The 522207-nt window shown below is 43.0% G+C and overlaps 15 protein-coding genes and 3 pseudogenes across 35 annotated transcripts; 7 read left to right on the top strand and 11 right to left on the bottom strand.

Annotated features, from left to right (window-relative positions):
- Positions 1-40852: 40852 nt before the first annotated feature.
- On the bottom strand, positions 40853-42720 carry CAVIN3 (caveolae associated protein 3). The gene is made up of 2 exons (XM_053562379.1): positions 42011-42720; positions 40853-41469 (listed from the first exon to the last, which is right to left on the bottom strand). Exons 1-2 carry the CDS (start codon positions 42392-42394, stop codon positions 41071-41073), a joined length of 783 nt encoding a protein of 260 aa, XP_053418354.1. The 5' UTR covers positions 42395-42720; the 3' UTR covers positions 40853-41070.
- Positions 42721-45634: 2914 nt separating this feature from the next.
- On the top strand, positions 45635-45776 carry LOC128566235 (uncharacterized; annotated as a pseudogene).
- A 63027-nt stretch (positions 45777-108803) lies between these two features.
- SMPD1 (sphingomyelin phosphodiesterase 1) lies at positions 108804-113035 on the top strand. Its single transcript, XM_053562371.1, has 6 exons — positions 108804-109287; positions 109880-110652; positions 111177-111348; positions 111617-111693; positions 111932-112077; positions 112216-113035. The coding sequence occupies exons 1-6, from the start codon at positions 108988-108990 to the stop codon at positions 112623-112625; spliced, it is 1878 nt and encodes a 625-aa protein (XP_053418346.1). The 5' UTR covers positions 108804-108987; the 3' UTR covers positions 112626-113035.
- A 134-nt stretch (positions 113036-113169) lies between these two features.
- On the bottom strand, positions 113170-135718 carry APBB1 (amyloid beta precursor protein binding family B member 1). 6 transcript variants are annotated; one of them, XM_053562368.1, is made up of 15 exons: positions 135528-135718; positions 134205-134267; positions 127555-128286; positions 121816-121991; positions 121671-121727; positions 121500-121585; positions 121329-121392; positions 120762-120911; positions 120300-120427; positions 119763-119910; positions 119575-119686; positions 119214-119297; positions 114193-114308; positions 113833-114009; positions 113170-113744 (listed from the first exon to the last, which is right to left on the bottom strand). In XM_053562368.1, exons 3-15 carry the CDS (start codon positions 128270-128272, stop codon positions 113577-113579), a joined length of 2184 nt encoding a protein of 727 aa, XP_053418343.1. In that variant the 5' UTR covers positions 128273-128286; positions 134205-134267; positions 135528-135718; the 3' UTR covers positions 113170-113576. The 6 variants fall into 6 exon arrangements, with proteins under 6 accessions (XP_053418343.1, XP_053418342.1, XP_053418344.1 ...); XM_053562367.1 differs by lacking the exon at positions 135528-135718 and adding an exon at positions 135163-135244; XM_053562369.1 differs by lacking the exon at positions 134205-134267.
- Positions 135719-142371: 6653 nt separating this feature from the next.
- Positions 142372-150723, bottom strand: HPX (hemopexin). Its single transcript, XM_053562378.1, has 10 exons — positions 150580-150723; positions 150373-150431; positions 150203-150274; positions 149870-149991; positions 148100-148253; positions 147665-147877; positions 147303-147434; positions 143089-143219; positions 142843-143005; positions 142372-142709 (listed from the first exon to the last, which is right to left on the bottom strand). Exons 1-10 carry the CDS (start codon positions 150660-150662, stop codon positions 142450-142452), a joined length of 1389 nt encoding a protein of 462 aa, XP_053418353.1. The 5' UTR covers positions 150663-150723; the 3' UTR covers positions 142372-142449.
- Positions 150724-168234: 17511 nt separating this feature from the next.
- Positions 168235-192671, bottom strand: TRIM3 (tripartite motif containing 3). 7 transcript variants are annotated; one of them, XM_053560563.1, is made up of 13 exons: positions 192461-192644; positions 187847-188051; positions 183768-183935; positions 177787-178018; positions 177422-177573; positions 177001-177181; positions 175986-176718; positions 175776-175879; positions 170810-170977; positions 170441-170609; positions 170165-170235; positions 168917-169057; positions 168235-168794 (listed from the first exon to the last, which is right to left on the bottom strand). In XM_053560563.1, the coding sequence occupies exons 3-13, from the start codon at positions 183896-183898 to the stop codon at positions 168642-168644; spliced, it is 2235 nt and encodes a 744-aa protein (XP_053416538.1). In that variant the 5' UTR covers positions 183899-183935; positions 187847-188051; positions 192461-192644; the 3' UTR covers positions 168235-168641. The 7 variants fall into 7 exon arrangements, with proteins under 7 accessions (XP_053416538.1, XP_053416539.1, XP_053416537.1 ...); XM_053560564.1 differs by lacking the exon at positions 187847-188051 and adding an exon at positions 184876-185080; XM_053560562.1 differs by lacking the exon at positions 187847-188051 and having other exon boundaries at positions 192461-192671.
- Positions 192672-194771: 2100 nt separating this feature from the next.
- Positions 194772-200009, bottom strand: ARFIP2 (ADP ribosylation factor interacting protein 2). The gene is made up of 8 exons (XM_053560558.1): positions 199773-200009; positions 198839-198979; positions 198490-198586; positions 197372-197490; positions 196972-197193; positions 196287-196444; positions 195969-196143; positions 194772-195526 (listed from the first exon to the last, which is right to left on the bottom strand). Exons 2-8 carry the CDS (start codon positions 198935-198937, stop codon positions 195371-195373), a joined length of 1026 nt encoding a protein of 341 aa, XP_053416533.1. The 5' UTR covers positions 198938-198979; positions 199773-200009; the 3' UTR covers positions 194772-195370.
- TIMM10B (translocase of inner mitochondrial membrane 10B) lies at positions 200000-202828 on the top strand. 2 transcript variants are annotated; one of them, XM_053560560.1, is made up of 3 exons: positions 200000-200095; positions 200298-200393; positions 200588-202828. In XM_053560560.1, the coding sequence occupies exons 1-3, from the start codon at positions 200069-200071 to the stop codon at positions 200771-200773; spliced, it is 309 nt and encodes a 102-aa protein (XP_053416535.1). In that variant the 5' UTR covers positions 200000-200068; the 3' UTR covers positions 200774-202828. The 2 variants fall into 2 exon arrangements, with proteins under 2 accessions (XP_053416535.1, XP_053416536.1); XM_053560561.1 differs by having other exon boundaries at positions 200056-200208.
- Positions 202829-217909: 15081 nt separating this feature from the next.
- Positions 217910-305004, top strand: DNHD1 (dynein heavy chain domain 1). The gene is given in 41 exon segments (XM_053560557.1): positions 217910-218007; positions 223175-223378; positions 223455-223565; positions 224719-224875; positions 242645-242899; positions 242995-243132; positions 243258-243309; positions 251274-251539; positions 251629-251872; positions 261818-261975; positions 262474-262639; positions 262642-262965; positions 267656-267783; positions 267879-268077; positions 268515-268609; positions 269183-269387; positions 273257-273382; positions 273702-273799; positions 273914-276794; positions 276981-277158; positions 277328-277520; positions 277763-278051; positions 287564-289127; positions 289321-289529; positions 289729-289933; positions 290009-290111; positions 293856-294005; positions 294236-294418; positions 294548-294979; positions 295177-295639; positions 298507-298854; positions 299084-299236; positions 299422-299600; positions 299729-300694; positions 300890-301076; positions 301287-301409; positions 301722-301923; positions 303019-303110; positions 303251-303400; positions 303620-304410; positions 304622-305004. Coding segments are annotated over 41 exon segments (13401 nt in total). The 5' UTR covers positions 217910-217924; the 3' UTR covers positions 304973-305004.
- Positions 305005-305566: 562 nt separating this feature from the next.
- On the bottom strand, positions 305567-341995 carry RRP8 (ribosomal RNA processing 8). 2 transcript variants are annotated; one of them, XR_008374158.1, is made up of 8 exons: positions 341720-341995; positions 339955-340312; positions 339269-339722; positions 339050-339179; positions 338773-338879; positions 338596-338692; positions 338058-338375; positions 305567-305884 (listed from the first exon to the last, which is right to left on the bottom strand). XR_008374158.1 is itself a non-coding variant. In XM_053560549.1 (7 exons), exons 1-7 carry the CDS (start codon positions 341906-341908, stop codon positions 338256-338258), a joined length of 1455 nt encoding a protein of 484 aa, XP_053416524.1. In that variant the 5' UTR covers positions 341909-341995; the 3' UTR covers positions 328133-338255. The 2 variants fall into 2 exon arrangements, 1 of the variants encoding a protein (XP_053416524.1); XM_053560549.1 differs by lacking the exon at positions 305567-305884 and having other exon boundaries at positions 328133-338375.
- Positions 341996-342016: 21 nt separating this feature from the next.
- ILK (integrin linked kinase) lies at positions 342017-348497 on the top strand. 5 transcript variants are annotated; one of them, XM_053560551.1, is made up of 13 exons: positions 342017-342134; positions 342502-342636; positions 345665-345830; positions 345998-346093; positions 346286-346382; positions 346485-346568; positions 346673-346758; positions 346902-347011; positions 347114-347241; positions 347334-347455; positions 347549-347648; positions 347761-347891; positions 348086-348497. In XM_053560551.1, exons 2-13 carry the CDS (start codon positions 342548-342550, stop codon positions 348233-348235), a joined length of 1359 nt encoding a protein of 452 aa, XP_053416526.1. In that variant the 5' UTR covers positions 342017-342134; positions 342502-342547; the 3' UTR covers positions 348236-348497. The 5 variants fall into 5 exon arrangements, with proteins under 5 accessions (XP_053416526.1, XP_053416528.1, XP_053416527.1 ...); XM_053560553.1 differs by having other exon boundaries at positions 342026-342134; positions 342462-342636; XM_053560552.1 differs by having other exon boundaries at positions 342085-342215.
- On the bottom strand, positions 348467-349890 carry TAF10 (TATA-box binding protein associated factor 10). The gene is made up of 5 exons (XM_053560556.1): positions 349617-349890; positions 349337-349491; positions 349016-349080; positions 348816-348930; positions 348467-348636 (listed from the first exon to the last, which is right to left on the bottom strand). The coding sequence occupies exons 1-5, from the start codon at positions 349846-349848 to the stop codon at positions 348547-348549; spliced, it is 657 nt and encodes a 218-aa protein (XP_053416531.1). The 5' UTR covers positions 349849-349890; the 3' UTR covers positions 348467-348546.
- Positions 349891-350398: 508 nt separating this feature from the next.
- TPP1 (tripeptidyl peptidase 1) lies at positions 350399-357337 on the bottom strand. Of its 2 annotated transcripts, XM_053560547.1 has the most exons (13): positions 357282-357337; positions 357112-357183; positions 356706-356845; positions 355506-355656; positions 355185-355312; positions 354865-355043; positions 354542-354740; positions 354203-354391; positions 353882-353951; positions 352986-353106; positions 352726-352884; positions 352425-352550; positions 350399-352252 (listed from the first exon to the last, which is right to left on the bottom strand). In XM_053560547.1, the coding sequence occupies exons 1-13, from the start codon at positions 357323-357325 to the stop codon at positions 352112-352114; spliced, it is 1719 nt and encodes a 572-aa protein (XP_053416522.1). In that variant the 5' UTR covers positions 357326-357337; the 3' UTR covers positions 350399-352111. The 2 variants fall into 2 exon arrangements, with proteins under 2 accessions (XP_053416522.1, XP_053416523.1); XM_053560548.1 differs by lacking the exons at positions 355185-355312; positions 355506-355656 and having other exon boundaries at positions 357282-357318.
- Positions 357338-359208: 1871 nt separating this feature from the next.
- Positions 359209-380303, bottom strand: DCHS1 (dachsous cadherin-related 1). Of its 2 annotated transcripts, XM_053561887.1 has the most exons (20): positions 378452-380303; positions 372935-373123; positions 372607-372838; positions 372231-372467; positions 370724-371749; positions 370317-370510; positions 370011-370107; positions 369754-369911; positions 368691-369555; positions 368364-368603; positions 368144-368269; positions 367070-367279; positions 364933-365811; positions 364696-364809; positions 364316-364527; positions 364073-364227; positions 363747-363877; positions 363348-363631; positions 362867-363005; positions 359209-362257 (listed from the first exon to the last, which is right to left on the bottom strand). In XM_053561887.1, the coding sequence occupies exons 1-20, from the start codon at positions 380249-380251 to the stop codon at positions 359646-359648; spliced, it is 9900 nt and encodes a 3299-aa protein (XP_053417862.1). In that variant the 5' UTR covers positions 380252-380303; the 3' UTR covers positions 359209-359645. The 2 variants fall into 2 exon arrangements, with proteins under 2 accessions (XP_053417862.1, XP_053417863.1); XM_053561888.1 differs by lacking the exon at positions 362867-363005 and having other exon boundaries at positions 362094-362257.
- A 53150-nt stretch (positions 380304-433453) lies between these two features.
- Positions 433454-435360, bottom strand: MRPL17 (mitochondrial ribosomal protein L17). The gene is made up of 3 exons (XM_053560659.1): positions 434673-435360; positions 434307-434375; positions 433454-433922 (listed from the first exon to the last, which is right to left on the bottom strand). The coding sequence occupies exons 1-3, from the start codon at positions 434844-434846 to the stop codon at positions 433635-433637; spliced, it is 531 nt and encodes a 176-aa protein (XP_053416634.1). The 5' UTR covers positions 434847-435360; the 3' UTR covers positions 433454-433634.
- A 32997-nt stretch (positions 435361-468357) lies between these two features.
- Positions 468358-511525, bottom strand: LOC128564820 (interferon-induced very large GTPase 1-like). 2 transcript variants are annotated; one of them, XM_053560657.1, is made up of 2 exons: positions 511248-511525; positions 468358-475830 (listed from the first exon to the last, which is right to left on the bottom strand). In XM_053560657.1, exon 2 carries the CDS (start codon positions 475826-475828, stop codon positions 468575-468577), a length of 7254 nt encoding a protein of 2417 aa, XP_053416632.1. In that variant the 5' UTR covers positions 475829-475830; positions 511248-511525; the 3' UTR covers positions 468358-468574. The 2 variants fall into 2 exon arrangements, with proteins under 2 accessions (XP_053416632.1, XP_053416633.1); XM_053560658.1 differs by lacking the exon at positions 511248-511525 and adding an exon at positions 499561-499575.
- Positions 489277-497453, top strand: LOC128564419 (eukaryotic translation initiation factor 3 subunit J-like; annotated as a pseudogene).
- LOC128564823 (NHP2-like protein 1) lies at positions 506224-506744 on the top strand (annotated as a pseudogene).
- Positions 511526-522207: the final 10682 nt, after the last annotated feature.

Here is a 522207-nt window from a genome sequence, read left to right as displayed (position 1 = left end):
TGGGAGGGAGCATGGATCTGAGTAAGTGTAAATGAGTGAGTATCTGAGAACTCAGCCTCCCATTTGACTGTAAGACTGATCTGGAAACCAGCAACATTACCTCTCCACACAAAGAAAAGCAGATGAGGAAGACCAGGAACTAAGGATCTCACCAAGGGGACATACATGCATAATCAGAGGCATAACATGGTGGAAGAGGGATGTCTTGACACTTCATCTTGTAACAAACAGGGAAACTGAGACCCAGAGCAAGACAAATAATCATACTGAGGTAGACACTAACCTGGAGATGTGGAAGATCCAAGTCTTGGATGGGTGCCCTTTAAAAGAAATTAAAAATTACAGATACAAAATTGCTAGGACCCTGACCATGAGCTTGGAAAAAACCTATGCAAGTGAGGAGCCCTGAAATTTAAGCCTCATTAGCTTTACAGCCAATGTGCCTCTGAAATCCACCCACTAATTACGCTGGAGAAAGGCTGGATGGAGCAAAGGACAGTAAGAAGCGAGCATGGGTCTTCTATTTACCAGGGCTAAAGTTGCTCCCATCCTTCCTTTCTATAGGATTCTGGGCTGCAAGAGGCAGGAGGAAGGAAGAAAAGGAGGGAGAAGGCGTTCCAAGCTGTCAACCTACGACAGCTGGTTAAAAATAGAATCCCAGCTGGTCTAAGCAGCTGAAAGCAGATATTGGGCCTTTCTCTCTCATGCCAACTTTTCTGCAGGGTGGGAGTAGGCTTGCCCTTAAGCTCCCCAGCACTCCCCACTGTCCCCTCTGAAAGGATGACAAAGGCTGCCCCACTGTTATGCCCTCCAGCTAGGGCCTGCACTCCAGATGACCACAAGGGGGGAGCAGGGAGCTGGGTGGGGAAAGGCTGGGGCGGGCCTCTGAGCCTGGAGTGTGTGCCCCAATGCAATGGCCTGGGTTTAGCCCAGAACCTAGCACATAGGCCTGGCCCATTTCATATGCTTCAGCCCTTTAGTTATATAACATTTATGTCTCCATCATCCACTGCTATGCTCTATCCAGTTTCCAGGTGTAAGATCTTGGGCTCCTCCCATTTGTTTTCTATTTCTTTTTTAATTCCTTTTTTCTTTCTTTTTTTTTTTTTCTTTTTGATACAGAGTCTCACTCTGTGCCCTAGGTAGAGTGCTGTGACATCATAGCTCACAGCAACCTCAAACTCTTGGAATTGAGCAATCCTCTTGCTTCAGCCTCACTAGTAACTGGAACTACAGGTGCCAGCTACAATGCCCAGCTAGGTTTTCTACTTGAGTAGAGACAGAATCTCACCCTTGTTCAGGCTGTTCTCAAAATTCTAAACTCAAGCAGTCAACCTACCTCAGCCTCCCCGAGTAAGCCAGCATGTCTAGCTTATTTTCCATTTCTTGAATCCTAACAAAACATATTAGGTCCAGATTGGATGCTACTGACACCATGAAGTCCTGCAGAGTTACTCCGGTGAAGCTTGTATGCTCATGCAGTACTTTGCTTTCTCTCTTCCATCACACTCGTTTGTGTTCCAGCCTGAGTTCTCCCATTTGGCTGGGAACAGCATGATGTGGTAGGAAGATGACAGAGCCTGGTTGGGTGATTGGAGGGGGGAGGATTGTGTAATCTAATGTTTCTTGGTGCTCTATGACCAGCATTTTGTGTATACTGATTCATTGCATTCTGAGAACACATTTATAGAACATTTCCCTTCATTCAACAGATGAGGAAAGGGAAGCAAAGCAAGCTTAACGGGAGTTATAACAAGTCTGACAGCCAGACAAGAGCTTGGAAATCTGACTTGAAAGCTTTTTCTTTTTCCATTATACTATGTTCCCTTCTTTCCAGTCCTGCTCCGTCCTTTAAAAGGTCACGTGATTTTACACAAGTTATCTCAGTGAGTTTCAGTCTCAGCTGTAAAATAAGAATAATTATTTTAATCTCATACTGCCAGGTTGAAAATTAAGTAAAACAAGGCTCATTAAGCGCTTCTTGCTGTACCAAGCACATAGCATGAGAAGCATTTGATTTGAGGTTGCAACAGCGCCAGGAAAAAATATCCTCTGCAGACAGAGGTGTCTACCATAACTAACAGGGACAGAACTCTGGGTCCAAGGGGAGGCTTAGGGACTATTACAGGACATTAGACAGTAGTGAAGTAAGAATTTGAACCCAGGTCTGCCTGATCACAAAGCCTGTGCTCTCTTTTCAATACACATCCTGACTCTGACTTTCCAGAGGGATCATTCAGGGATGGAGAGGAACAAACCAGTTGGGAGCAATTTAGAATCACTCAAGACTCTTCCCAGTGCTCAAAGTCGAAGAACAAATGTTAAATCTATAGCTCTGCAGACTTGGCCCCTTGCTCAAGCCCCAGGTACAGGGTTCACATCCCTGCAGGGAAGATCCTGGAGATGACCTCCACAAAACAAGAAGGGGAGAAGCTGTCCTCAAAATCTCACCTTCCAAGAAAGTAAGTTTCATGGCTAAGTCTCAGAAACTCTGGGGTGAAATGAAGGCAAAGGGAGGTGTCACGACAAACATGCACAGGGTAGACCTTAGGCAGAAGTTTTGGCTCCTGTCATAGACATCTCCAGCCAGAGTCTTGGATGACCACACACTCTGGTTAGTCAGGTCGACTGGTGAGGAGCAAAGGACACTTTATGGACAAACTTTCTTCCTTCTTGTTATCCTGCCCAGCAGGGGAGGATAGGGTAGGGGAGTGGCAGATAGGAGAGAAGGAACAAAAGTAGAAGCTACTGGGAAGAAAGCAGGCCCATCTGGGGTCTAAGCTTTGTTGCTGAGACACAATGCCTAGAGATGAGGCCTTCCTGGAAACCATAGCCCTTATTGCAGATTGCAGCCATGGTCCTTTGGCTGCTTCCTGCTCTGAGCCTCATTCACTGCCTCCCAACCTTAGGAGGCACTTGGTCAGCCAGACTCTCAATTCATCACTAGCAATATGCACAAAGATTAATACCTCCCTCTGGATAGGGCCCAGTCTTTTGGAAACAGAAGTCTGACCCAGCCATGTCGCCAACAGCTTGGGTGGGAAATAGTTAACCAATTAGGCCCAATGAAGAAGCACTTTGTCCTAATTAAACAGGTTTGGGCACCAGAACCCTCACGAGGCATACAAGTAGTAAGAGATTAGACATGGAGGGCTCTTGAAGAATGCAAATGATAAAACTGATATGAGTGATAAGGCTGTCCAATTTCCCAGGGTGAAGCAAGCAGGCTTTCAGCAATGTGGGAGAGGCAGAAACCTGAGACATTCCCTGCCAGGATATATGATCCCAACTAAGGTTCAAGAAACAGGATTGTAACATTGAATGTGGGAGAGCAGGTCAGGTATAAAGCCTCTGCCTAGATGGGGGCAAAGCCTTCCAGGTAGAACCCAGCCTGTGGACAGAGAAAAGAAACCCTTTCTTGCCTCAGACCAGAGATGACTCCCTGATCCTTCCAAAGTTAGCAGTATCAGCCTTCCCTGAAATAATGGAGGACATTAAAAATAGTAATCAAGTTAAAGAATATTTTAATGAATATCTTAAAAATAAGAATCAATGTAAACAATCAGGGCATTTGAAGTACTTCAGGGCATTTGAATGTCAGTCCCCCCATGCTGCCTAGATGTGTGTACCTATAAGTCCGGAAAAGGCAAGGTTAAGAGTAGTGACATGGTTGAGACAGGATAAGTCTGACTTTAAGCATGGAACTTTTAGTTACTGCATCCAGAGAGGTGGAGAGCCCTCATATATATCAGGGAATAATTGCAGCCACCAACTTGGAATGATAATGCAGGTCAAACCAGAACTAGACAGTAAAAGTGAAAGTCTGGCCAAAGGAGACAAATACACAGCTATAGTATAGGGAGTGAATACCAGCGCCCATGTATGAACACCAATCTGGTTTGCAGAAGGATCTGGTATTAGTCAACTTTGGTGCCATTTTACTAACTATGGAAAGACTAGCTCTAACTGGTTACTTTTCCTTTGATAGCCTTAGTTTCCCCATCTACCAGTATCTCTCACCTACAGATATTTCATGGCTTCCTATGTAGTTGTGAAGATTACATGAGATGGAACAGCCGTCTCCACTGGCAATATGAGCTCAGTAAAATGTTAGAGACCTTAGCATTGAAACAGTCCTAGAACCCACCTCTGTGTAATCAAAAGTGAAAATGATATTGACTACCCACCATAGAAGATGATGGCTTAACTTTCATTTCTAATACCAGACCACCAGACACACATCCCTATACCTCCTTTCCTTCCAATATAATTATGTCATAACTTTTGTTTTGTAATATGATAACCGAGCTCCAAGAAGATTACTAATCCCACTCTCTCACCTCTTTATATTCATGCTCCCATGTAGTTCCATCCCACTTTAAATACAGCTGACCTATATAACCAACAAAATATTCAAATGTTTCATAAAGATATGATTTAGGCAGCCAAGGTGGCTCATGCCTGTAATCCTAGCACCTGGGAGGCCAAAGCAAGAGGATTGCTGAACTCAGAAGTTTGAGACCAGCCTAAGCAAGACCAAGACCCAGTCTCTACTAAAAATAGAAAAATTATTCAGGTGTCATAAAGCATGCCTGTAGTCCTGTCTACTTGGGAGGCTGAGGCAGGAGGATTGCTTGAGACAGGAGTTTGAGATTTCAGTGAGCTATGATGGTGCCACTGTACTCTACCCAGGGCCACAGAATGAGACTCTACCACAAAAAACAAAATTAAAAAAAGACAGGATCTAACCCTATACTTGCACAATTTGGCCTCACTCACCTTACCCTTAACCCCACCCCTATTATATTCTATCTTTAACATCTTGATACTTTATCATAGATTGTTTACATTGATTCTGATTTTTAAGATAATCATTAAAATATTCTTTAACTTGATTACTGTTGTTTAATGTCCATTAAATTGTGCCTCCAAGGCAAGCATCTCACTTACTTTGCCTTAGTCCCAATGCTAACAAATTCTACCAGCTTTTTGAGAAAGGATGCATGAAAGGTAAGTTTTTGATACCTTGCATGTCTGAATATGTCTAATTCTACCCTCACACTGGATTCATGGTTTGCCTGGGTATAGAATTCTACTTTGGAATGGGTGGCGCCTGTGGCTCAAAGGGATAGGGCACTGGCCCCATATGCTGGAGGTGGCAGGTTCAAACCCATCTCTGGCCAAAAACTAAAAAAAAAAAAAAATGGAATTTTTTCCCAATATTATGAAGATGCTATTCTAGTGAGATCCAGAAATATTTGACTTCTGATCTTTTGCTTAACCTAATGACTAGTATGCCTTCATTGTCCATTTTGTTTGCTATATATGTACAGGTTAGCCCTATTCAAAATGGTATGGACTAGTTTAACAGTGGAAGACTAAAAGCTTATTGGAAGTTCTGAGCAGTGAATGGAGCTTGTCAACTTGCATGTTCATTATAGGGTGACCTGGCATTTGGAAGCCAGTAGGAGAAGCACCCTGAGGAGTGGGGTTGGCTGGCCGAGCCTTTAATGTATATATGGACACATAAGCCTCCAGTTGGCTTATGGTATCCCTGCTTTCAACTGTGCCTGAAGGGCACTCTATTTTACCTTCTCCAGACAGGAGAGCATTAGTTTTTTGTCTATGAAGAGGAACAGTAGATTTAGAAAGGGGTTCTAGAAATCTACATTCTCAACAACTTTCAAGCAATTGTTTACTTTTTCCCTCCACTTCCAGAGATATTTTGAACCACCAATTCCTAGGCCTCTTGAGAGTTCTATTATTTAATCATGGTAGTTCCTTCATCACAGTATTAGGATTCTGCCTACAAAGTCACTAGCCGCCTGTCCATCTATTTCTCAGTTTCTAAAATTTTGTATATCTCCTCTTTTTCTTACCATCTTGGAGGATTTATACCTCTAAAAAAGGATTCCTTTTTTAGGGGATCAAGGCAATCCTCAGCATGGTGTCAGAAGGGATACCAAGCATGGACAAGAAGAACATGTAACATATTTTGGCCTAGGATATACAAGGAATTTCTAGTCCCCAATTTCCTTTCACTTTCACTCCTATTGCAAATAAATGCATTAAGAAAGGGGAAAATACCCTTCACTATGGGTGGTTTTAGTGGAATTTAAGAAGAGAGCAAAATTTTTTTTTTGCTGTGTTCAAGGTGCCATCTTTACTGGGAAGTGCTCCAGGCCTCTGCTTAGTTTTTGATTGAATTATAGAGTACTGGATGGGCTGCTTTGGAAGTTAAAAGTTTAGGCCCTTAAGGGAGCTGATTGGGTGCTCACAGAGCACAATTTCACTATTGGTAGCTCAGTGTATTCTTCAAATAACCCATTTAATTATAACAATTAAAATTTAACAACTACAAAACACAATTATGAAAGCAGTTACTTTATATAGAGAGCATGGACAACATGGCCACATCTTTGTACAATAAAAGATGATACTACAGATGGATACTGGGTTTGCTTGCCTGGTCCTTGCCGTCTGGTAAGTTGTCTTTAGGGCAGGGCCTGAAGGAAAGACCTACCCAAGCTGGCTCAGTAGATGATGCAAAGATGCCAGGATAGGTTGCCTTTCCTTGGCAAGCCCCAGGGAAGGCTGGGCCTGCACCTTCCCAGGTGCTGTGGCCCAGCCCTCACCTCACCTCCATGCGCCTGGAGCTGAGAGATGCCTACAGCTCTGCTCTCCAAGGCCTGATGGTAAGAAGGGAGCAACACAGAAACCATGAGGCCAGCACCACTGAGAGGAGGAAAACAGGCTGTGGCACAGGAGAGCAGCAATCTGAAAGGAGCATTCCAGACCCGGAGGCAGGAGAGAGGGAGGAGGAAGAGTACCTAGATCAGGAGCAGGAAGGGCTGGGGAGAAGTCAGACAGGTGAAAGGGACAAAGGGGGAGTAATGACAGCAGCCAGGCTGAGAGAAAGGGGTGATTTGAGTGAGAGGATACACAGGGAGAGGGTAAGAGATGAGCAAGGAGGAGAAAGAGGAAAATGAAATAGGAGATGAAATTTATCTTGGGGGAAAAGAAAGGACTTTGGAGGAAAGCCAGTGTGCTCACTTACTCCAGCAGGGAGGGCCGTTTCCAGGGACAGGAAAGACACGTGTTGCTGTGAAGCCCAGAATTTGCTGCCTGGGTAAGCTTGATTCTAACATGTTCTGGGACCAGGCAGGGCTCTCACTCAGCAGGACCCCCAGACACTACTGTAACTGGTAGGTTGCCTGCAAATCTTGCAAACACAAATAACTATGGTAATCCTTCCTCCTGGTCTTTAATAGTTAACCCTTTCAAAGTGCTTTCCCTACTTCTAATCCAGTCCCTGCAATACTGGGAACATGATGGGATGGTCTCATTATCCCCACTTTACAGGGGAAGAAGTTAAGACTCAGGTGAAATGACTTGCCTAGAGTCATAGATCAAGTAAATGGCTGAATAGACACAACAGTTTGGTTGTGATCTTATTAAAACCAGTATTGGCTGGTCTAGAGGATAAATGATTATAGCAGGATATGACTCAATGACAAGAAGTAACACACAGGTGATGACTAGCTGAGCCCACAAAAAATGTCCCACACACAAAAAAAAATTCCTTCTTCAGCCACAAAGCCCAGAAAGGCAGGTATTCCTCACCCTGGGCCTCAGGTCTCCAGGTCACTCTGCTAGGGTTGTCTAACCTGTGGTCCACAGGCCACAGGCTGATTTTGTGAAGACTTTTTTGCTTATCTGTGGTGTTGGGTATCATGAAAGTATGCACGGACCTTTTTTGTGCTAATCAGCTTTTGTTAGTGTTTGTGTATTTACTGTGTGGCCTAAGACAACTCTTACTCTTCCCAGGTGCAGCAGAGAAAAAGAAAAGTTTGGACACTCCTGTAGCATCACTGTGAGACCAAAGTGCAGAGCCCTATATCAGGCATGCCATTACTGAAAACAGTTATCAATTTAGTAATTGGGAGCCATAAAGGGCTCACTTATGGCTTGATGTCAGATAGCTCGGGTGAAATTATTGCTCCTTTGTTCATCAGGAGAGAGGCAGTCTTTCAGCCCTCTATCTTATCTCAGACTGACCTGCCTCCATCCTTATTATTTCAGACTGTGGTTAACCTTTTCTGCTGATTGGTATGCAGAACCCATATAACTTAGGTGGTCATTTAATCTATTGATGATAAATCTTCAGGGAAGATCTGGGAACTTTGGATTGGAGGGTAGGAGCAAGCAACCAGAGGTCTTGGAGAAGAGTTTTCCAGGCACATGGAATAGGGATGGAAAGCTTCTAGGACAGGAATGATTTTTAGCAAGTTCAGGAAACAGAGGTCCTTGCAAGGCTGAAACACAATGGGCAGGGGAAGAGTGCCCAATATGAAGTCCAAGAGAAAAGCAAGGTTCAACTACAGGGGTCTTGCAGGCTGGAATGTGAAATCTAGGCACAGACAGGCTGCTGGAAGAGATAGGAATGTCCCCTTTGGACTCCCCAATTTAATTATGCAGACAGCAGAGGTGAGACTGGGGAAACTCATTTCAACCTAGCTGAGCTGCCTAAATGAAGAAGGCTGGTAGAAATGAAGTGGGGTGGTAGGAAGGGAACACAGACCACCAGCTTGTAACACAGGGAGCAAGTGCCTAAAGAACTTTATTAAGAGGCACACCAACTTCTCAAACTCAGAAAATGGAGGTGGTTTGCAACACAAACCCTATTCAAAGCTGCAAACTGTCTTAAGTGACTCCCCTAGATGATTCCTCTGATGATGAAGATGTACCTTCCCATTGTCCTCGTTATAAAAATGGGAAACCTTTTTGCCTCATGATCTCATTAATGTACACAGCTATGATTTAATAATAATAAAAAATGGGAAACCTTTTATTTTATTGGTGGCAGTATGTGGAATTTTATTACTCACTAGCTCAAGATTTGTCCCCTAAAAATTTACAGGTAGGATATATATATTTCTCTCTCTCTCCATATATATATATATATATATATATATATATATATATATATATACTCACACACATATATATGGTTTTAACAAGATGATGTGATGGTACATATGGTTACAATAGAGGATAAAGTCCTAAGAGGCAAAAAAAAAAAAGATACTGGAAGGTAAAACCACACTATAGATTCCAGAGTCTTTATGAGTTTGTATACAACTCTGACCTGAATTTGAGACTTTAAAGAAAAATGAAAGTGATGATTGTTTTTAAAGGGCTTATTTTCGAATTATCCCTTTCTATATTGTGTTTCTGTACTGTGGCCACCTTTGACAAAGCCAACATCATCTCTCATTTAGATTATTGCAATAACTAACTGATCTTTCTCCTCCTATGCTTCCATCCTCACAGGCTATTCCCCAAAAAGCAGCCTGAGTAAATCTTCTGAAAACTTCTAACAACATTTCAGAATGTTTAAAGTCCTAAAATCAATACTTCTTTTTCCCAGTAATTGCAGACCAGGTAATTTGGATCAATCCTCCTGCTGAAAATAACTTCAAAAATAAAAACTAGGCAAAGTGTAAGAAACATTTCCTTAAAATCAGTGAAGAGATGACAAAACAATAAGGAATTATATCAAAAATTAAAGAGAAAACTTAGAATGTAAAGAAGGCAAGCGGGCTATACAGGCACTTGTATATTCCCCCAATTCTAATCTTTGTTTTCACAGCACCACTGATCTCAGAAGCAAAGTAAGTACCGTACATTCCTGTGTACAATGTGCACCCAGGTTTTGACCCAAACTTCCAAGGGAAAAAAAATCCTTCTTTTTAATAGAAATTGTTGTTTACATTTATATATTTATTTTTTGTATTATAAGGGAATTTTAACATTTATTTTTTACCACATAGTATAAGAAATTTTATGTAACAAAAAATTATAAAATACAAGAACAGATACAAGTTACAAGAAATTTTATGTATTGGTAACAAATAGTACTACCCATGTGGAATGTACATCCTTATTTTTCCCTCCAAAATGTGGGCAAAAGATGCACACTGTAAATAGAAAAATATAGTAGTCTAGTAAGAGAATGTGGTGGACAGGCTGTAAGTTCTCCTGCCCTAGGTGTGGGGGAAGGGACCAGTGAGTATGACAAAATGATGGGATGTCACTCCCAAGATGGTTATGTTGTAAAAGACTAGGTCTTGTTAACAGACACAGTCTCTTTCCATTGCTAGCTTTGAAGAAGTAAACAGTCATAAAGTAAGTGACCTTGTTAGAGAAACCCACATGGCAAGGAACTCAGGGAAGCTTTTAGCAAGGGATTAAAGCTCCAGATTCAATAAACCCTATGAATCTGAGCAAATACAAAGAAATACATGGCTGGAGCCATCAGAATGAAACTGTAGAAAACTAGAAAAAAGAGAAAAGCTTACAAGCTGCTAGAGAAAAGATAGATAATGTTTTAAAGAAAATAATTGGTACCTGGAAGTACTCAATAGATATTTGTTGAATGAATAAATAATCACTACATTTGGGTGTTTTTCTGCTTACTCGCCCCGTGACTTGTGTCACTTGACCTCCTTGACAGTCAATCTCTTAAATTGCAGCTAAAAAGCCTGCTTTATAAGGACAATTGTGAGGATTACATTTGTATTGGATTATACCTAAAGCACCTAAATATTCCCTGGTACATAGGCTCGGCGCCTGTGGCTCAAGCGGCTAAGGTGCCAGCCACATACACTTGAGCTGGCGGGTTCAAATCCAGGCTGGGCCCATCAAACAACAATGACAGTTGCAACCAAAAAAAAAAAAAATAGCTGGGCGTTGTGGCAGGCACCTGTAATCCCAGCTACTTGGGAGGCAGAGGCAGGAGAATCGCTTGAGCCCAGGAGTTGGAGGTTGCTGTGAGCTGTGATGCCACAGTACTCTACCCAAGTTGACAGCTTGAGGCTCTGTCTCAAACAAAAAAAAAAAAAAATTCCCTGGTACATATTAGGCACTCTTGATTTTGCAGATTCTCTTTCAAACTTGGGCTTCTGTTCTGTTCTATGCAAATTTACTCACTAATCTAGGTTTCCAGCCCAGGCTTTCTTCCCAGCTCCAAACATCCATCTTGAAATACTTCACATATCTAAAACATATTTGCTTCCATTATAAAAGGCAGGAAGCTGCAGGAAAAAAAACACAATCCTATTGCAATAACACCTGCTCCACCACAGAAGGAAAAATGGTCAGTGAATAAACATCTAGCTTAGGGTGCACCTGATAATTCTCTGACCTAAAATGTACTCAGCCTTATTTTCAAAAGTTTCACCTTGATAAAAATTAACTGGGACACTTGTTAGTAATAACAAGTTTTACTTTTTGGTTCTCTTCCCCTGGATAATTTGATTCTTTAGGTTTAGTACAAAACCCAGGAATCTGATGTTTTAAGAAACATTTAGGTGACTCTTCATGGAATATTGAGAATATTAGGAAGTGAGAATTACTAAATTGGCCAAGCCACTGATAAATTTGAGTGGACAAATATTTCTCACTATAGGAAAGAAGAGAAGAAACTTCGGGCAAGAAGCTAGATCTGTGAAAATGGATATAACATGGTCCATGCCTAGATCGGGCTCACTTAAACCTTTGGAAGACACAGGTGAAATATTTTAAGGCAAGCAAACTATGCCGAACTTGAATGAGCAATGATGAGCAAAATAGCCGGTTTGATTGTGGAGGGTGAAATCTGAGAAAACTTTATGAAGGAAGTACCCTCTGACCTCGTCTGCTCTCTAGAGCTCTAGAATTCTTTTTGGTACATATGAAATGAAAAGAAAGCAGAATTCTAGGAAATGGAAAGTAGTATTGAGCAAAAGAAAAAAGGTAGGAAATGCCAGAGTTGGTTTGAATAAAAGCAAGAAAATTGAGCTATTTCTTCCATACTCACAGGGAAAATGCTGTGCTAAGAGGATGGGAATGAGTAGATAGTTTGAAAACCGACTGCTGAGGTCTGATCAAATTAGGGGAGAGAATAGGTAGAAAGAGAGAACAGAAACCTGAAAAATCTACTTTGAAACCAGGAGACCCTGAGACAGAGATGCCCAAGATTAGTTTCTGCCTCAGGATGCCCCATACCCACACTTTCAAGGGTCACTTTCTGACTCCATAGCTGACCAGCAAATTTTGAGACTTTGCCCCCAAATGCCAAAATTCTCTGCTAATCTACCCTAATAATAGATAGAGACCCTGTGATTCTCCTGAAACTTTGAACACTTCCCTGTCTACTGATCCAGCATCTTCCATTTGTTCAAAAGTTCTATTCTTTCCTACATCAGGAACAATGTTTCATTTATTAGCAATTTCTTCTGCCCAAATTTTTTCCCCTCCTCATTTGACAAACTTGTTATACTCATCTGTCAGGTCTCTGTATAAATATTTCTTACAAAAGTCTTTCTACTCCTTTAGTCTAAATTGTCCTCCACCCATTAGGTTTTATATAACCTTTTAATTTTTCATCATAGCATGTACAATATATAACACTACACACATATTTTTATTTGTGGCTCTCTCCCTTCGCACAGCAAGCTCTGTGATCTGTGTCTCTCTCCATTCTTTACTCAGTATGTAGCCCAGAGCTCACTCTCATTATTAATATTTGTTTAAAAAGAGAACTTCAAATAGCTAGGAGAAGGATATTGAATATTCCCAACACAAACAAATGATAAATGTGAGATGATGGGTGGGGATTTTAAAGAGTTGGAAGGGTGGGGATTGGCACATTTCTTCTTGCTTGTGTGGGACATTCTATTTGGGCAGGTCGATTATGTTTGGACAGGTCCCTCCATTTGACTCTGTCAAGTTTGATTTCTCCATGATTTTGACTAGTTGGATAAGTCAATATTGGTTTCTGTTTTTCTCTCCTCTAATAATCACAGACCTCTAGAACTTTCTGCCTTATGAATCCTATGGAATATTTAAAATTTTAAATCAATGTTAAAAGACCCTCTTTTTAAAATAAAAATCATAAAATTATTTTCTGGCTTGACTGGAGTGCCCTGTGTGTCTGATAAGTAGTTTCTTAGAGCCTGTAGAGTGTTTTCCTGGTTTGCCTATCTTTGATAGAAGTTTCTGATGTCCTATAGAACTATTTTAGGGGAAAGAGAGGCTGCTACTTTGGAGCAAACTTGTGTAATCACTATGTTAAAAGTGTGATGCTGTGGTTTGAATGCATGCGTTGGAAACTTAATTACCATTATAACAATATTAAGAGGTGGGATCTTTATGAGGTGGTTAGGCCATGAGGGCTCTGCCTTTGTGAATGGATTAATGCCATTATTGTAGGAGTGTGTTTGTTATCACAGGAGTTAGTTACCTCTAAAAGGAAAAGTCAGTGCCCCTCTTACTCTCTGTTGTGCTCACCCCCACTCTTTGCCCTTCTGCCAGAGGCTGACACAGCAAGAAGGCTCAGCTTGATCTTGAACTTCCCAGCCTGCAGAAATGTGAGCCAATACATTTTTGTTCATTGTAAAGAACCTAGGCCACAGTGTTCTGTTATAGCAGCATGGAACAGACTAAAACAGGTAGCATTTGATAAGGTGTAATTACAAAACCACTTTATTTTTCCCTGCTCCCTCTTCTCAGGGGCACTTTCTTCTCTGCCTCTTAAGAAAACCTCAGGTTGGATGGATGAGGTTTTTCCAGATACTCTTAGAAAAATGTAAAAGTCCTTTGGTCATTTTTAGTCCTAAAACAGTTTTACATCCACAGCTGAAATGTCCAGTCTCATATAGTAGTCAAAACCTCAGAACTTTATTTCAGGAAAAGTATTTTTGCTTCTCTCCTTCCCCAGCCCAGGTTGATTCAGGCTGGTGAATCCTGGAGTGAGGAGAGGAAGGTCAGGGTCCCAGGGCAATAGAAGTTGGGAAGGCTGGCTTCTTTGTTTTCCCACCTACTGCTTCCCCTTATTCTCCTCCACTCGCTCTTAGGGTGTATATCCTACGGAGTTTGGGGTGCAGGTGGGAGAAGGAAAGAAGAAGAGCAGGAAAGGCCTTACGTTAGGGGTACTGCAGCGCTTGGTGGTGGTGCTCCATATCTTGGTGATCTTCAGTGTGGACTCCTCCCATGTGGGGTCCTGGCGATGGCACCACTGAACACATGGGACTGTAACAGCTCCCCTGATGGCCACTTGCTCCACTGGCTCCTGCATTATCTAGCGCCCTATTGCCTAGAGGCCTCTAGCAGGAAGCCCACTTAGGCAAGGGTCTCCTCCAAAACAACTTTCATGCTTATTTTCTTTCTTCCCTCATCTGGTTTGCAGAAAATACACTCTCCATTTCTATTTTTAGTAGTGCATACACTTCTCTCCATTCCACCACCAGTCCCAGCCACAGCCTTTGCCTTAGACTTCTCCCACATGAGTCAAATGCCTGTCACTTAGGCCACCTCAATCCTAAGGGACACCATTTTCCAGCTGATGGGGGTAAAGAGGAGCTCACCATCTCCCAACCATACCCCAGAGTGAGGAGGTGGGAAGAAAATGCCACAGTACCTCAAGTGTTTTTCCCAGAGTCCCTCTTAAGTTGTTCAATCTGAAACCATAAGGTATTGAGAGGCAATATTCATTTAAAGTTCACAGAACCTTTGCTGGTCCTACATAGGCAGTAGAGCACCCACCTTGAAGTAAGGGGGCTTGCCACACACTGTTTTTCCCTTTATTTCTGGGCTTTAGCCACATTCAGGACAGAGGGAGTCTATTTTAACATCATGGCATGCTTTCAAGCTCCACACTGCACCCATAAAGTTTGATTTTACAGCCCTCAGAGGAGAAAGGAGCATCTCCATCTTTACTGAGCACTATTTTAGGCACGCAAATGGTAGACCGCTTTCTTTTTTTCTTTCTGTCTTTATTAACAGTTTATTATGGTATATTTTTGTGAAGATTTCTCTTTTTCTTTTTTTAGCCATTGAGAAATGAAATTGGGCAATTCACTGTGACTCTGAGTCAAAAAGAATTTTTATATAGGGGCTTAAAAGCAACCTGTTGTTTTTCTTGTGGAAAGCAGTTTAAGGAAACGCTTTTAGTTCTGTGGGTGTTTTCTTTTTACATTGGAAACTGAAGTTGGGGAGATTTCAAACAAATTCAAGTTTTAAAAAATCACTTTTAGCTTCTCACATTGAGATTTCAAAAACATGAGAGGAGGACTGACCTTTTTTTCCATTGTGTGGTCTAACTGGTGATAGGGTGATAGTGTGTGTGTGTGTGTGTGTGCGCACGCGCGCGTATGTGTGTGTGTGTGTGTGTGGTGGTGGGGAGGCTTCCTGGCCAGATAGGATGAGGTCTCTGGGGCAGGTTGGAGCAGAGAAAGGTCATATGAGTAATCTGCAGTATCTGGGATAACTGGATTGGAGGCAGATCCAACAGGACCATATTTTTCTAGCATCAGAAGTGGCATCAGGATCTCAACCTCAATGATAATCTGATGTAGAGAAAAATGTAAGTTTCAATAAAATGATGCAGTTTTTGATAGCCTAACCTTTCCTATTATCTGATTTTGATTCCATGGGAGCTCTTTTACAAGATAAAAACCATGCAAAACAGAATTCTTCCTCCTTCTCCCCTAAAAAGAATTTAGGCTCAATTTACACAGGTATCTCTGCTATTTTTCTAATTTTAATTTTTCTCTCTACTAATTATGTGTTTTGGTTTTGGTTCATTTATAGTCAGTAATCATTAGTGGCAGCAATGACTGAGAATTAGGTTTGATGGTCTGACCATTTGGTGATCTCTATTGTGAACTAAAATAAAATCTTAAGCCCCCCAGTTGACTGGATGTTGGCCATGGGACCCCCAGAAATACTACTCTAAAGCTGAGTTGCTGGCCATTAGAAGGGAGGTCAGACATGTCTCAACACTCCCTCCTCCCTTCTTGGTGATACCCTTCATAATTCATTAACAGCCTAAAGGCCATACAACCACATCTTCAGGTCATCAATTTACTTCAGTCTGACACTCGCCCAACTGAGTTGTTTTGGCTGTCTAAGTCATCACTGTTCTTAACAGATCATTTGAGTCTATGTCCTGCTTACGTCCAGTGGCTTGTCTCTGATAAACAGACTTCCTCATTTTAATTCAAAATATTTCAAGACTTTAGACAAAGCTCCATATCTTTAACCAATTATAAATCAAAGAATTTTTAAACCCACCTGTGACTTATAAGACTTCCCCTTTTCTGATCAAACCAATGTATACTCCCCACATATTGACTTGGGGTCTTACATGTAGTTCTTGTCTCCGTGAATGTAGTATAAAACCAAACTGTAGGCTCGGCGCCTATGGCTAAAGTGGCTAAGGCGCCAGCCACATACAACTGATCAGGCGGGTTCGAATCCAGCTCAGCCCACCAAACAACAATGACGGCTGCAACCAAAAAAATAGCCGGGTGTTGTGGCAGGTACCTGTAGTCCCAGCTACTTGGGAGGCAGAAGCAGGAGAATCACTTGAGCCCAGGAGTTGGAGGTTGCTGTGAGCTGTGATGCCATAGCACTCTACCCAGGTTGACAGCTTGAGGCTCTGTCTCAAAAAAAAACAACAAAAAAAACTGTAACCCAGCTACCAGAAGCCCAATTTCTTGGGACTTTTTGAGGCCATGTGTGCTGGGACAGTCACACACATTTGGCTCAGAATAAACCTGTTTAAATTTTTTTTTTTTTTTTTAGAGACAGAGTCTCACTTTATCACCCTCGGTAGAGTGCTATGACGTCACAGCTCACAGCAACCTCCAACTCCTGGGCTTAGGTGATTCTCTTGCCTCAGCCTCATGAGTAGCTGGGACTACAGATGCCCACCGCAACACCCGGCTATTTTTTGTTGCAGTTTGGCAGGTGCTGGGTTCGAACCCGCCACCTTTGGTATATGGGGCCAGCGCCCTACCCACTGAGCCACAGGTGCCGCCCAAACCTGTTTAAATTATTTTGCAGAGTTTGGGGTGGTTTGGTTTTTTCTTTCCTTTTTTTTTTTTTTTTTTGGAGGTTTTGTTGTTCTCTATTTGTTTTATTACAGGTTTGAGTCAGGAGATGCACTTAATTCTGGTGTTAATGATTAGATAATAAATTTGCATTTCTTTAAACCTAAGATTTTTTTTTCCTAAAATATCTTTATTCATTTTTTTTTTCTTTTTGCGGAATTGTAAAGTTTATTTTGAAGGACTGCCATAAATTTCAGCATTTAGCAACCACCCATTGCAAGCAACATGCTTAACGGATTTTTTTTTTATTATTAAATCATAGCTGTGTACATTAATGTGATCATGGGGCACCATACCCTGGTTTCATAGACTGTTTGACACATTTTCATCACACTGGTTAACATAGCCTTCCTGGCATTTATTTTCTTTCCTTTTTTTTTTTTTTTTTTTGTCTGTTAACACATCAATGGTTTGGTGATTTATAGAGATCTATTTTCTGTCGTGTGAGAAACAACGGAGAATCTGGATTATTAGCTCTTTTTGTTTATTTGTCTGAGTCCAGCTCAATTAAGAATCTTGAGCAAGGGTGGGCGCCCATAGCTCCATGGTTAGGGTGCGGGCCACATGCACGGGGGTGGTAGGTTCACACCCAGCCCAAGCCTGCTAAACAAACAAACAACAACAACAACAAATAGCTGGGTGTTGCGGCAGGCGCTTCTAGTCTCAAGTACTTAGGAGGCTGAGACAAGAGAATTGCTTGAACCCTTAAAGTTGCTGTGAGCACTCTACAGAGGGCAACAAATTGAGAGAGAGAGAGAGAGAGAGACAGACAGAAAGAAAGAAAGAAAGAAAGAAAGAAAGAAAGAAAGAAAGAAAGAAAGAAAGAAAGAAAGAAAGAAAGAAAGAAAGAAAGAAAGAAAGAAAGAAAGAAAGAAAGAAAGAAAGAGAAAGAAAGAAAGAAAAACTGGGAAGTCTCATACCAAGACTGATGAGTTTCAAAATACTCTTAACCCATGACAAAAATTTTAAGTTGAAGCTATAAGCTCTCTTTGTCTCCGTATGTCCATGTTTCTGTAGTTTAGAAAGGCCTTGATTCTCATTGTGTGAGTATGTAAAATTTTCCTTCCTCTAAATGTGATTAATAAATTAGGTTGTAGTTGCTTGTTAAAGAAGGTCTTTTCTGATTAGATGATAGCGATAAATGAGCACTTGTATAATAAGAATATTCCTAAGATTCACAGAAAATAGTGGAACTGAGCTTCTAATGCTTTAAATGTGCTACATTTAAGAGATATTTTTGTCTCCTTCTTTAATATCCTTCATCACAGACACAAAGACCTAAGTCCGTTTCTCAGTGCCCTTTTATATCCAAAGTGGCTGCAATACAGCTGAACAGCATTTCTGACATGATATCCTCTGCCAATTTAGTTAGAAACTGTGCTATATGAATAAAGCCCATCTGTATACACTTGAAAGTTTCCTAGTCCAGTTCTAAATAAAAATTCCTCCCCATCTTTGCAAAACACATTCCAAACTTGACAGGCCAGATCAAGAAGAGTAGTGATTTCCAATACAGTGTGAAGATCCAGTCTGTCAAGTGTGTGCCTGGTGTAAGTCCATTCGACTTGACATCAAAAAGCAGTTTGGAGAGATTGTCTTCAAAGAATACTTCAAGGGTTGTACAATATTTCAAAATCTTGCTGTGATCCACACAGGAAAAGGCCAACTGGCAGGGCATATTTACAAAATTTTGGCAAATGCAAGGAAAGCATTTGCTTCTTTCAAATTCAGCATGATTGCTACCATAATGAAGGACATCCTTGAGACCTAATGAATTTAGGCCTGCGGCATAAATATGCACCCAAGATACTATGTAAAACATTATGACATGGGCTGTCCTTCTGAAAAATATAGAGAGATGGGATTACATAGGACCTGTCTGGCTTTATTCCACACTGGCATCTAGATCACCAACAGACATAGCTAGAGATCAAACTTGACAAGAGTAAGGTAAACATGAGGGGGCAACTCTTATACCACAATTTGTCTTTGTCTTACTATGCATTATTTTTCAGTTGGGTGGTATTTCACTGATCCAAATAGCCCTTGCACTTGGCAATGTTTTCTTCCTGCTTAAATTACCTTTTTTCTTTATGGAATGCTTTAATTTCTCAATTTTGAAACTTAGTCACACTCTCACATTCTTTTTTTTTTTTGCAAGTGCATAAATGGGAATTTAATCATCACCATCATCACAATTCACAATTATTAATTGGTCATAACATGCCAAAAACCAAGCTCAGCTGATTATATTAATGAATTTTAATATAAGCTCCCTCTCTGTTTATAGACTTCCACATATAGTAAATAATGTTTTTTATTATAATTTTATTTTTTAATTAAGTCTTTTGTACATAGATCATAAATACATTTATGCCCATTTCAGTGTATTGATTATTTGTACAAATTGGAGTGCTTACATCATACTAATCAGCATAGCTTTCATCTCATTTACCTATTTATAGCATTAGGACATTTGTGTTCTACACATGATAGAACCAACTTGTACTTGCAATGTGCTCCATAGTGTGATCCCCCTACTCTCCCCTACTATCTCTACTATCCCCTCCCTATCTCTCCCCCTCCCCTTCCCTCCTTCATCATAGCCTAAAGTTGTGTTTCATTTTTCTTTTTTTTTTTTTTTTTTAATTGCAGTTCGGCCAGGGCTGGGTTTGAACCCGCCACCCTCGGTATATGAGGCCGGCGCCCTGCTCACTGAGCCACAGGCGCCGCCCTGTGTTTCATTTTTCATTTGCAAGTGTGAGTTATTATAAATTGGTTTCATAGTAGTACTGAGTACATTGGATACTTTTTTCCCCCATTCCTGAGACACTTTGCTAAGAAGAATATTTTCCAGCTCCATCCATGTATACATAAAGGAGCTGAAAAGTGGAACACTCTCACTTTCTTGTTGGTGACCTGAAACTTCTTCCACTTATTTGGCAGGAAGATTTCCGAGGAGTGAGCAAAGATTTCTTCAGTAGGACACAAAAGCAGTAATAGATCATATGAGAGCCCCATCTTAAGAATCAGAACAGTGGTAGAAAGTGGCTCAAATTCAAAATTCTTTTTTTTTAATATCAAATTAACATAAGGGTACAAATTTTTAGGTTACATTGTTCTCACTTCCAGGGTAAAGTTCCAGTTGTAAAAGAGCCCCTTACCCAGGGTGTGTGTTATACACCTTCACAATGTGCATATTAGGTGAGATCCCACCTCATGCCCTCCCTACTTCTGCCAATCATCCTGCCCTTTCCTCCTTGCCCCTTCCCGCCTCCCATTGTAATAGAGACTATATTTTTTCATTTTCATATGAGCATATAATTGTTTATATATTGGTTTCATACAATGGAGTACATTGGATATTTATGTCTATGGTGGCGTAGAGCTCCTGCCTGTTTGTGCTTCATTTGCCTCTTGAATGATTTTTAGTTTTCTAAAGATCGTCTCTTGAAGGGGCTTTACCAAATAATTTCTAATCTAGGAACAGCTGATCTGAATAGGAATAGCTGATCTGGGCGGTGCCTGTGGCTCAACGGAGGAATAGCTGATCTGAGTTCCTTTTGCCCTTTTTGGAAAAGATTTCAGAAAACTAGGGACAGGAGGTAGATGCTGTGGCAGTAACTCACCTCCAGCAGAGTTGAGAGTTCACATTAGGGTATGAGAAGCCATGCCTCCTTCCCCACCCTCTCCAGTCCTTTCTACCCAGGAGTGAGCGAACAGGCAGTGACTCTGCAGAGGACAGGCTGCCTCTGCCCGCCACCAGATTCCCTTGTGGCCCAAGCACTAGAGGAGGGACTCCTAGCCTGCTGGGGGAAGATCTAGGTAGTACCTAACCAGGCACTTTAGGGAACTATGGTTGACTTTTTGGAGCCAAAGCTGGCAAAGTCCAAGTCAAACCAGCTCAGTATCTGGCTTACAGAGTCTGAAGGTCACTTCCATGGTCAGCCAAGATCCTTGGAAAGTTTTGAAAACTTCAAGAAAAGAGGAATTTGCCCAAAATATATAGGTACTGCAGATGAAATCTTATGGAGAAAGTTCCTTAGCCTTGTTTTCCTAGCTTCAGGATAGTAAATTAATAGAGGCTTTTAGAAATCCAATCTGAGATTCCTTGTAGAAACCACTAGCAAAACAAACCTGCTGCACCTGTGGAAATAACCAGGCCATATCTAATGGGTCCACACTCATTTTGTGATCAAGAATCTTTGCGATTCTTTTAAATCAAGAGTGGAGAGACTATAAGGAAAAATTTGTGCTTAAATGAAAAATTATGCATAGTCATCTCCCAGCACACCTAGATTGCCTGATTATGATTCTGTGGGAGCTGTTTTAGAGCTCTGTAAATTATACATAACTGACAGCAATGCTAAATCATTCTTGCCCATGGATATGCAAATGAATTCTGTCCAGTGGAGAAGAAACCAAAAACACAAATGCTGGCTCTATTTGCATAGTCATTTCAATATTCCTGATCTATAAATGTGTCTGTTCTTGGGATTTTTCTTTGACTTGGTTGTAATACTTCACCAGTTTCTTTATGAGTTAGTTAAATAAAATCTTTAAATCATATTTATTCTTATTTCTATATAAGTGTCCTAATCTTACCTGTTCTTGAAAACTATCAAAGAGACTTTTTTGAGGCAGCCCCGTTTGGTGACTTTCCCAGCAAATTAGCCCAAGAACTTTCTAGAAGCTTTATGATGGCAACTCAATTCAGAAGCCACTTTGTAGCTTTCTTCTGTTCTACTGATTGAGGTGGCCTGAAACTTCTTGGCAGACATGTCCTGGTCATTCACCTCCTCTTAAAGTATACTTTAGTATACTTACTGTATACCTCCAAAGTATACTTCAGAGTAAAAACACAAATTTAAGACCCTCATGTTCTTATTAATTCTCACAGACAAGTTTGATATAATGCTGAAGCAGTGCCACACAGAGTTATGAGATTTTTAAATCAAGGCTATGCAAAGCTTCTTGCTTGTGTCCAGATGGCAGGTAGGAGGGGCAATGATGTAGTTTTTCATGACAGGTGGCAAGGGAGATCACTTGACCAATGGGAAATACGTATTTTTGTTTTGATACACCAGTCTAACACTTTATAAAGAAAGCAAGAGTTGATTTTTTTTAAAAAATCTGGAAAATAAGATAGTTGCCTTTACAGTCAAGAGACCACTAAGCAAAGGAGAGTTTCTTGGGGACCCTGCTGAGTTTTGCTGCTGCCTATGTCACAAGTCCTCTGACCAGTCACTAATACAGTGTGCAAAACTGTGGTTCCAAGAACTCCATCAACAAAATAGAAATTTTTAAAAGTCTGTCCTGAGTAACCCCTGAGATGGTGGACCCAACTTTAGAGATGGTTAATATATCCCATTGTCAATGCCTAGGTGATAATGACTTGCTGAAAGAATGCCAAGGATACCTGCCCAGCTCAGAAGACCACCTGCATCTTTCACCATCACATATGCCCTGTGGATCTTTATGACTTGCTCGAACATGTACAGGACCATTATCATTACCAATGTACATATTCCTAATAGCAGAGATTGGGACCCTCTGGGACCCTCCTGTAGGACAACACTAAGCAAACCCAGAAGTTAATCTTTCCTCAGGAGCACAGCGAGGCTCTGAGTCACGAAGCCCCAAGTCAGCAGATGACAAGTCCACTATCAAGATTAAGGGCATTATCCAGAATGCTGGAATAATTTTGACAATTCGAAAAACTTTAATTATTGCTCAGGGACAAAACGCCCACAAGAATCTCTGTGTAGCAGAAGGCTTCTGTGACAGGTGAGTCACAGTAAGTTAAAAAAATAAAATAAAATAAGGAGAGAAAGAAAGAAAACAAAGCAAGGCATTGTACCATAAGTGTGTCATATACATCCTATCATGACAGAGTCCCTTGTTTCTGAATCATATAATTTGTGGCAAAGCTATGTTGTGCTGGGGAAAAGAAACGTCCAGAAAATGGAGAGAAGTTAGTCTTAGTAGAACAAGGCTCTTTTCTAGTGACTACAGTTTTCATGCAAAGGATTTTTTTTCCTAAATCCTCTAACTCTAGGTCTTACTCCTCCAAAGGAGTTACCTGAGTTTGGTAGGAAAACTGGGCATATAGGGCCCAGCCCTACCCTCCTGCTATCCCCTTTCGCTCTGGTAATCTTCCCATCTGTAGAAAGCAGGAGCCCCAATGGCTGCTAGACCCTGAGGGTTTTTAGGTCAGACTGTAACTAGGTGAATGAGTCTGATACTGAAGGACCTCAGGTTGGGGAAGCCTGCTGTTTCTACATACCATGGCAATGTATTTCCATCCAAGCTTTATTAATGAAAATGGGTTTTTACCTCCATCTGCCTTATCCCTTCAGAAGTCAGGCAGGGAAAAGAAAAGGCATTGACTGGGCCTTCTAACATTCATATATTTATTATCAAATTGTCTTTAAAAAATTGCCTGGGAGATTTAGTTTCTGGCATTCATTGTACAAGGAGTTACAATATCATTTACCTACTGTCTAAATTAGAAAATAGCCATGGAAAATCACATGTAAAACCAATTGCCATAGATAGTGTGGACATGGTGATTGTGGGTATACAGTGGACAGAGGCCATGAAAAGAGTGTAATTGAATGATGCTTTTCCATGTCCAGAATGTTCAGAGTCTCAGAATCCTTTATATCCTGCCACGGCACAAGAAACAATACCATAAATGTGAATTCTAAATACCTAGCTCTTGCTAAAAGCTACCACAACTAATTATAACCACATTGTCTCAATGGATATACACCCATTCCATCACCTTTCTTTCCAGAAACAGAATACTACTAAGAGCCCCTGCAAGATATCCTCTTAGTAGGTTTAAAAAGTCCCGAAGCTAACAAGCACTGCCTGAGAATCAGTCTCACACAACTACTTGACAGCCTGTGCACATCTCAAACACTCAGGGGAGCACGAAGGAAGGGGTATGATCCTCCAAGATGCTGCTGTCAACCAGTGCAGCAGAGTAAACTGGAATTACTTGCAAAACCATCTCCACAACAGCAAAATCCTTACCATGTGTTGCTTTTGTTGATTCCAAAAACAATGGGAAAATGGCCCACCCAAAACAGAGGCTGTCCCTTCCTGATCATTTTTGTTCTTTTATGTAACTGTGCCACTGAAATGAACAATGTACCAGAAACCCAAGACTGTCCACATGGCAAGATCTGACCAATGTTCCATTGTAATGTTGCTTTAAGGCGATTTGTTTTGCAGGGTTATAGTCTCACTACCATAAGAGGGTCAGAGAGAGCAACCACTGAATCAAAGGGAGCCCTGGTTCCTTCTCCCTTTGCAAATCCATTGTGGCAAAGCCAAAGTGGCTCCTGACAGACCTTTGCCTCCTGGGTAGCAGGGCATCTTTGCGTGAAAAGGAGGAGCCTCAGGGGATGATAGAGGCACTTATTTAATTTTCTGGTAAAAAATTAAAACTTATATAGGGCCATAAAGATAGAAAGCAGAATAACATACTGAAAGGAGTCAGTGTCTCATCTTTTATTCTCCTCATCTGCCCAGGGCTGTTGTTTTGAGAATTGGCTCAGGACCCACACAATGCTGACTCAGAGGCATATTAAAAAATGTTAGAAGTTCACCCTTATTCTCCAGAAAGCTCTTGGCTTCTATAAACTTCAGGGAAGATTAAAGAGCTCATAAAGCAGCTACTTAAGTTTTTGCCCCTTGTGTTCAACAGCTTCTCACTGTAGATCACATGAGCCACCCCTCATCCTTCATCCCAGATAATTAAAGTTCATAGAATATGCTAGTGCAAGTTACCTGATGAAAAATGCTTTCCTCTCTTCACTCTTATTCTTTGTAATAGTCCTTGTTAATTTGGACAACACATCTCAACAAGTTTTGAATTACTGTAATATGTTTCAAATATGTTGGGTGTAGGAACAGTTCCTACACCCAACTCAGCTGCCATCTGCACCAAGAAAGCAATGATTTGTTTGACTGTCTCCAACTTACATGAGCTAAAGGCAATATCCAGGACTTATTTACTTCTGGATTTTATTTAGCAATCTCTAGATACCCATCTTGACCACCTTCTGGGATGTTAAAAACTAAGCAGAAACAGAATTTATGGAACCATTCAGCAACTCTAATATGATCTATAAGCCTTTCTCAGTGTTTAATGTTTTCAGAAATATATCTACCTCCCAACATTATTCTTAGGGTACCAGGTACGGCCCATATTCCCCTAAGCATTTCAGTACTTTTCCCTGGGCAGAAGCCCTCTCTGCTCCCTCCACTGGGTCCTGGCTAGATTAGACAATCCACCATACCGGGCACTATGGACAGCAACTTGGCTGCCATGACAGTCTGTACAGGTGGTCCTTACTCAATAAATATGTTGTAAGAGGCCTGACTCAGGCAGGAGTAAGGCTATGATTGACTCATCACTTTCAGACAAACTGCTGACAAGTCCAGTCAGCAAACAGTGGCCTGAATGCCCTTTTTCTCCATCATTAAGCCCTTTTGTAACTTCCTGCTGTGCCGATGGGATAATGAGTATCTGTACTGGATCCACATTATGTTTCTTCCCCTTTTCTTTAATAATCAAACCTAAATCATAATCAGAAAATAAGATTTAAAACTAAAATTTTAAATATCTCTGAAAATACACACATATATACATACAACTCTACTTTTGTATCTTGTCCTAAAAATTACTTCTTGTAAACAATCTTAGCTGGTGGCCCTGACATTGTGTGTTCATTGGTACCTTTTTGTGGTAACTCTCCAGAACCTTGTTCTATTACACCACAGACATAGACAAGTCCTGATAATAGGTACAGGTATTTCTGAATGTAAAACAAAGAACAAAATTTCCCCACATTCCTATGAAAATATTTTCTCACATTCCTAGGGTTTTAGTGATGTAGTATCAGTGGCAGGGTAAAGGGTCATCCTAAATCAACTCTGCAGCTTTTTCCCTTACACACCATATGCAAAAGTTTAGATTGTAGAGTCTTCGCAGCTGAAATAGCTTGTACTCTATTACAAGACACCAGATTAAGTTAGGGATTCATATTACTGACAGCAAATATTGTTAAATTAGTACTTTAACAGCCTCTCATATGTTTATGAGACTGGTGAAACAGGTGTAAGTTAAGTTTATTATTAGGTAAGAAAAAAAAATCTAACTTTACCAATTTACCTAAATTACAACCTATCTCATTGCCACATTTTTATGAATTCTAGGCAATGTCTTCTCTCTAGCATAAAGAATAAGTTAATCACATACCAGGAGAATATTTTTCACCCAATTCTTAACTATAGATACTCAAATAAGAAGTAGATGGTGTAAGACTCACACCAGGGATTAATCAAATGTGAGGCTTACCAACCTCTGCACTATTGACATTTTGGTCAGGCTAATTATTTGCTGTGAAGGAATGCTATATGCATTGTAAAATATTCCACAGCATCCCTGACCTTTACCTACTAGACACCAGTCACGGCACTCAAAAGTGCTTCCAGACATTGCCAAATGCCCCCATGGAGGAAAAAGTTGTCTATGGCTGGGAACAGCTTGCCTAGAGAAAGGACTGACAGGGTGTCACTCTATCGGCAGAGATCTCACAGACCACCAAGGCTCGTACGAAAGGTTTTTATTGGCAAGGGAGGGATGCTGTAGAGCAGCACCAAGTAGGAGAGAAAAGAAGAAAGAGAAGGGGGAGAAAAGAGAGAGAGAGGAAAGAGGGGGAGAGAGAGAGAGAGGAGAGACCGAGAGACCCAGAGACACAGAGAGAGAGAACCCCTTTATATAAGTTCAGTTAGGGGAAGTCTTAGAATGGTGACAAGATGATAGAATAGCCAATAAAGAGTTACTGCTCTGGCGGAAAGAGTCATTAGGGGAAGGCCCTAAGTTTGAGATTTTCAGCAGGTAGCTGTAACTTTAAGAGTGAGACAGCTAATCTTGGTCTGTAGAAAGTAGGAAGGGGCTTTTCTGGGGGAGGGGCTTTCTCTGGGGCAATTACCTAACAAGCACTGTCATAAAGCCAGCTTGGATGGAATACATTGTCCTGGGTCAGTCAGCTGGACCAAGGAACAGGGATCATCAATAGATAACAACATAACTCTAGCTGAATCTATATGGCAGCTACTGTAAGGAGTACTGAAACCCCCATCCACTGAATGTCTCCCATATTGAAGAGGTTTCCTCTAGGGTTGGCTTTTATAGCTTTGCTCTGTGCTGAAGCTGTGCTATGGTCTAAATGTTTGTGTGCCCCTAAAACTCCTATGTTGAAATCTTAACAGCCAAGGTGATGATATTAGGAGGTGGGCACTCGGGAGGTGATAAACCTATGAGACTGGAACCCTCATAAATGAGGTTAGTGCCCTTATAAAGGAGACCTGAGAGAGACCCCCTCATCTCTTCCGCCATGTGACGACATAGAGAAAAGACACTATCTGTGAACCAGAGAGCAAGCCCTCACCAGGCACTAAATCTGACAGCACCCTGACTTTGGACTTCCAGGTCTCCAGAACTATGAGAAATAAGCTACCCAGTTTATAATATTTTGTTCTAGCAGACTCAATGGACTAAGGCATGCTTTTAAGCTTTTTAATTTACTATATTTGTTTTTTTAATTAATTTATTTATTTTGAGACAGAGTCTCACTTTGTTGCCCCGTGGTAGGGTGCTGTGGTGTCACAGCTCACAGCAACCTCAAACTCTTAGTCTTAAACGATTCTCTTGCCTCAGCCTCCCAAGCAGCAGGGACTTCAGGCGCCCACCACAATGCCCAGCTATTTTTTTGTTGTTGCAGTTGTCAATGTTATTTAACTGGCCCAGGCCAGGTTCGACCCCACCAGCCTCAGCATATATGGCTGGTGCCGTAACCACTGTGCAACGAGCACAGAGCCTTGTTTTTTATTTTGTCTGTAGTTATTGAAACCTCTTACCTTGTTTTTGAAGTTTTTCCTCTGTTTTTAGATATTTATATTATCCTTATAGTTTTAGTATTCTACTGCCTTCAAATAAGCCTTAAGTTGATATTTGTTTAACATAAATCAGAACTCTGTTTTTCCTATCGAATTCTCTCTCATTAGTATAACCTGAAAGCTACTAGGCAAAATTTGTGGGTCTTGGGGCATGTTAGTAACTAATAGCAAAGGCTTAAAGGAATACCCCCTCCCCAACTATCATAAGGCTTGTTATATTTAGGGGTCTGGCTAGGCAATACAAAATTAAAATCAAAGTTAAAATCAAAGGACCATGAACCTTTTTAGGGTATTATCTCAGATCCTTCAATCCAGTGATCTGGAGAAAAGACCAAGATCTTAATGTTTCCACGAAGAGAAAAGTTGCAAGCTGAGTTTTTAGTAGGGCAGAAGAGAAATTCTATTAAGTCAGAAACTTCCTTTTGAAACAAGAATGCTTGAAAGAGCTGGGCTTCCAGGGACTTGGTGAGATCAGTAAGATTGCCCTTTGAAATCATTCACCCCAACCCTGGTTGGAGAAAGGGCAAAGGGGTTCATCTCTGTAACAGAATATTTAAGTACTGGCTATGGTAGAGTGGAAGAGAGCTTGAGGAACAGAGAGGTTCCCAGTGGCAGAGCAAATAGTTTTCAGGAATGTAGGCAGAATATCCCGTGTGGTGGTGACAGTGTGACAGCAGTCATTCCAGAGTTGGGCATTGTCAAGAACTTGTGTCTATCAAAGTACAAAACTTGTGTCTACTTGTGCCTAATAGAACTTCATGTGCACTGATCCCTGAGAAAGATGAAGGTGGTAACACCTACCAGCAAATAAGCAGTTATGAAAAAGGAATGAGAACCTCAGTCAATTTTGAATGAACTTAGCATAAATATATTTCCACCATTAATTGGTGATTTGGGGGGAAACAGATGCTCAGGAGGTAGATTTTATGATTCAGAGAGGACACGTCAGCTCTATTTCTCTTACCTAAGGTATGATTTTAAAAGGAGATTCTTGGAAGTTGGGTAAGAGGAGAAAGAAGCTAAGCTAATAATTATACGCCAAGGGCTCAGTATGAAATGGAACAAGTATTTTGTGAGTTCTAAATATACATGTAGCATTGTGAGCTTCTGAAAGATAAATCCAATGTATACCCTTACCCTCAGGGACCTTACAGTACAGTGAAGAATGAAACAATTACACAAATTGTGTATCACAAATGCCTTACAAGAATGCTGCTTTGACTAAGAGGAAAAGAAGGTCACAAGTTTTTGAGAAAATCAAGAATAGTCTCTGACAAACTGAGTATATAAAACATATTCAAGTACAAACATTTAAAGATGATTTCAGGAGCCCATATGAGAGGCAATGATATCCTGTAATAGGACAGTGGCAATGAAACAGAAATGAGGCAATGAATTTGTGAAATGCTGCACACCTAGCTTGTTGGAGATCTGTTGACTAATTGCACATGGGAGATGACTGAGAGGGAGGAGAGAAAGTGTTTGGTCATTGGGAATTGGGACAATGGAGCTAGGCTAACAGAAGTAAGGAAGAAAAAGGAAATGAGGTGGGAAATGGAAAACTTACTTTTTGAGATCCTGCTTTAAATACAGAATGCTGAATATACAAAAAATTGGTGATTGTAGGAGACGGTACACTGAGTATACAAGAAGTTGGTGGTTATAGAAGTTGGTGGTTAGAGTTTTGCTCTCTAGTCTTATTTCCTCCCAGTGAAAACTCCTGTCTTTTGATTCTGTCTGTTCACAATCATGCCCCTGGTTTAAAGATGCTCTGAGAATCATAAGTATTTATGCCTTGAAAGCCAGTGCTTAGGATTCATGCCATCACTGCCGCCACTCTGTCACCACTTTATTTAGCCTTAGCTTCCAGTGAGTTACCCACACATCTGCAGTTTTCTTTTCCTATATGAGCTGTGTGATTTTCCTCTATGGCAGGGGTAAGCCTGCTCAGCTAGAATGTGGCAGTGCTCCATTATTAAAACTCTGGTGGGGTGGAATGACCGACTATAGCAACTTAGACTCTGAATTTTTTGTCTTTTCAGCACAGTCTGAAAGTTGCTGATGTGGATGTTGGAAAAATAAAACTTGCAGTCTCGAGACACCATTCATGAGGCACCCTTACTAACCAGAGCCTCTTCAACTCTTCTCTGAATTCCCCACGCCAGCAATGAGTCACTTCAATTTTCCTCCTACCTTATGCTCATAATTTCCATTTTCACTTCGGACAGCTTTTATTTACTTGGGTCTGTTTTATAGTGTTGCTTAAGATTTTTAAATATTTTTCCTGTTTATAAGAGTAATAGGTACTCTTGTAAACATAACTTGATTTGAAAACTGAGAAAAAAGTATAAGGAAAAAAGATGGGACCTGAACTTTCTTCACTGTTAACATTTTGATCTAGTCTTTTTCCTCTTATGCATATTTTAATTTTAAAATATAATTGAGATCAGACTGTGTAAATGATTTTGTTTTATGATTTTTTAACCATTATTTTGAGAATTTTCTCAAATTATTAATATCATTTTTGATAACTCCATGAAATTTAATTATTACAAATGTATTTTTCTTTGTGGTATTCTCTCCTATGCTGATTGCCTTATGCCTTATCATAAAATTTTCCTAGATTATGCATTTGTCTATATATGGCTATAAGAGGAAAAGAAAAGAATAAAAATCAAAATTTATATAAGGAAAATAATTACATAATTCTTACTTGAAAAATTCTGTTTATATTTCTGCTGTGAAAATATATACACACACAGTTTGGTTAAGAAATACAGTTTGGGGCCAGGTACAGTGGCTCATGCCTATAAACCTAGCACTCTAGGAGGCCGAGGTGGGTGAATTACCTGAGCTCACAAGTTTGAGACCAGCCTGAGTCAGAGCAAGACCCCATCTCTAAAAATAACCCGGGCATTGTGGCAGGCACCTAAAGTCCCAGCTACTTAGGAGGCTGAGGCAAGAGAATGTCTTAAGCCCAAGAGTTTGAGGTTGCCGTGAGCTGTGACACCATAGCACTCTACCAAGGGTGACAAAGTGAGACTCTGTCTCCTATATATATATATATATATACACACATACAGTTTTGTTTTGACAATGAGTATGTGAAGTATTTATGTATGTTTGAAACTTAAAAAGAAATAGAGAACCACTTTTGTCTTAGGGGTTTATGAATTAGGTTTAAGTAGAGTTTTCTCTTTCTTATTGCCAAAATTAATACGTACTCCTGAGTACAAACAATTGGAAAAGTAGAGAAATTAAAAAATGTGAGTGTATCCTTCTCCATCCTGTTACCAAGTATTTTTCTGTTGCATACATATTATATTTTATATAACATGTATAAACATATATTTAATAAAATCACATAATTCAGATGGTTCTATATTTGCTAAGTTAACAATATATTAATATCTTTTCACATATGTATATGTTTTTTGTTTTATTACATTGGCTAAAATTCACATAATAATAATTGCTGAATAACATCAATTACAGTGGACATCATTGTCCAGACTAAAAGGTTCTGGACCCAAGGAAGAAAGATTATTCCAAGGTATGGAACAAAGGAAAATGGAATCCCCATTCTGTAGAAATAATGTAGTCTTTATTTCCACCTGATGCAGGTGGAATGAAATCAAGAAAGGAATTCCACACCTGGGTTATGTGGAAGAGGATTTAAAGGGTCAGGGAGCAATTGGTGGCATTCCTATTTCCTGGGACAGACATGAGTCTGACCCTCCCTGGGTGGCCATTAACCTGACCCTGCCTAGGTAGGACAAGTTTATTTGGGCAGATACACCTGATTGTATCACAGACACATAGAGGACCTTTTCCTTTACCTATGAGCTATGAGCAATTCACCTGTTCTCTGAACAGACAGAAGGCTACTTTGGTAGTGGGGAACAGTTTTTCTCACCTCTCTGCAAATGTATCGTGTGCCTGCCACCATTTTCATTATGGCCTCCATTGAGTCTATACCATCACCTAGGAATTACCAAAACCATGTTCTCACATGAGGTTAGCAGTTGGTAACAGGGTCTTTTAAGGACTTTCTGAGATGGAGTCTATTTAGTGTTTTAATTTTTTTCCCCTTTCCCCGTTGTCTCTACTTTCTGATCACTTTATATATTCTTGGTTGCATCAATTGCCTGAAAGCCCTGTGACGTTCTGTAAATTTTAAAGACAAATTCTTTCAAAATAAAGAAGTAATAATTCCTGCATTGTGTGAAATGTCCCTCCACATATCAACTTTAAAATAGAGAGGATCTGAAATAATGAAGAACATAACTTAACAAAGGAAATTGGGTAAGTCTAGGTTTGTGGTGTGAGAGGGGATGATTCTGAAGATATGTATGTATTCTCCACATTCACTGACCATTACTAGAGGTATGAGAAAGAAAAGACCAGAAACAAGCTAAAACATTGAAATTGTAAGTACTTGTGCTTGTGCTGGTTGTAAATTGATACATTTAACTCTGAATTATTTTGTTTGGAATGTGTATATTCAATCTTTCCACCCAAGAAGGAAAGGAATGACTTACAGGAGTTGGAGGGAGGGGGGAGGGGAGATGTGTTCTGATCTTGAAATTATGTGACAGCATTTCCAAATACATTTTCCTACAAATGTATCGTGTGCCTGATGGCAAATACATTGCCTTCTAAGCAAATGTTTTAAAATAATTATACTGATGCTCAACTACCTAAAAAAAAGATGAACAAAAATCAAAATACGGCTCGGCACCCATAGCACAGTGGTTAAGGCACCAGCCATATACACAGAGGGTGGCGCATTTGAACCCAGCCCAAGCCAGCTAAACAACAATAAACAACTGCAACAAAAAATAGCCAGGCATTGTGGTGGGCGCCCGTAGTCCCCACTACTTGGGAGGCTAAGGCACGAGAATCGCTTGTGCCCAAGAGTTTGAGGTTGCTGTGAGCTGTGACAGCACTCTACCAGGGCGACAAAGTGAGACTCTGTCTCAAAAAAAAAGTCAAAATACTTAATTGGGAAATGAAAATTCTATTCATAAATATAAGAAATTTATTTTTGACCTGGCTTATTGTACCCTCAATGAATCCCCAACAATAAAAAAAAGAAATTTATTTTTGAAATTTTTTAAAATAAATATGGCATCTTGCACTGTTGTCCAGACTAGAGTGTAGTAACAGGATCACAGCTCACTGAAACCTCAAATTCCTGGGCTGAAGGAATACTCCTGCTTCAGCCTTTATGAAACTTATTTTTTGAAGAGTATGTTTTGACCAGAATAAATGTGTGATTCATATATGTGAGAAATTGAGAATTTGTGAGTCTTATCAGTTTGGGATTAAATGTGTTATTTGTCTGTGAAAACTGTTAGCTTTGTCTATTCCAGAATGATCTATGCCTCTCAAGCATACTGAAGTAAGATGGACTCTATTTGAGGAAAGTAAAATGCCACCATCAGTTAAATCAGTATAAAGCCATAACGTTTTTTCAGAATGATTTCTCCATGAATCTTCTCTTTTAAGGGTAAGATCTTGATAACCTGAATCAGGCCACATATCAGAAGGGAAAAAAAGAAGATACTTAAAATGAAACATACCCAGATAATTAGCAAGAAGTTTCTCCCATATATAGATTCTAATGAGAGAAAGAAGAGTAGTCTTTTGAACCAGTTAAAAATTCTACCTTGTGGCTCGGTGGAAATTCTACCTTGGCTCAAACAGCTAAGGTGCCAGCCACATACACCTGAGCTGGCAGGTTCGAATCCAGCCCAGGCCCACCAAACAACAATGATGACTGCAACCAAAAAATAGCCAGGCATTGTGGTGGGCACCTGTAGTCCCAGCTGTTTAAGAGGCAGAGGCAGGAGAATCACTTGAGCCCAGGAGTTGGAGGTTGCTGTGAGCTGTGATGTCATAGCATTCTATTCTACCCAGGGCGACAGCTCGAGGCTCTATCTCAAAAAAAAAAAAAAAATTCTACCTTGAGATAGTGCTTCAGAATCAAGGAGGGGAAAGAATCTATTATGATTCTTGCTTTAGCAAAATTTCTGTATGAGATTTCTTAAATTAATGTGTATCATTTCAAGTTTGATAACATTTATACCAAATGTTTTTGTTTTAAACCCTAAAACGTTGCAATAAAAGCATCTAATACAATTAAAAGATACAATAGCTCTCAATTTGAACATTTCCTTATTAGATGCTGCTAATTAGAATAGAAAAATGTTTGCTGGTGAAATAAGCTGTGTTGGGACCTTCGTTCTTAAAGATGGCCGTATGTTTTATCTCTGACATAAACACGCAAATAACTACAGAAAGTGCATCTGGGGTATATAAAAATGGCATATATTAAAGAGTCAGTTATTTTTATATTAAAGCTGAAATGACAGAAATTCCTTATAACTAAATTTTTCAAATTATCTATTAGTTCTTTTATTTTATCTATTGAGACAGGGCTCTGTGGATCAAGGAAGGACATAAAATAGTCCCTGGACATTTTTAATAGAATGATTTGAAACTAACTCTATATAACAGTCAAAAAACATAGAAATAATAAGTGTTAGACCAAGGAAAAAATTAGAATCAGATTCAGAGACCAGATATATGAAGATGAGTGTGAAAGAAAAAAAAAATCATGAGCATTCTACGAAGGGAGAAGACAAAAGGCCAGCAGAGGAAATACTGAGCACTCCTGCCCTCATGGGCTTCATCTTCTATTAAAAAAATGATATGTAAAAAAAATTATATTTTACAATTGTGTAGGTATAAAGATAATGTATTAGCATTATACATTAATACATTTTCTTTGAGAAAAAAGTTCAATTTTTCTTCTGACTTAAAAAAAATTAAACTTTTTGTTTTTTTTGAGACAGAGTCTCACTCTGTCACCCTGGGTAGAGTGCCCTGGTGTCATAGTTCACAGCTAACTTCTGGGTTCAAGCAATTCCCTTGCTTCAGCTTCCTGAGTAGCTGGGACTATAGGCACCTGCCGCATTGCCTGGCTAATTTTTCCATTTTTAGTAAAGATAGAGTCTCACTCTTGCTCAAGCTGGTCTTGAACTCCTGAACTCAAGCAATCCACCTGCCTTGGCCTCCCAAAGTGCTCGGATTACAGATGTGAGCAACCACAACTAGCCATTCAATTTAAACATTTACATGAACCTGTAGAAGTGTGGTGGACCCTAGGCACTATGCCTACCATATCAGCCCAGAAAGAAAGAAACAGGGGTCCAAAGAAGAACAAACAATAAGGCTAAAGTGTGAGTGAGCTCCTTGAGAGCAAGCTCTTGTTCATTGTTGTCCTAGCACTTCTCTAAAATAAACACCTATTCTCCCAGTATTCAGTGAGTGCCTACTCTGTGTCAGGCACTGCACTAGGTGCTGGAGATGCAAACATAAGTAAGATGCTGCCTTTGCCCTCAAATTGTTTCCATGCCAAGGGATTTGTATCTAAAGGACTCTTCAGTTGCAAGAGGAAAAAAACAAATACTTAAAAAAACTAAAGTTGAGGTTAGGCAGAAAGCATATTTTTTAGTTCACATAAGTGAAAATATCTGTGTTACTACCTAAGAGCTGGTTTTCTGCATGATTGAATTTAGGTATCAAGTGATCTTAACAACCAACAGTAAGCTCTCATGTGCCTGGCAGTTCTGAGCATTTTACACACATCCACTCAGACAACGCACTACAAACCTTCTAAGTAGGTAGTATCATTGGCTCTGTTTTACCAACAAGAACAGTTTGATATTCAATTTCTCTCCATTTCTCAGGCCTGCCCTTCACTGTGTGTGTGTTTTCTTCTCAGGTTCTCATGGAGGCCCCAAAATCATTAGCGTTATTCATGAAAGAGAAAGTCACAGGAGTTACCAACAAAAAATCTACAGGACTTGATCACTCACTGGATGTGGGATTTGGGGTGGGGGTGCCAGGGAAGGGTCAAGTCTTTGATGGTAACACTTTATAAAGTGAATACAGAGAATAATCTGGACTTTGGAGAAAAGATGAGTATAGTTTTGAATATGTTGGATTTAATATATATATGGGATACTCAAATGATGTACTTTTTAAAAATTATATCTTGAATCATTCTAAAAGTCACTGTAGAAATTTATACAAAAAGAAATAATACAACAGAATAAAAACACAGAAGAGGAAATCAGGTTGAAGAGATTGTTTTTCCTTGGAAGACCTCCCCTGAATTGCTACCACCCCTATTGGCTTAACTCAGCTGTGTGTTTTTAAAGCACCTATGTTTCTTTTATCACAGTACTTTTTTGTAGCTCTCTTACAATTACCAGTGTAATGTAAGCTCCATAAGGGCATTATCCTTGTCTGTATAATACACTTTGATCTCCATCACCTAGAACAAAATATAAAATTAAAGAATGAGTAAATAAACAATCCTATTTAATGTTCTTTTTTTTTTTTTGGCCGGGGCTGGGTTTGAACCCGCCGCCTCCAGCATATGGGACTGGCGCCCTACTCCTTGAGCCACAGGCACCGCCCTATTTAATGTTCTTAATAGACCTGGGAAAAGGGAATGGACATTCACTAGAAATCAGGCTCATGTATCTCTAACTATGAAAGTCATGCTTTTGTCCACAGCACCTTGTCACCTACCTAGTTAAAATAAATATAGGACCCTGGTTTGGGGAGGCCAAAGCAGGAGGATAGTCTGAGCCCAGGAGTTCAAGACCAGCCTGAGCAACAGAAAAAGACTCCAAATCTACAAAAAAAAATGTTTTTTAATTAGCTGGGCATGTACAAATTTAAAAAAAAAAATAAAGTAGTGCACCTATATACCCCCAGCTTCTGGGGAGCCTGAGGCAAGAAGATTGCTTTAGCCCAGGAATTCAAGGCTGCAGTGAGCTATGATTGAATCAGGGTACTCTAGCCAGGGTGACAGAGCAAGACTCTGTCTCAAAAAAAAATTTTTTTTAAATAAAAATAAAACAGATACGAGGCCGGATGTAGTAGCTCATGCCTGTAATCCCAGAACTCTGGGAAGCTGAAGCTGGTGGATCACCTGAGTTCAGGAGTTTGAGACTAGCCTGAGCAAGAGGAAGACCCTGTCTCTAAAAATAGCCAGTTTTGCAGAGAGCACTTACAGTCCCAGCTTCTCAGAAGGCTGAGGCAAGAGGATCGCTTGAGCCCAAGACTTTGAGGTTGCCATGAGCAATGACACCAAAGCACTCTACAGAGGGCAACAAAGTTAAAATAAATAAATAAATAAATAAAATACAGATAAATTAAAACAATTCAGAAAAAGGATATCCAAGACTTGAAGGAACTTATCACAAGTAAATGCTGTACCAGCAATGTCTAGACTGAAAAGAGAGAGAATATGGGAGAAATCCTAGACAAGTAAATCCTATGTGCCTGGTTGGAGTTAGACTCTGAGGACATGCACACTATAGAAATACATGCCACGTATTAGAAATTATAGAAACAGACTTTGTTCCCAATATAAGGAAAAGTTTTCTATCAGTCAAAGTTATCCAAAAACAAGAGTTGCCTGAGACACAGTGAGTTCCTTGTCACTGGACTTTTTAAAGTCTTGGTCAGTTAAGGATAGAATGGTAGAGGACACTTTAGTGTTGGAAATGCTAGTGAACTAGCTGGCTTTTGAGTTCTCTTCAACACGGAGGTTGTATTATTCCTCACAACAAAGGAAAGTCAGAAGATCTTCAGTAATTAACTGGGGAAGAAATTTCCTATCAAGAATGTATATATTTTTTACCCATGTAAGAGGAATATCACAGTATAAAATGGGCATGTCATTTTAAATAAATACTGTCCATTATCTTTATCCAGTTTCCACTACTCTTATTTCCTTATGCTTTCAGATATTACTTTGGCTTCTCTTGTAGACTTGATTGCAGGATGAAAAATGATCCAACTAGCTAGCTAGACTATTCCAGCCACTTAGCAGTCATATTTTTAAGGGAAATTAATGAATCCAGCGCTTAAGTTAATAAGTGCGTTGTAAGTTTAGTTGTTGCAGATCTGCCTAACCATGGTGAAATGCACAATAAAATTGCACTGCTGGCCTGATGAGCTGAGAATCAAACTCTGAGAATCAAACCAGTGTCCCTTTCACTTGCTTAAAGCAGATGCCTGAATGTCACACATGCTGGATAACAAGATGGGAATGTCTTTACTCCCTTTAATTTATGCCAACATTAATAATAATAACTAACAGTGACAACGGAGAACATACTGTAACAAAATGAGCTATTAAGAAATTGAACTAATTTTGTTTTAACTTGATTTTATTATTTGCTACTGTAGACAAATCAGGAAGCAATAAAATGTAACATTCCCTTTCCTCCCCAAATTATCTGAGTCTTCTGAGTCTTCGTGTTTCTAGGGGTCACGAAATTTTATATGGGAAATGCAGTTAGGTTCTTAATTTTGTCTGTTGGTTGAAATAGGGAAATCAGGTAGATGCCTGCGGACTTGGAAAAACAAGAATTTATTTTTCCCTGGGGATGGAGAACTGAACCTGCTTACCACCCTCTCTGAGATGGCAGAACCTGGAAAGGGATGGCTGCGGGGAAGCTGGTGCATTCTCAGCACTAGGCTTGGGAACCTGTAAGAGAAGTCTTGAATTTTCCGAGATAAAATGGAGCTATTGCAGATCCATGTTCTCTGCATCCCCTCTATCCCTTGGAGCTGGACGGACAGACCTAAGGGTAATTAGATGAGACATCAACTAGGACACTGGCTCCCCAACAGTGACACCGTGTGGTTATAAGGCACAATAGCAGCAGAGATATGCAAAAGCCCCTGATAGAAACTGTACAGTCTAGGGAAGGGGAGGATAACTAAAAAACTGGTAACAGATTTCCCACCAACTGTGGCAGGTGGAGGCTTAATCTCTTCTTACTGTATCAATAAAAATAAAAAATGTAACACTACTTGAACCCTGGTCCCAATATTAATCCTTAAAGTTCTTATCTAAACTATGCCCCCTCAGTCATTATCTTTGATTTTAATCTATTTTCTTTGCTTCGGAGCCCTTTCTGGCTCATATATTCATTTGTTTTTTACTTGTCCCCTTCTACTAGAATTTAACTCTACAAAGGCAGGAATCTTATCTTTCATATGTGCCACTGTGCCCTCAGGTTTTAAAATAGTGCCTGGGTTTGGGCATGGGGGCTTCACACCTATACTTCTAATACTGTGGGAAGCCGATGTGAGAGGATTACTTGAGACGGGGAGTTCAAGACAAGTTTGGGCAACATGGCAAGACTCCATCTCTACAAAAAATTAAAAATTAGCTGAATATGGTGCATGCCTGTAGTCCTAGTTACTTAGGATGAGGCAGGATTGCTTGAGACCAGGAATTGGAGATTATAGGGAGCTATGATCACACCATTGTACCCTGACCAAGGCAACAGTGTTGAGTAAATATTTGTTGAATTAATGGGAAAATGCATTATGTGCCTGAAATTTGTGGAGCTGAAACTGTGCTCCAGGCATTGTGCTAAACATTTGATTCATCTTTGCAATAGCCCCATAGGGGCCATTATTGTCTTATTTTATAACGGAATTGAGAACCCAAACTACTTCCCACTGACCTCTACAGCTCCTCAGAATTCCTGTCTTCCATCTCACTATTGACCATTTCCCAAAACACTTCCTAAACATCTCCACTTATCTTCCTTCGGGTTGGGTCCTGCCCCTTCCCTGCTTGCTCTCAAAATAACCTACATATAACTCTTGCTCTGGAACACAATAGGTATTCAAAAATGTTTTTATATGACAGTGATGGAATGGAGAGCAGGTGGCCATACTCCTGATCCTTAGGCATCCCCCTCCCACTGCTCACTTTTCTTCTTCCGTGATATTCTTGCTTTACTGCTGCAGGAAACTATCCACAGGCCCTCATGAGGAACTGCTGTGTGCCTGGCACAGTATTTGAAATATTCCTGGAAAATAAATAAATAAAACAGTCCCTACTGCAAGGGAACCATGGTCTAGTGGTGTGGGGGAGGGGTGACAACAAACAATCCACAAACACTAATTGGGAAATTAGTGCAGTTAGCACTAGGTGTGCAAGTGGTGCTTTGGAAGCAAGGAAGAGAAGCACCTGGCCCTGAAACAAGGGTGGCTATGAAAATGGGCAAGGACCAAATCACAAAGGGCCTTGAATATATGTATAACTTCAAAGAGTTTGGTCTTCATTCTGAATATGATGGGGAGACATTGGAAGGTCTGAATCAGGACATCGATAAGATCAGATTGGCAGTTTAAATATGTGTATCTATCAGGAGAAAGACAGACCTGAAACAGGGCAGTGGCCATGGGTACTAAGAAAAGTGGACAGAGGACAGAGGTAAAATTAACGGGATAACTCTTTCCATACAGGGAGATGTAAACGAGTCCTTCTGGGTTCAAAGTTTCTGTGTGGATGATGGTGCCCAAGGGTAAAAGTTCTCAACCTTGCATATTGAATAGGAGCTCAATAAAATAAATGTTGAATAAAGTGGAAATTAAAGGCAGCAAATAGATCACTACTTTGGGGAATACTTTTCAATTGCAGCTCAAGACAGTGATGCAGGTGACTGTAGGAGGGGCCAGGAGTGAATGTCAACAAAAAAGTACCCAAAGTGAGAAGGGAATTCTGGAATATCTAACTTCTAAGAGGTGTTAGAAGAAAGAAGACTAACAGGAAAACTATTAGTTTACATTTTTTGAGCACCTACAGCCCGGGACTGTACTGAATGATTAAAAAACTGCATCTATCTCCAGGAGAGAAATGTTTATGGAACAAGTGGCCAGCAGGATACTTCTATGGACCACTAGAGTAGAGCTCAGGATGCCATACAAACCGGAGAAATCTAAATGACCTATCTGACATTCAAACCACATTCCAGATTTGAACATTTGCCTTATTCCTTCTACTTCCTTCCCCACCTGCACCCCTTCGCATGGAGTCTGGATAAGGTGAAATTACTTTTATTGATGGTGAGTAAAAGCAGGTGTGAGTGGATGCATCTCTTTTAGAGGACAAGGGGTACTGGGCTTAAGGAAGAAGGAAGGGAGAGCCAGCAAGGGGCTGTAGATGCAGGATTCACTCCTTATTAGGGAGTAAGTGCTACATTCTGAAAGGGATTTATTTTGGGACAGGCATAGGCCCAGAGAAAGCAGGCAGCACCAGCCATCAGGCTGCACTCTCAATTTGTTGCAGAGCCTCTTTGGCAGCCTCAGGTCTCCCGGGATCTTCCTCCGGATCCTGCGGAGGCTCTGGCTCCAGGGTGGACTCCAGCGCAGGCTGGGCTTCGGGCTGGCCTTCAGCGCTCCGTCCAGGCCCAAGACGAGGCGGCTTGACTGGTGTGGGCTGTGGCGCTGCAGGGCCTTTCCGGCCCGAAAGAGCCCTTCGCAGGCTCTGTACCTTCTGCAACCCAGTGCGCCGCAGCCGCCGAGCCCGGGACTCCACCGGCTCCTCGTCGGAGCTCTCGCCAACTTCAGCCTCTTGCTGCTCTGGGCCCAGCTCAGACTGTTCTGCTGACAAGGGCTCCGGTGCTTTCTGGAAGGCGCTGGCTGGAATTTCAGCCTCCTCCTGCATGTGACAGACACAGCACTGACCCTGGCGGCTGCATACCCCGGAGTAGCATGAGACTCACTCCTTAATTACGCTAGGGGAAGCCGCCTCGCAATTTACCTCCGCAGAGTGAGAAAGAAAAGGCGGGCGTGTAAAGGTAGAGGGGCCGGGGAGGAGAGAGGGAGGGAGAACTGCGTTAGTTTGTAAAGTAGGCGAGACGCGGTGAAGGAAGTGAGTCAAGGAGAATGGCCTCACTCACGGAATACACTTTCACCACCCTTATTTCAGGAACTAAGACCAAATTCTGCGAACGTGGCCAGAGGTGGAACAGGGCGGGCCTGGATTGGCCAGGTGGGGCTCAGCAGTGTGAGGGCGGGTTGAGACTAGGTTGTGGGAAGTGGGTGCGCTCTGGAAGTCCGTTTCCACCACAACGGAGAGCGGGTGGGATCAGGAATGTGGGTGTGGTAGACATATGGGAAGAGGGAGTCCCCACTTGGTGGCCCCGAAGCCTGGAAAAGCCCCAGATGGCGTTGGGGGAGGGACACCTGAGGTCACTGACCTTGAAGAGAAGAACGTGGAGCTTCCCGCGCGCCACCAGCAACCCGTGGTTGGCCTCCAGCTGCCGCACTTGGGCTGCGCGACGCACCGCGCGCTCCTGGGCGGCGTCGGCGTGAGAGCCCACGCGCTCCGCCTTGGCCAGCAGCTGCGCCAGAGTGTTGCTGGTGGTGTCGTGGCTGCGGCTCAGCGCGCCAAGGCTGCTCTGGATGCGACGCACGGAGCCGGCCAGGCCGCCTTGCCTCTGAGCCAGGCCTCCCTGCCGTTCCCGCAGCGTCTCCAGCATGGTGGCCAGCTTCTCCAGCAGGGTCACCACCGTCACGGCGTGCACTGGGCCCCCCGCCGGTGCCCCGGGCACAGGCCCTGGCTCCAAAGCGCTCTCCCCCATGGTCCCTGACCGCCGTGCGTGCTCAGCCTGCACCCGCTGGCTACACTGTGGGATGGGGCCGCCTTTCCCCGGCTCCTCCCCAGCTCCAGCCGTGACTCAGGCAGGCGGAGTTGGCCTGCTCGGCCGGCGGGAGGGCAGGGGGCGGGATGTGGACAGCAGGGTGCTTTGGAGGCACTCCCCCTTCTGCGGCCCAACCCAGGGGACCCACTGGGAAGCAAGGCAACCCCAACCGGCTCCCGGCAAACTCTCACTCTGAGTTTGAGTTCACCTCCTCCGCTCCTGGTGTGCCCTTTTCTGGAAAGTACATTCCCTACCCCAAAGGGCGAGTCCCGGAAATTTTTATTTCACACTTCCAGTGGACACAGAAACTATGTTAGAACGGTAAAAGAGATAACCAGAAGGGAGCTTCTGCTGCCACCCACCCTCGGTCTCCACACAGCCGAACGCTGTAATTTCGCCGCCCCCAGGCTGGGCGCGGCAGCAGGGAGGCGCTGGAATGTTCCGCTGCAGGGGCCCCGCTTTGTGACTGGACTGGCTGCACAACGTGGGCTGGCGGGCGGGGCATCCTCTGGTATTTTCCTAGTAGTCATTGCCAAGGCTTAGCTGCAAGCTGCAGGCTTCGTTTACCGCCTGTTTTTTTCTTTTCTTTTGTAAAACCTTGTTTTGTTTCTCTAATTCTCTTTTCTTCTCTTGTTTTGGGTTTTACGAGTAAACCGGCGCCTAGCTTTCTCACCCAAGCTTAGAGGACAGGCAGGACACCTCTTCCTTTGAAACCCTTAAAAGGGTTAGGGGAGGTACTGGTACATCTTGGTTTTGATGGAGGTTGGTTGCAGTTCCTGCCTGATTTTTTTTTGTTTCTCGTTTTTTGTTCTCTCTGGAAATCGGTAATATTATCTGCCAGAAGTTTGAAATTGCTGCTGTTGAGAGGGAGAGAGTGAACATAAAGGGTTCAGTTAATCACGTGGATCATGAATTTGAAATGCCATCAGTTTGGGAAACCCTATGCTTTGCCTTTCACAATACTCTACAAGCCATTTGTATTATAATCCCACTAATTCACATAATCTGTTGATCCTGATGCCGCTCTTCTCATCACCCCATCTGTGAGGGCCATTTGATAACAACTGTGGAAGGAACAGTGTCACTCAGGAAATAGTTACATGGACGTGAAAGGACGCAAGGTCAAAAGAACAGCAGGCAATGGGCAAATAACCAGAAATCTGGTGATGCTAAGACTTAAGAGAAAATGGGATTCACTTGGGAGCCAGGTGGAATCACCATCTCTTTCAATGAAACATTTGCTGGGAGACAGCCATCAGGAATGTGCCAGTTAAAATGCTTTCAGACTAAGGGGACAAAAACTGAATTCAGCCACCCCTCAGTAACAGGAAACCCAATTCAAACATAACTGGAAAACACCATTGGCAGAGTGATAATTAAGTGTTGAGTCAGTCACAGCTCCAAATCTGGTTCTTTACAGTTCTCTCAACTGCTCAACTATAAGTCCCATCCTCCAGTCCCATTCCCCATCTTCCACCCATACTTCCATCCTATACACACACACACACACACACACACACACACACGCTCACTCACTCACACATACAGGTGTCAGCTTCATTCTCAGGTTGAGAGTAAGGTAGCTACAGCAGTTCCAGGCCTCACATATCTACACAAGATCTAAAACAGTGGTTCTCAACCTTCCTAATGAGTGACCCTTTAATACAGTTCCTCATGTTGTGGTGACCCCCAACCATAAAATTGTTTTCTTTGCTACTTCATAACTGTAATTTTGCTACTGTTATGAATTGTAATGTAAATACCTGATATGCAGGATGTATTTAGGCGAACCCTGTGAAAAGGTCGTTCGACCCCTAAAGGGGTGGCAACCCATAGGTTGAGACCCGCTGACCTAAAAGAAAGAATGCCACCTTGAAATTTAGAACACTTATTTCCCAGAACCCCCCTGGAATTTTTCTACTTGCTTCCGCTGAGTAACATGGCCATTCCAGACTCAAATCCTGTGGCTATGAAAGTGTCATACATTGATGAGCTTAGGCCTGAGTTCCTTAACCAACCACTGACAAGAGAGCTTATAATTGTCTTTTGACAAATTAGGTCCACTTTTAGAACAGGATAGATTTGGCCTCCTCAGGGGCATTTAAGTGGTATGGTAGGAAAAGGATATCTGTACAAAAATCTGAATATCCTTAGAAATGGGTAGTCAATCATAAATACATACCTGCTTCAGGAAGCCTATGAAAGAATCACCAGCCTTGAAGAGGAGCACTAAAGGGAGTCCAGCACATGTAGAAGCAAGAACAACTAGGGTAGTTACATGTTTTTTCTTTTTACAAGACAGCCTACCATTGAATGAATAGATATTTTTAAAAGACCTGCTAAATCCCTCTATGGACTGTAGAACAACGAGGACCTTAAAATCCAGCAATAGAGCTAATGCTAGTTCTGCCAGTCTGCCCAAAACCAAAAGTTTAAAACCATAGGAACTGGCTTATATTAGAAAATGGAAGCCCATGAGGTGCTTCTGGGCCACCCAGAAGAAGCTAGGTCAACAAAGCCCAGATTGACAGAAATTATAGTAAAGTGACCTTGATCATCCAGGAGTATTCAAGACAAAATGATGTTGCAGTTTCAAATAAGAGTAAGAAAAGAAGAAAGAAAACAAGGATGCAGTGTCCTCTGTTAAAAGATAAATTTAGGCACGTTAAAATTTTAGAGAGTTCATTTGAGCTAAGAACAATTCATAAATTGGACAGTACTCAATAATAAAACAGGTTTAGAGAGCTCTGCTGCAGCAGCATGAGCAGTGAATTTCTATAAGCGAAACATGGAAGTAAGACAAAATACACAGTAGAACCTTGCTTGGGAAGTTGACCACCCGACTGACTGTAACAAACTAGTTCAGGTAAGGAGGTTGTCAACATAGGAACTAGAACTACTGTACTGAAATGTATACATTCAGTGGCGAATGTCTGGTCTGTGAAAATTAGATCAACTTAATTAAGGAGGTGGTCAATGTAGGGAGGTGGTCAACTACTGTATTTGATTCATTGGTATGGATAGTCCCTAGATAGAGGTTAACTGGTGGTTTCTGATTAGTAAAGTCTCTAGTTTCACTTTCCTGTTTACACTGAGCTTTGGTTTGCTTATGTAGGAACCCAAAGTGCTAGAGCTGTCTCAACCTTATGGCTTCCCAATTAAAAAAATGTAATGCCTCAAAAAAAGGGGGGGGTGGCTTCTGTCATGAGTGGCACACGTGGGGCAACTCAACTGCTCTTCATGCGGAATCAACATCAAGAGATTTCAGAAGCATAATTTTTTGGTATCTGGGCAGCTGGTGATCATTGGTCCTGGAGCCCGTGAAAGAAAAAAAAAAATTTAATGCCTCTAAGGCAGTGATTGTACTATAAATATGTCTATCCTCTAAACCAAGGCTGTGGTTGGTTTCCATTCCCTCACACCCCTTAATACAGACATGAAAAGTGAAAACCTATTGTTGTAAATTGTGTCCCCAAAAAGATATGTTCAAGTCATAATCCCCGGTATCTGTGAATATGACTTTATGCAGAAGTAGAGTTTTTGTAATCAAGTTAAGATGAGGTCAGAGTGGATTAGGGTGGACCCTTCATCCAATATGACTAGTGTCCTTACATTAATGAGTAGAGACACTTAGGAGGACACCATGCAATGAGTGAGACAGAGATTAGTTATTCTGCCTCAAACCAAGGAACACCTGGGAGCAACCAGAAACTGAAAGAGGCAAGGAAGCATTCTCCTCTGGAAGCTTTGAAAGGAACATGGCCCTGCCAATACCTTGATTTTAGACTTCCAGTAGAACATAGACATCTAAACTAATAGTTGCCCAGATAGAATGAGTCTTGCAAAAATTAGTGGAATGTTATGGTAGTTGATGCTTTAAGGAATTGAAACAAAGGCATTTCATACCCTGCTTGTCGAAGCCTCACTTGTTTGCTCTCCCACCGCTCATACCTTGCTAAGTCATGGACTGGTACTAGTCCACCATCCAGGGGTTGGGGACCACAGCTGTAGATGGTATTATTCAGCATCCTTGTTTTCTTTCTTCTTTTTTCAGTGTCAGGTGCCCCACTATATAAGGTTGCACCCCTAAAACAAAAGTGGCAGAGCCACTCAAAGGGATGAGTATGTGCCATTAGGTCCAAGGCCCATCCACAAGGGATCCAGCAGACAGGAATTACCCACACTATCAGTGCTTAAACCCTTGACAGGTAGTAAAACATGTGTAATGCCTCCCCTTGCAACAAAGAACAGTTAATTGATGTTTGGATTTTAGAGTCAGCACATGCTCAACCTTGGAATTTTTACACCCTTTATATCTTGAGTCATCTAAAAATGTACACAGTTTTAATAGGATTGAGAGGAGCCTCAGTGACTGATCCTGGCCAGTTACAACCACAATCTGGTCATTTCTATGGCTTGGATCCAATAAGTCAGAAAGATGAGGCTGGAAGTCTTGTGGTTTCTGCCTCTCCCACTAAGATTATTTGAGAGTAAGAAAAGAGCACCTTGAATTTTGGACCTAAGGTAATGCTTTAGCAGCTGCTTTTTTTTTTCTTTTTTTTTTTTTTTTTTGAGACAGAGTCTCACTTTGTCACCCCCAGTAGAGTGCCAGGACATCATAGCTCACAGCAACCTCAGACTCTTGGACTGAAAGAGACTGGGTCTCACTCTAGCTCAGGCTGGTCTCAAACTCATGAGCTTAAGTGATCCTCCCACCTCAGCCTCCTAGAGTACCGGGATTACAGGCATGAGCCACCATGCCCGGCCACCTTTAGCAGCTTCTGAAAAATAATTGCTGGCTTATTACTGTGTGCTAGTGGAGAGATTTACCAGGAGTTGCTAGATGGCTTTATGTATTGGAACCCTATGTCTCTCATAGCAGTGTGTTCTAACAGTTTTTGATTATTAAATAGAAAAAAATCAAAATATAAGAAGGGATGAGAGATGTCTATGTGAGTTCATTATGCAAAAAATATCTCTGACCCTGAGCCTCACTTTCAGCTGCCCAGACAAACTGGGCATCCTCTTGGGACTTAACCTTTGAATCAAAAGTAATGATGTTGGCCAGGGGCACTAACTCACACCTGTAACCCAGCACTTTGGGAGTCCAAGGCAGAAGAAAAAGTTGAGGCTAGGAGTTTGAGTTCAGACTGAGCAAAATTGTGAAATCCTGTTTCTATGAAATATAGAAAAATTAGCTGGGTGTGATGGCATGTCTGATGGCGATCTCCTCAGTCAGTGGATTGTGGGATGGTGTTAGCCTGGAAGTTTAAGGTTGCAAGGAGCAATGATGACACTACTGCTCTCTAGCCCAGACACTAGAGCAAGAACCTACCTGGAAAAAAAAAAAAAAAAAAAAAATATATATATATATATATATATATATGCAGCACAAACAGAACCATCTCTTTAATAGGGAATGAACCTCAGGAGACAGGCCTCACCTTCCACCTTTTGTCATAGACATCCTGTGTACGGAAGGGGTGAGGCAATTCCACACAATGAGGGAGCTTTGTGTCATTGGCAATTCAAAAGCTATAAGTTTGAGGCAACAGGAAGTAAATTTGTATTGACTCCAGAAATAAAAATTTCCAAATGGATGAGAGATCTGGAATAGTATATTATGACCAATAGGTTGGGGGGGATATCTTTTATGACAAAAATCAGGCATATGAGGTTGGACAATTAAGTTTATGAACTAATCCTAGAAAAAGGGCTACATACCTCATTGCTAAATATCACTATGGTCACCTTGGAAGTACTCCCCTGGGAAGCTATGCACCAATACCAGTGTCTAATCTCCCCTTCAAAGCAATTTTGGAACTCTTTTTCTAGAGTAGCCATAAGAACTATTGTGGCACAAGGTCTGACAATGAAATTCTCAAAATCATCCTAGGAAAAAAAAATGCTATGTATCTCATTGCCAAACATCACTGCAGTCACCAGATGGCCAAGGGGAGAACTTCAAAGGAGACTGAAGTGATATTTTAGTGGGTTGAATAGTGTCCCAGTCCATTTTCTATTGCTATGCTTGATATCACAGACTGAGTAATTTATAAATAAAGGGGTTTTATTTAGCTCACAGTTTTGGAGACTGGGTAATCCAAGAGCATGCACCAGTATCTGGTGAGGGCCTTCCTGATGCATCTTCTCCAGGTGAAGGACATTACATGGTAAAGGGCAAGAGCGTGTGTGTCAGAGGTCTCTCTTCCTCTTCTTATAAAGCCACCAGTCCTACCATGGGAACCCCCTGTGATTACCTTATCTAATCCTAAGTATATCCCAAAGACCCCACCTCCAATCAACATGTGATTAGATCTTCAACACATGAAATTTGGGGAACACATTCAAACCATAGCAAATAGTGCTCTCTCAAAAGGTATGTTCAAATATTAAGCCCTAGTCCTATGAATGTGACCTTATTTGAAAATAGGGTTTTTGCAGATATAATTAAGTTAGGAATCATGAAATGAGATTATTTAAATAAATTTAGAGTGAGCCCTAAATCTAAGAGTGATCCGCCTACAATGGAGGAGAAGCCACAGAAACATAGAAAAGACAGTGTTGTGAAGATAAAGGCAGAGATTCAAGGGTAGCCATAAGCCAAGAAATGCAAGGATCAATATCCACCACAAGCTAAAAGAGGTACAGAATGGCTTTTGCCTGAGAGCCTTCCAAGGCTGTGTGGCTCTGCCAACACTAAGGTTGCATTTCCACCCTCCTTCATGGAACACATTGCTGGGTTACATTTCTGTTGTTTTAAGCCACTAAATGTGTGGCAATTTGTTACAGCAGACCCAGGAAACTAATTCATATATAAACATCTACCAAAAGGATTAGGAGCAGAAAAAACAATTTAACAACAAATCAATCAATCAATATGCTGTGGAGGTATGCTTTGGATCAAGGCACCCTGGGTGCACCAGAGCACCATGTACCTGAGATGAAACCAAGGTTGGCAGAAGCCCTGAATTGGAGGATATAATTAATGCTAGAGCCACTTGTCAGGATGTGGAAGTTGGGATCAACCAACAAAAATACTCCGGGACATTTTAAGAGGTAAAAAGCCTGGAAGCAGTTATATAAAAGACTCTATTGAACTTCTTTTTATTTTTTTATTTTGTATTTTTTTAGAGATAGAGTCTCACTTTTTCGCCCTTGGTAGAGTGCTGTGGCATCACAGCTCACAGCAATCCCCAGCTCCTGGGCTTAGGTGGTTCTCTTGCCTCAGCCTCCCGTGTAGCTGGGACTATAGGCACCCACCACAACGCCTGGCTATTTTTTTGTTGCAGTTTGGCCAGGGCTGGGTTTGAACCTGCCACCCTCGGTATATGGGGCCGGCGCCCTACTCACTGAGCCACAGGCAACCACCCTCTATTGAACCTCTTACAGTAATGTGAGGAATTAAACGGACTCTGACAATGGGGAAGCTTTTCCTGGGTTTGAGCTTGCCTTCTTAGATCACTGAGAAGTTGCTATTAGCTGTCAAAGGATTGCAGCCCTCCATTTTGAGCTAACATGGCATTCTCAACCACAGCCTCTGATCTGAGAATATATTTTATCTTATCCACGTGGTAAGATCATTTTGGGAAATGATATGCCCTACTTTGCATAGGCAACCTTCTAGACTGAGAGGTAGAATGAACTACTGAAGAGTGGCCTGCCCAAAAAGCCATGGACAGAAGAAATTCTACATAAGTGGTGACCTATAGAAGACTGTATATAGCTATAGTCTTACAACTACTTGTATCTTAGCACAAACATCCCCTGTGTATCTGTAGCTGGGCCTAAGGAAAGAGAAGTCATTATGAACCACCCAGTATCTACCTAACTGGTAAATAATTTGACAAAAGATTTAAACCTGCATTAGTTGGAGTGTGTATAGTTGTGAGATTTTGTTTGAAAAATAACTATCATTCGTTAGGTTTCTAAAGGAGAGAGTTGCTAATCAATTCAACTAAGGAACTGGGAGAAGTGTGCCTACCAGGGCAAAGAACAGCACATACTCTCTCACTCCATCTCACTTTAGGGCAGTTGACACACTTTAGCAGTATGGCACAATGTAAAGTACCCAACTGAATATTTCTTAACTTAATAAGATTTAGTGAATTTTAGAAGCAGAACAGAAACCAAAACTGCAGAACCAAACCAAATGTCCAGTAATCCATTCACTAAGCCAGCCAGTTGAAAGGCTTTGAAAGGAGTTAAAATGTTTTACTAGACCTAAAAGCTTATCCATTTAATCCAAAAGCAAGAATAATCCCTGAGACTGGTAGAGTGTTCCTTGAGAATAGTACCTCAGCTTCTGGACAGGAAGACCTCATTCAGTTAAGTATGATGGCATCACAGTTAACCACTGAGTCCTCCAGAGATAATACACTGTGCAAAATCAATGTACAACCTACTGTTCAGTCTGCCCATTCGTAGGCTGTGCCTTTATCACAACTCCTTGTTATTGTGGGACACTAGATGAAGGAAATATTAATTGGCACTCTTAGGACTTAGGATACTCCTTCTGTCACCAAGTTGCATCTCAGTCACATAATGAATGGTCTAGAGAGCAATGAGCAAGGTACTCCTGCCCCAAAAGAATACAGAGAACTGTTTCAGGTCCTGGATCAAGAGAAGGAGACCAGAGGGGAGGAAGAAGAACTGGTTTTGGAATCGTGTTTCCAGACAAGTAGATTCTGTCAAAGGTCGATTTGTTTGGGTAGCTTGTAGAGGGAGGGTTGTTGTTAAAGGGAGCCATCCTATTGACAGGGGCTAAAATTGATTTAGAGAAGGAAGGAAGGGAGGGAAGGGAAGAGAAGGAAGAAAGAGAGAGAGAAGAGAAGAAAAAGGGAAGGAAAGGGGGGAAATGTACTCATATGTACTTTTACACTAAAATTTGTAAAAAATATTGAGAAAGCATTATACTTACACGGCTCCATCAATAATGGGGAAATTTACGGAGAGAGAAAAATTTGATGTTCCAAATGGTACTTTACTTTTGAAGGTTGTGAAATTGAAATGTGAATCCTCAAAGGAAAAATGGAAACTGCTTTTAGCATTTGTTAGGTCTTGGAGTTTCCATAAGAGATCAGATTAGAGTGCCACCTGGTGAAGCCTGGAAGACCTACCAACTAAAGCAAACTTGGATCACTGCAGGGTTAGAAGGATAAATTGGGATCCCAAAAAAAAGATGTGTCGTGTTCTCTGGCTAAGGCCACTGTGGAAGGCCAGTGGAGTCTTGGTAGGTTGGGTATGTGACTCTTGAAGAGTGATTGTGTTTCTACTGCCTGGGGCCATAAACACAAAAAATGTGAGAAAGAGCAAATAAGGTTCCAGTTCAGCACTATCCAATATAAATGTAATTTAAAAATTTCCAGCCAGATTAAAGAAATAAAAAAGAGACAAGTGAGGGCGGCGCCTGTGGCTCAGTCGGTAGGGCGCCGGCCCCATATACCGAGGGTGGCTGGTTCAAGCCCCGCCCCGGCTGAACTGCAACCAAAAAAAAATAGCTGGGCGTTGTGGCGGGCACCTGTAGTCCCAGCTACTCAGGAGGCTGAGGCAAGAGAATTGCTTAAGCCCAGGAGTTGGAGGTTGCTGTGAGCTGTGTGATGCCATGGCACTCCACCGAGGGCCATAAAGTGAGACTCTGTCTCTACAAAAAAAAAAAAAAGACAAGTGAAATTAATTTTAATAAAATATTTTATTTAACTCCATGTATTCAACATATTGCCATTTCAACATGTAATCATATTTTTAAAGTATTAATTAGATATTTTACATTCTTTTTGGTCTTTGAAATCTGTTATATATTTATACTCACAGAACATCTTAATTTGGATACTAAATTTTCATTGGAAATAATTGGTCTATATTTAGACTTTATAAAATTTACAGTTGAGAAAGTAGATTCATATACCCGAGTTGTTACAAATATACTTAAAAGTTTTTAATAACTGAATTAAGTATCAGTTTTTAATTTAAATTAAAATTAAAATACATGGGAACAGAAAAGAAAATCAATAGTCAATCTCTGCAGAGGACTGGGTCTAAGGTTCCCTTATATGATTGATGTTTTATTTTTCTCAATTTAAAAAACTGACTCCTCTGTAGATAGTAGAGTGACAGATAAGCAGCCCAAACCTACATAGGAAATAAAAGGGAAATCAATGTCCCAAGGCTCTAAGTTTCTTTAGAAAAAAGAATCCGTGCTTCATCAACTGAGCACACTGATGACTCAGGCAACTGGGCACCAAGAAGGTGCTTTCTACTCTAGAGTTACAGACCCATAACACAGAGCCTAGGACCAGTCCTTAGTTCTTTTCTTTCTTTTTTCTTTTTTCTTTTTTTTTTTTTTTTTTAACTATTTTTGTGAGAAAGAGTCTCACTTTGTTGTCCTGGATAGAGTGCCATGGCCTCAGCCTTGCTCATGGCAACCTCAAACTCCTGGGGTAAAGTGATCCTTCTGCCTCAGCCTCCCAAGTAACTGGTATTACAGGCACCCACAACAATACCTGGCTGTTTTTCTATTTTTGGTAGAGATGGAATCTTGCTCTTGCTCAGGGTGGTTTTGGTTTTCTGTGGTTTTGGGGTTTTTTTGTGGGGGGGTTGCAGTTTTTGGCTTGGGCTTGGTTTGAATCCACCACCTCTGGTACATGAGGCCGGCGCCCTACTCCTTGAGCCACAAGCACCACCCATTCAGGGTGGTCTTAAACTCCTAAGCTAAAGTGATCCTCCCACTTCAGCCAGAGTGCTAGGATTATAAGTGTGAACCACTGAGTCCAGCCCAGTTGTTAGTTCTTGAAGGTTGGAGGGGAAACAAAAGGTGAACTCCAATCCTTTCCCCACCCAGCTGAGCTTTCTGGGCCTCTGGATCCTCCTACCCTCCTTTGGGCCTCCTATTTGCTAACTCTATCCTTTTACATGCACATACATACAGTCTTCTCTATTCATAGATTTAGTATGTGCAAATTTATATACTTGCTAAAATTTATTTGTAACCCCAAAATCAATACACAGGGGCTTTTGTGGTCATTTGCAGACATATACAAAAATACCAAAAATTTGAGTCGCCCAACAAGGCATGTTCCCAAATTGAGGTGCAATGAGGCAACACTTTGCCTTCTTGTTTCAGAACTGGTACTGTAAATAAATGTAAATAAGACCTTTCCATGGTCTATTTAGTGCCATCTTTTTGACATATTTGTGCTTTTTGTTGGTGATTTCACTGTTGACAGTGACCCCCAAGCATGGTACTGAAGTACTCTCTGATGTTCCTAAGCACAAAGCTATGCTGCGCCTCATGGAGAAAATTACATGGGTTGCATCAGTTTTGTTCAGGTGTGAATTAAAGTGCTGTTAGCCAAGAGATCAATGCTAAAGAATAAACATTATGTATTAAATAAGGTGGGACACAAATATAAGAGGGTCCTTACATAACAAAAGCAATCAATATAACCTGCTTCTGTGTACCCTCAATGAATCCTTAACAATAAAATATATATATATATATATATATATATAATGTAAAACTCAGTTCTCAGTCACACAACCCACATTTCAGGTACTTAACACCACATGTGGCAAGTGACTACCATGTTGGACTTCATCTCTCTCATTAATACAACCCAGCAGGGAGTGTACTGCACCAAACCTGTGAGTTTCCGATAACAATACCACAGGCTTCCATTTCTGAGACAAAGAAACAAATAAATCGTCCATTTAGCCTAAAAGCCATGTCTTGCAAAAAATGATCAATAACCAATGAAATTACACAGCAATTAATGGAGAAGTTATTTTTTCCATCAGTATTTGGGATCATTTAAAATTGGTAGAAAATTATATAGGACAGCAGTTTCTAAAATGGCCCCACTTGAGAACCTAGGTCAGCACTCTCTGATATATATACCCTCCAATGTGGATTACCTTGATTATGAAAGTATTATTGTATTGATTTTATCCTTTTTGAAGAAGTATAACAAAAATTATGTCTGGCACAATCACCAGATCCCTTTCTGTCTACATAGTGAAAATGTTCAGAATGTTCACTGTAATTCTACCTCACCCTAGACAAGGGACGTGAGGATAATGAGAAAATTTACTATGTTTAGTCCGGAGCATGCAATTTTGCATGAAAAAAAGTAAATTAACCTTGCACTTATCTACAACTGGTTGCCATAAATATTTTTGTTCTTAGTTTTGATAGTAACTGTCCAGCCCAGAAGATCCTAAACTGTAAAAGGACCAAGTATAAATTTATTAATTGAAAAACATAAAGTAAGGCTGGGTGTGATGTATTTCTAACACTCTGGGAGACTGAGGCAGAAGGACTGCTTGAATTCAGGAGTTCAAGACCAGCCTAAGCAAGAGTGAGACCCCTTCTCTTCTAAAAATAGGAAAATTAGCCCAGTATTGTGCTGGGCACCTATCGTCCCAGCTATTCAGGAGGCTGAGGCAGGAAGATTGCTTGAGCCCAGGAGTTTGAGGTTGCTGTGAGCTAGGCTGATACCACTGCACTCTCTCCGGGGCAACAGAAGTGAAACTTTGTCTCAAAAAAGAAAATGTACTTTGCTAAGAATAAGAATGACACGTGCAATGATCGTCAGTGTAAACGTGTTAATAAAAGTTAAGCTTCAGGACAGGGCCTGTGGCTCAGTGGATAGGACACTGGCCCCATATACTGAGGGTGATGGGTTCAAACCCAGCCCCAGACAAATTGCAACAACAAAAAAAGTATAGCTGGGCATTGTGGTGAGCGCCTTTAGTCCCTGCTACTCGGGAGGCTGAGGCAAGAGAATCGCCTATGCCTAGGAGTTGGAGTTTGCTGTGAGCTGTGTGAGGCCACGGCACTCTACCGAGGGCAATAAAGTGAGACTCTGTCTAAATAAACAAAAAAAAAAGTTAAGCTTCTGCTTATGATGTCACAGCCTTGAGAGAGCTAGCCCAGTGAGAATCAATGATTGCTGTGCAGGAACACAGTAAGTGTGCTGAACCGGGTCACAGGGCAGGACTATAGGGCTTCCAATAGATTGCTTGTTTAATGTCCCTTGGCTTTCTCTGAAACCATCAGCCAAGGACACAAGCAACAACCAGTCCAAGAGAAGTCACCATCACATGTATTGCCAAACGTACCCATCCTGAACAAGATTCTTCACTCCATGGGGACATGCTGGCAACAAAGGTCGAGAAGTGAGAAGAATTAGTGTATTGCTTTGGTTTGTATTTCATCTTCTGTAAATACCCAACCCTCTGCTCTAGCCTCCTCAAAGGTCTTAATTGTTTTATTTACACAAATGCATTAGGGGAGGCACGATTACCTTTTTCTACAGCTGACCTGCCTTATCGTAGGCTAGATCTAAGACTTAAGCCTCTGTAACATTCCTCCCAAGAAAGCAAATATGATAGAGAGCCTGCACTTACTATATAGCACACAAACCTTGCTGGGCCAGAATGTGGTCTGACCTCTCAGGAAGGAGCCTGTGCTGCTTAGTCCTTGACTGAATTTGTGTTCTCCAAGTCAAAGACTCCTTCTCTCATTCTTTTTTTTTTTTTTTTTTTTTTTTTTGCAGTTTTTGGCCAGGGCTAGGTTTGAACCTGCCACCTCCAGCATATGGGGCCGGCGCCCTACCCCTTTGAGCCACAGGTGCTGCCCACCTTCTCTCATTCTTTTAATCAGTCTGGAGCCACAGAATGAGGAAGAAAAAGAAACAAGGTTTTCAATGCCAAATATTTTAAGAGAGAGGGAATGAAGTACATTAAGATAAATTAAAATCCAGAAAACAGACTGGGTTTTATGTATATATACAGGGTGTCCATAAAGTTCGTGTACTAGTCACTTTTTTTCAATGAACACAAGTCTGCTTAAGCTAGCTAAGCCTTGTTATTGAGTGAATAGGCTCACTACCTGTTATGTATAGGAAACAATATTAGGTGGCACTAGATTTTGAGGAAAAAAAGGCTTTTATTGAAAAACCGGTCAGCAAGTAGAAGGCACAGTCTCAAATCTGTCTCCCTAGTTTGGTGTCTGGGGTAAATTTATGGGCTGTGAGGGAAAGGGAAAGGATTTAGTAATGTTGGCTGCCAGATTCTGATGGGAGGCCTTTAAATTTGACCATATAGGGAAAGGCAAGTTAAGGTGCATTTTTTGCCCCAGATTTACTAGGCCAGTGGTTCTCAACCTTCCTAATGCCACGACCCTTTGATACAGTTTCTCATGTTGTGGTGACCTCCAACCATAAAATTGGTTGGGTCGCAGCATTAGGAAGGTTGAGAACCACTGTTCTAGGCTAACAGCCCCTGCTTCTAAGAGAGTTCCAGTGTTCAGGTTCTGGTCATGTCCGGGTCTTCTTGGTTCCAAGGGAAGAATTTGTTGATTGTGGCTATTGCTAGAGGTCAAAGCTTTTTCTATGGCACATTCCTGGGCTACATGATTTGTACTTTGGGGTTCTTTGATCCCAAAAGGTAATCTGCCATTTTGTTATCAACAGAGTAGGCCCAATTTGGGCTGGTCCCATGGTTATAGCCTCATCAAACTACTCTTTCCAGGATGAGAGCATCTTTACCAGTCTGGACCATGACGAGATGCTGGGGACAGTAACCACATCTTTTGAGGCTCTATTGCTTGCAAACGTACTTGCCAGAACCCATTTCTCATCTAGACAGAAATCAGTTGGTTGCATGGAACAGAAACTATCTTAAGTAATTTCAAGTGAAGGTGAGTTTATTGTAAAAGAACTGGCGGTCACCCCAACTCCCAAAGAAGTCTGTTGAAACAATTTATTGAGTCTGGATCCCTTCCTGAATTACAAGAAGGAGGGACCATTAAAGGATAATATAGCTTATTTATTATTTCAATAGCTTCTGAGGCAGAACAGGAAAGAAACCAGACCTCTTTTCTGCACAATAATAGGGCCCACTAACTCTGGGGAAAAGGCAAGACACCCTTCTAATTGAGGAAATATATCCTTTTTCAATTATGAGTTTAGATTGCACTCTCTAAAAATTAATGTCTGTTCCTGAGAGGAGGAGTGCATGAGCTAATAGAACAATTCTATTAATCACATAAACAGACATGATTCCTGTTCACACACATAGAAATATTGAAAAGGAAATACAATCAGGATGATCTAAATCCACAACTAATTGCAAACCTAGAGGCTCTTCTTCCTTTTCCACACCCACGCCATCCCTTAACACACAATTCTGCAAGACTTGGGTGGCAATAGGTATCATTTTTAGCTGATTAACATTCTAAGAACTCTACTTCAAATTGGCACACTCAAATTTGGGAGTAAATTAGCATAAAAATGGTCAATTTGAAGAGAGAGAGAGTGCCAAGAAGTGAGATCCCCTCTTGTGGGTAGGTGTGGGATTTTTCCAAGGAAATTCATAGAGTTTCTAATTGAACAGATTTAAAAAGCAGACCCATGGAGAAGGAAAAGTTGTACACCTAAAAGACAGTGAGCTTGTGAAGGATCTGGATCTGTGAAAACCATCCCTTGCAGAAGTAAAGAGAAAGTCAAAGTTAGAAGAGTTTTTTTGTTTGTTTATTTGTTTTTTGAGACAGTCTCACTATGTCATCCCAGTAGAGTGCTGTAGCGTCACAGCTCACAGCAACCTCAAACTCTTGGGCTTAAGCAATTCTCTTGTCTCAGTCTCCCAAGTAGCTGGGACTACAGGCACCCACCACAATGCCCTATTTTCTTATCGCAGTTGTCATTGTTTAGCTGGCCCCGGCGACGTTCAAACCCTCCACTTTCACTGTATGTGGCTGGTGCTGTAACCACTGTGCTATGCATGCTGAGCCAAAGTTAGAAGTGTTTTATTCATCCCTCTTTGACAGTAAATCTCCCTTCTGAAACATCCTAACTCTTCAATGAAGAAATCTTCATGTAACCACTTAGGCTGTCAGCAATTTTAAAAAGACTAGGAAGAGAGAACTGTAAGGGAAAGAAAGATTTCCCCCGACATCATCTCTTCCTTTTTATTTTATTTATTTATTTTTATTTATTTTTGAGACAGAGCCTCAAGCTATCACCCTAGGTTATCATTGCTCACAGCAACTTCAAACTCTTGGGCTTAAGCGATTCTCTTGCCTCAGCCTCCCAAGTAGCTGGGACTACAGGTACCCGCCACAAAGCCCAGCTATTTTTTGGTTGCAGTTGTCATTGTTGTTTGGCAGGCCCGGGCTGGGTTCAAACCCGCCAGCTCTGGTATATGTGGCTGGTGCCCTAGCCACTTGAGTTACAGGTGCTGAGCCCATCTCCTCCTTTGATTTACTGAAGAGAAACATCAAGGCAGCTGGCTCTGTAGAGGTGACAGATTCTTGAAGGGCAATAAGACTGAAGCTTTTGCATCTTCCTATAAATTAGAGGGTGCCGGCCTCTAAAAAGAGAGATGGGGGATGATGGGCATTCACAATGATCAGATATCATCTGTTTAAAATTAGTTCTTTTTTTCTGCCCAATATGATATGCAGGAATAAAATTAATTCTAATCCTAGTTTCAATTCCAAAGTTCCATCTACTCTAATATACTCACACCACACACCCATTCAGGGTTCCAACATGCCCTCTTGCTGTGTCAATTCTTCCACATGAATCTGGTGTCAAGCATTGCCCCTTCATCAGTTTTCACAAAGAAATGCATTCTGAAGGTTTGGAGGATTGGTGATGGGAAGTGTCACATGTTGGAACTCAAAAAATGATACCCCAAAGTGAAGCCTTCAAAAGCAGCCTCACAAGCAAAGTTTCTCTCTGATCTTCCCTGCTGCCTCTCACCCCTGATTCTCTCCCAAAGCAAGTCATAGAAATTAGAATCCTGGCCAGGCGCAGTGGCTCACACCTTTGGCCTCTGTGAGGCCAAAGCATATGGATTGCTTGAGCTCAAGAGTTCCAGCCTGAGCAAGAGCAAGACTCCGTCTCTACTAAAAACAGAAAAACTAGCTGGGCATTGTGGCAGGAGCCCACAATCGTTTGAGCCCAGACTTTGAGGTTCCTGTGAGCTAAGATGATGCCACAGCACTTTACTCGGGGTGATAGAGTGAGACTCTATCAAAAAAAAAAAAAAAGGAAGGAAGGAAGGAAAGAAATTTTTAAAAATTAAAATTCTTCCCCAAGGTGGTTTATAGAAACCAGAACCTCTCTCCCCGAAAGCTACCCACAAAACCTAAAAATATCACTCTCACCTTTTTCCACCTTTTGTGCAAGAGTTGGCCATAAAGAATTCCCTGGCCTACATTGTTTGATAGTAGAACATAAGACCCCCATTTCAGAAGAGGTCCTGCCCCACACATAGCTGAGAGGAAGAAATGCTGCTCAGAGAGGCCAAGAGAAATCTGAACAGGCAGCCTTGCTGAGTTTTCCCATTCAGTCTACTCCCGCTAGGTCATACCTTTTTTATCCGGCCACATTTTTTTTAAGGCAAGTGTGAAACAAAGTTTATTGAGGAAGAGAAAGATAGGTTTACAGAGTAAGATATAGGTTTACAAAGCAAGATGCATTTATCATAGACAGTGAGCAGAACCCATTGCCACCGGAAGTAGGCAAAGAGGCCCCAGTCACATTTCTTCTTGTCTGTTCATTCCTCATCAAATGTAAGCATGAAGAGGGATAGTTTCTACACACCCACACAAGAGAAAAACACAATTAAATTCAAGTGGGAGGGAAGGGGGAAAGAAAAGAGGTATAGGGGAGAAGGGCGGGGGACTGGTGTGTTCTCACCTAATAGGCACTATGTAAGGTTGTATGGCACACTCCTGGATGAAGGGCTCAACTACAACGGGGACTTTACCTACCAAATGAAGACAATGTAACCCAATCGTTTGTGCACTCATATCAATCTGAAATAAAAAGTAAACATAAAATAAAATTTTAAAAAGTGAAGGATCTTATTTTCCTTGTATCTTTGTGTCTGACTGCAAAAGGCTTCCATGTCATGTAAAACTATGATTAAATAAATCTGTGATGCTTTTCTCTTATTAACTTTTCTTTTCTTATGGAAGTGTTGACTGTGACCCTTATGATAGGGAGGAAATTGATTACAACCTTTCTGCCCCTATAAATGCCACAGACTCTACCCACCACACTCTTGCTCTCCAGAGTAATCAACAAATGCTTTTTCTTTCCCCTGCCAATATCCTGCCCATACTCAGATCCCTTGGCTTCCTAATTTCTGCTGCAAATGAGTTTGTCATGAAAGTTCTTAAAAAAAAAAAAAAATCCAGTGTTGTCTCTTGAGCAGATCTGATGAGTATAATTTCCTCAAATTTAGGGTCAAATGACCATTCATGGAGTGTAAAGGCAAGGGAAATTTGGGGAACTAAAATAAGGCTAGAGAGCCCACTGTGTCTCTCTGATTTTCATGAACCTTCTAATCTCCGTCCTCTCCTTCTCTCTCTGTGCCTGCTCCATTCTGCTCCTGGTGCCTACCAGCCAGTGATTGCGGTCACTGTGTCACAGGTGAATTTCTTGAGAAATGATGAAAGGGAGCCTCACACTGGTAGCCTTGGGTCAATCTAATCAGAGGTTGCCCAGCTGTTGAGGGAGTGAGACGAACATAGTTAGTATAGCCAACTGTCACAAGCTCTGTGGGCCAGGTAGGCATGGAAGTTTGTCTGATCAAAATAGCCAGTCTATCTATCTTTAGTGGTGGATAGATGATTTGGGTAAATAATAGTAAATTATTTATAAGCCTCAGTAAATAATACCCTGTTATTATAAGCCTCAGTAAATAATACCCTGTTATTCCCTGCCCAAGTTGAGCCAAATGAGAAATAAAACAAAAGAATTAGGCCAATGAGAGACCAAAATGATAAAAATATCACTGACAAAGTTGATACTGGTAAATGTGGCTATATCATTTCATAAATGGGCTTCTTGATCCTGAATTCTAGAAGTAGGGAGACTAATGCCCCACCACCACCACCACCACCACCACCAATGGTATAAGATAATTATGGCTTCCTCTTTGATTTATACAGATGAGTCAAGATTGACCATGACATAAAATGGTATAATGGACAGTGAAAACTAAGAATGGGGGAGGGCAGGAGGTGAGTGAAGAATAAAAAATCACCTGTTGCATACAATATACACTATTCTGGAGAAAAGTATGCCAAATTCCCTGACTTCATTATTATACATTGCATCTATGTAACAAAAAACACTTGTACCCACTAAATCTATTGACATAATAATAAATAAACAAATAAACAAACTAATTAATTTAAAACAGATTGACCATGCATTGATAATTGTAAAGGTGGGTAATGGGTACATAGCTCTTTATACTATTATCTCTCCCAATTAAATATTCTGCATTTAACACCTTTTGTAGGGAAATCCAATCATGCCCTTATATCTCTTCTCTTCTCTCTCAGAGAGAGACACATGAAATATTCTTACGTTTCAGTGAAGTGTAGAAATTTGCAGTGATGCCATCTCAGTCATTAGGCCCTATTTAAGGGGTTTTATTTCATTCAGCCTGCTGAAAATCTCCTAAATGCAGTATACCTGCATTGAGTCCCAAGCTGCTATCATCCCAGCATATACCCCAAGTTCAGGCCTATTGCTTTGTGGCTTCTAAGACTCTGCTGTGTTGGAATGGGTGCATTTTTTTTTTAATATTATATCATTTAATCCACACTGCAACCTTCCTTGGGCAGGTTTTATTCTCTCTGCTCACAGATGAGTAAATCAGAGCACAAAGGAATAGCAGCAGAACACCAAGGCACAGGTAAAGTAAGACTATTCTGGGTCAGTTCCATTCTTGCTGCTGCTTCCTTCGGAGGCTCTCCCCATGCTCAAACACAACTACTACTCCTTTCAGGGATACTTCTTTTGGCAGGAAAATGCTACTGCCATTGTTTACATCTGAGTTCCATGAGCTTATGCCTACAGGCCAAAGTGGAGTGGACATCATGTGATGAAGGTAGCAGATGGGGAGAAGAGTCTGCGGTGTTCTTAACAAGCCAGCCAGAGATAGCAGCGATCTCAGGAAGCTGCCCGCAGCGTGCAAGGAGGGAGGGCCTAGGAGATTCTGGGTGGACAGACTGGTGACTGAACCCTACAGCATGGGTGGGATTTCTGTAGCTTCTGACATGGTCAGGTTTCAAAATAGCAGTGCGAGAACCAGCCCAGCTCCCACCTCTCACCCCACCTGCGGTCAACCCAGCAGAGCACAGCCTACGACCTCTGAGTTACTCTGCAATACTGAACAAGTTATCTCATCTTTACGTTTTTTTCTTTTTTTTTTTTTATTGTTGGGGATTCATTGAGGGTACAATAAGCCAGGTTACACTGATTGCAATTGTTAGGTAAAGTCCCTCTTGCAATCATGTCTTGCCCCCAGAAAGTATGATACACACCAAGGCCCCACACCCTCCCTCCATCCCTCTTCCTACTTTTCCTCCCCCCCATAACCTTAATTGTCATTAATTGTCCTCATATCAAAATTGAGTACATAGGATTCATGCTTCTCCGTTCTTGTGATGCTTTACTAAGAATAATGTCTTCCACTTCCATCCAGGTTAATATGAAGGATGTAAAGTCTCCATTTTTTTAATAGCTGCATAGTATTCCATGGTATACATATACCACAGCTTGTTAATCCATTCCTGGGTTGGTGGGCATTTAGGCTGTTTCCACATTTTGGCAATTGTAAATTGAGCTGCAATAAACAGTCTAGTACAAGTGTCCTTATGATAAAAGGATTTTTTTCCTTCTGGGTAGATGCCCAGTAATGGGATTGCAGGATCAAATGGGAGGTCTAGCTTGAGTGCTTTGAGGTTTCTCCATACTTCCTTCCAGAAAGGTTGTACTAATTTGCAGTCCCACCAGCGTGTGAAAGTGTTCCCTTCTCTCCACATCCATGCCAGCATCTGCAGTTTTGAGATTTTGTGATGTGGGCCATTCTCACTGGGGTTAGATGATATCTCAGGGTTGTTTTGATTTGCATTTCTATCATATATAGAGATGATGAACATTTTTTCATGTGTTTATTAGCCATTCGTCTGTCATCTTTAGAGAAGGTTCTATTCATGTCTCTTGCCCATTGATAAATGGGATTGTTGGCTTTTTTCATGTGGATTAATTTGAGTTCTCTATAGATCCTAGTTATCAAGTTTTGGTCTGATTGAAAATATGCAAATATCCTTTCCCACTGTGTAGGTTGTCTCTTTGCTTTGGTTATTGTCTCCTTAGCTGTACAGAAGCTTTTCAGTTTAATGAAGTCCCATTTGTTTATTTTTGTTGTTGTTGCAATTGCCATGGCAGTCTTCTTCATGAAGTCTTTCCCCAGGCCAATATCTTCCTGTGTTTTTCCTATGCTTTCTTTGAGGATTTTTATTGTTTCACGCCTTAAATAGAAAGGAAATAGCAGAGGATATTAAGTCCTTTGTCCATTTTGAATCAATTTTTGTGAGTGGGGAAAGGTGTGGGTCCAGTTTCAGTCTTTTACATGTAGACATCCAGTTCTCCCAACACCATTTATTGAATAGGGAGTCTTTCCCCCAAGGTATGTTCTTGTTTGGTTTATCGAAGATTAGGTGGTTGTAAGATGTTAGTTTCATTTCTTGGTTTTCAATTTGATTCCAAGTGTCTATGTCTCTGTTTTTGTGCCAGTACCATGCTGTCTTGACCACTATGGCTTTGTAGTACAGACTAAAATCTGGTATGCTAATGTCCCCAGCTTTATTTTTATTACTAAGAACTGCCTTAGCTATACGGGGTTTTTTCCGGTTCCATACAAAATGCAGAATCACTTTCTCCATATCTTGAAAGTATGATGTTCGTATTTTGATAGGAATGGCATTGAATAGGTAGATTGCTTTGGGAAGTATAGACATTTTAACAATGTTGATTCTTCCCATCCATGAGCATGGTATGTTCTTCCATTTGTTAATATCCTCTGCTATTTCCTTTCTGAGGATTTCATAATTTTCTGTATAGAGGTCCTTCACCTCCTTCGTTAGGTATATTCCTAGGTATTTCATTTTCTTTGAGACTATGGTGAAGGGAGTTGTGTCCTTAATTAGCTTCTCATCTTGACTGTTATTGGTGTATACAAAGGCTACTGACTTGTGGACATTGATTTTATATCCTGAAACATTACTGTATTTTTTGATGACTTCTAGGAGTCTTGTGGTTGAGTCTTTGAGGTTCTCTAAGTATAAGATCATGTCGTCAGCAAAGAGGGAGAGTTTGACCTCCTCTGCTCCCATTTGGATTCCATTTATTTCATTGTCTTGCCTAATTGTATTGGCTAGAACTTCCAGCACTATGTTGAATAGTAAAGGTGACAAAGGACAACCTTGTCTGGTTCCAGTTCTAAGAGGAAAAGCTTTCAGTTTTACTCAATTCGGTAAAATATTGGCTGTGGGTTTGTCATAGATAGCTTCAATCAGTTTTAGAAATGTGCCACCTATGCCTATACTCTTCAGTGTTCTAATTAGAAAAGGATGCTGGATTTTATCAAATGCTTTTTCTGCATCTATTGAGAGGATCATGTGATCTTTATTTTTGCCTCTGTTAATGTGGTGGATAATGTTTATGGACTTACGTATGTTAAACCAGCCTTGCATCCCTGGGATGAAGCCTACTTGATCATGATGAATGACTTTTTTGATGATAAGCTGTAATCTATTGGCTAGGGTTTTCTTGAGAATTTTTGCGTCTATATTCATGAGTGATATTGGTCTGAAATTCTCTTTTTTGTTTGGGTCTTTTCCTGGTTTTGGTATCAGGGTGATGTTTGCTTCATAGAATGTGTTGGGGAAGATTCCTGCTTCCTCAATTTTTTGGAATAATTTCTGCAGTACAGGAATAAGCTCTTCCTTGAAGGTTTGATAGAATTCTGGTGTGAAGCCATCTGGACCAGGGCATTTTTTGCTTGGAAGCTTTTTTATTGTTTCTTTGATCTCGGTGCTTGAAATTGGTCTGTTCAGGAGCTCTATTTCTTCCTGGCTAAGTCTAGGGAGAGGGTGTGATTCCAAATATTGATCCACTTCCTTCACATTGTCAAATTTCTGGGCACAGAGTTTCTGGTAGTATTCGGAGATGATCTCTTGAATCTCTGTGGGATCAGTTGTTATTTCCCCCTTTATCTTTTCTGATTTAGGTTACTAGAGATTTTACTTTTCTATTTCTCGTTAGTCTGGCCAATGGTTTATCTATTTTGTTTATTTTTTCAAAAAACCAACTCCTTGTTTCATTAATTTTCTGAATGATTCTTTTGTTTTCAATTTCATTGATCTCTGATTTGATTTTGGATATTTCTTTTCTTCTACTGAGTTTAGGCTTAGATTGTTCTTCTTTTTCCAATTCCATCAGATGGCCTGTGAGATTGTTGATGTGCTCTCTTTCTGTTTTTTAAATGTAGGCATCTAAAGCGATGAATTTTCCTCTCAAAACTGCTTTTGCAGTATCCCACAGGTTTTGGTAGCTTGTGTCTTCATTGTTGTTATGCTCAAGGAAGTTAATGATTTCCTGTTTTATTTCTTCCTTCACCCATCTGTTATTCAACAGAAGATTGTTTAATTTCCATGCCTTTGTGTGGGGTCGAGAGTTTTTGTTAGAGTTGAGTTCCACCTTTGGTGCCTTATGGTCTGAGAACATACAAGGTAAAATTTCAATTCTTTTGATTCTGTTGATATTTGTTTTGTGTCCCAGGATATGATCAATTTTGGAGAATGTTCCATGGCGTGATGAGAAGAATGCATATTCCTTATCTTGGTGGTGGAGTGTTCTATATGCGTCTATCAAGCACAGTTGTTCTAGGGTCTCATTTAGGTCTCTTATATCTTTGTTTAATTTCTGTTTAGAGGATCTGTCCAGCTCTGTAAGAGGAGTGTTAAAGTCCCCTGTTATGATGGTATTATCAGATATCATATGGCTCAGACTGAGTAAGGTCTGTTTCAAGAATCTGGGAGCATTTAAATTGGGTGCATAAATATTTAGAATTGAAACATCTTCTTGTTGTATTTTACCCTTGACCAATATAAAGTGACCATCTTTGTCTTTTTTGACTTTAGTTGCTTTAAATCCACACGTATCTGAAAATAAGATTGCAACTCCTCTTTTCTTCTGAATTTCATTTGCCTGAAAAATTGTCTTCCAACCCTTGACTCGGAGTTTTAATTTGTCTTTTGAAGCCAGGTGTGTTTCTTGCAGACAGCAAATGGATGGCTTGTGTTTTTTAATCCAGTCAGCCAATCTATGTCTCTTCAGTGGGGAATTCAAGCCATTAACATGTATTAAGATAATTGATAAGTGTGGCAGTATTCTATTCATCTTATTTTGTGAGAGTCCATTGCTTAGTTTTATCTTTTGCATCAGTGTGGAGGTTAGGTTCTGTCCTTTAATTTCTGAGTTCTTACTTTGCTGCTGATCCATTGTGGTGGTCAGTGTGCAGAACAGGTTGAAGTATTTCCTGTAGAGCTGGTCTTGTTGTGGTGAATTTCCTCAATGCTTGTATATCTGTAAATGATTTGATTTCTCCATCAATTTTTAAGCTTAGCTTAGCAGGGTACAGAATTCTGGGCTGGAAATTGTTCTGTTTAAGTAGATTAAAGGTAGATGACCATTGTCTTCTTGCTTGGAAAGTTTCATTAGAGAAGTCTGCGGTCACTCTGATGGATTTGCCCCTGTAGGTCAACTGTTGCTTACTCCTGGCAGCTTGCAGAATCTTTTCTTTTGTCTTGACTTTGGACCGGTTCATAACAATGTGTCTTGGAGAAGCTCGGTTAGAGTTGAGGCGACCTGGCGTCCGATATCCCTCTGAAAGCAGTGTGTCAGAATCTTTGGTGATATTTGGGAAATTTTCTTTTATAATATTCTCTAGTATGGCTTCCATTCCTCTGGGGCATTCTTCTTCCCCTTCTGGGATTCCTATAACTCATATGCTAGAACGCTTCATAAAGTCCCGTAATTCTGACAGTGAACATTCTGCTTTCTCTCTCTTCTTTTCTGCCTCTTTTACTATCTGAGTTATCTCAAGAACTTTGTCTTCTACCTCTGAAATTGTTTCTTCTGCATGGTCTAACCTGTTGCTGATACTTTCCATTGCATCTTTAAGTTCCCTAATTGACTGTTTCAGTTCCTTCAGCTCTGCTATATCCTTTTTATATTCTTCATATCATTCATCTCTTATTTGATTCTGTTTTTGGATTTCCTTTTGGTTATTTTCCACTTTATTAGCAGTTTCCTTCATTGTTGCCATCATTTCTTTCATTGTTTTCATCATGTATATTCTAAATTCCGTTTCTGTCATTCCTAACATTTCTTTATAGGTGGAATCCTCTGCAGTAGCTACCTCATGGTCCCTTGGTGGGGTTGTTCTGGACTGGTTCTTCATGTTGCCTGGAGTTTTCTGCTGATTCTTCCTCATGAGTGATTTCTTTTATCTGTTTCCTTGCCCTAATTTTCCTTTCACTTCCTGTTGCTCTTTAAGTTCTCGTGCCTGTGGACTAAGGGTTACAGGACCAGAAGGGTGAGAAGGTTGAAGAGCAAAAAAGGGATGAAAGAAAGGAGGACCGAGTGATAAGAAAAAAAAAAAAGAAAAATAGAGAAAGGAGAAGGGGTGGGTAAAAGGAATATTGACAAAAAGAAGAAAGGCACAGAAAGAGGGAGACAGAGCAATATAGGTGTACAGTGGGGTACTTTGACACAATCTTAAAAAGAAACCTACCTTCTGGGGATGCCCAGTTGGGTGGTTCCCTTGAGGTCAGCAGCTCTTTGCTAACCTGATCAGACACAGTACCCCACCTCAACCAAGTAGAGAGGAAAGACAAAAATGCTATAAATCAAAACAAAACAAGCAAACAGAAAACTTTGTGGGATAAAATTGGGTGTAAAACCAAATAATAGCCGTAGAAACACTAGCAAAAATGAAGTTCTAGTTATTAAAAAAGGCAGCAATGGGAAATTATAATTAAACTAGAAAAATTGAGAAAGAAAGAAGATCTGTACAGAAAAGGTTGAAATTAAAAAAAAAAAAATTCAACAACATCAAAATAAACAAAAAAAAACAGCCAAACCAAAAAAAAAATAAAAGAAAAGAAAAGAAAAACATAACCAAAAACAAAGCAGTATGTATATGTTGTTGAATATTGTCTGGGCAACACGTGGTCTTCTGGGGTATGAGATGTTAATCACAGTTCTGATATGACTGGAGGCTGCTGATTTCTCAAACCCCAACAGGTAGGCACCCTAAATCTCTCTTCAGCCCACTTAAAAGGCACTTTGAACTTGTAAACTTGCTGAGCAGAAGCTTTCCCAGGAAAGTGCTTGTTGCTGGAATCACTGCTGAAGTGGCTATCCACTTACCCAGTGTGCCAAAACCGGTCTCACTCTGCCCCTGAGGGTTAGGGCTTCAAGGTGGCTCAGACCCCACCCTTATGCTACTCAGTTGCTGGGTTACCAGCTCCCACCCGATTCTAGCTCTACAACCCTGAGGGCAGAGCTTGCCGGGGCAGATCTCTCACAATGGCTCCCTGTGGCCCACAGCCAAACACTATTAGCTCCGTCTGGCTCAGCAGCTCAGACTGTGGCCCCAGACAATGGCCAAAGTTCTCCGCACTCCCGTTCAGGCTCTCCCCAAGGCAGTTCAACTGAGTGCCAAGTCCAAAGACACCAAAACGGTTCACAGGTATGGCCTTTCTGGTTTGCAGTCTCACTGCTACTGAACTTACAGTTGCAGGTGGGTTTAGACTGATTGAACACACGCGACCACTTGTGGGTTATCCAGTTTTAGTCCTCCTCTTGGGGTCCAGAAGTCTCTCGCTGACTCTCTGTATCCTCACAGGGGTGATGATAGGCAGATCCCACCAGCCAGAGATGCCTGGAGTCCTATCTATCCAGACTCACCGTGCCCAGATGCAAGGAAGCTGTTACTCCGCCGCCATCTTTCTCTCCTCATTATCTCATCTTTCATCTGTGTTAATAGTAGCCCCTCCTGTGGATGATGCGTTCTGGAGGCTGTGAAGTCCAAGATGAAGGCACCAGCAGGTTTCATGTTTGGTGAAGGCCTGTTCTCTGCTTCAAAGATGGCACCTCCGTGTGTCCTCCTGTAGCGAAAGGGGGAATGGGTGCATTTTTAATCCTCTTCCTCCAGTGGCTGCTACCACTGCCTCCTGCTAAATAATGTCTTAGGCCCAAGAAACCTGCTTCCTAGGGAAGTTTCTCCCTATCTCTGCATTCATCCTCATTAGAGAATGAACACCACCAGAGTCCCAAACTAAAGATGCTGCTGACACTTTGGGAATTTGTGCCCCTATTGTAGGATGATGAACTATCCTGTTTTACCACTGAATGTAGGACATTCAATGCTAAAACCAGAAAAGCCAGAAAGATTGGCCATCTAGCTCAGCCCCAATAAAAACTAGTCAATAACACAAGGCCATGGGCCTCCTTAGACACTGTCTTTTCTTGACATTTGAACAGTCTAGGCCTTGAAGAGCAGTTCTTCCTACCACTTTGCAGTGATGCCACCTCAGTCATTAGGCCACTGCTAAATAATAAACTTCCAAGTGGTAACAGTTCATCCTACCACTTGGAAGTTTATTTTTCTAACCTATTCCTCTAGATTTTGTTTTGTCTCTAATACTAACATAGAAAATCAACAAGTTGTAGTTATGCCAAAACCAGAACTCACTCTTTAAAAGTTTGCATCCAGAGTTGGATAACACCACCCAGTACATATTCTCACAACAAACCAGCATTCAACCCAAACCTAGACCCAGTTCATAATTTTTCTTCTTGGTTCTATATTAATATGTCACATCTCTGCTATGCCTTCTCTTAGAGCCCCAATGCATAAACATTTAAGGCATGTTTTCTCAGGGCACAGAGAGTACCTAAACCTCCACATACCATAAGGTGTATTGTCTAGAAATTCCTAATGAGGTTTTCAGATCTTTACAATGATCTTCTTGGCCTTCCTCTCAATCTATTCAGTATTTTATTTTATTTTATTTATTTTTTAGAGACAGTCTCACTCTGTCACCCTCAGCAGAGTACCATGAAGTCACAACTCATAGCAACCTCCAATTCTTGAGCTTAAGCGATTCTCTTGCCTCAGCCTCCTGAGTAGCTGGGAGTAGCTCCTCAGTTTGGCTGGGGCCAGGTTCGAACCCACCACGCTCAGTATATGGGGCCAGCGCCCTACTCACTGATCCGCAGGTACCGCCCCATTCAGTTTCTTTATAACCAGTTGTTGTGTCTGTCCCCATCTTGAAGGGGTGAGTCCCAATTTTCTCAATATTCTCTCTCTCTCTCCCTCTTTCATTTTGACATGCTGCATCTTATTAATTCTCTAGATCTGTACCCCTTTTGAAGGAGGAAGATCACATTTCAGCCAACTCTGAAATCTAGTCCTTTTCATCTTGTTAGATTTATTTAGGACCTAATCACTGTTTCTGAGCTAATAATAACTCAGACAGCTCATCTCTTTCTGATGCCCTCTTTGAGAGCAATTAAATCTAGTTGCTTCCCCTTTCCTGTTTGTATTCATCTATCTTGTCTTCTCAACATGTAATAAGAAATAGCATTTGAGCCTGAGATAAGCCATGATAATTTGAAATTAGTCTCTCTGTGGTTTCCTTTCTTGGACTAAGTCATTTCAAAATATTTTAACGATCAGATTTGGAGCAGACTATCTACACTGGTGAATACAACAATTAATAAATAATTGTTCTCTAACCCCTATATCTCAAAGACTCAGATATAGAAAGACTCTTTTCTCTATGACAAAAGCCCTGCTTCAGCTGCCCCTGCTTTCCAAGGCACTGCGGCTCACCAGCATCTCCCTGGCCCTCACATGGCTTGTGTATATATGCTAACTCTCCCGCCTGTGTGGTTCAATGACAACGTGCAGCACGTTACACACAAGGCTCTCACTTTTGCTATGGTTGTAGCTTTGCTGAGACTAGTGTGACTGGCACATGCTTTCTAGACCCTGTGTAGCAGACATCTGCTGTGATGAACTGAGTAGTCCCTCTACCCTCTTTCCCAGAGTAGGCGAAGACCTGCCCTTATGAATAAGGCCACACAAATACCTTTACAGAAGCATTTTGGCTAAAGGCAAGCAAGACCCACCTACTGTTTCCCTAAGGTCAGTCAACCCAGGGATAAAGTCTGAGAGTTGTAGGGACCAAGGTGAAAATCCCATATACTAGTAATGAAAACTTGAAGCTTCCTGCCCAGTTACAACTGATAAAAATCAACTGCATCCTTTTAAAAATCCAGCCTGATGGGCACCATCTGTGGTTCAAAGGAGTAGGGTGCCAGCCCCATATGCCAGAGGTGGCGGGTTCAAACCCAGCCCCGGCCAAAAACTGCAAAAAAAATAAATCCAGCTTCATGCCTTAATACAAGTTTCCAAAAACCATTGCCATCACAAATTCATGCTTACTAAAGTCCAAAGCAAAAGCCTTAGACCTTGGCTGGGCACAGTGGCTCACACCTGTAATTCTAGCACCCTGGAAGGCCTAGGTGGGAGATAGCTTGAGCTCAGGAGTTCAAGACCAGCTTGACCAAGAGCAATATCCCATCTCTAAAAATAGAAAAATCAGATAGGCATTATGGTGGGCATATGTAGTCCCAGCTACTTGGGAGGCTGAGGCAGGAGGATCACTTGAACCCAGGAGTTTGAGGTTGCTATGAGCTAGGCTAATGCCGTGGTACTCTAGCCTGGGGCAACAGAGTGAGACTTTGTCTGAAAAAAAAAAAGAGCCTTGGACTTTAACCCCACCAAAAAGCTTGTTATTGACTCTTCAAATTCTATTCCCTATTTATTTCTTAAGGCTCCTGGTGTAATGAATCGAATGGTTTAAGTTCTGTGGATCTCAATAAATAGCATATCTTTCCCTCTTCTAAGTTCAAAACTTATTAAAAGGTAGAAACCAATATATTTCTTTTATTACTGATAAAGTTAATATTGGAAAAGATGGCTTATATCATTGGATAACTGAACGTTCAATATTAAATCCCAGAAATAGAGAGAGGTTTACCTATGGGTCATAAATCCTTCTACAAAACTGAGGTCTCCCAATTGGGACAAACATCTATAGAATATCCCACAAAATGCATGTTTCTCTGGTCAGCCTGCTCCCTAAGAGATTACTAAAGAAACTGAACCAGTAAGCTTAGTTTGTTCTTGCCAAATTTATCATTCAACTAAGTCACTGACTTCTCTTCCAGGGAGAGAAGCCAGTATTGGTACTTCAGAGGGGCTCCCTCCACGTGAAATAAACCATTGAGAGTGGGAGAAAAGCACTTTTCTCCAACAGTAGTCAAGCTTCATCATCCGAATGCAGTGTCTTTCAACCTTTTTATCTCATAGCATCCTTGAACCTATGGTTAAACTTCTGCAGCACACTTGAATTATGTTCATCAAAAAATAAAAAGAATATGAAAGAGGTAAAGTCTCCATCTTGAACATATTCTTCTTAGCAAAGTATCTCAAGAATGCAAGAAAAAGTATCCAAAAAGTATCCAATCCATAGCCCCACTATGAAGCTAATTTATAGCTTTCATATGAAGGCTATAACCCAACTATAGCACAAGAATATGGGGAAAGGGCCAAGGGAAGGGAAGGAAGCGGGGAGGTTAGGGTGGAGGGAGAAAATGGGTGGGGCCTCACCTACGGTGCATCTTAGAATGGGTACAGACGAAACCTACTAAATGCAGAATACAAATGTCTACATACAATAACTAAGAAAATGCCATGAAGGCTACGTTGAAGTTTGATGAGAATATTTCAGATTGTATATGAAACCAGCACATTGTACCCCTTGATTGCACTAATGTACACAGCTATGATTTAACAATAAAAAAATAAATAAAATGGAAAAATAAATAAATAAAAAGAATATACTTACTGCACTTTGAACTTCTTTCAAAAATAATTTAATTAATGACATTTAAAACTTTTTGCAGCACACCTAAGATTCTTTCATGGCACACCACACTGGCTGAAGATCACTAAATGGATAAAGAAAATGGAGCATATGGCTTGGTGCCTATAGCTCAGCGGCTAGGGCACCAGCCACATACACCAGAGCTGGCAGGTTGGAATCCAATGACAACTACAACAAAAAAATTGCCAGGTGTTGTGGTGGGTGCCTGTAGTCCCAACTACTTGGGAGGTTGAGGCAGGAGAATCACTTGAGCCCAAGAGTTTGAGGTTGCTGTGAGCTGTGACACCACAGCACTCTACCAAGGGTGACATAGTGAGACTCTGTCTCAAAAAAAAAAAAGAAAGAAAGAAAAAGAAAATGGGGTATATATTCAGCCTTAATAAAGAAGGAAATCCTGTCATTTGTGACAACATGGAAAAACATGGAGGACATTATGTCAAGTAAAAAAAGCCAGGCACAGAAAGACAAATAACCCACGATTTCACTTATATGTAGAATTTTAAAAAGGCAAACTCATAGAAGCAGAAAGTAGAATGGAGGTTACCAGGGGCTGGGGTGGGACCTGGGGACAGGCAGCTGGGAGATTGGGGAGATGATGGTCAAAAGAAAAAGATTCTTCCAGTAAACAAGAGTAATAAATTCAGGATATTTATTGTGCAATACAGTAGCTATACTCAATAACAATGTATCACATACTTAAAAATTGCTGTAAATTTTCTAACCACAAAAAATCATAAGTATTTGAGATACATTAATTATCTCGATTTAACCATTCCACAATGTATTCAAGTATCAAAATATCATCTGAAAATATCACACTGAAGATCTATATAATTTTTATATATCAATTAAAACTTATTTACTCATGTATGAAATTAATTGACGTAGACAACATCAGGACACCTTATCTCTCTTTCTGTTATGCGTCATGAGAAATGTGAAATGACAGGTTTTAATTTAGTGGAATCATTATTATAGTCTCCTAGTGGAAATATTCTTGACTTAGGAAGTAAAAAAATCTTGGTGTCAGAAAGCCAACATTTTAAGAAAAAAGATTGTTAAAGCATAATTATGAGTGGTGACACTCCCACCTCCACCTCTTAATCAGTCTGTGGCCCTAGGTATTCTTATTTGGGAAAAGAACTCTGGAGACACAGATGTATTAATCGAGAAGAGAGCATAAATTATCTTCAGCAAGACAAGATGCCAAACTCATGAGAAATTTTTCCCCAGCTAGCGTCAAAGCTGAACATCCATTTCTCTGAATACCAGCAACTTGTGCTCAATGGGGTCTGTATTAGTTTCCTGGGGAGGCTATAGTAAAGTGTCAAGCAGTTGGTGGGGCTTGGCGCCCGTAGCACAGTGGTTATGGTGCCAGCCACGTACACCAGGGTGGCGGGTTCAAGCCTGGCCTGGACCAGCTAAACAACTGCAAGAAAAAAATAGCTAGGTGTTGTAGTGGGCACCTGTAGTCCCAGCTACGTGGGAGGCTGAGGCAAGAGAATCACTTAAGCCCAAGAGTTCGAGGTTGCTGTGAGCTGTGACGCTATAGCACTCTAAGGGTAACACGTAAGACTCTGTCTCAAAAAAAAAAAAGAACAAGCAAACAAAAACAAAGAAGTAGAGTCTATTTCCTCACCCGCTGAATAAAGCTTGCTTTGGGCAATGGAATATAGCAGAATGGCATTGTGCCAATTCTGAAACTAAGCTTCAACACTCTGGTCTTTCTTTTGGGATCCTGACCCCTCTGTGTAAACAAGGGCAGACTAGCATAATGCTTGATAAGAGGCACAAGGCCCAGTCTCCTATGTCATTTCAGCCATTAGCCAGCCAACTGCCAGACATGTGTAACACACGTGCAATATGTGGCCCAGTGTCCTGTGTCATTGCAGCCATCAGCCAGTGAACTTCCAGACATACATGAGGGAGGCCAACCTAGACCAGTCAATCCCCAACTGACCAACCAGGCAACCCATAGATTCAAGGGCAAAAAGCACATGATTGCTATTTTAAGCCACCAAGTTTTGGGATGGTTTATTATACAGCATTAGGTAATTGATAATTAGAAACAATAATGTATTTGATTCCATGAAAATGCTGACTTTGCGCCTGTAGCACAGTGGTTATGGTGCCAGCCACATGCACCGAGGCTGGTAGGTTCGAACTCAGCCCGGGCCAGCTAAACAACAATGACAACTGCAACAAAAAATAGCCAGGCATTGTGGCGGGCACCTATAGTCCTAGCTACATGAGAGGCTGAGGCGAGAGAATCGCTTAAGCCCAAGACTTGGAGATTGCTGTGAGCTTTGACACCACAGCACTCTACTGAGGGTGACATAGTGAGATTCTGTCTCAAAAAAAAAGAAAGAAAAAAATACACAAGGCTTTCAATAAGTTCACAGATATCTGCTGGCAGAAACATGACAAACAGAGAAGAAAAGCTGGGTACAGTGACTCATACCTGTAATTCCAGCACTCTGGAATGCCAAGGTGGTGGGATCACCTGAGGCCAGGAGTTCAAGACCAGCCTAGACAACACAGCCAGACCCTATCTCTACAAAATATATATTCTTTTAAATTATCCAAATATGTGCCTGTAGTCCAAGCTACTCAGGATGCTGAGGTAGGAGGATAGTTTGAGCCCGAGAGTTTGAGGTTTCAGTGAGATCTGATTATGCCACTGCACTCCATCCTGCGTGATGGAACAAGACCCTTTCTCCGAATAAATAAATAAATCTTTTAAGTTCCACTCTGAGACCAAGTAAAGAAGAAATTTATGGGGGAAAAATGTACTTTAATAAAGAAACATATAAGAAATGCCCAAATTCAGAATAAGTGTTTATTCTAATGGAGACAAATCTCTGTCACTTATGTAATAGAACGAGTATTTTTTTCTTAACTTAAAGAGGCTTATTCTGAGCCAAATACCATGTGCAACCTTGGCCCAGAGAGCCATGCCCAAGAAGCCTCAAGCAAGAGATCTTGTCCAGGGTGGGTTACAGTTTGGCTTTGTATGATTCAGGGAGACAGGAACCATAGGTCAGGTCATAAATCAATACCTGGAAGGTGTGCATTGGTTTGCCCAAAAAAGGTGTGACATCTGAAAGTGGGGAATTACAGGTGGGTTTAAAGTTTCTTTGATCTGTTTCTTTGTTTTAATTTTAATTTTTTATTTCAGAGTGTTAGAAGGGTACAAATGTTTGGTTAGTTTTGTTACATGAAATACTTTTGTACAGTTTAAGTCAAAGAAACATTTCTTCAAAACAAATTAGCTGGTACCAATCACCAGTTGATTCCCTTGTAATATGGCCCCATAATACAAATTAAGAGTTTGTCACTGTTAACTGGCGATTTGGGTACTTAGCAGTGGCAGTAGCCAAATAAGGCTTGGCCAAAATAATCCCATTGTGAGCCCAAATCTAGTTGACAACCTTAATCCCATTTCCAATTTATTCATGAATCCACGGGGCAAGGACTGGAAAGGTTAGGGAAGGAGACTTGATAGATGTATCAGACACATCTTGTGGTCTCGACCTACCTCTTCCTGGCTCACCTTTTTCTCCAGCCATTGGCAAATAAGTACACGGGAATGGAATCTACTGCAGCTTTTGCCCAGGGCACACTCCTGCGCACACAACCTCAGATTGTGAGGCAGCCAACACCCAGGGTCATACCCACCCAGGGTAAGCACATGCAGAAGTGTCTGACACCTATGCTCAGAGATTCCGGCAGATGGAGCTCAGCTGCTCACAGCAGTAATTGACTCCACTGTATACTTCCTGGTGTTGGCTCTCCCTCCTGTTTCCCCACTCTCTGCCCTCACTCCTGTTCTCTGGGGTCACTTTCCAAATAAACCACCCACTCAAAAGCTCTTGTCTCAGGCTCTGGTTGATGTATATATGTGCTGCAGGGAGAGGGGCTGGGACTGAAGCAGGAGGAGGATACCTAGGATCAGACAACTGGTATCTACATACTGAGTCATTCTGCCCACACAATCATTAAAAATGTCTTCTGCAGTGAGAACCTTCTGGTAAGCATTCATGAAACATAAATATTTTTAGTCTCTGGGCCCATTCTGAGAGGTTTATCCACAAAACTCTTCCCCAAATCTTGCCAAAAATCCTCCAGTCTCACCCTTCCCAGTCTCTGACATCTAATAAAATCCCCAGACACCACCCAGGAATCAATGTAAATTTGTCCCCAGGAAATGTGTCCTAGGCAGTGAGAAAGATGATTTCCTTCTCCTGCACACGTCTGCCTGGTGGCTGTGACCTATCTGTGACCTATGTGCACTATCTGCAAATCTGGCTTGAGTTTTCTCCTTCTCTGTCAACAGGTGCTGAGTGGAATTTGAAGGAGTGTGGCATGAGTTCTCATTCATCTTAATGACTGTGTAATATTCCATTATAAGGACCACTTAATCACATTTTATTTAACCAATTCCTAGCATTCCTGTTGTTACAATAAAGCTGCAGTGAATACCGTCCAATAGCACCCCTCTCCATCATCTCAAGGAATACAAAATATAGTAGAAGAGACTGACATTGGGCCAGTAATATGAAAATAATTGCTTAATGATAATGATAATAAATGTTATAAAAGGAAAGTACTAAATGCTGTGAGAGCGTATTATACGTAGACCTAACTTCATAAAGTTGAGGGTGAGTCACAAAAGGCTAGCCTGAAAAACGACATTTAGCTAAGACTGGAATGATAAGTTCAAACAAGCAGGTGAAAGGCAGGTGCAGATACAACAGAAGTGTGAAGGCTTCTGGGTGGGGTGTGCATCCCGGCATGGCACACACACATGTGTATTCAGCAAGAAAGGTTGACCTTTTATGGAGTTGCCAGCAAGCCTGTCAGCCTGATCTTTGGAATAGGATGAGGAAAACCAAAGGTGGCAGGAAATGGAGAGCTGAAGACTTTGTGTACAACTGTGAAGTATGCAGTTGGGGGTCATTTGAGGATTCTAAGGAAGGATTTCCCAAATCTCACTCTGGAGGGTTCCCTGGAGAAGGATAAGGCTGAATAGAGGAAGACCAGGTAGGGTACAGAACTAGCTGTGTGGCCTTGGATAAATCACATGGCTTCTCTGAGCTTCAGTTTCCTCATCTGAAAATGTAATAATTCCTTCCTTAGAAGGTGCTGCTGTGACTATGAGATGAAGTATTGCAGATGTTAAATGCTAATGTTTATTATTTTTCTAAATTCCTCACTCTCCCTTACTTTCATCTACTTTGACATAAAATCCTATTCATGCTTGCTCTTAAAGACCCCACAAATCTGTTTTCTTCTTCCTATCAACATCCTTTATTTAACTCTCATAAATTCTAACTTGTCTGACTAACTGGGTTTCTGCCTGAAGTCTGTCTTTCCTCTAATCACAAGAGAAACCTGAATAGGTCATCTACCTAATTGAAAATCCACCCGATCCTTCATCTCTTTAAGAACCAGGACCAAAGCCCTAAATATGGGTTATAAGCATCTCAATGATCTTCCCCATATATACAGAGGATGCCTCTGTATTTGTCATTTGTATTCCTTGACCTCCTCCCAGTCTGCCTCTCCTGCCCCCCATTTCTTTTACCCTAGGCATTCTGGACTGCACTGAGATCCTCAACAACCCAGGCTCTTGTGCACACCCCACATCCTACTTCACACCTTTGCTTCTGCCCCAGATACTTTCCCTCATTTGTGCCTCACAAATGAAATCCCTGTTCATACTTTGAGTCTTGCTTCAATGTCACCTCTTTCTCCTCACATGTACATTCAATGTCACCTCAACTCCTCAAACTGTACATTCAGTCCTTCCCTGGGCTCCCAAATAGTTATGTACATCCTTACATTATAATCTTCATCATATCTATTATAATAACTTTACTTATATTAAATTTTCACTTTCAAGACTTGTATATTGGCTGTGCACTTGCTAAATGAATGAATGCATGAATGAGTCAAACACAGAAAGTCACACTGCATTTGGAACTAGTTGGTATAGTGATAACAGGACTTGGCCTCTAGGCGGCCTGCACTTAGGGGATCTACCTTGGGCTGTCAAGCCTGGTTCCTCTCTGCCTCCAGGGAGTCTTGTCAGAGGTGAAACTAATTTCCTCTCTCAAGTCTTCACCTGTTTGCACCTGGGCCCCACCTTGGGACTTAAGCCAGCTGCCCACTGCACCTGTGAAGCTGCAGTGCCATCTACTGGTTTGTGGAAGACCTGCAGGTCAGTCCGAAGGAAGAAGAGGGAGGAGGAATTAAGCACCATTATGATTTAATCCTGCAGTGGTTTATCAGTGTTGGGCCCCACAGTGGGCAGTTTGCCCCTCGCCCCCATGTGAGCCCAAATTTGGTGGAAGGAGTCCCTCATTTAGACTTCCCATTAACCAAAGAACCTCAATCATGTCTCAGTAAACCTGTCAGAGCCAACAGCACCCCCTCCCACTCCAACCCCCCAACCCCCGTCAGTCTTATCAGAAGCTAGTGACCCTAACTCAGTGACTCCAGGCATCCTTCTTACTCAGGACCTATTGACCACATTCAAGAATTTGTGACTGGGGCCTCTACTCCAGGCTTTGGTGACAAGACACCTCCACCAAACCCTTCAGTAAGTAGGGTCCCTGACTCAGATCCCTCAGTGAGTAGGAACTTTTCCCTAAATCCCCAAGGACTAAAGCATCTTGCTTAGACCCCTTGCTGACCAGAACCCACCCTCAGCACTGAGACATCTCAGTGACAGCATCCCAGCTCAGTCCCCTCAGTGACCAAGGATCACTCTCAGGCCTCCCAGGGTCCCTTACTCAGACCTCTCATTGACAAGGACTCACTCAGATCTTTGCAATTTTCATTCAGGTTTCAGTGACAAGGACCCTCCCTCAGACACTTCATCATGGACGAATCGCTCAACAGGTTAATATGAAAGAGTTTATGGCGTTACTAAAGCCAAAACAGGACAGAAATAAAAGGTTGTTGTTTTTTTAAGTATTTAATATTTGCAGAAAAGCATCAATATGACCATCACAAGATACATATGAATTGTATTGACCTTCTTTTCACTTATGTTATGGTTTATACTGTTTTATTTTTAAGAACACTTGGAAACCAAACATAACTTTTTAAAATCTTTAAACCTTTCAGTCTCTATCCAGCCCCATTCCTCGGGGACCTGGTGCCCTTCGCTCAAGGCTATGACCAAAGGTCTTTCATTAAGGTCTAGTGAGCATAACAAGAAGTAGGTAGGTCCCTTCGGGCCACCCAACAGCCCTATGATTCCCTCTGGTCCCCTGAGAAGCTGTCAGAGCTTCTTTCCTCTAGGGCTCTGAGTCCTGCTTTCTCCCTGGACCCTTTGTCCAGAGAGGAGCCACAGCTGTGCTCTGGTCTCATGAGGAAGTGTGGGGCCTGCTGGGCCAATTGGTGCAATCACAGGGTTATCCCCCAGAAGGCCAGCTCTGGCCACCCCCAGCCCAGTCCATGTGGGTAGCAATTAAGAGTGATTAGCAATAACCCTCTGAAATGTTTCTGCCACACACCAATCCACAAGAAAAAAGAATAACAAATAAACAAACCAATTTCCACTTTTACCTCAAATCCCCTGGGAATGTAGCACAGGGTTCAAAGTAAATATGAATTATGGGAGAAACTGGCAGGCTAGATACAGGAAATTATGACTCACCATCCCTATTCCTATGCCTAGCCTTCCCAGAGCCATTTTTTTCTTTCTGTTTTGGCCCATGCTGGACTCCCCTGCAATTCATTGAACTGTCCACTAAGTCCCTTTAAACATTAACCACAGTTCTGGGTTACCAACTGCCCCAAGGCCTGTTTTTCCCTTTCACAAACAGAACCTTCAGCATTAAGTCCTCTTTTCAGACGAATAAAACCATCCACAAGTTATCAAAGGCATAACAAGTCATTCATGAAGCCAATTCATTCTTTCTTTCTTTCCTACCACACGTCTTTATTGAGCTCAGCTGTGTACTGAGACTTGCGCCTCTGGATGTTAGGGATTCAACAGTGAATAAAACAAAATCCTGGGCAGCGCCTGTGCCTCAAGGAATAGGGCGCCGGCTCCTATATGCCGGAGGTGGTGGGTTCAAGCCCAGCCCCGGCCAAAAAAAAAAAAAAAACCACAAAAGAAAAAAACAAAATCCTGTCCTTATAGAACTTACCTCCAACTGAACTAATCACACTGATATAAACTCCATGGCGATCTATTAAATACCAAGTGTGAGACATGCTGCAAAGGAGATGGGCCTAACATGTGTGTCAGGCTGTGCAACACGCCCTGAGCAATAGAAAAGAAATGGATAAAGCATAAATCTCCTTTTAAGGATTCGAAACTGAGGGCGAGTACCAACTTGGAGCTCCTGCTAAAGAATTAGAGAAACCTCTTATTCTTCATTCTTGAGACTATCTCAGAGACTCCTGGGAACTAGAGAAAGACAAAAAGGGCTGGGTACAGAAGCCCAAGAAATAGGGCCAAGGTGTCAGGGTTGGTCTATTAGACTAACACAAACAGGCCAAATAAGAAAGCATTTAGGAAACATAGTAGCAAAGAGCTGCTGGTAGTCTGGCCAGGGAGAAAGGAAAAAAGGAAAGTGTTTGTAGCATGAGAGCAAGAGGCATACAGGCTTTGCCAGCAAAGTAGGTTTCATTCAATCCCTGTCTGTTTTTTTCTTTTTAAGGTCTCAGGCTGGAGTACAGACGCACTGTTATAACTTGCTGCAGCCTCAAATTCCTGACCTCAAGTAGCTAGGAAGCCAGATATATGCTACCACACACAGCCAATTTTTCCAGGGTTTGTAGAGATGGGCTCTCATCATGTCTTCCAGTCTGGTCTCAAGCTCCCAGCCTCAAATGATCCTCCCGCCTTCACCTCCCGAGACTCTGGAATTACAGGTGTGCCCCATACCTGGCCAATCATTTGTTGATCAAGGTCAGACATTGTGCTGAGCACTAGAGATACATTAATTAAAAGAAAAGTGTAATTGGGAAAACAGACATGTACAAAGACATACAATAAGGCACAATAACTCCTATAAAAAATATACGCCTGAGGTTTAGTGAGCACTCATTACTAAGTTGCCGCTATAACACTGTTTCCCTAACTAACTGGAGAAGGGAAGGAGCAGCATCCCAACCAACACTCAGGAACTGTTTCTCCAAAGCCTGGGCTGGCAGTGGTGGGCAGATTGCTAACACACCAGTGGTTGTGCCAATTTCAACTCATCATGTTGTATTTGGATGTAATGGTTATTTTTGCCATTGGCTTGATTTCCTACCAAAATTTTTCTCAGGCTTAGATAAAATTGGATTTAACCTTTGAGAGTGTGTATGAATATGGATGTCATCCATCGCACATGGGTGGTGGAGAAAAGATTGAGAATGGTTGATGCACACAGCTGAGAATGAGTCACGATCCTCAGACCAGAAAGGGAGCTGAGTGGGCGACCTAGCAGGAAGGAGCTGAAAGTATGAATTGGGGTTTGTGGAGGCAATAATGGCGTCAGGACACCTCTCCAAGGTGGCCTCCCAGTGAGATGAGAATTGAACCGGACCTGGAACCTGGTGGAGGAGCAGGGTCTCAGACCTTATTCTGAGATCTGAATGCCCTGCTTTGGAAATTTAACTATTGGGAAACTATTTATATTTTCTGCTTTCATTTCCTCTCTGTTCTTCAAAAAATCTTTCAGAAAAGGCCATCTATATCTGTACTTTCTCCAATGAATATGTATTGCTTCTTTAAATTTTTTAAAAGATATGGATTCAAAGTAATACAATATAAAGAAAATACCCTAAAAATGAAAATGCCAGTTCAAGTTGTTTTCAGAGGAATTGACGATGTGTCCACATTCCGGAATGGAATCGCCTGCCCAGCCTTCCCCCCAACTCCTAACAGGGTAGGCAGGCGGTTAGTTTAGAAGTCAGGAAACTCTCATGCTGCTGGGGAGGAGTTTGGGGAGAGGGATGGAAAAGGTCAGGGCCCTTGGCCAGCCCCCTACCACCACTCCACAGAACTCTCCTTCCAGAACACCACTCCGGTGGACCTCCCTGAGGTCCCATGCTGGTGTGCTTCCATGAGTAAAGTTGTTTCCATTTACAGATGGATTGTGGTAGCCAGAGAGACACTAAGGAGAGAGTCTATCCAACTCTAGGCCTCAGAAACTCTGTAAAGTCAGAGGGAACCAGGAAAGCCTAATGAACAGGGAACTCCTCACAAATGTGTAGCATTTGTTTCCCTTCCCTCTATTATGTCTTCAAGAACAAGCCCACAGTCCACTTCCCAGGCATAATTCACCCGTGACTCTTTGGCCACTGCCAACCTCTCCTTCTTGCAGTTGTCCTTAATTATTATGATTAAACACCACTCTATATCTTTCCTCTTTTGGGAACCATCTGATCATATATTCTGCCTGTTTATTGGTACCTCAGTGCTTTTTTCTACAATCAATTTATAAGAGTTCTTGATGTGACTGACTACAATTTTCTTTCTACTTTGTGCCTTTTTATTTGGTTACTTTTTAATTTTTGACATACTAAAGTTCAAAATACTTTTATAGCCAAATCCGTTAATCTTTTCCTTTGTGGCCATTTCTACTGCACCTAAGATGGAAACATTATTTCCTTCCAGAGATTTGATAAATATTTTGACATTTCTAAGAAGTATTTTTTAAGCTTTTTAGTGTGGAAAGTCCTTAGTAAACAATGTGAGAAGATCTAGATTATTTTTGCTCTGATGCGTACCAGTTTTCCCAGACCATGTTTAGAGTAAATATCTTTCTTTTTTCAGTGATTCCTGATTCCATCTTTATGGTATAATGAATTTACATGTATCAGGGCCATCTTTTTCCAGGCAACATGTTCAGCTCCAAGCAAAGATTATTTTGATACTTGACTGTACTTTCCATATTACTGTTAACAATACTCAAAATCATTTAAAAGAAGAAATCACATATTTTACTCTCAATTATTCATTCCATAAATATTTACTGAACGTTGACTACAGACTACCTATTTCTTGGTGGATGCTAGAAATAGAGTGGAGAATGTGACAGGCACAGTGTCGGCCATTACTATACTCATAAGGTATCAAACGGTCTATGAAACTAGTGTATGGTGCCCCATGATCACATTAATGTACACAGCTATGATTTAATAAAATAAAGAAAAATAAAGAAAAAAATCGAAATGTTAAAAAAAAAATTGAAAAAAAATAAACAATAAGGTGCAGAAAGTGTGCAGCAGCAAACTGTGCATCTGAGCCATGATGGGGGGAAAGAGTTGGAGAAGACCCCCAGAGGCTTCCAGCTGGCACCTGAAGGAAGAGTAGGCACTAACACAAAGAGGAGGCTGGCAGAATCCAGGTTGTAATGAGACTTAGGCCAGGCAACTCCTACAAAAATCTTAATTCCAGCTCCTTGGAAACAATGGAGCCTAGAGGGAAAGAAAAAGATAAGAAAACTGATAATCCCAAATGAACTGTCCTGAGCAGGAAAGGAGAGCTCCTATATAATTCTCATTTCATACTCAGAATCCTCCCTGAGGTTATGTTATCTACCCCACTGCAAAGACAGGCAAGCTAAGGCCAAAGTGTTTAGATTACCTACTGCCCAGGGCCTAGATTACAACTTGGGCAGATGAAGCCCTGAAGCGTGAACACATCCACCTGTCCTGCTCTATTCCTCCTTCCCTGGGGAAGTTTCCTTTCCCTGCACCCCTGTGTGTCCTGCTCGTGTCATGTGACCTAAGATGTAAGTCTTTTAAAGATGATGTTGACTCATCAGAGTCCTTGAACTGGCAGGGGCCTGTGTTACACTTTGCAATCTCCAGGACCAAATTTATCTTTTTAAATTCTGAATTCTCCACGTAGACGCCATTATAGCTCAATAACCTCATAAAACAGTCACCATGACCTTCTGGTTTTTGCAGATATTTACACCAATGCTTCAGTAAAATGCACACAAAAGCACACTTGCTAGATCACAGTCTTACTGGATATCTTTTGGGATTTCATTCCAAAAGCTTCCCATTTCCATTACTCTGTTCCATGCAGACCATGGCCAAGGCCCATCTATACTGGCTCTGTCATTTCTTCTTTTGCATCCTTGTGTTCTTATTGTAAATATCAGTTTCCTCCCACCCGTTTCCCCTGATATACCACAGTAAGTATAGCAACTCAACTTTATAACAGCACTACTCAAGCTATTATAAACCAGTGCCAGTCCACAAATTATTTGTTACCAGTCCATGATGAGAAAAGTTCAGAAATTGAGAGTTAAGTTCTTAGAAACTTTTATAGAATTTGATAGAATAATTGGATACTATTTGAATTGAATAATAAAAGTGCATTAATTTCATGTGGTTATCCTAGATTGGATCCTAGAATGGCAAAAGAGCATTAGTAGAAAAACCACTGAATTTTGAAGAGGGTCTATAGTTTAATTAATTGTACCATGCCAGTGTTAATTTGTTAGTTCTGACAAATGTTCCACAGTTACCTCATATGTTCATATTAAGGGAAGCTGGAAAAAGGCATAGCTGTCTTTTACTGTCTTTGCAACTTTTCTGTAAATCTAAATTATTTCAAAATAAAGATTTATTTAAAAAATACGTTTGTATTTTGTGTCTTTTTTCAATTTTATTTTTCTAGTAATTGAATTGCATCTGCGATGGATCTGAAATGCAGATTTTAAAAATGAAGCTGGTCTTGTCACATTGAGAAACATTGCTTCATCCACTTTGTATGCACCTCCATGTCACTTGTCACCCTAATTGTTGTGAATGCTAATCATGAATACTGGATTGTGACCAAACCCAAAGGTATGAGTTTGGAATATTTACTGCACACTTTGAATAAAGTCACAGCCTCAAATATAGGCACATTTCAGGGCTCTGTCATCTTATACAATATCACATCCCAGAGCTTGGTGACATCCCAGCTATCACACATCAGATACTGTCATCGCTCAGGGCCAATCATGGGCTGTGACAAGACCCTAGGAAGAGACAGTATATAAAGATTGGCAGGACAGGCCCTGCATTGTTCTGTAAGGTCCTGGGATATGCTGTTATTTGAAGAATGACAGAGCCTGCTTGGTGACTATATCTGGGGTAAGATTAGGCTCTGAAATTTGACATGGTTCTGGAATGTGACCAGCCCTGAAATGTGAGGTGTTGATGAGTTCTGGGCTGTGACAAGCTCTGGCTGTGTCAGGGTACAGACTCTAATTCTGCCAGGGTTTCATGGGGCCTGGAATCCTGAGAGCTCTGGGAAACAACAGCTCTAACATGCTGGGTGGATCCTAATTTGTCTTGAAATCTGAGGTATAACAGGGACAGCTGAATCAAGCCAGAGGTGAAAGTGTATCTGTGTATGTTGGGCCACATTTGGAGTAAAGTTTGTTTCTGAGCTCCCAAGCTGTTAACCAAGCCTATCCTGCCTTCTGGGGTATGGAAGATACCCAGGCCTCCTGGGGCGCTGGGGCGCCCTAGGCCAGCTCTCCAGTGAGTTTGGGCAGGGTCCAACAACACTCCCCCTCCCTCCTCCCCCCCCACCCTCAGGCTCTGCAGCTCCCAAGACTGCTGCAGGCTGCACCTGAGCCTATCTGGGCCGGCTTCCTCCACCCAAGACTGCCTGCAGCTGCCCCCTGCTGAGTTCAGACTTCATGTGGGGCCACAGTGCCATCTGCTGGCACTTGTGAGTTATGCCTGTTGGGCCCAGAGCACACAGAAGCACACTGGACTAATTGGGAGTACGGAGAAGCTGTGCCCAACTCGAGTCCAGATTTGGAGCAGCGGCCTCTCCTGTAAGCCCTTAGTGACCAGGGCTCTTCACTCAGGCTTCAGTGACCACAGCACCTGGCTTGAGTCCTTCAGGGACATGATGGCCACCAGGGCAGTTTACCCAGGGCTCAGCCCCCAATCCCACCACAGTCTGCGGCCAGGACCCAGGGTCATGCCCCCAGTGACCAAGGCCTCTTGGTTAGGCCCCATAGTAACCAGAAGTTCTCACTCAAGCTCTGTCATGATGAGGACACTTCACTTGGATCATGCTCAGTGACCAGCCTCACACTCAGGCCACTCCATGACCACAAGCTATAGCTCATGACCCCTGAGACCAGGCACCCTCAATCAGTCCCATGACCAAGTCCCTTCAGTGACCTGGGGCCCTTCTTTGGATCCTCTGTGCCTAGGTAACTAGAGACCGTTACTCAGGGAGTAGTGGACATATGGAGCGACATTGTGGAGCTTCTTAGATCCCAAGAGCTTGGCAGTTCCCATCTGGGTCCTCCATCTATTGTCCTCCTCCCCTGGTCTCCAGAGAGCCCAAAACAGAGAACTCTGGTTACCAGGGCTTTCCATTTTTTTGGCCTGTGCTCCTGGGTCCCTGCTTCAGACATGGCCACAACTGTGCTCAAGTGTCATGAGGAAGGGAGATCTCTGCTGAGGTAAACAATCCCATCCCAGGAACCCAAGAAGACCAACTTCTGTGGCATGGCAGTCCACTCACCACGACCTAGGCCTCACATCTGCTGGCCCTTCAGCTTCAGGGCACACATCTCTGTGCCATCTTATCCCCTGCCTCATAGACCTCGCACACAGAGGCCAGACGCTTCTCAGACCCAGCACTCCACCAGTCCCTGACACCTGCCCCAGGCCCCAGTGCTGATTCATCCTACTCTCCTTTCTTCCAGACACCAGCACAAGTCAGCATCTACCCTTCCCAGTTCCCATCCCACTTGCAGGCAGGGAACTGATGTCCCCTAAATATTTATTTAGCACCTGTTGTAGGGCAATTGTTGTTCTAGGTACTCAGATTACTTCAGGGAAAATTTTCTACTTACATGTAGTTCATTCCTAGTGGAAGAGGCCGACAATAAACAAGTAGATAATAGAAGAGACTATGAATGTTTGTTTATTTATTCAAACAAACATCATATGAGCATCTACATGTGTTTGGAATCGTCTAAACACGTGTGCAGGAGGGAGAGTAGCACAGAAGAGGCATTTAGGTGGAGATCAGAAGGACTAGGGGGTGTTTGCCTGAGTCAGAGGGTAGGAAGGCATCTGAAAGAAAAGGAACTACACATACAAATGCACAGAGGGCTGAAGTATTCAGGAAAACAGTCATGTTACCAGAGCTGAGAAAAGAGACAAGGGAAGGAGAAGAGACACCTGAATAGGGAGGCAGGAACAAAGGAGCGAAGACTTCATAGTTGAGCTAAGGAGTGTGGATGTGTGCCCTCTTGGATGGAAAACCACCAAAGAATTCCAAGGAGGAAATAATTTGATTTTAGAAATAAAATTCTAATTAGAAAGATCAGGCTAATAGCCTTATGGAAGACGGATTGGAGAGGAGCAAAACTAGATGCAGGGAGCCTAGTTGGTCTAGTTACTCAGCTAACAAACATTTATCTAGTTCTGTAGGGCATTGAATGGTGCCCTCCACACACAATACCCCAAAGATGTGCCCATGTCCCAGAACCCATGAATTTGACTGTATTTGGAAAATGGAACTTTGCATATACTACATATAATTAAGGTAAGGATCTCAGAGTAATCCTCGATCATCCGATGGTCCATAAGTCCAGTAAAAAGTGTCCTTATAACAAACAGCCCAGGAGAAGTTCCCTGAGGACAGAGAGAGAATGAAGTGAGGCAACCACAAGCCAAGGGATTTCTAAAACAATTAGAAGCTGCAAGAACAAGGAAGGAGTCTCCCCTTGAGCCTCTGGAGGAAGTGTCTCCCTGCCAACATCTTAATTCCAAATCCTGGGCCTTCAGAACTGCCAGGGAATAAATTTCTGTTGTTTTAACCCACCTACTTTGTGGTAATTTGGTACAACAACCCTAGAAACTAATACAAGTGCCAATCAGATACTATGGTAGGCATTTGGGCATACAATAATAAACATAGTGAATAAACATTTCCTGTCCTCCTGGATCAGTAAGCAGATTCATTTATTTATTCACTCAACGAATATTTATTTAATGCCTGTTACATGGCAATTGTTGTTCTAGGTACTCAGATTGCTTCAGGGAAACTTTTCTATTTACACGTACTTCATTCCCAGTGGAAGAGGCCAACAATAAACAAGTAGAGAATAGAAGAGACTATAATGGAAACAAAAGAATTAAAATGGTAAAATAGAAGAGTATAATAAAAACATTAGAACAGAAAATAACAAAACATGAAAGAATAGAATAGAATATGGGTAGGGAAAATTTCCCTGAAGAAGAATAAAGTGGGTAAGAGGAGAGGGTGAGGGGTGTGCTGATCCTCAGGTCCCTTTCCTGCTCTTCACCTGCTCAGCTCTGAATTGCTGGGGAACTGATGTCTGCAGACTGCGTCTTCCAGGCGCCTGCATTAGCTGGCTGACTGAGCACTGGGAGGAACTGGTAGGAGATCAGTAATCTGGGAGCTGCCGGGATCTTTCCCCACCTCTGCCTCTGCTTATCACTGAATCTCACTTACGCCTCAGCCTGCAGTGGTTCTACCTGCTACAGAATGACCTTGTTCATGGAAGCAACCTCCTCTCTGTCCCTACATACTCAGGGTGGTAGCAATTTCTTGCTGTTGCTATTGTCTGAGTCACCTCATTGTCATAGTTGGAGTTTCAGCCTTTCAATCACCTTTGTAACCAAAGATTTGTGTTAAACTTTACCTTCTTAAAGTACACATTGTAAACCAGGTGTTGTGGCGGTGCCTGTGGGAGGCTGAGGCAAGAAGATTGCTGGAGCCCACGAGTCTGAGTTTGCTGCGAGCTATGATGCCAGCGCACTCCACCCAAGGCAACATAGTGAGGCTCCTGTGGCTCAGTGAGTGGGGCACTGGCCCCATATACCAAGGGTAGTGGGCTTGAACCCGGTCCCAGCCAAATTGCAACAAAAATATAGCCAGGCGTTGTGGCGAGCACCTGTAGTCCCAGGTACTCAGGAGGCTGAGGCAAGAGAACCACCTGGGCCTAGGAGCTGGAGGTTGCTTGAGCTGTGATGCCACGGCACTCTACTGAAGGTGACAAGGTGAGACTGTCTCTAAAAAAAAAAAAAAGAAAGTACACAATGTAATTCACATTTTCCTGGTAGGACTCTAATTGTTATAGAGGGAAAGTGGGGTTCTATTTTCAAATCTGTGGACAGAGATTTGTTGAGCAGAGACTTGAATGATGTGAAGGGCCAAGCTGTGGGATAAAGATCTTGGGAGAAGAGCATTCCACAGGGAAGAAACAGCCAGCCTGAAGGCCATAAAAGGGAAATATTTTAGTGCGTTTAAAGAACAGCAATAGCATGGATTGAGTGTAGTGAGAGAGAGAAAGGAGTCAGAGCAACTGAAGTTGGCAAGATAGGCAGTGACCACCTCTCTGCTCAAATGGTTCCCAACAATGTCCTTTAAAGCCACTCATGGGCAGGGCATGGTGTCTCACACCTCTAATCCTAGCACTCTGGGAGGTTGAGGCAGGTGAATTGCTTGAGCTCAGGTGTTCAACGCCAGCCTGAGCAAGAGTGAGACCCTCATCTCTACTAAAAATAGAGAAATTAGCTGGGTGTGGTGGCAGGCACTTGTAGCCCCAGCTACTCAAGAGGCTGAGGCAAAAGGATGGCTTGAGCCCAACAGTTCAAGGTTGCTGTGAGCTATGACATCACAGCACTCTATCCAGGGTGACAGTAAGACTCTGTCTCAAACAAATAATAAAAATAATAATAATAAGCCCTTCATGATTTAGCCTCCCATTACATCTCTGACTCTAGCTCTTATTATTCCTTCCATTGCCCAGTCCCATCTCCAGCCACTGTAGTTTTCCTGCTTCTCATCAGCACTGCACAAGTGTTCCTACCTCAGGACCTTTGCACTTACTGTTATATCAGCCTAGAATGTTTTCCCCCAGATACCCACATAGCTTACTCTCTCATCTCCTTCAAATCTTTACCCAAAAATAGTTTTCTTAGTGAGACTTCCCCTAGCCACTCTACTTCAAATTGCACCCCCACCCCAGCTCTCTCTAACCCCTTTTGTGGCACTTATCTCCTCTTGGACACTATTTACTATTTTGTAAACTCACGACAGCCTGGAGTTTTAAATGGTCGGTTTACTGACGTATCCTCAACACCTGGAGCAGTATGTGGCACACTGTAGGCTTCTTTTCCAATTTATTGAATTAATTAATCAATTAATTTTCAGCAGGGGAGTGAAGTAATCTGATATTCAATTTCAAAAGAGGAGAGTTGGCTGTGGAAAACTGACTGTGGGGCTGGCGGCAACAGTGGAGGCAGGGAAGCCAGTCAGGCTAACTCGAAGCAATGGAACAAGAGACAATAGCAGTTGTGGAGAGGCTCAGCAGAGGTAGGACTAAGGATAGATTTTGGAGGAATAGACAGGACTTGGTAAAGAACAAAATTAAGGGGTAAAGGATGGAAACATCAAAGGATCTGGTATTTTGAGGCACCTTATCTCCAGATCAAGAAAACTAGAGCAGTGTCAAAATTAGAAAAAAAGGTAAAAAGTTCCATTTGGACATTTTTGAGTTAGAGGTGCCTGATCTCTGAAGAGAGGTTAGGACTGGAGATTTAAATCTGAAACCCATGAACCTCTAAAAAGTTAGCGAGACTGGGAATGGTATGATTGTCTGGCCCTCCAGGGATGTAGAGATGCCATGTTCTATGTCAAGCTGATTGAAAGAAGATCCCAAAATATGCATCTGATCTTCTTTATCATTCTATTATTCTTTTATCTTCTCTATCCTTCTTTACCTCAATGTTTTCCCCTCCATCAATAGTAAATCCCTGCATTCCAGTATGGCTCTTAGACCCCATGGAAGACAAGCCCTTCACTCCCTGAAGGTTTGCTTGAAAACTCAACTTGCAAAAGAAAGATTAATTGGAAGAAAGGCATACAAATTTATTTAACATGTATGCATGGAACCCTTCAGAATGAAGACAGAAAGATATAGAAGATATTGCGCATTTTTATATTTAGGTTTAACAAAGTGAAGATAGCTGTGTAAAAATATAATTGAACAGAAAGGGCATGACCTAATGCTAACAGACTAAATGGAGAAACACAGCAAGGCCCGTGTGTCTAGATTCCCCTTGGCCCCCCTGACCATGTTTTCCTTCCTTTTGAGTGTGGAGCAGGACCCTGTCAGAATGGAAGTCTTATGACGTACAATCAAATGAAGTAGATCAAATAATTCTTTTATGGCTGGTTTTTACACAAAAAGCAGAGGGAAAGTTAGAGAAATATTTTTAGGTTTTTGTGGCTGGCTTTGAAAAAAAGGTGTTCTAGTGTCATAGCTCACAGCAACTCACACTCTTGGCCTCAAGCAATCCTCTTGCCTCAGCTTCCAGAGTAGCTGGGACTACAGGCACCCGCCATGAAAACTGGCTAGCTTTTTGTTTCTATTTTTAGTACAGACAGGGGTCTTGCTCTTGCTGAGGCTGATCTTGAACTTCTGAGCTCAAGCAATCCACCTGCCTCAGCCTCCCAGAGTGCTAGGATTATGTAGGCCTGAGCCACTATGCCTTCCCAAAATTATATTAATTTAAATAAATAAATATGCTCACAGTCCAAGCCCGTATCTGTTTCTGAACTTGCTTGGAATGTGCTGGCCCTCTGTTTGCTCCATCCAAATCCTAAACAAGATTTGCTCTGCCCTAAATCCTATCATGATCATCTTATTACAGAATGACCTCTCCCTTTGGTAAGCACAGTGACATCTTTCTTTTTACCTTCTGGGTGAGGTAAATCCAAGCAAAATTTACTAAATTAGTAATAGTGCCTTGATTAAGAAGTCCTCTGCCCAAACCCCACCCCAGGGAAAATGCAAGTATATCACAGGCTAGTTATGTCAGAGTGGAATAGCATAAAGCCAGGAAGGCCAATCTAAAGGAGGGCAAGATAGAGGACTGAGTGTCAGAAACAGAAGCTGGAGTTTTGGGTGCTTTTTGAAGCTGAGAGCAGAACCATGATTTTGTTTATTACTCCAGATTGCTTTCCTTGCACCCTGCCCCCTCTACTGTTGCTTGGCTGAGGTTAGCCTTGTAAAACCAAGGTCTTGCTACCTGGACGGTATATAGACATATATAGGCAGGGAAAACAGACACTGGGCGAGAGCAGCACTTCTTGCACAGCCTGGCTTCCTGCAGGGCAGGAACAGGAAGTCAAAGTCGTGAAGGGCTCTGGAGAGTAGATCAAGGTGGGGAGACAGCCACGGGGCTCAGAGGAAAAAGGGGTGGAGGGAGAGAAGCCAAGACTGAGGTATCAGAGAAGCCAAGAGACAAGAATATTAAAGTCAGTGAGAGCAATCAAATATGTCCAGTTCTGATGACAGATGGCAGAAGAGAGAAACTGAAAAGTGTCTCTTAGATGTGTTAAATGTGGAAGTCATTGGTGCTTTACCAACTCTAGTCAGTTGGTAAAGGTCAAAATGAAAGTAAAGAGATGGAGACAGCATGTCAGAAGAACTCTCTTGAGATGCTCCCCATTAAAGACAGCAGAGAAACAGGGGTGGTGGAGAAGAGCAGGTTGGGTTCAGAGGGAGGCCTGCATTTGCTTTGTTGGTTTGCCTCATGTTGATTTTTAAAGATAGTGGGTGGCACCTGTGGCTGAAAGGAGTAGTGTGCCAGCCCCATATACCGGAGGTGGCAGGTTCAAACCTGGCCCTCGCCAAAAACTGCAAAAAAAAAAAAAGATAAAATCATGAGTTGAGTAGGGCAAGTTGAAGATGTCAGAGAGGAAGAGTATGGCTAAGACTGCTATCATCCTCTAGTAGCCATTATCCCATCTTTTATGTTAGTAGAGTCTATGGATTTTAGCAGGGTAAATAGCCTCCTGAGAGGCCGAAGCAGGTGGGTCGCCTGAGCTCACCAGTTCGAGACCAGCCTGAGCCAGAGCGAGACCTCATCTCAAAAAATAGCCAGGCATTATGGCAGGCGCCCGTAGTCCCAGCTACTTGGAAAGCTGAGGCAAGAGAATCACTTAAGCCCAATAGTTTCAGGTTTCTATGAGCTGTGACACCACAGCACTCTACTGAGGGTGACAAAGTAAGACTCTATCTCAAATATATATATTAATTAATTAAAAAATTAAATAATAGAGCGGTGCCTTTGGCTCAAAGGAGTAGGGCACCGGTCCCATATGCCAGAGGTGACAGATTCAAACCCAGCCCCAGCCAAAAACTGCAAAAAATAATAAAAATAATAAATAAATAAAATAAGGCAGTGCCTATGGCTCAAGGAGTAGGGTGCCAGCCCCATGTATAGGGGGTGGCGGGTTCAAACCTCACCCTGGCCAAAAACTATGAAAAATAAATAAATAAATAAATAAAATAGTAAATAAAAGAAGAGAAAAGAAAACACAAGACAGGAAGCCTGAAAGGGGTGGGTAAACTTGGAGAAAAAGCAAGGAGAATGGACTGGATATCCTGAAGGTGTCAGAGAGCCATTGAATTGTGGATGGGTGCCCATCCAAGCTTACCACTCATGTGCCCAGGTTCACAAAACCACATGTATTTGTTTTCTAGTTTAATTCCTATTTAGAGGCTAAAAAGTGCCTCCAAAGATTAGTTTCTTCAGGGAGTAAAAACAGTAAGAAACATAAAACCTCTTCAGGTTTTGGACTGGATTGCACCCTTGTTCAACCCCCACCCTCACCCAAGTACAGAGCTAGGTATTTTCTTCCATATTACAGTTCTCCTGTTTGTCAAACATCTGACCATCTGGTTCAGTAGCACCTTCAAGCATCCTGAGTCATTGAAAGTGGGTGCCCACATGGGACAGTGTGGTTGGAATGCAGTGATACTTCTAGACACAGAGAAGTGATAGGAGATCAGAGATGTAGGCTGCTGTGGATGGAGAGAGCCACAGCAGCCTACATCTCTGGAAGATCACCTGTCAACACATACAGGGGAGAGACAGCTTCTGGGCAGCTTCCTCATACTGACTGATGTAGAGGGCAGGCTACTGTGTCATCTCCGTGCTGACCCTGACCTAATAGCCTGGCCATCACTCTCCAGACCTCCAACCACCTCATCGCCACCGGCTTATGTTAGAGATCCCAGGATCCAAGTTTCTTCGGGCCAGAGGTGGAGATTTGAATTACCTGCCACTCCCTATTCTATTGCCAGGTTTTTGTTTTTTTTTTTCCTGAGACAGTCTAACCATGTCGCCCTCAGTAGAGTGCTATGGCATCACAGCTCACAGTAACCTCAAATTCTTGGGTTTAAGCTATTCTCTTGCCTCAGCCTCCCAAATAGCTGGGACTTACAGGTGCCTGCCACAAGGCCCAGCTGTTTTTTGGTTGCAGTTGTCATTGTTGTTTAGCAGGCCGGGCCTGGCTCAAACACACCAGCCTCAGTGTATGTGGCTGATGCCCTACTCACTGAGCTACAGGCCTGTTCCCAGCTTTTGTAATGACATAAACTCTATGACTTGATCCTCTTTATTTTTTATTCCCAAAACCTTGGTTGGAAGTAAATTTATACCCAGATAACACACACACACACACACACACACACACCACTCTAAACATTAGCCTTTTCTTCTTATCTAAAGTTTTACTAGTAGCAAATCTTAATTTTCCTTGAAATAGTATGGCTATTTCCCCCTGACTAGAGCAGGAATTGGCAAACTTTTCCTGCAAAGGGCCAGATAACGACGACTTCAGGCTTTGCACATGATACCATCACTGCTGCAACTACTCAGCTCTGCCATTCTGGCATAAAAATGTCCATAGACAACACATAAAGGTGAGAGTGGCTGTGTTCCAATAAATATTTATGGTCACTGAAATGTTTTTACTATTCTGCCCCACTACTGTAGATGGCATGTAATATCAATTGTAGCATATATTTAATTTGGAAATAGTCTAAGAATGTCTTAACATTTAGGAAATATATCATAAATAACCCAAGTGGGATACTGATGTTGTTTACAATTTTGCTATAGTTAAGATCTTGTAGATACCTTTGTTCACTTATCTAAACATTTTCTTGAGATAAAAATTTTATAAGATTGTTAAGCAAAGAGTTAAAGGAATATTTAAAGGTTTCGATAAATTGTTACCAAATTGCCATCTAGAAAATCTAACAGAATTTACAGTCCTGACCAGAAGTGAGAGTTCATATTCTTTTAGGTTCTTGCCAAAATTAGTTTTATCATTTTTATTTGTAGATCTAATAGGTAAAAATAAAATCTTATTATCTTAATTTACATTATTCATGTCTAGTAAGTTTGAACATTTTTCCTAGTTTCCTTGTCTACTTTGTACTGATTTGAAATACTTCTTTATATTTAAAGACTATCAATACTTTATCTGTCATATATATTTAAAAATATATATTCCAAATGTCCCATTTGCATTTTGACTTTGCTCATGATGCTTTCATGGCACAAATTTTTTCATTTTTTTTTTTTTTTGAGGTGGAGTTTTTGTCACCCTCGGTAGAGTGCTGTGGTATCACAGCAACCTCAAACTCTTGGACTCAAGAGATCCTCTTGACTCAGCTTCCCAAGTAGCAGGGACTACAGGCACCCACCAGAATGCCTGGTTATTTTTTTTAGAGATGGAGTCTCACTCTAGCTCAGGCTGGTCTTGAACTCATGAGCTCCAGCAATGCGCCTGCCTTGGCCTCCCAGAGTGTTGGAATAGCAGGCATGAGCCACTGTGCTCAGCTACTTTTTCAATCTTAATGTAATAAAATCTATCAATCCTTCCCATTACATACTCTTTTCCTTTGATATGATACAGCCTGATTTTTCCCCACACTAGTACCTTTCTAAGATTTTCTCTTTCTTATTAATTTTTGGAAAACTTGGCGGCACCCGTACTCAGTGGTTAGGGTGCCGGCCACATACACCGAGGCTGGCGGGTTCAAACCCGGCCCAGGCCAGCTAAAACAACAATGACAACTGCAACAACAACAACAACAAAAATAAAAAGCCGGGCATTGTGGAGGGCACGTGTAGTCCCAGCTACTTGGGAGGCTGAAGCAAGAGAATCACTTAAGCCAAAGAGTTTGAGGTTGCTGTGAGCTGTGATGCCACAGCACTTGACCAGGGTGATAGCTTGAGAATCTGTCTCCAAAAAAAAAAATTGGGGGAAAATTTATTTTGAAAGTTCCTGTGTATAATTTTCTCTGTATTTATCTTGCAGGAAGTTCATACTACTTCCTCAGTATGTGCCTCAAAGTCTTTCTTTGATTTTGAAAAATTATTAGCAATTATTTTACTAAATATCACTTCTATGTCCATTCTATTATGTCCTTGAGATTAAAATTACATGTATGTTAGGCCTTTGTCATTGAAACCACAAGGTGGTTTCCATCTAGATTCAGTTGTTGCTCATTGCAAAAACATCCAATTATTGAGACAATAAGGATTGTCAAGGAAGAAAAGAGTATTTAATACAACAGATATCTTTCTGGGAAAACAGGAAAAGCTGCCTCATATCTGTTTCTAACTAAGGAGTATCATGGGCTTTTAAAGAAGGGCCACATGCCCTGAGACATACTACAGTGTACCACAATGTATCTCAAAAGCGGCTACATGCTTTGAAGGTAGGTTTGGGGGGATAGCAAATCTTCATGTCAGGAAGTCTGCTTTTGGGACTTCAGAATCACCACTCTTTTGTCTTGTAGAAAAATCCATCATTTCGGGCCTGATGTGGTGGCTCACACCTATATAATTCTAGCACTTTGGGAGGCTGAGGTAGGAAGATCACTTGAGGCCAGGAGTTCATCATTCTGGAAAATTTAGAGGGTCAAGTAGTCAGTTAAGGGAGAGGATTATAGAAAACATACAGGGGTTGGGCGGTGCCTGTGGCTCAAAGGAGTAGGGCGCCAGCCCCATATGCCAAAGGTGGCGAGTTCAAACCCAGCTCCGGTCAAAAACTGCAAAGAAAAAAAAAACATATAGGGGTTTATGGAGCTAGTTAACACATTTCAACATAACCTATGTGATTCTTAATTTTTTTTTCTGTGATTTTATCATTTTCTCTTTCATTGATTCTTGTCTTCTTCCTACCTATATTTTTATCTGTCTTCCAACTCAGCTGCATCTAAAACCCCCATTCATAGTTTGAATTACAGAATTTATAGAATTATAGAATTTTTCAGTTTTAGAATTTCTATTTAATTTTTTAATAGTTTCTAGTTCTCTTCCACAGTTTCCCCTCTTGGGCTCTTAATTCCTTCAACACAGTAATCATAGCTATTCTAAAGTCTATTACAACTTCCCTTATCATTCCTTTATATGAATTTCCCATGGATCTGTTTCTATTGCCTGCTTTTATTTTCTTAGGGTTTTTATTTGCCTTCTGGTTTCATATACCTGGTTATGTTTTACCAAGACTAGACATTGTCAGTGAAAAATAGGAGCACCAGTAATCCCAGATAACCCACTGCCATCAGATATTTAGATGACTTAAAGATAGCTTTCTGGCCCTGTGGGAGCAGATCTATATGAATTTCACATAATTTTCATGGGTTACAATATACCATGGGTGCCAAAAAAATGTATACAAATTGTAAGAGATCTTGTTGGAAGTAAAATCAATCATTCCCCAAAAGTGTATGTGAGTTGCAAGTGCAATACATGTGCATAGCATGTCCAGGTACACTTGACCAGTAACGTACCTTCAATTCAACTTCAAAAAGTAATACATAGAGAACATCTCTGAAAATGTGCATACATTTTTTGTCATCCTCTGTATTATTCTTCTTTTGATTTTTTTATAACCGTTTTAAAATATAAAAACCATCTTAGCTTATAGACTATATCAAAAAAAATGGCAATGGGTCATACTTGGCTCAAGGACAATAGTTTGCCCACCTCAGTCTAGAGAAAGGGAAAAAAAAAAAAACACAAAGAAAATGTTTCCAGATAAATCACAATTATTTATAGTGGAATATGACAATACTTTTACATTTTAAAATATATTAAGAGGAGTTGCTTATTGTGCTCTTCAAGTTTTCATGGAGGGGGAAGACTTCTGTTCTTTTCTCCAAGAGACAATCTATTAGGAAGGCACTTCTGGGCTCTTTGTCCTGTTACCTAACCTAGGTAACTTGGTGAGCTGGGGTCAAGTGTCTGCCAAGCTGCACTGGGATTGAATTGGTATATGAGTTTTTGCAACTCCTAAAGCCTCCTTTGGAAAGAAAGATTTTACTCTTAGAAGTTTTCTTGGCACTCCTCCCCTACTCTACACATACACACTTAGAAACTATAGCACATGCCCCCATGTCTTCATGACTTTCATACATTTTTTTCAGCTTCTTTTGTACAGACTGAAGATGGATATTAGGGTGATGGTCACAGTGTATGTTCAGCCGATTTTTAATTAATCATTTGGTTATGGGTGTTGCCTAAGTTTAGTACTTATGTCAAAATATTGAGACATGAGAAGTCACATTCAACATTCTGTTTCTCACACACACAGACTCACACCCCTATACATGGTAAAAGTATTCTAAATTGAATGCATAAGAAGTAGTCCTGGTACTCCCTAGGGAAAGGCTTAGGAATTTGGGGTAGGAAGGAAACATTCTTTATTTAAAGAATACCCTTTGGAGTACTTGCAACTATTTTTAACATATGTGTATATGACTTTTTCAACTTCAAGAAAACTAGGCTTAAAAAAAATCAACAGCTTTCCTAGTCACCCTCCCATCTCCAGAATGCCCTTTGAAACACTTTACTGTGATGTGGTCACTCCACTGATGTAACAAAAAGATATGGGCGGTATTACACAAATCAAAGCAATGCCCTTGCTAAAGCAATTTCTCACAGAAGTTGATTTCAGGCAAGAGTTTTATTTCCTATTTCCTCCCTCAGAGAATTAGAGTTTCACTTAACCCAGCTGAAAAAGATTTCTTTAGGGGAAGATTTTACTAGATCAAAAAAGGATAGCTAGATAAATTATTAGATAAGATATGAAAAAAATGTGTCTGGTTAAGGGTTATTAGGCTTACCATAAGAACAGCTAAGAGGGTTAAAATTTAACTTGAGACAAGTCGCCCTCAGTAGAGTGCCGTGGAATCAGCCCACAGCAACCTCCAACTCCTGGGTTTACGCGATTCTCTTGCCTCAGCCTCCCAAGTAGGTGAGACTATAGGCACCCACCACAACACCCAGCTACATTTTGTTGCAGTTTGGCCAGGACTGGGTAAGAACCCCCCATCCTCAATATATGGGGCCGGCGCCATACCCACTGTGCTACAGGCGCCACCCAGTTTAACTTCTTAAAAGGAGCTTTTAATGAGATCAAAAACAAAGCTATTTTCCATTTAATCTATAATGATTGTTGACTTTATTGTCAATGCAATAGCAATAGCATGTGATGTCACCTTTTTGTTTTCTTTTTTTTTTTACTTTCAACTATGTACTAAATATCTCAAAACAAAAACAAGAGAAGAAAGAAAAAGAGGGAGGGAAAGGGGGGGAGAGAGAGGAAGGAAGAAAGGAAGGAAGGGGGAGAGGGAAAGAAAGAAGGAAAGAGGGGTGGCGCCTGTGGCTCAGTCGGTAGGGCGCCGGCCCCATATACCGAGGGTGGCGGGTTCAAACCCGGCCCCGGCCAAACTGCAACCAAAAAATAGCTGGGCGTTGTGGCGGGCGCCTGTAGTCCCAGCTGCTTGGGAGGCTGAGGCAAGAGAATCGCGTAAGCCCAGGAGTTGGAGGTTGCTGTGAGCTGTGTGAGGCCACGGCACTCTACAGAGGGCGGTACAGTGAGACTCTGTCTCTAAAAAAAAAAGAAGGAAAGGAAGGAAGGAAGGAAGGAGGAAGGAAAGAAGGAAAGAAAGAACTTACTTGAGATTTTAGAAATCACACAGAGGAAGTGGGAGAAGATAGAGAGAGGCTTTGAAGAGGGAAACTGGTATTTAATGGAGATGTTTTCTGTGCTGTGTGATGTAATCCTCCTCTTCCTTCTCTCCATAAAACCTGCAATGGGAGCTACATTACTCACCAAGGATTCTGGAGTTGGATTTCTTTGGAGAAAATGAATCTGTCTGAAGATCAAGTATGGAGCAAAAGCAGAGGCTACCCTAAAATGATCAGCCCTATATGGGTTATCCTTGCCTGTCTCTCCTCTAACTGAGGTCTCCTGTAAAGCAGGGCATTCCTGCTAATGGATATGTCCCCAGCTTCTTGGTCAAGGCTAGACACAGAACATTATAAGTGTGTATGTGTGTGAGGGGGATGTGTATGTTTATTGAATGAGTGCTTAAATGACTGCCTGGCAATAGACAGACCTAAGTTATTGTCTGTTAAGTAAATGCTCCCTACCTCTTCCACAGGAAGGGAGAAGAAAAGATTTTTTAAAAGTTTTCCTGAAGCTTTTTCTTTGGCTTCCACTGCATTGCAGCCACAGAGTTTCTCTCTCCTGACAGTGGACAACATGGTTGGGGCTTGGAAGGCTGGGGAGAGCTGGCAGCCGGACCTCATTAAATCAATGACCAGTGGATATATATCTAGCACCTACTATGCATAAGACAAGGGAAAATACTATATGGTTGGTGAGAAAATATAAGATGCAACTTCAAGAGGTTGCATCAGATACTGAAAGACTTCATTTACCTGATATATTGCCCCAAGCACTCTCTGTCTCATTGAATTCTCATACAAAGTTTTACAAAATATTTACAATATGTGTTGGCCACCTCTTTGTAAAATTATGTAATGTATATTTTGTAAATAAAGGTACAAAATTTAACTACAATTTCCCATTTTCCCTATGTATGGTGACTTTTAAACACTCCATATTTATTATCTCCAAGTCACACAGGAAGAAATTGAAGCTTAAATGTGATGTGCTTTGTCCAGGGTCACACATCTACTGAGTGGCAGAACCAGGATTCTAACTCAGATAGTCTGAGTTTAAACCACAACTCTTAACATTGGAGATTCTACATACATTATGGAGGAATTGCCCTTTAGAAGACAAAATTTCCTCTCAATCTGTGCCCTTAAACTCATTCTGGTACTTCCTAAAAATTCCACAAGAGGGAGAGCTTTCCTCACTAGGTCTGGGCTGCTGCCTGTGGAATTTTGAATTTAATTTGTGGTTTTGTGGGCAGCTCAAGATTTGGCTGGTTACCTATACAGAATTGGTACAGGTTTCCTGACACAATGGAATATAGGTACTCTAAGTGGATGCCTGATCAAATTACTCCAAATCAACTAAGAAGTTTTCTGTCCCAACTAGGCAGCCCATTGTATCCCTCTGCCAATGACTCTCCAAGCCTGCCTGCCAATTTGACATGGTAGCAGGGGTATGGAAGACTTAGATCTTTAAACATCAGCCTCTTCTTCCCTTGCCCACATTAAACTCATTAAACTCATTCTGAAAATCTCCACAATAGGTTTTAGAGGTTCTAAAACCCAGAGAAGGTCAAGAGTAAAGTTGTTCTCACCACTCTCACTACCAGGCCTGCAGAACCTTGTTCAGAATGATTCATTGGCCAGGGGACAGCCCAATTATTGTGTCCTTTCCTAAGACAGACCCTGAGAGTAAGAGTGTGGTGGACACTGTGTGTGGCCCATTTTCCCCTTTAGTAAGGACTTATTCCCCCCACAATTGTGGGTGTTCCTGGAACATGGCCCATGACTGTCAGCCCACAGGGACTTCTACTGGTGAGTGTCACCATATACCCTTTCTGGGGCAGCCCACATCCTATGACTAATCAATTTAGAAGAAAGGCTCAATCCCCTTGCCTCAGCTCAGGACAATTCTTTAGGGTCAGCAGAGGCCTCTGTAGATAGTACCTCAAAGTTCATCCTCTTCCTCTGCCCAATCCTACTTTTTTCATTTCCTTTCACAGGTGGTAATTTGAAGAATACCACCTAATAAGCCTCCTATAAATTAATCTCCATCTAATGTTCCTGAGTAACCCAACTCATGACAGTGGGAGTGCTCTGAGATAGCAGATGCTGGGTTGGAATTTAGGAGCTGGATCACTCACCACCCAGCTGGCAATGCAGACCCATCACTGGTTAGGTGGAGCTCAGGTAGCCACTGAAAAACTGGTGGAAAAGAACGCATTGGCTGGTTGTATGCATCCAGCTTTAGAGAAATGTGGGAGAAATAGTAACTATAAGGATAAGAAAAGTGAGCAGCTATTGCTAAATTCAATCAACAGTCTAGAAAAAATAAAAGGTGGAAAGTAATTAATTGGCAAAAAATCAGAAGCATGTGAAAAAGTGATGAGATACAAATGCCACAATTGACAGGATTAAAAGCCTCAGAAAAGTGGGCATTCATACATTATAAATGACTGAGAAACTCACCAAATAACTGTGCTCCGTGGGACAGCCTAGAGCAGGAGTCCTCAAACTGCAGCCCGCGGGCCACATGAGGCTGTGTGATTGTATTTGTTCCCGTTTTGTTTTTTTTTACTTCAAAATAAGATATGTGCAGTGTGCATAGGAATTTGTTCATAGTTTTGGTTTTTTCTTAACTATAGTCCGGCCCTCCAACGGTCTGAGGGACAGCGAGTTGGCCCCCTGTTTAAAAAGTTTGAGGACGCCTGGCCTAGAGGATACGCAGTTTACTAAAGCAATAAGGACCGTGAGGTGAAAGGAGAACCAGCAGCCGTAGGAAGTTCCTCAATGGCTCTCCTATTTGAGCCAAGGCTGACAGTAAGAACTGCAACTACTGAGCTGGACTCATAGATAGCAACAGAGGTGATAGGACATTCCCCCCAAAATAGAGTTTAAGTGGCAACACAGAGCCATCAGAAGCCCACCAGCATAGGCCCAGTACCATGGACTCCCATTTGTAAGGCAGACATAGCTTTTGCCACTGTCAAATGTCTAACCTGGCAACAACAAATAGCCAAATCCCCAATACTGCAGCATTCCTCAAGGGCACCAACCAGCTTCTTAGTGGTGAGTTGACTACATTGGACTCCTTCCACCATAAAAGGTAAAGCAATTTGTTTTGGCAGGAATGGATACATATTCTAGCATATTGGCAGGCATAGATACATAGTTCAGAAATGGATTTGTGTTCTATGCCTACTGGGCCTCAATCATCAGCACTGTCCAAGAGCTTCCAGAGAATTTGCACAACAGTGTTTGCACAACAGTGTTTGATACCATCATTTCAAACAAGGAGCCACTTTTCAGCAAAACAGGCATAAAGGAGGCACCTGACTATATGATAGTATCTACTTGTGCCATTACACCATACCACCCAGCCTGATACAGTGATGGAAATGACACGGTGAACTCACAGCAGCTTGGAATTGACACCTAGAGAGGACAGGTACTATCTTTCAGCACGCAGTATACACTTTTAAACCAACCACCTGATAAGGTGCTGTGTTCCAACAAGTAGACCATATGAGTCCAGAACCAAGGCGGGGTGAGGTGGGGTGTGGGGGTGAGGCAGGATAGACCCTGCTTGCCATAAGTCCCAATTACCCACTTGGAAAATCTTTCCTTTCTGCCTCTACAACTCTAAACTCTGCCTATTTAGAGTCTGGTTTCCAATGAAGAAATGTGTCCAGCAAGGTAAAGGGTTGTTACCTAGGAATTGTGGGCTTCTTGTGTGAAGGGGCCAGCAGAGAAGAAGAGGTATGACCATGGTGGCTACAGTGTTGATCCTGATTGTCAGGAGTAGACAAACCAGCTGTCACACTAGGAGACATAGGGGAATATGCTTACCATCCGGCTGGTTCCCTCAGGCACCTTTTAGCACTCCCTTGCCCTATTTTGGTGATAAAAAGACAAGTGCAGCAGCCATGACTTGAGGAGGGCAGGGAACCCAGGGCTCAGACCTGTCAGGGTCACACCATTAGGTAAGCCATGAAGTGAGCAGAGATGCTGGCTAAAAGTTGCAGCCTTGCGATCAGCTGCAGTGAGTTATTACTCTCCTCCCCATTTTTCTTCTTCTAAGTTTCCACCATGAAGGGAGATTCATAAGTATGCTGGAGTTTCTATTTCCAGAACTTTTATGAAGTATCCAAATAGCACAAGAGGTGGGATGAGCACTAAGTGCCCATCAACCCATGAATGGGTCAACAAACTGGTAAATGTATACCATGGAATATTATTCAGCCATTAAAAAAGATGGAGACTTTCATCTTTTACATTTACCTAGATTGAGTTGAAATACATTCTTCTTAGTAAAGTATCTCAAGAATGGAAAGACAAATACCCAGTGTACTCCATACTAATATAAAATCGATATATAAACAATTACATGCTCATTAGAACAATAACATTAATATAGTCCAGTTTGGGGGTAGAGGGAAGCAGGAAGGAGGAGGGGAGAGGATATATGGCAGAGGGAGGGAGGGCATGAGGCGGGATCTCACCAAATGTGCACATTGTGAGGGTGTATAACATGCTCCCTGGGTGAGAGGCTATTCTACAAATGGAAACTTTACCGTGGAAGTAAGAACAATGTAACCTGAATACTGTACCCTCATATTAATTTGAGTAAAGTTTTAAAAATTAAACAGCAAACAACAACAACAAACATGCTACCTAACTATGTCCCTGGAGCTGAACTTTCCCCTTGGTATAATAAATTTAGAGGGTCCTAAAATTTTATTTTTTTTTAATATTTATTTCTTTTACAACACTATGTAAAAGAGGACTGGGCAAATAAGAAAGGAGAAAGTGATCAAGAAAGATACATTCAGGAGGTGGGATATGAGCTAAGGTCTTGGAGAACAGGACCCCGGGGTCACTAGTGTCCTCCATTAGGAAAGACAGAGATTCAGAGCAGCAACAGTTAAGAAGAAGTAAGGCTACTTGAAATCCCTGACAGGGAAATGGGAAAGGAGAAATTACATTTCACATCAATGTACCAAGCTCTTTAATGTATGACAATTTTCTTACTTTTCCTTCTGCCAAAAAAAAATTTTTTTTCCCCGTAGAGACAGAGTCTTACTTTATGGCCCCCGGTAGAGTGCCATGGCATCACACAGCTCACAGCAACCTCCAACTCCCGGGCTTAAGCGATTCTCTTGCCTCAGCCTTCCGATAGCTGGGACTACAGGCACCCGCCACAACACCCAGCTATTTTTTGGTTGCAGTTCAGCCGGGGCCGGGTTTGAAGCCGCCACCCTCGGTATATGGGGCCAGCGCCATATCGACTGAGCCACAGGTGCCTGGAAAGAAAATTATAGATTCTAGCCTAGAGGTGTAACAAAGAAATAGCTGTTGGTAGGAAAAACTTTTTCCTCTGCCCTCTTGGGTTCAGTGCCTGGGGCCTGTAAAAGTAGACTGAGAAAGACAAAGTAACAGGAGAAAAGGGTTTATTTGTATCCACAAGGAAACCAACAAAAGAAGTACCTGTCTCATTAAATGGTTGAAGGATTATATATATAATTCAGCCCAGGAACTGGGGGAAGGAGAAAACTAGGAGAAAAACAAGTAGGTTTCTTTAGGAAACACAAATGGATTTCTTTACAGAACAAAGGGGAGATGAGAAAGTTTGTGGTACTGTTCACCTATACCAGTGTCTTCTCAGAACCATAAAACTCTCCCGGAGAGGGTACTTATGGTGGGTTTACTCTCAGCTTCAAATCCGGAAGCAGAAAAATCCCCAAAGAGGAAATTTGTGACAGTCCTCATTTCTCCAAACTTTTTGCTTTTAGTCAGACCAAGGGAAACTCCAAGAAGGTTTCTTTCTGCATCTATTAAATCTGAAATGTCAGCTTAAAATAATTTTTTAAAAATTTGTTTTAAAACTCTCACTCTGTTGCCCCAGGCTAGCATGCCACGGTGTCAGCCTAGCTCACAGAAACCTCAGACTCGTGAGTTCAAAGGATCCTCCTGCCTCAGCCTCCCAAGGGGCTGAGACTTGGTGCCCACAATAACGTCCAGCTACTTTTTCTATTTTTAGTAGAGATGGGGTCTTGCCCTTGCTCAGGGTGGTCTCAAACTTCTGGACTCAAGAGATCCTCCCACCCTGGCCTCTCAAAGTATTTGCAGGCAGAAACCTCGCCTGGACTTAAAATGATCTGTATACCAACTCCGGAGTTTTGAGTGGATACCCACACAGCAAAGCATAGAGACAGAATGTTGCATTCAAATTCCAGCTCTAGCATTTACTAGCTAGTTGCGGGATGTCACTTAATCCTACTTTCCTCCTCTGTGAGATCGGGAAAATGTACCTATCTCCCAAAATTTGTTGTGAGGATTGAATTAATGCTGAGCCCTTAGAAAAATATCTAATACATTATCTTAAAAACGTATGGTAAAAGGCCGGGTGCAGCAGCTCATGCCTGTAATACTAGAGCACTCCGGGAGGCTGAGGCAGGTGGATTGCCTGAGTTGGAGACCAGTCTGAGCAAGAACAAGGCCCCATCTCTAAAAAAAAACAATGGCTGGGTATTGTGGGTGGGCGCCTGTAGTCCTGGCTACTTGGGAAGCTGAAGAAAGAGGATCACCTGAGCCCAAGAGTTTGGGGTTTCTCTGAGCTGTGACACTACGGCATTCTACCCAGAGCGATTGAGACTCTGATATATATATATATATATATATATATATATATATATATATATACACACACACACACATATATGTATATAACATATATAACACACACATATACATATATGTATATATACATATACAATTATTATCATGATTACTCTGCAATAATAGTCCTAGAATGAAGATTTTTTTTTCTCCAAGTAAGAAAATTCTCAAAGAAAGGAACTGACAGGACTTGATAGCTCTGTGGATCGTGAAGAAGCAGTAGGCAAACAGCAGAGGTTTTAACTACTGTTTTGCCACTTAACTTCCCCACGCCTCAGTTCGCCCATCTGTAAAATAGGGGTAATAGTACTATATGTACTTCTTAGGGCTGTTGTGAGAATTGAAGTAATTATAAGGTGCCTGGATTTGGGGGTAGAACGTCGTAAAGAACTCAATTAACGTGAGCTTTTACCATCGTGGATACACGGAGGTGAAGGATCTAAGTTCTAGCCCAAATTTTCGGCAGTCACAGCTGTATGGCTTTTACTGCTTCTTAGTTCATCATTTCTGAGTCTGAGTTTCCTCATCTGAATCAAAGGTGACTCAAAGATTCTCAGAGTGACTCAAGGGTGCTGGTGCCAGTGGCAAAGCAAGGGAATTTATCGAGGGGAGGCTCCTCCCTGCCAGAGTGGGAGGGTCCCTGCCCGCCTCTGCACTCTCCCTCACCCTTCTATTCCAGGGATCTGAGCGCAGATTTGGACAGAGGAGGCGCCTAGGAGCCTCTGAAGGGCCCTCCACAAACCACCCCACACCCGGTGCAAAGCACGAGCGCTGCGGCAGGAGCGGCCTCCTTCGGCGGGACCGCAGAGCAAGGCCCTTGGTAACCGCAGCTCACGCGGTCTCGGTCCGGGCGGGGCAAGATAGAGGGGCAGGAACAGGGGCAGGCACCGGGGCGGTCCCGGGCACGCCCCTCTAGCTCCGCCTTCTCGGGGTTGACAGGACTCCCCACCCCTGCGGGAATCAGCTGCTGGGGACCAGAGGAAGAGGAAGGGGCGGAGCTGCTTTGCGGCTGGCCGCGGAGCAATCAGCAGACTACAGCGAAGGGTAATCGGGTGTCCCCAGCGCTGCCTGGGGCCCTGAGGGCCAGCCAGGACCTAGGCCACTGGGGGCTGGACAAGCGAACCAGCCCTGTCTAAGTAGAAGGCCGGCAATGTCCCGCCACGGGGTGTCACCCTGCCAAAGCCACCCCAGGTCCGGCCGGGAGCAGGGACTGGACAGCTCCTCGGGGACCCTCCAACTCCTTTGGGTGGGCCTGGGCCTGGCGCTGGCGCTGTCTCTGCCTGACTCCTCGGTTCTCTGGGCCCCGGCAGCAGCCCATCCTCTTCCTGCCCGAGGCCATCCAGCCACATTCAATGCCATTGTGCCTCAGCTCCGAGATGCCTTTGGGTGGTGGAATCTTACCTGTCCGGTCTGCAAAGTCCTTTTCACCGCCGTCAACTTCGGGCTGAAGGTGAGCCTAAAGGGGTTAAGTGGAGTAGGCCAAAGGGGAGCACCTGGGAGCTTTTTCACTGACCTGCACTGGGATCATGACTGCCTGGAGGTCACAGACCCTAACTGTACAGACCCACTGTGTTTCCCCCCAGGCTCTGGCTTGTCACCCACCTCCCAGCCAGGTGCTGGATACTGGAGCCAATGAGGGAGCCCTGGGGTCCCATCTCATTCCTGATGGGGACTGTAGCATCTGCAAGCCTTTACTGAGTTTTCTCCCTTTTGGGGACACCCATGGCTATGTGGCACCACCACCTTATTGTGACCTTTGTGAAATAAAAAAAGAATGCAGACAATTCCTGAGAAAGCCAGCGGGTGAGGTAAAAGCCTGAAATGCCACAGGCCTTGGAGCTAAAGAGGAAGCAATGGCCTGGTGCTGCTTGCACCACAGGTCAATGTCTGGGAGGCAGGAGGTGCACTGAAGTTCTTTCACCCTGGTGGTGCTGAGCAAAACCCAGCCCAGTTTGGATATGGAAGCCCAAGGAGTGATGGCTGTGGTTGGCCTGGTTCCTTTGCTCTCTCTGACTTCTCACCATTTCTTCCTCCCACCACAGAAGGAGTCCAATGTGGCCCGGCTGGGGTCCATGGCCGTCAAGTTGTGTGAGCTGCTAAAGGTAGCACCGCCTGCTGTGTGCCAGTCAGCTGTTCAACTTTTTGAGGATGATATGGTGGAGGTGTGGACACGCTCAGTGCTGAGTCCGTCTGAGGCCTGTGGCCTGCTCCTGGGCTCCACCTGTGGACACTGGGACATCTTGTCATCTTGGAACATCTCTTTGCCAGCCACACCAAAGCCACCACCCAAGCCCCCCAGCCCCCCAGCCCCAGGTGCTCCTATCAGCCGGATCCTCTTTCTCACTGACCTGCACTGGGATCATGACTACCTGGAGGGCGCAGACCCTAACTGTGCAGACCCACTGTGTTGCCGCCGGGGCTCTGGCTTGCCACCCACCTCCCAGCCAGGTGCTGGATACTGGGGCGAGTACAGCAAGTGTGACCTGCCCCTGCGGACCCTGGAGAGCCTGTTGAGTGGGCTGGGTCCAGCTGGCCCATTTGATATGGTGTACTGGACAGGAGACATTCCTGCCCATGATGTCTGGCAGCAGTCCCGACAAGACCAGCTGCGTGCTCTGACTACTATCACAGCCCTTGTGAGGAAGTTCTTGGGGCCAGTTCCAGTGTACCCTGCTGTGGGCAACCACGAAAGCACACCTGTCAATGGCTTCCCTCCCCCATTCATCAAAGGCAACCACTCCTCCCGCTGGCTCTATGAGGCAATGGCCGAGGCATGGGAGCCCTGGCTGCCTGCTGAAGCCCTTCACACCCTCAGGTACTTATGGTCCATGGAAACCCAGGTAGGGAAAAGAACCGTGGATGAAAATGAAGGGAGAGAACCTGGGGTGTTAGCTCTGACTCCTCTAGCATGAGTCCTCAGTTCTATTCACTGGCACCCCTCATCTGACCCCACCTTACCCGTCACCCTCCTTCAAAGTGCCAACAGCATACCCTCTCCATGCCCCAGTCTGTGTCTTTGCTCATCCCCCAAGTTGTTCCCATCTTACCCAGGCCCAGGTCCCAGGGAGATCCCCTCTGCGTGACCTACACTTCCCATTTTTGTTCACTCTTGTTTCTCTCCTGAATTCCTAGAGCCTTCAGTCCTCTGAGCCATTCTTTTCTTCCAGACAGACCCTATAAGTAGTACTGTTTGTTCACCTAAAACGGGAGCTTCTTGAGGATGGGGATGAGGTCGTGTATGCCTCTGCCCTCCACCCGGATGCCCAGCACAAGACTGGGCCTTCGGGACCAGAATGATGAACGAGTGACTGTTGACCCTTTGTGTTTACTTTGTTTCAGAACTGGAGGATTCTATGCCCTTTCCCCACGCCCTGGCCTCCGCCTCATCTCTCTCAATATGAATTTTTGTTCCCGTGAGAACTTCTGGCTCTTGATCAACTCCACAGATCCTGCAGGACAGCTCCAGTGGCTGGTGGGGGAGCTTCAGGCTGCTGAGGATCGAGGAGACAAAGTGAGGAGGAGTGGTGGGAACGTGTTGGGAATGTGGTGGTGGAGGTGTGCAGGGGGCTGGGAAGAAGCAGGCTCCTGTTGGGCTGGAGCATCTATGGACAAAGAAGCCTGATTTTCTGATGCTCCCAACAACAGTGTTCCCTGGGGTTCCCATGGTCACCCTTGAAGTCCTTTCATTCACTTCCCCCCTCCCCCAGCTCTGGCCTGAGCTATCTGGAGAACTTGATGCCCTGATAACCTCGCTTTACTCTCCCCCCACCCCCCACCAGGTGCATATAATTGGCCACATTCCCCCAGGACACTGCCTGAAGAGCTGGAGCTGGAATTATTATCGGATTGTAGCCAGGTAAGAGGAAGATGGGGTGGGAGATGGGAGTGAGAGAGGGAGTGAGAGAGGGGTCGGGTGAGGGGATGAAGTGTCTTAGGGTTGGAAATTCCCTTGGGCATCTCACCATCCCTATTGCCCCATGGAGTAGGGAAGCTACTTACTTGAACAGGCTGGAGAAAGAGAGCATTCCATCTCCCCAGATCTTTTCCTCCCCCTCCCTAGAATCTTCTGAATATAATTAGTGTTTTGTGGCCAGGTATGAGAACACCCTGGCTGGGCAGTTTTTTGGCCATACTCATGTGGATGAATTTGAGGTCTTCTATGACGAGGAGACTCTCAGCCGGCCGCTAGCTGTAGCCTTCCTGGCACCCAGTGCCACCACCTACATCAGCCTCAATCCTGGTGAGTGAGGCAGAAAAGAGCCTTCCTCACCCTGGAATTGGCAGGGAAAAGGGTGGTGCTGGGAGTGGGGAAAGCCAGGGCTGGCCTACAAAGGTAGAGGGGGACTTGCCTTTGCTTCTTTCCCCTCCTTCCTTGCAGGTTACCGTGTCTACCTAATAGATGGGGACTACCCAGGGAGTTCTCACGTGGTTCTGGACCACGAGACCTACATCCTGAACCTAACACAAGCCAACGTGCCAGGAGCCACACCACACTGGCAGCGCCTCTATAAGGCTGTAGAAACCTATGGGCTGCCCAATGCCCTGCCTGCTGCCTGGCACAACCTGGTCTATCGCATGCGGAGTGACAGGCAACTCTTCCAGACCTTCTGGTTTCTCTACCATAAGGGCCACCCGCCCCCGGAGCCCTGTGGCACACCCTGCCGCCTCACGACTCTGTGCGCTCAGCTCTCTGCCAGGGCCGACAGTCCTGCTCTGTGCCGCCACCTGGTGCCAGATGGAAACCTCCCAGATATTCAGAGGCTGTGGTCACATCAGGTGTTCTGTTAGGGCCCCAGGACCCAGAGCTGGGAAAGTTCTTGACTATGGGAAGGAGGGGAAGTCCCATAGCACGGTAGTGGTTCAACCTGGCAATCATGTCTGGTGAAGAGCCCATCCCTGGATCCCAAGTACACTAGGAAACAGGACCTTCTTTCCTGAAGCTGGTTTAGCTGGATATGGGAGGAGGATTGGCTGCTCTGCCTGTGCCCAGTATCTACACTGCCATGGATGGCTGTTCTTTCATAGCCCTGGAGCTGAGGCCTAAGTTGACACTGCCCTGGACAGACCAGACAGGAGCTGTCACCCAGGCCTGTGATGCCCCAGCCAGGAACCTTGTACAGCTGCTGCTGTCTGTGTCAGAGACTGGAAAATATGCCTTTTTAACTGAGTTCCTGGGCTATTAAAATAAAGATAAAAGACTTAAGACTCCAGACTCCTCTGTGACTATCCTGATTTCTTCTTTCCACACAGCCAGGGCAAGGAGGCCTGGGAGCAAGATCATAACTACACGGTGATGGGTTGGTGGCGTGGCATAAGCATAGGAAGGCATACAGCAGTGCAGACAGACTTTATTAGTGATATCAGTACAGCAGAGGTGCCCACAGAGCAGGGGGGAAGGGATCCATGCCTGGACCAGTCCTCTCCCTCTGTCCCTGCTGGACCTTAGGAGGATGGGGCCTGGCCTGGACCAGTTCCTCCTGCTCCACCTGAAACACGTGGGGATGGAGCCTGAGGCTGGCCATGCTTCCTGCTCCTCTGGTCATCACTCCAGTGTTACCACTTCCCTGAAGGGATTAGATTCCTCCCTCCCCAGCCCCTAGGCAGGGAACCCAGTTACTGGGGAGGAGCAGCTTCGAGGAAGCCTGAGGCCTAGGAATACCCTCTAGGACCCCTCCCTGCCCCACACCCTTTAGTTCCCTGGGGCCTGACACAGCAAGTGAAGGGAGGATGGGGGCTTCTTCATGGGGTATGGGCCCCCAATCGTTTGGGTTTAAGGGAGCCCCACAGCGACTGAACGCCCCTGCGGACAGTCCAGCCAACACGCCGGGCAACAGACTCAGCAGGAGGTGCTGGAAGGCAGGAGGTGGAGGCCTGCGAGCGGGCATCCAGACACTTCTGGTAACGAAGCTGCAGAAAGGCGGGCAAGGCAGTCACTTTCCAGTCGGCCCCACCCCACCACCCCACCACCCCACACCCCACCACCCTACGGCCTTACCATGCACGCAGCCTGCACAGCCTCCGAGAGGCTGGCAGCATTGGGCTCGCACCAGAACATGTGGCAGCAGAAGGAGGCTGGGCCAGCAGCCATGATGAATGCAAATGTGTGGACATCTCTGCCCACAGCCAGGAAGGAGAGGAAGCGCACCCGACACTCCCCTAGCACGGCCTCTGTCTGGAAGGAGGGAACTCAGTTAAAAAGGCATTATCTTCCAGTCTCTGTGTTTCACTAAGGCACGTCCATTTTACTGGCAGGGTTGGTGGCATGGCATAAGCATAGCATTTTTCCCTCATCCCCAGTCTCCACCCCACCCCATTTCAAGGCACAGTGATGCTTTCTCATTCCCCAGCTCTTTACCTGCTGATGCAAGATGGTAAGGGTTGCAGGGGCTACGCTGACATGACTTGGGGTCCACTGCTCACGGCTGCTGGAGGACAGGACTGACTCCAGGGCCCCATTTATCACATCTACCCCTAAAAGATATGGACAAAATGTGACACCACTGAGGGTAGGGAGAGGCTACCTCAGCTCTATTCTTCCCATTTTGCCCAGTTACACCCTGGCCTTTTGCCCATCCCCACTTCACCAGCCTCTAGCACGGACGATGAGGTTATCCAGGTTGCCCTACCTTGGGGCTCTCCTCCTTGGTTTCAGTGACTTGACACTTTCCTCCCTTTTTTCTACCTTGAATCCTAGGTTTGGTTTTCTTCGCTGACACTGCCTCTTCCTCCAGCCTCCTAAACGGACCCCTCAAAGTTCTGACCTCCCTAAATCTTACTCTCAGTGTTCATCACATTCAGACACCACATTGCTTCATGTCACATCAGAAACTCCTAAATTAACCCCCTACAGGCCAGTCCTCTCCCAAAACCTAATTTTTTTTAAGATATCCACTTGAGGAATATTTACACTGTATCACACTCTGCTAAGTCATTACAGCATATTACCTCATCTGTGCCTGCACAACAATCTCACAACGGATTATTTAGTTGCCATTTTAACGATAAGGAAACTAAAGCTTATAGATATCCGATAAGGAAACTAAAGCTTATAGATATCAGGTAGTATGCCTTAGGTCCTAGTGAGGAGTAGGGATCTGAACACAGGCAGTCTGATTCTAGAACCTGGGTTCTTAGCCATATCTTTCTCCTACCTCTTCTTTATACTTAGTTTGGGGAACTAAAAAAGCTTTCAAAATCTTAGTTCTACTCAAAAATGTCCATAATGTGCTCAAGGGCCAAGAAACCCAAGGTTCCTGACTTTTAGACTAATCAACTTTCCCTTAGAACAGAATGATTCCTCTACCTCAGACTGCTGTTAAACATTTCCACTCATCCATCCTATTTTTGCTTGCACTCAACAGAGAACCAAGAAAGGAGTATATGATGTGGCAGAGGCATGGGTTGTAGTCCCTGTTCCATTAATGAAGTGGCTGTGACACACAATGCCAACTCAAAAGCCATATGCCCCTGCAGTCTACTCCTGGACCCTCTACCCTTTTCAATGCCTCTCAGCTTCCACAAGAAGCAGCCCATGTGGACTCTTTGTGGACAGAAGACAAAAGTCTTCCTTGAAAGTCTTCACCCATCTTGGTTTTGTTCATTGTACCTCTGGCTGGAACAAGGCCAAACTCCTCTTCCAAGCATGCAAGTCCTCCAAAAATTGGCCTCATCTGAGCTGTCAAGACCCATATTTTACTGTTCCCTGAGCTTCAAACGATTTTTGCAGCATTTATTAACATCTAATCTTGGCAAATGGCCTGCTAGACAGACGGAGAATACAAAGCAAGAGAAAAGGATGCTCTCAAGGGATGCAGTCTACAGCTGAGGGAAAAGCCTCTGTCTGGAGTGTCCTCCATCTCCAATTGTCAGAGAAACTCTGTATTCTCATCTTTCAGGGCTCCAGGGCTCTACTCAAGTCCTGCCTGGGAAGCCTTCCTGCTGCAGGGCAGGGAGAGGAGAACTCTGAGACAACTCTCACCACAACATCTTCCAACTGCTGGAAAACCTTTATCTACACTGGGCTATGGCAATCTCAAGAACAAAGACCAAGTTTAATTCATCCCTCGTCCCCCATACTAAGCAAGGTTTACCTGCTGAAGGAATTCCAGACACATGAGCAAGTCAACCTAAAGGCTGCATGGGCAAATGCACCCAAACTAGTAATACTAAATGACACAGGAGTCCACAGAAGGATGACGACACAGGGAGGAATGGATGGGCTAGGTTAGACTGCAGAGGGCTTCAAAAGCCAGGCAGAGGGGTGTGACATTTATTTTATTTAGGCCTGGGCATTGGGAAATCTCAATGTTCATGGGTTTGGGAAGGACATCAAAGTCAAACTGCTGACTAGAAGAAGCTGTAGAATGGAGTCTGGCCTCAGAGTCTTGGGAGGCTTTGCAGAAAAGTAGTGAAAACAGTAGAACAACATGGACTGGAAAAAGGCCGTCAGATGTAGTAACGACTCAGGACTAAGAACTATACTCTGACTTCTAGCCTCACACTCCCAATTCCCCTTACCCTGCTGTGCCTTTTTTTATATCAGCTGTTGCCTTCTAATACACTAGTTTACTTATTTTACTGTCTGTCTCTCCTTGCTAGAACATGAGCTATGTAAAGGCAGGGATCTTTGTCAGTTTTGTTCATTAATATATGCCAAGAACCTGGAATAGTGCCTAGCACAAATCCAGCACTCAATCATTTGTTGAATGATAAATGAATGAAGAATGCAGCTTCATGAAGAGCCAATGTCAGGAAAGGAGGCTAAAAAGGGAACATAAGATAAAGCAGGAAGTGAGTTTAGACATCGCTTGTCCCAAAGCCCCAGATCAAACAGAACAGACTTGTGGAACTGATGGGGCAGTAGCACCACAGGCAGCAAATTTGGCATAGTGAGGATACCTGTGCCTGGTGGTAGATGAATGATACGGGGTGTGAGCAAGAAATGGAAGGGCCAACAAGGGTTTAGAAGGTGAGAGTAAGGGATAGGGAACAATAGCAAAGTTGTGGGAGTCAAGCCTCCTTTCCCTCCCTGAGCATGCTTTTCTCACTTCCATCTCCATGATATTGGTGGCACCATTGAATTCAACTGGAATACCCACTCCTCTGCAAATCTGAGTCTTCCTTCAAAACCCAATTCAATCCTCATCTTTTTTATGAAGGGCTCTCTCTTTGAATATTAGTTTTGGCCATTAAAGTCAGCATTAAAGTCAGGCCATTAATGGCGGTTTTGGCCATTAAAGTCAGCATGATATAGGAGAAAGAAAAGAGGATTGAAGATGACCAGGATTTGAGTCCGAGGTCTACCTTTCCTGGTCATGTTACCCAGGCAAGTCTCATTCATTCACTCATTTTTTTATTCATTCACCAAATATTTCTTGAGCTCTTCCTAAGTGTCTTTTGACATGATACCCTATTGCTAATAGTCCTTTTCCTAACTCCTACTGCTCTCCTTCTCTCACCATCCTTGGCAATTTCATCTCCTCCCATCTATTAAATCTTGGAGGGCTTCATGGCTAGGCCTAGGCTCATTTTGCTTCTCACTTCAGGCTGCCCACTTTCCAGGGTCAGAAATCTATCTATTCTACACCCATGGCTTTGACTACCTCTGTAAATGTCCAAACTTCTATCTCCAGCCCAGACCTCTTCAGCATGTCCATAACTGAACTCAGCATCTCCACACCAAAACTGGGCTCTTCCAGCATTTGCTACCTTTCGAGAATGGCACAACTACCCAGAAGGTCCAAAAGCTATGAATCCGGGAATCATCCTTAATGCTTCTGTCCCTCACCCCACATTCAAACAATCACCGAGCCCTGTTGACTTTAATTGTCTAATCCTCTCTTGAACTGACACACTCCTCTTCAGCTCTGCTGTTGTCCAAGATACTCATTACTGGCCAGGACTACTGACTGAGCTCCGCACCTCACCTCCACCTCCACCCTTTTAACATCCTTGTCCATGGTATAGCCAAAGTCAGCTTTACAAAATTCAAATCTGATTAAGTCAAATGCACTCCTGAAGATTTTCTGTATAGCTCCTTGCTTCCCCTAGGATGAAAAACAGATCAGATCTTAGCCTCATCTTGCATCACTGGCCTTCTCTGCCTTCAAAGTCTCATTCGTTCACTATGGACTCTTACACACACTGTTCACTCCACTTGGAATGATCTTTCCCTATCCCGCTTCTACCTCCATCCCACTTTATCACATTCACTTCTATTTATTTTTTTGTTTTAATTTTTGTTCATATGTCACTTTCATAAGGATGTCTTTCTGACCCTGCATATCATAAGTTCCTTTGCTACATTTTGCTACTTTCTTTCATTGAGCGACTCAGTTACAATTCCATATTTGTGTGATTATGTGATTAGTTTCCTGAACTTTTCTACTTAACCTCTATGAAAGCACAACTGTAGCTATTGTTCTCCCAGTACCTAGCACAGGTCCTGGCACATGGTAGGCTTCAAAAGTATTTAAGTGGGCTTGGCGCCTGTAGCTCAGTGGCCAGGGCGCCAGCCACATACACCAGAGCTGGCGGGTTTAAATCCAGCCCAGGCCTGCCAAACAACAATGGCAACTACAAATAAATAAATAAATAAAGATAGCCGGGTGTTGTGGGGGCGATGGGGCCTGTAGTCCCAGCTACTTAGGAGGCTGAGGCAAGAGAATCGCTTAAGTCCAAGAGTTTGAGGTTGCTGTGAGCTATGATGCCACAGCACTCTACCCAGGGTGACAGCTTGATGCCACAGCACTCTACCCAGGGTGACATGTTGTTGTCTGTCTTAACAACAACAACAACAAAAAAGTATTTAAGTGAATGAAAAAATAAATGACAGTGAAAGCACTGGAAATGTAAGAGTTAACCAGATAGTCTCTACCCTTGTTTCCTTATCTATAAACAGGTGTTATCATAATCCCAACCTCACTGGATTATCAACAACTAAGTAAATAGCATAATAAAAGGAAATACTCTGCAACCATAAAGCAGATGACAGTTATGTTCACAGCTTCCTTCTCTAGATGCTCCCAGCCCACAGCTGGTACTGTAATACTGAACCCAGCCCAAGGCTGCTGCCTGGTGTTTCCAGTCATCTAACACCTGCCTCCCAACCCCACTTAAGCTTTTCCATGGGATACAGGAGGGCCTCCCTCTGCACCTGGTTCAGCACCAGTCACATCAGTACAGACATGCTGACTGCTGCTATATGCAGGACACAAAGTGCAGCTGGAACAGACGTGCAGGGAGGTGGGATGCATTTTGAAGGAAAGGAAGATACCAAGCATGAAGAAGGTCTGGTAGAAGCAGCACCGGAAGGCAGAGGGTGGGGGCAGAACTTTGGGATCAAAGTGGCAGTCCCTGGATGAAGGACACACATACCAACAGGTTTAGCAACAGGTACATTCCCTAGGTAATAGACTTGGAACTTCTGTACCAACTCATTCTTAGGTGCCGGGAATTCCACTGTGGGAAAGAAGAGGAGGGTCAATTGTGGTGGCAGACTTTGCTCACTCCCAGTCTCTACCAGTGGGACATAAGCTGGACATATGCTCAACCAAGGCCCCACCTCCTTCTTTGCCCCTACCTCCCTTTAGACTAAGTCCTCCACTTAATTTAGTATTCACTTTCCATGTGTTCATTTTTCTATCATGTCCTTCCAGGAGCTTATGCTTCTTCTTGGGTCGCCCACCAATGCTAACTAGCAAAGTTGGGCTGGACCTGGTTGAGTTTTGACACTGACCTTGGAAAGGGACATCCACCAGTTTGGAATGGTCCAGAGAGAGTCCATTTACCAAGCAGCGGGCATTGCGCCGTTCAGCCATGATCTGAGGAAGGCAGGGGTGGAGGGAGGACTGAGGGAGGGTCTATTAGAACTTCACTGCTTTGGAGGCCCCCACCCCCACCCCCACTCAGAGACACCACTCACACCCTCTTAGAGCTAAGGAAGTAGAGGGGCCATGCCTTAGAGCAGATCTCATGCAGGCTGGTGGCGATGTTCTTGGCGGGTGCCTCACAGCGAAACACGTGGCACTTGAGCATCTGGGTCAGCTTATCTCGAGCTACGTAGGCAAAGTCCCTGTTGGGGGAGGGGGACCTCAGTGTCTCCCAGCACTACCCAGTGCCAATCCTGGCTCCCACCCCACTGTATCCTCCCAGTCCATCACAGCTCTTCCAGGGCTTCTGGCCCGAGATGGTTCCTGTAGGAGCTCTCTACCGAAGGGAGGTGAACAGGCAAGCATGCTGAGGGGGGTAATGGTCCACCACAGCATGGGGCAGGGCAGAAGAAGGTAACTCGGGTGCTTAGAGGCATCTGGTCTAGGTGTGGGAGGGGCATGGTCAAGGCAAACAGGCATAATACCTCTCTCTGGGTCCAGCAGCACAAAAGAGGTAAAGAACAAGGTTAGAGAGGAGGATTCTGATTGCTGGATGAGACAGACATCCCCGCATCCCAGGCAATGCTCACACCTTCCACTGTCCCGCCCGACGCCCCACACGCGGATGCTGACAATGGGCTGAGCGTGAAGCAGTGCCTGGCTCTGAGGCTCCACCAGCTTCAGCGTCTCGTCTTCCAGCTGCAGCAGCAGATCTTTTCCCTGCAGGCCCGGGAACAGGCACTCAGTGACACTCTGGCTGAAAAGGCAACTGTTCTCTGCCACCTCCCACTCAGGGGACATAAGCCACTGTTCTAGGGCCTCTGCCCTGTGTCAGACCACCCACCCCCTGGGCCTCGCCCTAGTCACAGGTCGTCTCCTCCCTTTCTCCTTTTATCACCCCCGTCCCTACCAGGCTGTCAAGGTCTTAGAGTCAGGCACTCATCCATCCCACAGGTCTGCCATCTATGGTGGGCCCACACACCCCCAGCCCTCTCACAGTAGGTCAGATCTCCCACTCCCTTGGCATCACCACTCCACTGGCTCAGGCCCTCACCTCCCCCCAGCCCCCAGACATGGGGTCATGGAGATTGTTTTTGTGGTAGGACAGCTGACGGATGCAATTGTTGACTGCCACACTGCTACGTCCAGGGGCCAGCTCCTCCTCAGTCATCTCCACCCAGCCTAAGGAGCGCACAGCGAAACACTGCCAGATACAGAAGAGGGGTGGGAGGTAGACAGACTGAACTAAAACTGCAACGGCCTCCAGCGCAGGACACAGAGGAGTTCCTGACTCAGAAGGTGGCAAGAGGGAGGGTGTTCTGAACTAAGACCGAGAAGCTCCTCAAACAGAATGTGGTTAGGCAGAGGAAGATCTCAGAGAAGACCTTTGCTCATACAAGGAAGCATCTGAGCTAAGCCTAGAAGGCCCCCAAGTAGGCTACTGGGCTGGCTGAGTTAAAAACTCAGTGTGTGTGTCCAGCTCAGATATAAGGACTCTGTACTGAGAATGGAAGAACTCCTAACTCAGGACCTCAGAGGCACCCCCAGACCACAACACAAGGGGACATCTTACATACAGAGGGATCCCAGCCTGCAGAAGGGGTGTTGGTCTTCAACAAACCTTGATCCCTGGAGTGACATTCCGTGGGAGAATCTTCTCTTCCTCTTGGGGCAAAGGCTCTGGGCTGAACACAGATGGTAACACTTGGCACAGCCCCCATACATGGAACTGTCCCAAGGCCCTTCCAAACAGATTCATTCCACTGCCAGCCCATTGCATCTAGTGACTCACCTGAGGCTCTGAGCTGGGAAAGACAATGTCCCCTCCTCAGGGTCCTTAAGTCCCAAATCCATTGGGGCATCCTCACTAGGTTCATCCTTAAGAACGGGATTGAGGAATCAGGACCAAAATGATGCCTCTTATTCAGCTATTCCCATGGTAAAGTCAGGTCCCCTCACCCACCTTCCAGAACTCTCCATCCTCCAAGCCTTCTCCATGGGCAAAGCCTGTCCAGGTGAGCTAGGAGAAGAGACAGAACCAGAGAGTGAATCGCTCACCCTGGTGGAGCAGCACCCTGGTCAAGAAAAGGGCCTGGGACTCGCCTCACCTGGGACTCCTCTTGGGGACTGCTCCCTTGCGAGGGGGATGCCCGGCCAGGGGGCTCCCACTGGGTGGTCCCTGTCGGGATGTGCCAGTAGTAGGTCCCTGAGGTGTCCTGGACCCTCATCCATCCAGCTGGCAGATCGGAATCCGTCTCGAAGGCGTTGGGTTTCCAGAAGGAATCTGCCAAGTGGGAGGCTTAGTAAGGGTCAGACCCAACAAGCAGAAAGCAAGTGCCTGTGCCCAATCCTCTCCTGAGACCCCACGGTTGAGTAGAAGGACTGGAGGAAGGGCTATAGCACAACATAGTTCCTGCTTCCTTCTAGCCTACAGTCTGAAGTCACCACATGGGGGACCACCAGTAGGGAATATGGCTCAGGTCTCCTCCTGGGCCCTGCTACTGGCTAATGTGGCCACATGGGGGGAAAGAGGAAGGTAGGGTGCAAAGGAGGAAGGGAGGAGGGAGGTTGGGTGACCCCAATTAACCTTTCATACATATCTACATCTCAGTATACACGAGGGTGAGCATAACAGCTCTTAAAAACATACATGTGCGCATGATACACAACATACATAGCCTTACCACACACCTGTGCAGCCACAAAACCTGGATGTGCAACACACAGAAAATGCTAGTGCAGATGGTAGGTGTGTACCAACTACAGGTACACACACGTGTGCTGGGCCAAACACACACTAACTTCAGCCATACACTCACGCAGACACCACAGAGGTGCGTGCACATACAGATATATATACCAGCCCTGCCACACAGGTGTATAGACACCACACTATAATGACCCTCAATACATGTATGGACACCACACATATAAGACGCACACTCCGACACACAACGTATGTCAGCCCCTGCCACATGTGTGCACACACCACAGATACCCACATCCTGACTTTTCCCACACACAGATGCAGGTGAACATGTCATGCACATACACACACACCGCAGCCTTGTCTGCTGGCAGAGCCACACCACCCCATCGCTGTAACCCCTCTGCTGTCCCTCCCAGCCCCACTCCACATCATGCCAAGCCCCTCACCTGGACTGCTGTCCTGCAGGATAATGGCCAAGAAAAAGTCCTGGGAGAACATGGCGCTCGTTCCCGGCCCCTCCTGCCTCTACCCTCCCTCCTCACAGCCCCTCCAGCCCAGCCAGCTGGGCTCACAGCCTGGTGCTGGGCTACAGAGAAAAGCTCATCCCGCCCCCTTCTCACCAGGGCAGAGCATCTGCCAGGCAAGATCCTCCCCAACCTGGAACTCACTAGGGAGGGGCCAAGACCACCAGGTTCCCTCAGGGGAACCTCCTGAGGTGGGGACAGGAGGAGGAAGGGGGTGCTCATGAAACCCCGGCCCCTCCTCACACCTCTTCTTCTTCACCTTGGCTCCCCTCCCCCAATCCTGAATCTCCATACCCCCTCTCCAGAGGTCACCTCAGTGCTACAGTCAGCCCAGTCTTAGGAACACCAGGAGACTCAGCCCCTGGGAATACCCCAGCCACCTGGGACCCTGCCAAGCCTATAGCTCTCAGCATAAATAGGGTGTGGCTGCAAGGTCTTCAGGGATCCCTCCCCTGCCCAGAACCTGCCCGGCAGTTTGAATTGAAAGGTGGGCCCAAGGGCCTGGGCCCCAGCAAGCTTAAGGCTGGGCTTGGGGCTTCCCAGCACCACCCCCCTCACCTGCCAGGGCCCAGCTAGGCTGCAGCGTCTCCTCGGCAACCGCAGCACCAGGACCGGCTGGGAGCGCCCAGGCTGCTGACGTGCTTCCCGTTGCCAGGGAAACCAGGAATCCTGACTGGTCCAAGAGGCAGCACTGAGGGACAGGCAGTCCCCAGACCCAAGCTGCTGGGCAACCAGTCACAGAGGGGCTGGGGGTGGGCGTGGTTACACCATCGTGGCTGCACACCTGCTGTGAGAATTACTCAGGCAAGGTGCCTCAATAGCTTCCAAATGAGGTAGGTCCGCAGACACCCAATAGGAAGGGGCTCTTCTTGCTCATCCACCTTCTAGGCAGCCATCACTGTCTCCTCTCCCACCTCCCTAGATTCAGACCCTTGGGAATAAGGTCCCCAAAAGGCACTAGACACTACACTACGCTGAGGCTGAGGAAATGCCTGCTTTTCCCCCAGAGACCCTCCAATGCTTTCAGGACTTTCCTGCCAAAACCTTCCAGGAATATCATTTCCAAGGCCTCCATGCCCTCCACAGCCACAGTCTGCTCCATGAGGGTCAGACACTTTCGGAATCTAGGAGCCAGTCCACTATCTCCTGACTGAGTCATACTCACCAATCCATTTGCCATCCTTGCCAGCCTGTACCTTCCTGCTTCAAAGAGCATCATCCTTCCAACCTGTCCTGGAGGGGCAGCTTCTCCCCCCTTGACCATCTGGGATGCCCTTCTGGAGCTTGGCACATCTCCCTTCAAGCACAGCCCACCCAGGCCTTTGCTTCCATACACAAGCATTTATTCCGGAATATACACCTTCATTCCTGCATAGATTCATGCAGGTGCTCACACAGGACATACATGAAATGCTCATGTATCATTCTTTCGTTCATCCACGAATGCCTTACTGGCTAAGCCAGGTGTACTTATTTGCTCAGGAATCAGTGATTCACTTAATGTTCCCCATCCACAGCACTACCACAGTCCAGGCTATTGGCATTTTTCTGCCTGGATCTTTGAAACAGCGTTACAACCAGTCTTCCTCTTCCTGTTTAATATCCTCCAGTCCTGGCTGCACACAACAGCACAAATGATTCTAATGAGATGCTAAACTAATCAAGTTACTCTCCAGTTTAATCCTCTTAATTGTTTTCTCATTGCCCTCAGGATAAAATCCAAATTCCTCCCCAGGATTTATTACTGTTATGAACCGCCAACTGTCTGCTTCTCAGCTATTTCTGGCCATTTCCTACCCCACACCCCTTTCCTCCATTCTCATTCTCATTCTCTCTCTCTTTCCTTGGGACATACTCCTTAACCTCCTCCAGCCCAGCATCCCTCCTATCTTCATCTAGCTATCAACCACTCCTCCTTCAGACATCAGTATATAGGTCACTTCTCAAAACTAATGCACTGCCCTCTCCCCCACTACACACAGGCAGGGTTAGGAGCCCCTCCTGCACCTTTTCTGCTCCACGGCTCATCATAATGATCATTATCTGCCTGTTTCTTTCCCTGACTCTCCACCAGGCTGTGAAGCCCATGAGAGTAAGAACATCTTTCCCCAACCGGATACATTTCTAGCATTTAGGACAAGGCCTGGTACAGAGTATGAATCTAACAAAGATAGTAAAGTTCATTCATTCATCATTTGTTCATTTAACTCATACATTTATGCATTCCATCAAGAACTTTGCGGAGATCTTAGGGAAGGAGGGAGAAAATAATTTTTGCTCAATTATAGCCTTATTCCCACAGGAGCACAAACCTCCCCTATGGCCCTCAGGATCATAGGAACAGCCACAAAAGAGGAAGCAGTCACTCGGCCTTTTCCCTAGGCTGGCCCTGCACCTCTACCCTCAATCCACATAGTTTCCACCAGCGCATGATTCATGAGCATCCTCTCGCCACTCGGATGCCCTTGCTTAGGTCACTGTTAGTGCCCAGCATACAACTCCCCATTCTTCAGGGGTTGTATCTTCCTATCCCAGAAGGTTCAGGCAATAGGTGCAGCCAGCACAGTGACCACCCAAGAGCCACTGAGCAACCAGGGCTCTATTTGGCTGCTGACTCACACCCGTGAAGTCTGTAACCTGCAGACTGATGCAAGCCTGACAGACTTCAGAGTTTGTGTGGCCTATACAATGCTTTTTAAAAAACTGAATCAGTTGCTATAGTTTATAAATTAAGATATTTGGCATCAATATCTAGTTTTCAGTTTCCCTTGAACTGGCTCCACTGGGACTGCATTTTTCCACACCCAACCTCAAAAATAACCACCTAGAGTAGAGAAGCTGTTCTCTTTAAGGGGGTCAAAGCAATGACCATTAAAAGCCACAAACATGCTAAAAAAGAGTAATCAGACTTTGCCTTTGGTAGCAGCATTCAATACCACCTACAAGTGTTCCCGTACAAACAAAACACAAAAGTTCTCACGCCTGAATCTGATCAAGGCTCTAGAGCTACCAATTTATAAAAAATCCAGGGGAAGAGGAACATACTTGAATACCACCACAGGGAGAGAGCCTGAAAAATCTAGACCCTAGAAAATCCAGGACAAACAACATGATTCTTCTGTTAAAAAATAAACAAACAAACAACAACAACAAAAACTGTATTCTGTACCAGGCCTTGTCCCAAATGCTAGAAATGTATCCAGTAAAAATATAAAGAGAAAAGAGTTGGAGGGGGAACTTAGAGATTAAAAAAAACTTTAAGAGATATATCAACCATGGACCTGTTTGGATATAGATTTACACAATGCAAACTTCTAAAAAATGTAAATGCTGACTGGATATTTGATGATGTTAATAATTATTGTTAATTTTTTACAGGTACAATGGTATTGTGGTACTTTTGGGGTTTTGGGTCTTTTAAGGAGTGTCATCTTTCAGGAGTGCATGCATAAACATTTATATATGAAAGTATTTGCTTCAAAATAACCTACTCTTGGTCCCAGGAGTGGGTGAGGGCATACCAGCAGCAAGATCAGCTTTGTATTGATACTTGTTGAAACTGGGTTATGAGTAAATCAGCTCATTATTCTATTCTCTCTACTTCTGCATATGTTTGATAATGTCCATAATAAGTTTTTTGAAAGGAGATGGCATGCAGCCTCAGGCTCATCTGAACCATGAGCTCCCTACAAAGCCTCTACAGTTTGGGGTCTGGGTAGAGTGTTTTCTGCCTGGTGATGACAGCCTTTTCTGATTTTTACTTACATGTCCAGAACTCTGGAGCTGTGGCTACAGCCCCTTATCCCTGTTCTTTGCTCCACAGCTCTGTCTGTACCTCTCCATGACATTAGTAAATGCGGATACTCAACTTATTTAAATGGGACTCATTTAACGACCATTCCTTGGAATCCTAATATTGATTCACCCCTTACCCCAAAGATGCATATGTTTATTTTTTCCTTGTTTTCTAACTTTTAGTCAACATCCTGATCCTGACAAAACTATATCCTTGCCAGTGTGGTACTCTACACGGGGCATCTTGATCTCAAGCAAACATCATCCCCAGTTTTTCCCAACAGAGCTCCTAGGGAGGTGCTGGCTGCTCCCTCCAGACCTGATCTGTTAAAACAGGGCAGACTGTCCCAAGTGCACCTCAGTGCATTGGTGGCAGTATAATATGGGGCCAAGAGCTCGGGCCTAGACTAAGTTCTATTTAGATTAGTTCTATTTAGATCTCAATTCTATTGTGATTTCTGTTTGTAACCTTGAGAAAGCTACTAAACCTCTCCAGGTATCTTTCTGTCATCTGTAATATAGGCATAATAACAGTATCTACTTCACAGCATTACTGTGATGATTAAATCTGGAAATGCTGAGCAGAGAACTGGTTACCTAGTACATGCCCAATGAACTAGTTCACATACCAACCATGAGGACATGCATGATGGACAGAGCTAAGCAATCTGCCTAAGCAATCTGAATGAGAAGGCCTGCTGTGGACTGAGGACACATATCGCTCTGCAGCTCACATCAGCTCTAAGGACACACGTGGCTCTGCAGCCTGACCTCCGCCCTCATGCCCTCCCACACCCATGTCAACCTCCACTAGGTACCTGTGTCCTCTGGGGAGCCGTAGGAGGGGCTGCCCTGGGATAAGGTAGCCCAGCTTGAGTCCTCGTCACTGGCTGCACTGTTACGCATGCCAAATAGGAGGCTGGCACTCTTGCTGTGTTCCCGGGGGCCATCTGCAAGGGCCTGGGGCCCCGGGGGGACCTCCACACTCTCCAGGGTCTTGGGAAGCCCTGGGGGAGAAGACAAGTCCTCCTCCTCCTCTTCATCATCATCCTCATCATCCTCTTCGGCCTCCCCTGCTGCCTTCTCCTCACCCTCGTCTGGACCCTGGTCTTGGGTGCTGATAATTAGGCCAGCTCCTCGAAGCCCGCGGTTGGCTGCATTGTGGGCTGAGAGCTCCAGCTCAGAGTACAGGTGTATCAGCCCTTTGGGGCCCAAGGGTGCCATCTCAGGTTCCTGGCTGACCTCCTCTGCCAGTGTCAAGGTTACGTTGCGATTCTGGTCACGATGTGCTGTGGCAGCCCGCCGAAGCTGGTTCTGGCCCTCCTTTAGCCACTTGGCATTGGCAGGGCCTGCCTCAGGCCCACCACCCTCCCCCATGGCACTGCGCAGGTCCTTGGGTCCCACAGCTGTGGTCTGCAGCTTAGCGTTGAGTAGCTGGTTGTGGGCAGCGTGCAGGGGCAGGGGTAGGCTCAGTGCAGGGCCTCCATGGCTGTTGGCATTAATGGCCGACTGGCTCAGTGATGATGGGACAGACATGGCCTTGGCAAATCCTGTAGGGTGCGGAGGAGAGACACTGTTGAGCCCTCTGGACCAGGACAGCAGCCTCCCTGCTTCTGCCCCAGGACTATGCCCTGCATCTCCTCATCTCTCCATGAACTATTTTCCCAAGAGAATAACAGAGCTCAACTTTTGTCCTAGCATCATTATCCCCATCACAGCCCACCCCATCCCCAAATCCCCAGCCCTCGGTTTTTTGAGATGGCACAGCCGGCATCTGCTTTGCCCTCGCTCCTACCAGCAGAGCCTCTGCACAATGGCTCTCTGTGCATCCCTACCCCCAGCTCATCCAACTGGGGCGAACTGTGCCAGGGACATTGCTAGCATGGGACTCGCTCTTGTGTTTTGGACACTAGACACTGGTCACCCCTTTCCGCCTGCCACCCTGCCTTCCCCAACTCCACCACTGAGAGCCCCCCATGCTCTGTCCCTATCACTGTAACACTGAACTCCTCCAGCCCCCAAGTCCGCTCCACACTTGGGACTGCGAGGACAGGAGAGAATGAGCTGTAGAACCAGATGCTCAGGGCATAGCACTGGAAGGCAGGTCACAGAGGAAGGGACCTGGCTTGTCAATTCATGGCTCCTTTGGCCAGCTGAAGCTACATTTGGTGACTTCTATGAAGTTGCTCCCCCACAGGCACCAGTCCCCCTGCTAGCCCTCTTAAGGACCTGGCTCACTACAGGAGCCTTTGATCTGGACCCTCCAGCCCTTCAGGTCTTTGCTCAAATGTCCCCTCCTCAGTGAGGCCCTCCCTGAATATTCATTTTAGAACTGCAGGCTACCACAGCCCCTTAGCAATCCCCAAACTCTTCCCTTCCACCTATCATCATATGACAAGCTAATTTATTATTTACTTTGTCTAATTATTGTCTCCTTATGACTACAATTTATAATTTCCATGTTAGTAAGGATTTTGCCCTGCTTTTCAATACAGTGTGCCTAGTGCTTAGCATAGTCCTGGCACAGAGCAGGAACTCAATAAATATTGTTGAATGAGTGTGTGACTCTCCCCTGCCCCCGCTTCCTCAGGCCCCATTTGACATCTCCTCTGCCAGTGCCAGAAAACACTGGTTATGGTACTATGCCTCAACTGTCACTCATGGCACCCTGCCCAAGCACCAGCTGCCCTTTAGCTATGAGAATTTCCTGTTCCAAAAAGAGAGCCCACCTGACCAGACCCCCCCAACTCTCTCCTTGAAAGCTCCACAGGCATCACCTCCACAGTGCTGTGAGCTCTACGTACCCTTCCAGCCCAGGCCCAGGGCCCACCTTCAGACCTATCCCATCCTCCCCATTCTCCTAACCTTCTACCACGCTGCTCTCATCCTGAAGCCCCACTGCAACCCCTCACTCAGGCAGCCCAGCCACATTACTCGCTCCCTCCTGATAACTCACTCAGAGTTGACTCTTCCCACACACACAGTTCCTCCTCACTGATGCCTCAGTGAATGCTGCTGGGCTTTCTTTCTGACTCCCACTGCACAGCTCTTTCTCCATGAGAAAGTTCCCTGTCTCCCTATTCCCCCATTGAGGATTTCCTGTTCTCCCCGACTCCCCACTGCCCCAGTTCTCGGCCTCAGCGTAGTGTTCAGCACTGAGCACAGGTGCTACAGGCTGCCTGAGCATGGCCCTGACTCTTCAGGTGTGGTGCATGGTCCTGCAGCAGGAGCCACAGTTCACCCCTCTGTCATTTTTAGCTCCTCAGACACAAGCACAATGCTATGCATACATCTGAAAAGTGAAAAAAAGGTTTCTGTCCACATGTCTGCTCCACGTGTAACTGCTGGTCTGCTCAGCGTGGCTCCACCTAGCCAATGAGAAAACTCATGGTCACTGGAATAAGTGAAGAAAAAATAGACAGCTCTGCCTCCACCCAGAACCACAGTAATCTTCCAAAAATGGAAACCAGATTGTGTCACTCTGGCTCAAAAAATTAGAGGGCTCACCGCTGCTTTTAGGATAACATCTTAGCTCATTAGCAGGATACCCAGGAGCCCCCTCCAGCCACCCCTATGACCTCTCAGGCTTCCTCCCACTTCTTGCCTCCTTCATGTCTTCTGCTCCAGCCACATGATCATGAAGTGTGGTAGATTCTGGAATACATCACACACTCTAACAGCCCTGGCTCTTTGTTTACACTGCTCCCTCAGCCTGGAATTCTGTCTCCCCTGGTGAGAACCTCTGCTTCTATTTCAAAACTAGGCTCAGCAATCACAGCTCTTAAGCAGGCTTTCCTGTTCTCTCCCTGCTCTGTGTCTCACAACACCCAGTACCACATCCTATCAGAACATCTAAGACCATGCCTTATTCAATTTCACATTTCCAAGGACAGTGTGCTGTGTGCCTGCCACGGAGTGGGCCGTCGTGTATAAGGCCAGGAAGGATGGAAAGGACAGACATGGAAGTGGAAGGAACCAGGAACTAGGAAGCTCAGAAATGGCTGGGAATAGATACCAAGAAAGGCTGTGTGGCCCCATGGGCGGGGGATAGACAAAGGGAGTATTAGGGAGGGTGCTGGAGAATAATGAAGGGTCTCTGAGAGGGAAGCAAGATGGGATAGAAGTCCTGGATAGGTGAGGGCTGAGAGCTAGGAAAAGTAAGAGAAGGAGTTAGCCTAAACCAACAACTGAGCTCAGAGACTATTCAACAGCGGCATCTCCTCAAGTCTCAGGAAGTGGAAGACCCCATGACTCTGCCAAGCTCAAAGGAACTTCAGGGTGGCGAGCCCTTCTCTGAAGCAGTGGTGTGCAAAACCAGGTTTCTCAGAGGTCAGGCAGGGACCAACCTTAGCACTGGGAGGTGGGCTCTGAGAAGGGGATATGTGCTACAAGACTAGGACAGTGAAGAGCCAGTCTGCCTTTGGGGCAGCCCTACCAATCTGGTCACTAGGGCAGAAAGTACTGGTGGCAAAATGGGGAAGTTCTACTGTAAGTCCTAAAGCCTGAGCATGTGGCTGGAAAAAGTGTGGCCCCCATCACCTCATTTTTTAAGGTCAAAAAGACAACCAGCTGCCCAATTTCTTTAAGGAGAACAAACCAACTTCTCCATTCTCAGTGAGGTTATCCATACCTGGAACATTTCAAAGGATGCAAACAGCCAAGTGGTTTCTCCCTCAAGGCAGAATGCCAGGCAGGACCTTCAAGGTAGGACCTGCCACTAAGCCTGAAGAAGTTGATAGCAGATCACAGGGTGAGGGGATGAGTCTCACTTAAATTCAGGGATCTTGACAGCTTACTATGTGCTAGGGACTTCTAGGCCCAGGGAAAGTGATGAATAATAAAGAAAATGTTCTTCCCTTGGAGGAGCTCTATGGGAAAACAGCCATTGCAATGCAGTGTAATGGGAATAGTATCAGAAGCACTCCCTATTTGTTGAATGAATTCTTGACTATTATTAAAGGGGGGCGGTAAATAGGGCATTATAAGAGCCTGGGGCTTATTCTAGCTCAGCATCAGTGAAGGTCTGGCTAAGAATGGAGCCCAACTCTTCCTAGGACCACCTTAAATCTCTCATTCTAATTCACAGAGGAAAGAGAAGCCATGAGTTGAAGAACATCCTCAAAATACAAACTTAGTAAATCAAGCAACTTTTCCTCTCCTTCTTCCTAAAACCAATGATTTCGTCTATAATTTGGATCCCTCCTGTCATGTCTTTCTAGGAATTTTATACCACTGTTGATCTATTTTCTGTATAAATAACCTCTGCTTCTCAATAGGATACATTCATTATCTCCCAACTTGAAAACAAAATATTTCTTAACCTGACACTCATCCAGAGCCCCTCACTGCCCATCTCTCTCCTCCCCCACACAGGCAAACTTCCTGAAAGAATTTTCTCTACTCTGTGTTGCCATTTCCTCACCTCCCACTCACTGCTCAATGCTTTCCAAGCCAGCTTCCACTCCAGCATGACGCAGTGACAGCTCCTACTGAGGTCAACATGACCCCTATGTCATTTAATCCAATGCACACTTGGAGTCCTCATTTTCGTTGTCCTCTCAGCAGCACTTGACCCCATGAATCTCTCATCTAGCTTTCATCCAGGCCTTTCACACTACATTTCTTGGTTTTCTTCTGACACTTCTGGTTACTGTTCGTTGGCTTCTTTGACTTCTTTGCCCGCTCATCTTCCTCGACCAGCGATTACATGCAGGAGTTTCTCACAGTGTATTCTTGTGCCCTTTTCTCTTTCTTATCCTATATTCAATATAGGTATTTATTCATGCCTACAGCTTCAGTGACCACCTATACACTGATACTTTACAAATGTACGTATTTTCCCATTGTTCAGGCCCCTCATCTGAACTCCAAACATATACATTCAACTTTCTACTCCCCATCTCCAAGGGGATGTCCCAAAGGCCTTTCAAACTAATATGATCACTCATGTTTCTCACTCCCACCCCCCCTAACTAGTCCTCCTTCAGGATTCTGGCTTGTGGAAGGATATAACCACCCATCCTATTTCCGACACCAGAATCCCTGATACCTCCTGCTCACTCATTCCCAATAGCGAATCCATTCCCAGGTACTGATTATTTTCTCGCCATGAAAATTTCTAGAGTTTACCTACTCTCCATATCTAGTACCATTAGCAATCTACACCAAGGACAAAGACCTTAATACTAAAATTTTTAACATGGCCTAAACCACCCCACTCAGTCTGGCCCTGCCTTGCTCCCCACTACCCCCAACTTCAGTCACTCTGTCCTTCAGCCTTAGTGGCCGTCTTTTAATCCTAGGAAGACATCATGCACTCCTGCTACAAAGTATTATTTCCCTTCTACCCCAGACCTACTCTCTCAGCCTATTTAACTCCTCATCCTTCACAGACTATATGTCACATTATCAGAAAAGTTGTCCTTGACCCTCTCTTCCTATCCCCCGAGACCAGTTTGTCTGCTGCTCTTATGTGTTCATAAGGCACCATACAGCTTTCCTGCATGGTATTATGACATCTGTGATGTTATTGTTATTTGATCTCCCTCCTAGATAGTTAGCTCAGTGTATTTTGCTCAGAATTATATCTTCATTACCTAAAGCAGTACCTCATATACACTAGGGCTCAAATTATATTTGTTGAATGAATAAGTCGTCAGATGCTTGAGACTCTGTCGCCCAGGCAGGAGAACAGTGGTGCAATCAGAGCTCACTACAGACTCAAACTCCCAGGCTCAAATGGTTCTACCTCAGGCTTCTGAGTAGCTAGGACTAAAGGTACATGCCACCACACCTTGCTAACTGTTTTTGTTTGTTTTTAACTAGAGATTGGGTATTGCAGTGATTCTCAAGCTGGTCTTGAACTCCTGGCCTCAAGAAATCCTCTTGCCTTGGCCTCCCAAAGTGCTAGGATTACTGGCATGAGCCACCATGCCCAGCCAGATAGACACATCTTTTTAAAGAATCACTATCACTCTGGGTACTGTGTTGAGAATAGTTAAGGGCAACCAGGAAAGAGAGTACGCTATCAGAAAAAAGGGTGGTGGCCCAGATTAAGGGTTGGTGGCCCACGTTTGGTGGCAGTGGAGACAGTATTACAAATGAATTTGAAAAATATTTAGGTAGAAGACATGATAGAACTTGGTGCAATTAGATGCAGAGACTGAAAGAAACAGGTTAATCTCGAATCTTGCTTAGGAACCCAGGTTGGGTAACTAATTAGAAAGTAGCCATTTTTGAGATTTGACAGAAGAACAGATTTAGAAGTAGTAGAGTGGAAACCTGGGAAGATAATTCAATTTGAGATCTGTAAGTTTGGAATTCCAGTTGGTCTTCCAAGGTGCTGTCAAGAGGACAGCTGGATATGGGAATGAGTCTGGTTTTCAGGGAAAAGTCTGGGCCATATATATAAATTTGGTAATTATTAGCATATATGCAAAATTTGAAGCATTGGGAATGAATAAAATACCTGCAGAGAAAGGGCAGAATTAGAGAAGACAGCTCAGGACAGAACCAACAGTCTCACCAGCATCTGAAGAGAGAAAAAGGAGGAAGCAAATGAGATTGAGAAGGACCAGACAATGCCACGGGAAAGAAATCAGGAAAATGCTTCAATGCACTCAATTGACAAACACCACCAAGTATTTCTAAAAGGTAAAGGGGATAAAGGAAAGTATCCATTGGGGTTTGCCACACTGAGGTCTTGGGGTGACCTTGGCCTGGACAGTTTCAGTGGGTGTCAGGAACAGAGTGGAGTGATTTTTAAGAATGAATGGGATGTAAGGAAATGAAGGCACAAAGTGTAGACAAGGTTTTGACTTTGAAGGTGGAGAGAGCTAGGACTATAGCTGAAGGGGCTCAGGAGGGACTCAGAAAGCAAGAGACACACAGGCAGATTCAAAACAGGTTCAGAATAACCTCTGAATTGACTCTGGGAAAACAGCTCTTACTGAGTGTTAGGCCTCCTGGACAAGCTGGGAACACAGCCGCCCAAGGCACACCCCTGGGTCGCTGAGAACAACCGAATGCAGCCTGACGGTCCCGGGCCTGGGACCCCTGTTGGCATCTGTGCGGCCCTGCCTCCCCACCCCACTTCGCGACCCCTTCCCGGCCCTTGACCTCCCCTCCCCCATTCCCACCGCCCCTCGACTCGTGGTGTTCTCTATACTTGCCCCCTAGTCATCCTTGAGGGGCAGGAGGTAAAGGTCAGGAGAGGGGGTGGTGTGAGGACCGAGGTGGATCCTGCATGGGGGGCAGAAGGGAGGTCTGAAGGTGCGCGGTGGGAGGGCGGCCTGGGGATGGGGGATGGGAGTTGGAGCCTGGTCGGGGGACCCAGCCCGCCGCGGGGAAGGGGCTGCAGGATCCTCGGGCCTCTGGAGGTCGGGATCCAGCCACCGGAGCTGGGCCCGGGCTGGGACAGCTCCTACCTGCGCGGCGAGGCCCCAGGCCCAGATGGCGGAGGTGGCTCAGGCTGCGGGGCTCCGGCTCCGCCGCGGCTTCTCCATCACAACATCCCCCGCCCAGGAGCGCGCGGGCCGCGGGGCCGCGCCCCGAGCGGCGGAGACGCGCGCGGGGGCCGGGGAGGCGCGCCATCTTGGGCCAGGCGCGGGAGCGCGAGCCCCTCCGGCAGCCGCGTTTGCCGCAGCTTGCTGGGAACCCCACCTCCAGGAGACCCTCAGCTGTTGGTGAGCCCCACGGCCCAATCCCCCTCGTCAGCCGACATCCCCGCACCCAGCTCCCTGGGACCCAACCGGCCCGACACCGCCCTCCGCTACGGTGCTAACAGACTCACCCGGAGCTCCCCGAGGGCCCCGGCGAGGCCACGCACCGACTAGGCTGAAGCCAGAGCGCCTGGGGCCGTCCGGTGGCAGCTGCCGCGCGAGGAGAGGCTTGGAGCCTGCAACCTGCTCGGCTCTTAAAGCAACACTCCCTGACGTCCTGGCGGGGAGGCAGTGGGGACACGGCGTTGGTGATAATAATAGCTCATAACTATTGACCGCTTACGACGTGTCAGCTGTGTATTAAAATGTTTACGTGCATTCATCTTCACATCACCCCTGTGAAATCACCAGTTATTATCTCATTTTTCAGAGGCAGATGCTGAGATTTGGAAAGGTAAAGTGACTTGCCCACAGTCACAAGAGCCTGAACTCAAACTGGATCTCAGATGTTTCTTAACACCCTACCTACCCTTGCAGCTTGAACGTGAAGCTGCGACACCACGGCCTCTCAAATGTCAAGAATAAATTGCTCCCTGGTAGAAATTCACAAGGAAGGGGAGACTGAGTGGGAAATGTCGAGGAACCCAATGTTTATTGCAGACCCTGCCTGGATAGTGGGATAGATCCCCGTGGTCAGATCCGTGACCCAAAGGCCACCAAGGATGATGAGGAGCTGTGTAACCATTCAGAGAGCCCGTCAATGCTCATGCAGAAGCAGAGGTTTTAATTTGTTGAACCTGTTAACCTATTGGATAACTTGACTGCCTTTAGGGTACTTTAAAAAACTAAAGCTGTCCAAAGTCTAAATTCATTATTTCATTGATTTGTATTTGTCTTCTAAGGAATTTCACTGGAATGAAAAAGAACTCTTCCCAAAAAACACTTACACACACACATGCGCACACACACTTCAGACTAGACATGGCTTCATTTTATCCATTCCAGTGAATGGCACTACCACCTACTAGCTTGCTCAAGTCAGAAGTTTCAGGGTCATCTCTGAATATACTTTCACTTGACTTGAGGTAATATAAACGTTTCAACTTTTTATTTTAAAAAATTTTATATACTAAATTAGAACAGTATAATGAACCCTCATATACCAATCACTCAGTTTCAACAATTATCACTTCATGGCCAAAAGTTGATTACAATTTAGCAAATACATATGATAAATGAACTATGCATCAGGTCTCAAGCCAGGTCCTTAGGACCCAAAGATGAATCAGACTTGACTATAACCCACTTGGAGAAGATAACATCTGACCTGGATTCCTTAAAAGATGAGCAAGAGTTACCCCAGAAAAAAAGATATTCTCATTCATTCATTCACTCATTCTCTTTCAACAAATAATTAATGTGTGAGGTACTGTCCTTGGTGCTAGAAACAGGTAAAGAAACAAGACAACAGTTCCTGCCATGAGGCAGCTTGAAATTTCACAAAGGGAAGAAACATTAAACATGTAATTAGATGTGCTGAATCTATTGAAGGACAGAGTGCTATGCGAGTGGGCTAAACTTGGCCGGGAAAGTTTGGCAGGTTTTCACAGGAAGTTATGCTTTATGAAGGAGGAAGAGATGATCCAGGAGCAGTGCAGCGAGGCCAGTATGGGTATGATCATGGAGAAGAATGGCATAAGATGAACTGTAAAGGTGGGAAGGTGCCAGATAAAGGAGGGTTTTGTATGTAAGACTAACGGTTTTGAATTTTATTTTAAGGGCAATGGAAAATGATCATCGAAGGGTTTGAAGCAAGAGAATGGCATGTTCATCCTTGCATTTTAGAAGATCACTCGCAGGGAGGCTACATAGGAGAAGAAAATTGGAAGTGGGGAGACCAATTAGGAAGCAGTTAATGTTGTTTAGCTGAGAGATAATGATGACTTAGACTATAGCAGCAGAAGAAGCCATAGAGAAAATTGTACAGGTTTAATAAATATTTAAGAGGTAGAATTCACAGAAACTGTGAAATTGTGAAAGAAAGAATGGGTCTAGATTCGTGCTTGAGAAAATGAAAAAATCCGGAAATATCACCCATTTACAGATGGCTCACCAAAATACTAATCTTTCCAATTCCACTGAGCAAGAAAGCTACAGTGTTCAGGGAAATATCTTCAAGTAACCAGGACACAGATAGTATGATGAAGATGGGGAGAGAGATCTAATTAGGTAGGATGCCAAAAGGAAAATGTGCAGTTCACATGGTCCCTGATGTTTTTGGCCCATACACAGTCTTCCTGAATTCCTGATGTCTTAGATTTTAAAAGCCTCCTGGCCAGTGAGAAATAAACCTGTGCCCTTCACCCATTTTTATTCTCTACAGTCATCTAATCCTTTTTGATGCTTTCTGTGGCATAGGAGTGACCAATAGCCTATGAGCCATCTCAGTTACTGTATATGGTTCTAACCAATGTGGGTCCCTGTGAGACAACAATCTTTTAAAAATATTATCTTGGACCTATCAGGAAAAACTTGAATTTGAAGCAAATCCACCCAAAGTCACTTGCCAAGAGTAATGCCTTTACACTATTTGGGTTGAGAGGCCAGCCAATTATCAGGACCAGGCAGTTGGCACCCACCTTGCCTACATGAAAGGACAGAAATGTCATGTCTATTAACAGTAAAGACACTTCTGGAGCAAAGGCAAATTTATCCTTCACTACATATAAGTATTGTTTTGATATCATTATCTCTCTCTCCCCAACTCCCCCACCTCTCTCTCTTTCTTTTTTTTTTTTAGATATGGTCTCATCCTTATCACCCTGGCTAGAGAGTATTGGCATCATTATAGTTTATTGCCACCTCAAACTGCTGGGTTCAAGCAATCTCCTGCCTCAGTCTCCCGAGTAGCTAAAAGCACCCACAACAATGCCAGGCTAATTTTTCTATTTTTGTAGAGATGGGGTTTCACTCTTGCTCAGGCTGGTCTCAAACACCTGAGCTCAAGGAATCCTCCTGCCTCAGCCTTCCAGAGTGCTAGGACTATAAGTGTGAACCACTGCACCTGGCCAGATACTGCAATTTATCTTTCACTTGATGTGATCAACCTCCTTTCTTCTGGCAGGTCGTTTTCATCTAGAACATCTATATGGAGTAAAATCTTCCCCCTTGTTACATGAAGTAAAATTCGTAAGTCAGATCCAAGCCCTGGCAAAAACTTCCTCAACATTCATCTTCAACAGGACTACTACAACAAACACCTGGAAAAGCACATAGGGTGACAAAAGGACTGAGAACTGAACTCTAGGAATGCCAACATTTAGGAAGCCAGTAAAGGGGGGAACAAAAGACCAAGGAGCTGAGGAAAAACAGAAGGATAAGAGAAGAATCAGGAAAGAGTAATGCCATAGATGAAATCCAAGGGAGGGAAGACTTTCAAGGAGGAAGAAGTGGTCAGTAGCATCAAATGCAGCAAAGATTTCCAAAAAGGTCAAAGCAAAATGTGTCTTTTGAATTTGGCAACATGGAGGTTGTGGAGCCTTATGATTTGATCTGTGTCAGCAGAAAATGGAGGCAGAAGCCACAACGAAATGAATTGAGCAAATGGAAAAGGAGAAAATAGAATAAATAAATACAGAACCCCTGAGAAATTTCAGACAGTAGGGGAAAAGCAATGTGAGGTTAAAGATTCTGTTTTTACAGTATGGATCTTAAAAAAATGAAAAATAGAACTACTATATGATCCAGCAATCCCACTACTAGATATATATCCAAAGGAACTGAAATCGGTGTGTCAGTGTCAATATGTTGAAGGGCTATCTGCATTCCCATGTTCATTGCTGCATTATTAACTAAGATATGGAATCAACCTACGTGTCCATCAACAGATTCATGGATAAAGAAAATCTAGTACAGATATACAATGAAATACAATTCATCCTAAAAAGGGGGGAAATCTTGTCATTTTCAATAAGGATAAACCTAGAGGACATTATGCTAAGTAAAATAAGCCAAGTACAGAAAGACAAATATCACATGATCTCACTTGTTTTTGAAATCCAATAAGGTTGAACTCACAGAAATAGTAGAATGGTGGTTACCTCGGGTTGGGGAGTGGAGAGGAAGGATATGGGGAATTGTTGATCAAAGGGCATAATGTTTCAGACAGACAGGAGGAATAGGTTTTGAGATCCATTGCACAGCAGGGTGACTACAGCCAATAATAATGTATTGTATATTTCAAAATAACCAAAACAGTAAATTTCAAATGCCTTGTCATAAAAAATGATAGGTAGCCAAATGAGGGATATGTTAATGAGTTTGACTTAATCACGCCACATTATATACATATTTTGAAATATCACATTGTATCCCATAAATCATGCTTATGATTCCCAATCATATATAATATTAATAATGATAATAAAAGAAATTTGAAAATTAAAATGCAGTTCATCTCTCAGGTTAAAAAAAGATTCTGGGTTTGTCTTTTTATAAAAGATGGTAGAAGCTTAAACATGGGTATAAAAGTGCCGATATCAGTCGAGAAAATAAAGAAAAAAGAAGATGAGAAACAGAGGGAGATCCTAGAAGAAATAAGAGGGATGAGAAGTATAGGATCAAGGGCTCATAGAAGAATTTGAGACCTTGCTTTTATAGTCTGAGGAACAGGGTAAGGTGAAGGGTGCATGTAGGCCAACTTAAAAGGTGAGAACAGCGAAGAGGTTTGACATATTTCATACCTAGCGATATCAATATTTTCAAAGTACTTAGCTGAAGAAGAAAAGAAGGGTTGGATGGGATGGCGCCTGTGGCTCAGTGAGTAGGGCGGGGCACTGGTGTCATATACTGAGGGTGGCAGGTTCGAACCTGGCCCCAGCCAAACTGCAACAATAACAAAAAATAGCTGGGCGTTGTGGTGGGTGCCTGTAGTCCCAGCTACTCCGGAGACTGAGGCAAGAGAATCGCCTAAGCCCAAGAGATGGAGGTTGCTGTGAGCTGTGATGCCACAGCCCTCTACCGAGGGTGACAAAGTGAGACTCTGTCTCTAAAATAAATAAATAAGAAGGGTTAGATGAAGAACAAGAAAAACCTCACAAGATAAATATTACCCCGTCATGAACATCTGTTGATGCCACTATTGTTACTATCTGCCCACCATACATTTCCCCTTTTATTGGTAACCTCGTATCAATTTTTCTCTGGAAACAGATTCCCTCCCCACTCTTTGTCCATGTGGCTCAGATCCCAGTCCCATACTCACTTCAGTGGTGGGCTCCTAACCTAGGATTGGCCTATCAGAGTCAAAGTGATCAGTTCAGAAATGGGTATATAAAGAAATTTGAGCCAGTGAAAATCAGATTCAGGAATTTTTCTGGAACCAGCTCTGGATGTGCTAAAAAGATGTAAGCTTAGTGAACGTCTTGCCACAAAGAAGGATGAGCCTTCCTGAGAATGATGCTAACTTAGAGAGAGCAGAGCTAAGAGATGGAGAGAAAAAAAAGACACCTGATAATATCAATTTAATGCCTATATTTATCTCTACCCAAAGTCAAAATCTGCCCATAGACTTTTTAGCTCCCTAAGTCAATAAATTCCTTTTTTGCTTATACCACTTCATATTGGGTTTTGTTGCTTGCAACCAAAAGTTATGATGAATCTGAATACATGTAGCAGATACTCCCTATTGGTACTTGTTTTTACATCTGTTCTACAATCTCCCTGTATCACCAAGGCTGGAAATCGAAAAACACATTTCTCAGACCCCTTTAACAATTTGGTTCCAGTTAAGTCCGAAGGTGAGAGAAAAGGAAAAGCCCTTCTGTTTCTGGCACTGTCTCTCGCAACATCAGCAGCAGTGGTTCCTGCCTAGCAGAAGTGGAGGTGGTTCCAGCAGTTAACCCACAATACAAGCTCTAATGGCATTGACAGCTTATGCATATTTGTGCGCTCTGGTTTTGACATATTTCATACCTAGCAATATCAATATTTGGTTATCAATATCAATATCAATATCTGGTTTTGTGATCTTAGGGCTGTAATTTTCCCCCTTTTGCACCTCTAACTTAAGGTCTGTAGTGACTTCCTGATCTTTGAGTGTTGTGGTGGGTACCTGTAGTCCCAGCTAGTGGGAGGCTAAAGTAAGAGAATGGCTTAAGCCCAAGAGTTTGAGGTTGTTGTGAGCTGCAAAGCTATGGCATTCTAGTGAGACTTTGTCTCAAAAGAAAAAAAAAAAAGAATAGTAAAGAGAATAATAGGGCTTACTTGCATGATGCCAAAGGAGAAGGAATTTAACCTGCATAGAAAGAGAAAGAAAAACAGTGCAGATGTGAATGGAAGTTATACAAATGGTGGCCCAGCCTCTCATCCATTGGGATACCTACAGGGAAAGGAAGAGGAGCCTTGGGACAGAAACTATTCTCAGTTAAGCTAGAAGTAAAGAGCTAGAGAAAATTATTAACCATGGAGTTTGCAAAGGATAGAGGAACTTAGTAGCCATTGAGTGTGACTCTAAGAGGGCACCATGGAAAGTCTGGGAAAAAAAAACACAATGATGAACTGCTTTAAGTTGACCACAGAGCAGTTTGGAGGTGAGATTCTTCATTCTCCCTCCCCTTCACATCCAGTGTATCTGCAGGTCCTATAGACTATGTCTTGTAAATGTTTCTAGTCAGCCCTCTTCTCATCATTGCCACTGTACCCAGGCCTTCATGATCTACCACCTGGATCACAGCACCAACCTTCTCAGTAGTATCCCCATGTCCTCTTTTCTCTGCTATGTAAAAATAGTCTGAAAAAAGCCAGATTATTACCTAGATCTAAAAATCATCTATGTGGAAATGAGGTTTGTCCCCTTAGTCCTCCCCTGCCTTGCTTCCCATTGCCTTATTTGAGCTTGAAAGCCTCAAAAGAGAAATTGCTAACCTTTCAATTAAAAGAAAAAAGTAAGATTGTTCAACAACCAAAGTCTCTTGATTGAAGTGAAGAAACAATCTGGCTTTATTATGAGGAACGGGGAGGCAGGGCCAGGCCAGAGTGATGTCAGAAAGCCCCTCAGTGAGTGCAGCCCAGGAGACTGGTCACTTTTTGGGGCTGGGGAAGGTTCTTGGCTGCATTCAGTTTCTCCACATCACTGTAGCAGTACAAATTGGGGCCATGGATGAGGTACAAGCTGAGACCATTGGCAGAACATGACTTGGGGCCAAGGGACTGTTTCACACACAAGGCCCCATCAACCTTCTCATGGGGCCAAGAAAGCTCCGTCCACGTGGCTTGAGCTCCTGACTTTAGGTCCAGCCACCATAGCCGCCGTCCTGGAAAGACACCAAATATAAATGGCTTCAACGTTATGGGGGTCTTGACCTAGATCTTCTCGTGCCCATGGGGATTTATGCCATGGACAAGTAGCAGAACAAGCCACCCCCTGAGCACCTTGAAGTCTCTCACCTGCCATGATGTGGAGCCGAGAAGACCCAGGACAGACAAAAGCTGCATCCACAGCATCAAGGCTGATGCCAGGAGGGCTCCCAAGTTCCTTCTCTAACCGCTTTGGATAACCACTTACTAGGGTATAACCTCCTTTTGTCAGGAAGACATATACTTGGGTACCCTGGAAGACAAAGGATAGTGATCAGCACAGAGCTAAATATACCTATCCCAGTGTTCACCTCAAGCCTTTTCCCCAACACACACCTGGAGCAGATAGAGTTTTTCCTCCCAGGAAAACGCAGCATCCACTGTTGAAGGGCCCTGGGGCCACTGATGAGCAATGGGCCAGCTATGCCACCCATCCCGGCTGGTGTCCAGACGCCAGTAGTGGGACCCTGTGGGGTATCATAGCTTGCTTTAGTGCTGGTGGTAAAAGCGCAGGCAGTAAAGAGGCTAGTGGAAGAGGCAGACATGAGTCAGGAGAGGGAGAGAATACAGCCAGAGGCCAAGGCAGAAGAAGCTAGGTGAGAGGGAGAAGTAGAGCAAGACTTGGTCAGGAATGTTGGGCATTCTGGCCTGGTTGGAACCAGAATCAGCAGAGGCCTGAAAGAAAGGCAAAGATAGAGAACAGTAGTCAAATTTCCAGGTAAGGCCAACATCATGGTGTTTGGTGGGTGTTCCCTAAGGTTCTCAGGGGTCCACATGCTGAGATGTGGAGATTAAGATGAAGGGATAGAATGACCAGAAGTTGAAAGGGAAACACCACAAAAAAGTTGCACTGAGTGTTCTCACTCTGGAGAGTGAGAGAGTGGCCAGGCCAGCACCCCATTTTACTCTCCCCTTTTCATAACGAATTGCTAAGGAATTGACCAGGCTCCTGTTTAATCCTTTTTTCTTCAACTCTCTTCAATTGCACTTCTGTTTCCCTCTTCCATTGAGATTGTTTTTATAAGGGACACCAGTGTCTTCTCACTTGCGAAATGTAACAGTCAATTCTGTCTTTAACTGACTCTACCTCTCCTCAGCACTTGACCGTGTGCCACTACCTTCTCTACCTTTTTGGGATCTTGGCCTCTATGATACCAGATTCTCCCAGTGTTGCTCTTACCTTCTTGACTCCTCTTCAGCCTGATATCTAAACATTGGCATCCCCTAATTTGGGTTTATCTCTTCCCTCTCTACTCTCACTTCCTTGGGTGATCTCACTTAGTCCAGGGGCTTCAAATATCATCTACATGCTGATGGCTCCCAATGTGTTTTCACCAGCTCTGACCAACCTCCCCCCACTTTGACCTTTAGGCTCAAACTCAACTGCCTACCCAACAAGCTCATTTGATGTCCTTAGGCTCCAAAACCCTAACAGGTCCAGACTGATTTCTGCCTCTGCCAAATACACACACACACACACACACACACACACACACGCTCCTACTCCCTAGGCTTTCCAAATTTTAGAAATGAAATCACCAGCCACCTAGTTATCTATTTCCAAAAAGCTGAGTCATCCTTGAAACCTCTCTTTTCACTTCCCCACTCCAATCAGTATCAAATCTATCAGTTAATTCCATCCTCCAAAATATAACATGACGAGTCCTCACCACCTCTACTACTGTCATCCTAGTCCAAGCTCTCAGAACCTCTAATTTAGACAATTGCAGGCTGGCTCCCTGCTTACACAATTTTACCTTTCCTCCACACAAAGCCAGAATGATCTTTTTAAAAAGTAAATCAGAACATATCACAGTCCTTCTCAAGATCTTCTCTTGGCTAACTTTTATGGTTGAAAATCCTTACCAGACCTTGGCAACCTGGCCCCTGCCTCCCTCTTTCTAGCCACCCTCCTTCTGTGTTCCAGCCACACCAGCCTTCTTTCTTGACTCCTTAAAGTAGTGTCACTTACCTTCCCCAAAATGCTTTTCCTCCAGTGATTTATCTGGCTCAAAAAATCATCTCTTCAGAAGAGAGGTCTTTATTCTCCTTACTTCTATCCCATTATCCTATCTTACTTTCTTCATAGCATTTAATTTTTTTTTGCAGTTTTTGGATGGGGATTTGAACCCGCCACCTCTGGCATATGGGGCCGGTGCCCTACTCCTTTGAGCCACAGGCACCACCCATAGCATTTAATTTTATTATTTTATTTTTTAGAGATAGGGTCTTGCTCTGTCACCCAGGCTAGAGTGCAGTAGCATGGTCATAGCTCACTGCAGCCTCAAACTCCTGGGTGCAAATGATCCTCCTGCCTCTTGCCTCAGCCTACTGAGCATCTGGGCATACACTGCTACTCTAAATTTTTTTTTAGAGATAAGGTCTTGCTACGTTGCCCAGGCTTATCTAGAACTCCTGGCCTCAAGCAAGTGTTCATAGCTCTTACTGTATGAAAGTATTCTCTTTCCTTATTTCTCTTTCTCATTGTTGTCTCTCCCTCTAGCTGACAAGACACCTATATGGATTGTTGCATCCTAGTACCTAGAGCAATGCCCAGTATCTATCAAGTGCTCAGTAAATAATTTGATGAATAAATACTTGGTGATCTTGCTGTAGGCACAGCTTTCTTTATAGCTATAGCTATGCACCAAGTATGTAGTGGTGCCTGACATATCTACCTCCCCCCACTGCTGAAACTACTCTGCTCAGGACCCCTATTTTGAGGACCAGAGTTATGCTGCTCTTTGTACAGAGGAAATAAACGATGGGTCCTCAACCCACCAGTAGGCAATATGTAGGCTGGCCAGCAACCACTTTAATAGGGCCTGGTTTGAGTAGGGGTGTGTGTGTTTCACAGGGGCAGAAATCAGTCTGGACATGTTAGGGTTTTGGAGCCTAATGACATCAAATGAGCTTCTCAGATAGGCAGAATCTGAACCATTCAGATTCTCTCTCTGGAAATCTGCCTAGGAAAACAGAACAACTGAGGGAGTTATCAGTTGGATCTGAGGCTGAAAGATCAGGAAGTAGAGAGAAGGTGGAGGCGTGACAGCCCATGTGCAAGCCAAAGTCGTGAAGAAGCAAAGAGGATGGATAAGAAGCCATGAGGCAGAGACAGGAGAGAGATTTGTTAGCAAGAGGAGAGGATCAGCCCCATGCTGAGTAGCGGGTCACATTGGTGTTTTCACCACAGTAGTGTGTTTTCATGTCAGCAGGTAATTTTACTATTTTTACTATGTGATTTTTACTATTTTTCTCCATGGCTGTGTGTTCTCTCAGCAGCTATAGAACATATATGATACTTTTCATTTAGAAGTTCAGGTACATTCTTATTATGGCCACAAGGCTTTGAAGTTCTGTGATCGCACCATGGCCCAGTGTCTCTCTACACTTCCATGTGGTTTCTGTGGCCGTTCTTTCTTAAGCATGCTCACACTCTTTCAATCTCTCTCTCTCCATATGTGTATCTCTGTGTGTATATACATATATATGTACATATATATATATTTCCAACTCTCACCATGGCTTCCTGTCCTCCTGATACTTCTGTGTTCTTACTACCGTATATGTTCTTAGTATACTTCTGTATTTTCACTACAGGTGTGTGTTTCTTTTCAGCTGTATGTTCGTGTTACAGAGTGCATTCTTGTGGTGGGGATCTGCTCCCCATGTGGCTACATAATTTCAGTAGTACTTGGTATGACTGATCAGATTTGTCCAGGGGGTAGGGATAAAGGGATTATTTTCACTTTTCTATATTCTCACCACCACCCTCCCTACCTTTGTATCTGATGATACCTATACCTTAGGTTGGGTGCAGTGTGTTTGTTCCTTCCTTCTCCTAGAGATGTCCTCAAATGTGGAGCATAACCATTTACTACCTATCTGACTAAGCTCAGAACATCTCTAGGTATCATTAGATGGCTTTTGCCAATTGATTCCACAGGTCACAAGAGGGGTATTTCTACTGGTCACTCAGAGGAGAAACCTCCATAAGCCAATGAAACTACTTTCTAAAGGTCTAAGGTACCCAACGCTTTTTGGTTAGTTATCAATGGAAACATCTCATTCCCATGCAATGCTGTTTTGAGAGGCCTGGATGTAGGCATTAGGAAGCTGGTAGAAGATGAAGCTCCTGAGGTTAAGTCCAGGGGGAGCCAGAGGACTCAGAAAGACATACACGAAGAAAGGAATATGAGGAGGCAGAGAGACACAGAGAAGTCAAAAGAGTAAGAGAGAGCCAGAAGATTCAGCAGGGCATTGATCAAGGAGAGGATGAGGAGTCATAGGGTTCCAGAGAAGCCCACAGAGAGCACAGGCCTGGAAGTAGATGGTAGACAGATGGATGAAGTTAGAGGACTGGGCAATCAGACCAAGCTTGAGAAATATGCACCAGACGAGATGAGGGATGCAAAAAGGCATGCTAAAGATAGAAGACAGAAGGGATAAATGAGTGACACTGAGGAAAATGAAGGAAATATGCCAAGGAGGGGAGACACAAGTGCAAGAGTTGGGAGGGCAGAAACGAGGCAGTTAGGAAGATCTCTTACCAATGAAGGCATAGGTGGCACCATGCTGGTCAGACAACAGTGCAGACAATACTAGATCTGGGCTGCAGCGCATATGCATAGGGTGGGTATTGTTCCCATGACCAGTTCCATTCCTGTGTCCAAAGCCATGGCCTGGGGGAAGAAAGAGGTGAGTACAGAGGGGAGTTAGAGGTAGAATAGATGGCTGGGATTAGTGGGGGTGTGGGATTCCCCCATATGGAGGACAATGGGAAGACCCAGAATGGAAATGGGGCCAAGGTGTTACAACACAGAGTTAAGGTGGGAGCTGGGGCATATGGGATCCACAAACTCAGGGAACGTGGATGAATTTCAGCATGTCCCAAGGGCTTGTGCTTTCTCACCTCTTCCAGGGCAGGACATGAAGTAGTCTCGGATATCCAGAGGGTATGTGGGAAGTACATATCCTGTGACAGGGTTGAATCGCAGGAATTGGTTGCCCTGGAAGCAGTAGTAGCGGCCGAGCCATCGCAAGGCAGAGGAGCAATTCCCCACAGCTGGCCAGGAACGCTCCTTTAGAGTTCGTGTAGCAAAGTCCCAGAACCACGTGTGGTTACCTTTGTCCAATCAATCAAGAAACATTTGTTGAGGATGGGTTATAACCTACCTTGTGCTTGCACTGGCGCTTATTAACAGAATCACACCCAGTTATCTTCACCAGAATGACTTCCTCTCCTTTCTCTACTTGACTTCTAGAATGTAACTGGCTTCTCTAATTCCCTTCCTTAGAAAGCCTAAAGTGTCCTCCATCACTATCTTGGATTTCAGCCTGGACTGACCTTGAAAGAAGAGGACACCTTCCTCATTGCATTCTCCACGATGACATTCCACAGCTGCATCCAGTGGGGATGGGAGTCCAGGAAATTCATCTTGGAGTGACTTTGGATATACTTGCTCCTTCTTTTCAGGAGGGTACACCCAGACTTTGTCCCCCTGCATCAAAAAGCACTTTCTTTTTAACTGTGCACTCCAAGAAATTGCCACTCTGCATTCATACACAACATTTTTGATCTATCGCACTTATACCATATCCTCCTGCAGCCTCGCACATTCTGAGTCCATCTGTGGATGACAATCTGCAGTCCTTTTATACAATACACATCCTCAGCTTGTCTATAGAAATCCAGTGACTATTACTATGGTACACAACCTCTGACTATGTATAAGGAGACACTCCTGTGGCACACTTGCCTGCAATACCTTCAGTCTTAGTATACACATATCCAAATAGTCATCCTGCATCATCCATGCACTCATTTGTTCATTCATTCATTCAGGAAACAATTGCTGAATTATTACTATATGCCAGGTACTGTGAGGGGCACTGAGGATGACATGACCCTGTCTTTGACTTCAAGGAGTTCCCTGTACAGAAGCAGAAAGGATTCCTACAATCCTGCTGATGAAACCACGAAGACAGCAACCATGAAGACAGCTCTGGGAACATAAGGGGTGTGCCTTAGTCTTCCCTAGAGAAGTTATAAAGGCTTCATAGCTGAGAGGAAGCATTTGACCCAGGAGTTGAGAAAAGAGCAGGAAATTTCCAGGTGGACAAGTGAGGAAAGGATATTACCAGCATAGGGTGTAGCATGTGGAGTCCAAACGTGAGGAAGCACATTGTGCTCAGAGAATTTCATGTAGTTTCACGTGGCTGGCACACAGTGAATGTGGCAGGGGAGGAAATAAGCCTGAAAAGATTTATCACAAGACCCCATGTGCATTTGGCTTGTAACCAGGCACATTTTGGTGCCATTTACTGAACCAGGAAATACAAGAGGAGAGATTTGTAAGAAATATACTAAGTTCAGATTTGGAGCTGCTGAACATGCTGAACTTTAGGCTCCCATGGACCATCCAAGTCAGAGATTTCTGCCAGGAACTTAGAAAGAGATGTCTGGATCCAGTATCCACAGCATAGAGTCCTCAGTGCCATGGCAAGGGTCAAGATCACCCAGAAAATCTATATGGAGGGGCTAGGATAGATCCTCAAGGAACATTTAGAGACAGACTGAGATTGGATGAGTCACCTGAGAGAGAAAAAAAGTAGGAGGGAAAGCAAAGCTGGCAGTCAGGGCCACTCCAACCACACAGCACCTTTGGCAAAGTAAGAGAAGGTTCCCCTTCCTTCTCCAGGGCATGGGACTTGGTGAGCACAGCAGGCTGGATTTCATGCTCCACAGCCTCTTTGGCCAGGTGCCATTGTGTTAGGAACAACCTGTCTGCCCTATGAAGTGTACCTGAGGCAAAGTCACGGAAGCCAGGGAAGACATTTCCAGAAAGGGAGAGGGTGACCAACAACATGAAGTATAGCAGAGCAGTCTAGAACTAAGACCAGGGACTGAAGAACAGCCACTGGATGGTAGTATCTGCCAGGCCCACGTGGGCACCACACACACTCCCTTAGCTTGAGCTTTCTGGGGAGAGGAAGGAAGAGGGAAGGAAACCTGGTACTTGTCACTACAAGCTCCATGCTAGGGCTACGTGGAGAAGGATTTCTAATGCTGATTCTAAGACTTTCTGGCCTGGCCCTGTCCTTGGACCAGCAGTACCTTAATCAGGAAGACACTGTCGTGACCACGGCGGAATGCAGCATCCACAGGGCTAATGAAATTCTTCCACCTCTCTGAGATTAACTCTCGGTCCCATTTGTGACCCTTCCACACGAACTCTCCTGAAAAACCCATACTCTCTGTAACTGTCGCAGTAGGCCAAAGGTTTACCATTAGTTCGCATACTCCCTCAGTGTGGCCTACTGAGACAGTTACAGAAGAGTTGTCAGTGATACCCTCACATAATTCCTAGGCCCTCCCACAGATGGATGCACCCTCTGTGAAGGGGATGAAGTATGAGGTCCCAAATACCCCAATCTCAACCTCTCCTACCTTTAAAAAACAGCATGGTCCCGTTATTATCCAGGGTGGTAGCATCTAAGCTCCAGCCATCTGAGCAGCGTTCTGGTATGGAAGTGGCAAAATAAAAAAAAAAAGAAAGTTAAGATGATAAAATACATAGACACCCCCAGATAGACAGACTCAGGGAGCTGGAGCCTCACCGATCACGTCTGAATCTGGTTTGGTCTCACCTTCAGCCACATTCTCATGGGCACCAGTCCTACAGAACACAGATAGATATCTGAGTCCATTGGAACCAATCTGCTTCTCCTAGCTTCTGACCTCAAACTTGACCCAGGCTTAAGAACTGGCCCTCCTTTACCTTGCCCGAGACCCTAACCATCTGTCCTAGTCCCAGCTTTACTCACGAAGGAAGAGGGTTGGCAATGGCTAGAGACCAGCACAGACCCAGCAACCCCAGTGCCACTGGTACTCCTGGTAGCCTAGCCATGCTGAGCTGGAGAGGCCACAGGACATCTCTGGGCAAGCACCTGAGCTCATTATATAGAGCTGGGAGTTGCACCACCCCCACCTCAAGCTCTACTGGGAATGACCTGTCTTCCAGGACTAAGCCAATATTGGCTGATTACATCACTGCAAATAAGGTCAGGGTCTGGGCACACATCTGAGTCCAAGACTCCCTCTTCCCGGCAGTAGCCCCCAACCCCCTTCAGCAACCTTTAAGCAGTGATTGGCTAATGCCATTGAGGTCCAGCCATGACTCTCCCCACTGGCAATGGGTCTAGATCCTCATAAGTCAGGGGTGGGGGGAGATTGACCACCTTTCTGTGGTCAAGTTTACCTCTACAACAGAAGAGAGAAGAAGAGGGAATTAACATTTTGAATTCTAAGTGTCAAGACCTACTCAAAAGCAGCTAGAGACACCCATACTTATATACATTTTGCAACCATACACATGGATAATCTTTGTTAGAGATACTCAGAAAATAGCTTTTCCTAAGCTCCAAAAGGGGCATTTTGGGGGCATCCCCAAGACCCTTCAGCTTCACTCTTGGACTAGTGAGTTTGGGGACAATGTCTTACCATTGCCAAATGTCCAATCCCTACACCCAGCCTCAAAGCCCACTGGCAAAGAGTTTTGCAAAGATTGCCTGGAAGGGAAGGGCTGACTGTAATCAGGCAGGAAGAGGAGGTGTCTCTCTTCAAAAAGCACCACCACTACTAGTAATTAGTCTTTCTTTGTAGCTACCACCTTGGGGGAAAATGCTTTATTTACTCATCACAGAACAAACAGAACTGTAACTGGGATTTCACAATATTTACGGCTTTTTCTTGCTTAAATGCTACCTTCTCAATGAAGCCTTTCCTGACCACCATATCTAGCCATTTCAGATTCTTGTTTCCTTTACATCACTTTCTGAAACTTGAAATTATTTCATTTACTTATTTGGTAAGTAATTTTTTCTTTGCTTGTTTTATTTTGTTTTCTTTCTCTTTCTTGCCATTATGTCCCTGTCCCCTAAAATAGTGCCTGGAACATGATGGTTGTTTAATAAATATTTGTTGACTAGTGTTGCAGCCAAATTTTGACAATTTCTCCCCTTCTGGGGTAAGGGGAATATTAGGAATTGGGGGTATGTGGTACTAGGGCATATATTGAAATCTGGGGATCACTGCCCTTTATCTGATTATTCTCCTGTTACTCTCTCCATTGTCGCAGCCTCACATTCCTCTCTTCTGGGACCTCACCTGCTATCCTCAGTATTCCCTTGACCACTCCCAAAGCCTACCTCTTTCCATCTGTGATTTAGCTGCTGGGTCATCAGAGAATGGTGGGGGTGGGGGGGAGGAGAGGTAGAAACAGCTATGGGTCAGGCTGAAGGTCCAGGCCCCCTCCTTCCTAATCAACCCTGAAATATCTCTCTTAGGTGACTCCATATCCCGTATAGCCCCCTCCATAACCTTAGCAAAAGCCTCAGATCCCTTTCCTCCCTGCAAAGTTTTCTTCCAACAGGAAAACAAAGATTTCTGGGACTTCGGGAACAACTTGTCACCAGGCCTCTGTCATCAGACTCAGTGTCCTCTCCTATCTTACAAATGAAAATGTTCTGTTAACATCATCCCCTTCTCATAGGTCAGTGAGACCTAAGCAAAGGGGACTCTCTGCATCCTTGGCAGCATGGGCAATACCACAGCTCCTACGTCCAGTGCCTGACACTCACCTTGTCCCTGTTTCAGGGCATCTCTGGCTACACCTGCTCTACCCCAGCTGCTGAATATTAGGCAATAGAGCTGTTGTTTCCTCCCCCTCATTTTTTCTTTTCCTCTCAGCCTCTTCCTAGAAGTAGTCCCCACCCATTTAGCAATGTCTCAGCAGCAACTAGGCCACACTATTGATGTCCAGCCATGATTTTCACTGCCCTGACAGTGGATCTAGGTGCCCCATTATAGAACCTTCCTGGGTGTCTACCTCCTGAGTACCAAGTGACTCTCCAGCAATCTCCACAACAGCTTCTCTCCAGCTGTCAGAGCCCTGTCTATATGTCCTACAGATTTTTCTGAGTCTGCCTGGGGAGACGCAAATTTTCACCCCAAGTCATGAAAACGCCCAGAAAATCCATAGTGAAATTCTTCAATAGTTCTATCAGCAGGGTCTCCCTCTGGCCTAGCAGGGCTCCTTGAGGAGAAACAGCAGATATGGAACAGTAGGTTTTTAGTTTGGTCTCCTCTTTCCCACATTGCTCTGGTCCCCCTCTGAACCCTAGATCTATCTGGTCCATAAGAGAGCTTTATGGTCCCCTTTTACCACTTGTCTACCCCAGCCTGGCTTAGACATCATTATCAGACTAGTCCAACAGAGTCCTGCTCACATGCTGGGCAGGACCTGAGAGGTAGAGGAACCCAGGACTGTGGATATGTTGGCCACCCTGTCACAGGGTACCCAGGAGAGAGTTGGTCTTGCTTCTTTTCTGCTCACTGCAGGATGCCACTTCTGCTCGTCCTGAGTCTGTCCCTGGAGGCTAGTACTTGGGCCTGAGTGCCCCCTGGAGGCCACAGGAAGCAGCACACCTCTGCCCTTCAACTGGAGGCCAGGGCCCTGACTAAAGCTTTTCCTCCTGGAAAAGTGGTTCTCCACAGCCTTCTTCCATGGCAATTCTCAGTCCTAGCTGTTCTGCCTCAGTGGCATGTCCTCTTCCATGCTCCTGTCCCTTCCTTTGCAAAATTCTACTGTTCAGAGTGGGTCTGGAGACTTCAATCTCTTACTCAATTTCTTAGGGAAATTCCAAGCCCAGCGACATTCAACCGTCTCCTTTTCTATCAAGTCTTCTCAATCTTCCTAACCAGCAGCTTTTTAACTTCCCCAACGGGTTCTAAATGTGGACCAGCAAAGGTCTTCCTGCATTGCCAGTGGCCATAATTAAATCGTATACTGAATTACTGTTCCTTGGAAGGGCTATGCCCAGTCTGCCCTGCTGCTGATCTGAATACTCTGACCCACCCAATGGGTGCAGTGTGTGCTGGGCCTGATGCCTGTGGCTGTGTATTTCAGGAAGCAGAGACTGTATTTCCTCTTTCCCCAGGTTTAAAAGTCTTAGGGGTAAAGTGTCAGACAGCCAAAAAGAACTCACTGCTTCCAGCTGACCCCTCCAGCATAAACATTTTCTCTTGCTCTGTCTATAATGGGCCTTCAGAATAGTTAATTCTTGCTTCTCAAGGAATAAATAATAATTTGCTTATATCTACTGGGCATACACATGAATAAATTATTTCATTTCATTAAATAAATATATATGTAGGTTGTCCTCTGTCACCTTTACTATTCAACGTAGTGCTGGAAGTTCTAGCCAATACAATTAGGCAAGACAAGGAAATAAAGGGAATCCAAATGGGAGCAGAGGAGGTCAAACTCTCCCTCTTTGCTGACGACATGATCTTATACTTAGAGAACCCCAAAGACTCAACCACAAGACTCCTAGAAGTCATCAAAAAATACAGTAATGTTTCAGGATATAAAATCAATGTCCACAAGTCAGTAGCCTTTGTATACACCAATAACCGTCAAGATGAGAAGCTAATTAAGGATACAAATCCCTTCACCATAGTTTCAAAGAAAATGAAATACCTAGGAATATACCTAACGAAGGAGGTGAAGGACCTCTATAAAGAAAACTATGAAATCCTCAGAAAGGAAATAGCAGAGGATATTAACAAATGGAAGAACATACCACGCTCATGGATGGGAAGAATCAACATTGTTAAAATGTCTATACTTCCCAAAGCAATCTACCTATTCAATGCCATTCCTATCAAAATACCAACATCGTACTTTCAAGATTTGGAAACAATGATTCTGCGTTTTGTATGGAACCGGAAAGAACCCCGTATAGCTAAGGCAGTTCTCTGTAACAAAAATAAAGCTGGGGGCATCAGCATACCAGATTTTAGTCTGTACTACAAAGCCATAGTGCTCAAGACAGCATGGTACTGGCACAAAAACAGAGACATAGACACTTGGAATCGAATTGAAAACCAAGAAATGAAACTAATATCTTACAACCACCTAATCTTCGATAAACCAAACAAGAACATACCTTGGGGGAAAGACTCCCTATTCAATAAATGGTGTTGGGAGAACTGGATGTCTACATGTAAAACACTGAAACTGGACCCGCACCTTTCCCCACTCACAAAAATTGATTCAAGATGGATAAAGGACTTAAATTTAAGGCATGAAACAATAAAAATCCTCCAAGAAAGCATAGGAAAAACACTGGAAGATATTGGTCTGGGGAAAGACTTCATGAAGAAGACTGCCATGGCAATTGCAACAACAACAAAAATAAACAAATGGGACTTCATTAAACTGAAAAGCTTCTGTACAGCTAAGGAGACAATAACCAAAGCAAAGAGACAACCTACACAATGGGAAAGGATATTTGCATATCTTCAATCAGACAAAAGCTTGATAACTAGGATCTATAGAGAACTCAAATTAATACACATGAAAAAAGCCAACAATCCCATATATCAATGGACAAGAGACATGAATAGAACTTTCTCTAAAGACGACAGACGAATGGCTAACAAACACATGAAAAAATGTTCATCATCTCTATATATTAGAGAAATGCAAATCAAAACAACCCTGAGATATCATTTAACCCCAGGGAGAATGGCCCACATCACAAAATCTCAAAACTGCAGATGCTGGCGTGGATGTGGAGAGAAGGGAACACTTTTACACTGCTGGTGGGACTGCAAACTAGTACAACCTTTCTGGAAGGAAGTATGGAGAAACCTCAAAGCACTCAAGCTAGACCTCCCATTTGATCCTGCAATCCCATTACTGGGCATCTACCCAGAAGGAAAAAAATCCTTTTATCATAAGGACACTTGTACTAGACTGTTTATTGCAGCTCAATTTACAATCGCCAAAATGTGGAAACAGCCTAAATGCCCACCAACCCAGGAATGGATTAACAAGCTGTGGTATATGTATACCATGGAATACTATTCAGCCATTAAAAAAAATGGAGACTTTACATCCTTCGTATTAACCTGGATGGACGTGGAAGACATTATTCTTAGTAAAGCATCACAAGAATGGAGAAGCATGAATCCTATGTACTCAGTTTTGATATGAGAACAATTAATGACAATTATGGTTATGGGGGGGAACAGAAAGAGGGAAGGAGGGAGGGGGGTGGGGCCTTGGTGTGTGTCACACTTTATGGGGGCAAGACATGATTGCAAGAGGGACTTTACCTAACAATTGCAATCAGTGTAACCTGGCTTATTGTACCCTCAATGAATCCCCAACAATAAAAAAAAAAAAAAGATTAAGAAGATAGGAAAATAAATAAATAAATAAATATATATGTGACTTTCTACAGTTTGAATGCTTATTTTTCCCTCCAAATACATGTGTTAAAAGCTTAATTCCTGATGTGGCAGTTTGGAGGTAGGGCTTAATGGCAGGTGTTGGGTCATGCGGTTTCATGCTCATGGATGAATTAATGCCGCTATAAAAAAGGCAGGGGGCTTTTGAGAGTGGATTCTTTCTCTTCTGCTGTTCTGCCACACAAGGAATAGCATTTGTCCCCAGTAGAGGATACAGCATTCAGGGCATCATCTCAGAAGTGGAGGCCAGACCCTCTTCGGCTGCTGGTGCCTTGATTTTAGACTTCCCAGCCTCTGGAACTGTGAGAAATATATTTCTGTTCTTTATAAATTACCCAGTCTCAGGTATTTTGCAATAGCAGCAAAAACAGACAAACAGAGTACTGTTAGTCCCATTTTTTGAATGAGGAAGCCAATACTGCAGAACCTCTGTAAACTGACCACCCAAGGGACTGTAACAAACTGGTGAACTTACAGAGGTGGTCAACACAAGGAACTAGGGCTAATGCACTGATGTGTACATGTGGTTCATGTCTGGTCTATGAAAATTTTACCAACTTAAGGAGCTGGTCAATGTAGGAAGGTGTTCAACTTTTATTATAGGTTCTACTGTAATTAAGAAGTGATGAGTTTTAAGTATTTGTCTCTGGTTTTATTAAAATATATTTTAGTTTACATAGTTTAATTTTTAATTAGTTAATTTTTTTTTTTTTTTTTTTGTAGAGACAGAGTCTCACTTTACTGCCCTCGGTAGAGTGCCATGATGTCACAGGACTCACAGCAACCTCTACCTCTTGGGCTTCAGCAATTCTCCTGCCTCAGCCTCCCAAGCAGCTGGACTACAGGCGCCCGCCACAAGGCCCGGCTATTTTTTGGTTGCAGTTCAGCCAGGGCTGGGTTTGAACCCACCACCCTTGGTATATGGGGCCAGCGCCCTACTCAAATAATTGCTGTTTTAAACATCAGCTCTCAAAATTCTGCTCAACATCTGCTCTCAAGAGCCTGTAGGATCCACCTCTATGTCTACCATACTGCCTAATGTGTAGAACAAGGATCTTATTTGCTTTATTCACTGCTATACATAGTATCTTCAGCACCTGGAACAATGCCTGAAATACTGTATGTTTTTTTTTTTAGACAGAGCCTCAAGCTGTCACCCTGGGTAGAGTGCCCGTGGCATCACAGCTCACAGTAACCTCCAACTCCTGGGCTCAAGCGATTCTCCTGCCTCAGCCTCCCAAGTAGCTGGGACTATAGGCACCCACCACAATGCCCAGCTATTTTTTAGGTTGCAGCTGTCATTATTGTTTGGTGGGCCAGGGCTGGATTCGAACCCGCCAACTCAGGCGTATGTGACTGGCGCCTTAGCTGCTTGAGCCACAGGTGCCGAGCCTGAAATACTGTATGTTGTTCCTGCTTCCTAATAACACATAAAATCTATCCCTTTCTCTCTGCCTCCTTAGTAGTCCAAACATCGTCTTTCTTCGTCGACCACTGAAACAGTCTCCCAGTGTCTCTGGCACCTCTCCAACACATTCTTCCTAGCAGCGATCTTCAAAAATATATTTGAGATTGCCTTAAGCTCCTGCTTAAAACTCTTCTTTTCTCGAAAAGTCAGTTTTAGTTCTACTAGACAGAAAACTCTATTATTAAACTTTTATTATATTTTCCAGCCCTTTCTTTCTCTTACAACATCCTTCTTAAAACAAAGATAGTATTTATAAAACTTTCTTTTCCTTAATATTGTATCCCAGACATCAACATGTTAAAGGGATTTATATAATTCCACTATATGTTTAAGCAAAACTTAATGTAACTATTCCCTGCTGATAGACATTTAGGTTTTTCTAAGATTGTTTTCTATTATAAATAAAGCTGTGTAATAGCTGTGCACACACCCCTTTGTGCAATTGCTCAATTATTTTCTTAGAATGCATTTCTAGAATTAGAAGACTATAGATGATCTCAATGTATTCAATCTCCAAGAGAAGCAGTTAAGAGATGCTGAATCGTTTTGTTTCTCGCTCTCACTTCTCTTCCTATCCTGCAGAATCTCTGTCCAGCTTCCAGGCTGTTTCTCAGGGCATCCCTTCCATTCCTATTGCTTTAACATTTCAGTGGTATTCTGAAGGTACAGTAATCATACTCCAAACCAAATCCTAATTCTTTGCCTAAGTTAAATGTACAATGCAGGCTTAACTTTCCAAACTTGTTCCCTTCCTCTCTTCTTCCACCCTCCTTCCTTTCCAGCCACCTTGGCCTCCTTTCAGATCCTCAAGCACACCAAGATCTTGACCCGTCTGGACCTTTGTACCTGTTCTTCCTTTGTCTGAAAATCTCTCCCTCCTTCCCTAGTCACCCCACTCCAAACCTACAGGTCACTGCTTAAAAGAGGCCTTCCTTGTCCACCCTGTTTATATTCTCTATCATTGCTTTCACAAACTACTTCTGCACATCTACTTCCTTGTATTGCTGGTTTGTCTCCCTTTCTCACAAAACTATAAGCTTCATAAGGGCAGAGACCATTTCTGTCTATTCCCAGGGCCTATCACTCTGACCAAAAAATACTTGTTGGGGAGGAGGGAGACAAGATGGCGGACTGAAGCCAGCTTTCAACAAAGGCTCCCGTCCAGAAGGAGAGTTAAGGGACAGGAATTTAGTAAGTATCCTGGTGGACTTGAGCCTCACCAAGAGAGAAGGCTGAAGAACGCACATCAACACCGCTGAGGCAAGTTGTGATCACAAGGACGCAAACAAAAGGTACAAAATCCACCACCAAGCGGACGGGAGTCCCCCTCCCCCATGAGACCGGCTCTGGAGCCCCACAATTTAACAAGCGGGCAGAAATTAAAGGCCCTCCCACTACACTCCACGGGAAAGACCTTCTAAAAACTGGACCTACCTCCCCTACTGGGGTGCCGTGGCGTTCTCCTGCCGGACATAGGGCTGAATAAAACTTTGGGAATCCTTTGCCGGCAACCCTGAATCCCCGGCGCTCCCCTCCCGCCCACTGAGGTCTGGAGGCCTGTCCCCCAGGACTTCGGATCCTTGGGTGATTTCTCAAGGGGAGTGGACAGTCCCCGAGTTGCGACTGGTAGCATTGACTCTGAGGCCCGCGAGTAAGGAGAGGGCACCGGGCTGAGGGGGAGTCACGCCTCGCGGCACTTCCCTGCGGTGCAGTGCACCAACTCTCCCCGGGCATACGGGGCCCAAGACTGAATAAGACTCTGGCCTCCCCGCTGAGAGCTGAGAACCCCTACTCTCACTCGGGGTCTGAGGGCCTATCCCCCAGGAGTTCGGCTCCTTGGGTGATTTCTCGAGGGGAGTGCACAGTGCCTGAGCTGCGTCAGGTCAGCGCTGACTCTGGGATACGTGAGCGAGGAGAGGGCACTCCGCTGAGGGGAAATCAAGCCTTGGCGGCACTTCCCTGCGGTGCAGTGCAGGAGCCCTCCCCGGGCACAAGACTGAATAAGACTCTGGCCTCCCCGCTGAGAGCTGAGAGCCCCTACTCTCACTCGGGGTCTGAGGGCCTATCCCTCCGGAGTTCGGCTCCTTGGGTGATTTCTCGAGGGGAGTGCACAGTGCCTGAGCTGCGTCAGGTCAGCGCTGACTCTGGGACACGTGAGCAAGGAGAGGGCACTCCGCTAAGGGGAAATCAAGCCTTGGTGGCACTTCCCTGCGGTGCAGTGCAGGAGCCCTCCCCGGACCGTAGTATTGCGTGAAACTGAATGAAACTCTAGCTTCCCCCCGCCCCACTCCCAATCCGGGTCTGGGGGCCCATCCCCCAAGAGTTCTGATTCTTGGGGGATCTCTTAAGGGGTGTGGACCCAGCACAAACTGCAGCCGCTCAGTGCTGACTCTGGTGCGCGGGACAGAGGAGAAAAGGGTCGCCTGAGTGCCCACACCAGAGCAGCAGTTCCCTGGAGGTAGATCAACAGCCGTTTTTCCTTTAACGGCAGAACGCTCACTTCTGGATATTCTGAGGCCACACCCCCTGTCTCCCTGGGCAACCAGAGGAGGCCACCGGTGTCACGGCTCACAAACCCAGAAGCCTCCAGGGCGGGGCCGACCCAGAGAGGTGTTCAGACGCAATTCTCCAGCAGCAAAGACGTTTGAACTCAAAACAGCCCGTCTCCTGTAGGCGATGACAGGAACAGAGACAGAACCTCACAAAGTTGTCTGTTCTGTTCTGTTCTGTTAGCAGCATCCATCAGGGACGGGGCTAAGCCTGAGTGAACACCTCCTTCCCAACACCTGCATCAAACACTCAAAGATGTCAGGCCCCATCTCCTCCTGCTAGATAGCGGCAGTCTGCGGGGGCCTGGCAGACTTCCTCGCGATTCAGGCAGGTGCAAACCCCTGGAGTGTCTGTTCACTGCAGGCAACTGGGTTAGCCATCTGCAGAGATACCAGTGACTGGGTCCGACGGAGGGGCAAAGTGGGGAAGGAGACGTCAACCTTCCCAGACTGCTCTGTTTGCGGGGTGGCTCCTCCTGACTCCATGCTGCACTGGGGTGAGCTGTCTCAGAGGAGTCACCAGGCCCCTGTGATCCAGTTCCCAGAGACCTCTTGAACCCTTCCACCTGAGACAAGTGCCGATTGAGACAGTTGATTCGGACCTTTTGAACTGGGCTAATAGACTGAGGACTTTTCAGGTGGTGCCCTGGGTGTGCGATTGTAGGAAGGTTTGATTCTCCTTTTCCAACTGGGGCCAGAGGTGGGCAGGCGGGGTGACTTAATTGCTGATTTTTTCACACAGCTGAGACTTCAAGCCAGAGTAGAAGTTGCAATAGGATCGAACAGAAACCAGCTGAAAACAAGACAGAACCACTTTGCTCCACCACACCAGACAGGGCCCCAGTTTCTCAGGCCACAACACTGTACGGGCCCTCGATAAAACCCCAGGGGAAAAACCAAAGGGAGTAAACCATGGGGCGGAATCAGCGGAAAAACTCTGGTAACATGAATAACCAGAATAGATCAACCCCCCCAAGAAAAGATACGGCAGATGTGATTGAAGATCCCATTCATAAACAACTGGCTGAGATGTCAGAAGTCGAATTCAGAATTTGGTTTGCAGACAAGATTAATAAAATGGAATTAGGAATTCGAGGAGAAATTCAAAAGTTGTCTCAAGAATTTAACGAATTTAAAGACAAAACCACCAAAGACTTAGACACACTGAAACAAGAACTTACAGCCCTCAAAGATATGAAAAATACAGTAGAATCCCTCAGTAACAGAAGGGAGCAAGCAGAAGAAAGGATTTCTGACATTGAAGATAAAGTCTTCGAACGCTCCCAATCTCTCAAAGAGGAAGAGAAATGGAGAGCAAAAACGGATCACTCACTCAGAGAGCTCTCAGATAATTCGAAAAAACATAACATAAGGGTTATAGGAATTTCGGAGGCTGATGATGTGGCAGCCAAGGGCACAGAAGCCCTTCTACATGAAATTATGAAAGAAAATTTTCCAGACATGCCTAGAGAATCTGAAATTCAGATAGCAGACAGCTTCAGAACCCCAGCACGATTCAACCCCAAAAAGCCATCTCCCAGACATATCATAATTAGCTTCACTAAAGTTAACATGAAAGAGAAGATTCTCAAAGCAGCCCGGCGAAAGAAAACTATAACGTACAAAGGTAAGAATATTAGAATAACTGCAGATCTCTCTGCTGAAACTTTTCAAGCAAGAAGAGGCTGGTCATCAACTTTTAATCTCCTAAAGCAAAAAAACTTTCAACCCAGGATCTTGTATCCAGCTAAACTGAGTTTCATCTATGATGGAGAAATTAAATACTTCAATGACATTCATATGTTGAAAAAATTTGCCATAAGTAAACCAGCTCTTCAGGATGTTCTCAGACCTATCCTCCACAATGACCAACCCAATCCTATACCACAAAAGTAAACTCACTCAGAAACTTCGGATCAAACTCCAACTTCCACACTGGCGAAAGGATTAAAAATGTCCACTGGACCTTTGAAAAACTCGATACCCAAAATTCCACCAGACTTATCCTTACTCTCCATCAATGTGAATGGCTTAAACTGTCCTCTAAAGAGGCATAGGTTAGCTGACTGGATACAAAAACTTAAGCCAGATATTTGTTGCATACAAGAGTCACATCTCAACTTAAAAGACAAATACAGACTCAGGGTGAAAGGATGGTCATCCATATTTCAGGCAAATGGTAATCAGAAAAAAGCAGGTGTTGCAATTTTATTTGCAGATACAGTAGGCTTTAAACCATCAAAAGTAAGGAAGGACAAGAATGGTCACTTCATATTTGTTAAGGGTAATACTCAATATGACGAGATCTCAATTATTAATATCTATGCACCCAACCAGAATGCACCTCAATTTATAAGAGAAACTCTAACAGACATGAGTAACTTGATTTCCTCCAGCTCCATAATCGTTGGAGATTTCAACACTCCCTTGGCAGTGTTGGATCGATCCTCCAGAAAGAAGCTGAGCAAAGAAATCTTAGATTTAAACCTAACCATCCAGTATTTAGATTTAGCAGACATCTACAGAACATTTCATCCCAACAAAACTGAATACACATACTTCTCATCAGCCCACGGAACTTACTCCAAAATTGATCACATTTTAGGTCACAAGTCTAACCTCAGTAAATTTAAAGGAATAGAAATTATTCCATGCATCTTCTCGGACCATCATGGAATAAAACTTGAATTGAGTAACAACAGGAATCTGCATACCCATACAAAAACATGGAAGTTAAATAACCTTATGCTGAATGATAGCTGGGTCAGAGATGAGATTAAGAAAGAAATCACCAATTTTTTGGAACAAAATGACAATGAAGACACAAGCTATCAGAACCTCTGGGACACTGCAAAGGCAGTTCTAAGAGGGAAATTTATAGCACTGCAAGCCTTCCTCAAGAGAACGGAAAGAGAGGAAGTTAACAACTTAATGGGACATCTCACGCAACTGGAAAAGGAAGAACATTCCAACCCCAAACCCAGTAGAAGAAAAGAAATAACCAAAATTAGAGCAGAATTAAATGAAATTGAAAACAAAAGAATAATACAACAGATCAATAAATCAAAAAGCTGGTTTTTTGAAAAGGTCAATAAAATAGATAAACCTCTGGCCAACCTAATCAGGAAAAAAAGAGTAAAATCTCTAATATCATCAATCAGAAACAACAAAGACAAAATAACCACAGACTGATCAGAAATCCAAAAAATCCTTAATGAATATTACAAGAAACTTTATTCTCAGAAATATGAAAATCTGAAGGAAATAGACCGATACTTGGAAGCACGCCACCTTCCAAGACTTAACCAGAATCAAGTGGAAATGTTGAACAGACCCATAACAAGTTCAGAAATAGCATCAACTATACAAAACCTCCCTAAAAAGAAAAGCCCGGGACCAGATGGTTTCACGTCAGAATTCTACCAAACCTTTAAAGAGGAATTAGTACCTATATTACTCAACCTGTTCCAAAATGTAGAAAAAGAAGGAAGACTACCCAACACGTTCTATGAAGCAAATATCACCCTGATCCCCAAACCAGGAAAAGACCCAACAAGAAAAGAAAATTATAGACCAATATCACTAATGAATATAGATGCAAAAATATTCAACAAGATCCTAACAAACAGAATCCAGCAACACATCAAACAAATTATACATCATGACCAAGTTGGTTTTATCCCAGGGTCTCAAGGCTGGTTCAATATACGTAAATCTATAAATGTAATTCAGCACATAAACAAATTAAAAAACAAAGACCATATGATTCTCTCAATTGATGCAGAAAAAGCTTTTGATAATATCCAGCATCCCTTCATGATCAGAACACTCAAGAAAATTGGTCTAGAAGGGACTTTTCTTAAACTGATAGAGGCTATCTACAGCAAACCCACAGCCAATATCATATTGAATGGAGTTAAATTGGAATCATTTCCACTCAGATCAGGAACCAGACAAGGCTGCCCATTGTCTCCATTGCTTTTCAACATTGTAATGGAAGTTTTAGCCACCGCAATTAGGGAAGAAAAGGCGATCAAGGGTATCCATATAGGGTCAGAAGAGATCAAACTCTCGCTCTTCGCAGATGATATGATTGTGTATCTGGAAAACACTAGGGACTCTACTACAAAACTCCTAGAAGTGATCAAGGAATACAGCAGCGTCTCAGCTTACAAAATCAACATTCATAAATCGGTAGCCTTTATATACACCAACAACAGTCAAATTGAAAAAGCAGTTAAGGACTCTATCCCATTCACAGTAGTGCCAAAGAAGATGAAATATTTGGGAATTTACCTAACAAAAGACGTGAAAGATCTCTATAAAGAGAACTATGAAACTCTAAGAAAAGAAATAGCTGAAAATGTTAACAAATGGAAAAACATACCATGCTCATGGCTAGGAAGAATCAACATTATCAAAATGTCCATACTACCCAAAGCAATATATACTTTCAATGCACTCCCTATTAAAGCTCCACTGTCATATTTTAAAGATCTTGAAAAAACATTACTTCGTTTTATATGGAATCAGAAAAAACCTCGAATAGCCAAGACATTACTCAGAAATAAAAACAAAACAGGAGGAATCACACTACCAGACCTCAGACTTTACTACAAATCGATAGTGATCAAAACAGCATGGTATTGGCACAAAAACAGAGAAGTAGATATCTGGAATAGAATAGAGAACCAAGAGATGAATCCAGCTACTTACCGCTATTTGATTTTTGACAAGCCAATTAAAAACATTCAGTGGGGAAAAGATTCCCTATTTAACAAATGGTGCTGGGTGAACTGGCTGGCAACCTGCAGAAGACTGAAATTAGACCCACACCTTTCACCATTAACTAAGATAGACTCTCATTGGATTAAAGATTTAAACTTAAGACATGAAACTATAAAAATACTAGAGGAGAATGCAGGGAAAACCCTTGAAGAAATTGGTCTGGGTGAGTATTTCATGAGGAGAACCCCCCGGGCAATTGAAGCAGCTTCAAAAATACACTACTGGGACTTGATCAAACTAAAAAGCTTCTGCACAGCTAAGAACACAGTAAGCAGAGCAAGCAGACAGCCCTCAGAATGGGAGAAAATATTTGCAGGGTATAACTCTGACAAAGGTTTAATAACCAGAATCCACAGAGAACTCAAACGCATCAGCAAGAAAAAAACAAGGGATCCCATCGCAGGCTGGGCAAGGGATTTGAAGAGAAACTTCTCTGAAGAAGACAGGCGCACGGCCTTCAGACATATGAAAAAATGCTCATCATCTTTAATCATCAGAGAAATGCAAATCAAAACTACTTTGAGATATCATCTAACTCCAATGAGACTAGCCTATATCACAAAATCTCAAGACCAGAGATGTTGGCGTGGATGCGGAGAAAAGGGAACACTTCTGCACTGCTGGTGGGAATGCAAATTAATACATTCCTTTTGGAGGGATATATGGAGAACACTCAGAGATCTAAAAATAGATCTGCCATTCAATCCTGTAATTCCTCTGCTGGGCATATACCCAGAAGACCAAAAATCACAACATAACAAAGATATTTGTACCAGAATGTTTATTGCAGCCCAATTCATAATTGCTAAGTCATGGAAAAAGCCGAAGTGCCCATCGATCCACGAATGGATTAATAAATTGTGGTATATGTATACCATGGAATACTATGCAGCCTTAAAGAAAGATGGAGACTTTACCTCTTTCATGTTTACATGGATGGAGCTGGAACATATTCTTCTTAGTAAAGTATCCCAAGAATGGAAGAAAAAATATCCAATGTATACAGCCCTACTATGAAACTAATTTGGGACTCTCACATGAAAGCTATAACCCAACTACAACTTAACAATAGGGGGAAGTGGGAAAGGGGGGGTTGGGTAGAGGGAGGGGAATCGGTGGGATCACACCTGTGGTGCATATTACAGGGGTATTTGCGAAACTTGGTAAATGTAGAATATAAATGTTTTGGCACAGTAACTGAGATAACGCCGGAAAGGCTATGTTAACCACTGGGATAAAAATGTGTCAAATGGTTTATGAAGTGAGTGTATGATGCCCCATAATCATATCATTGTATACACTTATGATTTAATAAAAAAATTAAAAAAAAAATAATAAAGCACATTTTATTTCAATCAAAAAAAAACAAAAAAACAAAAAATACTTGTTGGATAAATAAATGAAACTGCAGGCCACATAGGGCTGTTCTGATCAGCAGACAGCCCTCTACAAGCAGGGTGTTAACCGTTGCAGGACCACAAAATAACTTTCTGACCTGTTCCTGTACAGACTTTGTTATAACCCCCCAATATGTGAAGATCATTTAAGACATGTATCAACTGAGTAAGGGCATGGTCTCCACTATTCAGCACCACTTCCACCTACTTGAGCCCAAGACCCAGATTGGAAAGAAAATGCCCACTGTTGAATTTAGGAGGAACCAAGTGACCTCATCTTAAGATATCTTTTGCATGGCATAGGAAGACTATCTAATCTGTTATCTACAGAAATCAGCCCTAGTAGCCTGTTTGGGGGCTGGAAGGGGAGTTGCCTAGGGCTTCCCACCCAAGAAAGGTCACCCTATTGTCATTTTGTTCCCCTGCTACTTTTAGGTGTTCAGAATTTAAGAGGTTGAGGCTGGCAACTTAGAGCTTCCATTCCCTATCACTGCTGGTACTTTGCTCAAGATGCAGATACAGAGGAATAGACTATCACCTGAGAGCTCTCAGGGAAGACTCCACTGGTGCTGAGTGACTAATAACTGAGAACACCTACACCATCTCTGCTGGTCAGGGCCTGTGCTCAGGCAATTCTACTCATAAAGAGCCAGAAATTCAGGCCCTATAAGAACACGTGCCCTAGAATCTTCAGGGCATCCCTGTTTCTCTACTTGCCTACCAGTGACGTATAACTGAGGCTTTCAAATGGTTCACGTGGGTCACCTTGATCTGTGCAAAGCACCCATGGTCTTTGGCAGGTCTGTGGATAGTACCCTCCCATCCTTAGCTCCAGGAATGTGCTACATGTACCAGGACAATGTCTTGATTTTTTCCATGACTTCTCAGAATTAGTCTTCTCAGATCCAATATTGCCCAAATCTTGTTGAATGCCTTTTCTGCCAGTTGTCACGCCATGTGCAAGGGGCACAAGGTTGAATAAGGTGCTACAACTTACCAGTTAGCAGTATGCAGCTACAGATTCAAGTCTGCCTTCAGCTGTTCAATTATGATGTATTCTTCTGAGCTTCAGTCTTTTTCAGAGAACAAGAAATCGTAGTTCTTATGTTCCAAATCACGAATGCTTGTTTCAATTAATTATCTCTGAAGTTTGAAACCAAATCCTGGCAAACTAGAGGTCAGGAGGAAGTGTGAGGACCCTCATTTCACTGTGGGGAAAAGGCAGCAACCTTGGAACAGAGAGCAAGGGGATAGGTCAGGGCTTCAGGGCTGACCTCTGAAATTAGCCATGTAGTCTCCACACCCAGCTTCCACCTAGGCTAGACTCAAATCCCTAGCCCAGGTTTTGGCTTCAAGGATTGCTTTCATACTCTGACTAGTCTCCCTGTACCTGCTGGCTGTGTCAAAGGTCATTCCCTACCCCACCTCTACCTTCACCTCCAGCTCCCTTCCAGCCCAAGAGCAGACAAACAAAAAGACTTGCCTATTCCTTTCCCTTCCCTCTCCTTCCCATCCTTTCTCTCTCTCTCTGGAGTCTCACTCTGTTGTCCAAGCTAGAATGCTATGGTGTCACCCTAGTTCATAGCAACCTCAGACTCCTAGGTTCAAGCCTTCCTCCTGCCTCAGCTTCCTAAGTAGCTGTAACTACAGGCACTCACCACAATACCTTGTTAATTGTTCTACTTTTAGAGGAGATGAGGTCTTGCTCTTGCTCAGGCTGGTCGTGAATGACTTGCCTATTTCTGCAAGAAATGCAGTGTCTAGGAATGGGGATTTGGCAACTGGCTCAGGATCCCGGGGGTTTACCCTCTCTTTCTCTCCTCTCCTGAAGTTTCAAAACATTAGAATTCATTTGGGAAGCTGGTCCCCTGCCTTCCTGCTTGTCCACCTTTTAGTCCAGAACTAGTCCCATGACCCCATTCACTCACAGCCCTGCCCCACAAAAATCCAGCAAAAACATCTTGGTGAAGACATTTATTTAATATGGTGGGTGGGGTATTGCTGTCTCTGTCAGTGTGTATAGAGTGATAGGGAGACAACCAGAGGGACTTCTGTCCTGGAGAAGGAGGTTGTTCTGGCCCCAGGCTGGAGGGTGGGGAGCAGACTGAGGGGGCAGGGGAGGTGCATAAGTGGGTAGGGTGAAGCTCTGCACACATCCTTGGGCCTACAGTCCAGGCCCATCCAGTCACCAAAGCAAGAACCGAATAAATAAAGTGCAACTGTGGGGTAGGGGAAGCGGGGAGAGGGAGGGCTCCAGGCGTACCCACGCCCACAGCCCACATTCAGTGCCGCCATGTCTGGCCCACCTCCAAGCCAGACCTTCTTGTCCAATCACCCCTATGTCTGTTCCTCCATGTGCCAGGCAGCTACTGGAGGTAGCGATAGGCTTTAAAGCAATGGTTGCCAGCATCAGCCACTACCACATGGCCATCTGAGGTCAGTGCCAGGCCCTGTGGGCCATACAGTGGCTCTGCAGATGTGTTGATATAGGACAGGAAGGAGCCAGAGCTGTCGAATACCTGAGGAAGGAGTGGAGAATGGAGGGAGAGGTAAGATCAGGTGGATAACAGCCTGTATTTGGGGGGAGTGGGGGGGCACAGTAGGAAACCTCACCCTCATGCCATCCTGGGGCCTTACTCACCTGGATGCGGCTGTTGCCCCAGTCGGCCACGATGATGTTCCCATTAGAGTCCACAGCTACTCCTGTGGGGGCATTGAACTGCCCATTGCCCTCACCATGGGAACCAAACTTGAAGAGGAACTCTCCGTCGGCACTGTACACCTAGTGGGGAAAGGGACTAGGGACTGGGGACCTGGCCTCAGGCAGAGAGCAGGGCCTTGGATGGGGATGGGATGAAGTCCAAGGGCTGAGGAACCCCAGATCTGCAGCCAAGATAATCTTTCTAGGTTTCACATCTATACACTGTACTTGCCTACTTGACATCTCCAGGTGATATCCTTTGGGAACATCAAATTCAATAGCCCATCTTCTCTGGGAAGTCGGTTGTTCTGAGTTCTCTACCTCAATGACTTTAGCACCCATTTCACCATGAGTAATTTTCAACCACACCTTCTTCTCTCCTTGATAATCAGTTAATTAACTCTTGATTCTATTTTGAATCCATCTCTTAACTCTGTCCTCTATGTACATGCTGCCACACCTTTATCACAGTTGAGGTTCTCATCATTTTTTGTCTGGATCACTGCAAAAGCTGATCTGCCTGCCTCTCATCTTGCCATAGCCTGAGTGATCTTTCTAAGCCTCCCAGGATTGCTTCATTCCTCTGCCTAAAATCCTTCCGTGACTCTCCATAGCTCTTGAGAATAGAGCAAGCTTCTTTGCTGGGCACGTGTGCCTCATCCTCACCTTGTACCTGTACCCTCCTCAAACCCAGTCTGAACTACTTATTTCTAGAACACACTAGGGTTATCTCCTCCCATTCTAGGCTCCGCCTGTATTCTTTGCCTTAAACACTTTCCTTCTTTTCTATCTTTTAGCTAATTCCTACTTGGGCTTTAGGTCTTCCTCAGATAACCTCCTCTAAATCAAATACTTCTGCTACCTCCTCCCACAGTTCCCTGCACCTCCCTATCACAGAATTTATCACATCATATTGTAATTTCCTGGTTACCTTTTTCTCTTCCCTACTAAACTATAACCAGGAAGACAGGGAACATGTTTGCTTTGTTCATTGCTGTATCTCTAACCTCTAGCATAGGACCTAGGACAAAGTAGCCATGCCACAAATGCTTAGTATTTGAATGAATGATTTCAAGGGGAAGAAGGAGGACATAAAGGGGAGAAGAGTCTTGTGGAAGACGAAAGCATATTGGGAGAGTGGTCATGGAGGGAGGAAGGGAGGGAAGGCAAGGGAGGGAAGACACTGACCTTCACTGAATGGTTATGGAAATCCGTTACTACAATCTCATTCTTGTTGTTCACAGCCACAAAATGGGGTCCTGAAAATATAGAGTGGTCATAGGCCAGGAAGCTGGGATAAGAGTGTCCTTAGGGTGTTAGGAAATCAGTGTGGTCTCTGGGATGATGGGCTAGGTAGGATACAGGGAAGGAGGGATCTCTGGGACCAAGATAAAGGAAAAGGGTCTTTAGAGCTGGGTACCTAGGAGAGTTCTCTTAGGTAAATCTTAGTGTTGTCTCCCATACCTGCAAAGTGTCGGTCAGTGGCCCCACGGCCCCCAAAACGGCCAACTAGCTTGCCATTGGGCTGGAAGGTGAAGACGCAACAAGATTTGTTGTCAACCACAATGATATGTCCATTCCGGTCTACAGCTACACCCTTGGGGCCCATGAGGCGGCCAGCTCCAATCTTGGTCTGGAGGAAGAGAATACCCATGAGTGGCTTTATGTAGTAGGGAGAGCAATCCCCACCTGGCATCAAAGCAGAACCTGGGGATGAGCCAGAGGATGAAGAGGCAGGATTGTATCACTCCAGGCCCCAATCACCCAAAGGCATCAGAATTGTCAGCATAGCTGGTCACCGTGGTACGAACATAGCAATAGTAGGCCTCTCACCTTGAACTTGCCTTCAGGAGAGAAGATGCTGACCCAACGGTTGTCATAGTCTGCCACGATAATGTCTCCATTGGTGTCCACTGCCACACCTGTGGGGCGCTGCAACTGCCCAGGTGAACGCCCTCGGACCCCAAAACGGAACTTGAACTGGCCCTCATTGGAGAACACCTGAAGCAGAGGAGCAAGGGGACGAGTAGGGAGGAGGGGAGACACTGTGGGCACAGAGAGAAGGGAGTAGCATCCTGAGGAGAAGGCCCCTCCATTTATTCAGTCACTCAATAAGCACTTACTGACACCATGCTGTAAATACAGAGAGAAATCAAAGATGGTGGCAGGTCCAGGGGACATGTGGCAGAGGCACGAGGTGTGAATGGGGCCATGAGAATACCAATGGGCTGAGGAAATGGTGAAGGGAGGCCTCACAAGAAGCTGATATCTGAACTGATGGTCCAATATGGATGCCAAATGATGAGCCGATGTCGGCCATAGAGGAGGAGGAAAGGTGTTCAAGCAGGGGGAACAGTAAAAGGCACAGAGTCTAGTATGGGCACTGCTTGAGGACCTGCCCAGTGTGACTGCAGTGTAGGGAGCACCTAGGTGAACAACAGAAGGAATTGTGTTTTATCCTGGGTATAATAAGCAGTCACTGAAAGTTTCTGGGAAGAGAAGTGACCAGATCAGATTTGCTTTAAAGAAAGAGCATTCTGGATACAGGGAGGAGTCAAGACTGGAAGCCGTTGCCCTGCCAGATGCTGCTGCAATGGTCCAAGTGAGAAATGATGATGGCTCAGACCAGGGGAATTGGCTGGAGGGAAGCAGATGGACTCGAGAGATACATAAACGTTAGTATCAACAGGACCTAGTAGAAGACTGGAAAAGGGTAGGTGAGAAGGGAGAAAGTATACAAGGATTAGTCTATCAGGCTATAGGGCTGACGAGGAATCCTTCCTCCTGGACACAGAAAACCTTTCAACTTCTCTTTTCTCCCCACTCCTCTACCTGAGCTGTCCAACATGCTCAGGTCTCCTCATCCCAAAAGCACCTCCTTCAGTCCTCCTCCCTCCTTAAGCTAAGCCTTTTGGCTTCTTCTTCACAGCCAAAACATTACTCACAGCATAAGTCTCATATGTTCTGCTTTGTTATAGGCTCTGGGGACATAAGATGAACCAGAGCCAAGAGCAGTCTTAGAGAACTTAAGTTCTGGACCTTGAGCTGGCTTTTTGATATAGACTTTGTGGACTGGGCTCCCCACCCCAACCCCACCCCAGCCTCACCTCCACCCCATCTCTTAGTCCTATAGGGCTATTTAAATTGGTCTCACCAACAGACACCTTCCTCCTGATAAGAACCTTCCACAACCCCTCCCCTGGCCAACCAGCACAGCCCCTGGGTTCTGTGTTGGTCCTCTGTATCCATAGGAGAAGAATGGTGCTGTGCAGAACAGAAGTGAGGGGAACTAAAGGGTCCCACCAGTTTAGCAGTGAGATAACACATCTGCCCCTCCAGTCTGAGCAGCTCAACATTATCTTAGGCTTAACACTAATGAGACTTTGGGCGGCCTTGCTCTTCCCATGCTATCCCATCTCACCCTTTACACCTGGCGAACTCCTACTCATCCTTCCATTCTCAGAATTTCCAGGTCATTTCTTCAGAGAAGACTTTGTTGACCAACTCCCTTCCCACCCCTTTCCAAATCAACATACACACATGAAGCTAGGTCTCCATGAAACCTGCTTCATAACTCTTCATAACAACTGTTGCTTCATAGCTAAATAACTATTAAATATCTGGCTCCCTTCTAAGGATGGAAGCCCCACATGGGACAAGGACAGCATCTGTTTTGTTTGCTGCTGCATTCACAGCACTGGTACAGCATTTGGCACTTAGTAGATGTTCAACAAATGAATAAATTCCCTGGCTCAGTCTCATAACTGAACTGAACGTCTTCACTCAGATGCCACAGCTATCTCAAACCCAACATGTACAAAAGTAGATTCACCAATTTCTTCCCAGGCCTGCTCCATCTACCCAGTGTTGATTCCCTCCCTGTTCCTTGGCATCTCATGGCTTATCAAAATCTGCCATTCTATCTCCAGAATCTGATGGTGTCCTAGTTTGGTTCTTAACATCTCTCTCCCATACCACACTATCAGTAAGTGGATCCTTAACTTCAGGGATTTCACAGGCTAGTAAAAGAGAGAGACTAAAAATAAAACAGAACCAGAGAAAGATAAAAACAAATAAACAAAAACAACAAAATAAACCAATGATTCCAGGAAGTCTGAAAACTGCTATAGCAAAAGACTGAGGTGAGAGTACTTCGCAGAAGGATGTGATTAACATTCTACTTGCAGGGATAGAGAAAGTTCTCACTGTACAGTTGATAAAATTTGGGGCTAAGGCAATCATACAAGGACATAATATATACAAAATCAAATTCTTTTTTTAAAACTACAAAATGGTTTTGTAGTTGTCTTCTACCAGCTGATGCTGCTTCTGCTTAATGAGGGGATTTGCTTCACCCTCCACCACAGAAAAGTCCAAAAAAGGAAAGGTTTAGGAGAACCTCACTCCTCATGAACTGAGGGGTTTGTGACACCCATGTGGGAGCCCAGCCCACATCAGCCCTGAGGACCCCAGAGTAAGAGAAGCTTGCTAGTCTCCTGACAGTGATGACACTGGGTGTGGGTAGAAGTGGAAGCAAGGAGGACTGCTAGAGGAGTAGCAGGTATTTGGAAGGGAAGGGGCTACACCAGGCCCTCATTCTCAACTCCCCATCCTGAAACAACGGGCAGATAGAGCCCCTCACCAGGGAGACAAAGCAGCACCATCTTTCTGTATATGTGAGCAGCAAGCATAACAAGGAAGGTGTCCTGACTCTTTTGCCCTTCTTTTGTTGAGATAGAGCCTCACTCTATTACCCAGGCAAGAGTGCCATGGTATCACCCTAGCTCACAGTGACCTCAAATTCCTGGGTTCAAGTGATACTCTTATCTCAGCCTCCCAAGCAGCTGGAAGTACACGTGCCCACCACAACACCCAGCTAATTTTTCTATTTTTAGAGATGGGGTCTTGCTCATGCTCAGGCTGGTCTTAAACTCCTGAGCTCAAGGGATCCTCCCACCTCCCAGAGTACTAGGATTATAGGTGTGAGCCACTGCACCTGGCTCCAAATCCTATTAAGCCAGGAAGCATCCCATGCCTAGAGGGGAGGAAAGGAATTGAATGGTGGAGAGTGTGCCTGAGTAAGGCCCAACGTTGTCCCTGCCCGCCCCCCCAATCCCTTCTTCATCATCCAGACTGGGCCCAAATGCCCCCACTGTGCTGCACTGGGCCTCTCCATTCCTCTGCTCTTAGAAATAGGATAGAAATAAAGTTGGGAGGGACAAGACTGGGAATCTGGCCACAGAAGAGTTCTGGGTACTTTTAACCTGCTGGGAGGAAAGCGGGTCTCAGGAGGAGCTGATACTGAAGGGAGAGACCTTAGCAGAGCTAGATCCATATTAGTACTCAAGCAGGGACAGAAAGTTTAAATATACAGGTATTGTGGAATAAGGATCTTCAGGGAGATGTTTTGCTACCCAGAAAAGGTTTCCAAGAAGTGCATGGTAGTTAGAAACAGTCCCCTATGAGATAAAATACAAATTCCACAGCATCATCTCCAAAGCCATTCACAATGTGACCTCGGCTACCCCTGGCTCCTAATAGTAATCTACCCCCTGCCTGCTGGGATCCTTCCAGTTCCCTGCACAATCTCCTCCAGCACTTTCCCACCTCCTGGCCTTTGTTTACAGCCTCCACCTGGACAGTGATATTTTTAACAATGGCTAATATTAGAAGGTTTGCTAGGTGTCAGCTACTGTACATTACATCATTTAATACTCCCAGCAATCCTGTGAGGCATGTTTTTCCTAATTTTACACATGAGTTAACTGAAGCTCAAAGAGGTAACATGACTTGCTAGTATGCAGCAGAGCTAGGATTAGAGCTCAGGTGTCTGATTTCAGAGCCTCAGCTTTTAACTGCTATGCTGTGTCTATTGCACTGGTGTCCACTTTGTTGGGCTCAAAGAACAAAGAGAGAAAAGCCATGTTTCCTAGTTTTAAAAACGAGTTTATGATGAAGTAGAGACCATGCCCACTCAATGTGGTGGGATGCCCTAATCGGTGTGTGATGTACTAGGAGAGGCAGGGCAGGATCGCCTGTAAAGTTAGGTGACAACTTCTAGCCATTGAAAATACCCCTTTGGCCAAGTTACCCCCATTTGACTATCTAGACAACCAAATGGACTATAGCGCCTCCAGATAGAAAATATACATTCTGGAGCCAGGCAGACATGTTGAAAGATTGCAGGAGAGGGCAAGCCTGCATCCTAACCACCAGGAGAAAAGGAGAGAAGAGTCAGAGGCTCAGGAAGAGGCAGAAGGGAAGGAGGAACAAGCCAATCTTTGGGGTCCAGAAGCTGCTCTGTCCTGAGCCATGGCCTGGGAGGTAGAGGCTGCAAACACAGTAAACTCAGGTTTCTTTCTCTCTTTTTTTGAGACAGAGTCTCACTATGTTGCCCTCAGTAGAGTACCGTGGCATCACAGCTCACAGCAATCTCAAACTCTTGGGCTGAACCGATTCTCTTGCCTCAGCCTCCCAAGTAGCAGAGACTACAGTGCCTGCCAGCTATTTTTTGTTGCAGTTGTCATTGTTGTTTAGCTGGCCCAGGCCAGGTTCCAACCCATCAGTCCTGGTGTATGTGGCCAGCACCCTACCCACTGAGCTATGGGCACTGAGCCTAAACCTTGGTTTCTGACTAAGAAGCTAAAATAAAAGCTAAGGGCTTTTATTCACTGTTCTTAAGGAATGGTGCTATCTGTACAGTTTCATCTTTCAGGAGGGGCAACCTGTACACTCTATCTTTTCAGGAGGCTGTAGTTTGAGAACCTTGGTGTTGGGAGAGAGTAATAAAGGTGCTTACCTGGATACACTGGTTGTTGCTGTCTGCTACCACTATGCGGCCACTGCTAGCTGCGGATACACCTTGTAAATTAGTGAATTCACCCTTCTCCCTTCCACGGCTGCCTGTGGGGAAGGGAAAGGAAGGAAAATAGTAGAATTCACTTGGAGGTTATTTTGAACTTCCCTTCCTTCCCTGCCCACAACCGGTTCTGTCCTCGGCCATCTGTACCAACGCGAAAGACGAGCTCATCCTCAATTGGGTTGTCCTTCCGTTTGCCGCCTGTGCTGTACATGGAGCTTGGCCTACGTACTGCCTTCTGGCGCACATGGCTCCCGGGGCCTCCAGGGGATTTGACTCTGCGCTTCACATCATCTGGGGAAGGTGGCAGGTCCCCAGGACGCAGGGCACGCACGCGGAAAGGGCTGCCACGCACCGGCTGTCCATATAGCAGCACTGAGAGGAGCAGCTCGCCTTCGCTGCGCACTGTGTACACTAGCTCATACGTGCCATTCTTATGGTCCACCACCGGCACTGGAAGGCGTGTGCCATCTGGGCCTGTGATCTCAGCGCGCAACTCGGCACTGCCTGTGCGTACCAGCCGCCCGTCCTTGTCTTTGGTAGTGACGGTGAGCGAAGCAGGCTGGCCCACAAGTGCCTGTCGCAGGCCCTCGCCCGTGGCTACCGTCTCGTGTGCCGTGGCACTCGTGGTAAGCAGCGCACCTAGGTTGAGCACCGATCGCCGTAGCCCATCAACCTCAAGGACCAGTTCCAGCTGTGCGTTCTCGTGCGGCCGCTCTGGGAAGGCCTGCGCCGCCAGTGCCGCCAGTCGCTCTCTCATGTGCTTACGCACCAGCAACACCTCCGGGGCCGAGCCCAGGCGCAGAGCTTGCTCTGCGAAGCTGCAGCTGCTGCCGATGTGTTCTTGACCCTGACGCAGTGTGTCTAACTGGGTCTGCAACACCTGCAGGGGGGATAGAGAGGGTGGTGAGCAGACTGGCACAGAGAGAGTCTCTATGATGACTGATGAACTTGTAGTACTATGGCATAAAAGAAATATGAAGGTGTATGTGGACAGAGGACACAGATGTCTGTAACACCCTCTCCCCTCCCCACCTCTACTCCTGGTGTCAAGAGCCAGAAGGTACAGGCTGGGGAAAGGGGAGTGCTGGTGTGGAAGGCAGGGACACAACAGAGGCAATAGAACCATCTCAGGATGGATGCTGGAGAGAAAGGTCAGAAGCACCTTCTGCTTAGCCCCACAGATGGTCTCCAGGTCGCTGACCAGAGCCTGCTTGCGCTGCTGCAGAGCCTGCTCCAGGTCCTCGAAGGCTGCGCTGATCTGGGCCAGGGCCTCTGCCTTGCGCTCTTGCAGCTGCTGGCTAATGCCCCCAACTAAGGCAATTGCGGCGGACAGCTGTGGCAATCTAGGAAGGGCAACATCTCATACCAGGGTTGGTGGGGGTGCCCTCACTAAACCATCCCTTCACCTTGGGGACCCTGCTGCTGCCCTCCCGGAAATCCCCTCCCTAAGACTTCCCTGACACTTCTATCTCTGTCCTTCACAGACTCTTCTTCTCTTTTCTCCCCTCCCCAGGACTCTGCCCCTTCCGCCACTGAGATACCATCCTGTGGCCTCCATACCCAGGTCCCTGCTTGGTGCCTACCGACCACGCACAGCCTCGAGCTGGTGCTGCAGGGCCGCCTTGTGCTGCTCCACCACATCCCGCAGCAGCACGGTGCCGTGCTCCCGATGCTCCCCTGCACGGCACTCGCCACACATGGCTGTCTCACAGGCCTCACAGTAAAACTCCATCGTCTGATAGTACAAAGACTCCAGTCAGGCAATGGCTAGACATCGCACTTCTTTGTTCCTCCCCTCCCCATCTGCCCTCATTGCCCCTCACCTTCCAAGTGCATCTCCTACTTGGACCACTCATCCTGTCACCCCTAGCCACTTGGCACCCCACCAATGCCTCTCCTCCTCCTCCCACCCCAAGTCCTGGCCTCACTGGGCCTCGCTTGGGCCCACCTTGCCTTCATGGTTGGGGCAGGAGAGAGGGCGGCCAGCCACTGCGCTGAGGGGGTGGGGGTCCTCGGGGTCATGGGCTCCATCAGGTGCTTGCTGCATTGCCTCCATGAGGCTGCTGATGAAAAAGTTGTTCTGCAGTGCTGAGACACCCTGCTCAGGGAGGATGGACGTCTGCCGGCACACTGGACAGGATAGTGTCAGGCTCTGGGCAGGGATGTAGTTCTGGAGGCATCTGGCCAGAGAGGACGGGGAACAACAGGGAGGAAAGGGTAAGGGGGTGCCAGCACACCCCTCCTTACACCCACTATGGCTGCTGAGCCCTCACCTCACAGGTGTGCAATTACACTTCATTTGGAGACCTCTGGTTGACACATCTCATCCATCAGCAGATATAAAGGGCCTCACCTTACAACTGAGTAGAAACACATCTCTGACCCTCTTGCAGAAGAGCAGCTTATCACAGTACGCACAGGCACAGGTTCACCTTTCACAGGTGTTTTAAACTCTTCTCATGAAAATGTGTGACTAGTGCCCCCCCCACTTCATTAATTCATTAAACATTTACTGATTGCCTACTCTTGCAAATCTGTGCCAAGCTCTGGGGGACAAAACGATAAGGCACACAGTGTCTGCCCTTAAAATACTTCCAGTCTACAGAGAAAAAAAGGAGCCACAGAAATAAGAGTTTAGGGAGGCACCTGTGTCTCAAAGGAGTGGGGTGCCGGCCCCATATGCCGGAGGTGGCAGATTCAAACCCAGCCCCGGCCAAAAACTGCAAAAAAATTAAAAAAAAGAAATAAGAGTTTAGAGAAGTACAATGTCATAGAGTAATGATTAAGGGAGCATAGGTCCTGGAGCCAGGCTGACTGGGCCCAACTCCCAGGTCATTCACCTATTTCACTGTGTGACCCCTGATGTTTCTTAACTTTGAAGAGCCAAGGACTCTTCCTTTCATAAGAGGGAGACAGTGCAGAATTCACAGGGTATTATTAAAGATTAAATGTAAAATACTTTCTTACATTTAAAGAAGAATAAATGCCAAATGTCTGAATCACAAAAACACTGTATATGATAGGCTACTAGTATTACTTATCACTAATATAAGAAATACAGCAGATAAGGAAATGCATCTGGCTCAGGTGGGTGGAGAGGGTGGCCAGAAAGGGCTTCAGTGGAAGTAAAGTAAGCTAAATCTTCATGGGTAAGTAATTGTTAGCCTGACCAAAGAAAGGTGCAAGAAAAGAAAGGGTGTTCCAGATACAGAAGGTAGGTAGAAACAGCATAGTGTGGGCGAGGAACTACAAGCAGTCCTTCGTAGATATGACTAGAGATGAAGCCCAAGGCAAGGAATGGTTAGAGAAGTGAACAAGCTTAGAAGTTTTTGCAACAAGGTCCTGCAAGAGGGTGGTACAGCCAGGTTTACATTTTATCAAGCTGTTCCTCAGCACCTCTGTGTGTGGGGTGAATTTAAAGGGGATGAGACAGCAGACAAGGTAGGCAGTGGTATCATCATCTAGTTACCATTTATTAAGTGCCCATGTGCCAAGTGCTTTCCTTTCCAATTTATGTTTATGTTAACAGGCTCAGAAAGGGCAAGTGTTCCAAAGTAAATGCTGGTGCCTGCATTCAAATCAAAACGTGTGCTTACCCAACTCTTATCATAGTCTAGGCAAGAGTTGAGGGAGACCCGAACTTAGGCAGTAGTACTGTAGCCTCTGAGAAGGGAACATGTTTGAGAAGTATTTAAGAAGTACAGGTGGGAGGTGTTGTCGGATTACATGTGAGAGTGAGAGAGATGAGTTGTGGTCGACTACCAACTTCGTAGCTTAGATAACTGGGTGAACAGTGATGGTATTCTCTATAATGAAAGCCAGAAAAAGGAGTAGTTTATAGGAAAGTTCACCTCCATCCTGGTTGAATTTACTGTTAACAGTGGAAAATCCAGGGAGAGGGCACCAGGAGACATGGGGGAGAAGGCAGCTTAGAGACAGAGATGGGTGTGCCATCCACATGTAGACAGCCTCAGTGGCCATGGGAGAGGATGAGATTGGCCAAGAAGGGGTAGAGAAGGACAGAGCACTCAGTGAGTCCTGAACAAGGACAACAAAGAGGATCAGGCCAAGAGTTAGGAGGAGTGGCGGTATCAGGGCTGCAAAGTGAGTGGCAGGTTTCCAGAAGGGAATGAGTAGTCATCAGTTCAAAAGCAGCCAAGGAGTCAGGCAAGGTAAGGACTAGAAAATGCCCACTGAATTTGGCAAATGTTAACAGTACTTCTGTCTGCAAAGAAAACAGTGAGAGAGTGGCTGAGGAAGGAAAGCTGGGCTGCTGCGAGTTGCAGAGTGAAGGGGAGGTTAGAAGTTTGTATGAGCAGGGAGTTAAGGGGTTGGATGGCACTAGAGGGGGACAAGGAGACTGTTTGCAATGGGAGTTTTGAGCATGTTTATGGAGAAGGAGGCAGGAGAGAGGGAGAGGTGGAAGAGACTAGAAGATGGACAGGACAAGGTCTTGGCAATCAGGGAGTGACTTGGGCTGGCCTGAAGAGGAGAAGCAGACACCCAGCCTCTGGATGGAGGGAAGTGGAAAAGGAGCAGAGGATACAGAGGGGCACAGGGGATAAAGTTACAGAAAGGGTGCCTAACTGCCTTGGGCAAGATCAGCTGCCCAGAGAGAAGGAAGGAGGATTCAGCAGCATGGTAATGGCTCAGATTAGTCACTGAAGGGAGTGGAGAAGGACACTTACTAGAAACAGACACCAGGGCTGAAGGAAGCTGTGTTGGGAGACCACAAATTTGTGGAGGGAAGATCTGCATTGTGCAAACTCTTCCTGTAGCCTTCCTTCTTTTAATGTTCCCCATACCTTTTGATCTTAATTAATTAAAATCTAACAAATACTGTGTGCCAGGCATGATTCTATGTGTTTCACAAATATTAACTTATTTAATTGTGACCTACTTAATTGTGACCTACTTTTCCCTGTAGTCCTCTAAAGCAGAGTGGTTTTTGTTTCATACTCCACATTCCTTAGGGCCAGAAAGAAGGTGAGGTGGAACCTTCCCTCTTCCCAACTGGAATATTTCTGAACTATTCTCCTTCAGCTCCTTTGAAGGTCATGCCTTCTGTCTATACCACCCTCCTTGTTATTTTTGCCACTAACCTAATGGCTACTCCCCCATTCACTTAACTGTTTCTCCTGGCTCACTCTCCTACTACCTACCCCCTAAATCTCCCCCGCCACACACACACTCTGCCATGGCTCTCAGTGGCACTGACATCCATCCACCATCATGATTTCATAATTCTTTGACCTCTACACCCTCCATGATGTTTTCCATAAGCTCTCTCAGCTGGACACACCCATGCTCTCACCACCACCTGTATCTTATTAACAGTCAGTACATGCACCAACTCTGAAATCCGCATTTCTTCCATTCCACTCTGTTTTTCCACAGCTCTCTTCTCAGCTCACTGAATCTAGCACTTCTCCTGCAAAACACCTTCTAACTCATCAATACCTCCTTCTTATCTGTTGAGTGTACCTGGCTTATAATAGCTTCCTAACTGGTCTCCTGTTTGCACCCTTGCTCCTTTATAATCTGTTCTCTACACAATAGCAGTGTAAACTTTTAAGTCCTCAAATGGTTTCCCACTACTCTTAGAAGAAAATCCAAACACTTTCTTTAAACCTACAAGCTGGCCCATAACTGTCCTGACTCTCTTTGATTTCACCTCATCCTACTTTCCTCCTCACTCACCCACACTGACTTATTTTCTTGTCTCCGAACCTACCCTGTCTACTTCTTCCTCCTCAAGACCTTTGTACAGATTTTTCTGTTGCCTGGAATAATCTGTATATCTGTTTCCTTCTTATCCTCAGAACAGAGGTCAATTTTCACCTCCCACAGGGAAGTCTTCTTTGATGAGTATAGAATGGACCTCCAGCCCAACCACCATCACTTGCTCTCTGGTTATTTCCTGTAAAACAAACTGTGGCTTTCCTGTTTATTTGCTTCCTTACTGTTAGTCACTGCCTAGTAGAACATAAGCTCTCTGAGGATAGGGACCAAAGAATAAATGAATGAGTACTTGTTGAGAGTGAAGGCTCTGCAGTTAACCTAGATGCAGACCTCTGCTATTTACTTGCTGTGTAGCCTTGGCAATATTTCTTAATTGCTTACTGACTCTGAACCTTAGTTTCTTCCTCCTTAAAATGGAGATAATAAAGTATCTGCTGTGAAGATGAATTAAATTTATATGTAAATCACTTAGCCAGTCCCTGACAAAGAGAAAGCAATCAATACATGGTAGCCACTGGCATTACAATTTCTCAGGCATTCATTTTCTCCAGGAGCGCTTGGTGATCTAGGCGCAGGAGAAAGTGCAGAGACATGCAATTATGGCTCTGATCCAGCATTGAGCTTCTACTGGGTCTGGCAAAGGAATTGTGAGTGTGGGCAGTCAGATGGTCAGCCATAAGATCCAAGATGGGTAGGAAGAAAAGGGAGGCCAGGATGAAGTTGGTGACCAGGAAAAGGAAGAGCAGTTGAAGGGGCTAGATGTTACACTGAGTCAAAGGTGATGTAGAGGGAGTGAGGTGATAGGAGCCAGAAGTGGAATACTGAAATTTATGACTGCAGAAGTGGTATCATTCTGGGTGATGACAACATTGAGGGCATGGTTGGGAGAGTGTTACTGAGGTAGAGTGGGAGATGTCCCTGGAGAAATAGTCAAGAACCAAGAGGCATAAATGGGTAGTGAGGTCCCCTGGCTGATGAAAGAACTTCAATGGGCAGGGAGGCTATTTCCAGTTGATGAAGGAATGAAAGCAGCAGAACTGGAATCTCAAAAGAGCAAGGCTTGAAAGAGAAGCAGCATCCCTGGGGTAGAGCCAGATTTTAATGGAGGAAGAAGGCAGAGGGGAAGCTTGGATAGAGGCAATGGTGAGAAGACCCAGGGACCAGGTGACCCAAGACAGAGCAACGATGGATAAGGGCCTGAGAGAGAATGTTGTCAAAACACACATGTGATCACTTATAAGACACTGCAAAGACGTCATGTGGCTTTCAGCTCAGGGTAAAGATGAAATTCCCTAACAGGTCTACAAAGCCCCAGGTGGTCTGGCCTCCACCTACATACATCTCCAGCTTCATCCCATTACATTTTCCTTTGAATCACACTCACTCCGCTCCTGTCCCTCTTACCTAACACGTTCCCTCCTGCTACATGGCTTCTTCCAATGTTCTTCTCTTCTAACTCCCTTTACCTAGTTCACTTCCATATATTCTCCAAACTGCACCTTGGCAAAAACTTCCCTTACTGTCCAAACTATAAGAGACCCCACATGCTAATCTCATATAGTTTAGCACTTTATTTGTAGCACTCACTGAGGATGTAATTCTAACGTTATCTGTAGTCTAGCTATATGACTATTTGATTACTATCTTTCTCTTTTACTATACTATAAGCTCTTTGAGAGTAAGGATCAGATCTATCTGTTTTTGCTCATCACTGCAGCATACCCAAAGCATGGGACAGAGTAAATAGGAATGATGAATGATGGACAAAAGCCTAGAGGCTGGGAGGGGCCGCCTTTCACTCAGTGCCTGAGGATGACAATGAAGGCAGGCAGGGAAGGACAGACCCAGCTTCCAGTATCATCCCACTAGTCACAAATGCTGCTGGTGCCAGAATTGCTGGAGTCTCAGTATAATCTGATTTCTTTGGTAGTGTCAAAAGCTGCCTTGGGGTTTGGAAAGGAGCAGTGAAAGCCCAATTCTAGGCAGGGACCATGGGCCAGCGTTAGGAGCTTTGGGTCCTCTCACAAGTTCTTACCCCCAAACCCTCACCTCCTGCAGGTTGGCGTTTACCTACAACCTTCCCATGTATGCATGTTTCCTTCACTTATCAAAGGTTTCCACATGCAGCTGCCCTCTCAGGGGAGCCTGCAAGGTCCTCATCCCTCCCTGGTTCACACACCCCCTCACCTCTCACAGAAGGTATGCAGGCAAGGCAGAACCTTGGGGCACTGGTACCGATCCAGGCAGATGCTGCATACCAGGAACTGCTTGTCCATCGGCTGGACCTCTGGGCCAGGGCTGTCCTCCCTCTTTGCCATGGTGCCCACAGATGGCTCCTGCTACTCACACCAGCTTCTGTATGAAGAAATGGTCAGCACCAGGGAGGCCAGCACTCCCTCTCCCTGCCCAATCCCCACCACTCAAAGCCCTTACAGAGAATTCCCCCCATCGCACTGCACCGCCCCCCACCTTCTTCCCTTCCTGGGACAGGACTGTGCAGCCACTGGAAGGAGCAGGGTGAAGTAAGTGGCTTAACTGACTCCTGAGCATGGTGTTCTGTTTAAGAGCACAGACTTAGGGTTAGACTGGGTTTTAAACTTAGCTCAGACTCTCACCAGCTATGTAATATAGGACAATTCACATAACTTCTCTGAGCCTTCTCTTTCTTAATTTATAATCGCAATGGTTTAGATATCTGTTTCCTCCAAACTTTGTGTTGAAATATGATCTCCAATATTGGAGGTGGGGCCTAATGTGAGGTGTTTGGGCCATGGGGGCAGATCCCTCATGAATAGATTAATGCCCTCCCTGAGGGCTGGGGGGGGGGTGGGGGTGAGTGAGTTCTCTATTAGTTCCTCCAAGAGCTGGTTGTTAAAAAGAGCCTGGGACCCTCCCCTTTCTTCCTCTCTCACCATGTAATCTCTGCGAATGTGGGTTCCCCTTTACCTTCTTCCATGAGTGGAAGCAGCCTGGGGCCCTCACCAGATGTCCAGTCTTGAACTTTCTAAGAATTTTCCAGCCATCCAGAATCATGGGCCAAAAATACCTTTCTTTATAAATTACCCAGGCTCAGGTATTCCTCTATAGCAACATAGACTAAGACAATAATTATGGGGATAATCCCTCTCAAATGGTTGTTCAGAAAATGTAAAATTGCATATTTGAGTATATGGCACAGTGGTGCCTATTTTAACTGACACACCCACCCTTCATCTCCTCTACCTCCCCCAAATCCTCTACCAGGAGTGTCTCTCCTCTAACTACCTGCAGCTCTTTCATCTATGCCCTGACCCACCTCTGAGCACAACTACTTGGGGTTGCATTTTTTTCAACATCCAGTTAGTATTGAGGTCATGATTGCCTCCTGAATATCTTCTCCCCTTCTCTCCAACCTCATAGCTACTGCCCCCAATTTTAGGCCACCATCAGATTTCTCCTGGAATAATAGCTTCCTAAGTTGTGTCCTTGTCTCCTCACTTCTATCTTCTCGTATGTGCCCCCTGCAGCCAGAAAAAGGTTTATAAAACACAGATTTGATCTTCTCATTATTCCTTCTTTAAATTTCTTCAGTGGTTCTCCCTTGTCCAGAGCACAAAGTCTAAATTCCTTAAGCTGGCCAACTAGACTTAGCTTTTCTGGCCCATACCTTCCTCTATAACCTCATGTCTCATGATTCCATAATCAGTCACACTGGTTTCTTTTCAGTTACTGGAAAACTCCTTGTTCTCCTTTGCTTCTGGGCAATCTGTTCCCTCTGCTTATAATCCTCTTCCCATCTCCTTTGCCTGGCTGATGCCTAGTAACTTCTGATCTTTCAGGTCCCTGTGTAAATGTTACTAAATTCAGAAGACCTTCCCTGATTTCCCACAGACTGGATTAGATGTTCCACCTCTGGGTCCCTCGGCACCCTGTGTTTCCCCTATCCTAGCGCTTATACACTATGCTATAAGCATACTCTTCTCTGCTTCCTCCACTCCATGCAGTGTTCTTGAGGGCAGGTATTATATTCTATGTTTTCATTCCTAGTACTTAAAGCAGAGCCTGACATAAGGATAGATCTCTATTTATTAAATTAATTCAGCAATTCAACAAATATTTATTTACTGAGTGCCTACTTTGAACAGGTACCAGGAAGGGAATGATAAAACAGGTACGGTCTGGGCAGCACCCATGGCTCAGTAGGTAGGGCACCAGCCCCATATACCAAGGGTGGTGGGTTCAAACCCAGCCCCGGCCAAATTGCAACAACAAAAAAGTAACTGGGCATCATGGTGGGCACCTGTAGTCTCAGCTACTTGGGAGGCTGAGGCAAGAGAATCGCCTAAGCCCAGGAGTTGGAGGTTGCTGTGAGCTGCCTCGGCATCCTACCGACGGCGATAAAGTGAGACTGTCTCTAAAAAAAAAAAACAAAAACAGATATGGTCACTGTTCTTGTGGTGAGGAGGTAGTGATAAATAACCAAGTAAATACATAATTACAAATTGGTGGCATGGGAGTGCTATAAAGAAAAAAAAAGATACTATAAGGAAGAACATTTTCATCCACTGGGTGATCAGAAAAGGGCTCTTTAAGCAACTTTTATGCAGCACTCTGGGGGACAGGAGAACAATGGTAGGTAACAGCAGGAATATTAGAGAGTCAGAGTGGGAAATCATTTTGGGCTGAAGGAATAGAAGGATGAGAGTTCTTAGTCAAAAAGCTCATTGAGAATCTGAAAGAACCACGTAGTTGGAACAAAGTAAATAAAAGGAAGAGCTAAATTTGGGGAGACAGAGATGAGATCATGTGGGATCTTGTGGGCCCCAAATTAGAATCTGATTTTACCCTAAGTTGGGAGTGGGGATGATTCAATTTATAAACAAATACAAATAAATGTGAAAGGAACTCCAGCAGCTATGAGAATGAAGAGAAAGAGAAGAATGAAATCAGGAAACCAGTTAAGAGGTTATCAGAGTTCCTCAGGTAAGATAATGTTGGGTATTAGCAGAGCTATAGGCAAAAAGACTGATCTGAGAAATATTCATGAGGTTGAATCCAAAGGACATCGTGATGGACTGCATGAGAGAGGAAAAAAGGAATGTCAATAACGTCTACCAGGTTTCTTGCTTGAGCAAATAATGGGCTATGAACAGAGATAGCAAGAGCTCAGCAGAAGCTGGTTTAGGGCATTTTTTCCTAGACATGCTAAGTTTGACGTGATGTCCAATAGAGCTATCAAGTAATGAACAGAAGCTCAAGAGAGGGTTTTGGGCTGGTTATTGATTTGGGATCACTGGCATATTAATGACACTGCTGAATGTGTGAGATCACCTAGGAACAGAGTAGGCAATGATTAGAAAAGGGCCCAGCACAAGGGAGGAAAGCCAGCAAAGGTAACTGAGAAAGCGGAGGGAGGAAATCCAAGGGAGTGTGGAACCAAAAACATCAAGGGAGAGAGAAATTCAACAGAAAGGAGGAGGGAAGCAAGAAAAGCACTGGAGAGTGTCCACCAGATTTGGTAGTGGTGGTGGAGGAGTGGGGACAGAAGCCAGTTCAGAGTGACTGTGGAGTAAATGGGAGATGACGTTAACGCAGCAGATGCAAGTGATTCATGGCAGATATTTGGTCATGAAGGGAGACAAAAATAGGTGGACGACTTCAAAATAGGCAAAGATTAGGTCCAGGTCACTGCTGTCTGTACTGTTACATGCATCACGGACCACTCTAAAGACAACGAATGCACATATGCAGGGGGGCCAGTGCAGAGCCCTAAGCTGAGGGCTGAGGACTGAGCTGCACGTGCCTTATGTCCGTGTGAAGGTGGGCATGCATAGGGTGTGGAGGGCATGCCAGAGAGCATCCTTCCTAACGTGGGCACTGAGGATCCTAAGGTTTTCTCTCCAGATGTGACGGTTTCTGAAACTGGAAACTTAATACAGACTGAGGGTTGGAAGAAGGACCAGGAGGCCAGAGGCAAACTGAGGCTTCTGTCTGGTGAAGGGGAGGCTTGGAAGGAAGAGTAGCAGTGAAGTGCTGGGACCTTCTGGGGCAGCTGGATGTCAGGCTCCTCCTCTCTCCAAGCCCAAAGGGTTCTCCCAGCCTGTCACACAGGGGCGGGGATTTGGCTGTGTCCAAGGACTGACAGCTCCTCCCTCCCCTCCCCTTCCTGCTTCAGTTCCCCACCCAGATTTACTAGGCATGCAGCCACTGAGGCCATACCCCAGCCTGAATCTAAGATCCCCTTTCTCTCATGGGCTCCTATTCCCACCTCTCCCATCCCACTGTACTCTATATATCTTCACCCAAGGTCCTGTGGGCACTGGTTCAGGTGGACTGTTTGTCACAGCAGACACCTGCAGGGCCTTGGACTCAGCTGGACTTCACTCTCCTTCCTCAGGCTGCCTTCTGCCTTCCCATCTCACCCATCCTTTACAGCTCTGTTCTCAAGGCACTTCATTCCCTCATTCAGCATTCACTCAACCACTGCTAGGCCTGAGGACACAAAGATAAACAGTCACATATCAGCCTTCCTAGATTCTACAATCTAATATTGCAATGCAATATGGTAAGGGCCATGATGGGGAAGCACAGATTGTTCCAGGAGTACGAAGGTTACCTAACTGGGTAGGTCTGGAGTAGGGGTGGGTCCAGAGTTGGAGGCTGAAGGAGTTATCCTATAGAAAGTGACATTCAAGTTGAAAACTATAGGAAGAATAGAAGTTGGAGAGCATGGTACCTTCTGCATCAGAAGGCTCAATCACACACTGTGACAGAGAAATGAGCTGGAGAGGTAGGCAAAAGTGATACATGCAGTGTTTTTCTGGCCTTATTATGGAGATTAGACTTTACCCTTCTCTGCAAGGGGATTAAGGTTTTATTCAAAAGAAAACTTTGGGGGGACGGGTTTAAGTATTAAGGGACAAAAACCAGACTAGAGTGCCACAGCCTCAGCCTGGTTCACAGCAACCCCAACCTTTCAGGCTCAAGCGATCCTCCTGCCTCAGCCTCCTGAGTAGCTAGGAACTTTAGATATGCATCACCATGCCCCACTAATTTTTCGATTTTTAGTAGAGATAGGGTCTTGCTCTAACTCAGGCTGGTCTGAAGCTCCTGACCTCAAGCAATCCTACCACCTCAGTCTTCTAGAGTGCTAGAATTATAGGAATGAGCCACCATGCCCCACCAGAGTGACAAAAGTATATTTTTGATTGCTGTATAGGTAGGAAATAGTTTATAAGGGTCAAGAAGAGAAAATTAAGAGACTGCTCCCTTGATCATGGGAGTAGCAAAGAAGTGGATCTTATACGGAAAAATTAACAGATTGGTTTTATATGAAGAGTTAGGGGAAGAAGAAGGAATTAGAGATGATCCTTAGTTTTCTAGCTTGAAAACTCTGGAATGGCAGTTTGGATGAGAGGATGATTAGCCCTGTGTCTAGTATGATAAATCCAAGGTTGCCTATGTGACGTAATTCAAATGGAGAGGTCCAGTTGGCAGTTACAAAGAGCGGTCTATCCTGGAGATATGGATTTGGATGTTGTTGGTATAAAGATGGCTCCTGAAGCCTTGGAAGTGGAAGATATCACTCAGGTAGGGTAAAGTGAGAAAGAAGGGCCTATGACTGAACCTTCAGGAACCTCAATATTTATTTAAAGTACAGGCCCAATCAGCAAAGCCTACAAAGACTGAGAAGGTATGCCCAGAGAGGCAGGAAAATTAGGAAGGAGAAATTTCATGAAGGCCAAGGGAGAAAAGAGCTTCATAAACAAGGGACTGAAATGCTGCAGAGATGTCCCCATTTAAAGTCCCAAAGACGCTGTCATTAACCTCAGAGAGTGTGGTTTCTAGAAAGCACTAGAGAGGAAGCCAGATCCAAGAGAGTTAAGGAAGAAGTTGATTATGAACAAATAAAGACAGCCTAGATCCTTGACATCTGCCATAGATGCGTTTCAAGGGTTTTCAGTTTCTCCAGATTTTCAAACAACATTAACTTCCCCCATGACTTCCTCGTACAATATCACAAGTTTTTAGTATACATGATTCACACAGTTGTGAGTAGAGGTAACTAAGGCATTGTTGGAAAAGGATGCAAGAGGTCAACTAGGCTTGCTTGCTTGCTAAAATGACTCACTCGCTAGCTTCCAGGTGTATTTCATTATTTGAGATCTCAGCAAAATGACTATAGGCTACAATCTATGGGTTTTCTCTGAAACAAAAGTAAGGATTGGATGAGGCAAAGTCCTCAAGGCCAAGGAAACAATTAAATAAGATTGTCAGGGAAGGAAAGTGTTGAAATTCACAGTACCATCCCTCTCATCACTGCTAGGCTGAGTAGGTGAACTAGTCAATCAAATTTCTATGGGCACACTTTGGGCCAGACCCTTCAACTGGTAACTGGAGATACAAAGCCAAATCAGACACACTCCCTGTCTTTCACACATTTTTAGACTAGTGTGGGACAGACATGAAATTTATAACTACAATGTGATATGTTCAAACTACTACAGCAGCAAATGAAGTATCTAATTCTGAGGGTGGTGGAAAATAAAGAAGGCTTCCAGAGGCAAGGATATTTAAGCTGAGTTTTGAATGACAAACAGGAGATTGATAGGTACACTGGGAAAACAGTGAGTAAAGAAAGAGAAGCATGAAAAATTAAGAAATATGGACCAGGTGGGGACAAGCAGAGGATATACTTGATGCCTCTGTTGTGTGTATATTCTTGATATACAAGATTATACAAGAATATTCTTGATATACAAGATTATACAAGAATATACAAGAATATTCTTGATATACAAGATTGATAGGTACACTGGGAAAACAGTGAGTAAAGAAAGAGAAGCATGAAAAATTAAGAAATATGGAGCAGGTGGGGACAAATCAGAGGCTACACTTGATGCCTCTGATCTGTGTATATTCTTTCCTTGCATGATTGTTCCTCCCTGCCCACTCCTAAAAGAAAAATGTTGTTTCACAGGGTTTTGTTTCAGGGTCTCTTTTCCTCCCATGTTTCATCTTCTGCCTGGGCAATTTCATTATCTCCCCTAGTTTCAGTTAACATCAAATTGCTAATGATTCCCAAAGCATTATCTCCTGTTGAAGACTCTCTTGAACCCCAACCCCATCCAACAGCATCTTGGGCATCTCTACCTACATGGTAGACAGGGACTAATTCAAAACTTAATTCACATTCCTACAACCTACTCTTCTTGTCATGTTTCTCATTTCAATAAGAGGCACCACCAATCACCTAGCCACACAAACCAGAACCCTGATAATCTTCTCAATTATGCTTTCTCTTTCACATTTCAGGAACAAGCTATGACTATATGCCTGATTCTGCCTCTGAAGTGTGTGTGCGTTTATAAAGTCAGGAGATCTGGGATCTAGTTCTAATCCTTGTAAATTGGGAATGGGAGGTTTTTTTTGTTCTCAAAATCTGTTAAGGTTTCCTTCCAAGGCTAGGCCTCACACAGATTGTAATATGTGCCCATGATTAAATCAAATCTTGTACTATCATGATGATCTCATTGATAGTTTCACCATAAGACTAGGTGTGTTACAGGATGGTCACAATTGCCCTCCCAAATAAATGTATGCTTAACTTTAAGGCACCTGTGACACTCCCTATGAGCACCCTCTACTCTAGCCATATAGGTTCTCTGAACTCGAGCTGTACTATCTCAACTATGGACTCTTTGCTCAAGTTCTTTTCTCCGCAAGAATGTCATTGTCCCCTAAGTGGCAGTGGAGGTACTTGGCATACAGGGAGCACTTAGTATATGCTGGTAACAGGAGAGCCATGTTTAAATTTCTGCAGTTCCCTTTCATCAGAGAGAGATGCAAATGTAAAGGCAATAATGACAAGTGAAAAAAGTTCCAAGGAGAGATATCTCTGCTTATCACAAGGAAGCTTTTCCATAGCAGAAGATAGTAAGTGCTCCATCACTGGAGGCATACAAGTCTAGAGAGGCAGGGCATCTGTCAGGCCTGCAGCTCTGATTCCAGTTCTGCAGTAGACCAGGGCCTAGCTCAGGGGATGAATGGGCACTGGTGAGCTGGACAGACTGGCAGGGAGAAACCTGTGAAAAAGACCTCTGCACCTTTTCTGATCTCACAGATCTGATCTTCCTGCTGAGGCCAGTCCTGGGTTTCTGTTGTCCACTTCAGAGACCCCCAGATCAAGGTCTGTCCTCAGTCAGACTGACCTCCCTGGTGTGCAGCCTGCCCCTCCAACCTGCAACCATCTGTCCCTGCAGGTTTGCAGCCCAGAATCACAAGCCAAGTCCAGGAGGGAGGAGGTCAGAATCTGAGAGGGGCCTGGGATCCTCCAGGTGGGGCCCAGGGTGCAGGGAAACAGAGGGGGTTCTTTCCTATGAGAAACAGCCTCCCATGAGGCTTCCTGTCTATTGAGCAGCGCTAGGGGAGGAAAGGTTGTCCTCCATCCTGACTGGTGTGCCTTTGAGTGCCAGAGGGGGTTGCAAGGGGTGGAGGTGTCTGCACCAGGGAGAAAGGAACCCCTGAGACATGCTGGGCCACAGTATTCCAGAGTCCCACTCAGCAACCCCACTCCCCTGACCAGCACTACCATCCCCGGCCGCAGCGTTTGGCATCCTCCGCCAACACACACTAGCTCCCAAACCCTGGGCTCCTCCAAGGAACCATCACCCATCCATCCGCGCCTCCCCCCTCAAAACATGGACCTCACGTGAGCAGCCACAGCCCGAAGAATCCCCCTGCTGCTCTCTCACTGACATGGGCACGCCTCACGTGGACAGAGACAGGCACAGCTTTTGAAAATCATCCGCGCCCCCACCCACAGAGACGCTCGGACCCAGACCCGGACCCGGGCAGATCCGGATACAAGCGCACCCTAGGGGCCCGCCCTTCGCACTCACCGCGTTGGAGCAGGATGGGAGAGCAAGGCCGGGAATGCAGCCACTCCGAGGGGCCCGCGGCGCTGCCCCCGCTGCCAGCGCCCGTCTGCCCGGCCCTGCCCGCTGCGCCGCCCCACCTCCCGCGCCTCCGCCTGTCCCCGCGCCGGCGCCGCCGGACTAGCCGCACAGGCCGGAGGGAGGGGCCGGGGCGGGGCTGCGGACCGGTCGGGGGAGGGGGCGACTCCAGAGCTGAAGACCCACCTACGCCCCGCCCGCCGCCACGGAGGCCCCGCCCACCCACGCCTGCTCGCCCCTACCCTCCCAGTTCGGCTAGCAGTCCAGCTCCCGCGGACTCTGACACCGCGGCGCGGCTGAGGAGCCGGGGAGCCGGATCCCGGATCCCGGATCCCGGATCTCAGCAGCTGCCTCCGGCTCCCGAAGGCTCCGGGGAAGGGCAGTGTGGTCGTTCTCAGGGGGGTGGGATGAGGCTCCATCTAGAAAAGGGGGAGCAGGATGGGGCAGCAGGGATTTCGGACTCTGAAAACCCGCCTCGTCTGTCTCCTGAAGGCGCCCTTTTTGCCTTTCTTCGGGTGCTCGTATGGAATACGCTAACCCAATCTTCGAGAGCAGGGAGCAGCAGGGGCTGCAGGGCCGTCCGTACCTCAGCATGGATCTCTGGGCGACGAGAGGGCTGTACCCAGAGATCTAGAAGGAGCTGACGGAGTAGAAAGGTGGAATGCTTGATTTGGCTCTACCGTGCCTCAGGAGCCCTCTCGGGAGGAAATTATGGTTCAGACCAACAACTCCCTTCCTCACACCAAAGACTTTGGGCAATTCTCAGAATCATCGCATTACAGAAAAGCAGCCCCAGTGGAAAATAATGAAAGTCATAACCAGTTAACAGGGACTGAATACTTTTTATGTGCCATACACAGAACTAGTCGCCTGATATGTATTATCTCATTTAATACTCATAACCATAATAGGTAGCTTCCTTTATCAGTCCTGTTTTACAAAGTAAGAAACAGGGCCCTGGTCCCCCAGACATTAGTCCTGATCACTCACTCAGCTAACAATTTGAGCCCTGCTTCAAGTGGTCCATAAAGTGGCAGTTTATATGCGGGAACTCCCACTCCTCTCAAAACACACACACAGAAATCAAGCTCTAGTCAGATGACTACAGACTGACCAAAGCCCAGGATGCCTGCCTAGGAGCTGTAGCAGCAGTGACAAAAAGCTAAGTCAGCCCCCTGTAGATTCCAGTGCTATGAGAATCTGCTGACTGGGTTGTCCCCTTCCTCCAGACTTCCAGAGGAAGTGCACAGAGAGGTATATAGAGGTGATGGCACCTATGCCCTAACTAAACCAAAGTGCTGTTTGGGAGCATTCTTAGGATTTTCTCACAGAAGTTTCAGATATGGACTCAACATCTGTGTGCAGCAGGAACCATGAGAAGTGCCTCAACCTCCAGTCACCTAACTTCCAGCATGTAGTACGGTGCTCCAGGGCTTGTGAAGGAGCCTCAGACAGGGTTCATGCTTAAGAGTTTTTGGCTAGGCACTTACTAGACTACCCAAGTTGATGGATCCTGGGGTCTATATGACACTATCCTAAGCCTCAGGACTACTTTCCTCAATCCTAGACTTTCCATGTTCTCACATTTCTGTTTAAACATCTTCATAGATCCCTTTCTCTGGATTGGCAAAAATCCTTAACCATTCCCATTCATTTATTCCTAATTGAATTCCTCCCATGTTGGCCTCTGACTAGGATGCTCTTCCCTTTACTTTTTCCTATCTTCTACTACCCCTTTACACCTCAGCTTTCAAACTGACATCCCCATTTCCACCCTAGTCTAGGCTAATGCTCATCCTCTGTACTCCCAAGTGCCCCATTCTTTTGTATGCTAGTACTTATCATTGTATTGTAGTTGCCTGGTTACTTGTCTCTATCCCCCACTAGGCCATAGCACTGTGGGCAGGAACCATGTTTTATTCACTGATGTTTTCCCCCAGGGTCTAAAGCAGTGCCTAGCAAATAAAAGCACTTAGTAAATATTTACTGTATGAATGAATACATGATGAAAGTCAGCAAACCTAACACCTTCTGGACCCTGTGCTCTTAAAATCCATAATTATCTTGGTGCTGGACAAAGCTTTGGCTTTAATGGGGCTGGAGGAGATTGGGCCTTCAGACTGTTCCTGAAACCTGTGATTTCAGTTGTCAAACCCTAACTCTCCTGATTTGATAGGATTTTTGTCTATAACTAGACTAGGCATTTCTCTACCCACCCCACCCTCCTAGAGTCCCCACAAATTGACCTCACTGGGCCTGCTTTTATGAAAGGTTTATTCCTAGTGTTAGATCCCAATCTTCCTGGGCTCTAAGCACAATTAAACTGGGTGGGTAGGTGAGGACAAGCCCATTTAGAAGCAAGGCCAGAAATGGGACTCCCCATTATCCCTACCCCTTTGGTCCCAGTCTCCTTCTCTGCAATGGGCACGCATAGAGGAGAGACAGAGGGTATTGGAGGCAACATCATTGGCCCAGGGGAGCCCAAGAAGAGCTGCCATTGGCTGACAGGGCCTTTTGAGGCTCTGCCATTGGTCAGGGGGCACACCCCAGCCTGAGGAGTGATGCCATTGGCCAGGGAGTGGTTTTGTCATAGCCTTTGGCTGTGGAGTGGAAGGAAAAAGATCTGGGAATAAAGCCCAGTGGCCAGGAAGATAAAGGACAGGGCAGCAGCTTCTGGGCCTGAAGGCCCTCTTCCCACCACAGCAATGTGGGCAAAACTGGTGTCAGGCCCCATCCAGGAAAAGGGAGCCCAAGCCAGAGGGCAAGTGGCAAGGGATGTCCCAAGTCCAATCTCCCCTACCCTGGGGCTGTGCCTCCTAATGTCCTTCTTGATAGCCAAGTTGGGCTGGGAGCCGCTCACTGCTCTTCTAGCCAGGAGGGTTTCTCAGCTCCTGGAGGCCGCAGCTTGATGTTGAACTGCTGCAGGGTCTGCTCCAGCTGTTTCTGGTTCCCAGCAAAGTAGGCGGACACGGCATTGTGGAAGAGCAGCAGCTGCTTGTGCATCACCTTGATCTGGGGGTCCAGCAGGGTCAGCTAAGGCTTGACTCAGGTACCCTTCTTAAGGGTCTATGAGCCTGAACCCGGGCACAGACCAGGGGTATGGGGACTCTGCTGTGATGGTGCTTTGGGGGTTGGTACTGAATCCTACCCAGGGAGTCGAAGGATATGGGTCAATCTGATTGGAGGAACCTGACTTGAACTGCACGGCCCAGGGTTATGGTACCACAACTCAGGAAGTGATTTTTCCAGTTATGCTTCTGAGACCCACAGCCAAATCCCCCAACAAGAAAGGCTCAGGGATTGGAGAGGTGACCTAGAAAGGCTTGGGGCTGTAAAGAACGTCCCACTATCTAGACAGGCTGCATTTTCCCATCCAATGATGGGGAGGACCTTACAGGAAGATTAGTGTCACAGGTGGGAAGATGGGCTAGGGTCAAGGGAGTGGGGTTGGTACCTTATTTTCTTCCAGGAACTTGAGTTTGATGGCCACATCTCCCCGCAGCTTCTCATACTTGTCCCGATGGGCCTGGAAAGTGGCCTGGGCGCTCTCGAGTCGACCACGTGTCCCTGCATCCCGGGGGCCTAGGCTTAGCTCCTCTAAGTCTGTTCGGTAGGCATCATATTCCAGCCTGGAGAGGGGGTGATACAGGCTGGTCTCCACCCCTTTGTCCTCTAACACACACTTTCCTTTCCTTGCTAAATTTTATGCCCTTATGTATAAACTTCCATAGCAGCCAACTCCCCAAACTCTAGGCCCCACCAGTGCCCACACCTGGCAGCCTCATACTGTTTCACAGTCATGAGTGTGTCTTCCATGGTCTTAGTGACCAAAGTGTTGATGCTAGAAACAAAGAAGTTCACAGCCCCTAGCAGCGTCTCCCCATTCTTGCACAGCAGTTTCTGTGTCTCTGCATTGTAGCCAAACTCCTCCTGAGGGCAGAAGGAAGGGACAGGACTTGAGTAACAGACTCTACCTGCTTAGAGCTGTACAGCCCCTCACTACCCTCCTCCCCAGAAAGGAAACAGCCATCTGAAACTGGAAACACCAAGGACTGCCTCAAGCAAGGCTCTGAGCCACAAAGTTAGTGAACCACCCAGGTGATGCCTTGGGCAGGAATGTGAGGTAGGGGTTCTCAGATAAATTCACAAGACTGGAATAGGGAGAGCTAATACAACAGAGAAGCTCTGATTAGGCCAAGTACCAAAAGCATTCTCCCCTGTGCAGAGAGGGATTGCTTATGAGGCACTTAGTGTGCACCCTTCCCCAACCCTCCAACTTCTAGATCTCTGTACAAACCCTTAGGCTGCCTCCACAGGTGAGTGCTGCTGGGGGCAGGTCTGTGCCCACCCTGGAAGGGTTCTCCCTGTGGGCTGCAGGAGGGAGGGAGGCTGAAGAGTTGACTGGCTAGGAAGGGCTGGGCCCAGTACTCCCACCCTCTTTGATCTGGCTGAGGTACCTGAAGCTCTGGGGACTTCTGGCTGAGGTCAGCAAAGGCGTCACCCAGTGCATGCTGGGTCTGCAGCAGACTGTAGAGGTGGGCTGTCAGTGCCCGGCCCAGCTGCAGGACACTCTCATACTTGCGCTTTGTCTCACGCAGCAACTCAATCTGTAGCTCTAGCTCTAGGTCCACGGTCCGGGAACCTCGGCCAAATCGTTCAGATAACAGCTGCTTTGTACACTGATTAGAAAGTGGGGGAATAGGTCAGAGACTCTGGCTCCTTCCTCCTACAATAGGTGCCTATCCCAGGACCCTCAGACTCCTAGTCTCAGCCACAGATAGAATATTAGGATCTGGGACAAAGGGTAAAAGGTACTCAGAGGGAGTTTTGAGGAAGAGAGAGGTGCTTAAATCTTACCTTGTATGTGTTGATGCCCCATTTCTTAACAATGTCAAATTTCTCTCCAGCGATGCCCCGAGCCACGTCATCACCAGGGACAGCAGGAGTGGTGCTGTGAGATGGATGGCGGCCAGACCCTAAAGGACCAAGTTCTCTGACACTAGCCTCTCAGATATACCCGACACCTGCATGGGCTCACCCATACTTCCTTTCCAGCACATGAAAATGACTTCCCTGAAGGAGAAGCTAGAGACAATTGAATTCCCCTATACATTAAGAACTTGGGACCTTGGACCCTGAGAACCAAATTCCAATCTACATCTGGCCTCCTTGTGGAAGTGTGGAGGAGAACAAAGAGTTGATGGTATACAAGAGCAAACAGAAGAAAATACATTGAGTTTGGGAGTGGGGGGAGTCAAGGGTGGTGGGTCCTAATAGCAGGAAACATGTTGACATTTTCATGTGGAAGCTCAGTCAGGGATTCAGGGCTTTTTGTTACTCTGGAGTCTAAAATAAAACTCTGAGAAGTCTCACAAAGTTCTAATTCAGACACAAGCTTCAAAGCAGGGTACTTCTGTAGAGGACTTAACTTTGCTGAAGTGGTGGTGGCAGGGAAAGTACAGATAAGCCACCTTAGGAGCTAAATGGTAAGAGGTAAGCAGATAGAAAACCCTAGCAAAGGGTCCATGGGGTTCACACAAACAAAGTTCCCAAGCTCTCTAGACCAGGGGTCCTCAAACTACGGCCCGCGGGCCACATGAGGCGGTGTGATTGTATTTGTTCCCATTTTGTTTTTTTACTTCAAAATAAGATATGTGCAGTATGCATAGAAATTTATTCATAGTTTTTTTGTTTTTGTTTTTGTTGTTGTTGTTGTTGCAGTTTTTGGCCAAGGCTGGGTTTGAACCCACCACCTCCAGCATATGGACCTGTGCCCTACTCCTTTGAGCCACAGGGCTGCCCCATAGTTTTTTTTTTTTTTTTTTTAATATAGTCTGGCCCTCCAACGGTCTGAGGGACAGTGAACTGGCCTCCTGTTTAAAAAGTTTGAGGACCTCTGCTCTAGATATATTCAATACTCCCCCAAACCACTCCTGTCCCTGTCTCCACTCAAACTTCTTTCTCATCAATCATACCTGTGGGGATAAGTCCATCACCAGAGCCCCCATAGCCACCAGACACAATACTGGTTTCATTGAGGTTGGGTCCTGACACCATCACCTGCTGGAGATCCTATAGGCCAGGGAAGAGAAGGGGCTTCAGGAACACAGGGTCAGCTGAAAAATTTGGGGGGTGGGAACAAGTTTCAATTGAAGCATCAAAAAGACACTATACACGGGAAGACTACACAGAATCAGAATGACAACTTATAAATGAAGTGAGTTAGATAAGTTAGGGGAAGGCTACGGGAATGAGAGTGAGAGATCACAGTTTATAAATTGGGATTCCTAAACTGAAACAATTACAAGAATTCAACAGAAGCACCTGCTCCAGCCCATCATCTTCAGGAAGCTGCCCAGCTTCGCCGTTCCCATGTATGGGGATCTCCATTGTGGCTGCCTTCCCTAGCATCCCGTCCGTCATGGCTAGGGAAGGAACTGGACTCAAAGTCTCCACCTCAGCACCCTGCAAAGCCCAACACACAAAGTTCTGGACACTGGCCAGCACTCTAAAGGGAAGCCTCCTCTGCCATTTCTGAGGTTTTAGAGGTGGTCCCAGCAGGGCTTGAGTGTCCTACGGTTCAGCTACCACACCCTTCCTCAGGCATAGGTATTCCTCTCCTCCAAAATGCACAATTTTCCATGTGCACACCAAAGCCCCAGCGTCTCTCACAATCCCTTAACCTCACCGGGACTCCAGTGATCATTCATGCATTCACTCATTCAACAAACATTTAGTGAGTACCTAATATGTGTCAGGCACTATTTGAGGCAATGGAAATACAGCAGTGAACCGGAGTGAAAGTCTGGGCGTTCTTGGAACTTATCCCCAAGCAGGTGTGTTTACTCTCACCAGGAGACGAAGCCCTTTCAAGGACTCAGGTGTTCATACCCCATTCAGGTATGTTCTCCATTGCTTGGCCTTTCATACTCCTTTAGTATTTCTTACCCCTTCCTCCTGGTGCTCTCTCCCTCTCCATCTCATGCACCTCCTCTTCCTCGGACCCTCCCCATCAGGCCTTAGTTGAATCAGTTGATGTATGTACCCAGTCTCTAATAAAAGCCTCTCTTTCCCAGGATATAGGTGATCCCTTCCAAAGTCAGTTATGTCCCCCAGGTGTGTGAGTCCCCGCCCTCCCCCCTCCCCATACACCTGGACATCAGGTGTGTCCTCATCCTGCCCCAGGGCTTGGGGGCATCTTGCCCTCAGGACAGATTCATGCGTTCAACTTCTTCTAGCCCACGTATGTCCCTCTCACCTCGGGCCGGGCGGCTCTTCCCCTCAGGGCGCCAGGCCCGGGCCGCGCGGGGACCTCGGGCTCCAGTTCCCGTCGCGATCCTAGCAGCAGGTCAGGGACTCGGCGGAAGTGACGTTCTCTCCGGGCAGAAGAAGCCGGTCACGTTGCAGATTATAAGGGCGGAGGTGACGTTAGCAGATAGAGGCAGGGCGAACCTCGAACCAACCCCTCAGTCCTTGGGGAGCAGCGAGAGACTACTTCCGGGGTGGCGCCAAGCCGCGGTAACGGAAGTGTGACGGGGGTATGCTTTTGCGGTGATGGAGCAGCAGCAGCAACTGAGAAACGTGAGTGAGAACTAAGTTGCTTCAGGGCCGGACGTGCAGCTCACTTCGCTGTCCACAGCGCGGAACCCCACAGAACCGGGGATCCGAGGGCTGGAAAGAAACATCGGGCTGTGGTGCGCGGTCGTGGGAAACCTCGGGCGGCGGGGCCTTGAGGTGAAGTGTGGGATCCTTGTAGCTGAGTTCTGGTCTGCTTTTCTCTCAGTTGCGAGACTTCCTGTTGGTCTACAATCGGATGACAGAACTCTGCTTCCAGCGCTGTGTGCCCAGCCTGCACCACCGAGCTCTGGACTCTGAGGAGGTGGGAACTGTGTAGGGAGATTATCCTCGATTCGCAGGAATCAGCGACAGACTGCTTGCCTCCTCTCCCCCACTCTCCATACCTCTGGCCCTGGCCTTTCCAAGGCTCTCACCCCCTAGGCTGGGAATGGGGAAGGAAGGAGCCAGGCCTGACAGAACGTCTTTTGCCTCTACTTCCACCCTGTCTTCTTCCAGGAGGCCTGCCTGCACAGCTGTGCTGGGAAGCTGATCCATTCCAACCACCGCCTCATGGCCGCTTACGTGCAGCTCATGCCTGCCTTGGTACAGCGCCGCATCGCAGACTACAAGGCTTCCTCGGCTGTGCCAGCTGCTGCTGCTGCTGCTGCTGAGCAGCCCAGAGACCAGCCTCCAGGCAGCTAGCCACCCCCAACCCCAGGAGAGAAGGCACTGGATGGACCCTCAGATGGAAGGACCCAGTCTTGATGAATCCTGTATATAGACAATGAGGGGTTGCCTGAAACTTGGGTACCATTGCTCCTTTTTCTGGAGCCAATAACACCCCCCCCCTTCACTCTGTTTGGTTTATATTCTGGACAGGGAAGAAGCTTTGGCTACTTTATTGGCACCATCCTTTGTTCTGTCATTTAATACATGCTAGCTTCAGCCCTGGCAGCCGAGAAATTGCCTTCTACATGTAGAAGGAAAACTTCAGAATTTCCAGGCATCTTGTTAAAGCCAGGTCTGTATGTATAATTTTAAGGTTGGTAACAGCAACAGGACGTTGGTTCCTACTCAAACAACAGAAACTGGGAACTCTGGCTCACCTGTGAGCCAAGTATGCATTGATTTATAACATTTTTTGTGGACTATGTCTTACATGGAGTAATTCTGCTGGATCTAGGAAAAGGAGTTATCTATGTACAGCAGACAAAAAAAAAAAAAACATAGGGCTTTTGAGCACTGCCTTCTGGGAAGTTAGTGTCTACAGAAGAAAGTTAAAACCTGTAAAAATTCTACTGTGTTCTGGAACTTCAACCATTTCCCCAGGTTGTTACTTTCTCAGTATTTTCCTGTCTTCCTGGGCTGAACAGTAAACCTTTGAACAAAGAAAGTATGTGTGCTTGTCTTCAGGAGCAATCAGGAAAGGAGAAACTTGAAGACCATATTCTGCAGAATAGCCAAACTTGAGGAAAAGGAAATCCAAATGTGAAGTAGATGGTGGAGGTGGTGGTGATAAAAAGGATAAAATGAAGTCTTTGGTTACCTTAATGTTTCACTGCTTGTCTATAATCTAATTTCAGCTTCCACTCTTTACACCACATTGTTCCCACTGTACCTGTTCTGTGATTTCTAATTCTAGATTCACTATTCTTTTCTCAGTATTGCTTCCTCCTCCTTTGTGGAATTTACTTATTATTCAGCAGTCTGCATGGCATATCATTCTATCGCTCTTCTTCATTGGCCATCCTTGGCTTCCTTTTTATGTCATTCCATATATTTTTTCTATTTTCCATTCATACAGCTAGAGAAAAACAGTTGTGTAATGGATGCCAGTAAATATTCAAGTCTCCAACTTCAGTTAAGTCCTAACTAGGAGCACACAATCCTCTATGGCAGTGGTTCTCAACCTTCCTAATGCTGTGGCCCTTTTATACAGTTGCTGTGATTCGCAACAGCGTTGAGAACCTCTGCTGTATGGGTTCCTGGTCTGTTTCCTCCTACAATCACCACAGCAGTTATTTTATACCTTCACTGCTTTCCTTAATCCCATGCCCCACCCTTATCAGATAACCCAGTTTCATTTTTTTACAGAGAAATTGAAGGTTCTAAAAATTTAGTCCCACAATAAAAGATCCTTAACAACCATCCACAAAGCAGATGTACTGTCTTATCTGCAGAGCAGAAAGTTGAAATTCTCAAGTGGCAGACTGTTAAAATGCAGATCTGACAGTAAAGTCACGTTCTTTTACACCACGCTGCCTCAAAATAATACCTGTTGAGCACCCACTTTCTATAAGTTTTGATATTAATATATTTTGTGCTTTAAGTAAATCTTTACAACAAAACTATAAGATGTATTATCCCTACTTAACAGATAAGGAAGCAAGAATGCAAAATATACCAGAAATTGACCTTAATATAGTCACTGCCTGAGAAGGTAACTTCTCAAAGTGTTTTGTCCTCTTAAGCTGCTATCTCTTGAGTGAATCTTTTTTTTTTTTTTTCTTCTTTCTCTCTTGAACAGAAAAGTTTGTTGGGGAAGTAAAGGTTTCTGACCAGGGCCATTCCGGGAATGGCTTTATGTCTACTCCCCAAAATTTTCTCCTTTGGAAGTATAAATGCAAGTAAAACAGCTTGGGAACTTCTTAACTCCCTGAAGACCAAAGAATGAGGACCTGGGATATTATGTTCTTCGTGGGAGAATTGTTCCACATCATCATTTGTGTGTATCCTTGCAATAAACTTTCATTGTGAATTGTCTGTGTTGCTTCTCTTTCTGTGTTACATAATTAGTAATCACCGGAGAAGAGTTAAGAACATAGATCTGTCTGACTTTAAAGGCTGTGCTCTTTGAACTTCCAGAGCTTTTATCTGGAAGCTCATTTTTACCCACCTCTAGGCATTAGAAAACAAGTATCCCTCAATCTTACTCCTCAGTTATCCTTTTCTTAAATTTTCAATCTCTGTCCTGGTTCTTTCCTCTCAGTTTATAAATGTGTTCAGTACTAGAAAAGCCTTATTTCTTCCACTCTACCTTCCATAGTCACTCACCTTCCTCAGGTTTTTCTATAAAGTGATAGCCATTGGCATAAGGAGAGCAATGTAATATTCCAAGCATGACAGCTAGGAATAAGTGTTGACAGACCTTCATTACATCACCACAAACATACATACTGGAGACATTTTGGTGTTCCTGCCATTGTGGCTTAAGAACTTAACTGTCCACTCCTCTGCAAAGTCTCATTCCTTTGGGGCTATTCATCCATATAACCCTCTCTCATTACTGTGTACAAATCTCATTAGCTACTACTACTTCTGCTATTTTACAAACCCAGCCTTTGGTCTTCCTGCCCACACCTTGAATACTTTAATGTTTACATAGACAGTTCATTCAGTATTGTGGTCTCTTAGTTCCTCGATGGACTTGCCAGGGAATTCCACTGTCTGAGCCACCCAGTGCCTTAGTTATATCCTGTCCATTGTCATTACCCCAAACGGTTCCATCTTCAAAACACTTGGATCTGATTCATCCTTCTGCTTTGTTCGAACTATTCACTCTACTATTGTTCTTCGATTTCACTGCAGCATTTAGACCATTTCTTCTACCTTCTTTCCATTAGCACCTTTAGATTTCTATGCAGCTTAAGTTCTAGTGCTTATCTTGGAATAGGTTGATTTTTCCTTGCCTTTCATCTCTTTTAGATCCTTAAATAAAATGAAACATTTGTCTGTGCCTACATGTGGACAGCTAAATGCCACCCAAGGAGGGACCATTAATAGAGGAGATTTATACTACCAAAATTGTTGCTACCAACTTCAAATGGAGCTTCGGCTCCTATAATCCTACTAGATTTTTCTAGTCATCTTTACTGCTCCCTGCAATGACTATTACAAACTAATATCCTTTTCTTTTTTTCTTTTTTTTGAGACTCTGTTGTCCTAGGTAGAGTGCCTTGGGAGCGTCATGGCTCGCAGCAAACTCTCTAGGGCTCAAGAGATCCTCTTGCCACAGCCTCCTGAGTGGGTGGGACTACAGGCACCTACCACAACACCCAGCTAGTTTTTCAAGTTTTAGTAGAAATGGGATCTTTCTCTTGTTCAGGCTTATTTCATACTCAGGAGCTCAAGCAGTCCACTCGCCTTGGCCTCCCAGAATGCTAGGATTACAGGGGTGAGCCACAACACCCAGCCTAAAACCAACATTCTTAAACCTATTATTACTCTCTACCATTTCCCTCATTTTCTGCAGGTAAACCTAGTTGTTTATAAATAAAATAGAAGCTAGCAGTTGATAATTCTCTCAATATCCCATATCTTAACATGGACAAAAACAGATTCAAAACATGAGCTACAAGGTCCTAAGTGATTCAGCCTCTGCCTACTAAAGATAGCTTTATCTTATTTGTGACTGTCAAATACTGGACTGTCAATATTATTTGCTGAATTAATTTGAATCACACTTCACTCTCTCTCTCTCTGTGCTCTAGCCACACTGGCCTTCTTTCAAGCCCTCTAAGCTATCATGCATCTCGGGGCCTTCAGACCTTTTCTTTCCTACGTTCCAAGGCTTTCGCCTTTACTTAACCTACTTCTACTCATTCTTGATATTTTAGTTCAAATACTATTTCCTCAAAGAACTCTACACAGACTCCAGCTCCCATAATTCCTCATGCTTTTGATGTGTAGCACTTTGATCAGTTTGTCACTATATTCATCATTGTAGCCTTATCACAGATCCTGTCACATAGAACATGCTTGACAAATATTTGTTGAACATCTTTTAGTCTCCTCCCAGCTTTATTTACTATGAACATAACTAAGAGAAAGGCCTTTAGTCAGAAGAGACAGAAATGAACCTGCAATTTTTTTTTTTAAGACAGAGTCTCAAGCTATCGCCCTGGGTAGAGTGTCAGGACATAATATCTCATAGCAACCTCCAACTAGGGCTCAAGTGATCCTCCTGCCTCAGTTTTTCTATTTTCAGTAGAGACGGGGGGGGGGGGGTGTCTTGCTTTTGCTCAGGCTGGTCTCGAACTCGTGAGCTCAATTTATCCTCCTCAGTCTCCCAGAGTGCCAGGATTACAGGTGTGAGCCACTGCACCTGGCCCTGAACCTGCAAATTTAACTTTGACCTTTTGCCAATGATTTAAAGATGTTTTTCATCCAAACTTTCGCCAGATAGGATCTTCTACCCTTAATATTCACAGATTATTGAAGGGCCCCATCTGGAGCAAATCACTCTTTGTCATTCTAGTTTCCACTCAATTTCTTTCCTTTGTTTCTTTCTTTCTTTCTTAATTTCTTTGGTAATTTTTCTTTTTTTATTAAACTTTTAAACATGTAATTAATAATTTTAAGATTTTATTTTAAATTAAGATATATATTTTTGGTTTAAGCATCTGTGTGGTCAATGAATAAACGGGCTTCTGATTCAAGTAGAAATGCTAACACATTAAAGGAAATGTACAACATGAAATCATAGCTTCCACTTGATTTTTAAGACCTACAGTTCTGTTTAAATATCTCTTTAACTCTTTCCCTTTCTCCATCTCTATTGTTACCACCTTAATCAAACTTTCATTAGCTCTTATACAGATTGCAGCAGCAGTCTCCTAACAGCTTTTTGTCTTGAGTCTGGACCTTTTTTGATTAGCTAGGAATTAGCTCAGTTTTATGTAACAGAGACTCAAAATAACAGTGACTTACAAACTTTTCTTCTTTTTCAAATAAAAATCTATGCCAAAGCTGGTATGGCAACATTACAGTCATCTGCAAACCAGGCTACTTAGCAGCTCATTAATTTTTGTGTCTGGGGTATGACCCCCATCTTTGTAACTCAAGAATAGAGATTTTTTTCATCACATAAACATCCCAAGATGCAAAATGAGACAGGGAGTAGTGGTGAAGGGTCATGCTCTCCTCCCTTTAAGGATATATAAGGGAAGTTGCACCTCAGAACTCTTGTCATGTGGCCAGATCCTATTACAGGGGAGGCTGGGAAATGTAATCTTTATTCTTACCAGTCATTTGCCCAGCTGGAAATTGGGGGTTCTGTTACTCAAGAAGAAGAGGAGAATGGTTATTGGGAGATATCCACCAATGTATTTTCTACACTAGCCAAGAGTGATTTTTTTAAAATGTAAATGTAATCATATACTCACTACTTAACTCATTCTGTGATGTTCAGACTCCTTAGCATTGCAACTGAGGCTTTTTTATTCAAGTCCCAGACCTCATCTTCAACGCTCTTTCCTTAGTTTTAATTAATTAATTATTTATTTATTTATTTTGTTGTTGTTGCAGTTTTTGGCCGGGGCCAGGTTTGAACCCACCACCTCCAGCATATGGGGCCATGCCTGCGCCCTACTCATTGAGCCACAGGCGCCACCCCTCTTTCCTTAGTTTTAAATTCTTGTGTCCTTGATTATAAAAGGATCACTTTATTTATGATACTTAGACACATCATGCTAATTCTGAAGTGTTTTTCCTTTTCTGGGTCTGCTCCATGTATTCACATAGTCCACAGATATTTGAGTGACTGTTTTTACCAATATTAGATTAAACTATACAGAAACAGGTGGGGTGAGAAGAAGCAATCTTTGTTCTTTTGGAACTTAATGATGGTATAGTATGAAGGTCAACATAGGACAAATAATCATAGCTGTGATGAATATTATGAAGAAATATATGTTGTAAGGGAAACAAACAGTAATATAAATTTAGCTTTCTTGGGAAGTGATTTTAAAGCTGAGATTCAAAGGAAGAGTTAGAACTAACTAACCAGACAAAAGACAGGGGGAAGAGCTACCCTCCTTTCCTTGGAGACTTTGCTCAGATGTCACCTTTTTATTAAGGTTTACTCTGATTATCCTATTTAAAATTGTAACCCATGCTCCCCTCAAATATTCCTGGTCTCCCTTATCCTCTGTTTTTTTCATAGCATTTTTCACTCTTTACATGCTATGTAGTGTAGTCATTTTTTAATTATTTATTTTGTGTCTCTCCCACTAGAATGTAGGCTCCATAAATCAATAGTTTTTCTCACTGCTATTGTATTGTACCCAGATGTAACCAGGCACAAAAAACAATGCCTAAAACAGGTGATGCTCAATAAATATTTATTTAGTAAAAGGAGGGAAGACAGCATGGTCCCAGAGCTTGGCTTTAGAGAGAGGAGGAGCACCTCTGATAGGTAACAAGAAAGAGAGAGAATTGGATGAGAGCAGACCTAACTACACTGTTTCCCCGAAAATAAGACAGTGTCTTATTTTAAGGTGTGCTACCAAAGATGAGCTAGGTCTTATTTTCAGGGGACGTCTTATCTTTCCTGTAAGTAGGTCTTATTTTCGGAGGATGTCTTATTTTCGGGGAAACAGGGTAGTTTTTTTGATTTGGTATTGGAAGATTGACAGAGCTCCTTTTAATAGCACATGTGATGCTTTTGTGTGTCATCTTGGCTAGGCTATAGTACTGAGTTATTTAATCAAACACTAATTTAGATGTTGCTATTTAGGTATTTTTATAGATATGTTTAACATCTAAAATTGAATGTATTTAAATAAAGGTGATTCCCATTGATAATAGGCATTGGCCTCATCCAAGCTGTTGAAGGCCTTAAGAGGAAAACTGAGGTTCCCCAGAGAAGAAGAAATCCTTCCTAAAGACTGCAGCATTAACTTTTGCCTGAGTTTCCAGCATGCCAGCCTCTCCTACAGATTTTGGACTTGCCAGCCCCCACAGTCATGTGAGCCAATTTCTTAAAATAAATCTCTTTATATATAAATCTTACTGGTTCTATTTCTCTGGAGAATCTGATTAATACATCATCTTCTTTTTTTTTTTAATAGGAAGTAAACTCATCATTTGAGAATAAAACAGAAGAAAATGGAAGATGAGACAGTACAGGAGGTTTGAAAGAGTGTTGCACAGAATGGAAGAGTAAACTGACAAAAGAAACATAGATTTTTAGGCAGTGTTGAGGGCTTAGCAGAGGTTACTGAATAGAATTCCCTTCTCTCTTTGGACAGCTTCTGTTGTTTTAAGGCCTTAAACATTAAGGCCTACTGTGATTCAGGAACTCTTGTTTGTCTTTTCCTGGAAGGGTTGTCTATGCTCTTTTTTTTTTTTTTCAGGCTCTCCCTGAACCCTACTATGTCTTGTTCACCATTATGTCAAAATGAACCACAGCCTAAATGCATATCAATTACATCAAGTGCCTACTATCTACCAGGTGTATTCTAAAGCATTTTATATTTATACATGTATTTAATCCTTATATCAGCCCTATAAGGAAAAAACTATTATCTTCATTTTAAAAAAATGAAACTGAAGTAAAATATCCTATGACTATCAAGTGGTTAAGTCAGGTCAATCTAGGCAGTCTAATTCCAGAGCCTATTTTCCTACTCATTGTGATTGTTATACATTTATGTATTTTTTCACAAATATTTTCTGATCCTTTCCTTGCCGAGCACTAGGAAGTGGGGACAGAATAGGAAAAAATCATAACTTTTGCTGCCATGGAGCTTAAATTTCTAGTCAGGGGAAATAGAAGATATGCAAATAAGTATTTATGGCAATAGTTTTGTGGGAAAAAATAATGCAGAGTAAGGAAGATAATGATGTTGGGGAGAGTTGTTGCTATTTTCTGTGGGTGCTTAGGGAAGAACTCACTAATACAGTGGTATCTAAGCAGAGGCTTGAAATGAGGGAGTAAGCCTTGAGGGCACCTGGATAAAAGAGGGTTTACTCTTCTGCTCGCCTAGTGGGAAAAGCCACTAGTTGTCCCCCAGTATACACTGTCCCCTTCTTTCTTTCTTTCTTTCCCCTTCTTTCCCCTGAGTTGTATCTTGGCACATGACCACTAAAATGAAGATTAAATTTTGTAGTTTTCCTTACATCAAAGCATGGTCATGTGATTGAGTGATATGTGCAGCTGCCAGGCTGTACCCTTAAAAGAAAGAGCATACCTTCTCTGTTCTCTTTGCCCTCATCAGTTGGGATGGGATTCAGCAGACATAGTGGTGAACTCTCTTGGACTCTAAAGACGAGGATTATTTCCTTGGAGAAGGCAGAATAACAAAAAGGCTTCCATGTTAGCCCTTGAGTATTTATACTTGAAGGGTTATGTGAGAAAAGAAAAACACTATCATGTTTACGCTATGGTATTTTGTGTCTTTTTATTACAGTGTATGTGTGGTAGGCAGAATTTTAAGAGGGTTCTGAGATTTCTGGCTTCCTAGGATATAGCTTCCTAGTCTTCCCTGTGTATCTCCTGGGACTGTGCTTGTGACAGTTTTAATTCTGTAATTAGGTTATATTATATTATACAGTTTATTGTGAGAAAGAGAGATTTTTCCGGGTGGGCCTGACCTAATCACATGAGCCCTTTATAAGCTAGGAGTTTTTTTTTTTTTTTTGGCTGGTTGCAGAAGGGGAGGTCAGAAAAATTTGAAACATGAGAAGGGTTTGAGACACCATTGCTGACTTAAGGATGGATGTATCATGTGGTGAGGAAGTTAGGTGGCCTCTGGGACCTGAGAGTGGCCCCCTGGCTGATGACAAGGAAGGAAACAGGGGCATCAGTCCTAAAACTGAAAGGATTTGAGTCCTACCAACAACCATAATGAGCTTGGAAATGGATTTTTTTCCCTAGACCCTCCAGATGAAACTCAGCCCAGCCAACACTTTGATTTCAGGCTTATAATATCCTGAGCAGAGATCTCAGCAAAGTCATGTTGGACATGTCATCTGCAGAACTGTGAGATACCACACGTGTCTTGTTTTCATGCTGCTTAGTCTGTGGTATTAATTATTTGTTACACAGCAACAGAAAGTTTCTGTATCAGTGAGCATTCTCCAGAGAAATAAAATGCAGAGAAATAAAACATATAGACTGAAAAGTCCCACAGTCTGTTGTTTGCAAGCTTGAGAACCAAGAAAGCTGGTGATGTAATTCAATCTTAAGTTTGAAGGCCTGAGGACCAGCAGTGCTAATGTCCAAGGACAGAAGATGGATGTCACAGCTTAGAGAACGAATTCTCTAGATTGGATGATGCCTGTCCACATTGGTGAGGTAATCGATCTCCTTTGCTCAGTCTACCAATAAAAATGCCAATATTTTTTAGAAACACCCTCCCAGACACACCCAGAAATAACGTTTACTACTTATCTCGGGATCTCTTAGCCTAGTCAAGTTGACACATAAAATTACCCATCCCAACTTGTGTATCTCCTAACTGATATGCAAGCAGAAAGCACAGCATGTGCGTAGGCTCTGAGGTGGACATGTACTTAGTGTGATCCAGGCACAGCAGAAGCAGAGTGAATGCATACAAAGAATGCTGCAGAGGAAGCAGTCAGTTAGGAAACAGCAATCTGTAGGTCATGGCAGGACTTTGGCTTTCACCTGAGGGAATGAGATGATCAGGAGTTAGTTTTGATCAAAAGAGTACTAGATCTTCCTGTGAAAAGGGACTAGGCAACCAGATAAGAATCCTGACAAAAAAATGGTATGTGTAGCAGTTTAGACCACAGCTGTAGCACTTGAGGTGGTGAGAAATAGTTGGATTCTGGCTATATTTTCCTAAAGAATTAGGTGTTGTGGTGTATGTGTGTTTGTGTGTGAGAGAGAGCGGTGTCAGAGGTACTCCAGGGTTTGGGCCTGAGCAACTGGAAAAAATGGACTTGCCATTTACTGAGACGGGAAAGGCAAGAAAAGGAGCAGTTTTCTCTTGGGGGAGAGGGTGGTCAGGGGACTGCTTTTGGACATTTTAAGTTTGAGATACTTATTAGCTATTCAGGTGGAGATATTAAGTAGGCAGCAGATACACTGATCTGCATTTCATAGGAGAGGTGAGGTTGAATTTCTACTTTTAAAAACTGTTCAGCTGTACACCATGGAATATTATGCAGCCTTAGAAAAAGATGGAGACTTGACCTCTTTTATGTTTACATGAATGGAGCTAGAACATATTCTTCTTAGCAAACTATCTCCAGAATGGAAGAAAAAGTATCCAATGTACTCAGCCCTACTATGAAACCAATTTATAAACACCCACACTTCCATATGAATGCTATAACCCAACTACAGCCCAAGATGAAGGGAAAAGAGGAGGAGGAGTGGAGGGGAGAGGGGAGAATAGGTGAGGGGAGGTAATTGGTCGGACCACACCTATGGTGCATTTTACAAGGGTACCTGTTAAATCTATTATAAGTGTAGAATACAAATGTCTTAACAAAATAACTAATAAGGTGAAGGCTATGTTAACCAGTTTCATGAAAGTATTTCAAATTGTATATAAAACCAGCGCATTGTACCCCATAATGCATTAATGTACACAGCTATGATTTAATTTAAAAAAAGAAAGAAAAAGATAAACAAAAAAATTGTTCAGCTGAATTTTTAAAATTCATTCAGCCACGCCCATACCTCTTTATCCCCCAACTAGATTTTGAACTCTCTAAGATCAAGGATTGTGTCTTATTCGGGCTTCTTTTTAGGAGATGGAGTAGGGTACACGGATATGTTGGGAGAAGTCCCAAAAGGAACTTACTGGGACCGGGAACTAGCTTAGGTGATCAGTGAATGGAAAAAGTGAAACCTGGATTACGCTTGCGCACGACGCACTTTGGATCGCTGGGTCTCCCAAACCAACCGTGAGACTCAGACGCCTCCAGGTCCAGGAGTGCTCAGCCAGCAGGTTGGGCCTCTCGGTCCCGCCCCTTCGGGCTCCGGCTCGGCTCCTCGGCCCCGCCCACATTCGAGGCCGACCCCGCCTCTTTCTGGCTGCTCTCGCGGATGCTCCCGGCGGAGGCTCGGGTCTCGCGGGGTCTAGCAACGGCCTTAACAGCTGGGGGCGGATGTTCCCTTTGGCTCTCAGGGCTTGTTGTCGTTCCCACCCCCATTTAGTCCCTCTGCCCTGGGGTCAGCCTCCTCTTTCCCCATCTCCCGACCCATTCCTTTGCCCCTTCTTCCTCTCCTCTCCCTCCACTCACATCCTAAGTAACTCACTGTGCTGGCTCCTTGTTTTTTTGTCCTCATGACCTCCTCAGCCTGTGGGCGAAGTTGAAATGGAACTGGGCCTTTGCTGCCTCTTGAGTGATGACCTGTTCCTTCCCCTTAGGCCATCGCCAGCCAGAGTGAAGCATCCTTGCTGTGACCGAGGTTCTCCGAGTGAGCCCTGTCCCGCGTGTCAGTTTGCCTCTTCAAGTAATTACAAATGCGTGTGTGCCAGTCGCTGTGTGTGAGTGGCTGTGATTTGGGTGAGCCTGTGACTGGGACCCAAGTGTAACTTCTCCAGCAGGCACTCCGCAATGAAGCCTCATCAGAGACCCAGGCTGTCGTCCTCTCCCTTGCCTCCTATACTCCGTAGGCCAGGTGAGGGGGATAGGGTACTGAGAAGTGGGAAGGAAATCCTGTACACGGTGGGTTCTTGCCTTTGTCCTGGGCCTGCTTCTGACCAGAGTCTTGGGAGACCAATAGGGAAGGCAAGAGTGTCTGGCACTGCCAGCGCCATCCATTTCCCTGACTTTTCCCTCCCTCCATTCCCACCGACCCTGACTATCCCCTGCCTAGACTCTGAGGTCCTTCCTCCTGCCCCTCTCCTGGGCTAGCCCATGCAGGTGAGACCCGGCATCCAGGAACCTGGAACTGGGAGTTGGACCCTGAGCTGTGGGCAAGGACACTTCGACAGCAGTTGAATGCCCAACTCTTCCTGGTCCCAAAGGAGAGTAGGGTAGATTTGTACCCTGATGAGGCATCATCTGATGTCCTTAAGTCTCAGCACTCTATACATGTGCGGGACAGCAGAGAACAGGCTGGGCCCTGCCAGAGGAGACAGAGGCAGCTCCTGAAGCCAGTAACTGAGGCAGAGCAGCCCACAGTACTAGAGCTCCTGCTAGCTGAGCTCCAAACTCTCTTCTCAGCGGTGCTGCAGGATGGTAGTCCTGCAGCTTGGCGCTACCTTCATGCAGTCTTGTGTTTGCTGCCTCCATATCGTGAGTTGCTGGTTGGATGCCTTGATTTACTGCCCTTCCTGGAGCAGCTATACTGCTGGGCACCCCGGGTCCAATCCCAACTCCAGCTGGACCTGCTAGATGCCATAGACAAGGCCTTTCCTCCAGACAACTCTTTGTTAGACAGTGCCTCCCATGCTGACTGCCATCCGCAGAAGCAGAGGTTCCATCATGGGCCCCCATGCCCAGCCTGCCCTTTTGTGCAGGCCCAGTGGGGTGCACAGCAACTCAGGGAGGAGTTGGCTACATGGCTGCGACCATTGACATTGCCTGAGTTCCAGCACAGTCTGGGTATTGTTGGTGCTGAGGTGGCCCTAGAAGAGGCCTGGTGGCTGGATGGCCTTAGTCTCCTTCCCTTGGCACTGGCGACAGACATCCCTGTACAGTATGAAACCAGTGACACTGACAATGCAGAGAAGGAGCCTATTGGAGGAAGAGAGACTAGGTAAGTGAGGGACCCAATCTGGGGCTTTAAACAAAGGAAAAAAGTTTATGGGGACCTCTAGGGTCACTGGGATGTTTAGAGCCAGCTGTCTATTGATCATAGGAATTAGCCGGATCCCAAGCTGAGCTGGTATGAGGTTGCTCCTGTCTTCTTTGTTGTGTGCAAAATAAACCCAGTGGTCTTAATGATAATCTCCATAAAGAAATGCAGAAATTCGGGCAGCGCCTGTGGCTCAGTGAGTAGGGCACCAGCCCCATATACCGAGGGTGGTGGGTTCAAACCCAGCCCCGGCCAAACTGCAACAAAAAAGTAGCTGGGCGTTGTGGTGGGTGCCTGTAGTCCCAGCTGCTTGGGAGGCTGAGGCAAGAGAATCACATAAGCCCAAGAGCTGGAGGTTGCTGTGAGCCATGTGACGCCACGGCACTCTACCAAGGGCAGTAAAGTGACTGTCTCTACAAAAAAAAAAAAAGAAAAAATAGAACAGAAATGCAGAAATTAATGAAAATCAGAAGTTAGCCATGAGACAGCCAAAGCTTTAGAAAACAGCTTGACTTTTCAGTTTCTAGACTTTTTTCTTAAATGGTGTGAAATCTCCCTCATTCTTTTTCTAATTTATTCATAATCACTGAGCCTCACTTCTGGGCCTATGTCGTGCTGGGTCCTGGATGGTGGGTATAGATTAGGTCCTTCCCTCGAGATACTCCTAGGGAGTGCTTATGTCAGTGGCCCTACCACACATGTCTGTGTGAACTAAACCAGCTCTAAGGCAGAGTAGAATTAGCAGTTAGTACTGGATGGGATTTCACCTTGACCCTTTCAGAGGTCAGTCCTTGAGTCACTTCCTTGAGTGATCATTTTTTTTTTTAACTTATAGAAATGTTTATTTCATACAAAGCTATATAATTTCCTATATTTTAACAGCTAATCAAATAAACATTTCAAAATTTTCATTACATCACAATAATTTAGAATACTACAAAGGACCTGTAAGCCAATGAGTCTGTCAAAACCCAACTGAGAGAACATTATGCATAGATAAGGCTAACTTACTGACAGCAGCATTTTGTAGCTTTGTCCAAATACATATTTGAAAATGTAGTGAGAATGTGCAAAGAAAAACAGTTAAATCTACAACTCACTGGTCAGACAGGAAAACATTTGTCATTACATATCAGGTTCTAGTGGCTGATTAAAGATAAATTTGGCATCATGCACCAAAAATGAACATAGTTAACATTTCAAAAAATTATGATCAAATGCACATTTGAAAAAATTAATCTTCTATTTCACCCAATTAACTGAATTAGATAAAGCCAAGCAATCAGTTTATTGAGATGAAATGTACTCCTGTTGAAGATGCTGTTAACATTGCTGAGATGACAATAAAGGATTTAGAATATTACGTAAACTTAGATGAGAAGCAGTGGCATGGTTTCAGAAGATTGATTCCAATTTTGAAAGCAGGTCTGTTGTAGACAAAATGCTATCAAACAGCGTCACACTATAGAGAAATCTTTTGAGAAAGGAAGAATTGATTGTTACAGAAAACTTCACTGTTATTTTAAATAATTGCTACAGGTTGAGTGATAATTTTTTATAGCTCACTACAGCCTTGAACTCCTGGGCTCAAGCAATCCTTCTGCCTCAATTCCCAAAATACTGGGACTACTGGTATGTGCTACCATGCCTGCCTAATGTTTTTCATTTTTTTTTTCTTTTAGAGACAGGATTTTGCAATGTTGCCCAGGCTGGTCACAAACTCCTGGCCTCAAGAAATCCTCTCTCCTTGACCTCCCTAAATACTAGGGTTACAGACATGAGCTGCTGTGCCTGGTATCAGTATTTGGTCTGAGTTTGTTGTGGGGTCAAGTTTTTCCTGAAGCGTTAAAGCCCTGATATCGGACAGATAGCCAGGTTTGGGGGCCCTGACAGAAGGTGACCAGTGCTGACAACCTATGCCTTCCTAACCCCAGCAGACTTTTTTCTTTCTTTTTTTTTTTTTGTAAAGAGTCTCATTTTATTGCCCTCAGTAGAGTGCTATGGTGTAACACAGCTCACAGCAACCTCCAACTCCTGGGCTTAGGCAATTCTCTTGCCTCAACCTCCCAGTAGCTGGGACTATAGATGCCCGCCACAATGCCTGGCTATTTTTTTTGTTGCAGTTTGGCCAGGGCTGGGTTTGAACCCGCCACCCTCGGTATATGGGCTGGTGCCCTACCCTCTGAACCACGCGCCATCCCCAGACTTTTTTCCTTTTTCAAAATACTGTCCTATGCCCTGAGTATAAGTTTTTTTTTCTGGAGGAAACTTAACTGAAATGACAGTGAGCGGAGATGTTGGAAAGAGGTCAAATTTTCTTCCCTCTATTTGAACCTGGCAGTAAACCTCTGAGGTGTCACTAATATAGCTTAATTTACATTAAGTTCTTCAGGACTATTCTTCCAGGACTTCGTTCATTCAATTAGTATTATTGGATACCTATATGTATCAGGAACTGCTAGATGCTGGGGGTTGCCTAAATGAATGAGACTGACTCAGTCCCTTCCTGTGGGGTCTTTTAAGAGAGATAGATCTAGGTAAATTGATATAAGTAAAATATTATTACAAATTATAATAAGTACTATAAAGTAAAAGAACAGCATCTTGGCTGCTCCTCTGGAGTATTTGTTATATGCCATTAGGGAAAAGCACATCAAAGCATTTGGATCTGGATTACGTTAACAAAATATCTTGCAGGTTAGGAGGTGAAATATTTGTAGACTGAATAAATAATTAGGCTAAGGTAAAAAGAGGAGATTAAAAATATAACAGAGAGGGAGTAAGTGATCCAGAGCACTAATGGAGGAATTAGCCTTGCAAAGAAAAAAAGATTCTTCTTTCTCTCAATTTGGGGGACAGAAGGTGGGAAAGAAGCCAAGTAAAGTTGAGGGAGTTAGCGCATGGCTGAGAATTCAGCTTTCTTGAGGCAGAGAAGGAAGCAGAGAATGGGATGGGACTGGGTGCTTGGCAGGGCTGGGGATTGGGTTAGGTATAGCAGCATGTGAGGCCTGAAAGAGGTAGCTGCACATACTCCTCCATCTCCATGACAATGCCATGTCTGAAGATTTGTACTAAGACATCAGGGCAGAAGGAGCCCACAGTTGAGATTGGACAAATCAGCATTCTTGGTTCTTTGATCTTCTGAATCTGCTATATCTTGTAGGATTTTAACTGCTGAGAAGTGAACATTTAGTAGCAATTATACCGTTTAAGATGTCCTTGATCCAACATCAAGGTCATAAACCCTATTGGTTTTTTGTTTCATTTTGTTTCTGAGTCTCCCTCTATTGCTCAGGCTAGAATGCAAGGATGTGATCACAGCTCATTCTAAACTTGAAAACCTGGGCTCTAGAGCCATCTTTGAGTAGCTGAGACAATAGACACACCCTACCATGGCAAGTTTTTTTTTTTTTTTTTTTTGGTAGAGATGAGGTTTTACTATGTTACCTAGGCTGGTTTTGAACTCCTGGCCTCAAGTGATCTTCCTATTCTAAACTATAAAATAGGATTGCTCTCTATTGATTTAATTAGGGTCATTTAATGTTAACTAGTATATTTTGACATATTAAGTCCAAGTTTAATCACTTCAGTGTGGGTTTTTGTTTTTACTTTTGTGCTTTGAGGTCACCTGAACTAAAATTATTAGTATAGGTAATTTGCTTTTGCTGACTAATTTTCATAATTTTGTTGATCAGTATGGTAGAAGAATAAGAAAATGGGAGTATTGGTACAGGCTTGAGGGGGCTGAAGGATGCACTATTAGATCACGGCAGAAAAACAAAGGATATGAAGTTATAAGTTGGGTGATAGTGGGAGAACAGTGAAGGTAATTGACATGGCATTCATGCAGATTTGAAAAGCAAGCATAATGAAAGCAAAGATAAGATATCAGATCTAAAGGTTAGGGAAGTTGACAGAGAGGGAATATCCAGAGAGGGAACTGTGGGCTTACAGGGTGATGAGTCCAGATAAAGTCTTCCCATTATTTGTACACAGTATTATGTAATACTGACCTCAATCGTAATTGATCCAGAATGATTTATCAGAAAGGAAAGGGTTGTTCATATACATGTTTGTGTGAATATAGTTGCCTGTTTTGCATGATTTGCTCCATATGTGACATCTTTGAATATAGATGATAGACAGAAAGGCTCTGACAATGTCATGTTGGGTCCCCTCTGGCGCCTGATCTAGCTCCTCCTTTCCTTGGCCAACAGCTTTGCTGCACTTTTTCTCTCCTGATTTTTTTGTCATACAGATCTCCACTTGACTATGAAGTTCCTGGGGAGAAGGCCTTCCAAAAGAGAAGCACTGGCTTCTCACCTGCTGTTTCTTCCCTGGGTAGCCAGATGAGGACCAGTCTGAAAACAAAGGGATACCTGGGAAAGATCCACTTCCTTTATCTCAATGTGGCTCCCAACAGGCACTTTAGGTAAGAGACTGTGTTCAGACCCTTTCTGCTCCTCTCCCTGCCTGATTTTCTCCTGTGCTATTTTCCTTTCCTCACCCCTCCCTGACTTACCCACATGCCCACGTCTTTCCCATCTTTTTTCCACATACTCCTTCTCCATCTCCCAGTTTTCCTCTGTCTTCCCTTCTCCTCAGCCTTCTCTTCACTTGCTAGCTCCTCTCTGCTCTTCTTTACTCTCACAACTTTGTGTCATAGTCCTCCTTTTCTCATTTTTGGCTCTTCTTTATTCTATCCTAGAACTTTTGGTCATAGCCTTAAAAGAGAATTTTATGCAATCACTTCCAATTCCAATGCAAGAATCAGGTGGTCAAATCTTTGCAGTATAGGGAAACTATCCTAAGGCATTCTATTCCTTAAATTAGTCAAATTCACCTTTCTTTAAACTTCTACCTCCTGGTCCTAGTTTTATCTTTGGGGCTATACAAATAAGCCTCCTTCCACGTGACTTAAGAGGTATTCATCCACTTTCTCCTATTAGATCTCTTCCCCATGCTCAAACTCCTGGGCTCAAGCAATCCTGCCTCTGCCTCCCAATTTTGTAGAGATAGTCTCTCTCCCTGTTGTCAAGCTGATCTTGTTTTCTTGGCTTTAAGAAATCCTCCCACCTTGGCCTCCCAAAGTGTTAGGATTACAGGTATGAGCCACCGCATCTGGCATAAATTTTACCTGTTAAAAAGCCCGGCTCAAGTCCTATATTTTCCTGGAAATAATAGTAATGATTACCATTAATAATAGTAATGATTACCATTAATCCATTTCAGTCATTGTGGCAATAAACACATGACATGTGTTACATAATCTTCACCTACCAGGTAGGTGCCATTATTATTTCCATATATGAGATAAGTAGACTGACTCATAGGAAGGTTAAGTAATTTGTCCAAAGCCACATACTAAGAGGTGGAACCAGGACTTGAACCTAGGACTATCCTAACTCAAAACTTCATGCTTTTTTTTAATTTGTTTTGTTTGTTTTTTTTCTTTTGTAGAGACAGAGTCTCACTGTACCACCCTCGGGTAGAGTGCCATGGTGTCGCACGGCTCACAGCAACCTCTAACTCTTGGGCTTACGCGATTCTCTTGCCTCAGCCTCCCAAGCAGCTGGGATTGTTTTGTTTTGTTTTTGAGACAGAGTCTCAATCTGTCGCCCTGGGTAGAGTGCCATGGCATCACAGCTCACAACAACCTCAAACTCTTGGGCTTAAGCGATTCTCTTGCCTCAGCCTCCCAAGTAGCTGGGACTATAGGCGCCCACCACAACGCCCAGCTATTTTTTTGTTGTAGTTGTCATTATTGTTTAGCAGGCCTGGGCCAGGTTCAAACCTGCCAGCCCTGGTGCAGGTGGCCGGTGCCCTAGCCGCTGAGCTACAGACACAGAGCCCTAAAACTTCATGTTCTTAGGCAGTATCTGATGCAGCCTCCGCTAGGACCTTATTTCCTATGCACACTGATCTCTTTCTCCTGAACTAATGATCTGTATCATTAATTCATTTACTGATCAATTCATCTAAGAAATGTTCACTGAGAGCATGCCAGTTATTAAATGATCATCTCTTGACTCTAATTCTACTTTTCTCTCTCTGCTTTGTGATACTGGGGCTGGAACTCTGCAAACATTATTTCTCCTTTTTTAGCAGACTTCCTATTAAGTTTGATTAATGGGGATTGCTAGAAGGAGACTAGACAGCATAAGAGGAGAAAGGGTTAGCCTCTTCCTTTGCTTGCTCTTCCTATCATTGTTGCCCCAGCAACAGTCCGTAACACTGGCAGCAGCAGGTACTTTCTGAATCAGCCTCTTTATAGTCCCGAGGAGTACCAACACCAGTCGGTGACAGCTTTCTTTCAGAGCTCCAAGTCTCAGCTCTGTAAAGCCCTTCCTCCAAACTCCTCAGGTATTAATAGCAGCCACCCAACGACTCCTGCTTAGAAATCTGAATCCCAACTCCACAGGCCTTCCTCCAAACTCGTTAGGTGCTCATAGCAGACACCCAGTGTCTCCTGCTTAGAAATCGGAATCCCAACTTGGCAAGGCCTTCCTCCAAGCTTATAGCATCTAATAATCCAAACCTTTCCCTTTGTTCCTCTAATACTAGAGCTGGTATGTCCTCCAGTTATTATCTCTGTGCTACCTTAGTGTTCCTTTTTCTCTTTCTCAGTCCTCTGACACCTTTTAAAAAACAAATTCTCTTTTTAAAATTGAATTTGTTGAAATGCCTAGTAGAGTTTCTGTTTACCTGATTATACCCTGATTGACATAGTACTTGGCATTATGAGTGGTCCCAGGAAACTATCCTCAAATATGAGATTCTCATATTTGGTCTTGAACTGTATTGAGTTTTTTGCTAATGGGAATTAGGATGCTAGTAATCCACAACATGTAGTGGCATCACAGTGAATTAAATTATCATTTGTGGTTGAATGTGACGAATTATCTACTGACATCTGGTGGCTGCTGCACTTGACCATCATAGCAGTTATGATAGTAATGGTAGCAATATGGAATGGTAGTGATGGAATGCCTACTGACCACAATGGAGAGCTTAAATAAAATAAAGAACAAGCTTAGGGCTTTAAAGTATTGGCATCAGTCATAATCAGAGAAGCATCACAATCAAAGATAATCAAGCACATAAAGAAACAAGAAACCATGAGCAAGAAAACCAAAAAGCAGTGAATGATTACAGGGCCAAGACAAGCCAAAAAAGGAAACCCAGCTCAGTGAGTTTAGCACCAGCACCAGCACCAGCACCAGCTGCTTTTCCATAGACAGAAGCACGTGTTGATTCTAGGAGGTAGTTGGATATCAGTTTTACTATATATTCCTGACAGACCGAGAAGAGAAGCCAAGTTTCAACAGACTCAATAAACTAAATGAGTAAAAGTTGTAGTTCAGGCCCCACACCAAGGACAAAGGTGAATTTCTAGTTCAACTTTACTCCTATGTTGTAAGCATTTGACATCCCAACCTAAAGTTCAGGAGATTTGATTTGTGGTTCCTTGATGTGTTCGACCAGATATTCAGCCTAGTTTTTCTACTTGTTCTCAAGTGAGGGTATTTGCCCAAATTTCTAGTGTACTATCAATAGAAGTAGAGCTCTAACTTGTTGTTTAATTAAATTAATTAATTAATTATCCACATAATAGTTTTTTTTAAATGTGTTTGAATTTATCACATTTTTATTGTATTAGTTCTTGAGTTTGATTCATAGTTAGGAAGGAATTATTCTTCATCTTCTTAAAATCATCTTTGCTCAGCTGTCATTTCCCCACCCTTAGCACCCGTTTAAAATTACATTCCCTTTTTCCCTGGCACTACCCATTTTCCTTTTCCTGCTTTTCACCCCACCCCTTGTCCTATTATTTATCATGTTTATCATCTTTTTCCCCGGTAGAATGGGAGTTACATCAGGATAGGGAGTTTGTTTTGTTATACATGTATTTAGTGCTGTATCCTCAGGCTTAGAACAGTCTGGAATAGGGTAGAGACTCAGTAATTTTGTTGAATGAATGAATTGTTCAGATTAGCAACAAATTTGTAGGGGTTAATGATGAGTTTAGTATAGAACTTGCTGTGCTTTAAGTGCATGTAAGACATAGTTTGAGCTGTTTTAGAAACAGTTGAATGTTTGGGTCCAGGACACGGAAATCTCAGTTGGCCCCATTTACTCTGTAGTGTCAGTTAGTACTCCAGGTGATTCTGAGCCCTTTGAAGTCTAGGACTTTGTAGTCACCTTCTCTAACCATAATACTTGAAATTAGTTGTGGCTTAACCAAGTTCCATGAAAGTCAGGGACTGGATTTTTCTTGTGCAGTGGGTGACATAGCACTTGGCCTTAATATTTATAGAACGAATGAATACAAAGGGCAGTTGCCACTCACTGGGAGTGAGGAGAGTACTTCTAACTCCTAGCCATGTGTACAAAGAGCAGCCTCCATTAAGTAGGTCCTAGGGACAGGAGAAGCAGCGCTCAGTTAATATAAACTGGTACCCTGTGGGAAGCTAAATGGGCTATTGGTTAAAGGAGGGGGCTTGAGTTGGTTTTAAATCCTCTATTTTTCCATTAACTGTCTTGGGCAAAGTTTTAACTTCTCTTTGTTTCAGTTCTCTTGTCTGTGATTTGGGGATAATAATACTATACTTAAAAAGTCTAGTAACTTTTGTCAAAAAAAGAAATAAGATTTTTATATGATTTAACTTATTGAAGCCATTCTGGTACCTGTCTAAATGCTCTTAAGTCATTTGCTTAATAGTGTATTCTAGAAAGCTAGCAGAGATGAGACAGAGGAGGTTATTTTATCCCTTACGCATTATAAGACTTAGGATACAGCTTTTAAAGGGCATTTAAATATATTTAATGCTTAAATATACCCCACATTACTGGCTCCAAGTTATGTAAACAAAATTGCAAAATAAATCCTTTATTAAATGCTCCCAAATATAAATTATGTTAACTGGTCAACTGTAGCCAGATAACGCCTATTAGATAAGTAGATATAAATTGCATTTACTGTGGGATGTAGGTGCATTTTGCTGAAGTAGGCAGGCTAAGACCCATTAAGATTTTAAGATAGCTGTGGAGGTACTTATCTGGTTCACTAGGTTGTAATTTTCCTTTTTATTTGCCTGTGACTAGTCTTCTAGTCTCTCCCTGCTTTTTTCCACTCTGAATTACTCCAATTCTCTTTGACTATCTTTAGGTATCTAGGTATACATGTATTTTATCATTTCTAGTATGAGTTTTTTTCACATTTCAACATCTCTGAATTGTGATACATCTTACAAATTAATGGAATGTCATATTAGAGGCATTTTTATCTTAGTGTTTCATAAAATAATGTTGGGCTTATGATTGATTATGGTTTAGATTTGATGGGATATATGATATCTGGGTCTAGAGATATGAACTGGAACTGGATAGGTCTCAGTTATCTTTGGCTTTAAGTTCTTCTTAATCTTCTTAACATTTGCTTAATCTTTCTAGTTTGAAAGTCATTCTTTATTCTTTTTCCTCTTTCTACTACTACCACCTTCTGTTCTGCCTCCTCTTTTCATCTCCTTCAGCCATCCTCCTTCTTGAAGTCTGCACACGTTCCCAGGGCTCCCACTGATCAGAGCTCTTTTTTAAAGGCCCTATGACTTGATGGTGGTGCCACCCAACAAGGTGAATCCTGAGCACTACATCTTCTCTCCCTTTGGAATCTTGCATGTACATCCTGTGGAAGGTAGTGAGACGATGACGCTGGGTACCTGGCACCGCCACTCTGTTCTCTGGCAGCAGCTCCAGTTCATTCCGTTCTTTAAGTATTGCCTCTTACGCAAGTCCTTGACCTGGTAAGTGATGATGAGTGTGGGATTTGAGGGAAATGGAAGAGAGCAACTGCATATTGTCACGATCTCTAATCCGTAGTTGGAAGAAGAACGTGAAGTTGTGTGAATTACATCAGCTCCGGACTTTCCTAGGAAATCATCTGCTCTTTGCTGTGCCCCACTTTGGAGCTGGGCTACTCCACATTAGCAGGTGAGGTCTTAAAAACACAATTTTAGAGGACTTTTAAAAATTAGTTTTACAAAATGTAGTAACATTTTCATTTTAGAAAATTCAGAAAATACAAAAAAGCACAAAGGAAAAACACTTTATTCCCATCACCTGTAAGTCACCAGTATGAACATTTTGTTGCTTATCCTTCTAGTCTTATTGATTTACTTATTTATTTATTTTTTGAGACAGAGTCTCACTCGGTCACCCAGGCTAGAGTGTCCTGGCATCAGCCCAGCTCTCTGATCCTTCTGCCTAAGTCTTCCGAGTAGCTGAGACTGCAAGCACCTGCCACAATGCCAGCTAATTTTTCTATGTTTAGTAGAGTGGGGTCTTGCTCAGGCTAGTCTCAAACTCCTGGGCTCAAGCAATCCTCCTGCTTCAGCCTCCTGAGTAGCTGGGACTATAGTCACCTGCTATAACACCTGGCTAATTTTTTTTATTAGAGATAGGATCTCGCTGTTGGCTCAGGCTGGTCTTGAACTCCTGAGTTCAAGGGATCCTCCTGCCTCAGCCTCCCAGAGTGCTAGGATTACAGGCATGAGCCACAATACCTAGTCCCATCTAGTCTTTTTTAAAATCACATGCAAAATGTGTTATACCTAACATACAGTTTAATAACCAGTGTTTTTTTCCCTCTGAATCACATATTTTGAGCATATCTCCATACATGATTATGATCATTCTGTGGAGTTCTTTTTGCGGGTAGGGGAGATTGTATAACAGAGGTGGGCTTCCTCAGGGATGGTCAGCCCATAGAGAAGTTACAGTTTAAAACCTTTAGCTTACCTATTTCAAAGAAAAGCCTCTGCAGTCTGTCCTTCTAAGTCAGACCTTGGGACCCATTTGACCTTCTGTCCTGGCAGAGAGGTTACTAGATATAAACATTTAGATAAAAACATTTACACATATCCTGAGCCTTTCTCAAAGATTTCCTCAGCCAGCAACTTTCTGTGCTTGTACTCTTCTGAAGACCTCTCAAGAGGGAGCTGTCATTGTTGGTCACTGTCGGAAATATCACAATCTTGGTAAACATTTTCCCGGTCTGGGGTAAGCTGGGCTAAGAAGAGGTCAAGGGTGTTTAAGGAAGAAGGGCTGGAATGTCAGTTCTGACCAGCTTAGCCTTTGGTTCCAGGCTTCTGCAGGAGCTACACTCTGTGTCCTGGCTACCTCAGGAACAGGATCAGTGCTATGAGCTGCTGGACCTGCAGAAGGCTCTAGTTAAGGAGAGGCACAAGGGTCTACGGCTGCTCCATCGCTGCCTGAACTTCTGCACATCCATTCTTCAACTGGTAAGAGGTTCTAGTTTATTGTGAACCCCCCAGAGTTGCCATCTTCCTTAAATTCTTCCTGGTTCCACTGTGTGACCTGGGCTCTGCAATTGGTTCAGAGCCACTGTCGTGCCCAGCAACAGCAATTTCTACTCTGAGATGGATGGATCAATAACAGGTAAGTCAGAGGCTCAGATTCAACCTTTCCTTAAGTGTTGGTCCTGTGTTAGGAGCAGGGAGACGGACCACAACATCTATTTTGTCTGTTATTTGACCTGACATTAGGGAATTATGGAATTCGAGAACTGAAATCCTGATCTTGCATGCTGCTCGGCTTGTCTTTGAACCTGTCTTAACCTTTGGCAGGCTACCGTTTAGGTGTATGCGTGCCATGATTGAGTCCTTTCTAGTTATGCCTACTTGCATCTGCGCTACATGCCCCTACCCTACCTCTTATCCTTGGCCTGTTATTGTGGTTTGCTTTCATGTGTATAGATAGTCAAGTTTGCTGAGATCTTGGGAAAATGAGTAGTGAAGTGAAGGAGGCACACATTGCCTGTCTTGAGCCAGGTTTGGGGTTATGCATGTTGCTCCAAACTTTATCAGCGGTGGTTAATCACAAAGGACAGAACCCTGAAGTCTCAAAGATGGCCTTCACTGCAAGGAATTTCTATTCCCAGGAGGAAGTATGACTTTCATGGATTGCTCTTGGTTGAAATCTTAAATATTTTAAGTATCTATGATAAAAAAATTCACTAAATTTTAAATAGTGAAACCCTTTACCCCTCCCAGAATTACCTGTCTTCCTTATCCTACTCTGTGTACTACTTTTTCGATTTTCCTTCTTGCCTTTTAAAATACCATGTAATTTACTTATTTTTTTAATTTAAAAAATTTTTTTTTGATTTTGTTTTTGTTTTCGTTTGAGAGCGAGTCTCACTTTGCCAAACTCCATAGATAATTTAAAGAGATTTATTTTGAGCTGAATATGAGTGACCATGGCCTATGCTATATAATCTCAAGAGGACTTGAGAAAGTTTGCCTAAAGTAGCTGGGTTAAGGTTGGGTTTTATATATTTTAAGAAGGTAGGAATTATCAGTAAAATTAAAAATCAGGCTGGGACTGGTGGCTCACGCCTGTAATCCTAGCACTTTGGGAGGCCAAAAGTAGAGATTCACTTGAGACCAGGAGTTTGAGCCTGAGGAGGAGCAAGAGCAAGACCCCGTCTCTACAAAAATAGAAAAATTAGCCAGGTATGGGTGGTATGTATACGTAGCCCCAGCTACTTGGGAGGTTGATTTAGGAGGACCGCTCAAGCCCTGGAGTCTGAGGTTGCTGTGAGCTATGATGAGGCCACTGAACTGTAGCCCAGGAGACAGAGCAAGACCCTGTCTCAAAAGAAAAAAAAAAATTATAAATCAGTAACATTGCAAGTATACATTGGTTTGGTCAGGAAAGATAGGATTTCTCAAAGCAGATTATAGGGAGGGGTTAGAGATTCTTTGATTTGTAATTGGTTAAAGAAATAAAGCTTAGTCTAAAGGCTTGGAATCAGTAGAAATGAATTTTTTTATTTCTTTATTTTTTATTAAATCATAGCTGTGTACATTAATGCATTTATAGGGTACAATGTGCTGGTTTTATATACAATTTGAAATACTTACAACAACTAGTTAACATAGCCTTCACTGCACTTTCTTTTTTTTTTTTTTTTTTTGTAGAGACAGAGTCTCACTGTACCGCCCTCGGGTAGAGTGCTGTGGCGTCACACGGCTCACAGCAACCTCTAACTCTTGGGCTTACGCGATTCTCTTGCCTCAGCCTCCCGAGCAGCTGGGACTACAGGCGCCCGCCACAACGCCCGGCTATTTTTTGGTTGCAGTTTGGCCGGGGCTGGGTTTGAACCCGCCACCCTCGGCACATGGGGCTGGCGCCCTACTCACTGAGCCACAGGCGCCGCCCTCACTGCACTTTCTTAATTATTGTTAAGACATTTATACTCTACACTTAGTAGATTTGACATGTACCCTTGTAAAATGCACCATAGGTGTGGTCCAACCAATTATCCTCCCTCCAGCCATCCTCCCCTCTCCTCCCCTTCCTCTTTCCCTTTCACCTTGGGCTGTAGTTGGGTTATAGCTTAAATATGGAAGTGTGGATGATTATATATTAGTTTCATAGTAGAGCTAAGTACATTAAATGCTTTTTCTTCCATACTTGAGATACTTTGCTAAGAAGAATATGTTCCAGCTCTATCCATGTAAACATAAAAGAGGTAAAGTCTCCATCTTTTTTAAGGCTGCCTAGTATTCCATGGTGTACATATACCACAATTTATTAATCCATTCATGGGTCGATGGGCACTTGGGCTTCTTCCATGACTTAGCAATTATGAATTTGGCTGCAGTAAACATTCTGGTACAAATATCTTTGTTATAAAGTGATTTTTGGTCTTCTCAATATATATCTAGTATAGGAATTGCAGGATTGAATGGCAGGTCTATTTTCAGATCCCTAAATGATCTCCAAACTTCTTTCCAAAAGGAACATATTAATTTGCATCCCCACCAGCAGTGTAGAAGTGTTCCCTTTTCTCCACATCCACGCCAACATCACTGGTCTTGGGGTTTTGTGATATGGGCTAATCTTACTGGAGTTAGATGATATCTCAAAGTAGTTTTGATTTGCATTTCTCTGATGATTAAGGATGATGAGCATTTTTTCATATGTCTGTAGGCCATGTGCCCGTCTTCTTCAGAGAAGTTTCTATTCACATCTTTGCCCAAAATGAGATGGTATCACTTGTTCTTTTCTTGCTAATAGGTTTGAGTTCTCTGTGGATTCTGGTTATCAAACCTTTGTCAGAGATATAACCTGCAGATATCTTTTCCCATTCTGAGGTCTGTCTACTTGCTTTACATACTGTGTTCTTGGCTGTGCAGAAGCTTTTTTCATACTGTTATACTATAAGTCTGTAGCATGGCACTGGCACAGAAACAAAGGTAGATGTATGGAACAGAATAGAGAAGAACCCAGCTACTTATTGTCATTTGATCTTTGATAAGCCTATCAAAAACATTCAGTGGGGGAAAGACTCCCTATTTTACAAATGGTGCTGGGTGAACTGGCTGGCGACCTTAGAAGACTGAAACTGGATTCCCACCTTTCACCATTAACAAAAATTGATTCTCATTGGACAAAAGATATAAACTTAAGACATAAGGGCAGCGCCTGTGGCTCAGTGAGCAGGGAGCCGGCCCCGTATACTGATGGTGGTGGGTTCCAACTCAGCCCCGGCCAAACTGCAACAAAAAAAATAGCTGGGCGTTGTGGCAGGAGCCTGTAGTCCCAGCTACTGGGGAGGCTGAGGCAAGGGAATCGCCTAAACCCAGGAGTTGGAGGTTGCTGTGAGCTGTGATGTCATGGCACTCTACCGAGGGTGATAAAGTGAGACTCTGTCTCTAAAAAAAAAAAAAAATAATAATAATAATAATAATAAACTTAAGACATGGAACTACAAAAATACTAGAAGGGAGTGCAGGGAAAACACTGGAAGAAATTGGCCTGGGAAAATATTTTATGAGGAGGATCCCCCAGGCAATTGAAGCAACACCCAAAACGCATGAAAGTTTTAAGTTAAGATAATAAACTCTGCTAAGCAGAGAGCAAGTTACAATATACCAACCAAAGTGATAATAATAAGCAATTTGATGGCCTGCAGGTGTGCCTTAGGTCCTATTTACAACTAGTCTAAAGGCCAAAAGGGAAGGGGTGGCTGGGCACCTGTAGGTCAGTGGTTAGGGGCCAGCCACAGGCTCCGGGCGGGGCTGGTGGGTTCAATCTGGCCCAGGCTTGCTAAACAACAACAACAAAATAGCCTTTGTGGTGGGTGCCTATAGTCCCAGCTACTTGGGAGGCTGAAGCAAGAGAATAGCTTGATCCCAAGAGTTTGGGGTTGTTGTGACCTATGACGCCACAGCACTCTACCAAGGGTGACAAAGTGAGACTCTGTCTCAGTTAAGAAAAAAAAGAATGAGCCATGTCTGTCTTCCATTTCATTTATGACTTGAGATCTCAGTTTTAAGGTTTATCTGGGGTCTTCTTGGCCAACATGGGGTCTGTTTAGTCATCAAGCCAGCTTAGGACTTTAATTTTGGTTTACATTGCCTAAAGGGGAAATTTATAATCTCTCTTTGGGTGGTATAGGAGAAAGGGGCAGGCTCAGCACTTGTAGCACAGTGGTTACAACGCCAGCCACATACACTGAGGGTGGCAGGTTTGAACCCGGCCCAGGCCAGCTAAACAACTGCAAAACAAACAAACAAACGAACAACAACAACAAAAAAAACAGCTGGGCATTGTGGCGGGCACCTGTAGTCCCAGCTACTTGGGAGGCTGAGGCAAGAGAATCACCTAAGCCCAAGAGTTGGAAGTTGCTTTCTACAGAAGGTGACGTAGTGAGACTCTGTGTCAAAAAAAAAAAAAGAAAAACAAAGGGGCAGCCAATGGCATCAGCAGTGTCAGGATCTAGAGCAGTGTCTTTCCACCTTTTTTTTTTTTTTGAGACAGAGCCTCAAGCTGTTGCCCTGGGTACAGTGCTGTGGCATCACAGCTCACAGCAACCTCCAACTCCTGGGCTCAAGCCATTCTCCTGCCATTGCCTCCCAAATAGCTGGGACTACAGGCGCCCGCCACAACACCTGGCTATTTTTTGGTTGCAGCCATCATTGTTGTTTGGTGGGCCTGGGCTGGAATCAAACCCGCCAGCTCAGGAATATGTGGCTGGTGCCTTAGCCGCTTGAGCCACAGGAACCAAGCCTTTCCACCTTCTTTATCTCATGCATATTTGAACCTATGGTTAAACTTCCGTGGCACACTTAAATTATGGTGATAAAAAAAAAAGAGAGGGAAAAGAATATACTTACTGTGCTTTGAACTTTTTCTGAAAATAATGTAATTAATGATCTTTAAAAATTTTTGAGGCACACCTAAAATCTTTCATGGCATACCAGTGTGCCTTGCCACATGGGTTGAAAATCACTGATATGGAGCCATGGTGCTGAAGTGAAAAGGAGGCACGACCTTAGCCTCCAGACAGCAAATGCTGGACCTGCTATTGTACCAAACAAAATAGGGCATGAGAAGGGCGGAGCTACTTCAGTCTTTCCCTATTTCCTAATTCCTAAATTCCACCTGTGTTTGAATGTTATAAAAATATTCATAACTTTTTGAAATTCAGTAGTGAATCTTAAGTATAATTTACATGCAGTAACCAAGTTTTAACTATATGGTTTACTGAATTTTATGCATTTGTATACACACTGTGCACCCATGTGAACTTGCCCAGATCAGGATAGGGAACATTTGCCTCACTTCAACAACTTCTTGGTGCCCTTTTGTTGATATTCACACAGAAGTAGCTACTACTCTGATGTCTGTTAGAAAAGATTAATTTTTTATGATTTTGAATTTTATATAAATGGAATTGAACAAATATAAGCTCCTTTTTGTCTGGCTTTTTCTACTCAATTTTATGTTTGTGAGATCTATCCATAATGTTCTAGGTAGCAATGGTTCACTCTTTTTTGTATTGTTTCTGCTCAGTAATCGAGTTCCTTTCCCACTGCCCAGAAGGAAGCCATACACGGCGACATCAGAGGTTGCAGCAGAGAAAGTTTAATATTGCAAGGAACTAACCAAGGAGATGGGAAGAAGTTTCTTAAATCTCTTTCCCCGATTTTGGGGATAACTTTTTTATTTTTCAATTTTGGGGGGCGGGATAACTTTTTTAAAGGTAGTTTGGTGAACAAAGGGCTAGGGAATTGGGTTGCTGATTGGCTAGGGATAAATCCTTAGGATTTGGAATCAGAAATAGTCTTCTTGGCTGAGACAGTTCCTGCATAGAGGGTCACAGGACCTGTTGAGTTAGTTCCCACACCTGGTAACTGGCCTGGTTGGTGGTGTTTGGTCCCCCGAAATACAGAGTCTGGAAGATAGCTCAAAGATCAATCTTATATTTAATAATAGTGATTGATATTAGCTGTAAAAGTTATTGGGCAAATCACAAATCATACATCAGTCAAGGATACATGACTCTTAAGCAGTAAGCAATTATAGGAAGGCAAGCTATGAAACAATGGCTGGTTAACTTTTAGCTATATCTATACTTCTGTAGAAATCAGAATTTTACCATAGTTCTTGCCGTGATGGACTTACATTACTTTAATATAGGTGGTTTCAGTATTGCTATATAATATTTCAATGAATGAATTAGTACAGGTTTTTTTTTAAAGAAACAGGATTTTGCTGTGATGCAATCAGAGCTCATTGTGTTTAGCCTTGAACTCCTGGGCTCAAGTCATCTTCTTGTCTTAGCCTCTCAAAGTAGCTGGGACCACAGGCACAAACCACCATGCCTCACTAACTCTTCTACTTTTTATAGAGATTGGGTCCCTCTGTCACCTAGGACTGGTCTCAAATTCCTGGCCTCAAGTGATCCTCCTGCCTTGGTTTCTCAAAGTGCTGGGATTATAGGTGAGAACCACTGTGCTCAGCCTATACCACAATTTATATACCTATTATCCTATTGATGGACATTTGGATTGGTTGCATTTTTTACTGTTATGAATAATGCTGCTGTGGACATTCTTGTACATGTCTTTTGATGAACAAAAACACTCATTTCTTTGAAGTACATAGTTATAGAAGTGGAATTGCTGGAATAGGGTATACACATGTTTTGCAGTACCAAACAGGTTTTCTAGAATAGTTGTACTAGTTTACATTCTTATCAGAAACATATATTTCCAATTGGATTCTTACCAGCACTTAGCATTGCTAGAGTTTTTAATTTTAGCCAAACTGGCAGGTGTACAGTAGTATCTCACTGTAGTTTTAATTTGTGTTTTTATGATGACTGATTATGTTGAGCATCTTTTCAAATATTTATTGACCATTTTGGTATATGCTCTTCCATGAAATATCCAATATTCTTGTTCATTTTAAATAGGTTGTTTGTTTTCCTACTAATTTGTAGGAGTTTGTGAAATAATAAGAAATATATATAGGGGGTCCATAAAGTTCATGTGCAATTTACTATGTTATTTTATTATTTGAAAAAAAAAATAAACTATTTTTATTTATTTTTTTTTTGAGACAGAGCCTTATTATGTCACCCTCGGTAGAGCACCATGGCATCACAGCTCATAGCAATCTCAAACTCTTGGGCTTAAGCAATTCTCTTGCCTCACCCTCCCAAGTAGCCACTATAGGCGCCTGCCACAATGCCCAGCTATTTTCTTGTTGCAGTTGTCATTGTTGTTTACCTGGCTTGGGCCAGGCTCAAACCCGCCAGCCTTGGTGCACGTGGCTGGTGCTGTAACCACTGTGCTACAGGCGCCAAGCCTATGTTAAACTATTTTAAATTGCACACGAACTTTGTGGATACACCCTTGTGTGTGTGTGTGTGTGTGTGTGTGTGTATGCTAGGCATCGTGAAAGTTTTGATTTATACAAAAAATAAGAAATGTAAAATCATTTTTTTTCTTGAGACAGTACTTTTATGTTGCCCTGGGTAGAGTGCTATGGCATCACAGCTCACAACAACCTCAAACTCTTGGGTTTAAGTGATTCTCCTGCCTCAGCCTTCCAAGTAGCTGGGACTACAGGCACCTGCCACAATGCTTACCTATTTTTTTGTTGCAATTGTTATCAATGTTGTTTAGCTGGCCTGGGCTGGGTTCAAACCCACCCACCTCGGTGTATATGACCAACACCCTAACCACTGGGCTACGGGCACAGAGCCAGAAATGTAAAATCGTTTTGATTACTATAGTTTCCCAAAATAATTGCCCTGACATTCTGTGTACTTTAGCATTTTTGTAAACATCCCTTCCACTCATTTTTTTTTTTTTTTTTTTCAAATTCTGTTAAGCCAACTTTTGTAGGCTTGAACACCTTCTTTAAGGCTAGAGAACTTTCTTCTGCACATGCAATTTTTTGCTGTAGAGGCCAGGTCAGGTTACGGGCGCAGATGAGTCAGACATTTAACCTCTGTGGACTCCTGGAACTGCATGGTGATATTGGCTGTATAGGTGGATGCATTGTCATGGTGCGAGATGGTCCCCCACAGTGCTGTCCTGGTCACTATTCCTGAAGCTTCACAAAAACTTTTGGTAGGCATACTGTTGTGTACCACCGAGTGGTAATAGTCCTTTGTTCCTTCAGAGGCACAGTTGCAACATGACAGTTTTTAGAGAAGAATGTTGTTGCCATTTTCTTTCCGACCCTTCAGGGCTGCTTCACTTTTGTTGGTGGATTTTCATCAGGAAAAATCCACACCAGCAACTGATGCTTATTCTTTGCATCAAAACTGATAAACCCAGGTTTCATAACCAGTAACAATGTCAGAAACGCATCTAGCCTTGCCTTGGTAGAACCTGACCAGCATTTCTTCACATCCTTCAACATGGATGTGCTTTTTGCTCATCCGTCAACATATGAAGCACCCATCAGGATGAAATGTTCCTGACTCAAAGATATTCGTGTGGGATTTTGGACACTGCAGGCGATCCAATCTGTAGTACCAGTTATTTAAGCAATCTTGCCTACACAATGAAGCTTCCATAAAAGCTCAAAAGGATGTTTTAGAAAACATCTGAGTTGGTGAACATATATATCTCCTTGAAGGGTGGCGGACCCCAGCTCCATGGAGCAGAAGTTCCTGTGCTGAGTACCTTCTTCTGGCTGTTTATCTGTATAATTATTAATATGCCAGCATGATATTATGAAATATATATTTGGTCTTCATCCTGGCATACAACTTCTAAAGTCTTTGGAATCTTCAAAGTGTTGTCTTTTTGTGTGTAATTTTGACTGGTAGCTTTAGGATGGGGCTAGTGGAAAGAGAAAGGCATGATTAGAGGGTTGAAACTTTTAGCTGCACCCTCCTCCAACTTCCTGGGAAGGGAAAGGGGCTGAAGGTCAAGTTAATCTCCAATAGCCAATGGTTTAATCAGTCACACCTACATAATGAAGCCTCCACAAAATCCCAAGAGGACAGGGTTCAGAGAACTTTTTGGATAACTAAACAGGGAGGTTTCTGGAGGGTGGTACTCCTGGAGAAGGCATAAAAGGTCTATGCCTCATCCCTCATACCTCACCATAGGCATCTCTTCATGTGTGTCCTTTGTAATGTTCTTTATAATAAACCAGTAACATAAGTCTTTCCCTGCACTCCAGCAAATTAAAGAGGGAGGCCATGGGAATCCCAACTTGCTAGTTGGAACTGGGTGGCTATCTAAAGTGGAACAGTTTTGAGGACTGAACCCTCAGCCTGTGGGATCTGATGCTACCTCCAAGTAGATAGTGTTGGAATTTAGTTAGAGTGTTCTCATCTGATGTCTGCTGCTTGGTAGTGGGAAAAGCCACCACGTTTGGTCCCAGTCCCCACGTTTGGTCCCAGAAGTATTCTTCTGTGTTAATGATTATTGTAGTGGTGTAAAAGCATTGGAAAACATGGTTTGAGTTCTTCCTAACATAAGTGTTTCCCTGAGTTACAACAGCTGCACATTTATCAATCCTGAGGAGGGAACTGCGGGAATCCTGATTTAAAGCCAGTAATTCAGAAGTGTAACAGCTATGGTTTGAATGTTTGTCCCTTCCAAAACTCATATTGAAATTCAGTTGCCACTGTTGTGATGTTAGGAGGTGATAGGGCCATGAGAAATCTCACCTCATGGGTCGGATTAATGCAATTCTAAAAGTGTGAGTTTGGGCCTCTTTTGCTCTTATGCCACATGAGGATCCTCTTTTGCCTCTTTTCTCTTCTGCCACGTGAGGACGTGAGATTCCTCCTTTCTGGAGGATGCAGTAAAAAGGCCCTTGCCAGATCTTGGACTTCCCAATTTCCAGAACTGTGAGAAAATATATTTGTATTCTTTATAAATTACCTAGTCTTAGGTATTCTGTTATAGCAGCACAAACAAACCAATACAATAGGTAATAACCTACTACTTTGTGATTGGTATCTGGAGAAGGCAGCAGTATTGTGAGACTGAGCCTTCAACCTGTGGGATCTGACATTTCTCTATGTAAATAGTGTCAGATTGAGTTAATTATGGGACACTTGGTGTCTGCTGAAGAATTATTTGTTGTATGAGAGGAAAAAAACATACAGCTGGTATTAGAAGTGTTGTGTAGAGTGGCGTGTAAGAGTAGGAAAAATATCTTGATTTCTCCTCTCTTACAGAGTTCTTTATACACCCTAAATATGAGTTCTTTAAATAAATATTTGAGGTCTGAATTAAGTTTGTGAAATTGCCACTATGTGCTTATGTTGGCAGCACTGTACAAACAATTTGGCAAGGTTTCACAACCTGGTATATTGGTGTCTCACTGTTGTCTTCTTGTAGACATGTTGCAGTGTCTTCCTGAGTGGCATTCATTATTGTTGTGTGTGTTTTGTTTTGTTTTTTCAGACAGAGTCTCACTTTGTCACCCCCAGTAGAATGCTGTGGAGGCATAGTTCACAGCAACCTCCAACTTCTGGGCTCAAGAGATTCTCTTGCCTCAGCCTCCCAAATAGCTGGGACTACAGGTGCCTACCACAATGCCTGGCTATTTTTAGAAATGGGGTTTCGTTCTTGCTCAGGCTGGTCTTGAACCTGTGAGTTCAGGGCAGTGAACCTGTGAGTTCAGGGCATAACAGGCATGCACCACCACACCTGGCTTATCATGTGTTTTTATATGCCATCATGAAAATGTCAGAGTTTAAAGAACAAACCTTAAATTTCTGTTTAAATGTGGCATGAGTGGAAGTGAAATCAGAGACATGTTCAAGTTTATGGGGATAATGCCTTGAAGAAAACAGCACTGTATAAATGGATTAAAGATTTACTGGGAAGAGAGAAAGCGTCACTGATGAAGAGAGGCCAGGATGGCCAGTAACAAGCAGAACTGGTGAAAAAAATCACAAAATTTATTGAATTGTACATCAAAATTGTTTGCTGACTATGAGAATCATAGCAGACAAAGTAAACCGATAGAGAAACAGGAAAATATTAACTGAAAATCTTGGCCAACAATTCATGACTCTTGTATCACTACAATGCACCAGCTCACACAGTCTGTGAGGGAGTTTTTAGCCAGTAATTAAATAACTATATTGCGATACCCTCTCTACTCACCTAATTTGCACCCCCCCATGACTTTTTTCTTTATCCTAAGATAAGGAAATACTGAAAAGAAGATATTTTGATGACATTTAGGACATCAAGGGTAATACCATGACAATTCTGATGCCTATTCCAGAAAAAGAGTTCTAAAATTGCTTTGAAGGGTAGGCTAAATATTGGTATCAGTCTATATTGTCCCAAGGGGTGTACTTTGTAGGTGACTGTAGTGACATTCAGTAATGAGGTATGTAATACTTTTTCTAGGATGTGTTTGCAAACTTGACCTTGAATTGTAAACATTTTCTCCAAGTCTGTGGCTTACCGTTTCAGTAAATTTTTTTTAATTTTTTTTTTTTTTTGGATTTTTGGCTGGGGCTAGGTTTGAACCCGCCACCTCCGGCATATGGGACCGGCGCCCTACTCCTTGAACTACAGGCGCTGCCCAATTTTTTTTAATTTTTAAATTGTGTATCTTTTAGATCTTTTCAAGACTTGGAACCCTTTCACTATTTTAATCATGTCTTTTGATGAGCAGAAGGTTTTAATTTTCTTAAATTTCATTTTATCAATCTTTTTTGGTTAGTGCCTTGTTTTACTTTATTGAACCTTTTCATTCCTGGTTTAAGACATCTTTGTCTATCCCAAAGTCATGTAGATATTCTCTTATTTTTCTTCTAGATATGTTTAGCACTTTATCTTTCACATTTAGGTCTATGAACCATTCTAAATTATTTTTTATGTATGGTGTGGGGTCCTTACCCACATATTGCCCTTTAATGATTTAGATGGTTTAAGTTTTTCTCATTTAGTGATAAGACTTTCCTTTCTCCACTTAATAGTAAATATGTATTAGACAAAACTATTGTCTTATTCATTTATTCTCTATTATAAATTATTTTAATAATTGTAACCTACTTACACTTGCCTTTCAGTTTCTGATAGAGATTAAATATCCCCTCCTGCAATTATAGATTTGTTCACTTCTCCCTGCTGTTCTTTCAGTTTTTGCAGCATATCACATTTTGTGCATACAGGCTCATTTAATAACAAGATTTCTTAGTGACTTGCTTCTTTTACTGTTCTGAAAAGCCTTCATCCTTGGTATTGCTTTTCTTCCAGAGTTCTTCATGTTAACCATGTTTGTTTGATCTTTTTCTATTCCTTTGTTTTCAACCTTCCTTTATTATTTTGTTTTATGTGTATCTTTTATAAATTTCTAGAAAACATTTAGTCTGAGAGTCTATGTCTTATAATAGGTTTATCTCATTTATTATGATTACTGATAAGTTTAAGCTGATTTTTGCCATCTCGTTTTGGTGTTTTCTATTTCCTGTGATTAATATTTGATTTCTCCTTGTATTTCTTGTTTTTTATTGGATAGTTTACATTTTTGTTGCTATCACATTGGTCACTATGAAAGTTGTAAGACAGACTGTGTTATGGTCCATTATTTCACTTCCAATAAACACAGTCAACAGGGTTGTTGCTGATTCACCTGTGCAAATTTCAACTTGCTTGGCTTATCAGTGTTGCTGGGAGTGGTTCATTTGTTTCCATCCATGTGGTCTTTATGTTTCTCAAAATTTTCATAATGACCCACATATTGCCCTCTAATGATTTAGATGGTATGCATTTTATTCTTCTCATGGTTGCCCAGGTACTACTCAGTATTTACTCATCTTCTTAATTTTGGAATCTTGATTTTTTTTTTTTAATAGATTCTTGTAGCTGGAGGAGGCCATATGACTCAGTTCAGGGCAATGAAACCTAAGTGGAGATCACTGTATGCCTGCCTAACAGGTGTAGCTATTCAACTTAATATTTAATAATGATGTCTCTTTCATATCTTTTTGTCAAAATGCCTTCCTAGAGAGGCCTCTGTGGTCATCACATTTATTTTGCTAAGCACATTATCCCAAAGGGTCATGCATTTTAAGATTGCAGATGCTCACTATCAACAGCACTTCTATCTCTCTTTTTAGTTTTTTCATAGAACTAATTACCTTTTTACTGCAATATAAAACATGTATTTATTATATTTTTCGTCCTCTCTCAGAGGGCAGGGATTTTGTCTGTTTTATTTTTTTTCTATTTTTCTATTTTATTTTATTTTACAGAGATAAAAGAAAAACCCAAAGCAGAAGAACCAGAAATACCAGCAATTATAAACATTCCTCAAGAGATTCCTCCAGAAAATGATGTCTAAGTTTTGTTTTCTTTTTTTTTTATTTTTTGAGACAGAGCCTCAAGCTGTTGCCCTGGGTAGAGTGCTGTGGCATCGTAGCTCACAGCAATCTCAAACTCCTGGGCTCAAGAGAGTCTCCTGTCTCCGCCTCCCAAGTAGCTGGGACTACAGGCGCCCGCCACAACGCCCGGCTATTTTTGGTTGCAGCTGTCATTGTTGTTTGGCGGGCCTGGGCTGGATTCGAACCTGCCAGCTCAGGTGTATGTGGCTGGCGCCTTAGCTGCTTGAGCCACAGGTGCCGAGCCATTTTGTTTTCTTTTAACAATTCTCAACCATAAAATTGTAGCCCAGTGGAATATACATATTAGTATTTTGTGTGATTTTTCTTAAAATATTTACAGTGTTCATTAATATTTTAGCTTAGCCTTTTCTTCCACTTATAAATCATATCCGAAAAAAAGAACATTTTTTTAGGCCCTACCATATAAATAATATCCTCTGTGTGTGTGTGTGTGTGTATGTTTGGTGGGGGGAGACTAGGAGAAGGAAGAGAAGATGCATCGTGGGTGTGGTCCCACCAATACACCTTCCCTCTGCCCATCCTTCCCCCTCCCCTCCCCTCCCTCTCCCTCTTCCCCATATTGTTAGGTTATAATTGGGTTATAAAACTTTCATATGAAAGCCATAAATTAGTTTCATAGTAGGGCTGAGTACATTGGATACTTTTTTCTGCCATTCTTGAGATACTTTACTAAGAAGAATATGTTCCAGCTCCATCCATGTAAACATGAAAGAAGTAAAGTCTCCATCTTTCTTTAAGGCTGCATAGTACTCCATGGTGTACATATACCACAATTTATTAATCCATTCGTGGATCGATGGACACTTGGGCTTTTTCCATGACTTAGCAATTATGAATTGGGCTGCAATAAACATTCTGGTACAGATATCTTTGTTATAATGTGATTTTTGGTCTTCTGGGTATATACCTAGTTTTTGTCTGTTTTATAACCCAGTATATCCCCAGTGCTTATTACAGGGGATAATGCTATATAGTAGTTGCTAAATGAATATCAATTGAATTAATGAATGCCAAGTGTGAATTTGTATCTATATCTTTCTCTCAGCAGAAAAATAACCTTAGCATTTTCCTCTTCTCTCTATTCTTTCTATTACTCTTATATTGATATCTTCTGGAATTTTCTTTGAAATTGTTACAAACATTCTCATTTTATAACCCACCCATTTGTCTTAGTTTGTTCACACCTATACAACAAATACCACAATGTGGCTTATAAACAAGAAACATTTATTGCTCATACTTCTGGAGGCTAGAAGTCCATGATCAAGGTGCTGGTAAATTTGGTGTATGGTAAGGCCCCGATCCTCATAGATGGCACCTACTTGCTGCAGAAGGTACTATATTGCTCTCTAAGGCTGTTTTGTAAATAAACAAAGGTTGAACATATTGAGGTGTACAAAGACATGATTTGATCTATGTATACACTGTGCCATGATTACTACAATCAAATTAACACATCCATCACCACTCTAATGCAATCTGATTCAGAGAGGAACTTGGGAACTGAGGGCAGCTATGATAGTCTTTATTAATCTCATGGTGGTAGGCAAACAAGCATGGGGAAATCCACATAGGCAGTAGGTCCAGTACACATATATACTAGGGGAACACAATAGTGGCAAAGTGCCATACAACAGTTGCATAATCATGACATCACTGTGTATAATTATGGCTATCTAAGAAAAACATAGTGCTTTCCAGCTGGACCATGAGCAAAAAAGCCCAAACAACTCTGTCTTGCCCCATACCACCTATGCTGTACATTAGATTCCCAGAACTTGTTTGTCTTATAACCCAAAGTTTGTATCCTTTTAATAGAACTGCCATATGATCCAGCAATCCCACTTTTGGGTATATACAATATTCAAAGGAAATATTTGGGTTCAAATATCTCAAAGAGATAATTTGCACCCACATGTTCATTGCAGAATTATTTACAATGCCCAAGATATAGAAATAACCTAACTGTTTATCAGTGGTTGGGTAAAGAAATTGTAATACATATTTGCAATGGAATATTATTTAGCAAGAAAAAGAAGGAAATTCTGCCATTTGGGACAACATGAAAGAGGATGGAGAACATTATGCTAAGTGAAACAAGCCAAAGAAAGACAAATGCTATATAATTTGGGATCTTTTTTGTCAGGGCAATAATCCCATTCATAAAGGAATCTAATCACATCCCCAAAGTCTCCACCTTTTAATACCATCACCTTCAGGGGTAGGATTTTATTTGTTTATTTATTTAATTTATTATTGTTTGTGATTCATTGAGGGTACAAAGAATTAGCTTACACTGATTGCATTTGTTAAGTAAAGTCCCTCTTATAATTGTGCAGGGTTAGGATTTTTCCATAAGAATTTTGGAGGGACGCAAACATTCAGACCATAGCACCATTCAAAATTAACCATATGTTTTACAAATTCCTTTGCCCATCAAAGCTTCTTGTAAACCATACTTTTTGCTCCTGGACTCATTGTCCTCTGTCTGAGATATACTATTCCTTTTCTTTTCTTTTTTTTTTTTTTTATGGAAGAATCTGTGTTTAATAAATTTTCTGATTCTTTTTATATACATAAAAAGGTCTTTTCCTTCACATGTTAATGATATTGTGGCTAGGTATAGAATTAAGGGTTTAATTTTTTTTTCTTATAACTTAGAAGCTATTTCCCTAGTGCTGCTATTTAAACAATTTATACTATAGAAAAAGCCCAAGTGCCCATCGATCCACGAATGGATTAATAAATTGTGGTATATGTACACCATGGAGTATTATGCAGCCTTAAAGAAAGATGGAGACTTTACCTCTTTCATGTTTACATGGATGGAGCTGGAACATATTCTTCTTAGTAAAGTATCTCAAGAATGGAAGAAAAAGTATCCAATGTACTCAGCCCTACTATGAAACTAATTTATGGCTTTCATATGAAAGCTTTATAACCCAGTTACAACCTAAGAATATGGGAAAGGGGGAGAGGGAGGGGACGGAGGGGGAGGATGGGCAGAGGGAGGGTGATTGGTGGGATTATACCTGCGGTGCATCTTACAAGGGTACATGTGAAACTTAGTAAATGTAGAATATGAATGTCTTAACATAATAACTAAGAAAATGCCAGGAAGGCTATGTTAACCCGTGTGATGAAAATGTGTCAAACAGTCTATAAAACCAGTGTATGGTGCCCCATGATCACATTAATGTACACAGCTATGATTTAATAATAATAAAATAAAAATAAAAAAACAGTGCTGGAACCCAGAAAAAAACAAAAGAAATTTAAAATGTATACTGATTATGTTTTGTTATAGTAATAATTATTATTTTTGTTGTTTGCATGGTTTTATACTAACTGACACTCAGTAGGCCCTTTCCATGTGAGATGATGCATTCTTTTTTTACAAACATTTACTGTGAACCACCCCATGTCAGGCACTGTGTTAAGCAATTGAAAAATGAGATAAGGTATGACAGAGACGGCTTCTTAAAGAGACTTATGTTCTAGTAGTTGAGTCACATGAATAACTGGATAATGATGATGTGCTGCACTGGACTTAGGGCTGTGAAGTGGAAAGGGTATTGTTAGGACATGAAGGAGTACACCTCACCAAGCCCAGGGGCATGTTTATATATCATATGCCTTGCTTGGGGTTCTACTGTCTTCTGCCTGGTCTCAGAAGACTGAGCCTGGTGCCCATGGAGAGCAGAGATAACAATTCTCAGACGCCAGTCAGTTCTAATCACCTGCTCTATGGAGCATCAAAAGGAATAGGAGAGCAGCAAGGTCAAAGGGTCCATCTAGCTAAACATAGCTTTCTGGTGTCTCCCCTCTACTCTTCAACAGGTCAAGCCCAGAGTGTTAGCAACTATTACTGCCTTTGTAAGCTGAGAAACCTCCCAGATCTGAACAGAATCCACAGAGAGGCTCCCAGGCTTTTCTCCTAAGTTGCCCCTCTACAGTGGGGCCCAGAAACAGCATCTACTGTACCATAAAGCAGTATTATGTTACTCAGCAGGTGACATCACCTCAGCCTAATGGTTGAAGTTTACACCCTGGAGGTATTGCTTAGACTTACTTTTCTAATCTTTTTGCATTGTGAACCTCTCTATTTACATATGCACAAATTTTATATTTGAGTTCCACTCTAAAGGCTGTTAATAGGCAGGCATGGCCTATCACATTAGCACAGTGATCTCTGAGTAATCTCTACTAAGAAGGAGCTCTTTGTGTGCGTATCTAGGTTCTAGTAACCTGGCTTCAAGACCTAAGAGTTTGCACAGACCTGTGGGTGGCTGATTTGCTCTCCACTCCCCCATTATCTGTGGTGAATTTCCACTCTCTATGCTGACAGATTCACGAGGACACATACCAAATGCAGCAGGGCCTGCAGGAGCGAGTGCAAAACTGCAACAGGATTAGGGTAGGCCAAGGCTCCATCTACCTTCAGAGGGTACAGCGTCAGCAGCTAAAGAAGAAGCTAGAGCAAGTAGAAGCCTGGTTGCTGCAGCTGGGAAAGTTTGCTCGCCTAGTCAACTACATGATTTGTCAGAGCCTTGTTTCTATCTTGGAAAAGAAGATTACCTCTTTTGTGGCCGACATCCTGCAAGTGAGGTGGTGGGTGTCATGTGTGGAGGTGGGCAGGCAGTCAAAGGCAAGATGAGAAGTAAATGTATCTAGCCTCTTGGCCTCCTTCTTTTATAGGCCCCGAGGCAGAAACCCTTCCTCTCATCACAGCTGATCTTCGATGATTATGGCCAGCTATCGCATGACCCCTGTATTGAAAATATGACCCAGATTCTAACAAGAGGCCTACAGTCTATCAAGACCTCTGCCCTGCAGGTATTCTGGATTGAACAGGGGAAAGAGCAGTGGGGATATCCTCTGTGGAATCAGACGCCCTCAACCTCATTTGAATTCCTCATTGTTTCCCTATTTCTGTCCCTTCTCCATATCCGGTCATGAAGATTATACAGTCTACAGATCAGAAGGCCTCCTGGAATTATCTGTATTCTGAAGGTATTCATGGAGACCAGGCAGTGGGTAGGAAGAGAAGGACATGTGTGGTGAAAATGGCATGGGAAGCGAGCAGGAGGCCCAGGCTATAGAGTCAGGCCTTGGGTGTGGATGAAGCAGCTGTAACCTGAGTATTGCACGTGTGGTTTGGGGGTAGGAGGGACAGGGGTGTTTTTGCTCCCTTTGTTCATGTGCTTATGTGTATGTGCATGCAACGATGTATGTGTGAAAGAGCGTGAGGACATTATCCTTCTCCTGATTCATCCAGAACTCTCTGAGGTTTTTCTTCTAATGTCATAACTGCATCTCATTTACTGTTGAATTTGATAAGTTAATTTGTACTTGTTTCAAGAGCTCTGCTCATTCAATATTTGTTTTATTTCGTACAGCTCCTTTTTATTTCATATAGAGTAATTTCTTAGTATTATTGAGATCTTTTATGGTTACCAATTATCATTGGTTATCAATAAAATCATTACATACATTTGTCACATTTGACAAGTCAATGCTTTTTAATTTTCTCAATCAACTGGTATGTATTCATTAAGATGATTTAAAGATACAAAGATAATTTTAGGAAATAGGTGACAAGGAGGAAAACTTTATTGAAAGGACCCTGTGTCTTTTACGAATTACACCAGTTTCTGAACATTTTTCCTCCAATGTATTTAGGGTAATGGAGACTATTGACACTTGTTTTACATAGTGCAGTGGAAAGAAGAAAGTTTGGTAGTCAGATATATAACATTACAAATCTGCAAAGTGGGAAAGAAATACCTAAGCTTTAAAAAAATAACGTGTCTAGTGCAGTGCTTAGCACTTAGTAATACATGCTGCAGATAGTACCTTCTTACTGTTATGAATATTAAAGACTTAGATAAATCAGATATTTCACAATATTTTTTCATTACGTGCTATACCAATACATGTTATGAATACCTGTAATATTTTTTGAATGGTTAAAAAAAACCTTGAATTTTTATTCTAAGCCCTAGTAAAACATAATTTGCACCTGCATTATCTTAGGTTGTCTGTTCCACTTTTAAAAGAACAGCATGGCCAGATGCAGTGGCTCACGCCTGTAGTTGTAGCACTCTGGGAGGCCAAGGCGGGTGGATTGCTTGAGTTCACAAGTTCTAGACCAGCCTGAGCAAAATCAAGATCCCGTCTCTATTAAAAAATAGGAAAACTAAGGCAAGAAGATTGCTGGAGCCCAAGAGTTGGACGTTGCTGTGAGCTATGACGCCACAGCACTCTACCCAGGGCAACAGCTCGAGACTCTGTCTCAAAAAAAAAAAAAAAAAAAATGGGCGGCGCCTGTGGCTCAGTGAGCAGGGCGCCGGCCCCATATACCGAGGGTGGCGGGTTCAAACCCAGCCCCGGCCAAACTGCAACAACAACAAAAATAGTCAGGCGTTGTGGCGGGCACGTGTAGTCCCAGCTACTCGGAAGGCTGAAGCAGGAGAATCGCCTAAACCCAGGAGTTGGAGGTTGCTGTGAGCTGTGTGATGCCACGGCACTTTACTGAGGGCAATAAAGTGAAACTGTCTCTACAAAAAAAAAAAACAAAGAAAGAAAGAACATCAGGGACTGATGTGTTTAGGGTGAATGTTGTGATGTATACATCTTAATTTCAAAAGGTTTAGGGGAAAAAAAGACAAAAATAGATAAAGGAATGTGGCAAAATGTTAATAATTATTGACTCTAGGCAAGTGGATAAGGACATTCATAGTACCATTCTATAAACTTTTCAACAAATTATAAAGAAAACAGATCTACATGGAAAATCAGATAAATGTCATGGGAAGACCAGAACCAAAGTTCTGATTTATGATTGTACATAAGTTCTTTAAGAAAAATGAAGTAAATTTTCAATAAAGGTAAATATGCAGCAGTTAAAACACTACTAGTAGTCTTTAAGAAACGTACATCCAACTGAGAAATCTTTTACTTAAATGAGTCAAAATTTGTATGGCACTTTAATCAAAAAATTATTTCATTACTTCTCTACATAACATACAAGAATATGAGATATGATAATTAAGTTTGCCAATTCATACTAGGAACAGTGCTACACTCCTTATTGCTGAATACACTTACCACTGAGGTCACCTTTGAAATATTCCCCTTGGAAAGCTATGCACCAGGCCCAGCACCTAGTTCACCCTTCAAAGTAACTTTGGAACTCTTTGTCTGGAGTGGCTATCAGAGCTGTTGTTGTATTACCCTTGATACCTTGAATGTCATCAAAATGTCTTCGTTTCAATATTTCCTTTATCTTTGGGTAAAGAAAAAAGCCATTGGGGGGCCAGGTGAATAGGGTAGGGAGTGGGTTCCAGTACAGATATTTGTTTACTGGTTAAAAGACTCCCTCACAGACAGTGAGGGAGCACTGAGCTGATGCATTTTTGTGATACAAGAGACGTGAGTTGTTGGTGAAAAGTTGAGGTTGTTTTCTTTTTTTTGAGACAGAGTCTCAATATGTCCCCCTTAGTAGACTGTAGCATCACAGCTCACAGCAACTGCAAACTCTTGGGCTTAAGCAATTCTTTTGCCTCAGCATCCCAAGTAGCCGGGACTACAGGTGCCCGCCACAATGCCCAGCTATTTTTTTGTTGTTGTTGTTGTCATTGTTGTTTAGCTGGCCCAGGCTGGGTTCTAACCAGTCAGCCTCATTGTGTGTGGCTGGTGCCTTAACCACTGTGCTACGGTCATGGAGCCATCCAGGTTGTTTTTGTCTAACTTTTTCACATAGCCTTTTCAGCACTTGCAAATAGTAAACTTGGTTAGCTTTTGTCCAGTTGGTACAAATTCATAACAAACAGCCTCTCTGATACGAAAAAATGTTAGCAGCATTTTTTGACTCTGGATTTGGAGTGATGGAGCTTTTATGGCTGTGGAGAATTGGCTGACTTCCATTGTGTACTTTGATGCTTTGTTTCAGGGTCATATTGGTACACTAGTGATAACATGGCCCAAAACATCATCTTGCATTTCCAAAAGGTCTTGGCAAACTTTGACTCTATTTTGCTTTTGTTCTTCAGTGAGCTCCTTTGGACCATTTTTGCACACACCTTTCTCATGCCAAGATCTTCAGTTAAGATTTTTTTGTTTCTCTGTCAATGTTTACTTGGTCTGCTATGCTTTTCACAGCTGATGATTTTGACATGCAATTAGAAGAATTTTTTTAAATATTTGTTTTTTTTTTCTGGCATCAGCACAGCAGTTCATAATAGAGGAATTTTTGGAATGTTTTTGTCAGTTTTGTTCATTATTTGCCACCCTGACCTGTCTTCATCAGATTTCTCTCCCCTTAGAAAAACGTTTAATCCATTTGTACACTGCCATTTTCTTGGACCAACACGTCCTTGATTTCACTTCCATTCTTGCCAAATTTAACAAGAAGTTTAATGTTCGTTCATTGCTCTAGTTCATGTTCCCAACATTTTCACAATGGAACACAAAAACATGCAACAACGATGATGAATGCCACTCAAAAAGAAACCACCATATATCAGCATGATCACAGCTGTAAGACAGTGATATACCAAGGTATGAACACTTGTTTTTTTGGCCGGCCTCCACCTTCAGTATATGGGGTCAGTGCCCTACTCCTTTAAGCCACAGGTGCCGCCCCACTTTTTTTTTTTTTTTTTTTTGAGACAGAGTCTCAAGCTATTGCCCTGGGTAGAGTGCCATGGTGTCACAGCTCATAGCAACCTCAAAATCTTGGGCTCAAGTGATTCTCTTGCCTCAGCCTCCCAAGTAGCTGGTACTACAGGTGCCTGCCACAACACCTGGCTATCTTTGTTGTCGTTGTTGTTTTAGCTGGCCTGGGCTGGATTCGAACCCTCCAGCCTCAGTGTATGTGGTTGGTGCCCTACTCACTAAGCTACGGGCACCACCCAGGTTATGAACATTTTACCAAGTTGTTTGTACAGTGTTGCAGTGTAAGTGCATGGTGGCAAGTTCATGAACTTAATTGTCAGAACTTGTATGAAAAATAAACTCCTTTAGAGGAGAAACTTGATCATTGACTAGGTTCTAGTCAATAAAAGAATACTCAATATATTATTAATAAAATGGCTATGCCATATCCTGCAGTCTTAAGCTGTTTTCTCCTACATTTTCCAGATAATATTTTATGGCCAAAAAAGACTATTAATATTACTATCTGATGTCTTACAATCTTATCAGAAATTTTCTTTAGTTAAAACTGAGAAAATACTTTCTTCATCTTTTATGTGTCAAGTTCAAAGCTATTACCTTATAGAATTCTTATATTAAATTTAATGTGACAGTATTCTAATAAAATCAGAGTATCTTTTGATACTTGTGGTAAAATAAATGTTACATTGAAAAGAGACATGCTTGTCTACGTTTTGTTATTTAATCTTTTGATGTACACTTTGGTTGGAGTAGTGTGAAGTTAGCTTAGAGATACAATGCAAAGAATGAAAATTGTGATTACTGTATTTTTTTTTAAGCGGGGGTTGTGCATGTCAGGGAGGAGTTTTTAGAAATGTTAGGTATGAGCAGTATGATGAGAAAGAGGAAGCTCAGAAGGAAGCAGCTTGGCAGTGAGTGGGTTTATAGATGAGAGGGAAAGAAAGATGTTTTCTTTTTTTCTTGCTGCTCTATGAGAAACTTTGATGAAATGAAGAGTTGTATAAATATGGTTGACAAGATTTGCTCTGTGTGGCATTTTATAGCAGTCTCATCTTATATTTTGGAGCTCACGTATAGTAAAGAACTATATGTTTTAGGCCTGTCAAAGTTGGATCAATATTTAAAAATACAACACCATATTTACATATATGTATTATAGTGATACATGACTGTTTTAAGTAAATTCTTGAATTCCTCAAAAATGACAGATAATTTATGCTTTTTTATTTAGTTGATATCACATTTCTTATTTTTAAAATTAAATCATAACCGTGTACATTAATGCATTTATGGGGTACAATGTCCTGATTTTATATACAATTTGGAATGCTTAACATCAAACTGGTTAACAACGTAGCCTTCACCTCACTTACTCAATTATTGTGTTAAGACTTTTATACTCTATACTTAATAGATTTGACATGTACCCTTGCAATATGCACCATAGGTGAGGTCCCCCGTTTCCCCTCCTTCCATCTGGTTTTCCTCCTCCCCTCCCATCTCCCTCCTATAGCCCACAACCTGGCCTATAGTTGTGTTTTATCTTTCATATGAAAGTGTGGGTGATTATACACATTTTATAAGAGTACTGAGTACATTGGTTACTTTTTCTTCCACGTATTTCTTATCATAAGCAAACTTTACTCTTACCTTGGCTATGAAGTTATTAGTGATACCTATTTTGTTTTGTTTTATTGTTTTTTGTTTTTTTTTCATCACATTGTATTAAAACTAGGCTAGCTTTCTTTCCATTGCTTGGAATTACACTTGAATTGACTAAGTACTTTATTGCCTGAGTACTCTCAGGGGTCTTGGCACCTGGAATTACTGTTCTTCAATCTCATCTTATATTTTGGAGCTCATGAAACAGCTACTATAATAAATTCAAAAGCAGAGAAAAAAAATTCAAAGGCAGAAAAGAAAGTAACAGAACCAACATTCACAGAAACTGAAACTAGAAAGTCAGGAGAGCTTGTCTCTCAAATTGCTGCTTATCCTTTCACCTCTTCTTTCTGTGCATTGTCCCAATTTCCTTGTTTCTTGAGAGCAGCTATCTCTTCTTCCTTTGGACTTTCTGCTCCCTTATAACTATTGCTTTCAAATGACTTAGACATTTTATAGCACCGACTTTATCCTTGCCTCTGTATGATGTTTCAGTTAAGTTTTTCTGTCCATAAGACTAGTCCAAATTTTCAAAAAGGAGTATAATTGATTTAGCTTATCCTATAGATTGATTCATGCATCCATAGCCATGGTAAGGGGGATGGGTCATGGTGCAAAGTAACTGCTTTTAGCTCTAGGTAATGGCAGATCATCTTAGAATGGTGTGGATGTTAGCTAGGATGATAGCTGAAGATTGCAACATCAATGTTATAGATGTTGTAGATATTGCAGTCTTCAGCTATCCTTGCATTTGGCTATAAGTAGATATTATATGGACCTGCATGTGTGAGTTCCTTTCAGATTAATTAATAAGAATAATCCTAACTCAAAACTATCCATGACTGGATAGTAAGCAAAAAGGGAATATTTTTCAATTATATGCTTCAATTTTTAAAAAAATGTCAGTTAATATGGGGATACATGATTAGATTACATAGTTTGCTTCTGTAAGGTTAAAGTCCAAGTTGTAGTTGCATCCTTCACCCAGGAAGTGTGCAGTATACTCACACAGTGTACCTGTTGGGTAGGAATTTACCCACCCCCTTTCCCTTCTGCACTCTACTTGAATTTAATTGAAGTTTTTCTCTCATGTGAGCATGTAACTGTTAATCTACTGGTTAGTGCTGAGTACATGTGATGCTTGTTTTTATATTCTTGTGATACTTCCTTTAAGAGAAAGTTTTTCAAATCTGTCCAGGTTGTTACAAAAAATACAAAACCTCCATTTCCCTGCTCTCTGGTCTGTATGGTACCTCATGGTTCCCCTGTTCCCTTCCTCATTAACAGCAATATGATGTGGGTCTTTTTTTTTTTTTTTTTTAATTTTTTTTATTAAATCATAACTGTATACAATGATATGATTATGGGGCATCATACACTCACTTCATAAACCATTTGACACATTTTTATCACAGTGGTTAACATAGCCTTTCCGGCGTTATCTCAGTTACTGTGCCAAAACATTTACATTCTACATTTACCAAGTTTCGCAAATACCCCTATAATATGCACCACAGGTGTGCTCCCACCGATTCCCCTCCCTCTACCCACCCCACCCCCTTTCCCACTTCCCCCTATTGTTAAGTTGTAGCTGGGTTATAGCTTTCATGTGAGAGTCCCAAATTAGTTTCATAGTAGGGCTGTGTACATTGGGTATTTTTTCTTCCATTCTTGGGATACTTTACTAAGAAGAATATGTTCCAGCTCCATCCATGTAAACATGATGTGGGTCTTGAGATTGCAGGTGGCTTGTCTCCATCCATTTGTATTTTAGGACTTGTGAAGATCCCTTGTCCCCACTTTGTTAAAAATGTAATCTGTGGATTTTTTGTTTTCCTGTCTAACTGCTCTGTCATTTTTATGTGGAAATAGGGAGCGATTTCAGACCTATGCTGTCATAGTCATCATCTTATCAGAATCCCTGCTGGCATTAGTTTTAAAGCATCATTCTTGTTCTTTTGTAATGCAGAAACCGTAAGGTATAGGAAGCAAGGACCAAAGCAGGGAGAAATGTTAGAAGGGCACTGCGATAATGCAGTGAGAGATGATGGTGAGTTGGGCTGGGAGAAGAAAGGCAGATGGTGGTGGATGTGGTGAGAACTGAGAATTCTGGGTATATTTTGAATGTAGAACCAATGGGACAGGTGTCATGTATGATTTAGGATTCACCAGTTATATCTACAGGAGATTTTAATCCAGAATTGATTTACATGGGGGAAAGAAGCAGAATATGTACCATTGATTCTGTAGCGCAGAGGCGGTATGATTTGTAGCTGATGGTGTGGCAGTGACATCCCAATTTGTCAGCACAGAGCCCTAGATGCTCAGCCTAGAGCATTTTTGTTTTTCATTGCTTCTAATTATTCTGCAGCCTATTTAATATTCTATAATAATTTCCTTCCTGCTTATACTGGCTAGAGTAAATTCTATTCTCTACGTTGGAACTATAGCTAATAAATTGCTTCCATGGATCTGGTATACTGTATTTGTGATAGAGATGTATGTGTGAACTTATTTATGAGCAGAGAAAGGGTGTGTGTGTGTGTGAAATTTTTCTGCATACTTGGGGTGTAGTGAGAGGTTGTGTGGGGGCTCTGGAAGGCACTCATGGATAATTATGGCATATGCTCCATTAGAAGAAGATGAAGAGGAGGACTTGAACACAGAGTTCCTGATACCCAAGTTCCAGGGCCAGCCCAGCTACGCCGTGCGTCTCTTCTGTGGTCCAAGTATAGGATTTGTGTGGCCCTGGAAGTCTCAGCCAATTACTGGTGCCCTGGAAGTCCGTGGGTACCGGCTGCGGGGCCAGTTCTTGCCCACCAATTATGAGCAGCTTCAGAAAGACCTGGACAACAACCTTCAAATCCAGCAGGCACTGACTATGCAACAGGTGCTGATGAAGGTAAGAACAGAAGTTTAATGAGTGGGATGCTGCCCACCAGGTCCTATCATAACCACCACCTCCGTCCTCAACACCTTGTCTACCCTTAGGGTGTCCTACAGGAGGTGCAGGAATTCTACAAGAAACATGACTGGATAGTAACCATTTATAAATTCCTGCTATCCTGGGGGCCTCAGAAGTTGGAAGAAATAAGAAACAGTCCTATCAAGGAGTATGTAAAGCTGGTGAACAACTTGCATGATTGGCAGGAGCGTGTCTCCAATATGCCTGTTAAGTTTCTCACGAAAGGCAAGTTGCTGCTGCTGAGCTGCCAAAATGTACAGGCAGAGATGGGTGAGTGCTGCTCGTCTGCCCTCCTCTCTTTCCTCCTGCCTTATAGCTATCTACATGGCCTGTCTTGGGCCTAGAACTTTTGGTGTAGTCCCCTCATTAGACCTGTGGAGGCTTCCAAAGCTCCAGGTCCCAGGCCTTCCCTTTGCTATCAAAGGTCCTATCACTACAGAGGGCAGCCTCTCTGTTTTGGCTATGCTCATATCCTATATTTCTTGGGAATCATATTCCCATCACGTGACACTTTCTATTCTTGTGGTGTAGAGATAGCTTAAAGTCCAAACATGATTGAGAAAAATCTCAGCCTGTTCCTCATGTTTCTCAGCTCAGTTTCTTTGCAGAAATTCCTGGGAACCTAGGCTGCCTCATCTCTGCATACATGGAGAGTCAAAATTTATCCTACAAAGAAGAACTAAACTTTCCCAATTAAAGAAAGCATTTTTCATTTAAAGCAGTGACTTGGGGTCTAATTTGATCTATTTTGGGTATTTGGTTAATTGAAAATTTATACTACAGTTCTGGGTTGTTTTTATTCTTTTTTTTTTTTTATTGTTAAATCATAGCTGTGTACATTAGTGCAATCGCCTGTACCCATTCTAAGATGCACCATAGATGTGGCCCCACCCATTACCCTCCCTCCACCAAAACCTCCCCCTCCCTTTCCCTTCCTTGGCCCTTTCCCCATAGTCTTGTGCTATAGTTGGGTTATAGTCTTCATGTGAAAGCAGAGCTGAGTACACTGGATACTTTTTCTTCCATTCCTGAGATACTTTGCTAAGAAGAATATGTTCCAGCTCCATCCATGTAAACATGAAAGAGGTAAAGTCTCCATCTTTCTTTAAGGCTGCATAGTATTCCATGGTATACATGTACTACAATTTACTAGTCCATTCGTGGGTCGATGGGCACTTGGGCTTCTTCCATGACTTAGCAATTATGAATTGGGCTGCAATAAACATTCTGGTACAGATGTCTTTGTTATATTGTGACTTTTGGTCTTCTGGGTATAAACCTAGTAAAGGAATTATAGGATCGAATGGCAGGTCTATTTTTAGGTCTCTAAGTATTCTCCAAATATCCTTCCAGAAGGAACGTATTAGTGGGCATTCCCACCAGCAGTGTAGAAGTATGCCCTTTCCTCCACATCCACGCCAACATTTTTGGTTTTGGGATTTTGTTATGTGGGCTACTCTTACTGGGGTTAGGTGATATCTCAGAGTAGTTTTGATTTGCATTTCTCTGATGATTAAGGATGATGAGCTTTTTTTCATGTGTTTGTAGATTTTGCATCGGTCTTCTTTAGAGAAGTTTCTCTTCAAGTCCCTTGCCCACCCTGAAATGGGGTCACGTGTTCTTCTCTTGCTAATAAATTTGAGTTCTCTGTGGATTCTGGTTATTAGACCTTTATCAGAGGTATAACCTGCAAATATTTTCTCCCATTCTGAGGGCTGTCTGCTTGCTTTACTCACTATGTTCTTGGCTGTGCAGAAGCTTTTTAGTTTGATCAGGTCCCAGTAGTGTATTTTTGATACTGCTTCAATTGCCTGGGGAGTCCTCCTCATAAAATATTCACCCAGGCCGATTCCTTCAAGAGTTTTCCCTGCACTTTCTTCAAGTATTTTTATAGTTTCATGTCTTAAGTTTAAATCTTTTATCCAGTGAGAGTCTATCTTAGTTAATGGTGAAAGGTGTGGGTCCAGTTTCAATCTTCTACAGGTTGCCAGCCAGTTTACCCAGCACCATTTGTTAAATAGGGAATCTTTTCCCCACTGAATGTTTTTAATTGGCTTGTCAAAGATCAAATAAGGGTAAGTAGCTGGATCCATCTCTTGGTTCTCTATTCTGTTCCAGACATCTACTTCTCTGCTTTTGTGCCAGTAACATGCTGTTTTGATCACTATGGATTTATAGTACAGTCTCAGGTCTGGTAGCGTCATTCCTCCTGCTTTGTTTTTATTGCTCAGTAATATTTTGGCTATTCGAGGTTTTTTCTGATTCCGTATAAAACAAAGTATTATTTTTTCAAGATCTTTAAAGTATGACAATGGAGCTTTAATAGGAATTGCATTAAAGTTATATATTGCTTTGGGCAGTATGGACATTTTAACAATGTTGATTCTTCCCAGCCATGAGCATGGTATATTTTTCCATCTGTTAACATCTTCGGCTGTTTCTTTTGTTAGAGTTTCATAGTTCTCTTTGTAGAGATCTTTCACGTCCTTTGTTAGGTATACTCCCAAATATTTCATCTTCTTTGGCACTACTGTGAAAGGAATAGAGTCCTTGACTGTTTGTTCGGCTTGGTTATTGTTGGTATATATAAAGGCTACAGATTTATGGGTGTTGATTTTGTAGCCTGAGACATGGCTATATTCCTTGATCACTTCTAAAAGTTTTGTAGTAGAATCCCTAGTGTTTTCCAGATGTACGATCATATCATCTGCGAAGAGTGAAAGTTTGATCTCTTCTGACCCTATGTGGATACCCTTGATCGCCTTTTCTTCCCTAATTGAGATGGCTAAAAGTTCCATTACAATGTTAAAGGGCAATGGAGACAATGGGCAACCTTGCCTGGTTCCTGATCTAACTGGAAATGATTTCAATTTAACTCCATTCAATATGATATTGGCTGTGGATTTGCTGTAGGTGGCCTCTATTAGTTTAAGAAATGTCCCTTCTATACCGATTTTCTTAAGTGCTCTGAACATGAAGGGATGCTGGATATTATCAAAAGCTTTTTCTGCATCAATTGAAAGAATCATATGGTCTTTATTTTTAAGTTTGTTTATGTGTTGAATTACATTTATAGATTTACATATATTGAACCAGCCTTGAGACCCTGGGATAAATCCGACTTGGTCATGGTGTATAATTTTTTTGATGTGTTGTTTGATTCTGTTTGTTAGGATCTTATTGAGTACTTTAACATCTATATTCATTAGTGATATTGGTCTATAATTTTCTTTTCTTGTTGGGTCTTTCCCTGGTTTGGAGATCAAAGTGATGTTTGCTTCGTAGAATGTGCTGGGTAATATTCCTTCTTTTTCTGTATTTTGGAAGAGGTTTAGTAGTATAGGTACTAGTTCTTCTTTAAATGTTTGGTAGAATTCTGACATAAAGCCATCTGGTCCTGGGCTTTTCTTTTTAGGGAGATTTTGTATAGTTGATGTTATTTCAGAACTTGATATAGGTCTGTTCAACATTTCCACTTCGTTCTGGCTAAGTCTTGGTAGGTGGCATGCTTCCAGGTATTGATGGATTTCTTTCAGATTTTCATATTTGTGAGAGTAGAGTTTCTTGTGGTTCGTTAAGGATTTTTTTTAATTTCTGAGGGGTCTGTTGTTATTTCATCATTACCATTTCTGATTGATGAAATTAGAGATTTTACTCTTTTTTTCCTGGTTAGGTTGGCCAAAGGTTTATCTATTTTATTGATCTTTTCAAAAAACCAGCTTTTGGATTTATTGATCTGTTGTATAATTCTTTTGTTTTCAATTTCATTTAATTCTGCTCTGATTTTAGTTATTTCTTTTCTTTTGCTGCGTTTGGGGTTGAAGTGTTCTTCTTTCTCCAGTTGCTTGAGGTGTTCTATTAAGTTATTGACTTCCTCTCTTTCCGTTTTCTTGAGGAAGGCTTGCAGTGCTATAAATTTCCCTCTTAGGACTGCCTTTGCAGTATCCCAGAGGTTCTGGTAATTCGTGTCTTGATTGTTGTTTTGTTCCAAAAATATGGTGATTTCCTTCTTAATCTCATCTATAACCCATGTATCCTTCAGCATAAGGTTGTTTAGCTTCCATGTTTTTGTATGGATATGCAGGTTCCTGTTGTTATTTAGTTCAACTTTTATTTCATGATGGTCTGAGAAGATGCAAGGAATAATTTCTATTTTTTAGATTTGCTGAGGTTATATTTGTGGCCTAGGATGTGGTCGATTTTGGAGTATGTTCTGTGGGCTGATGAGAAGAATGTGTATTCAGTTTTTTTGGGATGAAATGTTCTGTAGATGTCTGTTCAGTCCAGATGTTGAATGGTTGAGTTTAAATCTAAAATTTCTTTGCTTAACTTCTTTTTGGAGGATCTATCCAGGACTGCTAAAGGGGTGTTAAAATCTCCAACTACTATGGAAGTGGAGGAAATCGAGTTGCTCATGTCTGTTAGAGTTTCTCTTATAAATTGAGGTGCGTTGTGGTTGGGTGCATAAATATTAATAATTGAGATCTCATTGTATTGAGTATTAGCTTTAACAAATATGAAGTGTCCATCCTTATCCTTAATTATTTTGGTTGGTTTAAAGCCTATTGTGTCTGCGAACAGGATTGCAATGCCTGCTTTTTTCTGCTTTCCATTTGCCTGGAATATAGATGACCATCCCTTCTCCTTGAGTCTATATCTGTCTTTTAATGTAAGATGCGATTCTTGGATGCAGCAGATATCTGGCTTGAGTTTCTGTATCCAGTCCGCCAACCTATGCCTCTTTAGAGGACAATTTAAACCATTCACATTAATTGAGAGTATTGGTAAGCCTTTCGAGAGACCGGTGGACATTTTTAATCCTTTTGTGACTGTGGAAGTTGGAATTTGATCAAAAATTTTTTGGGTGGGTTTACTTTTGTGGTGGAGAATTATGCGGGTCTTTATGGAGGATAGGTCTAAGAATGTCCTAGAGAGCTGATTTAGTTGTGGCAAATTTCTTCAACATGTGAATGTCGTTGAAGTATTTAATTTCTCTGTCATAAATGAAGCTCAGTTTAACTGGGTACAGGTTGAATGTTGTTTTGTTTTAGGAGATTAAAAGTCGATGACCATTCTCTTCTAGCTTGAAAGGTTTCAGCAGAGAGATCTGCAGTTATTCTGATATTCTTCCCCTTGTAGGTAATGGTTTTCTTTCGTCTGGCAGCTTTCAGAATTTTCTCCTTCATATTAACTTTAGTGAAATTGATTATGATGTGTCTGGGGGATGTCTTATTTGGGTTGAGTCATGCTGGAGTTCTGAAACTGTCTGCTATCTGAATTTTGGAATCTCTTGGCATGTCTGGAAAGTTCTCCTTCATAATCTCATGGAGAAGAGACTCTGTGCCTTGTGAAGCCACTTTGTCACTTTCTGGGATCCCTATAAGACGAATATTGGTTTTCTTCAAATTATCTGAGAGCTCTCTGAGAGAGTGGTCTGTTTTTGCTCTCCATTTCTCCTCTTCTTTGAGGGTTTGGGAGCATTCGAAAGCTTTGTCTTCAATGTCAGAAATCCTTTCTTCTGCTTGCTCCATTCTGTTACTGAGGGATTCTACTGTGTTTCTCAGATCTTTGAGGGATGCAACTTCTTGTCTCAATGTGTCGAAATCTTTGGTCATTTGGTCTTTGAATCCGTTGAATTCTTGAGATAACTTTTGGAACTCTATTTCGATCTTATTTTCTATCCAGATCCTGAATTCAATTTCTGACATCTCAGGTATTTGTTTGTGCATGGGGTCTTGTGCTGTTTCTGCCCCATTGATCTTTGGGGGAGTTGATCTACTCTGATTATTCATATTGCCAGAGTTTTTCTGTTGATTTCACCTCATGATTGTTTTTCACCATTGCCTCTAGCTGTCCTCAGAGTTGGGGAGGTGTCTCTCCAAGATTAGACCCCAGAGGGATCACTCTATTGTTGCTGGATCTTTGTAGGGAGTGACCCTGTGTAGTTCCTCTGGGGCTGCTCCAGCTAGGGAGTTCTGGTTGTGGAAGCAGCTCCGGTTTGTGACACACCTGGATCCAGCAACAGGGCTGAGGGTGGTGCGCACGGTTCTGGGAGTGCCAGGCGCCCAGTGACTTTGGCACAGAGAGCCCAAGGCTCCAGCTGTCTCTGGCCAGGAGAAGAGCTCTGCAGAGGCAGGGAGGGCTCCAAAGGGCATGCAGCTACCAGAGTCCCTGTCCAGATGAACGGGCTAGTGTGCAAGCTGGGAGGACATAGGAGGGGGGACACAGGGTTGCGTGGCTCCCGCAGTTCCTGGTCAGAGAATGCGGAGGCCCGGTGGGTGCGGTCACTGGTCGGGGGTCGCTGCACAGCTCTTATGGAGGTCTGGGCGGCGCCAAGCCCAGGAGTTTGAGGTTGCTATGAGCTGTGACGTCACGGCACTCTACCCAGAGCAACAGCCTAAGGCTCCAGTGTGCCAAAACCGTCTCACTCTGGCCCTAAGGATTAAGGCTGTAAGGCAGCTCAGTCCCTGCCTTTAGGCTGCTCAGTCAGTAGGTTAGTTTGACCTACCCAAGCCTTGCTCTGAGACCCTGTGGGCGGAGCTTGCCGGGGCAATTCTTTCACAATGGCTGCTTGCGCCCAGCTCAGTGGCTCAGTCTGGGGCCCTAGACAATGCCCAAAGTTCTCCACACTCCTGCTCAAGCTCTCCCCAAGGCAGTTCAATTGAGTGCCAAGTCCAAGAACACTGAAACAGTTCACAGGTAAGGCCTTTCCGGTTTGCAGTCTCACTGCTGCTTGTACTTACGGGTTGCTGGCGTGATTAGGTTGATCGAACACATGCAACCACTTGCCAGTTTTCCACTGTTTCTGACCTACTCTTGGGGTCCAGAAGTCCCTTGCTGGCTCCCTGTATCCTCAAAAGGATGATTATAGGCAGATCCCACCGGCCAGAGATGCCTGGAGTCTTGTCTCCCCAGACTCGCTGTTCCCAGTTGCAGGGAATCTGTTACTGGGCCGCCATCTTTAATCTCCCTATCGTTGTTTTTATTCTTAAGTGTTCTCTGCTCCCTTGTCCTCCCCAGGGTACTATCTGGCACTGGGGAGGGTTGCTGGCTGCGTGTGCTCCTTTTTTTGCTGATATAATATATCCTTATTTGTTCTCTCCCCTCCTGACATTGCTGCTTCTAATGCTGCTGTGTCCTGGGCTAGTGGAGCCAGGATGTGTTCTCTAAGCCTAGAAGGGGCCTAGAGTTTCTGCCTCTGCTGATTTAGCCCCGCCTGAACTTCTGATGGCAGGGAAGATCTTTGGGGGTTTAGTGAATCCTTTATCCGGTCTCTGCCTTAGGCTGGCCACCCCCATAGCTTTTGCTTCAGGGTCCCTTGCCTCTCAACACAGGACCCCCCATCCAGGCCTACTGCTGTTAACTTTTATCTTCCATATCCCCTGCTAACTGGGAGCTGTGAGGGTCTTGTAAGCATTATATCTGGTCCTCTGCTTACCATATCACAGCTCACACTGTGATTTCTACTCTGCTATGAATATTTCACATAAGCACACACCCTGAGAAGTGATCTTGTTGTGCAGTTCCATGTGGAAAGTGGGGGTCATGAGCACTGTACTCTTTGTTTCTTCCTTAACCCATCTTGGTTTCCCTCCTCTTGTCACTTCATACTCCTATAAGGTTGAGGCCCAGTTGTTGGTATCCCTGGGTCTCTGAGAAATCTGATAAACAACTTTGTCTAATCCAGTCTCATCTTCCATGGGGAGGATGGATTGCACTCTTGTGTATTAGCAAGTGCCTCAGCCTAGGAGAGACTCACAGTGGGATACATTGGGAAGCTGGTGATATGTTCTTCTAGGAAATAGGGAGGTTGTTCTGTTTCCTCACCTAGCCCCTAAAGATGGCAATAACTAAGAGGACTCACTTGATACAGAGACTGGAGGCTATCAGGCCCTTGGCTTCCCAAGCCTTCTTTCTTTATGAAGGTGAAAGAGCTTGGAATTGGACCTAAAAAGAGTTTGTTTGAAAGTTCCTGCTTGCCTAGCCCTCCCTATCAGATAAAAGCACATGTTTCATTAGGCATCTTATGGGCCACTAAAATTGCCTGCTCTTGTACAGGGGATTCCAACTGGTAAGGCAGGAACAGGGAGGGCCTGTGGTTGGCCTGCTTTCTCTCTGGCTTGCTCTACTGCTGCTCCTGAAGTTTGTGTTCTCTTTCTAGTTTGTTAGCTTCTTGATCTTTAGTCTAGAATCAATTTACTTCTGCAAGAGGAACAAGTGGACAGAAATAAGCACTGGTTTGATAATTCAGGGTCTGTTTTTCACTTGCTCTGTAAGTTTAGATCACTGCTTCAGTTTCTTTATCTGTAATCTGGGCCTGATAATGCATTCACTCACCAGAATATAGTAAGGAGGTTTAAATGCAGTAATACTCTTCGCTTCTAGTATGACATATAATAGATGCTTAACAATTTTTTCATTTCAGCTTGTCCCCTTCTGTCTACTTTTATCCTTCTTGCTGATATAATTTTATCTTCCTATCCTCAACTCTGTTCCTCTTTATTGTGAGTTCCCTTGAACAGTGAATGTAATTATCCACTCTAGTGAGTTGTCCTCCTCAGAAGTTTAATGTTATCCTTTACTCCTCCCTCTCCTTAACCCAACTACATCCAACCTGTTGCCAAATCCTTTTCATTCTTCAGCCTCCCAAATATCTCTCAAATATGTTTTCTCATCCATCTTTACCAATCTGTTGCTCCTCTATACCACATGGTGTCGCTGTTGAGCCTCCTTTCTTCCTTCACTGCCTAATGCTACTGTCCCAAAGCGGCGCTGCTGCAAAGGCCTAGCTGCTGTCATGGGTCAGAGGCTACTTTGACAAAGGATTAAGTTCACATTCCTGTGTTTTGTTGAACATAGGATGCTCTTGAATAAGCTCCATCTTGATAGGTTCTCAGTCTCAGCTCTTACTACCCACTCCTCGTGGTTCTTCCCTCCAAGGCTCTGAATACACCACACCAAGTCAGTATGTCTCAACTATCTGCTCCTCAAACTCACTATTTTACTATCCAGTTGCAGACATGCTAAGAAGGCATAGGCCAGATTTACTTCTATAGATACACATTATATATATACATTTAAAACTATTTATATAAACAAATACTTTATATATTTTATGTTTATAGCATAAGTTTTAGTTTTCTTATCTGTAAAACAAGGAGAATAATAGTATTTTACCTTAAAGAGAATTTATGTGGATTAAAATGGGTTATGCAGGTAAAGTACTTGAAATAGTGTCTGGTATATAGGAAGCGCTCTATACTGTATTTGGTGGAATTCTATATTTCTCTGTCAGTTTTGCTGTTCTATGTATATTTTAGCATCTCTGAACTTAAAAGGTGTCTTGTGATTGATGGCATGTTACAGTCTAGATGGCATTATTTCTTTCTTTTTTAGTAGTATGTAAATAATGCTACTTCTTACAATTAGTAGTATCTTAGATTTGATGAGGTATCATGCGGATGGTTTTCCTGCCCTCTGAGACATTGAAGTTGTTCATATTACCAGAGGCAGCTTCTGGGAATATCTTCTAGCCCTATATTCACCTAAGATCATTTGTTCTCAACCTGTGGGTCATGACCCCTTTGGACTGTATTAAAGGTTCATGGCATTAGAAAGGTTGAGAACCACTGACCTAAGAGCTCCTTTTTTTTAATCCTTAGAAACCAAAAAAGGCAGATTATCCCCTCTTCTTGGTATCTTGTCTAGCAGTAAGGCTCCAAAAGCAGAACACTTTTATTCTGACAGGGCTTTCTGCTCTTCACAAACATCATTTCCATGCCCTTGCACATGGTTTTTCATCTATTTGGAGCATTAACTACTCAACACAGCCATGTGCACTGTCCCTTTTCTGAGGAGGCCTTTCCAGCCTTCCTGGCCCCACTCCCTTCGCTGGTTGAGGGCTCTGGGGTACTCATAGAGGATTCATCACAATGGTTTGTGAGTGTCCATTTATATGTCTGTCTTCACTGATATCCTATTGTGAGCTTCTGAGGGTGGATAAATTTCTATCTTATCCGTTCCTTCTTGTCTGCCAGTGATGAGCACAGGCCTCAGTGCACACCAGCTGGCTGGATTTTGAGCTGGGGTCCAGTAAATGTTTAATGAGTGAGGAAATGAATTCATGGTCTGGGTTCCCTTCAGCCAGCTCCCTCTCTGGAGCTTAGTCCCCTTCTTTCTCATTCATCTCCTAACACCTGACTCTCTTGTCTTCAGAATCCAAGCTGAACAGCGTGATGAAGGACATTCTCGAACAGCTACAGAGCGAGTGCTGGAGTCGCACTCAGAAACTCATAACAGAGCTAACAGCTTACATGCAGGCCTTCCAAACCATCAACTCAGACATGCATGCCATCGCACAGTGCTCTCAGAAGGTGGGCTCTCCTCATCGATTTTCCCCACTCATCCAGGGCCCATCATGCTCAGAAGCTCAGCACACTCTTCTTCAGGTTCCTGCTGAGCTCTGAGTAGGGGTTGATGCTCTTCATCTGTGCTCACCTAAGTTATCTGCCCTTTTTAATTCTCATCCTGTTTACATGGCTCTTAGCTTTCTCATGTCAATGGGAGGCCCTGGTGTGATGAGAGAGATAGAGTCCTGCTTTCAGAAATGTGGTTCTGCTTTTTGTGACAGTCCGATAGGGGTATGTTGTCCTGTTATCAAGGAAGTGGTATGGTAAGAACTATGGTAAGAACCTTCAGAGAAACCTAGGTCAGAAGGGGATCTGATCCCACATTGCCCCTGATCCCAGTGGGTTAAAAGGCTATAGCTGAGTCTGGAGTCACCATTCCAGAGTAGGAATTCCCACTGGAGATGGGCTCCAAGAAGAATGCAGGGTTGTGGGAATGTTGGTCTCACCTTATAACCCCTGCAGTTGAATGAGGCCAATGAACAGTATGGGGAGCTGGAGGAGCAAATGGAATACATACGGTCACTCCAAGAACTCATCCGTAGCCACTTCAACCTCGTTAGTGCTGAGTTGGATGCACTGGACATTTCGGTGAGAGGGCAATTCAGTGAGTCACCCATCTCTCCCAGTCCTCCCCCCCACAACCACATCTGCTCCATTACCCTTTGCTTGCCCCACAGCTTCTGGATGTGTGGGAGGCATTTCAGTTTGAGAAAAGCCAGGCCTCAGAGTTCCTACTTAGCAAGCAACATTCCATCGTACCCAAGCTGCAGCAGCTGATAGCAGCAGCGTTGGCAGACCTGGAAGAACTGATTGAGAAAGCCCTGTCTGGTCCCTTCATGGACCCCACACAAGATCAGAGAAGCACTGAGCGCCAGCTCATCGCCCTGGAGCGTCAGTTCCAGAACACAGTCATCCACGTCAGTGAACTGCATCATGCCTATGCCACCTTCACTGGTACTGAGGATCTCTGCCCTGCCCATCACCCTGCATCAACCTTCTCCCTCCCCTACCAGCTGAGATGAGTCAGGACTTGTGGATTTGTGTCCTGTGTGACCTTAAGCAAGCCTCAGAATCACATATTTTTACTGATTTCTTTATAAACAAAAATGGCAAGATAAAATTATTCACTGACTATCTCAGATGTTATGTTTAGGGTGGGGATACTGGGGACTCACGGTTTGGTAGTGAAGGCAAATAAGTGGATGTTCCATTAGAATCCGATGGGGCCAGGGGCTAAAAGCCTGTGCAGGAGAAACGTAAAGGAGCTCTGTTGTAGAACTTTGCCTTTGTGTAGCCCTATTTAACATAGACCTATACTAGGCAGGAGGTCCCAGATAAGAATAGGCTTTGATGCTCCAGTAGCCACTGTTTTCAGTCTAAATGGTATAGAGAGGAGGCTGCTGAGGCTTTAGCAGCACACAAGAAAAGACTGGGACAGAGCTGTTATTTTTAGCCCTTTCTTTTTTTTTTTTTTTTTTGTGAGACAGAGTCTCACTTTGTTGCCCTGGGTAGAGTGCTGTAGCGTCACAGCTCACAGCAACCTCAAACTCTTGGGCTTAAGTGATTCTCTTGCCTCAGCCTCCCAAATACTGGGACTACAGGCGGCTGCCACAACGCCTGGCTATTTTTCGTTGCAGTTGTCATTGTTGTTTAGTTGGCCTGGGCTGGGTTCGAACCCACCACCCTCAGTGTCTTTGGCTCTTGCTGTAACCACTGTGCTACAGGCACTGAGCTGCTTAGCCCTTTCACACAATGGTGCGGCTAGGCTGGTTCCTTTCTGCATATAAAGAACTTGGTGGGCTCAAGTTCCTTTTCTCAGATGCAGTCACTTACATCCCTTGGAAAGCCACCTTGTTCCTGAGGTGCCCCTTCAACAACTACCACCTACTACCATCTCTACCTGTGGGCATCCGCCATCCTAGGGCCATGTGTCTGGATGTGAGTGAAGGACACTCTGGGACCATTCCCACGCAAGGAATGTTTTTTTATGGCAGAGTATTAGGAGGCTGTCATACTCTGACTGACAAGGACCATAGACCTTAACCTCTCCTGCTAGGGCGTGTGGTACTGGGCCCAGGAAACCCTATAGCACTTCCTCTTCACCAAACTCCCAGTTTTTGTTAAAATAGTCAAGAATTTTAGATCCAAATGATTAATAGCTACCCCTTATTTTTAATTGTTTGTCTATATTTTATTCATTACTGTTGGCATTCATTTTGTTTTATAACCATTTTAACAGCTATTTTGACATAAGGGGTTTACTGATTTATTTACTTACAGCTTTTTTTTTTTTACCATCACATCTTTATTTTCATTCTTTCCTCAGATGGCTGAAGTATTTCCTTGTGTATTTTTATTCTCAGAAGAGAGTCAGAGATGTTAAAATTTTTGAGTTACTTATATGCTGAGAATGATTGTGTAATGTCATATCACAACTTGGCTAAATATTAAATTCCGAAGTCACAAAAATTTTTTCTTTAAACTTAGATATTGGATCATTGTGTTCTGACTTTTAGTACCATGGGAAAAAGAGATATCAATATGATCTTTTTGCAAGTAGTCTGTTTATCAGTTGTTCAGTAATTCAAACAACTGATAGAATTCTTCTATGTATGTTAGATTTCCTAGATCACTCATTCATTTCTTTTCCCATTACTTATTCCTTTATTCTTTTTCTCTGAGTTCTGGAAAAAAAAAGTTGTGATCTTATCTCATAAGCTTCCATTTTCTATGGTATCTACTTTGTATTTTCTATAGCAATTAAAAACACACATACACATTGTATACAAGGACTGTCCAGAAAGTATCCAGCCATGTAATAAGAAAATTAAAGACTATACATTTGGATACTTTCCGGACATCCCTTCTTATGCGTATGCTTATTTGCACATGTGTATGCATGTAAGTATATGCTTACATGTATATATATATGTGCATATATTTCCTAGCTCTATCTGCTAAAGAGCAGAAGAAGCAATGATACCCTAGTAGTAAGAAGCCATATTGTGTTCAGATCTCAGTTTCTAATACCATTTCCTGCTAAAAGGAGCCAGAGCTCCTCAGAAAAATGGATGATTCCAGAGCTGTGGCAGAGTAGGTACGAGATGAGCCTAGATTATCTTTTTATTCCAGAAGTAAGAAAGCATTAAATTTTTGAAAAGTGTTAGGAGCATGTCGCAAGGATACAGAAGAGATGTCAACTGGCCAAATCTGAGCTAATTTGAGCAACAAAATACAATGATAAATTCTAAACTATTGAATAAACAAATTTATTATCTAGAATAACAATAAATAGATCAACCAATTAGGGAGAAGTGAGAACTTGTGCTTATAGCAGAATGCCAAAAGCCAACTGGCAAATGTGGAGGGAGGGAGAGGGAGGGCTACGGTGGAATAATCAGCATTTTGCAACCATTATGGTAGATATTAAATTAGGTAAGGATCATCAATGGATGCCAAATCTGGAAAAAATTGATAAGATGCAGAATGCGTGGTATTTGCACTGTTTTAGAGATTTTTCTCTCAGAGACTACTTACTAATTGCAAAGGAAGAAAAGGAAATAGCAATTAGTGGAGAAACTGTACAGCAGTTTGCCCAGGTGATCAAAATTAACATCACCAGTGAAGGACATATGGACATCATATGCCATAGATGTAAGATCTGAGAAGGATACATCACTGATGCAGGAGTCCATCTGAGAATAATATCATTTTTAAAAATCATAAAAACACAACATGAAAAACTAACAAAAACGGTCAAAAAGGGGCTATCTACTTAAAAAATGTCTGTGTTTCAAAAGACAAGTCTGTGGGAATGTTCCAGGTTAAAAGAAGTTAAAAGACATGACAAATAAATGCAGTACTTGACTCTAGACTGTATGCTGTATTTGAGGGGGGAAAATGCTGTATAGGGACTTATTAGGTTAACTGACGAAACTGGAACATAGACAGTAAAGTATTGGATCAGCGTAATCTGTGAAGTTGCTGATTGTACTGTGATTATGTAAGAGAACACCCCTATTCCTAGGAAATGCACACTTGAGTAATTTAGAGATAAAGGGCCATCTGTTTATGTAACTCGCCCTTAAATAATTTAGGAAAAACTGTGTTTGTGTATATACACACACTCATACACACATAGAGCATGTGAACACAAATGATAAAGCAATTGGGTAAAATGTTAACAAAAGGTGAATTTAGATGAAAGGTTTACAGGGATATGTTTTACTATTTTTTCTTGCAATTTAAAAAGTTTAAAATCATTTTCCAATTAAAAACTTAAAATGCAATGAAAATTACTGAGTAGATACCATGAAATGTCCATCAAAGCATATTTGCTCTTAATCCCTACACTTGTCTTTATCTTTCATGTGTTTGGAGATGTCGTTTCTGCTCTTCCTTATAGAAGAAGTTGTTTATTTTTCCAGTATTGGATGTTGAGACAACTGCCATCAAAGATTATGAGTCTCTAGCCAAATCTTTTGAGGTTTGACAAAGAAAGATTGGAAGAGTTTAGTTTTATGGTCATTTTATTTTTTGTCAGATCAGAGCTCTGATAGCCTAGTGATTCCCAGAGTTTTAATATTCTAAGGTCTCGTGATGGATAATGTTCATGCATGTAAGATGCATGATTCCCAACATCCAGATCTAACTCTGTTACTTTGTGTCCCACTCAAGAAAGTATACTGGAATTCAAGAGACTAAGAATGGCAACCTTATCACAATAACCTTGACTGTCGTCCAGTGTCTTTTACTGTTAATTAAAAATTGCTTTTGACATATATTTTACAACTTATAAAAAATTGATTAAGAATTAATGCAGTAACTTGTGAGATGAGGGAAGGAATAATTGTCAAAGACAAACACAACAGGGAGCTTCACCATTTACCCCTTGTGTGGGCCAGATCATGTTCATCTCACTGAACTTTCTCTTGAGCTGACAGTTCATTCACTCATTCAACACATTTTTAAGAGTGTTTGCTGTGTACCCGGCTTGAGGTACATTAATGAGCAAATGACAGAACATTTGTCCTAATGGGTGAAAAAGACAATAAATAATAAATAAAAAAAAAGTCACATATTAGAAAGTGATAAAGGGCATAGAAAAAAGAAAAAAAAAATAACAAAAAACCCAGAGCAGGGAAGAGGGGTTGAGAATGCCTGGGAGGATCAAGAGGAATTTTTGGTGGGATAGCCTGTATCTTCATAGGCCCCTTTAAGAAAATGCTATTTGAGCAAGGACTTGAAGTTGTTGAGGGGATGAACCATGTGGTTCTCTGAAGAAAGACAATTCCAGAAAGAATGAACCTTGACTGCAAAGGCTCTTAACAGGAGGAAGCACGGTTGGTATATCTGAGCAATAGTAAAGAGTTCAGAGTGGCCAGAATGGAGTTGGTGAGATGGAGACTAATAGAGAGGAATCCTTCCCTTTCACTACCATTACGTTTTCCCAGATATTCTTTCCTTAAAATAACTTCTTCAGATTGACCCAACCTCCATTGTTGCACTGAACAATTTGGAAATCTGCCCTTGCCAGCACTTTCCTGATCTTTCCTTCTGTCACCAGTGGCCTCTTGCCTGAACAATTCTTCAACTCCTTCCCCTACCCCAAATAGCCCAGGTCTCAGCCAGGTCTATTCCACAGGAGATGAGAAGCCTGTGCCCTTTCCTGTCTGTGGGACCCGTCCTATCGTGCAGCAGCAGCGCATCTGGCACCTGTACCGAGTTATCTCTGAAAACATCAGCGAGTGGAAGTGCATGGCTTTTGCCAAGGTGCCGTCACATTCTTTGGAGCTCTCTTGTGGGAGTGGAGGACTGTAGTGTGTGGGTGGGGAAGGGTCTCAGGCTGACAGCCTTTCTCCCTATAGTTCAGCCTGTCTATGGCCCAGGCGAAAACAGAAGGCTGGCTGACGGAGGCAGCGCGGATGAGTACCTCCCTGGGCCTGCACAGCCCGGTGCTGCAGCGCTGCATACGCATACTGGAGGAGTTCCGCAGCTGCCTGCCCTTGCTCACCAAGCTGGGCAGCCTGCAGCTGCAGAACGTCAACTGCCAATCCCTTCTGCTAGGTGCGCTTGGTTAGACAGAGGGGAGGAGGAAGGGAAGAATATAGCAATTAGAGCCATGCAACAACTCAATTCCCCGCTACTCCTGCTGGAAACAGCTTTCCTCCCTAGGTTGCTCCCTACTCTCTTATGTAGTACAACCTCTTTTTCCTCACAAGGACAAAAATTTCTAACATCCCTCACTACTGTGTGGGGTCCTCTCTACTGATGGGGGCTAGGCTCCAGCTGGATTCTTACCTCTCTGCCCTGAGCTGTGCTCTGGACCTTGGGTTCCAAGCTCTTGGTTCTATGTTGCTTCCTGAGATCTGCTGTCTGGGGTCTGAGCTGGGCTGGGCTGGGCTCTGGGCTTAGGGGCTTAGGGAAGGACTGGGCTCTGGGACATCAGCTGGACTCTGCCACATAGTGGATGTTGCTCTGACTTTTTTCTCCTCTACCTCCAGCCTTAGGACTGGGCAGTCTCCACAATATAGAACTCCTAACACTAGGCCAGCTGCTCGCTTGTCCACTGCTGGAGTTCGCAGATCGAATCAACCAGGTGGGACCCATAGGAGGGAGGGAGGGAGGTCCAATATCAAGACCTATAATAAACCCAAAGCCCAGAAGCCTCTTGAGACAAGAGGCAGTAGATGCTGGAATATGTGTGTGTGTGGCGGGGAGGAGGGGGGTTGAGACTGCTAACCTGCCTGGAGGGTAGGAACAGTTTTCTTAAGTCTCCAGATGGGGATCCCATGGGTGAGTGCCAGATGGCTCTGTGACTATGCCCTTCCCCGAAGGGGGTTGGGGGAAGAAAGTGAGTGACAGCCCTAAAGTTGTGGGCACACAGAATGGCAGATGTCCCCAGTCCTTGTCTCCAAAGAGCATGGTATTGTCTGCAGCTGGAGCCTTTCAGAAGGGTAGGTTGCACGGCAGTGACCCTGAATCAAAGCAGTTAGATGCTGCTGATGGCCTTGAAGCCTGATAGTCTCACTCACCCCTTCCTCTCTGAGTTCTCCACTCCCCTGAGCCCTGGCCTCTTGAGTTCTGTGTTAGACCCAATCCCCAAGTCCCAGTCCAAGGTTATCCCCTAAGCTGTTATACAGTCCTAGTTCCTGAGACCCAGCTGTTCCAGGTCTGGCACTCGGAAAACGAGCGAATTCATGCCCAGGATACCCTGAGGAAGCTACAGAGGCACTGGGAAGTGCGCCAGCTGCGCCTGCTCAACTTTATCCTGCATGTCCCCTATGAGCCTCAAGCCCCAGAGCGTTCCAAAAGGCATATGGTCCGCTTCCTTGGGGAAGTAGTGGGCAAGGATAGTGGCACCTTCATCCTCTCAGGTGAGACCCAGCTCTTCCCCTGCTGGGGGCTTTTTTCATCCACCACATCTACCAAAGCCCTGCCCAATTCAGCTTTTCTATCCACAGCCTAACCGTCACTGTGCAGCCTGAGACATCAGTCTGTTCTGAGACAGCATCTTCTGTGTAGCTCCCATACTGTCTTTGTCTCCTTGGAAACCCCCTCTCCATCCAATGCCTGGCTCCCCCAGCAGAGGTTCCCTTTCTGGTTGTACACAGAAACTCCTCCCAGTCACATTTTTCCATCTTTCAATGCTCTGTCCTCTAGATTGCACCCTGCTGTCTGATTTTATTCCTCACTCATTCATTCACTCCTTTATTCTTTCCCTCATAAAAATCATCTATCTACTTTATGCTAAATATAGAACACCTGAAGTTTACAGACAGCAGCCTTGGCTCTCAGGAATTCCTTATCCAGTGAAGGGCAGACAATGATACAGGGATAAGTGTATGATAGAGGACCTTACTGGGGACAGTAGAATCTCAGGCAGAGAACCAAGTCAAAGAACCAGAGAGAATCAGAGAAGTCTTAGGCAGAGGTGTCATGCTGACTTTTGAAGGAGAAGGAGTTTGCCAAATTTGCAAGGTGAGAAGGGCATACCAGATACAGGGAATAGCATATGTACAAGCATCCAAAATGATATAGTTGAGGAATTCCAGTAGGAGAGAAGTTCTATTATTACTATTATTATTATTATTTTTTTTTGAGACAGGCTTACTCTATTGTGCCTGGCTAGAGTGCTATGGCATTATAGCTCACGGCAGCCTCAAACTCTCGAACTCAAGCAATCCTCTTGCTTTAGCCTTAAGAGTAGCTGGGACTATGGTACCAACTAAACACTCAGCCAGTTTTTCTATTTTTAGTAGAGACTTGCTTAGGTTTGTCTCAAACTCCTGAGCTCAAGTATTCCACCCACTTATGCCTCCCAGAGTGCAAGGATTACAGGTGTGAGCCACTGTAGCCAGCTGAAATTCTCTTATCTAATACAATTGGAACCCAATCAGTGTATCCAAAAAGTCAGAAAAAGCACAAATGTGATGTACACATAGTTTAAACATAGACATTCATATTTATTTATTAATGTACGTGTATATGTGCATTTTTATGTATTAGCTTAAAACATATACATGTGCACTTAGCTTAAAACATGTACATATGTATACATTTATTTATTAACCCTTTAACCTAAGGACAAGAACTTTTCTTTGATTTGGGGTCCACTGATAATTCCTCAATGCTTTTCTTGCATTAATGCATTGTCTACTTTCACTTTCTGTAAAGTTAGGCAGCAACAGAAAGATACTTGTAAAGTTACCTGAGTCTAGAACTTTTCTAGATTTTTACTGTAATTTCCCGATTTTTAAAAATTGACTTGCTTTTACCCAATAACATGTTGTTAGCAGCTTGCATTTACTGAAGCCTTCTATGGTTTCCCTAGAAACAGCTATTTTCCCACCCATATTTTAGTGGTTAACACAAGATTAGATTACATTCTGTAATTAAGATTATAACTCAGATAACTAGATTTGCAAACACACTCTGACTCTTGGCGAGCCTACAATTCAACTAATGGAAGCAAAAAAATGTTTGGGTTTTCTAAAGAATAGCTTGAGACCTGTGAATTTCAGTTGAGTTTTTGGCATTATTCAGTATGTTCTATGGTAAGAAGAGGTAACATTCACTAAAAGAGTTTCTAATTCTGGAGTCCAAAAGATAACAAAAGAGAAAATGGGCTGATGGAGCTGGAGAGGTCAGATCATGCAAAGTCTTGTGGGCCATATTAAGAATTTACTGTCATGAGAATTATGGAGAGCTACTAAAGTACTTTTTGTGGAGAAGTGACATGATCATATTTTAGCTTAATATGATTCTGGTTTCAACATGGCACATGGGTTGAAGGGGGTGGCAAAGAATGGAAATTAGATGGTAAGTTAAGAGACGATTGGTATAACCCAACTGAAAAGTGATAGTGGCCTACACTAGGATGTTAGCAATGGGGAAAGAAAAACGTGAGTGGATTTGAGCTCTGTGGAAGTCCAACTGAAGAAGACGTGTAAGTGGTCCAACCTCTGCAAGGAGGAGAATGTACGTGCTTCCTATTCTCACATGTATGTTCCTTATTGCCAGACTCTTTATCTTATCACCTCTCCAAGCCCAGTGTTTGACTAAGGATGCCTTCTGTTTGCAGCGTGTTGATATATGGTACCCACCTCCTTGTTCAAATCTTTCTTTACAAGGACTCATACGTTTTGGTTCTGACTGATACAAAGTCCAAATTTCTACAGTTAACATTTGCACCAAGAGCCAAAGGAGATTTTGTTCTGAGCACATATTATGCTGATCCTTTCGCCATCTCTTACTCTGGTTCTGCACTTTGCAGATCTGCTTCTACTTGGTCTCCACCACTTTTCTGCATCATCCTTAGATTCCTCTACTACTAAAAGCAATAAATAAAAATTCATAGTAGAGTACAGGCTCTGGATAATCTGGGCCTTGGGCTGCCTCTGAGCATAACTTCAGACACCACTATGGGACCTCTTCGTCTTCACTTGAGCTCACAGCCCTTCCACCACCTTTGCTCCTTTCCAGTTTTCCCTTTTCTCTCTAAACTGGCATTTGCACCAAGCACATGGTTGGGGTTTCTCTCTACAGCTTCTCTGCTTCCTCTATGTCATGCTTCCTTTTCTTGTTAACTCCAGGCATGTTAACCAAGGACCACATCTTTGTGGTGGCCACACTCCCTGAGGCTGATGGCTTTTTTTCATCCAAATGAGCCCAAGATGGTTTAACTTCTTATGTATTTAATTCCTACCCCAGGAATACAAGATTATTGTTAAGTTTGGGCATAGTTACCAATCATTATTTTCCTCTTTAGATTCTTAACCAAATAAGAACAAGGAGATACTATAAATGATAGTATCAGAACTTTTACTCCCAAGAAACTGTGGGTTTTATGTACTGCATTGATAGACACAGCTTGGATCTAAGTCAATTGAGACTTCACACTGCCTTTTCATGACCTTCCCCAGATCATTTGAGAACTTGAGGTCTGTGTGGACATGCAGAGATTTGAAATACTTTTATTTAGGTAGCTGCATGTAGGATTGTGGCCTGCCTTAGAGCACAAGAGATGGGCCTTTCTACTTCCTCACATGGAGCCGAGCAGATAAAGGAGGTAGACAGCAGGGCTATAAATCTTAACTCCTATAATGTTTTCTCTAGAGAATAGATGTTCTTTCACTCTGAAAGCAGGACTCTCTTTCCTCCTGAAGAGGGGTGTTTGGAGAATCATATATCTACCTGAATCAACCTCCTCTCTCGATTCTTCTCCTGTTTTCACTTCAGTTGTTGTCCTTATCTCACTTCTCACATGGCATAATAGCATAAATCTTCAAGCAGCACTAGGGACCAAGTACTATTACTATGAGAGAAAATTCTGGTCTCAGCTTTTTTACCAGTAGCCCTTTCATGCCAGAATGGGCATTCTTGCTATAGAAATATTATGTAAGGACTTGGAGCCATTGAACCTTCTTCCCAGGCTGGAGGCTCTAGTTCTTCTAAGAACTTCCATGGGACTAAATAGATACTGATAGTATCTAGCCAGGGAAATCAGCTGGCCTGGAGTCTGCCCACAGTGCCTGGGCAAGGGGAAGTTTCTCTTCTCCCCATGTTGAGACCCAAGTACTCTCTCTACTGGTTCTGCTGTATTATCCAATGCAATCCTTCAAAATATAATAGAAAGAGTATCAAGGTCAACTGCCTCCCCTAGAAGGTCACCTGTTCTGCTCTTCTCTGCTCTAGCACCTGCCCTTGCCCCATCTGACTACCTGCTAACTTTTTTCATCTTCAGACTACAATAGCCTGCAGGATTCCATCCAGGAAAGTCTTCAGGTGTTGTTCAAGATTGTGGCCATCCAAAAGTCAGGAGACTTATACAAAACAGCTTTGGACTGGGTGACCATCATGCATGGCCTGGGTGAGTGTAAGCCTCTAGCTGGAATGATGATGGGACCTGGACAGGAAGGCCCAGAGGGGTAAGTGTGAGAGGTAGAGGTTAGATGAGGGAAGAGATGACAAAGTGAGGATGTACTTCAGGGCTACTTTTTAGGATGAGATGACCATGTCTTTATTCACAATGAGGGTTTTATCTCTCCATGTAAGGTCCCTGGGTCCTGCTGAGCGGAGTATTTTGGTTGGTCTGGTGAGACCCTAGAGAGGTCAGGAGCAGACTGGACCCCCTTGTAGAAGCTAGAACCTTAGTGTCTCCCACTGTTGTTCCTCTCGCTTTTACACAGATGCTGTGCTGGAGGTATGGGTGACTTTCCAGCAGAAGTGGATTTTTCTGAATAAAGTTCTACACGAGATGAAGATCCAGTTTCCTAGTGCTGACCTGGTAAGGGAAGCGGGGAGCATGAGGCAGGATGGGCTTCTGAATAGTGGGGCTCAGGGTGGGAAGGGGAGCTACCACTTCGTATTTGTCCTCTCTTTACCTTTTCTCTTGCCACAGAATGCTCGTTTCACAGCCATGGATGATCAGTATCGAACCCTGATGCGCATCTCTGTAGCTGACCCCATGGTTCTGTCACTTGTAGTGCCCAATGCCCAGAGGAGCCCTTACTTTCAAGGCCAGCAGCTGCAACAACTGCTGCAGGCAGGATCAGTGGAGCTGGAGGGCATTATCATGGCTCTGGAGAGTGTGCTGTATGGGGTGTGTGCTCACTTCCCCCGCCTCTTCTTCCTCAGTGACAGTGAGCTGGTAGCCCTGTTGGCTGCTGCACCAGAGTCATATCAGGCCCAGCTATGGGTACGACGTTGCTTTCCCCATGTACATGCTGTGACCTTCAAGTCCTGCCCTGTTGATGAGAAAGACATAGACGAGTCAAGCCCAAGCAAACAGACTCAGGTGGAGGCACTTGCAGTGCTAGGGGTGGGTGGGGAGGAGATAAAGCTGCAGGAGCCCCTTCCTCTGTACCCAGATTTCCCTAAGTGGCTGGGCTCTCTTGAGAAGAGTCTGTGCTTGGCATTGGTGCAAATGCTGCAGAACTGTGTGGCTGCCCGCCTTGGCCAGGGGCCATTCCTGATTGAAGCTGTCAGGCAGTTTCCCCAGAAAAGCCAAGTGGCCCTGCAACTGTATGTCTACCACTGGCTAGATTTAGTCAAAGCCTTCCCATGGCAGTGTGTGCTGGTGGCAGAGGAGGTGGTGTGGCGGGCTGAGATGGAGGAGGTTCTACTTAAGGGAGGGAGCCCAGCCATGGTACCCAGGCATACGCATAAGCTCGAGGCACTGGTGTACTCTCTGCGGGCCCAGAGGGTCTCCCAGGGTGGACAGCCCCTTTCCTCTGTCCGCCAGGCCAGCCTGCTCAGTGCTCTGCTGGTCATGGCAACGACTCACCGGGATATAGCACAGTTGCTTGAACAGCACCAGGTCAGTGATCTGAAAGACTTCCACTGGGTTCGCCAACTCAAGTATCACCTGGGTTCACCTCACATGATCCCCCAAAGTCCCCTGCAGAGTCTCAAGACTATTGCATCTACTGATCCTTCTCTGTCCCCAGCTGCATGCTGGGTAGATGTGCTGGGCCGGTCCTTCCTATACAATTATGAGTACTTGGGTCCCAGACTAGGAACTTTACCCAATCTGCTGCCTGAGCGACCTGCCCTGGTGCTGTTATTGGCCCTGGAGGAGGTGGCCTGTGGGACCCTACTGGGCCCTCGTGGTGTGGGCAAGACAGCTATAGTGAATAACCTGGCATGGGCCCTGGGCCGCCAACTGGTGACGATGCCCTGCTCGCCTCAGCTACAGGCCCAATGCCTGAGCAACTACCTGAATGGTGCCCTGCAGTGTGGTGCCTGGCTGCTGTTGGAGGCAGCTCAGCAGCTGCCCTCTGGTTTGCTGTCTGCTTTGGGCCAGCGCCTTGCTGAATTGCACTACCTATATGCCCCGCTGTACCAGGAAGCTTCCCAGACCACTAGCACTGTAGACCCCACACAGCCCCAGATCCTTGGCAGTGGCTTCTTTGAGAAACATCAGGTGTCCATGCGCCTTGGCTATGGCTGCCTCCTGACACTGAGTTCCCTGAGCCCTGCTGTGCCTGCCAATTTACACTTGTTACTGCGGCCTGTGGCATTGGCACTGCCTGATCTACAGCGAGTGGCAGAGCTGACCCTTCTGGGCGCAGGGATTAGGGATGCCTCCCGCATGGCTACACGCCTATCCAAATTCTTCTTCCTAGAGCATGAGCTGTTGTCTAGGCCCCTGCCCTGCCGCTTACCAATGCTCAAGCAGATACTAGAAGATACAATACAGACATTAAATGAGACAAACAGGGAACCCAAGCCTCAGCAGCCCCGCAGCCAGGCTGCCATTGAGGAGGCTGCCCTACTGCATGCCCTGCTACGCTCACCACTGTTCAGTGTCCTCAGTGGACTCCACCTGCACAACCTCCGAGAGCTGCTCTGTGGGCTTTTTCCTAGTGCCAGTCAAGTGCTGGAAGAGCCTATGACCCAGAGGCTGCTGAAACCAGTGATGGTGGAGGAACTGAGGCAGGTAGGCCTGCATCCCAGCCCTGAAATTTTGGGGGCCCTGGAACAGTTGAGCCAGGCCCTATGCCGGGCCTCAGGCGTTCTGCTACTGGGCCCTGCAGGCAGCGGCAAGACAACTTGTTGGCACAGCTTATTTAAGATCCACAATCGACTGGCAGCCATGGAGGATGCCTCAACTCAAGGCTGCCAGCCTGTAGAAATTACCCACCTGTACCCCACTGCCCTCAGCCCTCAGGAGTTCCTGGGATGGCTAGAGGGCCCCTGCTGGCACCATGGTGTCTTCCCCAGGGTTCTTCGTACATCCAGTCATTGTAACAATGAGGACCCAAAACAGCAGACAGAGAAATCAGTGGTGATTCACCACTGGATAATATGTGACGGGGCCACCAATGCTGCTTGGCTGGACTCCGTTACTTGCCTCCTGAGTGATCTTCCCCAGCTTAGTCTTCCCAATGGACAGCAGATAGCACGACCCCCAGGTACCTTTCTCTTGATGGAGGTGGCAGATGCCACAGGCATGTCTCCCACAGTAGTGGGCTGTTGTGCCCTAGTCTGGTGTGGAGGGGAGCAGACTTGGCAGAACATGCTTAATGTCCTGATGGCATCCCTGCGCCATGAGTACCGCCTGCAGCATGAGACAGTCACTGAGCTCAATCTCCTGGCTGAAGTTCTCGTGCCTGCAACATTCCGATTCCTTGCCCGCGAGAGTGCCAGCTCTGTGCTACAGGTACATGGGTATCAGGCTGTTTGCCTAGGTGTGGCAGAAGTAACCAGCCTTGCCCGCATCTTGCGTGGTCTGCTTGATCCCCACCTGCGTCTAGAGGAGGAGAAGGCACATGGCCCAGGTAGGGAGCTGGAGAGGTTGATTTGAGAGAGATGGAACCTTGAGGGTGGCTGGGATATAGCTAGAGTCTGGGTGGAGCTGGGTCAGGGGACTGAAAGCAAATAGAAGTGATATAGTCAACCTGTCCTCTTTTCTCCACCTCCTTTTTCTCCTGGGGCTCCTGTTTATGCCATGGTGACCTGTGCAGAGGACTTCAGTTTTAATGATCCTGTGGCCCAAAGTGTTAAATCTTCAAAAAGCAGCTCTCTGAACCAGTCCCAGATTGAAAGTGATGACACAGCAAATAAGCGCAGGGACCACTTGCTGGTTATCAGCAGTTTTCTCTTTTCCCTGATCTGGAGCTTCGGAGCCCATCTTCCCTCCAGGTGCCCACAGGGATGGGGGGGATAGGGGATGCAGAGGGTTGAGAAGGACTTGCCCATGGAAGTTGAAACCCATATGAATCCCTGATGGGGTATGGTGGAGAGTGTGAGTGTGTCACAAACTAAAGTGTTGTAACTGCCTGACCCTTTTGCCCATGTGTCCATCGAGCAGGCTCTGGCCCCTCTTTGATACCTTCATGAGGAGTTCTATTACTTTTCTCTCCAACTACCCTGAGCCACCATCCTCAGCCTTGGTGTTTGATCTACATGTAAACCCTGAAGATGGGACACTTGTCGCTTTCACTGAACAATACCTGAGCAACCATGTCAAAGGGCCTATGGGCATATTCTACCCTTCTATTCAGGTATGACCACAGTGGTGCAAGAGCTGGGATTTGAATTTAAGGAGCTCTGCTAGAGGTAATCTATGTCTGAAGTTTCACTGAGGCCCACTTGCTCCCTTTCTTTGATATCTCCTCATAATCCTAAGACTATATGAATTTTTTTCTAAGTACAGCTATAAGACAAGTCCCTTAAACTTTTTATTTTCAATTAGATTACCATCCTATACTACAGCTACCACAATAAGCCCCTTTCTGTCCTGCAGACTGAACGACTCTTACATGTGGTGGACCTGCTTCTGTCAGGGGGACAGCCAGTGCTGCTGGTTGGAGAGGCAGCAACAGGGAAGTCAGCCTTCGTGGAGGTGCTAGTGGAGCCAAGTCACCCTTACATACACAGCTCCATCCACCCTGCCTTTAGCTCCACCCACCTCCGTCTCCTGCTGAGCAGAGGGGTCCAGGGCCAAGATGAAGACAGCCTGTTAACTGGGCATCACCAGGATTCTAAAGGCTCTCTTCTCTTCCTGCTAGAAGATCTGCACCTGGCCTCTTCTGGTGAGGATCTGGGAGGAGGGAAGGAAGGACTTTCATCTTTTGAGACTGTAAAATCCCAAGCAATATTCGTTGACTCTCAAATATATGTCTATAGATTAAATTTTAGTGTTTAATCTTCTTAATATCTTCTCCCTGAGTAATGCCGTGAACCCTTGGCCTCATCCACCATTTCGTTTGCTTTGACTATTAAACCTCTATCTCCAACCCAGGCTTCTTTCTAAGCATCAGACCTGTTTATCCAACTATCAACTATACTTCTCCACCTTGTTGTCCCTCTAGTACTTCAGACCAAACCCTGAGCTCATCATATTTCCCTTAAAATCTGCTCCTGTGAGCTGGGCGCAGTGCCTCACGCCTGTAATCCTAGCACTTTGGGAGGCTGAGGCAGGTGGATTGCATCAGTCATGAGTTCAAGAGCAGCATGAGAAAGAGTGAGACCCTGTCTCTAAAAAATAGCCAGGCATTGTGGCAGGTGCCTGTAGTCCTAGCTACTCAAGAGGCTGAGGCAAGAGGATCACTTGAGCCCAAGAGTGAGGTTGCTGTGAGCTATGATACCATGGTGACAAAATGAGACTCTGTCTCAAAAAAAAACAAAAAACCCTTCTGTGTGTCCTCTTAATATTAGGTTTCACCATCCAACCTGTCACTTAAGCTAGAAATCCTATTGACATCTCCTTAATTTTCATCAATGTACAGTCACCACATCTCTCAATTCTGTCTCCTAAATATCTCTTGAATATTCCCACCTATTGCCATAGTTCACATGATCATTACCTGGAACTTTGACAAATGTTCTTGCAAAGCTGCTTATGAGGAGGCTTTCTTTTGTATCCTCTTATATGCACCCTAACCAGACTCAACAAGGCAGGCTTCCTGTAGCCTCTGAATTGCTGTCATCTCTGACTTCTCTCCTCTATCTGACTACATTTTACTTAATCTTTCTAAATTATCAAGGCAGTAACTCCTCCAGGAAGCCTGAGCTTCAGGATAGGTTACATACTCATCGTGTGCTCTGTACAATGACTTACAGTAACCATGATTTTATGATTGTATGCTTACTTTGTCTGTCTCTTCCACTACATGCTGAGCTTTATGAAAAGACAGATTTGTCATATTCATTTTGATAGACCCAATAGGAAGTAAGCACTCAATAAGAGTTTGTAGAAGAAATGATACCAAAGGAAAGTGGAGAATTTGTGATGAAAGTTTGGGATATTAAAGTTTTTTAAAATGCTGTCCCTTCACATGATAACATGTTCTAAATTTGGCCATGGGATTGAGTAGAAGTGTAAGTATAAGTGTAGGTTGTTGGAGTCAAGGAAGTCAGTGAGCAAAAGCCTCGGATGGGTTGCCAAGTCAAACAACGAATCCCTTATGAGACAGAGAAAACTGGAATGAGCATTACTACAGGTGCATTATTACTTAATCATAGGTACAATTTATTGAGTATCTACTCTGTGCTGCATGCCTTACATATGTCTTATTTATTTATTTATTTATTTATTTTTTAGAGACAGAGTCTCACTTTATCGCCCTTGGTAGAGTGCTATAGCATCACAGCTCACAGCAACCTCCAACTCCTGGGCTTAGGCAATTCTCTTGCCTCAGCCTTCCGAGTAGCTAGGACTATAGACACCCGCCACAATGCCTGGCTATTTTTTTGTTTTAGTTTGGCCGGGGCCAGGTTCAAACCCTCCACCCTTGGTATATGGGGCCAGCACCCTACCTATTGAGCCATAGGTGCCACCCCCATATGTCATATTTAGTATATATAAAAGCCTAGTAAGTTGGAGGTTGGTAATGATTCTTTTAAAAATGAAGAAACTGAGACACAGATTTTATACCTTGTCTAAGACATGCTAGCTATTAAGTGTTAGAATGAAAATTAAAATCTATCTGGCTTCCAAATCTGTAATTCCTTCTAACTATAATAGTTAGCCTTTGTAACTGTGTTATGATTGTATGCTTACTTTGTCTTATTGAATTTATATAAATAATTAAGGTGTAAAAAATAGTACAGTAGATCTGTGAAGAGATTTCAGCTGCAACATGATTCTAACACCAGGATTGAAACTATTGCAAGCATTGCAAACATTCTACAATGCAAACATTGTAGAATGAATACTAGCAGAGTATAAAAGGGGTTCTTGATTGACAGTCACCAAAACATTCAGCATAAAATTAAAATTAATAGACATATAGAAAAAGAACAGGAAAAAAAATGTGACCTGCTATCAACAAGAATTTGTCAATAAAAACTGATCCTGAGATGATGTTGGATTTAGCAAATACTAAGCTTTAGAGACAAATACTAAATTTTAAAGACAAATACTACTTTAAAGTAGCTACTGTAAAAGTATCCAAACTTATAGAAAAATATAATCTTAATGAGTAACCAAATAGGGAATCTCAGCAGAGAGATAGAAACTACTAAAAATAATTAAATGGAGATTATAGAATTAGAAAATGAAATACTAAAATGAAAACTTCACTGGATGGGCAATTTATTTTTAAGGAAGAATTTATTTTTTACAGTTATGGATGCTGTGAAGTCCAAAGTCAACGGGCAACTCCTGATGAGAGCTTTTTTGCTGGTGGGAAGTCTCTGCAGAGTCCTGAAGTGGCACAGGACATCACATAGTGAGGAGACTGAGCATACTAGTTCAAGTCTCTCTTCTTCTTCTTTTAAAGCCACCAGATACAATCTCAGGATAACTCATTAATCAATGAATGGTGGATTAACTAATTTATGAGAGCAGAGTCCTAATAACCCAATCATTTCTTAAAGGCCTTACTTTTCAATACTGCTACATTAGGGATTCAATTTCAACATAAGTTTTGGAGGAGACAAACATTCAAATCATTGGAGATGACAGAAAAAAGAGTCAATGAACCCTGAGGAATACAAGTATAAAAATATTAAACATGAGTAGAACTTAAGTCTAACACATATATAATTGAAGTCCCAGGAGGAGAAGAAAGTGAGAATAGGGCATAAAAATACGTGAGGAAACATTTACCAAAATTCTTGAAAAATACTGACTTTCAGATATGAAAAGCCTGGTTATCCCAAAGCAGAATAATAAAAAGAAAACCATTTCTAGGTACATTACACTCAAACTGTGAAAACCAAAGAAAGCGGCCTCTACCTACTTGTCATGGCCACATTCACTGTCTATGGTGAATGTATCCTGCATTATAAACTTTGCTATTCTGTAAACCTGTCTTTTTCCTAAGCATCAGAATTGTTTATCCAACTATCTACTATACTTCTACACCTTGTTGTCCTACTAGTACCTCAGACCAAACCCTGAGTTCAACATATTCCCCTTACAATCTGTTCTGATGAGCTGGGTGTAATCCTAGCACTTTGGGAGGCTGAGGCAAGTGGATTCCTCAATAAAATTTTTTTAAGGTGATTGGGTTATCAGAACTCTGCTCTCATAAATGGGTTAATCCACCATTCATTGATTAATGGGTTAATGAATGGGTTAATCATGCCTGTAATCCTAGCACTTTGGAAGACTGAGGCAAGTGGAGTCCTCAATAAATTTCGTTTCATTCTTGCCTTAAAAAAAAAAAAAAAGAAAGAAAAACTTTGAAAATGGTTGGGAGGGCGGGGGAATTACATATAGAGAAACAACTTAAAGAATGATGGTTAAATTCTCATCAGAAATAGTGGAGTCAGATGATGGCAGAAAACATCTTTTAAATACTAAAAGGAAAACAACTGTCAACCTAGAATTCTCTATTTAGTGAAGGTATTTGTCATAAATCAAGGTGAAATAAAGATATTCCAAACACATGAAAGCCAAGAGAATTGATTGCTGCTAGTATTTTAGTTATAACCAATGCTAAAAAAATTCTTTAGGCTGAAGGGAAATAATAGCAGATGAAAACTCAGATTCACAAAAAAGAAGGAAGAGCATAAGGAATGATAAATATGCGGGTACATATAAATGACTATCTTTTTCATTCCTGATATTTTTAAAAGACAGCTAATAGTTTAAAATAAAAATAGTAACATTGTCAAGTGTTGGTTGAAGGAAAAGAGACAATAACTAAAAGGATATGGCGGGGAGAAATCAATAAGTGAATTATATTATTGTAAGTTTCTGTGTGAAATGGGAAGTATTAAATATGAAGTGGAGCTGGGTGCAGTGGTTCATGCTTGTAATCCCAGCACTTTGGGAGGCTAAGGCGGAAGGATTGCTTGAAGACAGGAATTTGAGACCAGCGTGAGCAAGTTTGAAACCCCCATCTATACAAAAAATAGAAAAATTAGCCAGGTGTGGTGGCAAGCACCTGTAGTCCCAGCTATTTTGGGTGGCTGAGGCAGGAGGATGCTTAAGCCCAGGAGTTTGAGGTTCCAGTAAGCTATGATGATGCTACTGCACTCTAGCCAGGCCACAGAGTGAGACCCTCTCTCTCTCTCATATACACATACACAGGGTGTGTGTGTTTGCATAGTGGAAAGGGTGAAATAGAAAGTGGGAAAGGTGTCAGGTATGAAGTGGAAAATAACACAATATTACTTTTAATATTAGTAAGTTACAGAGGCCTTAGAAAAGTCACCAAATAATAATAATGATAAGGAATATAGCTAGAGAGCTAATAAGTACAATGAGATATTAAAAGTATTTAAGTTATGCAAATGAAGCAAGGAAGAAGCAACAGAGGAATATAAAGTAGAAGGGACAAATAGAAAAGAAATAACAATATGATCACAATAGGACTTTAAACCAACCATATCAACATATCAATAATTGCATTGCATTTAAATGGATTAAGCGCACCAAATAAAAGGTAAACACTGTCAGACTAAATGAAAAAATCAGACTTAGCTATATGGTATCTTAGATATGCACTTTATAAAAACACAGATTAAAAGATTTTTTTAAAAAGGCAAAATAGTATGCATAAGTAAGTTGTGTGACTATATTAATACGAAAGCACTTTAAGACAAAGGGTATTAACAGAGAGAAAGGGACAGCTCATAATTAAAGGGTTCAAATCATCAGAAAGACATAAAAGTTCTAAACATGTACACATCCAATACAGACCTTCAAAATATATAAAGAAGAATCTGATAGAAACAGGGAGAGGTTGAATGTGGTGGCTATTGCCTGTAATCCCAGCACTTTGGAAGGCTACAGTATGAGGATTGCTTGAGACCAGGAGTTCAAGACCAGCCTGGGCAACATAGTAAGACCTCATCTCTACAGTATTAAAGAGAAGCAGCGAAGGTGTACATTCTTGCCTTTTGATTGATCTTAGGGGCAAAGTGTTCAGTATTTCACTCATAAGTATATAGTTAGCTGTAGAAAAATTAGGCTGGTGAGGTGGCACATGCCTGTAGTCCAAGCTACTCTGAACACTGAAGTGGGAGGATCACTTGAGCCTACGAGTTCGAGGCTGCAGTGAGTTACAGTTGTGCCACCACACTCCAGCTTGGGCCACAGAGTGAGACCCTGTCTCTAAAACAAAAACAAAACAAAAAATACCCTACTGCTAACTACATACTTATGGGTAAAATATTAAACTCTCCCCCACCAAGATCAATCAAAAGGCAAGAATGTACACTCTCCCTACTTCTATTTAATATTGTAGAGATCACATCAGTGCAATAAGATAAGAAAAGGCAATAAAAGCCTTTAAAATTGAGAAGAACAAAGTAAAATTGTATGGCATTTTCTGGTTGTTTACATAGAGAATCATAAGGAACCTACAAAAAACTCCAACAAAACTACTAGAATAAATAATATATATCAGAGTCATAGGATACAGAGCCAGTCTGCTGAAATAATTTGTATTTCTCTATTCTAATAATGGTTGGAAATTGAAATTTAAAAACATTGTTTTAATACTGTTTAAAAACTCAAATACTTAGGAATAAGTTTAACAAAAATATACAAGATCTGTACACTCAAAATAACTACATATAACTTGCTGAGATAGAGGAAACTCGAATGGATAGCTATATTATGCTCATGAATCAGAAGAATCAATATCATTAAGGTGTTAATTCTCCCCAGATTGATCATTCAATGTAATTCCAACATAAATCTTTAACAGGCTTTATGTGTGGAAATTGACAGGCACATTCTGAAACTTATGTGGAAATGCAAAAGACTTCGACGAGCCAAAACAACTTTGAAAAAGAACAAAGTTGTTATACTAGTGACTTTAAGACTTACTATAGATACAGCTGTAGTAATTAAGAATGTGGTATTGACATAAGGTTATAGACATAGACTAATGGAATAAAAAAGAGAATCTGATATGGTCATATGTGTTGTATTTGGCCAGTTGATTATCAGTAAATGTGCCAAGATAATTCAGTGGGGGAAAGGATCATCTTTTCAAAGAATGGTGCTGGAGCAAATGAATATCTGCACGGGACAAAATGAACTTATGTCTTATCTCAACACAGATAATAATGAATTATTAATGAATCACAGATTTAAATGTAAAAGGTAAAACTATAAAAACTTTTAAAAGAAAATGGAGAAAAATCTATGTGACCCTGGTTAGGCAATGATTTCTTAGGGCATAAAAATTAGATTTTATCAAAATTAAAAACCTATGCCCAGCTAGATGTGGTGGCTCACACCTGTAATCTTAGTACTCTGGAAGTCTGAGGTGGGTGGATTGCTTGAGCTTCATGAGTTTGTGACCAGCCTGAGTAAGAATGAGACCCCATTTCTAAAAAAAAAAAAAAAAAGTAGCTGGGCATTGTGGAAGTCACCTGTAGTCATAGATACTCAAGAGGCTGAGGCAGGAGGATTCCTTGAGCCCAGGAATTTTAGGTTGCTGTAAGCTATGACGCCACAGGTACTCAGGGTGACAAAGTGAGGCTCTGTCTCAGAAACAAAAAATAAAATAACAAACAAAACCTTATGCCCTTCAAAGGACACTGTTAAGAAAATGAAAAAAAAAAAGAGCCATAGACAGAAAGTAGGCACAATCTGACAAAGGACTTGTGCCCACAATACATAAAAAGCATTTACAACTCAAAAAAATCATACCAATTTTTTAAATGGACAAATGTCAGGGTCCCTTCATGAATGGCACTTATCAAGGCCTGGGATTGGTTGTTCTCTGGCCCCAGCCTATCTGTGTTCCAGATGCGGACCACTATGCTGTTATCTCACTCAGGAACAATTGCTCTCAGGTGCATGAGGGCTATTTACTTTAGCTAAAGGGAGAGAAAGACATAGTCTTTGAGACAGCAAAGCAGTCTTCTTAGAAAGATAGATCTTAGTCTTTAGCAGAGCTTAGTGATCTTCAGCAGAGACACTGTGCTGGCGTTCTGCAGGCAGGAGAAGTGACAGAGTCAGAGTAAGTAGGTCCGTGACAGAATGCGCACGCTTCAGACTGCGTGCTCCCCCAGCCTAATATAAGACTGATCTCGTGCCTCTTAATACCACAGATGTAGAGACTGCCAATTCACCAATGCTCTGATCTCTCGAGCTCTCATGCTTGTTAGGAGAGCTAAATCCCTCTCCATGTCCTTTTCACCATGGTTTTCCATTATTGAGCTACACAGGTATTTCTTATAACTCTCACTCCTCCTAGCCATAGGTTATAAGTGCTGCTACAGACAAAAGACTTCAATAGATACTTCACAAAAAAGGATGTATGGGTGGCCAAGAGTATAGGAAAAGACATCATTGAACTGCAAATTAAAACTACAGTGTAACAGCACTTCACACCAACTAGAAAGATAATTAGGAAGACTGACAATGTTTTCAAAACTTCACACCAACTAGAAAGATAATTAGGAAGACTGACAATGTTTTCAAAGATGTGGAGCAACTGAAACTCTCATACTTTGCTGGTGAGAGTACAAAATGCACAACCACTATGAAAAACAAGTGTGCTAGTTTCTTATTAAATCAAATGTATTCTTACCAGACCCACCAATTCCACTTTTAAGTATTCAGCCAAATAAAATGAAAACACATGTCCTCAAATAAACTTATACATGAATGTTCACAGCAGCATTATACTGAACAGCCCAAACCTGGAAACAACCTAAATGCCCATCCATACCCAAATGATTCAAGCTAATGGCAAGGTATAAAACCTTAGAGGCCTCTCTTCTGCCTAGCAGACTGGGCTTTCTACTTTCCTGCTTTTCCTTTAATGCAGTGGCTCTCAACCCTTTGGTGTATTAAAGGTTCATGGCATTAGGAAGGTTGAGAACCACTGCATTTAGGCATTTGCCTAAGTACTTAAAATGATCCATAGCCTATTCCTTTATGTACACTGCCAGTCCCTCCCCCAAAGCTTTCTCTTTCTCTTGGCCTGACTCTTCATTCTTGCCTCATGTGATCCAGTTATAGAGGACTGCCCTCCCAACTCATTATGCCCTCCTTGCACAGGATTTGTAAGTAAAAATCTTTGAACTTCTTGGTCGTGGTGTTGTGTATTGAATTTGCTCCTTCCATCTAATGAAACAGAGGCTACTGTAGGCTGGATTTTCCCCAGGACTCTGGGGAGAACACAAAGTTGGACTTTTAGTGTCAGAGTGATGGTCAGGCAAGCATAAACTGGACATGGTCAGACAGGAGCCACAAGGCCCATCTGTCAGTGAAAACAAGTTTCCTGTATGAGAAACCCCTGGTTCTGGGTTGGACAACTTGAGATTAGTCTGTCCGTCAGGTAAAAGTAGGATCCGGTGAAAGGTACACTGTAAACACACCTAGCTCCTCTTCATTTCCTGTTAGGGCAGTTTTTCTAGTGGCTCTAGACTAGAATCCCAATTTAGCTGGGGGCTCTCAAGACAAATACTACTCAGGAGTAAAATGAAACAAACCACTGATACACACAAAAAATGTATGAATCTTAAAAACCTACTGAGTGAAAGAAGATAGACGTGATTAAACCACCTACTATGTGATTCCATTTATATGAAATTCTAGAACAGGCAAAGCTAACTACAGTAATAGAAATCAGACCAAATAACAATGCCTGGGGCAGTGGTGATAGGGAGACTGGCTGATCAAACTTTTGGGGATGATGAAAATGTTCTAAATATCAGTTACACAGGTGTCTACATTAGTCAAAACTGAGTTATACACATAAAATGTATAGGTTTTGTTTTGTGTAAACCATGTCTTAATAAAATTGATCTTTTAAAAAATATGTGTGATATAACTCTACTCTGTGATGGAAATGATTGCATTTCCCCCCTAATTATGATCAGATCTGATTTCCATCCATCTCAGCTTTCACATCTTACTATTCATTAACCTTCAGTTAATGAATATTTGGTTATAGAGGTAGGATCTGGAAGAGAAGAGAGAATGAATTACTTAATTTTAGGGAGAATGTGGGAGAGGCAGAACCATTTAGGTCTGATCAAATCCCAACATATGAGAGGCACAAAATTCTTGTAGAACCCTATGTGTGCTAGAAGCAGATCCAGAAGGCAGAAATAGGCGGAACAGAGTGACACTCTTATGTGAATTGCACATATCCTCACCATTATTTTTCATGTTCCACAGACCCAGAGAAGAGCTGCCAGCCAGTGTTGGAGACTCTGCGCCAGGCCATCGATGGCACCGTGTATGCTCACAGCACCTTGGAACTGCAGACGCTGCAGCCTAAAGTCAACTTCCTTGCCACTGCCACAGTGCCAGGCTACTGTGAGCATTCACTGTGCCCACGCCTCTTTCGACTCTTCACAGTGCTAGTTCTGGAAAGTGTGACCCAGGCCACCTTGCTGAGCAGGCATGTGCCTAGTACTCAGGCCTGGCTTGAGCGCTTCCATTCTGTGGAGCGGGAGAATGTTCTGGCAAGAGCCCTGGTCCAGGCTTCAGTGGAGGCCTGGGAGGCTGTGTCCAACTGCTTCATGCCTTCACCCCTCTGCCCACACTATCGCTACTCCATGCACTCGGTGAGCCACCTCCTGGGCAGCCTGCAGCTGCTGCCTTCCCGAGTAGGTGCCCGAGGTTTTGTGGACTGTCCCAATCACCAGGAGCACCTGCGCCGGGTGTCAGGCTTACGTGGCACTCGTCTGGCCATTATGGTGGCCATGCGCAACATGGTGCGTCTTTGGTTGCATGAGGCACAGAGAACATTTTGTGACCGGCTGAACAGCCCTAGGGAACGCTCCTATTGTGCCAAGCTGCTCCTGGAAGTAGCTCAGACTGTCTTCTGCTGTGAACCAAAGTCCCAACATGTGGGCAAGGAGCTTGAGGAGGAGGAGGAGGAGGAAAGGGTGCCTGAAGTGGAATCCGAAGGGGAGCTTGCCCAGTGGGAGGACTTAAGCAATAGTGACAGTGACACAGAGGAGGAAAGTCTACACCCCCGTGATCGAAGTCTAGCATCATCCATAAGTTCAGTAAGCAAGGAATCCTTAGAAAGCATCAGTTACAAGGTAAGTCAGGAGGAAGGCACAAGGGCTTACAATGATCAACTCCAGGAAAAGAACTGGTGTCAGAAGGCAACCCAAGTGGATCAGGTCACACCCCTGTTGCTCCCAGTGCTACTACTCCGTCCCCAGGAAAAGCCCTCAGACTTGATCTTCAGTCAGGATCTGATACTGGGCTGTAACTCTGACAGCCCCAACTTGTACATGGAACGACAGTGGGAGAACCTGGAGGAGCAGCTGGCCACCTCTGCTGCTCAGCTGAGGCTGAGCCCCCACCTTGCCCGGTGCCACTCTATGGCCCAGCACGTGGCCCGCCTGGTCCGGGTGCTGTCCAGGCCCCGACAGCATGGCCTACTGCTCTCAGGCAATCTGGGTACTGGGCGCCATACTGCACTCATTCTGGCTTCTGGCATTTGTCAGGCCCGCCTCTTCCTTCTGCCAGCTAGGTCAGAGAAAGACATTCTTCAGTGCCTACGAGATGCGAGCTGGCATACTGGTGTACTAAACCAACCAGCAGCCCTGCTGGTGCCTCAGGATGTAGATCTTACTACCCTTCAACAGCTGCTGGCTCTGGCAACTTCAGGCAGTTTCCCTGACCAGTACACAGAGGTAGATTTGGAGAACATTGAAGAACACCTCCCCAGGGAGCACATTAGTGCCAAACAGAACACCAGGAGGGAATCAGTGTTTCAGAGGTGAGGCGAGGAACCCCACACCCAAGTCTGCTCTGCTCTTATCCCATCCTAGCCAAAAGGTCAAGGAAATCTGTGGGCTGCTGTGAGGGCTCAAAAGATCAGGGCTCAGGAGTGAGGGTTGGGCCTGGGAGCTGGGAGCTGGAATGGGCAAGCAGGGGAAGGGGAGGACAGCAGCTGAGCCCCTGGCCCACAGGTTCTACCAGCAAGTGTGTGGCCACCTGCACATGTTCTTCCTGATTGGAGATGAACAGGCCCGCAAGAAGCTGCCCCCGACCCTTTTCCTGAGGCTCCTTCAACTGGCCACTGCCAGCATTGACCGCTATGAACCCTGGGACCAAACTTCTTTGGTTAAAGTGGCTCAGCATCACCTGGAGGGTGCTCAGAGGCTACCCCTTGATGACGGTGAGCCTTCTTTACCTGTCCTCATCACTTAGCCCAGCCAGGCTCTAATGAGGGTCATTGCCTGGGTCAGTCTTACCTCTCAAGCCTACTAAGCCCCCTTCACATTTTCTACCCTTCTTTCTAAGCTAGAAAATAATCCTTCTCCTTTCCTTTTTCTCTATATGCTCACAAGACCAGGTTAAAGCCATGCCCATTTCAGATTCCTGGAAGTTCCCAGATCTCCAGGCCTCAGTTTCCAGCGTGGCCAAAGCCATGGCTCTTATCCACCTTTTGGCTGCCTCCTACCATGAGCACCTTTGCCCTGCATTGCCACTTGCCACCCCCAAGACCTTCCTAGAGCTTATGAACACCTTCCTGCTGCTGCAACAACAGATGATCCTGCAGATGAAGAATAAGTCCCAGCGGTGAGTGGCTCCATCCCCTGTAATGTACCTCCTTCTGCTCTCTTGGGTCCACTCACTGGCACATTGTATCTCCAGGATCCAGAATGCCATGGAGAATCTGGGAAAGCTGATTGAGAAGCACAATGCCCATGCCAACATGGTCTCTACTTGGGAACAGAAACTGGTTAACTCCCTCAAGGTATGGGAGAGAATATTGGGAGGTTTACACGGTGGTGCCAAAGCAGGAGCCCAAAAGAGGACTTGGAAAGAACCAACTAGAGAGAACCATAGTTCTTGTCTCCCTAGGGTCCCCTTATCTCCAGGACATCTCTCTAATCCCTGCTGCCACCTCATTTAGAGCTTGGCCTCAAAAGATTCTGATGACACAGCAGAGACCAGATTAATTGTTCATAACACATGAAACCCAAATGTCTGCATCTGGTTGCCCCTAGTCCCTGTGTGAAGTTCATTATGCTTCCAAGACCTCTGTAGATTCATGGGGGTGGGTGGCAGGGATTAAATCTCAGTCACCTCTCACTCATGTCTTCTTTCCTTGAATTCTCTATCACTAGAGAATTTGTCCTTTTCCATCCACAAAGGTTCCAAATATATAAGACTATTGTGTACAGTGAAGAAAGGTGGATAAGTGATGCCAGTAGGGGAAAATTTACATTATAGCACATTATTAAATTTATAGTAGTGTACTAGACATCGGTGTTCTGAATTTACTTACCTTCCTCCACCAGGAATATCCCAGTGACCAACTTTTCCCTTCCCCTCCCATCTTCCCAACTCTAGCTCTAAAGTGTTATTCAGCCATCCATTTTTGTTCCTTTAGAGCTCCCCACATACAGTCTCATGTAATAAGAGATTGTTTTCTAGTTGAGACCTCAAATACTTTTCCTTATACAGAGCAATCGTCTTTGAATAAACAAACCTCACACACTTGGCTAAAACTGATGGGCATAGGGGTTATTACACCTTCTGTAACAAAATACTCCCAGTTAAATCTGTTTTCCCAAACTAAGGAAAAGTTATTTTATTTTATTTTATTTATTTATTGAGACAGAGTCTCCAGCTGTCACGCTGGGTAAAATGCCATGGTATCATACCTCACAACAACCTCCAACTCTTGGGCTCAAGCAATCGTCTTGCTTCAGTTTTTCTATTTTTAGTAGTGATGAGGTCTTGCTTTTTGTCAGTCTGGTCTCGAACTTGTGAATTTAAGCAATCCACCCGCCTTGGCCTCCTAGTGTGCTAGGATTACAGGCATGAGCGACTGTGTGCCCGGCCAAAAGTTTTGCTTTTAATAAGAGAAATACTAAAGCAGAACTTTTCACACTTTACTGCTACGCAAGACTTTGATAATGGTTCAGGGGTAACATGAGAAGTGAACTAATGCCCATCTCATGCTTGGCTAACCTGACTTTCAGCTCATAATGCCTAGCCAGCCTCAGGACTGTGCCTCAGTGCTGTCCAGCTCCAGAGGCAAGGCTGTGTTGTGTCTGTCTACATGGTTTTCATTGTGTTCTGTGTAAATAGTGCCCCTGACATTCTCAAGGTCTTACTATCCACAATTTAAGATGACCAGCTAGGACAAGACCTTAAGACTCAGGCAAGTTGGAAAAGAAGGGAAAGAAAGTAAGAGCAATAAGAATCTTCTTTCCCATGTTTTCCAAGTTCCAGTTTCTTGCACTATCTTTTCCCAAGATGATTAAAACCAGGAATTGCTGACCTGGTTTGGGGTGCTGTGATTCCTTGATTTGTGGATTATTTGCATCAGAGTACAACACAATAAACCAAAGATATGCACAAGTGGCATAATCTCAGGGATCATTCAGTCAACAAACATAATAGTGTGTACTTCTTTCGATGCATCTCACCCCAGGAAATGGTACCACCACCCACTTAATCATCTGAGCTAAATCCCAGGCATTATTCTGGCCCCCTCCATCACTTTTCTCTTTCATATTAAATTGGTTGATTAATTAATTATTGTACTCAACAAAATTGAAGAAATTGAACTCTGAATTTTTTGTCTAGGAATTCATTAATATTTAGGTCTATGTTTACATCTTGTTTATATTTACATTTTGATAATTAGAATCCTTGCTACAATTTTCTCAAGTGGCTATCTTTTTACTCATTTTACAGATGAGAAAACAGATCCAGAGAGGTTGAGAATTCTCTAACCTCATAACATTGTGATGAAAATTAAATGAGATCTTACATATAAAGTATTTAAAAGGGCTGGCACATAAGAGCTCAATACATGTTGGTTACTATTAATATTAGGTTAGATTGCCTTTAATAAGAGGCTATAAGACACTGTCTTTGCTGTTTCAGTGGCGACAGTTCACTGGAAGGCATAGACTCATCCAGGTGATTACAAATCAATGTGTTTTGACAGAGAAGGTCCAGAATGTTCTGGTGTATCAAGAAATGCTTTCCAGACAAAGCATAGTGCCCTAGCACTACACAGATCAGAACATGTATAGAACATGGTAGGGGCTCAAAAGCATTCCTTAAATATGAATTCCTTAAACATTGATTAAAAAGGGATGTCTGAAGGTTAGATAAGATTTGGTTAGTTGTATAAGGGGTGGGGAGGCAGAATGTCCCAGGATAAAGTAAAAGTACATGCAAAGGGATGTGTGCCACATTGGAGCAAATGGAAGTCTAGACTGGCTGGAAGGCACAGTGCTGTGAACGAGAAAAGAAATAAGATTAGAAGGATAAACGGGAGCCTAGTCACAGAGGTGTAGAAGTGAGAAGTGTTAAGGCCCATGACGATGAAGAGATTTGTTTTTTCAAAAATCAATCAGGCACCTGTGGCTCAGTGAGTAGGGCACCGGTCCCATATGCCGAGGGTGGGGGGTTCAAACCCACCCCCGGCTAAACTGCAACCAAAAAATAGCTGGGCATTGTGACGGCACCTGTAGTCCCAGCTGCTCGGGAGGCTGAGGCAGGAGAATCACAGAAGCCCAAGATCTAGAGGTTGCTGTGAGTCCTGTGACATCATGGCACTCTACCGAAGGCTGTAAAAAAAAAAAAATCAATCAGGTTACAGTGAGATAAGGAGACGTGGAAATAAGAGTGGAAACTGAGAGACCAGTTAGGAAGCCAGTGCAGAAAGAGGGAGCTGGAGCATGAGTGATGAATAATGGGAATGGAGTGAACATAAGAGGCATTTAGGAATTAGTACTGAAAGCCCTCAAAGATGGACTGGGTTTGGGGGAATAGAGGAGATGGAGCCAGGGATAATAAGTAGGTTTCTTTCTTGAGAAACTTGAGTGCATTTTGCCATAGTTCTCTGAGAAAAAGAATGTACAAGGACAGGAGTCAGATTTCAGGGGAGCTGAGAAGTCATAACCAATACATCCAGTTTGGTGCCTGTGGAGTAGTGAGACCTTTAGAGATTTCCACAAAGCAGATGGATATATGGTGTGGGGCTGGGAAGAGAAAGAGATTTGGCAGTTTTTAGGTAATCAGAGCCATGATATTAGGGAGGGTTTATATAAATGTAGGGTGAGAAGAAAAAAGGGCCCTGAAAAATTGCTAAAGAATAGTTAAGGGATGGCAGAGGAAGAGACTGAGAATGTACAGGATAGACATCAATGAAAGCCCATGGAGAATATAATATCATGAAAGCCAAGGAAAGAATGTCTCCAGAGAAAGAGAACTGCCTTCTGTGTCAACTGCTCGTATGGGTCAAGCAACACGAGGAGTGTAGTATAATGGGTACATTCATAGGGTTGGGATTCAGATTGCCTGAGCCTGTATGGGGTTGCTTTTCTAGATGTAAAACTCAACAGACCCACATAGCTCAGACTCTATCTGTGGCCTACTTGGCAAGTGAGCATTATGCTGGGGTTCCAAGACCATGGGGTATTCCCCCATGGCCCAGGATCTAGAGCTGCAGAGTCCGGATCTCTGTTCACAGAGCCTCAACACATATCAGCAGCAACTAGAGGAAAGCAGGCTCCAGTACAAGCGGCAGCTGTCAGAGTGTCGGCATCAGGAGAACCTCATTGAGAGCCTGGCCAGACAGCGGGACGCCCTGAAAGGTCAACATGAAGCTTTTCTGGAAGAGGTGGGTTCTTTCCACCACTTGCCCTGCATTGCTTCTCTCTTAGAAAAGGCAACCCCTCCGATGATGCCCATAAAAGAGGATAGGGTGGCTGATTATGGAGTGCCCTGAGGGAGGGGACAAACATAACAGGCTGGCTTGAGAGTGGCCTCTCATGGGGGCTTCTAGGAGAAGATGATCCTTCCTGGAAACATCCCAGGAGCCCACTTCAGAGTGCATCTCTCCTCATTTAGATGGGCAAAGCATTTATGGGGCCTCTGAGCCAGCTGCAAGTAGCTGACTTTGAAGAGATACGGAGCTATCGAGCGCCACCAGAATCTGTGGTCCGGGTGACCAATGCATTGTGTGACTTGTTCCACCATGAAACAGGCTGGGCCAGTGCCAAGCAGCTGTTATGCACTGAGGATTTTTATCAGGTAGGGAAAGCGGGGCAGAATGAAAGAGGAGGGGGAGGCATACAGGAGAGACTTGACAGGGCAGAACTGTCAGGTCAGCGTCCAGAGCACCCATGTCTTCCCTCATTCCTGTAACATACATCTTCCCAGGAGCTGGTGTTCTTCCCAAAGGAGAAGATGACAGACTCAGAGCTGATAAAGTTGCACCAAGCTCTGAAGGGTCCGGGGATGAGTGATGCAGCCCTGAAGGCAGTAAGCGTGTCTGCAGCAAACCTGGCGGCCTGGCTCTGGGCAGTTCTGCGCTATGGGCTGGCACAGCGCCGGGGGCTCCCCACTGGCCTGCTAGTGCAGCAAGTGGAGTCAACACTGTCTCGGGAGCAGGCTCGCCTAGGCTACTACCAGTTTCAGGCCCAGGAGATCCTGGAGCATAATTTGGCCCTGGTTAAGAAGGTGGAGGATGCCCAAGCTTCTTACAACTCTGTGTTGCACAGCCTCAGTTTGTCACAGAGCATTCAGTATCCCAAATGGCCTATAAAGGCTGCACTGCTCACGCCCATGCACTCCTGGACTACAGAGCTGCAGGTGACCAGTGCCCTCCCAGATGTATGCCCCAAAGTTCATTTCCTGCCACTCCCCAGGTCCTCCCTATGCCCTCACTCTCCCTTTCTCTCTCTCTCCTTGTCATGCTTTCCTCCATATCCCACCTTGCTCCCCCTGCGCCATCCCTCTACTGCACCCTCACTGGCTTGCACACTCTCTGGTCTTCCCTTGCACTGCAGAGGTTGAAAGGGCGCTGCATCACTGTGTTTGGAGATGCCCTCCTATGTTCGGCTGCCATCACCTACCTGGGGCCCTTCCCGCCACAGCGGCGCCAAGAGCTCCTGGACAAGTGGCTGGCTGTGTGTAGGGGCTTCCAGGAGGCCTCAGGCCCAGATGATGTGGCACAGGCCCTGAAGCAAAAGCAAAAACCCGTCAACATGCCACCAAAGAAGCCCCTGCTGCCCACATGCTCACCCTTCAATATTCTGTCCTTGATGAGCTCTGTGTCCGAACAGCACCAGTGGGACCAAGATCAGAAGCCCCAAGCAAAGTCGGCCCGCCTGGCAGGTGTGCTTCTGAGAAGTGCCTTGCATTACACTAGTTTCAGCTGGCTTCTGCTGCTTGACCCCAGCAACCAGGCCCTCGGCTGGTTGAACCCACTGCTTCTGGAAGAGAACAGATCCTTGATGTCAGTGGGTAGAGGTAAGCAAGGACAATAGACACAAGGTTTCTGGAGGGTTTGAACTGCCTAATGCTCTCAGCCTCATGTGGTCTTTCCCTTCATAATGGAGACACTGATTTTTTATAAGCAAGATGTCCCAGCTTTCATTGTACTACATTAATAAATTTGGTCACATTTACATTTTTTTGTTTTGTTTTGTTTTTGGATGGGGCTGGATTTGAACCCACCACCTGCGGTATATGGGGCCAGTGCCATACTCCTTTAAGCCACAGGCACCACCTTCCTGCATGTTACAATGATTCCCAATGTACATGGCTGATGATCTTCTACTTCTCTGGTCTTCTCAGCACAGCCCCACTTATCCAATGTTCAGATATCTTGGTGGAATATTTCTATTGACTCTGCTTTGATCAGGGACCCATGTGGGTGGAATTTATTTTCTTTCTTTCTTTTTTTGGAGACAGAATCTCACTTTTTTGCCTAGGCTAGAGTGGTTTGGCATCAGCCTAACTCACAGCAATCTCAAACTTGTGGGCTCAAGTGATCCTCCTGCTTCAGCCTTGGAGTATTTGGGACTACAGACACCTGTCACAGTGCCCAGCTCATTTTCCTATTTTTAGTAGAAATGGCTTCTTAGTCTTGCTCAAGCTGGCCTCAAACTTCTGATCAAGCACTCACCAGACTCAGCTTCCCAGCGTGCTAGGATTATAAGTGTGAGTCATCACGCCCTGCCTTGGGTGGAATATTGAAAGGCAGATTTCCTAAGAGAAGGAAGAGAAGGTGTTTATTTCCCAGAAGAAGGGGTTGGAGGTTAAGATGGTGAGGAAAATGTGACCTTATTTGGGAAAAAGGGTCTTTGCAGATGTAATTAAGTTAAGAAATGTGAATGAGATCATCTTGATCGTTACGTGGGTGGGCCAAAAATCCTATGACAAGTGTCCTTGGAGAAGAAGATATAAATACACAGAGCACAGAGGGGAGGCCATGTGAATGAAGACAGATATTGGAGTTATGTAGCCACAAGACAAGGAACACCTAGAACTGCCAGGAGCTGGATGAGGCATGGATTCTCCTTTAAAGCCTCTGGAGGAAGTGTAGCTTTGCTGACACCTTGATTTTGTGAGGTAGCAGTCGACTCAATCAAGTCACAAAGCTAGATGTAAAGCTAAAGTTTATTTGGTGAATCAGTGAAGGTGTAGCAGCTGAGACTCAATAGGTATCAGCCCTGAAGAGCAGGAGTGCTCATCTTTTAAAGGTTTTAGGTAGAGTAGGATGGAGAGAGTATTACTTTGGTGTTCTGGTGTTAGTGACTGTTGCCAGGTATGGTTCCAGCTGGCTTCCTGCTAAGACAGTTCTGTTCGTTTATAGCTTAGTCCCCTAAGCTTAGTTCCATGGTACTCCCCAGTTCCTCGTTTCTTATGGCTGGGTCCCAGAAGGGGGGTGGTTTCAGCAGAGGTCATTGAGCAGACAAGATGGAGTGCTTTATGCTCAAAATGGAATGGCCTATGCTTGCTCTGTTTTTGGAGTTCCTCTGACCAACCTATCAGATTTCAGACTTCTGGCCTCTAGAACTAGGAGAAAGTAAGTTTCTCTTGTTTTAAGCCATTGTTTATGGTAATTTTTAAGGGAATTCCTAGAAAACTAATATATACATTATAGTTACAAGATGTTAGCTATCCTTCCAGGCATCATGCCAGAGTTGCTGCTAGCCATTTCTGTCCCTTTGTATCAGGAAAGAAAAAGATCTTCCGGAAGTCTGAATAGGCAAAGACTCCTGTGGCCTTTGTCTTCTGGTGTTACTCTCTAATTATGTTGTATTTCGACAGCAAGAAAGGCTTTGCAGATATGATTGAGGTTGCTAATCAATTGATCTTAAGAGAGAGAGAGATTATCTTAGATATCTATGTGGGCCCAATGTCCTTCAAAGCAGAAAGGAGGGAAGAAAAGGTGTAGAGATTCGAAACACAAGAAGGATTCAATGAACTATTGCTGGCTTGAAGATGGAGGGAGCTACAGGGAAAGTCTGAGAAGAAATGAATTCTATCAAAAACCAGTATGCCTGGAAGGGGAACTCCACCGTCAGAGGAGAACTTCAGCCCCAGATGACACTTGATTTTGGCCCAGTGTAACCCTGAACAGAGAATCCAGCCATGCTGTGCCAGACTTCTAACCCATAAAACTGTGAGATAATAAATGGGTGTTGTTTTAAGTTGATAACTTTGTGTGTCATTTGTTAACAATTTAAAGTGAATGCACCAAACTGTGGGCCTGATAACCTCCACTTGTAAAGAGAACCTTAAAAAACCAAAAAAGAAAAATTTTCTTTTCCAGCTCCTGCAGTACAGGAGGCAAGAGAAAAGGGGGTGGGAATGGCTGTTGGTGTGGTGGACAACTGTCTGCATCCACCATACCAGCCATGACTTGGTTAATTCCACAGTATATGGCCTTTCATTTGTAAGTCACTACCTCCAGGCACTGATTTCTTCATTAGTGAGAACTCTCTTGTTTTTAGTGACAGAATTAGCTTAGGCAGAAAAGGAAAATGCATTGACTCTTCTAACCAACCTACAGAAAGGGCAGAAATGGAGCCAGTTGCAGACATGAACAGAACCCCTCCCTGGTACTTTATAGTAACCATTATAATAGGCAACATTTATTGAAAGTTTACTCTGTGCCAGTGTAAATACTTTCTATGTATCATTTCATTTAATTTCACGGTAACTCTGTGAGGTCATCACTAACACTAATACCATTTTGCAGATAAGAATTTAAGTCACAGCTTAAGCAACTTTCCTAAGACATCTTTCTATAGACTTTCCCTTATGGAATGGGACCCTTGGGTGAAGTCCTCCCCTAAGAGGAGCTCCTCTGCATCTTTCTGTCCCAGGGAAGGGTGTCATGAGAAATCAAAACAGAAAGAGTAAAGAGGAGGACTCCAAAGAGGAAGATAATTCTAGTGAATGCAGTAATGAGGCTGAGGACCACACAAAACAGCAGGAGGCAGAAGAAAGGGAAAATGAGGAGGAGGAAGAGGAAGAGGAAGACGAGGAAGATGAGGAAGATGAGGAGGAAGAAGAGGAAGATGAGGAGGAACAAGAGGAAGAGAAGGAGGAGACGGAGAGCCAGGAGACACAGTCAACCTCTGAGACTCAGACTTCATCTCTTCCCTGCCTTAGAGTGCTCTCAGGTGCTGACCCAGAGCTGGGTCCTCAGCTCTGGGAAGCAGCGACTAGTGGTGAGAGCTGGTCCCCACCCTCACTTTCTCCCCTTTTCTTCAATTCTGTGACTCCCCAGGCCTCTTTCATCTCAGTCTGACCTCATCTCCACCCTTTATCCCAGGTACTATGTCAAAGAGTCTTGAGGGAACCCTCCTGTAAGCCCATGGGGAGCTGGTCAGAACCAGACCTCTTGCATGGTTGGTGAGGGGGTTGGGTCATGGGTGCTGGTATTGCCTTCCCTCACAGGCCTGCCTGTGCTACTAACCAACATGGAGCTGGGCCTCGGGTGCCAAGAACTGCAATGGTTACTGCAACGGGAGCTGCTGAGTCCACCTCGGGTGCAGCCTGGCTTCTGTCTCTATCTGAGCACCACCCTACCCCTCCATGCCCTGGAAAAAGGTGAGGCCCTGAGGGAAACTTGCCAACCCAGCTTTGTGAATACACTTGACCCCCAGGGCCAGCCCTAGGAGGGTTTCACTCAACCTGGCTCAGAGCAGGCTCAGGACATTAGGGAACCATATTGCTGTCCCCAGTCCCTGGCTCACCAAGAGGAAGGGATTAAGCATCTATCATGTGACCTCAAGTGCTAGGTTGTGAACTGCTGAAGAGGCTGAATGTGCTGGATCTGGGCCTGAACATGGAAATACTAGAAGAACAGATGCTGCACAAAATCTTGAGCAAAGAGCGTCCTGAGCTCAAGACCCGCTGGGAGGACTTAAAGATCAGAGCCCTGGATACTTGCAAAGCTGTGGAGATTGCTGAGGTGCTTGGGGGTCCTGTCTGTGGGTTGGGATGAGCACTGAAGGGCTTAGGTATGAGATGGGGATGAATGTGGATGTTTGGGGACTATGGAAAAAAAGCCATATTCATTCAACAAATGACTATATGCAGGAGCAGATGCTGATAAGGCTGCTGCCCCAGAACCTGAAAGGTCAGAAACCAGCAAAGTTTCTGCGGAACATGGTGAGGTCCCAGGCAGAGATATGTCAGTTGCGTGCCCAATGGGAAGAGTTAGAAGGGCAGAAGCTACAGGAGATGGTATTATGGGCACCTTATCAGCGTGTGGTTTGGCATGGAATGGCCATTGTAAAGGCCCTAAGCCCACTGCAGAATATTCTGCCACTTTTCCGTATGAGCCCAGAAAACTGGCTAGCAGCCACTAAGAAGGCGCTGGACAGCGTGAAGCCATGTGAGATTAATCATGGGGAGGACCTTGCCAGCCATCTGTTGCAACTGAGAACACACCTGACTCGCCAACTACTGGGCTGCACCGTGGCTGCACTGGGCCTGACTCAAGTACCCCTGGTGGGTGCCTTGGGTGCTTTGGCTGTGCTGCAAGTGACAAGGAAGGCATCAGAGCTGGAGAGGCTAGCACTCTCCCCTGGACTGACAGCCTCTCCCAGCACAAGTCATACCAAGCCAGGTCCCAGTGTGGCTCGACCTACCTGGATAGGGCCAAAAGCCTGGTATGAATGTCGGGTGTTAGAGCTGCTTCCCCCATTTGTGGGACTGTGCTCATCTCTGGCAGGCCACTCCAGTGTTTGGCAGGCTTATCTGTCATTGTCATCTACAGTGCTGGGTCCTGCACCTGGGCCTGGTTCTGAGCCACTCAGCCTCCTCCAGAAGCTGATACTGTGGCGTGTGCTACGACCTGAGCGCCTGGCAAGTGCCCTGGCAGACTTCACCACCAGCCTCCTGGGCCGGCCCCTGGATGAAAATCTTAGTGCTCCCACCATGCCCTTTCAACATAGTCAGGCCACTCAGCCCATGCTGATCTTGTTGCCACCACATGGTCACCCCACAGCTGCTGTGCATCCCCTGACTGTCATCCAGAAACTGGCTGCCAACCATGAGCAGGTTTGAACCTAGGTTCTTGGCCACAGAGTGACTGGAATCTAGTGGGCTAAGGGGTGTGGGTACCCATTCCCAGAATTCTCATGGATATTTCTGAATTACTCAGGGACTTACGAATTATTGTGGCTTTAGTCTGGGTCCTTTGGATCACTCTAGTGATTTACTTTGAATCACTCTGCCATCTTTGTTGGTCCCCAGGGGCAGAAGCATCTGCAGGTGATAGCCCTGGGCTCTGAAGCCTGGGATCCGATCTCAGTCGTGGTCAGCACTCTATGCCAGGCCATGGGCAAGGGGTACTGGCTGGTGCTGGATAACTGTCATCTGATGCCCCATTGGCCAAAAGAGCTGCTACAGCCCTTGCTGGGACTCTTGGATGGAGCCAAGGGTAGGTTTCCTGCCTAGAGATGCTTCTAGGATCCTACTCTACACTTGGGCCTGAGCTTGGGAATCTCAAACCTCATGCTCAAACCCCTAGCTCCAAGCCTGTCCGCTTGGCCTTGTAGCTAACTCCTGACCCCCTAACCTCAAGTCTGATCCTTAGACTTTGTATAACCCTTTACCTAAAGCCTAATCTCAGCCCCATGTCTGATCCTAGTGGTCTCAGACACAGAATTGGAACTGTTGTTAACTGAAGCTGAAAGCAGGAATGTGGCCACAGTCCACAGAGATTTTCGTCTTTGGCTTATCACATCTGCAGAGTCTAGTGCTTCCTTGCCAGGTGAGGAGCTTCCCTCTATAGCAGTGTTTTTCAATCTTATTTATCTCACGGTACACTTGAACCTATAGTTAACTTCTCCAGCACACTTAAATTATGTGGATCGAAAAAAAAAAAGCAAAGAAAAGGATATAATTACTATGCATTGAACTTGTTTTGAAAATAATTTAATTAATGATCTTTAAAAATTTCTGTGGCACACCTAAGATCCTCTCATGGCACACCAGTTGAAAATCACTGCTCTACGGGCTCTCAAATTGGAAGGGGGAGGGCAACCATGTGCTGTGTTGACTCAGCACTCTTCTTCCTCCCCAGCTGTTTTGACTCAGCACTCCATGCCTGTTTTCTGGAACCAGTCCCTAGAGCTGAACCACGTTTTGATTGACAGTGTGGACCTAGCCCAGCAAGGACTCTGCACGCAACCCCCCACCCAGACCCTGCCTTTGCTCCTCCTGCATGGCCTCCTGCTACACCGGCAACTTTATGGAATGAGGTTGCAGGCACACAGGGGACGCTGGTGAGGGACCCCGCCTATCTTGCTCAGTTAATTACTCAGCAAACACTGAGTATCTTCCACATGCTGGGATGAGTAAAATTAATTCATCCTTAAGGGCTCCAAAGTGTGAGGGCACGGGGAAGTCAAAGAAGCTTTCTCCAAGGACTTTGGGATCTTGTTTTTACTATTATTATTATTTTTAGAGACAGAGTCTCACTTTGTCGCCCTTGGTAGAGTGCTGTGGCGTCACAGCTCACAGCAATCTCCAGCTCTTGGGCTGAGGTAATTCTCTTGCCTCAGCCTCCCTAGTAGCTAGGACTACAGGCACTCGCCACAATGCCCGGCTATTTTTTGTTGCAGTTTGGCTGGGGCCGGGTTTGAACCCGCCACCCTTGGTATATGGAGCTGGTGTCCTACTCACTGAGCCATAGGCGCTGCCGGGATCTCGTTTTTAATTAAGTCTTAAAAACAAAAGCAAATCCGGTGAAGAGGGGAATCTTTCTGAGCAGAGGTGTGGCTGAGGTGGATATGCTATGGATTGAGTAGGGAGAGGTGAGCCTCATCATAAAGAACATTTAAGACTATGGCAGGATCCTAATTTTATACTGGAACATTGGGAAGCCACTGAGTGGTTTTAAGTAGAAGAAACGTGATCCCTTTTATCTGTTAGAAAGATCACTCTGACTGCAGTGTGGAGAATGGACAAGAGGAGGCAGGGCTAGAAGCAAGCAAAGCACTTTGGGGCATCTCTCATAGTCTCTAGGGAAGAGATCGTGGTATGGGTGGTAAGAACTGGGCTGGTAAACACAGCAGGGATAAATACAAGGCAAGGAAGAAGGAGGAGTTGAGGATAAGTCCCAGATTTTTGCTGTAGACAACTGGGCGGCTGGTGGTACTTTTCATTGGGATAGGGGGTGGAACAGGTCTTACGGGGGGAAAACAATAATTTCATTTGAAAGCAAAGTTGTATTTGAGGTGCTCAGTGGCTATGACTAGTGACCACTCATGAGTCTGGAGCTCAGAAGAAAGGTTTGGAATGAAGAAAAAAATTGAGAGTCCTTAGTCCTCAATATATAGATGGTATTTGATACCCTACTTTCTGCTTCCCTTCCCCAGGAATCAAGGGACGCTAACCCAGGTCCTTCAGAACCAAGGTCAGCTGTGGGCTAGTCTCAACAATCCCAGTGTTGCCATGCAGGAGCTGGCTGGTGAGACCCTTCCTTTCCAGGAGAGCCTGGAAAAGGGTGGGGGGTGAAAGTATTAAGAGTGGGTCATAGTTCACAACTTTGGTTTTGGGGATAGTGGAAACTGGAAGGACTGAAATTCAGAGGTTCTGACCTCATTTCAGCTTCAGTTTTCTATGGAGGTCCTGTGGGGGACACTGAAGACAGGAAGACCCTGGTTAGCCTTACACAAGCTTGCCTGAACCCCAGCAACAGGGGTGGGGTCCAACCACACACCCCCCAGTATCTGCTGGCCATGCTGATGCCCAGCCCAGGTAAGACCCTGCCAGGTGTTTGTGTTGGGGTGGGGAATAGTGCAGTGCAATGCCACCCCCCACAGGAATGTGAACAGCAGTACCAATGAAGGCATGAGAGGGGACAGTATTTACATAGTGATGCGGTTGAATGCATAAAGGATTAGAGAAAAGCCTACTCCCTGGGGCCTGCGGTAGGTCTGTCCATTTTGTCCCTCACCCCTTACCTCCATCCTTAAGAGCTAGGGGAGCTGGATGCAATGGCAGAATGCAAGGCCCAGATGCAACTAACGCCCACACTATCTGATCCCCGTATCTGCGGACTGAGTGAAAGTTCCCAGGCTTGGCTGTTGCGACGCCAGAGTCGCGCTCTCTGGAGAGCTCTACAGCTAAGTTCACCAACATGGGTTCCCGTGGCTCAAGGACGTGCCAGATGCAGGGAAAGGCGACTACAGCAACGTCTACTGCAAGCGAAGCGGAAGCTGGAGTCACTGCAGGTACTGTTGACCAATGCTGCTCAACATGAGTTTAGTGCCCCTTGGGCAGTGCTGGGCCCGAATGCACAGCGACCTCTCGAGGGCTTCCTGGAAGTCGAGGTGCTGGAATTGAGCCAGTTGGCGGATATGGTACACCGCGACCTCGACTGCCTTTTGCAGCAGCTGAAGGGGGCACCCCCTTGCGCCTCCCAGCGCTGTGCCGCCGTGGCTCACGCTCTCTGGACTGGGCGGCTACCCCAGCCATGGCAATCTCATGCGCCCGCCGGTCAGCAGCCGCCCTGGCACTGGCTGCGACAGCTGTCGCGTCGTGGGCTGCTGCTGGTTCGCTACCTGGGCACGGGCAGGGACACCTCTGTAGCAGAACGCATCTTCCACCTATCAGCTTTTGGCCACCCCAGGCGCCTGCTGCTGGCGCTGCGCTGGGAGGCTGCCCTTAACCAGAATGTGTCCAGCTCGATCCGTAGCCAAGGCGTGGGCTCCAGTCAGTTCTTGCATAAACGTCAGGAGTTGAATAGCAGCCCTCTGCACCTCCAGGTATCTTCGCGCGGCCCCTTCATCCTCAGTACCAACCCCCTCAGAGTCCCTGATTACACCTCAGGTCACCCCATCCTGCCTCTTTGTAATCTTGCTCCCCAGTAATTTGGCTTGTTGGTTTTATTCTGTTTTCAGTATACCTTGACACCCTCCCACTCCCAACACCGAACTTTATAGCCTTGCCTGACTATAAGGGTTCTGGTGCCCCCAGGTGGAGAATGGTCCAAATCCTGCCGTTCCAGAGATGGGGCTGCTGCTAATCGGGCTACAGCTCCTAAATGCCGAGTGGGACCCCATAGCTGGGGCTTTACAGGACAGTCCTTCCAGCCAGTCCAGCCCTCTGCCTCCAGTCAGCGTTAGCACAAAGGCCCCAGACGCCAGAGACCTTCCATCCCCAGCCGGCCTGAGTATGTACTCCTGTCCTGTGTACATGGCTGGGCCCCTTGGCACCACAAAGCTGCAGAGCAGGAACATCCTGATGCACCTGCCCCTACCCACAAAGCTCAGCCTAGCCACCTGTGTCCAACGGAGAGTCCACGTGTGCAGCCCACCCCTGCCCTGAGCCCTCTACTAAAATAAAGCTGCAGTGTTTCCCATGAAAGATTTCTGAAATTAGGAAGGAGTAGGGTGTGTGGACACCAAGGCGGCAAAATATGACACACTGAGGGACAAACAGTGTTCATGACTGAGGAAAAGAGGTGTGTATTCACACTGAAGGTAGAAGAAGGCATGTGCCTGGCAACTGGGAAGGGCAGGGTGGGTACACTGCCAGGCAAGGGGATGGGTGTCAGTCATGTATCCAAGGGGCTAGACAATGTCCAGCAATGGCTAATACACAATCCTGAATCCTTGCCCTACTCTTTACTGTGGTGTCAGCACTTGTGCTACATCCACAAGGGATTTTTTTTTTTTTTGGTTTTTTTTTTTTGGCCAGGGCTAGGTTTGAACCCGCCACCTCTGGCATATGGGACTGGCACCCTACTCCTTGGGCCACAGGCACAAGGGATATTTTTGAGTAAAGACTGCTAGAATTCAAAATGTTTTCTTAAGTCATGTTTCAGTGCTGCCCTACTGCTCACCCTCCCCATGGGTTCTCTGTATGAGTCATACACATGAAAAACAAAAGCCAAATAAGAAATAAGATCCTACAGTCATTCAATAATTATTTATTGAGCGTTCACCGGAACCAGGTTCTTTTTTTTTGAGACAGAGTCTTACTATGTCGCCCTCGGTAGAGTACCATGGCTCACAGCAATCTCACTCTCCGGCTTAAGCAATTCTCTTTCCTCAGCCTCCCAAGTAGCTGGGACTACAATGCCCGGTTACTTTGTTGCTGCAGTTGTCCTTTTCGTTTGGCAGGCCTGGGCTGCGTTCGAACCCACCAGCTCTGGTATATGTGGCTGGCGCTCTAGCTGCTGAGCTACAGGCACTGAGCCAGAACCAGGTTTTTCTTCCAGACACCAGTGAGGTCATTCTAACATAGGGAAACAGGCAATAAAAGGTCAACATATAAATAATTCTGATGATTTTTGAAGTGATATAAAGAAAACAAAATAGATTGATGTGTTACAGAGTGACTAGAAGGGAGCAGTTTATATAGTTTGGGTGACTAGGGAAGGCTTCTTAGGTATTTTAGAGAGAGCTATTTGAAGACTTAAGAATACTCATTCAGGTGAAGCCCTCAGTAGGTGCAAAAGTCTATAGGCAGGAACAACTTTGAAGTATTCAAGAAACAGATCATGTAGCTGCAGCATGAAAATTGAGGGGCAGAATGATCCAAAATAATGAAAAGGTACTGGAAAGGGATAGATCACATGGTCATGGTAATAAGCATGTATTTTTCTTTCTTTTTTTTTTTTGCAGTTTTTGGCTGGGGCTGGGTTTGAACCTGCCACCTCCGGCATATGGGGCTGCCACCCTACTCCACTGAGCCACAGGTGCTTCCCATAAGTGTATATTTTTCAAAAGCATGAGAATCTCTTGGACAGTAGTAGATGGGAGATGACATGATCTAATTTATATACTTCAAAGGTCACTCTGGCTGTTCTGTGGTGAATGGATGGTAGAAAAACCAGAGTAATAAGGAGGAAGACTATTTGGAACAACTGAAGTAATTCAGTAAGAGATGACAGAGTTTAGACTTGGGTCATAATGATGGAGATTGAGAATGGAAAGATTTAAGAAATATTCTGAAAATAAAGCCAGAAGGACTGACAGAATGGATGAATGAAGTAAGAGGAAGACTCTAGGACAGCGGTTCTTAACCTGTGGGTCACTACCCCTTTGTAACAATGAAACCACGGCATTAGGAAGGTTGAGAACCATTGCTCCAGGATGAGTCTTAGATTTTAGGCTTGAGGAACTGAGTGGACTATGTGTCATTAACTGAGATGGGAAGTTTGAGGGAACAACAGATAAGAGGTAAGGAATCAAGTGTTCTGCTTTGATATGTTCAGTTGCAAGATTGCACGCTATGCCAGGCCATGCCTGTCTGACAAAACTTGTGTTAGAATATAGCAGAGCTAAAGGCCTACATGAGCATCTCTCCTTGCCTCCAAGCACCAAAACTCCAAAACTTACTAAGTACAACTTAGCTCCTTTGCTATATGGCTAGATACCAGCTACATGGCAGGAAGAAATGTAAACAATAAGCAAATCACATTTGTTTCTTAGTGCATATAAAAGTTATGTTTACACTATGCTGTAATCCACTAAGTGTAAAATAGCATTATGTCTAAAATACAATGTATATACCTAAATATAAAAATACTTCATTGCTAAAAAATGCTAACAATAATCCGAGCTTTCAGAGAGTCAGATGGTGGAGGCTCTTGCCTCAATGTTGATGGCTATTGATTGATCAGGGTGGTGGTTGATAAGGGTTGGGATGATGGTGGCAATTTCTTAAAATAAGACAACAGTGGAATTTGCCACATTGATTAACTCTTCTTTTCTATGAAATATTTCTCTGTATGTAGCCTTGGATCCTGTTTTGATAGCATTTTGTCCACAATAGAACTTCTTTCAAAATTAGAGTCAATCCTCTCAAACTCTGCCACTGTTTATTAAGTATGTTTATGAACTATTCTAAATCCTCTGTTGTCATTTAAACAATGTTCATAGCACCTTCACTAGGAGTAGGCTCCATTTCAAGAAACTTTCTTTGTCCACCTATAAGAAGCAGTGCCTATTAAAGTTTTATTATGAGATTGTAGTAATTCAGTTACAATTTCAGGCTACACTTCTAATTCTAGTTCTCTTGCTATTTCTAACATATCTGCAGTTACTCCCTCTACTGATCCCCTCAAAGTCAAGGTTGGAAGAAGTCAAAGAATAAACTTCTTCTAACTTTTCCTATTAATTTTGATATTCTGACATTCTCCCATGATACATAAATGTTGTTAATCACATCTAAAATGGTTAATCCTTTCTAGAAAGTTTTCAATTTATTTTGCCTGGATCCATCAGAGGAATCACTATTTATGACAGAGATAGCCTTATGAAATGTATTTCTTATTTAATAAGACATGAAAATCAAAATTCCTTGATCCATAGGCTGCAGAATGGATGCTGTATTGGAAGGTATGAAAACAACATTCATCTCCTTATACATGTTCATCGGAGCTCTTGGGTCAGTAGGTGGATTGTCAATGAGTTGTAATAGCGTGAGCTAGGATACCACAGCACTCTACCCAGAGTACAGAGTAAGACTCTGTCTCAAAACAAAACAAAAAAAAAAAGTTGTACTAGCTGCATTAGTCCAAAACAAGAGAGCCAGCCTGTCCTTTGATACTTTGAAGCCAGATATTGACTTCTACTCTCTAGCTAGGAACGTCCTTAGACGGCATCTTTTTCTAGTATAAGGCGATTTCATCGACATCGAAAACTTGTTATTTAGCGTAGCCATCTTCAGCCAACTATCTTAGCTAGATCTTCTGGATAATCTGTTGTAGCTTCTCATATACTTGCTGTTTCATGTTGTACTTTCATGTTACAAATATGGCTTCTTTCCTTAAACCTCCTAAACCAACTTCTGCTAACTTCAAACTTTTCTTCTGCCACTTCCTCACCTCTCTCAGCCTTCATCGAATTAAAGAGAGTTAGGGCCTTGGATAAAGCCTGCTCTGCATTAGGCTTTGGCTTAAGGGAAGACCGTGGCTGGTTTGATCTTCTATCCAGACCACAACTTTCTCAAAATCAGCAATACGGCTAGTTCACTTGGTTATCATTCATGTGTTCACCAGAATGACACTTTTTTTTCTTTTATTTATTTATTTATTTATTTTTATTGTTGGGGATTCATTGAGGGTACAATAAGCCAGTTACACTGATTGCAATTGTTAGGTAAAGTCCCTCTTGCAATCATGTCTTGCCCCCATAAAGTGTGACACACACTAAGGCCCCACCCTCCTCCCTCCATCCCTCTTTCTGCTTCCCCCCCCCATAACCTTAATTGTCATTAATTGTCCTCATATCAAGATTGAGTACATAGGATTCATGCTTCTCCATTTTTGTGATGCTTTACTAAGAATAATGTCTTCCACTTCCATCCAGGTTAATACGAAGGATGTAAAGTCTCCATTTTTTTTAATGGCTGAATAGTATTCCATGGTATACATATACCACAGCTTGTTAATCCATTCCTGGGTTGGTGGGCATTTCAAGAACTTCTGTGTATTCACAATGTGGCTAACTGCTGCAAGAGGCCTACCTTTCAGCCTGTCCAGTCTTTTCACATGCCTTCCTCACTAAGCTTAATCATTTCTAGCTTTTAATTTAAGGTGAGAGGCATAAAACTCTTCCTTTCTCTTGAAAACTTAAGAGGCCACTGTGGGAGTGATTATTAATTGGACTAATTTCTATATTTTTGTGTGTCAGGGAATAGGGGAGCCCAGTGAGAGGGCGAGATGGAAGAATGGCTTGTTGGTGGAGCCGTCAGAACACATTCCAGTATGGATTAAGTTTGCAGTCTTACATGGGTATAGTTGTGTGCCCCAAAACAATTACAATAGTAACATCAAAGATCTCTGACCACACATCAGCCTAACAGGTATAACAATAATGAAAAAGTTTGAAATTCTACTCGGGAGGCTGAGGCAAGAGAATCGCTTAAGTCCAGGAGTTAGAGGTTGCTGTGAGCTGTGTGATGCCACGGCACTCTACCGAGGGGTATAAAGTGACACTCTGTCTCTACAAAAAAAAAAAAAAAATAGAAAAAGTTTGAAATTCTGTGGGAATTACCAAAATGAGACACAAAGTGAGCAAATGCTGTTGCAAAAATGGTACTGACAGTTCTGCTTGATGCAGGGTTGACATAAATCTTCAATCTGTAAAAACCCAGTATCTGAGAACCACAATAAAGCCCAAGAAAATGAGGTATGCCTGTACTCGGATCACTCTTTATAACCTCTTTACAAACTGTAACTCATCAGTATCTGTGGTGCAACTGATGTCCTTTAGCAAAAGGCTGAGCAGAGAGGTAAAAGCTTGCACTTTCCTCAGAAACCCTTCATTTGTCTTTTCCACAGTCAACCAGGGGCATAACTATTCCTTAAGGAGAGGAGGCTAGCAGAGTATTCAAAGAAGTTCTTTTGGATAATGAACCTTCTATACATGTTTACCATCAGCATTACCTGTCCTCCAGTGGAAGCACGGAGCAATAGTGAGATATATATATATAAAAATATCTGAATGCATGGGCATGGAGACAAGATGGCTGACTGAAGCCAGCTTTCCACAGAGGCTCCCGTCCAGAAGGAGAGTTAAAGGACAAAAATTCAGCGAATACCCTGGCGGATTTGAGCTGCACTAAGAGAGAAGGTTGAAGAACACATGTCAACCCCGCTGAGGTGAGCTGCGACCACAAGGATACAAACAAAAGGTACAAAATCCATCACCAAGTGGACGGGAGTCCCCTCCCCCATGAGAACTGCTCAGAGTGCCCCACAAACAATCGGGCAGAGTTCAAAGGTCCTCCCACTACACTCTACGGGAGAGACCCTCTAAAAACTGGACCTACCTCCCCTACTAGGGTGCCACGGCGTCCTCCTGCCAGGCATAAAACTGTATAAACTGCATATAGTCTTTACCTGGAATTCTGAGCTCCCAGCGCTCCCCTTCACACACACTGAGGTCTGGAGGCCAGTCCCCCAGGAGTTCAGAGTCTTGGGTGATTTCTCAAGGGGTGTGGACGGGGCCTCAACTGCAGCTGGTCGGCGCTGGCTCCGGGGCACGGGAATGAGGAGAGGACGGTCAGTGGGAGTGGCAGTTCCCTGAGGCACAGTGCAACAGCCATCTTTTGGTGACAATATGGCCAGGCATAAAACTGTGTAAAACTGTGTGTGTTCTCTGCCCGCATCCCCAGGCTCCCAGTGCTCCCCACGCTCCCCTCTGCTCTCACTCCAAGGTCTGGAGGCCTGTCCCCAAGGAGTCCAGACTCTTGGGCCATTGCTCGAGGGGTATAGATAGTGCTGGGCTGCAGTGGGTCGGTGCAGACTCTAGGGTACGGAAGCGGAGAGAGGACCGTTGGTCAGAAGGGAGCTGCACTGGAGCAGCGGTTGTCTGAGGCATAAAACAGCAGCCCTCTTTTGCTAGCAATACAGCTCACTAACGAATATTCTGAAGCCACACCCCCTGTCTCCCTGGGCAACCAGAGACTCTGAGTATAGGATTTGCCTGAGGCTACTCCAACTTGCAAACCGGGGAAACTCCCAGGGCGGGGCTGACCCAGAGGTCTGCTTTACTGAACCTAAAACGCACCTGGCCCTCAGGGAATCGTCAGCCTGTAGACAATACAAGAGCAAAGACAAGCTGATTTGGAACTCAATTCAGCTTCTCTTCTGCAGGGAAACCACAAAGTTGTTATGTTCTGTTCTGTCAGTAACATTAATCAGGGGCGAGACTGGACTTGAGTGAAAATACCCCAACCTTCATCAAGCGCCCGAGGTTGTCAGGCCTCACCTCCTCCTGCTAGAGAGAGGCAGAGCGCAGTGGCCTGGCAGACTTCCTTGTGATTCAGGCAGGTGCAAACTCCTGGAGTACCGATTCACTACAGGCAACTGGGTCAGCCAATTGCAGGGCTATCAGTGACTGGGTGTGACAGTGGTGCAAGGTTGGGAAGGAAGCAGCAACCTTCTCAGACTGATCTATTGGCTGGGTGGCTTCTCCTGACTCCACGCAGCACTGGAGCAAGCCACACCAGAGTAGTCATCAGACCCCTGTGATCCAGTTCCCAGAGACCTCTTAAACTCTCTCACCCGAGACAGGTGCAGACTGAGACGGGAAATGTGCAGTGCAGACTGAGAAATGTCCCTTCTATACCAGTTTGGAGCTTTTGAACTGAACCAATCGCCTGAGGACAAATCAGGTGGTGCCCTGGGTGCATGGTGGTAGGAAGGTTTGATTTTTCTTTTCCAATTGTTTGCCGGTGGGAGGGTGGGGTGACTTAATTGCTGATATTTCTCCATAGCTGAGACTTCAATCCAGAGTATCTGTTTCACTAGGGTGGAACAGAAACCAGCTGAAAACAACACAGAACCACTTAGCCCCACCACACCAGATAGGGCCCCAGTTTCTCACACCACAACACTGTACAGGCCCTCGACAAAGCCCCAGGGGAAAAAATCAAAGGGAGTAAAACAACCATGGGGTGGAATCAGCGGAAAAACTCTGGTAACATGAATAACCAGAATAGATCAACCCCCCCGAAGGAAAGATATGGCAGATGTAATTGAAGATCCCATTCATAAACAACTGGCTGAGATGTCAGAAATCGAATTCAGAATTTGGATTGCAGACAAGATTAACAAAGTGGAATTAGAAATTCGAGGAGAAATTCAAAAGTTGTCTCAAGAATTTAACGAATTTAAACACAAAACCACCAAAGACTTAGACACACTGAAGCAAGAATTTGCAGCCCTCAAAGATATGAAAAATACAGTAGAATCCCTCAGCAACAGAATGGAGCAAGCAGAAGAAAGGACATATTAACAATGTTGATTCTTCCCAGCCATGAGCATGGTATGTTTTTCCATTTGTTAATATTTTCAGCTATTTCTTTTCTTAGAGTTTCATAGTTCTCTTTATAGAGATCTTTCACATCCTTTGTTAGATAAATTCCCAAATATTTCATCTTCTTTGGCACTACTATGAATGGGATGGAGTCCTTAACTGTTTTTTCAGCTTGACTATTGTTGGTATATATAAAGGCTACCGATTTATGAATGTTGATTTTGTAACCTGAGATGCTGCTGTATTCCTTGATCACTTCTAAGACTTCTGTGGTAGAATCCCTGGTGTTTTCCAGGTATATAATCATATCATCTGTGAAGTGTGGAAGTTTGATCTCTTCTGACCCTTCACGGATACCCTTGATCACCTTTTCTTCCCTAATTGCGATGGCTAAAACTTCCATTACAATGTTAAAGAGCAGTGGAGACAATGGGCAGCCTTGTCTGGTTCCTGATCTGAGTGGAAATGATTTCAATGGAACTCCATTCAATACGATATTGGCTGTGGGTTTGCTGTAGATGGCCTCTATCAGTTTAAGAAATGTCCCTTCTATACCAATTTTCTTAAGTGTTCTGATTATGAAGGGATGCTGGATATTATCAAAAGCTTTTTCTGCATCAATTGAGAGAATCATATGGTCTTTGATTTTTAATTTGTTTATGTGCTAAATTATACTTATAGATTTACGTATATTAAACCAGCCTTGAGACCCTGAGATAAAACCGACTTGGTCATGATGTATAATTTGTTTGATGTATTGCTGGATTCTGTTTGTTAGGATCTTGTTGAATATTTTTGCATCTATATTCATTAGTGATATTGGTCTATAATTTTCTTTTCTTGTTGGGTCTTTTCCTGGTTTGGGGATCAGGGTGATGTTTGCTTCAGAGAACATTTTGGGTAGTCTTCCTTCTTTTTCTACATTTTGGAACAGGTTGAGTAATACAGGCACTAGTTCCTCTTTAAAGGTTTGGTAGAATTCTGACGTGAAGCCATCTGGTCTGGGCTTTTCTTTTTAGGGAGGTTTTGTATGGTTGATGCTATTTCCGAAGTTGATATGGGCCTGTTCAACATTTCCACTTGATTCTGGCTAAGTCTTGGAAGGTGATGTGCTTTCAAGTATTGGTCAATTTCTTTCAGATTTTCATATTTCTGAGAATAAAGTTCCTTGTAATATTCATTAAGGATTTTTTGAATTTTTTGAATTTCTGAGGAGTCTGTTGTTATTTCGTCTTTGTCATTTCTGATTGATAAGATTAGAGATTTACTCTTTTTTTCCTGGTTAGGTTAGCCAAAGGTTTATCTATTTTATTGACCTTTTCAAAAAACCAACCTTTTGATTTATTGATCTGTTGTATAATTCTTTTGTTTTCAATTTCATTTAATTCTGCTCTAATTTTGGTTATTTCTTTTCTTCTACTGGGTTTGGGGTTGGAATGTTCTTCCATTTCTAGTTGCTTGAGATGTCCCATTAAGTTGTTAACTTCCTCTCTTTCTGTTCTCTTGAGGAAGGTTTGCAGTGCTATAAATTTCCCTCTTAGGACTACCTTTGCGATATCCCAGAGGTTCTGATAATTCGTGTCTTCATTGTCGTTTTGTTCCAAAAATTTGGCAATTTCCTTCTTAATCTCATCTCTGACCCAGATATCATTCATCAGAAGGTTATATAACTTCCATGTTTTTGTATGAGTATGCAGATTCCTGCTGTTACTGAGTTCAACTTTTATTCCATGGTGGTTCGAGAAGATGCAAGGAATAATTTCTATTCCTTTAAATTTACTGAGGTTAGACTTGTGACCTAAGATGTGATCGATTTTGGAGTATGTTCCGTGAGCTGATGAGAAGTATGTGTATTCAGTTTTGTTGGGATGAAATGTTCTGTAGATGTCTACTAAATCCAAATGTTGGATGGTTCAGTTTAAATCTAAAATATCTTTGCTCAGCTTCTTCTTGGAGGATCTATCCAACACTGCCAAAGGAGTGTTGAAATCTCTGACTATTATGGAGCTGGAGGAAATCAAGTTGATCATGTCTGTTAGAGTTTCTCTTATAAACTGAGGTGCATTCTGGTTGGGCGCATAAATATTAATAATTGAAATCTCATCATATTGAGTATTACCCTTAACAAATATGAAGTGACCATTCTTATCCTTCCTTACATTTGTTGGTTTAAAGCCTATTGTGTCTGCAAATAGAAACGCAACATCTGCTTTTTTCTGACTACCATTTGCCTGAAATATGGATGACCATCCTTTCACCCTGAGTCTGTATTTATCTTTTAAGGTAAGATGTGACTCTTGTATGCAGCAAATATCTGGCCTGAGTTTTTGTATCCAGTCAGCTAACCTGTGCCTCTTTAGAGGACAGTTTAAGCCATTCACATTAATGGAGAATATTGATAAGTCTGGTAAAATTTTGGGTATCGAGTTTTTCGGAAGTCCAGTGGACATTTTTAATCCCCTCACCACTGTGGAAGTTGGAACTTGATCAAACATTTCTGAGTGAGTTTACTTTTGTGGTAGAGGATTGGGCTGGTCATTATGGAGGATAGGTCTGAGAATATCCTGAAGAGCTGGTTGGTTATGGCAAATTTCTTCAACATATGAATTAAAGTATTTAATTTCTCCATCATAAATGAATGTCAATTTAGCTGGATACAATATCTGGGGTTGAAGGATATTTTGCTTTAGGAGATTAAAAGTCGATGACCACCCTCTTCTGGCTTGAAAAGTTTCAGCAGAGAGATCTGTAGTCATTGTAATATTCTTCCCTTTGTAGGTAATGGATTTCTTACGTCTGGCTGCTTTCAGAATTTTCTCCTTCATATTAACTTTAGTGAAGTTAATTATGATATACCTAGGGGATGTCTTACTCAATTGAGTGGTGCTGCGGTTCTGAAAGTGTCTGCTATCTGAATTTCAGAATCTCTCGGCATGTCTGGAAAATTCTCTTTCATAATTTCATGGAGAAGGGCCTCTGTGCCTTGCGAGGCCACATCATCACTTTCAGGGATTCCAATGAGGCGGATATTAGCCTTCTTTGAATTATCCCAGAGCTCTCTGTGAGAATGATCTGTTTTTGCTCTCCATTTCTCTTCCTCTTTGAGAGTTTGGGAGCATTCAAAAGTTTTGTTTTCAATGTCAGAAATCCTTTCTTCTGTTTGCTCCACTCTTGTTACTGAGGGATTCTACTGTATTTTTCAGATCTTTAAGGGCTGCAAATTCTTACTTCAGTGCATCAAAAAATTTTGGTGGTTTTGTCTTTAAATTCGTTAAATTCTTGAGACAACTTTTGAATTTCTCCTTGAATTTCTAATTCCAACTTTTGAATTGCTCCTCGAATTTGTAATTCCAAATTTTCCTCCATTCTATTAATCTTGTTTGCAATCTAAATTCTGGATTCGATTTCTGACATCTTGGCCAGCTGTTTATGAATGGGATCTTCAGTTACATGTGCCATATCTTTCCTTGGCGGGGTGGGGTGGGGTGTTGATGTATTCTGGTTATTCATGTTATCAGAGTTTTTCTGCTGATTCCATCCCATGATCATTTTATGCTGTTTGACTTTTCCCCTGGAGCTTTGTTGAGGACCTGTACTGTGCTACAGCCTGAGAAACTGGGGACCTGTTTGGTGTGGTGGGACTAAGTGGTTCTGTCTTGTTTTCAGCTAGTCTCTGTCCGACCCTAGTGAAGCAGTTACTCTGGGTTGAAGTCTCAGTTGTGGAGAAATACCAGCAATTAAGTCACCCTGCCCCCCACAGGCAAGAATTGGAAAAGGAAAATCAAACCTTCCTACAACCACACACCCAGGGCACCACTTGAATAGTCCCCAGGCGATTGGCTCAGTTCAAAAGGTCCAAATCAATCGTCTCAGTCAGCATCTGTCTCAAGTGGGAGAGTTTAAAAGGTCTCTGGCAACTGGATCACCGAGGTCTAGTGACAACTCAGATATGACTTGCTCCAGTGCTCTGTGAAGTCAGGAGGACCCACCCAGCAAATAGATTAGTCTGGGAAGATTGATGCCTACTTCCCAACCTTGCACCTCTGTCACACCGAGTCACTGATAGCCCCAAGGGGCTGTGACCCAGTTGCCTCCAGTGAGCAGATACTCCAGGGGTTTGCAGCTGCCTGAATCACAAGGAAATCTATATCTGCTCAGGCAGGGCGCTGCTCTCTGCCTCCATCCAGCAGGCGGAGGGGAGGCCTGACAACCTTGGCTGCTTGATAGAGGCTGAGGGTGTTCACTCAGTTCCAGCCCTGCCCCTGATTGATGTTACTGACAGAACAGAAGAACTTTGTGGGAATTTGTTTCCATCCCTGCTAAATTCCCCTGCAGAAGAGAAACTGGTTTGAGTTCCCAGAACCTGCTCCTCAGGCCCTATCTTTGCTCCTGCAGGTTTGTATTTCAGCACAGTTAGCTGTCACTTCCAGCCTCCTGCCTTCCTTTGTCCATAGGCTGACATTCCCCTAAAGGCCAGGTGCGTCTTAGGCTCAGTAAAGCGGTCCTCTGGGTCAGCCCTGCCCTGGGAACTTCCCAGCTCTGCCCGTGGAGTTTTCTAGTCCCTGCACTCCACCCAGGCCAGTACCGCCTCAGGCAAACCCTTTACTCACGGGGCCTGCGTTTCAGTCCCAGATCTGTTCCATGGTGGTTGCCACCTGAGAAGATGCCCGGCCTCCTCTGGTTGCCCAGGGAGATGGGGGTGTGGCTTTGGAATATCCAGGGGTGAGCCCTATTGTTACCAAAAACAGCTGCTGCTCTGCGCCTTGGGGCACCACTGCTCCGGCGTGGTTCCCTCTAACCCGACCATCCTCTACTCACTCCCGTGCCGCAGATCAGCACTGCCCAGTTGCAGTCTAGACCCTGTCCACACCCTTCGAGAAATCCCCCAAGAATCTGGACTCCTGGGAGACAGGCCTCCAGACCTCAGAGTGAGAGTGGAGGGGAGTGCTGGGAGCTCAGAATTGCAGGTAGAGAATATATACAGTTTTATACCAGGCAGGAGAACGACATGGCATGCTAGTAGGGGAGGTAGGTCCAGTTTTTAGAGGGTCTCTCCCATGGAGTGTAGTGGGTGGACCTTTGAACTCTGCTCGTGTTGTGGGGCACTCTGAGCCGTTCTCATGGGGGAGGAGACTCCCATCTGCTTGGTTGTGGATTTTGTACCTTTTGTTTGTATGCTTGGGGTTGCAGCTCACCTCAGTGGGGTTGATGTGCATTCTTCAACCTTCTCTCTTGGTACAGCTCAAATCCACCAGGTTACTTGCTAAATTTCTGTCCTTTAATTCTCCTTCTGGATGGGAGCCTCTGTGGAAAGCTGGCTTCAGTCAGCCATCTTGTCTCCGATCGTGTTTCCTTCTATTGTCTGAAAAACAGTCTATAGAATTAGTGTTACCTTTCCTTTAAACATTTGGTAGACTTCCCCAGCAAAACAATTATGGCCTGGAAGTTTTTTCCTTGAGAATTTCTAAATTACAAACTTAATTTCATTAAGTTAATTAATATTTCATATTGTATGAGTTGTGGTAGTTTGTATTTTTTTTGGTTTTTTTCTTTTGTAGAGACAGAGTCTCACTGTACCGCCCTCAGATAGAGTGTCATGGCGTCACACGGCTCACAGCAACCTCTAACTCTTGGGCTTACACGATTCTCTTGCCTCAGCCTCCCGAGCAGCTGGGACTACAGGCACCCGCCACAACTCCCGGCTATTTTTTTTGTTGTTGCAGTTTGGCCAGGGCTGGGTTTGAACCCGCCACCCTGGGCATATGGGGCCGGCGCCCTACTCACTGAGCCACAGGCGCTGCCCCATGTTTTTTTTTTTTTTTTTTGAGAAATTGTTCCAGTTTATCTAAGCCAGCAGTTCTCAACCTGTGGGTTGTGACCTCTTTGTAACAATGAAAATACATTGCGGCATTAGGAAGGTTGGAGAACCACTAAGCTGTCAAATATGTGTGAATTGTTTGTAGCACTCCCTTTTTTTTTTTTTCTTCTTCTTTTTTTTTTTTCCTTTTTTTTTTTTTTTATTGTTGGGGATTCATTGAGGGTACAATAAGCCAGGTTACACTGATTGCAATTGTTAGGTAAAGTCCCTCTTGCAATCATGTCTTGCCCCGATAAAGTGTGACACACACCAAGGCCCCACCCCCGTCCCTCCTTCCCTCTTTCTGCTTCCCCCCCCATAACCATAATTGTCATTAATTGTCCTCATATCAAAATTGAGTACATAGGATTCATGCTTCTCCATTCTTGTGATGCTTTACTAAGAATAATGTCTTCCACGTCCATCCAGGTTAATACGAAGGATGTAAAGTCTCCATTTTTTTTAATGGCTGAATAGTATTCCATGGTATACATATACCACAGCTTGTTAATCCATTCCCTATATATTAGAGAAATGCAAATCAAAACCCTGAGATATCATGTAACCCCAGTGAGAATGGCCCACATCACAAAATCTCAAAACTGCAGATGCTGGCGTGGATGTGGAGAGAAGGGAACACTTTTACACTGCTGGTGGGACTGCAAACTAGTACAACCTTTCTGGAAGGAAGTATGGAGAAACCTCAAAGCACTCAAGCTAGACCTCCCATTTGATCCTGCAATCCCATTACTGGGCATCTACCCAGAAGGAAAAAAAATCCTTTTATCATAAGGACACTTGTACTAGACTGTTTATTGCAGCTCAATTTACAATCGCCAAAATGTGGAAACAGCCTAAATGCCCTTATCTTTTTTGTGTGTACAATCTGTAGTGATATTCACTGCTTCATTCTTGATAGCAACAATTTGTTTCTTTTCTCCTTTTAAAGTCTTTCTATAGGTTTGTAATTTTATTGATCATTTCAAAGAACCAGCCCTTTGTCTCACTGGTTTGCTCTATTGCTTTTTGTTTTCTGTTTCATAGATGTCTGCTCCTTATTATTTCCTTATTTCTAGTTGCTTTAGATTTATTTTTCTTTTTTTAAATCAGGTTATTTAGGTGGAACTTTATTAATTTGAAATTTTATCTATTTTCCAATGTATGCATTTAGTGCTATAAATTTACCTCTCAGCATTGCTTTAGTTGTGCCTCACAAATTTTATGTTTTTATTTGCATTCCATTCTATATTATTTTTAAAAAAATTCCCTTGTGATTTCTTCTTTGGAATTCTATTGTTTAGCTTCCAAGTGTTCAATATTTTCCTATTATTGATTTCTAATTTGATTTCATTCTTGTCATAGAACACATTCTATATGTCCTATCTTGGTGTACATTTCATGGGTATTTTAAAGGAATGTGCATTAGGTTGGGTGGAGTGTTCTATAAGTAACTATTAGATTCTGTTGATTGTTGGTGTTGTTGCATACATTCTTGCTGGTTTTCTGTCTAGTTGTTTTATGGATTGTTGAGAGGCACTGAAGTCTTTAACTGTAACAGTGAATCTGTCCCTTCCTTTCAGTTATATTAGTTTTGCTTCACGTATTTTGCACTCCGTTGTTTGATGTACACTCATTGGTTGGTATATACACTTACAATTGTAGTCTTCTTGGTGGACTGATACTGTTATCATTCATAATGTCCTTCTCTGTCTCTGTCAAATTCCTTTCCTCTGAAGTTTACTTACTCTGATACCAATACAGCCATGTCTGCTTTTCTTTGATTGCCTGCACACCTTTTTTATCCTCTTATTTTTACTTATTTATTTTTTTGAGACAGTTTCGCTCTGTCACCCAGGCTGGAGTGCAATGATGCAATCACAGCTCACTGCAGCCACCAACTCCTGGGCCTAACTGATCTGCCCTCCTCAGCTTCCTGAGTAGTTAGGACTACAGGCATGAGCTGTGAGGCCTGGCCATTTTTTTCCCACTAATTGTAGAGACAGGGTCTTGCTATGTTGCCCAGCTGGTCCCAAACACCTGGCCTCAAGAGATCCTCCTGCCTCAGCATCCCAAAGTGCTAGGATTATAGGTGTGAAACACTGTGACAGCCTTCATCCCCCTTTTTAAATTTGCCTTTATCAGCAAATTTCTTGTAGACAGCATACAGTTGGGTCATTCTGCCCATCATCTCTGTTGTTTAACTTGTATATTTAAATCATTAACATATGATGTAATACTTGATACATCAAAGCAGTGGTTCTCAACCTTCCTAATGCTGCAACTCTTTCAGTTCCTCATGTTGTGGTGATACCCAACCACAAAATTATTTTCGTTGCTACTTCATAACTGTAATTTTGCTACTGCTATGAATCATAATGTAAATATCTTATATGCAGGCTGGACTTAGGCGACCCCTGTGAAAGGGTCGTTTGACCCCCAAAAGGGTTGCGATCCACAGGTTGAGAACCACTGCCTTAGAGAGTAAGTCTGCCATTTTCTATTTTGTGTTCTGTTTGCACACTATGATTTTTGTTTCTCTATTTTCTTTTTCCTGTCTTCCTATGAGTCAACTGAATATTTTTTATAATTTCATTTTTAGTTATATATAATGTTTTTAGGTTTCTAGTGATTACTCTCACTATTATATGTGTATATATGTGTCTATACATACACATATACAAGTTATACATATATAACTTAACATGGTCTACTAGTGACATTTTACCAGTTCAAATTAAGTATAGGAGGAACTTTACTTCCATTTATAACTTCCTTGTTTATAATTATCTTAAATTACTTCCTCAACGTATATAGAGAACATCAATGTTATAATTTTTCTCCAATCAACATATACAATTCAGAAAATTGAAGAGGAAAAGGGAAGCTATTAATAGTTATAGTTCTACTTTTTGTTTGTTTACCACGCTCTTCCTTATGGATGTGCTTAGATTTCTTCTTTTATCACTTCCTTTCTGTATGTACAACTTCTTTTAGCCATTCTTTTAGGGTAGGTCTACTGGTGACAAATTCTCCCAGTTTTCCTTCACCTGAGAATGTCCAAATTTCTCTTTCATTCTTAAAGGATATTTTCACTGGCTGTAAATTCTGGGTTGACAGTTCATTTCTTTCAGATCAGGAAACTATTGTGCCACATTACTACAGCCTCCATGGTCTCTAATGAGAAATTATGCTGTCATTCCAACTGTTTATCCCCTGTAGGTCAGGTGTCATTTTAAATTAACTGCTTTTAATATTTTTTCTTTGCCTTTTGTTTCTAGTAGTTTAATTAAGATATACAGAGGGCGCCAAAAAGACAGGAAAAAACTACTAAAATTGTAATACTCAATATATATTACTAACAAAAGATGAATACAAGTCACATTGAGCACTTCTTGTAATTGCAGAGGTCAAATGTGACTTGAATATTACAAATTTAATACAGTTTTTCTTTCTTTTTTTTTTTTGAGACAGAGTCTCATTATGTCATCCTTGGTAGAGTGCAGTGGCATCACAACTCACAGCAACCTCCAACTCTTGGGCTTAAGTGATTCTCTTGCCTCAGCCTCCCAAGTAGCTGGGACTACAGATGCTCGCCACAATACCCAGCTATTTTTTTTGTTGTAGTTGTCATTGTTTGGCAGGCCCGCACCAGGATTGAACCTATGAGTCTCGGCGTATGTGGCTGGCACCCTAACCACTGAGCAATGGGACCCGAGCCTAGTTTTTCCCTCTTAAAAGGTGTATAATTTTTTTTGGCACAATTTCTTCATGTTTACCCTGTTTGGGACTCACTTTGCTTCTTGAATCTATTGATTTATTTATGTCTTTTACCAAAATGTTATTAGGCAAATGTTTTCAGCCATTTCTCCATTGTTTTCTTAGTCCCACTCTCTCATACATTGATAACAAAATGTTAGATCTTTTGTTATAGTTCCACAGATTCCTGAGGTTCTGTTCATTTTATTCTATTTTCTGTTCTTTTACTGTATTTTCTCATTCATTCAAATTGAGTAATCTGCATTGTTTTAGTTCCATTTCACTGATCCTTTCCTCTGTCTCTTCCATTCTACTCCTGAGCCACTAAGCTTTTTATTTTGGTTAATGTGTTTTTCAGTGCCAAGATTTTCATTTGGCCCTTCCTTACATTAGCATTTCTTTGCTGAGGCTTTCCAGTTTTTCATTTAAGTGTGTATGGAATTGCTTACTGCAGCATTTCTTCCATGGCTGTTTAATATTGTTTGTCAGATTAATATCTTGCTTTTACTTTGGATTTAGGATCTGTTGTCTTTTTTCATTCAGTTTAAAATATTCCTGAATTTTGGTAGGATGAGTGATTTTCAATGAAAACCTGATTTTTTTTTTTAAGACAGATCTCACTCTGTCACCCTGGGTAGAGTGTCCTGGTAACGGAACTATGTGCCCATAGCTCACGGCAACCTCAAACTTCAGCAATCCTCTTTCTCAGCCTCCCAAGTAGCTAGGATTGCAGGAAACCCCATGACACTAGTTTTTTTGTAGAGATGGGGTCTCACTCTTGCTCAGGCTTATCTCAAACTCCTGAACTCAGGCAATCTACTCGGCTCAGTTTTGCAGAGTGCTAGGATTACCATCATGAATCACCACACCTGGCCTAAAAACCTAAATATTTTTGCTTTGTTATGAAACTCGGAATTGTATTTAAACCTTCTGCTTTAGCTGGCTTTCTGTGATACCACTTCAGCAGAAAGGAAAATGCTGCTTGTTACTGCCAGATGGAAGAATTCTGGGTTTACAAAAGTATCTGTTATACCAAAGGGAGGTGACTCATCCTTACTTCTGGATGAATGTCAGTTCTGGGTATGGTGAAAGATCTGACACTCCTTTAGACATTCTCTGATACCATTCCAGTGGAGAAAGGGAGGGGCCCCTCATTACTGCTGGGTGAGGGTACTGCTCTCCATATGGTGGCTCACTCATGGTCCTGGCTCCATACTTGACATTCTCTGAACCAAGACAGCAGTGGGTGTTGATGTTCGCGAGGGTGGAAGTCTAAGCTACCCTCTTGGCATTTCCAGATGTGGACAGAGGTGGAATGGTAAGTCTTTCTATGATGCTTGGTTGGAGTAGAATGATTATCTAATATATGCATGACATATGTGTATATATACACATATATAGATAGATACAGATACACACACACATACGGTTTTTGTTTTGGTAGCTTGCCCCTTTCCTTGTCCCTTGGCTAGAGTGCAGGCTTTAGTTGGGTTTTTTATTTGCTTGCTTTTTTTGTCCCCATCTATTGGCATTTCTGGGTTGCTGGCTTCTTAGCTTAAAGTCTGAGAAATATGAGGAAAAAAAGAAAGCACCATGATGTCATTCTTTGGGTCTGCTTTAGTTTTGCCACTTGCCAGAGTTTTTTTCAAATGTTTATTTTATACATAATTTATAGGATCTTCAGATGTACTTAGTAGGAGAAAAAGTACTTCTAACCCAGAAGTCTCATCTCTTGTTTTTTTATTTAAAGCCTCTTGGCTTGGCACCTGTGCTCAGTGGTTAGGGCACCAGCCACATGCACTGGGGCTGGTGGGTTTGAACCCAGCCTGAGCCTGCTAAACAATGACAACAAAAAAATAGTCGGGTGTTGTGGCGGGCGCCTGTAGTCCCAGCTACTTGGGAGGCTGAGGCAAGAGAATTGCTTAAGCCCAAGAGTTTGAGGTTGCTATGATCTGTGACACCACGGCATTCTACCAAGGGCAACACAGTGAGATTCTGTCTCAAAAAAAAAAAAAAAAAGTTAATTAAATAAAAAATAAAGTGTCTTGTAGCTGAGTGCAGTGGTGTGTGCTTATAGTCCCAGCTAACTGGGGGGCTGATGTGAAGGATTGCTTGTGCAACCTGGACAACACAATGAGACCTCATTTCAAATAAATAGTTACTTACATGATTAATAAATAAAGTCTCTTGTATTAGCATGTATTTGGGTCTTGCCTTTTTAAAAATCCCTCTCACCATTTCTGCTTTCAAGTGAAATGTTTAGTCCCTTTAATGTTTTGGTTGACCTTAGGCCCACCATTCTGCTATTTATTTTCTATTTGTCTCACTTTTTTTCACCCTTCTTTCTCCTTTCTTGTCCCCCTGAGTATTGAAAAAAAAATTTTTTTTTTTAGAAAAACCAAACAGTTGGCTCAGTGCCTGTAGCTCAGCAGCTAGGGTGCCAGCCACATACACCAGAGCTGGTGGGTTTGACCCCAGCCTGGCCTGCCAAACAATAATGACAACTACAACCCAAAAACAGCTGAGTGTTGTGGTGGGCGCCTGTAGTCCCAGCTACTTGGGAGGCTGAGGCAAAAGAATCACTTACGCCCAAGTTTGAGGTTACTGTGAGCTGTGATGCCATGACACTCTAGCCAGGGTGACAGCTTGAGACTCTTGTCTCAAAAAAAAAAAAAAAAAAAGAATTTGTTCATCAATAAACACTCATTAAGAGTCAAAAGGCAAACTGCTGGGTGGTGTTGTGAGCCCCTGTAGATCCAGCTACTGGGGAAGCTGAGCCAAGAGGATTGCTTGAGCCCAAGAGTTTGAAGTTGCTGTGAGCTACCATTGAATGGGACTCTACCGAGGGCAACAAAGTGAGACTCTTGTCTCAAAAATAGAAAAAAGAAAAGAAAAGAAAATATTTTGGTCCATCAGGTAACAGAGCAGAGCAGGACAAAAAAGATTTTTTAATGATATTTTAATTCAAAGAGATTGAGGAGCTACCATTGAATCATTTCCCCCCACTTCTGTAGTACACAGTTACTACTGTTCTCTTATTCCCCCTTTCTGTCATTTGTAGAAGAGTTCATATGCTACAGGTCTGCAAGTCCCTCTAAACTGCAAATTCAGGGAAATATTTTGGCTGTTCTAGATTATAAGGATTAGAATACTAACTAAATTCTCTCGTATATCTTCCCAGATTAAATGGCACAAATAAAGGATTTTTTTTCCCAATTAAATTTTAAATAAGCAATTAAAAAAAAAAAGAGTCAAAAGGCAAACCATACAGTGGGAGGAAATATACTCAATACATGTAACAAAAAGGGGTTATATATAGTATGTGTGTGTGTATTTATCTCCAAAAATCAATGAGTAAAAGACAACCTATCAGAAAAATGGGCAAGAGACTTGAACAGGCACTTTATATAACCGCAAGACACGTGAGAAGGTCAATCCCACTGGGACCAAGGAAATGCAAATTCAAACCAAATACCATACCATTTTGATAGATCAGAATTAGGGGGAAATGCCACATGAAGGCAAAGATTTGGAATAAAGTGAATTCTCAGATTACGTGAACTCTCACATCCCTTATGAAGGGAGTGAAAATTTTAAAATTTGGAAACAGTTTGGCATTATCTAATAAATTGATGATAGGCATACTTTATGACAAAAAAAATCATACTTCTATTAATAGCTGTATTCTCAACAGGAACATGTACACATGCAGAAGAGACATTTGCAAGATTATTTACAGCAACATTATCTGTAGAAACCATGGCAGTTCAGAAATATTCTTTTTCTCTTCCTTCTGGGTATAGGTGCATACTTTCTTACCATCTACAGAGTTATACATACTATTAAGAATTGTTTTAGTCAATTACATGTACTAACAGAAAGGACTTATGTCACTTCTGGGCGGAAGCTTTTGGTACCAGGATGATTTACCTTGTTCCCTTTTCTTGCCTCCATTCTTATGAAAGGTGTTGAGATGAAGTCTCCATTAGCTTAAGTCCTTCAATGATTATAAGTGAGTATCTGCCAACCTATAGCAATAGCAAATCTTCTATTGGCTTAAGCTATTAATATTTTGGGTTTTGAATTCTTGCAGCATGACCGAGCCCATTCTAATTGATACATAACTCAAAGTACATCTACAAAGGACATTGCAATTACATGTACAGCAACGAAGTAATTGCACTGAACATACTGCAATTTATTCACAGAATGGAATATTCTACAGTAATACAATGAACTATAGTTGCATTCAAAAACATGGATGAATCCTATAAACTTAACGTTGAGTGAAAGAAGCTAGAAAATGGAAATACTATTAATAGTTAGGCATGGATGCTTAATGGAATGCACAACTATAAAGAAAAGCAAGGAAATTAACATCATGAAAGTCAGAATGATGGTAACTTTGTAGGGTTAAAAGGAGAAAGTTGCTAATGTTTCAGAGGTGGCATAAAAGAGGCTTTCAGGTGCTGACAGCATTCTGTTTCTTAATCTGGGTGGAGGTTACCATGGGTGTTGGCTTTGTGAGAAGTCACTGGACTGAACGTTCTTGTTTTGTTTACTTTTCTGATGTGATCAACTAAAAGAAATTTTTAAAAAGATTACTAGTTGCCGTAAGTAACGATAAACCCTAAGTATATAATGGCTCAAAAAGATAAAAATGTATTTGTTACTCAGTGGAAGTACAAACCAGGTGTGCCTAACTGGTGATGGCTCTCATGTATGTGATGTTCAGGGATCTAGGCTCCTTTTGCCTATGGCTCCATCATCTTCACTGTGTAGCTTTCAAGGTCATATGCTCAAATGCCTCAACCTGGCCAAAGTGGAAATAACACAGGGGACTACGCACAGGAAAATTTAAGGACCCCTATCTGGAAGTAGCATACATTAGTCTCACTACCATACAACTGGCTAGACTCAATCACATGGCCACTCTTAACTAGAAGGGAAGCTGGGAAATAATAGTTCAGGTGGTTTCCCAGGAAAAAAATGGGTATGAGATACCCAGCAAGTTTCTGCCACAGCCTATGTACAACAAAACAGAAAACTGGTTATAAGTATTAGAAGGCCAAAAGAGTAGAAGATGCTAATGTAATTCAAAAATTAATTCATTCACGTATTTTGCCAAAGACACACATGCTTCTAGGGACATTCAGCAAATGCACTGTGTGGAACACAGAAGAACTGAACTGCTCATAAGGAACAAACAACAAAGAGCAGCCCAGGGGTCTTTCATAGACTAATCCTGACACATTTGATGAATTTAAGAGAAGGATTAACTCAAGTCTGGCATCAATCTATATACTAACAAGAAAGTCCAATAGCAGTAGTGCCAGCAATGCCATCCCAACCACACTGACTCCAAAGTGTGACCTTAGGTTTGCAGTATTCATCCTTGATTCCTGTGTGTTTTCCAAGCCTGATTCCCAGGACTTCACATTAGTTCTATGAATTATTTATTGACATCCTTCCAACAATTTTTATTCTCTCTTTTCTTTCTTTTTTTGAGGGTTTTGCTCTGTTGCCTGGCCTAGAGTGCAGTGGCATCATCATAGTTCACTGCAACCTCAAACTCCTGGGCTCAAACCAACCTCCTGCCTTTACCTCCCAAAGTGTTGGGATTACAGGTGTGAGCCACTGTGCCTGCCCTAATTTTTCTTCTTACCCAGTTAATTATAGTCAAGCTGTTACAGTGTAGATTTATTCTACCTGCTAAGCCTCCAGTCCTATGTTGAACTTCAGCTTTTACATTGGGCATCCTATTTTGTTCTTGGCTTCAATGGGAATGCTGCAGGTTTTCAAAGCTGGAATGCTGCTGCAGAAAGTCCAGCATCTACATAAACCTGCTTTCAACAATAACAAGTAAAACAGCAGATAAGACGACCTTTACCTCCCAAATCTAAAATGAATGAATCTAATTGGTAGAACTTATTTTGTACTCAGAACCCAAGCTTCATGGGTTTTAATTTATCCAAGTAGCAAAGAATTTGAGGTAGCCAAGTGAATGGATAACTTTATTATGATGAATATAGTCAATGGAATACTCTGCATATATGGGCAGCTACATGGATTACACTGGTTATTTACCTACTTTCTTTCTTTTCCTTTTTTTTTTTTTTAGAGACAGAGTCTCACATTATCATCCTGGGTAGAGTGCCGTGGCGTCACAGCTCACAGCAACCTCCAACTCCTGGGCTTAGGCAATTCTCTTGCCTCGGCCTCCCAAGTAGCTGGGACTAAAGGCGTTCACTACAACGCCTGGCTATTTTTTTGTTGCAGTTTGGACAGGACAGATTTGAACCTGCCACCCTCAGTATATGGGGCTGGCGCCCTACCCAATGAGCCACAGGTGCTGCCCATTATTTACCTATTTTCTTTCAGCATCTAGTCTCTATGTATCTACCCCTATTCCATAACTTCCTACCCCCACATGTACATATTCTGGTTGTGTTGTTGCAGCAAGAATTCTGTCAACTGTACTTCCCAGAATCCACTGCCAGCTGATTTCCTGTTAAGTTCTGCCAGTGGGACACCCCAAAAGGAAACTGAAAGTGAAAGATAGAAAGAGGGACTTCATTTCTGTTTTCTAGTTGCTGTAACATCACTTCAGTTGCAGACAGTTGTCTCCAGCTACTAGCTTGTTCACTGTGCTCAGCACCAGCTTAGCCACACTTCTCAGGTATTAGCAGCAGACCAACCACCCCTTGGCAGTCAGAGGACAGTCACACTTTGCTCAGCACCAGCTTAGCCACACTTTGCAGGTATTAGCAGCAGACCAACCACCCTTTGGCAATCAGAGGACAGTCACACTTTGCTTTTCCATGCCTTTCCTAAGAGCTTCAAGCACCAGGTATGTGGAGGAAGTTCCGCCTACAAAAGTCTGAGTATAAGTCAAAGAAGGCTCCTTCTCTGAGTGCCTTCTTTTTTTTTTTTTTTTGAGACAAAGTCTGACTATATCACCCTCGGTAGAGTGCCATGGTGTCACAGCTCACAGCAACCTCAAACTCTTGAGCTTAAGTGATTCTCTTGCCTCAGCCTTCCATGTAGCTGGGACTGTAGGCACCCACCACAACGCCTGGCTACTTTTTTGGTTGCAATTATCATTGTTGTTTTAGCTGGCCCAGGCCAGGTTTGAACCCACCAGCCTGGGTGTATGTGGCTGGCGCCCTACCCACTGAGCTACAGGCACTGCCTGAGTGCCTACTTTCTGAAAATTCTATCCCTTCTTCCCTTTTATCTTTCCAGGCCTTGGGATGTTATCTGATTTCTGCTGTTATTAATTTTTTAATTACATCAGCATCTTCTTTCTACTCTTTCAGCCTTCTAATACTTATAACCAATTTTCTATATTAAAAGCCCTCTTGTTAACTCTTATATACTGTTGGTGAGAACGTAAATTAGTGCAAACTCTATAGAAAACAGTATAGCAATTTCTCAAAGAACTAAAAATAGAACTTCCATTCAATTCAGCAATCCCACTACTAGATAGCTATACAAAGGAAAAGAAATCAATAAATAGAAAAGAAACCTGCACTCATACTTCACAACAGCAAAGATATGGAATTAACCTAAGTGTCCACCAACAGAGGTCTGAATGAAATTACGTCTCTTGCACCAACATGGATGGAATTGGGTTGCTTGGTAGGTACAAAGTGTTATGTCAGTGACACATGCACTGAAAACCCTGACTTCATCACAATGCAAATACATCAATGTAGCAAAATTGTACCCCATGAATACATACACATTAAAAATAGAATTTAAAAAAAACATAATGGCCTAAATAATTTTTTAAAAATAAAAGCCTTCTTCTTCAAATACTTAGTGTGGTTTCTATTTTCTTCTCTGGATCTTAATATATGGATGGGTTTTTCTTTTCTTTTTTTTTTTTTACTTTTGAGATAGAGTCTCACTTAGTTGCCCTTAGTAGAGGGCCATGGCATCACAACTCACAGCAATCTCCAATTCTTGGGCTTAAGTGATTCTCTTGCCTCAGCCTCCCAAGTAGCTGGGACTACAGGCGCCTGCCACAATGCCTGGCTATTTTTGAGATGAGGTCTTGCTCTAGCTCAGCACCCACCTCTGCTTCTCAGAGTGCTAGGATTACAGGCATGAGCCACTGCTCCCAGTCATATGGACGGATATTTAAAGCACCATTAAAAGGCAGGTGTTATGGTGTGTACCTGTAATTCCAGCTACTCAGGAGACGGAGGAAAGAGGATCACTTGAGCCCAGGAGTTTAAGACCAGCCTAGGCAAAATAGTAAGGCCTCGTCTCAAAAACTAACCAACCAACCACATAGCTGAGTGATTTTTAAACAAAGCAAGAAATAAGAACAGATTTATAGACACTAGTATCTATAAATAAAGCAGATGCACACAAATGAAAAATTCATATTTCACAAGAACATCTGCATAAGTAAAAGAGCCTATTAAATGAGTTTTTCTGTAGTCTAAGATTTTAGGGTAACACAACAAAACTGAGGAAAAGAGGTAATAGGTACTAATACATTCTACATATAGGGGTTAGATATATCCACATAAGATTAAAGCTGATCCAGAGACCACCACCCTTTCTAATGTATGAGATTAGATATGAAAGATTCACTGACAAGAATCTTCAGGAATAGGGAGAACTCCCTGTAAGGCAAAGGAACAGTGATGTCCCCTCCATTCTAAACTAAGTGATGAGAGCTCCAATAAGACCATTTGTAGACATGTTATATTCCCACGAGAGGGAGACATTACATTTATTCAGCATTACCTTATCTAGCTAGAGGCTTGCTAAGCTCAAAAACTTATAGATCCATCTCCATCTGGAGTATGGGGTGGAGGATTCTCCTAACATAAGCTGAATCACTCAGAAGGACTTCCAGCCATGAGTATAGACTGGCACTTACTTCTCACATGGAGAAGTCAGAATTGGCTGGGCATGGGGCAGGGCAGGAAGAGAAAAGCCACCTGCTGGATAGGCTGTACTTCCACTATTTGGCATGACAAATATTTATCAGTTTCCTGGGGGCTCCTTAAAAGATAACCAGTCTTGAGGATTTACTGGGACCTCTCCCAGAAGGGCTGCCTGCTAACATCAAACACTTCAGCACTAGGAGGCACTGTCAGGGTCAGGAGCTAAGGAGTTGATGAGCATTGTGGGTTGTGCATCACAAGAGACAACCTAAGTCAGTACACAAGTTCCAGAGCTCCAGAGAAAACCAATACCTCACACTAGAGTCCACGTTTAAATGCTTATCTTGATATAACACACCAATTATGCATTAAACATGTAAGTTCACTGTTTCTCTAACACACTCTCCGCTATTCCAATCCTAGAAGAGACAGTGGGAGTAAATGAGTAAAGGAAAACAGTTCATGTTTCTCCCCACTGAGCTGGCGTGACAGTGGCTTTCAACTGGATAACTGCTGAAAGATCCCTGATGTGTGGGCAGGAATGGGGGAAAATATTTTAAATGTTAATATTTTAGATTGGTCTCAGGTTAAGTTATAGGGAAGAATAGAACACATTTACATACCAAAATATTAACAATGTAGGACCCTTGAAGTGAAGCCAAAGGGACAGAGGAGCATGATGAGACTATTAGAAAGACCCTGAAGTCTATTAGTAAGGTATCCCTGCTTAATCAAGAACATACCATCTTGTGACCATAAAAATCAAGAGACTAAGAGAATCACAGAGATCTCAGCCCTAACCTCCTTGAGCTTTTCAACCAATGCCACGTCACTTACTTTCAGGTTTCTTGTTATGAGAGAAAAAAACAAAAATAGAATCTGTTTAAAGCATTCTTTAGTGATTTTTTTTTTTGTCACAATCAAAATGACCAATAAAATGAACATCTCAACTTCATGATGTATTTTTCCCCCAATTTTAAATTCACGAGACAAATAGAAAGTGCTGACTGGCAACTGGATAGATCATCAAATGTTAGAAGCACGCTGAAGGAAGTAAACAGGGTTTTGAGGTCAAGAATAAGGGGGATAGGATGTCCACAGAAGATATATCCATGGTTATATAAAGATAACTATATAGACTGCAAAACCGCCCAGTCACAAACACTAAACACAAGATAGGTTTATTTTACTGAAAGTCCAATGTGAATGTTCTTGGTTAAGAAGTTATTCTCCAAGTAGTGACAGGGGTATCTAAACTTTTTCATGCTGTAATTATGACTATTACCTTCAAAACACATGCTTCAAGGTCACCTTAGCAGGCAAAGAAGGTAATGAGAGAACATGGAAAAGGCTCAGGTACTGAAATATCACTTCCACTCACTTTCCATTGGTGAGAACTATTCACACAGCCCTGCCTAGATGCATGGAGCTGGGAAATGTTGTTTGCCTGTATGTCCAGAAAGAGAAAATTTTGTGAGCATATGGCCAGTTTCTCCCACAGAAGAAAAAGTGATGTTGGTGTAAATATCTAGCAGATGAAAACGAACCAACGGAGAAGAGTATTCTAGGAAGCCAGAGCAGCATGTGTAAAGACCCTGACATGTAGAAGTGGCTTGAAATCCTTGAGGGATGAAAAACCTGTGTGTAGGGCTCAGCATCCATAGCTCAGTGAGTAGGGTGACAGCCACATACATCGAAGCTGGTGGGTTTGAGCCTGGCTGGGGCCTGCTAAACAACATTACTGCAATCAAAAAATAGCCGGGCATTGTGGCAGGCACCTACAGTCCCAGCTACTTGGGAGGCTGAGGCAAGAGAATCACTTAAGCCCAGGAGTTCGAGGTTGCTGTGAGCTGTGATGCCACTGCACCTACTGGGGTGACAAAGTGAGACTCTATCTCAAAAAAAAAAAAAAAAAAGAAAAGAAAAGAAAAGAAAAGTCTGTGTGACTGGAGTTTTGTGGGGGGCAGGATGGCTTAAGATGCAGCTGGAGGTAGAGGCCTGGGCAAGATCACGTAGGGCCTGGGAAGGAGTTTATCATTTGTTCTTAGGGCAATGAGAATCCATTGAAGGATTTTAAGCAGAGAAGTGACATAATATGATTTGCATTTAAAAAAGATCACTTGGCTGTGTGGAAAATTAATTGCTTTGGGGGTAGGAGCAGAAGCAATTAGACCAGTAAAGCAGTTACTACAGGAGTCAAATATCCCAGAATCAGGTGGCTGGTCATAGAAGTCACCTGGGAAAGAGGACAATCTGGGGATAAAAGGTTCTAATTACCGGTCTCTGTCTGTGAAAAGCTATAGAGAGCTTTGTGCAATTATGTAAATGGCTCAGTGTTTGGAACTGGGCTGTGTCTCTGCCAAGATCATGTTGTTTCTTTTGGAACGGTGCTCCCTCAAGCCTGTATTACAGGAACAAAAGTTGGAACACACCAATACTGCAAAAGCAATAATTATTTACTTGGAGACCTCTAAAAAGGATGCTGAACCAGCTTGAGGCATGGATTATCCAAACCCAACTTGATTCTTCTCTTAACCACCCTCCAACTTTATTCATCAAGGGATGCTCTTTCTCTACTGTGGAGAGAGCTGCAGCAAGCCTGTGATATTCTTAGTTAATGATGGTCCTACAATCAAATAAAGCATAAACATTGCCTAATTTAACTAATCAGAATGACTAATCTTGTGTAACAATAAATAATCTGCACCTGTTGTAGCTTCAAATCTTTTCTCCCCCCACCTCTGCCCCATCAAAGTCAAGGAGCCTGCACTGGGCAAGAGGGGAGTGATCTGTATGCTCTTCACTCTCTTCACCACCTAACCACTGCTGATTGCTTTGGGTCCTGAAAATAAAAAAGAGGATAAAGTAGTCTGGCTTGACTGGGTAGTTCTGTGCCCTATGGGTCTGGCAGGTATTTAAAGGGGGTGGGGGTCTCTGTTGTCCCCTCTCTGCCATTCCCTTGATCCTGGTGGATGCAGCTCTATTCTGGGTGATCCCCTGCAACTCTCTCCTCAATCTCCCAGCCAAAGGAGGGGGTTGGGTTTGACAGCCCAGCTGTATAATGTCTCAGAATAACAAGCTCTCTCTGCAAAGCAAACTTGTACCAGTCTCCTATCTCATTCATCCTCTTCATTTTATGATCCTGAAATCTCAAGCGTGCTATTAGTGCTGCCAGCAGTAACACTTATTTTCTTATTTCATGTATTTCTTCTCCTCGAAACAATATTCACATTCTCCTGTCTTCAAAACTCCAAGCTCTTCTCCATTCTCACTCTCAACCAACAAATTTGCTTCCTGCTTCACTGAGAAAAGGCAACCAGAAAAGAACTTCTAGGGCTCTATCCTGATCTACCAAATCAGCAATTCTGGAAGAGGGCTTAGGAATCTGCATTATTAGGAGCTTCCAAGTGATTCTAAAGCACTCTAAAGTTTGAGAGCCACTCCTTTTAACAGAGGAGCGGGAGCAACCTCCTCCCACTCCACTCATCCCCTACTACTCTTGCCACTCTTTATCTGTTCTAGCTACACTGCTCTTTGTTCCTTAAACAGAGAACATACTGTTATTTCTTAGGGAAATATGCTTTCTTCTCTCTTCTGTCTAGGCTTTCAACGTTAGACACTAAAGCCCAGGCCTAGACTTGAACAAGAGCTTGTCCAGAAGCCAATGATGGAGCAGGGAAGACCCAGATCAAGCTCAGGAAAGTCCTGCTTTCAGAAGCAGGGTAACTGACAAGGGCTACTAGGAAGAGCCTAGGGCCTGCCTCAGATCCTAAGAGATGTTTACTCAGGTGGCCTGAGCAGGAAGAGGCAAAGGGAGAATCCAAATTATAAGTAAGGGAGGAAAGCAAACCCTCACTGTCCTGCAGAGCAGAAGAAAACAGGAAAAATTGAATAACATCAATTATTTTGGAAAAAAGCACAAATATGGAACTATAAAAGGTGATGAGGATCCTACAGTGAGACAGATGCTCTGCTACTCTAACACATCCTTTGGCCTTTGTGGCTTACCTCCTGCTTAGTTATTCCAGAAACCTCCTGCCTTACGGAGCTGCCACGATAGGCAGGTTTTCCCAACAAGCCCACTGAATCCTGACATGCTGACTGCACATTTTGTTGGCTACCAGCTACATTCACCAGCCTCGCATCACCCCCAACAATGGAGTCTCTCCAGCAGGCTGTATAAAAATCCTTTTTAAAATTCCTGCCATTCTGCCTCTCCCTCCCTTAGTCTACAGATCTTTTGGATTCTCCCCTTCCCTCAAGAGGCTGACACCTATTTAACTGCCAACTTCTGTCATTATCCTGGAGAACTTCCAAATCCAGGCACACAACCTCTCCCTATACCTGACCGCTTAGTACATTACCACTCTCCAGGCAACCATCCTTGCATGCCTCTCAGGCACTCACCTTGATGGCTGTCACCTGGAACTGCTCTGCTTCCAAAATAAATAATTAAAACATTTCTATTTCTGACCACAGCCTCTCATCCCCCTGATCACTTGTTCAATTACTCCCAGAACAACAACATATCCTATCTTTATTACCTGTTCTACAAAATTCTGTGGTCAAGTGCTATCATCACTTACTTGGTAATGGCCTAAAACTCCTTGCTCACTGTCCTTTCAATTGTCTGAAATGAACTCTGGATAATCCCTTAGTACTCACCTCTTCTTTTCTACATCTACACCTAGATTACCGAATAGGCAGCAATAACCACACCAATAGGTTGACTGCTGTAACTATAAACTCATGAATATATAAACCCAAACAGGCTCTCAACATCACTCAGCAATCCTCTTCCCACTGCAATGACTTGTTACTGCTCTTAATAGACTTCTCAGCAGCATTTGACAGTGACAACCTGCCCATTCCTCCCCATATAAAAAAAAAAAATCCACTCTTTTACTTCTCTGGTCCAATCTTCCATCTTCCATCACTTTTACTGGTTCATTTTCCTTTATCCTCCTCAGAATTCTATTTGAGGCATTTTCTCTTCTCAGTGTCGTTCCCTGGATATCTCATCTATTCCTATGACTTTACCTCTGGGCCGCTGATTCCCAACCCCCTAGCACAGGTCTTGTGGACAGATATTCCCCTTCCAAATAAACATCTAACGAGCACCTAAAATCTAACACTTTAAATGACGTTATCAGGCCCACTCAGCTGCTCAAGCCAGAAACCTGGGACTTACTTCCTATTTGTTTCTTTCACTTACCCTCAACATCCCACAAATTCTAATTAATGAAGTTCTGTCTGCCTACTCCTTCCGTCACCTCTAGTCCACAGTGCCTTCACCTTATGTCCTGAAACTGGTTTCTACAACACCCCTGCTCTCATTTATCCCACTCAACTGGACCTGTCATTTTTTTTTTTTTTTTTAATCTCTCCCTAGGTGAACAAGTACACTGACTATCTCAAGCGATAAGCTCTGGGAATACAAAGATACTACACATATGGCTTTTGAGAAAACTGCAGCCAAATGCACAAAACAATCACAATGCAGTAATTAAATGCTGAAATATACTCTTCAGGTAGTACTTCAAGCACAGATGAAGAATTCTGCTTTGGGAGTAGGGCTGTAGGAAACAACTAGGCCGTCTGAAAAGATGAGTAAATTTTGCCAGTTAGGTGCATATGCAGCAGAAAGAACAGCATATGCAAAAGCACAGAGCAGTGTCTGTTGAATGGTTCGCAGACCAGGCTCTAAACCAGAGGTCCTCAAACTTTTTAAACAGGGGGCCAGTTCACTGTCCCTCAGACTGCTGGAGCGCCAGACTATAGTTTTTAAAAAAACAACTATGAACAAATTCCTATGCACACTGCACTTATCTTATTTTGAAGCAAAAAAACAAAATGGGAACAAATACAATCATACCGCCACGTAGTTTGAGGACCCCTGCATACCCTCTGGCTTACGGCATGTTTCAAAACCTCCATCTCCTTAGTAGAAGTATCTAACTGGCTCAGAGGCCTGAAACCTATGTCTTCCCAGTGGGCACTCTCAGGTGTTCTCAGAAACAGGTAAGGGAGGCTACATCTTTGCACCTGGGCCTATGGCAGATATCATCTGGGGGAGGCCTATAACCTTTCATCCGAGGTCATCTTCCCTCAACACCAGCCTTCCTTGCTTATAGCTTCCCCAGGACATGCTGGCCTGGGCCCACCACATGGGAGAAATAATGGACAGACCTCCTGCCAATGAGCAGCCCAGCCCTCCACTTCTACATGGCATTAATCAGTTCTTTCTGAGCAGAGATCCAGCTCCCTCACTATCCTCTTCGAGGACAGCTCAAAACCCATTAGAAGTCTCTAAATATCCTAGGAAATCAGTCTGTTGAAGGGCTTATCCTGAGCAAACCCAGTCTTAGTCAATATACCTATTTTTCACCCTTCAACCTCCAACCGACCTAGGAAAGTCTTCTAGGAATAGTGAGGCTCATGACACAAAATAGCCACAGCCAGTTTATGGAGCACCTCCCATGTTCATAGGCCTGGCTTTGGATTTCTTCAGTTAACCTACACAATGACCCCATAAAATAATAATTCTGCCATTTTTCAAATGAGGAATGTGATATTCAGAGATTAAATGACTCCTAACTGTAAGTGGCAGGCCAGGATTTGAATCCCAGGTCTATGTGATTCCAAAATCTATTCTATTTGCCACATATAACCAAAGGTCCCACAGCATAATGGGTGATAGGAGTGGTTTTGAGTATATGATTCTAAAGATAGAGATGAGAGCAGAGGGGAAAGGTGAACCAGTAGAAGTGTTTAGTAGAGGGACATCTCAAGTCTTGACCTGGCAGTTCAGATTGATATGTTAAACCTAGATGTTGATGGACTACGACTTACCCCAGCACCAAGAAGCAAGGCTGCCTTTGTGTAGCCTTGAAAGCCTGGGCAGACTGAAGGTGCAGGAGCAGAAGCTAAGAGTGACCAGAGGAAGCTGGTCTACAGACAAATCAGAAGAGAGTAGGGTGGAGATGCTAGGACAGACAAACCACATGGCTTTCAGACAGAAAGAGAAGCCAAACCAGAGATACCTTGAATTACAAACTAGTTTTCATGATACCTAAGGTGATCTATGATCTCTAAATATCCCCATGTTCTGACAATACCTTATTCTTTCCTGGCCCTCAGTGACTTCGTGTTTCCTGTAACTAAGAAGCCTTCAGTATAGCAGAGCTGAGCCAAAAGTTTTAACAGACTTTGTCCTTAGGATGGAAGAGGGGTAGTACCAGCTCATGGCTCATGGTCTTCAGAGTTCTGAGCCTGAAGTTCAAGTTCTGAATCCCTTTTTGCGGGAGGTCCAGGGGTCACCTGCGCTTGTAGAGGCATGGCTGAAGCTCCAGGCCTGAGAGTAGAGCCTTGGGTCCTATCCGAGGGGTCCCAGTTTTTTGAAAATCAAACAAGAAGAAATGGCTGTTGGTCAGGTCCTAGGGTCAGAAGAGATCCAGTGAGATCCAAATCTTCACCCCAACTTGTCAACACCTCGCTCCACATGCTGCCTCTGCTCAGAAAGCTCCCCAAGGCTGCCCTTGCATTGTGCTTTTGGGAAACAAAATGACCCTTGCCAGTGTTTCCATCCCAATCACCTTTAACCTGAAAAGGGCCACATATGAGATTAAAAATGAGCAGACTTGTTGAGACCTTTACCTTGGAGATGACCTTGAAGCCCAGCTTGGACATAGCCCCTAGAAAGATCCGAACATCCTCAAAGCGGCTGCTGACCTCAGCTACTTTCAGAAGACCCCTAAGAAGGACAGAAAGTTCTATGTAAATACAGATACATGCATATCTATATACACGTATCTGTGTCCTGGAGGCTCCTACCCTGGCTTCAGCACTCGATTTGCCTCCTCTAGGAAGTCCCTGATGTTGGTTCCCATCAGTGAAAGGCAAAACACAACCACATCCACAGACTCATCCTCCAGAGGCACCTGTGGAGATATGGGTATTGTAGAAGGCACACAGTGTCAGAAGGAGAAAGCCAGCACTGTGTGCTAAGGCAGGGCCCCACAAAGGGAAGGGGGTGAGGAAGGAAGGGTTAAAGAGATTACCAGATCGAGGTTGGGCCCAGAGTATAAGCCAGATTGATGGAGAGGTTTACCTGGGCCATGTCACACACAGTGACCCTGGGGTCCAGAGAGGCCAAGTCAAAGCAGTGCACAGGATTCCGGATACTTGAAGCCAAGCGGCAATCCCCACAGCCAAAGTCAGCCACCACTAGGGTTGCAGGCCTAGGAGTGGAATGGAGGGGTCTTAGCCTGGTTTGGTAGAGCCCATGACTGACCCACATGGTTTCTCATAGTGCCTAATCCCCATTCACCGCTGGCGAAGATCCTTGGCAATGCGGTCCACTGGCTGCACTGGCCACTTCTTCACTTGGCTCTGGAAGCCACGATGGTAAAGAAGAAATGCCTCAGGATCGTCCTGGAAGAGACGCTGTGCAGCACTGCTGGGCCCTGAGTACAGCTGTTCGTTGAGGTAGCGAAATCGGGCCCCATCCAGCCGCTGTGCCATGCGGGTTCGCAGAGCCTCAGCCCGAGCCTCATGGCTGCCTGGACTGTGGGAAGGAGACCTATCTGTCTCCTCTGTGGGGGGCTGGGCTGCAGTCTGGTCTGGCACCTGAGGTGACCGAAATTTGTTCTTGTGTCTCCGTTTGTTCTTCTGCCGGTTCCGCCACTGCCTGCGGCTCAAGGTAAGAGCAGGGTTAGGGGAACTAGACCCAGGGCTTGTATTGGGTGGGTCATTTGTAGCCCTGTTCTTCCAGGCTTTGGGACCTGCAGAGAAGAAGATGAGAAGGTGTATTTGGGGCAAGATCTCCTAAACTCAAGAGGCTTGGCAAGTCATTCTGGCCATGCCCTTGTCCTTGAGACAGAGACTATAGCCTGGATAAAAGTACTTATTATTTCCTAAGAATACTATTAGGCCCTATCCTAAGGGTGGAGAGTAACCTCTGCTATATGTAGAATCAGCTGATGCCCCACCCCTCAATAAACACATAAGAGGTACCTGAAGGGTCAACATTGTCCAGGTGCTTGCATGGGTTTGAAGGGGTATGTTTCTGGTGTTTCCTCTTTATTTTCTCTTCTTCAGCAGAGTCATTGCCAAGGAGAGACCGTTTATGACACTCCTTCCTTTCTAGTTCTCTCTCCTCAGAGCCACTCAGGCTCTGTTTGTGACATTTCTTCTTCCTTTTCTCCCTTACTTCTGCAGAGGCACTGGAAAATGATGCCTTTTTGGGGCGTTTCTTTTTCCTCTCCACCTGTTCCCCTTCAGAGTCACTGCTAGGTAGGCTGGGAGGTTGATGGGAAAGAGATGCTGCCTCTAGGGCCCGTAATGTAGCTAGAAGCTGGCGGTGCTTGGAGCCCTAGGGAATAAGAAGGGACAGATAGAGACCTGATTCAGACACTGGAAGAAGGATCTGTTTTCTTCCTAAGTTAGCCTGTTGTGAAGCCTGCTATACTCTGACAAATCTTCCTGTCACCATCCCAATGTTTGGGAGGTTGAAGGCAGACAGGCCACCTACCCTATTTTCTCTGATGTGCGTTAAGGTAATAGTTTCCCTTCAGATTTGTATTTTGTAAAAGTCGTTAGTTACAGTGTGGAATGGACTGGAGAAATGAAGAGTGGGTGGCAGCAAAAGGTGTCAATATCACTGTGCAAGGAAGGATGTGGGGAACTAAGAACCTCCCAGGCAGGTGGATGTTAAGGTAATAGAGTAACGTGCTAAGGCAATAAGCACCAAGACTAAGACCAGAGACTACAAGTTTCAATTGACTCAGGCTTTTGTCCCAGCCAATACCTTTCCATAAGGAGTAAAAAAGTTTCTAAACAGAAGAGGGACACAATGACACATGTGTATTAAATACACCGTGGACATAAAGTACACCTGCAACTTACTATGTTTAACTATTTTAATTGTACATGAACTTTATGTTCCCTGTACATTGCTAGCTGCAGTGTAGAGAACAAACTGAAGGGGAGAAGCTGCAGATAGGCCAGTAGCATGGGTTACAGCAATGGGCTGAGAGGATGAAAAGGGGAGAGCAAAACAGGCAGAGTCCATGTTGGAAGCGGACTGAAAGGTAAGGAAAAACGTGAGGAAGTACTGCAGCTCAAAGGAGAAGGTCTACTGTCCAGGAGGCTACTTCCGGGTTGAAGCTCTACAGGCTGGTCCTACGCCATCCATCCACTTGTCTGGGAGGTTCTCAGTTCCCCACATCCTCCCTTGCACAGTGATACTGACACCTTTTGTTGCCATCCACTCTTCATTTCTCCAGCCATTCCACACTGTAACTAACATCTTTTACAAAATACAAATCTGAAAAAAATCATTCCATTGCTAAAAAACTTTTCATCAGCTTCTATCCTTAATGTATACAAAATTTCTAATCTACCTCTTCCACTTGAACAGCATCCTCTATCATTTACTCTGTGCTCCAACCACACAGATCACTTTTCTGTGTGTGACTCTTAACAGAACATGTTCTTTTAACCCAGAGCCTTTGCATGTGCTTTTCATGTGTGACGAACCCACTTCCTTCATCAACTTCTACTTAGCAACTCTATCTCGGTGTCAATGTCATTTGGAAGTTCCTGGAGCTTCATATCTGGGCTCTCCCCTAGCAGTGCCACAGGTGCCCTCTCCCCCCGCCCCACCCCCAACACATACCCAAGACGTGCCCAGCGGCAGGATCTACCAGGGTCCGCATCGTGGCCTGAAACAGCTCTCATTGGCCTGAAACAGCTCTCATTGGCCTGCGGGACCACTCACCTTGCTTTGCGAGGCTGTCGCCGGTCGAGGCTGTAAGGTCACGGGCCCCAGGCCTGAGGCTGCTGGGGCCGCCTCGGCCCACTCAGGTTCCTCGAACATGCAGATCCGGAGGGCAGGGTCTAGCAGTCCGCTTTCCGGTCCACTTGCAGAGCGCCTCTGGGAGTCGCAGCGCCCAGCTCTGACAAACATAGCCGGAAACCAAAGCGTGCGAGGCAGAGGAGGCTAGAGCGGCCGGCGCGGCGCAGGGAACCATCGAGTTCAGACAGTAGTAGGCTAGAAAGGCAAGGGAGGGGAGTAGAAAGGGGGGGAAGGCGGCCCGCGCTGGCCCGAGAGGGCCGGGGGCTGGGCGGGGCCGGGCGGCGGGCGCGGCCGGACGGGAGTTCCCCCGGAGAAGGAGCCTTCAGCCTGAGTCCCGGTGAGTGCAAGCGGTCCCGCGCCCCCTGCCCAAGACTGGGTCCCTGCCAACCCATCACTCGTCACGCCGCTCGAGTTGCGAGTAAGGAACCGGAGCCATCCCCGGGAAGGATCCCCCTCCTGAACTTCCTCCCTTCCCCCACTCTATCCGAGGATAAGGTCTCGGTGCCTGCTCTCTTGACATTAGTTCGGAAGATACTACCTTTTAATCACCCGCTGCCCGCGCGGACCCCCCTTTCCCTTGCACCCAGAAGACACACTTAGGGATCGACCTGGTGTCCCGAACTCCTTCACGGACTTCCACCCCCAACACTTCTCTCCTGTATAGGACAAAGACTGGGGCTCATCCTCCTTCTCACCCCCTCTAGTCCCCAGGCTTCCCCAATCCCGGGGACTTAGCGCTGGGACGCGGCTATGGACGACATTTTCACTCAGTGCCGGGAGGGCAACGCTGTTGCCGTGCGCCTATGGTTGGACAACACGGAGAACGACCTCAACCAGGGGTGAGCTGAAGCGACTGGTGAACTAGAGGAAGGGTAGAGATCCACTGCTCTGGGCTGCATGGGGTGTTCATGTCTGGTGGAGGCGGCCGACTTTGCCATCTAGTGTGATGAGTGCTGGGCACAACTTGTGTGAGGCAGGGGGTCTCCACAGAGGAAGTCGTGTTTGAGCAGAATCTTGACTGCTGAATGAGAGTTTCACAAGCAAAGGCTGCAGAGAGCTTTGCAGTGTCCCTGAACTGCATGGGCAAAGGCTAGGAGGCAAGACACAGAGTGGAAAGTGCCATGAAGTTGTGTGGAGCTTCAGATGATGGGAAGACAGGTTTCTGTGGGCGGAAGTATTGGGTACAAGCAGAAAAAGACAAATGATAGTCTGGAGAGGTCTACAAGTGTCAGCCAGATGATGCAAGTTCATTTAGGCTATAATGATGTCTTTATCTGAAAGCTGTGTAGTGATATGAAGAAATTGTCCATTTGTTCGATATCATCTTGGATCCTTTTGTGAAGAGCAGGTGGGAAGGAGGCTGTTGCCTAGTCCATCCTAGAAGTGGTGTTTAGGACAAGAAATGGGGTGAGGGGAAAAGAGAGAAATGATCTGATTCCAGAAGTTTTTAGGATAAATAATTGTGGGACTTAGTGTGGGAATTAATGACAACCAGGGTTCTGCCTAGGCACTTAGGTAGATGGTGGTTGCTTTTACTGAGATGGAGAATAATTGAAAGAGGACGAGGTGATCTATTTTGGACTTACTAAAGTTAGAAGGCCGTGCATCATGGTGGAAATGTTGAGTAGGTTGTTGGTTATGTGAGTTGCAGTTCAGGAGAGGTATCCGACTTGGAGACACATTATATGATACCTAAAGATGTGGTGTGATGGAGAGTGCCTCACAAAAGTGAAAGACAAGATGGCAGGGGACAAGAAGCTAGAAGTTGCAGAAATAGGAAAACGTGTGAGTAAACCTTAGAGAAAAGAACATTTCTGTAAGAGAGTGGTCAACAGTAATAAGACTACTGAGAGGTCGAAGTACATGAATACTTTAAAGTAACCATCGAGTTTACAATTAGGATATATTTAATGGTGTCTGTAAGTGCTGTTTCAGAGGAATAACAGGTGAAAACCGGACAACTTTGAGTTCTTTCATTTAAGGAACTATACTGAGCACTACTTGTGCTGGGCGTGAAAGTCTCAGAATCAGACATAGTCTCTGCCCTCAAAGCAGCAGCAGATTGATGGCAGGTTGAAAGTGAATGGGAGTGGAGGCAATGCAGAGGGGTTCTTTAAGGATGGCTGAGATAGGAAGGCAAGAAATGCAGTAGTGATGGTGACTTAGGGTGGTGAACTTTATTTTTTTTTATTTTTTAACATTGGTAGAGTTTAGTTCTTTAGGTTCGAGAGTTAACGATTGCCTGTCATCTTAGTTCTAGTTTCACTGGTTCCCATTAAGCTCTACACTACTTCTCCTTAATAATTTGCGGAGTTATTTCTACTGTTTTTTATATAGTTCTCATGGAGTCCTCTAGTAAAGCCTACTTTGTTGCTGGGGAAACAGAGGCTCAGGCAAAGTTGCCCAATGGGCCAGCGTCTAGGAAAACTGTAAGTCTAGGAAGTCACTGCCAAAAGGCAAAAGAGTTGGCATTAATGAAACTGGAAGGTTTTGGTGCTAATTTGACAGGATAAAGTATGGAGACCCAACTTTGTGCTGATATGAAAAGGGGGTTAATTCCCTGCAGGTCTGGGGCTTTGAGGTGACAGGCAACCTGACAGTGAAGGGAACACTTATACCTATACTTTTGCTCCGGGAGCCACAGACAGTACGAGAGGTTGATAAGTCAGGGCACAAATTAAAGATAAGGGAGGCAAGACTGCCAGACTGATAAATGGGATGTAATTGCTTTCTGGGGATACCCTCTTCCAGGGAAAGCTTTTGGCTCTTTCTGTGTGAGCAGATGAAGGCAAGCTGTGGAGGAAATGATTAAGTTAAAAGCCACAGCTCTACCCCTTGTGGCTGTGGAGCCATCTGGGTATCCAGACCTCTGATCAGCTCCAGGCCCTGCCTGGAGCCCCCACACGGGAAGTGACCGCAGTACTCAGGCATTTGAAAGCTGCCTGCTTAGGCCACGGACCCGCCCCCTGTTCCGCCCCTTGGATCAGCAGCCCCAGACTAGAGGGAATTTCCTTTTATGGCCCCAGGCTGTCAAGCAGGCCTTGTTTCAACTCAATTGTTTTATTTTGTTTGTACACTTCTTTTACTTTAGAAAATACATATCTTTGGGAAAAAGAAAGTCAGGTATAATTTTCATTCTAAAGCAGCCATTATCATTTTCTTCTATGTCCAGGATTACTAAGTGGGGGAATCCTATTTTGTGTGGTGGTTTGTTTTCTGTTGTGTGGTGTTTGTTTTCTGATTTCATCATCAGAAATCAATAGCATGTCTCTTTTTCATATAAACCCTTCCAAAACCACTTAAATTCCATCCCATTTTTAGATGTTATTTACAGTTCCAGGGCCAAACAGTAAGCTTGTTTCCTCTCCCTTGAGTTGTGGCCTTCTTCTCCAAGATACCCTTCTCCTCTATTAACATCCAGTGAACACTGTCAGTCCATTTCTTCAAGAAGCTTATAGTCTAACAGGCAAGATGGTCCATTAACAGACTTTTACAACCCAGTGTGACAAGTGCTATAGTAGGGGGATGTACAAGATACAGTGGAAACAAAAAAGACCAATAGATGTTGCAGAAGGGATGCAAGGGAAACCAGGCAAAGAATGCTACCACTTAATAAAATAAGGTATGGGAGAAGGTAGTAAAGATAATAAATCCTACTATAGAGTTGTTGGGATATCTAGGTGGTTGGTTGGGTCTGAAGCTCAGGAGGTGGTCTGAATGGGACAGCTTTTGGAGTTCCTGGCCTGAACAAAGTCCTAGAGAGGTAAGCCTTCCCAGAGAGTATACAGAGAAACTATGATTTTTTCAGAAATCAATGCCTTTGCCCCATCCCATCTTCAGTTCAATGACTATGATCCTTTCCTCAAGGGATGATCATGGTTTCTCCCCCTTGCACTGGGCCTGCCGAGAGGGCCGCTCTGCTGTGGTCGAGATGCTGATCATGCGGGGGGCACGGATAAATGTAATGAACCGCGGGGATGACACCCCTCTGCACCTGGCAGCCAGTCATGGACACCGTGATATTGTACAGAAGGTATGTATGAACCTATCACCCATGTCACATACATGCCATGAAGTCATTCATAGGCACTATAACATACAACAGAAAATGTATGTACTCTACCCTGCCCTGACACCGGTATGTCATTTGGGATTGACTGTGCCTTCTGCCTCTTCTTTTTGTTTGGCCATGGGGCCCAGCTTCTGCAGTACAAAGCTGACATCAATGCAGTGAATGAGCATGGGAATGTGCCCCTGCACTATGCCTGTTTTTGGGGCCAAGACCAGGTGGCAGAGGTAAGTACTTAGACCCAAGTCCCTAGATGGGTAGGAAGCAAAGTCTAGGCCTGAGTGGGAGATTTTGGAATTCAGAGCCCATCTTGTCAGTACTACTTGTGACACAGGGTTGTTTACTGCATCTGTATGTTCACTGTTTTGACTCCCAGGAAGGTAGGAGAGGCCCTCATCACAATGACCTTTTCATTCCAGGACCTGGTGGCAAATGGAGCCCTTGTCAGCATCTGTAACAAGTATGGAGAGATGCCTATGGACAAAGCCAAGGCACCTCTGAGAGAGCTCCTCCGAGGTCCATCCCCTGCTCCCAGCTTGTGTCCTCTTCTCTTTTCCCTACCCACCCAATTTTTCCCTTTATACCACAGCTCAGGCTGAGACTTTTTTTCTTCCCCAGAGCGGGCAGAGAAGATGGGCCAGAATCTCAACCGTATTCCATACAAGGATACATTCTGGAAGGGGACCACCCGCACTCGGCCCCGTGAGTCACTGAAGCTGGGAGGAGGGGTTGTAGAAAGGAATAATTCTGGGCTTCTGGGACTGGGTCATGTCAAAGCTGGGTACCTGACCTGCCCACACTCTCAGGAAATGGAACCCTGAACAAACACTCCGGCATTGACTTCAAACAGCTCAACTTCCTGGCAAAGCTCAACGAGAATCACTCTGGAGAGGTGACCCCTGCCCTTCTTGCTCCTCCTTCCCTAAGCCCTTATAAGTTAACCTGCTCTGCATCTGTTTTAAGTTTTTCCTCCAGTTAGTGGGCAAGGAATTGGTAGCCTTCGTTCAAGTACCCTAATGCCTGCCTGTCCTTTAGCTATGGAAGGGCCGCTGGCAGGGCAATGACATTGTCATGAAGGTGCTGAAGGTTCGAGACTGGAGTACAAGGAAGAGCAGAGATTTCAATGAGGAGTGTCCCCGGCTCAGGTAAGGCAAGGCCCAAACTGGAAGCTATTAATTCCAAGGAACCATGAATAGCACTGAGATGAGAGACCTTTTATGCTATTGGCCATTCTTTCCCTCTCCCAGAATTTTCTCGCATCCAAATGTGCTCCCGGTGCTAGGTGCCTGCCAGTCTCCACCTGCTCCTCACCCTACCCTCATCACACACTGGATGCCATATGGATCCCTCTACAATGTACTACATGAAGGCACCAGTGAGTAGAGATACTAAATCTTGTTGGGAGGGCATAGGAGAGAAGGGCATATAAGCCTTTCTGAACTGTTTGACTCTTTCTTACCTCCTTAGATTTTGTCGTGGACCAGAGCCAGGCTGTGAAGTTTGCATTGGACATGGCAAGGGGCATGGCCTTCCTTCACACACTAGAGCCCCTCATCCCGCGACATGCACTCAATAGCCGTAGTGTAATGGTAAAACCACAAGTTCACTCATGGCCCAGGCCTCAAAGCCCTTGGCCTATGTAGGACTTACCTCCTTTTACAAATGTATCATCTCTTCCTCAGATTGATGAGGATATGACTGCTCGAATCAGTATGGCCGATGTCAAGTTCTCATTCCAATGCCCTGGGCGCATGTATGCACCTGCCTGGGTAGCCCCTGAAGGTGGGTGAAGGCATTATGTTGGAAGGTAGAGGAGGACCAGCTCAGTAGTAGTGCAAGGGGGCAGAGTAAGGACAGGCCAGGTAGCCAGAACAGATAAGTCCTATTCCTCCAGCTCTGCAGAAGAAGCCTGAAGACACAAACAGACGCTCAGCAGACATGTGGAGTTTTGCAGTGCTTCTGTGGGAACTGGTGACACGGGAAGTACCCTTTGCCGATCTTTCCAATATGGAGATTGGAATGAAGGTAAGCAGAACTACATACATTTTATGTTGGGGGAAGAGTGTTGGTGACAATAAATTGTAGTCGGCGTGGACTCCTCCCACATTTGTTTAGACATATAGTAATCCAGTCCCAAGGGCTGGGTTCTTGGCTGGGACTGGCTTCTCCTTATGTGACAGACTTAAATTCTGAGGCTTACTTCTTTTTTGTATTCACAGGTGGCACTGGAAGGCCTTAGGCCAACCATCCCACCAGGCATTTCTCCCCACGTGTGTAAGCTCATGAAAATCTGCATGAATGAAGACCCTGCTAAGCGACCCAAATTTGACATGATTGTGCCTATCCTGGAGAAGATGCAGGACAAGTAGGACTAGAAGGTCCCTGCCTAAACTCCAGAGGTGTCAGGACTTGGTTGGGGGAGTGCAGCTCCCCAGAGCAGCAGGCTTCTGGTTGCCTCCCCTGCCTCTAGTCATGGTACTACCCTAACTATGGGGCCCATTCCCTAGCCCCCATCCCTTCCACTATGGCCCCCCAAAGGGGCTGGGCTCAGAGCTTTCACTTACCACACCGCATCTCCCAACATGGGAGGGATCAGCCCCGCCTGTCACAATAAAGTTTATTATGAAAACAGGCTGGTGTGGGGACATGGGGACAGACAAGTACATTTAGGTTCGGTGGCTCAGGTGAAGTAGTGCGGCTTCTTCACATTGATGCCATATTCACTGAGGGCAGGGGTCAAGTCCTCCATGGTTAGAGTATACTTGCGGTCCTGAGGAAGAGGGAAGAACACCAACTGAGCAAAGGAATCTCAGACTTCAATCCCAAATTGGATGACCCTGAGTAGTTCTTACACCTCCCCTAGAACTTAGTTTTCCCAAAAGAGTTTCAGGATAAGTTAAGCTTTCACTGCTGTGGAGAATTACTGACTCAGTGAGCCTCCCCTCACACCTTGCTCTTGCTCCGGGAGCTGCCAGAGGCTGTACCCTTCATTTTGCAGTGCTGTAGGGCATCGTTGGCAATATCTGAGATGAATTTCTGGGCAGCTAGGGAGATGAGCCGAATTCTAAAGAGAAAAAATATGGTATGAGGAGATAGACAACGATCTCTGAACAAGCACCAAAGCTCCAACCTGCCCTGGGTTTACTCACATGCGCGGGTCTGAGGCCTCAAAGCCAGCACGGTTCAGGTAGTAACCAGTGACTGCATCAGGGATCTGAAAAAACAATTAGACAACTGTCAGTGTTAGCCCTATGCCCTGCAGGGCTGAGAGTGGGAAGAGATGAGGGAAATGGAGGACAGGCCTGGTTATCGTGAAGCTCGCAGCTTGGGTAGGCAGAGGAATAAAGGAAAAAGATAACACAATTGCTAGTAGGGAAGCAAATACAAGAGTACGCTGAAAAGAACGGAGATATGGCTGAAAGTTGGCGTGACAGTGGGCTAGATGGCCTTTTTCAGGCAGGAAGCCCCACCGTAGGCGTGTAATCCTCCAGCTGCATTAAGAAGTCCACCAGAGGCGTGCTGGATACCACTGGCTTCACGTCCCCATTGGCCGCGCTCGGCAGTACGTAAACCCCGTTAGACATGGCCCCCTCTGGGGGCGCCGCTCCGCCTGCTGACACCGGAGCTAGAGGAGAACCAGCAAACTGAGCCGCGGAGGCGGGAGGTGCAAGGGCTCCAGACATGTCCGCCTTACACCCTCCGCCCTCACCCACCTCTGGGCCCAGTCTAGAGCACTTCCCTCACCCTCACCCGCCCCGCGCCGCTCGGCTGGCTCCCCGGCCCGAGCCGCCAAAGGTCCGGTGCCACCAGCCGCGGCTCCAGCCCCAGGTCCCCCAGCCGTCCCCGCGGGGCTGGCCTTGTTCTCTGCGGCGGTACTGGCGGGCAGCACGGCGGGAGCAGAGACCGGGGGCGCTGGGCCCGGGGCCGAGGCGGCAGATGCCGGGGCCGCCTCGGGGTCCCCGCCGGAGCCGCTGCAGCTCATCGGGCCGGTGGGAGAGGCGGCGAACAGAGCCGCTTCCGCTTCCGCCTACGTTACGCACATCCTAGTGACGTCACAAGCTCCAGGGTTTGCCCGGACGGTCCCAACGTTAGCTGTCTCTCTTTGCTTCCTGCCTTCCTCAGGCTGGAACAGATAGAAGGGCAGGGACCTATCTTGGAGATCTGCACTGCTGTTGCCCTGTCACGCTCCTGAAGTGCTCCCTGGGGATTCCATCGGGATAGGAACCACTGTATGTCTGGACTCCTCTACGGGTCTGGAACACCTCGTTCAACCAGATACTTAAAGCCGTTACTTTAGAGCTCGTCAGTCTGACTTTCCTCAACTACTGTTGCCGGCCAGTCTGCATCCTTTCTTGTTCCCTTATTTATTACCCTTTTAAGCGTTCGTAGTTGATTTGGAAAGCCTCCTCCCTGTCAACCGCCCCAGAGGTGAGGGCAGCAGGAGGGGCTGCACAGAGTGCTGCTGTGGATGGAGGCGGAAGGGTTTCAGGCTGAGAAGACAATATGCAAAAATCACACTAAGTGAAAGCGTGAGGATTTTCACTCAGACGTTTATTTAATTCTTATTTGCCAACTCGGGCTAGGGCCTGGGAATACAAAGTTAAGTAGAACAATGTAGGCACCGACGGTCTTGTAAAAGAGAGGCAAACAACTAGACTGGCAATTTTAATACTACATGGTTGTTACAATGCTAGAGGTAGGCACAGGAGTGTGAGGTGCAAGGGAGTAAGGGAACTAACATCTGCCTAATTCCAAGTGCGAGGCACTCTACCAACATTATTCCAGTTAATTATTCCCTGATAATTATGAAAGGCAAATACTAAAATTTCCACTAAACAGATAGGAACAGGCTCAGAGAGAGAAACTTTACTTGCCCAACGCTTTCTCCTAGTCTATATTAGAACCAAGATTCAAACAGGTTTGCTTTCAAAAATCTAGGACTTTTCTGCCACATCCGTAAATCAACCTCAGGGAATCAAAATGTTCATAAGAGAAAATGAATTCTGAGCGGAGTATTGAAAGAATCCTGGAAATCAACCAGGCAATTCTACCAGTGGTGTTAAGTAGACCACAAGGGTGAGAGTTCCTTGGGTGTTGGAGAGGGAAGAGGAAAAATGATTATTTACTCAGGAATAAATATCATGGAAGATGATCCATGACTAAACAAAAAATGACCTGATCCTTATCTAGTAATCTTGGACAAGTTTTAATCCAGTAAATGCCTGATGGGATTTGTATTTTGCTCTGAAAGATGGGTTAGGGACTGGTAAAAGTAAGAACACTGCAAGGGTCTCCTATAATTCAGAGGAGAGGGAGTACGGCTTAAAACGAATGTTGTAGCAGTGAGGACGGAGAGCAGTGGATAAGTTTTAACTATATTAAGGAAATATAATTGAAGGACTTATGGATTGAAAAAGATAAATGGGAATCAAGAATGACACAAGTTTTTGGCTTGGTTGGAAGAAGCATAGTATCATTTACCGAGAAAAAAGAAGAGATGGAATAGCTTGGGGTTAGGAAGGAGAAAGATAAAATATTGAGTATCACACATCTTACATTTGAAGTATCAATCATTACTGGATAGAAAGTCTGATTTTGGGAGGTGATGATGGTTGCGGATGCCAGTAATGTGTTCCAGGGAATAGTGAGTATTGTGAGAAGAGGAAAAAACTAAGGATGTAGCAATGAAGAATACCAATACTCAACGAGGATGCAGAGAAAGAGAAGTCTATGAAGGAGGAAAGAGGAGTAGTCAGAGAAATTAAGTCTTGGAAGCTAAGGAAGAAGAGGGGATAAACAACTATGATGGAAAGGCCATAAAGCAAAAGATTTAGAAGTGTGTGTGGAGGCCACTGTTTCTTGGTGTTACTATTTCCAAGGTAGGAGAGCATGAGTCTTATTTTAGCGAATTCAGGAGTGAACACAAAGTGAAATAGTGCACACTGTCAGTGTAGGGAACCCTTTGTAAAAGCTCGGTGGAAAAGAGGAAGGTGATATGGGATGAAGATGCAGTCCAAAAATGCTAGTTATAGCATCTTGTTGAGAAACCTGAAGCAGAAATGGGGAAACCTGAGTGATGGAGCATGGTAGGGTTGGGAGTCAAGCTTACAGCATTTCAGGGTCTAGGAGATAAGCTATCTGCAGAAGTCAACAGTTGAGGGTTCAGCAGGGCTTGCAACAGGTCAAAATAAGGGATTGAATCTCCATCTGTAGAAGAGGGGACAGGCTCTCCTGCCAGGAAAGGGTCAAGGGTTGAGTAGTGTCTTCAGCAAAGCTGGGAAGTTAGGTGTTCCCCAACCTGTCACAGGATCCCAGCCAGCACCAGAGCAGAAACCTTGACCCTCCACTTCTTCATTCAGACAGGACTCATGGCAGCCATGGGTTACCTAGGGAGGAGGTAGGCATCAGATCTGGATTTGCTGATACTAACAGACTATACTTCCTCGCCTGTATTCACATTTCAGAGGCTATTGCACATTATCAGAACTGCCTCCAAGTTTATCTGAGCACTCTCCACAGTTGTATGAATACATCCACACCCTTCCCTTCCACACTTACGTCAAAGAGTCCTGCCCCACGCTGTTGGTAGAGCCTTGGATTGAGGAAGCCAAGAGGGGGGCGGCCACTGAGGATTCGGTGCTCGTTTATCAAGGATAAGAGCCCCCCAAACACTGGAGTAGAGGCCTGCAAGGGTAAGAATACAAGTAAAAGTCAGGGGTTCAGAGTGATTGAATTTTGGGGGAATGATGTTGAAAAGACCAGGGATTTCTAAGGAGTTGGGGGTTCTGGGTGTAAGGTCTTAGGAGTAGCGGTTGAGGTTATTTCTTCAGTGGGAGTTTGGAGACAGGCTGATTCTCACCGAGGTTCCAGACACCCATGGAATGGGCACACTGTTGCTGACCACCCAGTAGCCATCAGAAAGTGCAGCCACGTCTGGGTAGGCACGGCCACTGGCATTGAAGTAACTGGATGGTGGAAGGTGGGGACTAGAGCTCAGGAACTGGGCTACAGCTTCCTCCTGAAAGGCATTCTTGAGTGACTATTGGCCTATGGGCTGCCCAGCAGTCTACTGAACTGAGGATCCCCCATCCCCACATCTATCAATCCACATAAACATACCTGGTATGAAGGCCTTGGAAACACATTGCTGAAGCCACCACCACTGATATAATCAACAATCTCATTTGTGATAAGGAAAGGATTCTGGAAGCATGTCCCTCCCACTGTGGTAACATAGGGGCTGAGGGCAGAAGATAACATTCAGATAGCAGGGGGCCATCTAAGATGTGTGGGGATATGTGAGTATGGCATGGATCTTGTTGGAAAGGCTAGACTCTGTGGGAAATCGTGTGCATAGGATTAACTAAGAGGGATTTTGTTTTGTTTTCATTTTTGTTTTTAAGAGAAAGGGTCTCACTCTGTCACCCAGGCTGGAATGCAAAAGTGGAATCATAGCTCACTGCAGCCTCAAACTCCTGGGCCCAAACGATCCACCTGCCTCAGCTTCCTGAGTATCTGGGACTATAGGTGCATGCTGCCATGCCCAGCTAACTAAAAAAAAAAAAAAATTATAGACCTGGGATCTTGCTAAGTTTCCCAGGCTTGTCTGGAACTCCTGGCTTAAGGTAGTCCTCCCACCTTGGCCTCCCTAAGTGCTGAGAGTCATGGTACAGGCCAAGAGATTTTGAGCCTTCAAGGCATGGCCTGAGGTGACTGCAAACTTTTCTCTACAGAACACGCATTGAATCCTTCACTAAGTGCCTGAGGACCTAGGAAGAGGAACAATGGGAGCTAAATCCCACTCAGAAGACTTGGGGATTGCATTATTGTACACAGCTATGATTTAATAAAAAAAAAAAAAAGAAGAAGAAGAGAGGGGAGTATAGCAACCAGGGCAGGTAAGGCTAAGGGCTGAGCCACAGGAGCACCTGGTAGGGTCGTGACAAAGGTTCTAGATTATGAGGGCACAGGTAAAAGGTTGTAGTAACAGACAAGTGGTGGCCTAGGGTGCTTACCTGGAGGCAGGAAAGCTAGGACGGAACTGGTGTCTTCCAGAGACAGACCAACAACCAGCCCCGCTGTCACCTGGAAAGAAACCAAGTTTAGCAGTCATATTATCTAATTAGTCAGAGCTTGGTATTGGGTTAAGATGTCAGAGAGGAAATTCAGGTGTCAGTTGTTAACTGCAGGAGGTCAGAGTTTAGAGCTCAGGCCAGAGGTCCCTGTTTAGGGTCTCAGTTCAGCTTATCAGTCAGAGATCAGACTCAGGGGTCACTAGAGTCAAAGCTCCCATGGTAAGTAGTCAAGTGGGGGCATCTCAGTATAGGGCAGGTCACCTGAGGCGAAGAGCAGGGTGAGACCCCGAGCAGCAGCCTTCATAAATTCAGTGTTGACCCGCTGGAGGTAGGCATTGCTGAGGGAGTCCTCATCATCCCCGTAGCTCACAGTGTGCACATTTGGCAGTGCTGACTCATTACTGAGTAGCAGGAGCCACTGTAGGAAGGGCTCCTGTCCCTCATGCCGACCTGTAATATTTTTAAGAGGGGAAGAGACACAAGAAAAATTATTGGGAGGTTATCAAGATCTCCCTCTAGGTCATGGTGTTTCCTTGAGAGGGCAGGGATCAACACCCATCTCCCACCCCCTTCCCCACCAGCCTGTCCCCTTGGCAGTACCAGGGCTACTGTAGACCCAGGTGGAGATGTTGGCGCCAGCACTCATCAGATACTGCACATCTAGACTGGCCTCAATTCCAGCCCTGCCCCGGCCCTGCTGTCCAACCACGCGGGTTACTGATGCCTGGTGTGCAAATTTGCCACCAAAGAGGTGCATGAACTTGACCAGATCTGATTCATGAAAATACTGCTCCAGGAACTATGGAGGGAGTCAGAGTAGGGATCATGGGTCAGAGAGTAAGCCCCAGAGTGGTAAGGCACTGAGGAGGTAAGGCACACCATGGGGAGGCTGGGAGGACGCAGGGGCTCTCTGCTTGGCTCACCTGGGCACAGGCCTGGCTGTTATTGCTGGTACCAGAGCCCACATCACTTGCTGTTAAGTTGTATCGCTTACGGATCACAGATGGGGTCACCCCCAGATGCAGGCCAATAGCCCCTGCCACCTGTGGCCCAGGGCGTTGCTTCAGGAATGACCTGGGGGGGAAACGGTGCAGTCCCCCCACTATAGGGAGGGGTCAGGCTTGAGAAGGAGGTCTTGTGGACTGCAACACTCATTTTACCACTGATCCCACCCCCAGGCCCCCACAGCATCTAAACTTCTCCAGCTTCTGGATCTGTCTGCCCCAACCCCACTGAGAGTTACCAAAGTCCACATGCGGGGCCAAGGCCTGTGGGAGCTGGTAGGGATGTGGGGACCTTATAAGATGGGTCTTTGCAGGTCTTCCCACATAGTGATGAAACTCAGTGCCAGAGAGTAGCAGCTCTGCCTGTCTGGAGATCAGAGATGGGAGAAAAGAAGTCAAAAATGACAGCATGGAGAATCACTGGGCAGTCACTTACTGTCTACCCATGCATTAGATCCCACCCACAAATCCCCAGCAAACTCTCAGCTCCCTCCCGTTGGGGTGACTAGTATTCCTGATGGGATAATTGGTGGCTCCATGGAGCAATCATTCTCTCTCACCGGACACTCAGCCGGCAAGTCAGAAAGTCCTGTGTGGTCACTGAGTGGCAGTTCTGGGCTCCAGCTGCCAAGAGCCATTTTTGGACTGTAAGAAGGGTCAGTGGTGATGGCCGGACCAGTTCAGCTACATCCTCTAAGGTTAGGTATTTTCCTGTAGAGATTCAGAAGTGATTCTTGCCTTCATTCATTGCTTTTCCAAGTTGCCCTCTTTGGACCTTAACAATGGACATCAGGACTTCCCAGGAAGCTTGGGGCAGAGTAAAGGAGGACTGTGCAGGTGCAACGTGTATTTGTGGGGGCAGGAAAAGAATAGGCTAGAGAGACTTGGGATGCCAAGAATATGAATTCTTTGGATTTCTTATTCTAAAGGCCAATAAGTTGCAACTGCTATCCCACAGAGTGCATTGCCATGCTCATGAAAAGTGAATGAGGTTAATAAAGTTAAATTTTCTATTTTAAGTTTATCTCCAATAATTTTTTTTAAAGACTTCTGGGGCCAATTATAAGGTAACATCTAATTTATCTCAAGTCTTCATACTTGTTGATTTTAAACTTAACATGATGGCGAGTCACTGTTTCCTGCATGGAGCCATGCACACTAGTGCTGACCTCTTGGGTGAATGTGAGGCTACCTGCTTTCCCTGCCTTGCTCACCTCCACCATTCACACATATGCAGTCCCACTGCCAGGAGGAGACAATCCAGTTTAATCAGTGGGAAGACTGTTTTGAAGCAGAGTAGGGGGTACACGGGTGAAGGAGAGGATACAGCAGACCAGTTGGGAGACTGGACAGTAGACAAGGAAAAGGCATAAACAATTAGTACTGGTGAAGTTGGCAAGAAGTAGATTAGTCCAAGGAAGTGCTCTGTAGGAGTTGGAACTGGCAGACTTAGTGTATGAACAGAGGAGGAAATGGTAGTGGATTCAAGGGTGGAGAACGAACTTGAGGTAATGTACTACATGCCTTTTTCCCATTTGTCCAGTAGCTAGTAAGTGGTTGAGTCAGAGCCTCATAATATCTTTTTGAGTCCTTGGACTAATCAGAGTTGCTGTAGCTTCTTGGGTCTGAGGAACACAGGTGTTTGACAGGCCCTGATGGGCACTGAGACATGACCCTGACATGATTGCACTGTCCCATGCCCAGCCCAGCCCTGTTCCCTTCATTGCTTCCCATATCCTGTCCCCAATCCCGACAGGCACCGTAGTGAGGAGAGCTGGGATCTGACACAGCCTGCACCAGCTCCGAGAGTCTCTCCAGGTTCTGCTGTCTCAGGGCAAAGGTGAGACTCAGCTCTTCCTCAGGGTCTGCACGGCCCAGGGACACCCAGCCTGGGGGAGGCCTGTAGGGTCAGAGATAACGGACATGGCCTTGGTTAGGGTGGGAATGGAAAATACTAGTCATGAAAGTTCCAGAACAGGAACTGAGACCTAGAAGCAGATATTAATCACAGGAGGTAAATGATAGGGGACTGAGCCTGGGAACCTGGGGATAAGTCTATGAAGTGGGTACCAAGAGCTGGTACAAGGATAAGGAAAACTAGAAACCAAGCTAGTAGTAGCAGAACAGGACATGGGGAAGAGGGTGATCAATGATGAGTCAACTCACGTCCTCTGCTGGTCAGGCTCCGGGCTGTAATTGCATTTGCCAGAGAGGATGAGGGCAAGAAGCCCTAGGAGGCTGTAGGGGCAGCAGTGAGTTTCAGCAGGAGCCGGATTGTCATTGTGTTCCCACCCTCCAACATGATCCCCTTCTCCCAAGCCCCTCTAATTTCTCACCAGGCTCGGAGTCCCATTCTGTCTTTCTGCAGATCTGCTGTCATGTGACAGATCACATGAACCCAAATCCCCACCCCTTTGCCTAGTAACTAGTGACGATACTGGCACCGCCCTTGAATGGGTGGCCCTACCTCTGGGATTCTCCCTCTCAGGCCATTTGAACACCGGGTAAGCCCAGGGCCCTCCCCTACTCCCTGAGTCTAACCTAGTGAGAATTACAAGGAAGCAGACTCTGGAGGCCCACAGACCTGGGTTCTTCCTAACTGTATGATATCAGGAAAGTAATTCAACCTCTCAGAGCCCAGGTTTCTTCATTTATAATACAGAGGCTGTTATGTAAAAGACCCCTTCCATCTCCCATGTTGGTATGCCTCACAGTGAAAAAAATTAATTTTCTTCTTTCCTTACTCTGTCTCCCCACATTATCAGTTTCAAGCTCATTCTAAGACTAAATTTATGGGCAGAGTAGAGCTTATGCAAGGTTGAGATCCTTTTATTCAAATCAAGGTCTGGTTTGTTTTCAATGGTTTTCCAGGAAATCTACAATCAGTTTGGAATCCTAATTATTATAGGTTCCCAAGGTTTTCAAGAGCCATGGAGGAATATTACATCCTTGTCAGTGTGTTCAGATGGATAAAAGACCTCTGCTTCTTCCTGATAGTAAAACAAAGATCAGGGAGGCCTGAATCGAACGCTCCTAATTGGGTCCTTACAAGATGATTTTCAGTGAGAGTTGAAACCCTGAGGACTCAACTTCTTTGCAGTTTTCCTGAGCGTTCTTCCTTCCAAAAAACTGTATGGAAGAGGGAGCCAGCAGTATCACTTGAATTTCCAAAGCCACTAGTCTAGTACTCACATAAAATCCCTTGTTCTTTGAGATATAGCCTTCTACTCTTGCTGTTATCCTACAGGTCATTACCACCTACTGTCCTGTAAGTTCTAGCCCAACACTCAAGATTTTGGCATCTAGCATTTCTGTCTACCCCAACTCCTGCTATCATTTGACTTAGACAATTAAAATGTCTTAGTAAGAGACCTATTCACCATCGTAACCTCTCAGTTCTTTCATCTCACCAAATCCAATGAGGATTACCTTCACTTTACTTAAGCAAAATGGTCCCATGGCTATACCTTGGACTTGCCATCTCTCAGAACTGCTCTGCCTTTGAAATTACAATCACAGCAACCTTTTTTTAGACTATAGCCTTCTGTTTTTTCAAGCTATTGCATTTCTTCACTCCTATTAAAATTAATCTAACTTCCTTCTGTCCCTGGATGCCTCCACTTTTCTCCAAACCCAACATTTCCCACTTCATCCTTGAGCTAAGCAATCTCCGTGAAGCCCTGGAACTATATTTACTAGCACCATGCTCTGAAACCTTTCTCTTTGACCACAATCTTCTTTCTTTGCAATTTGCTCAGTCCTATGAACTTTTAAAACATTGGGCCATCTCCTTTCTCTCACATTTTGGCTTCCCAGAAAAATAGTCTACACCAGTGGTTCCCAAATATTGTGTGACAGTGAACATTTACACTGACATAAAGCAAGTCACTTGGCAGAGAACCTTATGTGGCAAAGTTCAACAAACGTGAGTTCTTATTATAGCGTGTATATTTAGTGCTCCCAAGAAAAACAAACTATTTGGCTACTCTTGAATCCACCCCTACCTCTCATAAGACCCTTAGGCCTAGAGTTGATCATATTCAAGTTCCCTCTTCAGGTTGCTGCTACAGCCAACCCTCAGCTATCCTTTTGCCCATGTTGGAAAAGATTGACTGCAGAGAGAGGTATCACTAGGCCTCAGGGTAGGCTCCTGAGCTTCCACTCTAGATGCACCCATGTTCCCAACCTCTCTGTGCCTCTCCTGAATTGTTCATGATACTGTGCTGGGTGTCTTCAAGTCACCCCATAGAACAGAGCTGGAGGCTGGATACAAACTGCAGTTTATTAAGGCTCCAGAGTGAGAATTGGCACTTGGTTCTGGGCGGGGGCAGGGGTGTCAGTGGAACCCAAGGGAGGTGGGCCCAAACAGATGGAGGGACCCCTTCCATCTCCCTACCCCCCAATAAATAAAGTCTCAGCTCCATCTTAGGGTGCTGGTGCAGGGCAGGATGCCCTCATTGAGGAGAACCCAGGATTTCCACCTCCTTCATATTTCTCCCCACATTGGACCTGGCCACAGGTCAGTGACTAAAAGGGCCTTCATGGTCCTAGTGCTCTGAGGGGATTGTGGAGTTTGGGGTGGAAAGCTGGGGCCTGGTGATGGCCATTCATGGTCCGAGGCTGCCCAGGGCAGGCTCAGGGTGTGGCCTGCATTGGGGACACTATGCGTGTCCCAGGTCGGGGCCCAGCCTGGGCCACAGCTAGATGTGCAGCTCTGTGTCATCAGGTGGCTCCAGGCCAGACTCTGCGCTGAGTGCTGAGGCTGAGGGGCCCTGGGCCACCCCAAATGGTGAGACAACAGGTGAGCGAGCAGCCAGAGGTGACAGCGAGGGTGAGAAGCTGGGGGACATGGCAGCTGAGGACAGGGAACCTTCATGGCTGATAGGGGAGCGGTGAGAGGCTGGTGGGAAGATGGCCCGGGCTGCAGCTGTGGTTGCTGGCTTGGGGGGCACAGACTTGGCTCCTGGGTGGGCCACGGCAGTGATGAGGGGTGGTGGGTCAATACGGGGAGCTGGGGGACACGGCCGAGCTTCATCCTTGAGCCGAGCGATCTCTGTGAAGACACTGGCCAGTGGCTGGAACTGAGGGCACCAACTAAGCAGGTAGTCCCAGTTATAGCTGCCACGGAGCTCCTCCTCACCAGCCACAATGGCTGTCAGGGCACCTGCAACACATGGCTTGCCATCTGCTGGGAAGCCATAGTCCCCAGTGGGTGCAGGGCTCAGGCCACAGCCCCCTAGGAAGGCTGTAGCAGTGGTGGGGGGCCCTTCTTCTCGGTACAGAGTGGCTCCTGCACCTGGCAGCAGCAGCCCTGCCTTTCGGCCCTTATACCAGGTGTCAGGGGCAGGTGGCTCACAGGACGTGTCACTCAGTCCATCTGCATCCTGCTGGATGCCCGAGTCAGGGCCACGGGCAGCCAAGGAGGAGGCCACACTAGCCACACGGGGGAACTCATTAATCATGCGGATCTCATCATCCTCTGCAGCTTCTGCTGAGCCTCGGCCACTTGAGTGTGAAGGGTCCAAGGAGCCACCACGGGGGTAGGGTCCTCCAGCTCCTGGTCCACCATAGCTAGGGAGAGTCTGGTGATACAGGTGCTCTGAGGGCGGTGGACTGGGTGGTTCTCTACCCAGCTTCTGTAAGGAACCACTGGCTAGGGGTGCTGCCTGTAACATTGGGCCAGAGGCTGCCTCAGCCTTGCGACTACGGGCCCGAACAATTCCTAGGACCAAAGCTGCCAGTGCTAGCACCACCACAACTCCCAAAGAGGCCGCCACAGCCCCCACCAACAACAGGTTGAGGTCAGGTGCCAGGCCCAGTGCAGTGTGGGTAATATCCACAGTCACAGGCACTGTGGAACTCCGGGAACCAGGCAGAGGCCCCCGCGCTACCACCTCCAGCCTCAGTTCCCGTGGTGCCTCACGCCGGGTCCGGCCCCTACCCTCAGAGGTGGCTGTTCCACTGCCTGGTGCCTGACTGTCCACCCGCAGGTATAGGGCACCTGTAGTCTGGTTGATACCAAAATAAGGGGAAGAGGTGGCAAGGGAATAGAGCACCAGGCCATCAGCACCGCCATCTTCATCTGTGGCTTGCACGTGACCCAGGCTGTAGCCACGCTGGGCACCTTCTGGCACTTGGAAGTGGAAAGCTGGAGCCAGGAATACGGGGTCATATTCATCCTCTCCAGTCACCAGCACTGACACGGTGACAGAGGCTGAGAGATTCCCAGCATCAGTAGCACCCACCAGCAGCCGGAAGCTTCCTGTGTGCTCATAGTCAAAGGGCACTCGTGCCCGTAACTCCCCAGTTGAGCTGTTCAATGCAAATGCCTCACGGCCCTCAGGCCCGGGCCCAGCCTCCAACAGGCTATAGCGAAGCCTCCCAAAAGCTCCAGCATCCCCATCAATTGCATGCAGAGTGGTCACAAGAGTGCCTGGAGGCTGGTTCTCAGCCAGGCTGGTGCTAAGTAAGTTCAGTGGGAAGGCTGGGCCATGGTCATTCACATCCTGGACCTCGATTGTCACTGGTGCCAAAGCAAAGTGTGCACCAGCAGGATCAGCAGCCTGCACTACGAGCTGATGTCGGGCTTGGGTCTCACAGTCCAGGGAATGGGCCAGTCGCAAGGTGCCCGAGTTCTCATCCAGCTCAAACAGCCCTGATGAGTCGCCTGAGCTGAGGGTGAAACGCACAAGGCCATGAGGGCCAGGGTCGGCATCAGAGGCCTCCACATGCAGCAGCTCAGCTCCAACCGGTGTGTTCTCGGGTACTGCCACACGGTAGGATGCTTGGGTAAAGACAGGTGGATTGTCGTTGACATCCAGTATGGTGACAGTGACTGGCACAGCTGAGCTGCGTGGCGGTTGCCCCCGGTCTGCCGCAGCCACAGTTAGATTGTACTGTGTCAGGCTTTCAAAGTCTAGAGGTTCAAGCAGCACCAGGCAGCCTAGTGCCTGGGGGCCTGGTCCAACACCCTCCCCAGCCTCAGCCAGCCGGGGTTCCAGCTGGAATACATGGCCCCGATTGCCACTGATGATGCTGTAGTCCACGGCGGCATGGGTGCGGCTTCCATCAGCATCTGTGGCTTCCAGGGTGAGCAAGGTAGAGCCAGGAGGAAGATCTTCAGTCACAGCCACACGATAGTGTGGCAATGTGAAGCTTGGGGCATGGTCATTCTGGTCCTGCAGCTGCACATGCACCATGGCTCGTGTTGCCCGGCCTGGAGCTCCATGGTCTCGTGCTTCCAGCACCACATCCACCACTCCTGGCCCCTCATGATCCAAAGCCACTGTTTCTACTGTTGTAAACAAGGTCCCTAAGATGAGAAGGAAAGGGGAATAAACATGTATTTAGCAGAGGCTATGGGTAAGCAGAAGAGTGAGCCTTTAGGGTCTAGAAAATGGCTTTGAAAGGCATACTCCAGGGAATGGCCGGTGTGTTTGGAAATTACTGGATAAACTCAAGGATTCAAAGCTTAGGGAACAGCTTCTAAACATGCAACAAAAAGAGCTTATAATAAAGACAGAGGGGAGAAAATTTTCCTCCCTAGGTCAGAGATTAAGGAGTCCAGAGTTTGGGAAACAAATTTTAGGAATGAGGTCAGAATATGGCCCAACATAGTCAAAGGCAAGGGATTGGATCCTGGAAAAGATGCAAGAATGGAAAAACAAACATCCCGTGTACTCACTATTAAATTGGAACTAATCTATCAACACTTATGTGCACATATGGAAATAACACTCATTGGAAATCAAGTAGCTAGGGAGGAGGGGATGAGTAAATTCACATCCAACAGACACAATGCACACTATCTGGGTGATGGACACACTTATAACTTTGATTCAAACTGTACAAAAGCAATTTATGTAACCAAAATGTTTTTACCCCCATAATATTCTGAAATTTAACAAAAAGAAAGACACACCATTGTTGGGGTCAACACTGAAGCCCTCAGCAGGGGAAGCCAGGTGGTAGGAGATATGTCCATTGGCACCAGAGTCTCTGTCAGTGGCAGAGACAGAGATAATGGCGCTGCCTGGAGGTGTGTGCTCAAGCAGTGTCACCTGAGGTATAAGGAAAACTGTGCATAGTCAAGCCTCCCAGCTACCCTGCTACCCACTCAGCCCACAAACCCTACTTGGTCCCATGAACCCTGGTCGGCATCCATTCTAGTTTAGAGCCCATCCTCTCAGTGTTTGAATAAGAACTGCCCACCTTATCCCCTTTCTGGGTGCAGGATGCAGAATAGAGTTCACAGGACTTGGGAGACTTCTTTAAAATATGATCCTCCCATCCCCAGATCAGCCCCAATATCCAGCCCACCTCAGCTGCTTCTAGTTCTGTCACTTCCTTCCTCCAGGAACAACTGTGGACCCAGGTGTGGGGGAACTCTGGGGTCTCAGTACCTGGTAGAGGCTCTGTGAGAAAGCAGGTGCATTGTCATTGACATCCTCCACAAGCACTGTGAGGTTGGCACAGCCCTCGTGAGGCCCATCATGTGCCAGAAGCTGCAGATGGTAGTGGGAACACTGCTCAAAGTCCAGGGGGCCTGTGAGGGAGACGCGGCCTCCATAGCGGCCAACACTGAAAGGATCCTGGGGCCCAGATGGGCTCAGCACATACCACAGCACCGGTCCTGAGTCCACATCATTCCCTGTTACCTGTGCAATCTCTGAGCCCAATAGTGCATCTGCAATACATAGGAAAAGTGTATGTGACATGGTCCTGGGCACCCCTAGAGCCCTCGGGTGGGGAACAGTGCTTCTGTGCTACCCTTTATACCTGTCCCTTTACCCAGCCCTCACCTTCTGACACTCGGAGCTCCCAGGGCTGGGGGATGGTGGGGCGATTGTCATTAGTATCGATGACCATCACTGTCAGGGTAGCTGAGCCCACCAGGGCTGGACTTCCTTTGTCTGTGGCCATGAGTACCAGCCTGGACACAAAGCACAATAAGCAAGTAGGCCTGGAGGTAAGGGGGGACCTCGGGCAGGGCAAGGAGGACTCAGGCTAGAGCTCCCAGGTGGGAAATTCAGGGTGTCACCTAAGGATTTGAGGGGGATGCAAGGCAGAGCTGGAAACTAAACAAGCCCAGTTTCTTGGGTCTTGGGTCCACAGGTCCAGGCCTCACCGTGTTTCAGCCCAGATCTCACGATCCAGGATGGCTGTGGTAGTGATAGTGCCCGTGGATGGGTCTACGTGGAACAATCCCCGTGCTGGCTGGGATGCAGCTAGACTGTATGAGATCTGTCCTCCAGAACCTTGATCCAAGTCATCTGCCTCCACCTGGTGAGGGCAGGAGGCTGCTGGCACTGGCCTGGCCACAGAGAAGTCTGACCAGCCCTGCCCCCCATCCTCCCATCACACCCCATACCTGTAACAGGGGCCCCTCCAAGGGCCGGGACTCAGGCAGGAAGGCCACATAGTGGGGCTGCAGAAAACGGGGAGCATTGTCATTGGCGTCTTGCAGGGTTAGGGTCAGCACAGAGAAGGCAAAGGCTCCTCCACTTTCTGCCTGCAGCACCAGCCGCAACCGTGGGCTAGTCTCAAAGTCCAGCCCCTCTGCTGAGCGAACTGTGATGGCTCCTGGAAGGAAGCAGAATGTATCAGGGACAGTCCCCTTTGCTTGCTCTGGCCTCCCTCTCTGAGGCCCTTTACTCAAGGGCAGCCTTTCCCCCATCAGGACTCCTCTGGTCCAAAATACCTGCTTCCTTAGGAGCCTATCCCACACAGAGCCTCCGCTCCCATCCTTACCTGTAGTAGGCTGGATGGAGAAAGTCCCTTTCTCATTTCCACTGAGAATGCTGTAGGTGATGGGTCCATTTGAGCCCCCTGCATGGATAGCCTTAGGGGAGACAATAGGAGTCCCTGCAGAGAGGATGGTATTGGTTAGACTGTAGGCATTAGACTAGGGGAATACGGGGACATTTTCAGTGAGTAACCCTACCCCATCCAGGGATACAAATCTGGAAGACATGGCCCAGGACCCACCTGGGGGCGCATTCTCACGGAGCATAGCTTCACTACTAGCCCGGGGAAAGCGGGGTCCGCGCTCAGACTCCCCCTGCAGTCCAATAATAATCACACCAGTGGCAGAGCGAGCTGGACGGCCAAGATCGGTGGCCACAATGAAGAGGACACGATCCCGAGGGGTCAAAGCTACAGGGGAGCGGGCCACTCGGATTTCACCAGTGTAAGAGTCCACAATGGTGCCAGGAGGTGGTGTGCCTGCCAGCCGGTACAAAATGGAGGCATTGGCACCAGCGTCACGATCTTCAGCTCGCAATGTGGCCAGAGGTAGGGTTGGGGTACTGAGGATGGGGCCAGGACGGGGCAGGCGCAGGCGGAGAGGGCTGGTGGGGAAGGTGGGTGCATGGTCATTGACATCACGCACTGTAATGGTGACAGGCACTGTGGTGCTCAGGGGCCCAGCAGCTGCACCATCCACGGCGCTCACGGAAAAGGTGTAGCTGGGACACTGTTCTCTGTCCAGGGCTGTGGCTGTGCGCAGCTCCCCAGAGCTGGGTTCCAGCAGGAAGGCTCCTGCTGTACCTGTGCCCAGGTAGTAGGTCACACGGCCATTGGCTCCAGCATCAGGGTCATGAGCCTGTAGCTGAAGCAGCAGAGTCCCTGTAGGCACATCCTCAGGCACCTCCACAGAGTAGGTGGGCACAGGAAAGGCTGGAGCATGGTCATTGGCATCCAGCACTGTAACTGTCACAAGCAGCATGGCACTGAGAGCTGGCTGGCCTCCATCCCGGGCCTCTATCCTCAGCTGGAATGCTGGCTCAACTTCCCGGTCTAGTGGCCTCATAGTGCCAAACTCCCCAGAGGCAAGATCTAGGACAAAGGCTCCTGATGGATCACCATCTGCAGAGAAGGGCATGCACACATAAACATACATGTGTCATTGGATGGAGTGACTTACAGGCGACGTCACAGACTGCATGCCAAGGGAGAGAGAGTACATGTGCGTGTGTGTGACTGGGAGAAAGACAGAACAGGAAAATAGAAAAAAACAGAAACAGAAGGTAAAGCAGACATTCTCATTCACAGTATGGTCTGGGAACCTCTTGGAGCCCTGAGACTCTTTCATATACATAAGATCAAAATTATTTTCATTAGCACTACTAAGACATTATATACCTTTTTCATTCTCATCTCACAAATGGACAGTGGAGTTTGCAGATGCTACATGACACGGATGACATCACTTTGTTAATGGAATATGTGATTATGTTATTCTTCTGTTTTCTAGAATATCCTAGGTAGAAAGTTTAAAGCATAAATATGTGTGTTTTCAGAGATTCACTTTGTGCTGGCTATCTTCAATTATACCTGTTATAATTTTGAAACCTCATTACTGTCCAATACATTGCTTTGGAATCATATTAATTCCTTTAGAGATAGGGTCTTACTCTGTCACCCAGGCTGGAATTCAGTGATGTGATCACATGTTAATGGAGCCTCAAGCTCCTGCTCTCAAGAGATCCTCCTGCCTAGCCTCCTGAGTAGCTAAGACTATGGGCTCACTACGCCTGCTAATTTTTAAACTTTTTGTACAGACATGATCTTCCTATGTTACCCAGGCTGGTCCCCTTAAGCTCGTATCCTCAAGTGATTCTCCTGCCTCAGTGTCACAAACTGCTGGAATTATAAGCATGAGCCACTGCACCCAGCCTTGAAATCTAAACATTTCCTTGTGTTTATGCAGAACTATGGCAAGCAGTATACTTGGCTTGTTTCACATGTTGTTTAAAATCTGTCTCAGTTTTACTATCTAATATAATAAATATTGCTATAATCTGTATAGAAACTCTTTAGGGATCTCAAAACTGAACAGTGTTAAGGGTTCCTGAGACCAAAAAGTTTGAGAATGACTATTCTATAGGAAGACACATATGGCAAAGAAAAGAAATAGGAAGATAAAAACAGATATGTAGAGGGAAGTAAAGAGCTCGAGAAGCATAGAAAGAGATACCTGGATACACTGATAGATGCATGAAAGAAAAAGTGGAAGACATAAAAAGAGAATAAAGGTGACACACTGCTAAGGCTAACAACAGCCAAACAGGAGCAAGAATCAGGCAAGTAGGTTCTGCGTTAGTGGGTATGGGAGAGTTCTTACCTAGGATTCGGTACTGCAGCTGCCCATTAGCTCCCATATCTGGGTCAGAAGCCCGAAGTACAGTAAGGATCTGAGGGTCTTGGCCCTCAGGCACCTCCAGGGAGAGGTGGGCACTCCCAAAAGTTGGTGTATGGTCATTCGCATCCTCTACAGCCACTCGCACGGTGACATGAGTTAACTGGGGGGGCGAGCCTCTGTCCCGGGCATACACTGGGAGAAGCAAAATCAATGAGGTCTAGCCTGCTATCTTCCCATGGAGAAACACAGTGTCCATACATGTTTATCAGGTGCACACACAAACCAGAAAATGTTCATTTCCTCTCACACACACCCAGGCACACATGTGCATATGCACATATTAAACATACTTGTGTCAGAAGATATTCTTTTCCTTCCTATTTCCCATGCTTGGTACATGCAAGATATGTCTTGGCTTAGTGGTGGTGTAATAGAAAAGGTATCAAAATATCTCAGCCCTGCTGTCTCAGCCCTGCTACTTCTAAGCTGTATTACCTTGAGCAAGTGACTTGACTTCTCTGATACTTAATATGCTCCTCTGTTGGTTTGTTTTTGGTATAGAGTCTCGCTTTGTTACCCTCTGTAGAGTGCCATGGCATCATAGGTCACAGTAACTTCAAACTCTTGGGCTCAAGTGATTCTCTTGCCTCAGCCTCCCAAGTAGCTGGGACTACAGGCATGCACTACAACACCCGGCTAGTTTTTCTATTTTTAGTAGATACAGACTCTCACTCTGGCTCAGGCTGGTCTCGAACTCCTGAGCTCAAGCAATCCACCCCCCTCCGCCTCCCAGAGTGCTAGGATTACAGGCATGAGCCACCAAACCCAGGCTTATGCTTCTCTGTTCAATGGTTGCGGTTATCTGAAGGCCTAGAGGGCATATTTATGACATCATACTATGTCATCACCCCCCAACCCCAAAACCCAAAAGACAAAAAACAGGAATTGTGCTGTAAAAAGTGGAAACTGAAGGTAGTACTTTGAGAGTTCTCTCCTTATAACACTGGTTTAGGATACTTCAGGATCTTGGGGTATTGAGGTCCAGTCAACCAGTACCTGTGAGGTTGATTTCTTCCTGCTCCTCACGATCCAGGGCCCGAAGAGTTGTAAGAACTCCAGTGTCAGGGTCCAGAGAGAAATTTTCACCAGAGACCCCTCCATAAGTCACTTGCCCATTGGCCCCTGAGGAAGGACAGCATGGAGGATGGAACAAAGGATAAATATACCCCTTGTTGCTCCAGTCCATCCCTCTCACAAGTCATCGCTCCAGCCTTACCCAGGTCTGGGTCAGTTGCCCGCAGAGTGAGCAGAGATGTGCCAGGCGGGCTGTTCTCACGCAGAAGGACGCTATACTCCTGCTGCTGGAAAGCAGGTGCCTCGTCGTTAACATCAGCGACACTGATAGTCAGGACCTGCGTGGCCGAGCGCGGAGGGGAGCCGTGGTCTGAGGCCACCACTGTCAGTACGTGCTCAGCTTGCTGTTCTCGATCCAAAGGCCGAACCACGGACAGCGCTCCTAAGAAAGCCGTAAGGCCGGTTGGTAGAAACCTCACCACTCCCTCCTCATCCGCACCCTCCTCACTCTTACCCACGCCCCTCTCACCGGTGCTTGAGTGTACACGGAAGTGGCCGTCTCCGCCAGCTGCCAGGCGATAGGACACGCGTGCGGCCTCACCCAGGTCCGGGTCTCGGGCTACCACGTGCAGCGCCACCGGCCCAGGCGGCTGATCCTCCGGGAGGCGCACACGTGAAGGCGAAGCGAAGACCGGCGAGTTGTCATTCTCATCCGTGACAAAGACGCGCGCGGATACGCGCGCTGCGCGGCGGCGGCTGGCGTTGGCAGGCCGGTCGGTGGCTTCCACGATCAGCAGCAGTGCGGGTGTGGTCTCCCGGTCCAGGCCGCGCGGAGCGCTGAGCGCTCCAGTTCGCGCGTCCAGGCGAAGTGCAGGCACTGGCGGCTCCTGGCGTAGGAGGCGGTAGCGCACGTCGCTGTTGGGGCCCGGACCATCCGCATCGGAGGCGCGGAATGTGTACAGTGCCGCCCCGGGCTCTGGATTCTCTGGCAGCGCCAGCGCTAGCGGGTCGCGCGAGAAGGTAGGCGCATGTTCGTTCTCGTCCTGCACGCGCACCTGCACTCGCAGCAGCCGCGCACCCGCGCCTCCTGGCCCCTCGGCGCGCACCGTGAGCGCGCGCCACGCTGGGCCCGCTTCGAAGTCCAGGGGACGTGCCAGATACAAGCGCCCCGAGGCTGCGTCCAGCGCAAAGGTGCCCTCGGGGTCGGCGCCGCCCACCAATGTGTAGGTGAGTGAACCCACACCCACGGGCTCTGGCGGTGCCACCGAGCCCAGCAGGGAGCCTGGCCGGAGACCTTCCGCTGCTGTCACTGTCAGCACCACAGGTACTGGCGCCGCAGGATCCGGCTCTGCGACATCTGAGGGCGGCTCGGCCAAGCGAGCTGAGGGAAGTACCTGTTGTGGACCGGGAAGGATGGAATTAGGAGGAACTCGTGTAAGAGGAGGTCTCGCTGGCTCTTCGGGTAGCAGGGAAGGGTCATCACAGCGGTTTGACTAGAGGGCTCAAGGACCCTGTGAAGCTAGAGCTCCTGGAGGGGCACCTACAGTGGCAGCCACCGGGAGGCAGACAGACCATAGGCGGGGCAGTCGTACCTGCACCAGCAGCTGGAGGCTGGCACTTCGAGGAGGGCTGCCTTGGTCATGAGCACTCAGTGTCAGCACATAGTGGGGCCTCTCTTCTCGGATCAGGGGTGCTGCAGTGAGTAGCTCTCCCGAGTGAGGGTGTAGAGAGAAGAGCTCTGAGCCAGGACCTAGGGACAGGCAGAGTTAGGATGAGGGCTTCGGGGCCAGAGTTCGGCAAGTCATGAGGGCATACCATCATCCACACCCTTCTCTCTACACCCCCATACCAGTGAGCGTGTACAGGATGGTCCCATTCTCCCCCTCATCTGGATCCTTGGCCTGCAAAGTGGTCACCAGTGTTCCTGGAGGCACTCGGTCTGGGACCTTTGGGGACATAGTTCATCCACAGTTAGCTCCTTCCTGTTCTTCAGACAACCCAGGATCGAGTTTCCCTCACCTGTGGGTAGGCCCAGCCTTTTCTGCTCTCATACCTGTTCCAGAAGGCAGTTTCTCTTAACTGTACCTATAGCTCTACCGGAAGACCTCCATTCCCTCCCACACTTCTTAGGACGGAGTCCTGACACTTCACCTACCTGAATAGGAAGGCCCCCACCAGCAGCTCCTGAAGCCTGCAGGAAGGTGGGGCTGTTGTCATTGAGGTCCAGCACGGCAATGTGCACAGTGCCTGTGGTGCTGCGAGGTGGGTTCCCCGCATCCTGCACCTGTACCAAGAGCTGGTAGCTGCTCTGCTGCTCACGGTCCAGGATTTGGAGTGTGGTCATTTCTCCTAGGAGTGCAGGATGGAGATCATGTATGAGATATTTGGAGATGGAGAACCTGAGACCTGTGGCTAAGAAGCTAGGGTTTAGGGGGTGTGGGAGGGAAAGCTAGGTGCTAAACTCCAGGCTGAGTGCTGGTCCTCATAACTAGGATCTGGGCTGAGAATTCACCAGTTAGGGATGAAACTAGGGGGTCTGAGAATTTGAATCACAGCGCTCACCAGTCTGAGAGTGAATGTGGAAGGCCTTGCTGTCTTCGGACAACTGTTGCAGGCTGTAGGTCAGACGTCCATTGGGTCCCGAGTCTCGGTCAGTGGCAAAGATGCGGCCCACACTGGTGCCTGGGGGCTGGTTCTCAGCCACAGCTAGGAAGGTGGGATCCTCAGACAGGCGGGGACTGTGGTCATTCTGGTTGAGGATGCTGACCCTTACAGTGGCTGTGCCAGTCTGCTGCCCCACCTCAGCTTTGGACCCAGACACTGCCATTACCTTCAATGTGTACAACTCCTGGGCCTCTCGGTCCAATGCTGCCCGCACCCACAGCCACCCACTCTGTGGCTCTAGACCAAAGGGGCTACTTGTCCCCTCTGCTGCAAGATGATAGGTGATAGGACTCCCATCTGGTGCCTGGGCCTGTAGTTGCAGAACCTGAGTTCCAGGGGTGGTGCCTGAGGGAAGGTCCACACGGTAGATAGGGCTCTCAAATCGGGGAGCCAGCCCATGGGTCCCCAAGTCCTGTACCACCACCCGCAATCGAAAGTGGCTGGTGCGTGGTGGGGAGCCCCCATCCCGGGCCTCCAGGTCCAGTTCATGAACTGGTCCTCCTGGGGGTCCTAGCAGTTCCATAAGCCGTACATGGCCTGTGGTGGGGTCCACGGTAAAGGCCCCACCACCTCCACCAAGCAGGGTAAAGGTGACTCGACTGTTAACACCCGAGTCGGGGTCCAAAGCCCGAAGTGTATAGATGGGAGTCCCTGGGGCAGTGTTTGGTGGCAGCAGCACTGTGTCTTCAGGTGCAGGGAAGGCAGGGGAGTTGTCATTCACATCATCTAGCAGCACACGCACCCGAGCTACCGCGAAAGCTGGCGGCACTCCACTGCCTGCTCGAACCTCCAGCTCCAGCACTGGTCCCAGCAGCTCCCGGTCCAGAGGGCGAAGTGTTTGCAACAGCCCTGAGGCCGAGTCTAGGGAGAAGAGTCCCTGGGGATCCCCACTTGATAAGGCAAGAGTCACAGGTGCCAAGCGACCTAGAAAGGAGTAAGATAGGGTCAGGAAAGATATGGGGAGCAACTATTGAATCAGGATCCAGAGTCTGATCTCAAGAAGGGCTGAGCAGTGCCCACATTCATGCCTCTCAATGTCTTATGGGGAGGATCAGGGGTTAGCAGAGAAGTTGGTTGGCACTGGGGTGATATTCATGTACTTGCATTATGCCTCGGGGGGTACTGAGCATTGGTACTACCACGTTTTCCTGAAAATAAGACATCCTCCAAAAATAAGACCTACTTACAGGAAAGATAAGACGTCCCCTGAAAATAAGACCTAGCGCATCTTTGGGAGCACACCTTAAAATAAGACACTGTCTTATTTTCAGGGAAACAGGGTAGCATGTTTTGTACTGGGGCTGTCTGTGGTGTGGTATTATCCTAGGGTACCTTGAGATGGTTCTGGAGGGTTATATTGGGATAAATGGGCATGGTACCAAGTGGTTATAATGTTAAATGATACCTGGTGGGTTGTGTGCTTGGACTATGCCCACACTGGTGCCTGGTGCTACATCCTCTGGCACAGAGAAAACATATTGTAGTTGCTCAAATACAGGTGGTGTGGGAGTTCCAGGCACAATGCTGATGTTGACTCGGGCACTGGGTTCTGCTTGCAGGCCACCTCCATCTTGAGCCCCAATCTCTAGCTCTACCACAGAGTTGGCCCGTCTGACCAAAGGCCAGGCTACTGTCACCAGCCCTGAGGGAAAGGATAGAAGCAGAGATATATAAGGAAACAGACTAGGGCTGGCAGGGTTATGGAAGGGGTAGGTAGGACATTATTTAGACAGGTGAGGTGTGGAGGCTGGGGGCAGGCCCTGGGAATGGGAGATCCTCACCTGAATGCTCATCCAAGGTAAAAAGTGGGGGGCTGTTGCCAGCCAGGATGCGGTAGGAGAGTCGCCCATGGGGCCCCTGGTCAGGGTCATGGGCATGCACCCTCAATACAGCTGTGCCTGGTGTACTTTGGGCACTCAGACTGGCAGCATACTCCCGTGGATAAAACTGAGGTGGGTTGTCATTTTCGTCTGACACAAATACCTTCACGTACACCATGGACTTGAGGCCTCCCTGGTGGAACATGCAGCCAGAGGTTAGGTGGGCCTTGTCTGACCCTGGTGAGTGCCCTACCCAATGTCCCAAACTGCCCATAGTCTGCCCACTCACCCCATCCACAGCTGTCACCGTGAAGTCAAAGCTTGAGGGCCCCTGGTCATGGTCCAGGGTCTGCGTCGTGCACACATCACCACTGTGGGAATCAATGCGGAATGGGGGAGACCCAGAGGCCCCAAGTCCAGCACCCAAGGAATAGGAGAGGAGGCCAAATGGGCCACTGTCTGCATCTGTGGCTGTCACCTGGGAAGAGACTGGAATGAGTGATGGCTCCTCTTTTTGGCCAGAAAGACCAGAGTTAGGTGGCAATTAGAAGGAGTAGCTGGTGCCCAGAGTCTCTGGATGGTGAACACACAGAGGCACTAGTAATACATGGACCAAAACCCAACCCTGGCCCAGACCTTACTGCTTAGATTTCTGAGAGCTCTGGTCACAACATTTTAGTCAATGTAACAAATGTAACTTTGTTACATGTGTGTTTCTGTTTAATGACATCTGAGATATTATAAATTGTTTGTTCATTAACATTGAACTCAGGGCGAACAGCACTATAACTAACACCTGAACGAAGCTTATCTAACACCCATACTTTCTTCATAAGACACATCATAGCCTTCTTCTGCTTAGAAACACTAGATAGCACTTCAGTACTACAAAAACCACAAAATCACACACAAAAAAGCACAAAAATGCAAAAAACGTGGCAGTAAATAGACCTCAAAAAGGACACTTATTTACCATATGAGAGCTCAAACAAGAAAGCAGAGCATTGCAACCTTTTTAAACCTCAGTTGGGAATGAATGTGTATGTTGAGCAACTCAAATTTTTCATCACTCTGTGTATGTCTGAAATGACTGCAAAAGTTCTGCAAGTATTGATTTTGGGATTACCAATAAATTTTAGAGTGTAAATGAATTCACAAATAATAAGAACCAACTGTATTTACAAAGAAGAATGCTATGGGCTGTGACCTCAAATTCCAGGTGAATCAGGGAATTTAATACTCTCACCAAGTCTCATGATCACCCCAAGCAAAGAACTCACTGATCTTTATTGACTTTGATCATCATTGATCTAATATTAATCAGAGTGCTATCTGATTAATATTAGATCTGATCACTATAGAGTCTGCTGTATGGATTTATGGGTGTGGCTCATCTACCTTCAGCCTAGGACTGGGTCAAGTACACAGCAGGTGCTCTATGCATATTTCTTCACTGAATAAATGGACATTCTGATCATCCTGCTTTGTAGTAAAACCTTCTTTCGTACTAAGTTTTATATACTAGGTATACATTAGGCCTGCAATAGTGGGTTAGCCAGTGCTGACTGCTGTAGCCTGTGACAAAGTGCTCTTTGTGAACATAAGGACCTCAAGGTCATGATATGCTGCAAGAGGAAACTGAGGAGTTCCCATTTCTCAGCCAGAAAATGTGCTCAGAGAGAAAGCTGGCCAAGGACTTCTGACTGTGCCCTTGGCAGAAGTGATCTGTGCCATTGTTTACTTTCCTGAGAGACGGGAGACCTCTCCTAAGATCCTGCCATGGCTGAACCCTTGAAACAGCTCCTGTTCCAACTCTTTACTGTGGCTGTGGGCCTGGATATCCCAAGAGACAGGCTTCCTCCTATATCTATTCTGAAGGACAGCAGAACAGCTGTAGCGCCATCTCCAGAAGCTGTAAAAGACCTTTGCCCTCTGACTCACTGCAGGAGAAAAGCAATGAATAGTGGTCAGGGGAAGTTGTCAGGAAGTGACCCCAAAAGGCTCAGGGGCCATTGACTGGAAATGACCAATGCAGAAGTGAATTTCCTGGCCTGTACAGCCCCTGCTTAGTGGTTTCACTGCAAATGCAGTCTCCATTTTTAGCAGGTTCTCAGCTCAGCTTCTCAGTCCAACCTTGGTCAGCTGCTTCTGTGATGCTGCTCCAAAGCTGTAATAAGCCCCATCCCTCTCTCTCATCAGATGAACTGTTTCAAGCAGAAAACAAAGACTTTTCTTAGTGAACTCTCTAAAATTCCTAAGACTCTAGACTACTGCATTGCCCATCCCCACCTCCTTCCCAGGTATACCTCCTGCTTTGACTTCCTGACACTTTTCCTACATCTCCACCCACTGCTTTGCCATACCCCAGACTTCCTCTATCTTCCCTTCTTTGCCTGTTCTTTTTTTTTGTAGAGACAGAGTCTCACTTTATTGCCCTCGGTAGAGTGCTGTGGCGTCACATGGCTCACAGCAACCTCCAGCTCTTGGGCTTACGTGATTCTCTTGCCTCAGCCTCCCGAGCAGCTGGGACTACAGGCGCCCGCCACAATGCCCGGCTATTTTTTTGTTGCAGTTTGGCAGGGGTTGGGTTTGAACCCGCCACCCTCGGTATATGGGGCTGGCGCGGTATATCTTTACCTGTTCTTACATGTAGTTGTTTCATGGAATCTCTCCTTGGCCTCTGCTCACTCTACACACACTCCCAGGGCCTTCTCTTTTACTTCCATGGCTTCAGCTATCGTTTATACTTTCACCCTAGATCACTCCTCCAAACTCCAAACTTGTATAACCAGATGCCTGCTCAACATCTTCACTTGGATGTCCCACAGGCCCCTTAAATCCAATCTGTGCAAAACTAAACCCATGATCATTTCAAAGCAGCTCTAATGACTCTTCCATCCACCCAGTCGCTCAAGCCAGAAATAAGTTCTTCCCTTTTACTCACCTGTTATATCAATCAACAAGGGACAATGTAAGTCCTCACTATCTCTTCTATTTTTCTGTTCCTCTCCATCACCATTATCATTGTTTTTATTTAGGTTTGAATTATCACTTCCCGAATTATGTAATTCCCTTCTATAGGTGTCTGACCTGCCAATCTGTACTGTACACCAAAGTTTTGCAACCTTGGCACTAGTGACATTTTACACCAGATAGTTCTTTATTGCATGGGCTATTATAATAGGCTGTTTATAAAATAGGATGTTTAGCAGCATCCCCGGCTTCTACTCACTAGATGTCTGTAGTATCTCACCAGTTGTGGCATCAGAAATTTCTCTAGACATTGCTTAAATATCCTTTCTGAGGGACAAAATCACCCCCAGTTATAAACCACTGCTCTACATTGACTATTGTCTGAGAAAACAAATCTGATCTCACTGCTCCTCCACTCAAAAAGCCTCAACATTCTCTATAGAAAAAAGCTCACACTCCCAGGCTTCACTCCTGTCTGCCCTACCTGCATAGTCTCATCTCCCTCTCTCATCTCCCATCTTAAACTCCAGAGATACTGAGCCACTTGTGGGACCTTGAACAAGTCAGGCTCTCCCACTCCTCTGTGGACATCACCTCTGCTTGGAACTCTTCCCCTGTCTGGTCCCTTCACAAACTCCTGCTCATTCTTTAAGTCTCGACTCAAGGGTCCCTTCCTTTGGAAAAACATTCATACTGCCTATTTGTACCTCGTATTTTCTTATTTTAATAAAACAGTTTGTTGTTTTATGAATCTCCCCTCTGGTCTATAAACACCATAAGATGGGATAAGTGACTAATTCAGTACTGTATCTCATGTTTGTAATACAGTGTCGGGCACATGGTAGACACTGAATGAATTTACATTGAATAAATCAAATACGAAGCCTTCTTACAACAGTTATAAACTCCCTATGGTCATTTTTACCCCTGCTTCCCTAATAGCAAAACTCCAGGAAACCACCTGGATAGTTGCCCTCTTGCTTCAGGAACTAGTGTGGAGGGAAGAAGTTTGGAAGCCATAGTCCATTGGTCCTGGCTGAGAAGGAGAGTAAACACATGTGAGAGTGGGTGGTGGGAACTGGACAGCAGCAGACAGGCAAATATCCAGAGTCCGGCCAGAAGACAAGGGGCCAACTAGGCTAAGCCCTGGCCTGCAAGTCTAGGCCAACAGGCATCCGCTAAGGAGATGCTCTGGTAGACTTAGAGATGCAAGGACTTTAAGCACTCATCTCCCAAGAGCACTCCCTATCTCTAGTTCTCTCTCTTATACCAATACTCCACTGTGCAGCCAAAGCAGTCTTTCCAAAAGACATATCAGATTTGCTTGGAGTCCATCATTGATTCCCTATAATTTTTATGATAAAGTCAAACTTGTGACTTGGCTCCTGTCTACTATCTTGTCTCATCTTCCCCCAGCTCTTTGTCATCAGTGCAGTTGAGGCCAGCCTGAACAATACAGTCTCCTGAAGGTATTATGGTGTTTGTTCACCACCTCTTTCTGTAGACCTGGAGTCTCTGTCTGCATACCCCAAATTGCATTCATTTGGGAAAGTTTCACTAGTTCTTCAAGGCCCCTCTTTTGGCCTTTATAAGCCGCTTGCTACAGCACTAGTTAGTTGTGTATCTCCCTGTTTAGTCCAGGTCCTAAGGTGTGTCTCCTTGGGACCTGCCTAGAATTATCTCCTTTCTTTGCTCTCAGGGATCAGCACAACTCCAGGCTTATAGTAGGTAAGTAAACTCTTAAAATATATTAATAAAGGAATGATCTACCACTCACCAATCCAATCCATTCTTCACCCTTCAAATCAGTTAGCTAACTTTAGAAAAAAAAATAAAGCCAATCTGATCACACCCTTCTGAGCTCAAAGAACTTCAGTGACCTCCTTTGCATTCTAAGGAAAGTCTTAACTCCTTATAGCTTGTTGTCCTAAGAATTCTGCAATCTGATCTTCAGACAAGCTCTCATGTTCTTCCACTTCTCCATGTCTGATTTGCAAACAATTGGTGTCTCCTTTAGTTTGATCAGGGCTCCTGCCTCTTCCCCTGAGATGCCCAGCTGCTCTGGACATGAGGATCTCCTTGGATATCTCTTGTAATCTTTCATCCTACCTAGCCTGAGCCCACATGTCTCATCGAAGCTCAGCTCTGAGGGAAGGGATAGGGATTTCTTCCAGCACAACCAGGCACTGGACTGAGTATGGACTGGGTATGGAGGGCTCCATAGTGCTGCATCTTCTTTGTGAAACAGGAGCCACACAGGTATCTCTGCCCTGTGGAACAGCTTTGATACTTTATAAAGAGTCCCTTTCACTTCCTGACACTACTACTTTTCTTCTAGGCCCAACCTTAATTCCTTCAACTGCCAACATTGTTTGCCTCAGCTCTTGTACACTGCTTTCTCAGCTTCTTCTTTTTTTTTTTTTTTTGTAGAGACAGAGTCTCACTTTATCTCCCTTGGTAGAGTGCTGTGGCGTCACATAGCTCACAGCAACCTCCAACTCCTGGGCTTAGGCGATTCTCTTGCCTCAGCCTCCCAAGTAGCTGGGACTACAGGTGCCCATCACAACGCCTGGCTGTTTTTTGTTGCAGTTTGGCCAGGGCTGGGTTTGAACCTACCACCCTTGGTGTATGGGGCCGGTGTCCTACTCTCTTGAGCCACAGGTGCTGCCCCTCAGCTTCTTATTAACCTTAACCTTCTGCACCAATTTTGGAGCTCACAGGTATCTGCTGCACCATCAGCAGATGCATCTGGAAGGCTTGGTTCCTGCTATAAGGTGCCCTGTGACCCTCAACCCCCAACAACACTATTCTGCTGTTCATAGTGCCTACTTACCTGCAGGAAGCAGGTGCCAGGCTGTGTACCCTCCGGCAGTGAGGCATTGTAGAAAGTCCTCTGGAACTGGGGTTCATTGTCATTCACATCTTGCAGGGCCACACTAACTGTGGCAGACGAGGATAGAGGGGGCAGACCCCCATCCATAGCAACCACAATCAGTTGTGGCTGAGGTTCCAACTCATAGTCCAGCAATGCAGATGTGGTGATGATGCCTGAGGTAGGGTCAATGGAAAACCAGTGGGTGTGGGCACCAGGGGCTAGGCCATAGGTGACTTGACCATTGGTGCCTTGGTCTGGATCCCGGGCTGTCACCCGCACCACAAAGCTGCCAGGGAGTGCAACCTCAGGCAGGGGCTCTGGTCGGTAGAGCTGGCGATCAAAGGCAGGTGCATTGTCATTAACATCAGTGACGTGCAGCACAAAGGCAGCCTCAGCCCGCAGCGGGGGTGAGCCTGAGTCTGTGGCTGTAACCCTCAAGTTATAGGCATCCCTTTCCTCCCGATCCAGCCGCCGAGCGACACACACCAAGTAGATGACACTGTCTTGGGTGCTGAGGGCAAAGTGGCCCTCTCCACCCTCCAGGGACACATTGACATGGGCAAAGTCACCATCATCTGGGTCTGACACAGATATGCGAGCAACAAGCTGTCCAGGTGGGGCAGCCTCAGACACTCGTGGGGAGCCATCTGCACTCAGGAAGATGACGGTCATGGAGGGCTGATTGTCATTGGCATCTCGTACATGCACAGTCACAAAAGCTGAGCCCAGCTCAGGGTGAGCCCCACCATCGCGTGCCTGCACCACCAGTTCATGGACCCGCCGTTGTTCAAAGTCCAGTGGCCGCTCCAGCCGCAACAGCCCTGTGTGAGCATCGATGGAGAAGGGTCCATCACCCTCACTCTGCCTCCGGTTGATCTCATAAGTCACAGCCCCATTGGCACCGGCATCAGCATCAGATGCAAATACCTGCAAGACAGGACTGCCAGGGGCCAGACTCTCAGATACCACGGCATGGTAGCGGCTCTGATTGAAGGCCGGGGCATGGTCATTGATGTCCAGCAGTGTTATGTCAAGTAGGGCCTGGGCCCTCCGTGGGGGTGAACCGCCATCATAGGCCTCTAACTGCAGCATGTAGTGTGATCGGTTCTCTCGGTCTAGTTCCCCAGTAACTACGAGCTCAGGCACTGGAGCCCCATCTGGACCAGGGCGTGTCTCCAGCCGGAAGATCTCTCCAGCCCCGTCACCAGACAGGGCATAGCCCTGGGTTCCTAGGTGCCCAGCATCTGCATCGCGAGCAGACTCCAGTGGGTAGCGGGTGCCAAGAGCTGTATGCTCAGGTACCTGTAGGGCAGCCCGAGACTGTGGGAAGGCTGGAGCATGGTCATTGATGTCAGCTACTCGCACAGTAACTTCCACAGTGGCACCATCAGGAGTGACTGCAGTGAAGCGGTAGCGGTCCCGGCGTTCACGGTCCAAGACGCGAGCTGTACGGACAACCCCACTGTGTTCGTCGATGGCCAGATCTGTGCCTACGCCACTGCCCTCCTGGGCAGAGATGAAGTACATGGGAGGTGCTGCCGTGCCTGTCGGAAGCCCTGCACTGATATCCCCAATCAGTGTGCCCGCTGGCTGCTCTTCATCAATCTGTAGGTCCAGGCTCCCAGCCTGACCCCAGGCACCTGGTACTCTAGCCCCCAGCAGCAGCAGTAGCACTGGTAGCAGGAGTAGGGGCCTGGGGCTCTTCATGCCAGGACAGGAAGGCACAATGCCCAGCTCCTTCTGCATGACAGAGGACATCCAGCTGTGGCTTGGGCTCCAGCTCCAGGCCAGGCTCTGGGCCCAGCTTAATCTCAGGTCCCTGACCTGAGAGAAAAGCAGAGGGAAACGGGTCACGATAGGGCAAAGATCTGCAGAGAGCCCAGGATGTTGGTGACACCAACTCTCATACATGCTCAGCCTCCAGCAAGTTCTTTTGCTGCCTCATTCCCATCTTGGGCCCCAGGGATCTCTGCCCGAGCACTCCTTGGGTCCCTCTCTAGTCTTTCCCCTGGCAGATCCCCATCCCATCCCACCCTAAGCCCCTCTCTCAGGAGATTATTCTGCTTCCTATGTTTCAGGTCTGAACGCATACAAAGTCCCTTACTTCTAACTCTAGACTTAAAAATATAGCCAGTCCTTTCATTTTCTTCTCATCCAGATTTAACACTCACCCCTTCTAGCCTCCACAACCATGCACTTGGTAACCCTGCCTGAACTGTCAACATTTTCCTCTCTCCTAGAGCCATATATTTCTCACCTATTTCTTTCTTTTCTTTCTTTTTTTTTTTTGTAGAGATAGAGTTTCACTTTATTGCCCTCGGTAGAGTGCCGTGGCGTCACACAGCTCACAGCAACCTCCAACTCCTGGGCCTAGGTGATTCTCCTGCCTCAGCCTCCCGAGTAGCTGGGACTACAGGCGCCAGCCACAACGCCCGGCTATTTTTTTGTTGCAGTTTGGCCAGGGCTGGGTTTGAACCCGCCACCCTCGGTATATGGGGCCGGCGCCCTGCTCACTGAGCCACAGGCGCCGCTCACCTATTTCTTTCTTTTTTTTTTTTTTTGAGACAGAAGTCAATTTTTAATTATATTACAGTTTTAATATTGTGCATTCTTCTCAGGCTTAATTGGAGTGTTGTGACTTCTATTGTTGTAAGTTTCTAGTTTTCTTTTTTTTTTTTAATTGAATCATAGCTGTGTACATTGATATGATCATGGGGCATCATTCACTAGCTTCACAGACCGTTTACCAAGTTTCACATATACCCTTGTAAGATGCACCGCTGGTGCTCACCTATTTCTTAAGCCCTACTTTTCTTTCTATCAAACAAGAAAGAGACTGGACACCTACTATATGGAGGCATTGGGGATATGAGAGTGAATGAAGGAAATAGTCCCTGGCTTCATGGAGTTGAACAAATAATTGCAAATGTGATAAGGACTGTGATGGAGAAATACAGGGAGCAAGGAGGATGTTAGAGAGGCTTAACCTAGCCAGACAGGGAGTCAAGGAGAGCCTTGCTGAGGAAGTGACTCTCAAGTCGAGATCTAAGTCATGATGAGGTGTTAGCCAGGCACTGGTGGCAGATGAGAGGGATACAGAAAGGAGAGAAGAACATTCTAGAAAAGTGAGCAGAATATGAAAGGCTTAGATTCCACAGTCAAGGAGGGGCTGACAGTGCCTAGACACATTCGTGAGGCACATGCATGAGGTATAGTGGTGGGGGCGGAGGGTATGAAAGGATTTGTAAGCTATATTGAAGATTTTGACATTACTCTATGGGCAAATGAAGGCCACCAAAGCATTTCGAGAAAGAGTGCCACAATATGACTCACATTTAGTGGTGATCATTATTGCTGCCCTCTGGAAAACAAAGAACATGCAGATAGGATGGTCAGGAGGCACTGTAAGTGTCCAAGAGATGACATTGTTTTGATGGTGAGTGTTAGCAATGAAAATGGTGAGAAGTGGGTAGATCTGTGGGTGGGGGTGGGGGGTTAGGAGGTACAAGTCAAGGATGACCATCTGAACTACCAGATGGTCAAAGGTATCTTTAACTGGCCAGGGAGAGAGAGAGAGAAAAAAGCAGAGACAGGTGGTGCCTCTGAGCCTCTGAGTCTATGAGGAGCCGGGGTGTCAAATGCTGCTAAAGTTCAAGAAGGAGGAACCCTGCAGCCCCATGGAAGCTTCCAGTGACTAAGTGAGAGCAGAATCAGTGAAGAGGTGGCAGTAGAAGCTGAATATGGGACATGATTGCAGGAGAGAAGAGGAATATTTGGAAGCTGCTGCCCTCTCTGAAGTTGTTTCATTTTCCCCATTTTCTCACTTCTCACACCCTCCTCCCTCTGTGCAGGGAGGCTTTCTCTCTTGTGACATTGCTTTTATGAAGCTTCCAGTCATCTCCATGTTCTACATCCAGTGAGCACCTTTTTATCTTCGTACTGAATTATTTGGAACCCTGAAACACTGATCACCAGCCCCTAGAAACCTACCCTCTCTGGCATCACAATGTGTACCCCACCTCTTATTTCCATCATCCTTCCCTGCCCAATCCATCCCCTTCACGCATTCTTCTTCCTCAGCCCACCCCTTCACAAAGCTTCTCAGGGCTTAGTCCTGGGCAGTATCTTTCCCCTCTCCTCATATTCTACCTGCGTGATCCTATCCACTTCCAAGCCTTTACTTCATATGTATTGACCACTTTTTAATGTACTATTTATTTGCAGACAGCTTTCCAATCTCTATTTGCAGCCCTGGCAAGCTCTGGACACACATGTCCAGCCATGTACTGGACTTCACAGTGTGTCCCCAACTGTCACTTCTGATTACTTTAACTCTTCCATTTCCTTTCCTGTGGACAGAACCACCATTCACGGACAGAACCACCATTCATTTAGGTGACAACACCAGAAATCCAAAAGCTCTCCTTGTTTCCTTGCTCTTCCTCACTGCTGATTTCCAATTAGTCATTTAAACCCAAACATTTCAACAAATTGCATCTTAGGTCTGCCCTTTCCTCTCTTTCCGCACTGCTGTCATCCCAGTCCAAGCATTGCTGTGTCACCTTGAAATACCTGCAACTGCTCCTTAGTCCTTCCCCTGCCTCTTGGCTTGGACTTTCTGATCTGTCTCCAACTGAGCAGAGATACACACAACTCTCACGAAACCACTCCTGATGAAAGGGTGCCACTCGTTTCCCATTACTGCCAGGAGAAAACAGCTGTCCCTACACAGAAAAAGAAATGCAGATACACAATCACATACTTAGGTCTGCAGTTTTGAGGGGTTCATGGATACTAGGTAGAGAACTTCTGACCTACAAGAGAGTCCATCTTCTTTAATGTATCTTTGTGATCTGAGCCCTGCCAACCTCTCCACGTCCCCTTCCTTTACTTCTCCCACCACACTTTGCATTCCAGCATGACATCTCTTACCATGGTACTTCCCAACTCCTTGCCTTATATGTGCTATTCTCTTGTTCTGAGATATCTTCTAAAAATCCTCTCCATGTGGCCATCTCTTACTTGAATTTCAAGATCCAGTTGAAATGTCCCGTCTTCCATGGAATCTTCTCTGACATGTTATAGAGCTCTCCTATCGTACACTCTCCTAGACTCTACTGCTTTTGGTAAACATTGACAATAAATTGCACAGCCGCAATGATTTGTTCATGTGTCTGCCCCCTGACCTGGATTTGGACTCCTCGAGGGTGCTGACAATTCTCAGTCTCTGATTTTCCAGTGTTTAGTAGAGGTGTAGTGTGAGCAGGCGATCACTGGTGAATGTCATGTCAGAGCCTCATGATTCCATACCAGCATGCACGCATAATAATACACTCAGAGAAAAACGTCCACAGTCATGCCAACTCAGACAATGTATAAAAAAACACAAGTAAGCCTGTGATCCTCAGGCACTGTCCTATGGCTATACAAGTGTGTTCTTGAGTCTTTGAAGATTTGCTCTGACTGCTTATTCTCCAAAGGAAGGTAGGTTTCTGACCCCCACCAACTTACTCTCCTCTCTCCTATCTATGTGAGGCAATAAACAGAGCAGGAGCTTTAAAGTTTGGGCTGAGTTTGAGGCCCAGTCTGGGCATTATGTTTCCAATTTGTAAAATGACTATGATAACATCCACCTGTGCAGATTTTTAAAATCAGAGACAATGTAAGCAAGGAGGGCAGAGCTGGGTATTTGGTAGACTCTCTTTCACTAATTCTCAAAGTAACACACTAATGGGCCCTCTCTGTGCTTTCATCCCAGCTTCAGAATTCTGGGGTTCTATGTGTATACTAGGATCCCCTTCCCCACGGGCCAGTCTGAGGAGCCCATGGAGCTGCCATATGGAATAACAAGTCAGAAGAATTCAGAGCAAGGAGGTCAGGACAGACACAGGCCTTACTCAAAGAAGGGGAAGACGAGTATACAGGGATGGGTCCAGGGCCTGGATCAGGGATCTAGGTCTAGAAGACTGGTTAGGAGTTTAATCAGTTAGTGGAGAGAAAGCAATGATGGTTTGGAGGGTGAAAAGATAATAGACAATGAGGTCAGTATACTTACCACATTCTGTATTATATTTATCTGCTCCCCTATCTGTTTAGCTGTTTGAGGGCCAGCACTATTTTATTCACCTTTGTGTATAGCATGGTACATGATTAATAAATTTTGTGAATGAACGGATGTTGGAATGGTATGAGCTAAATCTCAGGTAAATGATCAGCCTTGAAGAGGAGGGATTCAGGCCTAGGCACTTGCCCTATGTGATAGTAACCTCTTCTCCCAATCTCTGTAGACCCACAATCCCTCCTCATCACTCAGCGTAGGTCCTTGTCCGATGCAAACATCCCCAGTACCCTCTCATAGATACACAGAGGTTCACACTCCCAAAGTCACAACCTCACATACTGCCTGGCATTCTCTCCCTCTCACACTGTCAGGCTCAAGCAGACGTTCTCATTCAGTCAGACTCACACAGGTAAGTTCAACACACACACTCAAACACACACACACACACACACAAGCTTAGTTTTACACATACAGTCAGCTGCTCCTCACATATATTTAGAAGCATGGTTGACCTATTCATCCCCATGGAACTTACCCCACACATATGCAGGCAGACACACACAGACACATGGAAGGACACGTTCTCATGAGCCTCACACAGAGGCATGTTTACACTCTCAGAACTCCCTCTCCCCACGTATACACAATACACCCTAAGCACACCCTCCCACTATGGTGCCTGCACAGATTGACAAGGCTCACACACACTTGCAAACCCACCCACACGCAGGCGTGCTCTCACACATGTGGCTGGGGCACTCATGGTCAGCTCTGCGGCTGCAGCTGTGACCTCCAGGTCCCTGGGGCCTCTGTCTGGACTGTGCCTCATCGCTTCCTGCTCTAGGGCTTCCAGTTCCAAACTCGAACTCCAGACTCTCTCCCGAGACTGTCTCATCCTCTCTCCAGCTCTCTTCTCTGCACCACCTCCTCCCATCTGTCCGGTGTTTCTCATTGTCTCTTCCCTGAGACTTGCTCCCTTCCCTGGCTCTTGTCTCTTTCCCTCTCCAGGTCTGTCCCAGCCCTTCCCCTAAACCTGACCTGCTCCCTCCATATTGTCTCTCTCCCCAATCTGTCCTGCCTCCTGCCTGAATCTGTCTTCTTTCTTCCCCCAGGTCCATCACAGTCATTCTCTCACCCAATACTGCCTTGCTACAGGCCCTTACTCTGTCCCTGTCCTGTTACTCAGTCCTCTGACTCCATCCTGCCCTCCTCCATCCCCACATCTGGGCCTCTGGAACCACAGCTGGTTCTCATTAGGAGGGGGAGGGGCAAGACTGTTCATTGGGGCCTCAAATGTGATGTCAATTCCTTCTCCCTAACTAACAAAGCCCCCCTCCCACCTCCAGCCTATGTGTCTGGGGGCAAGGAGGAACATGGGAGAGGAAAGAAAGGTGGGAGTAGGGGACCACAAGGGAAGGGGGTGCTCCAGGAGGAAGTAAAGGAGTGGCCTGAGGCACAGGAGGGGAAGCAGGCTGGGGGAGCTGGCACGCCCAGGCCTCCTCCCTCCACTTCCTGTCCCAGGGCCAGAAAGGGGAAGGGACCAGAAAGACAACATGGGTGAGGAGGAGGGCTGTGAAAGGCAGATGGGCTAGAGGAGGAGGAAGAGGGAAGCCTCAGTGAACAAAGGTGGATACAGGGCCGTGTGTCAGGGATAAAGGAAGAGAAGAGGTTCTGGAGGAGGGGGAAAGGGAGCAGACTGAGGGAGAGTGACTGTATTACAGCAGAGGAAAACATGAGTGGGGCTAATTCAGAAAAGGGAGGTAAGTCAGACAGGCATAACCAGACCCAGAGAGGCTGGGGGCAGGCAGTGGGAGAGGCAGGAGCTGAGCTACAGGAGCTGAGCTGCAGGGAGGTATGGAGGGAGGAGAATAGGCATGAGGAGGAGAAGGCTGACAGACTAGCTTCCCTGTATATCCTTCCCCAGGACAGCAGCCAGGGCAGTGCCTGGGCCCAGCTCTGTTCCTCCAAGGACTAGTTCCCAGGAGGCACTCCAGGGAGAAGCTGAGGACAGATGTGAGCAGAAGCGTCAGAGGAAAAGCTTATTTTCTGAGCTTTTACAGCATGCTGGGCCCTGTGCCAGGCAATTCACAGACAGCATCTCATTTAATCACCATAACAACCCTGTGAGGAAGGAATCTCAGCTTCCATTTTCAAATGAGGAAATTGAGGCTCAGAATGAAGCAATTTTCCTAATTTAACACGGACTCTAAGTCTATGGAGTGCAGGACCATGTACTCTTTGTTGCCTGAATTCAGGGAGAAGGTAAAGAGAGAATGGAAGAAATTATAGGGAAGCTGAGAGGGAAGAGTCTTAGCAAGACAACAGAGGCCTGAAGAAGGAAGAGAAACTATGGGAGGAAACAGACTGGGTACAAGGTGTCTATAGTAGTACAGGTTAGTAGCAGAGGGGCTTGAGGACACAGGTATGAAAGATGTGAGGAAGTGAAGGCCACAAGGTATAGCCACTGACTTTACAAGAAGGTGAAGGAATAGAAGGACTTTTAGACTATAGGCTGCCTCCCAGGGTTTTGGCCTTTTTATTAAAGTGGTGCCATTAGGATACTGCAGAGGAAAAGCCATTTTCAGGTGCCTGCTGTGATTCTCATGTGGCAATATCAGGCATAGTTGCCTCTGCAGGCCTGAAGCTTAACAGAGAGGCCTGGGTTAGAGGTAAGGATTTGGACAAATCACAAGGTAACTGAAAGCCATGGGCATGAAGATCTGCATCAGACAGGATGTGTAGAGTGAGAAAAGAGTCTATGACAGAACTCTGCAGACTAGTCACCTATAAGGGGCAGGCAGAAGAGACCTTTATTCTTCCCAGAGGCAGTATCACAGAAGTTAAGGAAGGAAACACTTCAAAAAGAGGGAGGAATCAATAATGTCCAATGCTGCAGAGTTCAAGTAGGGTAAGCACTGAGAAGTGGCCATTGAATTTATCAGTAAGGAGGTCACTAGTGACCTTGAAAAGAATTGTGTCAGGACACAATAACAGCTACCCTTGGACCAGACATCAACATAGATTACATTCATCAATACATGCTTACTGCATTCCTAGAATAGGGAGATAACATATCAAAGCAAGGCAGGATAGGATAGTGGTTAAGACCAGGACCCAAGGGCCAAACCAACTGGATTTGATTCTCAGCTTCACACTTACTACTTATGTGAGCTTGGGCAAGGCACTTAATTTTCTAGTGCTTCCATTTATAAATAGGGACAATAATAATACCTACTACAATGCATTAAGCAGTTAGAATAGTCAGTGTCTGGTACATTGTAAGCTTTTATAAGTATGCAAGTATAAGCTTACAGTGGTTAAGAAGACAGACTCTATTGTCAGACTAGCGTTCAAATCCTGACTCTACCACTTACAGCATAACCCTGGGCAAGTTATTTAACCATTCTAAGCCTTATTTTTCTCTTCAGTGAGATGGACATTAAAGTGCCTACCTTAAATGGTTAATACGAGAGTTAAATAAAATAATGTTCACAACAAGTTATCACAGTGTCTGGCACACAGTAAAAGCTTAATACATGTTAACTGATGCTGCTGCATGTCATACATACACAATAACCCTAGGATAACTTCACAGATGAGGATACTGAGCTCAGAGAAGATAGCAAAGAGAATCTAGAATGCTCTAGCATGCAGTCTGACAAACTCCAAAGCTAGTGCTCCTTGTTAGACCACATTGCTTCTCTGATGGAATGCTTAGGATGCCCAGATAAAGGGTCTGATAACTGGCCAGGTAACAAAACAGGAAAGGAGAATGATCGAATTTCTGCTTTAGGAGAATACATTGGCAGTGTATTAGGAGAATACATTGGCAGAGTATTAGGAGAATACATTGGCAGTGCTTTAGGAGAATACATTGGCAGAATGGGTTAGAGGGGAAGAAGATCAACTTGGCAACTGCCAATCTAGACAGAAGGTCAGATGAGAATGAAGACAGGTAGTGAGAGTGGAAGACACATGGAAGATGCTTGGAGGCTTCTAGGAGATAAGACAAGACAAGACAAGAAAAATGGGGAGAGGTGGAGAGGTCTGAAGGGCATGCATGTGAAATGATGCACTGATAAATTTATTATTCAACAAGTATCTACTGAAGACCTACCAGGTGCCAAACAGCATGGTAAGCACTAGAGATAGAGCAGTGATATGCACACAGCAAGTCCCTGTGTTCATGATGCTCATAGGTAGGAAGACTTTGGCAGAGCAAGTGAGGGACCTTGGGTTAGAGTGGGCAGCAATGACTTGGTCCTAAAGTCTGACCCTGGCAATCGGAGCCCAGGCTGCAGAGCAGGCCAGTGAAGCTGGGGTAGCAGAAAAGTTGGACATGAAGTAACCCAGAGAAATTGAGAGGGAAGAACAAATTGGGAGGTGGGTGGTTGAGAGGCAGAACACAGTAAAGGGACTGGGATGTTAGAAGTAAAATTAACTAGGTTAAAGTTGAGCACTAAATAATTTTCTTTCTGAATCCCCAAAATAACTTTCTTATTACCCCCATTTTACCTAGACAAAAGGGGAGTTCAAAGAAGCTAAGTCACCTGGCTGGAAGGTCTGAGGTATAGCCAACCCCTCTCCCCTTTCTTTCTTCTTTTCTCACCCACCATATAGGAGGTGTGTTCTAAGCTCTGAGAGATAACAAGCTTCCTCTATCCAGTAGCTTAGAGAGAGAAACATGAACAAGGACATTCCAGTGTGATAAGAGAGCAGAGAAGTGCTGGGGGGTTCCAGGTGGACCACCTGAAGGTGCCCGCTTACTAGGGGACACAGGGAACTGGAAAGCCCTCCCAAGTGGCAGTGGTTGAAAATGCCCGGGTATTAGAAGGTTACCCAGGGAAGAAGGACAGGGGACCTGAAGGAAGGGGCTGATACTCGAAGCTAAGAAGAAACTGGGAGCCAGTGACATGAAGCCCTGGGAGAGGCTTTACTAGCTGGCACCAAAGCACCAGAAAGGAGAGAATGCACTGACAGGCAGGAGAGGGAAGAGAAAGAGGACATAATAATGAGGAAATTTAATATGGGGAGGAGCAGGGGTCAGGGATGCCAGGAATTGGAGGGCTCAGAGCGGGGGCGCTAGTGGGGGGGGTTTAGGAGGGAGGAGACATTAGGAGGAGGAGCAGTTTAGGACCCCTCCAGGGAAGGGTCTGCTAGAGGCTAGAGAAGAGGGGACGGTCAGGCACTGTAGTGCTCTGCAGTCTGATGACAAGTCAGAGACCCACATCTTTCAATCCTTCCAAGAAGCCCCATCGACACCTAGCCCAATGGATTTGGTCTGCAAACTTCTGGTGTTCCAAAATATTTGCTAACTAAATGAAAGATAAGTTACAGAGAAGGGTGAGTCAGAGGATACAGGAAAGAAGGAGCACAAGTGATAAAAAGAGAGTGTGGGGTGAGGAAGGATGAATTAAAGGGTTGTGTGAAAATGTCTCAATTTTATGCGGAGCTGAGACCAGATGTCAGTCTTCTGAACAGTGAATGAGGGTGAGGTGCCTTGTGTATTCATTCACATGTTCATTGCCAAGCACTGTGTTGGTCACAAAGATGAATAATATGCATCCTTGCCATCCTGGCTGGGAAGACAGAACAGGGAAGAGGCAGTGACAACAGTGAAACAAGAGGCTCCCATGCCTGCCTGATGGAATCAGAAAATGCAAAGTTTGAAATTAGATCAGAGGATGGGAAGGGATAAGCCAGAAGATGAAAGGAGTGAAGGACCTTTCAGACAGACAGATAGAGCAGTATGTGCAAAGGCCCAGAAACATGGAAGAAAGTAGTGTCTTTGGGGAACTACATGAAATTCAATGTAGCTGGAACTCAAAATGTGAGCGGCTAGGGAAAGGGGACAGGCGATGAGGCTGGGAGGTTTGGAGGAGTCAGAGCATGATCTCAAAAACCTCATTAAAGAGTAGAGACTTTTTTCAAGGAAAATGGAAAGACAATGATGAGTGCATAGCAGGGAGTGGCGAGGTTGGATTTATGCTTTAGAAGGTCTCTCTTACTTCATTGAGAAGAATGGACTGGAAGAGGGGAGGGAAGTACAGAGAGAAAAGTTAGGAGGCTCTTGCAAAAATTCGTGTGAAAAGATGATGAAGTGAGGGCAACAGTGGAGGGGATGGAGAAGGGATGGGGCATCAGAGATTGCTGGAAAAGGAGGTAGAGCCAAGGGTCCAAAGACTTTCTGGATTATGGGATATGTGGAGAAAGGAGTGATTACAGTCAATTTCTGAGTTTCCAGGTTGCAAACTGAGTGAGGATGGTTATTTTGGGGGGGTGAGGGGAGGAGAAGGAATGATGGGTTCCGGAATGCGTATGTTAATAGTCACATTCCACCACTGGTTTGTTTTTATATGTTCTGTTGTCCTACATAAACAAATATTAAAAAACCCCTTTGGTGGTGTCAGTACCTGGGGATGTGACTTAGAGGCTTGTGAGATAGACAATAAAGATCAGGTAGGCAGCAGCTATGCAGGTCTGGAGCTCAGAAGAAAGATATTTGAGAATTATCTGCCTATAGATGATGATTAAAGCCCTGAAATGAATGAGATAGATCATCCCAAGGCATGGGTATACAGTGAGATGATAAGAAGGTGCAAGACAGAACCCTAAGAAACAGTGGCACTTAGGGGTCACACAAAAGTTCCCTCAAAGCAGGCTAGAAGGAGTGCTAAGAGAGAGATGCATGAATGCCACCATACTGTAAACATTCACATATTTGCCTGTCTCTCCCCACTAAGTTGTAAACTCCTTGAGGGTAGGAACAGGGTCTTCCATCACTGTATTCCATCACTTAGCCTTGTGGCTGGCACCTGAGTACACAATCAATGTTGATAGAATATAGTGGTGGCTCAGAAACCAAAAAAACAATTCAAAGAGAAAAGAAAGGTCAACAATGTCTGCTTCTGCTAAGAGGTCAGGTAGTTGAGGATGATTGGGAAAGATCTCCCAGATTTGGCTGGAGAAATGATCTCCCTAGGAGAGAGGTCACTTTCTCCTAGGGATAGCAGTTATACTGGAGGGCAGGCATAAGTGGGAAGTGAGGAAGTAGGAAACAGCTATATACAGAAGACTCACAAATTGTGTCAGTGAAACAAAGTGAGAAAGCCTCTTACCTAATGGGATATTACAGGGTTAAGGAAGGATAGGAGATATTGGAAGATCTTTATGGGTTCTCATTACCTCTTCATTATTATAGGAAGAAAGGAGAAAAGATTGAAGAGGATGCAGATAAAATTTGAGGGAGGAGGCAGCAATCTGAAGGAATCCAAACTGGATATCCTCAATATCCTCAGTGAGCCAGAAGACCAGGTTGTCTACTCTTAATTTCTCCTCTCCTTCAACTTCTACATCCACTTTTGTCACTGAGCCCTGTCTAAAAAGCTCCCAGAGCTATCCACTTCTCCTGCCACTATTTACTACAGACTATGTACTATTTAGGCCAGTGTTATCAACTCCTAGGCTCCTGCAACAGCCAACTGCCATCCTTCTGCTCAGGCTCCTCCTTGTCTCCACACAGCTGTCAGAATGGTTTTTCTAAAACAGATCTGGACACATCATTCCACAGCTTCAAATGATTTGATAATCTCCATTATTTTTGGATTTCTTCCGGTGGATTTCTAGACCCTGAGTTATCTAAGGCTCCTTCTACCTCCCCCATAGACTCTCTCCCTCTCCTCACCTCATGCTATAAGTGCCAGACTCACTGAACTGCTTTATCACTCACATACATATAATATTTTCTTTCATGTGGGCTTTCACACACTACTCTCTTGGCTTAGAATAGTCTCCATTCACTCCATCCAGTTTAAGCTTAAATGCCACTTCCTCCAGAAAGCCTCTTTGACCTCTGCAAACTGGCTTAGGTTTCCCTGCTATGTGTTACAACATTCACCCCATAGCCTGTACTGTCCAAGAGGGCAGTACAGGAGGGCAGTACCGTGCTCCAAGGAGAGCAGTTTCTGTAGGTGTGTGTCGGCTGGATAGAGGGCAAGGACTATGTGCATTTTGTTCACTCATGTAATGCCAACTCATACCACAATACCCGGCAGAGTATGTGCTTAGTGTGTGAATAAATGAATTAGTAAATACACTGAATGAATGAATCAATGGATTGACTAATTAATCTACTGAAAACAATAGGATGAGGGATGTGGGGTAATGAGTGTAAAGAAAATAGAAAAAATTTCATCTATTTACTTATTTATGGAAGGGCCAGTTGAGGGTAGAATTTTTAGAAGCATGAATTTATAGACGTGTCACTTGGTGTCGTTGAAAACCATTCTAGCTAGAGTTAAGAATTTATGGGATGGGTGGGCTCACGGACAATGAGACAGAGCCAAGGAGTGGCTGAAGGGATGGTTCTTGGCATATGAGCTGGAGAACAAAGAGGTCAAGGGCAAGAGATCATCAAAACATTAAAGAGTATAACAGGAGCACAGACATCTGAAACCTGGAAGGACACAGGAGGCTGTGGTCAGGCAGTGGAATATAAGAGTTTAGAGTTTTGGAGATGAAATAGTTATACAGAGAGGTTGTGGGAGGGAAGAAAGTAAAAAGAGCTAAGGAGATCGAGAAACCATGAGGCTGGGGTGTTGAGGGACACTTACAACCATGGTAGCATATAGGGTGACTATCCAGGTCTGAAGTTTTTAGGTAACAAGAGGGTGAGCCTGAGAGGTGTATGTGTGAGAAAACATAATGGTGTGAGCATTACAAGTTAAGTAGAGTTTTATTTAGCAGTTGAGACAGTTCTGCCTGTGGTGTGCCTGTCACCCATGACTGTCTCCTAGGGACTGTACAAGTGGCTGTGTGGTAAGGGTGTCTGTGACACAGCCTCTTGTTAGTGCTAGGCCTGTGGATACCTAGCTATGTATGGGCATTTCGGATGAAGTAAACTTGTATGATGTAATAGTGACAGTGTTTCTATTAGATGTCAATTGCTGTGAGTGTCTCCTGAGAAGTTTTGGTGTATGTCTCAGCTGCTACAGCATCTTGTGAGGATGTATGTTGCCAAAGACAATGTCTCTGGAGAGGTGTTGGCAGCAACAGTGTTCCCATGGTATGTACTGGCCTTTAAAATGGTCCTGTGGGAATATGTTAGCTGCCACATTTCTACTGTGGGCATGTGCTATCAGGAGAGCAGTTTCTGTAGGTGTGTGTCGGCTGGACAGAGTTGACTGTGGGTGTGTGTGTTGGTTCTGTCAGTGCTTCCTGGTGGTGTGTGATGTCTGTGAGGGTATCACTTGAGGTTGTGTGTTGCCTGGGTCTGTGTCCCCTGTGGGTTAAGTAGGGCTATGTCTATGTCCCCTGTGGGTATTTGAGAAGGTGACATAAGCGACAATATTTTTCTGGCCTATGACCTTGTGGCTGCAGGCCCAGCCCATGCCACACTGAGTTCATTGTGCTTCTAGATCTCTTTCTCCCCGCCTTCCACGTGGGACTGAGGCCTGTGCTGGCCTTCTTCTGTCCCCTGCACAGTATTCTGATCCAGACATCCTGGACACAAACTCCCAGTTGCTTGGCACTGGCTCCTTCTTAGAACACCAATCTGGGTGATCCACCTAGACTTCAGGCTGAGTCTGTCTGGCTCCTGCTTCTTTTTACTTCTCCCCCCTCAGTTTCTTTGTCTCTGTCTCAGTTTGTTTCTGTCACACACCCATCCTCCACATTCTGACACAGGGCTCCCACAGAGCCTGGCAACACACACGCTTGCCCGCCCGCCCGCGCGCACACACACACCCTCACTTACCATGACACACATTCTGACTCACACACCCTCACACACATGCACACATGGCCCGAGAGACACAGAGACACACAACGTCCCCACCTCCCAGTGCATGCACACACAAACCCGAGACACACACACTGACACACAACCTCCCGGTGACACGCACTCACACACAGACGATGCACTCACACTCCAAGTAGCACACACAACCCTGCCCGCAGTCCACAAGCCCGGCACACTCTGACGCCTCTACACATCCCGACTCGATGACACGCGCACACAAAGACCCCGGGCCCTGCCCCCACGTTCACGTTCACGCCTGCCCTCGTCCCGCAGGCCCAGAAACACCCCCCCCCCATTGTCTCCAGCTCAGAACAAAGCCCCCGGCTCCGTCGCCGCCACCGCAGCCCCGGGGGGGCCGGCGGGCCGAGCGGGCGCGGCCGGACTGGACTGCGGGCTCGGGCACTGACCTCTGGGAGGCGCGGGCTCCCTCGCCCTGTGTTAGGGCTCCGTCTGGCCGCGGTCAGCCCCCTGGGCAGCGCCCGCCCGCGCGGGGCCTGGGGCCGCGCATCGTCCTCTGTGGCTGTCTCCGGGGCTCGCGATCACCTTCGGGCAGCCGGCCGTCAGTCCGTGCGCCCTTGGCCGTCGATCGGTCCGTCCGCCGCCGCCTCCGCCACCGGGGCACCGCCTCCTCTACAGCCACCCCGCGGAGGATGCGAGCTTCGCCGCCGCTGCCCCGCGCCCCCTCCCCTGCTGTCCCCTCCCCCGCCCTCCGCGCGGTAACCCGAGCCCCCGCCCCTCCGCCCGCGGAGCCCCCGCCCCCGCCCCCACCCGCGCTCCGCACTCCGCGCCGCCGCCCCCCGCCGCCCGCCCGTGCTCCCTCCGCCCTGCGACTTCCCGGCCCCAGTCCCCAGCTCGGGATCCGGCCCGGCGCCGCGCCGTCCCAACGTACCGATTCTCTTCATTTCTCCCGGCCACTTCTCCGGTTCTTGCCTCCTATCCGGTTCTCTTGCACCCTTCTCCTCGTTCTCCCTATTCCCTACTGCTCACTTCCTTCTTGTCCTCTTCCATCTTTTTTCCATCCCCATTTCCCCATTGCCCCCTCTCCTCCTTTACTGCACTGGTCTCCCTGTCTCTTCTCCATTCCAACCTTTACCTTCATCCTCCTCTCGCCTTCCCTCCATCCCCTTCTTCTCACACCTTCTCCCAACCTTTTCTCTCTACTCTTTCCTCCCTTCTCTTCTTCCTACCCCTTCTTCTCCATCCTGTCTCTCCCAGCCTCTTCTCCACATCCCATTCTCTCCATCTTCTTCTCCACCCCTTCTCTTATTTCTTTCTCCCCGTCTCTCTCTCCCCATCTCCTACTCTTCTCTTTTCCTCACACCTTCCTTCTCTTCTCACCCCCTTTTCCCTACCCCTTCTCTTACTATCCCCTTCTTCCATCTTAATCTCCACATTCTCTCCTGCTAGCCGCTCTTCATTATCCCTTCTCTTTGTCCCCTTTCCTTTCTTCATCCCCCAAGGTTCTCTTTCCCTAACTTCCTCCTTATCCCAAATTTAAGGATAGAGATAGGGAGTTATTGGCAGGAAGAGCTTTCAGGGTAGTGCTGTAATTCAGACTATAGTCCCTAGAAAAATAGTGAGAAGGGAACTGGGTGGGGAGGTGGAAAGAGGTTTGAGGACTCAATGTTGGAGAGAAAATGGGAAAAAGTGAAATCAGAGTTACAAACCAATCTTAGAGGAACTAGAAGAGTTTATTTTTGTTGTTTTTGTTGTTATTTTAGCAACTGCAAGGAGGAACTAGAAGAATTTTGATTCTTCTACTGAGGACTGTGGGTAGACTGTGAGAACATAAGGTTTTCTGGACTTGAGATGAGTACAAATGGTACAAAGAAATCAGGAGCTTATAGGAAGAGAGAACAAAGTTTCATTAAAGCAGAAGAAGGGAGTGTGAATTTGGAAGGCAAGAGTGAAGGAGCGAAGGTGTCTTTGATGACATCCCAGTCTCTGGCTTGAGCAGCAGCTGAGTGGATGGAGGTAACATTGGCTGTGCTATATAAAAGGAGCAGGAGGAGATTGCAGAGGGGTAGTATGGAAAGATGATGACTTGTGATTTGGGGCTGGTGACCGTGAAGTGCTTATTGGGTAGGTTCGTCCGTAGCTTAGAGCAGCGGTCTGGGGTGGATATAAATACTTGGAGTTATTTGCAAATTCCTTATAAGCTTGAATGTAGGTAGGGTGAGGCTCTTGCTTTTTTTTTTTCTTTTCCAAAATCATCCCCTAGGAAAGAGGGAGTAACCTTATATTTCAGTCTTCACAAAGTCTCTCATATTACAGGGTTTGCTCTCATTTACTTTATTTTGAACAACAAACCACTGGATAGGGCCGTATGGTATGGTGACTAAGCTTGTGGACTCTGGAGCCAGACTGCTTGGCTCGGGGTCCAGACTCTGCATTTACAAGCTGTGTGGCTTTGGGAAAGTTACTTAACCTGTCTCTGCCTCAGTTTCCTCATCTATAAAGTGGGCCTAAGTATTATTTAATATATGTAAAGCGCTATATATCTGGCACATAGTAAGTGCCAATAAATGCTAATTGTTTTTACTGTTTGGGCAAGACTCATTAACCTGAAATGTCCTCAACAATACTATTTTGAGCACTTGTAGAGGTCATTTGCTACAAAATTCATCGTTGAAGAAATTTAACACAGCTTTTGTAGCTATTCCTGGTAGTGTGACCTCACAACTTGATGTATTGGATGTCTCTAAATATGCATTTTAAAGATTGCTTTAAAAAGCAATACAGTATAGTACCTTGGAAAAACTTCTGGGATGTTGGAAATGTTCTGTTTCTTGAGCTGATTAACATTATATAGGTGTTTCACTGTGATAATTTATCGAGCTGAACACTTACGGCTTGTGCCTTTTTCTATGTTATATACAAATATAATTTTTAAAAAGCCATACATTAAGTGATTTTTGGAAATGAATACAGTCTTGCAGGATGCATGCCAAAAACTAACTGCCCTAGTGTGATGCAAATGGAACTTGTGACTTGGGATAAAGTTCCAAAGACTAGCATCATTTGTGGATTCAAACTGTGCTATATCCTCTCCCGTCCCTTCACTTGCACTGAAGAAAAGATTGTTCCAGGAAAGTGACCCTAATGATGAGAAAGACACTGCTCTTGAGGATGCCTGTTAAAAGTATACATACAATTGTTTAGTAATGCATGAGAATGGGAAAAATATTATTTATAAATCAGTATTATGTGATATATGAATTTAAATTTATGTATGATACATGTAAAATCTGTCAACTAAGGGAAGTAGAACTTTTGATTATTTCATCCGCATCCTTAAAGGCATAAATTTTCATGTTGATTAAAAAGATTTTTGGATTTTCTCACTAGGAAAATGCATCACCTTAGGTTTGGGTTGCCTTATCTTGTAAATGTGATGCTAAGGGAGTGAATAAGAATGCTCAGGGAAAATGCATGCATTAGGAAAAGAAGAAGGGCTAGAGCAAATCCTGAGAGGCTGCAACATGCAAAGGCTGAGGAGAGGAGGAGCAGCCCTCGAAGAAAAGTGAGAAAGCATGGCCAAAGAGAAAGAGAGGGAGACAACCACGCCATTGAAGCCAAGGGACAGGCCAAGGAAGAAGCCATGAAGGGAGGGTGTGATCATTAGGGTTGAATGACACAGAGGTCAGTCTAGAGATAAGTACTGACAAGTATACATTGACTTTGGCTGCCGATGTGGGTAGAGACCCTTGGGATAACAGGTAGGTGGTGTGGTAGGGATGGAAGCTAGCCAGCACTCAGTAATAAAGGAGTGAGTAGAAGGTAAAGAACTGAAGATTTGGAGTAGAACATACTCTTTAAAGAGGCTTTACTACAGGGAGGAAGAGAGACCTACAGCTGAAGGAGAGGATAGTGGTTTTAGGAGGTGAGAAAGTTTTCAAAGAGGAGAAGTAAATTCATTTTTTTTTTGTTTCCCTCATTTATTGAAGACACATTTTAATGCCTGCTTTGTGCCAGATTTATAGTTAAGATACACAGTTAATTAAAACATGACTAGGGAACTTATAGGAAGCTGTGAAAATAGGCCTGCAAATTGGCAACAGGAAGTATAGTTGAGAGGAGCATAGGTTTGTGGACATGGTGGGGATTTCCTAATCCAGACAAGGGTTGAAACATCTACAAGTAGTGTCACAAAGATGACACTGGAACTGGATCTTGAAGGATGAATAGAAGCACAGCAGAAGGAAAAGCTGGAGAAAGGACTTTCAGGCAGAATAAACAGCAGCATGTTCAAGATCACAAGGGCATGAAAGAACATAGCTCTGGCCATGGAGGGTGGTATAGAGGCAGCAGTGGTGGCGCTCTTGAGATTGACTTAGCTGGAGTGTTGGGTATATGGGCTCATGTGGGACGAGAAAACAGGAAAGATAAATGTGTACACATCAAGAATATGGTATGTCATGCTCTGAAGAGCCATTGAAGGGTTTATTAAATAAGGGGACAAAATGATCAGGTTACATGTTGTCAACCTCATTGCAGTTTTGGCTGCAACACTGAGGATGAAAGGAGACCAGATAGGAGCTGGTTTCAATTGTCCAGCTTATAATGAAGGTCTAAACTAAAGTAGTTTTACATTAGGATTAAGAAAAGAGGAGTAAGATATGAGAGAAGTTACAGAGATGACTCTACTACACTTGGTGGCTTAATGAGAGGGTAGCATGGGATGATTTTAAGATGCTTTCCATGTTCCTGATTTATACACTAGTGACGCTATGAAGTTGGGAAAACAGTAGAGGAGCAGGTTTGTGGGGGAGAAACATAAGATGATAAATTTGTTTTGGATATGGTGAGTATAAGATATATGCCAGATATCCAAATGGAGCTGTCTAATTGGCAGTTGAGTATAAAATTTAGAACTCAGAAGAGAGCTGAGCTGAAGGTAGACTTTTTAAAGCCATCATTAGACAGGTGGTAAGTGGAACCATGAGAATGGATGTGGTCATTCAGAGAGTTGTAGCCAGAAGAGTGTCAGGATAGCTTTTAGGAGGTGGGTAACAAAAGCAGAGTCATGACAGACTCAGCACCTGTAGCTCAAGCGGCTAAGGTGCCAGCCAAATACACTAGAGCTGGTGGGTTTGAATCCAGCCTGGGTCTGTCAAACAACAATGACAACTACAACCAAAAAATAGCCAGGCATTGTGGCAGGCACAGCTACTTGGGAGGCTGAGGCAAAAGAATTGCTTAAGCCCAGGAGTTGGAGGTTGCTGTGAGTTGTGATGCCACAGCACTCTACCCAGGGTGACAGCTTGAGGCTCTGTCTCAAAAAAAGAAAAAAGAAGAAGAAGAAGAGTCATGACAGACACTGAGAAGCAGCAGCCAAGAGAGTAGGCATCAAAGAATAGTTTCCAACAAGTTGTCATAGAAGCCAAGGAAAGAAAGAAATGGCACTTAGAATGAGTTTTCAACAGAGTGAAAATAGCACAGTAATGTGAGTCTGACAGATCTCCATTAGATTTTGGCATCAGGATGTAGCTGCTGATCTTAGTGATTAAAGGCGAGGAGGGCAAAGATACTAGGCCTCAGTGAGATAAAGCATTAAGGAGGTAAAACAGTAGCGATAATGTATAAGGGTGAAAAGTTCATTTCATGCTTAAGAAACTCAGCTTGAATTAGCTTAGGAAATAGGGTAAATATGTTGGCCCAGGTAACCAAACCTGGGAGATGACTGGCAAATGAAACCTGAAACATAGATACCAATAAGACTTTGTCTGGATCTCTGGTTTCTGTTTTCATTTTATTTTGCCTGCCAGCTTCATTTTCTCCTATTGATTTTGTAAATCTACTTTTTATTTTGGAATAATTCTAGATTTATAGATTTATAGAAAAGTTGCAACGATAGTCACAAGAATTCCCATGTACTATCCACTCAGTTTTCTCTAATTAACATTAGCTAACATTGGTACATTATTATTAATTCAACTCTAGACTTTGTTCTGATTTTACCAGTTTTTCCACTAATGTCTTTTTTCTTTCCAAGGATTCAGTCCAGGATACCAAATTATTTAGTTGTAATGTTTAGTTAGTTTCCTCTGGTCTGCAACAGTTTCTCCATCTTTCCTTTTTTAGAAGACCTTCACAGTTTTGAAGAGTACCGTGCAGGAATTTTGTAGAATGTCTCTCAATTTGGATTTCTCTGATGTTTTCCTTATGATTAGACTGGAGGGAAAGAATACCATGGTGGCGAAGTACCCTTCTCACTTTCTCACTGTGTTATATCAATGGATACAGATATCAACATGAATTTTCACTGGTGATGTAGCCTTAGTCAATGGGTTAAGGTTGTATCTGCCAGGTTTCTCCACTGTAAAGCTACCTTTTTTCCCATTTCATAATCTTTTCTTTGGAAGTGAGTCACTAAGTCCCATACATGGGGGGAGAACATTAAGCTCCACCTACTAGGAAAGTACATATGATATATATTATAACATTTATTACCTGGAATTCTTCTGAATGGAAGATTTGTCTCTTCTTCCTATTGATTTTTAAAGTCATTGTTCAAATCAATATTATGTATGTACTTAGTTTACAAATATGCCTTATAACAACAACAAATTTAGAAATCCTGGAGAAGACTCTCACTGACCTGGGCTGACTCATGTACACATCCAGATCAACCTTGGGAGTAGGAGCAAGGTCACTTAAAAGATGACAACTCTCATTCGGACTAATTATTAAAAATGCTTTTTAATACACCTGTCTTGCACAGGGCATAATTTGGTCCCTTCCTCTATTAAATGATTTCTCATTTAACCTTCAGATCTTAGCTCTGTTCATCACAGAGATCCTCCCTGACCTCTCTGACTAGGTCAAATTCCAAAGTAATGGCTTGTCATAATACCTGGTTCTTCATTGTGGCGATATTATAGTTGCAAGTTTCCGTTCTTTCTGGTGTTAAATATCTATACACTCCACTAAGCAGTGAACCTGGTTGTTCACTATTATAGCACATATATGCTGTGCCTGCATTTAAGTGGAATTAAGTCAGTATTTTTTAAGTGAATGACTGATATGAAGGGATTTGCTGCTCCTAAATAAATTGTATTAGTGATAAAAAAGAATCAAGGACTGATACTCTAAGTACAGAAAGAAAGAGAGAGAGAAGACAGGTAATAGGGTTTGGGGAGGAAAAGTGAAGAGGAGGAAGGGTTGAAGGAGAGCTGTTTGGAAGAAAACAACAGGAGCACCTTTAGTAATGTGGGTAAAAAGCTGATAGAATGGTACAAGGTCCCAGAGGCGAGAGAAAATTCTTTGTTGTGAAGAATTAACCACAACAAAAAGAGATTGATCTTTACCAGGAAAAGAAGTACCTCTTCCTTCAAGACTGAAAGGGAAAATGAATGAGAATGTAGATTAAGTGTGTGTGTGAGGGTATGTGGCAGTGGGGGACGAAGGTGGACAGGGCAGGAATTTAAGGCCATCTTACCTGATGATTTTATTCTCCCTGGAGAGGAGTTGGGATTTTGTGAAAAATGGGCATGAGGGAGGCAATATGTGAAAAATCTTGATGAAATTTTTAAAAGAGTGGAGAAACTGTTAAGGTGAATTATGGCTCTTAAAGGACCAAGGAATTGAGGATGCTAGTGAGAGAACAAAGGATATAGGCACAACTACGCCTAAGAACTTGATGAAAAAGACGCAAAATCATTTCATGACAACACTGGGGAGGGTAGAGTTTTGTATAATACAATGGCATGATTCTCAAAGGTTGGCAGGTGAGGATGAATAAATAGTTGTCTCTATTTGGGCCCTGGGGAGCCTGGAGAGTGTTGAGTCCTTCTCTCTCCTCCCCACACATGTGGAAGAATGTGCAGAAGTGGAGTATTTAAATGAAACCAGATCTTTTACATAGGAAGTGGAGGCTCAAAGATGTATAAAGGGCTGAAAATTCTGGGGTCTGTCATCATGAAATGGAGGTTTCAGATCAGGAAAAATTGAGGGTCCACAATGGGAAGTGCTAAAAGGCAAGGAAGCAGTGGGAGACCAATTAACTAGGGGCAAGGGAAGGCAGCTCAGTATGTATGTGTGGGTGATTAAATGGCCCAAAAGGCCTGGCTTATGAACAGTGACCCTGAATGACAGGAGGAGAGCATTTTTCACTGGGTCTTGTTATTCATCTGTTCCTTCTTAGTGAGCAGGAGGCATTGGATAGCATCAACGCTTGGTTTCAGACCACTCCTAGCCTTAGCAGCCTATTCGAAACACAAGTCATTAGAACTCCTTAGTAGAGCCTGGCCCTGGACCAAGTGAGCAAGAGTATAAAAAATGGGCAGAGTCCAGCACTGTTTGAGTTGGGATCTTTGAAGAGTTAGAATGTGTTCCAGCCCCTGAAAGACTTCAACTCCTTTTATACTTTAGGAAAGAAAAAGGAAACTCCTGATTCTCTCCAACAGAACAAGAGCCAGAGAAAGCATAAGACAGAGCATGTAGAACACAGGTGGAGGGATTAAATGTGGAGAAGAGGAAGGATTACTCTTCACTGAGATGGGAATAAGGAAAACCATTTCTGTGGATTTCAGTTCACAGATCAATCGGTTTGCTAAATTTTACCAATTTTGTCAATTCATGATAATTTTATTTCTTTTAATTAGGTGTAAAGTTTACAACAATTTGCATAGTTAGGCTAATTTTAAACACTTTGAAGATTTCTACAAAGTATCAATTAACAATTTAAAGTTTAGTTTATCTTAGTTTTACTTTTAACTTTTTTTGCAGCCGTTCCAGTGAAGTCATTTTGCCATGGCTGGCCAAGGCTCAGTGTATTCTAAGTTTTTCCTTATTTTGGATCTGTGACTTTTGGGATGGGAATTTCTTGTGCATTTTACTCTACAAGTGTTGTGCAATGACTCAATGCAAAAAAAATTTATAAACAATTAAACGATCTGGGGGAGGATTCTCTCTTCCAAAATATTTTCAATCTAATAGTTTGCTTTTTTCTTTAACATTTTTGTGCATTTATAATTATAATAGATATACAGATATGGAGGGAAATATGACCATACCGTATTTCTATACTGGTTGATAAATAGTATAATTGTTACCATAGTAAGTGATAAAATTAATAATATAAATTCTATTATAAACTCATTAGTTCATGACAATTTTTCTAAAATATCATGATGGGCATTCGTAAATGGTTCTCCTGCCATAATGATACCTGAGAAACATTTGCAAAATTTCTGCCAGTTCCTCTCATATCACAACAGGAAGATTCTACTTTAGGAGGATTCTGTTTATCCTTGTTATTGATTATGTTAGTACTTCTAAATAGTTAAATTTTTACTTTGGTTTTATATATTTTTTTTAAGCAAAAGCTTTTGTTTCATTGAGATACAGTTTACGTACCATAGAGTTCATCCTTTTAAACTATACAATTCACAGTGGTTTTTAGTATGTTCACAGAGTTGTGTACTCATCACCACAATAAAATTCCAGAATATTTTCATCACCCAAAAAGAAGTACCATGCTCATTAGCAGTTACTTCATTCCCTCTATTCCTGAAAACCAAAAATCTACTTTCTATCTCTATGAATTTACCTATTCTGGACATTCCACATAAATTGAATCATATGATATATGGTCTTTTTCATCTGGCTACTTTCACTTAGCATAATGTCTTCAGTTATACCTCCATGATGTAGTTTGTATCCATACTTCATTTCTTGGCTTAGTGATATTCCTTGTATGGATATACTTCATTTTGTTTATCCATTCATCAGTTGATGGGCATTTGGGTTGTTTTCACTTTGGGACTATCATAAATACTGCTGCTATGAACATTTGTATTTAAGTTTTTGTGAGAACATATCTTTTCTCTTGGTTATACATGTATACCTAGGAGTGAAATTGCTGGTATTGTATATAACTCTATGTTTAACATTTTAAGGAATTATTTGAAGAAATTTGCCAAACTATTTATAAAACAGCTTTACCATTTTAAATTTCCATGAGCAGTGTATGGAGGCTCCAATTTCTCCATAACTTGCCAATAATTGTTATCTTTTAGATGTTACTCAGTTGGTTGTGAAGTGGTATCTCGTGGTTTTGATTTTCTGTATTTTGCATATGGTATGCCATAGATTTTTTCAATATTTATCATACTTGGTGCTCTCTGAGCTTTCTGGATCTATGGCTTGCTATCTGTCATTAATTTCAGAGAATTCTCAGTCAATATTATGTCAAATATTTCTTCTTTTCCTTTCTCTCTTTACTCTTCTCTGGTGTTCTCATTACACATATGTCATGTCATTTTGGTATTATTGCACAGTAGTTGGATATTCTTGTTTCTCAGGCCTGGGGTGCAATGACATAATCATAGCTCATGGCAGCCTCAAATTCCTGGGCTCAACCAATCCTCCCACCTTAGTCTCCTGAATAGCTGGACTATAGGCATGCACCACCATGCCTGGTTAATTTTTTTTTTTTTTTTTCATTTTTTAGAGATGGTGTCTTGAACCTAGGATGGTCATGAACTCCTGAGCTCCCGTGATCCTCCCACCTCAGCCTCCTAATTAGATAGTATTACAGGCCTGAGGCACCACACTCAGCCCTTTTTCCATTCTTTTTTCTTCTTGCTTTTCAGTGTGGGAAGTTTCTATTGATACATCATCAAGCTTACTGATTCTTCCCTTGGCCATGTTCAGTCTGCTGATGGCCATGTCTAGTCAAAGACATTCTTTATTTCCATTACGATGTTTTTAATCTCGAACATTTCCTTTTGATTGTTTTTTAGAGTTTCCTTTGCTCTGCTTTAATTATCCACTGTTCTTGTATGCTACCCACTTTTTCCATTAAAGCCCTTAGCATATAACTGTAGTTATTTTAAATTTCCAGTCTGAGAATTCCAAAATATGTCCTAAATTTTTGAGTCTAATTATGATGCTTTCTTTGTACTTTCAAATTGTGTGTGTGTGTGTGTTTTTTTTTTGCTTTTTACCATGCCTTGTAATTTTTTGTTGAAATGATATGAAGTATCAAGTGAAAAGAAACTGAGGTAATAGGCCTTTAGTGTGAGGTTTTGCATTTATCTGGATAGGATTTAGGCTGTGTTTACTAGTTACTGTAGCTATGGCATTGTTAGGGCCTTCGAATGGAGCCCCCACCCTTAGTGATTCTCAGGAAAAGAATTTCAGATGCACCACTTAAACCAAGCAAGGGACAGCTTTTTTTAATTGAAAGTGAAAATATACTTTCAAGAGAAAGAGAGTAGGCAGGCTTGAAAAGAGCAGCTGCACTGGAAGGAAGAGGTTTTTGGTCTTTTGAGTACTAAGGGAAGGAATATTCAAGGCTAGGAGGATGGTTTTTACTAAGAATGTGGGTAGTAATTCCTAGGATTGGGTTCTCTCCCATTTTTACACCTTGTTATGGTTGTCTCAAAACTGTTCTGGTGATTTTAAGAGCTGAGAAATTTTAAAACTGCAATGTAAATGATATTGTAATTAGCCAAAGTTTATGTAGCCAAATGATTAGCCAAAGTGACAGAGATCAATGAAAAGCCAGTTCAGTGAAGACAGTTTTTGCCTCTGGTTATTAGCCCTTCTGGGTAGCTTCTGCTTGAGGGTTGTTTACTTTAACACCTACACCTCATATTCAAGCCCCTGTATCCAGTCTCAGCCCAGTCTCCTACTCTAACAGTATCAGAGGCTTAAAATTTTCTTCTAGTATTCTTGTTTTGTCTTGCCTTTTGCCCTTGGGCTTTCCTAGTGACTCCTTCTTAAATAGGGTGTGAAGCTTGCAATTCTTTTAGCTGTTATTGGGAGCTAATGATGCAGTGAGAGAGCAGGGGTGGAGAAGGGAAGCATTCTATAGTCTTATGATTAGTGATCTATGTCCCTGGCTATGACCTTCATAGGTACTTCTCAGGTCCCCTCTCCCCACTTTAGAAAGAGAGGAAAGCTAGAGGAGGATAATTGAGTACTTCTCTTTCCCCATGTTGGTTAGGCTTTGGTAAAACTGAAGTTGGTTAAGCTCTGATAAAACAAGGTAGTTTTTCTTGAGGGCAGGCCATTTAAGGAAATCAGAGAACTCTGGGCATATTTCAAATTTGTTATTATACTATTTCTGTCCCCCTGCTGGAAGCATGAAGAAATTTTTTCCAGGCTTCACAGTGAGAACCTGGTGGGGCTCCCAGTTCTTGTCAAACCAGAAACTAGCTGTATATCTTTGAAGAAATGTCTATTCAAATCCTTTGACCATTTTTAAGTGATTTATTTTTTTCTTATCTAGTAAGGATTCTTTATATACTCTAGATACAAGTTTCTTGTCAAATATGTGAGTTACAAATATATTCTCCCATTCTGTGAGTTTTCTTTTCATTTCCTTGATGGTGTGCTTTGAAACAAAAACATTTTTAATTGTAATGAAGTTCAGTTAATGAATTTTTCTTTTGTTGCTTATAATTTTGGTGTCATAACTAAGACATCAGAAAACACTGGCTAAGGTCAAGAAGATTTACTTCTGTGTTTTCTTCTAAGGGTTTTAATAGTGTCAATTCTTACATTTAGGTCAATTATCCATTTTAGTTAATTTTTGTGTGTGTTAAGAAAGTAGGAGCTTCTGGGCAGCGCCTGTGGCTCAAAGGGGTAGGGCGCTGGTCCCATATGCCGGAGGTGGCGGGTTCAAACCCAGCCCCGGCCAAAAACCACAAAAAAAAAAAAAAAAAAAAAGAAAGTAGGGGCTTCAACTTTATTCTTTTGCATGTGATTATCTAGTTGTCCCAGCATCATTTGTTGAAAAGATTTCTTTTTTTTTTTTTTTTTTTGTAGAGACAGAGTCTCACTGTACTGCCCTTGGTAGAGTGCCGTGGTGTCACACGGCTCACAGCAACCTCTAACTCTTGGGCCTACGCAATTCTCTTGCCTCAGCCTCCCGAGCAGCCGGGACTACAGGCGCCCGCCACAATGCCCGGCTATTTTTTTGTTGCAGTTTGGCGGGGGCTGGGTTTGAACCCGCAACCCTCAGCATACGGGGCTTGTGCCCTACTCACTGAGCCACAGGCGCCGCCCGAAAAGATTTCTTTTCTTCATTTAATTTTCTTGTCATCCTTTTAAAAAATGAATGGAACCTAAATGTAAAGGTTTATTTGTGGACTCTTAGTTCTATTCCATTGATATATATGTCTGTTCTTATGCCAGTACCACACACTGTTGATTAATTTGTAGTAAGTTTTAAACCCAAGGAATGGGCCGTAATATTAGCTCTTTGTGAGGAGGAGGCAGGGAGAATCACTTAAGCCCAGGTGTTTGAAGTTGCAGTGAGCTATGATGATCCCTCTGTACTCCAGTCTGGGCAACAGAGTGAGACACTGTCTCCATCAATCAATCAATCAATCAATCAATCAATCAAATCAGGAAGTGTGGATCCTCCAACTCTTTCCTTCATTCTCAAGATTTTTGGTTTTCCCTTCCCTTCCCTTTCTCCCTTTCCTCCCTCCCTTCCTTCCTTCCTTTCTTATGACCTTGAATTGATTTGAGTTTTTCTCTTTTGTGGGTGGTCATGTATTAGATCACCCTCTGGCTTCATATGGTATTGAATACATTGGATACTTGCTTCTCCATTCTTGTGATACTTTACTAAGAAGAATGTGTTTTAACTCCATCCATGTTAATACAAAAGATACAAAGTCTCCATTTTTTAATGGCTGAATAGTATTCCATGGTATACATATACCACAATTTGTTAATCCATTTGAGGGTTGGTGAGCATTTAGACTGTTTCTACATTTTAGTGATTGTAAATTGAGCTGTGCTAAACAATCTATTGCAAATGTCCTTATGGTAAAAAGGATTTTTCTTTTCTTACAGGTAGATGCCTAGTAATGGGATTATAGGATGAAATGGGAAGTCTAATTTGAGTTCTTTGGGCATTCCCCATACTTCTTTCCAAAGAAGTTGTATTAATTTGCATCAATGGGATTGCAGGATCAAATTTGAGGTCTAATTTGAGTTCTTTGAGGATTCTCCATATTTCTTTCCAAAGAGGTTGTATTAATTTGCAGTAATGGGATTGCAGGATCAAATGTGAGCTCTAATTTGAGTTCTTTGAGGATTCTCCATACTTCCTTCCAAAAAGTTTGTATTAGTTTGCAGTCCCACCAGCAGGATAAAAGTGTCCCCTTCTCTCCACATCCATGCCAGCATCTGCAGCTTTAAGACTTTGTGATGTGGGCTATTCTCACTGGGACTGGGTGATATCTCAGGGTGGTTTTGATTTGCATTTCTCTTATGATTGGAGATGATGAGCATTTTTTCAAATGTTTGCTAGCCATTCACCTATCTTCCTCTGAGAACATTCTGTTCATGTCTCTTGCCCAGTGGTAGAAGGGACTGTTTGCTCTCTTCTCATAGATTACTCTGTAGATTCTACTTATCAATCATTTGTCAGATTCATAACATGCAAATATTGTTTCCCATTCTGAAGGTTGTCTTTTTTTTTAATTGTTGTGTCCTTAGCTGTGCAGAAGCTTTTCAGCTTAAGTAAGTCTCATTTGTTACTTTTTGTTATTGTTGTGATTGCCACTAAAATCTTCTTCATAAAATCTTTTTCCAGCACAACATTATGAAGAGTTTTTCCCAATTTTCTTCTAGGATTTTTATTGTTTCATGTATCATATTTAAATCTTTTATCCATCTCGAGTCAATTTTTCTAAGTGGTAAAAGGTTTGGGTCCAGTTTCAGTCTTTTATATGTAGTTATTTAATTCACCCAGCACCATTTGTTGAATAGGGATTCTTCTCCCCAGGGTATGCTTTTGTTTGGTTTATCAAAGATCAGATGGCATTAAGAGACTGGTTTCATTTCTTGGTTTTCTATATGTTTCATATATTTATATCTCTATTTTTGTGCCAGTACCATGCTGTTTTGATTATTGTGGACTTGTAATGTAACCTGAAGTCTGGTACACTGATGCTTCTGGCTTTGTTTTTATTACTAAAAATTGCCTTGGCTATATGGGTTTTTTTGTAGTTTCATATAACTTGAAATAATATTTTTTTCCAGTTCTTCAAAGTATGATCTTGGTATTTTAATGGGGATTGCATTAAATCTGTAAATTGCTTTGGGTAGATTAGATTAGACATTTTAAAAATGTTGATTCTTCCCAGCCAAGAGCATGGAATGTTCTTCCATTTGTTAACATCTTCTGCTATTTCTTTTGTTAAGGTTTCATAATTCTCTTTGTAAAGGTCCTCAACCTCTTTTGTTAGGTATATTCTTAGGTATTTCATTTTCTTTGAAGCTACTGTGAAAGGAATTGTGTCCTTGATTAGCTTCTCAACTTGGCCAGTATTGGAGTATACAAAGGCTACTGTTTTGTGGATATTGACTTTATACCCTGAGACATTACTGTATTTCTTGATCACTTCCAGGGGTCTTGTGGTTGAGTCTCTGGGATTTTCTAAGTATAAGATCACATCATCAGCAAAGAGCAAGTGTTTGACTCCTCTGCCCCCATTTGTATGCTTTTAATATCATTCTCTTGCCTGATTTAATTGGCTAAAACTTCTAAAACTAGATTGAATAGTAATAGCAATAGTGAACAACCTTGTCTGGTTCCAGCTCTAAGAACTTCTAGAACTAGGTTGAACAGTAGTGGCAATAGTGGACAATCTTGACTGGTTCTATTTTTTTTTTCTGTTAAGCTTCTTTTTATTTTTATTTTTTATTAAATCACAGCTGTGTACATTAATGTGATCATGGGGTACCATACACTAGTTTCATAGACCGTTTGACACATTTTCATCACACTGGTTAACATAGCCTTCCTGGCATTTTCTTAGTTATTGTGCTAAGATATTTACATTCCACATTTACTAAGTTTCACATATACCCTTGTAAGATGCACCGCAGACTGGTTCCAATTCTAAAGCTTTCTGTTCAGCATAATGTTAGCTGTGAGTTTGTCATAGATGGCTTCAGTCAACTTAAGAATGTATCACCTGTGCCTGTATTCTTCAATGTTCTTGTTAGAAAAGGATGCTGAATTTTATTGAATGCTTTCTCTGCATCTATTGAGAGGATGATATGGTCTCTGTTTTTGGTTCTATTGATATGGTGAATTACATTTATGGATTTGCATATATTAAATCAGCCTTGCATCCCTGGGATAAAAGCTACTTGATCATGATATATAATTTTTTAATGGGTAGCTGGTCTATTAGTCAGAATCATATTGAGTATTTTGGCATCAATATTCATTAGTGAAATTGGTCTGTAGTTCTCCTTTTCCATTGAGTCCTTTCCTGGTTTTGGTATGAGAATGATGTTTGCATCATAGAACTTTGGGGAAAGTTCCTTCCTTCTCAGTATTTTGGCATAGTTTCTGTAGTATAGGTACAAGCTCTTTGAAGGTTTGATAGAATTCTGGTGTGAAGCCACCTGGTACAAGGCTTTTTTTTTGTTGGAACCTTTTTTATTGTTTCTTTAGTCTCGTTACTTGATATTAGTCTACTCAAGAGATCTATTTCTTCCTGGTTAAGTCTAGGGAGATAGTGTGATTCCAAGCATTGGTTCATTTCCTCCATATTTTCAAATTTCTGGGCATAGAGATTTTTGTAGAAGTCAGAAAGAATCTTTTGTATCTCTGTGGTATTAGTTGTAATTTACCCATTTTCATTTCTTATTGAGGTTATTAATGATTTTATTTGTCTATTTCTAGTTAATATAGAATGGTTTATCAATTTTATTTATCTTTTCAAAGAACCAACTTTTTGTTTCATTAATTTTCTGAATGATTCTTTTGTTTTCAATTTCATTTATTTCTGAGTTGAATTTGGTTATTTCTTTTCTTCTGCTAGGTTTGGGATTGGATTCCTCTTCCTTTTCCATTTCCTCCATTTCCTTAAGATGATTCATTAGGTTGTTGATGTGCTCCCTTTCTGTTTTTTGGATGTAGACATCTAATACAATAAATTTCCCTCTTATGACTGCTTTTGCAGTATCTCAGAGGTTTTGGTGGCTTGTGTCTTCATTGTTGTTATGTTTGAGGAAGTTAATACATTTCTATTTTATATCTTCCTTGACCCAAATATCATTCAGCATAAGGTTGTTGAATTTCCATGTATTTTTGTGGGGATGCAAATTTTTGTTGGTGTTGAGTTCTACCTTTATTGCCTTGTGATCTGAAAAGATACAAGGTGTAATTTCAATTCTTTTGATTTTGTTGAGGTTTGATTTGTGTACTAGGATATGATGTATTTTAGAGAATGTTCCATGGGCTGACAAGAAGAACATATATTCCTTAGCTTTGTGATGGTGTGTTCTGTATATGTCTAGGTCCAGTTGTTCTAGGGTTGTGTTTAAGTCCCTTGTATCTTTGTTTAGTTTCTGTTTAGAAGATCTGTTGAGCTTTGTAAGAAGGGTGTTAAAGTCCCTAGCTATTATGGTGTTATGGGATATGATATTGCTCAGACCAATCAAGGTCTGTTTCATAAATCTGGGACCAGTTATGTTGGATGCATAAATATTTATAATGCAAATGTTCTCTTATATTGTTCCCTTGACCAGTATGAAGTGACCATCCTTGTCTTTCTTGACTTTAGTTGCTTTAAATCCACTTGTATTTGAATATAAGATTGTGACCTTTCCTTTCTTTTAATTTCTATTTGCCTGAAATATTGTTTTCTGTTCCTTCACTCTGAGTCTTGTTTTGTCTTTCAATGCTAGGTGTCTTTCATGGAGACAACTTATAAATGGCATATGCTGTTTTATCCAGATAGCCAGCCTATGCCTCTTCAGTGGGGAATTCAAGTCATTTACATTTATTGAGAGAATTAGTAATTGTGGTAGAGTTTTATTACATTGTAAAATTCTGTTGTTTAGTTTTATCCTTTAAATCATTATGGAAGCTAGGTGTTGTCCTTTAGTTTCTGAGTGTTTACTTTGCTGGTTTCTGAGTGTTTACTTTGTGATGTTCAGTGTGGGGAATAGGTCTAAATAGTTCCTGTAGAGCTGGTCTTCTTGTGGTGAATTTCCTCAATGTTTTCATATCAGTAAAAAATCTGATTTCTCCATCAATTTTAAAGCTTAGGTTAACAGGATATAGAATTCTGGGCTAAAAATAGTTTTATTTAAGAAGGTTAAAAGTAGGTCACCATTCTCTTCAGCTTGAAAAGTTTCAGCTGAAAAGTCTGCTGTCACCCTGATGGATCTTCCCCTATAGGGCAATTGGTGCTTACATCTGGCTGCTTGCAAAATTTTCTCTTTTGTCTTAACTTTGGTCAGGTTCATGACAATGTGTCTTGGAGATGCTCTCTTTGAGTTGAGATGACCCAGGGTTGGTTTTCAGTTTTCAATGTATAAATCTTTTCCTTCTTGTGTTAAGTTTATTCCTAAGCATATTATTCTGTTTGATGCTATTGTAAATAGAATTGTCTTGTTAATTTCCTTCTTGGATTGTTCCTTGCCTCTGTGTAGAAATACAATTGATTTTTGCATATCCCTCCTGCATCATGTAAACTTATTCATTTTAAAAGGGTTTTTTTTTGTTTGTTTGTTTGTATATGTGAATCCTTTTGGATTTTCTATATTCAAGACCACATTGTGAATAGAGATAGTTTTACTTCTTCCTTTCCAAAATAAATGCCTTATTAAATGTTAATAAATAAGTAATCCTTCTTGTTGAATTGCCCTGGTGGAACCATTAGTACAATGTTGAATAGAAGCAGCAAGAGTGGACATTCTTGGGTTGTTACTGATTTTAGGGGGACATCATCCAGTCTTTTAAGATTAAGTATGATGGCAGGTATGGTTTTCCACATGTGCCTTTTATTAGGTTTAGAAAGTTATCTTTATTTCTAGTTTATTGAATGTTTTATAATGAAAAGATATGCAGTTTTCTCAAATGTTTTTCCTGTGTGTACCAAGATGATCATGTGATTTCATTTTTTATTGTACTGATATGGTGTATTATATTAATTGATTTTAGGATAGTAAACCAACTCCGCATTCATGGGATTAACCCCACGTTGCATGGTGAATCATTCTTTTTATGCACTGTTGGATTTGGTTGTTGATATTTTTGTTGAGAAATTTTGCATGTACATTAAAAAGAGATATTAATCTATATTTTTTGTTTTCTTGTTATGTCTTTGTCTGGTTTTAGTATTAGGATAATACTAGCCCCATAGAATGAGTTAGAAAGTGCTCATTTTAATTATTTTAAATTCATGGATGTATTTATCAGCTCGATTAAATAAACATTACCTATTAATTTTAGGCATTGGAATAATAAGTGTATGAAATGTGTGCCACACAGAAGACTGACACAATGGAGTTTGACTAAAATATGCTGCATAACAAATCTAATGAAGAGGCGGGGCCTGGTAGTCATGCCTATAATTCTAGCACTCTGGGAGGCTGAGGCAGGTGGATCACCTGAGTTCAGGAGTTTGAGACCAGCCAGAGCAAGAGCAAGACCCCATTTCTACTAAAAATAGAAAAATTAGCTGAGTGTTGTGGCAGGTGCCTATAGTCCCAGCTACTTTGGGAAGTTGAGGCAAGAAGATCACTTAAGTTCAAGAGTTTGAGGTTGCTATGAACTATGATGAAACCACAGCACTCAACCCAGGGTGACAGAGTAATACTGTTGTTCAAAGCAAATAAAAATAGTAAAAATAAAAAATTAAAAAAACCTAATGAAGAGACTTTGGTAAAACTATTAACTACACAAAGTCAGACTGAAACCAATTGAAAACCTTAAGAGAATCCACAAAGTTTTTAAACCTTTTCATGCAACCCAATTGCTATAAACTTTATAAGTCACTGATAGAAATAAATTTTTGGTGAATTGATAATTTTACCAATTTAGACTTTGTTGTCCAAAAGCAAATATTTTTAAGTTGGTAAGTTAAAAAATTTGCTGAGTTGGCCTTTGGGTAACTTGGCTGAATTGTCTTCAGTAAATACACTTTCAATTCATTGCCTAGTATCTTGGTGCAGATAATGGTCAAGAAGTTGAAGAATTGAAGAGACTATGTTTACAGCTTCCATTTTTTTCTTTTTCTATGAAGTAGGCAATGAGTTTAAGTGCTGATAGTAAGAGGTGAAGACAATGTAGAAGGCTTCAGAAAAGTGGAGATAGTTTGTAGGAGTTAGTGACTAGGAGCAGTCTGCCTCCACCCCTAGATCCCATTGTCCAGCTTCTTAGAAAAAAAAAATGGAGGGAGATCTGGTTTTTCAAAACTGTATTCTAGTTCCATGTTGAGTTCTCAGTTATGTTTTTAATTCATGACATTCTGTCTGTTCTAACCTATCCTGTTAGGCCTCTAGTTGACTGAGTTTAATGGTGCATTTTGTGAATGGGCTACATACTATACATGCTTTCTCCTCAAAGCTAGACATGCTCAAATTTCAGATTTGCCAGTTGGCTTCCTGAGGTGGGTCAGCAGGTACTCTAGACTCCTAATCCCTTGGCAGGTAAGGCCGGTACTATCAGGATGAGATAATACAACCAATGTCTCAAGTTCCAAAAGAGAAGGAGCGTCACACAAAGGTGAAGGTGCAATAGAAGCTAAAATAAAGAATAAGGATAAAGCTCCATCTACCTTGCCCTCAACCCAAGATTTTGGATTTTTTTTGTCAACTTATACATACCCTTCAATGTCTGTCTCTACAGCAAAGGCCTGGCAAAAGCACTTATTATAAAATACTCTTCAAAATTCACTTTTTAAATGTGTTACCCCTTCAAATTGCTGATGTGTTTCTACCCTGCCCACCTTTTTGTTGTCACCAAACTTCTTCTGTTGTCTTAATGGTCTCTGCTTTTGCTCCTCTGAAGAGACAGCTCTATCAGAGGTCAACAGTAAATGTTACAATTTCCAAGTCAAGTGGCCAAAGATATTCATTAAACCATTACTTTGGAGTCTGGCCAACATTAGGTTTTGAGAATACAAATAATAGGGGGGGCATGATGGCGGACAGGACAGACGTGTAGCCCACCTCTCCCAAGCCACCAGGTGAGAGGAAAGGCGGTCTGAACCTTCCCTGTGTGCGGATTATTGGAGTGGACAGACAGCTGGAGATGCCCAGTGAACTGGTGGTTTGCTATATATGAGGGGTAATTTAAAATCACAGACTCTGTTGTAGAGATTCTTCCCTGCTTGGCCATGCTGGCCAGCAGACCCCTCCCTCATGGAGGTCAGCAGCTTGTAAATGCTGACAAAATCCAATTGACAAGTAATTAATCCTGAACTGAGGGAGGCATCCGAAAGGAGAGCCACTCAAAACCACAGGGAGCTGGGCAAACTGTTGGACAATTGAAGGGAAGGGATCCTGCCCGGAAAACAGACATTTTGAACTACCCAAAAGGGCGGGCACCTTTCCCCCAGGTGTTGGAGGGGGCTGGCGGTTCAGGCTGTGCAGCGAACTGGCGGACGCCCATCCAAAACTCTGAACCATAAAACTCAGAATAAATCCCCCGAGTGCTCCAACCACGGGAACCGGCTTGAAGCATAGGACCCGGCTTTGGCTTCTGGAGCCGCAAAGCAACTGAAGCCGCGAACCGGCTTTGGCTGCTGAAGCCCAGGGAACTAGCTACAGGAGATACCGCGTGAACTCAACACCACTCCCCTCATGGCTGATTGCAGTCGCCAGTTTGTGGGGGAACCTGGGAACAGAGTGGAGGGACTTAGGAAGTGTGGACACCTGCACTGAGTGGGAAGGTCGGTCGCAAGTGCTGTCCGGAAAACAACAGCCGAGGTTGCACAATTCTTAGGCGACAAACTTTTATGGAAACTCCAAAATGGTGATCAGCCATGGAAGATGGTTACCATGGTAACGGCATAAACTGTAAACCAGGTATAAGTCTCAAATCCACTCACAGCACCACCTGGTGTCCAGAAAGTATATTGCAGTATGAATATATTCCTACGAAAGTTGATCCTTACTGCAGATATATAGATATTTATAGGTATTTTTCTACCACAAGAATATTTTTGCAGTTGGTGCCTTTTTTTTGTTTTGTTTTGTTTTTTTTGGTTTTCGTGGTTTTATTTTTTTGTTTTTTTTTTGCTGTTGTTTTCTTTTTGTCTGATTTTTCCTCACCATTTTCTTAGAGGAGATTTCAATAATTTTTTATTATTACATTTTATATAGATATATTTTTTTATTTCTATGTTTTCTAATTTTAATTTCTTCTTTCTTCTCACTTAACGTTCCTTCTAACACCACTTTTTTCTCTCTTTTTTTCCTTTCTTTCAATTATTTTACGATTATCACTATTTTTATTGCAGTTGTTCTTATATTGCTGTTGTCGTGGCTATTGCTTGTATGTTTATGTGTTTCGGTCTGTCTCTGTATCTATAGGCCCATGTGCCTGGTAACCTTTGTATCTGTTTATTTGTTCATTTGGTCTCAGTGAGCTTGGTGTTATGACCTGCAACCCTGAGTTCCTAATACCCCCCTCCACTCTCACTCCGTGATCTGGAGACCTGCCCCCTCAGGAGTCCAGATTCTTGGGTGAACTCTCAACAGGTGTAGACGGGACCTGGACTGCAGCTGGCCAGTGCTGACTCTGTAGCAAAGGCGCAAGAAGACAATGGTCGGCTGAGAGGGAATTACACTAGAGCGGTGATGCCCCGAGGTGCAGAGTGACAGCCGTCTTCAGCAATAACAAGGCCCACCCCCAGATATCCCATAGCCTCTCCTCCTGTCTTCCTGGGCAACCAGATGAGGCCGAGCATCTTCTCAGATGGCAACCACCATGGAACAGACCTGGGACTGAAACACAGGCCCCGTGAGTAAAGGGTTTTCCTGGGACGGTACCGACCTGGGTGGAACACGGGGACTAGAAAACACACCCGCAGAGCAGGGAAACTCCTAGGGTGGGGCTGATCCAGAGAACCACTCTACTGAGCCTAAGACGCACCTGGCCCTTAGGGGATCACCAGCCTATAGACAAAGGAGGCCAAGAGGCTACAGCCAACAACTGATCGTGCTGCGAATACAAACCCGCAAGACTAAAGACAGGGCCTGAGACACAGGTTCTGGGAACTCAAATCAGCCTCTCCTCTGCAGAGGAATCTGGCAAGGTCAGAAACAAACTCCCACAGGGTTGTTCCCTTCACCCAGTAACATAAACTAAGGGTGGGGCTGGAACTGAGTGAACACCTCCAGCCTCCATCAAGTGCCCGAGGTTGACAGGCCACACCACACCCTACTGGATAAAGACAGAGAATAGCAGCCTAGTCGAGCAGACACAGACTACCCTATGACTTAGGCAGGTGCAAACCCCTGGAGTATCTGCTTACTGCAGACAACTGACTGGGTCACAGCCCTGTGGGGCTAGCAGTGACTGAGTGTGACAGAGCTGCAAGGTGGGGAAGGAGGCATCAATCTTCCCAGACTGATCTATTTACTGGTGGCTCTTCCTAACTCCACGCAGCACTGGAGCAAGCCATTTTAGAGCAGTCACCAGACCCCTGTGATCCAGTTCCCAGGGACCTCTTGAACTCTCCCACCTGAGGCAGCTGCTGACTGAGACAATTGACTTGGACCTTTTGAACTGAGTCACTCACCTGGGGACTGTCCAGGTGGTGCCCTGGGTGTGTGGTTGTAGGAAGGTTTGATTTTCCTTTTCCATTTGTTGCCTGTGGTGGGTTGGGTGACTTAATTGCTGGTATTTCTCCACAGCTGAGACTTCAACCCAGAGTAACTGTTTCACTAGGGTCACATAGAAACCATCTGAAAACAAGTCAGAACCACTTAGCCCCTCTACACCAAACAGGGCCCCAGTTTCTCAGGCCACAGCACTGTACGGGTCCTCGACAAAACACCAGAGGAAAATCAAAGGGAGTAAAACAATCATGGGGTGGAATCAGCGGAAAAACTCTGGTAACATGAATAACCAGAATAGATCAACCCTCCCCCCCCCGCAAGGAAAGATATGGCAGATGTAATTGAAGATCCCATTCACAAACAACTGGCTGAGATGTCAGAAATCGAATTCAGAATTTGGATGGCAAACAAGATTAACAAAATGGAATTAGGGGCAGCACCTGTGGCTCAGTGAGTAGGGCGCTGGCCCCATATACCGAGGGTGGCAGGTTCAAACCCAGCCCCGGCCAAACTGCAACCAAAAAATAGCCGGGCGTTGTGGCGGGCACCTGTAGTCCCAGCTGCTCGGGAAGCTGAGGCAAGAGAATCGTGTAAGCCCAAGACTTAGAGGTTGCTGTGAGCTGTGTGACGCCACGGCACTCTACCAAGGGCGGTACAGTGAGACTCTGTCTCTACAAAAAAATAAAAAATAAATTAAAAAAAACCCAAAAAACAAAAAACAAAATGGAATTAGGAATTCGTGGAGAAATTCAAAAGCTGTCTCAAGAATTTAACAAATTTAAAGACAAAACCATGAAAGACTTAGACACACTGAAACAAGAATTTGCAGCCCTCAAAGATATGAAAAATACAGTGGAATCCTTTAGCAACAGAATGGACCAAGCAGAAGACAGGATCTCCGACATCGAAGATAAAGCCTTTGAACGCTCCCAAACTCTCAAAGAGGAAGAGAAATGGAGAGCAAAAATGGATCACTCACTCAGAGAGCTCTGGGATAACTCGAAGAAGGCAAATATCCGTCTCATAGGAATTCCTGAAACAGATGAGGTGGCCTCACTGGGCGCAGAGGCCCTTCTGCATGAAATTATGAAAGAGAATTTTCCAGACATGCCTAGAGAACCTGAAATTCAGATAGCAGATAGCTTCAGAACCCCAGCACGACTCAACCCCAATAAGACATCCCCCAGGCATATCATAATTAACTTCACTAAAGTTAATATGAAGGAGAAAATTCTCAAAGCGGCCAGGTGAAAGAAATCTATTACCTTCAAAGGGAAGAACATTAGAATGACTGCAGATCTCTCTGCTGAAACTTTTCAAGCCAGAAGAGGGTGGTCATCAACGTTTAATCTCCTCAAGCAAAATAACTTTCAACCCCGGATCTTGTACCCAGCTAAACTGAGTTTCATTTACGACGGAGAAATTAAATACTTTAATGACATACATATGCTAATGAAATTTGCCATAACCAAACCAGCTCTTCAGGATATTCTCAGACCTATCCTCCATAATAACCAACCCAATCCTCTACTACAAATGTAAACTCACTCAGAAACTTCTGATCAAACTCCAACTTCCACAATGGCAAAAGGATTAAAAATGCCCACTCGTCTTTCAAAAAACTCAATACCCCAAATTTCACCAAACTTATCAATAGTCTCCATTAATGTGAATGGCTTAAACTGCCCTCTAAAGAGACATAGGTTAGCTGACTGGATACAAAAACTCAGGCCAGACATTTGTTGCATACAAGAGTCACATCTTAACTTAAAAGACAAATACAGACTCAGGGTGAAAGGATGGTCATCCATATTTCAGGCAAATGGTAACCAGAAAAAAGCAGGACTTGCAATTTTATTTGCGGACACAATAGGCTTTAAACCAACAAAAGTAAGGAAGGACAAAAATGGTCACTTCATATTTGTTAAGGGTAAGACTCAATATGATGAGATTTCAATTATTAATATCTATGCACCCAACCAGAATGCACCTCAATTTATAAGAGAAACTCTAACAGACATGAGCAACTTGATTTCCTCCAACTGTATAATAGTCGGAGATTTTAACACTCCTTTGGCAGTGATGGATCGATCCTCCAACAAAAAGCTGAGTAAAGAAATTCTAGATTTAAATCTAACCATCCAGCATTTAGATTTAGCAGACATCTACAGAACATTTCATCCCAACAAAACTGAATACACATACTTCTCATCAGCCCACAGAACTTACTCCAGAATCGATCACATCTTAGGTCACAAGTCTAACCTCAGCAAATTTAAAGGAATAGAAATTATTCCATGCATCTTCTCAGACCATCATGGAATAAAACTTGAGATGAGTAACAATAGGAATCTGCATACACATACAAAAACATGGAAGTTAAATAACCTTATGCTGAATGATAGCTGGGTCAGAGATGAGATCAAGAAGGAAATTGCCAAATTTCTGGAACAAAATGACAATGAAGACACGAACTATCAGAACCTCTGGGACACTGCAAAGGCAGTTCTAAGAGGGAAATTTATAGCACTGCAAGCCTTCCTCAGGAGAACAGAAAGAGAGGAAGTAAGCAACTTAATGGGACATCTCAAGAGACTGGAAATGGAAGAACACTCCAACCCCAAATCCAGTAAAAGAAAAGAAATAACCAAAATCAGAGCAGAACTAAATGAAATTGAAAACAAAAGAATAATACAACGGATCAATAAATCAAAAAGCTGTTTTTTTGAAAAGGTCAACAAAATAGATAAACCTTTGGCCAACCTAATCAGGAAAAAAAGAGTAAAATCTCTAATCTCATCAATCAGAAATAACAAAGACGAACTAACAACAGACTTCTCAGAAATCCAAAAAATCCTTAATGAATATTACAAGAAACTTTACTCTCAGAAATACGAAAATCTGAAGGAAATCGACCATTACTTGGAAGCACGTCACCTTCCAAGACTTAATCAAAAACAAGTGGAAATGTTGAACAGGCCCATATCAAGTTCAGAAATATCATCAACCATACAAAATCTCCCCAAAAAGAAAAGCCCGGGACCAGATGGTTTCACATCAGAATTCTACCAAACCTTTAAAGAGGAATTAGTACCTATACTACTCAACCTGTTCCAAAAGGTAGAAAAAGAAGGAAGACTACCCAACACGTTCTATGAAGCAAACATCGCCCTGATCCCCAAACCAGGAAAAGACCCAACAAGAAAAGAAAATTATAGACCAATATCACTAATGAATATAGATGCAAAAATATTCAAGAAGATTCTGACAAACAGAATCCAGGAACATATCAAACAAATCATACATCATGACCAAGTCGGTTTTATCCCAGGGTCTCAAGGCTGGTTCAATATACGTAAATCTATAAATGTAATTCAGCACATAAACAAATTAAAAAACAAAGACCATATGATCCTCTCAATCGATGCAGAAAAAGCTTTTGATAACATCCAACATCCATTTATGATCAGAACACTTAAGAAAATTGGTATAGAAGGGACATTTCTTAAACTGATAGAGGCCATCTATAGCAAACCCACAGCCAATATCATATTGAATGGAGTTAAATTGGAATCATTTCCACTTAGATCTGGAACCAGACAAGGCTGCCCATTATCTCCATTGCTCTTTAACATTGTAATGGAAGTTTTAGCCACCGCAATTAGGGAAGAAAAGGCGATCAAGGGTATCCACATAGGGTCAGAAGAGATCAAACTTTCGCTCTCCGCAAATGATATGATTGTATATCTGGAAAATACTAGGGACTCTACTACAAAACTCTTAGAAGTGATTAAGGAATACAGCAGTGTCTCAGGTTACAAAATCAACATTCATAAATCGGTAGCCTTTATATATACCAACAATAGTCAAGTTGAAAAAACAATTAAGGACTCTATCCCATTCACAGTAGTGCGAAAGAAGATGAAATACTTGGGAATTTATCTAACAAAGGACGTGAAAGATCTATATAAAGAGAACTGTGAAACTCTAAGAAAAGAGATAGCTGAGAATGTTAACAAATGGAAAAATATACCATGCTCATGGTTGGGAAGAATCAACATTGTTAAAATGTCCATACTACCCAAAGCAATATATAATTTCAACGCAATCCCCATTAAAGCTCCACTGTCATACTTTAAAGATCTTGAAAAAATAATACTTCGTTTTATATGGAATCAGAAAAAACCTCGAATAGCCAAGACATTACTCAAAAATAAAAACAAAGCAGGAGGAATCATGCTACCAGACCTCAGACTATACTACAAATTGATAGTGATCAAAATAGCATGGTACTGGCACAAAAACAGAGAAGTAGATGTCTGGAACAGAATAGAGAACCAAGAGATGAATCCAGCTAATTACCGTTATTTAATCTTTGACAAGCCAATTAAAAACATTCAGTGGGGAAAAGATTCCCTATTTAACAAATGGTGCTGGGTGAACTGGCTGGCAACCTGTAGAAGACTGAAACTGGACCCACACCTCTCACCATTAACCAAGATAGACTCTCACTGGATTAAAGACTTAAACCTAAGACATGAAACTATAAAAATACTAGAAGAAAGTGTAGGGAAAACCCTTGAAGAAATTGGGTTGGGCGAGTTTTTTATGAGAAGGACCCCCCGGGCAATTGAAGCTTCTTCAAAAATACACTATTGGGACTAGATCAAACTAAAAAGCTTCTGCACAGCCAAGAACACAGTAAGTAAAGCAAGCAAACAGCCCTCAGAATGGGAGACGATATTTGCAGGTTATGTCTCCGACAAAGGTTTAATAACCAGAATCCACAGAGAACTCAAATGCACTAGCAAGAAAAGAACAAGGGATCCCATTGCAGGCTGGGCAAGGGACTTGAAGAGAAACTTCTCTGAAGAAGACAGGCGCACGGCCTTCAGACATATGAAAAAATGCTCATCATCTTTAATCATCAGAGAAATGCAAATCAAAACTACTTTGAGATATCATCTAACTCCAGTCTATATCACAAAATCCCAAGACCAGAGATGTTGGCGTGGATGTGGAGAAAAGGGAACACTTTTGCACTGCTGTTGGGAATGCAAATTAATACATTCCTTTTGGAAAGAGATATGGAGAACACTTAGAGATCTAAAAATAGATCTGCCATTCAATCCTGTAATCCCCCTACTGGGCATATACCCAGAAGACCAAAAATCACACCATAACAAAGATATTTGTATCAGAATATTTATTGCAGCCCTATTCATAATTGCTAAGTCATGGAAAAAGCCCAAGTGCCCATCGATCCACGAATGGATTAATAAATTGTGGTATATGTACACCATGGAATATTATGCAGCCTTAAAGAAAGATGGAGACTTTACCTCTTTCATGTTTACATGGATGGAGCTGGAACATATTCTTCTTAGTAAAGTGTCTCAAGAATGGAAGAAAAAGTACCCAATGTACTCACCCTTATTATGAAACTAATGTAGGACCTTCACATGAAAGCTATAACCCAGTTACAACCTAAGAATAGGGAGAAAGGGGAAAGGGAAGGGAGGGAGGTGGGAGGGAGGGAGAAGGAGGGGGATTAATGGGATTACACCTGCGGTGCATCTTACAAGGATATATGTGAATCCTAGTAAATGTGGAATGTAAGGGTCTTAGCAAAATAACTAAGAAAATGCTACAAAAGCTATATTAACTAATGTGATGAAAATGTGTCAAATGATCTATGAACCAAGTGTATGGTGCCCCACGATCATACTAATGTACACAGCTATGATTTAATAAAAAAAAATAAATTAATTAAAAAAAAATAGCCAGGCCTTGTGGCGGGCGCCAGTAGTCCCAGCTATTTGGGAGGCTGAGGCAAGAGAATTGCTCAAGCCCCAAGAGTTTGAGGTTGCTGTGAGCTGTGACACCACAGTACTCTACTCAAGGGCAACATAGTGGGACTCTGTCTCAAAATAAATAAATATGCGAAAAAAAAAAAAAGAGAATACAAATAATAGCTAATTTCTGTTCCCCCAAACTCACTATCTACTGGAGGAGATAGACATACACAGGTGTTTTTGACACTCTTTCCCCTGGAAGAGAGTGAGACACCTGTGTTCTATTTGTAGTCCTCCTTTTTAGCATCTTCTGTCTGACCTTTATATGTTGGCTCTATCCTTACTTTTTGTCTGGGAAATCTCATCTAAACCAGTTGCTTCAGTTCCATGTATGTGTGTATGACTTTCAAGTCTGAAAATTACTTGCTTACATATGTGTATATCTTTTGAGTTCTAGAATGACTGTTATCAAAATAGCTCCTTAACATGAATAAAGTTCATCACAGTTATCCTAGATCTACTTCTCCTCTGCTATTCTCATTCTCTGTGAATGTAATTTCTCTACCTGAATGTCAAGCAGAAACTGAGTACTATCCTTGATGACAGGCTCTTGCTCTGTCTCCTAAGCTAAAGTACAATGGCACCATTATAGCTAGCCACAGTCTCAAACTCCTGAACTTGAACAATCTTCCTGCCTCAGACTCCCAAGAAAGTAGAACTACAGGCATGTGGCATTACGGCTGGCTAATTTTTCTAGTTTTTGGCAGAGATGAGGTCTTGCTCTCGCTTAGTCTGGTCTTGAATTCTTGGCCTCGAGCAATCTTCCCACCTTGGGCTTTCAAAGTGCTAAAATTACAGTCATGAGATACCATATCTAGCTGATTCTTGACTTTTAACTTTCCCCCTCATCTCATGTAACCACTCACAATGTCTAGTCTGTTCTACTTTTTCTATAGCCGTTTGATCTGTCAGTTTCTCTCCATCCTTCTTGGCTTTAGTCTAATCTAGTTTTCCAACACCTCTCCTTGGATTGCTGAACTAGCCCCCTATTTGGTTTCCTGGCTTCTAATCTTATCCTTCCAACCCATCTTCCAGTCTGATGCAAGAATGATCTTTCTGAAATGTAAATATGATCTCTTTTCTCTCCATTTAAAAATCCTTCAGAGGCTTCTCCTAGTCTTCAGGATAAAATCCAAACACTTTATCATTTCTTACAGGGCCTTTTGTAACCTGATCTTGCCTGGCTTTCGTGCTTTGTTTCTTTCACTTTTTTCTTATATCCTAAACCCCAGCTGTACCAAATTACTTACTTGGAATTTCTCAAAGACTCCGTACTGTTTCACAATTCAGTGCATTTATACCTACATATCTTGCTGCCTGGAATGCTCTCCCAGTGACTTCTCTCTCTCATGCTTGATGAATTCCTATTCATTCTTTAAGATTCATCTCTAGTATTGTTTCTTCTGAGAAATACTGCATTGACCTACTTTCTTGGTATTCCAAGATGCCTCATATGCCACCACTGTCAAAGTACCAGTCTTACTATTTTGTACTTGTTTATGATCTGTCTCTTCATCTGGTCTGTTGGGCCTTTGAGGGGTCATCCTTGTATTCTCAATACTAACACATTGCTTTGAAGAGAGAAGAAATGTGCTTGCTAAATTTATTTGATAATTATTGAGTGCCTCTTATGTACAAAGAAGGCACTGTGCTAGGTACTATGATGAATTTTTCAGGTTCCCTTCCCTCTCTTGAAGACAACTTCTTAGTCACTCATATATTCAGTAAGTCTTAGGCCCCGTGAGAACAGGTTGTGCATCCTGTCTGTCCCCTTATGTCTGACTTTACTCCTTTCTCCCTCTGAGAAATATACACCCTGAGTCACTCCATCTATTTCTTTGGCTTTAGTAACTGACAACTCCCAAACCTGTTTTCTCAGAAAGACCTCTTTCCCAAGCTCCAGGTGCTCCTAGGCATCTCAAATGTAACATATAACAAAACTAAACTATTGCTGGGTGCGGTGGCTCATGCCTATAATCTTAACACTCTGGGAGGTAGAAGTGAGAGGATTGCCTGAGCTCAGCAGTTCAAGACCAGCCTGAACCAGAGAAAGACCCTGACTCTAAAAATATCTGGGGGCTGGGGCAGGTGCCGGTAGTACCAGCTACTTGGGAGGCTGAGGCAAGAGGATCTCTTGTGCCCAAGAGTTTGAGGTTGCTGTGAGCTATGACGCCATGGCACTCTACCAACAGTGACAAAGTGAGACTCTGTTTAAAAAACAAACAAACAATAAAAAACTAAACTATTATCCCTTTCTTTTATTCCATCTTAGATAAAAGGAGATAATTATAGAAAAGCTTCTGAAACCATTTTAAGGAAAAGTAACTAGAAATTAAGCCAGAACAATTAAGATTTCAATTACATCCCTAGGTACAACTTTCATGTTTTCCTTCCCTTGAAGTGAATAGCAATAAAATTCCTTTAATTCTGTGCTTTCCATACTAGATTACATAGTGGTATGCTAAGGTACACGAGTGAAGCCACAGTGTAAACAAGGCTTGTCTTACCAGGGCATCAATTTCGATAGAAGGTTGTGTGGTTGTATGCATGTGTGTGTTAGAGAAAGATGCACAATATTTAACTTTCAAGAACTAAAACCACTATTTTATATTAAACAGATAAAACATTAAACAGAATGTAAAATGTCAAAAAAGTTTAAACTTCTTTGCTCAAAATGTAAACACACAGACCACTTCTATCATTAAAACATTCTGGGAGCAAGACATGAGTGCAAGAGGGACTTTACCTAACAAATGCAATCAGTGTAACCTGGCTTATTGTACCCTCAATGAATCCCCAACAATAATAAAAAATACACCTAGGCTGGCAGATTTGAACCTGGCCTGGGCCAGCTAAACAGTGACAAATGCAACAAAAAAATAACCAGGCATTGTGTCAAGTGCCTGTAGTCCCAGCTACTTGGGAGGCTGAGGCAAGAGAATCGCTTAAGCCCAAGAGTTTGAGGTTGCTGTGAGCTGTGACGCCACGACACTTTACCGAGGGTGGCATAGTGAGACTCTGTTTCAAAAAAAAAAAAAAAAAAAAAGTACATCTCAGATTTAACTACCAAATTTATGTCCCAGAGTTAAAGGAGAGCTACCCTATGCCTATGCATTTAATATAGACAGTTCCCAGGCATGAACAATGGGGGATCAGCTTTACAGCAAATTCTTTTTCAGATGAAGGAAGAAGAAACAGGACAAGGGAGGGGTCAGGGAGTCTAAAATGCAAAGCTAGGCTGAAGAACTTAGTATACCACATTGATTCATATAACAGATGAACATTTATAGATGCCTATTTGTCTCATGTTTTTATTGAATGATAGGAGAGGTGAATTAGATGTCTTCTATGTCCTTAAGGAGTTGACCACTTAGTGATGGGTATCAAGCAATATAATTATGCTATTACTGTTATGAAGAATGTATGGTGTGAAATTAGAACAGTGGAAAAGGAAATAAGACAATTACATTTACAAGAGCATCAAAAAGAATAAAATACTTAAGAATAAATTTAACCAAGGTGAAACATCTATACACTGAAAACTGTAAGACACTAGTGAAAGAAATTGAAGAGGACATAAATAACTGAAAAGATACCTTGCATTCATGGATTGGAAGAATTAATATTGTTAACATGTCCAGAAACACAAAGTAATTCATAGGTTCGATCCAATCCATATCAAAATTCCAATGGCATTTTTCACAGAAATAGAAAAAAAATCCTAAAATCGGCATGGAGCCACAAAAGACTCCAGATATATGAAACTATCTTGATTAAGAAGAACAAAGCTGGAGGCATCACCTTCTCTGATTTCAAACTATCTTACAAAGCTATAGTAATCAAAACAGCATGTATCACACTGTTTAATAAGTATAGCATAAAAATAGACACACACATCCAGGGAACAGGATAGAGAGCCCAGAAATAAACCCATGTATTTATGGTCAACTAACGTTTGACAATGGTACCAAGAATACACATTGGGGAGTAAATGGTGTTGGGAAAACTGGATAGCCACATGCCAGAGAATAAAATTGGACCTTTGTCTTATACTATATACAAACATTATCTTGAAATGGATTAAACACTTGAATGTATTTATGTTCATTCCTTCTTTACGAGGTTTTTGTTTCTAGTCCTTATCTTAATGATATTTTAGATATGACACCAAAAGCACAGGAAAATAAAAAAGAAATAAACAAGTTGGACTACATCAAACTAACGGGCTTTTGTACATCAAAGAAAATCATCCACAAAATGAAAGAGTAACCTGTAGAAAGGGAGAAAATATTTGCACACTGTATATGATAAGGCATTGATATTCAAAATATAAAAGGAATTTACATAACTCAATAGCAAACAAATCAAAGAACTTGATTAACAAATGGGCAAAGTACTTGAATAGACATTTCCCCTAAGAAGATATACAAATAGCCAAATAAATGAAAAAGGGCTTAATATCACCGATCATCAGAGAAATGGAAATCAAAACCACAATGAGCTATCACACCACATCTGTTATCATGGCTATTATAAAAAAGATAGAAGAGAACAAGTATTGGTGAAGATGTGGAGAAAGCAGAACCTTGTACACCGTTGCTGGGAATGTAAATTGGTACAGCCATTACAGAAAATAGTATAGAGGTTCTTTAAAATGCCAAAAATATGATCCAGCAATCCCCTTTCTCAGGTACAAAATACATCCAAAAGAAATAAGTATCTTGAAGAGATAATCTACACTTCCATGTTCATTACAGCACTATTAACAATAGCCAAGATACAGAAACAACCTAGTGTCTGTCGACACTAAAGATATAAATGGAATGTATACATGTATGTAAATGTACATAATAAAATTTTATTCAGCCATAAAAAAGAAGGAAATCCTTCTATTTGAGACAACATGGATGTTTCTAAGAGACATTATGTTAAACAGAATAAGCTAGACACAGAAAATATTGTATGCTGTCACTTATATGTGGCATCTAAAAATGTTGAACTCATAGAAACAGAATAGAACAGAGGTTTCTAGGGGCTGAGGTATGAGGGGAATGGAGAGATGTTGATTAAAGAGTCCAAACTTTCAGTTATAAGATGAACAAGTCTTGGGGATCTAATGTTCAACATGGGTAGTGATGAACATGTTACTTAAAAAAAAAAAAAGAAAAAGAAATTGTACAATGCCAAGTTTTTCCTGGGAAATATCATAGGTGTCTTGGGAAGTATAGGTGCTTTTTGTCTATGGCTGGTTAGAAATAGCCTAGGAAATTGGAATATAAACGGTGTGGGAAAGGATATTTGCTTGCATTCTCAATAATCATTGGCATGTAAGTCCCTGTAGAGTAAAGAGACTGTTTCTTTTATATTCAGCAGTGTAGCTTAATCCTGTCCCTTCACACAGTACCATGTTTACTGTATTGTAAAGCTCAGGAAGAGAGTTGAATATGGCATAGGCATAGATTACTCCTCATTTAATAAACATATACTGAGCACCTACTGTGTATCAGGCCTTTTGGCAGAGTTATCAAGAAGAATGATTTCATCTCTAGGGTCTCTATTTTTATGCCAATACTATGCTGTTTTGATCACTATGGACTTGTAGTATAACCTGAAGTCTGATAATATGATGCCTCCAGATTTGTCCTTGTTTTGTAGAATTGTTTTGGCTATTTGGGTTTTTTTCTGGTTCCATAGCAAACAACAGACACACTTTCCTTGTGTGAAGGTCACAACTACAACTTAGACTTTACCTTACAAACACAAATAGCAGTTTCTTATGAAGGATGACAACAAATAATGAGAAGTGGCTGGGATCAGGCCATGGAGGACAATTACATCATGAAATGTCTATACTGTATGTTATCCAGTGAAGGTGATGTTAAGTTACTGGAATGCTGGCTGAGAATGGTTTTTCAAAGAGCAGGTTGTAATCCATTAGTGGGTTGTAAAATCAAATTAGTGAATTGGGACCAGCATTTTAAAAAGGTGAACAAGCAAAGAGTAGAAAATATTAGTGTATGTTGTATTTGTGAAAGTAAATAATGTTTTGTGAAGGTTTTGTTCCAATTATTTGTGTTTGTGAAATTGTGTTCTGATGTTAAATGTTTTTTGATCTGTAGTCATAGTAAAAATCTTTTCACGAAGAACTGAAGTTTCAATGGTGCACAAATTAATGTATCAAATTACTTTTGGTGGCATTTAACAGAAAACATAGACTCAAATGGGAATAATCACTAAAAAGATTATTTCAGCATAACTAGGATTCTAGTTTGAAAGCTCTTTCAAGCATCCTCAAACTTTTTAAACAGGTGGCCAGTTCACTGTCCCTCAGACAGTTGGAGGGCCGGACTATAGTTAAAAAAAAGACAAACTATGAACAAATTCCTATGCACACTGCACATATCTTATTTTGAAGTAAAAAAACAAAACAGGAACAAATACAATCACACCGCCTCATGTGGCCCGTGGGCCGCAGTTTGAGGACCCCTGCATAGTTTTAGTTGACTTCAACATAAAACTAGTTCCCCAGTAGCACTTAGAATAACATGCTAACTTTCTTTTCCAGTAGAATAGAGCCTGGATTCTCATTGCCTCACAATAGTTTAGGCCTGTTCAGACTAAACCCATCTGGAGCAAGGAGATGGAAATACTATGATAGCTTTAGTTTAATCTGGGGTGGATGTTTGGGAATTAATCCACTATAGTGTACAGCAATACCATGTGGTAAATTCAGTGCGATTATGGAAACATTATAGAAGCACCTAGGTTGATGGTCAGGGGAACCATCCAGGAGATGCCAAATTTGTATGTAAGTTAGGTAGGTAAAAAGAAGGCTCTCCTCTCACAAAAGGGGGTAAGGGGAGCTGTACACAGGGAAATAACCTGTAGGCTTTTAGGCTTCTGGAGCACAGAATTAGAGGCAAAGGATGTAGCTGGAATACTGAACAGATGCCTGATCAAGGAGGGGAGTCATGTTAAGGAATCTGGACTCTTTCTCTCAGGAAAAGAGTGGCTGGAGAGCATCAATAGTGAATTAAAATGATCATATTTCTATCCCTACAGCTGCCATGTGGAGACAAGTTAAGAGGCTACTGCAGGAAGCCAGAATAGAGATGTCTTAGACTTCAGGTTAGGGAGAGGTAACTGCAGATTTGACAAACATTATGGAAATAAAATCAACATTTGTTAATTCCAGTGCAGAATGAGTATATGGAAACAATCTCTGACTTTTCTAGTCATCTTCTTTGGTTATTTGGCTTAAACTGTGTTAGCTATTAAGGTTGGAGCAAATCTGTTACCTTCTGAGAAGAGAATAGACATTACCTTGTGAACCTTATTGTAAAGAACTGCAGCCCTGCTGGCCAGGCGCGGTGGCTCATGCCTGTAATCCTAGCACTCAGGGAGGTCCAGGTGGCTGGATTGCTTGAGCTCAGTTTGAAACCAACCTGAGCAAGAGTGAGACCCTGTCTCTAAAAATAGCCAGGTGTTGTGGTGGGCACCTGTAGTCCCAGCTACTTGGGAGGTTGAGGCAGGAGAATCACTTGAGCCCAAGAGTTTGAGGTTGCTATGAGTCATGACACATGGCACTCCACCAAGGGCATCAAAGTGAGACTCTGTCTCAAAAAAAAAAAAAAGCAACAACAAAAACAAAATGAAAAGAACTGCAGCCCTGACTCAGTGAGTAGGGCGCCAGCCACATACACCAAGGCTGGTGGGTTCAAGCTGGGCCTGGGCCTGCTGAACAATGACAACTGGAACAAGAAAATAGCCGAGTGTTGTGATGGGCGCCTGTAGTCCCAGCAACTTCGGAGGCTGAAGCAAGAGAATCACTTAAGCCCATGAGTTTGAGGTTGCTGTGAGCTGTGATGCCACAGCGCTCTACCATGGGCAACATAGTGACACTCTGTCTCAAAAACAAACAAAACAAAACCCCCTGCAGTCCAAGGGGAACCTTTGAAGGTGGTGCTCTTTTGGATTTGGAATGTATTAAAGAGGTGATTAGATGGACTTCGGGGAACCAAGCTGAAAGTTTTTATGGTCCAGATTAGTGCAATTCCTGATACACTATTATATTTCCTTGTGTTACTCCTGTGATTTTACCAAATGTTTTAGGATTCATATACTCTTATTTGAGGCAAAACATTAAAAGGGGATTCAGTGTTCTTGAGGACATTGTGGTAGTGACTCATTAGGTTGTGCGTTCCTTGATGATAGAGGTCATGTCTTGTTACCTCTGTATTTCTAATATCTAGTCCAGAGTTTCACGCATGGCGAATATTTGATAAGTGTATCCTTAATGCCTACGATAATGGTGGACACTAGCAGATGCTTAGTATGCATGTAAGAGAACTGCTGAGAGCCCCAAAGGTAGATGTATTTCTGGGTGCTAAAAGGAAAGCTAAGGGACCCAGTCACAATAGACCCATTCCCAACATATAGATTGTGGTTTTAATTTCGAGGAAAGTGAGCCAGGGATGGCTTTTAGATACCTATTTGGGGTGAAATATTCATACTAAGAAGAGAGGAAAATTTGCATGTGGGTGGAGGGGGGAGGGTGGATATTCAGACTTCTAGATTAATTTGATAAATGTTTTGAGTGTCCACTATATGTCATTCCAAATGTAATATAACAATTTACTGGCAGTAGTGTGAAGGACAAATTGGAGTAGACAAGAGATATAGATGGGAGTAGCTGAGTCTCAGACTAGGGCAGTTGTAGTAAAACAGCACCAGAATGGTTGTGTCACAAAAATTCTCATCTGATAAACCAATGATCCCTCTACTTTCACCCTTATTATCTCAGACAATGGACAGGTTCACTGGGCCAAATAACTCTAGGTACACCTTCAGATAAAATCTCTTCGTCCCATTCTACTGGGGATATGGGAGCTATCTGCAGTTTCCCCATGACTACCACCCTAGTCAAGCGTCATCCTAAAGGATGGGCAGCCCGGCTGGGCGAATCCTGCTTTCAGAGTAATTAGTGGATATAAAGGAGCTTCCTGCTTCTCACATGCTCTGGCCATTTGGAAGCTAGATTTCCCCTTTTCTGAGTTCCCAGAGCTGCCTAGATTTAACAATGAAAATTTCCAGGAAATTCCCAGCAGGTTTAATCTCCTAACCTGCCTTTCACTTTGACCTTCTTTGTTTACTGTCTCTCCCCACCAAAAGGAAAGAGCTTATCCAGGAACCCAACATCCTCCGCTGAATGACTCTATCCCTTTGGCCAGGGTGGTGGAATACCTGAGTTCTTAGGTCTGCTACACCATTAAAGGTTGAGGGGAGCACATGAAGGTAATGTGTGATACTGCCTAGAAACAGAGGAATGGTTATAGTATCCCTTGAAGCTTACCAGGGCACTGGATTGTTTCAGGAAGTTTCACTTACAGATGTTCACTCTCTAACCATTAGGAAATGATTTTTCTTTAGTAAATCCCAGGGGCTTGGTCTCTCTGAGACTCGATCTCAAAACACAATCACATTTGGGAATCAGTGTAGAATTTTAAGATACATGCCCCATCTAAAACGGCATTAAGAAAAACAACTGTACTAACCCTAACCCACCCAAATCTAAGGACCAGAAACAGGAGCTATGAGCAGTCTATCCCTGGTAGACTGAGCATTTGGATAGTTCTCATTCTCCAGAAATCCCAGGGGAAGAAAAAAAAATTATTTACACGTACTCATATAAGAGATTTCCTCTATTGTGCAAAGAGAGGGTTATCATGCTCTTCAGAAGGTTCTCAGCCCTATTAAGAGTGTCCATTTTACAAATCTAGCTCCAGTTCTTTAGAGATTAAAAGAGCTCCAAAGGTCTGTGATCTTGGGCACTGATAACGGCTGCAGAGCCTTCAGATCCAGTTAAATCTCTGGTGTTTGGACAGTGTTGGATCTGTGGATGCATGCTTCCTGGTTCTGGCTGAGGTCCTGCCGCAGTCCCTGCAGCAGTTGATTTAGGAGTGTAAGGTTGCTGTCTCTGCGAGGAAGAGGAAGGGGTGGGAGGCAGTTCCCTTTGTACTCAATCACTGCCATCTTGGCTCGATCCTGCTCCTTCCGATTTGGGATCTGCAGCATTCTTGTGTAGCCCCCATTTTGACCTTGGTACCGAGGAGCCAGTACTTGAAACAGCTTTGGGATCAAGTCCTTCTCCTAGAGGGAGAGAGTTATCCAAGAGACAGCAGAGTCGAATCAGACTGCAGAGGCATTTAACTTGCAGTCACTTGCAAACGTAAGGTCTACACACACCATACACAGACTTCCTCCAACCCCTAATCTGGTAGAGTCAAAGTTACACAAAGGGGTCATTTACAGGCAGTTATGCAAAGGGATATGCACATATGAGTTCAACTAAGGCTTAAGATCTTGTTTAAGGTAACATCTTAAGGCTTAAGACAATGTTTCTAATTCAGTTCACAACACTGGTCCATAAGTGAGCGGTCTAGCTTAATCACACCCAATTTCCCTTTCTCCAACAACCCCCTCCTCCACAGGGAGCCAAGGTTGCTATTTGGGAGGCAGACAGCATGCACTCACCGTGAGCCAGAAGTCAGCCATGCGCATGGCTCGTTCATTGGTGTCTCCCAGTTTCCCATAGTCGATGAGCTGTGAGGGCAAAACATCAAAGATTCAAACCGAACAAGAAGGGCGCCAATCTAATTTCTCTAACGCTGGACAGCAATCCTTTACACTAGCAAAGCACCTCTTATCTAGGCTACCTCTTACTCAAAAGTCCTAACTGGCTTCCACTGAGGCGCCAAGGAGTGAATTCATCTCAGTGTAGTAAGGGATTCCGACTTGGGGAAGGGTGGATCACGGCTGTCCCACTCCCTTTCACAGGTATCCGGACCCCTCCCCTCAGGCCAGACTCTTCGCGGATGACAAAAAGGCCCAGTTCCTCACCTTCTCCGCGTAGCCCCTCATTTCGTCCACGCGCGCCCATGACGCCTCGATGCGCTCATGCCGCACCAATCCCGTGAGCAAGTTCCGCAACATGTGGATGCGGGATTCGGGACCAAGGCCCAGACGGCGAAATACGCGGCCATGGGAGATAGCGGCGGCAACCGTCAGCCGCATGTCCCTAGCTTCTACCTGCCCCTTGGAAGCCGGAACTGAAAACTCTAGAGGGAAGACAGGGAGGAGGCAATTTCAGGGACGCATGCGCCGCCGCTCGGTGCGTGGTGAACGTGTTTGCGCATGAGCATCAGAGCCTGCCTTGTTGGCAATCAGGGGGAAGGCAGAGAGAGATGGGTCGACGTTTTCTGGAGGCGGCGAGCTGGGATGGCTTTAGGCGCTATAAATGCTCAGTGGCAGGCCCGAGAACAAGGCGCCCCCTAGTGTGGGATAAACGGGCCATCGGGTTTCTCTTGTGCTGAGTCAGGCGACTTGTGGCATTTAGCGCTACGGGAGTCTCCGCCGCAGAGCCTGCTGGGAAAGAGAGTGTCTGCGGGGAAAGGCGCGGGCGGGGGTCGGAGTCCTGAGGGCGACTGATCCGCACGGCCTTGAACTGGCTGGCATGGCCGACACCGACACCTGCGGGCATCATTTTTAACAGTGACTTTCAGTTGTAATGGTGAAATGGATAATAACGATGCCTAGAAAAGAAACACAGATAGTGAAAGCTTTCTTTTGAGGTAATCATTCCAGTTAAAGAAAAAAATTGCAGCACTAAAAGAAAACGTCATGGATTAATAGTTTAAAATTACATCAATGTATTTTTTTTTTTTTGGAAAAAAGGGTAAAACATACCTACACATTTATGTTGTTAAAGTAGTGAACAATAATATTATAGTTTGTTATTCACCCTTATGCCTGCAAATTTGCAATGACCGTCAATATTGACTTGTTATGGATTGAAAGCTATGTTATGTCCTAACTTCTTGTAAATCAGAATGTGGCCTAATTTGGGAAAAGAGTCATTGCAGATGTAGTTAAGATGAGGTCATACTGGAGTAGTTGGGCGCCTAATCCAAAATGACTGGTGTGAAGAAACAGGCACACAGTGTGAAGATTAAACAGGTGAAGAGAGACATACAGAGAAAATGCCATGCGACCTTCGAGACAGAGATTGGCATTATGCAGTTGCAAGTAATGAATGAACAACAAGGATCGCTGGAAACACCTGAAGCTAAGAGAAAGGCACATAGAATGTATTCTTTTCCAGATCCCTCAGAAAACATGACCCTGCTGCTGCTGACACATTAATTTTTTACTTCTAAGTTCCAGAGCCTTGAGATGAAAAATGTCTGTTGTTTTAAGTCTGACAGTTTGTGATATTTTGTTATGGCAGCCTCAGGAAATTAATTCACTGTTCAGACTGAAGATGAACGTATGAAGAGTGAATTACTATAGATTTGTCACTATGCTTAGCATATAGGTGACCAAAGAACACTTCTTTGTTAATTTTAATTTTACAAACTGTCTTCATATGAAGCAACAGATATACACATAGGAAAAGTCATAAACGTGTGTGTTGGCAGAGACTTATATAAATCACACTTCACAATAAATTATAGAAATTATACCACTCATGTCTTGTTTGGGAATAATTCTTGCAGCTTTCAATTATCTTTACAATTGAAAAATTTCACTAAGATATTTTTACTAGAAAATTCATCATAAATTTCTGTTGTTAAAAACTTGTGACAATTTTCTTTTGCAAAATTCAGAAAAAATGAACACTGAAGCCAACATTATTTGATCTATTGTTTTAGAAATTGTGTCTCCTTGGTGAAAACAATTGTTGCACAAACATTGTCCTTTTGACTTTTTCTGGCAATACAAGACAACATCTCTTGTCTCTTGTGGCAAAATTCGATATTTTTTTCTATGCCAATTTCTCTACTGGCTTTCTACACAGTTTTTATGGACTGATAGTCAAGGAACAATTTTAAACATTGAAGCTTTACTGATTCTGTGTTGTTCAAGGTTTATTCTGTCTGTTTGCCAATAGTTTTGTGTTCGATTTGCCTCATCTGAAACTTCGCATAAATTAAAAACCTCATAAAAGTCCCATATGACTAAAATTGTTTTAAATCCATTGTTTGAAAAGTAGGGATATATTGTACCACAGAGATTGGAGTCATGAAATGCAGCTGAAGTAAACTTGAAAGATAGTTAAATACCTATGAATTTATATTCAAAGTCAGTATGTGTGGCAGAATTTTTGTAACTGTGGTTCTCGAAATTGATTTCCATGTGGGATAAGATATTTTTTAGTGCATATATTTAATAATGATAATTTTAAGCATGCGTACATATCATTGTAACTCAACCATAATTGTAGCAATTGTTTAGAACTTAGACCAACAGAAGATTTTTTTTGTGTGTGTGTGAGGGTTTGCCATCTTGGCATCTGCACACCAATAGCAAAAAAGTCTGAAGAGCAAGTGGTGATAAAATCACAAAAAGCATTTTCCATAGATTGTTCAGAATTGAATATTTTTCCTTGCAAGATGTGGTCCAAAGCCTAGAAAAAGTGGTAGTCAGTTGGTGCAAGGTCTGGTGAATACTGTGGATGACAGAGAGTTTCCAAGCCTGGTGTCTGTAGTTTCAGCAGCACTGTTTGTATGACAGCATAGTCTTGCAAGAGGATTGAACAATGTTGGCTGTTTAATCTCAAGCATCCTCTAAGTCAGTGGTTCTCAACCTTCCTAATGCTGTGGCTCCTTAATACAGTTCCTATGGATCATGACCCACAGGTTGAGAACTGCTGCTCTAAGTGCTTGCAGTATGTATCTACTGTAATTGATTGACCAGGTTTTGTGAAACTATAGTGGATAAAACAGACACTTTTTGATGAATATTTGGTTTTGGACTGTGTTTCAGTACTTCATTCAACCATCCTGCTATACTCTTGTGATTATCAAAAAGACAATTACATGTAATAGTATGTTGTGGAAATGGTTGGCCTTTAAGTTGTGACAGCAAAGAAAGGCAGCATTGAGAGGATTTTTCTTTTGTTGCTCATTTAATTCATGTGGAACTCATCTACTCAGATTCTTTATCTTGCCAATTTTTTTTCAAATGGTTCATATTGTTGCAATAGTAATGAAAAACCTGGCTGCTAATTCACACATGGTTTGAGAGAGATTTGCTTCCACTACAGCTTTCAGCATGTCATTGTCAACCTTGGTCTCAGGTTCTCCATGTGGTTCATTTTCAAGATTAAAATCACCAGAATGGAACTTCTCAAACCATCAATGTACTCTACATTCATTACTCACTTCCTTCCCAAACACTTCCTTGATATTTTGAGCTGTCTGCACGGCACTGGTTCCATGAAGGAAATTCTATTTTTAAATAACATGAATTTTTGACTTATGCATGATTTCACAAAAATTTCTCTAAAAAAATTTGAAAGATAATCACAAGTCAAAACATGCATTTTAAAGAATGAACATGTACCTTCACAATAAACAAAAAATCACAAGAAGTGTCAAAGTGAAATGTCACAGAGATATCAAGTGTCAAACTTAGTACCTAAGGAAATTGGGCATTACAGACAGTTCACCCCCTTATTCCTGCACCCAAGCCAAGGTGCTCTTACCTCCCAACTCTTGGCACCCATTGGTGCTGAGTATCCACTTGAACCCATAAGGAAGATGCTCAGAATAGATCTGAGTATTGTGGTTGAGCCAGGACTGATATTACTCTGATGAGAGTCCAGGGTAAGCCCCTATAGTGACTATAGTCAATATGGCAATATGGCAGGAGTGAGGAAAGTGGTCCCAATAATGTTTTGGGAGGCAGCTAAAAAAGAAAGATCTAAGCCTTCAGAAGAAATTTTTTGTCCAAAACCTCTGTTGGAAGAAGGGTATTGATTGGATCTGTCCACATGACAGTTGTTCTGGAAGCCAGGATAGGAAGTTCAGCAAGTGTTAAATTACGGATTTAATCTTAATGGTAGAAAGCAATTGTTGCTTAACCCCAAACCAACTTTTAGTTCTATGGCTAGAATCCTGAATGTCTGGAAGTATCATAGGGACTAGCTCTTTCTCTCTCTCTCTTTCTCTCTCTCTCTCTCTCTCTCTCTCACACACACACACACACACATTCCCTTAGGGCAATGTTTTAACCCCTCTCTGAACCCAACTTTGTGAGAGGGATAGGACAAAGACATAGTCCACTAGCATCATTCCACTAGATACTAGATGATATTACTCAGTTAAAATGAGTTTTTTTATAATCAGTGTCACTAGGATATTAATGGACCTCATCCAACATAATTATTTTCCTGTTCCACTTAGATGTCAGAAGATATCTGACACTTTTTTTTTTAATTTTATTTGTTCACTTGTTCCATTGTTGGAGCCTGTCTGATGCATTTCCTCATGTAGTATGGACTCTAACCAATTAAGTTTCACATTAATTCCAGTGAATCTGAAGTTAATGATAGAGAAGAAAAAGATGATAATACACAGCCTGTGACAAATAGCTGGAAGGTTTATGGTGATGGTGATGATGATCTTACAAAGTTCCCATACTCTGTCACACAACAGGGATTCACCTTTATACAAAGTGCTCAGCCAAATACTGAACTTGAATATTTCCAGCTCTTTTTCTCAGATGATCTTATTGGTGAAATTGTGACCAGGACAAATATATATGCAGCAGAAAAAATACTCAGATGACTCCACTAACAAAATACTGAATGTAGCACTTGTGGAAGGATGTTTCATCAGAAGAAATGAAGGCATTCTTTTAGGTAATACTGGACATGGCTCTGAATGTGAAGGTACAGTTAATTGTCTATTTTACCAAAGATTGGCTAGACCAAACTCCATTCTTCAAGGATGTTTCCTTTCATCTCTGTTTTTACCCAATATTTTGGATGCTGCATTTAGTTCCTCCTGTCACAGTTTAAGGGAGTGTGTGTACCCAAGGGATCAAGGTGAAGAATTAGTGAGTATATTGACAATAAATGCAAAGAACTTTATGTCTAGGAAGAAATGTAGCTATAGATGAGAGCACAGTAGGTTTCAAAGGAAGGATTCGATTCAAGTGCTATAGTCTGAAGAAGCCTGCAAAGAGGTGCCTACAAATTTTCCACCTATGTGATTCAGAAAATGGTTATGTGTTTTCTCACATTTCTTATTATGGCAAGACAATGACAGAAAGTCTTATTTGTCCTGATTTTCCCTTTATGTCTTGAATAATGATTCACTTGGCACAAGTTTTTCAATTTCATATGGATGGTTGGGGCTATCACATCTACACTGACAGATTCTATGCAAGCCCTCAAATTGCTCAGGAATTGCATAAAATGTAAATACATATAACAAGAACGTTGTGATTTCTAGGAAGGATTTTTCAAGTGATCTGAAAAAGAAAAAACTTCAGGAATCTGAGTTATGTACCTATCAATGTAATCTGAAAATGTGCCTCTCATTCCCTAACAAGAGTGGTTAGTGACAATGTTGAGTGAATTCTTTGACCCTCAAATATAGTTGACCACTGGTTATAGGAAGAAACAGCCTGTTCAATTTGAAAAACTGACAGTTATTTTAGAATACACAAAGCTTATGGGAAGAGTGGACAGAGCTGTGGATGTGCCAGATTTACAAGCAAGTCCTGCAAAAGATGGAAAAAATTATTATTCTGGCTGATGGAAGTTGTAGTTGTGAACAGCTATGTCCATTACTCATCAGACAAGGAGAATGGATAAAAAGCACAGACACACCTTTCTTACAAGAGAAATCTCATCACTTGTGAATAGTGTGAGGAACAGAAGTTCAAGAAATAGGGCAAGACTGTCATCTTCTGACACTGCGGAAAGGCTAAATGGGAAGATGCTTTTTATAATGCAAAATGAAAAAAAAAATCAACAAAGGATTGCATGGCTGCAGCAGAAGAAATAAGATAGGAGGAAGGATAGAAACCATTTTCTACTGTGAGACATGAAAGAGAAAGCCTGGACTTCATCTGGACATTGCTTCAGGAAGTATCACACTCAAAAAACAAATTATAAACAAAAACACTTTGATTATTTTAAGTAAACGAAAATAGATAATAAAAACATCAGGTAAGGTCATTTTTATGTTTTTCTCTTTTAAAGTTGTAGGATAATTACAAGCAATGTACCAACTTCTTTCCCACTCAAGATAAATAAGAGTTGGGAGGTATGCAGGTGACAGAAAAAATTGGGAGTGGAAAGGGCTAAGGATAACAATTTATTATAAAACATCCCAAATGGAAACAAGAAACCTTATAAGTAATTGAATTTAGGAAATAAGCTCTCAATCTGTCTGCAACTGAAGTTGAAGTGGCATAGAGTAGTAAAAGGACACAGTTTGGATGGAATCATAAATCTTTGTAGTGATGTTTCATTCTGGAAATGGTGACTAGCTGTTTCCAACTTGGCTTATTCTCTTCATGTGGTGTTCCTTCCCCTTCTTGCTTCATTTCCTTGTATTATTAGTGAGATCAGCTGCCTTCTGCTAACATTATAAGGTCCTTCAAGGTCAGAGACAGACTCTGACTCATGTATTCCATCTCTTCTCCACTTACTCCACCCACAAGCTAGCACTGTACTTCTAAGTCGTCCAGTACAAGTATGTTAAAAAAACAAACAAAAAAAAAAAAAAAAAAGAGAGAGGACTTTGTGACTTTTGATGATTTAGCCTTTATTTAGAACAATTTTTATCCTCTCCTTTCTCTTTCATTTCTTAGATATTTATGATATTTATTGAGAATTTATTGCATGGCTAGGCATATTGATTATTAGCTAGCTTCATTATACCTCCACACCAGATATCTCACTAAGTATACCTCTGGTTGGTATGTCTCTTTTTCTGTGTTCTTTCACTCCTGGGTCTAAGTTAGTAAAAAGATCTCTCTAGCTCATTGTTGCATGACCGGAGATGCGAACGAACAGCAGCTTTACCGTAGGTGTAAACTCGCTCCTGTAATTATTAAGTCAAGAAACAGACTATACACCGTGAGATGGCATATAGCAAAATTCTTTATTCCAAGTTTTAGTTTTATACTCTTCCAGTCACATACACACCTAATCTATTATCTATTAGTTTCATCATCTTATCTTCTTTTTTACATATCTGTAATTTAACTTGAAAGGAAATATTTATCATATCAATGCAATCACTTGTGTAGTAAATCTCTTCCTCTAAACAGTGACTAGTTTATGAGCAGGTTACAAAGATGAAAGTAGCCATAGGGGAATAGAGTTGATAGAAGAATATCTTCAAGCATTCACTCAGTTTACTCAGTATGAAGTAATGACTGTGTCCTTCCCTCAAGGCAGAGCACCTATTCACCTCTGACAATATGTTGTTAACATACGTCAACCCTCTGGCCCCTATCTCTGAGTAAGGGCGGCATGCCCTTGGATCTCAGGCTTCACGGGGTGTACACTGCTTCAGAGAAAAGGCCTAAGGAATTTTACAATTCCAAAAAAGCCTAACCCTGTGAGTAACCCGGGGGGTCCAGGTCTCTTTCAGCCTCTGGAAGAAAAGCAAGTCATTTTAAACTCACACTGAATTTACTTTGTGTGCTTGATGTAGGATAAGTTTATTTCTAAATATTATCCTACACTCATTTCCTCCTATGAGCCTGAACTCAGACATGTCACTGACTGTACTATTTTTTTTTTTTTTTTGAGACAGAGTCTCAAGCTCTCGCCCTGGTTAGAGTGCTGTAGCATCACAGCTCACAGTAACCTCCAACTCCTGGGCTTAAGCGATTTTCCTGCCTCCACCTCCCAAGCAGCTGGGACTACAGGCACCTGCCACAACGCTGGGCTATTTTTTGGTTGTAGCTGGCATTGTTGTTTGGCGAGCCCTGGCTGGATTCGAACCCGCCAGCTCAAGTGTATGTGGCTGGCGCCTTAGCCGCTTGAGCCACAGGCGCGGAGCCTGACTGTTCTATTTTTAAACCATCTTATTTGCTTTTACTTTGGGCTCTTCTTTCAGCCTGGATGATATATTCATTCAAGACTCAAAATTGGTTATTTTCTTTATTCCCAGCTTAGTTATTTTAAGTCAGATAAAAGTTGGACAGTAGATACATCATAGTAGATAATACCTATAAACTGGATACATTTGGGAAGAAACTTGCTGATCACCCAGTCCAAGGATTCTTACCTTTTTTGGTGCCTTTTAACCAAGACTGACCAATCCTAATCTGAGAATAATGTTTTAAAGTGCATGAAATAAAATACAGAGAATTACAAAGGAAACCAATTACATTATTATTAATTCATTAAATAACAAGATCTAGTAGTGTGTTAAATAAGTACTGTGATTTTTCAAAGTAATGATGAACAGAATATTTTGAAATATTTACAACAATTTTAATGTGATTAAAAATATCGATGATTTCAACTACAGAAGAACATTGCTACTAATACTATTGTGGTTTGTTGCTTACATATGAATCGAAGAAAACGTTACATATCAGTAATCCATCAATGAAAATAAATGCATTTTTTTTTCATCTAAGTTCATGAACCTCTTGAATTTTATTCATTGACTCCTTGGGTGTCTATAACCCCCACATTAAGAACACTTGAGTTATTACACAGGTGAGGAAACAGATGCAAGCCCCTATAGAAAGAGTTGAAAACGAGGTTCTATTTTTGGAAAGAGAAGAATTGCATTTGAATTTCAATGTAGCTCAATAATGAGTTTACCCTCCACCCCCATTTCTTTCATTCATTCAATAAGTATGTTGAAAGTTACTATGCATCAAGAAATGGACTAGCCATTGAGCATTCACCAGATACTGTTCTTATAAGTTGTATAATTTCAGTGAGGAGTTAAGCATTAACAAATATGGAGAAGTGGGTTTACATGTTTAGAAAAGGACAATATGGATTTTTGTAGGAATATACAATGAAGGAAACTTAAACCATGTATAGTTTAATATGTCAGGGATGGTTTCTCTGAGGAAGTGATGCCTAAGCTAGGAGCATTATCAGATTTGCTTTTTAAATATAGTCTTGGGTCACATTATGATGTGTTTTGGTCGGTAACAGACTGCATATATGCTAGTGTTCCCACAAGATTAAAGTACTACTTTTTTACTGTACCTTTTTTATGTTGAAATAGGTTTAGATAACACAAATACTTGCTGTTGTGTTACAGTGTCCTCCAGCATTCACTATAGTAACATGCTGTACAGATTTGTAGCCTAGGGGAAATAGGCTGTACCATAGAACCTAGGTGAATACAAGGCTATAACATCGAGGTTTGTGTAAGCACAGTCTGTGATGTTTGTGCCATGACCAAATTGCCTAATGGTGCATTTCTCAGGAAATATCCTTGTTAGGTAAAATGTGATTATATCTCTTTAGTATAAGCTGTAGAAAATGTGTTGAGGGAGCAAGAGAAGGTTCAGAGAAACCAGTAACAAGATGTGCTTAAGAAGATGATGATTTGGGTAAAAGTTCATTCAACAAATATTTGTTGAATACTTGGAGGGTTCCAACAGGAAGCAGTTGGTACATTCAAATTTTGTAAGATGTGGACTGGATTTAGGAAAGCTAACAGAAACAATTATGTGAGACATTGGGGAAGCAGTGTTGGAGTCATTACCACTTTGAGGCCTGAAGGGGCAAGGATGGAGAGCAATGCCTTGGACAAGAGAAGCTGGACATGGCAGCTGTATGGTAGAAGCGATGCATAGGGAGGGAAGAAGTGCAAGAAGGGACCTAGGGGAATCAGTAACCAGAACTCCCTTTCCTTTCTCCTTTTGATCTTTTGCTGGTACTTACTTCTCTGTAGCCTTACTCATCCAGAAACCAGAAGGCAAAGGAACCCAGTTTCAGGGCACAGGAAAAGACACAGAAGGATAGAGAGTATATCTGGGAGGCAAATAGAAAATATGTCACACAATTAATAAAAGGACTATGCCAAGTCCCTACATTGATAGGTTCTAGGGAAGTTATCTTCAAACTGAAGTATATTCTGGGAATACATAATGTCTTTCTAGGAGATACACTTGGATGGATAGTTTCCACAGTAATTTCTTCCAGGTCTTCAACATCTATACATGTCTTTTCCAAAATTTATTTATCCAGCAATATGTCTGTAGTAGAAATAGTATTTGAGTTTTTTGCTACTTCCCCTTTTATATTGACCCCTCTTTCACGTCAAGAAAGAAAGCTATTTGTTTTGCCCATCTTGAATCTCATTGTGGTATGCTGTTCTGAATAAAAAATCCAGGGGGTCAAACAAAGGAACAAATGAAAATATTGGTGTGTATGAAGTCTCCTTTTCTATACTTATACATAATTTCTGTTAAGGATCAAATGTGGCATTAGAAATGGTATTTTTGTCTCTTCTGAATCTCCTTGTAGAAAAAAGAAATGATATTTTTGACTTATGATAGAATATGCTGAAATAAGATATATTATAGTAAGGAAAGCAAGAATAAATTTTTGTTTGATTACTTCATCCCTTTTATCTCCTGACATTTGTTAAAATTAAGAATTGTTTCTAAATGAGAGTCCTGTTGAGAAAATCATAGAGATTATTAGAAATATTGAAGGTGATGTTGTCTAATTTCATCCATGTGACAAATTTATGGCAACATCATGTACTCTATCTATCTTAGAATATTCAAGATTTATATCAATCATGCTGGGATATATAATATTTTATAATATGCTCTGTGCATTTTCAGTAATTTCAGTAAGGAGAAAAAGTTTGAGTTATTTTCTTTTTTTGAGGGAGGATTGATATTTTTTATTATAAAAGTAAGAAAAAGTGGGCCACATAAAACTAGTGGGATATTTGACATTGTATTTAAGAAATTAATGCATCAATATCTGTTCAATGGAAGTAGTTATAATTCTCAGTGAGTTCTCAAGGTGCTCATCAGATATTTTGGTTCTAATTTTATTCTTACTGTGCTTCATTCTTGAAAATTGTTGTTTGCAAATGTAGGTGTGGCCAAAAATGACATGAATAAGGTGTGATTTTGAAATGGAGAGACTTTAATGAGTGTTTTTATTCATTTAAGTCTCAGTTGCGTATTTCATATTTCAGGAAATAGAAGAAAATTTTATGTTTATTCCAACAGTTTAATGCTGCGTATGAAAGGAAAAGCAATGTATGCAGAGAGTAAGTTAATCATGAACATTTATTCTGGTGATGGCAGAAACATTTTCATTACCTATCTAAAATTTTCATGCCAGCTCGGCACCTGTAGCTCAAGCGGTTAGGGCGCCAGCCACGTACACTGGAGCTGGCGGGTTGGAATCCAGCCCTGGCCTGCCAAACAACAAGGACGACAACTACAATTAAAATTTTCATGCCATAAAGTTTTTTCATTAGCTTTTGAAAAAAGTTTATGTCTTGTAAATACAGATTCATTTTACCCTGGCTAAAATCTTTTATTTGTCAGTCTTCTACTAATTCTCTGGTCATTTTTTTCATTTCTATTTTCTACTTAAGAGATTTAGATTAATTGTACTCGATATGTTGTTAATACTACTGTAAAAATGCCTTCAACAACAATAATGAGTATACTTTTAAACCCTGCACTTCAAAGTAATCCAGTACCTTGTTTTATGCTGTTAATATCCACCAAACCCAGTCACATTTTAGCATTAGGTATTTTATTTAGCTAAAAAATAAGTGAACTAATTTTAAAAATTTGCACTATCCATGTTTGTGACAGTTGTATTTTAATAAAAATTGAACTTTTTTTTTCCAGACATTTTCTCTCTCACCCAGGCTGGAGTTCAGTAATATCGTCATAGCTCACTACAAAATACTGGGCTCAAGAAGTCCTTCCGCCTCAGCCTCCACAGTAGCTGGGATTAAGGGCTCCAGTCACCACACTCTGCCAAAAAAGTTACTCTTTGTATTTAAGAATTATTTGTCACAAATTTATGAAATTCTCTGTTTTGCTTAGTTGTATACTAAAAGCTGAAATGATATCTGAGTCCAGAAGAAATCAGATGAAATTTAACTTTCAAGTTTATATATGTATTTTGTGGCAGAAGCCATGCGTGCAGCATTTATAACTAAAGAGGCATACATACAGAATATGTAAAGAACTCTTATAAAATCATCACAAAATAAAAAAAGGCTAAAGATTCAAGCAGGCAGTTTATAAATATTAATATCCAAATGGTCAATAAAGCATGAAAAATACACCACTTCATTATTAATCAGGGAATTGCATATCAAAACTATATAGAAGTAGTACTATATAAAAGACTAATAAAACTCAGCATTGATGAGTATGAGAATCAACTGGAATTCTCATACTACATACATCACTGCTGATAAGGGCATAGATTGATATAGATACTTTAGAAACTGGTAGGTATTTTCTGCTGGAGTTGGAAATGTGTATAGCTATGACCCAGCATTTCTACTCCTACTGTTTGCCTAATGGAAATGTGTGTTTATGGTAATAGTTTTATAATACCAAAAACTATATGCAAAAATGCTTACAGCCAATCCCATTACTGGGCATCTACCCAGAAGGAAAGAAATCCTTTTATCATAAGGACACTTGTACTAGACTGTTTATTGCAGCTCAATTTACAATCGCCAAAATGTGGAAACAGCCTAAATGCCCACCAACCCAGGAATGGATTAACAAGCTGTGGTATATGTATACCATGGATTACTATTCAGCCATTAAAAAAAATGGAGACTTTACATCCTTCGTATTAACCTGGATGGACGTGGAAGACATTATTCTTAGTAAAGCATCACAAGAATGGAGAAGCATGAATCGTATGTACTCAATTTTGATATGAGGACAATTAATGACAATTATGGTTATGGGGGGGGAAAGAAAGAGGGAAGGAGGGAGGTGGGTGGGGCCTTGGTGTGTGTCACACTTTATGGGGGCAAGACATGATTGCAAGAGGGACTTTACCTAACAATTGCAATCAGTGTAACCTGGCTTATTGTACCCTCAATGAATCCCCAACAATAAATAAAATAAATAAATAAATAAATAAAAAATGCTTACAGCAATGCTATTTAAAATGCCACCAAGCTGAAAACAACCCAAATTCATCAGCATAATGGATAAATAGTGATATGGTCATATAATGGAATATTATACAACAATGAAAATGAACTAATATAGCTCCATATAGTACCTATAACACAGATAAATCTTACAAATAATGTCAAGTGAAAGAAGTCAGACACAAATCATAACATATTATATCCAATTACCTGTCATATAATGGAATATTATACAACAATGAAAATGAACTAATATAGCTCCATATAGTACCTATAACACAGATAAATCTTACAAATAATGTCAAGTGAAAGAAGTCAGACACAAATCATACATATTATATCCAATTACCTGTTCAAAATTAGAACTGATCTATGGTGTTATATTGCCTTTTGGGAGAGAGAGGTTTAGTGGTGAGCAGAATGCAGAAGGGGGAAGTTGTCAGGTGTTTGTAATGTTGTATATTCTGACCTAAGTGATGGTTACCGTAGTATGTTTTGTGACAGATTCATTGAGCTGTACATGTACAATCTGTAATTTTTTTTACTGTAACCACTATATTTTAGTTTGAAAAGTAAAAAGAAAAATTATCCCAGTCTTTTATGGCTATCTGACTCATTTAGAGTTATTCTCTCTTTGAGTGTGGTATTGGTCTGCAAAAAGATTGTCCATTTTCTAATCTCCAGAACCAGTGAATATGTTACTTTTTTAGACAAAAAGGACTTGGCAAATATGATTAAATTACCAATCTTGAAATGAGATTAACCAGGTAGGCCCAATGTAATCTCAAGGGTCTAGTGTAATCACAAGATGGAGGCAGGAGGTCAGATTTAGAATAACGCAGCAAAAATACTTGATGGGCCATTGCCGGCTTTGAAGATGGAAGGGAGTTATCAGTGTAGGGATGCAGGTAGTTTCTAGAAGCTAGAAATGTCAAATAAATGGATTTTCCCCTAGAGCAGTGGCAACCCACAGGAACTGTATTAAAGGGTTGCAGCATTAGGAAGATTGAGAACCACTGCCCTAGAGCCTTTAGAAGGAATTAAGCCCTGCCAATATCTTGTTTTTAGTCTCATAAGGTGTAATTTTGTATTTTGTAATTTCCAGAACTGTAAGATAAACTTGTTTTAAGCCACCAACTTTGTGTTAATATTTTACAACATGAATAGGAAACCTTTCCCTAATCTCGGCCCTGAGCAAGCTGGGCCATGTTGAGTGAAAGAGTTTTGCCACATTTATTGGGAGGCTAGTCTCCAAATATAATGGTGTGGTAGTTGTTTTACTGCTAAAACTGCTGTGAGCCAGAAATTTAGACTATTGTAATAGAGAACAGTTTTAAAAATGTAATAATTGATCATGTTTCATTTATTTATTTTTGGTATTGCTGCAATTTCCAAAGTGGCATTCTTCATGATTTCTTTTTTCCCCAGGCCCATATCATCAAGAGTTTTTCCAAAGCTTTCTTCTAGAGTTTTTATTGTTTTATGTCTTAAATTTAAATATTTTACCCAATGAGTCAGTTTTTGTAAGTAGTGAGAGGTGTGGGTCTAGTTTCAGTCCTCTACATGTTGATAGAAGACTATCCACATGGGATACATGAGATCAGTTCTTCCTGCACCATTTATTAAATAGAGATTCTTTGAGTGTATGCTTTTGTTTGTTTTATAGAAGATCAGATGGCAATATGCGGCTGGTTTCATCTCTAGGCTCTCTATTCTGTTCCCTATATCTATATCTCTACTTTTGTGCCAGTACCACATTGTTTTGATCACTGTAGACTTGTAGTATAACCTGAAGTCATAGCAAGTCTACAACAACTAAAGCAAACAGACAGCCTTCAGAATGGGAGAAGACATTTGCATACTAGAATCTACAGAGAACTCAAACTAACCAACAAGAAAAGAGCAAACAATTCCATTTATCAGTGGGTAAGAGATATGAACAGAACCTTCTCCAAAGATGATAGATGGATGGCCAACAAACATGAAAAAATGCTTATCACCCCCAATCATCAGAGAAATGAAAATTAAGAGATATCTGAGATATCACCTAACCCCAGTTAGAATAGTCCATATCACAAAATCCCAAAGCTGCAAATGCTGGTATGGATGTGGAGAGACACTTTTTATACTGCTGCTGGGATTGCAAATTAATATAGCCTCTATGGAAAGAAGTATGGAGAATCCTCAAAGAGCTAAAAGTAGACCTTCCATTTGATCCCACAATTCCATTACTAGGTATCTACCCAGAAGTAAATAATTTTATCACAAGGACATTTTCACTAGAATGTTTACTACAGCTCAATCACAATCACCGAGATGTATAATCAACCTAAGTACCTATCAACCCATGAATGGATTAATAAACTGTGGTATATGTATACCATGGAATACTATACAAGCATAAAAAGATGTAGACTTTACATCTTTTGTATTAACCCAGATGGAGTTGAAGAACATTCTCCTTAGTAAAGTATCACAATAATGGAAAATCAAGCATCCAATGTACTCAATATTTATATGAAACCAGTAGATGGACACCTACACGCCCACATGAGAGATAAACATTATTAGATTCAAATGGGGTGAAGGGACACAGAGGGAGGAGAGATAAGGGAAGTGGAAGATGGATTGCTAAGTTCTCACCTAATGGGCACAACATAAAGGTATATGATACACCTAGGTAAAGAGCTCAACCACAATTTGAACTTTACCTAACAAATGCAAATGATGTAAACTAATTGTTTGTTAACTCTCATATTAATCTGAAAATTTAAAAAATACTATTTATTTTACTTCGAAAACATTTCAGCATTCTAAACATACAAAAAAATAACAACTTTGCAGATCTTGTTTAGGTACAAAAAGTTTTGAACTTTCATTGATGTAGTGGCTCTTTGCTGACAATGAGGAGTTCTACAGATTTAAAAAAAATAGTTAAAAACTACAGCCCTTAACAAAGCAAAACAAAACCAAATAAAACAAAAATGCCAGACACACCTTATGCCAGCTGAACCCCTCCTTGTCTACAGCTAAGAATGGCAGCAGAAACTTATGTCATAAACACATGTGAAAACAAGTCAATCTAAGGTAAATGGATGCCCACTGCAGTTCAACAGGTCCAGTCTCACAGTGCACACCTTGAGCTGCAGTTCCTCCAAAAGGCATCTTCCCCACAGCCTCAAGCAAGGAGTATCAAGAGTTTGTCTCATTGTTTTATTCTTTTTACAAACTATAGGTATGTAGTGTGCCTATAGATTAACTCAGGATTTATCCAATTATAGGTTTATCAACAAGAAGATGATAACGCAGGACTTCTAGTCCTTAATTTCTAGCCCTAACACCAACTAAAAGATGCCAGAGATATCTTTAAATGCCTTATCACACCAATAGCAACGTGCACAGAGTGAGAACACAGATTTTCAAAATACCTGTATTTGGGAACATCTACAATTTTGATAAGAGTTTCACAGTGTTCCAGCCACCCATTGCCACTTCATATAAACCACCAACAATTTCTAGAGCACTTTGAGACTATAATGTGATCATGATAAAATTTTATAATTAAACCTAATACAAGAATAGACATTTCTCAAATATGAGATAGATAATGAGGCTCCCCTACCCTAAGGTATTCACAAGGAAGAAGACAGTTTTTCCTCCCACCTTCTCTCCACCGCTTTCTTCATCTCTTTTCCCTTCCTCTCCCCTTCCTCTCCTCCCTTCTCACCCTCTTCCTCCTCCCTTTCTCCTGATCCTCCACTTTCTCTTCCACTTTTTCTTGGACAACTTTAGCAGGACATTATCAAATTTCCTTTAGAAGTACACTAATACGTCTTAGCTTCACTGCCTTAGTAATGTAAGGTTGCTTTTCACTGTCACTGAGGTTATTCCACCACTCCAATAGAGACGCCAGGGTTTGCAGGTTTGATCCTAGGGCAGGATTCTAAACAGAACGGAAAGAATCCAGATGGTGTTATTTGAGGCAGGAGGTGTGGGGAAGAGGCACCAGGGCCCTTCTTGGTTCTCTTAGCTAGTCTATAATCCTTCATTTCCCAATTTATCCACTTTTGCCATTTCATCAAATCTAAACTTTTCTTTCCCAGATATCGTCTTCTACCTCTCATAGCACTTCTTGGAAAGTTCTGAAAAATTGGCATTCTCTGGATTTTCCTTCTTACCTTTTTCTCTGTACCTCTGCACAAAGAAGGCATAAGGAGACATCTTACCCTTAAAAAATATTTGGGTTTTGAAGGGATCACCTTTAGCCATCCTGACTATATTGTTTGCTAGTCTGGGCAGCACAGGACATGAAATAAGCCACCTATTACAAAAATTTTGAATTTTTTTCAATGGACATACTTTGTCATAAAAAACCCAGAACTTTAAAAATCTCGTTAAGGCTCGGCGCCTGTAGCTCAGCAGCTAGGGTGCCAGCCACATACACTGGAGCTGGCGGGTTCGAACTCAGCCCAGGCTTGCCAAATAATAATGACAACTACAACCAAAAAATAGCTGGATGTTGTGGTGGGTGCCTGTAGTCCCAGCTACTTGGGATGCTGAGGCAAGAGAATCGCTTAAGTCCAAGAGTTTGAGGTTGCTGTGAGCTGTGATGCCACAGCACTCTACCCAGGCCAACAGCTTGAGACTCCGTCTCAAACAAACAAACAAAAAAAAAACCTCATCAAAATTTTATTCCATTTCTCTTTCCCATTTGAAACCCTTAGCGTCTTGCACATAGTGGTTCTCAACTGGAGCAATCCAAAAGTTTTGGGGACATTTGGCATTGTCCAGAGATGTTTTTGGTTGTCATGATTGTAGGCAGTACTACTAGCACCTGAGGGTAAAGGCCAAAGATGAAGCTAAGCAGCCTATAATGTGCAGGACAGTTCCCTGCAACAAATTATCTGGCCCTAAATGTTAACAGTGCTGAAGCTGAGAAAGCTCAGAATTCTTTATCCAGATAAAGCACTTTTCCACCATCTGGTGGTGAAAGGAGAGCCTGCACTTTCCACGTAGCTCCAGTCGGAAGCTGAAAGATTGAACTAGGACCTGAGAAATAAGACAGAAGGCCGTGAGAAGGCTAGCTATAGTTAGAATGGGAGGCAGAGAAAGAGCAAAGAAAAGTCTTGGATGGGAGAGTATGTAATGCTCTTACAAAGACTAGTAGTTGCTCTTGAGTCTGCCATTCTGAATCTGTAAAATCTATGTTATGATTACCATTTTTTAGCCTTACTGGGACTCTAGAATAAGTAGATACTGAAGCAAGAAAGGCTTTGGGTAAACTTTATAGATTTCTCTGGCATATATAAGGGAGTTTTTTCCTACTTGCACCCATGGTTGCCTACTTAGGATGATAAAACTTTAGCTTTGTTAGGAACAATTCCGGACTGGAGCCCATAGGACCAAGGCAAGGCCCCTGTTTTGGCTCAAATTAAGTATTACCTCCATCTCACTCCACCTAAGGAATGCATTTGCAAGGCCTAGGCTTCCTTCCTTGACTTTACTCCTTCAATTATCAGTTCCAATGCCATGTGGAAAAAATATCTATTCTTGCTCTGCTCATCAGATTTACTTCTTTGTTATTTTTCATTCACTAGTTTTCTGCTTTCTCACGATCACTTACTAACGAGTTGCCCAACTAGCAGCTCTAGTGCATGTTTCTTTCTACTGCTCTCAACAGGTCTGTGGGCTGATGCTCCCTCCTGCCTGCTGGTCATTTCTCAAAGTCCTGCATTCTCTCACCCCCTGCAAGGATGCTGCTCTTTTTACACGGAAAGAGGAGAACACTATGGGGCCCTCATTTATTTTATTTTGCAATCACTGTTTCTTTAGCATCCAAAACCCTATTGATAAAATCTATCTGGATGTACAAATCTTACCAAGGACATGAGGAGTTTGCAGATTGGTTTCTTCAGAAGCAGACACTGAAACAGTGTGAGGTGCAAATTGTTTATTAAAAATCAATACCTGTGACAGAAAGTGGATGGAAGTAGGAATTGGCAGAAGAAGAAATGGAATAGGGATACAGTCCTCACAAACCTTCCTGAGTCAGGTAGGAGCTATGGAGTGAGTGAAGAACCACAGAACATACTGTGTTAGTTAGGCTAAAATGGCTGGGTCTTTCTTTATATTCCATTTCACTCAGTCTCTGGACACTGGCTGCCACAGGAAGGCTATGACCTTGGGTGAAGAGGCTCTCTGCAATTGAGGCAGATTCAGAAGTTCTGGCAACTGACGACTGGCTGTTACTTCACTCCCCCTCAACTGGACAGCTGGTGCTACCTTGAAGGAGGATCAGGGTGGCACATTTATGAGTCTTCACAGAGGAGTTGATGGGAATAATAAGTAAACAACTGTATAAATATGATCATTCCCATGGTGTGAAGAGAAAGCAGTAAAGATAATTGAACTACTGGGGACGTTGTTCCCAATAGTACATGCCCTGGTTTACATCTTTTCCAATTTAGAAGAAATGAAAATACCTTGCATTTCATTTTTAAAAATACGGAATTTGGGGACAATTAGAAAGCTGTTGCAAAAGAATCCAACAGTGCTCTAATTCTTCCCTGGCCTAGCAACTTTTCTTCCCCCCATTCCTTGCCCCCTTTTTGAGGTTTACATTTTAAATTCTGTTTTAAAATCTTATTTAGACTAAATAAAACACAAATACAGGAAACAATAAGGCAAACAGTCGTAACCATTACTAGGGTCAAAATACAGAACTTGAGTCCTCTTTTTTTAAGGAACTTACAATTGGGAATGGAGTGTAGGCATATCTCTATTTCAGTATATTATAGAAATAATAATGTTAATGACTACTATACTTACTTTTATTAATATGACTTTTGCTGCCCTTGTTGCTGCAGCTGCTGTTGCTATTACTACTACCTAACATTATCAGAATGCATACCATGTTGTATATAGGTCAATGTATTATTTCAAGTTAACCTCACGTCTCCACCATGAGGTGGCACCATTTTATAGATGAAGAAAATGAAGCAGAGACCACTTAACTAACTCATCCAAGATCACATAGCTGGTAAATATAGGAGGCCCTATGCACAACTATGCAGTTTAACTTCTGAGTTTGTGCTCTTAACTGTAACTGCAAGCTAGCATTTCCTAACCCTCAACACTGGACTTATACCTGCTTCTTCTTGAAGTACCTTCCTCTTCTTTCCTCTCTCCCTTTGAGGACTTTGACAACTTTTGCCCCTTCTCCCACTCCCATCACCCCAACTTTTGGTAATAATCATTCTCCTCTTCACCTCTAGGATGTCAAATTTTAAATTTAAAATGTAAGAAAAACTCACACTTTATTCTTGTGATATGAAGCTGTGAATCTATCATTCTCCTAACTTTAACCCTACATGTCTTGTGACTCCTTCTTGGGATCTCTGTTTTAACTGTCTGGAACATCAGTAAACCTACTGATGTAGTGATCCCCAATTCCTGTTTCTATGTCCCCCACTTTCAATGATTCTGAGAGACTCACTCTATTGACTGCAGAGGACCTATCCCTATTACCCTTGTAACTCTGTGACTCTCTAATCCTGTGACTGACACATGGACTCACTGTTTCCCCCTTTTGATAATCTCATCCCTACTGACTCTATTCCCCCTACTCAACTGTTTCTGAGGTCTCTTCGCCAGTGATGGCAGCATTACTTCTCCATTTCTATCACAGAAATCCTCATCTCCATGTAGTCATCTACTCTTTATCCCAATATACATTTTTCCAGTTTTTTTGTGATCTCTTGAGAACAGCCTCTGAATCTCATTTTTAAATTGTACAGCTGAAATATCTGAGGAACTTATCAAGAATTAAAAAAAAATTATGCATATGGCTGGTTTTATTGCTCAACACCTGTAATCTCAGCACTTTGAAAGGAGGTCAAGGTGGGAGAATAGCTTGGGGCCAGGAGTTTGAGACTAGGCTGGGCAACATAGCAAGACCCCCTCTCTACAAAAAGATAAAAAAAAATAGCTATGTTTTGGTGGCTTGCACCTATAGTACTAGCTACTGAAGAGGCTGAGCCAGGAAGGTACTTGAACCCAGCAGTTTGATGTTACAGTGAGCTATGATCATGCCATTGCATTCCAGACCAGGAAACAGAGCAAGCCCTTGTCTCAAAAAAAAAAAAAGCCCCCAAAATTATGCACAATAATTTTGAGTTAAAAATCAAAATTAACATATGATATCTAGTACTTCTTAGTTAAAGTCTTTTTAAACATTTTCTTTTTTTCTTGATCAAAATTCAGTATCAGAAGATTTTTAAACATTTAATTGACACATAATAGTTGTATATATTTATGGGGCACAGAGCAATATTTTGATACATGTATAAAATGTGTAATAATCAAATCATAGTAATTAGCATATCTATCAGGTCATTTATTTATTGGAGAAGGGGGTCTCACTCTGTCACCCAGGGTAGAATGCAGTGGGATGATAGTAGCTGACTGCAATTTCAAATTCCTGGCCTCAAGTGATCTTCCTGCCTCACTCTGCTGAGTATCTGGGATTACAGGCATGAGCCACCATGTCTGGCTAATTAAAAAAATTTTTTTTGTAGAGATAGAGTCTTGCTTTTGCTCCTATTCTTTTTTTTTTTATTAAGTCTTTTGCATATAGATCATAAATATCTTTATGCCAATTTCGGTGTGTTGATTATTTGTACAAATTGGAGTGTTTACATCATACTAATCAATATAGCTTTCACTTCATTTACCCAATTATAACATTACGACATTTGTGCTCTACACATGATAGATCCAACTTGTACTTGCAATGTGCTCCATAGTTGTGGTCCCCCTACTATCCCATACTATCCCTTCCACCTCCTCCCCATCCCTCTCCCTCCCCTTCCCTTCTTCATATTAGGCTAAAATTGTGTTTCATTTTTCATATGCAAGTGTGAGTTATTATAAATTGGTTTCACAGTAGTACTGAGTACCTTGGATATTTTTTTTCCATTCCTGTTTTGCTCCTACTCTTAAACTCCTGAGCTTAAGCAATCCTCCTGCCTTGGCCTCCCAGAGTGCTGAACCCCCACACCCAGCCTGTTTTTCTATTCTTTAGATACTTCAGTTAGGATAATGTTTTCCAGTTCCATCCAAATTGTTGCAAAAGGTATTAATTCATCCTTTATTATGGATGAGCAGTACTCTATAGTGTACATGTACCGTATTTTGTTAATCCACTCATGAGTTGATGGGCACTTGGATTGATTCTATATCTTTTGCAATTGTGAATTGTGTTGCAATAAATGGTAGAGTGTGGTGTCTTTTGACAAAATGATTTCTTTTCTCAGTAGTGAGATTTCTGGATTGAATGATAGGTATACTTTTAGTACTTTTGAGGAAGTCCTATACTTTTTCCCACAGTGATTATACTAATTTGCCATCCAACACTGTGTAAATGCTTCTTTCTCTCTACATCCAGGATAGCATCTATTGTTTTTGGACTTTTGAATATAAGCCATTCTGTTAGGGGTAAGGTGATATTTCTTTGTGATCTTACTTTACATTTCCCTGATGATTAGTAACAATTCTTCATATGTTTATTGGCCATTTGCCTATCTTCTTTTGAAAAGCTTATGTTCATGTCTTTGCCCATTTTTTAATAGGGTTGTTTGGTTTTTCTTTGAACATTATCAGCCTTCAAACTATACTGCAAGGCTATAGTAACCAAGAAAGCATACTATTAGCCCCCAAATAGAGACACACATCAATAGAGCAGAACAGAGAACCCAGATACAAAATGATCCACACAGCCAAATGATCTTTGACAAAGTAGACAACAATATATACAGTGGGGAAAAGAAGCTTTACTCAATAAATTGTGGTGGGAAAAATCGATAGCCACATGCAGAAGAATGAAATAGGATCCATATCTCTCACTACTCACAAAAATTAATTTAAGATGGATAAAAGACATAAATGTAAGAAATAAAACTATAAGAATTCTAGAAGAAAATTTAGGAGAAACTCTTCTAGATATCAACCTAGGCAAAGAATTTCTGACTAAGACCCCAAATGGCAATCACAGCAACAGCAAAATAAAGAAATGGAACTAATTAACAGAGCAAACAGACAACCTACAGAATGGGAGAAAATATTTGCAAACTATACTTCTGATAAAGAGTTAAATCTTTTCTTTTAGCTATATGAAAATACACAGTAAGTTATTTTTTAACTATAGTTACCCTCCAGTGCTATAGAACACTAGACCTTATTTTTCCTATCTGGCTGTAATTTTTTATATTTTGGGACAGAATCTCACTTTGTTGCCTAGGTTAGAGTGCTGTGATGTTAGCCTAGCTTGTGGCAACCTAAAACTCTTGGATCAAAGTGATCCTACTGACTCAGCTTCCCAAGTAGCTGGGATTGCAGATGTGGGCCACAGTGCCTGACTAGTTTTTCTATTTTTAGTAAAGATGGAGTCTTGTTTTTGCTCAGGTTGGTTCCAAACTCCTGAGCTCAAAGGATCCTCCCACCTCAGCCTCCCAGAGTGCTAGGATTATAGGCATGAGCCACTATGCCTGGTCCTAGCTGTAATTTTGTATTATTTATTCACTCCCTCTCTATGCTTCTCTTCTCTCCACCCTTCCTAGCCTCTAGTAATGACTATTATACTCTAATTCTATGAGGTCAACATTTTTAGCTGCCAGCTATGAGTGAGAATATGTGGTTGTATGGTTATTTATTTTTCTTTTCTTAGCTTATTTCACTTTAGTCAAAAGCTTTTATGGAGTTATTAAACAAAAATAAAAAGCATTTAGCAAACATTAATAGAATATTAAGCAGTTTTCAAGGATGTGGGGATGTGAGAGATGGACATCATGCTGTGGAAGATTCTGTTCCCATCAAGATTTTAATGTTATTATTTTAGGAGGTTCTTCCAACTCTCACTGAGACTGTTTTCTAGAGAGCAAAAGGATAACTATTCCTGTTCAACAATACTCATTTCTTTGTAACTTCTTCTGGAGTTAGGAGTCATTTGACCTGAAACTGAGACTATGGGTGAAGCCCTTTCAGGGGACAAGGGGCACAGAGTCTGCGTTCTTTACCTCCCAGCTCTGAAGATCCAAGTCATTTGGCTACTGTTCTGTGGAATATTTTCATTAGTTATTTGGGAGTAGAGTGTATACCTGTTAATGGAAGCCAATGGGAAAGTGATTACCAATGCTGGGGGCCGGTTGAAGTCCAAGTGGGTCCTTGGCTTTGTGCAAGAAAGAACTCAGAAGTGAACGGATAGTATGAAGTGAAAGGGAGCTTTACTCAGAAACTATAGAAAGTCTACTTCACAGTCATAGCAGAGGCAGTTTCTCCCTGTAAAAGAATCAGACCTCTAGTTCCTGTTGCCTTTCTATTTAAGCTTATGGCTTAATTAACAAAAGGAGAAATGTTTATGGTAGGGGCAGTGTTTTCTTGGAATCAGGGTAACAACCTCTATACTTCCACCATCTTGGCTCTAACCAGTTGGACCTAGACCTGTCTTCATCCTGTTTTTTTTTTTTTGCTTTAAAAAACAAACAAACCAAAAACAAAACAAAACAAACAAACTAACAAAAAGCTCCCTCTGGGTAGAGTGCTGTGGCCTCATTGTAGCTCACAGAAAGATCAAACTCCTGGGCTCAAGCAATCCGCTACCTCAGCTTCCCAAGTAGCTAGGACTATAGGCACCTACCACTATGCCTGTCTTTTTTTTCTATTTTTAGTAGAGATGGGGTCTTGCTCTTGCTCAGGCCAGTCTTGAACTCTTGAGCTCAAGTAGTCCACCCACCTTGGCTCCAGGGTGGACTTGGAAACTTGGTTTTGAGACTTCCTATCTTAGTTAGGTAATGCTGCACCAATGCCTAAAGCAATGCCCGAAGCAGTACTTGCCAGTTCCCTGCCTCAACATCAAGAAATTTTCTTCTTTTCATCAGGATTCCTTTAGTTCATCAGCTTTGAAAACCTAGTATAAGGTGAAGGTTTGCAGAAAGGTAATTTTCTTACCTTCTCTGGACCTTGGTTGGATTCAGAGTGTTCTTTGTTTTTATTCTGATCATGGCCTTATGATTCAAATGGTGTGAAGAACCACAAATATGCCTGCCTTAGAGAACAAGCATTTCCTTACATTTTTATGTATAAATTTTTTTTTTAGTGAAATATCAGAATTCAATTAAGTTTATTAGATTTTTACAAACTATATATTTTTTTTTCTGATACAGATGTAGGAATAAGGGGAAACTTGCCCTTTACTCCTAAACTTCACTGAAAGATCAACTCCCAAGGCAGATTAGTAAGAGAAAAGTTTATTTAGCAATACCATGTTGCAAGGGGTGAATCACATAGTGATTACCCAATATCCTAATGAAGTTTAGATCTTTTTATTCCTGTCTTTTTGGAGGAGAGGGGAAATGTGGAGTATAGGTAATTCTGTTTAGGGATGACAAATGGTGTTAGGGAGGACAGATGGATGGTGGAGACAGATTGACTTGGAAATGATTCTCTGTAAATTATGTTAACCCAAGAGACAGGTATTGTGTTGAAATAATTTGGGCCAGGCCTGCCAGCATTCTTGATCTTTTTTCCTATAATATATTGAGATAACAGGGAGAGGAAGGGAAGTTAGTTTCACCCTTTGATCTTTTGATCAGATCAATCCGGTTCATGCAGATAGAAGGAAAGCCCCTGATCTCAAATGTCCCATAATTCAAAATATTCTTTATATGAAGGAGTGATATATGGGGCGAAATTTTCATGAGTGTCTTCATTCACCCTGTCTAGAACTTCACTAGAAGTTTTGATACAGGGATTTTCCTGCTACGTCTCAGGAATCAGAAAATGAATTCACAGACTGCAAGTAAGCAAAAGCAAGAGAATTTATTGAGAAGGAGGAAGGAACATAAAACCTCTGGTACCTGAGCAGGTTGCCACTTTTGGCTCTTTGTCCAGGGAATTTTAAATCTTAAGTGTTGTCATGGTTATTGGTAACACATTCTAGTTGGTTCTTTCAAATTAAAATGGCCTGTGGTTATTGGCTCCATTTTCTCCAGTGGGCTTCCTTCACCCAGTCCTTTTGGAGGCCTTTCTTGCTGCTATGTCCCACCCAGTGACAAATATTGACTAATGACTGCATAGGTCGCATGGGAACTCTGTGGAGGTTATGAAACTTCCTGCTGGGGATTTTTCAGGCCTGTTGGCTGTGCATAAATCCCTCCTCTAATCCTCCTTCTCCTCCTGGCCCCATTTCCCTGTCTCTGCCTAAAAACCTTCTGACTGCTATCAGTTTCATATATTAAAAGCGGAGTCAGAAATTGAGCAAAAGACAGGTATTCCTCCATAGGGGTTTGTTTGTGTCTAGTTGATTCACCAATAGGAGAAGCAGCTTAATGTTTCTTCTCTGGTTGCGAATGACCCAAATCCTGGGATAGTTCCACCAGGCACTTACCCAACAGAAACAAAAATGAATTTGGGTTCCTTTCCATGTTCTAGATATTGGCATAACCAGCCATTAGATTGATTAATTAGTGTGACCAGGGTTTAAAAGATTGGTGTATAGAAGATGATGGGTCCTAAAAATTTTTATTAGAACACTAACGGTTAGTAAGAGCAAGGCATAGTTTGAAAGCATCATAGTGGAAGATTAAAAAGGGAGAATGGGATAGGTTGAGGCAATCTTCACTCATCGTCCAACATGCAGTCCTTCAAGGGAACATGCAGTCCTTCAAGGGAAAGGCTCAAAAGAAGTATTTTTAGAAGGACCATTGGGGGCTGGGCACCCATAACACAGTGATTACCACACCAGCCACATATACCAAGACTGGCGGGTTTGAACTTGGTCCAGGCCAGCTAACCAAAAATGACAACTGAAACAAAAAATAGCGGGGCATTGTGGCGAGTGCCTGTAGTCCCAGCTAATTGGAAGGCTGAGGGAAGAGAATCACTTAAACCCAAGAGTTTGAGGTGGCTGTGAGCTGTTATGCTGCAGCACTCTACCGAGGGCAACATAGTGAGACTCTGTCTCAAAAAAGAAGAAGAAGAAAAAAAAGGACCATTGGGGGTGTGGTTTAAAAGACAAAGGAATTTATAGATGAAAAAATGGGGTGTCTTAATGTGCAATGTTGGGAAAAAGCTATCTACTTTGTGATGTCTGCTTCAGGGGCCTGGGAGCTGGAAATTCTTACTTTCAAGTTACTGTAGGGCTTGTCCTTCAGTTGTCTCGGTGTATTTTGGCATGGCTCTAATGAATCCAGGAGGATTTTTCTTTAATTTATTTTTGCAATATAGTTTGACAATAGTATTTTACAATGGACTTCTAAGTGAGGTGATGGTGTATGTCTTCTTCTAAAACTTTGATGTGTATATGATCTGTTGGTCAAACAATATGACAAAACCTGTCAGTTGGTGCAGGGCATGCTCCTTTCACCTGTTGATGACATGCTCCAAGCACAGGAAGTTCTTTACCTAAACCCCCATAGTGTTCAGTCAATTCAGAAATAGAAGGCTTAGAGATGTCAGTAGGCATGGGGTGACAGAACACTATTTCAAAAGGGATTAAACCATGTCTCCTAATTGGAGCATTCTGGATTTTTATAAGGGCCATTTAAGTCCTGTGTCTTAATAGACTTTTCTCAAACTCTTTTTTATTTTTAAATTTTTATGTTTCACTTGCCCTGAGGATTGGGGATGATGTGAGGTATGAAATTTTAATTAGTACCCCAGAGACTTTTCAAACAAGTGGTAATAAATGAATACCTTGATCTGACTCAATCCTTAAAGGAATGTCCCATGTTATGGGAGACAAGTGCAAATCCAAAAGCTGAAAGAAAAGGGGTCACAGGGAGTCTCTTGGGCCCAATATACAATCTATCTGATATTATAGGTCTTTTGGCAATAGGAGTCAGCAAAAATTAAGCAATGAGATTTTCAAGTTGTGCCAACTGCATGGCAGTCTCCAATAGCATATTTGGATTCTATGTAAATAGTGACAGCTTTTTCTTTTGCCAATGTGCAAGTTCTAGTGAGGGCTATAACAAAATTGAGTCAAAGCATTTTGGGGTGAGTTTTTGAATGTCCTGTGCCCACTGGAATCTGGACCTAGCATTTTATGGCTTTAATTTAGCTAGAGTTTCTAAAAGAATGAGTCTAAGAAAGCACTGTGTTTACAGAACAAAAGATCATCAATATACCAAATAAGTACTGAACAAGAGTGGATGTCTGGGTAAAGACTGTAGAGTCCAAATCAGCTTAGAGAATGAAAGAATGTTGAAGGAGATTCACAGCATCTCTGAAGTATTCATATTTACTTTACCTAATAAAGACTAATCGTGAATCAGAGCTAATAAAGACTAATCGTGAATTCAACAGAATTGAAAAGGAAGTTGAGTAGAGGTCCATACTGTATTCTTAAAGTTACATGAACTTTAAGAGTTAGATTTTAATCTTCTTAGTAAAATATTTGATTTAAGTGCTTATTATTTTAAGCTAATTAATTCGATTCTTTTAAAATAATTTAGTTGTAAAATACCACATGCAAATGACATAGACACAAAGATATTTAGTCATACGGAGAAGCAGTTCTAATAGCTATTATATAAAGAATTTTTATTTTTGACTCTTTATTACTATTCTTTTACTCAGACTATCAATTCTGTAATTACCTATTTATTGTTTTAAGCAATTACTAACCAGGCAACAATTTACTATTAGTAATATTTTGCCTTTTCTGTGAACATTTGCTGCTTTACAGATTTAATAATTATACATTATAGATATTAAGGATCTTGTTTTCAGCTTAAATCTAGGTTTTGGCTCTCAAATATCTATGATTAACTTCGGCAATGATTTTTGTTTTCTTTACTCAAGTACACAAGAAAAAGTTACAAAGGGATAGAACACAGAAATCTCTGTGAATTCCTGAAACTTGGAGTTCGTACAGTCTGTAGTACTGCTGTTTACTGTTAGTTTCTGTCTGACTCAGTTAGAAATTTGAGGCCTCTGACTTGATCTAAACTAATTATTAAATCCAGTCTGATTCCATACCTAGTTCAGTTTCTGTTGCAACTTCTTAACCTAGTTAGTATCAAAAATTTGCTCCAACTCAGAGATCTGGAAACACAAATCAGTGGCATTTGGGAATCTGAAAGAGAACTTAACCACAAGCCTCAGTTGCAACAGGAGAACAAAGGAGGACTGGTCCGGCGGGTACTTTGCTTGGACTCCACATGCTCTGGGGGGGGGGTCCCTGGAAGCTTTATCTCAGAACATGGTTTTGATAAAAATTAAATTTAAAAGAGTTTAATTAAACAAACAGCAATTCACAAATTGGGCAGTTAAGCTAGAGGAGGTTCAGGCAGATTCTAAAGCTATAGGATGGATGAAGAAGATTCAAGGACAGAAAAAAGAAAGTGACTACAAAATATAGAAACAGCTGGATTGGTTAAAGCTCAACACTTATGTTACTTAAATATAGTCTGTTGGTCACTTTTGATTGGACAAAACACTGTGATTGGCAAAGGAGGAAGGAGTAGAAAGGAGTGAAGATGAATGGAACAAACTTTAGCTAGGATAAATAGCTGATATTTCTGCTTTAACTAAAGTATCCTTCTAAGTGAAACCAAGAAGCCTTAATCATCACTGTAACTTAATCAAAAGCAACAGGTGCATTTAAAGAGGTGTAAAACAGTTTTTACAAGACCTAAAAAAGCTACAAAAGCAACTCCAAGGAAAAGCTCAATATAAATGAAGTGCAATGCACTTTTTTTTTTCTAGCCATATTTTTTAAGGTCTCAGTTTTTTAGCTGACCATTGATATGTAAATATTTAAAAGCCCTCTATGTTTTTACAAAATACATGAGAGCAAAAGCTGTGCACACAATGAATGGCCAAAGTTATGCAGCTATCAAAACCTGAACTGCCCAGGAATCAAACCTAGGCTGTTGAGATGAAAGCACAGAAATTTAACCATGAGGCCACAAGGCAAATTGGTCTCTGTCATTATTCCTGCATGGACAGTGATCAAAAGATTTTATGTTTGTTTTAGATCAGATATTTGCTCTTCAATTTTGTCAAAAGAATTTTTAAGGCTAGCGACATTATGTGTCTTTCTTTTAATCTAATTTCTCTATTAATACAAATAAGGCAATTGTTTTCAAAGAGATCTCTAAATCTTTATTTTTAAGAGAATTTAGAAGTATTTTAATTTAAAGAATCCATCTTTTGGCCACTAATCTCAACAGTATATTTATTCCAAACGCAACTCAATCCAATGACTCTTTATAGAAAGCCCAGGTGATATTTTCCAGGGTTAGTCTGGAGAGGGCATAGAGAAGGCAGTTTAATCACAGAAAACCCAGGTGGTAATTTCACACGTCTGGCTTAGAGAAGATAGAAAAGACAGTTTCCAAGATTCCAAAAAATTCACCCTCAGAAATAGGCAAGGTGTAAGACACTTTAAGACTTCCCATAGAACTCGTCATGTTTGGTACAAAGAGTGTGCTGCTTAGAACAGTAGGTGTCTCAGACTCCTAGTCTTTTCAGATTGGCTACCTGAAATGTTCATCCCAAAACACACACACCAGATGGCAGAGACTGAGGAGAGACTTTCCATTCAGTAACAAGACAAGTTCAGGGACAACAGGCAAGGAGGAAACCTCATCCAGATTTTGTTTTAGAGACAACAATCTAGTCATGACCATGTAACTGACTATTCTGCAGGGCCAGCTGGAATGGCAACCTCATGGGGTTCTAGGCCCATATTCTACCCTATGGTAACCGGGCTTTATGACAAAAACAACACAGAAAGACAGGCCAAAGACAAACAATAAGCAATAACAACAATAAAAGCTATTTTTGAGAGGAGATGGGCTCAAACGATATAAATATTTATATGTAACACAGTACCAAAAATAATGCCAATGCAAGAGTCACTCACGAGTCTATTCACCCACAAAAACTTTTCTCTCATTAATCTTCAATTAAGAAGTGAAAATGATCAGTTAGCATCTGCTCAACCAGGGCCCACAGAGACTCTTAGAAAAACTGAGAGTCTGACTGGTAAGTAAGGTATCTTATTGTGGTATCGGCTGGTAAAATCTCCAATTTTCTTCACTGTGGCTTTCAGGAAAGCTCAGCAGCTCTCTGTAGGGGTGAAGAGAGACTTGCTCTTTTCCTGAAAGTTCAGTGAAAGATCAACTCACAATTAAGGCAGATTAATAAAAGAAATGTTTATTTACCAGTACCATGTGCATGAGATCAATTACATATCCTTGTGATATGTGATTACCCAGTATCCCCCTTAATTTTAGATATTTTTATGCCTATCTTTTTCGAGAAGAAGGGAGATGTGGAGTATAGGTAATTCTGTTTAGGGATGACAAATGGTGTTAGGGAGGACAGATGGATGGGGGAGACATATTGACTTGGAAATGATTATCTTTATAAATTATATTAATCTGAGAGACAGGATTTTTTTTTAATTGGGCCAGGTCTGCTAGTATTCTTGATTTTCTCTCCCGTAATATATTGAGATAACAGGGAGAGGAAGCAAAGTCACTTTCCCCCTTTAATCTTTGGATCAGGTTAGTCTGGTTTATGCAGACAGAGGGAAAGCCCCTACCAATGTTTCCTGATCTCCAATGGCATTTAATTTAAAATATTCTTTATATGAATTAGTTATACATTTTGGGGTGAAATTTCTTTTGCTCCTTCACAGCCTCTCACTCTGTTGCCTGAACTAGAGTGTAAAATGGTGTCATCATAGCTCACTGCAACCTCAAACTCCTAGGATCAAGCATTCCTCCTACCTCAGCCTCCAAAGTAGCTGGGACTACAGGTGCATCTGGCTGCATTTTCTATTTTTTGCAGAGATGGGGTCTCACTGTGTTACTCAGGCTTGAATGCCTGGCCTCAAGTGATTCTCCTACCTCAGCCTCTCAAGTGCTAGGCATGAGCCACAGTGGCTGGCCTAAATACTCTACATTTTAATATTTCTTCTTTAAAAACTAGTTTTTCCTTAAATAATTTAATGGTTTTTAATCAAATTTGACCATACCCACACGTTTGATTAAAATGGTTCTTTTTACTATCATAAGCTTTGTTCCAGGAGCCAGTTGTTCTCAGACTTGTATAAAACCATGGGCTTAGAATAACCAGAGTGTTGTCAGTCAATTTTTTCTTAGCATGGACAGGGAACTGCCAAGTTATCAGGAAAGAAGAGTGTGATGGTTAAATGAAAAGAAACTTATTTGATTTCTATTTCCCACATTTGCTTGATAGTATTTCTTGAATTGATGGTCTCTATTCTGGTCGACTCTCTGGTTTATTATTTCCTAGAACAGACTATATCTAAATATTGCTATGCTCGGCTTAGGAATTATGAACTTTCTTTTTTAATTTTAAGACAAGTTCTCCCTTTGTTGCCCGGAAGAGTACAGTGTTGTCATTATAGCTCACTGCAACCTCACACTCCTGGGCTCAGGAAATCCTTCTGCCTCAGCTGTCCAAGTAGCTGGCTCTACAGACAAATGCCACAGTCCCTGAATGATTTTTCCATTTTTGGTAGAGACAGGGTTTTATTCTTTCACAGATTGCTCTCAAACTCTTCACCTCAAAATATTACCAGATAAAAGAGGTTCAACCACCTGTCACTGTCAGTCAAATACAGAGATGGGGATTAGGTCCAACAAGCTTTATTATCAACAAGCTTTATTGTCTCTCCCATCTATCTGTCCTCCCTAACACTGTTTGTCATCCCATTATTATCAGAAGGCCTGCAATTCTGGAGAACAGCAAGAGTAGCTTCTCAATTCTGCTCTGCCTCAGTTACAATTCTACTAATTTTTCTAATGAAATACAAGGAAACAAACCTTGAAAATTTTAACTTTATCTGACAGAAAACAACATCAAAGTAGTCTGCGCTCTAACAGTGTAAATGTTTAAATAATGTGAAAGTAACCTTCACTCTAACAATATAGTAATAAAAGTAACCTTTACCATAACAAAATATCTAAGAGAATCATTAAGAAAACAACAGCAAAGTAACTTTTGCTTGAGCAATACACAGATACTTATTGTCTATGTGTGACTACTTCCCCCAAGTCTTTTTGAGATAAATATTCTCAGAGTCATGGTGAAACCTTACTTAGATAATCATGGAAGGTATGTGGGGAACACTAAGCAGACTAGGTCAGTTTTACTGGTTCAGTTTAGCTTCTCAGACCACATCTTGGATCTCAGACCAGATCCAAAGGGATCTCTGCCCACATGGGCCTCCTAGAATACTTGGCTTACAGGTGTGAGCCACACTGCCTGGACAGGAATCATGAACTTTCTATGAATGTTTTTACATTTACAGGTTAACAAATTTTCCTCAAAACTTCAGAGGTGGAAAAGATTTTCCTTAAGAAATTAAAAAGTCAATTTGCAGTTTCTAGCCCAAACCTGCATATTGGCTGAACTATCAGTGCAGTTATTCTGTAGAAATTTGTAGCAGCCAGCAATGATTTTGATTTTTATGTTAAAGTGACTATCTATGAGGCATTATGTATTTAAAAATAAGAAGCAGTATCTAGAAAAATAGTTTAAAATATGAAGTGGATGTTTTTAGGTGGATTTTCATATATTCACATATTTTAGTAATTTGTTTTTAAGCCAGAAGGAATTGAGATAGGGAGAAATGAAGTTCTTATACACAAACTCTTCAACTCTTGAAATGATAATTGATTTATTTTTATTGATTTCATTTAAAAATGGAAATAATGAAGATTCTAATTATGAAAAGAAGTTGTTTCAGGACTATTCAGGTCTTGGGACTCTTGTTCAGATAGGGCTCTTCATTAGGGCTCTTTTGTGGTATTATTGGTTTTTCAAGACATTCAGCATGTTCTGCTTTCTGATATTTGCCCATGCATCAGGGATTTTACCTGTTCCTTCAAATTTTTTCTGATATTTTTCCTCTAGCTTTGATCTGAAGTGAGAGACAAACCATTTCCAATATGGGTGGGTGGATGAATCTGGGGTAATTCTCCATGTGGCATAATCTCCTCCTGCCTGCCGATAATCCTTATATGGCCTTTTCTGGCCATTTTTCAAAATTATTGCATTGTCGCTCGCTACAGAACTAGTACAGCAATCAATGACAAAATGACCTGTTTCATCCTTATACCATCCATTGACAGCCTGAGGACGGTGGAATGGAACAATGTGGTCTCCGTCATGTTCAGGAATAGTGTTTGTACAAATTGCTCTACAGAAAGGACACTGTTTCCAGCAGCCACAGAGCTGTTCGTAGAGGGTTTTCTCAATTTTAGGAACTATTGTTTCCATAGGCATACTTGCGCAATTTTGTTCTACTCCCTTCATTGCAGGATCCAAAGCAGTACTCATGGCTTCTTTGAGAAACTCAATATCTTTTATCTTTTGGTGTTCAATACTTTTCAAGTCTTTTCGTGGAAAGATCAAGTTGCTTCCCAGGTAATCACAGAACAAATCTAGCCACTCAGACACAGTGCTGTTTTTATCTTTAGCTATTGTGGTGGATAGACGAATGGAAGACAGGATGAGATTCTTGATGTTCTCTAAACTTATTTTTAAAAAAGTCTGTATTTTTTCACTTCCTTTGTCTGAACAGTATCTTTTAATCTGGTTTTCAATGTAGCTCCTAAAAAACGATTCTGGATTATGAATGTATTGCCAGTAATTATCAAAATTCTCTTCTTCTGCCAGAGAGATGAGAATGTGTTTCTCCAGGTTAGCCTTATTTCCACTGAAGGCAGAGCAAGTAGTTTGCATGTCCCCAGCAATCTTAATGGTCAGGTTTTTCTGTACGGTAGCGGAGATGGCAGGAGTGAGCTTCTGCCACAGAAAATCAACAAATGTTTTGATGGAGGTTGCTCCTTGGCAGGAGATCTTAAAACTCATGAAGAAATCAGCTTTCTTGCTTTCCAGGTAATATACAGGATCATTTGCTCTCTTAAATACCCAGTGCATTTCCTTAAAATTCTCTGAAGCTTTTTGGAATAAACACCAAGATAAGTCAAAGAGATATTTATTTGTAAATGTATATGTTTCCTCCATAGGTGCAGATTTCACTTCCTTTTCTATTATTCTCAAGATTTCATGGAAATAAACTGGATCGTAATCACACTGTTGCTTACAAATGTTGTTAAGAGTTGTGTCAAATCTCGAAAGAATGTTATCAGTAATCATCTTAATGAATTCTTTATCACAGACCTCTAATGTTCCATAGTTCTTATTCATTTTTACATGTTCATCATAATTAATTTGAAACTTCTTTCCAGAATTTGTTTTCAGTATGCCCTCCATATTTAACTTCTTTTGGAAATGCTCCAAAAGAATGTGTTCAGAATCCACATCAATGTCAGGCTCTGTGATTTGAGGTAGATTTGAGGATACATCATAGACCCATTTTTTCCAAAGCTGATTAAACTTCTCATGTAACTCTTCCTCACTAAATTCTGTACCCTTTACAGTTAAAGCCCATTTTTGGCTCTTTTCCAATAATTGATTTTCGTAACCTGTCTTTTCCTTATCCAGCCATTCTTGACCTTTTTTAAAACTAATAAGTTCATTGGCTTTTCTTTTGCTGTCTGAAATAAGATCCTCTTTAAGTTTTCTTAGCTTATTTTCAAAATTTGCTTTCCATTGAACCAATATTTCACGATTTGTGTTTTCATTAAAATATTTTTCAAGTTCTTGCTTGATGGCTTCATATTTTTCTGTAACTGGTGCATCAAGTGTGCTTGTGTTGAGAGTCTGGATTTTTCCATTCTGAATCTGGTTGATCAGCTGGTTCTGCAAGCCCAGCATGAAACTCCTCAGCTCCCAGGTCCAGTGGTTATACATGGTTTCCAATTTGCTCATGGCCATGACTTCCTGGGTGTTCCTAAAACTGAAAATAAAGTTCTCATTTACAAGGGCTCTCCACAAATCTTGAACTCGGAATTTTACATCTGATATTTTCATGATATTTCTCCTGGATTCCTGCTCAGCAATCTGAAGAATTCTGCTTTTCAGTTCCTGGACATTGTGGCTATAGTGAGGATTGGGAGAGGCCATTGGGGGATTCCCATCCCAGAGGTGAGCAAAGTAGTAGACATGACTATTGACATCAAACTTTATGACATCACTGAAGCAGGTTACATCTGGGCACTGTTCCTGTTCAGCAGCTATAGCTGCAGATTCATCTAGTCTGTGCTCTAGCCACCTTCGTCCTTCCATAATTTGGTCTCTAGCTGTAACTTCTTCCACATTCTGGTGGACAAAGAGGCAACTTGGGAAGATTTTTACTTGTTTCATCCTCAGAAAGGCTTGGACAACTATTTGTAGGGTATCCTGCATCTCTGCTGGATTCTCCCCAAAAATATTGATCAGAGTCAAGTTTGCAAGTCCTATGACAAAGGTTGCCAACTCATTGTCCCAATTTTGGGTTTTGTTGCTGAATTCCAGGGATCGAAGTCCTTCTGTGTCCACAACTAGCATAAAATCAAACCCAAGTTCCTCTGTGAATGTGTTCTCCACCTTGAGGAGCTGCATGTAGGCCCCCTTGGTACACCTGCCTACACCCACAGTGAACTGCAACCCAAAGAGTGCATTGAGCAGAGTGGACTTCCCCGAGCTCTGTAGGCCGAGAATAGATAGAACAAACACCCGTTTGTCTCCAAGTTCCTCAGAGACCTTGTCAAAAACAGCTGCTATCCACTTCAAGGGCACATACGAAGCATCTCCATCCATTAGCTCAATAGGAATACCAGATATCATCAGGTTTGCAGCAATTAGTGGAATGGAGAGAAAATTAGTATCCTTTGCAGAGAAAGCTTCTTCTAGAGCTTCATAAATCTGGCCAACTTCTCTGAGAAGGTGTCCAATTCCCAAGGTACAGTCACTAATCTCTGTGGAGATGGCTTCTATTTCATTTTGCCAATATTGCAGAGAGTTCCTTCTAGGTGCTGCTTTCTTTTCTGTTTGAACCAGTAACCACAAAGATCTTTGCTTCTCAGGCAGATTTTCCAACTGTTCTGCAGTCAGATTATCTAAAAACACACTCAGCCACTGCAAGAAGTAGAGTTTGGTGTGAGTTTCTGAGTGTTCACAGAGAATTTGAAGGAAAGATTGCATTAAATCATTGAAAGGAAAGGCTCTACTCAGCTGTTGATACCGAATTATTTGCTTGTCTGTCTCAATCTCACTCCTATGTTGTTCAATGCTCTGATTTCCCTTTTCTCTCAGATGATACAGTTCTTTGTCCTTCTTACACCAGAGGTGCCACAGTTGCCCCTGAAGGGGGAGTAATTTTTCCTTCATCTGAGATAAATTCATCTCTCCCAGATGGGACACTAGAAGCTGTGCTTTTTCTTTGGCTTCTTTACAATCTCTCTGGTCTTCATCAATAAGGAATCCTTGTCTGTGAGCAATCTGGGAACAGTCCTCTAAGCTGAGAGCCCTGCCAGAGAGCTCTAGCAAACGTCTGATCGTAGTTGTGAGCTCTTCTGTTAATTCTGCTGCATTTCTGTTCCTGATGCCAATTTTCACTTTTTGGCTGGAATTATTGGCCATGGTTTGTTCTTTGTCATCAAGCAAGCAGATCAAAAGTCTTGATGACTGGCACAGGTCGTAGACAATTTTTCGGTTTTCTTCATTGTGATCAGAAGTTGACATGAGGACCACAATGAGAGAAGAGACCTCCTTCAGGAAGGTGAGCTGCTGCTCATGTTCCTTTGCATCTCCATGAAGATTGGTAAAGGTCACACAGTTGTCAAACCTGTCCTCTTCATCCCCCCCAGGACAGAACCAACAGATTTCTACCACACCCCTCATCAAGAGACAGTCTTTGCTGCTTCCTCTGCAGTGTCGGTGAAAAAACACATCGTGTTTATGTTTACTGAGAAGACAGTTCATGATTTGAGATTTGGAAGCCAAGAGGCCATTTCCAACTCTAATAAAGGACACAATAGGGGTAGAGACACGGCACATCTGCTGATTTTTGTAACTGTTCTCCTTCCCTTGTTGCCAACTTCTCCTAATTTGTCTGAGAGACCAGAGAGAAAATTCAATTTGAGAAGTGCAGGGATTAGGCACCACAAGGGGGAGGGCAAACTGACAAAAGGAAAGTTTGTCCAAAATATATTGTCGGGCAAAATCATCTGCACAGTGAAAAATTGCCATTTGAATATCCATTGGGTGAATGTGGGGTCTAGGTGTAGTGGCTGAAGGCTTAATGGGACTATCACAGTCTTCAAGAAAGTCTTCATATGGATCGAACCTCTCATTTCCCGGATTTGAGGCACTTGAATAGACTTGTTCCGTGTTTTTATCATCTTTGAAGACCAGGTACCTCAGCTTATAATCTAGCATCAGTAGCTTCTGCAGGAAGTAGAAGGGAAGCTCCTGTTCAGAGCTGGGCTGGGTGTTGTACACAGAAGTCTTGTAGATCAGATGGAAGTTAGCTCTGCTCATCTTTTTTGGGTAGTAATGTTCTAGGCCTAGACGCTGGAGTAACTCTAGGAAGACTCCATTTTCTATCACCTTCCATTTGATATTTTTATTTTCATGTGTTTTGTGAGGCTTTTTCTTTCCATGGAAAAGACTCTGTAATTGTTTTTGCACCTCATCTATTTGCAAGAATGAGATGGTGGATTCAAAATCCCCATTAATGAGCAATTTTAAGTCTTTCTCTAGGTTTCCCCAATTATGATCTGCTCCAAGTTTGGTGAGAACATGTGCAACTTCTTTAGTAATTGACTTTCCCAGTTGTCGTCTTATTAATGCCATACGCTGTGTTTTCTCTTTTGGAGAAATAGCTGTCTCTCCAGCTGTGGCTGTCAGGCCTGTGAATACCACAAATGCTTGAGCCCTATAACTGCAAATATTCCTGAGCTCCTGGTATTTAGTTTGTGCAGTTTGCATTTCATTTATTAGGAAGTTCACGTTATCACTCCCCAAGAGATACTGGAAAGTTTTGTTTTCCTCATCATACCCTACACCAGTTGCAATGGAAAGTACCAAAAGCTGTATGTCTGGCTGCTTGGTTTCTTGGAGGCATTTTAAAAAACAGCTGAGAGCCATGTTGACCTCATTGGTGGCCTTTCTTTGAGATTTCAGTATTTCCTGGGACTCTGATTTGACCTTTGCTTCCATGAGGTCATTGTGGATTTTTCTTAAGGCTTCAATTAATTCAGAATATTGGGAAATGTTGAGATGCTCTTGCTCTGACTCTGATTGGAAGATCCACTGCATGATGGAGTGAGCCTGAGGAAAGTTTGCTACTCTGTAGATGTGAGGATCAAGAAGGCTGCACAACTGAGATTTAATAAATTCAGTTTTATAATTGGAAGTCATTTTGCAAACGTTGACAGTATTTACCAGAAAATTCTGCAGCTCCCAATCTGTGAGGCACATGTTAATCCAAGAGTCGTAACTTTCTGTTTGATGACTCAATATCTGCTTGAAATCCATCAGCTTTTGAAGCTGCTCTTCAAGATCAGGTATCTCCCAAGATTTTTCATCCTGTAAAAAAGCCCTAGCATTTTCCCAAGCATTTTGTAATTTCTCTTCTTTCTGGATGTGGGCAGCAGGGCTAGTTAGATCAGTGTAGCAGGCTTTCAGGTAGTTGGCCACCTGAATAGGATTCTTAAAATCACTTCTGTGGCTAAAGAGGAGGATTTCCCAAATGGGTTCTAGCTGAATTTCTTGGTCAATGATATGCCAGGTTTGATTGCTGGCAATGAGGCCAGCTTTCCACTGGTCAAGGCCACTTGCTTCTGGTGGGCCACCTGTCTGGGTTACACACAATTGGACTTTGGCTTGGAGATTTTGGGAAGTGTTTTTTTGAGAGGTTGTTTTTGAATCAGAGTTTGACAAATTCATGCCTGCAGAAACTTTCACCCCATGGAAGCGATTGGAGCCGCCTCTTATGAAAATATCCAGGGCCTTTGCTGTCTGCTCTTTTACTTCTTCCAGCTGCTCTCTCTGGAAACCCTCTGAAATGGCCTTCCACCAGTAGATGCCCCCCAGGTGCACAGGGCCTTGGTTAGCATGAGAGCCAAACCTGTGGAAGAAGGCTTTAGTCTTGTGTCTCAGTGAGGAGCATCTGACAGGGCCTTCTGGCAAATCCAGAAGGTCTTCAATGTATTTTAGTTCTTGGAGAGCAGCCTCGGATAACTGGAGCTGATCCTTGGAGAAATAGAAGGAGGCCAGAGGGATGTAGCTGAGCTTGGCTGAACAGAAATAAGATTGCTCACAATGTGTTTGTTGAGTTTTCATGGATTCTGAATGTTTGCTGTGATCCAAACCAGCTTCTAGAATAAATCCCCAACCTCCACCTTTGGCTGCAGCAATTGCACTGAATCCCAGCTTCTCTATTGTCTGGGTGAACATGAATTCTTCTTGAGAAGATCTAAATTCTACTGTTTCCATCCGTGTGCCCTGCTGAGGGCCACAGAGTGAGAAGTCCTTGGGGACTCTGAGTAGCTTCTCTCTCTTCTCTATCAAGTCTCTTTGGTGGGTGGTTTTGTAAATTCCCTGGAGGGCCAAACCTCCAGATGCCCATCTTACCAGATCTTTATCTGCAAGGTTTTGATGCTGGGATAGTTTCACGTCTGTGAGTTGTAGTTGTTTCTGCATATTGTCTATGACTTCCTTTAGGGGCTTTTTAGAAGATGGTCCGCACTTCTCAGGAATATTTGTTGATTCCCTCACCTCTGCTTCTTTTTTCTTTACTGCCTCTGCCTCTTGCTGCTTTCCTTGTGACATCAAGTCCTTTATGTCCTTCAGTGCCTTTTCTGCCTGCTCCTGATTTTGATTTGCCATCTCTGTCTGAGACTTCTGTAACTCTGACAGACTACTTGATAGGTTCAGAAGCTTTTCCAGGGCCCTTATCTCCCATGAATGTCGTGCCTGAGTTTTCAACGTCTGAAGGTCTTTTTCTTCTAGGTATTGTAAGGCCTGGGCACAGGTCACACCCAGGTCATTCTGCAGCGTTGAAAGCCAGAAATCAACACTCAGACCTACTTTTTCCAGCATCTCTTGGAGATCTTGCCTCCTTTTGTCTCTGAGCACAGGCTTATCCGGGGTGTCTTCTGCTGTGGCCATGACTGTGTGAAAAACAGACACTCAGTTAGCCTGACTGTGTTGATCTTAGGAAGTGTTAGCCACATGGCTAGAAGGGTCAGTAGACTAATAATGCAAGGGTCCAAGGCTTTTTTATGCCCTTCTTTCATTGTTCCAACATAAATTTTTTGCTAACACTTTTTTTGTATGTGAAGACATCATTATGGGTGTTCTCAACATAGATTACCTTGCTAGTTGCTGGGATGAGTTGCAACTTCATTGCCTGAATCGACACTTCCTATTACACAGAATCAGTTGCATGGAAAGTACTAAGTTGAGAGATGGAATTTGAAAATGTGCATTAGTTTGATAGCTTGATACTTACTATTTTTGTTGACCTTTTCTTTCTGAGAGTTTGCTGGTTCCCTGCAAACTTTTCTTTTTATTTGCATTTTTCTTTTTTATTTGCATTTTTAAAAATATTTAGCATATTCTATTACTTTTAAGGTCAATATACAAATATCCATTGTATACCATTAATAATTAGAGAATTAAAGTTAACATGACAACACAAAATGTGAAATACATAGAAATAATTCTTCAGAAATATATAGTATTTCTACATGGAAAACTTCTAGTTACTAAAAATATAAAAAGACACATTTCTGAATATATTGCAAAATTGTTATTAATGATTTTTTTATTTGTTTAGGTATTCCTTCTGTTATAACTTAAGTTATTGTCTTTTTAGGGATATCAATATACCACATAGCAAATTCAGTTTGCTCTGGGGGTTCAGAAGGATTATAGCAAACAGCTGATCCACTGGGGGGCACACATATCTGATACTGGGTGTTATTATATATGCAAGTACCTTCAAGCTTTCCTGTATATTAGGAAATATACAGTAATAAGAGTAAACCAAGAACATAATTTTTTTTTTATGTTATTTTATTTATTTATTTTATTGTTGGGGATTCATTGAGGGTACAATAAGCCAGGTTACACTGATTGCAATTGTTAGGTAAAGTCCCTCTTGCAATCATGTCTTGCCCCCATAAAGTGTAACACACACCAAGGCCCCACCCACCTCCCTCCTTCCCTCTTTCTGTTTCCCCCCCCATAACCATAATTGTCATTAATTGTCCTCATATCAAAATTGAGTACATAGGATTCATGCTTCTCCATTCTTGTGATGCTTTACTAAGAATAATGTCTTCCACGTCCATCCAGGTTAATACGAAGGATGTAAAGTCTCCATTTTTTTTAATGGCTGAATAGTATTCCATGGTATACATATACCACAGCCAAGAACACAATTTTAATAGTTTGTCTAGCTGGGTTACCTTTTGGATACATTTTTCATAACCTTCATCAAGTCTTACACCTAAGATTAAAGAGGGAAGGTGAAAAGTCCAAAGCAAAGAATCAGTAGCCAGTCCCATGCTGCTGCTTGATACTTATTTTTAAAACAAAAGTGATGCCAGCAATTGATTGTCTTTCCTCTATCAGTTTCTTTAAACTTGTGTTGTCTGGTTCCCTTCCTGTCACTCTGTCAGTCCTTCTTAGGTCATTTCATGATATTTATTTGCTCTCCTGTCCTTTTAAAAACACTTCTAGTCAGGTGAAGCAAGATGGTGGTGCAGCTTGGAAGTAACAGCTTCCCTGCAACTGGGCATGGTGAGTCTGGGGAGATAAGACTCCAGGCATCTCTGGCTGGTGGGATCTGCCTATAATCATCCCTGTGAGGATACAGGGAGTCAGCAGGGACTTCTGGACCCCAAGAGGAGGACAAAAACAGTGGAAAACTGGCAAGTGGTTGTGTGTGTTTGATCGACCTGATCCCCTGACAGCCGTAAGTACAAGCAGCAGTGAGACTGCAAACCAGAAAGGCCTCACCTGTGAACTGTTGCGGTGTTTTTGGACTTGGCACTCAGTTGAACTGCCTTGGGGAGAGCTTGAGCAGGAGTGCGGAGAACTTTGGGCATTGTCTAGGGCCCCAGACTGAGCCGCTAAGTTGGACAGAGCTAATAGTGTTCAGCTGTGGGCCACAGGGAGCCATTGTGAGAGAACTGCCCTAGCAAGCTTCACCCTTAGGGTCACAGAGCAAGGATCGGGCAGGAGCTAGTAACCTAGTGACTGAGCAGCCTAAAAGGTAGGGACTGAGCTGCCTTATAGCCTTAACCCTCAGGGGGCAGAGTGAGACTGGTTTTGGCACACTGGTGCCTTGGGCTGTTGCCCTGGGTAGAGTGCTGTGGTGTCACAGCTCACAGTAACCTCAAACTCCTGGGATTGGTGCCACCGGGACCCCCATAAGAGCTGCGCCGCAACCCCAGAAACTGCGGGAGCCGCACAACCCTGTGTCCTCCCACTTATACCCTCCATGCCTCCACACCGGCCTGCTCATCTGGCCAGGCACTCTGGTAGCCGCGTGCCCTCCGGAGCCCTTCCTGCCTCTGCTCAGAGCGCTTCTCCTGCCAGAGAGTGCTGGAGCCTTGGGATCTCTGTGCCAAAGTCACTGGGCACTAGGCATTCCCAGAACTGTGTGCACCACCTCCTGCCGTGTTGGTGGATCTGGGTGTGTCACACTCCAGAGCTGCTTCCACAACCAGAACTCCCTGGGTGGGGCAGCCCCAGAGGAACTACACAGGGTCACTCCCTACAACGACCCAGCAACAATAGAGTGATCCCGCTGGGGTCTAATCTTGGACAGACACCTCCCCAACTCTGAGGATGGCCAGAGGCAATGGTGAAAAACAACCATGAGGTGAAATCAACAGAAAAACTCTGGCAATATGAATAATCAGAGTAGATCAACTCCCCCAAGGATCAATGGGGTAGACACAGCACAAGATCCCATGTACAAACAAATAGCTGAGATGTCAGAAATCAAATTCAGAATCTGGATAGCAAATAAGATCGAATTAGAATTCCAAGCAGTAACCCAAAAGATGTGTCAAGAATTCAACGAATTCAAAGACCAAATGACCAAAGATTTTGACATATTGAGACAAGAAGTTGTAGCTTTCAAAGATCTGAGAAACACAGTAGAATCCCTCAGTAACAGAATGGAGCAAGCAGAAGAAAGGATTTCTGACATTGAAGACAAAGCTTTTGAATGCTCCCAAACTCTCAAAGAGGAAGAGAAATGGAGGGCAAAAACAGATCACTCTCTCAGAGAGCTCTGGGATAAAAAGAAGAAAACCAATATACACCTGATAGGAATCCCCAAAAGTGACAAAGTGGCTTCACAAGGCACAGAGTCTCTTCTCCATGAGATTATGAAGGAGAACTTTCCAGACATGCCAAGAGATTCTGAAATTCAGACAGCAGACAGTTTCAGAACTCCAGAACGACTCAACCCAAATAAGACATCCCCAGACACATCATAATCAATTTCATTAAAGTTAATATGAAGGAAAAAATTTTGAAAGCAGCCAGATGAAAGAAAGCCATCACCTACAAGGGCAAGAATATTAGAATAACTTCAGATCTCTCTGCTGAAACCTTTCAAGCTAGAAAAGGATGGTCATCGACTTTTAATCTCCTAAAACAAAATAACTTTCAACCCAGGATCCTGTACCCAGCTAAACTGAGTTTCATTTATGATGAGAAATTAAATACTTCAATGACATTCACATGTTGAAGAAATTTGCCATAACTAAACCAGCTCTCCAGGTATTCTCAGACCTATCCTCCATGAAGACCAGCATAATCCTCCACTATAAAAGTAAACCCACCCAGAAAATTTTGATCAAATTCCAACTTCCACAGTCACAAAAGGATTAAAAATGTCCACTGGACTCTCGAAAGGCTTATCAATATTCTCAATTAATGTGAATGGTTTAAATGGCTCTCTAAAGAGGCACAGGTTGCCTGACTGGATACAAAAACTCAAGTCAGATACCTGCTGCATCCAAGAATTGCATCTTACATTAAAAGACAAATATAGACTCAAGGTGAAGGGGTGGTCATCTATACTCCAGGCAAATGGAAAGCAGAAAAAAGCAGGCATTGCAATCCTATTCACAGATGAAGTAGGCTTTAAACCAACCAAAATAAGGAAGGATAAGGATGGACACTTCATATTTATTAAAGGTAATACACAGTATGATGGGATTTCAATTATTAATATTTATGCAACCAACCAGAATGCACCTCAATTTATAAGAGAAACTCTAACAGACATGACCAACTTGATTTCCTCCAGTTCCATAGTAGTTGAAGATTTTAACACCCATTTACCAGTGCTGGGTAGGTCCTCCAAAAAGAAACTAAGCAAAGAAATTTTAGATTTAAACTTAACCATTCAACATCTGGACTTAACAGACATCTACAGAACATTTCATCCCAACAGAACTGAATACACATTCTTCTCATCAGCCCACAGAACATACTCTAAAATCAACCACATCCTAGGCCACAAATCTAACCTCAGCAAATTTGAAAAAATAGAAATTATTTCTTGCATCTTCTCAGACCATCACAGAATAAAAGTTGAACTCAATAACAACAGGAACCTGCATACCCATACAAAAACATGGAAGCTAAACAACCTTATGCTGAAGAATAGATGGGTTACAGATGAGATTAAGAAGGAAATCACCAAATTTTTGGAACAAAACAACAATCAAGACATGAATTATCAGAATCTCTGGGATACTGCAAAGGCAGTCCTAAGAAGCTAATTTATAGCACTGCAAGCCTCCTCAAGAAAACAGAAAGAGAGGAAGTTAATAACTTAATGGGACATCTCAAGCAACTGGAGAAGGAAGAACACTTCAACCCCAAACCCAGCAGAAAAAAAGAAATAACCAAAATCAGAGCAGAATTAAATGAAATTGAAAACAAAAGAATTATACAATAGATCAATAAATCCAAAAGTTGGTTTTTTGAAAAGATCAATTAAATAAATAAACTTTTGGCCAACCTAACCAGGAAAAAAAGAGTAAAATCTCCAATTTCATCAATCATAAATGATAACGACGATAAGGATACAAAAAATCCTTAATGAATATTACAAGAAACTCAACTCTCAGAAACATGAAATCTGAAAGAAATAGACCAATACTTGGAAGTATACCACCTACCAAGACGTAGCCAGAATGAAGTGAAAATGTTGAACAGGCCTATATCAAGTTCTGAAATAGCATCAACTATACAAAATCTCCCTAAAAAGAAAAGCCCAGGACCAATGGCTTTATGTCAGAATTTTATGAAACCTTTAAAGAAGAACTAGTACCTATATTACTAAACCTCTTCCAAAATATAGAAAAAGAAGGAATACTACCCAACACATTCTACGAAGCAAACATCACCTTGATCCCTGAACCAGGGAAAGACCCAACAAGAAAAGAAAATTATAGACCAATATCACTAATGAATATTGATGCTAAAATACTCAATAAGATCCTAACAAACAGAATCCCACAACACATTAATAAAATTATACACTACAACCAGGTGGGATTTATCCTAGGGTCTCCAGGCTGGTTCAATATACGTAAATCTACAAATGTAATTCAGCACATAAACAAACTAAAAAATAAGGACCATATGATTCTTTCAATTGATGCAGGAAAAGCTTTTGATAATATCCAGCATCCCTTCATGATCAGAACAATTAAGAAAATTGGTATAGAAGGGACATTTCTTAAACTGATAGAGGCCATCTACAGGAAACCCAGACAATATTGTATTGAATGGAGTTAAATTGAAATCATTTCCACTTAGATCAGGAACCAGGCAAGGTTGCCCATTGTCTCCATTGCTCTTTAACATTGTAATGGAAGTTTTAGCCTTTGCAGTTAGGGAAGAAAAGGTGATCAAGGGTATCCACATAGGGTCAGAAGAGATGAAACTTTCACTCTTCGCAGATGATATGATTGTATATCTGGAAAACACTAGGGATTCTACTACAATAATTTTAGAAGCGATCAAGGAATATAGCAATGTCTCAGGCTACAAAATCAACACCCATAAATCTGTAGCCTTTATATATACCAACAATAACCAAGCTGAAAAAACAGTCAAGGACTCTATTCCTTTCACAGTAGTGCCAAAGAAGATGAAATATTTGGGAGTATACCTAACAAAGGATGTGAAAGATCTCTACAAGGTGAACTGTGAAACTTTAAGAAAAGAAGATGTGAACAAATGGAAAAACATACCATGCTCATGGCTGGGAAGAATCAACATTGTTAAACTGTCCATACTACCCAAAGCAATATATACTTTTAATGCAATTCCTATTAAAGCTCCATTGTCATATTTTAAAGATCTTGAAAAAATAATACTTCATTTTATATGGAATCAGAAAAAAACCTCGAATAGCCAAAACATTACTCAGCAATAAAAATACAGTAGGAGGAATCACGCTACCAGACCTGAGACTGTACTATAAATCATTAGTGATCAAAACAGCATGGTATTGGCACAAAAACAGAGAAGTAGATGTCTGGAACAGAATAGAGAACCAAGAGATGAATCCAGCTACTTACCGTTATTTAATCTTTGACAAGCCAATTAAAAACATTCAGTGGGGAAAAGATTCCCTATTTAACAAATGGTGCTGGGTGAACTGGCTGGCAAGCTGTAGAAGATTGATACTGGACCCACACCTTTCACCATTAACTAAGATAGACTCTCACTGGATAAAAGGTTTAAACTTCAGACATGAAAGTATAAAAATACTTGAAGAAAGTGCAGGGAAAACTCTTGAAGGAATCGGCCTGGGTGAATATTTTATGAGGAGGACTCCCCAGGCAATTGAAGCAGTATCAAAAATACACTACTGGGACCTGATTAAACTAAAAAGCTTCTGCACAGCCAAGAACATAGTAAGTAAAGCAAGCAGACAGCCCTCAGAATGCAAGAAAATATTTGCACGTTATACTTCTGATACAGGTCTCATAACCAGAATCCACAGAGAGCTCAAATGTATTAGCAAGAAAAGAACACGTGATCCCATCTCAGGGTGGGCAAGGGACTTAAAGAGAAACTTCTCTAAAGAAGACTGATGCAAAATCTACAAACACATGAAAAAAAGCTCATCATCCTTAATTATCAGAGAAATGCAAATCAAAACTACTCTGAGATATCACCTAACCCCAGTAAGAGTAGCCCACATAACAAAATCCCAAAACCAGAAATGTTGGCATGGATGTGGAGGAAAGGGCACACTTCTACACTGCTGGTGGGAATGCCACTAATATGTTCCTTCTGGAAGGATGTTTGGAGAATACTTAAAAATAGGACTGCCATTCGATCCTATAATTCCTTTACTAGGTTTATACCCAGAAGATCAAAAGTCACAATATAACAAAGACATCTGTACCAGAATGTTTATTGCAGCCCAATTAATAATTGCTAAGTCATGGAAGACGCCCAAGTGCCCATCGACCCACGAATGGACTAGCAAATTGTGGTACATGTATACCATGGAATACTATGCAGCCTTAAAGAAAGATGGAGACTTTACCTCTTTCATGTTTACATGGATGGAGTTAGAACATATTCTTCTTAGCAAAGTATCTCAGGAATGGAAGAAGGAGTGTCTGTACTGAGCCCTACTATGAAGCTAAATTATAGCTGTATAATTTTGGCTATATATATATATATATAAGTTAAGCTATAACCCAACTATAGCACAAGACTATGAGGAAAGGGCCAAGGAAAGGGAAGGGAGGGGGGAGATTAGGGTGGAGAGAGGGTAATGGGTGAGGCCACACCTACGGTGCATCTTAGAATGAGTACAGGCGAAACTTACTAATGGCAGAATACAAATGTCTATATACAATAACTAAGAAAATGCCATGAAGGCTACGTTGAACAGTTTGATGAGAATATTTCAGATTGTGTATGAAACCAGCACATTTTACCCCTTGATTGCACTAATGTACACTGCTATGATTTAAGAAGTAAAAAAAAAAGGCTATGTTAAACAGTTTGTTGAAAATATTTCAGATTATATATGAAACCAGTACATTGTACCCCTTGACTGCACTAATGTACACTGCTATGATTTAATAATAAAAAGAGGAATATTTAGTTCAAAACAAACAAATAAAAAAAACACTTCAAACCTAGGTTATGATTCTCCCTCACCTCTTGCTGATCATGTTCCTTTGTTAATAACGTCTTTCTATTATATGAATATGGTAATGTCATCTACATCTGTGTCTACAGACACAAAAGGTCTATATCCAACGTTTTATCAATGTTATGTTTGCCCCCAACCACCTTTAAGACATATCCTTGCATAGCAGGTGAAATGTGATTTCATACCTTTCAACTTTGTATATTAAGTTTCCCTTCCTCCTATAATTTCTGTCCTACTAAATTGTGTAACCATATTTCCAGGCCAATAGGTTTTCTAGTCATCCTTCTTCTTACTAATGTGAATTTGGTACATCATCTTTTCAATTTTTCCTCTTAAATTTCTCTTCAATTTCACTTTCTTTTCACCAACTGCCAGTTCTCCCTTAAATTTTGCCTTCACCATATCTTGCAGATTCATTTAATATCATCCTATATGCTGTGGTTTGATTGCTTGTCCCCTTCAATATTCACATTGAATTTTAGTTAGTACAGGGACAGGATTAAAAAGTGGGATCAAACCAGCTTTTCAGGATATCCTCAGACCCATTCTCTGTAATGACCAGCACAATGCTCTACCACCAAAGTAAACTCACTCTGAAATTCTTGACCAAACCCCAATTTCCACAGTGGTGAAAAGATTCAAAATGTCCACTGGACTTTCAAAAACTTGACACCCAATATACTACCAGGCTTATCAATACTCTCAATTAATGTGAATGGCTTAAACTATCCTCTTAAGAGGAACAGGTTGGCTGACTGGATACAAAAACTCAGGTCAGATATCTGCTGTATACAAGAATCTCATTTTACCTTAAATGATAAATGTAGACTCAGGGTTGGACATCTGTAAATCAAGGCAAATGGAAATCAGAAAAAAGCAGGGGTGGCAATTTTATTCTCAGATACACTAGGCTTTAAACCAACAAAAGTAAGGAAGGACAAGGATAGTCACTTCATATTTGTTAAGGGAAACACTCAACATGATGAGATGTCAATTGTTAATATTTATGCACCCAACCAGAATGCTCCTCAATTTATAAGGGGGACCCTAACACACTTGAGCAATTTAATATCTTCCAGGACCATAATAGTTGGAAATTTTAACACCCTTTTGGCAGTGTTGGATAGATCCTCCAATAAGAAACTAAGCAAAGAAATTTTGGACTTAAACTTCACCATACAACCATTGAATTGAACAGACATGTACAGAACATTTCATCCTAACAAAACTGAATACACATTCTTCTCATCAGCCCATGGAACATACTCCAAAAGTGATCTCATCTTAGGTCACAAGTCTAATCTCAGCAATTAAAAGTATAGAAATTATTCCTTGTATTTTCTTGGATCATCACTCAATAAAAGTTGAACTCACCAATGACAGGTATCTACATACCCATACAAAGACACGGAAACTAAATAACCTCATGCTGAATGATAGCTGGGTAATAGATGAGATTAAGAAGGAAATTGCCAAAATTTTGGAATAAAACAATAATGAAGACACAAATTATCAGAACCTGTGGGATACTGCAAAAGCAGTCCTAAGAGGGAAATTCATAGTGTTGCAAGCCTTTCTCAAGAGCATGGAAAGAGAGGAAGTCGATAACTTAATGAGACATCTCAAGCAACTTGAAAAGGAAGAACATTCTGACCCCAAACCCAGCAGAAGAAAAGAAATAACTAAAATTAGAGCAGAATTAAATGAAATTGAAAACAGAAGAATTATTCAAAAGATCAATGAATCAAAAAATTGGTTTTTTGAAAAATTCATAAAAATTGATAAACCTTTGGCCCACCTAACCAAAAATAGAAAATGAAAGTCCATAATATCATCAATCAGAAATGACAAGGGTGAAATAACAACAGACACCTCAGAAATTCAAAAAATCCTTAAAGAATACTGCAAAAACCTTTATTCTCAGAAATATGAAAATCTGAAAGAAATTGACCAATACTTGGAAGCACACCAACTTCCTAGATTTAATGAGCAAGAATTGGAAATGGTGACCAGAACTATATCAAGTACTGAAATAGAATCTACTATACGACATCTCCCCCAAAAGAAGAGTCTGGGACCACATGGCTTCATATCAGAATTCTACCAAATCTTTAAAGAGGAACTAGTACCTATAGTACTTAACCTTTTCCAAAACATTGAAAAAGAAGGAATACTTCCCAACACATTCTATGAAGCAAATATCATCCTGATCCCCAAACCAGGAAGGGACCCAACAAGAAAAGACAATCATAGACCAATAACTTTAATGAACATAGATGCAAAAATATTCAATAAGATCCTAGCAAACAGAATCCAGCAACATATCAAACAAATTATACACCATGACCAAGTGAGTTTTATCCCAGGGTCTCAAGGTTGGTTCAATATTTGTAAATCTATAAATATAATACATCACATAAACAAAGTAAAAAACAAAGACCAAATGATTCTCTCAATAGATGCAGAAAAAGCTTTTGATAATATACAGCATCCCTTCATGATCAGAGCACTTAAGAAAATTGGTATAGAAGGGACATTTTTTAAACTAATAGAGGCCATCTACAGCAAACCCACAGCCAATATCATTCTGAATGGTGGAAAATTGAAAACATTTCCACTCAGATCAGGAATCAGGCAAGGTTTCCCATTGTCTCCATTGCTTTTTAACATTGTAAGGAAGTTTTACCCATCAAATCAGGTAAGAGAAGGTGATCAAGGGTATACAAATAGGTAAGAGAAGGTGATCAAGGGTATACAAATAGGTAAGAGAAGGTGATGAAGGGTCTCCACTGCTTTTTAACATTTTAAGGAAGTCTTAGCCATCATAATCAGGTAAGAGAAGGTGATCAAGTGTATACAAAAAGGGTATACAGAGGAGATCAAACTTTCACTCTTTGCAGATGATATGATTTTATACCTGGAAACCTCCCAGGGACTCAACCACAAAACTCTTAGAAGTGATCAAGGAATACAGTAGCATCTCAGGATACAAAATAAATACTCACAAATCAGGAGCTTTTATATATACCAATAATAGTCAAGCTGAAAAGACAGTCAAGAACTCTATTGCCTTTACAGTTGTGCCAAAGAAGATGAAATATTTGGGAATTTACCTAACAAAGGACAAGAAAGATCTCTATAAAGAGAATTATGAAACTCTGAGAAAAGAAATAGCTGAAGATGTTAACAAATGGAAAAACATACCATGCTCATGGCTAGGAAGAATCAACATTGTTAAAATGTCCAATTTACAAATTTAATGCAATCCCTATTAAAGCACCACCGTCATACTTTAAAGATCTGGAAAAAATAGTACTTTGTTTTATATGGAACCAGAAAAAACCTCTAATAACCAAGACATTACTCAGAAATAAAAACAAATCAGGAGGAATCATGCTACCAGACTTCAAACTATACTATAAATCTATAGTGATCAAAACAACATGGTATTGGTACTAAAATAGAGAAGTAGATGTATGGAACAGAATTGAGAACCAAGAGATCAACCCAGACACTTATTGTCATTTTATCTTCAATAAGTCTATCAAAAATATAAATTGGGGGAAAGATTTCCTATTTAACCAATGATGTTAGGAGAATTGGCTGGTGACTTGTAGAAGACTGAAACTGGACCCACACCTTTCACCATTACCAAAAATTGACTCTCACTGGATAAAAGATTTAAACTTAAGACATGAAATGATAAAGATTCTTGGAGAGAGTGCAGGAGAAACACTTGAAGAAATTGGCCTGGAAGAACACTTTGTGAGGAGGACCCCTCAGGCAATTGAAGCAATACCAAAAATACATTACTTTGATCTGATCAAACTAAAAATCTTCTGCACAGCCAAGAACACAGTAAGTAAAACAAGCAGACAGCCCTCAGAATGCGTGAAGATATTTGCAGGTTATGCTTCTGACAAAGGTTTGATAACCAGAATCTGCAGAGAACTCAAACTTATTAATAAGAAAAGAACAAGTAACCCCCTTTCATTGTGGGCAAGGGACTTGAACAAGCTTCTCTGAAGAAGAAAGGCACATGGCCTACAGACTCATGAAAAAATGCTCATCATCTTTAATCATCAGAGAAATGCAAATCGAAACCACTTTGAGATGTCATCTAACTCCCGCAAGAATGGCTCACATAACAAAATCCCAAAACTACAGGTGTTGGCATGGATGTGGAGAAAAGGGAACACTTCTGCACTGCTGGTGGGAGTGTAAGCTAAAATGTTCTTTTTGGAAAGAAGTATGGTGAATACTTAAGGATCTAAAAGTAGATCTGTTGTTTGATCCTGCAATTCCTCTACTAGGTGTATATCCAAAAGGCCAAAAATCACTTTATAAGAAAGATATTTGCACCAGATTGTTCATTGCAGCTCAATTCATAATAGCCAAGTCATGGAAGAAGCCCAAGTGCCCATTGACCCATGAACAGATTAATAAATTGTCGTATATGTATACCATGGAATATTATGCAGCCTTAAAAAAGATGAAGACTTTACCTCTTTTATGTTTACATGGATGGAGCTGGAACATATCCTACTTAGTAAAGTATCTCAGGAATGGAAAAAAAATCTCATGTACTCAGTACTATTATGAAACCAATTTATAATCACTCACACTTTCATATGAAGAATAGATCACAACTATGGCCCAAGATAAAGGAGGGAGGAGGGGGGATGGGAGGGGAGATGGAGGTCAGATGGAGGGAGAATGAGTGGTGGGATCACACCTATGGTGCATAATGCAAGGGTACATGTCGGATCTATTATTATAGAGTATAAATATCTTAACACAATAATTAAGTAAAAGATGAGGTATATATTAACCAGTGTGATGTGTTTCTAATTCTATATGAAATCAGCACATTGTACCCCTAAATGCATTACTGTATAAATGATCTATGTGTTTATGATTTAATAAAAAAAAGTGGGATCTCTGAGAAGTGATTGTACCATGAGGGTTTTGCCTTTTTAAGTAGGATTAATGCTGTTATAAAAGGTGAATTTGGACCCCTTTTGCACCTTTAGTCTTCCACTTTCTGCCATGTGATTATGCAACATTAAGACCTTTGTCACATGTTGGGTACCTTGTTCTTGGACTTCCAAACCTCCAGAACTGTGAGTCAATATGTTTTTGTTTATTATACATTACCCAGCCTCATGTGTTCTGTTATAGCAACATAAACCATACTAAGCCATTATTTTACAGTTAGTTCCATCTTGTGCTTTCTGTCTTCTGGAATGCCTCCTAAGTTTTAATGTACACATTATTGGTAGACTAAGCAACTCAAACCAGCCTTTTCAGCTGAAGACATCTAAGATAGTAAGAGTAATTTTTAAGAAAAAAATTAAACCCTCAAAGAGTTTACTAGGTAGTGAAGAATATGTATCTGACAGAAAAGGTAAATAATTTAAAGCAAAAATGACTGAAAATTTTTCATTACAAATTAAAAACAATAAGTAAGACCTCAGAAAACACCAAAGAAGAAAAATAATATTTACACTCAGACATATTAAAGTGACATTGCAGAAAAACAAAGCAAAGCAACAACAAAAAAAGCATCCAAAGAAAATCAGAGTTTACCTTCAAAAACCTAAGAGAGGTGACTTCTCAACAGTTCTAGTGAAAGGCAGAAGACAAGGGAGTGGGATTTGTTAATGCAGTGAAAGAATATAACTGACAGGTAAGAATTCTATACAACATGAAATATCCTTTAGTAACTATGGTAAAAATGGACATTTAAAACCAAAATTGAGGAGGGAGGGAGACAAGATGGCGGACTGAAGCCAGCTTTCAACAGAGGCTCCCGTCCAGAAGGAGAGTTAAGGGACAGGAATTTAGTAGGTGTCCTGGTGGACTTGAGCCTCACCAAGAGACAAGGTTGAAGAACGTACATCAACACCACTGAGGCAAGCTGTGATCACAAGGACGCAAACAAAAGGTACAAAATCCACCACCAGGCGGACGGGAGTCCCCCTCCCCCATGAGACCGGCTCAAGAGCCCCACAATTGAACAAGTGGGCAGAAATTAAAGGCCCTCCCACTACACTCCAGGGAGAGACCTTCTAAAAACTGGACCTACCTCCCCTACTGGGGTGCCGTGGTGTTCTCCTGCCGGACATAGGGCTGAATAAAACTTTGGGAATCCTTTGCCGGCAACCCTGAATCCCCGGCGCTCCCCTCCCGCCCACTGAGGTCTGGAGGCCTGACCCCCAGGAATTCGGATCCTTGAGTGATTTCTCAAGGGGAGTGGACAGTCCCCGAGTTGCGACTGGTCAGCATTGACTCTGAGGTGCACAAGTGAGGAGAGGGCACCGGGCTGAAGGGGAGTCACGCCTTGGCGGCACTTCCCTGTGGTGCAGTGCAGCAACCCTCCCCAGGCAACATTATGGGGCAGGCACAAGACTGAATAAGACTCTAGCTTCCCCGCTGAGAGCTGAGAGCCCCTACTCTCACTCGGGGTCTGAGGGCCTATCCCCCCGGAGTTCGGATCCTTGGGTGATTTCTCAAGGGGAGTGCACAGTGCCTGAGCTGCATCAGGTCAGCGCTGACTCTGGGACACGTGAGCGAGGAGAGGGCACTCTGCTGAGGGGAAATCAAGCCTTGGCGGCACTTCCCTGTGGTGCAGTGCAGGAGCCCTCCCCGGGCCGTAGTGTTGCGTAAAACTGAATGAAACTCTAGCTTCCCCTCCCACTCCCAATCGGGGTCTGGGGGCCCATCTCCCAAGAGTTCTGATTCTTGGGGGATCTCTTGAGGGGTGTGGACCCAGCACAAACTGCGGCCGCTCAGTGCTGACTCTGGGGTGCGGGACAGAGGAGAAAAGGGTCGCCTTAGTGCCCACACCAGAGCAGCAGTTCCCTGGAGGTAGATCAACAGCCGTTTTTTCTTTAACGGCAGAACGCTCACTTCTGGATATTCTGAGGCCACACCCCCTGTCTCCCTGGGCAACCAGAGGAGGCCACCGGTGACACGGCTCACAAACCCGGAAGCCTCCAGGGTGGGGCAGACCCAGAGAGGTGTTTGAATGCAAATCTCCAGCAGCAAAGACGTTTGAACTCAAAACAGCCCGTCTTCTGTAGGCGATTTCGACAGGAACAGAGACAGAACCCCGCAAAGTTGTCTGTTCTGTTGTGTTCTGTTAGCAGCATCCATCAGGGACGGGGCTAAGCCTGAGTGAACACCTCCTTCCCATCACCTGCATCAAACACTCAAAGATGTCAGGCCCCATCTCCTCCTGCTAGATAGCAGCAGTCTGCGGGGGCCTGGCAGACTTCCTTGCGATTCAGGCAGGTGCAAACCCCTGGAGTGTCTGTTCACTGCAGGCAACTGGGTTAGCCATCTGCAGAGATACCAGTGACTGGGTCCGATGGAGGGGCAAAGTGGGGAAGGAGACGTCAACCTTCCTAGACTGCTCTGTTTGCTGGGTGGCTCCTCCTGACTCGACGCTGCACTGGGGTGAGCCGTGTCAGAGGAGTCACCAGGCCCCTGTGATCCAGTTCCCAGAGACCTCTTGAACTCTCCCACCTGAGACAAGTGCCGATTGAGACAGCTGATTTGGACCTTTTGAACTGGGCTAATAGACTGAGGACTTTTCAGGCGGTGCCCTGGGTGTGCGATTGTAGGAAGGTTTGATTCTCCTTTTCCAACTGGGGCCAGAGGTGGCCAGGCGGGGTGACTTAATTGCTGATTTTTCCACACAGCTGAGACTTCAAGCCAGAGTAGAAGTTGCAATAGGATTGAACAGAAACCAGCTGAAAGCAAGACAGAACCACTTTGCTCCACCACACCAGACAGGGCCCCAGTTTCTCAGGCCACAACACTGTACGGGCCCTCGATAAAACCCCAGGGGAAAAACCAAAGGGAGTAAAATAACCATGGGGCGGAATCAGCAGAAAAACTCTGGTAACATGAATAACCAGAATAGATCAACCCCCCAAGAAAAGATACGGCATATGTGATTGAAGATCCCATTCATAAACAACTGGCTGAAATGTCAGAAATCGAATTCAGAATTTGGATTGCAGACAAGATTAATAAAATGGAATTAGGAATTCGAGGAGAAATTCAAAAATTGTCTCAAGAATTTAACGAATTTAAAGACAAAACCACCAAAGACTTAGACACACTGAAGCAAGAACTTACAGCCCTCAAAGATATGAAAAATACAGTAGAATCCCTCAGTAACAGAATGGAGCAAGCAGAAGAAAGGATTTCTGACATTGAAGATAAAGTCTTCGAACGCTCCCAATCTCTCAAAGAGGAAGAGAAATGGAGAGCAAAAACGGATCACTCACTCAGAGAACTCTCAGATAATTCGAAAAAAAGCAACATAAGGATTATAGGAATTTCTGAGAATGATGAAGTCGCCTCCGAGGGCACAGAGGCCCTTCTGCATGAAATTATGAAAGAAAATTTTCCAGACATGCCTAGAGAATCTGAAATTCAGATAGCAGACAGCTTCAGAACCCCAGCACGATTCAACCCCAATAAGTCATCCCCCAGACATATCATAATTAGCTTCACTAAAGTTAACATGAAAGAGAAGATTCTCAAAGCAGCCTGGCGAAAGAAAACTATAACGTAGAAAGGTAAGAATATTAGAATAACTGCAGATCTCTCTGCTGAAACTTTTCAAGCAAGAAGAGGCTGGTCATCAACTTTTAATCTCCTAAAGCAAAAAAACTTTCAACCCAGGATCTTGTATCCAGCTAAACTGAGTTTCATCTATGATATGGAGAAATTAAATACTTCAATGACATTCATATGTTGAAAAAATTTGCCATAAGTAAACCAGCTCTTCAGGATGTTCTCAGACCTATCCTCCACAATGACCAACCCAATCCTATACCACAAAGTAAACTCACTCAGAAACTTCGGATCAAACTCCAACTTCCACACTGGCGAAAGGATTAAAAATGTCCACTGGACCTTTGAAAAACTCTATGCCCAAAATTCCACCAGACTTATCAATACTCTCCATCAATGTGAATGGCTTAAACTGTCCTCTAAAGAGACATAGGTTAGCTGACTGGATACAAAAACTCAAGCCAGATATTTGTTGCATACAAGAGTCACATCTCAACTTAAAAGACAAATACAGACTCAGGATGAAAGGATGGTCATCCATATTTCAGGCAAATGGTAATCAGAAAAAAGCAGGTGTTGTAATTTTATTTGCAGATACAGTAGGCTTTAAACCATCAAAAGTAAGGAAGGACAAGAATGGTCAGTTCATATATGTTAAGGGTAATACTCAATATGACGACATCTCAATTATTAATATCTATGCACCCAATCAGAATGCACCTCAATTTATAAGAGAAACTCTAACAGACATGAGTAACTTGATTTCCTCCAGCTCCATAATCGTTGGAGATTTCAACACTCCCTTGGCAGTGTTGGATCGATCCTCCAGAAAGAAGCTGAGCAAAGAAATCTTAGATTTAAACCTAACCATCCAATATTTAGATTTAGCAGACATCTACAGAACATTTCATCCCAACAAAACTGAATACACATACTTCTCATCAGCCCACGGAACTTACTCCAAAATTGACCATATTTTAGGTCACAAGTCTATCCTCAGTAAATTTAAAGGAATAGAAATTATTCCATGCATCTTCTCGGACCATCATGGAATAAAACTTGAATTGAGTAACAACAGGAATCTGCATACCCATACAAAAACATGGAAGTTAAATAACCTTATGCTGAATGATAGCTGGGTCAGAGATGAGATTAAGAAAGAAATCGCCAATTTTTTGGAACAAAACGACAATGAAGACACAAACTATCAGAACCTCTGGGACACTGCAAAGGCAGTTCTAAGAGGGAAATTTATAGCACTGCAAGCCTTCCTCAAGAGAACGGAAAGAGAGGAAATTAACAACTTAATGGGACATCTCACGCAAATGGAAAAGGAAGAACATTCCAACCCCAAACCCAGTAGAAGAAAAGAAATAACCAAAATTAGAGCAGAATTAAATGAAATTGAAAACAAAAGAATAATACAACAGATCAATAAATCAAAAAGCTGGTTTTTTGAAAAGGTCAATAAAATAGATAAACCTCTGGCCAACCTAATCAGGAAAAAAAGAGTAAAATCTCTAATATCATCAATCAGAAACAACAAAGACGAAATAACCACAGACTCATCAGAAATCCAAAAAATCCTTAATGAATATTACAAGAAACTTTATTCTCAGAAATATGAAAATCTGAAGGAAATAGACCGATACTTGGAAGCACGCCACCTTCCAAGACTTAACCAGAATCAAGTGGAAATGTTGAATAGACCCATACCAAGTTCAGAAATAGCATCAACTATACAAAACCTCCCTAAAAAGAAAAGCCCGGGACCAGATGGTTTCACGTCAGAATTCTACCAAACCTTTAAAGAGGAATTAGTACCTATATTACTCAACCTGTTCCAAAATGTAGAAAAAGAAGGAAGACTACCCAACACGTTCTATGAAGCAAACATCACCCTGATCCCCAAACCAAGAAAAGACCCAACAAGAAAAGAAAATTATAGATCAATATCACTAATGAATATAGATGCTAAAATATTCAACAAGATCCTAACAAACAGAATCCAACAACACATCAAACAAATTATACATCATGACCAAGTTAGTTTTATCCCAGGGTCTCAAGGCTGGTTCAATATATGTAAATCTATAAATGTAATTCAGCACATAAACAAATTAAAAAACAAAGACCCTATGATTCTCTCAATTGATGCAGAAAAAGCTTTTGATAATATCCAGCATCCCTTCATGATCAGAACACTCAAGAAAATTGGTCTAGAAGGGACTTTTCTTAAACTGATAGAGGCCATCTACAGCAAACCCACAGCCAATATCATATTGAATGGAGTTAAATTGGAATCATTTCCTCTCAGATCAGGAACCAGACAAGGCTGCCCATTGTCTCCACTGCTTTTCAACATTGTAATGGAAGTTTTAGCCACCGCAATTAGGGAAGAAAAGGCGATCAAGGGTATCCATATAGGGTCAGAAGAGATCAAACTCTCGCTCTTCGCAGATGATATGATTGTGTATCTGGAAAACACTAGGGACTCTACTACAAAACTCCTAGAAGTGATCAAGGAATACAGCAGCGTCTCAGGTTACAAAATCAATATTCATAAATCGGTAGCCTTTATATACACCAACAACAGTCAAATTGAAAAAGCAGTTAAGGACTCTATCCCATTCACAGTAGTGCCAAAGAAGATGAAATATTTGGGAATTTACCTAACAAAAGACGTGAAAGATCTCTATACAGAGAACTATGAAACTCTAAGAAAAGAAATAGCTGAAAATGTTAACAAATGTAAAAACATACCATGCTCATGGCTGGGAAGAATCAACATTATCAAAATGTCCATACTACCCAAAACAATATATAATTTCAACGCACTCCCTATTAAAGCTCCACTGTCATATTTTAAAGATCTTGAAAAAACATTACTTCGTTTTATATGGAATCCGAAAAAACCTCGAGTAGCCAAGACATTACTCAGAAATAAAAACAAAACAGGAGGAATCACACTACCAGACCTCAGACTTTACTACAAATCGATAGTGATCAAAACAGCATGGTATTGGCACAAAAACAGAGAAGTAGATATCTGGAACAGAATAGAGAACCAAGAGATGAATCCAGCTACTTACCGCTATTTGATTTTTGACAAGCCAATTAAAAACATTCAGTGGGGAAAACATTCCCTATTTAACAAATGGTGCTGGGTGAACTGGCTGGCAACCTGTAGAAGACTGAAATTGGACCCACACCTTTCACCATTAACTAAGATAGACTCTCATTGGATTAAAGATTTAAACTTAAAACATGAAAGTATAAAAATACTAGAGGAGAATGCAGGGAAAACCCTTGAAGAAATTGGTCTGGGTGAGTATTTCATGAGGAGAACCCCCCGGGCTATTGAAGCAGCTTCAAAAATACACTACTGGGACTTGATCAAACTAAAAGGCTTCTGCACAGCTAAGAACATAGTAAGCAGAGCAAGTAGACAGCCCTCAGAATGGGAGAAGATATTTGCAGGGTATATCTCTGACAAAGGTTTAATAACCAGAATCCACAGAGAACTCAAACGCATCAGGAAGAAAAAAACAAGGGATCCCATCACAGGCTGGGCAAGGGATTTGAAGAGAAACTTCTCTGAAGAAGACAGGCGCACGGCCTTCAGACATATGAAAAAATGCTCATCATCTTTAATCATCAGAGAAATGCAAATCAAAACTACTTTGAGATATCATCTAACTCCAATGAGACTAGCCTATATCACAAAATCTCAAGACCAGAGATGTTGGCATGGATGCGGAGAAAAGGGAACACTTCTGCACTGCTGGTGGGAATGCAAATTAATACATTCCTTTTGGAAAGATATATGGAGAACACTCAGAGATCTAAAAATAGATCTGCCATTCAATCCTGTAATTCCTCTGCTGGGCATATACCCAGAAGACCAAAAATCACAATATAACAAAGATATTTGTACCAGAATTTTTATTGCAGCCCAATTCATAATAGCTAAGTCATGGAAAAAGCCCAAGTGTCCATCGATCCACGAATGGATTAATAAATTGTGGTATATGTATACCATGGAATACTATGCAGCCTTAAAGAAAGATGGAGACTTTACCTCTTTCATGTTTACATGGATGGAGCTGGAACATATTCTTCTTAGTAAAGTATCCCAAGAATGGAAGAAAAAGTACCGAATGTACACAGCCCTACTATGAAACTAATTTGGGACTCTCACATGAAAGCTATAACCCAGCTACAACTTAACAATAGGGGGAAGTGGGAAGGGGGAGGGGTGGGTAGAGGGAGGGGGATCGGTGGGATCACACCTGTGGTGCATCTTACAGGGGTATTTGCGAAACTTGGTAAATGTAGAATATAAATGTTTTGGCACAGTAACTGAGATAACGCCAGAAAGGCTATGTTAACCAATGTGATAAAAATGTGTCAAATGGTTTATGAAGCAAGTGTATGATGCCCCATGATCATATCAATGTATACAGTTATGATTTAATAAAAAAAAAAAAGAGGTTAGAAGAAACTGAAGAACCCCCAAGTGCTAAAACCAGAAGAACAATTAGCAGATAAACTGCAGTTAAAGAAATTGTAGGAAGAGTCAGACCTTGAATTAGCAAAGGAAACTTTCTTTGTTAATAATACAGTTTATGGAATAGATGCTATGAATCCATCTTCAGGAGATGACTGCACAGAATTTGGAAGGTTACTAAAAGATAAAATTACACAAAATGAAAAGTCACTATATTAAGCCAGTTTTTTGGAAGTCTTAGTTTGAGATGTTTGTATTTCATTGGAAATTGATGACTTGAAAAAGATTACCATTCATTGACTGCTTTGCAGTGAAAAGCAGAAGCAAGAAAACTGAAACAAAGCCAAAAAGAAGAAGAAAAGTGTGGTTCCTGCAGGGGGATTAAAGGCCACCATGAAAGACGACCTGGCAGATTATGGTGGTTATGATGGAGGATATTACAAGATGATCAAGACTTCATGTGACATTTTATCTTCTCCTGGTATCTTCTTTATGTTGCCCACAATCCCTTCAACATGTAGCATGATTTCCTTTCCTTTCAGTTCTGCCAAGTGCTGCAATCAAAAGTGCAGTATCTTTTGTGCTAGTTATTTAACCCCTGGGCACTTAGGTAATAATGTGCAAATGAAGGAACTTGGATCTTGCTGCCAAGGGGTTAAAATTGGGAACCTACAGTTGCTACTAAATCATAGTTCAAAACTAACCAAATCTAATAATGTTGTCATTGTTGCTATCTGATTCCATAGCAGCAGTCACTAAATTGGAAAGAAAAGTTTGTGACATGATTAAAAAAATGTGTAGTATTTATCAGCATCATTCAGTAATACAGTCTTAACCATACCTTCTTGAACTGCTTCATAACTTGTTAACAAAAGCAGTTTACCACAAGGGCATGTGGTGTGCTTTGTCTTAAAATTGAGCATGAGGATATTAAAAATACATTGTTGAATAAGAGTGAAGATACTGCGGCTGAAAAGCACTAGTTTGATAAAAATTAAATGACCAAAACCCTTCAACTTTGAAGCTGAAGAAAGTAAACCTCTCCATTATTGCATTACAAGTTGTGGAATTTCTTAAGTGCATAGACTGTCTTTTTTTTTATTTATTAGACTATTTGTACTAATGGAGTGCTTTGGAAGGGGGAAGGAGACTCTTCACCTGTTTTTATTTGCCTGATCTAACTGTCTGAGAAACAAATCTCCTTTGTTCTCCTGGCCTGCAATGGAACAACTTTAACAGGGTTTTGGCATTTCTTTTCCTTTATAAAACATGCTGATCAAACTGCACCAGTTAACTACGGTTTGGTAAATTGTTATGTTAACAATTATGACATCTGTAATGTTTCATAAAGTAACTAATTTAATAAAATTACTATTGTGAGGACTTAAATTTTGTGTTACCTTCCAAGAGATATTTTTGAAGAGTATAGAACACAGCTCTTGGGACTAGAGTTCTCTGTATACTAAAGCTTAATAAATGCTTGACATAGTTAACAGCTTTAAAACAAAAACGATTTGCCAGGTCCTTAATAATGTCACCACAGGCAACCAAGGTATAGAGTGCGCTTCCTCTTATTTATTTGGGGAAATTATCTTGTTGTTTAGATACTAAGGCTTAAATTAGTACTTAGAAGAATTATTTATTTGGAGTAACTGAGCCTATAACTCAGGTTACAACCGTAAGCATAGATTCGGGAATCTTCTTTATTGTAAATCTTCTAAGTGATTTAAATTTGTGGCTAGAGTCTTCCTAATTGTTACAACCAGAACTAGGGACAGAACAAAAAATGTTTTTAATTTCTTTCATTTAGGATAAAGGAACTTCAAAGTCCTATAGGCTTGGAGCCTGTAGCTCAGCGGCTAGGGCACCGGCCACATCCACTGGAGTTGGCAGGTTCAAATCCAGGGCCTGCCAAACAACAATGACAACTACAACCAAAAAATAGCCAGGCATTGTGGCAGGTGCCTGTAGTCCCAGCTACTTGGGAGGCTGAGGCAAGAGAATCGCTTAAGCCCAAGAGTTGGAGGTTGCTGTGAGCTGTGATGCCATGACACTCTATCCAGGGTGACATAGTGAGACTCTGTCTAAAAAAAAAAAAGAAAAAGAAAAAGAAAATAGGACTATCTAAATGACTTGAGGAATTAACAGAAAGCAGTGACAACATAGCAGTAATTTAAATATATTGTTTTTAGGTAGAAAGGGCTGAGATTTCCTTAGTGGTAATAATGACATACACTGAATTTTAAAATCTATTTTAACACAGAAAGATCAGTTTGTAAAAAATGATAATGTATCACTTGTTCCTTAATATAATGTGTAAACATATTAAATTTCTTTGAAACTGGGAAAAAAATATTGTCAATTATGAAATGGTGGTTAATTTTCTGTGGATTGGTCTACCAACTCAGTTTTTGGGGATCCCCCTAGCCAAGAGGGTCTAGTCAGTCAGCCACTTGGAGGGGAACCCTAAGATTTTATTTTAGTTCATACTTCCAACGCTCCACTCTCCTGGAAGCTACAGCAGGCAGAACCCAGAACCTGACCGGCAACATAAAGGTCAAAATTCCTTACCAGCCAAGATCTCCAATTCTTTATGCATAAAGTGCGGACATGTCAGAGGTGGAGCAAGATGGCAGCCAAGTAACAGCTTCCTGGCATCTGCGCACTGTGAGTCTGGGGGTATAGGACTCCAGGCATCTCTGGCTGGTGGGGTCTGCCTATCATCACCCCTGAGAGGATACAGGGAGTCAGCGAGAGACTTCTGGACCCCAAGAGGAGGACTAAAACAGTGGAAAACCGGCAAGTGGTCGCGTGTGTTCAATCCGTCTAAACCCGCCCGCAACTTCCACAGGCACGAGAACTTAAAGAGCAAGAGGAAGTGAAAGGAAAATTAGGGCAAGGAAACAGATAAAAGAAATCACCCATGAGGAAGAATCAGCAGAAAACTCCAGGCAACATGAAGAACCAGTCCAGAACAACCCCGCCAAGGGACCATGAGGTAGCTACTGCAGAGGATTCCACCTATACAGAAATGTTAGGAATGACAGAAACGGAATTTAGAATACACATGTTGAAAACAATGAAAGAAATGATGGAAACAATGAAGGAAACTGCTAATAAAGTGGAAAATAACCAAAAGGAAATCCAAAAACAGAATCAAATCAGAGATGAACGATATGAAGAATATAAAAAGGATATAGCAGAGCTGAAGGAAATGAAACAGTCAATCAGGGAACTTAAAGATACAATGGAAAGTATCAGCAACAGGTTAGACCATGCAGAAGAAAGAATTTCAGAGGTAGAAGACAAAGTTTTTGAAATAACTCAGATAGTAAAAGAGGCAGAAAAGAAGAGAGAGAAAGCAGAACGTCCACTATCAGAATTATGGGACTTTATGAAGCGTTCCAACATACGAGTTATAGGAATTCCAGAAGGGGAAGAAGAATGCCCCAGAGGAATGGAAGCCATACTAGAGAATATTATAAAAGAAAATTTCCCAAATGTCACCAAAGATTCTGACACACTGCTTTCAGAGGGATATCGGACACCAGGTCGCCTCAACTCTAACCAAGCTTCTCCAAGACACATTGTGATGAACCTGTCCAAAGTCAAGACAAAAGAAAAGATTCTGCAAGCTGCCAGGAGTAAGCGCCAGTCGACCCATAGGGGCAAATCCATCAGAGTGACCGCAGACTTCTCTAATGAAACTTTCCAAGCAAGAAGACAATGGTCATCTACCTTTAATCTACTTAAACAGAACAATTTCCAGCCCAGAATTCTGTACCCTGCTAAGCTAAGCTTCAAAATTGATGGAGAAATCAAATCATTTATGGATATATAAACATTGAGGAAATTCGCCACAACAAGACCAGCTCTACAGGAAATACTTCAACCTGTTCTGCACACTGACCACCACAATGGATCAGCAGCAAAGTAAGAACTCAGAAATTAAAGTACAGAACCAAACCTCCACACTGATGCAAAAGATAAAACTAAGCAATGGACTCTCACCAAATAAGACGAATAGAATACTACCACACTTATCAATTATCTCAATAAATGTTAATGGCTTGAATTCCCCACTGAAGAGACATAGATTGGTTGACTGGATTAAAAAACACAAGCCATCCATTGGCTGTCTGCAGGAAACACACCTGACTGCAAAAGACAAATGAAAGCTCCGAGTCAAGGGTTGGAAGACAATTTTTCAGGCAAATGGAATTCAGAAGAAAAGAGGAGTTGCAATCTTATTTTCAGATACATGTGGATTTAAAGCAACTAAAGTCAAAAAAGACAAAGATGGTCACATTATATTGGTCAAGGGAAAAATACAACAAGAAGACATTTCAATTCTAAATATTTATGCACCCAATTTAAATGCTCCCAGATTCTTGAAACAGACCTTACTCAGTCTGAGCAATATGATATCTGATAATACCATAATAACAGGGGACCTTAACACTCCTCTTACAGAGCTGGAAAGATCCTCTAAACAGAAATTAAACAAGGATATAAGAGACTTAAATGAGACCCTAGGACAACTGTGCTTGATAGACGCATATAAAACACTCCATCCCAAAGATAAAGAATATACATTCTTCTCATCACCCCATGGAACATTCTCCAAAATTGATCATATCCTGGGACACAAAACAAATATCAACAGAATCAAAAGAATTGAAATTTTACCTTGTATCTTCTCAGACCATAAGGCACTAAAGGTGGAACTCAACTCTAAAAAAAATGCTTGACCCCACTCAAAGGCATGGAAACTAAACAATCTTCTGTTGAATAACAGATGGGTGAAGGAAGAAATAAAACAGGAAATCATTAATTTCCTTGAGCATAGCAACAATGAAGACACAAGCTACCAAAACCTGTGGGATACTTCAAAAGCAGTTTTGAGAGGAAAATTCATCAATTTAGATGCCTACATTCGAAAAACAGAAAGAGAGCACATCAACAATCTCACAAGAGATCTTATGGAATTGGAAAAAGAAGAACAATCTAAGCCTAAACTCAGTAGAAGAAAAGAAATATCCAAAATCAAATCAGAGATCAATGAAATTGAAAACAAAAGAATCATTCAGAAAATTAATGAAACAAGGAGTTGGTTTTTTGAAAAAATAAATAAAAATAGATAAACCATTAGCCAGACTAACGAGTAATAGAAAAGTAAAATCTCTAGTAACCTCAATCAGAAATGATAAAGGGGAAATAACAACTGATCCCACAGAGATACAAGAGATCATCTCTGAATACTACCAGAAACTCTATGCCCAGAAATTTGACAATGTGAAGGAAATGGATCAATATTTGGAATCACACCCTTTCCCTAGACTCAGCCAGGAAGAAATAGAGCTCCTGAACAGACCAATTTCAAGCACTGAGATCAAAGAAACAATAAAAGATCTTTCAACCAAAAAATGCCCTGGTCCAGATGGCTTCACTCCAGAATTCTATCGAACCTTCAAGGAAGAGGTTATTCCTGTACTGCAGAAATTATTCCAAAAAGCTGAGGAAGAAGGAATCTTCCCCAACACATTCTATGAAGCAAACATCACCCTGATACCAAAACCAGGAAAAGAGCCAAACAAAAAGGAGAATTTCAGACCAATCTCACTCATGAACATAGACACAAAAATTCTGAACAAAATCCTAGCCAATAGATTACAGCTTATCATCAAAAAAGTCATTCATCATGATCAAGTAGGCTTCATCCCAGGGATGCAAGGCTGGTTTAACATACGCAAGTCTATAAACGTTATCCACCATATTAACAGAGGCAAAAATAAAGATCACATGATCCTCTCAATAGATGCAGAAAAAGCATTTGATAAAATCCAGCATCCTTTTCTAATTAGAACACTGAAGAGTATAGGCATAGGTGGCACATTTCTAAAACTGATTGAAGCTATCTATGACAAACCCACAGCCAATATTTTACTGAATGGAGTAAAACTGAAAGCTTTTCCTCTTAGAACTGGAACCAGACAAGGTTGTCCTCTGTCACCTTTACTATTCAACGTAGTGCTGGAAGTTCTAGCCAATACAATTAGGCAAGACAAGGAAATAAATGGAATCCAAATGGGAGCAGAGGAGGTCAAACTCTCCCTCTTTGCTGACGACATGATCTTATACTTAGAGAACCCCAAAGACTCAACCACAAGACTCCTGAAAGTCATCAAAAAATACAGTAATGTTTCAGGATATAAAATCAATATCCACAAGTCAGTAGCCTTTGTGTACACCAATAACAGTCAAGATGAGAAGCTAATTAAGGGCACAACTCCCTTCACCATAGTCCCCCCAAAAAATGAAATACCTAGGAATATACCTAACGAAGGAGGTGAAGGACCTCTATAAAGAAAACTATGAAATCCTCAGAAAGGAAATAGCAGAGGATATTAACAAATGGAAGAACATACCATGGTCACGGATGGGAAGAATCAACATTGTTAAAATGTCTATACTTCCCAAAGCAATCTACCTATTCAATGCCATTCCTATCAAAATACCAACATCGTACTTTCAAGATTTGGAAAAAATGATTCTGCTTTTTGTATGGAACCGGAAAAAACTCCGTAAAGCTAAGGCAGTTCTCTGTAACAAAAATAAAGCTGGGGGCATCAGCATGCCAGATTTTAGTCTGTACTACAAAGCCATAGTGCTCAAGACAGCATGGTACTGGCACAAAAACAGAGACATAGACACTTGGAATCGAATTGAAAACCAAGAAATGAAACTAACATTTTACAACCACCTAATCTTTGATAAACCAAACAAGAACATAACTTGGGGAAAAGACTCCCTATTCAATAAATGGTGTTGGGAGTACTGGATGTCTACATGTAAAAGACTGAAACTGGACCCACACCTTTCCCCACTCACAAAAATTGATTCAAGATGGATAAAGGACTTAAATTTAAGGCATGAAACAATAAAAATCCTGCAAGAAAGCATAGGAAAAACACTGGAAGATATTGGCCTGGGGAAAGACTTCATGAAGAAGACTGCCATGGCAATTGCAACAACAACAAAAATAAACAAATGGGACTTCATTAAACTGAAAAGCTTCTGTACAGCTAAGGAGACAATAACCAAAGCAAAGAGACAACCTACACAATGGGAAAGGATATTTGCATATTTTCAATCAGACAAAAGCTTGATAACTAGGATCTATAGAGAACTCAAATTAATCCACATGAAAAAAGCCAACAATCCCTTATATCAATGGGCAAGAGACATGGGTAGAACTTTCTCTAAAGACGACAGACGAATGGCTAACAAACACATGAAAAAATGTTCATCATCTCTATATATTAGAGAAATGCAAATCAAAACAACCCTGAGATATCATCTAACCCCAGTGAGAATGGCCCACATCACAAAATCTCCAAACTGCAGATGCTGGCGTGGATGTGGAGAGAAGGGAACACTTTTACACTGCTGGTGGGACTGCAAACTAGTACAACCTTTCTGGAAGGAAGTATGGAGAAACCTCAAAGCACTCAAGCTAGACCTCCCATTTGATCCTGCAATCCCATTACTGGGCATGTACCCAGAAGGAAAGAAATCCTTTTATCATAAGGACACTTGTACTAGACTGTTTATTGCAGCTCAATTTACAATCGCCAAAATGTGGAAACAGCCTAAATGCCCACCAACCCAGGAATGGATTAACAAGCTGTGGTATATGTATACCATGGAATGCTATTCATCCATTAAAAAAAATGGAGACTTTACATCCTTCGTATTAATCTGGATGGAGTGGAAGACATTATTCTTAGTAAAGCATCACAAGAATGGAGAAGCATGAATCCTATGTAGTCAATTTTGATATGAGGACAATTAATGACAATTATGGTTATGAGGGGGAAACAGAAAGAGGGAAGAAGGGAGGTGGGTGGGGCCTTGGTGTGTGTCACACTTTATGGGGGTAAGACATGAATGCAAGAGGGACTTTACCTAACAATTGCAATCAGTGTAACCTGGCTTATTGTACCCTCGATGAATCCCCAACAATAAAAAAAAAAAAAAAGAGTAAAAAAAAAAATAAAGTGCGGACATGTCAATATTAAAAAAAAATTTTTTTTCCTGTGGATTATGTTTGTATATATACATATGGTCTAATATTATCAAATATTAGTGTCTGAGTGTATGTTAGCAATAATTTTTTTATTCATCTCATGAAATGTTTTTATGTAATTGACTAAGTCTAAAATTTATCCTTCAAGGAAAGTAATGGAAATGTTAATAGATTCTGTTGAATACAGATTTCTGATAACTTTAGAGATCATATACTATAGGATTAAAAGCACACTTCCATGACTTTAATTAAAAAGCTAAAACAGAACAGAAATTAATTACTCAGAACTAAACTAATATTTTTATGACTTTTTGTTTAAAACATTGCTGATTCTTTCTGTGTTCTGTTTTCCAGAAGTCAAGAAAACCCTTTTCCATCTTTTGAGCTATTTACAGCTTTCAGTAATGTAGGTACTTATAAACGATATTTGAAACATTTATTTTTCTCTCTCCTTGATTTCTCTGGAATTTGGAAACCATTTATAAGTGTTCTTAATTTCTGACAGCATAGTTATTTGCATAAGTTCAATAAGAATCTATTTTCTTCTATAGGACAAAAATAACGGATAATGGTTATTTTACCAAGGCTTTGACTGGAATGAAATTTGCAGAGGTGGCCAGACTGTGAGGAATTAAGGTTAATTTTATAAGGCCAATAAAAAGCACAATGGAAAAAGTGGCCAGATATGTCATTAATAACATTTCTTGATCTGTGGTGAGTAAAAAATGTTACTTTCTCACAGTTCTGGGAATCCCAATTTGCTTTGGGACCTTGAGAGAAGGAATTTACCCAATGTATACAGGTATCTAATGGCACAGTTTAAACTTGAGCTCATGAGAGGCTTTTAAATTTAACTGAGATTCCTTATAAAAGGTTCCAGCAAAGTCAATTTTAAAAGAAAGAAAAGCCTTAGGTGGCTAGTAATTATTCTTACTGCACTTTATGTAAATGATCAGACCCAGTATACTGAAAGTACAGTTTATTTTGGCAATTAAATTGATTCTGCTGTAATTTTTTTTAGCAAAATGGGAAATTAAGGAAAGAAAAATATGTTTCAAAAATAAACTGTGGAATCTGAGGTGAGTATTCTCATCCTAAATTTGGCTGTATTTTTTGAGGAGTGTCCAGCCCGTGGAACCACAGTTATGACTGAAGCTATTGTAAATCCCAAGACCTAGCCCCTTGCCAGTGCCCATCTCACCAAGAAACTATTGGACCTCATTCAGTAGTCATGTAACTACAAGCAGCTTTGGAAAGGAGCCAATGAGGCCATCAAAACCCTCAATAGTGGTATCTGAGTTCCGCAGATGCTGAGCCACTGGAGATCATTCTGCACCTCCTGTTGCTGTGTGAAGACAAGAACATTTCCTACGTGTTTGTGCACTACAAAGCAGGCCTTAGGGCAGGACTGTGGGGTCTCCAGGCCTGTCATTGTGTATTCTGTCACTATCAAAGAAGACTCACAGCTAAAGCAGCAGATTCAGTCCATTCAGCAGTCCATCAAAAGGCTCTTAGTCTAAATTGGTGGCCTCTGCCACACTCACCCTGCTGACTCCTTCCCCTGAGTTTGTGTATCATATTGTCTGTATTAGCATGTAGTATTTTCAGCTACTCTCTATTTTTATAAAATATTGTACTAAAGAAAAAAAAAGAAAGAAAGAAACTGTGGCCCACCTGTATTAGATTCCAGCCTTGTCTGCAATGCCAGATCATAGAATGAGACATAGCTATTTAACTAAAATGATCTGTTAACAGTACTAAGAGATGGGCCAAAGAATATAGAATTATATACAGTAGTCACATTTGCTCCAATTTTTTTTCCTGTTTCTTAGCCCTGAGATAACATATTAGGTTTTAATATGTAAAATCTTTTCATTTCAAAGTGGGCACTGAGAAAAAAACAAAGTTAAAAATATTTACCCCAATGTGTATGTCTCTGACGTATTTTGGGATGACTACTCCAGAAGTAACATTACAAAAGCTTGCTGAGAATACTTATCCCAATCCGCAGACTACATGCCAAAAGAAATGTGATTAGTGATTTGTCTCTAAGACTGATTGTAAAAAAGCCTTAAGGCTCAACAAAGATTGCCTTCCAGTGACTACACTGGAAGGAATCTGTGCAGTATTAAACACTATCAGCTGTGTCTATATAGATACCTCAAGAGAAATTGAAACCTGAATAAAAATTTCCCACTAGGCTTGGTGCCTGTAGCTCAGCACCTAGGGTACCAGCCACATACACTGGAGCTGCCAAACAATGACAACTACAACCAGAAAATAGCCAGGTGTTGTGGCAGGTGCCTGTAATCCCAGCTACTTGGGATGTTGAGGCAAGAGAATCACTTAAACCCAAGAGTTCAAGGTTGCTGTGAGTTGTCATGCCACAGCACTCTACCCAGGTGACATAGTGAGACTCTGTCTCAAAAAATAATAATTTTTTCCCCATTAAATGGTGTGGCTACAACATGGCCTCTTAAGAGGCCCCACTCTTAACTGATTTTCAGGAATATTCACTTGAATAGCCCAGAACTTTATATTAGTTCTATAGAGACTCTTGTTTTTCTCATAACAATTTTTATTAAATCATAACTGTGTACATTAATGCATTTATGGGGTATAATGTGCTGATTTTGTATACAATTTGGAATGCTTACATCAACCTGGTTAACATAGCCTTCACCTCACTTACTTAATTATTGTGTTAAGATATTTGTACTCTACTCTTAATAGATTTGACCTTCACCCCTGCAATATGCACCATAGGTGAGGTTCCCACCGATTACCCTCCCTCCACCTGCCCTCCCCCTCCCCTCCCGTCAACCTCCTCTTCCCTCCTTCATCCTGGGCCATAGAGACTCTTAAAACTAGTTAAAACTAAGTTCTTAAGAACTCTGCTAAGACTGTAAAAAAGAATACTAATGTTTTCATTGTGCAAACCTTAGCCTCAAAACCCAGAACTTACAGATATTTGTAGGTGACTGGTAAATGGTTTCATTATTTTTTTTCTGAGTTTATAGTTTATTGAGGTGACACATAATTTAAAAAGTTAGTTACAATATTTTTAATAATTGCAGTGATTGGCGTTTGTACATGGTCTTTATGGAGCACTATGTATGCAGGTGGAGTCTTCTTGTTGATAGTGTCAATGGTTTCATTCTTTTACACTTGATACAACCCTGACTTCATCCCTGTCAGTGTAAATAAGCCAGATTGAACCTCTGTTTACTTCTTTACCCTGGAGGAGTTTTTGAGATATATCTTCCAGATCCTGCATTTCAGTAATGGATCCATGCAAACCAAGGAACTTACTCAACTGGCCTTGGACCAGCTACCCAAGATGCCTTCCCAACTTTTTCAAGGCCTCTAGCAAATGACCTTTGATCTCTGTTATGGCAAACACAGCCACTTCTTCAGCTATACTATGCCACCCTCCAAATTGAAGAAGAGGTCCCTTGCCCTATTTCCTGAAACCTACATACATTCTAGCCAGTAACCTGATTATCTTCAGCACTTGGGGAAAAAGGCCTGATGAACTCAAGGGAAAGTGGACTGGCCTTTGGATGTCCTACTTGCAACCCCTATAGGAGTCAAATTGTCTGGATTACAACATTCCCACATCTAGCCTTATCCCTCCAAGAAAAAGCAGCAAACTCAAGCTGGACCAATGGACTGCAGAACTGTGCAGAAATGAAGGTTAAAAACTTCAGTTGTGGGGATGGGAAGTATATTATTGTTAGACATCTTCATTTGTTATTGTATTTAATGTGCCTTTAGTTGTCTTTTATTAACTGTGTTGCATGTTGTTCCTACTATAACTTTAAACTTATCCCTTTCTTGAATAAGTTCAATCCCAGAACAAGTGCAAGAATTTGTAGTCATTATTCCCATTTAAAATCTATTTCATAGGGCAGCACCCATAGCTCTGTGGGTAGGGTGCCGGCCATATACACACAGGCTGGTGGGTTTGAACCCAGCCTGGGCCAGCCAAACAACAATGACAACAACAACAACAACATAGCTGAGCATTGTTGTGGGTGCCTGTAGTCCCAGCTACTTTTGAATTAGAATGTTGTTTTAGGTTGTGATTATTGTTTACTATGGTTCATGGGGTTTGCTGATTATTGTTTAAGATAAAGGTTAACATGGTCTTCACTTTGAACTTAAATGTATAAAACTGTAACATTAGAAATGGAAGATCAGAACAGTCTTGGAGAGACTACTCTTACTGTTCTCTAGAATCCCAGCCTTCTGACAAATAAAATTTGGTAGACCTATCTCTGTCTCTGCATATTGGCTGACAGTGATAGGTGGCAGGACCCTCTTAGTCCAGTAACATTTTGGTCCTGGAAAATAGCTATGGTTAAATATTTCCATCCACTGTTTTGTGTTCTGAGGAAAAGCTTACTGCTGAAGGAAGTCAAGAAATTTTAACCCAAAATATAACTCGTTGAGAGTATTTTGAATAACAGGCCCATTGAGATCAAAGAAGTAATGGAAGGGACTTTTCCTCTATCTTGATAAATCAGAGTAACAGATCAAAAAATAATGGACTTTCCTTTCTCTCCTCGTTACCTCAGTACATTATAAGGAAAACCTATCAAGAATGCAACCAGACCTGGCCCAAATTATTTTAAACACTATGTCTGTCTCTCAGGTTTATTTATAAGTCATTCTGTTTCCTCCATTCATTCATTCTCCCAGGTCTATTCATTTTCCTTAGCAACTGTTTAGTGCCCCTAAACAGAAATACCTGTATTCCTCACCTCTCCCTCCCCTCTGAAAGGACAGGTAAAAATATCTAAACTTTATTGGATATTGAGTAATCACTCTGATTCTCCTCACATACATGGTTAAGTAAACTTTTCTCTTATATTGGAATATCTAAACTTTATTGGATATTGAGTAATCACTCTGATTCTCCTCACATACATGGTTAAGTAAACTTTTCTCTTATTAATCTGCCTTACTTGTAAATTGATCTATCAGCAAAATTTTGAGGGTAAGGGCAAGTTTCTTTTCACTCCTGCATTACACAGATCTACTCTTAACCATACAACTTAGGTAAGACTCATGTCTCCTTCTTTTTTTTTTTTTTGTGGATTTTTTGGCCGGGGCTGGGTTTGAACCCGCCACCTCCGGCATATGGGACCAGCGCCCTACTCCTTGAGCCACAGGCGCTGCCCTCATGTCTCCTTCTTTAATTGATGGTAGGCCAGACACAGACCCTTTGAATTCCCATTCTTTGCCTCATAAAAGATTAGCTGAGCTGTTTACAGGCACTGATCAATAGAAACAAAATGATTATTATCTTCAGCAAACATTAATTAAGCTTCTCTTCTTTATACATGTTCCTGAATTTTGACCTACTTTTCTCCTGACCCAGCATACAACTCTTCATAAGAATTAACTGACTTGAATATATTCTCAAGGGAAAAATATTCCTTGAGTATCTTAATGCTTTCATACTGGTCTCTTTCTAGCCTTGCTGACTTTACCCTGAAAAAGAAAATTTCTATATGCCTAGATTTTGAGATGCTTGTACCTTTTATGGTTGGATTCTTCTCCATGTTGCAACAGTCTTCTTTCTTTTGTTGCAATAATCTTTTTGAATAAAGTTTCTCTTTACCTACATCTGGATTTGTTTTTATTTGATAATAAAAAATACCAAATTGGGCTCAGCATCTATAGCTCAGCAGCTTGGGCGCCAGCCACATACACCGGAGCTGGTGGGTTCGAACCTAGCCCGGGCCTGCCAAACAACAATGACAATGACAATCAAAAAATAGCCAGGTGTTGTAGTGGGTGCCTATAGTCCCAGCTACTTAGGAGGCTGAGGGAAGAGAAGAGTTAAGCCCAAGAGTTAGAGGTATACCACGGCACTCTATAGAGGGCAACATAGTGAGACTCTGTCTCAAAAATATAACTAAATAAAATAAAAATTACCTAATTGTTTTGTGTATGATTAGATTATGCATTCCATCTTCTCCCAGATTTGTAGCAATTTTTTCAAAGAATAATGATGACAAATTCATGTTTGTGTTCTCAGCCTGTCTTAATTTCCCTGTGTCTGACTGTTTCCTAAAATGGTTTACATCAGTTTCTGTTTCAGTTCCTAAACTTGTCGTGTCTCTCTTTCTAATCCCTTTCCCAAGTTTTCCTCACTTACCTGTCTCTTGAGGCTCAATTTCAGTCTTCAGGTTGCTGCAGGGAGATCTGCATAAAGAGTAGGTTCTTTTCTCTTCCCATAGGCAAGAGAATTGCTTAAGCCCAAGAGTTTGAGGTTCCTGTGAGCTGTAACACCACAGCACTCTACTGAGGGCAACAAAGTGAGATTCTGTCTCAAAAAAAAAAAGAAAGAAAGAAAGAAAGAAGAAAAAGAAAAGAAAAAAGAGTAGGTTCTTTTCCAGAGACTGGCAGGCTGCCGACTCACAGCAGCTAACTCAAAGCTCCACCCCAGGCTTTGGCTTGGTATGTGAGAGAGAGAAGTAAATTTATCCAGGAAGCAGGAAGTGCAAAACTGGTTTCACTTTTCTTTGCTTTTTTTTTTTCTTTTACAAAAAGTCAGCTGATTAAAAGGAAACCCGTTTATATTTTATTATGATACCTAGATTTAAAATTACCAAGAACTGAAGTACACTCCTAACAATAGTCTGTACTAAAGGAACTATTCAAAATCAAATAATTCAAAGTTCATTTTGTCTTTCTATAAAATCTAAGAAGCCAGTAATGAAATTTAACTTATGTTCTGTAATTAACATTTCAGTATTTTATCATACTTAGAAATGACTGAAATATTCCATGTGTACAACTTTAAGATGCTGAAAAAGATTTTTGAAACTATGAAAAGTTCACTTATAAACTGCTATCCCATTTACAATTCACCTGATTTACTCATTCTTAACAAATGTACTTGAATTGTCCATTAAACAAAACTGGAGATCATCTAAAGTTATTTGCCTGTTAACCAATTTTACAGCTTGCAAATGTTAGGTAGTTTTCACCTAGGCAAGAACCCTAAAGTTTAAGTACATAGATATTTCGCTGATCAAAAAGTGTAGCCATTTTCATTAAACCATCAATATTAAACTACTCTTATTTACCAAACATTTATACCAGTCATGTGAACTTAAAGGCATTACAATACTTTTAAGAGCTTTCTTTTTTTTATTTTGCCTTTAGACAATTACTTAGAGCTCTTCTATATATTTTGGTAGAGAAATATAACACACACATATATCCATAAGGAAACACAGAGAAACACAGACCAAAACAAATATTATAGCTATTACTAAGTGTTTTCATTTGCCAGTTTTGAAGATTCCACCTGCTGTTCCTTTCCTTTAGATAATTGTTAGCTAGGAAACCCTAACTTTGGACTCCCTAAGGCATGGTTCTAAGGTGAAACAAGATAGAAAATATACAGAATTTAGATATAAACACAACTATTTGCCCAAAGACAAAGAAAGATATAGTTGAAGGTCCAGTGAAGACAATATGGCCAGGACAAGTAACTTAAACAAAAACAAAGGTAAAGTTTGTTTATTGAACTTTAAGCCAATGCATCTCCTTGCCATCGGAAAAGTTTCTAGTGGTTGAGTTGCAGAAAGTTGGATGCCCTTACAAATGGAGATTTTCAGTATAGCTGTAAATTTATTTTTAAAAGACTTTCAAAGTAACCAGACTATTGGATTTAGTTCAATAGGTGATCTTTAAAACCTTCCCTGCATTTTGCTATATATAACGCATGCATTTTTTGCCCAAATGTCTGAGGGAACAATAAGTATGCACATTATTGTGGATAGTAGGGCTTGGGAATGGCGGAATCCAGTGGGCCTCCCAGGGGCACTGCATCCTCCTGCCTTGGCCTCTGGTGCATGAGGTTATAGTCTGGGAAGATCTGGGATCTGGTGAGAGTGGCCTCTGCTAAGTGCTGCCAACTAGGGAGGGGGCAGTGGTAGGGCTGGAGAAGTGAACTGTGGCCATGGGGAGTGAAGGCTCACATCCAATGCCTGGCTGCATGGAAGGGCCTGGGATCCCTATGTAGGCACCAGGGACTGAACTCTACCCCTGTTACTTCACCAGAGGGGGCATGAGCTCCAGCAGCATCTGTTTTACATCTCTGCTGCAGTTTGCATCTAGGGCAACCTTTTCAATTCTCTGAATAATTGCTTCTATATCAGTCTTTTCTTTTTCCTTATAGGCATCTTCCAAAAGTGATCCTGTCCACTTCAATAGCTTTGCTGCACAAATTAAGTTGTCATCCATAGGAATAGAAAAGCAGGTATTCAGCAACTCTAGAAGACTAACCTGAAAAATATCTGCTTTTGTAACCTGTCCATTTATTCCCTCAACCTCTAGGTTAAGATAAAGGTCTCCTAGAAAAGCACAAAAATAAAAAAAACAAAATAAACCCAAAACATTTTCTATGCCTACTTGATCTGAAAGCCTAGCTTTTATAAATCTATTGCCTTCAGGTTTAGATAATAACTAATTTAAAAGGTTGATAGATTTAAGTTTCTTATCAATGAGTCACTTAAACTTTTTATTTGGTGTTTTGTAAAGAATTTTTTAAAATAGGCAATAAAATTAAAAATAATCTTTTTGGAAGATTCTGCATATCAGTAGGCATTCCTAGTTGGACTTAAGTAGGGATTTCTGTACTTCAGCTCCTTCACAATCCAGAGCCACTCCCTAAAATACCCCCCAAAGAGACTTAGATATCACTTTCAGAGCTGGCAGTAGGTGGTATAGCTGCAAATGGGTGTAACCCACATTTCTATCCAATATTCCTGGGGACTCAAATTTTTATTAGGCAATTTTATATTCAGTTGCCAAAACCCACATACCCCCATTGGATGGAAAGTCAGGCCTAGTTCTTCAGGACAGAAAAAAAAAACAGGAGAAAAACAGGTAAGAAATAGCTACTCATGGGAAGGAAATGTTCAAAGTTATAGAGCAATGTTGTTTATCTGGATAATTCCGCATTATCTTTATTAAGATTTTGCCACCATTGTAAATATTAGCTTCTAGGGCCATAATTCTTACACATAAAAAGGGGAGGTGTAAAAAGAAGGCAGTGTACTATAATCTTTAGAAATTGGGATGTCATTTTTATGTTGGATTTTGGAGCCTTCATATCTGAGATAGCTTTGGCTCTAAGATCTCATGGTTTAGGAAGGAAAAAATTAAAAATCCCTTCCCCCCAGACACATTAAATATCTCCTACTGCTGTCAGTTACCTTAAAAACTGTGGCTCTGTTGCCAGTTTCCTTAGTCACCACCAAAAGCACATGTCATGAGAATTAGATGGACTCAGGCAGGCTAGGGCAGACATGACACAGTTGGTCTGGTGGTCCTGCCTGACTTTCTACAAATCCAAGAAGATTAGGGAGGTCAAATGCAAAGAAGAGCAGAGGTCAGACCTGAGATGGACTCCCTGTGAGGAAGACAGAAGACTCCACATTAAAAAAAAAAAAAAAAAAAAAAAAAAAAAGAAAGAAAGAAAAGAAAAGAAAAAGGAAGTTACAGTGTCTTTCCTGTGTTCCTTAAGGGGTCTTAGGGTTGAAGGAATATGAGGCCCAACGGAGAAAAAGAGCACCCAAACACAGTATCTAAGAGGAAAAAGGCTTTTATTTCAGCCAGCAGAGGTTATGGCATACGAGAATTCAAAATGGCCATGCTCCGCCACTGGCTTGGTCTTTCCCTTTTTATTTCCAGTCAAAAAGTTCCAACCCACAGGTACCTTTTTCATTGGTCAGTTTGAATCAAGTGGGAGATGCTGTTCCAGCCCCCAGAAAACTACAGGATTTCACAGAAGTAGAAATTTCCAAGTTCCAGGAAGTTAAGTCTATAAATTCCCAAGAGTTGATTCACCATAGAGAGGACCCTGCAGGTATACCCTTGTAGTCTCCTTGAGAAGACCTGTTCTCCCAGACCTCACCCTTCTTGGGTATCCTCTCTTATTCTTCCCTTTTGAGACTTCATATATTTTTTAATATGGGGTCTCATTATCAGTTTACTTCTGCAGGACCCAATATTAATCACTTTTCACAGTCCACTTTACATTCTCTTTTCTACAAAATCTAAGGCATAGAAGTATTTCTGCACCATCCTATAGTTTCTTTCCCAGTTCCTTCTGCTACAGCACCTTCTCATGGTGCTACAGGCAATAAACTTCAGAGTCACTTGACTGGGCTTTTCTATTTCCCTGGTCTGGACCAGCATTCAGATTTCAGGGACTATGACTCCTTTTGGGTTCTCTGCCCAGGCCTTAATTGTACCATGGTTCTGGGACAAGATACATACGCGTTTTGACTCTTCCTTGTGTCACACATAGAGTACTGTATCTGGTTATGAGTGCAAGCTCCCTTTTGGGTGCCTTTGCATCCATAAAAGCTATGAAGAAGTCACCCCTTGTCCTGTCTCAGTGGTGTGGGTACACAAATCACATCCCTCCTCCCCTTTTCTCAAAGTCCAATATGCAATTAAGACAAGTCCCATGAGGAGTTTCTTCAGGCTTCAGACATGCATTGACCAGCCAGCTCCAAGTATGTGGCTGGAGCTGAGCATATTGACCATCTCAAAAGTTACCTTTGCTTCCCACGGGGCAGTGAAGCTCTCTTCAGCCAGCTATGATGAATGAATCCAGGTGAGGATCTCCTCCACCTTCACTGCCATGCATGTGGGCAGGATGATGGTGTAGAGTCCCTTTACGTTGGTTTGAGGAGACCAGATTCTGATCCTTGACCTAGACTTAACCCCTTTGATCCCCTAGAGAGAAAGGATATACAGACACAAAAGACTAAACAGAATGCAGTTAATTACCCGAGTGGAGATCTTCCTTTCTACTCTTCGTAGGGCTTCTAACCGCCTGTTCAATTCAGTCTCTCCCAGTTCTTTTAGGAGTCTGTGCTAAATTGCAGAGGATTGATGGAGGTCTTTTTGAATAACACCAGTGGCAAGGCCTGTATCCAATTAAGCTTTGCTTCTTGGCAGAGTTTACCAATTCCTGCTCTTATGGCCCTGTTCATACACTCTACCCTGCCCAAGCTTTGGGGCTATATTTCACATATATTTTCCAGGTGATATCCAAAGCTTTATCTATCATTAGCACTATTTCTGTTATGAAGGCTAGCCCATTATCAGCCCATTAAACCAGAGTGGCAACCTAAACCATGGGATGACTTCTCTGGGCAACAGTTTTACTACTTCAGGAGACTTCTTCATCCTGGTGGGGAAGGCTCCCACCTATTCCAAGTAAATGCAGACCACAAATAGTAAGTTCCAGTTTCCTCTATATCTGGACAACTCAGTATAGTTCATTTTCACATTTTTAAAAGGGGCTTCCCTATAGGACTGAACTTCAGGTGGCAGAGATGGTCCCTGTCTAACATTGTGTTGGCTGCATGCTACACAATCCTGGCTGACTTTCTTGGCAAGAGTGGCCAACTGGAGAATGTAAAAGTATCTCCTCAGGAGCCTCTTAATTTTCCTTTGCCTCTGTCCTGAGTGCATGGCCTCATGCATACAATCTCTATAACCAACCTCAGATTTTTACACGATGAGCTTTGCTATTTGGGGAGGCATGAGTTGGTTAACCAATGATACCTCTCAGTGTTCATAAGCGTGACCATTGTGTATGGTAACTAGACTCTTCCCAAAGTTAACTTATCAGTCTCTTACACCAGCATGGCAGTGACTACAAGTGTTTTTAAGCATGGGAGCCATCCTTTTGAGACCCCATCAAGTTGCTTGGAGAGATATGCAACTGGTCTTGTCCAGGATGCTACATTCTGGGTGAGTACTCCCTCAGTTGCTCTATTTCTTTCTTTTTCTGATATATACAGTTCAAAAGAGCTTGGCCAGGTCAGGGAAGCCTGGCTCCAGGACTACCCACAATTTTTCCTTTAGCCTCTTGAAGACTTTGGTTAGCTGGTTTTCTACTCAATTTACCTATTAGTAACTTCATACAATGGTTTGACCAGTCTGTATGTTTCACATTCTTTCACAGATATACTCAGGGCTTTCATCTGGCTTCTGTATGACTTCAGCCACCTTGCATATATTTGTGGCTTTCTGGCTCCCTTACACTGACAGGGACGAAGTCAAGATTGGGTTCAGCATAAGAGAATGAAACCATTTAGCAGTTACCTACAAATATCTGCAAGTTCTGGATTTCGAGGCTAAAGTTCACACAATAAAAACATTAGTATTCCTACTTACAGACTTAGCACAGTTCTTAAGACAATACATAGTTCTAAGAGTCCCTACAGAACTGATCCAAAATTTTAGACAATTGAAGGAATATTCCTGAACATCAGTTGAGTGTGGGGCCACTTAGGAGGCCATGTGACAGTCACACCTTTTACTGGAAAATTCTCATTCAAGCTCCAATCTTTCCTGAGGTATCTATATAGACACAGCAAATAACATTTAATACTTTACAAATTTTTCCAGTGGAATCAACAGGCAACATTTGTTGAGTCTTAAGGCTTCAGAGTAAGTATACCTGTATATAATTCTATACTCTTTGGCCAGTCTCTTAGTCCAGTTTAACAGATCAGTTTAGTAAAACAGCTATGTCTCGTATTATGACCTGACATTGCAGACAAGGCCACAGTTTTTTCCCCTTTTGAACCATTTCTCTCTCTTTAATTTCTTTCTTTACTAAAGACAAATTATAGCAGAACTAACTTAGTTGCCAAAATAAACTGTACCTTCAGTATACTGAGTCTGATTATTTGCATAAAGTGCAGCAAGAATAATTACTAGCCATCTAGGTTTTTCTTCCCTTTGAAATTGTCTTTGCTGGAACATTTTATAAGGAATCTCAGGTTAGACTTGAAAGACTTCCAGGAGCCCAGATTTCATCTGTGCCATGTGCCATTAGATACCTGTATGCATTGAATAAACTCCTCTTCTTTTGAGGTCCCTAAGCACATTTCAATTCCCAGAACTGTAAGAAAGTGACCTTCATTAGTTACCACAGATCAGGAGATGTTATTGATGGGTATCTGGCCAGTTTTTCCAAAGGGCTCTTTTCTTGGCCTTATAAAGTCAACCTTGATTCCTTAAAACAGTCTGGACACCTCTGAAAATGCCATTCTAGTCAAAGCCTTGGTTAAATAACCAGTGCCTTCGTCATGTCCTATAGAACAAAACATATTCTTATTGAACTTATGCAAATAACTGTATTGTAAGAAATTAAGAATACTTAAAAATGACTTACAAATTCCAGAGAAATCAAGGAGAGAGAAAAAATAAATGTTCCAAGTTCTGCCTATAAGTACATACATTGCTGAAAATCTATAAATAGCACAAAAGACAGAAAATTGTTTCTTGACTTCTGGAAACAGAACATAGAGAATCAGCAATGTTTCAAACAAAAAGCCATAACAAACCAACCCATTTCCATGTAACTGATTTCTGTTCTGTTTGAAGTTAGGTTAGCAAAACTCAGGACATGTTAGCTTTCTAATTAAAGTTCTAGCAGTTTGCTTTTAGCCTAAAGGTATTTAATTTCTAAAGACATCAGAAATTTGAATTTGAGAAAATTTGTCAGCCTCTCTTAATATTTCTTTTGCAGGACAAACTTTGGACTTGACCAGTTACAAAAAATACTTTCTGAGATGAATTAAAATTATTAGTGATAATATACACTAAGAAAGACCAATATTTTATAATATTGGAACGTACATGTAAACATAGTCCACACAAAATTAACCACTATTTCATATTTGGCAATGTTCCCTATACATTTTTAACATACCAAACAAGCCTAATATGTCTCTCTGAGACTTTCAGTGGTTTTAATATTTCAAAAAGACCGAATTTATAATTTTGATTTCAGAAGGTTTGTCAAATATCAAAGGCTCAAAATCTTTGTTCAAACAAGATTACAAGCCAAAAGATTTTAAAGGCAATACATAGTCAACTGGATCACATGTAAATTCCTTCACGAATTCCCTTTTATGAGCTTCATTTAAATTGCACAGACAATCTACATTCTAAACCTTTTGGATTGCCATGCCTATCACTTTCTTAAATAACCATTCTGTTTCAAGACAAAATTTACTACACAAGATTCTTTTCTTACACAATTCCATTTTCTTTCTTTCTTTATTTACTTTTTATTAAGTACATAGATCATATGTACTTACTCTTCTTGTACATAGATCATAAATACATTTATGCCAATTTCAGTGTGTTGATTATTTGTACAAATTGGAGTGCTTACATCATACTAATCAACATAGCTTTCACCTCATTTACCTAATTCTAGCATTAGGACATTTGTGTTCTACACATGATAGATCCAACTTGTACTTGCAATGTGCTCCATAACGTGGTCCCCCTACTATCCCTCTCACCCCCTCTGCATCCCTCTCCCTCCTCTTCCCTCCTTCATCCTAGGCTAAAGTTGTGTTTCATTTTTCATATGCAAGTGTGAGTTATTATAAATTGGTTTCACAGTAGTACTGAGTACATTGAATACTTTTCCCTCCATTCCTGAGATACTTTACTAAGAAGAATATTTTCCAACTCCATCCATGTAAACATAAAAGAGATAAAGTCTCCATTTTTTCACTGCTGCATAGTATTCCATGGTATACATATACCACAATTTATTAATCCATTCATGCACTTGGGCTTCTTCCATGTCTTGGCAATTATGAATTGAGCTGCAATGAACAATCTAGTGCAAATATCTTTGTTGCCAAATGATTTTTTGTCCTTTGGATATACACCTAGAAGAGGAATTGCAGGATCAAATGGCAGGTCTACATTTAGATCCCTGAGGGTTCTCCAAACTTCCTTCCAAAAGGAACATACTAGTTTGCATTCCTGCCAGCAGTGCAGAAGTGTTCCCTTTTCTCCATGCCAACATCTGTTGTTTTGAGATTTTGTGATGGGGGCTACTCTTACTGGAGTTAGATGGTAACTCAGAGTAGTTTTGGTTTGCATTTCTCTGATGATTAAAGATGATGAGCATTTTTTCATGTGTCTGTAGGCCATGCGTCTGTCTTCTTCAGAGAAGCTTCTGTTCATGTCTCTTGCCTACAATAAAATGGGATCACTTGTTTCTTGCTGAGTAATAAGTTTGAGTTCTCTGTGGATTCTGGTTATTAGACCTTTGTTGGTAGTATAACTTGCAAAAATCCTCTCCCATTCTGAGGGCTGTCTATTTGCTTTATTTAGTGAGTTCTTGGCAGTGCAGAAGTTTTTAATTTGATCAGATCCCAGTAATGTATTTTTGATGTTGCTTCAATTGCCTGGGGTGTCTTCCTGATGATGAAGTATTCTCCCAGGCCAATTTTCTCAAGCATTTCCCCTGCACTCTCTCTAAGAATATTTATAGTTTCAGGTCTTAAGTTTAAGTCCTTTAACCAGTGAGAGTCGATTTTTGTTAGAGGAGAAAGGTGTGGGTCTTCAGTCTTCTCCACATTACCAGCCAATTCATCCAGCACCATTTATTGAATAGGGAATCTTTCCCCCAATTTGTATTTTTAACAGGCTTATCGAAAATCAAATGATGATAAGTGTCTGAGTTCACCTCTTGGTCTTCAATTCTGTTCCATACATCTACCTCTCTATTTTTGTGCCAGTACCATGCTGTTTTGATCACTATTGATTTATAATATAGTCTGAAGCCTGGAAGCATGATTCCTCCCGATTTTTTTTTTATTTCTGAGTAATGTCTTGGCTATTCAAGGTTTTTTCTGTTTCCATATAAAATGAAGTACTAATTTTTCCAGGTCTTAAAAATATGAGACAGGTGCTTTAATAGGGATCACACAATTCCATTTTCTTTTCTGTCTAATTTCTCTCATGCTCAAAAACCTACTTTTTACAAAACATGATCACAGTTTACTATGAAGTTAATTATTTACTTGGCTAAACTGATAATCAGAAGGTTGAAAAGGCAAGAATCTTATTCTTTGATAAAGACTCAGTTTCCCAAATAATTTAAACAACCCAATTATTACATTTTACAAATGAGAGACATTTTATGGAATATAACATTGATATAGAATTTTCCCACTCAGGGCTAGACAGGGAACCCCCATTTTTCATGCCCAGATGAGCTCAGAAATCAGAATCCCATCTCTAGGCACAAACACGTTGCAGGACACACCCTCTGAGCTCTAGTGAGATTATGAACAAAGCAGCCCAAAAAGTTTTGGATAGCTCCACCCTGATTAGAGAGAACACACCCTAATCTCCTCCCTAGACAAAAACTGCAAAGACCTAATAACCTTGCCCAAGGGGAGGTACTGCATTCATTTATTTGTTAAAACTCTCATTCAGTTTGTAAAGGTGTTTTTCCATCTCATAGGGAAAAATATCTCATAGGGCCAATTATTTACCCCTAGACAAAGGACTCATGTGGGAGACCTCTGTCTTGGGTCTCCTCCCCTCTTCCAGTACCTCTGGACTCTCCACTCCCTCTGCATGCCCCTCCATCCAACAAAATCCAACCTTATCACTGATCTGTGGCCTGTGGGCTCAGTTCTCAAAGGCCCAAGACTAAGACTCACTGAAGAAATTCCAGTAACAAAACCACAACACAGTCATCCAAGCAATCATCCTTCAGACTCCCAGAGTGCTAGGATTACAGGTATGAGCCACCATGCCTGATCTACAACTACTTTCAAACTTCCTTTCTCAAACGTCTACCAAAAATTATGAAGCTACTATAAAACTCAATGAAGTCTTCATTTGATACTTTGAACAGGGAAAGTTAATAGTGAGGGTTGATACTTTACATTTAGCATGTTTTGTTGACAAATTTACTCAAGTCAACCCTGTCTTTCAGGAAATGAAATAAAAACGGCTGACTTTATCAGAAGATCCACAATCTACAAGTGGAATTGTTGCTCTTTTGAGTGATGCCATCTCAGTAGTGTCAGTGGAAAGTCCAGATTACTTAACATACTAGTAAGCAATTATTGGGGTCAGGTCCCATGATGTGTTTAGGTTTAAAGGGTAAGACTATGCTGAAGGCAGAGAAGGACAGCAGGACATAAAAACAATTAAGATTTCTGTTCCACAAGGTATTTGTGCTAAGGTGGTTATGTATCAGCATGAAAGACTACCTCTTTCTGAGAGCCAAGAGAAAGTCTCTG

This window comes from Nycticebus coucang, chromosome 14 (assembly GCF_027406575.1).
Source record: "Nycticebus coucang isolate mNycCou1 chromosome 14, mNycCou1.pri, whole genome shotgun sequence".
In the NCBI taxonomy this organism is placed as follows: Eukaryota; Metazoa; Chordata; class Mammalia; order Primates; family Lorisidae; genus Nycticebus; species Nycticebus coucang.
This window is presented reverse-complemented; position numbering and strand designations above follow the sequence as displayed.

Bases quoted from the DNA above. Each gene is read 5' to 3' on its own strand.
- ARFIP2 (XM_053560558.1), bottom strand. From the start codon at position 198,937: ATGACGGACGGGATGCTAGGGAAGGCAGCCACAATGGAGATCCCCATA. The intron at 197,491-198,489 runs GTATGATTGATG...TTGGTCCTTTAG, and splicing joins TGATGGACTTATCCCCACAG to GGTCTGGCCGCCATCCATCT. The intron at 197,194-197,371 runs GTAAGATTTAAG...CTTTCTAATCAG, and splicing joins GGGGCATCAACACATACAAG to TGTACAAAGCAGCTGTTATC.
- CAVIN3 (XM_053562379.1), bottom strand. From the start codon at position 42,394: ATGGGGGAGAGCGCTTTGGAGCCAGGGCCTGTGCCCGGGGCACCGGCG. The intron at 41,470-42,010 runs GTCAGTGACCTC...TGTCACATGCAG, and splicing joins TCCACGTTCTTCTCTTCAAG to GAGGAGGCTGAAATTCCAGC.
- RRP8 (XM_053560549.1), bottom strand. From the start codon at position 341,908: ATGTTTGTCAGAGCTGGGCGCTGCGACTCCCAGAGGCGCTCTGCAAGT. The intron at 339,723-339,954 runs GTACCTCTTATG...TCTTCTCTGCAG, and splicing joins GGACAATGTTGACCCTTCAG to GTCCCAAAGCCTGGAAGAAC. The intron at 338,880-339,049 runs GTAAACCTCTCC...ATATCTCCACAG, and splicing joins CTGTGTGTGACATGGCCCAG to GTGCCTCTGGAGGATGAGTC.
- ILK (XM_053560551.1), top strand. From the start codon at position 342,548: ATGGACGACATTTTCACTCAGTGCCGGGAGGGCAACGCTGTTGCCGTG. The intron at 346,094-346,285 runs GTAAGTACTTAG...TTTTCATTCCAG, and splicing joins GCCAAGACCAGGTGGCAGAG to GACCTGGTGGCAAATGGAGC. The intron at 347,649-347,760 runs GTGGGTGAAGGC...CTATTCCTCCAG, and splicing joins TGCCTGGGTAGCCCCTGAAG to CTCTGCAGAAGAAGCCTGAA.
- TIMM10B (XM_053560560.1), top strand. From the start codon at position 200,069: ATGGAGCAGCAGCAGCAACTGAGAAAC. The intron at 200,096-200,297 runs GTGAGTGAGAAC...CTTTTCTCTCAG, and splicing joins AGCAGCAGCAACTGAGAAAC to TTGCGAGACTTCCTGTTGGT. The intron at 200,394-200,587 runs GTGGGAACTGTG...GTCTTCTTCCAG, and splicing joins GAGCTCTGGACTCTGAGGAG to GAGGCCTGCCTGCACAGCTG.
- TRIM3 (XM_053560562.1), bottom strand. From the start codon at position 183,898: ATGGCAAAGAGGGAGGACAGCCCTGGCCCAGAGGTCCAGCCGATGGAC. The intron at 170,978-175,775 runs GTAAGCACCTTT...CCTCTGCTTCAG, and splicing joins GCAACAACCAGTGTATCCAG to GTGTTCTCCAATGAGGGCCA. The intron at 168,795-168,916 runs GTGAGTAAGGCC...CTCCTTCCTCAG, and splicing joins GGGGCAACAGCCGCATCCAG to GTATTCGACAGCTCTGGCTC.
- SMPD1 (XM_053562371.1), top strand. From the start codon at position 108,988: ATGTCCCGCCACGGGGTGTCACCCTGCCAAAGCCACCCCAGGTCCGGC. The intron at 111,349-111,616 runs GTGAGGAGGAGT...ACCCCCCACCAG, and splicing joins CTGAGGATCGAGGAGACAAA to GTGCATATAATTGGCCACAT. The intron at 112,078-112,215 runs GTGAGTGAGGCA...CCTTCCTTGCAG, and splicing joins CTACATCAGCCTCAATCCTG to GTTACCGTGTCTACCTAATA.
- LOC128564820 (XM_053560657.1), bottom strand. From the start codon at position 475,828: ATGGCCACAGCAGAAGACACCCCGGATAAGCCTGTGCTCAGAGACAAA.
- TAF10 (XM_053560556.1), bottom strand. From the start codon at position 349,848: ATGAGCTGCAGCGGCTCCGGCGGGGACCCCGAGGCGGCCCCGGCATCT. The intron at 348,931-349,015 runs GTGAGTAAACCC...TTTTCTCTTTAG, and splicing joins GAGGCCTCAGACCCGCGCAT to AATTCGGCTCATCTCCCTAG. The intron at 348,637-348,815 runs GTGTGAGGGGAG...CCTCTTCCTCAG, and splicing joins GCTCCCGGAGCAAGAGCAAG to GACCGCAAGTATACTCTAAC.
- DCHS1 (XM_053561887.1), bottom strand. From the start codon at position 380,251: ATGTCCTCTGTCATGCAGAAGGAGCTGGGCATTGTGCCTTCCTGTCCT. The intron at 368,270-368,363 runs GTAAGGCTGGAG...GTCCTTCCTCAG, and splicing joins GGCAACTGACCCAGACCTGG to GGGCCAATGGGCAAGTGACT. The intron at 363,632-363,746 runs GTGAGGGCTGGG...TATGTATTGCAG, and splicing joins GGAGCTCCGAGTGTCAGAAG to ATGCACTATTGGGCTCAGAG.
- HPX (XM_053562378.1), bottom strand. From the start codon at position 150,662: ATGGCTAGGCTACCAGGAGTACCAGTGGCACTGGGGTTGCTGGGTCTG. The intron at 149,992-150,202 runs GTAGGAGAGGTT...TGGGTTTTTCAG, and splicing joins GACCATGCTGTTTTTTAAAG to GAGAGTTCGTGTGGAAGGGT. The intron at 143,220-147,302 runs GTAAGAGATCTT...GATACCCCACAG, and splicing joins TGCCACCTATGCCTTCATTG to GGTCCCACTACTGGCGTCTG.
- MRPL17 (XM_053560659.1), bottom strand. From the start codon at position 434,846: ATGCGGCTGACGGTTGCCGCCGCTATCTCCCATGGCCGCGTATTTCGC. The intron at 434,376-434,672 runs GTGAGGAACTGG...TTGCCCTCACAG, and splicing joins TGAGGGGCTACGCGGAGAAG to CTCATCGACTATGGGAAACT. The intron at 433,923-434,306 runs GTGAGTGCATGC...CTCTCCCTCTAG, and splicing joins TGGCTGACTTCTGGCTCACG to GAGAAGGACTTGATCCCAAA.
- APBB1 (XM_053562365.1), bottom strand. From the start codon at position 135,328: ATGGCGCGCCTCCCCGGCCCCCGCGCGCGTCTCCGCCGCTCGGGGCGC. The intron at 121,393-121,499 runs GTGAGTCACTAG...ATCTGTGTTCAG, and splicing joins TTCCCAGCTCAGAGCCTCAG to CCCAGAGCCTTTGCCCCAAG. The intron at 120,912-121,328 runs GTTTGTTGAAGA...TGTATCTGGCAG, and splicing joins ATGTCACTCCAGGGATCAAG to TGTTTCGCTGTGCGCTCCTT.
- TPP1 (XM_053560547.1), bottom strand. From the start codon at position 357,325: ATGACAGCAGATCTGCAGAAAGACAGAATGGGACTCCGAGCCTG. The intron at 355,657-356,705 runs GTGCCTGTCGGG...GAATCTCTACAG, and splicing joins TCCCAGCTCTCCTCACTACG to GAAAATACCTAACCTTAGAG. The intron at 352,885-352,985 runs GTATGTTTATGT...AATGCCTTTCAG, and splicing joins TTCCAAGGCCTTCATACCAG to GAGGAAGCTGTAGCCCAGTT.